This window comes from Oncorhynchus keta, chromosome 30 (genome assembly GCF_023373465.1).
Source record: "Oncorhynchus keta strain PuntledgeMale-10-30-2019 chromosome 30, Oket_V2, whole genome shotgun sequence".
Lineage (NCBI taxonomy): Eukaryota > Metazoa > Chordata > Actinopteri > Salmoniformes > Salmonidae > Oncorhynchus > Oncorhynchus keta.
In genome coordinates, this window is record NC_068450.1 from 45,804,626 (window position 1) to 46,381,341 (window position 576,716).

Sequence of the window (576,716 nt, forward strand, 5' to 3'; positions counted from 1 at the left end):
TGGGTGTAGGTGAGACTTTACCAAGTCATAGCTAGCTTGTATGACACTCTAGATTATGTAGATGTTCCTTAGGTCTAAAGTGGCTTCCTCTCATTGGCACCTTTCCTCAGTCTTCACCGACCACTTTAGAAAGTTGCGACAGTCAGCTAGTCTGAATCCTCACTACTGCAGTAGGAGCTGTCACAGTACTCTGCGGTGAACAGGAAAGTGTGCTCATTGGGGTCTAGTTTAGGCACCCAATGCCGAGGTATCAAAAACATGGCCAGGTTGAAGAGATCCACAAAGACTTTGTAGCGATCACTGTGTTAGAGAGAAGAAAAACACCTACTTAGCTCATTCTTGAAGGGGTATATAATGATATGCTTGACAGTAACTCTTGGATGCAGTTTATTTCAATAGCCAATCATATATGACAGACATGACATACCTGACAGTAGAGCGCAGATAGTGGTAGCCAGATGAGCCTCCGGTGCCTGCTTTGCTGCCAATCATTCTGTGCACCATGCACACGTGGTTGTCTGAGATACATAAGATAAATATTGCACTTGTTAATATAACACCTCCAGGTTAATTGCCCTGGAACTGTGGTATTCAAACTTTTTCAGTGGGGACACCATTTTTTCCACCATAATTTATTGGGACCCCATTTTTTTCCCCCCCTAATAATTTCTCACAACCCCACCCCAAATCTAATGACAACCCTAAAATGGTTTACATGAACAAATAACCTTAATTTATTGCATTCTCATATCTTATCAAAAATTAAAAGAAACCAGTAAATGTATTTACTCAATCATTTTCAAATGATCTTTCTCAAAAACGTTTGTATAATGATCCCATACAATGATAATCTGTACTCTTAATTTTGTATTTTATTTTTCTCACCCCACTATTTCTCTTCCCCCCCCGACCCTGACTTTGAATACCACTGGTCTAAACAGTTCAAAGTATGTTTAGCATCTAGTAGAAAATACAGATGGTATAAGGGAAGCCTGTACATGCAGACACTGTTTGAATGAAATGTGACGAAGTAAACTGTGTTTTGGTGTTACTTACATCTCCATTTTGTCATGAGGGTATCAATGTCCATCAGGTTGGACAGGAGTTGGAAGGGAACCTGGAACCTGGGCTCCTCCCTAACAATCCACAATGTAGTAATTACATCTCAAATGGTGAACAGACACAAACCTGTCTAAAATAACTGTAAGAAAACCCTTATTACCTGTAGAAGTAGATCATCAGAGCTCCTTGGAGAGCTTTGTAGGAGATCCGTCTCTCACCTGATTAAACAACAGGAAGTGAGATGGTCCTGTAGTTTTTACAAATTATTGGGATTGAATTGTTGAGGCAGTTTGTGTTGGCGCTAGGTGCTAAACACTCACCTTTGCCCAACAGATGCTCATGTCTTTTGACATCAAACAGAGAAGTAAATAGCTCTTTTTGTTTCATCATCTCTTCCATCATCTCCTCCCGCTCTGTGTCTTGCATTTTCTGCCAAAGGACAAATATTGTAGTTTTTGGTCAGATTATTTTATCTGTAAGTAACCTAATGAGAAGCGATGTTGTGAGTTTTCGGTACTAGATTATTTTGAAACAGCCAATACCTCTATTTTATTTTTTTCAAGACTCAACCCTTCAAAGATGTTGGCTTCCAGTTTAACCCAAAAGTTAAACCCATCCTCTTCAAGACCTGGGGTCCTTTCCAGCCATTTCTGAATAGGACAACAAACAGTATTGCTCAATAGTGCTATAATATCAAGTGTGGGAAATAACATTACTAAGTATTTAAACGGGATCTATTTGAAAATGTTTCAGTATTTCTTTTACTTTTCACACACCTCCACCAATTTCAGCAGGCAAGGCTCCTTCTCAGATCTAAGCAGCATCTCACTCTCATGTCCTTTGAAGTTGTCCCTATAGTGGCGCCTGTTGTAGGGGACTCTCAGGTTGTCAAGGACACCAATCTTGTTCTCCAACAGACGGAACTGGAGACTTTGGAACCCGGAGGCAGGGGACAGGTACTCTCTACAACACACAAAAGTAATGTGTGTTAAATATGTAAAGAGGGTATCATTTTACAAGGTCAATAAAAGCTAAAAATTCTCCATGGGTTATCTATGGGGCTTACCTGAAGTCATAGAAGTCCAAGGCGGTCATTGTCTCGAGTACGGCAAACTGGTCGACCAGCAGCCTGAAGATCATAACAATCCTGTGTATGCGGGTGTTGACCTTCAGCATGTTGCGTTCATCGCGAACCTGGTGAAACATTACTATTAAAGATGAGCTCTAACTTTTTGGCCTCTAGGGGGCGCTCCTGATGCAAAAAGGGTCCCCGCAATTGGACTGCATTGGACAGAAAAAAAAGCCCACCTTTTCACACCCACAAACAAAGACTTAGGTCATTGACATTGTTTACATTTCATGGCTTAATGAGGTAAAAAAAATGGATTCATATTGTATTTTAAGCGTTTATTAATGATATGTTGGGGCTGCAGGTAGCCTCGTGGTTAAAGCATTGGGCCAGTCACCGCAATGTTGCTTGATCGAATCCTGAGCTGACAAGGTAAAAAAAAGTCTGTCGTTCTGCCCCTGAAAAGGCAGTTAACCGACTGTTCCCCAGTAGGCCGTCATTGTAACTAAGATTTTGTTCTTAACTAACTTGCCTAGTTAAATAAAGATTATATTTAGAAAAGAAAAACAATTTGCTGGGATTGAAATCAACAATTTTATAACAACTTTTATTACACAAAGAAAATGTTTGCCAGTGTACTCTTGCTTTCTAAGGTGCTTACATGTCCACTGATGAAAATCTCTCGCACTGAATCCAGTTCCCATAGAATCTGCTTGAACCAGAGTTCATAAGCTGAAATAAAATGATAAAAATGCAATGAATCATAATGTCCCACCTTTGCAATGCAATGAAATTGATCATTTGTTGATGGAAAGTTGATAGTGAATTGCTCTTCCAAGTCTTCCACAAGTAGGTGCAACTACAATTAAAGGTTAAACTCATCTCTTGAATTGACTGGATTTCAAATGGAACAGACCCCAATCCCTGTGATAAGGGATGCATGCATTCTATGATTACAATTCCATTATTGATTCACAAATCTTGATTATATTTGACCACAAACATATACTGTGCCTTGATGTGTGACAATGAAAAGATGCTCATCGTGGATTTTGTTCCCCTTCAGTTCACTCTGGAGAACTTGGGCGGTCACAACCTTATCAAGCTATAACGGAACACATTTTTTTCATTTAGTACTACAGCTAATCCATAATTAAAATTGTACTTAATTTCCATCCCTTATGTTGGCCATGCAGCTTCTATCCGCAGAAAAAAAAGATACCATGTCGAAAACCTCGTAAAAGACGAAGTTCGATTAAACTAGATGACGATGGTGAATGCTTTACCTGAAGGTAGTCACCATAGATGATGCCACCTTTGCTGGCCTTGTTGATTCCTTCTTGGGAGTCGTCTTCCTCTTCCTCTTCTAGATGCAGCTTGCTCTTGAATAGCCTTGGGAATGAAAAATACAAATGTAAATGGTATTGATTAGCAAATGTCATACAATTACTATTAATGATAATAAATATAACTATAGCATTCATTGATTGATTTAGAATCATTATAGGATGCCTTTGTTACAATTTCTTTTTGAATAAAAAAAACAGAATTTGAAACGCAATAATGAACACGTACAAGTGCCTTTTCTCGAAGTATGGACATCCACCACTCATGGTTACCCAAATGATCCAAAATAAAATAAAAAATGTTATCTTATTCCGTTGGTTTACTCAAACTCTGTGAGAACTCAAGAATTTATAGGCTCTATCAACATTCGGCCCACCTCCATTTGCGTCATTTGAACCGTTCTTGTTTGCCTTCTCTTAGGTGAAATCACTGGATGACCCATTCTAAATTGGCCCATTCCAAATTAAACAGACATTTTAGCAACATATGTTCGCAATCAACCACCACTTGCCTTTGTCAATAATGCGACTCCGTGAAGTCAATGGCAATGCCCACTTTAGGTATAACGCAGATGTTATTGAAGTAGATGTTATTGAATAGAGCCTTAACTATAATGAACTGCCACTTATTTGAGTATAACTGTGGCAATGGGCTACCAGGGAATCAGTGTTTCAATATTTGTAGTTCGGTTAATGTGTAACCAGAGCCGAAGACATCCTTTGAATTGCTGAAATGTCATAGTTGTTTTTATGTATTTGGTTTTCTGAGAACCTCATAGACACAACCTTGACATAGCTGTACTTTTGATCTACTATTCTGGGCCGTACATATTGTCCGTTGAAGGTCTTATTGGTGGTCCCTAGACATCGACAGTTGTTGCAGATATTCAGCACTGCTGTCCCCCCCACCCCCACCCTCCCTCCCCACATATTGTGGGTAAAGTGGAATTACAGTATAGGTAGGGTTAATATTAATTTATAAGGTACTTTCATACATTTCAGTAATTGCATCATTTACCACGGATGCAGCAAACCTCACAAGTGAGAACTCGTATAATAACTATAATTCAGTAGTGAGCCACAATACATTTGAGTTTGTTTATATGTCTATGTGATGTATAGAAATGTCAACATGTTACACAACTCACAAATCAAAATCGCTATAGGGCCTACTAGTGGTAATTACAGCAATGTGTACCTACACTTTAATTACTGTACACTCTGCCTGCCTATGCAACTCTAAAAAAATAAATAATGATAGGTATAACTGTAAATTGGGACCTGTATGTGCTGGCCTTATTATTTGCTTGGCCAGACCATGTGGTATAAAAGGAGCTTTGTCCTCACCATGGTCTAGAGGGGCGTTTAAAAAAAAAATGAATCCCATGTTAAGAGGACATGATGCCCGACGACATCAAAGCCTCCTTGACAGACAGGAGGACTGACATCTGAAGAAGAAAAAACACCACAGACCTGCTTTCTACTCGCTACAGCCTTTAGGGGGAGACAAAGCATGAAAGCACAAATCTGTCTAACAAAAAATGGATCATGGTAAAATACTAGGATCTCTTTTCAATCTGGATCTCTGAAGAGCTACAGATTGCACAATATTCATTTAAAAGGCACGTTTATACATTTCAGTGATTGCATCATTTACCGTGAATGCAGTCTTCAATACGGATTGAATAAAGCCCTACATAATCATACTACCTAATTAATATTTGTATAATATAAGGTAATTAATTTACCAATCCAGGCCATCAATAGAACAATTAACCCAGTTTCAGATGTAAGCCACAAATCATGCACTACAGTCACTCTAAGTTGGTGCGTAGTTGAAATTTAAAGGTAATGTTCCTGCGCTAGCAGATACTACAATCTAGGTAAACGCTGCATACTATATGTCCTCTCAATCAGAAATTACCTTCACATTTCTATCATGCAATCGGTCAAGCTTCAGCGATACAGATTGAATACAGCCCTATAAATCTCGCAGAGATCATTAGCTATCGCCCCAGTTGCTTTGTACAACCCCATTGAGCCAAGTCCTGGAGGTCCTCAGACGATTAGAGACATGACGACATGTCTGGGGGTTCTCCAACCAAAATGTTGGCCTCGCACACTAGCAGTGAACATTTTGCAGAAACACAACCCTATTTTACACATCTTACTGCTTTCCTCCATGCGCTGTGCTCTCCTGATGCCAAATAATCAACACTTTTTAATATGAATTCAATGGATTGTGGTCAGTAAATCCATGGAATATGATGTTATTTATACACAAATCTATTAGCAAGTATAAATTACAAATGCATAACTCTGTCGTAATTTTCCATTAAGAAAAATTGTTGGAAAAAGTATTTGTATCATTATTTTGTTGCAATGTTTTCATAAAACATGTCCAATATTTGATGGGCAATAAAACAAAGCTTCATGTTGATGTTGGTCACATTACTACTAACTAACGTGAGCAAGTCATGCTGTGGGCACTGTGCAGTTCCAAAACAATCCAAAGGGTGGCAGCGTAGACCACAAATGAATGTTTTGCATGAAATAATGTTCTAGTCACGTGCAATTTAGCAAGATTGTGATTTTAAACTGCCACTTTTGGATTATGTTGGAACTGCGTCAACTCACATTAGCAGTAGGCTATTAGTGATGGGTCGTTCGCGAACGAGTCGGCTCTAAGAGCCAGCCCATGTAGGTGAATGTTGAGAGCCGGCTCGCATATCAGAAGACCCGAATCTATTTATAAAAAAATCTAAAAATAAACATACGAATAATCAAAAGATTTAAACGAATAGAATTACCTAATTCAAAGAATGAATGGATGCTGTTTGACGAGAGAGCAACTGGGGATGCAGCACGAAGGAATCACTCAGCAGATGCCATAATGGAGGTCTGATCCTATTTGGAGGTGCCCCTCCTCCAAACATCTGCAGATCCTCTGAGCTGGTGGAAGAACAAGGCCTCTGTCTACCCACGGCTTACTAAAGCCATGACAGGGAGACTCTGCATAGTGGCCACATCCGTTCCCTCTGAGAGGGTCTTCTCAAAAACGGGACAAATAATTACTGAGAGAAGAGACCCCATCAGCCCCTCGAAAGTGAGGCAGCTTGCATTTCTGAATGCAAAGCTCTCATAAAAGCAAAATATGTTCAGCATTGCTGTGTGCTGCTGGTTATAACATGACAATAAAGAAGAGAGAGAATTTAACCAGGCAAGTCAGTTAAGAACACATTCTTATCTTCAATGACGGCCTGGGAACAGTGGGTTAACTGCCTGTTCAGGGGCAGAACGACAGATTTGTAACTTGTCAGCTCAGGGGTTTGAACTCGCAACCTTCCGACGCTCTAACCACTAGGCTACGCTGCCGCCCCATGTTTTAAGTGAGATGCTGCAGTTTTGCACATTGTTATTTATTTATCTTTGATATGGTGGAATATTCTATTATGCTGTTCAGATTGTGTTCGTTTTGAATGGTCAGATTTATATGCACTCTGTTTATATACATTAAAAAGTTATACTCTAAATGCAAATGTTTAATAGCATTCTTTTTCGTAACAAACTAATCCATGTTTAAATACATTATGGTTAATTAAGGTAGTGTATGATTTCATTTAATCATTTAATTAGAGTTGTTTTAACGACAATCATAGTCAAACCATTGGAAACTGTTTGACTTGAAACAATACAAAGTATATTTATTTTTTAAAGAGCAGTTTGGGAGCCAAAAGAGACGGCTCATTTTGGTGAGCTGAGCCGAATGAGCCAGTGAGCCAGAATGCTCATCACTAGTAGGCTTGTCCTATAACTGTCAAGTGGGGTGGGGCCAGATAACTTTTGCAGATATGGACACACGCAGGCACCAAATGCACTTGAAAATCATGCTTTTATAATATTTGTGGTAATAAATCACAGATTCCAAGGTCAATTAGCTACAGGACAATAATTCGACCTATTTAATTACACACCCCAAACAAATACTTACAGGGGAGTTGGAGGGGGTGTAACACTTTTACACGCATGACCATACCAGCATACAATCCTTTCTCCTACTAAATATTACCAATGTTTGCAAGTTATATTACATAGCACTAGGATGTTAGTCCATCCATAAAGATTAGAAATGAAACAAAATTAAACTGTAGGTGAAAACCTGTCTATGACTCTTAGTATGTATATCATGATGCATTCTATCCTCATTGGGCTCCTAGGCCAGGTATGTAGACGTGTTAAGGCACTTTCTTTGAGAGGTAATGTTTAGTAAGATCTACTTCCTCTGTCTTGAGAGGAATATCAAATCAAATTGTATTTGTCACATGCGCTGAATACAACAGGTGTAGTAGACCTTCCAGTGACATGTTTACTTACAAGCCCTTAACCAACAATGCAATTTTAAGAAAAATAAGTGTTAAGTAAAGAATAGATATGAAAAAAAATAGATATAATAATTAAAGAGCAGCAGTAAAATAACAGTAGTGAGGCTATATACAGGGGGTACCGGTGCAGAGTCAATGTATGGGGGCACAGCTTAGTTGAGGTAATTTAAGTAATATGTACATGTAGGTAGAGATAAAGTGACGATGCATAGACAATAACCAGAGAGCAGCAGCAGCGTAAAAGAGGCGTTTAGTCCCAGGGTCCTTAGCTTAGTGATGAGCTTTGAGGGCACTATGTTGTTGAACGCTGAGCTGTAGTCAATGAAAAGCTTTCTCACCTAGGTGTTCCTTTTGTCCAGGTGGGAAGCGGCAGTGTGGAGTGCAACAGAGGTCGGTAGTCATGTAGGCAGGTTACCATAGTGTTCTTGAGCACAGGGACTATGGTCGTCTGCTTGAAACATTTTGGTATTACAGACTCAGTCAGGGACAGGTTGAAAATGTCAGTGAAGACACTTGCCAGTTGGTCAGCGCATGCTTGGAGTACACATCCTGGTAATCCGTCTGGCCCTGCGACCTTGTGAATGTTGACCTTCTTAAAGGTCTTACTCACTTCAGCAGGGGAGAGCATGATCACACAGTCGCCCGGAACAGCGGGTGAACTCATGCTTGCTTCAGTGTTGCTTGCCTCAAAGCAAAGATAGAAGTAATATAGCTAGTCTGGTAATCTCATGTCACTGTGCTTCCCTTTGTAGTCTGTAATAGTTTGCAAGTCCTGCCACATCCGACGAGCGCCCGAGCCGGTGTAGTACGATTCAATTCTAGTCCTGTATTGACGCTTTTACCTGTTTGATGGTTCATCTGAGGGCATAGCGGGATTTCCAATAAGCGTCCAGGTTAGAGTTCCGCTCCTTGAAAGCGCCAACTCTAGCCTTTATTTCAGAGTAGATGCTGCCTGTAATCCATGGCTTCTGGTTGGGGTATGTACAATTGAAGTCGGAAGTTTACATACACTTAGGTTGGAGTCATTAAAACTTGTTTTTCAACGACTCCACAAATTTCTTCTTAACAACTATAGTTTTGGCAAGTCGGTTCGGACATCTACTTTGTGCATGACACAAGCAATTGTTTACAGACAGATTATTTCACTTATACTTCACTGTATCACAATTCCAGTGGGTCAGAAGTTTACATACACTAAATTGACTGTGCCTTTGAACAGATTGGAAAATTCCAGAAAATTATTTCAAGACTTCAGAAGATTCTGGTAGGCTAATTGACATCATTTGAGTCAATTGGAGGTGTACCTTTGGATGGATTTCAAGGCCTACCTTTAAACTCAGTGCCTCTTTGCTTGACATCATGAGAAAAATCAAAAGAAATCTGCCAAGAGATCAGAAAAAAACATTATAGATCTCCACAAGTCATCCTTGGGAGCAATTTTCAAACGACTGAAGGTACCACGTTCATCTGTACAAACAAATGTACGCAAGTATAAACACCATGGGACCATGTAGCCGTCATACTGCTCAGGAAGGAGACGCGTTCTGTCTCCTAGAGATGAACATACTTTGGTGCGAAAAGTGCAAATCAATCCCAGAACAACAGCAAAGGACCTTGTGAAGATGCTGGAGGAAACAGGTACAAAAGTATCTATACCCACAGTAAAATTATTCGTATATTGACATAACCTGAAAGGCCGCTCAGCAAAGAAGAAGCCACTGCTCCAAAATCGCCATAAAAAATCCAGACTACGGTTTGCAACTGCACATGGGGACAAAGATCATACTTTTTGGAGAAATGTCCTCTGGTCTGATGAAACAAAAATAAAACTGTTTGGCCATAATGACCATCATTATGTTCAGAGGAAAAAGGGAATGCTCGCAAGCCGAAGAACACCATCCCAACCGTGAAGCATGGGGGTGGCGGCTTTCATGTTGTGGGGGTGCTTTGCTGCAGGAGGGACTGGTGCACTTCACAAAATAGATGGCATCATGAGGACAAAAAATTATATAGATATATTGAAGCTATATTGATATATCTCAAGACATCAGTCAGAAAGTTAAAACTTGGTCTCAAATGGGTCTTTCAAATGGACAATGACTCCAAGCATACTTCCAAAGTTGTGGCAAAATGGCTTAAGGTTAACAATGTCAAGATATTGTAGTGGCCATCACAAAGCCCTGACCTCAAGCCTATAGATCATTTGTGTGCAGACCTGAAAATGAGTGTGCGAGTAAGGAGGACTACAAACCTAACTCAGTTACACCAGCTCTGTCAGGAAGAATGGGCCAAAATCCACCCAACTTATTGTGGGAAGCTTGTGGAACGCTACCCGAAATGTTTGACCCAAATTAAACAATTTAATGGCAACGCTACCAAGTACTCATTGAGTGTATGTAAACTTCTGACCCACTTGGAATGTGAAGCTGAAATAAATCATTCTCTCTACATTTCACATTCTTAAAATAAAGTGGTGATCCTAACGGACCTAAAACAGGGAATTTGTATTAGGATAAAATGTCAGGAATTGTGTAAACTGAGTTTAAATGTATTTCACTAAGGTGTATGAAAACTTTTGACTTCAACTGTACGTATGGTCACTGTGGGGATGACGTAATCCATGCAATTATTGAATAAGCCAGTGACTGATGTGGTGTACTCCTCAATGCCATCGGAAGAATCCCGGAACATATTCCAGTCTGTGCTTAGCAAAACCTGTAGCTTAGCATCTGCTTCATCTGACCACTTCTTTATTGACCAAGTCACTGGTGCTTCCTGCTTTGGTTTTTGCTTGTTAGCACGAGTCAGGAAGATAAAATTATGGTCAGATTTGCCAAATGGAGGGAGAGAGAGCTTTTACGCATCTCTGTGTGTGGAATAAAGTTGCCCCCCCCTTTGGTTGCACATTTAACATGCCGGTAGAAATTAGTTTCCCTGCATTAAAGTCCCCGGCCACTAGGACCGTCGCCTCTGGATGAGCGTTTTCGTTTTTGCTTATGGCCTTATACAACTCATTGAGTGCGGATTTAGTGTCAGCATCGGTTTGTGTTGGTAAATTGACAGCTGCGAAACATATAGATGAAAACTCTTGGTAAATTGTGGGGTCTACAGTTTATCATGAGATAATCTACCTCAGGCGAGCAAAACCTTTAGACTTCCTTAATATTAGATTGTTTGCACCAGCTGTTGTTTACAAATATACATAGACCGCCACCCCTTGACTTGCCGGTGCAGCGTAAACCCCACCAGCGGTATTTTATCCATGTCATTGTTCAGCCACGACTCTGTGAAACAGTTTTTAATGTCCCGTTGCCCGACCTAAGTCCCCGATATCTCAGTCTCTTTCTGATGCAAATGATGGGGATGTGGGCCTTGTCGGGTGTCTGAAGTAAAGACTTTGTGTCCAACTCTTTAAAGAAAAATATTTGTCCAGTTTGAGGTGTCCCCGCGGCTGCCTAGAAGGCCAGCATCCTGGAGTCGCCTCTTTTTTGTTGACATTGAGACTGATGTTTTGTGGGTACTATTTAATGAAGCTGCCAGTTGAGGACTGGTGAGGCGTCTGTTTCTCAAACTAGACACTCTAATGTACTTGTCCTCCTGGTCAGTTGTGCACCGGGGCCTCCCACTCCTCTTTCTATTCTGGTTAGAGCAAGATTGCGCTGTTCTGTGAAGGGAGTAGTACACAGCGTTGTACGAGATCTTCAGTTTCCGGTCAAGTTCTCGCGCGGAATAGCCTTCATTTCTCAGAACAAGAATAGACTGACGAGTTTCAGAAGAAGTTCTTTGTTTCTGTTCATTTTGAGCCTGTAATCGAACAAAACAAATGCTGATGCTCCAGATACACAACTAGTCTCAAGGCCAGTTTTATTGCTTCTTTAATCAGAGCCACAGTTTTCAGCTGTGCTAACATAATTGCAAATGGTTTTCTAATGATCAATTAGCCTTTTAAAATGATAAACTTGGATTAGTTAACACAACGTACCATTGGAAGACAGGAGTGATGGTTGGATAATGGACCTCTGTACGCCTATGTAGATATTCCATTTAAAAAAATCAGCCGTTTCCTGCTACAATAGTCATTTCCAACATTAACAATGTCTACATTTTATTTCTGATAAATTTGATGTTATTTTAATGGACCAAAAAAAGTGTTTTTCTTTCAAAAACAAGGACATTTCTAAGTGACTCTAAACTTTTGAATGGTAGTATAAGTATACTTTCAATCATAATTGATTGTAGCGGATATTAATCAACCACAAGCTACCGGTGGCTGAAAACACAATCACCGCGGGACGAACTAGTGACGAATTTCCGGTTAAGGGCGGTCCATTTAAAATTCATTCCTTCCTCCCTCGCCCCTTGCCCTGCAAGTGTAAACTTGCCAGATGTCATCAGAAGTGTTCATTTGAGGGCTGAGACGAGATAATTTGGGTCTAAAGCCCCGAAAGCCTGGGTCTGATAACGTCAATGCTGGTTGGCGACATGGTACCAAGCCGCACTGGTGATGCAGAGAGAGCTAGAGCAGTCACTAAAGCAGCCACAGCCCTAATCCTTTGTTCTTGTCTTAGCTGGTATACACTGAGATGAGCAAAATGGAGGACATGCTTGATGCTTGAAGCAGTGATCCAGACAGTCTTGATTGATCGCCAAGCTTTTGCAAAGGCCAGACAGTCATAAAGGCCAGTTGTGTTGGTTTGTTTTCTCTCTGATACTTAATTGATTAGTTAATGGCAATGCTGGCCTTTAAATACATGTGGTCTCCATGTCCTGAATCAATACAGCCAGCAGAGCAGAGACAACAACTGGCAGCCTATTGCTTGTGCTCAGTCTAGACTAAATATGAAGGATAAAAGACAGTAACTGACCATTCTAGTGGTCAAATTTTAAAAGCTCCAATCACTGCTTTTTGTTGGAAGACTTTTCAAGGGAATATATGACTGTTTTGAGCCCTATGAGCCCAATGTCTACAGGTTGGGGAGGCACTTAGTGACGAAGGACCAGTAAATGTTTGGCTGATCAAGCCATTCCGATGAATGTGTCAGGACAGGACAGAAAAAATGCCACAGGTCAGATTCTACGGTCATCAATCCACTCGGGTCTAAAACAGTCTCATGTTTGTGAGGGATTTGCCAACAGATTTCACTCACTATATCTTTGAAAATGGCTCGAAGTGGCAGACAGGCCATCTTGTACCCGACATGCCATCTTTATTACAGTACAGTAGGTTAGTGGCTACAGGCTAAAACATCTAAATAGACATCTCTGTACGGGAACGCTCATGCATTGCCTATGGCAACACATACCAGTAAACCAATGTCCCTCATTTAAGTAAATAATGTGTGATGTGTGTGTGTGTGTAGACCCATGCCACGCGATGCGATTGCAGTAGTATTTCAGGCACTGGGATTTTGATTGCCAGTGTACCCACTACCCACCTTTGTGTCGCATAATATGAATAGGAGCCACATCATTTGAACCTCTTTCACATTCCTCTGAGCATGTGCTTATTGCATGATCCTGTTGGTCTTTGATGTACTTGCAAAGTCATACCATCACTTCTATGCTGTTCTTTGAAGTAGGCCACGTCGCAGTGTTGTGGTCTGCTCTGGTTTGCTTTGAAGGTGCCAGTTGTGGTCACAGTGCAGTGCTTATGTTGAGCTATATTTACTTGGTGAACATGCCCTTTGCTGTGGTGGTTTGACACCATCTCTGGACACTAATAGCCTATGCATTCATCTGATGCTGCAGTGATGTTTGAAGCCGATCCTAAAATAGCAAGTCATGGAATTATTATCTTCTCTGGAGCTGCAAATGGTCTCCTTAAGATTCTGCAATATCAAAACAACAAAGCCAAGAAAGCAAGACATTTTGTGCAATACAAATTCAATACAATGACTGGCTGCATATTGTATAGGAGTAGGTACTGTACTGACCAGCTGATGAAAATCCAGAAATGTAGCCTTAACATCTTATTCACTTAATGCTCATCTATGGCACACACTATACCACTAGAGAGCGTCATAGAATTGTATGGACATTGATTAAGTGATGAGAGTTCATATGAAATGTGCTCCTTCATTTCCTTTAAAACAAATTATTCACATAGCATGGATCAGAAATAGACTTAACGCCATATGTATTTGGACAGAAAAGCTACCATGCCGTTTCTGTTGGGCAAAACATAACGCAAAACACAACCACAAACTGCAAATGCATCCAACGATTTTGTAGTGACACACTTGAGTGCATGCTAGGACCAAATAGTAAACTTTTGACTACTTTAATACACTAAAAGTGAATTTGTCCAAACATGTATGATGTCTTCAAATGGTGGAATGGATATATCCAATTCTTTCATTTCCAAACGGTGATACATGTACTTATGAATATACCCTCTAATAAAAATAATAATTTCTGTACTGTCACCTTATATGAAACATTTGATCTCAAATCCAAAAGGAGTATTGAGCCATTTTAGCTTCACTGTCCAAATACATGGTCTTGAGTATACATATGTTTCCTTAAAATTAGGCTGGGTACTGCATATAACCTGTACATTTAGGAGAAATGGAGTATCACTGTGAGAATTATTCATAGGGTTGTGCCTATGATTATGTGAGTAGGCCTATACTTGAGCCTAAAACTCTTAAGGCTTTGATCAACACTCTAATAATTGGGCAGAGCCAGCAATTATATCAATACAAAATCTAATTAGAAGTTTCATTCAGAATTTTACACAGAGAAGTGAGAAGATTGCTTAACCCCAAAACCCTAGGATTATGAAGTTGATAAAGACATCGTTGTTTGGGGTATCTGTCTAAAATCCTGATGTGTTCCACTTGGTTCAGTCACAATTCAAGTAAAACGTGTTACAAACAGCTGACTTCAATGAGAAGCATTATGTGGCATTCTTGGCTCCGCAGATGGAATGTCTTCATAATCATTTTAGGGCAACATACGGGAAATGAAGGTCTTGTTGAATAAACACATTCAGTAAAGAACGTTTGATATTCTTTTGCTTTACCCAACCACCTTCCAAGGATTTACCAGGTATTTTTAAGAAAAAGGCAAAAGATTTTAAAACCAAATGACAAATGAAAATGTCTGACTTGAAAAAATGTACAAAAATGTTTGAATTCATGATGTTATTTATACAAAACACATTATGATAATAGCTGCTAAGAACACTATAATTGGACAAACTTGTTTAGGTGATATGCATTTATGATTTTTTTTTTGTGTTCATTAAATATTTATTGGACAGAGGCTAAGTCACGTGGCATTATGCGTGATCAACATTAGACTTAGAGGAGACAATATTTATATAGTGATACTCTAACCATCTTTACACGTATTCAGTTTTTACAAAAAATATATACTGTTTCTGGACAGGATATTTTATACATTTATTCTACAAAATCTTGCTGTTTTTATAATGCAATATCAACCTTTCCTTTGTAACATCAGTGATGAATATAATACATGCTTTACATTTAATTTGCAATGTACAAACAACATAAATTACCCATTATGAGACTAACATTCAAATGGCCAGTTAATCCATTTCTATGGATCGGACCCTTTTTTTAAATATTGGCTTAAAATCACATACCAAAATCTAACTACAGGTAGCTCAGGACCTGAAGCAAGTGTATGCATATTCTTGATACCATTTGAAAGGAAACACATTGTAGTTTGTGGAAATGTGAAATTAATTTAGGAGAATATAACACAATAGATCCGGTAAAAGATAATACAAAGAAAAAAACATGCGTTTAAAAAAAGAAAAGTTGTCATCTTTGAAATGCAAGAGAAAGCCCAATATATGACTTAGGAATCTAGACACTATTTAGATTTTGGCCACTAGATGGAAGCAGTCTATGTGCAAAGTTTTAGACAATCAATGAACCATTGCATTTCTGGTCAAAATGTTGTATCAAGACTGCCCAAATGTGCCTAATTAGTTTATTAATACATGTTCAATTTCATAACTGTGCACTTTCCTCAAACAATAGCATAGTATTATTTCACTGTAATAGCTACTGTAAATTGGACAGTGCAGTTAGATTAACAAGTATTTAAGCTTTCTGCCCTTATCAGATATGTCTATGTCCTTTGAAATGTTCTTGTTACTTGTTACATGCTAATCACATTAGCCTACGTTAGCTAATGTGTGTGTGTGGGGGAGGGGGGGGGCGATCCTGTAGAGGTCCATAAACAACGTTTCCATCCACAGTTTTTATACAAGTAAAGTCATACTGTATAAAAACGATTTTATAAATCCCCAGAGATAATTGTTGGTTCGACATTTGTCGGTAAAATTAATTATGTGAGAAGAGGCAGTGGAAATACACACAAATATTGATATAATAAAAGTCACAATGAAGTAAACTCGGAGTCAAACAATGCAATGGTGTGTGGTCCTTCCATTACGACTTGGGAAACCCTGCAGTTTATTAGGCTACTTTTGAAATAAATGACGATGAACTTCACAGGGTCGTGAAAGTGCACGTTATGAGCTTTGACGCTCCTTTCCAATAGATGTCGAGGGTCTTATTCTAGTGACATGATGATCGATGCTTGACTGCCACTTGACAAATAAAGATATTCTTGCTCTTACCCAAAATATTCTCATCATGTAGACTAAACTACCTACAGGGCCTACTACTTGCCAAGACCAGAGTGGGCTCATTTGCTATTTAACGCAACAGTTTGTGACAAAATGCGATGGAAACACATTGAACAACATATTTTTATTTGGTACATGAAAACTTAAGCGGAAAAAGTACATTATGTGCACTACGTCATCGCGCACAGATTTTTATCCTCAACAAGTCATCTCGGTGGAAAAACGCCACTGGTGAAAAAATTTGCTTTATGCAGATTTTTGAATATATTCGCATGTTCTGTTGCCAATTGGATGGAAACCTAACTACTGAATACAAAACAATACAATTCTTGCAGAATTGACTAAACACGGTGTTACTGTGCTCAGACGAGACTCGTATCTGATCCAGTCTTGTACTTACTTCATACCTTTTGCCCTGATGACAAAGTCTGATTCGCAAAACAAATATTTTGTGTATTAAAACATGTAAGTTGTTACAATGTCTTTAAAAAAAAAAGTCAACCAAAGGGGAATAGGCATGAGTTTATCAAAAGCATTGCTTCTCAATTCCGGCATGTACTGTAGGTGTGATGAGTGAGAGGAACCGCAAAATGAAAGGTCATTGATTTAAAGTAAATGTCCATTGTTTCCAGTTGGCTATCATTGTAAATAAGAATTTGTTATTAACTGACTTGCCTAGTTAAATAAAGCTTGAATAATATGTATTTATTTTTTATCCAGATTTTTATGAAATATGACCTATACGACTTACAATATGTTAAAAAGCAGTTTTTCTTTGTTGGAATGGTGTGGGCATACTGCAACAAAATGGTGTGGGCATATACAAGTCATTAAAAACATTCATGCGAGTAGCTCATTCTCCTCTAGACCGCTGACACCATACTCTATGAGGAAATAGTAAGCATTTTGTAAACGGTCTGTTTGAGATACAAGTTTGAGGTAGGGTTTTTAAGTGTTTTTTCTCTAATTTATGCTTTCGCCACAAATACTAATATAGGACGAGTCAAGAACATTATTTGGGTATGAGTTAACAGAATATGCATTTTAAAAGTGGGATTTGTACTGGACAGTTACTTTAAGACAAACATCTGGTAATGGACATTGCCTAATTAAGAGTAAAACATTTCCAGATATGTGCACTGTATGTAAACATTTAATTTCACCTTTAAATTTTTTTAAATTTTAAGCAGACAACATTTTGTAAATACAAAAAATTGAAATAATAGTATTTAACTTTTGCCCAAAACACCTCTATTTCTCCTGGCTCCTGGTTGAGAGCTCATAGTCCAATCAGAGATTGTGCTACAGAAGTACATTTTGTCACTGCCCATATAAGGCTTGGCGTAGTTGTACATTTACTCTGTAGTAGTCCCCTGTTAAGCAGCATTGCACAGCATTGCTTTGGATCCCATATGATTTTTCAAAAACACACACTTACTCGGACATAGCCATAGTGCTCTTTGGCCATGCCACTATTGTTGCTTTCGTTCCTACCATCACCATTCCTCTATTGAAGCAGGATGTTCAACATATTTTTGGCAGCGAGTGCACAGCAGTTTGTTACCTTTTCCCTATTTCACTTTGCCGTAGGAACTGAATGTTTTTCGCACTGTCCGCTAACTCCGGGTATAGCTCGATGGAAAGTACGTAATACCCGTCGTACCCCTGCACTTTCCCACTGCTCAGAAGCTGCCTCTTCTCTCCCTCCGTCCATGGGCGGACGCCCTCCTCGCCATCGCTCACCCTCTGCTGTTCGTTGGCCCACGCACTCACTAAGGCCCTCTGGCGGGCCAACTCAAGCACGCGGGCCTTTTCCTCATCCACCGTGGAGCCATAGCGCACGTGCAGCGCTAGTGGCCCACGACCCAACTCCACGTCTGCGAAGCGACGCGTCCGGCTGTCCATGACCGTGGTGGACTGGGACACGCTGACGTTGACGCCATTCTCCAGGGTCTTATGGCCGCTGGTGAGGCGCAGCGCAGCAAGATCACTGTCAGGCAGGCCCGGCTTGACGAAGTAGTGAGTGTCACGGCCTTCCACGGTGAAGTGCAGGTTTTCCAGGTAGAAGGCATTGTTGAGGACTGTGGCCACCTTGATGCAGTCCTCGTTGGCTACATTGAGCGTGTGAGTGTGGGCAGTGCCCTTGTAGATGGCGAACATGACAGCCCTCCCGATAGGGGACTGGGCGGCTGAAAACCAGAACCAGGGCTTCTCACCTCGACGGCCTCGGCCCGCATGGACCTCTGGCAGCCGCTCAAATGACAGGAGGGCATGCGCTTGTCTGGTAACTTCCTGCTGGACCCCAGAGATGGACTGTAAAGAGAGTGCAGTGTAACGTTAACATCTGAGCAGAACTTCACACTGCAGTCCATTCAGGAGCAGAAGCAGGCTTCAAAGACTTTACATGTGCCTGCAAGATAAGTGTTTTACTAAAACAAGGTAAAATGCCAGTGGGGATTTTTTTTGTATATCAAGATTACCTTGCAATTCATGACAGTGTAGTAAGCATTGAATAGACACAAATCATTATTGTGTTAACAATGACAAGTGGAAATGTCACATATGTAGTGCTTTTAAATGTCTGTGTGCATTGCTTTTAAATTTGTATCACGAAGGTGTAATGCAAGGACAACTATCACACTGTCTTGGATAGCAGAAAAGTTATTATTTGGATACAACAAATACAAATGTCAAGATATGTTATTTGCTACTTTTCCCCAATTGTTTACACACTGGCCCATGAGGCACAATGACCCCAAACCTGTAACTAATTTAGAAGAACCATGCAACAAATCTGCAATACTACTGGCACATGCTTTGCGTTATACTCCGATTGCAATAATATAAGAAACAGTTGTGACAACACACAATTCTCTACCTTTGCACAACCTTCACAACTAAATCCTATTGTGTGCAAATTAAAAGCAACACTGTTCTTCAACAAGCTAAGCTCAATTACCAATTGATCACTTTCACATGTGCAAACACTATTTGCGTAAATGTTCCCTTTGCAATCAGACCTTTGGTATGGATAAAAAGGCGACATGTGAGAACTCCTGTGTTTGGAGAACAATGGAAGCAAACTTGGCAGAGAGAGGTAGAGATGGAGTTGGAGGTGGTGGTAGACCAAGAACGAGTTCATGTCTGATTAAATTCGGGCTACTGTGGTGGACCATGTGGTCAACCATGGTTTGGCCTTGAAAGAGGCTGGGCAGAGAGTGCAGCCCAATCTGAGCCGCTTCACAGTAGCATCCATCTTTCAGACTTTCCAAAATGAGAATACTGTAGGTACGTACTGCAGACACTGGAAATATCTACTACTTTTACGACTTGACTGTAGTACAACATAAAGCACAGTAAAGTCTGTAGATTCAAATACATACCGTAAGGGGAAACCAAGTAAACGTTTCAAGTATTACTGGACAGTGCATTCGGAAAGGATTCAGACCCTTTGACTTTTTCCAAATTTGAGTTACGTTACAGCCTTATTCTAAAATGTATTAAGTCATTTTTACCCCTCATATATCTACACACAATACCCCATAATGACAAAGCAAAAACAGTTTTTTGTTTAGAAATGTATTAAAATAAAAAACTGAAATGTCACATTTACATAAGTATTCAGACCCTTTACTCAGTACTCTGTTGATGCACCTTTCGCAGCCATTACAGCCTCGAGTAATCTTGGGTATGTGCTACAATCTTGCCAGATCTGTATTTGGGAGGTTTCACCCATTCTTCTCTGCAGATCCTCCAAAGCTCTGTCAGGTTGGATGGGAAGCGTCGCTGCACAGCTAATTCTAGGCTCTCCAGAGATGTTTGATTGGGTTCAAGCCTGCGCTCTGGCTGGGCCACTCAAGAACATTCAGAGACTTGTCCCGAAGCCACTCCTGCGTTGTCTTGGATGTGTGCTTAGGGTCGTTGTCCTATTAGAAGGTGAACCTTCGCCCCAGTCTGTGGTCCTGAGACCTCTGGAGCAGGTTTTCATCAAGGTTCTCTCTGTACTTTGCTCCGTTCATCTTTCCCTCAATTGTGACTAGTCTCCCAGTCAATGCCTCTGGAAAACATCCCTACAGCATGATGCTGCCTCCACCATGCTTCACCGTAGGGATGGTGCCAGGTTTCCTCCAGATGTGACGCTTGGCATTCAGGCCAAAGAGTTCAATATTGGTTTCATCAGACCAGAGAATCTTGATTCTCATGGCCAGAGTCCTTTAGGTCCCTTTTGGCAAACTCCAAGTGTCTTGTGCCTTTTACTGAGAAGTGGCTTTCGTCTGGCCACTCTACCGTAAAGGCCTGAATGGTGGAGTGCTGCAGAGACGGTTGTACTACTGGAAGGTTCTCCCTTGAGGTTCTCTGGAGCTCTGTCAAAGTGGCCATTGGGTTCTTGTTCACCTTCCCGACATAGGCCGTTCTCCCTGGATTGCTCAGTTTGGCCGTGCGGCCAGCTCTAGGAAGAGTCTTGGTGGTTTCAAAATTCTTCCATTTAAGAATGACAGAGTCCACTGTGTTCTTGTTGGACCTTCAATGCTGCAGAAATGTTTTGGTACCCTTCCTCAGATCACAATCCTGTCTCTGAGCTCTACGGACAATTCCTTCCACTGTGACTTGGTTTTTGCTCTGACATGCACTGTCAACTGTGGGACCGTATATTGTCAGGTGTGTGCCTTTCCAAATCATGACCAATCAATTGAATTTACCACGGGTGGACTCCAATCAAGTTGTAGAAACATCTCAAGGATGGAAATAGGATACCTGAGCTCAATTTTGAAGGGTCAGAGCAAAGGCTCTGAATACATATGTAAACAAGGTATTTCTGTTTCTTTTATACATTTATATTTGCGCTTTGTCCTTATGGGGCATTTTGTGTAGAATGATGAGATTTGTTTTTATGTAATCAATTTCAGCATAAGGCTGTAACATACCAAAATGTGGAAAAAGTGAAAAGGTCTGAATACTTTCCCAATGCAATGTATGCATGAAATCTGGAGCGATACTACTTTGTAACATGTTTATCTTGTATACTGTTTTACTGTAGTGATTACTGTACTATGTGCTATTTTGTTTTTGTAGGACTGAAAGACGACCACCACGTGGTGGTAGAACGCGTCTATTTACAGACGAACAGGAGCCTGCCATTGTGCAAATGGAAGTTGTAAATAATGCCATAAGAGTGTGGCTCAAGGTCATTGGCCACAGATAAATTGACGTCAAATCACGTTATTATGTACAGTAGCTTTGAATGGACTGATCATGTCAACATCATACTTTCAACATCTTAGTTAGCAGTATTTTACCAGTTGGACCTCGTTTATTCCTGACATCCCAATTGTCTTGAACTCACTGAAGTCAAATTTTTGCAGTTCCGAGTTAACAGTTGTTTTGAGTGCGGCACAAATAATGCTTCGTTGACAGCATGGCCAATGTTCAATGTTTATAATTTTACACTTGGAAAAGGAGCCCCTTAATTCCACATTTATGACCACACGGCCACTGTCACTGATTCCTTCAGAACCACTCGTTGAATTTGAGATTTCTAACTTGTTGTGTAATATTTATGGCCGATGTACACCGATATGTTTTATCTATAATTTATCTTCATATGACAAGGATTAAAAAGGATTTGCCAGTAGATTGTCGATTTGATTCATGATGATGGTCATCCAACTCGGAGTTGTAAATCCGGCCTCAAGTTGTTTTGAAAGCACCATAAATCCAGAGAATGCCAGACTTTGATGACAACATTTGCTCATGAAGGACCGTCATGCCACCTTCCTGTTCAAGTGAGCACAGCACAAGGTGAGTCCATATGCCAGGGAGTTATGTATACTGTCGCTATGTATACTGTAGCTTTATTGGTCACATACACATATTTAGCAGAAGTTATTTGACTGGTAGTGTATATTTAATGTACATGTGCATTTTTACTGTATGTGTGCTTACAGTATGCTGTTTAAAATGTATTGAGTCATGTTGAAGTCTAAAACAAAAATGTTTGCATTAGTGTGACTTTCTTGTTTGAGTATACACAAACAATATACAGTATTGAATATGACACATTAGTGTGATCTGGGTTGTCACTAAGTTAGATTACTTTTATTTGTTTGTACCGTAATTTCGGAACTATTAAGCGCACCTTGAATATAAGCCGCACCCACTGAATTAAATGTAAATGTAAATTTAAAAAAATGTATTTTGTACATAAATAAGTCGCACATGTCTATAAGCCGCAGGTGCCTACCGGTACATTGATACAAATGAACTTTACACAGCCTTTAAATGAAACACGGCTTGTAACAAAAATAAATAGGCTTTCAAACGAAACACGGCTTGTTACAAAAGTGAATAGGCCTTTAAACGAAACACGGCTTGTAACAAAAAGAAAAAAAATAGCAGTAAACAGTAGCCTACCAAGAAAGTCATTGGTCACTATCTTCCTCCTCCTGTGCACTGAAGCCACTGAAGTCATCTCCTTCTGTAGCGGAGTTGAATAGCCTCAGAATTGCTTCATCCGATGTTGGATCGTTTTCATTGTCGCTCTCCTCACTTTCATCCGGAGGCAAATTCCCCGCTGAGCACATGCTGCCCTCTTCAACACGCAGCAGTCCAGCCTTTCGAAACCCGTTGATGATTGTGGATTTTATGAGAATACTCCACGCTGACAGGTCCCACGGGCAGACTTGACCATAAGTTGCTCTTCACATGCGGCCCGTTTTAGTGAAGGATTTCTCCCCACTTGTCATCCAAGCCTCCCACTGAACACGGAGCGCCAACTTAAATGCACGATTTACACTGATGTCGAGTGGCTGCAAATACTTTGTTGTGCCCCCAGGAATCACAGCTGGAATTGAGTTTGTCCTCTTGATGTTTTCTTTCACAGAATCTGTTATGTGGGCCCTCATGCTGTCCAACACGAGCAATGCCTTGTTCTTGTGAAAGAATCCTCCCGGTCGCTTGCCGTAACACTGGGTATGCCATTCATGCATTAGGCCTTCCGTCATCCATCCTTTCTTGTTGACTTTCACAACAATTCCTCTCTGAAATTTTTCTTTTGGCATCGTCATGCGTTTTAAAAATCAAAATCGGTGGAAGCTTTTCTCCCGATGCCGTGCAGCTCAGAACACAGGTGAAGTGCGTATTTTCATGCCCAGTTGTTTTCAGCGTGACGGATGATTCACCTCTCCTGTTGACAGTCCGAGTGAGAGGCAGGTCTAACGTCAGATGGAATGCTCCGCTATCTTTGCATCAGTGAATTTGCGGAAGTTTGACACTTTTTCCTCGTAGTCGGGAGGGAGCTGCTGACACAGACGGTGCTCAGTTTTTTGGCGGCATGAATCTTGTGAAAGCGAGAAAAATCCATAAATTAGCCGCGTCATTGTATAAGCCACGAGGTTCAAAGCGTTATAGTCCGGAAATTACGGTATGTCTCATTTGTATGCAGAGTTTCATTATGATGAAGGGAGTACATGATTTTGATTGCGGCGTTTCGTTTTGCAAGATGTCCGTGGGGTTTAGGGAAATTGGCTAACTGTTTAGTGTACCTGAGATGTAGTTTCAGCAAACGTGTGTTAACAATTGGGAAAAACTATAATCAAAGAATAAATGTAATTTGTACTTGTTCCTATGCAAAAGCTGTCCAATTAAACGGGATGCTATGGGCTAAATAGCATTCCAATTAAAAAGATGGGGCTACTGAACAAAATATACATTTAATAGAAAACTGTAGAGCATGCTTCTTTTCACCCCGGGAGTGCTTGATATTCAGCCAGCAAACAACTATGGTCTTCTAGATCACCCTGTTTACGATACATTTACCTAATATATGGACCGCAAATAGCATGACAATAACTGAGATTTTGAAATCATGTCAGATATGAAACCAACCGGTAGATCGTCCCAAAGCTGGCTCTTCTTCAGTTCATAGGAGGGGTGGGTCAGGTCAAACTTTGGGACTGGGAAGCCCGGAATGGTGTTGTGTAGATGGAACCCAAAGGTCACTAGCCAGCTATTCACATCTACATCGGACAAATAAGGGCAGAGTCATAATAAATATTTAATGGCATGGTTATGTCATAAAAAAATATGGAAAATGTTTTATAATATAAGTATTTTGTGTCTTAGTTAACATTATTAAGCTGGTTATACATGCATGAACAAAGCACGTATAAACATTTAATCTTTTGAATAGCACATTTGAATAACATGTATACACTACGGGCAAATATCCTACCTGCCACATATTCTCTCACTTCATGTACTTTGCTGATGGGGTTGTTGTTTCTGAACATATAGAGATTAAAAGGACCTGGCTCTTTCCCCACTCGTTTCCACGTGCTGATGTCAGGCACAGTCCACCTGCCGGGCATAATGTCATAGTCCCTCTCACCAAAATGCAACAATTTGGTCAGCGGATCATAGAGTCCCCCGTGGAACCCCAGCAACAGTTGAAAGTCCGGGTTGGAGTCAAAGTAGATCTCCCCGTACGCCGTGTACTGGACCTGCTTAATCAGGAGGCCGTTGCTGGTGAATACGGCAAGAGGGGTTCCGGTGTTGTCACAGGCGATGTAGTACTCCTCTCCGCTGCTGATCTCCTGGGCAAACAGGTGGCCCTGCAGGTCATAGTACATTGAGGTGATCTCAGAGCTGGAGTGATTGTAGACGTGGGTGATTCTGCTGGGGTAGCTCAGGTCTGCGTAGAAGTATTGCAGGTGCTGCCCCAGGCTGGCCTTGGTGGACACCCTTCGGCCCAGGCCGTCGTAGCGGTACTGGATGATCCAGCTGTTGCTCTTGCTATAGACGCGCGCCAGGAGGCCTTTGGAGTTGTACTCAAAGATCTCAGAGCCTCGCTGGCGGAGGAAGCCATCCTCGTCCATGCGGTACTGTACGTCTCCCAGGCGGGTGATGCGGTCGCGGAGATCGTAGCGCAGGGGGAGCAGGCGGGCACCGTTACCTGGGTTCAGTAGGTGGAGGTTGCCATTCAGGTCGTAGGTGTAGCGCCACATGACCTTGTCATTGAGGTAGACTGTCTGGAGCTGGCCATCCACATCATACTCGTAGCCGTACTTGGTGGTGTTGGCAAACGGTCCGATCTTGATCTCCCTCTTGGTACATCGCCCCGCGTCGTCGTACTGGAAAGTGATCCAGTACATGAGGGATCGGAAGATCTCATACTGAATCTCCTTGATCCGTCCGTGGGCGTCAAAGTGCTTTGTGTAGGTCATAACAGCCGTGGAAATGATCTGGTTGATGTCATAGTAGATGACTCCGAACTTGCCGAACTGCTCGACTTTGCCGGATATGTCGTCGAACTGGTAGAGGTCGATGGGCAGTGGGGTCTCATTGATGACACCCTGCACGCTAGTAATGCGCAGGCTGCTGTCATAGGTGTAGTCGAAGCGGGCGTTGACCATGCCGTCCTCGCTGAAGCGGAAGATCTGTCGGTCCACCAAGGGGCCCACTTGACGATAGCGGATCGAACATATAAAACCCTCGTTCTGCAGGTTGACCGTCTTTAGCACGCCCGCCATCTCGTCATAGGTGAAGCTGACCCGCGTGATGTCATACAGGACTTCAGCTAGCTTGTTCTGTCGCCGATACTTGTAGAGGACCTGGCGTCCCGTGCCCAAGTGTGCCACTCGCTGGAGGAGGCCGTCCTCGCTGTAGTCCACAGCAACAGAGGCATTGCTGTCGGGTGGGTGAAAGAGGTTGCGGTAGTAGCCCACCGAGCGGACAGTCTGCATGGTGTAGCGTGCCACACTGGGCATGGTGACTGCAGATAACCGATCCTGAGAGTCAAAGTCGAAGATGTACTGACGCTGGCTGTGGAGCAGGAGCACCATCGACTAGAGGAAAGATGAGGGAAGGGAGAACAAAATGATTTACAGTTCTTTAAATATTCAGTTTTATACGGTCCACAAAAGCTATGTTTTATGAATACAAATAATTATATATACACCACCAGCTCACTAAATAGCCTAAACAATTGCGTCAGACATTCTCACGTATATTTCTGTCTCATAAAATTTTTGCAGACTTAACAGTTAATTCATATGCACTTTGGATGCTAGAATTGCTTTCAGTAGGCTGCCACCCTTTCAGTGTGCCCCATGTTTCTCTGTTGACACGGCCTATCCCAGTCACGCGATGAGCTCAAGGAGGGCGAGGAAATCTCTGCATGGTTTTGCATGAGGAAAAGACCTTGGAACTGAGTCCGGCAGTAAGTTATCTCACTTATTTTAAGTTCTGCGAGAAGTTAACATAGTGAGCAGCTCTAATGTGGGCAAGTACATTATGTGTGACTGTGTGTGTGTGAGATTTAAAAGTTCTGCTTCAGCAAGGTGTGTGTGTGTGGCCTCGATTTCAATATACAATTACGTTTACCATCAAAAGTACTCAATTTTTGTTTGTGCATTGATCGACCAGTGGAGAAACCAAAGCATTCTATAGAGTCGCTTCAACCCTCACCTTGTCCAGATATGTGTAACTCCACCTCTTCCCGTCAGCAAACACTCTGGACACGAGGCGTCCCTGACTGTCATACTCCAACCGCTCCGTGGTCGGCCCCCTCTGGAGGGCATTGATCTGCCCATTGCTGCTCAGGCTGACGTTCACGGGCAGCATCTTACTGCTGGGCACCCACAGCACAGGGTGGCCAGTGGCATCATAGATAATTTTCAGCAGGAACTTCCTGTGGTCGTCATATATCTTCTCCGTCCTCAGCGTACGGTCGTAATCAACCGACAGAATGTTCCGGCCGTTCACCTGTTAGTTGGTAATATGTGTATTGGATCAAAGCCCAGACAAAACAAAACAAAACAGACAATGAAGCTTTTCAGTCAGTCACAGAGGGCACTTATAGTTCTGTTTGGACGCTTGTTAAAGTGGCATTTAGTGTGATTGCCGCTCTTTGGCATTCAGTGTGATGAGATTAACAGCTCCTTCAAAGGCTTCATTAAACTCTGGCATTTGCTCAACAAGTCTTAAATCCCACCCTCCTCCCTCCTTAAATTTAATGGGGACAAAATGGCTGTTAACCCTTTAGGATTGGCTTATATGGATAGGTGACAATTAACATTTTTTTCTGAAGAAGAAGAAATGCATAACCTTAGTAACAATGGAAAGGGAACAGTTTGGCGATTATCTGAAAATTATTCGACCAAAGCTGACACAAGACTGAATCCAAACATTACACTGTTGATTTTATTGTGCAAAAGAAGTATTCAACTATAAGGTGCTCTTTGAGCACTCCTAGCTGTGCCGTTAAGGAACTAGAGCAAGTACACTTGTAGTTTTGTTTGCAACAAAACCCTGCATCTCCGCCATCACACAATTACTGTTGCTGTTTTCGCAATCCAAAAAGGGTCCATTATACGTCGCAATCTAGGTCAGTTGGCCATCATTTGAGTTATAAAATACGATATTGAAGTGTTAAGCTTGCAATTCAGGGAAACGCGTCATAATTTTGGTGAGCATAGAAAGGAGTGCCTTCAGGCACGTGTGTCGCTGCAAATTGTCTTCACAATAGACAAGCAGCCTCATCCTGTTGACAACATGTCATCCAGTGATCATGAACGTCAACACTGTTTATGACATGAGCTTTATGATATGGAAATGTTGAGTGCACATTTGGCCAGGTGTTTAGCTCGACTGTATGACGTCAAAGCGGTACTTATTATAATCCTGAAAGCCTCATCTTTCAAAATGTGTAGAGTCCTCTTAATTTACAGCATTTCCCTCACTCAGACAACAAAACGTTAGCAAAAGTTGCCCAGATTAGCGGGAGGGATGGGGGCAACGTCTTGTCGCGCGTGCTGCTCAGGTTCAGAAGGGCTGTCAGTCAAAACCCATACAGCGCTGTGAAGCAACAGAGTCAGAGCTCCGATGTCATGTATAACATGTTACTGTCCAGCCACTGCGGTTCAAATTTAGGAATTTAGCAGTGACCAAATCTGAATGCAGCCAGGGAGTCAAGTGTCACAGTTGGTCTTGCTAGCAAGTGAAACTTTTATGAATAAAACAGTGAAACACACCCTTAGCTTGCGCCCAAAAACGATGACTTTGCCCCTGGCCTGCTCCTTGCGGAAGCGCCACTCAACCAGATTCTGCCCACTCTCCCCTGGCAAACTCATGTTGCGCCGTGCCACTGTGGGGTTGGCAGTGCCCGCCAGGATGTGGGGCTCAGTCTGGTAGTGGGTGTCCATTCCGTTGGCATAGGTGATCCTCAGAGAGTTATCATAGCCCACCTGATAACTGCTTCTACATTGATCTGAAAATGTAATAATTGATCATTATTGATAACATGATTGATAACATTGTACTAAGTGTTGTGATTATAAATCATTGTTGTGGATACTAAGGGAAATCTTGCCTATGTCGTGGTAGATAACAATAACACCACCTTCCAATAGAAAAACAGACAGACAAACATTAGAAAAGGACTATAGAACTACAATAAATGGAACAATTCACTAAATAGCTTGAAACACAATGCAAAAAGTTACGATACAAGGTTTCGGCTCACCCCACACACTGAAGGAGTAAATCCGCTTACCCATAATGATACATGACTTAAGCTTACTCAACATTGCTCTGAGACCCCAGCAACAATGACAAAAGAAAACACATTCAAAAAGACAGCCTGAACTGTTTGTGTATCAGCAAGACTGTCAGCATGCTTCAGTTCGGCTGCTTGCATACTCCCTTCAAAGACCTATGCTTGAAAAATGAGCAAAAAGCGGCAAGAGTACCGTTTGTCCACTTTGAGACGACGTAGCCAGTATACACTTCCTCAAAATAGACAGAATTAATCAAATCAAATCAAATGTTATTGGTCACATACACATATTTAGCAGATGTTATTGCGGGTCTAGTGAAATGCTTATGTTCCTAGCTCCAGCAGTGCAGTAACATCTAACAATTCACAACAAATACACAAATCTAAAAGTAAAATAATGTAATTAGGAAATATATAAATATTAGGACAGGCAACGTTGGAGTGGCATTGACTAAATACAGTAGAATAGAATACTGTATATTAACTCAGAAAAAAAAGTCCTCTCACTTTCAACTGCGTTTATTTTCAACAAACTTAAAATGTGCACATATTTGTATGAACATAAGATTCAACAACTAAGACATAAACTGAACAAGTTCCACAGACATGTGACTAACAGAAATTGAATAATGTGTCCCTGAACAAAGGGGGGGGGGGGTCAAAATCAAAAGTAACAGTCAGTATCTGGTGTGGCCACCAGCTGCATTGAGTACTGCAGTGCATCGCCTCCTCATGGACTACACCAGATTTGCCAGTTCTTGCTGTGAGATGTTACCCCACTCTTCCACCAAGGCACCTGCAAGTTCCCGGACTCTTCTGAGGGGATTGGCCTAAGCCCTCACCATCCGATCCAATAGGTCCCAGACGTGCTCTATGGGATTGAGATCCGGGCTCATTGCGGTCCGGGCTCTTTGCTCTTCACCGACATTCCTGTCTTGAAGGAAATCACGTACAGAACGAGCAGTATGGCTGGTGGCATTGTCATGCTGGAGGATCATGTCAGGATGAGCCTGCAGGAAGGGTACCACATGAGGGAGGAGGATGTCTTCCCTGTAATGCAAAGCGTTGAGATTGCCTGCAATGACAACAAGCTCAGTCCGATGATGCTGTGACACACCGCCCCAGACCATGACAGACCCTCCACCTCCAAATCGATCCCGGTCCAGAGTACAGGCCTCCGTGTAATGCTCATTCCTTTGATGAAAAATTTGAATCCCACCATCACCCCTGGTGAGTCATAACCATGACTCGTCAGTCAAGAGCACTTTTGCCAGTCCTGTCTGGTCCAGCGATGGTGGGGTTGTGCCCATAGGCGACGTTGTTGCCGGTGATGTCTGGTGAGGACCTGCCTTACAACAGGGCTACAAGCCCTCAGTCCAGCTTCTCTTAGCCTATTGCGGACAGTATGAGCACTGATGGAGGGGTTGTGCGTTCCTGGTGTAACTCGGGCAGTTGTTGTTGCCATCCTGTACCTGTCCCGCAGGTGTGAAGTTCGGATGTACTGATCCTGTGTAGGTGTTGTTACACGTGGTCTGCCACTGCGAGGACGATCAGCTGTCCGTCCTGTCTCCCTGTAGCGCTGTCTTAGGCGTCTCACAGTACGGACATTGCTATTTATTGCCCTGGCCATATCTGCAGTCCTCATGCCTCCTTGCAGCATGCCTAAGGCACATTCACACAGATGAGCAGGGACCCTGGGCATCTTTCTTTTGGTGTTTTTCACACTGTCTGTGTGGGTGGACCATTTCAGATTGTCAGTGATGTGTACTCCGAGGAACTTGAAGCTTTCCATTTTCTCCAATGCAGTCCCATCAAGCTCCTTCATTTTGTTGACGTTGAGGGAGAGGTTATGTTCCTGGTACCACTCCGCCAGGGCCCTCACCTCCTCCCTGTACGCTGTCTCGTCATTGTTGGTAATCAGACCTACTACTGTTGAGTAGTCTGCAAACTTGATGATTGAGTTGGAGGTGTCCGTGGCCATGCAGTCATGGGTGAACAGGGAGTACAGGAGGGGGCTGAGCACGCACCCTTGTGGGGCCCCTGTGTTGAGGATCAGCGAAGTGGAGGTGATGTTTCCTACATCAGGAAATCCAGGAACCAGTTGCACAGGGCGGGGTTCAGAAGCAGGGCCCCGAGCTTAATGATAAGCTTGGAGGATACTATGGAGTTGAAGGCTGAGCTATAGTCAATGAAAAGCATTTCCATGTACATTTGAAGTCAGACGTTTTGCATACACCTCAGCCAAATACATTTAAACTCTTTTTTTTTTTTTTTACAATTCCTGGCATTTAATCCTATTAAAAATTCACTGTCTTAGGTCAGTTCGATTCACCACTTTATTATAAGAATATGAAATGTCAGAATAAAAATCCAGAGCGACTTACAAATTGGTGCATTCACCTTATGACATCCAGTGGAACAGCCACTTTACACTACACTTTACAATAGTGCATCTGTCTTTTAGGGGGGTCAGATTAGATTATCCTACTTTATTAAAGAATATGAAATGTCAGAATAATAGTTTTTCTATAGGAACAGTTTTGACTGGGCTCAGGGCTTTCAGTGGTAGGGAGGCCAGCAGGCCAGGTGGATACCCTGCCTTGTTTTGTTGTCAGAGCCTGTTGTCCTTAAGCCATTTTGCCACAACTCTGGAAGTCTGCTTGGAAGACCCATTTGCGACCAAGCTTTAACTTCCTGACTGATGTATTGAGATGTTGCTTCAATACATCCACATGATCTTCCTACCTCATGATGCCATCTATTTTGTGAAGTGCACCAGCCCTTCCTACAGCAAAGCACCCCCACAACATGATGCTACCACCCCTGTTCTTCACGGTTGGGATGGTGTTCTTCGGCTTGCAAGCCCCCCACCCGTTTTTTCTCAAAACATAACGATGTTCAATATGGCCAAACAGTTCTACTTTTGTTTTATCAGACTAGACTAATTTTCTCCAAAAAGTACGATCTTTGTTCCCATGTGCAGTTGCAAACCATAGTCTGGCTTTTTTTTATGGCAGTTTTGGAGCAGTGTCTTCTTCCTTGCTGAGAGGCCTTTCAGGTTATGTCGATATAGGCCTCGTTTTACTGTGGATATATGTAACGACGTTCGTCTGTTGTAAGAAGAGAGTCAGACCGAAATGCAGCGTGTAGGTTACTCATGACTTTAATGAAAGAACGCGGTACATGAAATAACTGAAATAAGAAAACAACAAACGAAACGTGAAACTAATTACAGCCTATCTGGTGACTACAACACAGAGACAGGAACAAACACCCACGAAATACAAAGCGAAACTGAGGCTGTCTAAATACGGTTCCCAATCAGAGACAACGACAAGCACCTGACTCTGATTGGGAATCGCCTCAGGCAGCCAAACCTATACCACACCCCTAATCAGCCGCTATCCCAAATAATACAAACCCCAATACGAAACACAACATATAAACCCATGTCACACCCTGGCCTACCCAAACATATAACAAAAACACAAAATACAATGACCAAGGCGTGACAATATATGTACTTTTGTACCCGTTTCCTCCAGCATCTTCACAAGGTCCTTTGCTGTTGTTCTGGGAATGATTTGTACTTTTCTAGGAGACAGAACGCGTCTCCTTCCTGAGCTGTATGACGGCTGCATGGTCCCATGGTGTTATACTTGCGTACCATTGTTTGTATAGATGAACGTGGTACCTTCAGGCGTTTGGAAATTGCTCCCAATGATGAACCAGACATGTGGAGGTCTACAATTTGTTTTGGCTGATATTTTTTCTTCTTTCCCATGATGTCAAGCCCAGAGGCACTGAGTTTGAAGGTAGGCCTTGAAATACATCCACAGGCACACCTCCAATTGATTGGTGCAGTATATTTCTCAATGACAAAATTTGCAAAACAATGAGTCGTCTCTTGTTGAACAACAACAAAGACTTTATTGAAGAATCCTTACTGTTGAGCAATCACCGACAGTGGGGCCTAGACTTCGGTTTGCCTCCAGAAAAAGGTTGTGTGCCTGAACAGCTGAAAAACCCTCACTCCAAAATGAAAATAAACTAAAAATTCACAAAAGATAATAAGATATCATAAGATATATTATGCACCAGTGGAGGCTCCTCAGAGGAGAAATGGGAAGACCATCCTGTCCTCCTCTGGGTACATTGACTTCAATACAAAACCTAGGAGGCTCATGGTTCTCACCCCCTTCTATAGACCAACACAGTATTCATGACAACTTCCAGAGGATGTCCTCCAATCTATCAGAGCTCTTGAACTGACATGCTGTCCACCCAATCAAAGATTCAGAGAATGAATCTAGTAACGTAAACTAACTCACTTTTGTACATTACGCTGGTCCGTACAATTGACCTTATTTTAGCGCCCCAAAAAACATAATACTTCCAGATCAACTGTAATATCAATACCATTGTAAAGCACAATTTCTCCCCTTTCCAACAAAATCAATGAAAACCTTCATGATGCCCATCTCTGTATGATTCAAGAAGGCAATGAGCCCCGTCGGGTCTTTTTAAAAACGGCGGGAGGAAAGTGAAACCTATTGCGTGATAGTGAGAAGGAGAGATGTCGTGTGTTGGAAACGGCTTGTTTTCACTCGATCTGTCCAACTTATCGCCTCTAAAATGTAAATAAAACACTATAAAGGGTTTATATAATGTGTCATTACATACCTATTTGAAGGTTTGTGTCGAATTTGAATATTTTTTTTTAGGGCGGTGCTAAAGTGATCTTCAGAAGTAAACAGTGGCTTTTGAGTCATGATAGCTTGTAGTGACTAGGTATCCCCCCTTACCCTGTCCCTTTCTTGTTTTTAAAAGGTGAGAGAAGTGCTACACCTGGTGGAGAGAGGCTGTATAAGACATAATTAGTTGCTTTATGCGTGCTGTACCTTTACGCCATGACACGTCACAATGTAACAAACAGCGTCGGAGGGGTCCGTTTTTTTAAACTTTTCTCCAATACTATAGAGCCATTACCATGTCAATCAACGCTTGAATAGAAACATAGTTCACACCCCAGATGTCAACACAGTCACTACAGTCTCATTAGATTTCTTTGCAGCCTCGTTTGAATGTCGCGGTGCGCACATTTGTACGGAATGGGTTTAGCGTACGTTACTGAAAGCATAAGCTACAGCTAGCTAGCACTGCAGTGCATAAAATGTGGTGAGTAGCTGACTAAAAGAGAGAGAGAAAGACAATAGTTGAACAGTTTTTAACAAATTATTTTCTTAAAAATTAAGGAGCAGCAAGTGAGAGAGATCTAGCTATATTTCATTGTATTTTTCCCCCACTTACTTAGCTAGCAAATGCAGCTAGATCGTTTAGCATACTCAAACACCCACCACAAACAGAGAGGGATAGCTGGCTTTGGCTATTCAACACTGGAACTCTTCCAAGTCAAGGTAAGCTTTTGGTTTACTCATTTATTGCCACCGGGGCCTGCCGGTGTAACTGCTAAACTGCTTGCTGTACACTGTACTGAATGATTGTAGCAGGTTTAGTAACGTGTTAGTCCTAGTAGCTATGTAGGCTGTGTGTAGCGGTTAGCTGTTATGGTATGAAGGTTTGACTTGGAACGGTTTTATCGCCTAGTCACAGACAGCTGTTGTGATGTGCACTGAAGTCCACAAGCTAAGGGAAAATGTGAGAGGGGGAGAGCGCGTAGATGCAAGAAGGAGTTGTACAACAAGCAAAGTGATCATGTTGTTTTTATGTGGCTGCTATGAAAGTGAACTGTGTTTGCGGATGATCAGGGGTGTATTCATTCCGCCAATTCTACTGATAAACATTTCTTAACTGGTAGCAAACGGAATGAAAAGGTGATAAACATACCTGAATTTGTCCAATAGAAACTCTGGTCTGCAACTGTCTGTACTAATGATTACACCCCAGATAAACTAGATGCAGGCAAAAGTGTGCAAGGCAGAATTGAATATGTCACTGTTTGTCTACTTGGTTACTTAAATTTATCTCTCGACCTGTGCACCTACGTTGTAAACTTTTAATCGTAGGCTAGGTTGTTGCAATCTCATGGTGGGCATAGGGTCAATTAGAGTATCATGTATTAGCCTAAACCTATTGATGTTACATTGAGCTGGGTGAATGGAATATGAATGACAGTCGTCCAATATGCTGTAATAGAAATAAGGCCATGCTCATAAAAACAACATTGTCCTCCCTAATCTTAAACGGCATTGGCGACCACTGATATGCACAAACTCTACCAAACTGTTTCGGCTGAGAATAATGGGGACGCCATTACCCTGAGCCAGTGTATAGAAGGCACGGACGGTGGAGGTATTGGTGGTAATACTCATTTCCTCTTCAGTCAAGGAGCTCTCAATGTCCACAGTCAAGGCCTTGTAGATTTCGGTGTACAGGGTTTTCACTATTCCCGTGGGGAATGTCACATTCATTATCCTGCCTTCGCTGTCATACCTGAAAGATAGAGGGAGAAGTTCATGTAAAGGTGATCATTGTGTCATTGTGTCATTTTGTCGAGAGTATCTAGGCAACAACATCACACACAGTCCCCACACGGTCTCTTTTCACGTAATTTGGTAGAATAACCTTTAAAAGGATCACATTTGACACTGTAGGCAAACTTCAGAGTGTGTCAATGTGAAGGAAGACACTGACTGCCACCAAATTAAAACATGAATATACATTCATTGTAAGTGCAAAGCAGCAACGGATTAGCTTATGTTATGATCAAGTATTTATCTAGTCAGGCTCTTACCACCCTAAAAAGTGAAGGTCTACTCTGCCATTGGAGAAATCAGTCCCTCCTACTTCTGTATACTCACTCGTAGAATGTGGTCCAGCCAATTTCAGAGGTCTTGGTAGCCAGTAGGCCAGTGTTACCATGGTAGGTGAGTAGCACCAGTTCCTGGCCCTGAGCAGTCAAGGTCTTTAGCCCACCGTTGGTTCCCATGATCAGCCAGATGACCTGGTTGTCCGGGGCGACTATGCGCACGGGCATGCGGTTGGGGTCTCGGCGGATCCTCAAGGTGTTCCCGTTGCTATCGGTCACAGCTGTAACGTCGTTCTCGATGCTGTAGCTGAAGGTGTACTTAAAGTCACCCGTCAGGAGGCTGGAGGTGTGTTGGTGGGTACCATTGGCGTCAAAGACATACACTTCCTGGGCATCAGGCGACGCCACCTCAAAGGTGTTGGTGTTAGAGGTCAACACTGGTCCGTTCCTACCGACAGCACGGATGCGGATGTTGCCCAGGTCTGCCACGTACAGGGTGCCATCAGGCGCCACAACCAGAGAGGACGGGACGTTGAGACGAGCGTCTTTAGCGTAGCCCTCGCCGGTCTGGTAGCAGTCGCAGTTGACGTCGTTCTTACAATCACAGTCAGAGGGCGACCCTGCCAGATGGGTTATTTCACCGTCGATGGATATCGTTCGGATTCGACTAAGCTTCCGTTCGTCGGTTTCGGCGACGAAAATAACACCGTAGTAAGACACGGCGATGGCAACGGCGGACTCCAGGGGCGTCAGCGCTGCCCTTTGACCTCCGGCTGCCCCGCGGTCCATCCCAGCCAACGGGCAGTGGGTGGGCCGGCCCGCTGCAATGCTGACCTCGCCGTTCTCAGTGATTCGTAGGACCACATTGTTGTCCAGGATGTACAGGGAGTTATCCATCGGGCTGACTGCTAGGTCGGTGGGCCACTCCAGGAGCACCTGTAGATAGAGACATTGTTATAGGCACCACAGAGATGTGGCATTAAGGCATTACTTTCTCTCAGATATGTGGTATTGAGATATCCCTGTCTAAAGAAATGACATTGTATGATCATGTCAGTCTACACATCATCAATGTGACATTGTCCCATCTCCTAAATATTTCAGGGTGACATCAGTATTGTCAAAAACTGTGGAAAAACACATACTTAATCATCCTTTCCAGACAGTGATTAATAACAAGGCATTTTGCCCTCAAGTCTGCACACAACTCATTACTGTCTGTGTCAGTGCCATTCATTAAGCCTGCCAGTCTGCCTTCTTATGGGACAATATGCCTCAGGTTACGAGTCTATCCAAAAAGATATCGGTGTTGCGTTGCAACATAATAAACTTAAGACATGTTTCATTCTTGTCTGCCTGATGGTTTCAAGCCTCCCTTAGTGTACTGATAGCAGACATGGAACTATTATCTGGTATGTCCCCTTGGAGTAAAGGGCAGAGGTAAGGGACCCCAATCCAAGTTGAGTTTGACTCTCCACACCAATCCACTCCTGAAACGTCCCCTCCGGAGACCCTAAATGTGTAATGGAGGCCCGCCATTCCATTTGAATATGATACAAGCTTTTCTTCCTTTTGCTTTTCTTCATTATTCATTTGCATCACATCGGAGAGGGTATGTAATGGAAGAGGATAGCGTGGACATGGATATAAATGTTTAAGAGGAGAAGTTATATTATATTGTTATATTGAGTAAGTGTTTTGCCCTCATATGGCGGTAACGTTGTGTCTTTTGACAAGACACTATGTTCATGCTGTTAAGGGCAGATTTTTAAAGACGTGGAAAGTTGTTAGATAGAAAAGGGTTGACATGTCATGCTGTTTGGTAGGAATGACCCCCCAAAAATAAAATAATAATAATTCAGCTGCTGACTACACAAACTTCCATCACAACTGATTCAACTAATCAAGAGCTTGGTGATTATTTGACTGTATGGATCAGATGTGCTAGTGTGCTGAAACAAAAATATGCAGTCCTGTGGGTCCCTGAGGAACAGATTGGTACACACTGCTCTAGAACAATAAGCCTCAGCAACTTGAAAGTGCATAGGGGCTTTTAAACAAAAATATAATGCCACCTAATGACTTTCTTCCACTGGAAAATAACATATCCAAAAGTATATTATTTAACTATGTAAGTACTTTCATGATCAGTTTTTGTGAATGTTGCAGGGCTAAATACTTGATTTTGCTGCGACAATTCTAACATATGTATGGCAATATCCAATCATTTTGTCCAAATTGCCATGAAGATGTGCTGATGGGGGAAAAGGTTTGTCAACTTGTGGCTTGATTGAACCATTTTAGGCGGTAAAAGTGCAGTGATTGGTTAAAATTGCGAGCTCTCTTTTTGTAGTGCAGTTATCAGACACTTTTATACACTAATACTGCAGAGATAACTGTTGTATGTAGTAGTAGTAGTGCAATGATTGGTCAAATTTGCGAGCCCTCAAATAATGTGCAGGGAATTGTTGATTTTGCTAGACAAATTGCTATCGCAGAATACTGGAGGGACTGCATTATGTAACACTCCAAGACTGAGCGACTCATAGATTGGCAAGAAGAGTACCACAGGGTGGCGCTGTGAGGTTAGCCCTATGGGACCTGACTTGAGGACAAAACAGGCTTGAGGGGAGGCATGACTGGTACTCTGACAGCCACCTGATTGATTTCCATGCTGATGTCACAGGTAAGGGGGCGTGCCGACGTGAGGTCGTTGGAGCCCAGGAGGGTGGATATGATGCCGTGTTGGTCAACTCTCCGGATTGTGGTGCCGTCCACAAAGTATATCAGTCCATTCTTGTCCACAGCGATACCTGTCGAGGCAAAAGGGGGAAGGGGGAATAAAAGAAATGCATAAGTGATAACAGATAGATAGATGTGTCAGACATGGGAGATGTTCGGTTTTCTCTGCTCGCATGACTCCGTGGAACGAAAAACACAACAGATACAAGTGTCGAGTTTGGCTTCCCATTATTCAGGTCACTGCAAAAAGCACATCCTTCAATAATTAAACCGCCTGCTTTCCCGCTATTGAATAATTTCTCAGGGTAAAGTAGGAAAGGCTGTGTCCCTACTGTATGTCTCGCCACATCCCACCTTCAATAACAGAACTCAGAGGTGAAGTGTCAATGAGTGTTGCTCCTTCACCTCAAATTGCAGCTCGGACACCCAGCAATCATCAACCATCTTCACTCTAACTGTGAAATGGGTAGGCGGGGGGGGGGGATGACGAATTTGGTCAATTTTAGACGAAAGGGATGAGCGACAGGCAGTTTCCATGGTTACGACAGCAGGCAAAATTGCACGACTGATTGATTGTCGGCTAAGGGTTTTAGCGCAAGGAGAGAGTACTTGCCATAGACATTTGTCCCACATAGGGAAAATACATTAGCAACCGTGGCACGCTCCACATCTCTTCATGTCACTGTGCGCTCCTAATAGAGACCAGAGCCTAGGATTTCAATTAAACCTCACATACAAATCCATTTCTTTTTTCGATCAGTGCTATAAATGCTGGTGTAAACACACATGGTTTTTAAACTCAAAATAGTGATACAAGTTCATCACAAGAGGTGAGAAATTGGTATATATTCTGCATTTGACACATTTAATAGCTTCTAAATAAATCTGCAAAAAAAAAATGGAATCCACTGGTTAGAGGGGAGTGATTTGGTTTGACCTTTGGCTAGATCTGCCCAAAACTTGCCTGGGTCCTGAAACATTAAAGAGCTGAGGGAGCATTCTGGGAGAGCCGGCTATTTGACACTCTGGGGAAAATTCAGACAGACGAAGAGTGCCACATTTGAGCATATTTCAGCAAACGTCTGGAAAACGTCTGGGGGATTTCAAGGCTAGCACACACCAGACAAACTAAGAATCCATGACTTAACTTCTTAACTTGAGAATATTCAGACGGTGGTGAGTTTTTAGACACAATATGGCTGTATTCCTACACCTAGGTTGGTGCTACAGTACACATGTATGGTGAATGATGCAAGTTGCCCTTATATACGCATTTTCTGACCTGGTGGAAAGTGCTACCTAAATAGAATATATTAACACATTACTTCTAAAACATTTGTGCTGTGAACCACCAATCTTTACCAGAACCACTAGGATATAATTTCAGCCCTTCAGTAACACATCCAAGTCAGCTAATTACTGTATGTTCGAATCAAATGTGTTACTGCAGGGCTGGACCAAAAGCCTGCAGGCCTGCACACCCAATAGCGCTCCAGTATGTTGGCTCGGCACCTACCTTTTGGCCCAGTGAGCAGGGCCTCCGTGGCCTTGGCCCCATCCCCACAGTGGGTCTCGTCAAATGGCAGACAGTGCTCCCCGGTCCCTGCCACCACCTCCGCGTTACTCTGAAGTTCCTTGATCCCCGTCAGGACCTTGGGCCGGTAGATCCTCCGTGAGTAGGTGTCTGACACATACAGCTGCCCAGTCACCGGGTCAGTGGCCAGGTAATAGCGGTGAGCAGGGTTGTTACTATGATCGAGAGAAAATGTGGTTACTTCGACTGCCGCAATGAACAATCAGAAAATAATCTAGTTTTACAGGTTTTTTTTAACGAATTTGAACAATTCCAAGAGAACCTAGTTTGAAGGTATTTTTCCAAAATAATATAGTAAGAAAATGTGACATTCAGAATGATAATGACCACAGAAAAGACTATGTGTATGTAGTTCTGGTTATTGTGAATGCCCGATGAGGCTTGTGTTGTGTGTGGCTTTTTTCATAACAGACGGGTGGGGAAAAGCCAGAGACCAGGAGTCAGAGTGAATATAACAGAATTGAACAGGAAATGACTGGAGCAGATTTGTGTGTGACAACTTGAAGGGTGACAGACCATTTCAATCGTTATCACTACCCTGTGACGGGAAGCCAATGGAAATAATGGAATGATGTGCTTATGTTAATGACAGTCATCAACTGATGGCATTTCGTTGGGTTGTGCTTATTGGCATTCATTTTAAAATGCCTCAAAATGTGGTGGGCTCCTTCAGAAGGAGTTAGCAGAGACATCGTCAAGGCTGGCTTCCATTATGAAAAAAATAATCTGATGCAAAGACAGAATTAATCATCTTCTATGTAGGGTGCTGTATATCAGCACTATACAGCAAGTATAGTAGTATTGACTTTGAATTTACATTTTTTTTGTCAAAGGCAATTACATTCACATTTTTCTACGCTAGTTAACATTAATCCTCTTACATGACTAAACGACACAGACATATCACTGAATTTAAATGGCCAACTCTTTTCAAAGAAGAGATAACATCTGTGCTTGGAGGCCAATAATACACCAAATTATAAGCTGTTAACTTCTTCAATATAGGGGGCGCTCTTTGAATTTTTGGATAAAAAAACGTTCCCGTTTTAAACAAGATATTTTGTCACGAAAAGATGCTCGACTATGCATATAATTGACAGCTTTGGAAAGAAAACACTCTGACGTTTCCAAATCTGCAAAGATATTATCTGTGAGTGCCACAGAACTGATGCTACAGGTGAAACCAAGATGACATTTCAAACAGGAAATGCCCCAGATTTTGAATGAGCTTTGTTCCAATGTCTCCTTATATGGCTGTGAATGCGCAAGGAATGAGCCTACACTTTCTGTCGTTTCCCCAAGGTGTCTGCAGCATTGTGACGTATTTGTAGGCATATGATTGGAAGATTGACCATAAGAGACTACATTTACCAGGTTCTCCGGTTGGTGTCCTCCGTTGCAATTATTGCGCAATCTCCAGCTGCGTGCATTTTTCCATTTGGTTCAGAGGAGAAACCAAACTGCCACGAATGACATATCATCGAATAGATATGTGAAAAACACTTTGAGGATTGATTCTAAACAACGTTTGCCATGTTTCTGTCGATATTATGGAGTTAATTTGGAAAAAGGTTTGGCGTTGTAATGACTGAATTTTCGGGTTTCTTTCTTAGCCAAACGTGATGAACAAAACGGAGCGATTTCTCCTACACAAATAATCTTTTTGGAAAAACTGAACATTTGCTATCTAACTGAGATTCTCCTCATTGAAAACATCTGAAGTTCTTCAAAGGTAAATTATTTTATTTGAATGCTTTTCTTGTTTTTGTGAAAATGTTGCCTGCTGAATGCTAGGCTTAATGCTATGCTAGCTATCAATACTCTTACACAAATGCTTGTGTAGCTATGATTGAAAAGCATATTTTGAAAATCTGAGATAACAGTGTTGTTAACAAAAGGCTAAGCTTGTGAGCCAATATATTTATTTCATTTCATTTGCGATTTTCATGAATAGTTAACGTTGCGTTATGGTAATGAGCTTGAGGCTATAATTACGCTCCCAGATACGGGATTGCTCGACGCAACAGGTTAAAGGTGAATAACACTTTTTTACTGTCTGGAAATAAAGATAGCCCAGTGAGTCTTCTCGTGTTTAATGGTACATTAGCCCATACTGTAAGCCTTTGACACTTATGAATGTGAATAATGTGTGTTTCAAATAAATGTGAGAATGCAATAAACAGTGAAAAAAAAGGATTATGAAAACGGACACCTTTATGAGCCAAAAAACCACACAATCAAATAACGCCTTAGAGGCTTATCAATTTGCCATAGAAAGAGGTTCAGAAAAAATATACAATATACATCAAGACAGTGAGAGAAACAGCAAACAAAACACACCTACCTGTGTCTAAAATCTTTATTTCTTAGGGTGGGATTAAAGGAAGGAAGCAGAAAGGAGAAAGATGCAGAGAGACTGTACAAGTGTGTGACTTTAAAACTCTAAGACAAACACCATAACAAAAAAAAAAAGAAGCAGACAATGGAGATTTGTTGAGCAGAAGGGAGGCAAAAAAGGAAAAGAGAGACTATGGCTTGGTTAAACCCTGCACCCATAACTAACAGAGGGGAGAATATAAAAACTCCCCCACCAGGCAATCCATTGGGCCATTTGTTCTCCATTTAACCACTGAGTATCGGAAATATTGATCCCACCACTCATTATACAGCCCCATATCAAAACAAGGACTTTATATCCAAACCCCAAGCCATTGCATGCCAGGTTGACAAGCCAGGTTGGTACTTGTTTGTACTCTCACGGATGTACATACACTTCATGTCCACACAAAAGGATGTGGACACCCTTTGAAATGAGTGGATGTGGCTACTTCACTGACCTCACTAATGCTCTTGTGGCTGAATGGAAGCAAGTCCCTTCAGCAATGTTCCAACATCCAGTGGGAAAGACTTCCCAGAAGAGTGGAGGCTGTTATAGCAGCAAAGGGGGGCAACTCCATAATAATGGCCATGATGTTGGAATCAGATGTAGTGTATGTGCATTTGACATGTTTTATAACGAGCAATCCAACCACGTGGGCTTAACTTTCCCCATGCAACCTATAAGAGAATGTATCAAAACATAACAGGTGGTTGTGGGTGTTGTATGTGATTTGTGGGGGTGTCTTCTGACTTCACTGGTTTTTGCAATGGGAGGGCCAGGGGCCTGCAATTGATTTGAAAGATTTAATATACTTTGTATTGAGTAACCTTGGCTGTAAAATGGTGGTTTCTGAGTCTACCAATTGGCGGAAGATTATTGAGTGAAACCAACTTGACAAGACGGCCTAAATCGTCTCGATTACATGGTGTTTTTCTCTAATTGTGATGACGGATATAGAAAATATTCCACATTAAATAGTGAATCATTTTGGATACTGTGCAAGTAGGCCAACAGTTGTATGACCATCCTGTGCATTGTTAAGACCGTCTCAGAAAAACCACTGGTTCACAGTTCAAAGAAGACCACGACACGTCAGACGTCCACCCCTTTCACGTTTATGTAACAGAATGCATTTTGTTCTGCCACCAGAGGGGAGTGAACTCACAACAACACATACCACTCAAAGCCAACCATCTTAGCCAACCGAGCAAGAGACTAGTCAGTCACTCTTGAGTAAAAGTTTAAGGTTTTAAATATACTTAAGCATCATGGGTATAAATAATTTCAAATTCCTTACGTCAAGCAAACAAGATGGCACATTTTGCTTCGGTGGGGGGATAGCCAGCGGCACACTTCAACGTTCAGACATCAATAACAAACAAAGCATTTGTCTTTAGTGAGTCTGCCAGATCAGAGGTAGTAATTGGAATTGGACCATTTTCCTGTCCTGCTGAGCATTCAAAATGTAGCAAGTGTCAGTGAAAAAGTATGGACTAAAAAGTACATTATATTATTTAGGAATGTCGTGAAGTAAAAGTTGTCAAAAATATATTCTTAAAGTGCAGTACAGATACCCCCCAAAACTACTTAAGTAGTACTTTAAAGTCATTTTACTTAAGTACTTTACAACTCTTAAGTACTTGGCTAGGGGCGGATTTTACATCCATGCACCCCACTTTGTCCTAAACACCCACCAAAGGCCCAGACTTTAATTTGAGGGTCAAAAGGTCAGAACCAAACGACCATGCACCGCCATTACGGTTCCATGTAGAACCTGAACTAACCTGAGCTCCATGACGCTGGTGACGTTGCCCGACGGGTAGACGCGTCGGATGTAGTTGAAATCGCCCACGTAAAGGCTGCCGTCGATGCCCCACGCCAGGGCCAGGGGCGCCAATAGCTTGTTGCCCAGGGCCTGGCCGTTGCAGCTGGGGCACGAGATGCTACGGCGCCGACCGTTCCCCATCACTGTAGAGATGACGGGCGGCTGCAGCGAGATGAACTGGTTCTCACCGCTGCCTTTGTAGAGGATACCTGAGAAAACAGAAGATCTTGAGAGGAGCTTCAATGTAATCGATGATTGATGAGAATGAGGACTTTGAACTGTGCTAAAATCAATCATTTTCTCTAAGATTTGTTAAATGCTGTTCAAAACAACCATTTCCCTAGGAAACACCTCTAAATTGAGATTTGATTAGCTGGGTAAGTAATAAATAGTGGTAACCAAATGGCTGAATAATCCTGAGGAATTGTGAACAAACCTGTTGAATTGCCTTGGTACATACCTCATTCCTTAGTCATTGCAGAGTGCCTACCTATGTTCATACTGTATTTCAATGTCTCGTGAATATTGACATTTTTGTGACATTTCTTGTTTCGTGGGATTCTGAAACGCATCAATTAATTGTAACCTCTTTACAGAACATGTTCTTTCGGCCATCATGATCCGGAACCACGTCAATGCATCTTGGAATAGATTGTACAAGTGTCCGGAACTCCAATGTTGCATCCCTCTCATATTCTTCCATGAGAAATTCCATAATTTACTGTTTGTGGTGGAAAACCCTCTTAGGTGTCTCTCCAGAATCTCCCATAAGTGTTCAATTGGGTTGAGATCTGGGGACTGACACAGCTGTGGCATATGGTTTACATCATTTTCACGCTCATCAAACAATTCAGTAACCACTCGTGCCCTGTGGATGGGGGCATTGTCATCCAATGGGGGCATTGCATTGGTAACCAAAATGATTGGCAAAAATAATAGTGTGCTCAGCATTTTAATACATGACCCTAGGCATGATGGGATGTTCATTGCTCAATTAACTCAGGAACCACACCTGTGTGGAAGGACCTGCTTTCAATATACGGTGTATCCCTCATTTACTCAAGTGTTTCCATTATTTTGGCAGTTACCTGTGCCTTTCAAAAGTATCGAAACATCAATTGAACTGAGGAGTGACCAAATTCCGTGAGTCATTACATTACAACATTTGAGCAAGGGGCAAATATTATCCCCAAACATTTTTTGGGGGGGAAGGGATATGGTAGAGTAGACTTTAAAATGATGAAACATTTTTAAACATCAAAGAGGTGAATTGCATGCTGGGAGCACTTCATTATTCACTCCACGGCAACACGTTTAAATTGCGACACTCCCTCTGTCCTCATTACCGGATTGATGGTGGCGCTGAACGCCTGGTGTAGCACCCACTGTTTCCCCGACATTACCCCCGCATGTGTCACTGCACATCTCGATGTATGTGAAATCGAGTGTCGCCTCGCCGCCATTTGTCCCTCTCTGATTAGTTCCTTTCATTGATTAATTGATTTGAGGGGGAACTCGAATGAAGACAATCTGGGGGACCGCTGGCAGGACAATCCCACCGATCCATCTCATTCTAACGGAGAGCATTACAAATGCACGGCTAACAAAGATGAATGGGTCCAGGGGACGGCTTGTGCATGACGCCATCAAACGCACAACCTTGGAGCTTTAATTGCACTTCAATCCATCTGTCTGGTCGCTACGGAGACATGCTATGTGAGTGATCGGAGGCTGAACGAGGGCTGACTCGACAGCAAGCATCCCTGATGGCCTTATTATAAAGCAATAACCAAGTAATTCTGTAATAACAAGCACAAGATGTCAAACATTATCTTCACTCTATCACAATGTTGAATTTAACCTAATTAACAATAGAATTACAGTTTTTACATACCCAACATACAGTTGAGTATAAGGAGCTCAACAGATTACACCTTATTAGAAAGTTAGGTCAGGTCTTTAAAAAAAATCCCATTATCGAAGAGGTCATTTTGGCAATCTTCCCCCAGTCCCCAAATTTACATTTCAATCAGTTTATTGTGTAACGAAACGTCTTTCCATACGCCATTTGAAAGTCTAATGTCATGCATTCAATACACACATCAATTTCCAGCACACATTAACGCTCAAACCAACTCGACAGTCTCTCTCTGACAGAGTCTGTCTGACAAAACTACAATATGTTGCTGTACCAGGGCTAAGGCCACTGCACATCTGAACATGTTTATAAGGTTAGACAGCGTTGTTTTAACAGAAGGCATATAGCCACTTTGCAGCAGACAGGGAGGGAGGGAGGGAGAGTGGGGGTCAGGGGGAGCATAGCTACAGTACAGACAGAACAGCTTTTGGCCTTATCTAGTCAGACAGGCCCTAGAGGGGGGGGAAGAGAGAGAGAGAGAGAGAGAGAGAGAGAGAGAGAGAGAGAGAGAGAGAGAGAGAGAGAGAGAGAGAGAGAGAGAGAGAGAGAGAGAGAGAGAGAGAGAGAGAGAGAGAGAGAGAGAGAGAGAGAGAGAGAGAGAGAGAGAGAGAGAGAGAGAGAGAGAGAGAGAGAGAGAGAGAGAGAGAGAGAGAGAGAGAGAGAGAGAGAGAGAGAGAGAGAGAGAGAGAGAGAGAGAGAGAGAGAGAGAGAGAGGAGTATATGAAGCATTTTTTCAGTTTTTGATTTGTTAAAAAAGTTTGAAATATCCAATAAATGTCGTTCCACTTCGTGATTGTGTCCCACTTGTTGTTGATTCTTCACAAAAAAATACAGTTTTATATCTTTATGTTTGAAGCCTGAAATGTGGCAAAAGGTCGCAAAGTTCAAGGGGGCCGAATACTTTCGCAAGGCACTGTACATCACAGTAGACTCCTCAGGCAAGGGAACATGGAGACAAAGTCACTGAGAAGAGAAGTGTGACTGTAGTGGACCACAACTTGCATGTTTTATCCAAGAAGGTGACATGTACAGCATTAGGGAATCAATACAGATCTAGTTGTGAAGATAAAGTGCTATTTATGTATCGGGACTGAATTTCTTAAGGGCTTCATCCTGCAGACTATAAAACTAACACGTGGCTCACGACTCTCCGAAATATGTCATGCCAACAACCAAGGCCAACAAGCACTTCAAATATTAACATGTGGTAAAGGGCATATGTAATAGGTATAAGCTTTCCCCTGTAAGGCCATCTGCCATGGCATGTGTTTGGGGAACGAATGAGGGGGGAAGATAAAGTTTGAAGACAGGGTTGTGCCACTGCCATCTGAGTGTCTGTTGACTGAGGAACCATTAATCATTTCACACACTTCACATGCTATCTGTGGGTGAAACTAATGGGATTGTGAAATGGAGGATAGATACCCTGCTGTCGGCAAATTGATTAACCTGCTGACAGGCAGGGAGAAGTTAAAGAGGAAATTGTCATTCTCCAATTTTTTTTTTTAACCTTTTCTGATTTAAGCACATTTCAGAATCTATTTGAAGGGCTTAGAAATAAAAAATTATGAAAATGGTGAAAATGCTTTAGAGTCCTGGTAGTTACGACGCCATCTGTGTAGGAATGTGTCTTTCATTTCAGTCATTTGTGTATCAATATCAAACTACACAAATCTTACGAAACAATTCTACTGAAACCTCATACCTAATAAACATAATTCACCACATTTTGTATGAAGACAAACACACATTGATGCCCAATCTAATGCAAGAAAGTATTAGCATATCATATGTCGAAGATGCAAAGCAAGCATCTACACATCTGTTGATCACGAAGCTTCACATCTAAAGACAGCGATCCCCCCCTACTGTGCGCTGGCACTGCTGTGTGAAGACCTTGAGATGAGCTAGCTTTACCTTGAGACAGGTGGGATAAAACACAATGCTCCGGCAACAGTCAGGCTGGAACAGCTCTCAATGGGTTTTTTTCAAAGCTCTTTGCAAAACTTTGTGTGCTAGGTGCTTTTGACAGATTTGGTTCAGCTAAACGCCAGCTATTTCCCATGTTTACTGAACAGCCATAGAAGAAATAGCATCGTGTGGTAAACACAAAAGATGCAGATTGACTTCTGTACACTAGTTCAATTAACATTGTCCTGAAGCATATTGTAACAAATAATCTGCTAAGAAAACCCAGTTTTGTATATGGAGGATATGGTTAGCATACATGGTTAGCATGGGTCCATGGCATAACTGGGTATGACAACCGACAATCAAACAGACTTTTTACTAACATGAGTAAACATTGGATATAGCCATAGCAACAATTTCAATAGTACCTGAAAGTGATATACAAAATATGGGCTCGATCGAGTGTCAAAAGGCAATGAGCAAATATTGCTGTAACCTCCTCAACGAAAGGGACCGTCAGTAGTGAAAGACTGTGCTCAGAAGGACACAAATAGATGAAAGGGTGACACAAATTCCCTGAGACAACTGTGACAAAGATCGAGAGCTTGGATGAGAGCTTACTGTCACACAAACCAGGGCTGAAAGAGAGAGGCCTAGTGCATTCTCATTCAAAAGAGAAGTTTGGATAATAAAAGTAAAGAATTGTACGAGAAACCTATCCCATCTTGGCCAGCAAAGGCCATCTTGTTGCATAAATAGCTGAGTAGGATGGAATCTCTGAGCAGGATGGGAGCTCTGCATTGTGTCTGATTTATTCCATCATTAATATGAATGATCGACCCGTCAAAACACTGCTCTGTTCTCTGTAAATGAGATGATGAACCATATTTCATCTTGATCTGAGCAAGTAACGCTGCATTTCAGGGTAGAGATCACCTGTCCATAGCACGTCTATCCTACAACCGCACACACACAGGCATAACAGATCCATGTAACAAAAAAAAAGTCTTACCATTTTGAATGTCCAATACATGGTGCTTGTCCAACATCCATCCCCCCATGTTCGAGGCATCCAGTTCATAACCTTGTAAAATGGCTGTCCTCTTCTCCCAGAGGATCACATCCAGGCAAGATTCATACTCATATCCCACAGACACTAGAAACAACAACAGTGTCTAATAAATTACGTCTGTAAATCTACCATCAGCCTTTAAAAGTAATGAGGTTTGTGGCGTATAAGCATGAAAACTTGTAAAATCTCTTCATGATTGTAGAATTTTCTCAGTAGGTAGGAGGTATAATCTCAGATGAGTGTTCACTAGTATCCCAATAGGCACTGCTGCATTGCAAGCATATAAAGTATGAGATACTGCTAGCTCACTGAACAGAGTGCATATCAAATTACCATATAACCTGGAATAACTCAGGATTGGGTAAGGAAAAATTTATCAAAATGAGCATGACCTTAAAAACATATATTTTTTTCCCGTCGTTCAACTGGTGAGTAATTACACACAAAAGTCAGCTGACCATACGAAACATGCTGACTGCCAAAACAATCAGGAAGTACAAAAGAAAGCAATACCAGGAGTTCATCCAAAATGTAACCTCCTAGACTACACCTGGACCTGACAACACTGTCAGATGATGTTTACATAACATCTTCAGACAGCTGTGTTTCAGTGTCGGCGGAAACTCACCTATAGCCTCTGACAAGCCATAGACCTTCTGGTTGTAGGCGTCTGTCTTGTCCCAGACGAATGTGTACGAAAGGTCTGGAAAGGCAGGTAACGATTTCTGGAACAATCTGCCCATGACAGCAACCTTCAGATGGACCTTCATTAGTCCGAACGGGAGTCGTTCTTGGGTCATGAGGACTTTGAGGATGGGCTTGTAGCCGGATGTGCGGGAGCTCAGGTAAACCAGATTGAGGTCACTTCCGGGTATGGCCACTTCCTCATGGAGGACCTATGATTTGAAGCAGAAAAGATACTGAACATACTGTTTGTTGAGTGTGTTAAAAAAGTGACTTTAAAAATGTCTGTGGTGCAGCAATTGTACACCGTTAATGTGATAAACTCTTTCTCAGGGTGATGCAAACATTACCTTTGCTTGCAATCATCCAACAATTACCTATGTAATTAAATACATTTGTGGAGACTGACAGTGCAGTTAAATTGACTTTGCAGTGTTTTTTTTAAAACCTGGCTGCAGTGCAGGGAAACATTTAATGCACCCAAATGCACACTGCAGCGACAGTCATATGCTGTGGGAAATAGGCACCTGGCAGTAGGTTTTAGACCAGAGCTAATCTCACCTGGGTCTCAGGGATGATGGGGCTGTCCTTGGGAGAACTCCTGTAGAAGGTGGACAGGGGGGAGGCCAGGATGAGGGGGCTGGGCCTGAGCAGTCCAATGAGGTGACAGCTGGGGATGTTGTTGTTCTCCCTCTTCATCATCACCGTGTCCATCACATGGAACACCTTCCAGGGCAACCAAACAGTGCGGTGCAGTGTGGGAAAAGGATCACGCTTCAAACTCAGGGTCAGCGAAGCACCACCATTGGCCAACAAGTCAAACCTGGAGACGTCGGCCATAAACGTGGAGAAGTGATTTTTTTAAAAAAAGAAGCTTTATATATTTACCCAGTGTGACTTACTTGAAGGCCAAATAACATTTGCTGCTCTCCGGAAGACAATGCATTCAGTGAAAACTCAAATATATATTCACAAACTTTGGCGGGCTACAAAACAGATTATATATTTTTTCAAAGAAACAAAGAACTTGTCCTTACCAGTTGCCTTATTCCTTTGCAGCTCACATATTATTATCATTCACTGAATCAATTTTATTACTTTGGTTTATTCAGCCATGATGCACTGAGACACTTAAAAAGTGAGAATTTGGTTGAGAAGTCTTGGCTTAGCTTCTCTGGTGGGCCAGTTTTAATTAGTACCGCAGAGCGCTGAGAAGAGTTACTGGTTTGGAAATGAAGGGGGAGTCTTTGAAGTGGTGCTCTATATATTCAGCGAGGTTCACCACCCAGGGGTAAAGCATCGGCATGGTGACACTACACACAGTCCCCCCCTACCCCTACCCCCACACCATCTTCTCTCCCTCTCTCCATCCACTTTGGGCAGTGGGGAGCTCACAGCCAAGCTTTGATGCTGTTTCTGCTCTCTTAAAACCCTGGGCGGATATGCTGGCTAACCAAGTGTGATTACCCCCTGTCATTTATCATGCTCTGTGTCCGAGGGGTTACCGGGAGGTATATCTGGAGACATCAGCTTATCCTTGGCGGCTATCACCAATCCCCTACCTCTGCGGTTCCTGCTCCATAAGTGTCACGACACCAGTCCCAGATATTACTAAACATTCCAAGCCTTCTATTCCAGACAAACATAATGCACATCTTTTGTTGCCAATTTGAACAAGACAACAGATTGTACGATGATAAACTTCCCCGGTGGAGTTGAATGTTTTCCCTGAAATGTATGTATGACGTTGTTTTCTTTAAGAGTGAGAAAGTGAACCACAACTCCATGGTAATAGCCCAAGAAGATCAGACACTAATCGTGTGTTAGTCTACAATGCTGGCAGATTGATTCTGCCCTGGCTGATTCAATGCATTTTAAGCAGTCTTGTTCTAAATGGCCTCAACCACGGTGATATTTGCATGAGGTATTGTTGAGGGACACAATGCTTCGCTGTTTTGACTGAATAGCTCTTTTTCAATTGCTTTGGACACCGTGGATCTGGGATACACTTTAAGCATGCCCGACCATAGCTGAACCTTGTTCTGAGGACAGAGAATGTGTGCGGTCTTCTAATCCGTGTTAATTACGTGTGCTATGTATGTGTGTGCATGTGCGTGCATGTTTATGTGTGTGTGTGTGTGTGTTCGTGTGGGTGGCACTCTTACATCCCGTCCTGGCGTGTCACGGTGTAGCCATAATCAGGGTAGTCCCGGAAGGACACGTTGACGCCGATGAGGGGCGTCCCGTCTCCCGTCAGTACTTGACCCCGGATAATTGACGCCAGGCTGTGCCGGTGAACAAACACAAAGAGGATTAAGTAAACAAACAAACAAGCTGCATCTGTTAACATCTGTCCTCCCTCGGCAAGTGTACCGGCAGTCTGATTTACTGACCGTTAAAAATACACACGTCAGCGATTGTTATTCATGAAATGGCTTGCCCTGGCAACAGCCTTCTCTTTTTACCCCTTTTAACAGCCCATAACTCATTCCAAATAGGCTTTGTAGCCATTGAAGGCCTCTTACTTTTAGGAGTTTACCTGTGCAAGTTTTTAAGAATTGAGGGGGAACCATTTGCATATCAATTTTTCCACTTAGCTCTTTCTTGGACACGCGGTGCATTCGTACATTCCTAAATGTGAGGTAATTTGTTTAAATTGGGCAACAGTGTGAAAGTGGATTTATCTTCAGGTCATTACGGATATGAGGTAGGGATCATCAACAGCTTTCTCCTATCTGTTTCCTCACTCCGACATGCCTCATTTAAAAAAAAACTTTGCAGTCTTGAGGAAGAAGGAACCTTTAAGAGCTCTGTAGGTCCACTATTCTCTCCTCGTCATTAATCTTCTACAGGCTGGCTGACCCTACAAGCGCTAACCTCTAAATAAACATGAAGTCAAATAACCTAAGCAATGTTTAGTAATGTAATTCACACAGTCCCTCTCTGTCAATGTCTAACAGTGGTTTTCTCCAGAACATCATATAAAGCCCAGCGGAGGAATTCTAAGGGGACATCGAATATGGCTCTGGGACTCAACATAACAAATGTAAGGTATTAGTCTTTATGCCACACGAGAGAGGATAGTTTTTAGAACAATGGCATGGAATCCAATCAATTTTATTCTATTTTCCTTGGCTAGCCCTCTTGTTTTCCATGGGTTGAGAATGGAAAGACCTCATAAAGCATTTCCCCCCTTGCCCTGCTAGACATTGGATACAGCACACCGAGACAAAACAAACAATGCTACGGGTAGTATCCATCATGCTCTGGCACATTCAATGGACTTTTTCAGTTGCATTTAATGTTTCATATTTAGTTGGGATAGAGCAGAAATCTTCACTTTGAAACAAGACATTGTAAATAAAAAAAATCCACGATAATCCAACAAAATATTTGCCACAGTCAAATGAAGTTCAGATATTGCTAATGTGCTTACCATGAATCCCATTCACCTCCTTTTGACCCCCGCGAAAAATCAAATCAAGTTCTATTTATTTTTCGTTGTTTCAGAAATGTAATTAATTTTGACAAACTTTGCGGAATGTCTGTTCTTAAAGACAAGTGCCATAATGTCTGCGACTATGAAACCAACTTCAAAAAGCATTAAATGTTACATTTTCAGTGAGTGAACTAATATGCATCGGCCAAAAATTGGAATCAACAGTAAGCTGAACACAATGACGAGGCGGATTATCAGGGACCCGGCTCGGCGATTGCCTCTGTATTCTATATTTGCGGTAAAGCATGCTATTTACATAAGGATTACTCCCAAACTATTCTGCGAGTTACAGGGAAAATTATTGCCAAAGCAACATGCAGTTGCCAATAATGTCCCACTCCATCAGACTCAAAACAAATTCTACTTGATTCAGAACAGACAGGCCAGGCAAACAGGCAAAGTGCATTGAGGTTCCCGATGCAAACATCTTTTTGTCTGCTGAGAAACTTGCTCACAAATTGACATCAGAGCCCTGGTGCTTAATTCATTGGTGATAGTCTTAAGCTTTTATGTTGACAAATGATGACATTTTGTTATTTCCATTACAAGGTTTCACATAAGGTTTGATACATCAAATCAGGTTGCTCAATCTGCAACTCAATTTCCTCCCCCTTACTCATCAAGTCAAGGTCCCTAAGAGAGCTAAACCGCAGTTATTCGCACAGGGGCAACGCCAGGACAAAACGATTCAATCGACTCAGTGTATTTCAACGATACAGTACTGACAACTCACGTTGGCTATCATTTCGATGCCCCACCGGACAGTTGGATTTGATGAAGCTCACCTGCTGTTGAAAGGGTTGTCCCCAGGTATCACGTGACTACCACCATGCCCAACCAGGAAGCTGATGCGCTCATAGAAGCCTCTGGGAGCCGACTGAGTGGAGGAGGAGCCTAGACCTTGGCTCACGATGCTTGTGGGATCTGGGGATCCGCGGCAGTAGGGCTGGCCCTGGCAGGAGCTCTGCGAACAGCAGTCTGGGTCCATGCAGTCCACTAGTCCATCTGTCAAACAAAGATGCCACAGTGTTGACATGGGACAATACCCTAACTCGGTGCTCCTTCAGAATATCAATCCTGTGAACTAGACTGATCAAATAAAACACTTTGTAAACAGAATGGTGCTTCTATTTTGTTCAAACAGTCCACTATATGGACACAAAGTCATATCATTGGAAAAGAGTGAAGAATTATGGATGGCGTTCTTACCCCTCTCGTTGTCCTTTCCATCTGAGCAGAAGGTCTCCGTGGCAACATCACATCCTAGCCCTCTCCATCCTGATTGGCAGATGCAGCGCCACCCGGCTTGGTCCAGAATGCACCTCCCGTTGCTGTTGCACAGCCCAGGGCACCCATCTGCCAAAACAACCATGTAAATCACACAAAGTAGCCAATCAGAGAGAGGGAGACAGGTTGAAAGGAGAAGACAACACCTGGTCATTCAGGGACAGGAAAACAGGGACAAAATGAAAACGACAATACAAAGTGGACAGACTTCTGACAGCAATTAGTGGTGGGGTATAAAGATACTGTAATTTCACATGGGTTTTCACTCTGAGTTGCATTCCATTTCAGGGCCCTTTGAAATGGAAATTGTCTTGGCAAATGTTGGATATTAAGAATGCATGGAGGCCAACACACAGTAGGATAATAGTGGTTACCACTGCAAATAAACTTGCTCGTCTTTTTTATTATACGCTGATTAGTCAATGTTCCTCTAATCCTATCTGAAGTATCAGCACCAAAAAAAACAACAACACATGTATCTTGGCCTAAAACCAGCGCAACACCCATGTGAAGGTACAATCAAGGTAAAGACACGGGATAGATAGAGGTAGAGACAAAAGGCTGCGGGTCGATGTTGACGTAGTCTCAACATCTCCACTTGATACCAGGATATTGCTTTCCTTTTTTCCCCCACAGGGTGGAAGATGGAAAAGAGCTAAGTGTAAGTGACTGGCTACATCCGCTTAGTGCTTCTTCTGACAGACACACACAAGGATTCAGACAGGAAAAGGGGGACCGAGAGTGTTTGACTAGTTAGGACAGACATGTATGAAGGTACCCGGGACCACAATACAAACAGCGATAGACTGGGACATAAGACATGTGTACGTCGTGCTAGGGGAAGAAAACAGAGAGCAGGCGAGTGATTGTTGGTGACAACTCTCTGGGGTAGTCATTCCGTTACCTTTATATCCTATCTTGACCGCTCCTATTACCATTGAAGAGAGGGGAAACATTGGCAAAAAAAACATTTTTTTTTAACTTCTGTCTTGCAGGAAAATCTAGACTGACAAACATTATCTGAGTGTTGCACACAAGGAGAAATAAAGAGCTGAACCGGTGGCAGAAAAATAGATGCACTTGACAAACATGGTATGCAATACTTTGTGACGCTTCAAAACCACATGGTTGACACATTGCGATTCTGAAACTGTTGAGGGAAGGAAAGTTACCTGCTCACGCCATTTACAGGGGTTGGTTTACATTTTCAGTCTAACGTTTTGTTGTTGTTGTTGTTGTTGTTGTGTATTGAAACGAAACATAAAGGAGCGAGAAAGACTGGAAAGTACATTACCTGATACTCTTGAATCCAGAGCTTGTCGGATAAGAGGAAAGGAGAGGAGGGGCAGACCCGAAAGACAGAGAAAAGTAAAAAGAGGTGTAGAGAAGTGTTATTGCAGAGGTAACATGCACAGATAGCATGACAAGGAAACTACTAATTCGTTTGCACTATGAATGTTTCACAGTTATGTGTGTTAAGGTGCCGTCGAGCAAACTTTCAGGCTTGCCTGATGAGCTACATTGCCATCCCAGGAGTGGCATGCTTTCATTCATAACAACATACATCCATGAATTAAACCCTCCACGTGAAGTAAATAACAATGTACAGTACATTCACATAGAGCATTACAAAAAAACTAGTTTACAACTGTATAGCTACCGCTGTTTACTGACAAACACATGAATAGCAGTATAGTGTGAACTTGTGCACTCGGTTACACCATCTATCCAGCTACAACTAACCACACCTTTACCATTCAAGAGACGTGTAGCTTATTGTCCTTCAAGTACACATCCAGAAGTACTTCAGCTTATAGTCATCCCAGTACACATACATATGCACTGGTACATCAGCTATATATTACAACTATCAGTGTATTGGCCGTTCAATTGTCATGTGCCTTATTGTCCTTCCAGTTGTCCTGCCACTGTATATCAGCAAATCAACCACTTCATCATTGGAGCAAACAAAGCATGTCAGTGAATTCCCAGGAACACTTGAATGAAAAGAAACACGTTGGGAGTAAACATCAAAAGGAAGAAGAAAAAAAAAACGAATGGAAAGTAAAGCAAGAGCGGTGCCTAAGCCTCCCAGATTAAAAACAGGATCGCAATGTGTCTGACAATAGCTCGTCCGGGGAAGCGGTCTATTCCAGCCTCTTCGTCAGAGTCTCGCCATGTAATGTGATTAAAGGTGCTTTGTGCGAATAGAAGTTATTCAGAAAGCCTTGGGGGGAAAAAAGGAACAAGCTACTAGTTCCCGGCAAGAATGCCTGCCTATTCATCCCAGGCGCATCTAACGGCTAGGAATTGGTTTCCTGATGGGGGTCTTAAACAGGAAGATGTTGAAAGGGATGGGATCTTAGTTCTCATTGAGGAGGCAGAGATTAATAACATCAGGAATGCGACCCCTCCAATCACCCCGGCCCAATCTCATCTCTCTCTCCTCGTTTCTAAGCACCAGTCAGCTTCATTCTCTGGATGGGATAACTGCTGACGAAAGTCTTGTTCATATGTAATTAGGGTTCAAGAGTTTGAAGAGTCGCGGGGTCTTTGTTTCAACGAGCGGATGATGTTACCGAGTGGGTTTGGGTGACACAGGGTGGAGCGGTACATGATGCGCCACGTCAACAGTTTAACTGTCACCTTTTTGACAGGAGCAGCGTGTCCAGGAAGTTGAGGTCACAGGTCAAGGGGAAGCAACCTCACAGTGCTCATTATCTCGATTAATGCACAGCGAAGCTGTCATCTCGAATACGGGCTATTCCAGTGAGACAAAGCTGAATAAGATCATAGTCCTGGCTGGCCCTCATTTCCCTTAATACCTGCCCTTACTGTATAAGAGGTAGGATTCGATATGTAGATCGAAGAGCATGCCAAATCCATTGCCATTGGGAAAGAGAAAAATGGGGATGTCAGGTGTCAAGGATAGTGAGAGTGTAATGGAATGGGAAAGAGGGTTAGCGGTACCAGGGACAGGATCAGTTCCATGGCAATTCATGAATCGAATTGAAGTTCAATAGGGAAATTCCATACTCAATTCAGCCAGCAGAGGAATTGACCCCATCTCTGTACAATACTATTCACGTGGTAAATATATTTTGAGGACATAGTCAAACCAGTATGTTATGCAATAAATATAGCTTTAGAAAATGCTTACTTTATACTTCTTTATTACATAATGCAAAATTGGACAGAGAGGAGCCAAATTCCCACCAAGCTCATCAACTTTGATGACTGCATTCAAGATACTATTGGAATAAACTCTTGGGCATATTCAGGAGCATCAGTGGATATTTAATCGTTACATTACTGCCTCTTTATACTGGTTCTCTACTGAGTGTGGGTGGAGGATAACTGCTAATTTGCATTGGGTAATTTACCAGTTATGAATGGCTTTACATGTCAGTACGACTTACCAATAGTGCAGTGCTCTCCTGTCCAGCCCTGGTGACAGTCACATTTGCCCTCTCGGCAGACGCCATGATCTGTACAGCGTTGATGACAGTCCCTCTGGTTGCACTCTGAGCCTGCCGATCCTTCCTCACAGTGACACGTCCCACTGACACATGCTCCGTGGGGGCTGCAGTCCACCGTGCACATCTCTGACACACACGCAACCAAAAATAAGAGTCGTCCATCATACACTGGACAGACTGGTTCTATAGTTATGTACAGTCATTTATAGTTCTTTCGACCGGAGTTCGGCACGCGTAAATTTAACGTGATTCCTTTTTTTATGCTCTTTTCTCTCTACGCGTATTCTGACTTTAAACTTAAGTATGAGAATAGCATGCTATTCCCCTTCCTATTCTTTTGGGAGTGGAGATCAAATCAATTCTACAGATAGAATTAAGTAAATGTCAGAATATGGTCTTTCTTTAAGCGCGATGAATAAGGCCGAGGAGCCTGTCGGTTCCAAATGGCACAACATCAACTTTCCTTTTTTATTTTTATTTTTACAAATTGATAAGAGCTAGGTCACTGAGTAAGCTGTTTGAATAAGGGGATTTTAAATAGACCAGTCAAAGGGCAGCAAACTGAAGCATATCAACATATCACCTTTTCCACAGTTAAATTCATCAAACGCCGGCCTTATAAGTGGCAGGGATGGAATTTGGAGAACCAGGCTATAGGCTTCTATAGCAATGTGCAACAGTATAGCACTAAACCTACCGAGTTGATTTATGATTTCTGTAATGTTTTAATTATATCCCCAGACTTTTCACTGTACTTTTTTCAATTTGTATTGTGTTAAACATTTGCCACTATCGGTAGCCACTGTCAGTTATACCCACACACATGTATAACGTCACTTTAGTGTTAGTTTCCTAACATTTTGCATCATTCCATTATATTGTTAGTTTATCTTTCTTTCCTCTGTCACATTCGTGTGGTTGTTCTGAAGATCACTAGCAATAGTGGATCATATTAGGCTACGGTATTACAAGTTGTGCAACAATTTGGGATCATTATGGCCATACTGACCATACGTAGCAGTTTAAACCTGGAGTCTGGAGCACAGTTCACGACAACTAGACCACTGTCATCACACTTCCATGATTAGTGAGGAATATTAGTGTAGATTTATAGATTTATAGAGATAATATTCATGCCCAATTATACACGTCCAATATTTAATGGATTGAATTATTGAATATGGCAACTTGCAGGATGAATCAAACTACTGTATTTTTTATTTACCAATTTATTTCCTGCATAAATGCTTCCCAAACATTTGTATTTATTATTCATAAATACTTTCCTAACCCTAAATAATATTCAATACCAGAGTATTTTTTAAATCTACCAGTTTGAGCCGAAAAGGAGATGAATGTGTGCATTTATATCGCTTTATTTTGAATTAATTTTACCCCTTTTTTCTCCTCAATTCATGGTATCCAATTGTTAGTAGCTACTATCTTGTCTCATCGCTGCAACTCCCGTACGGGCTCGGGAGAAGGTTGAAAGTCATGCGTCCTCTGATACACAACCCAACCAAGCCGCACTGCTTCTTAACACAGCGCGCATCCAACCCAGGAGCCAGCCACGCCAATGTGTCGGAGGAAACACCGTGCAACCTTGGTTAGCATGCACTGCACCTGGCCCGCAACAGGAGTCGCTGGTGCGCGATGAGACAAGGATATCCCTACCGGTCTAACCCGGAAGACACTAGGCCAATTGTGCGTCGCCCAGAGTCTCTGGTGGCACAGCTGGCACTGCAGTACAGCACCCTTAACCACTGTGCCACCCGGGAGGGCCTGCTTTATTTAAATACGTACAGTCTGAATCGGGCCCATTGTGAATAATCCCTTCTTTGTGGTTCCATTTCTGCAGTCAGTGTTTTATGATTCAGCTGTGGCTGTGTAACTAATCTTTACATATTGATAGAATAAAGAAGTGCAAAGCCTGCGCTTTGCTGTTCAGATGTGAACAACACATTTTCCTGAGCCCCCCTACCCCAAAAAATATCAAATGCGTTTTGTCTGTTGTTGCTTCATTTTAATTTATTTAACTGGCAGAGCAGACTAAACAAGGCTTAACAAGGCAGAGCAGACTAAACAAGGTTACTGTCACGTTCTGACCTTTATTTCCTGTGTTTTGTATTTAGTTAGTATGGTCAGGGCGTGAGTTGGGTGGGCAGTCTATGTTTGTTTTTCTATGTTTTGGTTATTTCTATGTTTCGGCCTAGTATGGTTCTCAATCAGAGGCAGGTGTCATTAGTTGTCTTTGATTGAGAATCATACTTAGGTAGCCTGGGTTTCACTGTGTGTTTGTGGGTGATTGTTCCTGTCTCTGTGTGTGCACCAGATAGGACTGTTTTGAGTTTTCACATTTCTTGTTTTTGTTAGTTTGTTCATGTGTACCTTAACGTATTAAAAAGTACCATGGACAATTACCACGCCGCGTATTGGTCCTCTGATCCGTTTCGCCTCTCCTCTTCGGAAGAAGAGGAGGAAATTCATTACAGAATCAACACCCAAATCGGACCAAGCGGCGTGGTAAAGGACAGCGACGACAGCAGCAGCAGCATCAACAACAGAGGCCACCATCACAGGACTCCTGGACATGGGAGGAGATACTGAACGGAGAGGGACCCTGGGCACGGGCTGGGGAAAATCGCAGCCCCAAAGCAGAGCTGGAGGCAGCGAAAGCTGAGCGGCGGCAATATGAGGAGCCAGCACGGCAGTGCGACAGGTACGAGAGGCAGCCCCAAATTTTTTTTGGGGGGGGGCACACGAGGTGTGGTACTAAGCCAGGTAGCAGACCTGAGCTCACTCCTCGTGTTCATGATAAGCAGCGCATTACTGGTCAGGCACCGTGTTATGCGGTTAAGCGCACGGTGTCGCCAGTGCGTGTCCATAGCCCAGTGCGCTATAGGGCAGCCCCCCGAGAGTGCCATGCGAGTGTGGGCATTGAGCCAGGGCGTATGGTGCCTGCTCAGCGGGTCTGGTCGCCGGTACGCAGTCTTGGTCCAGGTTATCCTGCGCCGGCTCTGCGTGCTGTGTCTCCGGGGCGCTGGGAGGGTGCAGTGCGTCCTCTGCCTGCGCTCCGCTCGTGCCGGGCAACTGTGGGAGGGGAGCCTAGGGGAGAGGTGCGTGTAGTAAGCACTAGATCTCCCGTGCTTACCCACAGCCCGGTTCAACCTGTGCCTGCACTCTGGAGGGTCCGGGCTAGAGTAGTTGTCCAGCCTGGGGAAGTGGTGCCAAGGTTGCGCACCAGAGCTCCAGTGCTCCCCCACAGCCCGGTCTTTCAGGCTCCTCCTAACACCAAGCCTCCTGAAGGTCTCCCCAGCCTGGTGGTTCCTGTGGCAGCCCCACGCACCAGGCTGTCTCTCAGTCTCCTCCCTGCAGGTGCTCCCGCCTGTCCGGCGCCGCTGCCGGAGCGTCCCGCCTGTCCGACGCCGCTGCCGGAGCGTCCCGCCTGTCCGGAGCCTCCCGCCTGTCCGGCGCCGCTGCCGGAGCGTCCCGCCTGTCCGGCGCCGCTGCCGGAGCCCCTCAGCCCAGAGGCGCCAGAGCCCCTCAGCCCAGAGGCGCCAGAGCCCTTCAGCCCAGAGGCGCCAGAGCCCCTGTCCCTCTGTCCCGAGCCCCTCTGTCCAGTGGGGTCATTGAGAGGGGTTGCCATGGTGAGAAAGCCACGGAGGCGGAAAATAAGGCGGACTAAGACAATGGTAAAGTGGGGTCCGCGTCCCGCGCCAGAACCGCCACCGCGGACAGACGCCCACCCAGACCCTCCCCTAGAGGTCAAGGTTTTGTGGCCGGAGTCCGCACCTTTGGGGGGTACTGTCACGTTCTGACCTTTATTTCCTGTGTTTTGTATTTAGTTAGTATGGTCAGGGCGTGAGTTTGGTGGGCAGTCTGTTTGTTTTTCTATGTTTTGGTTATTTCTATGTTTCGGCCTAGTATGGTTCTCAATCAGAGGCAGGTGTCATTAGTTGTCTTTGATTGAGAATCATACTTAGGTAGCCTGGGTTTCACTGTGTGATTGTTCCTGTCTCTGTGTGTGCACCAGATAGGACTGTTTTGAGTTTTCACATTTCTTGTTTTTGTTAGTTTGTTCATGTGTACCTTAACTTATTAAAAAGTACCATGGACAATTACCACGCCGCGTATTGGTCCTCTGATCCGTTTCGCCTCTCCTCTTCGGAAGAAGAGGAGGAAATTCATTACAGTTACCATCATTTTTGAATGACTACCCCATCTCTGTTCCCCACACATACAATTGTTTTTAAGGTTCCTCAATCGCGTAGTGAATTTCAAGCACAGATTCAACCAAAAAGATCAGGGAGGTATTTAAATGCCTTGCAAAGAAGGGCACCGATTGGTAAAAATAAACAAAAGCAGAGGCTGAATATGCCTTTGAGCATGGTGAAGTTATTAATTAAGCTTTGGATGGGGTATCAATACACCCAGTCACTATAAAGATACAGGCGCCCTTCCTAATTCAGTTGCCGGACCTAATTCAGTTGCCGGAAAGGAAGGAAACTGTTCAGTGATTTGACCATGAGGCCAATTGTGATTTTAAAACAGTAATGGTTGTGATATACATTTTTTGGGCGACGGGATCAACAACATTGTAGTTTCTCTACAGAAAAAAATATTTAAAATACATGCATTGTGTTTGCAGCAAGGCATTAACGTAATACTGCAAAAAATGTGGCAAATAAATTAGGCGTTATGTTTGGGAAAAATCCAACAACACATCATTGAGTACCACTCTTCATATTTTCAAGCATGGTGGTGGCTGCATTATGTTATGGGATTGCTTGTCATCGGCAAGGACTAGGGAGGTTTTTTTTAGGATAAAAAGAAACGGAGTACACCCAAAACCTGGTTCAGTTTTCTTTCCAACAGACACTGGGAGACAAATTCACCTATACAGTGGGGCAAAAAAGTATTTAGTCGCCCACCAATTGTGCAAGTTCTCCCACTTAAAAAGATGAGAGAGGCCTGTAATTTTCATCATAGCTACACTTCAACTATGACAGAAAAAATGAGGAAATAAAATCCAGAAAATCACATTGTAGGATTTTTAATGAATTTATTTGCAAATTATGGTGGAAAATAAGTATTTGGTCAATAACAAAAGTTAATCTCAATACTTTGTTATAAACCCTTTGTTGGCAATGACAGAGGTCAAACGTTTTCTGTAAGTCTTCACAAGGTTTTCACACACTGTTGCTGGTATTTTGGCCCATTCCTCCATGCAGATCTCTGTAACTGACAGTTAGACTTACAGGTTATGTCGTTGTCTTTTGTTTGAATTGTTTACGTGTCCACTGTGCGGGGGAAATGATAATACAAGCGGAACTACGTAGCTAATACTGTTGTAACGGGGATCCTTATTGTAGCAACACACTTTTGGAGGGAAGGCAATCCTGCGCTGCGTTAGCTAAGTTTTCATGTCATCGGGTGTAGTTCATAAAGGTTGAAGAGTGTATGTTAGGATGAAGTGTGAATTCATGCCAGGAATAATAAGTGTGAAGTTTGATTTCCTCCCTTCTGTAATAAACAGCCAATGAGGTATTTTTTCCTTTATTCATGTGTTTAATCTGAACCCGTTATAACGCCGGTTAAACTGTTATGTATGTAAGCACTTCAGAGTTATACCAAGCTAATAAGTCACTCGTAAGATAAGGTTGTAAGAGTGTGCTTAACTGTATTTTTCATTTACTTTATAGTTCTCACGGAAGGTGATAATTCTGACAAACTACAGAATAAAGCCGCCAGTTAAAATCAAGGAACGGTTGTGCTCGTGGTTACTGAAGGGAGCTACAATCTCCTCTAGAGCAGTGATGTTTTGGGGCTGTTGCTGGGCAACACGGACTTTCAACTGCCTCCAGATTTTCTATGGGGTTGAGATCTGGAGACTGGCTAGGCCACTCCAGGATCTTGAAATGCTTCTTACGAAGCCACTCCTTCATTGCCCGGGCGGTGTGTTTGGGATCATTGTCATGCTGAAAGACCCAGCCACGTTTCATCTTCAATGCCCTTGCTGATGGTAGGCTTTGTTACTTTGGTCCCAGCTCCCTGCAGGTCATTCACTAGGTCCCCCCGTGTGGTTCTGGGATTTTTGCTCACCGTTCTTGTGATCATTTTGACCCCACGGGGTGAGATCTTGGGTGGAGCCCCAGATCGAGGGAGATTATCAGTGGACTTGTATGTCTTCAATTTCCTAATAATTGCTCCCACAGTTGATTTCTTCAAACCAAGCTGCTTACCTATTGCAGATTCAGTCGTCCCAGCCTGGTGCAGGTCTACAATTTTGTTTCTGGTGTCCTTTGACAGCTCTTTGGTGTGACTGTTTGAGGTTGTGGACAGGTGTCTTTTATACTGATAACAAGTTCAAACAGATGCCATTAAATCAGGTAATGAGTGGAGGACAGAGGAGCCTCTTAAAGAAGAAGTTACAGTTCTGTGAGAGCCAGAAATCTTGCTTGTTTGTAGGTGACCAAATACTTATTTTCCACCATAATTTGCAAATAAATTCATAAAAAATCCTACAGTGATTTTCTGGATTTTTTTTTCATTTTGTCTGTCATAGTTGAAGTGTACCTATGATGAAAATTACAGGCCTCGCTCATCTTTTTAAGTGGGAGAACTGCACAATTGGTGGCTGACTAAATACTTTTTTGCCCCACTGTACACTGCAGTTGCTTACCAAGATGACATTGAACGTTCCCGTGTGGTCTAGTTAAAGTTTTTACTTAAATCAACTTGAAACTATGGCAAGACTTGAAAATGGCTTTCTAGCAATGATCAGCAACTTGACAGAGCTTGAAGAATTTAAAAAATAATAAATGGGCAAATATTGCACAATCCAGGTGTGCAAAGTTCTTAGAGACTTACCCAAAGAGACTCACCGCTATTATTTTTTTGAATGTTACAGGAATGTTTTATAAACGGACATTAAAATATTTTGTGTCGGAAGGCACTGTACAACATTTAAATGTTTTACTGTTGTTCGCTTACAAGCAAAACCATCTCTCCCACTCTCATTTGCACTTTTTTAAAGATATTAGTTTAATCTCCCTCTGATTGGAGTTTTCTTCGATTGAGAGACCTTGGTGGGTCTCTAATTAATGCTTAGACGACACTTCAGAATATTAACCATGCCTCTGGAGGGGAGCATTCGATTACAAAGGCCCCCCCCCCCAAAAAAAAAAAAGAATCCATATAATCTATTTTTCATTAGCACAAATGTGTTTATCTGCTTTTAGCACGCCCCTGTCTCTGGCGTGATGTCGGAGTGGGTGGTCGATCTATGGCACAGCGCTTGTTAATTAAAGTTCATTTAATTGGAGTCGAACTGCTGAGATAATTAAGAGAGAAACATCGATTACTACCCAAGTGGGCAAATAAGAGTTTGGACTTCTGCTTAAGCTAAAATGGCTCCCTTCAAATGTATATATATTTTTTTTTACATTGACCAGCAATGGATGTTTCACATTCTGAAAGAGGGACTCTGTGTCCTGATATATTCTATAGCTTTTTTCCAGTATAACAAATGGCTTTACTTTGACTGTTGTCTGAAAGTGAATAAATTGAGACAAAACATCCAGTTTCTCTAAACAACCTTTCCTATTTCCTCCCAGCAGTCCAGGTTCTCGACTCATCCATCAATTCAGTCTTACAGTAAACCCTCTTATGCAAAAACCCTTTGGATTTCAATCGCACAATCAAGTTAATGTGTTGCTTAATTAATCTTACCTCTTACCTGGATTGTTAAAAACCCAATAGGTTCGAATTTGATGGTACTCAATTGGGGTCGCCAACTGTGGACTGCAGATGCAGGGACTAATTCTGCACTGTGAATTAAGCTGAACTAAATGACCCCATTCTAGAGAAAGACATTGAACATGAATCACCTGGTCCTTTAAGCAAAGGAACCGATTAATAAAACCAAAGCACAGCCCTCAAACTGGAAAAGTACCTACAAATAAATTGTTTCAAATGTTCCTCATATTAATGAGGATCATCATCCTTTTCCTCAATGGAGGAGCCTCCTCTACATCACACATACAATACACAAAGCCAGACATCTAAACCTAATGAAGAGTAAGAGAGTTGTCTGACCTACAGAGCAGTCGGAGCCTGTCCAGTTAGCCTCACAGATGCAGGTTCCCGTCTCGGTGTGGAAAGTTCCGTGGCTGGAGCACTGTTCAGGACACGTGCTTCTCAGGATCGCACAGTCCATTCCGCCCCAGCCCGGGTTACAGTGGCATTCACCGTGGTGGCAGGCTCCGTGGCCCGAGCAGGTCGGGTCTAGACAGTCCACTAGGGAAACACGGGGAAAACAGGGGAAAGGAAAGGAGATGGATCCAGTACTGTGTATGGGATGATTTTTGTATTTAATTTTTTTTAACTAGACAAGTCAGTTAAGAACAAATTCTTATTTAAAATGACAGCCTACTGGGGAACAATGGGTTAAATGCCTTGTTCATGGGAAGAACAGTTTTCTACCTTGTCAGTTCTGTGATTTGATCCAGCAACCTTTCAGTTACTGGCCTAACCACTAGTCCTTGGTTGCAACACTCACTACAGAGATCCAAACTGCCTCTGGAAGCAACATCAGCACAATAACTATTAGTCGGGAGCTTCATGAAATGGGTTTCCATGGCTTAGCAGTCACACACAAGCATAAGATCACCATACGCAATGCCAAGCGTCGGCTGGAGTGGTTAAAGCTCACTGCCATTGCACTCTGGAGCAGTGGAAACGCGTTGTCTGGAGTGATGAATCCCTCATCACCATCTGGCATTCCGACGGACTAATCTGGGACTGGTGGATGCCAGGAGAACGCTTCCTCACCCAATGCATAGTGCCAACAGTTTGGTGGTGGAGCAATAATGGTCTGGAGCTGTTGTTCATGGTTCAGGCTAGGACCCTGAGTTCCAGTGAAGGGAAATCTTAATGCCACAGCATACAATGACATTCTAGACGATTATGTGCTTCCAACTTTGTAGCAACAGTTTGGGGAAGTTCCTGTTTCAGCATGACAATACCCCCATGCACAAAGCAAGGTTCATACAGAAATGTTTGTCGAGATCGGTTTGGAAGAACTTTACTGGCCTGCACCTCAACCTCATCGGACACCTTTGAATTGGAACGCCGACTGCGAACAAGGCCTAATCGCCCAACATCAGTGCCCGTCCTCACTAATGCTCGTGGCTGAATGGAATCAAGTCCTCGCAGCAATGTTCCAACATCTAGTGGAAAGCCTTTGCAGAAGAATGGAGGCTGTTATAGCAGCAAAGGGGGGACCAATGTAGTATATATTGATCTCAGCGACTCATTGAGAATAATTTGGTGCTTATCAAATAAGGCAAGATAGTTAGTTCCACAATAGCACTTGTGTCCTTTCTCTCGAAATTCATTTCACAATGAGCGCAAAAAAATATTTAATTACTCCCGCTACTAAATAACATCTTACACGTCTGGTCACTGAGCTGCAGATGTAAATCTGACAAGTTAATTGCCTCTATGTCTGATTATGGATCAATTAAGTTAAAACTAATTGAACAGGCGGAGAAAAGATGGAGGAAAAAGCAAGAGGTACTTGCGACAAAAACGAGAAATGGACTCTCACAGGTTTTTTGTACTGGAGTGCACTGAACCAATCACATTGGATGGACAATTCAGAATCAATTCCAATCCATAGCTGTTGTACCTAAATGGTTAGAGGGATCTAATGCATGCAAAGTATCAATGGGGAACACAATGAATTATCTGCTTGGTGAAGTTGAAAAGAGCAATTGTTTCAGCTGTCAATGTCGCTGGGAAATCAAACGGTGACACTACATATCCTTGTGGTGTACCTTGGCGACAGTTGCTTCCCTTGTGGCCGGCATTGCACACACAGTTACCCGTCACGCAGATCCCATGACCGCCACATTGGGGGTCCACACACTGAGTAGCAGGCACATCACACTCTGTGCCCTTCCATCCACTGTAGCAATGACAGCGCCCCCTTGTGTACTGGCCGTTGCCACTGCATAGGATGGGACAGGCAGCTGTGGTGGAAAGTAACAAGGTTATTAAAAAGTATATATGACAATTTCATGTAAAGTATATTAGTCAATTTTGTAGCTATAGTGTTGATACAACCATCAAATCAACACATCTATCATTATCTGGCCACGCTACAATGGCCATGAGTACAACACTTTCTCTCCAAAGATTTTATCTGAAAGATTAGCCCTAACCCTGACCTTTAGCCTAAACCTAACCCTACATTAAGAACAAATATCACATGCACATGGTAATCAATTCTGAACATTATAGCCCATATTTGTCCTTTGAATCATGGCCATTTATTGATTGTGATATCATAACATGGATTAGGAATGTGACAAGAGAACATATATACCTCTTGAGCAGTATGGTCCACTGAACCTTGGGAAACAGTGACATGAGCCCGACACACATTCACCGTTTCCATAACAGTTGTGTGAGCACTCCATAACTGACTCTGTTGGGACAGACATGTTTTTGTTCTAGAATTACACCAGCCATTACTGAGAAATCATACCTCTAAAATGTATCCGCCACATTTTTATTACATCATCCGATATCAACACAATGGATTCTTGGATTGGATTTCCTATCACTACTATGTTGTCACACACTACGCCATCTTATACAGCTACTGTATACCACAATTCCACTCAGTCAATGTTATACATGTACGGCAGTGGAGGTTGCTGAGGAGAGGACGGCTCATAATAATGGCCAGAATGGAGTGAATGAAATGGTATCAAACATGGTTTTCACATGTTTGATTCACTCCATTCCAGTCATTCTGGGGCGGCAGCGTAGCCTAGTGGTTAGAGCGTTGGACTAGTTACCGGAAGGTTGCAAGTTCAAACCCCTGAGCTGACAAGGTACAAATCTGTCGTTCTGCACCTGAACAGACAGTTAACCCTAGGCCATCATTTAAAATGAGAATTTGTTCTTAACTGACTTGCCTGGTAAAATAAAAATTCTACTCCGTTTCAGCCATTATCAGCAGCCTCCGTTGATGTACAGTATATGTAGCTAGGTACAGTTGACATATACTTAGGTTGGAGTCAACCTAAGCATCAACCACTCCACACATTTCTTGTTAACAACTAGTTTTGGCAAGTCAGTTAGGACATCAACTTTGTACATGACACAAGTCATTTTTCCCGAAATTGTTTACAGACAGATTATTTCACTTATAATTCACTGTAGCAGTTCCAGTGGGTCAGAAGTTTACATATACACTAAGTTGACTGTGCCTTTAAAAAGCTGGGAAAATTTCAGAAAATTATGTCATGGCTTTAGAAGCTTCTGATAGGCTACTGAGTCAATTGGAGATGTACCTGTGGATGTATTTCAAGGCCTACCTTCAAACTCAGTGCCTCTTGCTTGACATCATGGGAAAATCCAAAGAAATCAGCCAACACTTCAGAAAAAAAATTCAGACCTCCACAAGTCTGGTTCATCCATGGGAGCAATTTCCAAATGCCTGAAGGTACCACGTTCATCTGTACAAACAATAGTACGCAAGTATAAACACCATGGGACCACGCTCAAGTCGTACCGCTCAGGAAGGAGACGCGTTCTGTCTCCCAGAGGTGAACATACACTTTGGTGCGAAAAGTGCACATCAATCCCAGAACAACAGCAAAGGACCTTGTGAAGATGCTGGAGGAAACAGGCACAAAAGTATGTATATCCACAGTAAAAGGAGGCCTATATCAACATAACCCGAAAGGCCGCTCAGCAAGGAAGAAGCCACTGCTTCAAAACCGCCATATAAAAGTCAGACTACGGTTTGCAACTGCACATGGGGAAAAATATCATACTTTTTGGAGAAATGTCCTCTGGTCTGATGAAACAAACATAGGACTGTTTGGCCATAATGACCCTCATTATGTTTGGAGAAAAAAGGGGGAGGCTTGTAAGCCGAAGAACACCATCCCAACAGTGAAGCACGGGGGTGGCAGCATCATGTTGTGGGGGTGCTTTGCTGCAGGAAGGGCTGGTACACTTCACAAAATAGATGGCATCATGAGTAGAGAAAATTATGTGGATATATATTGAAGCAACATCTCAAGACATCAGTCAGGAAGTTAAAGTTTGGTCCCAAATGGGTCTTCCAAATGGACAATGACCCCAAGTATACTTCCAAATTTGTGACAAAATGGCTTAAGGACAACAAAGTCAAGGTATTGGAGTGGCCATCACAAAGCCCTGACCTCAATCCTATTGAAAATGTGTGGGCAGAATTGAAAAAGCATGTGTGAACAAGGAGTCCTACATACCTGACTCAGTTACACCAGCTCTGTCAGGAGGAATGGGCCAAAATTCACCCAACTTATTGTGGGAAGCTTGTGGAAGGCTACCTGAAACGTTTGACCCAAGTTAAACAATTTAAAGGCAATACTACCAAATACTAATTGAGTGTATGTAAACTTCTGGCCCTCAGGGAATGTGACGAAATATATAAAATCTGAAATAAATCATTATCTCTACTATTATTCTGACATTTCACATTCTTAAAAATAAAGTGGGGATCCTAACTGACCTAAGACAGGGAATTTTCACGAGGATTAAATGTCAGGAATTGTGAAAAACGGATTTGAAATGAATTTGGCTAAGGTGTATTGTTGGGGAATAATCAGAAATAGTTCGATAACATAGATAAGATGTTTTATTTTCATGATATGCTTGTGAGTTACTTCTCATCAGAATGTCTATTTTTGTATAATACTGTTGGCCGCTTGCAGTTATCTGTTCTCTGTCATGGGGTAAGTTACCTGGGCCGCAGAGAGGGGAGGGGTCAAGCTTGTCTTCATATATAAACATATCTTTTAAATCAATTATCTCTTGGCTCCACAATGTCTGTGTGCCAGTCACTGTGTCTCTGTGATCTTGTCAAGGAGGGGTGTATTTGACATATGCCTGTTGATATGAGGATTTGTTTTATGGTCCTGAGAGCGAGATGAGAACATAGTTTAGGAGACAAAGCTGAACGATAATTTATAGCCAATGCTGTCTGGCTATCTGTGTCTTTGCTATAAAGGATCTCAGTTGCAATGTGTAAGGACTCTCAGAGAATTAATTTATAGACACTGAATTGATCTGAGAGTCACAGGGTTGTGATGGAGCTCATATAATTAAATATGGACTTTATGATAACTCTGACTTGTGTGTGGTTTGCTCTCATGATTTGGTAAATAGAGGACATTTCCACGACAGTATGTAAACTTCCGACTTCAACTGTATAAGTGAAATAACCTGTCTGTAAACAATTGTTGGAAAAATCTCAAACATTTTAAATCGCACAGTGGATTTCATTATTCCTTGACACATTTTCTTTCTCCTTTGGTAAAATCTTACTTGAATGACTGATCATGCCCAGAACAGCAGCGGAATCTCTGAACTCTTTACAAGTAAATCCTCTGAGTTAATTGGGCATATCCACTGGCACATCTTGTATTCGTTCAAAAGACCAGCACTCGTAAAGGGATCTCCCTCTAGGCTGGGGGCTCGTTTAGATTGCCATCGTAACACAAACGTTTCGTTTTTATTGCTTTTGAAGACTTGTATTAGATGTTCACTACCAGGATGTCAGTTTCAACCAGGGGTTGGAACTGGTTTCAGGGAACAGAACCGAATAACGGAAAAGAATGACATTAAAAAACTATTTCAGAACAGGAATCAGAATCGGGAACGAACATGATCTGTACAGTTCCGGAACATAACCGCTATTTTAAAAGCATGGGAACCGGTTAATAACGTATTTTACTTTCCAGATATTTTTTTACAGTCCCACAAAAAATGTAACAAAGAGCCTATGCAAAGCCCTCTGTCATTTAGCAACATATTCCAGTTTCTGCATGCCAGCTGAACATATTTTCCAGTGTGTGTTTGTGTGTAGGCTACCTGCCCCACCGAAATTAGGGAGAGATTTTTTAATTAGAGAATAGATTCATCTCAGGGCACAAGTCTCCCCTTCTCCAAACACTATGTATTAATCAGAATCCGTAGCCAGTCATTGTTGTTCAATCTAACAAATGCGATGTGGTTGTTTTTGTCTCTCGACTTGGTGTTGTTTAGTAGACCTACTTTGTCTGTCCGTATAATTATTTAGTTGTTGACGACGTCTTGTGATCTAAGCTCATGCTTCTTGCCATTATTTCTTCTTGCCCAAGCATGTTTACCGAGCGACAGATCATTCGAAAATAAAATTACAAATGTAGATAGCTTATTTGGATTGCACAAATGTTGCAGGATTAGTGTCGGGAGAGAAAAGTTGTGCTTATCTCGAAAGTGAAACAATATTTGGGGCAAGCGAACTGGCCTAACATGGCGGCAGTAGTAATCAGCCATGCATTAGGGTTTTTATTAGCCTATTTCATTGATAAGTAAATAGCCCTCATGTGCATTTTCATCTGTCGGGGTATTTACCTTTGAACAATGTGTGTGAATGAGTGAAGGAATATAACGATGCGCTCTGAGATGCGATCTGAGTAATAGCGCAGTGATGCGCACTCCAGTTATAGGCTTTAAGGGCACTTAAGGCGCACTTCTGTGTTTCCAATCACAGGTAAATCCAATTAGGAGTATCAAGTGTGATAAAATGGATATAATTACCAGTGGTGTATAGAACTTAGGTCAAAATACTTTAAAAGTACTACTTGAGTTTTTTTTTTGTAGGTATCTGTACTTCACTACATTCCTAAAGAAAATGATGTACTTTTTACACCATACATTTTCCCTGACACCCAAAAGTACAATATTTAAGAAGACGGGAAAATGTTTCAATTCCCTCACTTGTCAAGAGAACATCCCTGGTCAAATAATGCTTGTCATAACAAGATGCCCAGCGTTTCAAGTCAAGCCTCCTCCACCACCTTCTCTTGCTCTCTCCCCACCTGCAAAATTTGTCACATCTCGCACCCTACACTTGTCAGTCCAATGCATGTAGTTAAAGAATTATAGCTTGCCCGCTCCAATGCAAGCAGCTCTATCTGCACTGATTGGTGAATTCATTTAATGTCGAGCTAAATAAAAGAAAACATCTATTTTAGATCCTTAAAAAGGAACAGAAGGACTGTTTTTGGGGGTTTGATCCAGTCCAGAACTTTATTTTGCAGATCGGAACAGTGGAACGGAACAGGAAAAATAATGGTTCTGTTCAGTACGAAATGATTGGAAAATAATTTTGGTTCCAAACCCTGGTTTCAAAGATCCAGGAAATTTTGACATTGGTAATCGATAACTCCATATTTTAACGGATTGACGGAATTCCCCAACGCAAAACTCAGCCCATGTAGATGTAGTTTAAATTCTTGATTAGTGTATGTGTGTGGTAATCTGGCCTGCCAGTGGCAACTATTCAGTCATTCGCTAAGAAGGAATGATCACTCAGTAACTTGGGGAAAAATAACCTCCAATAAGTACATTAACACAAATCTATAGTGCCCTCCTCACCCATTTCTAGAGGTGGTCCCTTACCCAGGATGATGGTGTTGTATGATACTGTCTCCGGGCTCTTCCCATCATTGTAGAAGGCCAGATGCCACACCCCAGAGTCCAGGTACTGGATGAAGCCAGCTTGGTGAAGGCTGACCTGGTGCTCCATCTGCCCCCTGGCTTCCGGCTCCGTGGAAGCCCGCCTCTCTTTGGCGATGAGTCTGCTGCCATCCAGCAGCTCCACAAAGTCATACTGAAGAAAGGTGAACCAGAGAAGTCAGTTGGGACTTATTCATTGGTCACTCGACATAAGATTATGATAAAAATCTGCCTTGACATTCTTTGTAGTTCCAGGTGCATATAGGGAAAATATCTGTTAAAAGAAATATATTGTTTTACATTAAAGGAGATATCCATGATTGAATTGAGTCAAAGTAAAGATTTTCCAGAAGAATGATCCTTTTCAATATGTATGTTAACAGTGTTTCAGTCACACAAACACAAATACAGGGTGTTGAAAGAAGTAAAAGGCACATAAAAAACTATTTAGTATGAGAAATGGGACATGCAGCGGACACAAAACAAAGCAACTCTCCAACTGACTAAGTACGGATAGGAAATAAAGCATTAAAGCAAGGGTGAGCCAAGTCAACACTCAGTGGTTTAAACCCTTTTGAGAGGAGCCAAGGGTTGGATAAGAGTTATTACCCTGCTGATGTAGGCCATTTTGTGTTGGTGGCCAGGGGGCCAAGTAAGAAAAGTCCAAAACCTAAATATTCATTTACTCCCAGATCAGTGTGTACATATTGATTCCTTGGCAAAGGCTCATCTCAATCTAACACTCGGAGCAAATAATTATGGACAAGAAGCCAAGAGCTTGGCTTCCAAATTAACCACAAAATAATTATTAGCTAATACTTGGGAATTCAAACTATTGTTGATTATTTCTTCACAAACCTAGTTTTAGACAATTGATGAATAATGCAGAGTAAAACAATAACACATTTAGTTATTATTATTTTTTTAAGGGGTAGGTGGAGACTTTAAAGTTGTTCCTCTCCTCAGGCTGTGAATGCAACCAAGGGTCAATATCTCTCATTGTGGTCTTTCACGCTCAGTTAAGTAAACACATCGATTTTTCTCCCTGGCAATTTAACAGACCGTTTTTAAGGCAGTGGTGGTTGACTTTGTGTCTATTAAATATTAAAGCATTCGACTTCTCACTAAAGGCTTCGGTCATACAAAAGTTATACTCAAATCGAAACTGGTTCTCCAGCAGACTGGTAAAAATGTCTCACCCTTGTTCAAGAATGGCCCTTTTCCTTTTATTCAGATCACTTTTGGTCATTTGAAAAGGAAATAATCTCCAAAATATCACTATTTTTAAAACAAGATACAGAAACTTGGTTGCAATATCAGTTTAATCCACCAGAAAAGACAGAACATAATACAACAAAAATTGTGGTTAAAGTCAAATATACTATAATTGAAAAATAAACGTTTAAAACAGTTATAATCTTTGATATGTCACACATGCAGCTAACAAACATATATGGAAATGTCTGCTCTACCAAAAAATTACAACCAACTTCCATTACCGCAAAAATGGAAGAGGCAAGCAAGTAGGAGGGGGGAAAAAGTAAGAAACTTGTCTGTCGGCCCTGCATTTAGAACCAAAATTGGTTAAAGAAAATTGTGATGAATAAAAAAAAGTGTACCAGCTTCATTTAAGGACAACAAATATTGACAGCTGTGCCATATACCATCCATCATTCCTTCAATTCTGACCAGTTTCCCAGTCCCTGCCGATGAAAAACATCCCCACAGCATGATATTGCCACCACCATGGGGACGGTTTTCTCGGGGTAATGGGAGGTGTTGAGTTTGCGCCAGACATAGCGTTTTCTTGATGGCCAAAAAAAGCAACATTTTAGTTTCATCTGACCAGAGTACCTTCTTCCATATGTTTGAGGAGTCTCCCACATGCCTTTTGGCGAACACAAAACATGTTTGATAATTTTTTTTCTTTAAGCAATGGCTTTTTTCTGGCCACTCTTCTGGCTAGCCCAGCTCTGTGGAGTGTACGGCTTAAAGTGTTCCTATGGACAGATACTCCAATCTCCACTGTGGAGCTTTGCAGCTCCTTCAAGGTTATCTTAGGTCTCTTTGTTGCCTCTCTGATTAATGCCCTCCTTGCCTGGTCCGTGAAGTTTTGGTGGGCAGCCCTCTCTTGGCAGGTTTGTTGTGGTGCCATATTCTTTCCATTTTTTTTAAATAATGGATTTAAATTGTGCTCCGTGGGCTGTTCCAAGTTTCAGATATTTTTTTTATAACCCAACCCTGATCTGTACTTCTCCACATCTTTGTCCCTGACCTGTTTGGAGAGCTCCTTGGTCTTCATGGTTCCACTTGCTTGGTGGTGTTGCAGACACTGGGGCCTTTCAGAACAGGTGTATATTTACTGAGATCATGTGACAGATCATGTCTCACTTAGATTGCACACAGGTGGACTTTATTTAACTAATTATGTGACTTCTGAAGGTAATTAGTTGCACCAGATCTTATTTAGGGGCTTCATAGCAAAGGGGGTGAATACATATGCACACACCACTTTCCTGTTTTTTTTAATTCATTTTTTAAAAACATTTTATGAAAGCTTATTTTTTAAATTTCACTTCACCAATTTGATATATTTTGTGTATGTCCATTACATGAAATATAAATACAAATCCATTTAAATCACAGGTTGTAATGCAACAAAATAGTAAAAACACCAAGGGGGATAAATACTTTTGTAAGGCACTGTATATATACAAAAAAATAAATCATAATAATGATATGTATATATATAGTACCAGTTGAAGGTTTGGACACATCTACTCATTCAAAGATGTATCTTTATTTTTTACTATTTTTTACATTGTTAATAAGGAAGACATCAAAACTATAAAATAACACATATGGAAATATGTAGTAACCAAAAAAGTCTTAAACCAAATCAAAATATATTTTATATTTGAGATTCTTCAAAGTAGCCACCCTTTGCCTTAATGACAGCTTTGCACACTCTTGGCATTCTCTCAACCAGCTTCACCTGGAATGCTTTTCCAACAGTCTTGAAGAAGTTCCCACATATGCTGAGCACTTGTTGGCTGCTTTCCTTCACTCTGCGGTCCATCTCATCTACATTTTTTTGGTTACTCCATGATTCCATATGTGTTATTTAATAGTTTTGATGTCTTTGTTATTCTACAATGTAGAAAATAGTAAAAATAAAGAAAACATTTGAATGAGTAGGTGTGTCCAAACTTTTGACTGGTACTGTATATATTTACAAAGAATATATGGGGGATTGGAAATGATGCAGACAATTACATTGATGGAAGCTACAATCTATCTGCAATTTTAAAGCTGATGTACCCCTAACAAATATTGTTAAAAATGATTAGCTAGTACTTGGGAATTCAAACTAGTGTTGATAATTTCTTTAAAAAAACGACTTTTAAACAATTGATAATTCATGCAGAGTAAGACGCTCAATAACAAATGTAGTTTTTTTTCTTTTCTTTTGAGGGGTAGGTGATGCACTTTAAAGTTGTTCCTCTCCTCAGGCTGTAAATGTAACCAACGGTCAATATCTCTCATTGGGGTCTTTCATGCTCAGTTAAGTAAACACATCGATTTATCTCCCTGGCAATTTAACAGACAGTTTTCTAAGGCAGTGGTGGTGGACTCTGTGTCTAGGCATTGACAGTTTCCTGCACAGCAATCACTTTGGACATAAAAGGAGGCTTCTTTCTTTAGGACTCTGTTTGTTGTCTTTGATTTTGTTGGGTTCCTTCCTTGTTTCATCTTGTAATCTCTTCTTTCCTGTTGTAATTTGTATTGAACTTTTTTCTTTTCTTTTGATAGTGGCCCAACTGAAAGAGCCTCCTCTTCAATAAGTCAAGTCAGAGAATGTCAAAGCTTTTACTCGAGAGTGAAGTGGAAAATAGCAACTGCCTGGTCACAACCCTTTAAGTCAGGCTTCCCCAACTGGCAGCCAGCGAGCCATTTGGGGAACTCTGACATATATATATATATATATATATATATATATAATTTTAATTGTTGGACATAAAATACCAGGAAATGAGCTCCAATTGATTTAAATTTTGTAAATCTGCTCCCAAGTATTTCCATACATAATACGAAGTGATTGTATTCAAACGTAAGCAAGTTTTGAAATGATTATGCTTTAGTCAAATATTATATCTATATAATTCTCGCGGTAAATTTGCATTCTACAAATGATTTGAAATTATGGTCCTGCCCCCACCCCCGACCATCCGCTCAAGGATTAGAATCTGGTCGTTCAGTGGATGACACTTCGAAGATAAAAGTGAAAAGAGGAATATTCTAAGCATGGCAGTGGATTTGTTTGTCATTTAGCAAAATTCATGCAGTCAGATTTCTACACCCGACTCAACAGATGTACCATTTACCTGTGTGTGAGATGGTGGGATACCCTTCCTCCCGTAGACCCCAACCAGTGCGTTCTTCTGAACAGAGATGTTGAACTTGAGGAAGCGCGGCTGTTCCATAGCTAGCCGAGAGCGCCAGAACACCCCTGGCGGTATTCCCTGACCGACCCTCCTGCCCACCTCCACTTGCCCGGTGTCAATGGAGCTGTTTTCCTGATGGGCCGCACCATTCCTGCCTGGAAGGGAGAAAGAGAGAGCACTTACCGGTTCATCACCATATTCGAAAACTATACCTATACTGTGCAAGCTCTCTGAAACCACAGGTACAGTTTTACAAACATCTGTTCTTGTGTTCTGTGAACCCATTTTCGGCAAAATGATAACATTTTCAATATCACATTGGTTGAAATAAAATGACGGAGAAGCAGCCTTTAGTCATTGGGGCGGCAGGGTAGCCTAGTGGTTAGAGTGTAGGACTAGTAACTGAAAGGTTGCAAGTTCATATCCCTGAGCTGACAAGGTACAAATCTGTTGTTCTACCCCTGAACAGGCAGTTAACCCACTGTTCCTAGGCTGTCAAAATAAGAATTTGTTCTTAACTGACTTGCCCTGTTAAATAAAGGTAAAATAAATAAATAAATAATAACTATTCCCCAGCCTCTGGAATAGCCTACCAGAGAACCTGGGAGGGGGAAACAGTGGACACATTTAAAAGAGATCTTAAAATCACATCTTTTTAACAACATAGAAATACAAATCAGCTTCAGTAGTTACAGATATTTCTACTTCCTGGTACAATTCAAACTTCTTTATTCCCACTCAAATAAAACCTTGCTGGTTGCTCCATTATGAGAATAGAACAGATCGTTCCACCATCTGTTTCCCTATCTTTTTTTGTGGTGCCGGTGATTCACTAATGTTAAGGATCTAAATGTAATAGCTGATACACTACCTGATACAGTACTGTAACAATACATCAAAAGGACAGGGAAGTGAAGCTTTTAAAGGTTTATGTAGCTGCAAAGACACCCACTTAAACATGACTCCCGACTGAGTTACGATCAAACATGAATTTGCCCACGACACGACGGCGGAAGGCCTGATCACAAACGACAACGAGACAGGCTATGACAGGGTTCGGTATTTTGTTAGACATAAAACACTGTAAAAACACCAGGAAATCAGCTCCAAGTGACCTTAATTTTGGAAATCTGTTCCCAAGTAATCCCATGCATAATATGATGTGGTCATATTGCAAATGTAAGCAAGGATTGAAATGATTATGCAGTCAATTTGCAGTCTACAAATGATTTTTCTAATTATGTTCACGGCCCCCTAACTAGCTGTTTTAATCTAATTGATGATCCCTGGCCTACGGTAGGAGGACATAGACCTGGCAGTGTGGTGCCAGGACAAGAGCCTCTCCCTCAACGTCAGCAAGACAAAGGAGGTGATCGTGGACTACAGGAAACGGAGGGCCGAGCACGCCCCCATTCACATTGACAGGGCTGAAGTGGAGCTGGTCGAGAGCTTCACGTTCCTCGGTGTCCACGTCACTAAGGATATATCATGGTCCAAACACATCAACACAGTCGTGAAAAGGGCACGACAACACCTCTTCCCCCTCAGGAGGCTGAAAAGATTTGTCATGGGCCCTCAGATCTTCAAAAAGTTCTACAGCTTCACCTTTAAGAGCATATTGGGTGCCTGCATCACCGCTTGGTATGTCAATTGCTTGGCATCCCACAGGAAGGCGCTACAGAGGGTAGTGCATACGGCCCAGTACATCACTGGGGCGGAGCTTCCTGCCGTCCAGGACCTCTATTTCAGGCGGTGCCAGAGGAAGGGCCCAAAAATTGTTAAAGACTCCAGCCACCCTAGTCATAGACTGTTCTCTCTGCTACCGCATGACAAGCGGTACTGATGCACCAAGTCTGGAACCAACATGACCATGAACAGCTTCTCAAACCAAGACATTAGACGGCTAAATAGTTAACTTGTAACCTCCACATCAACTCGGTACTGGTACCCATTGTATATATAGACAAGTTATCATGACTCATTGTGTATTTATTATTACTGGCGGTTTTACATTTATATTATGTCTCTATTGTCTTCCTCGCTGCATTGTTTGGATGTAAACATTTCACTGTTAGTCTACACCTACGAAGCACGTGATGATTTTTGGGGGAATTTGACTTATTCTCAAATGAAAAGTTAAATACCCTGCTTCCGTGTCCAGTGATGTCATGATCAAAACATTAATGTTCAAATCTGTTTGTCTGATAATTATTTCAAAAACCACTTGGAAGAAACATATGAGTGGAACTAAAGCAGGACTATTGAAATTAAACGAAAATAAAAAATGATTTACATTTTTCTCACAATGGCCCTACGGAGTTTAAATTATAACAGACAATATAAATCCAAAATTCTTGGTACGAATCCATCTATGTAGTTATTTCAGCTTCCCATTTTACAGTTTAAAAACAAAGACCATAAAAACCAAGAGTGGTCCATTTGTGATTTCGGTGCTCCATTAATACTTGTGAAGGTCGTTAACGTCTTTGTTAGCGCTTTCCATCTTTGTTTGTGTGGGTGTTTTTTTGCATGAGGACCTTTCCTGTCACTTTTCCTGTCACTTCACCAACATGAAGACATACAGAGACACGTTTGCCTCCAGAGAGAAAATGGCCTGCTACCGATTGCCTTTAAACAGTCCCAAAACGAGCCTCCTGCTATCTTCATTAGCACTGCTAACGAGGTTTTAAATCTAGACCAGTTTAAATCACACTGAGTGTTGCAACTATTAAGTCACTGGCCTTTTGCTGTAAAGGGGAAGGGAGGTGGCACACGTGGTAGACATCGCATACAAAATGACCTCTACGGGTAAAGGCTGAATGGTATACGGTATAATGATTAGGTAGTGCAAAGCTGTCTGGGCAATTCAGAAGGTATCTACAGTATAGGCAAGGCTACTTTTAGGACCATTTTTGTGCTGAGTCAAATGCATCACATTAGCAAGCTGGGTGAACAAACAAACAAGCATCCGGTGCAATTTAGGCCTGCAAACATACTCAGAAACGTAGAAATGTGTTGTGCTCCTTCCCCAAATGTATGCTAAATATTTCGGTTAAAAGGGCTATCTGAATATATTTAGCTAAGGTCCTTACCATAGTCAGCTGAGAGTACTGTCAGTATGCTCGGTTGAGTGGGCAAAGCCTTCACCTCTCCGTTCTCAAACGCGGGTTGGTTTTCTGTTTCTTGAAGTTGCCAGTTGAGGCCGAAAAAGTGCATTGCTGTAATGTGAACAAAACAGTGGAATATACTACGGTTAGGGCAAACGATCAAATCGTAAAGACACAACACTTGCTGGACAGCAGGAAAAAGAGATCCGACAATACATCATGTTGTGGCCTGGGGTGACCTTGTCCCCTCTGCATTAAATCATTCTACATATGGCCCTACATCTTCAATGTCTAAGAAATACTAAAGAGTGGGAATTATTTTGTACTAGGTTAGCTTACTATGGGTGTTCCCCACGTAGGCTAAGTGCTAGACTGTAAAACTCTACAGGGCCCAGACACAGCAAGCACAATCAATACTGAGGAGAGGAGGAACACTGCTGTGCCTCTTTAGGCACACTAGAGTGTCGGGACACAAACAGCACTGCATCAAAGAGCACAGTGGGACGTTGTACCCAAACATTTGTCACCAAACAGACAGGAGGAGGCAGATGAGGGTCTACTCCTCAACTCCTCTGATACAAAGCAAGCAATTCAAAAACAAGCAACACAAGGACACCCCTGGATCAACAACAACAAAAATCTGGAAACCGAATTGTTTCTATGTGTATTTGTGTGTCTTCGAGCCTCAAACTATCTAGTTTTGCTAGTCCTGTTTTGCGTAACCAACCAAAAAATGCAATTTTATTCCTCCAACCCCTGTCTCTGAATAAGACTATCAGCTATCAAGCTGTGTCTTGTTGTTGGGGGAGACTTGGTCTTCTATGAACACAGTGAGAGGGGGAGACTCCTTCAAAAGACTGGCAGCTGTGGAGCCGTGCCGAGGAAGCCAAACTCCGCCGTTTCGGATTTCTGAGTGGTTTGATCTGAATCAAACCTTTTTTCAAAACAGACTCCTTGCAGGGCAGCAGGGTATGGGGTCTCAACTGCAGAAAATACATAGCTAACCCCGCGAGGAGAAACAATGCAGCGGAATCAGAGAGAATGCCGAATGGGATCATATTTTTGAAAAGTTGGGAGAAGTTGGATGGATGCAGCAGCCTGGTGTCAGTTATACTGAACAGAAATATAAATGTAACATTGAATTCCCTGGCAACAGCTCTGGAGGACATTACTGCAGTCATCATGACACTTGCACACTGCCTCAAAGCTTGAGACATCTGTGGCACTGTGTTGTGTGACAAAACTGCACATTTTAGAGTGGCCTTTTATTGTCCCCCGCACAAGACGCATCTGCGTAATGATCATGCCGTTTAATCACCTTCTTGATATGCCACCCCTGTTAGGTGGATTGATTATCTTGACCAACACTTTACATTTTGCGTTTATATTTTTATTCAGTATTGTTGTTTTTTGTTTACTGACTTGTCTTGCTAATGTACAATATGTATACACTTTCGGCCCGTCATTGAACACTGTGCTATCTAACCTCCAATCGAGCTTCAATGCCATACAACACTCCTTCCGTGGCCTCCAACTGCTCTTAAACGCTAGTAAAACCAAATGCATGCTTTTCAACCGATCGCTGCCTGCACCCACATGCCCGACTAGCATCACCACACTGGATGGTTCCGACCTTGAATATGTGGACACCTATAAGTACCTAGGTGTCTGGCTAGACTGCAAACTCTCCTTCCAGACCCATATCAAACATCTCCAATCGAAAATCAAATCAAAAATCGTCTTTCTATTCCGCAACAAAGCCTCCTTCACTCACGCTGCCAAGCGTACCCTAGTAAAACTGACTATCCTACCGATCCTCGACGTCATCTACAAAATTGCTTCCAACACTCTTCTCAGCAAACTGGATGCAGTTTATCACAGTGCCATCCGTTTTGTCACTAAAGCACCTTATACTACCCACCACTGCGACTTGTATGCTCTAGTCGGCTGGCCCTCACTACATATTCGTCGCCAGACCCACTGGCTCCAGGTCATCTACAAGGCCATGCTAGGCAAAGCTCCGCCTTATCTCAGCTCACTGGTCACGATGGCAACACCCATCCGTAGCACGCGCTCCAGCAGGTGTATCTCATTGATCATCCCTAAAGCTAACACCTCATTCGGCCGCCTTTCGTTCCAGTACTCTGCTGCCTGTGACTGGAACAAATTGCAAAAATCGCTGAAGTTGGAGACTTTTATCTCCCTCACCAACTTCAAACATCAGCTAGCTGAGCAGCTAACCGATCGCTGCAGCTGTACATAATCTATTGGTAAATAGCACACCCATTTTCACCTACCTCATCCCCACAGTTTTTATTTATTTACTTTTCTGCTCTTTTGCACACCAATATCTCTACCTGTACATGATCATCTGATCATTTATCACTCCAGTGTTAATCTGCAATATTGTAATTATTCGCCTACCTCCTCATGCCTTTTGCACACATTGTATATAGACTCCCCTTTTTTCTCTGTGTTACTGACTTGTTAATTGTTTACTCCATGTGTAACTCTGTGTTGTCTGTTCACACTGCTATGCTTTATCTTGGCCAGGTCGCAGTTGCAAATGAGAACCTGTTCTCAACTAGCCTACCTGGTTAAATAAAGGTGAAATAAAAAAATAAAAAAAATAAAAAATGTGTGTGTGTGTGCGTGTGTGCGTGCGTGTTAGAGAAAGAGAGAGCGAGAGATAGAGAGTGTGAGAGAGACCATGTGAGAGTATGTTCTGCATGTGTGGGACTGTGTTTCTTATCTGGGGGCTGGCAGAGGCAAAGTATATGAGTGTATATTGACGACATTTAAGACAGTGCACCTGGCAGATGTTTTGGCTGCAGATGAAAGAGAGGAAGGCGGAAAAAAAACTCAACCTGGGGCAACTGGCAAAGAACGCCTACATCTGTTGAACTCACACACTCACACCAATAGGAACTCCCACGTGGCAAACACACTCATGCACGCACAGGCCCACATGAGCACTCATAAGCCGTAGAAGCGGAATCCAGACAAAATAACCCACAAAACACACACATTAAAAACACTTTATGCTCTTTATGATATAGCAAGATAAAAACATGAATCACGAAAAAACAGGGTCCAGATCATAAAGGGATAATGTACATGGATATCGATATGGCACTTTTATGGCCCTCTTCTATGGAGAGCACTCTCCCCGGTCCTCTCCATTGCATCATTTCTACACAGACCTATTTCTCTCTATACGAGCATGTCATCCTGTCCTCCCTTCAGCACCATATGAATCCTATGGCAGTTCAGGAGAAAGTCACACAGACAAGATTAAGGGTGTGCATCACTCAGGAAGACAGTTAGGACAGATACAATCTCCACCTGTTTTATCGCTATGGTCAAGCCGCTAAAGGTTAGTGAGAAGTCATCTTTGATGCATGCTGTAAAAAAAACTGGCAAAGCCCATTCTGTGGGGGAATTATGTCCTATAGGGGAGAATGGTTCGCTAATGAAAGAGATGAAAGCACTTCCTGGGAGACATTTTGTTGCAAAGTCTTACAGCTCTTGACTCCTCGCATCCCCTCCCTCGCTTCTCCTCAAAATACTTTGGAGAGGAATGCTTTCAAGTTCTTAGGATATTTCCCTTTTTTTCCGGGGTTATTCCCCATCAACACATGGCGCTGTCACAATGTTGCGAGAAGGTCAGTCAGTGACAACCTTGTGATAAACTAATATTGTCAGTAGGGTGCTGGGTGTGTTGTTCTCTAGACAGTGTCATTGTAAGGGTGTCGAGATGAATTTAAACTGTCTGTCTTTCAGGGCTCCTATGGATAGGACTAGGTCATGTCCGTGAGCAGGTTGATGTTTATTGTCATGATTCTTGTCATGGAGGCAGAACTGAGCAATTTCCCCTTAGATACCTTTATTTAACTAGGCAAGTAATTTAAGAACAAATGTTTATTTTCAATGACGGCATAGGAACAGTGGGTTAACTGCCTTGTTCAGGGGCAGAACGACAGATTTGTACCTTGTCAGCTCGGGGATTTGAGCTTGCAACCTTCCGGTTAGTAGTCCAACGCTCTCACCACTAGGCTACCCTGCCGCCACGGCTAGCTATAAAGTAAAAATTGGCTATATTATAAAAATGCATGAAAAAAAATAGCTTTTTGTTCTTAATTTAAGTTAAGGGTTAGGCATTAAGGTTAGCAGTCTGGTTAAGGTTACATTTAAAATGAGTTTTAATGACTTTGTGGCTATGCTAGCTAGTGACCACTCTGCAGAGCTGCCTCCAGAACAAGATTCATGACAAAAAAACACTAACCTGCTGTCAGTGATGCCACTCTGTGGGTGTTTTATCAGAATAGCAGGATGATGCAGAGCCCTTGTCAGTGGAACTGCCATGATCTGACAGATTCAAACACAACAGTGTCATCGGGACATGTCTCTGTATCCGACTGACATACGACGACTGGTGGAACAATATCCTCGAGTCTGCTATATCTGCTCAGCGAGCTAATGCAAGATAATGCTGAAAAGAGCATTATCTTACCAATTATCTTACCAATGAGAAGATCCACTTTTAGCACAGCTTATAAAGTCGCCAGTCAACGCTGATCGAGCTGACTTAAAGCCATTCAGTCGAGTCGACTTGTCTATCAGAAAGTCTATAGTTGAACCTATTGGAAAGGGTATAGTGTGTGTTATAGTGTGTTGGGTGCTGTCTGGAAGTCTCTCCTGAGGACTGAAGGCTGTTTCACCACTGAGGTTGAATGGCAAGCCATTTATATTTGCAATGATAATATCTTTGAAAGACCTTTGAAAGTAGTTGTAGAACCTGTAGTTGTCCATGAATGTGGGGACGATTGCTCTTGTGCTCTTTTCTATACTTAGCTTAGCTTTGGAGAGTGGGTATTGTCTTTTTTTTTGGGGGGGTGAGCCTATAGCTACCTATACTACCGTAATTTCTGGACTATAAGCCGCTACTTTATTCCCACACTTTGAACCTCGCGGTTTATACAATGACGCGGCTAATTTATGGATTTTTCCCGCTTTCGCAAGATTCATATGCCGCCGCCAAAAAACTGAGCACCGTCACATAATGTGACGTAAATCGAGCGCGCTCAAACTTCCCATCATTCTGATTACGGTAGTAATTGTGTCACCCTCATCATGGCAAAGACACAGAGAAATGCATATGATGCAGCTTTCAAGTTGAAGGCGATCGATCTGGCTGTTGGAAAAAGAAATAGAGCTGCTGCATGGGAGTTTGGCCTTAATGAGTCGATTATAAGACTTTGTAAACAGCAGTGCACAGGAGGAGGCTTGGTAGGCTAATGTTTTAATTTTTGTTACAAGCCGTGTTTCGTTAAAGCCTATTTATTTTAGTTACAAGCCGTGTTTCGTTTAAAGGCTGTGTAAAGTTCATTTGTTTCAATGTACCGGTAGGCACCTGCGGCTTATAGACATGTGCGGCTTATTTATGTACAAAATACATATTTTTTAATAATTCAGTGGGTGCGGTTTATATTCAGGTGCGCTTAATAGTCCAGCAATTATGGTACATAATACACAGTATGAACACAGTACAGTTCAAGCAGGAAGGGTCATGGTTAACTACGGACTAATTTTTTATTAATTCTTTTATTTCACCTTTTTTTAACCAGGTAGGCAAGTTGAGAACAAGTTCTCATTTACAATTGCGACCTGGCCAAGATAAAGCAAAGCAGTTCGACAGATACAACGACACAAAGTTACACATGGAGTAAAACAAACATACAGTCAATAATACAGTATAAACAAGTCTATATACAATGTGAGCAAATGAGGTGAGAAGGGAGGTAAAGGCAAAAAAGGCCATGGTGGCAAAGTAAATACAATATAGCAAGTAAAACACTGGAATGGTAGTTTTGCAATGGAAGAATGTGCAAAGTAGAAATAAAAATAATGGGGTGCAAAGGAGCAAAATAAATAAATACATTAAATACAGTTGGGAAAGAGGTAGTTGTTTGGGCTAAATTATAGGTGGGCTATGTACAGGTGCAGTAATCTGTGAGCTGCTCTGACAGTTGGTGCTTAAAGCTAGTGAGGGAGATAAGTGTTTCCAGTTTCAGAGATTTTTGTCATTGGCAGCAGAGAACTGGAAGGAGAGGCGGCCAAAGAAAGAATTGGGTTGGGGGTGACTAGAGAGATATACCTGCTGGAGAGTGTGCTACAGGTGGGAGATGCTATGGTGACCAGCGAGCTGAGATAAGGGGGGACTTTACCTAGCAGGGTCTTGTAGATGACATGGAGCCAGTGGGTTTGGCGACGAGTATGAAGCAAGGGCCAGCCAACGAGAGCGTACAGGTCGCTATGGTGGGTAGTATATGGGGCTTTGGTGACAAAACAGATTGCACTGTGATAGACTGCATCCAATTTGTTGAGTAGGGTATTGGAGGCTATTTTGTAAATGACATCGCCAAAGTCGAGGATTGGTAGGATGGTCAGTTTTACAAGGGTATGTTTGGCAGCATGAGTGAAGGATGCTTTGTTGCGAAATAGGAAGCCAATTCTAGATTTAACTTTAGATTGGAGATGTTTGATATGGGTCTGGAAGGAGAGTTTACAGTCTAACCAGACAGCTAAGTATTTGTAGTTGTCCACGTATTCTAAGTCAGAGCCGTCCAGAGTAGTGATGTTGGACAGGCGGGTAGGTGCAGGTAGCGATCGGTTGAAGAGCATGCATTTAGTTTTACTTGTATTTAAGAGCAATTGGAGGCCACGGAAGGAGAGTTGTATGGCATTGAAGCTTGCCTGGAGGGTTGTTAACACAGTGTCCAAAGAAGGGCCAGAAGTATACAGAATGATGTCGTCTGCGTAGAGGTGGATCAGAGACTCACCAGCAGCAACAATGTCAATAAGTAAATGAACAATACAACAATGTCAATAAGGAGGGGCTATAGTTACCTATACAATAGCAGAGGATGATTGACAGCAGGACAGCCACGCCCACTGCACTCAGGGCGGTGCACCTCCAGGAACAGTGCTTGGGGGATTTTTTAAACTTGAAAGCTCCTCCAGAGAGGGTGTTTCTGGGTAGGGGACGTGCCGGTGTGGAGTACGCTGCCCCTGTTGCCATGGTGTAACCTGGGGTTGCTGTGCTAAAGAAAGGGGTTGTTTCTGTGCCCGTTTTAAAGAGGAAGTGTCTGGGGAAACAAAACAGAAAATGTATACACAAATATTAGATAATGATGAAGACAGCAGACACTTTTATACAATGGGTTTTAGTCATCAGTGCAAGCACTTTTCATATATGTGGCCCCAGCGGGAATTGAACCCACAACCCTAGCATTGTAAGTACAACACTCTACCAACTGAGTCACAGAATACCAAAGTATTTATTCAGGCTAATCTCATTAAAAGGACATCTCTTTTGTAAGCGAAAAAATGGACATGTCAGTATTCCAGTACGAACAGCCATTATGGGTAATTAAGGAGTTTTAATCACAAGCACTACCCTGGCTTTGTCTATTAACTTTTTAAACCCACGTGAACATCTCTGAAATTTACAAATTATGCCTTGATGCCTCTCTTGCTGTCACATCGTCCGGCCCTCCACTAACTGTTGGTAAGAATCTTCCTGTTGTGCCACTAATCTTTCGGTGTGATTTTAGGTTTGATAAACAGAGCCATGAGTTTATGATGCCATCCTTACCGCCACTCCACAATATGTGTCACTATATTCACAACATTGACAGTTCGGTAAGTCACTTTTGCTAAAAGCATCCGCTAAATGATTTAAAAAGCTACAGTATGTCACTCAGAATGATGTGTGGTATTCAAACAGGGGTATTCACAGATCTGGCACATTCAGCAGCTTGTTTGAAAAGTTGGAAGTAAAGCATATTCATGTGTATTATGAGTTCAGGGATCTGGAATTTGTCCGTTTTTCTTTTCTCCCAGGTTAATGGATTCATGGCACTGATTGGTCAGAAAAAGGGGTGGGCGGCATACTTATTTCTGATTTGTGCCGTGATATTGATTTGAGCATACCGTGAATACTGGGGCCTATTTACCTGCTGCTTGGCTACGAGAATGAAACAAATGGTGCCATTTCACACATAGTTGATAATGAATAAAATAGCCAATACAAAAGGTTCGTTCACACTAAATGGATTATTGCATATCAGGTCCCATTATTCATCTGCAGAATATAAAGCACTGTTGTGTTCTGAATACCAGTCTGGTGGACAGACATAACGTTGGATAGCAGACTGTGTGCAAACAGTGGTGGCTCAGAGGAAATGTTTTTGGAAATTATCACCAAACAGGGTGGCGGTATAAATGTCTGCGGCTATACACACTGGATGACCATACACAATTGATTAGAAGGAGCGTGAGCAATGAAGCACACTACTATAGAAATTCGGGAAGCTCTATTGATGTGTGTGTGCGTTCGTGTCTGTGTGTGTGTGCGTGCGTGCGCATGCATGAGTGTGTAAGTCTCATTGAAATGGCCTTCACACAAAAGCGATAGCCAAGGCAGGTTCCCTTTGCTCAACTCACTTCCTTGTAATCAGTTTGACATTCGAAACACTCATGTGGAGGACAAAAGACAAAACATACAGTGGGCGGATTTGGACCTCAGCTAAACCCCTGCTGTAGGTGAGGGAGTACATTAGAAACAATGAGCACTAACGCCCTTTGACTATGTAATCTACCTATTAGCCACTGCATTGTGTTAGCATCAGCATTGGTGGAATAATCCAACTCTTTAAACCGTGACCCAGGCACTCTACCGATGTAGTGGGCACCTAAGTCCATCTCTCTCTAACCCTTTCACTGTCCCTCTCAGTCTTTACCTCTCTTCCTATCAGCAGTTCTCCCTTCTTCGCTCGCTTTCTCTCTCACCCCTTTAATCTTTCACCCTCTCTCTCTTTTTTCTCTCTCCCTATCGCTCTTTCACACTACCCCCCCCACCCCCAACCCGTGGAACCACCAGCCCTCTCAGCAGGGGACCTGGTAGCAGGTGCTAGCCTAGTGCCCCAGAGCTCATCTGTGTGATGATATTTTCAGGGGGCAGTCCCTTGGTGTTTCTGGGCCATTGTGCATGCAAAGATCAGAGTGGCGCCATTTTGAGATGCTTCCCCGGTGCGCTCAGGCTGCTGCATATAACTAAGTCAATTTGTTTAATTAGCATTAAGACATGAAACATTGACCTGAGAGATATGTTCATTGCGGACACAAATTACGATTATTTGTTGTTGTGATAAAAAAATAAAAAAATGATAATAATATAAGAAACCACAATCTTATTAAATATTTATTAATGCAGTTCATCTACGCAAATTATATTTAAAAAAAAAACGTATCTACAAGAATAATTATCTTAATTTCCCATGGGAGACAGAGATATACTCTACACTCTATTCTTTCAGGAGTGTGGCACTGATCATTGCAAATCATTGCATGATTTTCTGACTCGAGACATCATTTCATTTTATGAGCCGACTCCCGACAAGCGAATCTGATGAGGACCGACAGACCATTTATAAAAGTAGAGTGTGGAACCGCAAACGTTGAATTTGTGTCATAATAGCGATTTCAACTGCTCTTTATTAAATGTGTGTGACAGAGTTTAACTGGATTCCACAGGACGTATGAGGCAGTCAATGTATAGCCTAACTGCAGCTTATTGAGAACCATATTTATGGTATAAAAAAATAAACGTGTTATTGTCACATACACTGGATAGGTGCAGTGAAATGTGTTGTTTTATAGGGGCAGCCAGAGTAGTACGGCGCCACTGGAGCAAATTAGGTTTAAGTGCCTTGCTCACGAACACAGACCGATGTTTTTACCTTGTCAGCTCTGTATTTGAACCAGCAACCTTTGTCAATTCATCGTGGACTCCACAAGGTGTCGAAAGCGTTCCGCAGGGATGCTGGCCCATTTTGACTCCACTGCTTCCTACAGTTGTGTCACGTTGGCTGAATGTCCTTTGGGTGGTGGACCATTCTTGATACACATGGGAAACTGTTAAGTGTGGAAAAACCCAGCAGCGTTGCAGTTCTTGACACAACCCGATGCGCCTGGCACCTACTACCATTCCCAGTTCTATAGACACAATCTTTTGTCTTGCCCAATCACCTTCTGATTGGCACAAATACACAATACATATCTCAATGGTCTCAAGGCATAAAAATCCTTCTTTAACCTGTCTACACTGATTGAATTGGATTTAACAAGTGATATCAATAAGGGATAATAGCTTTCACCTGGATTCACCTGGTCAGTCTATGCCATGGAAAGAGCAGGTGTCCTTAAGGTTTTGAACACTCAGTCTATAGTGCACACTATATAGATATCGTAAAATTCATTTCACACATTTGGTTAACTTTTAATACTAAACTGATATGGGAGTACATCACATATAAAGAATAATTACCCAGCAAAGTGTATGGGGTCAACTTTCCTCTCGAGGAGAAGAGTAAATCACACAATAACGGATTCAATAGCAACTTTATATAATGGTAATTGAAAATATCCGTATTTCTATAGAGCCGAGCGTTGAAAGGTGGAACCTGAGTGGTTGAAAGCCCTCCACACACGTATAAGATGTGAATGTGTCCATGGTGGTAAATAGTCTGGAACAGAACAGAGCAGGCAATAACAAAGTTATATTGGCAGCTAATTGAGCACTTTAATGGAAGAGCTGGAGTGTTCTCAGAATGAACTGGAACAAAAGCTTGAGTGGAATCATTTCTGAAGAATATCTATTCAGTTAGGAAACCTGCGTTTCTCACTTTGAAAGTATTAATTGGATTTAACTCAAATGGCGTCTCAAAAGCCTAAAACTCTTACGTGTTTATTAGATTTGTGTAAAGTCAATACATTCGTTAATTGTTCTAAGTCGGGTATTTTCCAACAACATGAGGAGGAAGAGTTAGACTTTGCTTGAGAGTCCGAGTATTTCCCGCCGTGTTTCGGACTAAGGTGGTTGAATCCCTAAAAATATCAACCACTTGAATACAAAGCAGGGATACTGAAAAATAATGTGGTGGTGTAGAAATGGAGGGAAGCAGGTGACAGCTGATATCATTAAACATAAGCTGTTTAAAATAGTTATACATGTCCCCTTGTGCGCTCAATATTGGGACATGACACAAAGAAACACACAGATATGACCACTTGTTGAATTAGGCCTTTCAAGAAATGAGTCAGTCTATTGCCTTTTGAAAACATAGGCAAAAGGCTCTCAATTAAATGCTGCTTTGAGAAGATCTTGAGAGAGAGAGAGAGAGAGAGAGAGAGAGAGAGAGAGAGAGAGAGAGAGAGAGAGAGAGAGAGAGAGAGAGAGAGAGAGAGAGAGAGAGAGAGAGAGAGAGAGAGAGAGAGAGAGAGAGAGAGAGAGAGAGAGAGAGAGAGAGAGAGAGAGAGAGAGAGAGAGAGAGAGAGAGAGAGAGAGAGAGAGAGAGAGAGAGAGAGACTTAACACACAGTTTAATGGGAGAGTCTAATAAAAACACATAAATGGGGCCCACACGTTTCCTCTTGGATAAACACATTAGTAATTGAATGCAGCTATTCAATGAGCTAAAATAACAGTTAGTTATCAAAGCATTATGGAATGGGGCCAAATTTGAATTGCAAAAGCTTTAAAGACCACATCCTTAAATGGGGGCTATAATACGATGAATGTATTATAATGAATCATAACATTAGCTAATGTGGTCAATCATTGTGATTGTCCTAAAAAGCCATGCTAATGTTATAGGAGAATGGGTAGTGTGGGCAAGTTCTAAATGCATGGACATGATAAAACCCCTGAGTCTTTTTTTGGTCCCATTGCATTGGTTATCAATATAGAGTCGAGCAGAGAAAATAAGTTCAACCATTTCTGTAGGTATCTCTATGGGGGGTAACTGAACCAGAACCAGCATGCTGAAAACCTAATGCATGTTATCTGGCGCTCTTGTTTACATTGAACAACCTAGTAGTTTACTGGACAAATACAGTTGTACGCATAGCTATGGCCATCCCATAAGACCCCTGATGTTACCATGGCACCCGATTCCCTCCCACAGCGAGGTACTTGCTTTAGAGTATAGTGTGCAGATAGTGATTTCTACCCCGGGCTGATGATAGAGGTGTGCATATGGTTTTGTCAATACCGGCAAGGCAGTAAAGGTCACAGCGATGTTAGCATTCAATTACCGTGTCTTTCCTCGGAATGGAAGAACAAATGCTACATAGGACCAAATCAATTGGGTTATCCTGAGAGCATCTTACTGCATGATGCTAAAGAACAATTCAGAAAATGTCCACATGTATCTAGATTGTGTAGGAGTACTTTGAGCAAGGGAAACGTCGAGCTGGAATGGATTCATCCACTTGTGTCGTGATATACTTTCCTGGAATGTTATGGACATTTTGATGCCCTTTATGGCTTGGGGAAAAAAATAACACTGATGTTTTTTTCGGTGTGGGGAAATGCTGGGCAGAGGCACTTATGACAAAGTAGCTTCTTGTGTCGGACATCTTAAACTGAAAATGATCTATTTAGACCGAAGTGCATTCTTGTAAGTTATATCAAGTTCAATTCATACTGGCAAGCCTCCGTAAAACCTGTGCTATTCCATTACCTTGTCGCTTTGGATCGTATCGAACGTTGCAAATCCATCTCCAGGTCATATTTCCTTTCACCTCAAATGTTTTCTGGTGCTCTAAACAGAATAACTAAACCGAGGAGGCACAGTCATTATCAGAGGCCGTCTAACCATCTCTTATTGTTGATAAGCACAATGCACAATTGTCCATTTGGTTTCTTTGAAAAATAGTGTGGTCCTATACAAAAGAAAAGACTCACCTAGTTGGCATGCAGTTGAAGTCGGAAGTTTACATACACTTTAGCCAAATTCATTTAAACTCAGTTTTTCACAGTTCCTGAATTTTTATCCAACTAAAAAATCCCTGTCATTTTGGTCAGTTAGGATCACCACTTTATTTTAATAATGTGAAATGGCAGAATAATAGTAGAGAGAAAGATTTATTTCAGCTTTAATTTCTTTCATCACATTCCCAGTGGGTCAGACATTTACATACACTCAATTAATATTTGGTAGCATTGCCTTTAAATTGCATAACTTGGGTCAAACGTTTCGGGTAGCCTTCCACAAGCTTCCCACAATAAGTTGCGTGGATTTTGGCCCATTCCTCCTGACAGAGCTGGTGTAACGGAGTCAGGTTTGTAGGCCTCCTTGCTTGCACACACTTTTTCAGTTCTGCCCACAGATTTTTTATAGGATTGAGGTTAGGGCTTTGTGATGGCCACTCCAATACCTTGGCTTTGTTATCCTTAAGCCATTTTGCCACAACTTTGGAAGTATACTTGGGGTCATTGTCCATTTGGAAGACGCATTTGCGACCAAGCTTTAACTTCTTGACTGATGTCTTGAGATGTTGGTTCAATATATCCACGTAATTTTTCATCCTCATGATGACATCTATTTTGTGAAGTGCACCAGCCTCTCCTGCAGCAAAGAACCCCCACAACATGATGCTGCCACCCCCGTGCTTCACGGTTGGGATGGTGTTCTTCGGCTTGCAAGCCTCCACCTTTTTCATCGAAACATAACGATAGTCATTATGGCCAAACAGTTCTACTGTTGTTTCATCAGACCAGAGGACAATTCTCAAAAAAGTATGATCTTTGTCCCCATGTGCAGTTGCAAACCATAGTCTGGCTTTTTATTGGCGGTTTTGGAGCAGTGGCTTCTTCCTTGCTGAGCGGCATTTCAGGTTATGTCAATATAGGACTTGTTTTACTGTGGATATATATACTTTTGTACCTGTTTCCTCCAGCATCTTGACAAGGTAATTTGCTGTTGTTCTGGGATTGAGTTGCACTCGCATCAAAGCACGTTCATCTCTAGGAGACAGAACAAGTCTTCTTCCTGAGAGGTATGATGACTGCCTGGTCCCATGGTGTTTATACTTGCGTACTATTGTTTGTACAGATGAACGTGGAACCTTCAGGAATTTGGAAATTGCTCCCAAGGATGAACCAGACTTGTGTTCTACAATTTCTTTTTCTGAGGTCTTGGCTGATTTCTTTTGATTTTTCCATGATGTCAAGCAAAGAGGCACTGAGTTTGAAGGTAGGCCTTGAAATATATCCACAGGTACACCTCCAAATGATTCACATGATGTCAATTAGCCTATCAGAAGCTTCTAAAGTCATGACATTATTTTCTGGAATTTTCCAAGCTGTTTAAAGGCACATTCAACTTAGTGTATGTAAACTTCTGACCCACTGGAATTGTGATACAGTGAAATAATCTGTCTGTAAACAATTGTTGGAAAAATTACTTGTGTCATGCACAAAGTAGATGTCTTAACCGACTTGCTAAAACTATAGTTTGCTTACTAAATAGTTGTAGGTTTCTTTTGTTGTCACTGTATAGTGACTGTATAGACTAAGTAAAGGTGATTCGATGATGTTGAACTGTTGAAGTTGAAATGGTGCTGGAATAGTGGCGGCATCTCCTGTTTTCTTTGTGACTTGCGGAAACTCTTTGGTTATAAATCAATAGTTATTTAGTTGTCCAAACATGTCAGAAACATTAACTTCCTTAACCATATTGTGACTTTCTGTTACATTAAAAATAACAAGGAAAAGAGAGCACACTGCTGCTCATGCGCCCAGGTTATTTTCTTATAACGTTTCGACCCTGATATCTTCATCAGGCATCCCAAGGGTTGAAACGTTATGATAAAATAAAATAAAATCACCTGGGAGCATGAGCAGCAAAGTGCAGTGTTTTCGTTTTTTATTTTTTCATGAATTCACCTACAACTCCAGCGCCTGCAAAAAAAAGTACTTGGGATGTGCAGATGTTATTCAGATTTTGTACTGTTTGTTACATGCAATATACTTGGTGGACTTCACCGAACAGAGGTCGCTCTCCAGTTTTGTGATGAAACAAAGGTGCGGTTCAATTTATTCTGTCATTGGGCCTTCTTATTGTCTCGGCCTTAGGCCTGTATATTATGGTCACAAGGCATATGAACTAACAGGTTATAGAGCAAACCACGCAATTATCACAACACATTGGTTGTAATATGGATTTTTTTTCTTCTCTGGCTTGGCTTCCCCAGTGATTTTACCCATGCACTGCTACTGCATGACAACGGCCAACCGTTTCACTGAGATGCCAAAAAGGCTGCAATTACACAAAGCATCTTCAAGGCAACTTTGGTTGCTTACAACAAACTTGCTTGATTGCTTTGTGAAACACCCTCCTGCAACTAATAAGCAACTCATCTGCAGCTTGGTTAAATTCAATAGAAACTTTAACTTTCTGCAAATAGTTGCGAGCAACTGCCAATCAAAACAAATGCTTTTGTCACAATCTATTAGGTCATTCGGAATGCCGACTCAGCTGTCATGTCAACAACACAGTTGTTGATCAAGGTGGACAGAATGGACATTTGCCGAAATAGGAGCTGTGTAATTCAATATTGGCATCAGGGCTAGTAAAGGTTTATGTAGAGTACATGGGTTGCAGACAATAAATGAAGGATTTCGCTACAAAATGCTTTATATCCATTTTCTGACATGTGGGTAAATTAGCTTTTATTGTTTAAAGAAATTGGTGTTTTTCACTATGTAATCATGACATTGGGTGGTTCAATGACACACGTACAGTGCTTTCAGAGAGTATTCACACCCCCTTGACTTTTCCACATTTGGTTCTATTGCAAAGTGGTATTAAAATTGATTTCATTGTCATTTTTGGTCAACGATCTGCACAAACTGGACAAAAAAAATGAAAAAGTATTTTTTTTAAATAGATGAAAAAAAAAAAAAAATTATATATGTTGTTACGCGGCGCAAACCGAGGAACCCAAGAGCAGACTCAGATGCGGAAGCAAGGATGAATGAACCTAAATGTTTATTGTACTCTAAATGTCCAAATGGTGTGTCGAACGCCGTTTTCCACTCGTCCCCTTCTGATGCGCACCAGATGGTAGGCATTCCGGAGGTCCAGTTTAGTAAACACTATGGCATCATGGAGGGGGAAAAAGCCAAACTGATAAGTGGCAAGGGATACTTGTTCCTGACAGTGATACTATTCAACCCACGGAAATCTATGCATGGCCTCAATGACTCATCCTTCTTGACAAAGAAAAAAACCAGCTCCCCCTGGAGAGTAAGAAGACCTGATATGTCCGACAGCCAGGGAGTATTCTTCCATGGCTTCTTGCTCGGGGCGAGAGAAATTATACAACCTGCTAATAGGGAGAGGAGCTCCAGGCTGAAGCTCGATAGCACAGTCGTATGGCCGATGAGGCGGCAGAGATGGGGTGTGGTGCTTACTGAATACAGGAGCTAGACCGTGATATTCTGGAGGAACAGAAGACAGGTCTGGGGTTCTGGAATGGACTGGGGTGCAGACAAGGCAGGAAAAAGGGGAGAATGTAGACACTTAGAATGTCAAAAAGTACTCCAAGTATTAACCCTTCCAGGGGGCCAGTCAATCTGTGGGTTGTGTAGCTTTAACCATGGATGGCCCAGAACCAGAGGTGAGTGAGAACAGTCAATTATGTGGAAACTGATCTTTTCCTGGTGATTTCCAGAGAGAGACGCAGGATAACAGGAACTGTTCTCTCCAAAACACAGATGAGTAACTTTCCATTGAGAGCGCGAGGTGAATGGAGCAAAACAGTGTCCATACCCAACTGAGTAACAACCCCTTGGCCCAGAATACTCTCGCCGCCGCCTGATTCGACAAGAGCAGGCAGAGGAAAAGCCTGGCTCTGCCACACAAGGTTGGCCTCAAGTAAGGGTCTGGGAGATGATGGGCAGGCGATTTGGTGCAACAGTATATCTCCCAGTACCGCTGAGCCCTCTCTTTTGCTGGACACAGGGAACAAGTGGAGACCAGGTGACCAACCTGGCCATAATATAGATAGTTCCTAGTACTGAGACGCCGCTACCTCTCCTCTGGAGATAGACGGGCCCGGCAGAGCTGCATGGGTTCAGGATTAGAACCTGCCTGGTGATGTGATGCAGTCGGAGAAATTGAGCAAGGCGCAGAAGTTACGGGACATGCAACCCTACCTCCCCTCTCCCTCCGACGCTCACGGAGACGGTTGTTAATGCGGATAGTGAGAGAAATTAGTTTGTGAAGTCCATCAGGCTTCTCTCTGGTCGTCCTTGAGGGTCTCAGTGAGTGCGTTGCAGAATGCTCCCTGAAGGGCATCATCATTCCAGCCGCTCTCTGCAGCGAGGGTGCGGAACTCAAATGCCATCACAGCCACACTCTGAGAGCCTTGACGAAAGGACAGAAGTCGTTTGGCAGCATCCTTTCCAGAGACCGGGTGATCGAAGACCGTCCTCATCTCATCAGTGAATCCACTGTAGGAGAAGCAGATAGATGACTCTCTCCCAAACCGCAGTGGCTTAGGAGAGCACTGCTCCCCGAAGGCATCCAATCAAAAAATACATCTTGGCTCATTCACTAGCATTAGAGTAGGGCTGTTACTCAAATACTAGTGAACATTGTACAAGAAAGGCTCTGCAAACGCCAAGATTGCCATCATAACGCTCAGGAGTCGGAACAAAAGGCTCCCGGGGTGGAGAAGAGGAACTGGAGACAGGTTGTGAACCTGTAGGACCTGTAGGTCAGACAGGTTCCGTGAAAACTCTCCAGCAGGGTTTTCAGGGCTTGGTCATGTTGCTCAAGAAGGGTGCCTTGACCAATAAGAATTTGGTGAATAGTAGGGGAGTCTGCTGGGTTCATCTCTTGGCCAGATCGTACTGTTACGCGGAGCGAACGCAGGGGAACCCAAGAGCGGACTCAGATGCGGAGGCAGGGATGAATGAACCAAAATGTTTATTGTACACAGAGAGATATGGAGTGAAGAACCGGGGTAGCTCAGATGAGTTGCAGAAAAACCCAAAGTGTAGAGTGAGGTTGGAGATGACTGAGTTGAACAGGGTAAACCAGTCCTGAGGGGAATCCAAGGTGGTGGTGAGTGAAATCCAGAGCAACGTTGTTGGGTGGTGAGATGTGGTGCAGGAGACAGGAGCCAGAGACAGAGCGGTAACTGCAATGAGAGGACAAAACGGTCTAAGGCAGGACAACAAGCACAGAAGAGCAACAGGATCTTGATAACCGAACAAAAGGATAGGATAATAACTGACTGAGCAGAGATTACGATCTGGTAGAGTAGAAGAGACAGAAATGAGTATTTGTAGAGGTCTTGATTTATGGAACGAGTTGCAGCTGATAGGGATCTGCTCTGACTCCAGCACACCTGCCTCCAACCACAAAGAGACAGAGACAGAGACAGAGAGAGAGAGAGAGAGAGAGAGAGAGAGAGAGAGAGAGAGAGAGAGAGAGAGAGAGAGAGAGAGAGAGAGTGTACAGCGGGAGAACTACAGGTTCAAGAGCAGGTGTGGCATATGTATTCACCCCCATGAGACAATACATGTTAGAAAATCCTTTGGCAGTGATTACAGCTGTGAGTCTTTCTAGGTAAGTCTCTAACAGCTTTGCACACCTGGATTGTACAATATTTGCCTACTACTCTTTATAAAAGTCTTCAAGCTCTGTCAAGTTGGTTGCTTGTCATTGCTAAAAAGCCATTTCAAGTCTTGCCATAGATTTTCAAAATGATTTAAGACAAAACTGTAAATAGGCCACTCAGGAACATTCAATGTCGTCTTGGTAAGCAGTGTGGATTTGACCTTGTGTTTCAGGTTATAGTCCTGCTGCAAGGTGAATTGGTCTCCCAGTGTCTGTTGAAAAGAAGATGGAAGGTTTTGCTCTAGGAATCCGCCAGTTCTTAGCTGTATTCTTTTCTGTTTCTTTTTTCATAGCAATACCCATAACATGATGCAGCCACCACTATGCCTGAAAATATGATGAGCGGTACTCAGTGATGTGTTGTGTTGGATTTGCCCCAAACATAATGCTTTGTATTCAGGACAAAAAGTTTCATTCTTTGCCACATTTTTTGCAGTATTATTTAAGTGTCTTGTTTTCTGATACCACAACCATTAAACTGGTGAAATCACTGAACAATTTCCTTCCTCTCTGGCAACTGAATTAGGAAGGATGACTATCTTGTAGTGACTGGGTATATTTATACACCATCCAATGCCTCATTAATAACTTCACCATGCTCAAAGGGATGTTCAGCGTATGCTTTTTATTTTATTTTTTACACATCTACGAAACAATGCTCTTCTTTGAGAGACATTGAAAAACCTCCCTGGTCTCTGTGGTTGAATCTGTGCTTGGAATTCACTACTCGATTTTGTGACCTTAAAGATAATTGTATGTGTGGGGTACAAATATGGGGTAGTCATTCAAAAATCATGTTAATGACTATTATTGCACACAGAATGAATCAACGCAATTTATTATGTGACTTGTTAAGCACATTTTCACCTCCTGAACTGAAGGGGATGAAACCTTATTGACCTTATTGTACTTTGCTCTGTTCATCTTTGCCTCGATCCAGACTTCACCGTGGGAATGGTGCAGGGTTTCCTCCAGAAGTGAAGCTTGGCATTCAGGTCAAAATAGTTCAATATTGGCTTCATTAGACCAGAGAATCTAGTTTCTCATGGTCTGAGAATCTGTAGGTGCTTTTTTGGCAAACTCCAAGAAGTCTGTCATGTTCCTTTTACTGAGGAGTGGCTTCAGAGTGACCATCGTGTCCTTGGTCACCTCCCTGAACAAGGCCCTTCTCCCCCGATTGCTCAGTTTAGCTGGGCGGCCAGCTCTTGGAAGAGTCCTGGTGGTTCCATACTTCTTTCATTTAATAATGATGGAGGCCACTGTATTCTTGGGGATCTTCAATGCTGCAGACATTTTTTGGTACCCTTCAAAAGATCTGTGCCTCGACACAATCCCGTCTCGGAGGTCTATGGAAAATTCCTTAGACCTCATGGCTTGGTTTTTGCTCTGATATGCACTGTCAACTGGAACCTTATATAGACAGGTGTGTGCCTTTCCAAATCATGTCCAATCAATTGAATTTACCACAGGTGGACTCCAATGAAGTTGTAGGAACATCAAGGATAATTAATGGAAAACAGGATGCACCTGAGCTCAATTTCAAGGCTCATAGCAAAGGGTCTGAATAGTTACGTAAATAAGATATTTCTGTTTTTATTATATAATCTGTTTTCACTTAGTCATTATGGGGTATTGTGTGTAGATTGTTGAGCATTTTATTTATTTAATCCATTTTATAATAAGGCTGTAACGTAACAAAATGTGGGGGTCTGAAAACATTCCGAAGACACTTAGGTTTTACACAGTCAAATGTAACATGTACAAACAATACATGTGACATCAATATTAAAGCAATGTAATAATAAATACAAATATACAGTAATGAAATGCATGTAAAACATTGACATTTTAGTCATATAGCAGAGGCTCTTATCAACTGCTTAGGGCTAAGCCCCTTTTTTCTCCATTTCCGCCTGAATGACGTGCCCAAAGTAAACTGCTCAGGCCCTGAAGCCAGGATATGCATATAATTACCGTTACCATTGGAAAGAAAACACTTTGACGTTTGTAGAAATGTTAAAATAATGTAGGAGAATGTAACACAATATGGTAGGAGAATATCCCCCCCCAAAAAAACAGCATTTTTTTCTGAGAGACCATCCTCTTAGAAATGCAAGAGAAAGGTCATTAAGTAAAATAGCTCACTGGATGCAATTCCTATGGCTTCCACAGGGTGTCAGTCTATGTTCAAGGTTTCAGGCTTGTAACTTCAAAAACAAATAAGAAATAACAGTTTTTGTAAGAGGACACAGTCTTGGAAATCCGTGTTTTTGCATGTGAAGTGGCGCACCTGCTAAAATTGGTTTCCTATTGAACATACTTCTTTCCTAAATAAATATTATAGTTTGATTACATTTTAGAGTGTCTGAGGAGTAAATAGATACACATTTTGACTTGTTGAAAAAAAGTTTAGGGGTAGATTTTCGGATTCCTTTCTCTACAAGTTGAACGAGTGGATTATTCAAATCGATGGCGCCAAATAAACCAACATTTTGGGATATAACAAATTATTTTATCGAACACCACACTACATGTTATAGCTGGAACCCTTTGGATGACAAATCAGAGGAAGTGAATAAAAAGTATGTGAATATTTCATCTTTATACGTGAATGTATGAAACCTGTGCCGGTGGAATTGTTTTTTGATGTGGGGCGCCGTCCTCAAACAATCGCAAGGCATGTTTTCGCTGTAATAGCTACGGTAAATCGGATAGTGCAGTTATATTAACAGGAATTTAAGCTTTCAGCCGATATCAGACACCTATATGACCTAAATGTTGAAAATCCATAATAACTATTATAATAATTTTAATTATGCGCCCTCCAGTTACACAGGAAGATGTCCCGCTAGCTGGACACGATCCTTGTTATCAAGGACGACTGACTGGTAAGTGCATTCATCTTAAGAAAGATGGGTGAGTCAACCACATTTCACAGTCAAATATACAGGATACAAACTTTTCACAGTCAAATATACAGGATACGAACTTTCCATTTCAGAAAAACGATAGATATATAGAGTTTTGCAAAACAACTAATTTTCACTCACACCTAAAACCTATGAATTAGAAAATCTGACACATGAAGGTACCCATGAGAAATCATTTTTAATGAAAAAACTAACATGTAGAAAATTGGTGGATATAGAGTTATTGAAATAAACTATTCAAATGTATTTGTTTTGCAAACCCAGACCTTTCTGACCAGTTCCGACTGAAATTGTTAAACATGAACTGCACTAGCTTGATAAACAGTTCTACCTAATTTAATTTGGCCTAATTTGTCTAAATTGATCCTCATACAATAACCAAATGGTTGCATAAACCAATCATTTCTGAAATCATAAAGTTATGTAGCAGGTGACATTAGACCTATTCGCACAGGACTTGCATTACTTTAGAATGTTGCTTATGTAAAAAACAGTAGGTTATTCTGCCTGGAATTATTACTCACCCCATGTCATCTGCTGCATTAAATTGTGATTTCACAAATTATTTGCTTGTTCAAATGTTTCGTTATTGTATAAGGATTGATTTAGATGAAATACTGTCTGTACAATTGAGCTAGCTAGACAAAATTAAATTGCCAGCACTGTTTGATCAAGTTCGCTAGCAATGAGGTAACCCAGCTAGCAACAAATTTGCTAGCTAGTGCAGCTCATGATGAACAAGGGGGCCACCTCAGTGGAAATTGGTCAGAGAGGGGTCTGGATTCACTTTTAAAAAAGTACATGTATTGACTTCCAAACCATGTACCTTAACTGACAGCTGTGTTGTTGATTGGCTGTTGCACAAAGTTGCAACGTTTTAACTGAATGCAACCAAGTAGCAGATGAGTTGCTTATTAGTTGCAGGGGATGTTTCACAGAGCAATCAAGAAGCAACTCAGCTGCAAGCAACTAAAACTGTGTGTAAGTTGTGTTGTGTAACTGCAGCCTAAGGAGACATAAAAGAGATGCACCCATGGCCGGCCTTAGTATTTTAGGGGGATTTGATTGGGTGGCAGTTTTAAAGCAAATTTCCTGCAATTCTACACAGTTTGCCATGATTTATGCCATGTTAATGATATGTGAGTGAGCGTGACGAACAAAATCAATGGGGGCCCCCTGGAGGTCAGGGCCCCTTTAGACAGCTGGCTAGACTAACTTACCAATATTAAAATTGGCATATGGCTAATTGAGTGACTATCAGTGACTGACATAGCAAGAGAACATTTAGAACATACACCTTGTGTATTCTATTATTCTAACGCCCAACAGTAAATTTAGACCCCGACAGGGGGTGGCTAATGATCTCGAACCAAGTAGACTGGTGGTTTGGTTACAAATGGCCATACTCAGCTTTCTACTCTTGTTCAGTCTCCATTGCTGCTCATGAAAAAAAATGAAAAGGATTGCACAAAATAGTCTGTCTAACACCTCCATAGTTAAAAATCGCTGTCGAATTATGTCATTGGTTGAAGTCTTAAAATCTCTAGCCGTTTTTCCGGGAAATGAAACCAAGTCCTGTTTCGGCAAATGGAAAACAAACAAGAACCAGCAAGGCTAGTTTGTGCTGGTTCCGGCACAACCTGGCATGGTTTGGTTATTCTAATGCAATGTATTATGCCTGGGGCTGGCCCTGGATGCACCAGAAGATGCATAGAGAATCGTACACTCAAATTGCAGCGCACCAATCACATTCTTCATAAAACTTAGATATGAAGCTTTCCAGTGGGAAAACGGATCCTGTAGAAGATTCATTCCCCAGAGGTGCAGTGGTTCGTCACATCCCCCATATTGTATTGGATGTCACAAACTGTTACAAATCCTCAGGTGCATTGTGGGTCACCCACCTGCTCTCCAGGGCCACATTGCTGTCCAGGACCCAGCTGTCTTGTAGCTGGACACATTCAGCTGTGCTCTGCAACTCAGCCACCAGGCCAGCCGAGGGGGGCGGGCTCAGGCTCCGTTGATTGGCCAGCGAGCCGCGGCTCAACGATGTAATCGACGGGTGCTGTTTGTGGTGAGTGGGCGGAGCTGGTGGTAGAGGAGGCTGGCCTTGTTGACTGGACAGTTGGTCTCCTGTTGAAAGGGGAACAGAAAGGCGATTGTAAAGGAGACTGTAAGCACATGATGATAACACCTGAATGTAAAACTAAAACCTTGTACTCAGGTAAGTATAGTACAGCTGCCTGGCATTGCATTGGGTTGTTATTATCTTGTGGGGGAGCTGCCTGCAATAGCTTGGTGATTGTGTTCGGTATAAAGCCGTGGCCATCTGACAGACAAAGAAAAAGTAAATGCAACCTCAAAGTGCACATCAAATGGACGAGGTGACATCACAACATGAAATAAGAGATTTTTATGGCGACACACATTTCAATTGTAGAAAACACAAAATGGGTGAAGGTTTGGTACTCTTTAAACCAGAAAGTCATTTAGAGAGGCAGCTGTTTCTTTTGGGGTGCTTAACAGAATGTTTCATGTTTGATTACAGCTCGAGGAGGCTCTCAAATAACTAATGACCAGAACATCCATTAGAGCGCTCAGAGAACATGTTTTCCAATTTCACACAAAGTTATGTAATTGTCCCCCAGAATGACATGCCATGATTATCCCTCCATCGTCGTCGTTAAGAGGTAAAATCTACAAAGCTGACATTTATGATTTATCCAGTAAATAAATAATAAAAATGTTTCACCTTTATTTAACCAGGTAGGCAAGTTGAGAACAAGTTCTCATTTACAATTGCGACCTGGCCAAGATAAAGCAAAGCAGTTCGACACATACAACAACACAGAGTTACACATGGAGTAAAACAAACATAGTCAATAATACAGTAGAAAAATAAGTCTATATACAATGTGAGCAAATGAGGTGAGATAATGGAGGTAAAGGCAAAAAAAGGCCATGGTGGCGAAGTAAATACAATATAGCAAGTAAAACAATGGAATGGTGGATTTGCAGTGGAAGAATGTGCAAAGTAGAGATAGAAATAATGGGGTGCAAAGGAGCAAAATAAATAAATACAGTAGGGAAAGAGGAAGTTGTTTGGGCTAAATTATAGATGGGCAATGTACAGGTGCAGTAATCTGTGAGCTGCTCTGACAGCTGGTGCTTAAAGCGAGTGAAGGAGAGAAGTGTTTCCAGTTTCAGCGATTTTTGTAGTTCATTCCAGTCATTGGCAGCAGAGAACTGGAAGGAGAGGCGTCCAAAGGAAGAATTGGTTTTGGGGGTGACCAAATGGAGTTTGGTTTTAAGTGATTAGGGCAATCTTTCAGATGATTGACAAAGTCAGGACTTTGTCAATCATTAACAGTATGATTTTTAAAGGAAACAGCGGGAGTTGAGATGTTAGAACAATGCTTGGTCGCATGCTGGATGTTCTAATGGTTTCTACTTGATATTATGCCAATTCCAGGCCTGCAGAAAGACCCAAGAACATTATGACAAGTTATGGCCAGCAACATGGACTGTGCTAAAATAATAACATGAGTGAAGACCCCCCAAAACAAACTTAGTTTGAAGGATATGGTGCATTGTTTCGGTGGGGCTGCCCATTTTAGTGGTTATGCAATTGTTGTCCTTGTCGGTGTGCAGTTGCCTCACTGCGCCCGTAGACCCAACGTAAAACCTTCACGTTGCTTCCGCAAGGCTGAGGAAACGCACGCAAGTCATTCAGAAATGATTTTGTACAGGAATTATTTCTATGCTGTAGAATTCATTATGGACTCTGGGCCTCTGGGAACGGCGCAGGGCAGGCAATAGTTGACGTGACAGTGTTCTATTCCAGGGTTATAACCTATGTAGATATTGCTATAATACCAAGCATGCTGAGCCACATTTATGAGTAATATCAACAAAGCCAAACTTTTAATGTAAAAGTAAATCAATGAAATGTCAGTAGCTGTTCCATTGTTTAGATGGGTAATAGCATTGTTAAAAGGCATCAATAATGTTTGACATTTCAGTACACTGAAGTGATGGGAGGAAATAAATCTATAGTTACACTCTGCGATAATATTTTGAATGATATTATATCAATACTTTCACTCCAAATATCTGCACAAGAAATATACACAGAGAAAAAGCATAAAATGCAACATGCAACAATGTCAAAGACTTCATTCAGGTACAGATCATATAAGGAAATCAGTAAATTGAAATAAATTCAATTGGCCCTAAATCGATGGATTTCACATGACTGGGAACACAGACATACATCGGTTGGTCACAGATACAGGGCGTGGATCAGAAAACCAGTCAGTAACTGGAGTGACCACCATTTCCCTCATGCAGCGTGACACATTTCCTTCGAGTTGATCAGGCTGTTGATTGTGGCCTGTGGAATGCTGTCCCACTCTTACAGTATTCAATGGATGTTGAATATTAGCAGGAACTGGAACACGCTGTCGTACACGTCAACCCAGAGCATCCCAAACATGCTCAATGGGTGACATGTCTGGTGAGTATGCAGGCCATAGAACTGGGACATTTTCAGCGTCCAGGAATTGTGTACAGATCCTTGCGATATGGGGCTGTGCATTATCATGCTGAAACATGAGGTGATGGAGGTGGATGAATGGCACTACAATGGACCTCAGGATCTTGTCACGGTATATCTGTGCAGTCAAATTGCCATCGATAAAATGCAATTGTGTTTGCTGTCCGTAGCTTATGCCTGCCCATAACATAACCCCACCGCCACCACAGGAAATGCAGATAAGCTTCCCTGAGATGGTTTCTGACAGTTTTTACAGAAAATCTTCTGTTGTGCAAGCCCACAGTTTCATCAGCTGTCCGGGTAGCTGGTCTCCGACCATCCAGCAGGTGAAGAGGCCAGATGTGGAGGTCCTGGGCTGGCGTGGTTACATGTGGTCTGTGCTTGTGAGGCCAGTTGGACATACTGCCAAATTCTCTAAAACGACATTAGAGGTGGCTTATGGTAGAGAAATGAACATCATTCGCTGGCAACCGCTCTGGTGGACAATCCTGCAGTCAACATGCCAATTGCACACTCCCTCAAAACTTGCGACATCTGTGGCATTGTGTTGTGCGACAAAACTGCACATTTTAGAGTGGCCTTTTATTGTCCCCATCACAAGCTGCTCCTGTGTAATGATCATGTGATTTAAAGAGGCCGTTCTACTGACTCTGAAAAACACCAAATGAAAGATGCCTAGGGTCCCTGCTCATGTGCGTGAACATGCCTTAGAAATGCTGCAAGGAGGCATGAGGACTGCAGATGTGGCCAGGGAAAAAAATTGCAATGTCCGTACTGTGAGACGCCTAAGACAGCGCTACAGGGAGACAGGAAGGACAGTTTATCGTCCTCGCAGTGGCAGACCACGTGTAACAACACCTGCGTAGGATCGGTACATCCGAACATCACATCTGAGGGACAGGTACTGGATGGCAACAACAACTGCCCGAGTTACACCAGGAACGCACAATCCCTCCATCAGTGCTCATACTGTCCGCAATAGTTTGAGAGAGGCTGGACTGAGGGCTTGTAGGCCTGTTGTAAGGCAGGTATTCACCAGACATCACTGGCAACAACGTCGCCTATGGGCACAAACCCACTGTCTCTGGACAAGACAGGACTGGCAAAAAGTGCTCTTCACTGACGAGTAACGGCTTTGTCTCACCAGGGGCGATTGTCGGATTCACGTTTATCGTCGAAGGAATGAGCGTTACACTGAGGCCTGTACTCTGGAGCGGGATCGATTTGGAGGTGGAGGGTCCGTCATGGTCTGGGGCGGTGTGTCACAGCATCATCGGATTGAGCTTGTTGTCATTGCAGGCAATCTCAACGCTGTGTGTTACAGGGAAGACATCATCCTCCCTCATGTGGTACCCTTCCTGCAGGCTCATCCTGATAGGACTCTCCAGCATGAAAATGCCAACAGCCATACTGCTCGTTCTGTGCGTGATTTCCTGCAAGACAGGAATGTCAGTGTTCTGCCATGGCCAGTGAAGACCCTGGATCTCAATCCCATTGAGCAAGTCTGGGACCTGTTGGATCGGAGGGCTTGGGCTATTCCCCCCAGAAATGTCCGGGAACTTGCAGGTGCCTTGGTGGAAGAGTCGGGTAACATCTCACAGCAAGAACTGGCAAATTTGGTGCAGTCCATGAGGAGGCGATGCACTGCAGTACTCAATGCAGCTGGTGGCCACACCAGATACTGACTGTTACTCTAGATTTCGACCCCCCCCCCCCCTTTGTTCAGGGACACATTATTCCATTTCTGTTAGTCACATGTCTGTGGAACTTGTTCAGTTTATGTCTCAGTTGTTGAATCTTATGTTCATACAAATATTTACACATGTGAAGTTTGCTGAAAATAAACACAGTTGACAGTGAGAGGACGTTTCTTTTTTTCCTGAGCTTATATAGGTAGGGTTAGAGCTAGTCGGCTGTACCTGCACCAAAACTCTGGTATTTTTCATCCTATAGTGTAAAGTGTATGCTAATAATCGGGAAGCAAGTACAGGGAGTTAATTTAATAAATAAACGAACATGGAACAATACAAGAAACAAGAGTAGCATACAGTTATGAAACATTAACAGAAACAATAACGTCTCAGGAAATAACCAAAGGGAGTGACATATATAGGAGAGGTAATGAGGAAGGTGATGGAGTCCAGGTGAGTCTCATGAAGCTCATGTGCGAGTAACGATGGTGGCAGGTGTGCATAATAAGGAATAAACTGGCGACAATCAGCACCAGAGAGGGGAAGCAGGAGAAGACGTGACATATAGCTTGTTCTCCATCCTCTTTAAAAATAGTGAGACATGTTTTCAGAACTTTTATTTTCATGATCAGAAATGCAGCAAACATATAGTGAGGAATATGTTTGCAACATCAAATCAAATTAAAATCAAAACTTCGTAAACATTCACTTGTCATGAATGTCGTTGGTGCCGAGACAAAGTTCACTCAACATCTTCATGTTAATTTAATAGACAGTGACTGCACATCTCAAGTGGTCTCCACACCTTATCAAGTCAACTGTACCGTGACGCTGTTAAGCAATCAAACCAATGTGCACCAGTGAGCTTCATCATTAATTGCCACCCATGCACTAAGGCCTTTGTGAAAAGTGTGGTGTGAGAGAGTGCCTTGCTTATGTGCTCACACGTGCGTGTGAGAGGATGTGCACACGATTGCATGTGTTGAAGTCTTAGAGACAGCTTGGCATTCTCTTACACCAACACACTCAGCAAATGACCCTGGTCTTTTAAGAGTGCGGAGCGCTGGGATGGGGAATATAGATGAAAAAGCTATGCTTTGAAATCAGATCAAGACCGATGACTCTCCTCCATAATTTGTCAATGTCGGTCTTGTCATCGTCTCAGTCAGACGAGATGCTTTAAAGGCCCTTTTTGATTAAATACTGCAATGCTGGCTGCTGAAACGACAACCTCATTCAGATCTTAATGGTGCTTGCGATATCTATCAAACGGCGGGTTTATGAAGCGTCTGTACTTTTGCAAGAATGTGTCTTGTTTTTTTTAGAAGAATATGTTCCGGGAACATTTTGAAGTAAAATATTTTATTTTCTTCACAGGGCCATAAAGACGATTACCATTAACCTCTAGTTGTTGTTCGATGTCTGATCCATTCTCAACAGCTACACTGACAAAAAATATAAACACAACATGTGAAGTGTTGGACCTTGTCACGCCCTGGTCTTAGTATTTTGTGTTTTCTTTATTATTTTGATCAGGCCAGGGTGTGACATGGGTTATTTATGTGGTGTGTTTTGTCTTGGGGTTTTTGTAGGTTATGGGATTGTGGTATAGTAGAGTTGTCTAGGTAAGTCTATGGTTACCAAGAGTGGTTCTCAATCAGAGGCAGGTGTTTATCGTTGTCTCTGATTGGGAACCATATTTAGGCAGCCGTATTCTTTGAGTGTTTCGTGGGTGATTGTTCCTGTCTCTGTGTTTGTTTGCACCAGATAGGGCTGTTTCGTTTTTATCACGGTGTGTTTTGTATTGTTCGTCATTATCTTTATTAAAGATGTATGAAGATAACCACGCTGCGTTTTGGTCCGATCCCTGCTACACCTCCTCTTCAGAGGAAGAAAACCTTAACAGACCTATGTTTCGTGAGCTGAAATAAAAGACGCCAGAAATGTTCCATATGCACAACAAGCTTATTTCTCTCAAATGTTGTGCAAACATTGTTAACATCACTGTTAGTGAGCATTTCTCCTTTGCCAAAATAATCCATCCACCTGACAGGTGCGGCATATCAAGAAGCTGATTAAACCGCATTATCATTAGACAGGTGGGGACAGTAAAAGGCCACTCTAAAATGAGCAGTTTTGTCACACAGCGCAATGCCACAGATGTCTCAAGTTGAGGGAGCATGCAATTGGCATGTTGACTGCAGGAATGTCCACCAATTACTAGATAATTTAATGCTAATTTCTCTACCATAAGCCGCCTCCGATGTTGTACATGCAACCGGCCTCACAACCGCAGACCACGTGCATGCCTTCATGTGGGTGTTTGGTTTGCTGTTTTCAACGTTGTGAACAGAGAGCCCCATGGTGGCGGTGGGGTTATAAGCTACGGACAATGAACATAATTGCATTTTATTGATGGAAAGTTGAATGCACAGAGATACCGTGATGAGATCATGAGGCCCATTGCTGTGCCACTCATCCGCCGTCATCACCTCATGTTTCAGCATGATAATCCACAGTCCCATGTGGCAAGGATCTGTACACAATTCCTGAAAGCTGAAAATGTCCTAGTTATTCCATGGCCTGCAGACATGTCACCAATGAGCATGTTTGGGAAGCTCTGGATCAACATGTATCAACATGTATGAGAGTGTGTTCCAGTTCCTGCTTTTTTAATTTTATTTTATTTTATTTCACCATTACTTAACCAGGTAGGCCACTTGAGAGCAAGTTGTCCTTCACAACTGTGACCTGGACAAGATAAAGCAAAGCAACAAAAACAACACAGAGTTACACATAAACAAACGTACAGTCAGTAACACAATAGAACAATCTATGTACGGTGTGTGCAAATGTAGAAGAGTAGGGAGGTATAAGGCAATAAATAGGCCATAGAGGTGAAATAATTACAATTTAGCATTAACACTGGAGTGATAGATGTGCAGATGCTGATGTTCAAGTAGAGATGCTGGGGTGAAAAAGAGCAAGAGAGAAAGTAATACTATGGGGATGAGGTAGTTGGGTGTGCTATTTACAGATTGGCTGTGTACAGGTACAGTGATAAGTAAACTGCTCTGACAGCTGATGCGTAAATTTAGAGACTGAGATATAAGACTCCAGCTTCAGGGATGTTTGCAATTTGTTCTAGTAATTGGCAGTAGAGAACTGGAAGGAAAGGCAGCCAAATGAAGTGTTGGCTTTGGGGATGACCAGTAAAATATACCTGCTAGAGCGCGTGCTACGGGTGGGTTTTGCCTTGGTGACCAGTGAGCTAAGGCGGGGCTTTGCCTAGCAAAGAGTTATAGATGACCAGTGGGTTTGGCGATGGTGACAAAACGGATGACACTGTGATAGACTACATCCAGTTTGCTGAGTAGTGTGATGGAGGCTATTTTGTAAATGACATCGCCGAAGTCAAGGATCGGTAGGATGGTCAGTTTTACGAGGGTGTCTTTGGCAGCATCAGTGAAGGAGGCTTTGTTGAGAAATAGGAAGCCAATTCTAGATTGAATTATGGATTGGAAATACTTCATCTGAGTCTGGAAGGCGAGTTTACAGTCTAACGAGACACCTAGGTATTTGTCGTTGGCCACATATTCTAAGTCAGAACCATCCAGAGTAGTGAAGCTCATTTGGAGGTTTGTTAGCACATTGTCTACTATACAGTGAAAGGTCTACTACACCTGTTGTAGTCGGCGCATGTGACAAATAACATTTGATTTGATTATATGAACTGTAACTCAGTAAAATCTTTGAAATTGTTGCATGTTGCATTTATTTTTTTGTTCAGTATAATAGGCGCTTGGCCACACTGAGTTTTCTGGGATTTGTTTTGATATTTCTCTTGTTCTTGCGGTAACCATTAAAGCAGACTTTCAAGGTTTCTCAGATTTTCCCTCTTCTGAAATATATCTCTTTTTGATTATTCCATTTGTTCTGAATACAAAGCACAATATTTAAAACACAATTAAAAGTTGATTCGCCCTAGACAAACCTGAGGACTATAAGCTTGGGCCAGCATGGTCAAAGGCTTTCAAAAAGGACTGCAAATGTTTTAAGGCACTTAAGAGTCCATTAAGTGACAGCAGCAACTGATAATGGCTATGAAATGGCATTTACTATGACTAGTTTGCCCTTCACCATTATGCACATTGTAGGATATTATCACCATTCCATTCAAATGAATAAAACCAGGATGTCCCATTGTGACCATTGAGGGCTTATAGTCTACCAATTTGTAGCTGGTGAATAATTATAAACATCTCCGGAACCCAACCAAGCCTAATCTTTTAACCTTTGACCTAGCCTAGTCTTCAGTTGTAGTCAATAGAGGCACTATTGTGTCAATTAAGGCTTTTACGTGTGTTATCAGGCCATGTATATTACAATGACCAACTCTGGTTGGATTATGGGAGCTAGTCTATAGTCTTAGCAGTGCTCTATAGTGGAGAGGGCAACTTGGAGTCATATTGGAGAGCCTGGGGGAGTGAACTGAACCCCGTGGAATCCAGAAACATTAGAAGCACCTTGCCCCAGATTCGTTTTTTGGGGATTTCTTCAGCAAAGAGAAGGTTTTCGAGAGCTCCTTTTGAATTTCATCATACTTTACCTTACCCTGTTAAACACACACACGACTTTACCTTACCCTGTTAAACACACATACGACTTTACCTTACCCTGTTAAACACACACACAACTTTACCCTACTCTGTTAAACACACTCACGACTTTACCTTACCCTGTTAAACACACACGACTTTACCTTACCCTGTTAAGCACACACACGACTTTACCTTACCCTGTTAAGCACACACACACGACTTTACCTTACCCTGTTAAGCACACACACGACTTTACCTTACCCTGTTAAACACACACACACAACTTTACCTTACCCTGTTAAACACACACACAACTTTACCTTACCCTGTTAAACACACATACGACTTTACCTTACCCTGTTAAACACACACACGACTTTACCTTACCCTGTTAAACACACACACAACTTTACCTTACCCTGTTAAACACACACACAACTTTACCTTACCCTGTTAAACACACATACGACTTTACCTTACCCTGTTAAACACACATACGACTTTACCTTACCCTGTTAAACACACATACGACTTTACCTTACCCTGTTAAACACACACACGACTTTACCTTACCTTGTTAAAAACACACACAACTTTACCCAGCTTCCCTTCCCATCATATTAAATTACTCCCCCCCTCCAATTCATTTAACTACAGGATGTCACTGTGTAACCAGCGTTTAAAATATGATAGAATTATGGCATCAGTATGAAAGTATAAAGAAAAAACACTTAACACAGTGGTTTGATCAAATATGACAAATTACAGATCACCAAATCAAGGATCACTACTTAGCTGTTGCTACTGACATGTATAGTTATTCATAAGTAGCTGGGATAAGCCTATTAGCAAGCAGTTCAATGTTGACAGATTATGCGTTTCATTTTAGCTGACCGCACCCCCCAAAAAATGATAATATGATTCAGTTCATCCTAATAACATAACACTGGACTAAAACTTTAACTTCCATCTGTCCACTGGTAAGTACTCAGTTAATGTGCCACGTGACGGACGGGAGAAGAAAAACAGCTCTAGGTGTCATTACCCAACCATTAGACTGCCAATTTGTCCTGCCAGCATTATGGGTTCAACCAGGTGCTCGATGCACAGATCTCTTCTTCATTGAGGTGCCGTCAGGACCTGGATCAGTCGTGCCATTACTCAGTATAGCCGCCTCGGGTTGTCATGGCGATGGACAGATGGAAGCAGGAAATGAACCCTTGTCGAGAGTTCGGGACGAGTGGAGGCTGGCAAAGGAGTGGCTCGACAAAATTAAAGTCAGCTCCAAATGTATTAGGACAGTGACCCACTCCAGCACTTTGGATTTCAAATGATACAATGACCATGGAGGTTAAAGTGCAGACTGTCACCTTTCATTTGAGAGGGTGTTTTCATCCATAAATCAGGTGAACCATTTAGAAATTACAGCACTTTTTGTACATAGTCCCCCCATTTTAGGGGACCAAAAGTATTGGGACAAATGCACTTATATGTGTATTAGTAGTCAAAGTAGTCAAACGTTTAGTACTTGGTCCCATATTCCTAATACACAATGATTACATATTCCTAGCACACAATGATTACATATTCCTAGCACACAATGATTACATATTCCTAGCACACAACGATTACATATTCCTAGCACACAACGATTACATATTCCTAGCACACAACGATTACATATTCCTAGCACACAATGATTACATATTCCTAGCACACAATGATTACATATTCCTAGCACACAATGATTACATATTCCTAGCACACAATGATTACATATTCCTAGCACACAATGATTACATATTCCTAGCACACAATGATTACATATTCCTAGCACACAATGATTACATATTCCTAGCACACAATGATTACATATTCCTAGCACACAATGATTACATATTCCTAGCACACAACGATTACATATTCCTAGCACACAATGATTACATATTCCTAGCACACAATGATTACATGAAGCTTGTGACTCTACAAACTTGTTGGATGCATTTGCTGTTCAATTTGGTTTCTGATTATTTTGTACCCAATAGAAATGAACAGTAAATAATGTATTCTGTCATTTTGGAGTCACTTTTATTGTAAATAAGAATAGACTATGTCTCTACACTAACACTTCTACACTAATATGGATGCTACAATGATTACACGCAGATACAATAATTGATTTCCAAACTGTAAACACCATAAGAACAATCAGTAATTTCATGCACTGTATCTGTGAGCTGTTGGCTAGAGCACACATGCCAATACCAGAGTGGGCACATTGGTTATACCTATGCAGCATTTTTTTGTGACAAAACTATCATTAGGCCTAGAGTTGAAAATGCAATGGAAACCCATTTAACTTGTATATTTTTAATCCGGTACATGGGAATTTAACCGCACAAGTTTTTATGTGCACTATGCATTTACATACAGATTGTTATCCACAACAAGGCAATTTGATGGAAACACAACACTGATGGGAAAGTGCACCTACTGTTTTTGGGTCATACCTGAAACCTGATACCGAAGAAAAAAGAAAAATAACAAATAATTAAGGAGCAACAATAAAATAACAGTAGCAAGGCTATATACAGGGGATATCGGTACAGAGTCAATGTGCAGGGGCACCGGTTAGTTGAAGTAATATGTTCGGTGGGGCAAAAAAGTATTTAGTCAGCCACCAATTGTGCAAGTTCGCCCACTTAAAAAGATGAGAGGCCTGTAATTTTCATCATAGGTACACTTCAACTATGACAGACAAAATTAGAAAAGAGAATCCTGAAAATCACATTGTAGGATTCTTAATGAATTTATTTGCAAATTATGTTGGAAAATAAGTATTGGTAAAACTGTACATGTAGGTAGAGGTAAAGTGACTATCCATGGATAATAAACAGAGAGTAGTAGCAACGTAAAATTGTGGGTTGGAGGGGGGGGCAACGCAAATAGTCCGGGAAGCAATTTGATTAGCTGTTCAGGAGACTTATGGCTTGGGAGTAGAAGCTGTTTTAGAAGCCTTTTGGACCTAGACTTGGTGCTCCAGTACCACTTGTCATGCGGTAGCAGAGGCAACAATCTATGACTAGGGTGACTGGAGTCTTTGGAAATGTTTTAGGCCTTCTTCTGACACTGCATGGTATAGAGGTCCTGGATAGCTTGGCCCCAGTGATGTACTGGGCCGTATGCACTACACTCTATAGTACCTTGCGGTCGGAGGCCGAGCAGTTGCCATATCAGGCGGTGATGCAACCAGTCAGGATGCTCTCAAAGGTGCAGCTGTAGAACATTTTGAGGATCAGAGGACCCGTCTCCTGTCATGCACTCTACACGACTGTCTTGGTCTGTTTGGACCATGATAGTTTGTTGGTGATGTGGACACCAAGGAACTTGAAGCTCTAAACCTGCTCCACTACAGTCCCGTTGATGAGAATGGGTGCATGCTCTGTCCTTTTGCTGTAGTCCACAATCATGTCCTTAGTCTTGATCACGTTGAGGGAGAAGTTGTTATCCTGGCACCACACTGCCATGTCTCTGACCTCCTCCCTATAGGCTGTCTCATCGTTGTCGGTGATTGGCCTACCACACGGCCAAGGCAACAAAGGAGTGGCTCAAGAAGAAGCACATTAAGGTCCTGGAGAGTAGTGGGACAAAATCCCTCCTGAGATGTGCAAACCTGTTGGCCAACCCCAAGAAACGTCTGACCTCTGTTTGCCAACAAGGGTTTCGCCACCAAGTACTTAGTCATGTTTTGCAGAGGGGTCAAATACTTATTTCCCATTATTAAAATGCAAATAAATTTATAACATTTTTGACATGCGTTTTTCTGGATTTTGTTGTTGTTATTCTGTCTCTCACTGTTCAAATAAACCTACCATTAAAATTATAGACGGATCATTTCTTTGTCAGTGGGCAAACATACAAAATCAGCAGGGGATCAAACACTTTTTCCCTCACTGTATATTATTTTTTTTGTATTACTTCATCTTGGTCTGGTCGACAGAATTATAAAAGGACTCAGCGACCAGGTACCATTCCATCAATTTATCATTTGTTAGAGACGCCCACCAGAATAATACCAGAGCCAGAGACTGTAATATTCACTGTTTTAAGTTTTAAATATGAGTCTAAAAACACATTTGTATATACCGGTGCTACTATTCAAAAGTTTGGGGTCACTTGGAAATGTTCACACCTTCATCTGTTTCACCTGTCCTTGGGATTGTCTCCACCCCACTCCAGGTGTCACCCATCTTCCCCATTATCCTCTGTGTATTTACACCTGTGTTCTCCGTCTGTTGCCAGTTCGCCTTGTTTGTTCGAGTCAACCAGCTTTCTGTGTATCAGCTCCAGCTTTTCTAGTCTCTCTTTTCTTGTCCTCCCGGTTTTGACCTTTGCCTGTCCTGACTCTGCGCCCGCCTGCCTGACCACTCTGCCTGTCCCTGACTCTGCGCCCGCCTGCCTGACCACTCTGCCTGTCCCTGACTCTGCGCCCGCCTGCCTGACCACTCTGCCTGTCCCTGACTCTGCGCCCGCCTGCCTGACCACTCTGCCTGTCCCTGACTCTGCCTGCCGATCTGTACCTCTGCCCCCCCTCTGGATTACCGACCTCTGCCTGCCTTGAGCCGTCTACTGCTTGCCTATGTTGGAACATTACACCATTGTTTATTCAACATGGTCTGCATCTGGGTCTTCCCTTCATACCTGATAGAAATGTCCTTGTTTTTCAAAGAAAAGCTTCTTTTTTATGTCCATTAAAATAACATCAAATTGATCAGAAATACAGTGTAGACATTGTTTATGTTGTAAATGACTATTGTAGCTGGAAACGACTGATTTGTTTAATGGAATATCTATTGCAACCATCACTCTTGTGTTCCAATGACACGTTGCGTTAGCTAATCCACATTTATCATTTCAGAAGGCTAATTGATCATTAGAAAACCCATTTGCAATTATGTTAGAACAGCTGAAAACTGTTGTGCTTGATTAAAGAAGCAATAAAACTGGCTCAGCATTTGTGGGTTCGATTACATGGCCAGAAACAAAGAACTTTCTTCTGAGACTCGTAGTCTTTTTTTTTGTTAAACTGACAAATCAAATAAATCAATCCAAACTGTGTAGTGGCCATTTGATGAATGGAAAGAGACACGTTACAAACATTTAATGACATTTGGAGATTGTCATGCCAAGCCATAATAAGAATGGCGCCGGAGGCCATGGCTGCTGTTTTATTGGCTCCTAAGCAATTGTGCAATTTGTGTGGTTTTTCGCATAGTTTATAACTTATTTTGTACGCAATGTTGATATTACCAGCTCTTCTAAATGAAAAGAGCTTCTGGATATCAGAACAGCGATTACTCACCTCGAACTGGACAAAGATTTTTTTTTTTAATATGTCTGACATGAACAATAGAATGTGGTTCCCAGACAAGGCCCAAATTGCCTTCATTGACAAGAAGAAAATAAGGAAATACAGGTGGCAGAGATCAGGGTGTCTTACAAGAATTCGTTGCGAGAAGGTAAGCCACCTGTACCATATGTTCTATTGGCCAACGTGCAATCACTAGAGAATAAACTGGATGAGCTCCGTTCGAGAATATCCTACCAACGGGACATTAAAAACTGTAATACCTTATGTTTCACAGAGTCGTGGCTGACCGACGACATGGATAATATACAGTTGGCTGGGTTTTCCATCGGCAGGACAGAACAGCTACGTCCGAAAAGACGAGGGGTGGGGGTGTGTGTCTACTTATCAATAACAGCTGGTGCATGATTTCCAATATTAAGGTAGTCTCGATGTATTAATTTGTAAGTCGCTCTGGATAAGAGCGTCTGCTAAATGACTTAAATGTAAATGTAAATGTATTGCTCGCCTGAGGTAGAGTACCTCATGATAAGCTGACCACTTCAATACGGAAGTGGTCGGATGACGCGAATGCTATGGTACAGGACTATCTTGCAAGCACAGACTGGAATATGTTCCGGGATTCATCCAATGGCATTGATGAGTATACCACCTCAGTCACCGGCTGCATCAGTAAGTGCATCGACAACACAGCGACACAATAGTGGTAGGCCTGATCCCAGACAATAATGAGACAGCCTATAGGGAGGAGGTCAGAGACCTGGCAGTGTGATGCTAGGTCAACAACCTCTTCCTCGACATGAGCAAGAGAAAGGATTATTGTGGACTACAGGAAAAGGAGGGCTGAACACGCCCCCATTCACATCGACGGGGCTGTAGTGGAGCGGGTTTCAAGTTCCTTGGTGTCAACATCACCAACAAACTATCATAGTCCAAACACACCAAGATGGGGATTATATAAAATTGCATGTTTGTATGCTTCATATTGTAGGAAGACGGTTGGCCTCTTTCTTAATTGGGCCTAGTCAGAAACATATGAATCCTATTTTGAAATCTGGGCACGCAACATTAATTTTTCAAATACATTTCCCACCGTTATCATTGCATGGTTTATGCATCAAAGTCAGATTAGTGTGTGTATCTCAATTTTGGATTTAGCCATTTGTCTTTGAGACTTAGTCAAGCACACAATACACTCACAATGACACCACAATCCACTTTGTGAATCCCTTCCGTGGCAGTAGGCTTTAGTACCACAATTCATTCGTGAAATTGTCCGGTAAGTTTTATGCTGCTGTGTAACAGCCTTTGACTCTGAAAATGTGTTTCCTTTCATGTCGGACCTTACCACATGTTGGGTACAACTGGAAACTCAACTTACTTTCCTTCAAATGTGTCGAATGCAGCTTTAACTTACAACAGCAGACATGCATGTTCTGTTTTTTCAGCCTTGATTCACCAAAGACAATATCAGTCTAGGCCTCATCTGTCATGTATCAAACCAAACCTAACATTTCACTTTGCTTGTCAGTCATTGATTTTTCACCTCAATGTTTTCTCCAAGAGGCATCCCACTCATACGTACAAGCCATCCACTAGATTCTGGAGAATTGTGGAAACAGCATAGGTTGTAGACAGATGTTTCTCCTCATGTACAGTCGCTTGCGAAAGTATTTACCCCCCTTGTCATGTTTCCTACTTTGTTGCCTTACAACCTGGAATTAAAATATATATTATTATTTTTTTTTGGGGGGGGGGGTTGTATCATTTGATTTACACAACATGCCTACCACTTTGAAGATGCAAACTATGTCTTATTGTGAAACAAACAAGAAATAAGACAAAAAAAAACAGAACTTGAGAGTGCATAACTATTCACTCCCTCAAAGTCAATACTTTGTAGAGCTACCTTTTGCAGCAATTACAGCTGCAAGTCTCTTGGTGTCTGTCTCTACAAGCTTGGCACATCTAGCCACTGGGATTGTTGCACATTCATCAAGGCAAAACAGCTCCAGATCCTTCAAGTTGGATAAGTTCCACTGGTAAACAGCAATCTTTAAGTCATACCAGATATTCTCAATTGGGTTGAGGTCTGGGCTTTGACTAGGCCATTCCAAGACATTTAAATGTTTCCCCTTAAACCTCTCAAGTGTTGCTTTACCAGTATGCTTAGGGTCATTGTCCTGCTGGAAGGTGAAACTCCATACCTCCATCCCACTCTCAAATCTCTGGAAGTCTGAAACAGGTTTCCCTCAAGAATTTCCCTGTATTTAGTGCCATCCATCATTCCCTCAATTCTCACCAGTTTCCCAGTCCCTGCAAATAAAAAACATCCCCACGGCGTGATGCTGCCACCACCATGCTTCCCGGTCGGGATGGTGTTCTCCAGGTGATAACAGGTGTTTGGTTCGGACCAGACATAGCGTTTTCCTTGATGGCCAAAAAGCTCAATTTTAGTCTCATCTGACCAGAGTACCTTCTTCCATATGTTTGGGGAGTCTCCCACATGCCTTCTGGCGAACACCAAACATGTTTGATAATTTTTTTCTGTCCGCTCTTCCATAAAGACCAGCTCTGTGGAGTGTATGGCTTAGAAGTGGTCCTATGGACAGATACTCCAATCTACGCTGTGGAGCTTTGCAGCTCCTTCACGGTCATCGTTGATCTCTTTGTTGCCTCTGATTAATGCCCTCTTTGCTGGTGCGTGAGTTTTGGTGGGCGGCCCTATCTTGGCAGGTTTGTTGTGGTGCCATATTCTTTCAATTTTGTTACAATTGATTTTTTATGTACTCCGTGGGATGTTTAAAGTTTTGGATATTTTTTAATCACCCAACACTGATCTGTACTTCTCCACAACATTGCCCCTGACCTGTCTGGAGACCTCCTTGGTCTTCATAGTGCCGCTTGCTTGGTGGTGCACCTTGCTTAGTGGTGTTGCAGACTGAGATCATGTGACAGGTCATGTGACACTTAGATTGCACACACATGGAATTTATTTAACTGATTATGTTACTTCTGAAGGTAATTGGTTGCACCAGATCTTATTTTGGGGCACCATAGCAAAGGGGGTGAATACATATGCATGCACCAATTTTCCATTTTGAATTTTTTGGAGTTATTTTTTTCATTTCACTTTCACCAATTTGACCTAGTTTGTGTCCAGTTGAAGTCGGAAGTTTACATACACTTAGGTTGGAGTCATTAAAACTCGTTTTTCAACCACTACACACATTTCTTGTTAACAAACTATAGTTTTGGCAAGTCAGTTAGGACATCTACTGTGTGCATGACAAGTACATTTTCCAACAACTGTTTACAGACAGATTATTTCACTTATAATTCACTGTATCACAATTCCAATGGGTCATACGTTTACATACACCAAGTTGACTGTGCCTCTACACAACTTGTAAAATTCCAGAAGATTATGTCATGGCTTTAGAAGTTTCTGATTGACATCATTTGAGTCAATTGGAGGTGTACCTGTGGATGTATTTCAAGGCCTACCTTCAAACTCAGTGACTCTTGCTTGACATCATGGGGAAATCAAAAGAAATCAACACCTGCGAAAAAAAATGTAGACCTCCACAAGTCTGGTTCATCCTTGGGAGCAATTTCCAAACGCCTGAAGGTGCCACGTTCATCTGTACAAACAATAGTACGCAAGTATAAAACCATGGGACCACGCAGTCATCATACCTCTCAGGAAGGAGACGCATTCTGTCTCCTATGGATGAAGGTACTTTGGTGCGAAAAGTGCAAATCAATCCCAGAACAGCAGCAAAGGACCTTGTGAAGATGCTGGAAGAAACAGGTACAAAAGTATCTATATCCACAGTAAAACAAGTCCTATATTGACATAACCTGAAAGGCCGCTCAGCAAGGGAGGAGCCAATGCTCCAAAAACGCCATAAGAAAACCAGTCTACGGTTTGAAACTGCACATGGGGACAAAGATCATACTTTTTGGAGAAATGTCCTCTGATCTGATGAAACAAAAATAGAACTGTTTGGCCATAATGACCATCGTTATGTCTGAAGGAAAAAGGGGGACGCTTGAAAGCCAAAGAACACCATCCCAACCGTGAAGCATGGGGGTGGCAGCATCATGTTGTGGTGGTGCTTTGCTGCAGGAGGGACTGGTGCACCTCACAAAATAAATGGCATCATGAAGTAGGAAAATGATGTGGATATATTGAAGCAACATCTCAAAACATCAGTCAGAAAGTTAAAGCGTGGTCGCAAATGGGTCTTTCAAATGGACAATGACCCCAAGCATACTTCCAAATTTGTGGCAAAATGGCTTTTATTAAGGACAACAAAGTCAAGGTATTAGAGTGGCCATCACAAAGCCCTGACCTCAATCCTATAGAAAATTTGTGGGTAGAACTGAAAAAGCGTGTGCGAGCAAGGAGGCCTACAAACCTGACTCAGTTACACCAGCTCAGTCAGGAGGAATGGGTCAAAGTGCACCCAACTTATTGTGGGAAGCTTGTGGAAGGCTACACAAAATGTTTGACCCAAGTTAAACAATTTAAAGGCAATGCTACCAAATACTAATTGAGTGTATGTAAACCTAAAAAATTATTCTGACTTTCATATTCTTAAAATATATTGTTGATCCGAACTGACAGGGAATTTAACATTTATTTGTAATAATGACAATTACAACAATACTGAATGAACACTTATTTAAACTTAATATAATACATCAATAAAATAAATGTAGCCTCAAATAAATAATGAAACATGTTCAATTTGGTTTAAATAATGCAAAAACAAAGTGTTGGAGAAGAAAGTAAAAGTGCAATATGTGCCATGTAAGAAAGCTAACGTTCATGTTCCTTGATCAGAACATGAGAACATATGAAAGCTGTTGGTTGCTTTTAACATGAGTCTTCAATATTCCCAGGTAAGAAGTTTTAGGTAGTTATTATAGGAATTATAGGACTATTTCTCTCTGTACGTTTTGTATTTCATATACCTTTGACTATTGGATGTTCTTATATGCACTTTAGTATTGCCAGTGTAACAGTATAGGTTCCGTCCCTCTCCTTTCTCCTACCTGGGCTCGAACCAGGAACACATCGACAACAGCCACCCTCGAAGCTGTGTTACCCATGCAGAGTAAGGGGAATAACTACTCCAAGTCTCAGAGCGAGTGACGTTTGAAACACTATTAGCGCGCACCCCGCTAACTAGCTAGCCATTTCACATCGGTTACACCAGCCTAACCTCGGGAGTTGATAGGCTTGAAGTCATAAACAGAGGAATGCTTGAAGCACTGCGAAGAGCTGCTGGCAAAACGCATGAAAGTGCTGTTTGAATGAATGCTTACGAGCCTGCTGCTGCCTACCATCGCTCAATCAGACTGCTCTTTCAAATCATAGACTTAATTATAACATAATAACACACAGAAATACGAGCCTTAGGTCATTAATATGGTCGAATCCGGAAACTATCACAAAACATTTATTCTTTCAGTGAAATACGGAACCGTTCCGTATTTTATCTAACGGGTGGTATCCATAAGTCTAAATATTCCTTTTACATTGCACAACCTTCAATGTTATGTCATAATTACGTAAAATTCTGGCAAATTAGTTCGCAACGAACCAGGCGGCCCAAACTGTTGCATATACCCTGACTCTGCGTGCCTTGAACGCAAGATAAGTGACACAATTTCACCTGGCTAATATTGCCTGCTAACCTGGATTTCTTTTAGCTAAATATGCAGGCTTAAAAATATATACTTCTGTGTATTGATTTTAAGAGAGGCATTGATGTTTATGGTTAGGTACAGTCGTGCAATGATCGTGCTTTTTTCGCAAATGCGCTTTTGTTAAATCATCCCCCGTTTGGTGAAGTTGGCTGTCTTTTTTTAGGAAGAATTAGTCTTCACACAGTTCTCAACGAGCCAGGCGGCTCAAACTGCTGCATATACCCTGACTCTGTTGCAAGAGAAGTGACACAATTTTCCTAGTTAAAAGAAATTAATGTTAGCAGGCAATATTAACTAAATATGCAGGTATAAAAATGTATTCTTGTTTATTGATTTTAAGAAAGGCATTGATGTTTATTGTTAGGTACACGTTTGAGCAACGACAGACATTTTTCGCAAATGCGCACCGCATCGATTATATGCAACGCAGGACACGCTAGATAAACTAGTAATATCATCAACCATGTGTAGTTAACTAGTTTTTTAAAGATAGGTTTAATGCTAGTTAGCAACTTACCTTGCTTCTTACTGCATTCGCGTAACAGGCAGGCTCCTTGTGGAGTGCAATGTAAGGCAGGTGGTTACAACGTTGGAATAGTTAACTGTAAGTTTGCAAGATTGAATCCCCCGAGCTGACAAGGTAAACATCTGTCGTTCTGCCACTGGACAAGGCAGTTAACCCCCCGTTCCTTGGCCATCATTGAAAATAAGATTGTGCTCTTAACTGACTTGCCTAGTTAAATAAAGGTGTCGGCCAAATTGGCCAAAAAATTGGCGTAGAAAAATACCAATTTCCAATTGTTATGAAAACTTGAAATCGGCCCTAATTAATCGTCCATTCCGATTAATCGGTCGACCTCTAGTATGGATGGAGTCTAGGTAATATTAAATATGTGCTTAAAATATGATTTAATAATGTATCAGTTGAGTATTTTTGTAACTAGGCAAGTCAGTTAAGAACACATTTTTACTTACAATGACAGCCTAGGAACAGTGGGATAATTGCAAACACCATTGTAAATACAACCCATATTTATGCTTATTTATTTTATCTTGTGTCCTTTAACTATTTGTACATTGTATATATATATATATATATGACATTTGTAATGTCTTTACTGTTTTGAAACTTCTGTATGTGTAATGTTTAGTGTTCATTTTTGTTGTTTTTCACCTTATATATTGACTTTGTATTTTGTCTACCTCACTTGCTTTGGCAATGTTAACACATGTTTCCCATGCCAATAAAGCCCTTGAATTGAATTAATTGCTTTGTTCAGGGGCAGAACAACAGATTTATACATTGTCAGTTTGGGGATTTGATCTAGCAACCTTTTGGTTACTGGCCCAACGCTCTTACCACTAGGCTACCTGCTGCCCCCAGCATAAGGACTAAGATATGAACTAAATGTGTATAAAATGTTCTACTGTAAATATTTTCAATTAAACACCTAATGATACTGGATCACTAGAAGAGCAGTAGTTTAGAACTGTTGTATGGGATTTGGTCAATCCTTTATCCTCCATCCATGTGCTTCAAGTAGTGTATGATCTATGAATTTGAAAGTGGTCACATTTCCCAAGCCCCATTCCTCATCTACCACAAAGTGTCAGGAAATTACATTTTGTGCATTTAAACAGGAACGAATACAGCCAGAAGTGACTCTCAGCGGTATGGACAGTTTGCCTGCTGGTGCAGTAAAGCCTATGTGTGGGTGGTAGGAGAGTGCTAACAGAATGGGTACAACGAGAATGATAAACAGATAAGCAAGTGGGCTGAAAAACACTGCATATTATGTCCATGGCCTCCATACACTTATTGAGCTTATATGCAGAAACAAACGCCTCTATTATTTACCATGTCTGTCTTTTTTCTTGTTGTTGAAAAATAAGATCAAATCTCGCCCTGGCCCGATGCAGCATTATTCTCCACTTTTCCACAATGCCATTAGCTATAAATCATACTGGCAGAAATCTATTAGCATTTTAGCAAGCTATCATGGCCTTGCCACCTCTCCCATTTCTCATCCTGGTGCATCGCAAATTGCATATCAAGCTCTGACCTGCTGATAATATAATGGAGTCATTTGAATTTGCCACGAGTGTCAAGAAAGGGAGGGGTATTGTGCAGGCCGCAAAATACTCGAAACAATTCACTGCAGAACAAAAAAGTACAACAACATTTATTTTACCATTCATCTCACTTCATTTTTCCATCTTTATACACTGTGTAAATGATTTATTTAAAACCATATTTGCAATTCAAGACACTTTGCTTGTTCTTCACCCCGGGCTAATCTGGTTTGCTTTCTCCAATTAGATAAGGAAATCACATAATTAACACATGGTATTTCAAGTCAGCTATAACAATCTGCTCCATGCACTCTTCCTGTTTCACCAAACGCTAGCAGTGGGAAGTGAAGCTTGGGACATGTGGTCCCTGCTGTGTTCCTTTAACACTGTAATACAAGACTCATCTGAATCTTGCTCATTAGGACATGAAATACATCATGCAAAGTGAGGAAAGTGAGGAGAAGGCTCACATGAGAAAATGTGAGTAGAAAAGGACATTTGTGACATATTGTTCTGTGAAATGCTGAGTTATCTGCTTTGAGAGGAGCAGCTGGACGTTTCCTAAATATGATATGGCTATAGTGCACGTTATGTTATGTCAGCAAAAGCGTTACTAGTATAACCAACACTTCTAGAGCCACTTCTTTGGACCAGGGGTTTAATTTGACCTTGACCAATGATGCCAATAAAAGCCATTCCAAATTAGCCTCTTTTCCCTCAACTTTCTTGGAAAACTCCTGGCTGGTATTGTAGGTGAGAGCACTGGGTGATGGGATGGACCTTTTCAACACAAGATTGAGCGAGCTATGAGTGACGGGGGAGGAGGATCAAATCAATATTTTGGAACAAAAAACAGGACCCATAACGAACCAGGTTCAGGATGCTGTGGAGAGGAGAGATGCACCACACCTCATGTGACTGTCAATATCTCCTCAATGCCTGCAGAGACAAGTAAATAAAACCATGTGACCCGTTTTTTTTCTTCCAATTATGTTCATCCGAGCACAATATTGATAATATGTCATGACTCTATGATGACGAGGATTGGTTGTAATGAAATCTGGGTTTACGTTGCTCAATATGCAGGATTGGTTGATGACCGAATATGAAAGTTCAAGATTTTCTAAGACACTTGAGAGCCTATGCAATCCAAACTCTTAGTAACCAGACCTTGATTTGAAGTGCTCTTGGTTTCCTGAGCCTTTCTGAAGTGTAACTATGTCGGGGACTAGAAAACCTGGGAAAGCCTTGGCATCTGTTCAAAAAGATTTGCAGAATCCACGCTTCCATTTCAATTCATTCAGTATGTTGTGTCTACAGCAACCTGATGACAGTGCACTCTTGTAGAGGTCAATAACAGTGGTGGGACACTTTTACCCAGTGTCTTTGTGTTCCCCTTAGTGACAGCATCTCATTGTCAGGTGTTTAGCATGATAAGGTATTTAGCCTGATAAGGTCACCATACCCAGAGGGGATTACTGGCTGATTCATCAATGCAATGCTTTAAAAACAGGTTTATCCAACGTTGTAGCCTGGATCAACCAATCTAAATGCTAAGTCTCTCTCTCAGGAGAATGGAGGCCTGGCTGCTAACACATACGGATAAAGAAATCAAAATCAGCCATAAGGATTTGGATGGATGAGTTAAAACACAATTAAATGACCCTTGCACCTTTTTATTTGTCATAAGGACCTGGGAAATGCATTGATATTGCTAACCAAGTCAGGTAAAAGTGTCTAATAGCTGCTCTTTTAGTGTGACAAGTATTCCGATTACATTTGTTGGTATTCCTAGGAAGAAAAAATGCAAGCGTAGCAATTGAGCTTCACTAATAAAGGCAACAATTGTTCTAGAATGCCACTGATTTCTGCTCTGGGTGGACATTAACACCCAGTAGCAAGGCTACACTATGTGCCATGCCACCATCATCATTCCTTTTCAGCAAGTACAGAGCTAGCAGTAGTTAAATTGGGAGCTCACTGGCTCGTACTGGGAGGCCATGTCCCTCTTTGAGAGCGGCATAAGGATTGCTGTCAATCTCCTCCACGTCGAGTCAAGTTAGAGACCTATGAGGGAGGAGAGCTGGCAAGGAGTGGGAGAGGTCTCTCTCAAGGCAAACAGAAAATAAAGCATGTATACATATGGGGATGCATCTGGAATGATTTTTTTTTTTTTTTACTTCACCTTTTTATAACCAGGTAGGTCAGCTGAATAATCAGCTTTTAAAAAGTGTCTGGTTGTAATTAACAAGTCCAGTTTCGATACTGTTCTTTGACATAATGGAAATCATTTTTGACATACTGTATCAAGCTTGTGACTGGATGCATTTGCTGTTTGTTTTGGTTGTGTTTCAAATGATTGTGTTCCCAATATAAATGAATAATCCTGAATAATGTCATTTTGGAGTCACTTTTATTGCAAAAAGTATATAAAAAGTATATAATATGTTTCCGAAACACTTCTTACATGAATGTGGATACTTCCATGATTACGAATAATCCTGAATGAATCATGAATAACTATGAGAGAGAAAGTTGAACACATAAATTTCAAACCCCACAAAAATGCTAACCTGCCTTGTTATTGTAATGATGAGAGGTTAGCATGTCTTGGCGGGTATGCTATTTGTGCGTCTAACTTTCTCACTCATTAGTGCTAGCTGCAAGTTGCTACAAGTAGGCCTGCCTTCAATCTACAAGCGCAACTTTTTCTCTCTTACTGTCTACCATAGTGACACACGTCACAGTCCCGCTCCCCTACTGCCATCTAAATAATGAATACTCTGCCACTTGGGGTAATCCTCCGGTAGAGCTAGCCCATAAATAGCACGGATCCAGACAGAAAACACTCGACTTCCCCATTCACCTTTCAAAACACATAAAAACACTTTTTAAAAATGGTCCCCTCTGGTATTGCAAGTTAGTGACATGTACTGTACACAGGTTTGTGGAACATGATTTGCTTCAAATGTTGAGTGATTGTGATCATTTAATGTCTCTGCACTATATCTGGTTTGGGAGTTGAGCGTTTGCTCAGCATCCATTTGAAGACGACATCAAAGTAAGCCAACTACTTTAAAAGGCAGCAAAATCTCATGGAAAAAGGTACAGTAATGGCAAAAGGCACCTCTGGGCTTCCTGTGATGGATATGTGAGTGAGTGAGTGAGTGAGTGAGTGAGTGAGTGAGTGAGTGAGTGAGTGAGTGAGTGAGTGAGTGAGTGAGTGAGTGAGTGAGTGAGTGAGTGAGTGACAAACAAACAAACAAACAAAGAAAGAGGCAGAAAGAGAGGCAGAGACAGAGGGGTGAAAGTGAGAATATATAAAAGGAAGCTAGTTAGCTGGAATGTTTGCCCTCTTCCAGGAACTCCTTAAATGTTACGCCAGAGAAACACCAAAGCAGACGAACATGAGAAGAAATATCCTCTTAAGTGGCCTTTCACAGGAGGACTCAAAAGCTTCTCCCGCTCCCCCCCCCATCCTGTGTCCCCGATTAATGCAAAGGGTACAGGCGGCCGTGAGGGGGTGCCAGTGATATCTGACATGTCCTATTGTATGCAGATGCGTTGACAGGCCTGGCATTTGGCGTGCAGCATTGGAAATGCCTTTCGGTGGCAAGCTCTCAGCCAATTACCAGGCAATTATTGTATTTATATGTACATACGACTTGACGTTAAGAATTAGGTCTAGACATATTAATCCATGTCAACAGCTTTGCAGAATATAGACTTCACCTATGCGACCAAAAGTGGAAAATGTTTCTCTAAATGTTTAACAAGCGGAAATGAGTAGAACAAATCGGTATCTAGGTCATTCCATAGCTAGCTTAATAAACATGGTTACAGACTAAAATATCAAAGATATGTAATGTTTTTTGTTGTTGTATCGGTGCCATGTTTTCTCATCGGCTCCCGGGTAGTAGTTGTTGGGGGGGGGGGGGTTAACCGCCTTGCTCAAGGACAGAACTGCACCCATTTATGTATTAATAAAAGTAGCAAATTAGAGCTGTGACACCAAGGGTGGGGGGTTAGTGTCATTGATAATCATAAACATTAAAAACCAAGTAGCTAAATGGTCTTTTCTACCTACAGAGATGGCACCCACCCGCTGGCTTTACAGCTGGGATAATGATTGTCATAACTATACTGGTGAACAATTTGAGAGAAGGACAATGCCCTCTGCGAGTATCATTAAAATAAGTTAGGTGCCATCATTGTACAATATTTGCAGAATGATCAAAACGCTAACAGGTTCACGTCTGACAATTATTTCCAAAATGAAAGAGAAACTAATGGGTTATTCTCAAATCATTTCCAGGAGAGAAATACTGATACATACAACATTTAATTATGAAACAAAACAATACACTTCAACGCTGGTTTGCAAGGACTGCGTGGGACAATAATATGTGCCCATGTTACGTTGCGCACCCGTGGTACCGCATACCAAATCATGTCAATTGTAAACCTAATTTACCAAATTCTGATGAATCACAAAACTGCACCATTTAATTCACTGGATTATATCATACTGTGTCATAACATCGAGAAACTTTAGGAAATCTTCCATAAGAGTTTGGACCGTTTTTGGTTGTTTTTTTTTACACTCCTGCTGTTTATTTCGTCACTTAGGTACACTATTTAGAGGTGTAAGTACACTATTTAGAGGCGTAAGTACACTATTTAGAGGCGTAAGTACACTATTTAGAGGCGTAAGTACACTATTTAGAGGCGTGAGTACACTATTTAGAGGTGTAAGTACACTATTTAGAGGTGTAAGTACACTATTTAGATTAATTCCATTAAAAAAAACATCCAGCACTAAAAAGGCACAATCTGTAACTCATATCCAGTCAACAGTTTGGCCCCTACGCATCTTTACAAACTGTGAGGGTGGGTTCTGGAACATTTAACTGCCATTTGGGTGATTAGGATTCTGTGATGACCACTTCCAAAACCACTGCTTTTCTTTGGTTTTGGTGGGCTTTTACAAAATAATTCCACAATGTCATAGAAATGTCCGTCACAGTTACATTGTCAAGTCCCAACCCCACAGTCAACGAGCAGGTGCAGGGGCAGCCCTTTTGGCAGGACATTTAAATTAGAGATTGTCTCTTAAGGACATAAAGTGATATTACAGTTGACACTGGAAATAGCAATAAAATAAACAGAAATAATTAAAACTGCATTATGTATATGGGCATCATGGATATTATAAACAACTAAGATAAAATCAGACTTGAACAATCAAAACGTCATGAATTGAATCAAATGAATATGTGAGCAGCGTAATTTAATCATATCCCTCTTATTCAGGTAGCAGCTACAAATACAGTTACCTTGCTCCACCTTTTGGCCTTGGCAATAAATCATAGCTGTAGCTCCAGGGCAAGACCTCATATGACGCAATACCCACAGAGAAAAGCTTGTTGAGTTGGCCCACTTGTATTTACCTGTCATCTGTAAATATATGTGGATTGCAATATGTGGATTATTTATCTGTGATGAATCTCTACTGCTTATTGTTGGTCGCCACTTTCTACACACCTATTACTCTGTCTTTACGGCTAGTGCTCTGCTAAGCACTTCAATCTGTCACTGTCTCCAAGGTCATGACGTAGACCCCGCAATGGTTAAATCAAAGGAGTTAAGACCCAGGAAGCAATATCTACCATCCAGGCAAGATTTGTCATAGCCATTACCGAACCACATTGAAGGAGAGTTTCGATTGCATTGGCAATGTGCAAATAGTGCAGACTGCAGAGAAACATAAGAATAGAAGTTTCTGGAAGACGACAGGCCTAATAATACCCATTATCGGTCACTTCCAATATGAAACGACTCCAAAAGGCTTAAAGCCACCTAAAATGTCCATTCAACATTTTATTTACTTATTTTTCATTTGTTGAGAATAGGCCAACAAAAAAATCCAGATTCATTCCATGAGAAAATGCATCGGACTGAACATTGCCCATTGAATAATAGGCTACATCAGAGGCTGGAAAACTTTGCACAAAACCTCTGCTAAAAATGGTTCTGGGCATGTGTATAGTAACTTGAGTCTGTAGAATTCCAATTTGCAATCTGTTTCCAATTGACTTGCAATGTAAATATTCCCAGCTTCAGTGGACATGGTTCTAGCCAAGTGCATATGAATGAGAATGTGGTATTATCAATTTAAAAGTGTAGCGCTGGTGTCTTGTATTGACAAGAATCCAACAAGCAAAAATAACCTTGATATTTTGACAAAAACAATAATAATTGAGGGCTCTATTTTAACAAACAAAAGTTTGCCAGTAGCGCTATAAGCCCGGGGCTGTGTCAGAAGTATTTTCTATTTTCACTGCAGGACTTATGAGCAAAATGGCACGAAGGGGCTGGGTTTTGAGGAATAAATGTATTAATTATAGGTGTGAAGAGGGCTTGGCCACTCACTGGCCAAGCCCTCATCACAGAATATTCTCTTTCTAGTCCATTGTGGATAGATAAACTGTATTTTACTGAACAAAAATACAAACACAGCATGTAAAGTGTTGGTTCCATGTTTCATGAGTTGAAATAAAAGATCCCAAAAATGTTCCATATGAACAAAAAGCTTATTTCTCTACATCCCTGTTAGTGAGCATTTCTCCTTTGCCAAAGACAATGCATCCACCTGACAGGTGATTGACTGGGCCTGGCTCCCAAGTGGGTGGGCCTGGCTCCCAAGTGGGTGGGCCTGGCTCCCAAGTGGGTGGGCCTGGCTCCCAAGTGGGTGTGCCTATGCCCTCCCAGACCCACCCACAGATTGCCCCTGCCCAGTCATGTGAAATCCATAGGTTAGGGCCTAATTAATTCATTTCAATTGACTGATTTCCTTATGAGAACTGTAACTCAGTAAAATCTTTGAAATTGTTGCATGTTGCATGATATTTTTTTGTTCGGTAATAAAAACGCTACAGTAATGAGTAATAGCAATAGTAAAAAAAAAAATACATCCAGTGTTTGCTTAATATGTTTGGAGTGTTGACAGTCAACATTGTTGTAACTGGCTTCAAACAATATATATAGGGCCTTTACGCCAGGGGTTGGAATCACTAGCAAAATAAAGTTCTGAACCGGTTCGAACCCCCCAAAATGTCTGGTTTATATAGCTCCATTCTGTTCCTATTTAAACCTCAAACATTTAGCTCGACATGAAATTAAATGACCAATCAGTGGGGATAGAGCAGCTTGCTATGGAGCGGGTAAGCAATTGAACCAGTGCAGGAAAGTCTAAGAGCAAATTGTATTTTGACGTAACAGCGTAGATTAATCATAATGAAACAAACACACACACTGTGCTTCCAGGCACAGTATAGGGCGCGAGATGAAACTGACATTTTGCAGATGAATAGAGAGCAAGAGAGGTTGGAGGAAGGTCGCCTTAAAGCACTGGGCATTTTGTTATGACACGCATTATCTGAATTAGAGCCACAGAATTATACCTATGGAGGAGCAGCTTCTATGGTGGAGCTTTGAATGTCATCCGAGTTAGTTTAACATCAGACCGGAGCAAACGTTAGCTAGCTAGATGGCTAACATACGTGTGTGTGCAGAGCAGCACTATAAAACAAATATGTCTTACCTTTTTGTAGCTAATAAATCCATTGTGAAACCTGATAACTATAGTATCTTTAACTAGCAGTGAAAAGCACTAGCATGCTTTTAAAATAACGGTTCTGTTCCAGAACAGCATAGATCACTTTCGTTTTCGGTTTGGGTTCTGTTCCTTGAACCGGTTCCAACCCTTACTTTACCCAGCACACTCAAACAACAAATATCAGGCCCCTGTGCATTTTATTGTATGTGTAAGACACATTCTCAAAAAGCAAGATATATAGCCTTTTCCTACCATTGATACGGTGTTATAGGACTGAATAACTTGGTGAATGCATTGGGCAGTTCATTATGAAGAGGAGAGGCTTTGCTTGGTTTTTAGTCAAATGAAACTAAAAGGGAAAAATATATATATGTTTCTAAATACGAGGTTTATGGGCAAAAAAAGCACATATCTATTGTTCCATGTGCATATGGGACTGTGCATCGCGGTTGGATAGGCTGCGCTTCGGTTGTCAAAATCAATGCCATAACCAACCTCGTTACTGCTAAAACCAGCTTTCGGTCTTAAATATCCCCATCAGTGCATACTGAAATTGGCCCTTTTGGCATATGTTTTTAAGGACACACCTCAGATATTGCCACCCCTCCCACCTCAGCGCAAGCAAGCTCATATAAGACAGGTCAATTACCAATCCTGTCGCTATGGTTTGACAGTAGAAGAGCGCCGGCTTTAACAGGTCAAAGTAGCAAACAAGCACGCATTTGACAATTGTCAGACGAAATTACAGCCCGGAGTCTCCCTAATAACTCGATGATCAGTGAAAGGATTGGGAGGGATATACAGTGCTGCAGTCCAAAGGCCCAAGCCAATGGTTGAACAGTTACATTCACATACACGCTGACAGGATATGCATGCCTTTCACAAACTAAACCATACAGTATTGTACCACATGAGTTAAAAATTGCTATTTTCTTGCATAACGTATCCAACAAATGAGTTAAGATAGAGAAAACTAAGCCGTATAATGTAAAGTACAATAAAATACAAGAATCATCTTTCATGCTTTTCTCATCAACATTTGAAAGCATACCCAGTGCCAAAGTACAGGCTTTACCTTTGGCAATGACTGTGGCTATTCCCTCAAGAGTTCCTAAGGAGCTCCACTTCTTAGAGTATTTCTGGCTTTGTAGCAGATGTAAAAATGCCTTGGATATCCTCTTCGCTCGAGTTTTGATAGACACTACAGTCACACAGTGCACTGGAACGCTTTCGTTTGCCTCATTGACGCATTCAGTCGCTGGCTGCCACAAGGGTTAAAACCTACTGGACCGGGAAGTCACACACAGACACACAAGCATCGTTCTAGGAGCCAACCTCTCTCCTGCAGCCTTGCATCCTTTCTCCCCCTCCTCTTACTCAATGCTGTACATCTCTCGCTTCTCTCCTTTACGTAAGACAGTAGAGAGAGTGCTGAAAGATTTGCACTGCTCCATCACAGATCGTGTTACAGTGTCTGGCTCGAGCTGCACTCACAGACAATAGGCTGAGCGTGTGTGTTTACCCCGCATAAGTATAGAGAAAGAAAGGAGCGAAAGAAAGGGAAGGAGAGGGGATGGAGACTGACACCAGCTAAAGCTAAACCCTGGGGGGGTGGGATAGTGTGTTTGCCCTAGAAAAGCATCTCCAAGACATCTCGATAGGTGACATACATTGACAATAGAGAAACAGTGACATGAATTCCCATGGGGGACGGTGTAGTCGTCACTCAAGTGTTCCTGACCTAAAAGTGTCACCTTGTGCACTGTTTAAGCACTGTGTTGATATTAACTTATCCATCAGGGTGTCATCACTGCCACAATAGCCCCAATGTTTTCAACTGGGTCAAACAATTATAGTTGGGATGTCTCTTTGTCCTAATGTGTTGTTAATTCCACCATAAGCAGTTAAAGAGCTATTACAAAACACTAACATGCTGAGATATACTCAAACAATATTGGTTAGTTAATTTGCATTATAAATGAACTCCAAATCAAAACAACTATACTGTAGGCTACATATTCTGTGAATTTGATCACAGACTTTCCAGGGAAACAAGAGCAATTCATTCCCATCATGAAAGAGACAAACATTTATTGATTGGACTCTTTCTTTGTCAGTATGGACAGACTACATAGAATGATTAAATCATGTTGGATTATAGCAACAACTACAAAAATAGTCTGAGTATTTATGAGTTACTTTGTTGTTTGTTTACTTGTTTGATTTTGGATGTCACTTGAGTCTTGACAAAATAGGATATTAATGTGACTTGGTTAAATTAATATTGTTTATTTAACTTTTAACATGCCGTGAAGGGGACATAAATGTCCTCAATCTCTAATTAGGCTGCGAAATGTATTTGGGAATGTTTAGAATTGCCTCTAAAATCATTAAAGAAAATCTACAAACTGTCAATGTGACCTCTTAACAGATCTGCATAAAATGTTGAGCAAAAACAAGGAATTAGATTAAGCTTTAAAAAGGCACACTTAGTAGTTTACACACTTAGAAGTAGGTTGTTGTTTTGTTGGGGGGGTCTTTGAATGTGCAAAATACAATAAGGAAAGGAACAGGTGCCCAGTACTTTGCAGACTGTACATCGGATTCAGTGTTTTATAACTATCACGTCAAGCTGTGCAATGTTCCCAAATGTATATTTTGATATTAGCCTGCCCAGATTGTACAATTTGCTTAATTTCATTGATTGGCTTGAGAGGCTACGTCAGCCGATGTAGGCTCCAACAATTGCAGCGGTGTATTTGATCTGCCCATGTGCCAGCAGCGGCTGCTCAAGCCTCTCTCTATGCTTATGTGCGACAGAGGTGAGTTCGTAAAAACTGAAAGAATGCATCTTAGAAACGCTTTTCACATACAAAGTAACATGGTCGCTGTGGTAGAATGTTTATTTTGATTTCAGATGTGTCATTTAAATAAGATGATTAGGGAAATTGTTCTTCTTGCACAGCATGTAAACGTTTAAATGAAGCTATTATATTCATCTGACTATTCACATGAATCATATTATTGTGTGCATACTCAGTGCCGGCCGTGTTCCAATTGGTCAGTCACTGGGATCGGCTTGTAACACCAGCCACACTACACAATAAAGGGAAAAAAAATCTGACACTGACAGAACTTTGTTGGAGCCTATGACCGCACGTTGTGGTACTTAAAATCAGCAGACCTAGACCCTGTCACACTGAATGAGCCAAGACGTCCGACAATAGTTTATAACCTAAGAATTAGCCCACGGCGTGGACATTATCATGACATAAGAAATCTAAAATGGTCTAAAAAGGGCTTAAATCAAGCCTGGTTCGTTTTTTGTCTATGAAATGCAATGAGCAATCACAGCTGACCACAGATTATCGTTGTGTCCTTTATTGTAGTAGTTCCTAAACTATGGGTTGGGACCCACTCGTGTGGCGGGGCAGGGGTCCAGGTGGGTCACGGGATGGCATGTTTCGTGCATTGCAAAAAAAAAATTAAAATACATAGGGGGAATACATTTTCAGGATGGAAAAACGGTTTCAGTTTAAACTTAAACGACTAAAACCAAATGTTTTGAAAATAAGAACACAGCATTAGCGATGTAAAAATGCGTAGAATAGCAGAAAATGTGCTTAAAAACGGAAACAATTTATATTAGCTTCCATGGCAAAATGTGTAGAATTGTGGGAAATAAGCTTTTATACTGCAACATTTTCACTCCGCAACCAAGATGATATTTTTTGGTGGGTCACGAAGCAACAAAAAAAATGTTTGGGAACTCCCGCTATTGTACATGTACTTTCCTTGAAAAATACAAAAAAAAGACCACACAAAGGAAATCTATTTGCAATAAATTGCTCTTGCAAATATGTGTGGTGATGGAAAAAATTGGTCTAGATTCCATTGTTGCTATCAGTCGTGCACTTCAGTAGTACGCCCATATGCATATCCTTTTCCCAATGGCAAACATTCTATTGCATTGAATGTGGTTTTTTTTTGTATATACATTTCATGGTCTGAGGACAAACTATTCGTTCGAAAGAACGCATAATATAAAAACATGTCAAGACAAACAAGCCAAAATGGATGCCTGAAGGGAAGTCTTAAAGGGTGCACTATCGATATTATAATAATTTGACAAAATCGGGGCTGAATCAAAAGTCAAGGAATTAATTAATTCCCCCCCTGTTGTTATGGCTAAACAAATGTAATTTTAGGTTGTTTTTCACCCAATGCTGTAGCCTATTTGCACAAGGAGGAATGCATTTCACTTCGTTTCATTCAACTTCATTTCAATGTATGTGTTTGCGTGTTATGGCCAAGCATATTTTTTTTTGTGGCATTTTTCTGGCTAGAAGATTGAGAACATCAAATTATACCGGATTATATTCATAGCTCATTTTAAAAAAAAATGATTGGGCATGTCATTATTCATGATAATCAATGTACAAGAGGTGGATGATATTTCTCCTTCAGCGATCCTCCACTAATAACTTGTACTTATTAGCACGTGTATTTGAAACGCGTACTCTGAGATATTGCTCAAAGTACAGGGCTCAAAGTAGAAGTTGCATCTATACACAGACCTAGGATCAGATTACCCAACCCAAATCTTAACCCCTGACCATAAGGAGAATGAAAATATTACAAACCCTGGACAAGCAATTACAGGCAATGTCTACCGAATCGTAAAACTACTACGTTAAAAAGAGAACACGAAGATGGTTGGATGGTTAAGGAATACTAAAATGGGTCAAAATCATGTGCAAGTTAATGTCCAGGTCCCTCAAGACCCCGTTCAATGGAAATGTAAATATACAGTAACGCGTTAACACGTGTCGTTGACCTAGGTCGTGGAGTATGGATATCAAACATACTGCCTAATGACATCATATTTCAAAGTAACAACTGGATGCTTATGCCAAGGCTAACTTGCCTTCAAAATGAATTGTGAGGATATCAAATTAAATTGGTCACATACACATGGTTAGCAGGTGTTATTGCGAGTGTAGCGAAATGCTTGTGCTTCTAGTTCAGAGAGTGCAGCAATATCTAACAAGTAATCTAACAATTCCGCAACAACTACCTAATAGACACAAATCTAAGTAAAGGGATGCATAAATAATATGTACATATAAATATATGGATGAGCCATGACCGACCGGCATAGGCAAGATGCAATAGATGGTATAAAATACAGTATATACAAATGGGATGAGTAATGCAAAATGTGTAAACGTAATTATTAAAGTGGTATTAATAAAGTGACTTGTGATCCATTTGTTAGAGTGGCCAATGATTTCAAGTCTGTATGTAGGCAGCAGCCTCTCTGATATAATGGATAGGCCTACATTGAGAGAGCTTAGTTAGGGGAAATTGTATAATTGGGAGCTTTGAGGAGGGAGAGGTGGTGGGCTTGGGCCTGGATGGTTTGTCGAGAGAATAAATATGAATCTGGTTAGAATGTCTTGCCTTTGACAGTCACCCGCCGCTATTGATCCACCCTCTGTCAAATCAGGCGTATCTCCAAAGCCCTAGGATAAACAGCAACCTATACAAGTAGCTCATTTTCACAATAGCTGTATGTACAAGCAAGAAAGAAAAAAAGTGTCTGCCCTGGCCAAGATACGGCAATGAATTCAGGAAACAGTACCAGAAACTAGCCTGAATTTTCTTACTTATAGTCAGTCCCTCCTTCTAAAAGCAAAAGAGATTAAGAGGGGGAGAAATAATACAAAATAAAATCGTCAAAATGGCGGGTAATTCAGTTGGGGTTTGACAGGTTTTCACTCTGGGTTTTGGAGTTTGGAATTTGACATGCAGAGTGTGTCTGTTGCAGACACAGACGTTTGTTATGGAGAAACGGCTCATAAAAAGAGAGGACGCCTCAGTGCTGTTGTGGTTCTTTGGTGTTTACTCCTCCAGCTGCCCTTTAGAATATGGATTATGTGATGAGGCAGTGGCAAGGGACCACTCCATGGGGGGGGGGGGTGCCTGGCTCCCGCAGACAGCCCGCGGGAGGGGGACGCGGGGACTAGCAGAGAGCCCCCCAGTTCTCAAGGCCGACCTCATTGAGATCCCACGGACGGATGCTTCTCACACTAGCCCATACGCTAGTGTCTGGAAGAAAGGGAGCGAAAAAGAAGAGGTTGAGAGAAAAAGGGAGGGAGGGGGCCACAGACTCACAGTCAAAGCAGAACAGAAAATGGGTTTGCAGCAAATGCTGTCCGCTGTCGCCGATCATGCCATTCCACAAACTATTGCACTGTAAAAATAAGAAAATTAACCTCCCAGCGGGTGTAGCTATTGCTGATTTACTGCTCAAACCGTCAGATGTAACAATAACAATGTGACAGCTATGCTGCAGCGCGGCCCCGCCGACTGAAGTTGACCAGGGGTCCTGGCGTTGAGCGCCGGGCTCAGACACAATGGTCTGAACAGTAGGGCGCCGGGGCCGTGGCCGCTGGCGTGGCATGGCTAAATGGAGCAGGTGATTATCCATCTCCTTCCGGTGCCTTGAGGCACAGCCAATCACGACCGAGCAACCATGTCCCCCAACGACCTGAGAGGGAGGAAAGAGAGGGATCTGACATTATGCATTATTTACTCGCACCGCTACGGCGCATAGACCTTGACAAAGGGTAGGCCTTCTGAGGTTCCATCGCCGCCGACTTCTTTCCGATCCATTATTGATGGCAACAGTATGCAGTATACCTTTCCCTGATTTACTGCATTCTGTTCTTGTTCCTTTAATAAAGGTTATTTCCAGTAAAGTAATTCACCATGCTCTCTAATATTGCAACAGTATTTCTTCCAAATTGAAAACTTTAGCATGAAAGCTCTGGGAGGACACACTCATTTTACGGTTCTGTTTCCACTATTTCAATTGCTACCTAGAATTGAATAGGTCCCCCCACCACCCCACAACTTGGGTTACGGGAACGTAACTCAAAGGGAGCCTGAGGTATGGATCCCATTACCAATTACCATGTATTGAACGTTACATATAGTAACTGTATATTCCAAATGCAGTTGCAATCACGACCTCTGACAATGAGCCAAATTAGGGAATGCACATCCAAATACTCCCCGGGGATGATGTCTCCCTGGCTTTTAACTTGAAGGCAATTGCTTTGCATTTCATGGTGTCCAATCCAAGATTATTACCAGGCGCACTTCAAAAGATTTCCCCTCAATCTCCCCGGGAAAACAATCAATCTGCTAATTATACATGGTTGGGACAGTGGGCAATGTTCCCTTTGAGGATCCACACGTCTTTGACTGATCTGCAGTCGATCCCCAGATTGTGACTAATCGTTATTACTGGCTGCTGAAACAATGACTTCCTTTCAGTCATTGAAGCTTCAGGAAAGACACCGGGGATCTAGGAGTTTTCATAATGGTGGTTTGGGGCTGGAGTCTGGATTTATAGGAATTAAGGCTGCGACTCGCAGGGGTCAAAAATGAAATCGAACTCCTCATTTACAACTGCGGCCTAGCCAAGATAAAGCAAAGCAGTGAGACAAAGGCAACGACACAGATTTAGACATAAACATAAACAAACGTACAGTCAACAACACAATAGTAAAATCTGTATACAGTGTGTGCAAATGTAATAAGGAGGTAAGGCAATAAATAGGCCAATAGTATCAAAGTAATTACGATTTAGAAATTTACACTGGAGTGATATATGTGCAGTTGAGGATTTGCAAGTAGAGATGCTGGTGTGCAAAAGAGCAGAAAAAGAAAAACATATATGGGGATGAGGTAGATAGTTGGTTGGATGGGCTATTTACAGATGGGCTGTGTACAGCTGCAGTGACCGGGAAGCTGCTCTGACAGCTGACAATTACATTTAGTGAGGGAGATATAAGTCTCCAACTTCAGTGATTTTTGCAATTTGTTCCAGTAATTGGCAGCAGAGAACTAGAAAGAAAGGCGGCCAAAGAGGTGTTGGCTTTGGGGATGACCAGTGAAATATACCTGCTGGAGTGCGTGCTACGGGTATAGCTATGGTGACCAGTGAGCTGAGATAAGTTGGAGCTATGCCTAGCAAAGACTTATAGATGACCTGGAGCCAGTGGGTTTGGCGACAAATATGTAGCGAGGACCAGCCAACGAGAGCATACAGGTCGCAGTGGTGGGTAGTATACGGGGCTTCGGTGACAAAACGGATGGCACTGTGATAGACTGCATCCAATTTGCTGAGTAGAGTGTTGGAGGCTAATTTGTAAATGACATCGTCGAAGTCAAGGATCGGTAGGATAGTCAGTTTAACGAGCATAAGTTTGGCAGCATGAGTGAAGGAGCCTTTGTTGCGAAATAGGACGCCGATTCCAGATTTAACTTTGGATTGGAGATGCTTAATGTGAGTCTGGAAGGAGAGTTTACAGTCTAGCCAGACACCTAGGTATGTATAGTTATCCACATATTCTAAGTCAGAGCCATCCAGAGTAGTGATGCTAGTTGGGCGGGCTTGCCCTTTATACCAACTTAAATTGATCTAGATGGTACACTGTTCTTCTCTCGGCACATATCAAAGCTGCAGGCTAAGGTTAAATCTAGACTTGGTTTCCTCTATCATAATCACTCCTCTTTCACCCCAGCTGCCAAACTAACCCTGATTCAGATGACCATCCTACGCATACCATTCAGGCATCGGATTTGCCACCGATGCTTCTTATAGGACACATCACTGCACTCTATACTCCTCTGTAAACTGGTCATCTCTGTATACCCGTCGCAAGACCCACCAGTTGATGGTTATTTATAAAACCCTCTTAGGCCTCACTCCCCCCTATCTGAGATATCTTCTGCAGCTCTCATCCTCCACATATAACACCCGTTCTGCCAGTCACATTCTGTTAAAGGTCTTCCAAAGCACACACATCCCTGGGGTCGCTCGTCTTTTCAGTTCACTGCAGCTAGTGACTGGAACGAGCTGCAAAAACACTCAAACTGAACAGTTTTATCTCTATCTCTTCATTCAAAGACTCAATCATGGACACTTACTGACAGTTGTGGCTGCTTCGCCTGATGTATTGATGTCCCAACCTCTTGCACTTTATGCCATTGTCTTTGCCAAATAATGTTTGCACCATGTTTTATGCTGCTACCATGTTGTGCTGCTGCCATGTTGTGTTGGTACCATGTAGTTTTCATGTTGTGTTGATACTATATGCTGTGTTGTCATGTGTTACTGCCATGCTATGTTGTTGTCTTATAGGTCTCTTTATGTAGTGTTGTAGTGTTGTAGTGTTGTGGAGTCTCTCTTGTTGTGATAAGCACACCTGCTTCCATCACGCACATCAGCGATTCATTGGACTCACCTGGACTCAATTACTTGTCTTATTACCTCCTCTAAATCGGTCTGTTCCCCAGCTCTGTTCCCCGCTATTGCATTAATTGTCGTATGTCTTTGTTTTACCCGGTTCTGACACTGTTCCTGTCCTGTTCCGGGGGTGCCTTAGCTGGCTCGTCGGGCTTCCACGCCCTAGCTGACTCGAGAGGTTTCCTTTCCCCGGTTGGCTCGGCAGGCGCCAATCCCACGTCAGGCCTCAGCCGGATCGTCAGTTTTTTACGCCTCCGCCGGATCGCCGGGCTCCCACGCCTCCACCGGATCGCCACGCCTCCGCCGGATCCCCACGCCTCCGCCGGATCGCCGGGCTCCCAGGCATCCGTCAGATCGCCGGGCTCCCACGCATCCGTCGGATCGCCAGGCTCCCACGCATCCGTCGGATCGCCAGGCTCCCACGCATCCGTCGGATCGCCAGGTTCCCACGCATCCGTCGGATCGCCAGGTTCCCACGCCTCTGCCGGTTTGTCGGGATATTATGCCCAGCCGGCTTGTCTAGTGCCTGTGCCTCGGCCGGGGATGCCGGGTGGCGCACCTAGAGAGGGGGGCGGGTACTGTCGCGCTCGAGGTCACCAGGCCACCACCATCATTACACACGCCTGCTTCCCTCGTCACTCGCATCAGCGATTCATTGGACTCGAGAGGTTTCCTTTCCCCGGTTGGCTCGGCAGGCGCCAATCCCACGTTAGGCCTCAGCCGGATTGTCAGTTTTTTACGCCTCCGCCGGATCGCCGGGCTCCCACGCCTCTGCCGCTTTGTAGGGATATTATGCCCAGCCGGCTTGTCCAGTGCCAGTGCCTCGGCCGGGGATGCCGGGTGGCGCCCCCAGAGGGGGGGGGGAGGGTGCTGTCATGCCTGCTCCCGCTCACCCTCCCTGGCGCTCGAGGGCACCAGGCCACCACCATCATTACACACGCCTGCTTCCCTCGTCACGCGCATCAGCGATTCATTGGTCTCACCTGGACTCATTCACCTGTGTTATTACCTCCCCTATATCTGTCTGTTCCCTGCTTCTGCATTAATTGTTGTATGTCATTGTGTTACCAGGTTCTGACGCTGTTCTTGTCCTGTTCCATGTCTGTACAAAATGAAAATGTTCACTCTCCGTACCTGCTTCTCTACTCCAGCGTCAGTTCTTACACATTGTAAATAAGAATTTGTTTTTAACTGACTTGCCGAGTTAAATAAAGGTCAAATAAAATAAATGAAGTGAGTTTGACAAAATCCAGTCCTTCGCTTTTATGTAGAAGGCTTGAAGATCAGTTCTGGTGACATTCTACTCCAAAATGAATTTAAATAAAAATGCTGACACCATCTAAAATACAATTTCCACCTCCAGAAATTATCCCAAAAACATATTGGTATTTTTTTTTATCATAATGTTAAAATAATAAAGAACATTTTGAATTTGTTATTATTTGTATTATTGAATATCCGAAACGTACAATATACTTGCAATGAAGCCACTCAACAACAACATCATACCAGTCATCCAACAGACTCCCATTGAGAGCGACACACAGAAGCATCCAGGGTCAATGCCCTGCTCAAGGGCACGTTGACAGATCTCCCACCGGGCCAAAAAACGTGAACACGAACCCCCCCCCCCCTCCCAAGAAGCTCCCACAGTTCCCCAATCGCTGTCCCTCGACCATCCTAGACCCCGCCCACAGTCCCCTCCGAAGAAGAAAAATACTAAAATACAATTCCATTCCCCACCCCTACAAACCCCCCAATGCACCAACAGTCAAGATAATGAACTGAAGAGAAAAAAGAAAAAAGGCTGAAGAAAACAGCAAACAATGCAAAAAAAAACAACAACAAAAGAGAAAAAAACAAAGGACAACTAAAATCATCACAGCAATGCAAACTGTGTATGTTTGAGTGCATGTCTGGCACTATTAGATGTGTGTGTCCGTGTATTTGAATGAGAGTGTGATGCATGTGTACAAACACCTGCACGGCATCAGCCTCAGGCAAACCATTGCATGGTCCTTCTGTAGCTCAGTTGGTAGAGCATGGCGCTTGTAACGCCAGGGTAGTGGGTTCGATTCCCGGGACCACCCATACGTAGAATGTATGCACACATGACTAAGTCGCTTTGGATAAAAGCGTCTGCTAAATGGCATATATATATATATAAACCGGCATTAGCTGTAAAAACACTGCCCATCAGTGTCATTCAAACACATTTTGTATTGTGTTTTATTTAGACTTTATTTTTTTACTTTTATCTTTGACCATCAATCTATCTCCCCCGCACAGCAACTCCACTCCCACTTGTCTCCAATTCCACATCCCAACCCTCAGCTTCCTTCAGCCCATCCCACCTATCTCTGCTGACCACCCTCTTCAGATTTCTATAGAACATATAGATCTTTCAACTATGCTGTGATGTTTAACGTACTATTTCAATCTATCTAATTGAATAGAATCCATAGATTGCGAGTTGAAGATAGTTAAAGTATTTAAGAGTATTAGTATAGTAGTAATTGACTGACTCGGTCTCTCCAGATCTCCTAACAGTACTATCTCTAGGGTCAATTTTAGATCAATGCTATGCATTTTCAGCCATTCCTGAACCTGAAACCAGAAACAGGCTACCTGGGTGCATTACCAAAATAAATGGTCTATTGATTCTGTATCCTCACAACATAATCTGCAGAGCTTCAATGATTTTATGCTCCAAATATTCAACATTCTGTTGGTGGCAAGAATTCCATATAATAATTTCTGCTGAAAAGCACGAAGTCTTGAATTTTGCTTCGTTTTATATATCAACTCATACACCCGTACCATGAAATCGTTACATCAAAAATGTCTTCTCAACTATTTTGCAATCTGTATGGCACAGTTGTCAACATCATGGTCCTCAAATGAAACTGGTATACTTTCCTATTTATGCTCTTTTTATTCCTCCGCCAGTTTTGATCCTTTATATTGGGCAGACAGACCAGTTTCCTCCCGCTGCCTCCTGTCTCCTCCATTTTTGGGGTAATGCTGTAATCAATTGGTTGTACTCGTGGATTGAGCAGACATTCCCGTACAATTCTGATAACTCCATGAAGGACATAACTCTACCTTTCCAATTTACAATATCATTTAAGAACAAAATACACTTTTCAAATAAATACAAGTGTTTTATCAACCAGCACATTTGAGTTCAGTCATAATATTTCTTCTGTCTTTTCAGGGGGATGAAATTGAAATTGTAGCCAGCTCTGCAATGCGTGTATGAAAAAAAGAGATATTTTGCAAGAAGTATAACTTTCAATTAATCGAAAGTGAGACATGGCAATCAGCACAAAGGCAAAAAAGGCTATTTTTAAACAATGGATGAGCTTTCCTTAGTAATCCACATTAGGGTTCAAGTAAAACTTTTGAATAATAAGTGAAGCTTTTAGAGAAAAGTTTAGTGCTTCTATATTTAATAATCTCAACCCACCCAATTCATATATTTAATTCAATCCAATTCAATAGGCACACTTTATTTTGTCTGGTTTAGCGTCCCAGATAAAGCTAAATATTTTTTGCTGACATGATTTGAAAAACGAATCATCAGGAGTAGGCAGCGCCATAAGTAAGTGAGTAAACTGAGATATGACTAAGAACATCATTTTTACCAATATGGCATATAGCCTATGCTTGGTCCATATTATCAGGTATGCTGCTACTAGCAATAAGCATTATTACCCGTAGCCCAACTGATGCAGCATAATGGCTATAAATACATATAAATGTATATATATTTGTATATGTACATGCATGTTGTTTGTCCATCTGCATTTACCCCATTGGGCATAACATCCTGATCGTCATTATTATTTGGGGGGTTTCTATTACAAAGTAATATCCCATGCTTGAAACTCCGGTTGTAACTGCATTTTTTAAATGTCAAAGTGGATAAATAAACATGGGAAGTCTTTCTTTTTCACGATTGCGTTAACAATTGTTGTGCATTGACTGCTTGTCAGAATTCAATGTTCTTATTTACAATGCCAGCCTAGGAACAGTGGGTTAACTGCTTTGTTCAGGGGCAGAACAACAGCTTTTTACCTTGTCTGCTCTGGGATTTGATCGAGCAAACCTTTCGATTACAGGCCCAACGCTCTAACCACTAGGCTACCTGCCACCCACAATAACATAACAAAAATAGAAGCACAGGCAATGTACATCCTGAGTGATAAAAATAAAGGATTTGAATTACTTCGCCAGCAATAGGCTACACACCTCTGAGTTGAGCACCGTGAGACGGTTTGAGTCCCTTCATCTGAGCATTGTGTCAGCAACAATCATTATTTCATAGAACAGACGTGCTTCTATATTAGGCTATGCCATCTTCAAACAAGCCCTCCCACTAGAGATTTTGCGGTCTACACTGATCTCAAAAACGACCTCTCCAGATCCGTATGATGGAATTCCAGAGATCTTTAACCCCTGGACTCAGACCTGACCAAATGTGTACTCTGGTTGCCCAATCAAAATTAAATTCACTTCAATAAGTAAGGTAAGGGAATGAGACAGGTTAAAGAAGGATTTTTAAGCTTTGAGACAACTGAGACATGGATTGTGTATGTGTGCGATTCAGAGGGCAAATGGGCAAGACGAAATCTTGAAGTGCCTTTGAATGGTGCAATGTGGTATGTGCCAGGTGGTTTGTGCAGCTGAATTTTAGGAAGATGTTCTTAATGGTTGTATACTCAGTAGACTAGAGTTTGTGTAAACACGTCCAGCCAAATACAGTGGGTAGCAACTAAATGTAAATAGTTGCCAAGAAATAGGTAGTAGTTGGCTAAACGCAAACAAAGGAAGCATGATTAAAATATACTAGGTGGAGGATAATTCATTATCACAGCACATTACAAGGGGAGGCAAAATATAGAGGCATGAGGGGACAGTTAGACCCATCATTGGACACACAGCTTTAAAAATGGTGGCCAGATTATGAAAAATGACTTGTTCCATGCAGTGATTAAAGGTCAGGTCTGTATTACACGCAGAGCCAAATGTCAGCAGTATCCCCTGAAAGAGTGGACTCCAATATTAATGGAGAGTACAGGGAGTCAGCTTCCCCTCCCAGAGCTTCCCCTTCCTCCAGACACATAATTCATTAAGTTGTCAGCCAGCATCTGGGTGCACGTAAAACCTACATCTACAAACTAAAAGATGGAGCGAATATGGCCCTCCCCAATATTCAGTCAGTGTGTCTAAAATGAATGTTGCTCACACACACACACAGGACTTAGATCATGGAATATCAACAGACTAGTGCTAGGAAATACAGAGTAGTGTGCTACTGCACAACTGAAGTTGTCTCCCTGGACACATTAGCATAACGCTACGTTTTCTTGCTAATATGTCACCCGTGTCTTGCTTCTTAGCGACCTCTGTTGCTCTGTCCTCCGCAGTCCAAAATGAAGCACCCATCCAGCATCATAAAAGTATTGTTATCTACAAGCTACTTGTGCTCGTTCATGTTCACAAGGACATAAGCAACGGCCATTATCTTACTCTGAAAAAGGGCAACACCTCCAGTGTATCCATTTTGCCAGAGGATCTTGTTCAGACCACGGGGAGATGAAGGGGAATTCATCATACTGGACAGCTAGCCCACTAAACAGTGTGTATGGGTTTCTATAGTGTAGCATGACGTTCACATTGGTGCGAAAACACATTGGTGCGAAAACAGGAATAGCGCAGCAGGCTATACGACAAAAAGGGACGATGATACATTGTAACAGAATGCTAGGATGATGAAACGTATTACGTCACACGTTATCAGTCCCGCCACCAAAAGCTTCATCTGAAGTGAAACACGGTTTCCGTTGTGAGGCCGACTACGCATTTTATTAGTCGGGAGTAATGTTGTTCAACCACAGTGGAAGAAATATTCTCTCTGCAAACATTATAATGAAGTCCCAAATGTCATCCTCATACTTATTCCAAGAGAACACACAGACAAACTACTCCAGAAACATTACGCTATCCCTTGGTGCAGCTTTTAAAAAGCGGCATTCAGCAGTAGAAACAATAGAAAAATCATTCTCCATGCCATTGTTTCGATACAAAAAAAATGAGGGATGGGGCTAGGGAGATGTAACCATTGTCAAATTCAAAGAGAGAACTCTGGATGCAAGGACTGACCATCTATGATATCAAAATACATTTTTAACCATGTTCTGAGGCCTTTATTTTGTTAACCAACAGAGTAAAACAAGCTTATACCCTGAGTGTACAAAACATTATGAACACCTGCTCTATCCATGACATAGACTGACCAGGTGAAAGCTATGATCCCCTTATTGATGTCAAATCAGTGTAGATGAAGGGGGTGAGACAGGTTATATAAGGATTTTTAAGCCTAGAGACAAGAGGGTGAATGGCTAAGACAAAATATTCAAGTGCCATTGAACAGGGTATGGTTGTAGGTTCCAGGACCACCGGTTTGTGTCAAGAACTGCAGCCCTGCTGGATTTTTCACGCTCCAGAATGGTCCACCACCCAAAGGACATCCAGCCAACTTGACAGAACTGTAGGAAGCATTGGAGTCAACATGGGCCAGCATCCCTATTGAACACTTTCGACACCTTGTAGTCCATGAGGGCAAAAGGGGTACAACTCAATATTATGAAGGTGTTCCTAATGTTTTGAACACTCAGTGTATTTTTGGGTTCTGAAGGGGTACAAACATTTTGAAATAAGCTCATGAGGCATTTACAAGTTATATTCTTCAAGAATCCATGGGTATATCATTCATTTAAAGTTTAAAAAATATATATGTAGCAACCGCTGATTGCCCCTAAGTGATTGTAAAACAAACAGCTTGATTAAGAAGGAGCCTGGACAGACAATTTTTTTTTATTTTTTTTTTAGGTATTTGTCTTAAAACTGCATTGTTGGTAAAGGTCTACACCTGGTGTATGTGACAAATACAAATTGATTTGATAAACATTGGGCGTGGGGAGAGCCAATGATTCCCGTTTATTGCATCTTTACCACCAGCCAATGTGATTACATCACACCAGAGAATCTCTCGCTATTCAAACATCCCTGCCAGTTCATTGAGAACACTGTAAGCTATTTTATATCCAGCAAGCAAGAGCAAGGTGCTTCTTTACTTGAATATACAGCGGGGCAAAAAAGTATTTAGTCAGCCACCAATTGTGCAAGTTCTCCCGCTTAAAAATATAAGAGAGGCCTGTAAATTTTCATCATTGGTACACTTCAACTATGAGAGACAAAATTAGAAAAAAAATCCAGAAAATCACATTGTAGGATATTTTATGAATTTATTTGCAAATTATGGTGGAAAATAAGTATTTTGTCACCTACAAACAAGCAAGATTTCTGGCTCTCACAGAACTGTAACTTCTTGTTTAAGAGGCTCCTATGTCCTCCACTCGTTACCTGTATTAATGGCACCTGTTTGAACTTGTTATCAGTATAAAAGACACCTGTCCACAACCTCAAACAGTCACGATCTGAACTCCACTATGGCCAAGACCAAAGAGCTGTCAAAGGACACCAGAAACAAAATTGTAGACCTGCACCAGTCTGGGAAGACTGAATCCGCAATAGGTAAGCAGCTTGGTTTGAAGAAATCAACTGTGGGATCAATTATTAGGAAATGGAAGACATACAAGACCACTGATAATCTCACTCAATCTGGGGCTCCACGCAAGATCTCATCCCATGGGGTCAAAATGATCATAAGAACAGTGAGTAAAAATCCCAGAACCACACGGGGGGACCTAGTGAATGACCTGCAGAGAGCTGGGACCAAAGTAACAAAGCCTACCATCAGTAACACACTACGCCGCCAGGGACTCAAATCCTGCAGTGCCAGACGTGTCCCCCTGCTTAAGCCAGGACATGTCCAGGCCCGTCTGAAGTTTGCTAGAGAGCATTTGGATGATCCTGAAGAAGATTGGGAGAATGTCATATGGTCAGATGAAACCAAAATATAAAGTTTTGGTAAAAACTCAACTCGTCGTGTTTGGAGGACAAAGAATGCTGAGCTGCATCCAAAGAACACCATACCTACTGTGAAGCATGGGGGTGGAAACATCATGCTTTGGGGCTGTTTTTCTGCAAAGGGAACAGGACGACTGATCCGTGTAAAGGAAAGAATGAATGGGGCCATGTATCGTGAGATTTTGAGTGAAAACCTCCTTCCATCAGCAAGGGCATTGAAGATGAAACGTGGCTGGGTCTTTCAGCATGACAGTGATCCCAAACACACTGCCCGGGCAACGAAGGAGTGGCTTCGTAAGAAGCATTTCAAGGTCCTGGAGTGGCCTAGCCAGTCTCCAGATTTCAACCCCATAGAAAATCTTTGGAGGGAGTTGAAAGTCCATGTTGCCCAGCAACAGCCCCAAAAATCACTGCTCTAGAGGAGATCTGTATGGAGGAATGGGCCAAAATACCAGCAACAGTGTGTGAAAACCTCGTGAAGACTTACAGAAAATGTTTGACCTCTGTCATTGCCAACAAAGGGTATATAACAAAGTATTGAGATAAACTTTTGTTATTGACCAAAAACTTATTTTCCACCATAATTTGCAAATAAATTCATTAAAAATCCTACAATGTGATTTTCTGGAGAAAAAAAATCTAATTTTGTCTGTCATAGTTGAAGTGTACCTATGATGAAAATTACAGGCCTCATCTTTTTAAGGCGGAGAACTTGCACAATTGGGGGCTGACTAAATACTTTTTTGCCCCACTGTATACACTAAGTGTACAAAACATTAGGAACACCCCCTTTTGCCCTCAGAAGAGCATTGTCGGGGCATTGACTCTACGAGGTGTCAAAAATTTCCACAGGGATGCTGGCCCATGTAGACTCCAATGCTCCCCACAGTTGTGTCATGTTGCCTGGATGTCCATTGGGTTGTGGACCCTTCTTGATACACACAGGAAACTGTTGAGTGTGAAAAACCTAGCAGCATTGCAGTTCTTGACACACTCAAACCGATGCTCATGGCACCTACTACCATACCCTGTACGGCAGTAAATAGGCACTTAAATCTTTGTCTTGCCCATTCACCCTCTGAATGGCACACATACACAAACCATGTCTCAATTGTTTCAAGGATTAAAAATACTTATTTAACCTGTCTCCTGCCCTTCATCTACACTAATTGAAGTGTATTTGGATTTAACAAGTGACATCAATAAGGGATAATAGCCTTCACTTGGATTCACCTGGTCAGTCTACGTCATGGAAAGGGCAGGTGTTCCTTATGTTTGGTACACTGTATATTTCTTAATTGCTCAAAATAAGTGACCAAACTATATTGTTTGGTCACTGGCTAGGCTACTGGTTCAAGAGCTATAAGGAGAATAGACAGAGGCCAGCAGAGATTGAATAAGGCATATGCAAAACCCTGTAGACGGATTCTTCAAGAACCAAGAGAAAGAAAACAAACAATAGCTAAGCCAACGCTATCACATATTTTGCCAAGCCCTCCGGCATTGTCTGCCCCTGTGCTGCTCCATTGTCTAATAATCCCACTATTGAGGCCACTAAAAAGACACAGTGGGTTACTGAGATGAATGGGCTGTTACCTCCGAGCTGCTAGCAACCGGACTCATTTATTTGAGTGACCTCCACTGTTGCCAGAGAGGCCCCTAACCTCTACCGCAGACCCGCAGGCCAGATCAATACACCACACAGGGTCCCATGCTGGGATATGGCATGTCAACTACCGGCAGCTCGCGGTTTATTTTTGAACTCTTACCAGGTAAGTTGACTGAGAACATACAGTATTCTCCGCTGAGAACATATCTGCAGTAACAGCATGGGGAATTGTTTTTAACCTTATTTTAACTAGGCAAGTCAGTTAAGAACAAATTCTTATTTACAATGACAGCCTACCCCAGCCAAACCCTAACCCAGACGACACTGGGCCAATTGTGTGCCTCCCTATGGGACTCCCAATCACGGCCGGTTGTGATTACAGCCCAAGATCAAACCAGGGTCTGTGATGACGCCTCAAGCACTGAGATGCAATGCCTTAGACCGCTGCGCCACTCGAGAGCAAGGGAGAAAGGCATATTTTTCTTTAGGACTGCGGTCAATCAAACTACATCACAATACTAGACAGGGGCTAGACAGAGACTGCTAAAAGGTACTAAATAACCTAAATATGCATTTGTAGACTCTAGTTAATATCATGCGCAAAACCATATACATATGCTTGTTTCTTTTTCAGTTATTATAAAAGGCAATGATTCAATGGCCTGGTGGTTGAGGCCTGTTGGAGTTGTCTTCAGACAGAGGATATAAAGGACATGCTGACAAGGGAGTGCGGTTTTCTCTGAAAATGAATCAGTCACGCAATATACAATTTCAACCGTTGCACTCCAATCTATATCTGTAAAGTGCTTAGGTTGGCATTAGCGACTTGATGAATTGAATTGAGAACAGACGGTTATTTGAGTAACCCCTCCATCGTCCATGACATAATCCCGTCCTGGGAGCTGAAGTGACCACAGTTTCATGATACTTCAATCTAGGACAAATGCTTTATGTATTTTGATACCATTCATTTTTAATCACGACCAGAATACTCCTCTCCAAACCACTTCCAAGCCACTGTGGGCTGAAGGGGATCCCTTACATTACAGTACATGTAGCTCGAACATCTTTCTAAACTAGACCAAGATGTCTTAGAATAAAATATATATTATGTATATAGCCAGGGGATGTTTTGTACATTGTAAGAAGAGACATACAGTCAAAGGGGAATAGATTCTTCACATTTAAGGTTTGAAGATGTTCAGTATCACTCGCCCTGTGTGTGTGTGTGTGTGTGTGTGTGTGTGTGTGTGTGTGTGTGTGTGTGTGTGTGTGTGTGTGTGTGTGTGTGTGTGTGTGTGTGTGTGTGTGTGTGTGTGTGTGTGTGTGTGTGTGTTTATGCAGAAAAAGGTCTGTACTTGAGTGTAAAAGATAAAGAATATAGATAAAAGTAGAGGAGGACTCTACAGTATAATGAGTTTGACAATGAAAATAACACTGTCCTCCCTGTGGTCACAGTCATGTGATCAATCATCTCAATGGCTCATTCTATTTCCTCCTTTGTACGCTGACCCTTCTCTCACATGTAAAATGTGTGTGTATGCGTGTGTGTGCGCGCGTGCATGTGTGTGTGTGCGCGCGCATGGGTCCGCATGCCTAAGTGTGTGCACAGCTCCGCATGCCTGAGTGTGTGCACATGTACTCTCCAATCCAGACATTATATCATCAAAGGGGAAGTTTTCTGTTTGATGATGAACGTCATCGTTTGACGTTTTAAAATACCACTGCATGAATATTCACAGCATGCATGTCCTCTGACTATCAGACTGATCTTAATGTGCATTCCCCTCATGTGAATCATGTTTAAAGCCTGCCATGCCTGTAATACGACTTTTAAATCACTCTTTATAGCTGCTTTTATGCTTCCATAAATGATCTTATCAACAAGTCATGGATACAAAGTATTAGAATGGCTAGCCAACCATTTTTCTTTCAGATCAATATCTACGAGTTGTCATTTAAAACATATGCGTTTATAGTCGACATGGGAGCGTCAATAAGCATCAGGGTGATTTGGCCATTTGACAAGTAGTCTTTACCCGTAGCATTTGATTTGCTCTCATGTCTACAAAGACTATGATTGATACAGCAATATAATGCAGTGCATCAGCAGGGGAAAAGCCACCATTGATCGGAATTAGAACATGTTTCACCTGAGAAGGTGCTAATGATGCCAACTCTGTTCAAAGCAATAGGAAAAAGACAAGTAGGTCTAGACAGTTATATAAACAGCACAGCCTTCAACACACAGCCTGAACCCGTTTCCTTGTCATGTGTTGAGAAATAGACACCTAACGGTTTCCATGTTGGTGGCTAATACAGCAACTCCATTAGGCTGCCTGTTGAAATGAAATTAGCCATTTCTCTTGAGTACAGTCTATAGCAGGTTTGGTAATTAAAAAATGCTAGAGTAGGACTTGATTATAATAGCATGCTGTGCAGTTTGGTCTGATGTATGCAACTGCTTACCAACAATTACAAAAGCAATCGGTTTTTACAGCAAGGTTGGGTTTAATTCCACTGAACCACACAGGATTCATTGAAATTTCAATTTACAACATGTCATTTTAGAAAATAAGAGGTCATCGATGTATGAATTGGATATCAATCTTCTCAAAGTGAGGCCCTGTGCGCCACTAGTCTTCTCATAGAATTGGCAGAAATTCAGTTCCAATGGAATTGATCCTTTACCCGATGAAACAGCAACAAAATATTCCCCACCAAGCGCTCTCTGTAATCCACCAAAATAGAAAGCATCGTGGGTTCAGGAGATGGATGAGCATGCTACACTGTTCCATATACAGTGCCTTCAGAAAGTATTCAGACCCCTCGAATTTTTCCACATTTTGTTACGTCACAGCCTTATTCTAAAATATATATATTTTTAAATCATCACAACCTACACAAAATACCCCATAATGGATGTATTAAAATGTATTTAAAAAAAAAAAAAATATCAATACCTTATTTACATAAGTATTCAGACCCTTTGCTATGAGCCTTGAAATTGAGCTCAGGTGCATCCTGTTTTTATTTGTCATCCTTGTGGTTTCTACAACTTGATTGGAGATCACCTGTGGTAAATTTCATTGATTGGACATGATTTGGAAAGGCACACACCTGGCTATATCAGGTCCCACAGTTGACAGTGCATGTCAGAGCATAAACCAAGCCATGAGGTCAAAGGAATTGTCCATAGAGCTCCGAGACAGCAATATGTCGAGGCACAGATCTGGGGAAGGGAACCAAAAAGATTCTGCAGCATTGAAGGTCCCCAAGAACACAATGGCCTCCATTCTTAAATGGAAGAAGTTTGGAACCACCAAGACTCTTCCTAGGGAGGTGACCAACAACCCGATAGTCACTCTGACAGAGCTCTATAAATCCTCTGTGGAGATGGGGGAACCTTCCAGAAGGACAACCATCTCTGCAGCACTCCACCAAAATCAGGGCTTTAGTGCCAAGTGTCACGTCAGGAGGAAACCTGGCACCATCCCTACGGTGAAGCATGGTGGTGGCAGCACCATGGTGTGGGGATGTTTTTGTTGTTGTTGTTTTTTTTACTTTGTTTTTAATTGAAGAATACACAAATTGTTTAAATAAAGCATTAATAAGTTCTGGCAGGTACAGCACATCATGCATTCACAAGATTAGTTACAGTAACATTATCTTTGAGTTAGACAATTTTTAAGTACGATACCCATTTTTCACAGTATTCTTGGCCTCTATCCTCATAAGTTCTTAAAGCAAAGGTCATACTAATATAATATATATTATATATAATATAATGTATTTCTTTAACAATGTCTATCTATTGTGTCACAGTGGAAGGGCTCTTTTTGTAGCCATTTACATTTACATTTAAGTCATTTAGCAGACGCTCTTATCCAGAGCGACTTACAAATTTCATTTCCTAGTGAAAGCCTTTTTACTGGCTGCTAGTAGGATCTTCACCTGGTCATTTTCTCAATCGTGTAAGTTATCAGGTATTTCATCCAATAACAAAGAAATTAGTGTTTGTTCTATGTCAAACCCCATTATTTTTCCAATGTTAGATCTTATTTCTCCCCAGTAAGTTTCAATTGCAGGACAGGACCAAAATATATGTATGTGATCCGCTCTTGATAGCCCGCATTCTCTACAACAAGGGTGTTGGGAGTCAGTCTGTTTTGATTTCAGTTTAGGTGTTATGAAGAAATGTATAACATTCTTCCAACAGAATTCTCTCCAAGTAATTGAGTTGGTAGAGTTGAATTGAGTCTCAAATACATTCAACCACGTTTCATTGGTTATTTCAATATTAAGTTCCTCCTCCCATTTCGGTTTAATATAGTTTGTAGTGTTTCTTTGAGGATAAAATACCCAGGTAGAGATTTGAAATAGTTTTCTATGATACTCCAAGTTTTCTGCGTTAGTGAATACCTATATCAATGTCTGAGTTACTTGAGGGTCAATCACTTTTATTCCTTTTAAAAAGTAGCAACCTGTGGTTACCTGTAAAAACAGTGTATATCCAAGCCATGGTTTTTACTTAGGTCCTGGAACGGTGGGGATGTTTTTCAGCGGTAGGGACTGGGAGACTAGTCAGGATCGAGGCAAAATGAACGGAGCAAAGTACAGAGAGATCCTTGATGAGCACTCAGGACCTCAGACTGGGGCGAAGGTTCACCTTCCAACAGGACAACAACCCTAAGCACACAGCCAAGACAACGCAAGAGTGCTGTGCTGTGCACCAACCTGACAGATCATGAGAGGATCTGCAGAGAGAAATAGAAGACCTCCCCAAAAACAGGTGCGCCAAGCTTGTACCCAAATAGGCAGTAATCGCTGACAAAGGTTCTTCAACAAAGTACTACGTTAAGGGTCTGAATACTTATGTAAATGTCATATTTCATTTTTATTTTTTTATTTTATACATTTGCAAAATGTCTTTGTCATTATGGGGTATTGTGTGTAGATTAATAAGGGGGAAAAACAATGCATTCAATTTTAGAATAAGGCTGTAACGTAACAAAATGTGGACAACAGACCGCGACAAAAGATAAGAGTTTACTCTTCTAAGAGGGAGCAGTTAATGGGACCGAAGAGGAGAAAATAAAGACGATGCATCAAGTGAAACACTTCGCCTGGCTTGCAATTTGATGTGGACGGCGCTCAGGTCGCGAGGATCTGTGGCTCAAAACACTCAGTGACACATTCCCAGCTCTCGCCTGCTATGCATCCAGATAGGAGTTTTCTTCAAACACATCACATATGGTCAAACCCTTTTGACTAAACTTATTTATTCTGTATATTCACAATTAATGAATTATGTCGGTAGTGTGAGGGTTATTCTTTGTCTTCCATGATCAATTGATGTGACACAGATCTGAGGCAGGTGTTTTTGAGTTGCGTCACATTCACATTCACTTGTACACATTCGTGTGTACGGGCGTGTGAGGTGCATTCAAACACACACCCAACAGGACTTTGGGTGTCTGTGCGGTCTTCTCATGTGATTCAATCGAGTGGTGTGTAAAACTGGCAGATATCTTTGGTGGCTGTCTTGTTTGGATAAATTGAACTTATTTTGCAATCAGTGCACCGAAAATGTCACAGACACATAACGTTAATAACATAAAACAGCTGTTACAAATGTCTTGAAGACTTTGGTTCGTTAGGCGTTGGATTGTAGTCGACAGAGTATGCTTCAGGCACAATCATCTCAATTCATTTGTCAGACAATTACCCATCATCAGGGCCAACACAACGACAAACAAACCAACATCGCAAAACAAAAAAGTTAATCTGTCAATCCGGACCTAAACTCTCTGGACTATTTTGAGAGGAAACACGGCCAACAAAGACCATCTTTAATCTTAGTCTGCTTTCTATTGGATCAGGGGGTTAACAGTTGCAAATGCTATGCACCAACAGTCTGCCAAGACTCTGGTAGTCTCTAGTAGTCAAGTATGTGTCTCGCACTGCCCATAATGGTGTGAATTACAATGAAATATTGAGTTCATTTATGAATAAGTGGATCTGAACGGCCCTTTCTAACGGCTTCCATATGCCTATTCAGTTGATGGAAACCTTTGGATGGGTCATTTCTCTTAGCTGCTTCATTAAATAGTAAAAAGTTGAAAGTGTAATGCTTCATGACAAAAAGAGAAAGAACAAGATTTATAGCAGTGGGACATTATTTTTGTATTTTTTTTGATCCAGTAGAAAATTAAAAGGCGGCGTCGGATACGATATATGAATAACATGATAACTAATGAACAATGCGGCTGTTGATTGGCGCATTAATTACAATTTGAGAACTCGGGCATCTTGCCGCACATTTCTAAAGGATGGTAGCTTAGCTACCGGCGAACAAGACGTAGCACGTATTGTTTACTTCCCCTTTTGATTCAAATAGTGCGGGGAAAGTGGGCGAGATAAAAGTCACAGTGGGGAGTCGTACTAACAAGACCCAATCAGCGGCAGCCCTCCAGACATCTCCAAAAGAGATACCAAAGGAGAGAGGCTGCGGGGGGTAGGAGACCAGTTCAGAGCTCTCTAGTCAAAGGAGGGCCTTTTGAAATCAGCAAATTCCATGCGCTTTCTGAGCCACAGAGATTGGGGGGGGGGGGTTTCATGCGTCGCATGTTGCAGCTGCAACAAAGATGGTGGGAAAAGTGAGAAAGAAAGCACCTTGTTAGGTGCCTTGTAAGGTCCCTCAAATCTCTTGTTTTACTCCCATTACAAATGGTCAAGAAGTTATTTGGAAAGACATTACATGGCATCACATAAATAATGTGGGGCTTTAAAGTTTTTTTTTATGAGAACACATAAATTGAAAGGAAATGTGTAAACAAGCAGGTGGTGGAAACATTCATTGTTTCGATCACTACACTTGCATCAATTTATCTCCCACATGTTTTTTCCCATCAATCAATCAAATTCCAATCTACTTTATAAAGCCCTTTTTTTTTACATCAGCAGTTGTCACAATGTACACAGTTGGAGATGACCTTTAGCTTAGATAATGTTATGAAAGCCAAAGAGGGTGGGTCTCAAGAGGCACTTAAGAGAGGCGAAAGATCCACGTCTCAAGAGTTTGAACATGACCGAAAAATGAATTGATTTGAGTCTGAACACGACATATTTCCTTTTGTACCACGTACCCTTCCTATATGCTCTGGCCATTTGACGAAAGTCCTTTGACAATCAACCACTATCATCTGCCTCTTTCTTGTGTACCTTTGGTAATACTGATTGAAAAAGTATGGTGATACTGTAGCAAAACACTGTACATGACAATACAGGCAACTATGGTAAACAGATGTTATATGCTTTTTGAGAGCATTTAAAGATTTTTAAAAATACATTTTAATAAAGTACTCCTTAAATTAGCCCAACAGTAGCAAAGACTTCCGCTTTCAAAACGTCTCCAAGAATATACCTGAGACCATGGCTGATGTGCAGAAAATATAATACCGCAAAGACATTAACAAACAAGTGTTTGACAATAACTTCACTTCAAATTAAACCAGTTGAAGGCAAAACATTGCACTTTCTATAAAAATCAGTGATGAATGCAGAATAAATGCAGTTCATTGTAAGAAATATTACACACGGAAAGTACCCGACGTTCAGCAAAAGCAACGAAACAAACTGTCTTCATATAGCTGTATAGAGTGCTTTTCAATTCAGTAAATACCCTATCTAAATCAAAATAAAAGAGCGATGTATCACTTAAAGTGGAAATGCCAGCGTTTTAGGCGTCATTCTTCCTGGGGGTGTATATGAACAGATTTTTACTCATACAAATCTGTTCCTATACACCCCCAGGAAGAATATGACACATTTTCTGACAAGCGAGCACTTAGACATTTGGGAAATTTCTATATATAGACTGAAAGTGGCCCGTGTGCGTTTGTACAATTAATAGACACATTTTTATTAGGTTTTATTTGCTGCAGTGTCTGTCTTGTCCAGGACTCTACACAGACTGGTGCGCCATAGGCCTACCGTAGCTCTGATTGGCTATATGCAAATAAGCCAATCCCATACCGCCTGCCATCATTCATTTTGAACTGGACAGTGTTCACAGGCAGCAGCAACAGCGTGACTTTAGAACATTAGTAAGTATTCGCCAACAGCCACAAAATACACCGGAATGGTTTTCTGGAAATATGTAAATACCACGGAAGTCCTCTTACATTTGGGAACTTTACAGTCCTATTGATCAAACAACCATGAACAGGTATGCTATCTCTCCCTCCCTAAGATCAACAGCTAATGGAAGACAGAGCAAGATGAGCTAAAGTCTAATGGGGCAAGAGTAGATAAACCCTCTCAAACTGTTCCAGCTTGTAGTGGGCTGTCAAAATGTACAAATGCGACCTGGCCAAGATAAGGCAAAGCAGTTCAACACATACAACACGGAATTACACATGGAATAAACAAACATACAGTCAATAATACAGTAGGAAAAAAATAAGTATATATACAGTGTGTGCAAATGAGGTAAAGTAACGGAGATAAGGCAATACAATAGGCAATAGTGGTGAGGTAATTACGATATAGCAATGAAACACTGGAGTGATAGATGTGCAGAAGATGAATGTACAAGTAGAGATACAAAAGAGCAAAATAAATAAATAAATACAGTATGGGGATGAGGTAGTTGGATGGACTATTTACAGATGGGCTATTTACAGATGGGCTATTTACAGATGGACTATGTGCATGTGCAATGATCTGTGATCTGTGATCTTTGGTGACAAAACGGATGGCACTGTGATAGACTACATCCAATTTGCTGAGTAAAGTGTTGGAGGCCATTTTGTAAATGACATCGCCGAAGTCGAGGATCGGTAGGATAGTCAGTTTTACGAGGGTATGTTTGGCAGCATGAGTGAAGGATGCTTTGTTGCAAAATAGGAAGCCGATTCTACATTTAATTTAGGATTGGAGATGCTTAATGTGAGTCTGGAAGGAGAGTTTACAGTCTAACCAGACACCTAGGTATTTGTAATTGTCCACATATTCTAGGTCAGAACCATCCAGACTAGTGATGCTGGATGAGCGGGCAGGTGCGGGCAGCGATCGGTTGAAGAGCATGCATTTAGTTTTACTTGCATTTAAGAGCAGTTGGAGGCCACAGAAGGCATTGAAGCTCGTCTGGAGGTTAGTTAGCACAGTGTCCAAAGAAGGGTCAGATGTATACAGAATGGTGTAGTCTGCGTAGAGGTGGATCAGAGAATCACTAGCAGCAAGAGCGACATCACTGATGAATACAGAGAAGAGAGTCAGCCCGAGAATTGAACCCTGTGGCACCCCCATAGAGACTGCCAGAGGTCCGAACAACAGGCCCTCCGATTTGACACACTGAACTCTATCAGAGAAGTAGTTGGTGAACCAGGCGAGGCAGTCATTTGATAAACGAAGGCTGTTGAGTCTGCCGATAAGAATGTGGTGATTGACAGAGTCGAAAGCCTTGGCCATGTCGATGAATATGGCTGCACAGTATTGTCTCTTATCGATGGCAGTTATGATATTGTTTAGGACCTTGAGCGTGGCTGAGGTGCACCCATGACCAGCTCAGAAGCCAGATTTCATAGTGGAGAAGGTACAGTGGGATTCGAAATGGTCGGTGATCTGTTTGTTAACTTGGCATTCGAAGACCTTAGAAAGGCAGGGTAGGATAGATATAGGTCTGTAGCAATTTGGGTCTGGAGTGTCTCCCCCTTCGAATAAAAATTCTCAATTATCGTGGATTTATCGGTGGTGACAGTGTTTCCTAGCCTCGGTGCAGTGGGCAGCTGGGAGGAGGAGCTCTTATTATCCATGGACTACAGTGTCCCATAGGTTTTTTGAATTTGTGCTACAGGATGCAAATTTTTGTTTTAAAAAGCTAGCTTTAGCTTTCCTAACAACTTGTATATCAATGTCAATGACTTGATATTGAGTCAATGAAACTGAAACAGTGCATCCCGAATGGGTGGAGGCAGCAAAGAATGTACCAGGCCAGCTGTGATTTACAACCTGATAGCAATATATGTTGAACTACCATGAAATGTATTGGTGAATTATATTAATAATGTATTGAGCTCCATCCATCTATTCTGCTAACAATGCCTTGCTCTAAGTCATGGAATTTTGAGTCAAATATAACCTATTTTTAAACCTCTTACAAAGTTGGTTTTGCAGCATAAACTGGGAATTTGATATTGTTGACTGATATTACTGTCTGTTTGTTTCATATCTGCAAAGTAGTCAGTTCGACCAGTTCCAACAAGCAATATACTTGTTTACCCCGCATTCGATGCACAGAAGATCTCTTCAAAAGAATACCACACTCTCAAGTTTCGGGTTTCGAGCAAGATCATTGCACTTCAAACCATTGAACCTACTTAATCAGCTATTGTGTGTTCTCGTTCAACCACTGTGGAATTCCTAAGAGAAATCTCTGACCGACTCTTTACAAAGCTATCTTTGATTACACGCTAGCCCATAGGGAAACTTTAAAAAACTCCCCTACTTCCCTGTGGAGAGGGCCAGGTGACTTATCCACAAAAGCCCTTCCAAATACAACTTGCACCAATCAGAACCCACCATTCATCGCTTCCACAAATGAATGTTTTCCTGAGCACCAATGAAAGACTATAACACACTGATGACTAGGATGAACATTTGTTGTGATTTTTTTTTACTTCGTACTTAAAGAATATCTCCACAAAACAGGAGTTAGGGGGCTCACATTTAACAAATAAAGGTTTAGCAGACTTACCGATTTCGTTGTCCGACTTATTGTCAATTTCCGTGTCTGTGATGGTAAGGCCTGAGTTGGAGCGACTAGACAGGCACGAGCTTTGGCCTGACTTGGCACCCCTTCCCCAGAGAGCCATGGTACGTTCCGGCGATGTGGGCTCATGATTTTCTGTGGGGACAGTTCTTTTGGAATAGCGACCAAGGGGGTGTGAGAGGCCCGTTTCAGGGCAGAGGGCCAGGCCTCTGCGTGTGGAGGGCTCACATATCCCAAGTTGCCTCAGGGAGAAGCCCTGTCCTGTAAAATCAAAAACAAATGCGCTTTTAAATAGCTGCCTGATAAGTTAACAATATTATCAAACCCCAATCCGAAACCCAGAATATCTGCCACGGTGTATAGGTTTCAAATTGTGTGACTGTTCTTAGAAGGGCAGTAGACAGGGTTGGGTACGTTACTTCTAAATGTAATCTGTTACTAGTTACCTTTCCAAAATTGTAATCAGTAACGTAACTTTTGGATTACCTAAACTCAGTAACATATTCTGATTACATTCAGTTACTTTTAGATTACATTCCCTTTAAAAGGCATTAGAAGAAGACAAACATGTTTGTTTCCAATTGAACAACATCTAACTGCAGGATAAATCAATCTTAAAGTTTACATAGCTGGCCATATATAGATGTTACATTTTACTTTATGGATTGGCTATGCGGGCTTCTACTAACACATTGCTTTCTACTACATATAATAATAATAACAATAATAATAAAAATATGAAATGATATCTTTACATTAAAAACCAGTCTATCAGAATTCAAGTCATTACAATAAATATTTTACCCCTTGATTTCAAGAATAGGATTTAGAAATACAGAAGTATAGATTAGCCCAATTGTATTCCCTGAGCATAACCCCAAAACTAAGGACTTATTAGCCAGCCCTACTGTTTATGATTTGGTTGTCATGGAGGATGATTGTGCTTATTGATTCGAGTTGAAAAATGAATGCTGCGCTCATTGAATGGCATGCTTTGAGCACTACTGAAAAGATTGATATCTTGATAATATGCAGCTGTTTAAAGGGCAAATACACAGATAAAATAATAACAAAATGGCCGCCCCGCCTCTGTTTTGACAAAAAGCTGAGGGATGGGCCTGAAGAAATGTAACCACTCTCAGATTAAGAAACAGAGCTATGGATGCAAGGACTGACCATTAATGATATCAAAATGATTGTTTTAACCATGTTATGAGGCTATACAGTGTTTGTTTACATTTGTAATGTTTAAAAACATCGGGGGAAAACAAGCTTATTTTGGGTTCTCATTCAGTAGGACATTTGAACTAAGCTCATTATAAGTTATATTCTTCAAGAATCAATGGATATACAGTACCAGTCAAAAGTTTGAACACACCTACTCATTCAAGGGTTTTTCTTTATTTTAAAATAATAGTGAAGACATCTAAAATATGAAATAACAGATATGGAATCATGTAGTAACCAAAATAAATGTTAAACAAATGAAAATATATGTTAGATTTTAGATTCTTCAAAGTAGCCACCCATTGACTTGATGACAGCTTTGCTACTTTAAAGAATATTAAATATATTTTGATTTGTTTAACAGTTGTTAGGTTATTACATGATTCCCTATGAGTTTTGATGTCTTAACTATTATTTGACAAAATTTATATTTTTTATCAACATGATTTAGAATGAGCAAAAAAAGCTTAACTTTTATTCCACAGGCTGGGAACTGCACTTTGCAGCTGTTGCAAGAGTGTATATTTCAATGGCTGTCCACTGGTTTCAAAAACAAAGATTGATAAAGCAACTTAAACTTTTTGAATTCAACCATTATTGGATTCAAATACACATTTAGATTTGTGAACAACCATCCACAACAACCACAATCTGTAAGGCGCAAATAGATGAGAGAGAAACAGTGTGATTCACATCAATGCGCTATTTACAGTACCGTTCAAAAGTTTGGGGTCACTTAGAAATGTCCTTGATTTTTAAAGAAAAGCAATTTTTTTGGTCCATAAAATAATATCAAATTGATCAGAAGTACAATGTAGACACTGTTAATGTTGTAAATGACTATTGTAGCTGGAAATGGCTGATTTCTAATGGAATATCTAGATAGGCGTACAGAGGCCAATTATCAGCAAACATCACTCCTGTGTTCCAATGGCACGTTGTGTTAGCTAATCCAAGTTCATCATTTTAAAAGGCGAATTGATCTTTAGAAAACCCTTTTGCAATTATGTCAGCACAGCTGAAAACTGTTGTCCTGATTAAAGAAGCAATATAACTGTCCTTCTTTAGACTACAGAGGCTTGTGAAAGTATGCCAAGCTTATAAAGACATACCCCAAGAGACTTTGCAGCTGTAATTGCTGCAAAAGGTAGCTCTACAAAGTATTGACTTTGAGGGGGGTGAATAGTTATGCATGCTCAAGAGTTTTAGTTTTTTTGTCTTATTTCTTGTTTATTTCACAATAAAAACAATTTTGCATCTTCAAAGTGGTAGGCATGTTGTATAAATCAAATGATACAAAAACATTATCTATTTTAAATCCAGGTTGTAATGCAACAAAATAGGAAAGACACAAAGGGGGATGAATACTTTTGCAAGGCACTGTAGATGAGAATCTGGAGCATCAGCATTTATGGGTTCGATTACAGGCTCAAAATGGCCAGAAACAAAGACCTTTCTTCTGAAACTCGTCAGTCTATTCTTGTTCTGAGGAATTAAGTCTATCCCATGAGAGGAATTGCCAAGACACTGAAGATCTCGTACAACACTGTGTAATACTCCCTTCACAGAATAGCGCAAACTGTATCTAATCAGAATAGAGGACAAGTACATTAGTGTCTCTAGTTTGAGAAATAGACGCCTCACAAGTCCTCAACTGGCAGCTTCATTAAATAGTACCCTCAAAACACCAGTCTCAACGTCAACAGTGAAGAGGCGACTTCGGGATGCTGGCCTTCTAGGCAGACTTGCAAAGAAAAAGTCATATCTCAGATTGCCCAATGAAAATAAAATCTTAAAATGGGCAAAAGAACACTGACACTGGGCAGAGGAACTTTAGCCAGTTAGCTTGGGAGTTTGGTTGAGACAATAATTAATTTACTGGCAGGCAAGCTGCAGAATGACAAGTAAGCTACAATGCCCCATTGTTTATTAGTGCAATTTTGACAAGCTGAAAAAGTATGAGAGTTCATCTAAATGTTCCTACGTTATATTTCGGCTCATCTTGTTCTGTCTAGCATTAGTCCTTGATCTTGTTGTTGTTGATGTGCATAACTGAGTGAGAGAGAGCCTATCTTTTCACGGTTGTTTGATCAATAGGACTGTAAAGTTTCCAAATGTAAGAGGACTACCATGGTATTTATATATTTGCAAAACTCCATTAAGGTGTATTCTGTGGCTTTGGCGAATGCGTTCTAAAGTTGTGCTGTTGCAGGTATCTGTAAAATGATGGCAGACCTGAGTAGCAAATGCCTTGTTTGCAAAAAGGCCTACTGTTGCTCCGAGTGGCTATGGCGCACTGCTCTGCGTGTCACGGATACCTCCGGAAATGTGTCATTACGCACAACTGGTCCCCATTTCCATGATTAGTAAATGTATAAAAGTATAAAAATGCCCTTTGTTCACCATGGTCTTGTCGATTATTTTTACAATGTCTGTTGGTCGTGTGAATACCTGAGCTGTGTCGTTTTGGCTTTCGTGCCACTTGTATTGTTCAGATGATTCCAGGTTTCTTCCCATGTGGTATCATTGTGCGCACCGTGTATTTATTTGAGGTACTCCTCGCTCTTTTGTTTGGATTTCAACCCTGTGTTTTGTATACGTGTTTGTTTGGTCTTCGTCCCCGTGCCTTTACATGGCACGCTGTAATTTGGGTCCATAAAAACCCCTATTACGCATTCCTGCGCCTTTCTCCCGATCCTTGACACCAATGTGATACTGCGTAGACTCCGGTCTTGGACAAGAGATATCTATTAATTGTCCAAACGCACTGCCACTTTTCCACTCACAAATGCCTTAGTATATGTAATTCCCAAACATAATTATGCTGCAATAGCTTATGTGTCGGGGGCTAGGGTCCGTGTTATATCTGGAGTATTTCTCCTGTCTTATCCGGTGTCCTGTGTTCATTTAAGTAGGCTCACTCTAATTCTCTCTCTTTCTCTTCTTTCCAAGGACCTGAGCCCTAGGACCATGCCTCGGGACTAACTGGCCTGATGACTCCTTGCTGTCCCCAGGCCACCTGGTTGTGCTGCTGCTCCAGTTTCATCTGTTCTGCCTGTGGTTATAGATCCCTGACCTCTTCACCGGACGTGCTACCTTGTTCCTGACCGGCTGTTTTCGACACTCTGACTCTGAATGATCGGCAATGAAAAGCCAACTGACATTTACTCCTGGGGTGCTGACCTGTTTCACCCTCTACAACCACTGTGATTATTATTATTTGACCCGGTATCTATGAACGTTTGAACATCTTAGCCATGTACTGTTATAATCTCCACCCGGCACAGCCAGAAGAGGACCGGCCACCCCTCAGAGCCTGGTTTCTCTCTAGGTTTCTTCCTAGGTCACTGCATTTCTAGGGAGTATTTCCTAGCCACCGTGCTTCTACATCTGCATTGCTTGCTGTTTGGGGTTTTAGGCTGGGTTTCTGTATAGCATTTGGTGACATTGGTTGATGTAAAAAGGGATTTAATACTGATTGACTTAAGAATTTATGAAAATGTGAAAATGACAATATGTAATTACTCACTCGTCAGAAAACATTTAAAAAGGTGTAATGTTCTTCCTGGGGGTGTATATGAACAGACTTTAATAAGAGTCAATGTTGCTAAAATGCTGTCAGTTCCACTTTAAGATAGAAGTAAATAGGACTTTTGTTGCTTTGAGGATTACCGGGACTGACCTTACACTTGAACCTAAAGCAAACCGTCTGAAAACAACATTCCACAGTACTGAAGGAAAAGATGATCCCACTCATTGTATCCAACTACCTAAATCGTAAATTGTAACAGATTCACGGCTCTGTGTCTTCTTAATCGTTTGTAAATCTGAACTTAAAGTGAGGAATTAATATAGAAACAAAAAGCGAAAAACAGATGCATGGAAATTTACACTGTCAATGCTGGATTGAGTAAATACAAAATGTCGTCTGAAGTAAACAGAAAAAAAATCTACCAAAGTAACATTTCTAAATGTGTGGACAAAATTCAATTATACCAAGTAATATAAATTATTGTTCACTGTAATTATTTTCTAAAATGTATTTTGGGGAAAATATACAGTCAAAGTTTCCCATTAATATTTGTATTTTTTATTCTTCTAGCTTGAATGTTTGAAAATGTAAATTCATGCTGCATAAGATTACACACATGTATTTTACCCATATTAATTACAAAAACACAATTGCAGACAATGCAAGTAGTAAGAATAATAAGTAAAATAATTTACAAAAATCAGTTTCTTGCATTTATATTTAGTTTACCAGTTATTCCGGTAAAAACAAGTGAAATTGACAAAGAAAATTGTAAGGTAAAAACTGCAATGGAGCAATAAGATACATTGACAATATTCTATGTAATGTTTCAAACTTCATCGGATAATAAGTCAAATGTATAGTTTTAGGTTTTTATTAAGGTCCAAGTTGTGAACTTTTTTCTAAACAGATAAATACTTGACAATGCAAAACATTTCACATAATAATTTCTAATTAAACTGAATCGTTCAGTATTTGGAATTGTGATTTACATTTGAACAAGGACATGTTGTTCAAACACAAAGTACTAATTTTGCAATCGTGCTCCAACTGAATTAGCATTGAGGTGATAATAAGTCCAATCGCTCATTACCTTTTCACTAAAAGTCCTAATTTGATCTAGAAATAAAGGGAAAACTAACATTCGTCCCACAGCCTAATTAGAATGATATTAATTTCCAGCTGGCGCCAATTAGCAGGAATCTATGAGAAATATGTCATTAATTATGATCCGTTCATAGATCATCAAGAATCGGCTATAACACTTTATTCTTATTATGAACATTTCCTGCCAATTGCCAGCAACCAATTAAAAAGCTGGGTTATTTGCTCAGTAGTTTAATGGGTAATTATCATTGGTATGTGAAGTGGAGTGTGATAATTTTGTTTGGATGTGTACATAGTTCAAGCACAGATCGAAAAAGAGCTCTACTTTTCAGCATGGATTCATTAAAAAAACTCAAGTGACAAGCTAAGAATGCTGGTAAATTGATCATACAAGAAGATAAAGACCACCACCAGTTTAAAGAAACCCATGGGGTACTTTACCTAAGACAAAACATCAGACTTACTAATACAGTATCAAAAATATTTTCTATGTCAATGAGCTAAACTGTAGACAATGAATTTATATTCATACATTTTTTTTTACCAAACTCCATGTGTTCAAGTTAATTATGTTTAAAAAAATAAACATGAAATCTGAATCAAATCTCATCTAAACAAATTATATCTATACAATACGCCCATTATTAAGTATATTATGGGCGTATTGCAATGATTGCATATCATTGGAATAGAGCTGTGACTGTACTGACCAGGCCTGCCGTAGTCACTGGTCTCCTGATAGGCCTTCTCCTTGACTCGGCCCGAGAATAGCAGCCGGGCAGGGTCATGGTCGTAGGCCTGCAGCGTCTCGCTAGAGCTGTAGGACTTCTGTGTAGGCACCCGGCAAGCCCCTTCTCTGTCTGTCGGTGATGCGGTGTAACGCCGCTCCAGATCCCGCTCCCTTTCGTGGTCTCTCTCCCGGTCTCTCTGGCTCTTGGAGAGCGAGCAGAAGGGCCGCTGCTCCTTCACCTGTTCCATGCTGCCTGCATACTGTGTCCTCCCCCGTTCTCTCCTGAGGTGATCGCTTTGGGATATTCCGCTTTACGCTGTTGGTAAGTCTCTCCCTCTGTATTTCTGTCGACCTGGACAAACAGAGAGGGGGGGAGATGAGAAGCTCAGATAACACTAATCCACCCACTTAATCTTCAAAAGCCCACACTCACACCCACCACAGCACCACCACCTCTCAAACCCCACCCATAAGCCATTCCATGCATGAACACCCCTCAATAAAACAGATCTCCTCACTGACTCACTCTCACACTTTATTTTACTATTTTGGACACAACTTGGTTGTGTGTGTGTGTGTGTGTGATATATATATATATATTTATCTGAGGTAGACGTTCATTTAGACACTTTGATTAGCCGCTACCATTAAGTGTAGTAAACAGGGGGAAAAAAGGGCGGATTTTCACTGGTGAGGATTTCGGTAAAATGGGGACAGACGTGGGAAGAAAGAATAAAAACAGATCCGCAACAACCCCAAGGGGAGAGTGAGTGATGGGAATCCTTGGTGTGCTGCTCAAGTGTTAAATACCAACCTTTTCCACTCATCCCAAAATACCACACTTTCATTCCTGTCTTGGCTCAGCTGGAAGCCCGAAGACAGGTGTATCAGACACCCCTACCTTTCCTCTACTGAAACTGATCAACTGAAACTTTGCTTTACAACCATCAACATATTTTAATGACACCGTGTGCATGTTAAGCTACGGAAGACTACCTGGAGATCGTTTCCTGGGAGACTCCCAGAAGCACTAGAGGTAGAGGATGGGTGAATATAATAATGATAATAACAATAACAACAACATTTGTATAGCGCTTTCAATATAAGTAACAAATTGTTTAAAATGTATTATAAAACAATAATAATAATAATAATAATGTAATAAAAATACATAAGAATAGAAACAAAGACAGGATGAAGGAGAATGAAATAAATATTAATTATACATGAATTAATTAATTCAAATCATTCATTGAAATCATACATTAAAAGCATCTTTATAAAAGTGTGTCTTCAGATGGGATTAAAAATAGGCACTGAATCTGCAAGCCTGATCTCCTCCTCTGGCAGACCATTCCAAAGTCTAGTGGCCCTAATGGCAAATGCCCGGTTTAGTTTAGTTTTCAACCTCGACTTTGTAATGGTCAGTGCATTGCCAGAGGATCTCAGGCTGCATCCTGGTTCGTAGGGGGATTACAGATCAGAGATACAGGATGGGGGTGAACCAAGCCTGAAACATGATTAATACAATTTTAAAATGTATTCTAAAAAAAGTGACTGGTAGCCAGTGTAGGGAAGCTAAAATGGGGTTTGATATGGTTAGATTTTCTGGTGCCTGTTAAAAGCTGTGCTGCAGCATTTTGAACTGTGGACGATGAAGTGATTTCTGACTGAGACATGTATACAATGATTTACACTAATCTAGGGGTGAGGAAATAAAAGCATGTACAACATTCTCCAGATCAGTGACTGAGATAAAAAAATACTTTATCTATACTTCTTAGATGATAAAAACAGGACTGAACAATCCTCTTTACATGCAGCTAAAGGTTTAGGTCGGGGTGTAGGCTTTACATTGATGGACAAACGACCAAGGTTATTCACAATCTGGGTTCTATCAAGGAGGGGGGCCAAATAAAACAACCTCTGATTTCTTATCACTGAGCTGGAGAAAATTGTCAGACATTTGGTGTCAGGAAGACACTTGTGAAGGGTAGCTACTGTATGCTAGCTTGGTCACTGGGTCTGACTGGTAAATAAAACGTTGCGTCATCTGCATAGCAGTGAAGCTGAATGATATGATTGCAGATGACGTCACCAAGGGGAAGCATGTACAGCGAAAACAGGAGTGGGCCCAGAATTTACACCTGAGGGACACCATAGTGAATATGAGCTGGGGACGATACTAAACCGCCAATGCTCACTGAGAAACGTCTGCCACATAAATAGACGGCCAACAGAAGGTCATTACTGACCTTCAAAACAATACGTTTCTCTGCTGTGAAGTGAGTGGAAGCCTGACTGGAATTCTCAAACAAGTTAGTCATCTTTTTCTACAATATTAGATTTTAAAAAATGATGTGAGGAGGGTCGAGATTGGGCTTTTTAAGGAGATGTTGAACAAGAGCATTTTAAAATAGGTTGGAATGGAGACAGAAATCAGGGAGCTATTTACAATAGAATGTTGGGGGTCGACAGTAAGCATAACCTCTTTCAGTAATCCAGTAGGGATCATGTCTTAACTTCTTAAGGTATAGGGGGCAGCATTTTCACTTTTGGATAAATAGCGTGCCCAATTTCAACTTCCTGCTACTCATTCCAGGAATACAAGATATGCATATTATTAGTAGATTTGGATAGAAAACACTCTGGAGTTTCTGAAACTGTTTGAATCATGTCTGTGAGTATAACAGAACCTATGTAGCAGGCAAAACCCTGAGGACTAACCGTTCCACATTTTATTTTTTTTGGTCTCTGTTCACTGAGATCTCATTGGTAAATGATATTATTTAGGAACCTGTTTTCAGTTCCTAACGCTTTCACTGGATGCCACCAGTCTTTGGAATTTGGTTGAGGTTATTCATTTGTGCAATGAAGAAGTAGGCCATCTAGGAACTGGGTAACACTGTTGAGTGCGCAAGATGTGAAAAGTAGCATGGTTTGTTGTCTTTCTGTTTTGAACACAGCCCCATCTACAATTTGATTGATTATTAACGTTTAAAAATACCTAAAGTTGTATTACAAAAGTAGTTTGAAATATTTAGTAGTGACGCTGCGTTTTTTGGAAGCTGTTTGTCTGAATAAAACGCGTCAAATAAATGGACATTTGGGTATATATGGACGGAATTAATCGAACAAAAGGACCAATTGTGATGTTTATGGGACATATTGGAGTGCCAACAAAAGAAGCTCGTCAAAGGTAATGCATGTTTTATATTTTATTTCTGCGTTTTGTGTAGCGCCTGCAGGGTTGAAATATGCTACCCTCTTTGTTTACTATTGTGCTATCATCAGATAATAGCTTCTTATGCTTTCACTGAAAATCCTTTTAAAAAATCTAACATGTTGGCTGGATTCACAACGAGTGTAGCTTTAATTGAGTATCTTACATGTGTGATTTAATGAAAGTTTGATTTTGCTATAATTTTTTTAATATGCCGCGCTGCATTTTCCCTGTTTTTTGCCCAAGTGGGACGCGACCGTCCCATATCCTAAATTAAGAGGCAACAGGAGGTATTCATGTGAGCTACAGCATCAAGGAGGGACTCAAAAGGATATTTTCTCAAAGGAGAAAAGGGAAGCAGTAGACAGTAGATTATTCTATGCAGAATCACAAAAGCTGTTAACAGATCATATCTCAGATCCTTCATTACGTTATAGAATACTTGAAGTTTGCAGCCCTTCCATTTACGTGAAGCCTTTGAGTACACTTTAAAAGGCACAAGTGTGGTCATTTAACAAGTTTATATACTGGCAGACAGTTTAACTGGGGCGGCAGGGTAGCCTAGTGGTTAGCGCGTTGGACTAGTAACCGGAAGGTTGTGAGTTCAAACCCCCCAGCTGACAAGGTATATCTGTCGTTCTGCCCCTGAACAGGCAGTTAACCCACTGTTCCCAGGCCGTCATTGAAAATAAGAATTTGTTCTTAACTGACTTGCCTGGTTAAATAAAGGTTAAATAAAGGTTAAAAAAAATTGTAAAAAAATAAAATTAAAAAATGGTGTCAGTCTAAAGTAGCCTGACATGTCATTGAAAATGTTCACAAAATCATCAGTGATGACACAGAACATGATCATTAGGTTAGGATGAAAAAGCATTGGGAAATGTATTAGCAGTTGTGGTGAAGAATGATATTAGAGGGACATACACATTTTTAGGAGGAGAAGAAAGCATTTTCAAAACAATAAGAGATGGTCAGAGATACACACCCGTCAATAGTTATCAATATTGAGATCATCATGAGATCAAGAGTATGAACTTTGTTGTGTGAAGGCCCCAAAGTTAAAGGATTCTAACGGGTTAAAATACTCCCCAGCTAGTGCATTACTTGGGCAACACGCATTCATGTTTAGCTCTCCAAGAATAACAGCCCTGTCATATTTAGGTGTAACCAAATATAGCAGGTGAGAGAATTCTGCAATGAACAAAGTGTTAGGTTTAGGAGGGTGGCAGTGGTAGAAAAAGTACTCTGACTTGAGTAAAAGTAAAGATACCTTAATAGAAATTGACTCAAGTAGAAGTTAACCAGTAAAAATACTACTTGAGTAAAATTATAAAAGTATTTGGTTTAAAATATAGTTAACTATCAACAGTAAATATAATTTCTAAAATATACTTAAGTATCCAATGTAAGAGTACAAATTATTTATAATTCTATAGATTAAGCAAACCAGACAACACTTTTTTAATGTTTTTTTTTCTTCAGATAGCCAGGGTCACACTCCAACACCATTTAAAACAAAGCATTTGTGTTTCGTGAGTCCACCAGATCAAAGGCAGTAGGGATGACCTCTTGAAAAGTGTGCGAATTGGACCATTTTCTGTTCTGCTAAGCATTCGAAATGTAACAAATACTTTTGGGTGTCAGGGAAAATGTTGGAGTAAAAAGTATATGATTTTCTTTAGGAATGTAGCGAAGTAAGAGTACAAGTTGTGAAAAATATAAAGAGTAAAGTAAAGTACAGATTAGAGGTCGACCGCTTATGATTTTTCAACGCAGATACCGATTATTGGAGGACCAAAAAAACAATACTGAATTAACTCAATATAATACATGAATAAAATAAATGTAGTCTTAAATAAATAAACATGTTCAATTTGGTTTAAATAATTCAAAAACAGTGTTGGAGAAGAAAGTAAAAGTGCAATATGTTCCATGTAAAAAAGCTAACGTTTAAGTTCCTTGCTCAGAACATATGAAAGCTGGTGGTTCCTTCAATATTCCCAGTTAAGAAGTTTTAGGTTGTAGTTATTATAGGAATTATAGGACTATTTCTCTCTATACCATTAGTATTTCATATACCTTTGACTATTGGATGTTCTTATAGGCACTACAGTATTGCCAGCCTAATCTCGGGAGTTGATAGGCTTGAGGTCATAAACAACGCTGTGCTTCAAGCATTGCTAAGAGCTGCTGGCAAACGCAGGCAAGTGCTGTTTGAATGAATGCTTACGAGCCTGCTGCTGTCTACCACCGCTCAGTCAGACTGCTCTATCAAATATCAAATCATAGACTTAATGATAATATAATAAACACAGAAATATGAGCATTAGATCATTAATATGGTCAAATCCGGAAACTATCATTTAGAAAACAAAAATGTTTATTCTTTCAGTGAAATACAGAACCATTGCATATTTTATCAAACCATTCTGTATTTGATCAACTTTATCAAAAAGTCTAAATATTGCTGTTACATTGCACAATCTTCAATGTCATGTCATAATTATGTAAAATTCTGGCAAATTAATTATGGTCTTTGTTAGAAAGAAATAGTCTTCACACAGTTTGCAACGAGCCAGGCGGCCCAAACTGCTGCATATACACTGACATGAATGAGCGTTTGTTAAATCATCACCCATTTAGCGAAGTAGGCTGTGATTTGATGATAAATTAACAGGCACCGCATTGATTATATGCAACGCGGGACAAGCTAGTTAAACTAGTAATATCCTCAACCATGTGTAGTTAACTAGTGACTATGTTAAGATGGATTGTTTTTTATAAGATAAGTTTAATTCTAGCTAGCAACTTACCTTGGCTCCTTGCTGCACTCGCATAACTGGTGGTCAGCCTGCCACACAGTCTACTCGTGGATTGCAATGTAATCGGCCATAATCGGCATCCAAAAATGTTGATTACCGATTGTTCTGAAAACATGAAATCGGTCGACCTCTAGTACAGATACCCCACAAAACGACTTAAAATACTTTAAAGTACTACATAAGTCGTTTACACCACTGGAGGGCAGAACGCTAAAATATACAAGGTGGGGTTCTTCTTGTTCAAGCAAAAGATAAGGCTCTAAAATGAGGAAAATTTGTTACATGACACAGGGCTACATACACTACATGACCAAAGGTATGTGGACACCTGCTCATTGAACATCTCATTTCAAAAGCATGGGCATTAATATGGAGTTGGTCCCACCTTTGCTGCTATAAAAGCCTCCGCTCTTCTGGGAAGGCTTTTCACTAGATGTAGGAACATTGCTGCGGGTACTTACTTCCATTCAGCCACACGAGCACTAGTGAGTTCAGGCACTGATGTTGGGCGATTAGGCCTAGATCGCAGTCAGCGTTCCAATTCATACCAAAGATGTTCGATGGGGTTGAGGTCAAGGCTCTGTGCAGGCCAGTCAAGTTCTTCAACACCGTATGGACCTCGCTTTGTGCATGGGAGCATTGTTATGCTGAAACAGGAAAGGGCCTTCTCCAAACTGTTGCCACAAAGTTGGAAGCATGAAATCATCTTGAATGTCATTGTATGCTGTGGCGTTAAGGGCCCTAGCACGAACCATGAAAAACATCCCCAGACCATTCCTTCTCCACCAAACTTTACAGTTGTCACTATGCATTGGTGGTGGTAGTGTTCTCCTGGCATCCACCAAACCCAGATTCGTCCGTTGGACTGCCAGATGGTGAAGCGTGATTCATCACTCCAAAGAACGCGTTTCCACTGCTCAAAAGTCTGAAGGCGGCGAGCTTTACACCCCTCCGGCCGACACTTGGCATTGCATATTTGTGATCTTAGGCTTGTATTGCGGCTGCTCAGCCATGGAAACATTTCCTGAAGCTCCCAACGAACAGCTCTTGTGCTGACGTTGCTTCCAGAGACAGTTTGGAACTCGGTAGTGAGTGCTGCAATCTAGGAAATGGGACACCTCCAATTGACTTAAATGATGTCAATTAGCCTATCAGAAACTTCTAAAGCCATGACATCATTTTCTGAAAATTTCCAAGCTGTTTAAAGGCACAGTCAACTTAGTGTATGTAAACTTCTGACCCACTGCAATTGTGATAAGTGAAATAATCTGTGTCATGCACAAAGTAGATGTCTTAACCGACTTGCCAAAACTATATAGTTTGTTAACAAGAATGTTGTGGAGTGGTTGAAAAACAAGTTTTAATGACCTAAGTGTATGTAAACTTCTGACTTCAACTGTAGGTACACCTCCAGCGGGGCAAAGCTGTTATATTGCTGGATCGGATCTTCCAGGATAGATAGAGGCTGTCCTAACTGCCTCCTTTCCGGCCTCCTGGCCAGTCTCACATGTGCTGCGGAGTTGGGTTTATTATCTGTCCAGTGGATTGGAACAGATCAGCACTGCCTGACTCATCTGCACCTTGGCTGTAGGAGGCAATCAAGACAAATGCGATTTGCCTGGGTTTCCGCCAGGTCGGTGAACTTGGAAAGCAGGTTCTAGGCCTCAAGGTTATTATTGACAATATGCTGAGAAGTACTTCCACTACCTGGCAGGACATTTTCAAACCAGTTCAAAGTGTAGAGACAAGTTTAGAGATGTAAACCCTCCATCCTACCCCAAACATGAACCCACACACATTTGACAGATTAATGTGCAGTAGGTGAGAATGGATCCACCCACAAACCTCCCCGATTTCCATCCTTTTAATGTTTATAGACCTGTAAAGATAAAGGGGCTGATAACTGTTCATTCTTAGGAACTTGTCTGCTGAGCTGCCGACAACCGAACCACGTCTACAGGGAGAAATTATTAGTGTCCTAATCCGCTATAAGCTCCCCTGGTTGTGTTATGGGGATATGTGTGGCGGGCCAGATTCTAACAAAACCAGGTGAACGCATACCAAAAGGTACTGACACCATAATTTCCAGGGTTAATCAAAAATGTTCTCTATGCGCTGAAGGTGGTCCCTGTACATGAGGATACTTTAAGGGACCTTAGAGAGATATTCATAGAAGCTGTCATGGTGCTAAAGCCTGCAAAGGGAACTTCTGGTGTAGTTTGATTAGGCCACTTTGTTGCTTGGATATAGGAACCAGAAAATATGCCTACATCATTTCTGTGTGCCTTACTGCAATACACCAGAAATGTTCCTTGAGTCAGCCAGTGGTGGAAAAAGTACTACATTCTCATACTTGAGTAAAAGTAAAGATACCTTAATCGAAAATGACTCAAGTAAAAGTCAAAGTCACCCAGTAAAATACTACTTGAGTAAAAGTGTAAAAGTATGTGTTTTTAAATATACCTTAAGTATCAAAAGTAAAAGTACAACCAGACGGCACAATTATTATGATTTTTTTTTACAGATAGCCAGGGTCACACTCCAACACTCAGACATCATTTAAAAACAAAGTATTTGTGTTTAGTGTCCGACAGATCAGAGGCATTACGGATGACCTCTTGAAAAGTGTGCGAATTGGACCATTTTCTGTCCTGCTAAGCATTCAAAATGTAATGAGTACTTTCAGGTGTCAGCGAAAATGTATGGAGTAAAAAGAACAACACAACATTTCTTTAGGAATGTAGTGAAGTAAAAGTCGTCAAATATATAAATAGTAAAGTACAGTTACCCAAACAAAACTACTTAAGTAGTACTTTAAAGTATTTTTACTTAAGTACTTTACACCACTGGAGTCACCCCATTCAGAATAAGAACTATACTAAATACTGTCAGGATACAAGACACTTCATGGCAAGGAAGGAAAAAGTACAATTTGTACAGGTCATTTGTTCTGTATGTGTCACCTTTGATAATATGAGTGATTGACCTCAAGAAGGAAAAGCCGACCTTGCAGTAATTTAGTGGCACAGCGGGATCCTTTGGCAAGGCAGTGAGGGAGGGCAGTGATCTATGTAGCGTAGCAAAGCACTACACAGGCCTATGACTCCCCAGCCAATTACCCATTGTACCCTGAAAACTTCTTCTTCTGTTATATCCAGTCCCAATTTTCTTTTAAACATTAACCATACACCATAAAGTGCATTCGGAAAGTATTGACTTTTTCCACATCTTATTAAGTTAGTCTCATTCTAAAATGTATCAAATGATTTTTTTCCCCTAATCAATCGACACACAATACCCCAAAATGACAAAACAAAAACAGATTCAAAATGTTTGATTATTTTATTTTTTAAATACATGGAAAATATCACATTTACATAAGTATTCAGATCCTTTACTCAGCACTTACAGCCTTGAGTCTACTTGGGCATGACGCTACAAGCTTGGCACACCTGTATTTGGGGAGTTTCTCCCAGATGTTCGATCAAGTTCAAGTCCGGGCTCTGGCTGAGCCACTCAGAGACTTGTCCTGAAGCCACTCCTGCATTGTCTTGGCTGTGTCCTTAGGATCGTAATCCTGTTGGAAGATGTACCGTCGCCCCAGTCTGAGGTCCTGAGTACTCTGGAGCAGGTTTTCATCAAGGATCTCTCTGTACTTTGCCCCGTTCATCTTTCCCCCAATCCTGACTAGTCTCCATGCTGCTGAAAAACATCCCTACAGCATGATGCTGCTACCACCATGCTTCACAGTTGAGATGGCGCCAGGTTTCCTCGACGTGACGCTTGGCATTCAGGCGAAAGAGATCAATCTTGATTTCATCAGACCAGAGATTGGTGGAGTGCTGAAGAGATGGTCGTCCTTCTGGAAGGTTCTCCCATCTTCACAGAGGAACTTTAGAGCTCTGTCAGAGTGACCATCAGGTTCTTGGTCACCTCCTTGACCAGGGACCCAGGGACCTTCTCCCCCGATTACTCAGTTTGGCCGGGCGGCCAGCTCTAGGAAGAGGCTTGGTGGTTCCAAACTTCTTCCATTTATCAAGAATGATGCAGGCCATTGTGTTCTTTGGGACCTTCAACGCTGCAGAAACTTTTTTGTACCCTTCCCCAGATCTTTGCCTCGACACAATCCTGTCTCGGAGCTCTACGGACAATTCCTTTGACCTCATGGCTTGGTTTTTGCTCTGACATGCATTGTCAACTGTGGGACCTTATATAGACAGGTGTGTGCCTTTCCAAATCATGTCCAATCAATTGAATTTACCACAGGTGTACTCCAATCAAGTTGTAAAAACATCAATGATGATCAATGAAAACAGGAAGCACCTGAACTCAATTTCGAGTCTCATAGCAAAGGGTCTGAATACTTATTTAAATAAGGTATTTGTTTTTTTATTTCTAAAAACCTGTTTTCGCTTGGTCATTATGGGGTATTGTGTGTAGATTGATGAGGATATTTTTTTATTTAATCAATTTTACAAAAAGCTGTAAAGTAACAAAATGTGGAAAAAGTCAAGCGGTCTGAATACTTTCCAAATGCACTTGTTTTATAATATAGTGTTAAGCAATGTACTTCAGTCAGTTTGGAAACTAATTTTCGAGAATAAGGCCCATTGGGAAGCTTTTATGATCTAGGCTCGATTCTCTTGTTTGGACACAGATCGTCACACTCATGATTCAGGACCAAAGGAGAAGCCACCACAGGTGTGGTTCAGAGCCAATACAGCAAAATAAAGTGGTTTCAACTGAAGTGACCCACATTCCTGATGTAAGAACAAGATGCATTTTCCAAAGACTACAGTAGTCACTGGAGACTTCCCTGCTCAAAATGTCAAATCTTCACAGATTGTTCAAGTAATTACAATTCAATTCAGAGGGCCTGCTCTAAATATTAACTCAAGACCCTACACTCTGTAAATAAAGGCAATAAAAATTCATGCTCACCGTTTCTGCCGTTTCCCCCTTCCCCCTTTCAGATGTTCAACCTGCCACCGCGGGGCCAAGCCCTCTGCCCTCCCTATCCGTTCCCCTATGTGGCCTTGCCATTTCCCTATTAGTTATTGCAGGGACCAGACGGTACTTCGCCAAGGATGTCGTGAAAGTGGGGATGGAGGGTGGTGGGGATCGGCCCGGCTCACTTTAACACAGCCGGCACCTCCAACAATAGCCGGCTCTGACGGCTTTGCATAATTCATCTTGTCGAGTCTCTAATCTCTCCTTCTCTTTTCTCTTCCTTCTCTCCAACGCTCTGGAATGGACCGAGGAGAAACAAGGGCACACTTCCATCAGCTGTTCCCTTCAGACACCAGGGATTTTTGGAGACAGAAGTGTTTGTCTGTTGAAAGCAGATTGCCCGGTTTTGCCATGTGTTCTGGTCTGGATGCCATCCGAACCAGACTGCTGTTCATTCTGTCTCAAGCTTCACAATAGGGAACCTGCTGATGCAAGATGTTCAACTTTGAGAGCTGTGGTGTATTTTATTGAGTTAGCTGATCAAAGCTTCTGATAATTGTGTGTCCTTTCACAGGGGATGTGAGTTTTATACTTAAATACCTCAACGTGTCTTTGCTAAAGCATTGATGTTTTTTACAATCATGGATTGTGTGAGAAATACAGACAGAGGCATTAGCAGGCTCCAATGCTCAAGTATGTCAACTTCTTACAACATTGATATAAACCTCATCATAACCACAGCTAATAGTGGATATTTATTTCTCTGAAATATACAGTGATTCACTTGAGGTGGGCTTGACACCGAGGTGAATCACATCCAGTTTGATTTGTCACAAGCTTCGTAAACAAGAAGTGTAGACTACCAGTGAAATGATTACTTTTGGGCCGTTCCAAACAAAGCAGAGAGAAAAAAAATACAGAAAAAAATAGAAAAGTGTAACGATATACACGGGTTACCAGTACCGAGTCGATGTGCAGGGGTATGAAGTAATAGAGATAGATATGGACAACTATGAATAAAGTGACTTGTCAACAGGATAGATAATAAACAGTAGAAGCAGCGTATGTGACAAGTCAAAAGAGTTAGTGCAAAAAAGGGTAAATGCGGATAGTTAAATAGTTAACCAATAGCTACCCGGACTAAGAATTGCAAAGAAAACGCCATATCTCAGATTGGCCAATAAAAATAAAAGATTAAGATGCGCAAAAGAACACAGACACTGGAAAGAGGAACTCTGCCTAGAAGGCCAGCATCCCGCGGTCGCCTCTTCACTGCTGATGTTGAGACTGGTGTTTTGCGGGTACTATTTAATGAAGCTGCCACTTGAGGACTTGTGAGGTGTCTGTTTCTCAAACTAGACACTTTAATGTGGGCGGCAGGGTAGCCTAGTGGTTAGCGTGTTTGACTAGTAACTGGAAGGTTGCAAGTTCAAACCCCCTAGCTGAAAAGGCACAAATCTGTCATTCTGCCCCTGAACAGGCAGTTGTTCCTAGGTTGTCATTGAAAATAGGAATTTGTTCTCAACTGACTTGCCTAGTAAAAAAAAAAAATGTACTTGTCCTCTTGCTCAGTTATGCACCTGGGCCTCACACTCATCTTTCTATTCTGGTTAGTACCAGTTTGCGCTGTTCTGTGAAGGGAGTAGTACACAGCATTGTACGAGAGTTTCTTGGCAATTTATCTCATGGAATAGTTTTCATTTCTCAGAACAAGAATAGACTGATGAGATTCACAAGAAAGGTCTTTTGAGCCTGTAATCAAACCCACAAATGCTGATGCTCCAGATACTCAACTAGTCTAAAGAAGGACAGTTTTATTGCTTCTTTAATCAGGCACAACAGTTTTCAGCTGTGCTAACATAATTGCAAAAGTATTTTATAATTATCAATTAGCATTTTAAAATTATAAACTTGGATGAGCTTACACAATGTGCCATTGGAACACAGGAGTGATGGTCGCTGATAATGGGCCTCTGTGCGCCTATGTAGATATTCCATTTTTTTTTTAAATCAGCCGTTTCCAGCTACAATAGGCATTTACAACATTAGCAATGTCTACACTGCATTTCTGATCAATTTGATGTTATTTCAATGGACAAAAGAAATGTGCTTTCCTTTCAAAAACAAGGCCATTTCCAAGTGACCCCAAACTTTTGAACGGTAGTGCATGTAGCCACTGCCTTAATTCAATGTTCCATTAGTTTTCTCCAAAGTGCATATCAATACAGAGATGAATAGTTTTATCGTATATATATATATATATATATATATATATATTATGAGGTCCTGAAGCTGGTGAATAGTATCTAAATTAACTTCATGGAGAACTGTATGGGAATGGCTGCTTGGCCAAGGTTGTGAACATTCCCATTTCAATTCATTAGGATTGATTACCTGCATTGTTTGACTGCATCGTCTGAAAATAAAACAGGATTTTGGCAATTTAAAGTCAAATGGAACAATGATCAGTATGCCCTTAGTGAAATAAATGTAATCTTGGCAGTAGTGGAGTTGTAATGATATTGCAGGACAATCACAGGCACTGATGTAAACTGACTCAATTACTTGTTGACTGACAACTGAATGACTGATTCAGTGCTATATCAAAATATGGCATGATGAACATAACATTTGTCAAACACATTTTCTAATAACTGAAAGAAAAATGGAACTGAATCCTCAAATTAAACTGGCGAGGAAGTGAAAATAAAGTGTGACATCAATTACTGCTTGGCATGTCTGTCAAAAACACTGACTATTCCAACTCAAATATTTATAAAACATGAAATTGCATATATCCTTCAGTCTCGGATGAAAATTCTACTTGGATTGTTCCTAAAGTGCTCGTTTGTTTGCAATGGCTTATGTGATCCGTTTCCAGGAAGCTATGCGTATGTCGCACGTCGCTACTTCACAGGAGCGCCATTTGACCGTAAATTGTATATTTTTATCAAAATGCATTCTTTTGATAGAAATGTCTTCTGGAACATGTGAACATTCATGTGCCTTAATAACACACGTGTATGCCATCTGTAAATATGAATAAAATGGTTAGATTACGAGCCTAGTTGGTTTAGCCACAGAAAAAGTACGGAACCTTCCCCACTGTCATGATTGGGTGCTAATGGATTGGCTAGACATATCGAGTGCTGAGTTCTGATTGGTCTGCCATCTAGAATGCTTCTGTCTATAACATGAGCTGCTCAGTTTGTATAGATAATCCTTTCTACTGCAGCTTTTTTAAGGATATCATGAAGAACTGCAAGTGTTGCTACTGCTTACAACTGAATTAGACAGGCGCTATTGATGGACTACTTGCTGGAGGACGACCGTGCCATTCTGACTCTCTGACTGTGAAAATGAATCAGACGATGAGGAAATACATGATTTACATAAAAACATTTTCATTGAACCAGACATTGTGGAGTCTTCTGATGACACCGATAAGAAAGAAACGTCGATCAACAGTGTTGTTGTCATGGAAGAAGTTGACAGAGTTTTGAAATCAGTGGAAAGTCTGGTGGAAGTAGAGTTTGGCTGCAAATGAGGTGGGAGTCGAAAAGAGAACACAGACGGCAGTTGTATAAAACACATGTCTCTGGATTACATCCTTAAACTAAGGACAACCATGGCATCCATGAAATAGAGGGAGAAGCGTTCATCCATGTATATTCGTAAGAGTCGAGCTACATTTTCAGATATTATACATTTATAATTTTGTCAGAAAGTCATTTTCATTGCATGTTAAAGTGTACTGTTATGTAGCTAGCTAACAATGAACATAGTTGGTTAATTTTGGCTACTGTAACTGCAGATTTATGCATGGTGCTATGTAGTATAGTTTGGGTTTATGGGTCTAAACAAAAGACTCCACTATGCAAGTAACCATTTTGCTGTACCGTTTACACCTTCTGTATGTGCATGTGACAAATAAATGTTGATTTATTAAATATAGATTGTGTTTACCTGAGACGGTAATGTGAAGAGCAACATGACCTGCACCAAAGCCAGATTCGGATACAGGTCAAGAACTAGATAGAGTGTACTTTTACTACTACTCTTTGATACTGCTTTCACCACTTTTAGTCTTAATCGTTGGTTGTTTACTACACTGCCTTACTCTGTTTAGCGCATAGCCTCACACGTAAATCCTTAAAGAGATGGGTGGGGCTAAGGCTGAAGAGGGTGGAGGGTGTAAACAATACTGAATGGGTGTAGACAAAGAAGAGCTCTCCAGTAGCTGTACCAAAACATTCATAGGCCATTTTCTCAAAAGTGTGGTTACAGGTTTATCAACTTTTAAAGCAGAATTACTTTCCTATTGTTTGTCAACTGCAGTGTATGAAATACAATTTTCTAGCTCTGAGCCTTATATCCAATGTAAAAAAAAAACAACATTTCAAATGTTGCTACATTGTACCGAATCAAGGTGGTGGGTCACATACGTGTTAAAGCATCAACAATGACCTAATTCTAACCAAATGCTCTGCATTCAAACCATGTTATTGGTTAAAGTCACATATTTAAATGCTGGATGCTACTCAAAATTGCTATATCTGAATGTAGATTAAATTAATATTTTCTGTTTACAAGCCAGGATAAACCTCTCCCTTACTCCTGAGATATAATATAAATCCTACAATGTGAGCTGGCATTGTGATTACTGAAGGAGTCTATGACTCTGTGTTAAAAACCACGTTAAAAAAAGTCTAAACAAAATTGTGATAGGATTTGATTTGTGCAAATGAAGCCTGCCGCTGCACAATAAAAAATCTGGAGCCATCTGTGAATCGACACTAATCAATAAATTAGGGACAACAGAGTATGCCGTTTATGAACTTAATGCAGCAAATAATGTAAGAAGTATATTACCACTTAAAAGAAGTGCAGAGCTACATTAATCAAATAGAAAAATAAACTGGGGGGTTATATTATTCAGCTGTCAGCATTTTTGGGGAAAATATGTAGGTCATGATAGCACACTATCAGAATACAAAAAGACTGCAGCCCTTATTTTAAAGAAACATCCAGACCAAATTCTACTGACATGGCGCAAGCTGTATTACTCCTGTGGCAATGTTTATGAACAACTCCTGAGTACAAGTGATGGCGAGCTGGATGTCAATGATTGACCTGTATCTCATTACACCGACTCCGAAGTAGGTTCCCCCCTGAGTAGGTTCCCCCCGTGAAACTAGTGCCTGGCCCTGGTCTATCATCGCTCTTCATCAGCCTGCTCGGAGCAGGGGCTTTCAGCATCACCCAGGTCAAATTAACTGAATTATTGAGGCCGTCAAGTGGCTCCATCGATAAGCAAAGCTGACGCCCAACGTCCCACTGGGCTGTCTGAGGGACACAAAAGAGCCTAGCCTGAAGCACTTGACAGCTCCTTTTCCGAGGAAGCAAAAACGGTAAAGTCCAGACCATAGAAACATAGGGTTCAAAAGCAGCAACTTTAAGATGATCAAAGATATTGTTCTGAGATGTTCAAGCTTTTATAGTTCAACATCTAGAGTGGGTTATTTTCTGCACACATTTTAAATGGTAATCTTTTGGCATTAAACAACATATCACACAAACCACAGTGTTTTCCCATGTTCTCACTGTGTTCAAACTGTCTTTTCGGAGCGTAATTTCATCTCGACGAGATGAGAATTTGGGTAGATTAACGCAACCATAGATTGCAAGTGAGGGATATGAATGTAAATCTGTTGATTCTAGAGAGGCCCCGGCGAGTGTGGCAGAGCTAACGGTGCCTGGTCAGCAGGATGCCACCCTCTGGCTAATCGCAGGTGGCTTTCGGCCCAAGCAGGAGAGGTAGAAACAAACCAAAGCTGCAATGCACACGGCTCAGTTTTTCTATTGGAGAACAATGACTCCTCTTTCATTATGAAACAATCGCTAGCATTTGTCTAAAAATAAACAGACTGAGTTTGAACATGTGTCGCCTGCGTGCCTCCTATGGAAAAAGTTGTAGCAGTGGGAGGTGCGGGGGTCCGGGGGTCTGACCCGGACAAATGTTCATGTCACCATTCCCCCAACGCACACACACACACTTTCCCTGGTTGCCACTACTCAACAGGGTCTGTCCCATCACAGCTTTTGAAATCATAGCCCCCACAAAAAATAGAGGTAGGGTGGCATTTTACCCCAAGTTACCATTCAACTAACAGCTAATTGCAGAGCAGAATCATTAACCATGCCGCTGCAAAAAAAAAATCAGGGTTTAAAATGGTGCAGATTGCTCATATTTAGGAGGTGATAAATAGTAGGAATGGAAAGCTTGGATCCCCCTCTTTTTAACAAAGAACGTTAAAACAGCCATTGTCAAGATTGCCTGTGCATGGACTGCTTGTCAGAATACATATCATCATTATTATTATTATTAAGCTTTATTTCAACAGGGAAGTCATGTTGAAATGAGCCCTGCACAATGCAAAAACAAGCACACACAACAGGCAAGTATAGATGATCATAAACATCGACAAAATATACATGTTAAAATACAAAAACAGTCAATTAACACAAACACATTCTTCATTATAAAAATATGCTGTCAGCTGTCTGAATTTCCCTTGGGACTTCAAAAACATCCAAATCTAAACATCTTTTTGAAGATTCATTTCCTTACACCCTATGTTTGGAATAAAGGCAGATTTATCATAGGAGTCTCCAAAGTCAACCAACCCTCCACTGTTAAGACTTAAAAATACAAGTTAGGTTAGGTAAGTGGGAAGCTTAATGAGCGTAATGATGTGATCTACATGACTAATGTCACGCCCTGACCATAGAGAGCCCTTGGGGTTCTCTATGGTGTAATAGGTTAGGGCTTGACTACGGGGGTTTCTAGTAGAGGTTGACTGATTAATCGGAATGACCGATTAATTAGGGCCAATTTCAAGTTTTCATAACAATCAGAAATCTGTATTTTTGGACAACTTTATTTAATCTTTATTTAACTAGGCAAGTCAGTTAAGAACACATTCTTATTTTCAACCTTTTTTACGTTTTAGGAACAGTGGGATAACTGCCTCGTTCAGGGGCAGAATGACAGATATTCACCTTGTCAGCTCAGGGGATTCAATCTTGCAACCTTATAGTTAACTAGTCCAACGCTCTAAATGCAGCGTGGTGGTTATTCATGTTCTTTAATTTATAAAGACACTACACATGAGATAACTAACAAAAACAACAAACGTGAGAAAACCTAAACCAGTCCCATCTGGTGCAAAACACAGAGACAGGAACAATCACCCACAAACACACAGTGAAACCCAGGCTACCTAAATATGGTTCCCAATCAGAGACAATGACTAACACCTGCCTCTGATTGAGAACAATATCAGGCCAGACATAGAAATAGACAAACAAGACATCTAATATAGAATGCCCACTCTGACAAGGTTGTGCAATGTAACAGGAATGTTTAGACTAATGGATGCCACCCCTTAGATAAAATACGGAACGGTTCCGTATTTCACTGAAATAATAAATGTCTTGATTTCGAGACGATAGTTTCCGGAATCGACCATATTAATGACCTAAGGCTCGTATTTCTGTGTGTTATTATGTTATAATTAAGTCTATGATTTGATAGAGCAGTCTGACTAAGCGGTGGTAGGCAGCAGCAGGCTCGTAAGCATTCATTCAAACAGCACTTGCGTGCGTTTTTCCAGCAGCTCTTCGTTGTGCGTCAAGCATCCAGACAGAAAATATAAATGGGCAAAATAACATTTCGATTTAGAGCAATAAAGAAATGTAATAAATTAACCGAGCAAACTAGAAACCTTTCCATATATACGTTTAAACATTATTTAAAAACAATTTAAATATAGTATATAGAAATGTTGTGGGACTATAGTAGATGAAGAATCAATATTTTTTTAGATTGAGTATTTATTGGGTTATTATGCTAGTGTATTATGTATGTTTGTAATAGTGTATATGTGAAAGTGTGTTTGTATTATAAATTGTATTTTAATGTTAAGGACTCTTGGAAGATTGGTCAAAATGGGGACTAAAAGAGATCCTAATAAAATCAAATCAAAATCAAATCAAGCATTGAGCTGTTTATGACTTCAAGCCTATCAACTCCTGAGATTAGGCTCGTGTAACCGATGTGAAATGGCTAGCAAGTTAGCGGGGTGCGTGCTAATAGCGTTTCAAACATCACTCACTCTGAGACATGGAGTGGTTGTTCCCCTTGCTCTGCATGGGTAACAATGCTTCGAGGGTGGCTGTTGTCGTTGTGTTCTTGGTTCGAGCCCAGGGAGGAGCAAGGAGAGGGACGGAAGCTATACTGTTACACTGGCAATACTAAAGTGCCTATAAGATATTCCAATAGTCAAAGGTTAATGAAATACAAATGATATAGAGAGAAATAGTCCTATAATTCCTATAACAACTTCAACCTAAAACTTCTTACCTGGCAATATTGAAGACTCATGTTCAAAGGAACTAACAGCTTTCATATGTTCTCATGTTCTGAGCAAGGAACTTAAACGTTAGCTTTCTTACATGGCACATATTGCACTTTTACTTTCTTCTCCAACACTTTGTTTTTGCATTATTTAAACCAAATTGAACATGATTCATTATTTATTTGAGGCTAAATTGATTTTATTGATGTATTATATTAAGTTAAAATAAGTGTTCATTCAGTATTTATGTAATTGTCATTATTACAAATAAATAAAAATCGTCCGATTAAGCTGTATCGGCTTGTTTTGGTCCTTCAATAATCGGTTACCAGCGGAAAAAATCATAATCGGTCGACCGAGTTTCTAGGTATTATATTTGTATGTTGGTGTGTTACCTCTAATTTGGGATCATACTTAGTGTGTCCTTTTTCCCAACTGCTATGGGGGATATTGTTTCGTATGAGTGCCTATTTGCGCTACGTATTTCACGATCGTTATATCTTTGTTGTTTTGGAAGATTCACTCTCATTAAAATGTGGAGCTCTACTCACGCTGTGCCTTGGTCCAATTATTCATACGACGGTCGTGACAAAATATCCCACCTAGTCAGGACCAAGCAGCGTGCCCAGGAGGTGAAAGAGAGTTGGTCATGGGAAGAGATACTAGGTGGATGCGAGACCCTTCCTTGGCGGGAGTCGCAAAGGAGTAAAGGAGGACAGCGACGACGCCGGGGTCCGCGGCCACAAACAGCACGAAGTCAACACCGAGTTGTTGTTTTTTTTTTTGGGGGGCACAAGCGGCGGTCGGCTGAGGAGAGAACCAGAGACCGTCTGGGAGTCGATGGAGCAGTTTGAGGAGGGATATCAGAGAGAGATGTTGGCTAGGAGTATGCTGCAGCTCAGGCGTTTTGAACAGCGTGTCATCAGTCCAGTGCAACCTGTGCTGGTTCCACGCACCAGGCCTCCAGTGCGACTTCCCAGCCAAGGTACGTCCTGTGCCGGCTCCCCGCACTCGCCCTGAAGAGTGTGTCACCAGCTTGGTGCAACCTGTGCCGGCTCCACGCACCAGGCCTCCAGTGCGCCTCCCTAGCCTGATAGGTCCTGTGCCGGCTCCCCGCACTCTCCCTGAATAGCGTGTCATCAGTCCGGTGCAACCTGTGGCAGCTCCATACACCAGGCCTCCAGTGCACCTTTCCAACCCGGTACGTCCTGTGCCGGCTCCCGCACTCGTCCTGAGGAGCGTGTTATCAGTCCGATGCAACCTGTGCCGGCTCCCCGCACTCGTCCACCAGTGTGTGTGTACAGTCCGGAGTCTCCAGTGACAGTCTACAGCCCGGAACCTCCAGCGACGGTTCACAGTCCAGAGCTTCCAGCGACGGTTCACAGCCCAGAGATTCCTGCGCCGATGCCCAGTCCAGGCACGGTGTCCAATCCCACTCCATGGCCAGATCCTTCCTCTGCGCCAGTGCCCAGTCCAGGCACGGCGTTCAGCCAGGCACCATGGCCGGATCCGCGGTCTGAGCGGGTGCTACGTCCCGCACCGGAGCCGCCACCGACGCTTGTTGCCCATCCTACCCCTCCCCATCTAGTTTCAGGTTTTGCGGTCAGTCTGCACCTTTGGGGGAAGTACTGTCACGCCCTGACCATAGAGAGCCCTCGGGGTTCTTTATGGTGTAATAGGTCAGGGCGTGACTAGGGGGGTTTCTAGTTATTATATTTCTAAGTTGGTGTGTATGGTTCCCAATTGGAGGCAGCTGTTAATGGTTACCTCTAATTGGGGATCATAGTGTGTCCTTTTTCCCACCTGATTTGGTAGATATTGTTTTGTACGAGTGCCTATGTGCGCTAAGTATTTCACGAGAGTACTATCTGTGTTGTTTTGGAAGTTTCACCGTTATTAAAATGAGGAACTTTACTCACGCTGTGCCTTGGTCCAATTATTCATACGACGGTCGCAACAACTATAAAAAGGTCCAGCCAACCTTTTGGCAAAGAATGCAGTGGTGAGTAAACTTTTTTTTCTCAATACAAATACCAATGTATTTGTATGCAGGGACTTGTTAGATTATAGAACAATCCAATGAGTGAAGATGTAATCTGAGACAATCTTAAAAGAACTTGAAAACAGCATGTATTTAGTTTTCGCTGTATTAAGCACACGTTTTCAAATCAGCAGGCGGGGCAATTGCATACATAATAGTATCTTCCGCATATACAGTTAAAGTCAGATTGTATACACTTAGATTGGAGTCATAACTCGTTTTTCAACCACTCCACAACTTTCTTGTTAACAAACTATAGTTTAAGCAAGTCGGTTAGGACATCTACTTTGTGCAAGACAAGTAATTTTTCCAACAATTGTTTAGACAGATTATTTCACTTATATTTCACTGTATCACAAGTCCAGTGAGTCAGAAGTTTACATACACTAAATTGACTGTGCCTTTTAACAGCTAGGAAAATTCCAGAAAATGATGTCATGGCGTTCGAAGCTTCTGATAGGCTAATTGACATCATTTGAGTCAACTGGAGGTGTACCTGTGGATGTATTTCAAGGCCTACCTTCAACCTCAGTGCCTCTTTGCTTGACATCATGGGAACATCTAAAGAAATCAGCCAAGAACTCAGAAAAAAATTGTTGACCTCCAAAAGTCTGGTTCATACTTGGAAGCGATTTCCAAACGCCTGAAGGTACCACGTTCATCTGTACAAACAATAGTACGCAAGTATAAACACCATGGGACCACGCAACAGTCATACCACTCAGGGAGGAGACGTTTTTGGTGCAAAAAGTGCAAATCAATCCCAGATCAACAGCAAAGGACCTTGTGAAGATGTTCTAGGAAACAGGTACAAACTATCTATATCCACAGTAAAACGAGTCATATATACCAACATAACCTGAAAGGCCGCTCAGCAAGGAAGAAGCCACTGCTCCAAAACCACCATAAAAAAGCCAGAATACGGTTTGCAACTGCACATGGGGACAAAGATAATACTTTTTGGAGAAATGCCCTCTGATGAAACAAAAAATATAACGGTTTGGCCATAATGACCATCGTTATGTTTGGAGGAAGAAGGGGGAGGCTTGTAAGCCGAAGAACACCATCCCATCCGTGAAGAACAGGGGTGGCAGCATCATGCTGTGGGGGTGCTTTGCTGCAGGAGGAACTGGTTCTCTTCCCAAAATAGATGGCAACATGAGGAGGAAAAATGTGGATATATTGAAGCAACATCTCAAGACATCAGTCAGGAAGTTGAAGCTTGGTCACAAATGCGTCTTCCAAATGAACAATGACCCCAAGCATACTTCCAAAGTTGTGGCAAAATGGCTTAAGGACAACAAAGTCAAGGTATTGGAGTGGCCATCACAAAGCCCTGACCTCAATCCAATAAAACATTTGTGTGCAGAATTGAAAAAGTGTGTTTGAGAAAGGAGGCCTACAAACCTGACTCAGTTACACCAGCTCTGTCAGGAGGAATGGGCCAAAATTCACCCAAATTATTGTGGAAGGCTACCAGAAACGTTTGACCCAAATTAAACAATTTAAAGGCAATGCTACCAAATACTAATTGAGGGTATGTGAACTTCTGACCTCCTGGGAATGTGATGAAAGAAATCTAAGCTGAAATAAATCATTCTCTCTACTATTATTCTGACATTTCACATTCTTAAAATAAAGTGGTGATCCTAACTGACCTAAAACAGGCAATTTTTCCTAAGATGAAATGTCAGGAGTTGTTAAAAACTGAGTTTAAATGTATTTGGCTAAGGTGTATGTAAACTTCTGACTTTAACTGTAGATGGAATTGAACATTTTTAACAGATTGACCAATAGATTGATATAAATAGCGAAAACAGGTCCTAGTAGCGACCCCTGGGCAACACCTTTATGTACTTCAAGAAATTCGGACTTAACCCCAATCAATCACGATGGTCTGAGTTCTGTCACTAAGATAATCATGAAACCATGAGCAGGCGTCAGAACCCAGGCCAATCGAGGACAACTTAATTGTAGCACAATTAATTTTAGCTTCTAACTATTAATGTGGTTGCTGTGATAGTAATGAGCCCTGGCCTAAACCCAGATTGATTCATATTCAAAATACCATGCTCTGATAAAAAAAAGAGTGAAGTTGCTTATTCACAAAGATTGTAGAATCTTAGCTAGACATGGAAGCCTGAAAATGGGGCAATAATTATCAAGATCACTACTATACTCGCCTTTATGGAGTGGCAGCACATAAGTGATTTTCCGTACTTTAGCAATATTTTCTGATAATGATTTAAGATATAGGTTACTAAACCAGGATTGAGGGGGGCAGCATACTTGAGCATACAAGGCTCCAATTGGTCAGCCCCTGTGGATTTCTTGATATCTATAGCAAGTAAGACATCAAGGACTTCTTTTTCTGTGAATTTCCAAAATGCATGAAAAAAATGTGACTACCATTTTGCAAATCAATCTGCAAAATTCCTGAATCAGTATTTAGGCCATTTTTAGAGATAGTAGTGCTAGACGCTCTTTCAAAAAGATAGCCTGCTGAAATAAAATGAAGATTAAATGCATTCAATTATATAATTTTTGTCCATAATTGGGCCAGAGTCTGAATTAACTTCTGGGACAGAGAGGAAGTACATGGAGTCCCTAATTAGGGTTGCACATTTTGGGGAATATTCAAAGGTGGAAACTTTCCGTGGGAATTAATATATATATGCCATTTAGCTGACGCTTTTATCCAAAGCGACTTACAGTCATGTGTGCATACATTCTACGTATGGGTGGTCCCGGGAATCGAACCCACTACCCTGGCGTTACAAGCGCCATGCTCTACCAACTGAGCCACAGAAGAACCAGGAATAACAGGAATACCTGCAAGTGAATAATACCATTTAAATGTAGATGCTTTTTGCATTGGATATATTTACCATGTCATATGGAGTCAGAAACATAAACCTTTTACCTTGTGATTAAATGCTTCCAAAATAAATTTGAAAAACGATTTAGTTACACATTTAACTTCAATTAAATGAGGTGACTTTTCACATGGGATGACTTCCATGAACAACAAAAGAAAGGGAATATTGAATGATCCCCAATGATCCATCGCATCTCACAAAAACGTTTGTAAATGTAAAATGATAGTCTAGAAACTAAAGCTTTGGATGTCTTCCTCTCAGGCTTCCATGTCTTCTCTCTGGACCTCCTCAATGTCCACCTTAGACTGAGGCCTCATCAGACTGAGGCCTCATCTTCACTGTCACTTTCCAACCTTGTGGAGGATGGTTCATTGTCAGGCTCAAAAAGCCTCCAATTTTCCCCGATGGCCACCAATTTTTCAAGCCTTGTATTGGTCAGCCTGTTGCGTGCTTTGGTGTGTGTGTTCCCAAACAGGAACCAATTGCTCTCTGAGGTGGCTGATGTTGGTGGGATTTAGAGGATGGTGGCAACAGGAGAAAGAGCCTCAGATCCACAAAGTCCCTTCCACCAAGTTGTTGATGAGATATGTTGGCACGACTGCCATATTCCATCTCCATCCCAAAGTCCTTGATTGGAAGTGTATTTCGCCAGACTGCCAAGAACCTTGCCCTCTTCCAGGCCAAGGTGGTGAGACACGGTAGTGATGATACCATAGGCCTTGTTGATCTCTGCACCAGACAGGATGCTCTTGCCAGCATACTTGGGGTACAACATGTACGCTGCGGCGTGTATGTGCTTCAGGCAGAAGTCTTCATGCTTTTTGATGTATTTAAGAACTGCAGTTTCCTCTGCTTGGAGCAGCAGTGAAGTGGGCAGGCCAGTATGGATTTCTCCTCTTACATTTGCAAGCAGAGTCTGAACATCAGACAGGATGGCATTGTCTCCCTCAATCCGTGCAAATGGCTACTGCTATAGGTTTCAGGAGTTTCTGGCTGCTTACCACTCTCTCCCAAAATACATCATCCAGGAGGATCCTCTTGATGGGACTGTCCATATCGGCAGACTGTGATAGGGCCATTTCTTAGAGAGACTCCTTCCTCTCCAGGAGACTGTCAAACATGATGACAATACCACACCAATGAGTGCTGCTATAATTTGATGACCCTTCACATACCTAAACATTTCCTTGGTTCTCTTGTAGAGTGTATCCATCGTTTTCAGTGCCATGATGTCCTTGAGGAGAAGATTCAATGCATGAGCAGCACAACCAATGGGTAGGACTCCTCCACTTCAGACCAAGCAGCCTTCATGTTCGCAGCATTGTCTGTCACCAGTAAAAATATCTTCTGTGGTCCAAGGTCATTGATGACTGCCTGTGTCTGTGCTCTTGTAGAATACTGGTTGAGGGGTGGACATTATATAGTTAATTATTCCTTGCCCACGAACATTCAACCACCCATCAGAGATGATTACAATTACAATCTGCTTTCTCTATGATTTGCTTGACCTTCACTTGAACTCTGTTGAACTCTGCATCCAGAAAATTAGTAGATAAAGCATGTCTGGTAGGAGGGGTGTATGCTGGGAACATTCAGAAATCTCTTCCAATACACATTGCCTGTGAGCATCAGAGGTGAACCAGATGCATACACAGCTCGAGGAAGACATTCATCAGGATGTCTCTGAGTACATTCCTCCATTGAATTTTTGCACTTGAACAGATGACTCTGTATCTTTGTTGCATTCTTCACATATGATTTTGCACAGTATTTGCACATGTACACAGCTTTTCCTTCTACATTAGCTGCAGTGAAATGTCTCTACACATCAGATTAGGCATTTTCCTGTAAAGATTAGAAAAAAATTAGTAACAAAAAACAACAAATACAATTCCATGTACAGATAAATAGTTAAGCAGTTAGATTACACAACTCCTTTGTAAGATACATGTTTTAAAATGATACATGTATGGAAACAGGTGAATTAACACTCAGTTAGCAGGCTCAAGCAAGCTAAGTCAAATGGTTGCAAAAACTGACTAGCAGAAATTGTTAACAAGTTAGAAATGATTTAAACACACTTGCTGTAGGCTACTATTTACTAACAAAAGATAATATATGTCATGTAAAAATATATCCACCCCACCCAGTATTGTAATCAAAACCTAACAGAAAGCATGTAGTCCTTGGCTCAGATAGTGTAGTAGTGTGGGCTCAATAGCATCTCATTAGTGTGCAAGATCTTGAGAAGACATGTGATGGAAGAATGCACTGTGCATGCAGAGGGTTGCAATTCCATAGAATTGGGGATAGTTTAACCAAAATATGCCACAAGACCTAGAATTGCCTTATGTGTATCCCACAAAAAAAGCTTCACTGTTATAAGATAACTTTTTTGATGAATTTAAGCAAAATTCCCCAAATTCCTGAGCTTAACTTCCCATGGACAATTTCAGGGAAAAGAACATTTCCAACCCTTTTGAACCCTTTCCCTACTACAAGCATGCTATGATCAGTAGGTAATTCCTTATTTGAAAATACCACGGGATTTGTTTGAATTTGTATAGATACAAGATTGTCTAGAACTGAGCCATTGGGCCTATGCCTCGAACATAGGCCCAATAGGCCCTGTTGCGAGCCTGCAGTATGATGGCAATGCTATTCATTTATGGTTGGGATTACATGAGCGGGACTTTGAGGATCAATGAGTAAACCTCTCAGCGCAGCCTTGAAATTCGAGGAAAGTGTCCAGGCACCAAGATGATTTGGATAGACCCCATGCTCTATGTGGAGCACCTTCTGTTTCCAAAAGGTGTCAAAGTTATCCACAAAGGTAACTCTAACAGAGCTACAGTAGACTCACAACCAGTCGTGTAGAGCCAGAAACCTACTTAATATTTTCATGACACGATTCAGTAATAGCACTGGGCCTGAACTAATTGGACGCTTCTTTAAAATCCTGTTTCATCCATACCGAGCTAGTCACCCAAATGTCATGAGATCCCACATGGACAAAGCCCCCGTGTTCTGGTGTAAAACGGTAGGAAGCAGCCTTGTAATGTCCTGTACCTGAGCCCCAGGACAGCACAAGGTATTTGCCCGGGAACCAAGATGTTTCTCACCATAGAGCTGTCGATGATAACGGCTGGTGACATGGCAGAGGAGGTCCGGCAGCCTCGAGCCAGATGCAAAACCCACTATAGCTAATGGAGGAGCCGGTGCGTAAGACACCCTCGAGATCCGGTGAGAGGAGGAGCGCAGCGGATCCGAGTCCAAGGCAGAATCCCCCTGGGAAGGAGTCCGGATAAGGGATGATGGCGTTGGAACCTCCGAAGCCAGGAGGGTGAAGTTTTTTGACAACTGGATTTGGGCCCTGCTTCCCAACACCAAAGAATCTACACTCGCCACAGGCCGCTTCCCTCCATTTGGCCTACGGCGGATGACTTGCTTCCATGGTTGGGCAGCAGGAATGGTGACAGTATCATCCGCTAAATCAACCAGAAACAACAATCCTGACCCATTTTCCAGGGGAGTGGGAGACTTCTTCAGGGAGGGGTCCCTGGAAGGCATTGGCCATTCAGTAAATGAGTGCTGACATGGCGGTGATACTCTCAACAAATAGGAACAGCATCCAGCCTGTGGTGTCGAGAAGGTAGGCGTGGGTGCTTTCACCAGTAGATTGTGCAAGTTCTTAATGTGTTTGCTAAGAGTAGCCTCATCTTCTCTATAGTCCTCTGCGAGTAAACAAGTGTTGCATTGGAACTCTGTTTGGTCCATATTGTCCCGGAAGAGAGCACAGTAAATATACAGCTGCTGCAGAACACAAAATGCTACATTTTTCCTCTGAACAGGGAATCCTCCATAAGAAAAGGCATAGCAACTCAATCTGTGTCGCAGAGATAACGATTTCCAGACAGAGTAAAAAAAATAGAGACAATAACTGATGTATTTTTCCCGGACCTATACAGGCCGTTAGTAAATACACCCGAAACAAAAGGTTAAATTAAACAAAATAGACTCTAGACTGTTTAAACAAAACTGGCTAGAGTCTGTTCTAGCATCTTCAAAGTGCGCCTTGGAGGAAATACAGTATTTTTCCATGTCCCATATTTTGATGGTGTGGCGGCAATGATTGTGCCATGGCGAGACATCACAGCAAAATGACTGCTGTGAAAACACTGCTCACAAATGTATTATACAGCTGCGATAAAGTGTAACCAAATCAAATGTATTTATAAAGCCCTTTTTATATCCACAGTGTTTAATACAGAAACCCATCCTAAAACCCCAAACAGCAAGCAGATGTAGAAGCATGGTAACTAGTATAAACTCCCTAGAAAGGCAGGAACCTAGGAAGAAACCTAGAGAGGAACCAGGCTCTGAGGGGTGGCCAGTCCTCTTCTGCCTGTGCCGGGTGAAGATGATAAGAGTGCATGGGCATTAAGGCCAGATCATTCTTCAAGCTGTTCAAACGTTTGAAGTCTAGGCAAGTATTCAGGTCTTAGAAAAGACTAGTCATCACACAAGCTATGTCACATCACTTGGAACCGCAGAAACAGATTTCAACCATAAAAACATAATTATGACATCCCATGCCACAGTGAAAAACAAGTACCCCCTACTGAGCAGGAGTTGCTGGAAACCAATGTACACAAGTGCGTATGACACACATACAGTCGCTAGTGAAAGCCTACACAACCCATGCACAGTCTTCACATTTTGCTGCCTTAAAATTTGATCTAAAAAAAAGGATTATTTGATTATTTCCCCAATTTATCTACACAACCTACTCCACATTTTCAAAGTGAAAGTAAAATTATAGAATATTTTCCAAATTACTAAGAAATATAAAATGAGGATGTAATAATTGAGTCTGTCACGTTCTGACCTTAGTTTTTTAGTTTTGTCTTTGTTTTAGTATGGTCAGGGCGTGAGTTGGGTGTGTTGTCTATGTTCCTTTTTCTATGTTTTGGGATTTCTGTGTTTGGCCTGGTATGGTTCTCAATCAGAGGCAGCTGTCAATCGTTGTCCCTGATTGAGAACCATACTTAGGTAGCCTGGTTTCACTTTTGAGTTGTAGGTGATTGTTTCCTGTGTCTGTACCATACGGGACTGTTTCGATTTTCGTTTGTTCATCCACGTTGTTATTTTGTATTTTTGTAGTGTTCAGTTTTAAAATGGAAACTTACCAAGCTGCGCATTGGTCCTCCGATCCTTCCTACTACTCCTCCTCGTCAGACCGTTACAGTCTGTATTCACACCCCAAAGTTATTACTTGGTGGAAGCACTTTTGGCAGGCATTTCATGTGTGACACATTTTGAATAAGATTTTACCAAAACTTAGGGCAACATCCATTGATTTTGTCAAAATTGCTCAAACTCATTCAATTTTATTGGCAATAATTGATGAACAGCAATATAAAACCTTTTTTTAAAGCAGATTTAAGTCAAGACAGACACTGGACCATTCAGGAACACATAACACCTCTTGAAAAGCCATTCTGGTGTGCCTTTGGCATAAAATACATTTCCTGAGTGGTCTAGTCTCAGTCCAGAAATGCTTAAATATGCTTGAAAATCAGAGACAAGGTTTAATTATTGCTGTCCATCAACAATTTCCAACCAAATGTACTGAACTTAAGCAATTTTGACAAAAACTATGGACAAATGCCCTAAGAGTTGTGCAAAGTTGGTAGAATATTATTGAAAGGTATTCAAATCTGTATCGACTGCCAAATGTGCTTCCACCAAGTACTAACTCTGGGGTGTGAAGACATACGCAATCAAGACATCTTCCGTTTAATTTATTTTTTTATTTGAAAATGTTTCTATAAAACTTTCTTTCATTTTGAAAATGTGGAGTAGGTTGTGTAGATCTGTAGGGGAAATAATCGACTTTAATCCCTTTTAAGATGTAATTTTTAAGACAGCAAAATGTGCAGACTGTGCAAGGGGTGTGTAGATTTTCACTAGGCAATGTAGATGATTCACAATTCCAAAGGAATGTATACAGCCAAAGCATCTGGGGTATCCTTATGTCAGTTTGCCAAATAAATGACTTCTATACTGTATAGAGATGTTTCAATAGTGGCCATGGTTTAAAATACAGTACCTTAAGGCTGAGAGTAGTAGGTGTTAAAAAATATATATAACAGTTTTAGCCAAGCAATCCTTTGTACCAAACTGCCCTTACCATGTTATGCTTTCTCCTTGTCAACAGTACATTGTGTAGTTAAGAACCATGGTGGCAATACATCAAAAGCTGTCATCAAATATCCCTGCCATAAGCACATTTCAAGAGCATGCAATCCTCCAAAATCCTTGGGTGACTTTCAGAACAAAAGTGTCAAGTTGAAAGATGACATAATTGGTTGATAGTGTAAAGCTTATCCAAATGAATTCCAGAGAGATAAACGCATCAACTGGACCTTAACTTTTAACTTTTATATTAAGACCACATATGTCAATCTCTTCACTTGAGACAATTTCAAAAGAAAATCATTGCCATTCTGATTGAGAGCCACAAGCTTTGCTTAAATGCACACTTTAAAATGTCATGGTAGCATATTACTTCCATCCATGGCACTGCTGCAACAAAACACAAATACTACATTATGCTAGTGTCTCATTCCTTAATTTATTATTTCAAAATGTAACCTAAACTAGTTTCAATAAAAGTGGAACGCAATTCCTAGGATTTCTTCCTGCTTTCTTGTACAGTCATATAAAATGAATAAAACATACTCCGTCCATATTTATTCATAAACAACATTGTTTGGACCAATTCACAGCTACAAATATCAATCTTTCTCACAGCCCAAAAACTCAAACAACAGCAAGAGGATTCAGTAAGAATTCAGAAAAACTAAGGTGAGATAACAGATCAGCCAAACAAAGGCATAGCAGGCTGGGTGTTAAATGTAGCAGATTAGGGACAACAATTATGCAAAGCAAATATAGCATAAAACCGATCTGCTTGAGCCCAGGGATCTGTGAGCAGTTCTACAAGCTGCGAGGACCTTCACATGTTGACTTGACATGTTGAAACAGATGCCCTCAGGCCATGCTATTTGCATTATCTAATGGTGCAGGTAGCCTAGTGGTTAGAGCGTTGGGCCAGTAACCGAAAGATTGCTGGATTGAATCCCGAGCTGACAAAGTAAAAAAAATCTGCCGTTCTGCCCCTGCGCGAGGCAGTTAACCCACTGTTCCCTGGGCGCTGAAAATGCGGATGTCGATTCAGAGGGGTTGGGTTAAATGCAGAAGACACATTTCAGTTGAACGCATTCAGTTGCACAACTGTCTAAGTATCCCCCTTTCCCTAATGCAACATTTCATAAGGTCAACTACTGAGCCTCCATGGCAAGACACAATATATATTTAATGTGCAAGATAATAGGAGTGAGGGAGATGTCCAGTCTTCATCACAGAAAAGAACATGTTTATTCGGTTTGAAGAATGAGGCAACTGATGTGATTCAAATGTAAATCTTAATTACATTGTAGGCCCATGGAATTAATGAAATTAGCCCACTTCCAGATAAATAATACATTTCATCTTCTGTGTGGATATTGTTAAAATAGGCTAAGCATTGTTCAGTTGATGTTCCATTGGTGCTGAAATTTGATCAGTATAAATACTGAAACACCTAGACATTCATTTTATTACAATGAAGATTTTCTGAAAGTCTGATTGTGAATGTAGTAAAGCAATAGAAGTTGTCTGATTTCATTTAGGTGAACCAGGCTTCAGTGACTGCCTCACTACCAGCTCCAAAGTGAGAAAAACACTCAAATGAACTCAACTATCCCTCATCATGACTGAGGGAATCAGATGAGTTACTATATAGGTAAGTAATGGAAGTAATACGGTGTAGACTAATGGACTGGCGAGTTAATGCACTGTAGTTCCAACCCCAAGCAACATATCCTTTGGCATGATTTGTTTGTGGCTGTCATTGGACAAGATGTCATATCAGGCATATCCTTGACATTTTGGTACCAATTCCTATGAATACCCTCTTCATATAAGATCATTTATAACGGTTTATGCATTAGCCTATGCATCATACTGTATATTCCCTGCCCTCAGGGGTGTTGCCAGGTCACAAATAACATACACACCTAACCTACCAAACTCCCTAAGCAATACAGAATTGGTGTATTACTACTACTCATGTTAAAAGGCAAAGGAAATTAGACCCATACATCATTCACATTGCAAGGTCTGTCTATCATGCTTTTGACGGTAGCCAATCATATAATCATGTGTCTAGACAGTAAGGGCTATGATGAACAGATAAGCAAATATATGTATGTTATCCCAGTACACTAATCAGGCATAGGCCTACTCTAGAAATAAATCGACAACTCAAGAATGAGCAAACTACCCCTGGACATACAAAGAACAGTCGGGTCTATTTCGACCTAGAGGAATGATCGATAATAACAACCCAATACCGATTTATTGAGTGCTGCAGCTGCTTGTCGGGAACTATTGAAAGTAAAGCTTTCCTGGACGCAATGTTATGCCACACTGGTAAAGCAAATTGATGCCGTCTGTCCGCACCTGTACTTGAATGTACTAAATCCGACGTGCAACATATAATACGAATTGTAATTCGTAGCATATCTAACGAAATTGGTTATGGACAGCCACAAATTAATACATACCCTACTAACTGTAGCATACAATGTCATACTAAAGAAGAGTGTCTGTCTCGGATTTACATACATAATAGTATGAAATACTCTTGAGGTCAGGTTGCATTCAAAGCCCATGGCGAAGTTGGCTCAAAACAAAAGTCAGGTAAATAGTAATTAGTAAAATTCGGTGTTTTCCCGCGCACAAGTGATTGCTTTTCGTTAAAAAAAAACGCTTAATCTGCCTTTGCAATGAACAATTGTTACAAACTTCAAACATGTATTTTATTGATAAGAGCTGTTGTAGGCTATGTTTTTGGACGATGCACCAACCATACTGCCTTGACAAACTGACAGAGCGGCACAGATTACTGTTTAGATTTGAGAATGGCGCGCCTCACTCCCTGCTTTCGCCTGATGATGTGACTGGCTTTTGCCCAGTGCACCGCGGCTCAGTATAATAGAATCAGCCATATGATAAAATTCTAAAGAAACAGTCATTTACTGTTATGAAACTGTAGCCCTAGAACACGTGTAACGTTATTTAGGCTTTCTGAAAATCAGTATCAACCATTTAGGTGTATAAAAATATATACATTTGAATCATAAAATAGCAACATATCAGTTAATAATCAGGTGTCAAAACAAAAGAATTATCAGACTGCCTAACGTTAGTTGTTTTTGCCCTTACCTGATGCAACTAATTGAACAATCCCCTTGTCCGGAGCTGCTGAAGAACTTCCACAACAGACATACAAACTTGCGCACCGCGTTGTCCGTCGGTGATAGTGGTGAGTGACATTTCCTGCAATCACACCCTCAATATTCTTTAAAAAAACGTGTGCCAAGCACTCTTCGTTGTTGCAATTTCCTTAACATAACACGAGACAACGCTATCATGCAGTGTGAAGGTGTGCTGTGCTGTGTCAAGGCTTCAGTGGGAAAAGACGTGTCACAAACTCATGTGCTACTGCTAATGTTTCTTCCAATCATCTTCGTCCGTTCAGGAGTATCTATTCCCTTGCCTGCAGCAATTCTGACTCTTCTTGCTCGTGATGCAGAGGACGTTTTCTTAATCGTGAGGCTTTTTAGTAAGTGAGGACAACACTCTCCAATTACGGTTGTTTTGTCCTGTATGCACTTGTTAGCAGGAGAAATGCGCAGCGCATCCCTCTGCTTCCACTGGACTGTGCGCATCACTCTTCTTTGCGGGTTGCTCCTGATATCCTTGTAAATCTTCCCAAATGTGTCACATGCCACCGCTCATGAAAAAGTTCATGAAGCGGTTGAGTAATAGGAGAGAGCAATGGTAAGTATTAAACAGTACCATCACTTCAAAATTAAGTGATAATTAGTCTATATATGTCCAGTACAAATGCATTTCTTTATGGATGAAATTATTAGTCATTATAAACTGGGTGGTTCGAGCCCTGGATCCTTAAACCATGTGCATGAGAACACATATATTTTTACTGCTCTAATGTCTTTGGTCACCAGTTTATAATAGCAATAAGACACTTCAGGTTTGTGGTATATGGCCATATCACGTTGTGTTGTGCATAAGAACAGCCTTTAGCAGTGATATATTGGCCATATACCACAACCCCTCTGGCCTTATTGCTTAATTATACAACTGGTGGGTCTAGTCCTAATTGGTTAAAACCGCAATCCAGGCCGTGTCTATTCCACAAATTACCACCGGCTAAATGTATTATATTAAAATGCTTCTGTTCCATCTGACTGCGCAAACCACTGTCAGCCCAGCCAGGCTCTTTATAAACTTGATCTCCACTATAAAAATATGGAACGCTGTTTGGGTATTTGCGTGTCAAAAAAGATACGGGTCAAATAACACTATCTGACACGTCAAATAACACAGTTTAATTGTAGAATGTTGTGTTGGACCGCAACCTCTGGTATTAGCTAGGTAGCCACTTGTTGTTCGCCCATTGAAATTTTACTTCAGTTCATGAAAATAAATAGATAGCCAGCTATTAAACCCTGTTGCCCAAAACTAGCCAGCTAGCTTCACGAGGCTCGACCGGACCAGGTTATGTGTTGTGAAAATAGCCACAATAAGGACTAGGCACAATATTGGAATTTGCTGTTTGCCTTCAAAATAAAAGTACATCTTTGAAAGTGATGCAGAAGGTTACAATTTGTGGAATCATGCCATATTTAGACTATATAATGTAAAACAATGTTGGAATGTGATGCAATGAAATGGAGTATCAGTCTACTCGGTGACACCCACAGAACACAACTGTGAAGAGTTTACGCAAATATTAGCGTTGTAGCTCTAATCGCGGGACTGTGACTGTGTGAAATCCCCTACCAAGTCAGCCTATTGTGTGTATTGACATTCATATTGCACTGTACAGCTTTACCTAGGGATTGGGGATCACTGAAATGGGGTGTCAGTCTACTCAATTCCCCAATACATTGTTCTCAATGTCCTCATCAGAATTATCAGACTCCGAAACATCCACGCAGTATTGTTTTTCCTCTGGAATAGTGTTCAATATGCATAGGTTGACAATAAATGTGGCTCAATTCACAGTTCTTTCAGAGTCCCACAATTAGAGCTATGATGCTAATCTGCTCTGGGTGTCACTGAGTAGACTGATACTCCATGTCATTGATCCACAATCCATAGGTTAGGCTGTACAGTGAAATAAGTATGATTTCAACAGATTTTTGTCAAATTAACAAATTATTGTCTTTTGTTGATTTTAGATAACATTCCAACCTCGTTCAGCATGATCTATTCAATTATGTCATAATTCCACAATCTATTCATTGGCATCACTGTTAATCACATACTTTTATTTTGAAGGCTAACTGCAAAGTCAACTATTGTGGCTAATCCTTATTGTGGCTAGCTTCACATATTTGCGGCCGACCCCAATTGATCAAATTATGATTATTTTATAAATTAGGGTTAATTTAGATGATAACACCTAGCTAGATGGTTAGCTAGCTAACTATAGCTACTAAAACAGATTATGTCGTTTTGCTATGTTTTGGGGGAAGAACATTGTTTGCATCCATGAGCTAGCTAGCTTTTTATGACCAGCACTGTAGGTGCACGTGACAACTTTACCAGCATCATAGCATACATTCGATGAATCGTTGTGACATATGAAATATGAGTAATAGTGTAATCAATGTGTAATAACTACGTAAAACATGTATGAACGCGTTAAATTATTATGCGACGCGTAGTCATATTCGGGTCCTGATTGGTCAACAAGCTTATTTGACATGTCAAATGGTGTTATTTTATGTGTATCTTTTTTTGACATGCAAAGACCCAAACGACGTTCCATATAAAAAAAAAAGCATCTAGACATTAGCTCACATTTCTTTTAGACTAACATTTAGATTTCAACAGCGGAGATTTGTATAAACCTTGCTGTCTGTCTCTCCCACGTTGTTTCAATATTCAAATTTGTTCTCCAGCTGTCCCATAGTAATGAAAGTGTTGCGAGTCGGGACGAGACAGGCAGGCAGCGTTTCTCAGCCAGTAGAAATCATGAACCAGCTGGCATATTTTTTATGGATACATACAAAAAATATATACATTGAAAAAAGGTCTAACTTAATGAAGAGCAGCAAGTTTGCAATCTTTCCAGCTTGTGGTTGAAGTGATTGTGTTAGCTGTGTTGTTCGCTAGCTCTGAACAAGTGTCCTGACAATTGAGCACATTTCATATGCAAGGCAAAATCGCGCCTCAATAGATCATTGTTAACGATGTACCAAATAATTTTCACTAGAAAACAGCTTAAACAAATGCAAATGGGGATACTTTGCTGTTATTCTGGCTGCACTTTTTGACGTGGCTGTAAATTAGCCATAGTTGGCTAGCTAGCAAGCAAGGGACAAGAACGTTGTCAGCCAGTATGGCAATGGAACATGCCAACAACACCTGTATCCTCCATACATGGCTTATCAGGCATTATCACTTAATTACACAAGTCACAGCACTAAATATATTGGCTATACTTATGATAAGTGTGTATGTGAGTGTGACTGCAGGGGCAGACTGGGACAAGAATACGGCCCTGGCATTTTAGCCACACCAGCCCACATCACTGCGCTTCCTTCCAGCTCAATAAATAAGTTGTTTCATCTAACACGTCCAAGCAGAAATGCATGATTCAAGATATTTTGATCTGCAACCTTATGCAGTGATTGTGATCAATTTTGGGTTGACAATTAGACTATAGTTGCTATTTTACTGTCAAAATAGGATTCTAGAATTTCACATTTTTATTTTCGATAAAGATCCGTTACATACATCTTTATGTGCACTAACTAATATCATAGGTTTATTAATTTGGGGTTCAACACCTAAGGAAGTGGAAACTCAAAGGACAATTAGCTGGATCACTAACTCTAAATATAATAACCAGGACAGGAAGCGGCAGAGGGGAGGACGGCTCATTATAATGTCTGGAATGGAGTAAATGGAATGGTATCAAATGCTTGGAAACTACATGTTAGATGTGTTTAATTCCATTTCATCCGTTACCAGTCATTACTATGAGCCATCCTCCCCAATTAAGATGCCACCAGCCACCTGTGATGCCCACTACTAGTAGCCATGTATTCATCCAACAAGTAAAGTCCTAAAAAAAACTTTTGCAAAATTGGAAATGGTGTTTTTTGCATTGGATAAAAGTAGAGACTCAGGGCTAATGTCACGTTCTGACCTTTATTTCCTTTGTTTTTGTTATTATTTAGTATGGTCAGGGCGTGAGTTGGGGTGGGCAGTCTATGCTTGTTTTTCTATGATTTGGGGATTTCTATGTTTCGGCCTAGTATGGTTCTCAATCAGAGGCAGGTGTCATTAGTTGTCTCTGATTGAGAATCTTACTTAGGTAGCCTGGGTTTCACTGTTTGTTTGGGGGTTGTTAGTTGCTTGTGTCAGCACAGTTCTTATGATAGCTTCACGGTCGTTATTTGTGTATTGTTTTTTTACAGTTTACTTTGTGTTTTTTGTCATCTATTAAATTATGCATTCACATCACGCTGCGCTTTGGTCCGCTTCTTACGACGATTGTGACAGAATCACCCACCACAACAGGACCACGCGGCGTGGTGACAGGCAGTGTCAGCAGGAGCAGCACAAGGAGGACTGGACATGGCAGGACGTTTTGGACGGCAAGGGTAGCTACACATGGGAGGAGATCCTGGCGGGAAAGGATCGCCTCCCATGGGAACAGGTGGAGGCAGCTAGGAGAGTAGAGGCAGCCGGAGAGAGAAACCGGCGATACGAGGGAACACGGCTGGCAAGGAAGCCCGAGAGGCAGCCCCAAAAATGTATTGTGGGGGGCACACAGGAGGTATTGCGAAGCCAGGTAGGAGACCTGCGCCAACTTCCTGTGCTTACCGGCGGGCAAGAGAGACCGGGCAGGCACCGTGTTATGCGGTGGAGCGCATGGTGTCCCCAGTGCGGGTGCATAGCCCAGTGCGGTACATACCAGCTCCTCGTATCGGCCGAGCTAGAGTGGGCATCGAGCCAGGTGCCATGAAGCCGGCTCTACGCATCTAGTCTCCAGTGCGTCTCCTTGGGCCAGTATATATGGCAGCAGCCTTACACATGGTGTCCCCGGTTCTCCTGCACAGCCCAGTGCAGAATATTCCACCTCGCCGCAATGTAAGGGCGACCGGGAGCATTCAACCAGGTAAGGTTGGGCAGGCTCGGTGCTCAAGAGCTCCACTGCGCCTGCACGGTCCGGTCTATCCAGTACCACCTCCACGCATCAGCCCTCCGGTGACGGCTCCCCGCACCAGGCTTCCTGTGCGTGTCCTCGGCCCAGTACCACCAGTGCCGGCACCACACACCAGGCCTACAGTGCGCTTCCTCTGTCCAGCGCTGCCGGAGCCTTCTTCCTCTCCAGCGCTGTCGGAGTCTCTCGCCTGTTCGGAGCTGCCAGAGCTTCCACCCCTCAGTCCAGAGGCGCCAGAGCCCCTCAGTCCAGAGCTGCCGGAGCCTTCCTCCTCTCCAGCGCTGCCGGAGTCTCCAGTCTGCCCAGCGCAGCCTGAGTTGGCCGTCTGCCAAGCGTCGTCTGAGCTGGCCGGCAGCCAGGATCTGCCAGAGCCGCCAGTCAGCCAGGATCTGCCAGAGTCTTCAGTCAGTCTGGAGCTGCCCCTCAGTCCGGAGCTTCCCCTCAGTCCGGAGCTTCCCCTCAGTCCGGAGCTGCCCCTCAGTCCGGAGCTGCCCCTCAGTCCGGAGCTGCCCCTCAGTCCAGTGGGGCCATTTAGAAGAGTCGCCGTGTTTAGGAGGCCACGGAGACAGACAATGAGGCGGAGAAAGACTGTGGTGAAGTGGGGTCCACGTCCCGCGCAGGAGCCGCCACCGCGGACAGGCGCCCACCCAGACCCTCCCCTATAGGTTCATGTTTTGCGGCCGGAGTCCGCACCTTTGGGGAGGGGGGTACTGTCACGTTCTGACCTTTATTTCCTTTGTTTCGTCATTATTTAGTATGGTCAGGGCGTGAGTTGGGGTGGGCAGTCTGTTTGTTTTTCTATGATTTGGGGATTTCTATGTTTCGGCCTAGTATGGTTCTCAATCAGAGGCATGTGTCATTAGTTGTCTCTGATTGAGAATCATACTTAGGTAGCCTGGGTTTCACTGTTTGTTTGGGGGTGATTGTCTATGTTAGTTGCTTGTGTCAGCACAGTTCTTATGATAGCTTCACGGTCGTTATTTGTTTATTGCTTTTGTACAGTTTACTTTGTGTTTTTTGTAATCTATTAAATTATGCATTCACACCACGCTGTGCTTTGGTCCGCTGTGCTTTGGACGATCGTGACAGCTAAAATCAGCAAAAAAAGAAACATCCTCCAACTTTCAACGGTTTATTTTCAGCAAACTTAACCTGTGTAAATATTTGTATGAACATAACAAGATTACACATCTGAGACATAAATTGAACAAGTTCCACAGACATGTGACTATCAGATGTGGAATAATGTGTCCCTGAAAAAAGGGGGGGTCAAAAGTAACAATCAGTATCTGGTGTGGCCACCAGCTCCAGTACTGCAGTGCATCTCCTCCTCATGGACTGCACCAGATTTGCCAGTTCTTGCTGTGAGATGTTACCCCACTCTTCCACCAAGGCACCTGCAAGTTCCCAGACATTTCAAGGGGGAATGGCCCTAGCCCTCACTCTCCAATCCAACAGGTCCCAGACGTGCTCAATGGAATTGATATCCGGGCTCTTCTCTGGCCATGGCAGAACACTGACATTCCTGTCTTGTAGGAAATCACGCACAGAACAAGCAGTATAGCTGGTGGCATTATCATGCTGGAGGGTCATGTCAGGATGAGCCTGCAGGAAAGGTAGCACACGAGGGAGAAGGATGTCATCCTTGTAACGCACAGTGTTGAGATTGCCTGGATTGACAACAAGCTTAATCTGATGATGCTGTGACACACCGCCCTAGACCATGACGGACCCTCCACCTCCAAATCGATCCCGTTCCAGAGTACAGGGCTCAGTGTAATGCTCATTCCTTCGACAATAAACGTGAATGCAACTATCATCCCTGGTGAGACGAATCCGCAACTTGTCAGTGAAGAGCACTTTTTGCCAGTCTTGTCTGGTCCAGTGACAGTGGGTTTGTGCCCATTGGCAACGTTATTGCCAGTGATGTCTGGTGAGGATATGCCTTACAACAGGCCTACAAGCTATCAGTCCAGCCTCTCTCAGCCTATTGTGGGCAGTCTGAGCACTGATGGAGGGATTGTGCTTTCCTGGTGTAACTCGGGCAGTTGTTGTTGCCATCCTGTACCTGTCCCGCAGGTGTGATGTTCAGATGTACCGATCCTGTGCAGGTGGTGTTACATGTGGTCTGCCACTGCAAGGACGATCAGCTGTCCGTCCTGTCTCCCTGTAGTGCTGTCTTAGGCGTCTCACAGTATGGACATTGCAATGTATTGCTCTGGCCACATCTGCAGTCCTCATGCCTTCTTGCAGAATGCCTAAGGCATGTTCACGCAGATGAGCAGGGACCCATCTTTCTTTTGGTGTTTTTCAGAGTCAGTAGAAATGCCTATTTAGTGTCTTACGTTTCATAACTGTGACCTTAATTGTCTACCATATGTAAGCTGTTTGTGTCTTAATGACCGTTCCACAGGAGCATGTTCATTAATTGTTTATGGTTCATGGAACAAGCATGGAAACAGTGTTAAAACCCTTTACAATGAAGATCTGTGAAGTTATTTTGATTTTTACTAATTATCTTTGAATGACAGGGTCCTGAAAAAGGGACGTTTCTTTTTTTGCTGAGTTTATAAAATGGTATATCACACTACAGTTGAGGAACAATGGTAAAGTAATTCTGCTTTGAAAGTTGATAACCCCACATTTGAGAAAATGGCCTTTGTACGTTTTGGTACACCTTTTTGTACACCTCTTTGTTTACACCCATTCAGCATCATTCATACCCTCTTAAGCCTTAGCCCCACCCATCTCTTTAAGGATTCACATGTGAGGCCATGTGCTAAACAGAGTGAGTGCGGTAGGCTCAGAGTGACAGGCTGGATGACATCAGCAGCCTGGTGGTCCAAAATAGTATAACTGGTGTATTTTAACACCAATAAATCAAGTAATGACCATATCACATACATAACGTCTTAACTTTAGCTGAATTGTATTCATTATTACAGGAAAATAAACTCACACATTATTTGCATGTTAATGGCGAGCTAATTACAGGCAATAGCTTAGGGTTGTGAGTGTGACAAAGTGAAAGCAGAGCATTCTATTTTAGAACTTGGATACGGTCTCATTGGCCTAACGTTATATCCTCATTTGACTTTGGTGCAGGTCATGTTTTTCTTCACATTACCGTCTCTGGTAAAGACACACTATATCAAATAAAATCTAAGTTTATTAGTCACATGCACAGTATACGCAAGCTGTAAACGATACAGTGAAATGTTTACTTGCATAGGGGATTCTTTAGTTTAGACGTGTATAGTTGAAGTCGGAAGTTTACCTACACCTTAGCCAAATACATTTAAACTCAGTTTTTCACAATTCCTGACATTTAATCCTCGTTAAAATTCCCTGTCTTAGGTCAGTTAGGATCACCACTTTATTTTAAGAATGTGAAATGTCAGAATAATATTAGAGAGAATGATTTATATCAGCTTTTATTTCTTTCATCACATTCCCAGTGGGTCAGAATGTCACGAATCCCGCTTCCTGAGTCTGTGTTTGCCTGTGTTTCTGTCCTGGAGTGTGTTTCCGGTCTCCTGGAACGCACCCTGTCTGGTTGCCGGGCGAATTAGCTTGTTGGGAGATCGATGTTCTCCCGCACCTGTATCCCATCAGTAATCTGCACACCTGTCCTGATCATCACCTCTCCCCTTCAAAAGCTCTGACCTGACAACTATTCCCTGCCGGATCGTTAGCCATGAACAGTATGTTGTGCCATAGTATCAGCCTCAAATTGGATAGAATTTGTTTTGTTGTTTTTTACGTATATTGCTTGCCTTAAACTTACCTCCGTTTGTTCTGTCTTCAGTTACTCACCCGGATCATTTACCCCATTCCCGCCTCTGTCGTCGGAGGATTCCGCTACCCCATTGGATCCACCTATTTACTCCCATCAACTCACCACCGCTGCCCGCTACGCCACCTGGATATATCTACCCATTCACATTCACTTGTAAATAAATACTCACCTTCTTCCTACTCCCCTTGTCCTGGTCTGCTTCTGGGTTCGATTTTGAAAGAACGTGACACAGAAGTTTACATACACTCAATTAGTATTTGGTAGCATTGCCATTAAATTGTTTAACTTGGGTCAAACATTTCGGGTAGCCTTCCAGATGCTTCCCACAATAAATTGGGTGAACTTTTTTTTTATTGTCCAGTCCATCTGGCATTTGGCAGAATTGCCAGATGGCCCATGTATGTGTGTGTGTGTGTGTGTGTGTAGGTTTGTACCCCCTCCCTCTTTACTCATGTAACATTTTGCTTATCGCTTTGAATTTACTTGCATCATAAAGACAAACAAATAAAAACGTATGAAACTCAATCTGATGGTCTTCAAATGTTAGCATTTAAAGGATCGACTGGCGAAAAGAGCTGCATTCATTACAATAGCATTGACTAATTCCACTTAAAAAACCTTTAGAGGCAAGAGCTCTGCCAGGTTTTACAAGAAATGGGGGTCCAACAATACATTGGCACAACATAAATGTAAACTATAGCTGTGGCAAGCCCAGCACACCGTAGGGGGTCCTACCAATACTTCTCTGACTGGGCCCTTTTTTTAATTGCCCCTTCATGAATTTCCCCCACATTTGAAGTTATCACAGACTACAGCTTCTCTCTACCCATCGAAGCCAACCCCTGCTTTGCCATTATCCTCCCAGCACATCAAAATGTTCCCTTCATGAAATGGCATTATCTGCATGAATGGCAAGTGACCAGCAATTGATCTCAAACTGCCTTTCAATCTTAACATGCCAGTAAAAAAAAATCTTATAAAAATGTATGTCCCATACTCCTTCTTTCACAGCTCCAATGCACAAATGTATCTTCTGCAATATGTTCCTAGTTTAGTTGAAATAGAAAGTGATAGGACAAAAGTTGAACAAAAAGATGAAGGAGCTCAAAGTAGGTCAGCGAGGAGAAGAGAGGAGCAAAATCAATAAGAGCAAACTTGAAAGTAATCTACTATATCACCCCAAACAGGTACCCAAAAGAACCCCAAACTACCCCAAACGACCGTAAACAACCCCAAACAGGTACTGAAAAGAAGCCCAAACAACCCCTGTAGAAAAGGCTCTCATTTTCTGACACTTTTTTAGTTAACTGTTCCTTTAATTTCAACTTTTTCAGTTAAAGGTCCCTTTAATTGCAGGCGCCTCTGAGCCATAGAGATGTGCAGAGATCGTTACGTATCAGTCCGCAAGGGCGCTGCCCATGTTATACAGGCTTTTGGGCACTGGACGTCTCTATACATCTCTACGCTCTGAGTGCACCTGCAATCAATTTCCCTTGTTAAATAACTGAGTTCCTTTTTTTTTTAGTTCAGTGCCAAACAACCAATGCAGTTACTGAAAACACAGAAGTGTAATAAAAGCAAAATAGAGATGCGCATTGACCAGTTACAGAAGAGGCGGTGGCATCCAGGGTTCGACTTCAAACTCGGAAGCTAAATAGAATCCATCGTTTTTATATTGTTGCCGGTTTTAGCAACAGCTGTGCTGGACTGTGGTCGACATGGATGAAAGCTCTGATGTAATGGGTGGTGATGATGAAAGTCATGGACCTGGATGGTCTGTGTTAAAGTTCAAGGAGAGAGAAAGACAGCAGTGGCGCTTCTATTGTTGAATGTGAAGAGGGTGAAGGTAGTGACAAGCAAAAGTAATGGAAAGTTGTAATCGCATTTGATGCGACCACAGGGTCTCATCTACACACCATTCGATTAGCTAATGCCACTAAGAAAGATATAGGTGAAGTCACATTAGCCCGGTTTATTGGTAATGGTAGACTGTTAATATTCTGTGCTGACCATGTTCAGAAAGGGAAGATTATGAAAATGAAAACTCTCAATGGGAAGAAAAGAAGAAAAGTCATGTCCCTGGTGCTTCGGTTAAGCTGAGGGGGAGTCATTTCTAGGGCTCCACTATCTATGTGCATAGATTATGTAGAGGTGGGCATAGTGGTTGAAGCCAAAAGGCTGTTCAGTAAGAAAGAGGGGCAGAGAAGTGAAATCCTGTCTGTATTATTAATGTTTGAGAAGGTTTTACCTAAGAATGTACACATGGGCTTCCTGGCTTTCACTGTTAGAGAGTTTGTACCACCTCAATTAAGGTGTTTTAAATGCCCAAAAATGGGACATGTAGCAACTGTGCAAAGGAAAGAAAAGATTCCAAGTGCCAAGTGTGAAGGGGAACATGATTATGGTGAATGTGGAAACAATGTCAAGGTTAACTGTTTTAATGGGGGGGGACAGTCCACCATATAGTGGATGTCAGGTGCAGAAAAAGGCTAGAGGCCCAAAGATATAAAATAACTCAATGTCTCTTATGCAGCGGCAAGGCAAATTGGTCGAACTATTAGGCAGAATGATGGAGACGATAGGTTCAGTCCTGGGATCAGTGGACCCACTGTAAGAAATGTTGCTTATGTTGTTCCGGACACAGATATGAGACCTGTTAAGAAATCTTGTTCTCACAATTGTGGACACCTTAATAGTTAATCAGATTGACTTTATAGCCTTCATTGGAAAGGTTATCAACCTGACAAGGACAACTACCAAGTTGAAGATCATTGTGGAAGCAGCAAGAGTTTTTAGGAGTAACAGATGTTGCTGTCGGCATGATTGTAGATATGTTGACTCCTAATAAATCTAATGATGGAATGTCTCAGTATGATGATAATTATAGTCATGTTTTTTTCTATCCTTCAGTGGAATTTCAGAAGCCGTATTGCTAACAGTCGGGCGTTTAAGAAATATGTAATTGATTTCAAATCTGATGTGATATGTGTTCAAGAAACATGGCTTAGACCACATTGTGAGGGGTTGCATCCTGCCTGGACATCACATTGGCTTCTAACTAAATTGCATCCATGTGTGAATGGAATGGAATTAATGATTCTACTGTTGGAAGTTTTAATTTCCCGATTTTGTGTACCATTAGCTTTCATGTTACTTTTCCAGATAGGGTACCATTCAGAAGTAGGTGCTTTCAGGAAGCAGACTGAGAAGTGTGGTGATCATTGATGGAGAGTTGTCTTTATAGAGGCCAGTTAATGTATATGCTGTCTCTGTGACCTCTGATTTTGAGTGCTGTGAATTTATATGTACCAGTGAGTGAAATGGGTGAGAAAAGGAAGGCGGTTCCTTGGTGGACTGAAGACTGCACTGCGGCTAAACAGCGAGTAGCAGCAGTGTAAAAACAAAATTTAAATAGTCTGGGTGAACATTTGATTAATCGTTCAGCAGTTTTACGGCTTGGGGGTGGAAGCTGTTAAGGAGCCTCTTGGTCCTAGACTTGGCGCTCTGGTACCGCTTGCCGTGCAGAAGCAGAGAGAACAGTCGATGACTTGGGTGACTGGAGTCTTTGACAATTGTTAGGGCTTACAGAGGAATATGACTCGTGAGAATCTACTTGATTTCCAAAGGAAGAGTGCTTTAGTACATAGGGTCATTAAGTCTGTGAAGAAACACATGGAGACAGTTCTGCTCTACAATAGGCAGGGGTACTGAGCTGGGGGATGTATGGTCTATGTTGAAGAATATGACTGGAAGAAGCAAGTCCACTCAAATTCCAGTTTTGGTTGTGGATCAAAAAATGAACATAACTGATGAAAAAAGCTGACTTGTTGGTGAAGACATTAGATAGGGTAGTGGGGTTACTTTGGATGAAGTATATAATCTAATTGAAAAGATGATAGTCAACATATTGTCATATTTCCTGGAACATAGAGGTTTATTGAGTCAATGCCCAAGTGTATTCTGTGAAGGTAGATCTACTTTGGATGCCGTAGTAAAGGTGAGAAATAAAGCGGCTACTGTCTTTTTTTGACATTGAAAAGGCTTATATCACTATGTGGAGAGAAGGCCTATTGATTATAATGGCAATTCTTGGTATTGGTGGGAGATTATATAACTTGGTTTTGGCCTTTTTATTTAATCACTCTTTTCGAGTTAAAATAGGATCCATTTTCAACTATGGTATTCCTCAAGGCATTGCTATCAGTCCTATTTTGTTAACAATTATGATTAACGATGTGTTTTTTGAATGAAGGTACGTGTATTGAGGCTTCCCTATATAAGGATGGAGCTATATGGAAGAGGGAAAGGAATGTCTCTCATGTGATCAAATCTATTCAACAAGCTATAATGGATGTTAAAAGATGGTCGATTGACTAAGGTTTTAAATTGTTAGTGAAAAAGTCAAGTATGTTCTTTTTGAAGAAGAAAGTTGCACATAATATACAGTTGTTTCTGTATGGACAGTCTATGGGGAGGATTTCTAAATATGAATATTTGGGTCTATGGTTGAATTAGCAATATACATAGAAAGATCATGTCATAAATGTTGAAAAAAAGTGTAAGACGGTGGTGGTCTCTGGTTATGAATGGGGTGCGGATAGACAATCGTTGATGGATATTTATAGAGCTCTGATCAGGACAACACTTGATTACGGGTGTAAAGTTCATGGGACAGTGGCCAAGACTTTTTTATTATTCATTTTTTTATTCGACCTTTATTTTACCAGGTAGGCTAGTTGAGAACAAGTTCTCATTTACAACTGCGACCTGGCCAAGATAAAGCAAAGCAGTGTGACACAAACAACAACACAGAGTTACACGTGGAATAAACAAGCATACAGTCTAAAACAATAGAAACAAAGTCTATATACAGTGTGTGCAAATGGTGTGAGGAGGTAAGGCAATAAATGGGCCATAGTAGCGGAGTAATTACAATTTAGCAAATTAACTTGGCTTCAGAGCTTGGACAGAATCCAGCATAAAGCTTTAAGGATATGTATTGGTGCCTTTAAATCAACATCTGTATGTGCCTTACTAGTGGAGGCAGGTGAGATGCCTTTGGATATATGGTGTAAAAAGTTGTCATTAGCTTATTCGGTTAGGTTGAAAGGTTGTTGAATGGCTGCTAGTGTTCTAGATTACTGTTAGGAATATTCTAGTAGACAAGGCAGTGGTTTTGTTTGGACAGTTGTAAAGCTTGCTGATGAGTGGTTTCAGGGAATTGGAGGTTAGCCCTTCTGTGGTGAAAGGGGATGTTCCTCCATGGTTACTGCCAGATCCTGTTGTTGATCTAACCATGGTAGAGAAAAGGAAAGATTAGTCAGAAGTCAGTGACATAGGGAAACTGGTTGACAATTACATTGGTAGAGAACCCCCCCTTTCTCCCCCAATTCAGTGTTGGTAGTTATTGGCTTGTCCCACTGCTGCAACATCTGTATGGACTCGGGAGAGGCGAAGGTCGAGAGCTGTGCATTCTCTGAAACACAACCCCGCCAAGCCGCACTGCTTCTTGACACAATGCTCGCTTATCCCAGATGCCAGCCACTCCAGTGTGTCGGCGAAAACACCCGACACCTGGCAACCGTGTCAGCGTGCATGCGCCCAGCCCGCCACAGGAATCACTAGTGGACATTCCGGCCGGACAAACCCTCTCCTAACTACGCTGGGCCAATTGGTGCCACCTCATGGGTCTCCCCATCGCGGTTGGCTCTGACACAGCCTGGTATAAGACCAAGATTTGTAGTGACGTAGCTAGCACTGTGATGGAGTGCCTTAGAACGCTGCACCACTTGGGAGTCCGCTTTTTTTTTATTTTTAATTACGGGTTTTCACAGTTGGATCCAAGGACCCAGATAGTGGGCGCACAGGAGCAGATGTTTACGTTCCTGAATTTGATGTGCAGATACAGTTGAAGTCGGAAGTTTACATACACTTAAGTTGGAGTCATTAAAACTTGTTTTTCAACCACTCAACAAATGTATTGTTAACAAACTATAGTTTTGGCAGTACTGTTAGGACATCAACTTTTGTGCATGACACAAGTAATTTTTCAACAATTGTTTAAAGACAGATTCACTTAACACAATTCCAGCGGGTCAGAAGTTTACATACACTAAATTGACTGTGCCTTTAATGATATGGCTAGGCGTGGCGCTAGCGACCCACCTCGACAACATCAGGTGAAATTCAAATGACAGAAATAGTAATATTTAACATGAATGAAAATACAAGTGTCATACATCAGAAAAAAAGCTTAACTTCTTGTTAATCCAGCCGCTGTGTCAGATTTCAAAAAGGCTTTATGGCGAAAGCACACCATGCTTTGGTGAGGGCAGCGCCCCACTCACAAAAGCATTAAAAACGTTTTTCAACCAGGCAGGTGCGCCACGAAAGTCAGAAATAGTGATAAAATAAATGCCTTTCCTTTGAAGATCTTCTTCTGTTTGCACTCCACCTACATCACAAATGGTCATTTTGTTTGATAAAGTCCTTCTTTATATCCCCATAAATGCAGTTTAGCTGGCGCGCCTCATTCATTTTTTTCTGGGTGGCTTGACCTCGGGTTTTCTCCTGCCATATCAGTTCTGTTATACTCACAGACATTATTTTAACAGTTTTAGAAACTTCAAAGTGTTTTCTATCCAATGCTATAATTATATGCATATCCTACTTACTTTTACTTTGGGCACGTCATTCAACCGAATTTCCAAATACTGCCCTAAAAAGTTCAAGCACCTAAAACAGCCCAAATGATCCCCCAAAAACCTCCAAACAACCCCAAACAGTTAACCCTGTTTCCTGTAGTCCACGATCAGCTCATTGATCTTGCTGACGTTGAGGGAAAGAGCGGCACCATACTGCCCGGTCACTGACCTCCCTATAGGCTGTCTCATAGCTGTCGGTGATCAGATCTACCACAGTCTTGTCAGTATACATGATGTTGGTGTTCGAGTCGTGTGCGGCCACAGAGTCATGGGTGAACTTGTAAACTAAGAACTACTGGAAGTATTGGGTTTCTCTACTACAGTCATAAGCACTAACATGTCCATACAGTCTACTATGCCCTCTATTGGAGATAATAGTCATATCCACATACAGTACATGGACTACGAAGTGCAGTGATGGACAAACTTGACACGTGTCGTGAGCTCAAATTATAATTTTCACTCTTTTAATCATAATGCATTATTTATTATTGTACATAATTGAACCAATGGAATACTCCTAAAAGCGCAAACTCTTCCTGGTGCCCACCGTGTATAACTTTTTAAGTATACCAACTTTCTGTACTATTCTCTGTTGCTTCTGCACCTGACCCTGCATTTAAAAAAGGGCCATGCCATCGCGTGGAGTTACTACTGGACATTATAAAGCAACATTGAAAAATGATTAATTCACTTTCCCTCCTCTGTCTGGGAATTTGCCACTGTGGAATCAAACACTGAGGGTATCTGTATGTTCAGAATAATGGCTTCTTTTGTCAGTTATATGGATAGCTACATCAGAGTATCAATGGCTATGATCACTATACTGTATGCACAGTGTGTTATCCACACAATGTATTGGATATAGCCTTTTGTTGATACAGTATTGTGCTGCACAATTAAATGGAACTGTATAAAAGGATTGGACAGAACATCTCCTTTCATGTGGAAATTCATTCATTCAAAAGGGACAAAAAAACGCTTTCACCTTTGGTTATACGGAAGGGATTTGAATTTTGCCCGAGGGAAAAGCCTTACATGTTACGTCACTGACCTGTGTTGAAACCTAGTTTGAAAGATGTAGGGGTTTTAACCTTTTTGAGTCAGACTTGCCCTTTTTAACTAATCAATACACCATGAAATGACAAGGAATAGTTCATGATCTAATTTCCAGCAATTAAGTTGTTCACTTTGCAGATAAAGAATTACACAGTTAATTGGGGTGGTGAAAAGGAAATAAAATATGAAACAAAAACAAGGAGGCATATTGGAAACATGAAAAGTCATCCAAGTCAAATCCAAGGGACAAATACCAACAAGGGGAAAACACAACTGAAAAACAACCTCCATACAAACACCACCTGACATCAGAAATAAGTTAAGTTGAGCAGTTTGAATGATGGATGGCTTGTATAAGCTTGCCTTTGACTGACGCATTTGCTTGTACCAATGACTGACCATTCTCCCATTTAAGGATGTACAATCAGTCACAGGAGCAGACATGTATTTGACTGCTGACATCATCATCAATCATGTTAGCATCATCAAGGACAACAACCACCCGAGCTACTGCCTGTTCACCCCGCTATCATCAAGAAAGCGAGGTCAGTACAAGTGCATCAAAGCAGGGATCGAGAGACCGAAAAACAACTTATATCTCAAGGCCATCAGACTGTTAAATAGGCACCACTAACACCTTAGAGGCTGCAGCCCTATATACATAGACTTTAAATCACTGGCCACTTTAATAACGGAACACTAGTCATTTTAATAATGTTTACATAGTTTGCATTAATTTTGCATATATACTGTATTCTATTATACCTTGTTTTAGTCTATGCCGCTCCGACATTGCTCATCCAAATATTTATATATTCTTAATTACATTCCTTTACTTTACATTTGTATGTATTGTTGTGAAATTGTTAGATTCTACTGCTACACCTGCAATAACATCTGCTAAACATGTGTATGTGACCAATAACATTTGTATTGATTTGATTTCAGTAAATGTGTCAGTAAATGTGACTGACGGGCTCATTGTCTCATTTTGAAAGAAGTGTCAATTGAAAGATGTCCCTTGAAATAAATGTCACAGCTTCATGTAGCCTAAAGTACATTGCTGTGTTTAAAACCTGGCTGACTTGCGAGTATTGACATTAACTCAGCTAGAAAGATTATTGAATATCATTTTGAAAGTGTACATGTAATATTGCGAGAGAACCAATTGATTTCTGACATGCCAAATTTATGGAGTGTTTATAATAGTAAATTGTAACAGTCACACTCACCAAAACGTTAACAACGCCTAATATAACTTTTCTTTTTTTCTCAACATAATGCAAAGTATTTGGGATGCAGTGTTCACATAAAACCATCATTCTGCCAAACACCTTTGCTCTACCAAGAAATTGAACTTGTTTTTACACATGTATGAGATACACTACTGAGTGCTGAAAGTGCAGAGGCAACATAATGGAGAGAGAGCCATACATCAGTGCCTGAACCATACTGTGCTGTACTGCACTCCTTCTACCCTCAGTTAATGAAGAGATATGTTCTCCATTATGATCCTACATTCCTGCAGCAGCGATTGGAAACTCTCCAGAGGCTCCATCACACAGCATTCATTGAGTCTGGTCCTTTGCGAATCTTCATATTCCATGCAATTTTCATAAATTGAAGTCTAGTGAGCTCTATTGACATAACTGGGATTTATTGCTTACCAAAATGTACCATAGTGTGGTGCAAATGATAGATGTCATGGGTTTAATCATATTCTAATGTATTCATAACTCTGGGATTCTATCCCACCGTGTGGACAGGATGGACTAAATGTTTTGATCATTTTCTCATCTGTGTATTATGATAACACCAGTGGTGGCTATCTGTATATTAAAAAAAGAATAACATTGTGCCATCTGGTTTGCTTAATATAAGGAATTTTAAATAATTAATACTTTAACTTTTGATAAGTATTTTTTAGCAATTACGTTTACTTTTGATACTCAAGTATATTTAAAACCAAATACTTTTACTCAAGTAGTATTTCACTGGGTGACTAACTTTAGTCATTTTATTAAAGTATCTTTACTTTTACTCGAGTATGACAATTGAGTACTTTTTTTCCACCATTGCACAACACATACATACTCACACAAGGCTAACAAGCCCCATTTTACACATTTGCATACAAATTAAAGGTTGTGCACACATGGAAATAGCTTGTAAATTGTCTTATAATATCATAGTGAAGCAATTGTATTCATTGCAAGTGTCCCAAGTGCATAATTGAGGCCTGGCACTTTCATTGGCCAATGGACACGCAGACCAGTCAATTGACCAATTATCATTTCCACAGTCCACTCCATTGTTGAATGGATGGACGACGTGACATACACCAGAGCTAAAGAGACCCACTGCTGTAAGGCCACGGCCAGCATTGACAACATGCTGCACACTCATGACATGATAACATTTTAGTCCGGGGCCACAGTGGCACTGAGCACAAATAAATTGTGAAGGATGATCAGTCGATGATCATTTCCATAATCGTTATACATTCTGTAATTCATCAAGTGAATGATACCCGCATCCCTAATGTCACGTTTATTACATTTTGAGTCCAGCAGCGGGGCACACTGACTTTTTTCTAAAGGATTGATTACACACAGAGTGATTTGTACTGCTGCCTGCGAGTGGAGGAGCAATCTGTTATTCGCCCCCAAAATAACAATAAGGGACGGGTAATGCAATATAAATCCGCTCGTACAACTTCCTCTCTCTCTGCTGACAGACAGGCAAACAGGAGGGCAAAGTCACCTCACTGAAGCAGTAAGATAAGGGATCTTATAACCAAACACAAGTATCTCAAGTCACAATATTTCAAGTCAAATTAGCTTGCTGTTTCCAATATCGCGCCTCATGCATGACCAAGAATCTAAACAACTTTGAAAGAGGATCTTAACAGTCATGCCATATCCATCCACTGTGTTGTCCTGCTTCTTACTTGTGAGAAAGCAACCCCTGTCCTTTGCTTTGTACAGCCAACTGTTCAATTCCATTTGGTGTTACTGTTTGAATATGAGCATTTGGAGGATATGGGGACAATTGTGAGTGGTTATAAGGAACTGCCATAACAGTCCTATTTATACATTAGCTTGAATAAATCGGACAAAATCTATAATGGTTGATAATTCTGAGCACAACTATTTGCACAGGGATCATTTACCAGACTTGTTTTTACCAATACCGAAGAGAACTTATGAGAGACGTGTAGCACGGTATTGAAAAAATATTTGGCCAGGCTTATTCTTCACATACTATAATCAAATTTCAACAGTGAACAGACAGTTTCTCTCACTAGTACCTACAAACTGTATGGACATGGGGTTTCTGCCGTCTACAAACGCAATTTATATCATTTTAGCACCAATCAGATCTCTTAATCTTCTCAGTCTCCCTTGCTTTATTCACGGCACCCCCAGACAACATCACCTGGGTTAAATGACATGTTGATGCAATATCTTGCTACATACAACATTCAGTGGTGTAAAGTACTTAAGTAAAACTAGTTTAAAGTACTTCTTTAAAGGGCACTACTATAAGGGCACAGGGTGAGACCCAGATGCATACACTGGAGGAAGATGATTAAAGTCTCTGATATTTATTAGTATCCAAGGGGTAGGCAAGAGAATGGTCGTGGACAGGCAAAAGATCATAAAGTCAGAGTCCAGGAGGTACAGAGTGGCAGGAGGCTCGAGGTCAGGGCAGGCAGTATGGTCAGGCAGGCGGGTACAGAGTCAAGGCAGGCAAGAGTCAAGGCAGGCAAGAGTCAAGGCAGGCAAGAGTCAAGGCAGGCAAGAGTCAAGGCAGGCAAGGGTCAAGGCAGGCAAGGGTCAAGGCAGGCAAGGGTCAAGGCAGGCAAGGGTCAAGGCAGGCAAGGGTCAAGGCAGGCAAGGGTCAAGGCAGGCAAGGGTCAAGGCAGGCAAGGGTCAAGGCAGGCAAGGGTCAAGGCAGGCAAGGGTCAAAACCAGGAGGACTAGCAAAAAACAGAAGAGGAAAAAGCAGGCGCACAGAGAAACACACTCGTTGACTTGACAAAACAAGACGAACTGGCACAGACAGACAGAAAACACAGGTATAAATACCCAGGGGATAATCGGGAAGATGGGTGACACCTGGAGGGGGAGGAGACAAGCACAAGGACAGGTGAAACAGATTAGGGTGTGACAACTGAAGTAGTTTTTTTGGTATCTGTACATTACTTTATTATTTATTTTTTGACAACTTTTACTTCACTACATTCCTAAAGAAAGTGATGCACTTTTTACTTACTTTTTACATACAAAAGTACTTGTTACATTTTGAATGTTTAGCAGGACAGAAAAGGGCCCAATTCGCACACATCACATCCCTGATCATCCCTAATGCCTCTGATCTGGCAGACTCACTAAACACAAATGCTTTGTTTGTAAATGATGTCTGAGTGTTGGATTGTGACCTTTGTTATTCTTAAATAAAAAATATAAATAAAAAATAGTAGTCTGGTTTGCTTAATCTAAGGAATTGTCACGCCCTGGTCTTAGTATTTTGTGTTTTCTTTGTTATTTTGGTCAGGCCAGGGTGTGACATGGGTTTATTATGTGGTGTGTTTTGTCTTGGGGTTTTAGTAGGTATTGGGATTGTGATATAGTGGGGTTATCTAGTAAAGTCTATGGTTGCCTGAAGTGGTTCTCAATCAGAGGCAGGTGATTATCGTTGTCTCTGATTGGGAACCATATTTAGGCAGCCATATTCTTTGAGTGTTTCGTGGGTGATTGTTCCTGTCTCTGTGTTAGTTTGCACCACCACAGGCTGTTTCGGTTGTTTGTTTTTGTATTATGTTCATGTTTGAGTTTTTCCTTTATTAAAGAACATGAACACCAACGACGCCACATTTTGGTCCGATCCTTGCTACACCTCGTCGTCAGAGGAGGAATTAGAAGAAAACCGTGACAGGAATTTTAAATGATTAATCCTTTAACTTTAACTTTTGATACTTAAGTATATTTTAGCAACTACATTTACTTTTGATAGTGAAAGTATATTTAAAACCAAATACTTTGACTTTTACTCAAGTAGTATTTTACTGGTTGACTCTACTTTTACTCAAGTATTAGAATTGAATACTTTTTCCACCACTGACAACATGACTGCATGATACTTTACATTCAATCAAGTAATGCTCATTATAGTGTCGGACGGATCCACATAATCAATGTAACTCAATAAAACTGCAGTGGATGATGCATCACATGTGCACACACACACACATTTCCTCATCCTCACTCACACACACCTTAAACGTACCCTAATTCGCTGCAGCTTGAGGTCTTTGAACGTTTCATGGTGCTGTCTGCGGTCCCATGACCACCTCCGCCATCCTCATCAAGCCTTCATGTCCACTATGTGGCTGTCGTCTGAATGAAACAACGTGATAGCTTGGTCTAACGAGAAGACAAAAGCAACGACAATTGAAACCATAACGGGATTTGAAGGCTACAGAATTGAGACCAAACTCGACAGCAGAAATTCAGCAAGCCAACAACAAAACTAGGAGTAATTACTGTACATGTACCTCACATTCTCCAATCATTCAAATAATTGGGTTCCTTCACAGTTGACCAATACTAAATAATATTCTTGAGCTCATTCAATCAACAGACAGCTATGTGCTACTCTGTGGTATGTAAATCTCTGAATTCACTTTTGCTCAACTGTATTAGTGTCCCAGACTAATTATATAATGCACAGAAGTAAACATATTAAAGAATTTGAAAGTTTGAATTTGAAAGTTATGTAAGTTTTATTAGCAATGCCTCTTTTTACATAGGCCTAACCACCACCATGTAATGACTAGCATCTCCAGAGCAAAAGACAAGCTGTCAATCATTGTAACAGCTGTTTTGTACAGTTTGTCTGTCTGTTGAGCATTGGAGAATGAAAGACTGACATACAAAATGGAGGATGGGCCACCATCTTATACCACCCAGTGGAAGCATAAAGTAAGACTTAGTCAATTAAGTTTGCAATTAAGAAAATAATTACCTCCATATCTTTTCAAGATGAGAGGAGCCTCACATGGCTATTTGGTGGAGCACTACAGAGGACAGGATCAGCGGGGAGTTGATATAATTGACTTGAAACTGTTCTCCCATGGCAATTAAACATTGTTCCAAGCGATAAATGATTGAAGGATTGAGTCATGTATTCTAGTAGGCTTCTTACCATTAAATCTAGCACATTAGGGCATAATTCATTGTTTAGGGAGATAACAAGATGTATTTTTGAATGCATAGATCTTTTTTTGCTATGAAATTGCTCTGTGATATACTCTAGAGTACAGTGATTTGTCCGTACTGATTTCTTTACATTTCCACTAATTGTGTGACTCTCCCTGTGATTTGAGTCTATATTCCACAACAGATCATTCTTGCGGAACTTAACTCCTCTCATAAAGGACGTTTATTTGATTCTGTGTAAAATATGGTAAAATATTGATTTCAACCATCATTAAGTGTTACAAAATGTAACATTAAGTGTTTACATGCCCTGCTATAAGGAATATATGATCATACACAGTAATATTAATAGAACATAGCATGCCTAAAGCTATCACCATGGACCAAGTAAATCCAATGGATGACCTGATGACCTTGCTCCTAACATAAATGGCTACTACTACTGATAATAACCTATATTCATGTTATAATTGGTTTTCACTACTATTACTACCACTGCTATGATACAGAAGGGTATGCAAAGTTCCACAAAAGCATAACAGTCATGTTTCTTTCTCTAACAAACATATAGGTCTTTTGACATTGTGTGGGACTGGGAAAAAAACATTTTTAGAAAGACTTATCAATGCAGACTTTATAATACATTACAACGCACATTTATACCAGCTTATGAGCACTCAAATGAGTTTCCAGCAACCAATCTAAGAGTTGACTGGAAGTTTGACCCAGTGTTTTCCTTCCTCAGCTCTGAGGATTGTTTTTTATTTACCTTTATTTAACTAGGCAAGTCAATTAAGAACAAATTATTGTTTTCAATGACGGCCTAGGAGCAGTGGGTTAACTGCCTTGTTCAGGGCCAGAACGACAGATTTTTACCTTGTCAGATCGGGGATTTGATTTTGCAACCTTTTGGTTATTAATCCAACGCTCTAACCACTAGGCTACCCCTCCGCCCCAATTGTTGAGGCGAATGGTAAAGCAACTCTGTCTGTAGAGTGAATGACGTTACTCATGATAAATTCATAGGAGTGTGGCACGTCTGAGTGACTCTCCGGCCATGGGTTAATTTGTCAAGAGGACATCTGAAGTTATGAGCCATGGCAGTGTGACAAAGCAGAAGCTGAATGTCATCCATTTCACTGCAAAGGGAAGAAATGGGACATGAAATGGCTGACTTTTTTATGCTGTACATAATAGTGCCGAAAATGATATGCTGACCATGTCCCTAGTTGAAACCAAGGTATCCTCTTTTCACTGATTTATTTCTCAGATGAAATTTGGACTACCAGTTTATCGATGATGAGCCTTGGTCTCGTTTGAAGTATCTCTCTCTGTGTGTGTACAGTTGAAGTTGGAAGTTTACATGCACTTAGGTTGGAGTCATTGACACTTGTTTTTCAACCACTCCACAAATGTCTTGGGCTGACGTCCCGCTAACGGGATCGATATGACAACAGCCAGTGAAAGTGCAGGGCGCAAATTCAAAACAACAGAAATCCCATAATTAAAATTCCTCAAACATAGAAGTATGTCACAGCATTTTAAAGATACACTTCTTGTTAATCCCACCACAGTGTCCGATTTCAAATAGGCTTTACGGCGAAAGCACCACAAACGATTATGTTAGGTCAGAGCCAAGTCACAGAAAAACACATCCATTTTTCCAGCCAAAGAGAGGAGTCACAAAAATCAGAAATAGAGATAGAATTAATCACTAACCTTTGGGGATCTTCATCAGATGACACTCATAGGACATCATGTTACACAATACATGTATGTTTTGTTCAATAAAGTTCATATTTATATCAAGAAATCTCAGTATACATTGGCGTGTTATGTTCAGTAGTTCCAAAAACATCCGGTGATTTTGCAGAGAGCCACATCAATTTACAGGAATTCTCATAATAAATGTTGATGAAAATACAAGTGTTATGCATGGAACTTTAGATACACTTCTCCTTAATGCAACCGCTGTGTCGAATTTCAAAAAAGCTTTACAGGAAAAAGCAAACCAAGCAATGATCTGTGTACGGCGCTCGGAGACCAAACAAGCCAAAAAGATATCCACCATATTGTGCAGTCAACAGAAGTCAAAAATAACATTATAAATATTCACTTACCTTTGATGATCTACATCAGAATGCACTCCCAGGAATCCCAGTTCCACAATAAATGTTTGTTTTCTTCGATAATGTCTATCATTTATGTCCAAATAGCTACTTTTGTTAGCGAGTTTTGTAAACAAATCTAAACTCACGAAGCACGTTCACTAGGAGCAGACAAAATGTCAAAAGGTTCCGTTACAGTCCGTAGAAACATGTCAAACGATGTATAGAATCAATAGGATGTTTTTAACATAAATCTTCAATAATTTTCCAACCGGAGAATTCCTTTTGTCTGTAGAAAAGGAATGGAACGCGAGCTACCTCTCACGTGAACGAGTGTCACGAGTTTGTGACACTCTGCCAGACCACTGACTCAAAGAGCCCTTATGAGCCCCTCCTTTACAGTAGAAGCCTCGAACAATTTTCTAAAGACTGTTGACATCTAGTGGAAGCCTTAGGAAGAGCAACATGACTAATATCCCACTGTATCTTCAATAGGGAATGAGTTGAAAAACAACAAACCTCAGATTTCCCACTTCCTGGTTGGATTTTTTCTCAGGTTTTTGCCTGCCATATGAGTTATGTTATACTCACAGACATCATTCAAACAGTTTTAGAAAATCAGAGTGTTTTCTATCCAAATATACTAATAATATGCATATATCAGCATCTGGGACTGAGTAGCAGGCAGTGTACTCTGTGCATCTCTGGGCACCTTATTCATCCAAGCTGCTCAATACTGCTCCCAGTCATAAGAAGTTTTAACAAACTATAGTTTTGGCAAGTCGGTTAGGACATCTACTTTGTGCATGACACAAGTAATTTTTTCAACAATTATTTACAGACAGATTATTTCACTTATCACTTATATTCACTTATATTTCACTGTATCACACATATTCACTTATAATCACTTATATTTTACTGTATTACAATTCCAGTGGGTCAGAAGTTTAAATACACTAACTTGACTGTGCCTTTAAACAGCTTGGAAAATTCCTGAAAAGGATGTCATGGCTTTAGAAGCTTCTGATAGGCTAATCGACATAATTTGAGTCAATTGGCGGTGTACCTGTGGATGTATTTTAAGACCTACCTCAAACTCAGTGCCTCTTCGCTTGACATCATGGGAAAATCAAAAGAAATCAGCCAAGACCTCAGAAAAAAATTGTAGACCTCCACAAGTCTGGTTCAACCTTGGGAGCAATTTCCAAACGCCTGTACAAACAATAGTTCGCAAGTATAAACAACATGGGACCACGCAGCCGTCATACCACTCAGGAAGGAGGCACGTTCTGTCTCCTAGAGATGAATGTACTTTGGTGTGAAAAATGAAAATCAATCCCAGAACAACAGCAAAGGACCTTGTGAAGATGCTGGAGGAAACAGGTACAAAAGTATCTATATCCACAGTAAAAACGAGTCCTATATCGACATAACCTGAAAGACCGCTCAGTAAGGAAGAAGCCACTGCTCCAAAACTGCCATAAAAAAGCCAGACTACGGTTTGCAACTGCACATGGGGACAAAGATCGTACTTTTTGGGGAAATGTCCTCTGGTCGGATGAAACAAAAATAGAACTGTTTGGCCATCGTCCTCCATCGTTGTGTTTGTAGGATAAAGGGGGAGGCTTGCAAGGAGAAGAACACCATCCAAATTGTGAAGCACGGAGTGGCAGCATCATGTGGGGGTGCTTTGCTGCAGGAGGGACTGGTGCATTTCACAAAATAGATGGCATCATGAGGATGGAACAATATGTGGATATATTGGAGCAACATCTCAAGGCATCAGACAGGAAGCTAAAGCTTGGTCACAAATGGGTCTTCCAAATGAACAATGATCCCAAGCATACTTCCAAAGTTGTGGCAAAATGTCAAGGTATTGCAGTGGTCATCACAAAGCCCTGACCTCAATCCAATAGAAAATGTGTGGGCAAAACTGAAAATGCGTGTGAGCAAGGAGACCTAAAAACCTGACTCAGTTACAACAGCTCTGTCAGGAGGAATGTACCAAAAATCACCCAAGTTATTGTGAGAAGCTTGTGGAAGGCTACCCAAAAAGTTTGACCCAAGTTTTAAACAATTTAAAGGCAATGCTACCAAATACTAATTTAGTGTATGTAAACTTCTGACCCACTGGGAATGTGATGAAAGTAATAAAAGCTGAAATAAATCAATCAGACTCTCTACTATTATTCTGACATTTCACATTCTTAAAATAAAGTGGAGATCCTAACTGACCTAAGACAGGGACATTTTACTAGGATTAAATGTCAGGAAGTGTGAAAAAATTAGTTTCAATGTATTTGGCTAAAAACCTGACTCAGTTACAACAGCTCTGTCAGGAGGAATGTACCAAAAATCACCCAAGTTATTGTGAGAAGCTTGTGGAAGGCTACCCGAAAAGTTTGACCCAAGTTAAACAATTTAAAGGTAATGCTACCAAATACTAATTTAGTGTATGTAAACTTCTGACCCACTGGGAATGTGATGAAAGAAATAAAAGCTGAAATAAATCAATCAGTCTCTCTACTATTATTCTGACATTTCACATTCTTAAAATAAAGTGGAGATCCTAACTGACCTAAAACAGGGACATTTTACTAGGATTAAATGTCAGGAAGTGTGAAAAAATTAGTTTCAATGTATTTGGCTAAGGTGTATGTAAACTTCTGACTTTAACTGTATGTATTGACTTGTGGATATTGAGAAATTAAAAAAGTAAAACATGAACACGGGTTTTTGGACTAACCACTCAAAAACAAACAATTTGAGAGCTTGGGACAATGAGGTTCTAGCTGCAAGAAGAGTGATTCTGAGATAATTGGCTATAATGGTCCGAATCCTCATTGGTTTGTATAGTGTCAGCAATTTTTGGATCGTATCATTTTGAACTTAACACGAATTTGGGTATTTAGAGTACTATATACTGTAGGGAGAGAACATTGAACAGAACAAGGCTATGGCAATAACTACATTTGGACAAAAATGCAGATAGAACCTCATGGTCCAATGCTCTCGAATGAATTCTGCACGGTGCCTTAGTCCCTTTTGTTTTTTGATGATCAATTCACCCCCTTGCCAAAGAACACCTTCAATCTACAAAGACCTATATTCTATCCTAGCAGAGCTATTCTTTATTTTTTTGTCGGCAATAATCATATTGTTGTCCTCAGGGGAACATAAGATTGTGACATACGGATTAAACAGTATAATAAATACACACAGTACACGACAGTGCAATTCACATGGTACTGACTGATACAGTGTAGAAGACAAAATCAAAAAGTTGGATTAATTAGTTGGTTCAGGTGGGAATCATCAAATAATTATATTAATGCAATAAACACAGCAGCCTAATTGATTTCTGACCATTCACTTGCAGTCTTTCGGGCACAGCTATTTCTCAGGAACTGTGTGAATCATATGTTCATTTCTGTAGAAAATCCTGTCCAGGGTTTTCAGTGAGGTTGAATTTGTCAAGAAAAAAAGGTGGTTGTTATGATGGTATTCAAATGCCAAAGCACACCTCCAGTAGCCTACATTCGGCAACTCATTATCGAGTTAGCATAGACATAATTGTATTGAAAATGATGGTCTGTTCTGGGATTCATTTGCACACATAGCTGTTGTGACATACACCATGGGTACATTACATTTACATATACAATGGAGTCCAGAATTATTGGATCCCTTGATAAAGATGACCCCAAAAAAAGACTGTTAGTCCTCTGACTATAGCCCCTCTTCCAATCCAGGCAGAAAATATGTTATTCCCTACTGTAAAATACGGTGGTGGATCTTTGATGTTATGGAGCTATTTTGCTTCCACTGGTCCAGGGGCCCTTGTCAGTGGACTCATGAACCAAGTACCAGGACATTATATCCAAAGACCTAGTTGCCTCTGCCAGGAGCCTGAAATTTGCCCGCAAGTGAATCTTCCAGCAAGACAACCATCCTAAACACACATCAAAATCCACAAAGGAATGGTTCATTAACCTCAAAATCAGCATTTTGCAATGGTCATCTCATCTCCGGACTTAAGAGATGTGGTTTGAATTGAAGAGGGCAGGCCATAAGCACAGAAGAAGGGTGTCAAGGATCTGGGAAAATTCTGTATGGAGGAATGGACTAAGAGCCCTCCCAATGTCTTCTCCAATCTCCTAACATTTTAGGAAAAGACTCAGTTTCGTGATCCTTGCAAGGGGAGGGTGCTGGAATATTGAAAACTGGGGATCCAATCTTTTTTTAGATTTGTTGTGTTACTTGTCAAACAACATCTCTTTCTCTGAGCAATTGTATTGGTGTTAACGTACAATATAGCTAAGTGTTTGGATTATTTATTATGTACAGTCTTTTTTGCTCATCTATATCAAAGGATCCAATAAATCTAGACCCCACTTTATGTATTTTTGCATGATGAAACTGTGTTCCAACGCAACACATTCCACCCACTCCAAAGTGCCACCCCACCTCCTCAAAACACAACCATTGACTGATTATCTACTGATTATGTATTTTGCATGCTATCTGCAAAGCAGCCTGAGAGTTGGGGCAAGAGGAGAGGCATTTAAGGGCTTGACGACTGTGGGACCTCCTGCTGAGATGAGAGGGGAGGTAAAAGCAGAGGAGAGGGAAGTGTGAATAGGGGATAACCAATCTGCTGTACTGGAATGGGACCCGTCATGGTCACTTGTGGGCTCTCTCTCTCTCTCTCTCTCTCTCTCTCTCTCTCTCTCTCTCTCTCTCTCTCTCTCTCTCGCACTTTGTCTCTGCCCTTTTCGTCTGGCATCACCCTCATAGTCCTCCCCCCACCTCTATCCCCCAGATTATTCTATCTGTAGTCACTAAGGAGATGCACACACTATCCATCACAAAGTACAAATTCTCAGCGTGTCGATTTGGCATCAGAATCCTAATTAAAACTCCATTTCTAAGAGATAATTAGACTTTCATCTCACCAGCATGCCACCTCAATCAAAGAACCATTTCTTTCTTCAAGGGAGGCTCAGAGAGGAAAAAGAGAGAGGGTCTTTAGCCACTTTCCTTCAGGGCACGAGTCAATAATTAATAAAGATATCTTGGGTTAAAAAAAAGACAAAGAAAAGTCTGCTATAAATAGTTTAATATCTTCAATTCGTGGAAGTAAATTACTTCAATTGGGAGGAAGACGGCACCATATACATTTTGGTAAAGCACAAGGTTAGGTTACATCAGTGTTTTGTTCTCTAGTGTCAAGCAGTTGAGGCATTGATATTACGCAATAACACCCCTGTGAGGAGTCCATTTACAATGTGTCCTGGCCGGTGAAACTCAAACTCAAACCGAAGTATAAAAGGAAGTCTATTAGGGCGATAAGGGGCCAGAGAGCTTGAGGCAGCCTGCTACGAGACAGCTGTGAGGCCTGAATAATTGAAGAGTGCAGACCAGCTGCAAAACACAGGCCATGTCCTCCCAGCTGTTTCCCATGCTGAAGTTGACACTTCAACACTTACCAGACGTGTGCAGTTAACAGGGTCCATCTGTTATTGGAATAATGAACATCGTCTTTAACCATGGGGAAATGAATAATTATTGTGGTAATGTTTGACAATGACGATGATGATGCTATTGATAGTGATATCGAAGGGATAGCGATAGTTTTGGTGATGATGATGGTCGAGGGGTTTTGATTATGATGAAGATAATCATAGCCGTTGTTTTGAATATGATAATGACGAGAAGGATGATGGTAGTAGTAGTCGTGATGTAAGTAAAAATGCCAAAATGTGCCTTCTGGGGATGCTAAACGTTCATCATTCTCATAATTATTCAATCACCCATTAAGGTAATTTACATCCTGTATGTTTTTTATTTTACCAAGTAATTTGATTGGGAACACATTCTCATTGACAGCAACAACGTGGAGAATAGTTACAGGGGAGATGAATGGGCCAATTGGAAGCTGGGGATGATTAGGTGGCCAGATTGGGAATTTAGCCAGGACACCGGGTTTAACACACCGACTCTTACAATAAGTGCCATGGGATCTTTAGTGACCACAGAGAGTCAGGACACCTGTTTAACGTCCCATCCGAAAGACAGCATCCTTCACCCTATGTCCCCAATCAATGCCCTGGGGAACTCCTACTGGCCCTTCAACACCACTTCCAACAGCATCTGGTCCCCCATACAGGGACCAACCCTGCTTAGCTTCAGAGGCAAGGCAGCAGTAGGATGCAGGGTGGTATGCTATGTTTCCTGGTATAAAACAAGAAAACATTTGAATGATAGTAATTGTTGACAGCTCACCATAAACAGATGCCCAATTGAAAACTCATAATTTTGATGTAGAACAGTAACCTTGATATTCAATAAGCGCACTGCCTTTCATTACATAAGTGAAATCTCTCTCTCGCTCTCTCTCTTTCTATATATATATATATATATATATATATATATATATATATATATAAATATATATCCCACGTATATTTCCTTGGCCTCGGAGCAGATTAGTTTAGTAATGATTACCTGACTCAGGTAAAACCAATTTCAATTCACTTGTTACCCAAGTCGGTGACAAGGGCTCAACAAGACTTACATTTCAGTATTTGTTCCAATCAGCAGCTGATGTCATGGTCTGTGTGTGGATGCATCAATTCAGGGACAGTCTCGGACCAGAAATCAGTCCAGGCATTTCTAACACACCAGCCCATTTGTTTTCCTCAAGGCCCCCAAACAGGCCCCCATTGTTGCCAAATAATTATAACATTTTTATAAAAAATATTACAGGGCCCCTGGGCTAAGGATGGACCAGCACACTGGGCTGAAGATGAACTAGCCTATATGGCATTTGCCAGAATTGACCTAAGGCCATTCCGTCCCTGCAATAATTTCCCAAGGGTCCAATTTCCCATGATTCTGTACGCAGCAATTTTATGTTTGTGAACATGACAATGCTGCACAATTAAGGATAGAACATGTTTCAAATTACAATTGAGCAGGTCTGGTCTGTTTGACATTATGTCAATGTAATTGCTATGATCACATATTCAGAAATGTTGATAACAATGTCCTTAAAACGTTTGTATTATACGCGTTACACATTTCAGCTGAGGTAAGAGAATAACTGCCAGGCGAATGGTCATGATGTCTTGAGTTACCATAGCTGATCGTTTTGTTACAGTAAATAAAAGTTTTCAAAAATCAATATTGCCATAGTCTCGTAACCAGCCCTTTTCATATCCAACATTGTGTACTGGGAATGCTCATTATAACTTTGCTAACTCTCAGACTAACAATTACCAGAACACAATCACTGTTGTTTCAGTTAGCCATTTGTTGATGTGTACATCTTGTAAATGAGTCTTGCCTCTCTGGAGATATTTTCCTAAGATGCGTTTCTCATTAGTAGAAAAGTCGACATCGGTACACGCTTTCCATCAAACTACTTCAATACCATATACATTTTATGAAGACAAGCTTTTAAAAACACATCCTTAGACTTGGGCATCATTATGGTGCTATGTCTCTGGATTGTATTTAAGTGTAGACTTGTTATTTATGTTGTACTGTGCTTTCGCATGTGACTATCTATTACGACACTGTTGGTTTGATACAGTCTGGACCTTTGCTAATTAGTCACCTTGAGCACATGAACAGACAGAGAACACGTGTTTCTCGACGGGGGGTTGCTTAGAGGGTCACATAGCACTGGGTTATTAATGGCGACCATTTTCAACCAAGATGTAAGAGTGATCCTTAGGAAAATTATTTCAGTATAGGATGGTTTCACAAGCGAACATATGTCTAGGTCCACATTTTCATGCGTTCGCTATCATGTAACGACATGTACAGTTGAAATCGGTAGTTTACATACACCTTAGCCAAATACATTTAAACGCCGTTTTTCCACTCCAATACCTTGACTTTGTTGTCCTTAAGCCTTTGGACGAGTGCTTGGGGGAAGAGTGCTTGTCCATTTGAAAGACCCATTTGCGACCAAGCTTTAACTTCCTGACTGATGTCTTGAGATGTAGCTTCAATATAGCCACATATTTTTCCATCCTCATGATGCCATCTATTTTGTGAAGTGCACCAGTTCCTCCTGCAGCAAAGCACCCCCACAACATGATGCTGCCACCCCCGTGTGTCACGGTTGGGATGAGGTTCTTCAGCTTGCAAGCCACCCCCTTTATCCTCCAAACATAACGATGGTCATTATGGCCAAACAGTTTTTGTTTCATCAGACCAGAGGACAAGTACAACTTTTGTCCCATGTGCAGTTGCAAACCGTAGTCTGGCTTTTTTATGGCGGTTATGGAGCAGTAGCTTCTTCCTTGCTGAGCGGCCTTTCAGTTTATTTTGACATAGGACTCGTTTTACTGTGGATATAGCTACTTTCGTACCTGTTTCCACCAGCATGTTCACAAGGTCCTCTGCTGTTGTTCTGGGATTGACTTTCCCTTTTCGCACCAAAGTACGTTCATCTCTAGGAGACAGAACGCGTCTCCTTCCTGAGCGGTATGACGGCTGCATGGTCCCATGGTGTTTATACTTGCGTACTATTGTTTGTACAGATGAACGTGGTACCTTCAGGCGTTTGGAAATTGCTCCCAAGGATGAACCAGACTTGTGTATATAAACTTCTGAACCACTGGAATTGTGATACAGTGAATTATTGTCACACCCTGACCTTAGTTATCTTAGTTTTCTTTATTATTTGGTTAGGTCAGGGTGTGACAAGGGTGGTTTGTGTAGTTTTGTATTGTCAAGGGTTTTTTGTATGTTTATGTTTTTTTCTAGTCTAGGTGTTTTTATGTCCATTGGTTCCCTAGAAAAAAAAAGAAAAAAAATCAGTTCCCTAAATCAGATGCAGCTGTTTATCGTTGTCTCTGATTGGGGACCATATTTAGGTAGCCATAGTCCTTGGATAGTTTGTGGGTTGTTGGTCTATGTTCAGTGGCCTCTCTGCGCTACGCATATTAGCGTCACGGTTCGTTTGGATCGTTTGTTCAGTATTCTTTTGTTTATTAAAGAAGAATGTTTGCTTGCCACGCTGTGCCTTGGTCTCCTCATTATAACGACCGTGACAATTATAAGTGAAATAATCTGTCTGTAAACAAGTTTTGGAAAAATTACTTGTGTCATGTACAAAGTAGATGTCCTAACCAACTTGTCAAAACTATAGTTTGTTAACCATAAATTTGTGGAGTGGTTGAAAAACGAGTTTTAATGACTCCAACCTAAGTGTATGTAAACTTCCGACTTCAACTGTATCTAACAAGAAGCCGGCAATTAAAAAACGAATATTCAAGACATTCAGGATCACGTTGCCTGTCTATGGCTGTAACGTGCCAGGCGTAGCCTATTAGCTCTAGCTTTTAAATCCAGCACCTCTTTAGGGAGACTTTCAAAGCTTTGCTGTGCTGAAATGCTGCCCCGCTTCTAAAGACCCCCTGCTGCTTGTGTCAGAGCGAGGAATCTCTCTGTGCTCGATAAATTAAACTTATTCCAATGTTCTCATGGCGTTAAAATAAGGCTTTATCACTGTTTCGCCGAGAGCTCTTTAATGGGGACTGTTGTGAGAGACGCCTTGTGCATCCTTCATACCAAAACAGAAAATACTTATCATTTTATAAAATTTGATGATTTCATTATTATTTGGGGAAACCTCAACCAAAAGTAGTCAGTCACAGAGGTGTGGAGAGGTGGTTTTGACAGTTAGTGTTATTTTCAAAGACAAATGGAAACAAATCGTGTTTAGCTCAGGCCGTTATCCCTACCTTCTTCAAAATGTCCGCTACCATCCCAGTTCCCATGAAATGGAAAGTAACTGAACTTAATGAATCCCAACCCGTAGCACTCATTTACGTCATCATGAATTGCTTTGAGAGACTAGTAAAAGACCACATCACCCTCTTCCTCCCCGACACACTCAACTATCCTCAATCCGCCCACCGCCAGACAGATCCACGGATGACGCAATCACCATTGAACTGCAAATATACTTTAAAGTACTGCTAAAGTTGTTTTTGTGGTATCTGTTCTTTAACTTTTATAGTTTTTACAACTTGTACTTTTACTCCACTACATTCCTAAAAATAGTATGTACTTTTTGCTCCATACATTTTTCCTGACACCCAAAAGTAATCGTTACAATTTCAATGCTCAGACAGTACGGCAATATGGCCCAATTCATGCACATATCAATATAACGCATTGTCATCCCGACTGCCTCTGATCTGGTGGACTCACCAAACACAAATACTGTGTTTGTAAACTAGTGTTGGAGTGTGCATCTGGCTGTCCATAAATTAAACATTATGTAAATAACTTGGTTTATAGCATTTACTTGGACTTTTTTGACAATTGAGAACTTATTCCACCCCGGATGCCCCCCACCCACACGGACATTGACCTGCCCCCCCATTGTTACAGTTGTAAATATGTATATTAATTTTTATTATTGTTTCCTTCACTTTTCCCACTGCTGCTCCCCCTATGGACATTCCCTCTGGGACATTCTTCTCCCACTGTAAAAGAGCATTTCACTTGCATTTACATGTTTCCACAGATGCCTTATTGAGATCAATATCAGAAGTTGAAGGATATCACAATCACAATATTCAGATGCATAGGTCATGATTTATACAATAATCGTGTTTTTGTTCAAAACTGCAACACACACTGTACACATTTACACTAGGAAACACATTTGGAAACACTTGTTTTTCTAAAAGAGACCCCACAGTGTTTTTAACAGAGAGCCAGATGGTGGGGAATACACACAAGTTTGTCAATTACATTGATTCCTAGAGACAGGTGCCAGTTAAAGAGCTGTCACTGATAACTTTGATAAATCCTGAACACAGGATTTAAAGTGGTTCGTTATTCCCCTCATTATTTGGAGTGACACATGCAGCGCTTTTCGACAAATGGATCCATTGCCTCACAATAACGCCACTTGAATCCAAGTCAGGAAGACTTTTTTTCTCAGCCTTAAAGGGAAACTAAAAATCTAACCAGGAACTTCAATACTCTTAGTGGCACTGGGGACCTTTTCTGTTGCCTTTGAATAAATTGTCATTTAATTGAATAAGGGTATAGGTGTTCTTAAATCTTTACAACACAAATTAATGTATGCTTTCGGTTGTTTTGTTTCCATCTCAACCCAGTAGGGAAAAGAGAGGGTCCAAGACTGATTGGGAGCTATTGCCCACGAAACAATTCATATTCAAAATGTGGTGAACAGAATGACAATCTAATTCAATCACAATTATAATTTCCCCAAAATGTATTTTAATTAACTGCACGTCATTCTGCATGTTTTCCCCAAATAAAAAATAATGGTCAGTAATCATACAACAACAGACTTGGATTGAATTATTTTGGCCTTTGATTGACTGAATTGATTTCCTGAAGTGTACCTAGCAATACAGACACCTACCTAAAACACTAAGACCTTTAACACAGACTGGAGTTAGTAAGCAAGATGATATAATGTGAAGATAACCTCTAGGAAATGTTTTTTCATTTTATAGACAGTCAATAATAACAATGGTAATGTCATCTGGTTCTAACTATGTATTTTGGTACTGCACCTTTAAAAATGTTGAACCACAGGAGGCTGCTGAGGGGAGGACGGTTCATAATAATTCCCGGAACAGAGCAAATGGAATGGCATCAAACACCTGGAAACTATGTGTTTGATGTATTTGATATCATTCCACATATTCCGCTCCAGCCATAACCACAAGCCTATCCTCCCCGATTAAGGTGCCACCAACCTCCTGTGCTTTGAACACTTCTTTGTGTACACATGAAAACAAGATAGATTGGATTTTGGCTCTGCATGGTCAAAGAGCTACAATGGAATGCAAAGCAGGTAAAGAAATAAGAATGCAGTGGAGAGAAAAGAAAGATGTCAATTGATACCGCATTGATTTCCTAGGAAATATCTTATCTGAATATGAAGGGCCAATCACTGTCTGATTGTGCTGATCATAGCCCACGTACTTCACTCAGCTCTGTGTATTTGCAATGGCACAGAGTGAATGGATGAAATGTATGGCTGCAACTCCAACATGTCAAATTGTGGCCTCCCGTCACTTTACATTTGAGTAATTTGGCAGACACTCTTATCGAGAGTGACTTAAATGAACAATAAGTGCCTTGCTCAAGGGCACATCGGCCGATGTTTCACCTTGTGGGCACGGGGATTTTAACCAGTGACCTTTCGGTTACTGTCCCAATGCTCTAAACCTCTAGGCTACCTTCTTTAAGATCAGTGGACTTTTAAAGATGGGATAGGAACAGCTATCTGAAATGTGTTTAGATCCACAATGTTTGCTTGCTACCTTAGTGTTGGCTTTAGCTAGACCAGATTGGGAACCTATCTCCCAACTAGCTACCAAGAAGCCATTTCAGACTATCAATCAAGTTAGAGTAGCTAGCTTGTCTAACTATCTTAGCTGGCATGCCTACTGGCAAGGTTGGTAGACTTTAGAAAACCAATCAATAACTAAATGTATGTAATAAGACTCATATTCCTTTCAATCCTATACCCAGATTTTAGCAGAGAAGGATATTTAGTTTCTTTAAAATAAATAACCTCCAGTTAGGAGGACACGGGCAGTTCGAGGTATGCTCAGATATACAGACAAAGACACATCTTTTTACATTCAATTCAGTTCTAGAGTGCAGGAAAAAGCTGTTTCAGGTGTTTGAAAAATGCAAAATTCTCCAACTACCTCCCAGCCATCTTCATGTACTTTGTGCCCCCTCAGATTTGGGGATGCATGACACCCCTGCTAATCACCTAACAGCTTTCTGTTAAGGTTGGTGCCAACGTAGCACAACATTACCATTAGAGTAAACAGTTAACTAGAAAATGGCACCGGAGGAGAGGGCCACCGTCTTACGGTCTCCTAACCAATTGTGTTATTATGTGGGGGTTTTTCGTGATATTTGTAAATGATTTTGTACATAATGTTTCTGCAACCATATTTTACGGATGAAATAGCTTCTGGATATCAGGACAGCAATCACTCAGCTCAGATTAGACAAAGATTTCTTCAACAACAACAACAAGCAGTACTCACACGATATTCTCCAAAAACCCCACAGGGCAGACATCCCAATTATTCGCAAAAGGAAGCGACGCAGAGGACAAAGAGCCGGATGCCTCGTCCGGACCCGCAGAAGACAACTAGGAAATCTGCCATTACCATCAATATTACTCACCAACGTGCAATCATTGGACAACCAGAAGCCATGGTTTACAGGCAACATTCGCACTGAGCTAAAGGGTAGAGCTGCTGCTTTCAAGGTGCGGGACTCTAACCCGGAAGCTTACAAGAAATCCCGCTATGCCCTGCGACGAACCATCAAACAGGCAAAGCGTCAATACAGGGCTAAGATTGAATCATACTACACCGGCTCCGATGCTCATTGGATGTGGCAGGGCTTGCAAACTATTACAGACTACAAAGGGTAGCACAGCCGCGAGCTGCCCAGTGACACGAGCCTACCAGACGAGTTAAATCACTTCTAGTTAAATCACTTCTATGCACGCTTCGAGGCAAGCAACACTGAGGCATGCATGAGAGCATCAGCTGTTCCGGATGACTGTGTGATCACACTCTCCGTAGCCGGCGTGAGTAAGACCTTTAAACAGGTCAACATACACAAGGCTGTGGGGCCAGACGGATTACCAGGACGTGTGCTCCGGGCATGTGCTGACCAACTGGCAAGTGTCTTCACTGACATTTTCAACATGTCCCTGATTGAGTCTGTAATACCAACATGCTTCAAGCAGACCACCGTCATCCCTGTGCCCAAGAACACAAAGGCAACCTGCCTAAATGACGACAGACCCATAGCACTCACGTCCGTAGCCATGAAGTGCTTTGAAAGGCTGGTCATTGGCTCACATCAACACCATTATCCCAGAAAGCCTAGACCCACTCCAATTTGCATACCGCCCAAACAGATCCAAAGATGATTCAATCTCTATTGCACTCCACACTGCCCTTTCCCACCTGGACCAAAGTATACCTATGTGAGAATGCTGTTCATTGACTACAGCTCAGCGTTCAACACCATAGTGCCATCAAAGCTCATCACCAAGCTAAGGATCCTGGGACTAAACACCTCCCTCTGCAACTGAATCCTGGACTTCCTGACAGGCTTCCCCCAGGTGGTGAGGGTAGGTAGCAACACATCTGCCACGCTGATCCTCAACACTGGAGCTCCACAGGGGTGCTTGCTCAGTCCCCTCCTGTACTCCCTGTTCACCAACGACTGCACAGCCAGGCATGACTCCAACACCATCATTAAGTTTACTGACGACACAACAGTGGTAGGCCTGATCACCGCCAACAACGAGACAGCCTATAGGGAGGAGGTCAGAGACCTGGCCGGGTGGTGCCAGAATAACAACCTATTCCTCAACGTAACCAAGACTAAGGAGATGATTGTGGACTACAGGAAAAGGAGCACCGAGCACGTCCCCGTTCTCATCAACGGGGCTGTAGTGTAGCAGGTTGAGAGCTTCAAATTCCTTGGTGTCCACATCAACAACAAACTAGATTGGTCCAAACACACCAAGAGAGTCGTGAAGAGAGCACAACAAAGCATATTCTCCCTCAGGAAACTAAAACGATTTGGCATCGGTCCTGAGATCCTCAAAAGGTTCTACAGCTGCAACATCGAGAGCATCCTGACCGGTTGCATCACTGCCTGGTACGGCAATTGCTCGGTCTCCGACTGCAAGGCACTTCAGAGGGTAGTGCATACGGCCCAGTACATCACTGGGGCAAAGCTGCCTGCCTTCCAGGACCTCTGCACCAGGCGGTGTCAGAGATATGCCCTAAAAATTGTCAAAGACAACAGCAACCCCAGTCATAGACTGTTCTGTCTACTACTGCATGGCAAGCGGTACCGGAGTGCCAAGTCTAGGACAAAAAGGTTTCTCAACAGTTTTTACCCCCAAGCCATAAGACTCCTGAATAGGTAACCAAATGGTTACTCAGACTATTTGCATTGTGTGTGTGTGTCCCAACCCATCTTATACACTGCTGCTACTCTCTGTTTATCTTATATGCATAGTCACTTTAACTATACATTCATGTACATACTTCCTAAATGGCCCGACCAACCACTGCTCCCGCACATTGGCTAACCGGGCTATCTGCATTGTGTCCCATCACCTGCCAACCACTCTTTTTATGCTTCTGATTTAACGATACCTACATGTACATACTACCTCAATAAGCCTGACCTACAGGTGTCTGTATACAGCCTTGCTACTCTTTTTTCAAATGTCTTTTTACTGTTGTTCAATTTCTTTACTTACCTAGACACACACACACACACACACACACCATTGGTTATAACCTGTAAGTAAGCATTTCACTGTAAGTAAGCATACCTGTTGTATTCGGCGCACGTGACAAATAAACATTGATTTGATTTGATTAATCAGTGACTCCATCGAAACTTGAATATTGGTCATCAAATTTGTTAAATGGTTTTAAAAGCAATTTTCATAAACGCAACCATTGGAAAATGGATGAAGATACTCCAAACTTTTAGAATTTTTATAATCCATCAGATATTGACTGAATTATAGCACATCAACTATTTTCCTTAGTTCAAGGATTTCGTTGGGAATAAAGCATTTCAATTTCTTGTCTAATGTCTTTGCTTAGAATGCACTCAAATTTATACACATTTTGTTGTTGTCTGGTATCTGGTATTTTTTCATATTTTGTGTTAAGATATAGAAAATGTTATTTGCATAAATGCACCAGGTGAATTTGCATGTATTAATACATTAACATAAAGGGGTGGAACCAACCTGGACTCAGGTGTAGACGTAACATAGTAAACGGAAATCCGGGACACTGAACAAAAATATAGACACATCTAGTAGTGTTGGTCGCCATGAGCTGGAAAAAAAATTAAATGTTCCATATGCACCAAAAGCGTTTTTCTCTCAAATTTTGAGCACAAATTGGTTTACATCCCTATTAGTGAGCATTTCTCCTTTGCCAATATAATCCATCCACATGACAGGTGTGGCATATCAAGAAGCTGATTAAACAGCATGATCATTACACAGGTGCACCTTGTGTTGGGGACAAACAAGGCCACTTTGAAATGTGCAGTTTTGTCACAACTCAATGCCACAGATGTCTCAAGTTTTGAGGGAGCGTGCAATTGGCATTCTGACAGCAGGAATGTCCACCAGAGCTGTTAGCAGAGAATTGAATGTTAATTTCTCTACCATAAGCTGCCTCCAACGTCATTTTAGAGAATGAAGTTAGAAAGCTGAGGAAACTGTGGTTTGCACAACTGAACAGTTTCTCCACAAACTGTCAGAAACCATCCCATGTCGCAAGGATCTGTACACAATTCCTGGAAGCTGGAAATGCCCCAGTTCTCTCATGGCCTGCATACTCACTAGAGATGTTACCCACTGGATATGTTTGGGATGCTCTGGGTCGACGTGTACGACAGCGTGTTCCAGTTCCCGCCAATATCCATTGAAAAGGAGTGGGAAAACATCCCACAGGCCACAATCAACAACCTGATCAACTACAGGTGAAGTCGGAAGTTTACATACACTTAGGTTGGAGTCATTAAAACTTGTTTTTCAACCACTCCACAAATTTATTGTTAACAAACCATAGTTTTGGCAAGTCGGTTAGGACATCAACTTTGTGCATGATACAAGTAATTATTCCAAAAATAGTTTACAGACAGATTATTTCATTGTATCACAATTCCAGTGGTTCAGAAATGTATATACACTAAGTTGACTGTGCCTTTTAAACAGCTTGGAAAATTCCAGAAAATGATGTGATGACTTTAGAAGCTTCTGATAGGCTAACTGACATCATTTGAGTCAATTGGAGGTGTACATGTGGATGTATTTCAAAGCCTACCTTCAACCTCAGTGCCTCTTTGCTTGACATCATGGGGAAATCAAAAGAAATCAGCCAAGACTTCAGGAGAAAAATTGTAGACCTCCACAAGTCTGGTTCATCCTTGGGAGCAATTTCCAAACGCCTGAAGGTACCACGTTCATCTGTACAAACAATAGTACGCGAGTATAAACACCATGGGACCACGCAGCTGTCAGACCGCTCAGGAAGGAAACGCGTTCTGTCTCCTAGAGATGAACGTACTTTGCTGCGAAAAGTGGAAATCCATCCCAGAACAACAGCAAAGGACCTTGTGAAGATGTTGGAGGAAAGATGTACAAAAGTATCTATATCCACAGTAAAAGAGTCCTATATCGACATAACCTGAAAGGCCGCTCAGCAAGGAAGAAGACACTGCTCCAAAACCGCCAAAAAAGCCAGACTACGGTTTGCAACTGCACATGGGGAAAGAGATTGTACTTTTTGGAGAAATGTCCTCTGGCCTGATGAAACAAAAATAGAACCGTTTGGCCATAATGACCATCATATTTGGAGGAAAAAGTGGGAGGCTTGCAAGCTGAAGAACAGCATCCCATCTGTGAAGAACAGGGGTGGCAAGCATCATGTTGTGGGGGTGCTTTGCTGCAGGAGGAACTGGTTCTATTCTCAAAATAGATGGCAACATGAGGAGGAAAAATATGTGGATATATTGAAGAAACATCTCAAGATGTTGAAGCTTGGTGGCAAATTGGTCTTCCAAATGAACAATGACCCCAAGCATACTTCCAAAGTTGTGGCAAAATGGCTTAAGGACAACAAAGTCAAGGTATTGGAGAGGCCATCACAAAGCCCTGACCTCAATCCTATAGAAGAATTGTGGGCAGAACTGAAAAAGCTTGTGGAAGTGAGGAGGCCTACACACCTGACTCAGATACACCAGCTCTGTTAGGAGGAATGGGCAATGCTACCAAATACTGATTGAGTGTATGTAAACTTCTGACCCACTGGGAATGTGATGAAAGAAAGAAATAATTCTCTATACTATTATTCTGACATTTCACATTCTTAAAATAAAATAAAGTGGTGATCTTAACTGACCTAAGACAGGAAATTCTTACTTGGATTAAACGTCAGGAATTGTGAAAAACTGAGTATAAATGTACTTGGGTAAGGTGTATGTAAACTTCCAGCTTCAACTGTATATGGAAAGAAGATGTGTCGCGCTGCATGAGGCAAATGAAGGTCACACCAGATACTGACTGATCCTCGCCCCTAATTGTTATCTGTATTTGTGACCAACAGATGCATTTCTGTATTCCCAGTCATGTGAAATCAATAGATTAGGGCCGAATGAATTTATTTCATATGAACTGTAACTCAGTAAAATTGTTGCATGTCCATGTTGCGTTTATATATGTTTCCATTATATTTAGCAAGTATCGGCTCTTGACTGGCTGAGTAGGAGGGGCGGCTCCGAGTGTGGGTGGTTTTTCCAAATTCAACAGACATGCATTGCATTAACGAGAAATAATAACTAATTTCTAATCTGATTAATTTCTCTAAACTCTGAATAGAATAGTAATGGAGTTATAGGCCTACTCAGGCTGGTTATAGGCAGACTATCACATTCAACCTATACCGTAGTCCATATAGCCCATCTGTACTACTTAAAAATGACAAAACAGAAAAGATCATTGGTTCCATTTCAAAAAATGTATTTGTGAAACCAAGGTGCTATGACATATATACATTACATCAAATAGCCTAGTACATGCATAAAATGTTTCAAATTTGTCGGGTACATCACAAATACAGAGCTGCTTGACAGCAACATAAAACTATAGGACGGATCATTAGGAACGAGATCAGAATTACTTCTAAGGATTGATCCATAAATTGTTAGCCTAGCGTACAAAACTAAAACAATCCATATGTTCAAATCAAAAGGCCTTCTTAACATGACATAAATAACACAGCCACACCCCAAGTCCCCAGTGCCCACACATTCAGAAATCAAAATATATTTTAGTATTTAGTTGAAAAGCTCTGACAAAGGCCAATAGAACAATAAAATAAAAAATCATTAAGATAACAGAAATCCACTTTGGATTTTCAAAGATGTAGAGTATATGCAATTCTCGTGATAATTTCATTTGAACACCACCGCCGAAGCTTCGCTATTCGGTATCGTTATAATTAAGTAGCCTAGTTTGGTTGTTTGGCTACTTGAAGAGAACTAGGGACTGACTATCACTCGCTGCCCACCTCTTCCAATGCATTATGGAAAAGTGTGCATCGAATTCTACTAGATGTAGAGCCAAAATTAGAATAACATCCAGGCAACTCTCCTTCCAGACCCATGTCAAACATCTCCAATCCAAAGTTAAATCTAGAATTGGCTTCCTATTTCGCAACAAAGCATCCTTCACTCATGCTGCCAAACATACCCTTGTAAAACTGACCATCCTACCAATCCTCGACTTTGGCGATGTCATTTACAAAATAGCCTCCAATACCCTACTCAACAAATTGGATGCAGTCTATCACAGTGCAATCCGTTTTGTCACCAAAGCCCCATATACTACCCACCATTGCGACCTATACTCTCTCGTTGGCTGGCCCTCGCTTCATACTCATCGCCAAACCCACTGGCTCCATGTCATCTACAAGACCCTGCTAGGTAAAGTCCCCCCTTATCTCAGCTCGCTGGTCACCATAGCATCTCCGACCTGTAGCACACACTCCAGCAGGTATATATCTCTAGTCACCCCCAAAACCAATCCTTTCTTTGGCCGCCTCTCCTTCCAGTTCTCTGCTGCCAATGACTGGAACGAACTACAAAAATCTCTGAAACTGGAAACACTTATCTCCCTCACTAGCTTTAAGCACCAACTGTCAGAGCAGCTCACATATTACTGCACCTGTACATAGCCCACCTATAATTTAGCCCAAACAACTACCTCTTTCCCTACTGTATTTAATTAATTAATTTAGCTCCTTTGCACCCCATTATTTTTATTTCTACTTTACACATTCTTCCATTGCAAATCTACCATTCCAGTGTTTTACTTGCTATATTGTATTTACTTTGCCACTGTGGCCTTTTTTTTGCCTTTACCTCCCTTATCTCACCTCATTTGCTCACATCGTATATAGACTTGTTTATACTGTATTATTGACTGTATGTTTGTTTTACTCCATGTGTAACTCTGTGTCGTTGTATGTGTCGAACTGCTTTGCTTTATCTTGGCCAGGTCGCAATTGTAAATGAGAACTTGTTCTCAACTAGCCTACCTGGTTAAATAAAGGTGAAATAAAATTAAAACATTTTTAAAGCACACGAGATTTACGAAACTTACATACTGTAACACTATTTTTTTAGCATACTCAAATGCACTACTATTTAGGACGCAAGTATAGGTATTCGGACAAGGCCAATGTATTCCATTGAGAACCATTTCAGCCATTACCGGGATGTTTGACAAGTCATAACAAAAATGTCTGAGGTCGTAATGCCAACGGGAAAAAACAACAGGCACAAGCAAAAGTATGAAAGAGTTGCAGAAGTAAAATTAAGGCTTATTTTACCCCTCAAACACAGAAAATAGATGCCTGAAAATGTCACACCCTGACCATAGTTTGCTTTGTATGCTCTATGTTTTGTTTGGTCAGGGTATTTATTTTTATTTTTTTATTTATTATTTTTGTTTTACCTTTATTTAACCAGGCAAGTCAGTTAAGAACATATTCTTATTTTCAATGATGGCCTGGGAACAGTGGGTTAACTGCCTGTTCAGGGGCAGAACGACAGATTTGTACCTTGTCAGCTCGGGGGTTTGAACTCGCAACCTTCCGGTTACTAATCCAACACTCTAACCACTAGGCTACGCTAAGTAGGCATTTTATGTTGGATGTCTTGTTTGTCTGTTTCTGTGTTTGGGCCTGATATGGTTCTCAATCAGAGGCAGGTGTTAGTCATTGTCTCTGATTGGGAGCCATATTTAGGTAGCCTGTTTTGTGTTGGGTTTTGTGGGTGATTGTTCCTGTCTTTGTTACACCAGGGCTGTTTTCGGTTTTTCACGGTTTCTTGTTTTTTTGTATATTGTTCTATTTTCATCTTTATTAAAGATGTATCACAATAACCACGCTGCGTTTTGGTCCGCTTCTCCTTCAACAGAAGAATCCCGTTACAGATGAAGGCAGATCCTAAGTGGGCGGGGCATGCGTGTCACTAATACAACATTGTGTCTTATCACTGGTGCATAGGCAATGGGAATAGAAAAGGCAAAGGAAGAGAAATGGTTGCCAAAGCTAGGATACAGGCTTTTCCAGCTCTATTGTGTGTGAAGAGGAATTTAAATCTCAAGAGGAATACCGGAGGTTTTGTTATACTTACCAATGGCATCCCTTACTCTTCTTTAAATAGATTTAATGGGGCAATATGCAGTTGAAACAATAACAAAGCATTCTACCCACCACAATTTGGGTAAAAGGCTTAGGGATGGGGCTGGAGAAATGTAACCACTCTCAAATTCATAGACAGAGCTATGGATGCAAGGACTGACAATCCATGATATCAAAAGTATAGATTAAACCATGTTTTGAGGCTGTACAGTGTTTGTTTACATTTACTTTGCTTGCAAACATTAAAACAAGCTGATATTTTGGGTTCTGATGGGTTACGACTGTTGAACTAAGCTTATGAAGCACATATACGTTACATTCTTCAGGAATCAATGGGTATACAGTAGATTCATTTATACATCCCACAATTGATGTAGCAACCTCCCCTTTAAACTGCTTTGAATTTGTCTTGGGACACACTTTTTTCCGATCTAGTACACTGAAGATTTTTGGAGAAAAGCTTTAGAAGAAGTAACCTGGAGTAAACTACAAAATATCATCCAAAGTATTCAGACCCTTTACTCAGTACTTTATTGAAGCACCTTTGGCAGCGATTACACTACAAGCTTGGCACACCTGTATTTGGGGAGTTTATCCTATTCTTCTCTGCCGATCCTCCCAAGCTTTGTCAGATTGGATGGGGAGCATCGCTGCACAGCTATTTTCAAGTCTTTCCAGAGATATTCAATCGGGTTCAATACCGGGCTCTGGCTGGGCCACTCAAACATTCAGAGACTTGTCCCAAAGCCACTCCTGCGTTGTCTTGGCTGTGCGCTTACAGTAGGGTCGTTGTCCTGTTGTAAGGTGAACCTTCACCCCAGTCTGAGGTCCTGAGTGCTCTGGATTAGGTTTTCATCAAGGATCTCTCTGTACTTTGCTCCGTTCATCTTTCCCTCGATCCTGACTAGTCTCCCAGTCCCTGCTGCCGAAAAACATCTCCACAGTATGATACTGCCACCACCATGCTCCCTGAACAAGGCCCTTTTCCCTCGATTGCTCAGTTTGGCCGGGCGGCCATGTCTTGGTGGTTCTAAACGTCTTCCATTTAAGAATGTTGGATCCCACTGTGTTCTTGGGGAACTTCAATGGTTCTGAAATGTTTTGGTACCCTTCCCCAGATCTGTGCCTCAACACAGTCCTGTCTCGGAGCTCTACGGACAATTCCTTCAACCTCATGGCTTGGTTTTTGCTCTGACATGCACTGCCAACTGTGTGACCTTACATAGACAGGTGTGTGCCTTTCCAAATCATGTCCAATCAATTGAATTTACCACAGGTGGACTACAATCAAGTTGCAATAACATCTCAAGGATGATCAATGGAAACAGGATGCATCTGAGCTCAATTTCGATTCTCATAGCAGTGTCTGAATACTTATGTAAATATATCTGGTTTTTATTTGTAATAAACTTGCTAAAATTTCTAATAACTATTTCACTTTGTCATTATGGGGTATTGTGTGTAGATGAATGAGGACATTTTTGTACTTAATCCATTTTAGGATAAGGCTGTAAACATAACAAAATGTGGAAAAAGTCAACCGGTCTGAATACTTTCCGAATGCACCTTATACAGTGCCTTCAAGTGGTGTAAAGTACTTTAATTAATGAATAAAGTAATAAGTCATTTTTGGGGGGTATATGTACTTTAATTTACTATTTATATTTTTGACAACTTTAATTGTACTTCACTACATTCCTAATTAAATTAATGTACTTTTTACTCCAGATATTTTCCTTGACACCCAAAAGTACTTACATTTTGAATGCTTAGCAGGGCAGGACTATGGTCTAATTCACACACTTATCAAAAGAACATCCCTGGTCCTCCTTACTGCCTCTGATCTGTCGGACTCACTAAACACATACAGTACTTCGTTTGTAAATTATGTGTTGGAGAGTGTCCCTGGTTATCTGTGAATTTTTTTTAAACAAAAAAATGTGGTCCTGTGCTTTGCTTAATATAAGGAATTTGAAATGATTTATACTTGTACTTTTACTTTTGATACTTAAGTATATTTAAAGCCAAATACTTTGACATTTACTCAAGTAATATTTTACTGGGTGACTTTTACTTTAGTTATTTTCTATTAAGGTATCTTTACTTTTACTCAAGTATAACAATTGCGTACTTTTTCCAACACTGGTGCCTTCAAAAAGTATTCACACCCTTTGACTTCTCCTACATTTTTGTTGTGTTACAGCCTGAATTTAAAATGTATTAAATTGTGATTTCCTGTCAATGGCCTACACACAATACCCCATAATGTCAAAGTGGATGTTTTTGAAAATGTGATAAATTAATTAAAAATGAAAAGGTCTTGAGTCAATAAGTATCCAACCCCTTTGTTATAGCAAGCATAAATTAGTTCAAGAGTAAAAATATGCTTAAGAAGTCACATAACAAGTTGCATGGAATCCCTCTGTGCGCAATAAGAGTTTGACATGATTTTTAACCCTAATCCAGTTTGCTCTAGCCACATTGCTAACGTTAGCCACAACAAATTGGAATTCGGAACATACTGTATCATACAAAATGGATAAGACATCCACAAAGGAATACATAGCATACCAAACATAGCATACGATACTCATTTGAATGTCCCAGATTTTTGTTTACCAAATTTTGTCTGTGTCCAGGTCGGAGTAACAAGAACAATCCATTCTGTGGATCAATCAATTTTGCTGATCATAAGGAGTTTTCAATAATTGTTCATCATAATGTACAGTGATGGGATTGAGAGCAATATAACTGTAGCCAGAAGTTACACTTCAGCCCCATCCACTGGATCTATCGGTAAATTACATTGTGAATGAGTTGGACATAAACTGGGGTCTGAGCCAAAATAAGATACCTCCCATTTCATCTCAGTTAACACATTCTTCAATAATTCATGTTCATTTGTCAATCAGCTACTGATACATGATATGGGCTCTGATTACCTTGTTCAAGTCAAAAAGAAGAAAAAACAGCACAAAGTCTATCTACCATTCACTTCACTACACCGGCAGATTGCAAGAGCCAATTCTAGTCCACCTTGGCATCTGGCTTCAATCAACTGCAGTGTTGGGCAGTTCACATTCACTAGTTGTGACAGCAGCAATCTCTGAGAAACAACACAGGAGGCTATTCCAAGAGTCATTCTATGTGACTGGAGAGTATAGCACCAAACACATTACACTGCATTAACTTCCTTGAAAGTGATAGGAGTTGGCCTTGTCCCAAAGGGAACTTTTATTTGGGCTTTATACTGGTTGTTTAAGCTAAAGGGCCAAGTACGGTTCTTTCTCTTGACGTCCTCTGAACCGTCTCATTTGTCTCCATTTGAATGTATTACTGGATTGTGCACAACTGAAGAAGAGGTCATTGTAAATGTTGAGTCTCTATGGATTTGTGAGTGTTAAAAGTTTGGGGTACATATGTTTGATGTCCTTATCTAGACACGACCACAATACAATGATAGTTAGGCCTATTTCTACTTAGATTTTAAAAAGCATTGTGTTTTGACCAGTTTCACTCAGGGCTCCATTTGAGTAATCTTTCTTCTTACATGCCATTACCTATTGTATGTTTTTGTGAAATTACTTTTAAAGGGATATATTCTCTAAACATTTTCGAAAAAGCTTTGACTTATTAAAAAACACCATGTTTGAATTGTGAGAAGCACTGCCATGTTTGAAATGTGAGAAGCACTGTCTGTCTTAGCCTTTTATCCAGAAACAAACCTTAAGTATGTCTCAGTTCTTAAATGCTTCAACCAAAAGAAAATATTGAGATCTGCTTGAGTAGCCTCAAATGCAAGGCTATTTGGAGGATTTACGGCACTCAATTGCTTTGTAAACCAAACAGAAATATCCATACCTAAGGTTCCTAAGCTTCTTGAAAGCAGAATCACATTAGTGGGAACCAAGACTGTTTTCAGGGCAGGACTAGTTATAGCTAGATATTTTTGAGTCGCATCTGGGACCATTTTAGCTCCCCCTAACCCTTTTTCCTAACCTTAATCTAGTTCTCCTAACCTGCTGCATAAATTCTCCTAACCCGCTACAAAAAGTAACTTCTAGTCAAAACCGGCCCTGTGAGCACTATGAGTATCCACTTATGTGACACAGCTTCTTGAAAATGGTGCTTGACTGAGCAGAAATGCACCTAATCCACTGGTGTTATTGAAGTTCATAAAGGAAACCACATGCTGGTCTTGAAGATAAGTGTTTGAATTTTGTCTTTGGATAAGTCATTTTTGCTTATTTTTGGTTTTGAGGTTCAAAAACATTGCCAAATTAAAGTTTATAGTTACTCAAATACTATTTGATATTCAACTCATGTTTCTAATTTTTCTTTTCTAACTGTTCCCCTAACTATAGTTTTAGTGTCTTACAAAGTCTGAGTGTAGCTACCATTATCTTGGTGCCCCTGTTTAGGGATTTTAGAAAAATGAAAACAATATATATTATAATTTTATAATATATTTTTTAGCCTATCATGTTTTTTTTGTTGTTTTTTTTGGAGGCTAGTGCATTCCCAAACTACATTGATAAAAAAATGGATAAATATGCGGTTTTCTCTTTGCAAGTGCTTAACTGTTTTAATGAAAGCTAGAAATTTGCCAACATTTGGCAATACAGCAGTGGACATTTGACGCAGCTGAAAATGTTGACTTTCAAGCTAGGTAATGTGTCAAATACACATTGTTCACCTATGTTTATACGCATGTAACTTTTTCTTCACACAAATATCAGAATTAAAGATAAAAATGGAGTTCGTTTTCAATTAAATAATTTTTAAGTTGTCAAAATGCAATAAATGATTCTCTGTAGTTCTGTAGAGTCGGCCATGAACTTTAAATAAACAAGGAGTTATAACTAAATCATTTTTGCAATTACCCCCACAATTAGGATTGTTGGCATTGTTTGACATACACATTTTGAAAAGTGTCTACGATCCTTTACCATCATTCTCACTTCATCTTCCCTAAATAGCTACATACTTTCTTGCGGGAATACTTCAATAATCAATGCTTTGTTTAATTGCATTTTGATTCCAATGAAGGCAGATCTGTTGTGCTCTACGCTTATTCCAATGCCAACCGTTTAAAGAAACATTTTTCTTCTGGTCAGGCAGCTAGCTGCCATCGCTGTTTACCTAGCTGGCGTCTTACCCCATTTGCTTCCTTTGAAACACTGCTGGTCTTTTATCTGACCTTTCATCACTACCCATGAACATCTTCATTGAGCATGTGTTACAAAGTCAGGTCTCTTGACAAATCTCTTTACCATCTGTTTCAGATTTAGTAGTTTTACTCCATATGGAACCACCTGACTTTGGTGTTGCATAGAAATTGTCTTCCAAGCTATATTTAATCATCTCAAGAGTGGATAATCATAGAACTCTTATCATGCTTTAAATAGAAACATAAACGATTTGCAAAAGAAAAAGTGTAGTTAATGATCTCTTTCAACAGTTTCGCTTAATACGAGCTGAATCCTACCATAATCAAATCAAATCAAATTTTATTTGTCACATACACATGGTTAGCAGATGTTAATGCGAGTGTAGCGAAATGCTTGTGCTTCTAGTTCCGACAATGCAGTGATAACCAACAAGTAATCTAACTAACAATTCCAAAACTACTGTCTTATACACAGTGTAAGGGGATAAGGAATATGTACATAAGGATATCTGAATGAGTGATGGTACAGAGCAGCATACAGTAGATGGTATCGAGTACAGTATATACATATGAGATGAGTGTGTAGACAAAGTAAACAAAGTGGCATAGTTAAAGTGGCTAGTGATACATGTATTACATAAGGATGCAGTCGATGATGTAGAGTACAGTATATACATATGCATATGAGATGAATAATGTAGGGTAAGTTACATTATATAAGGTAGCATTGTTTAAAGTGGCTAGTGATATATTTACATAATTTCCCATTATTAAAATGGCTGGAGTTGGGTCAGTGTCAATGATAGTGTGATGGCAGCAGCCACTCAATGTTGATGGCCTTGAGATAGAAGCTGTTTTTCAGTCTCTCGGTCCCAGCTTTGATGCACCTGTACTGACCTCGCCTTCTGGATGATAGTGGGGTGAACAGGCAGTGGTTCAGGTGGTTGATGTCCTTGATGATCTTTATGGCCTTCCTGTAACAACGGGTGGTGTAGGTGTCCTGGAGGGCAGGTAGTTTGCCCCCGGTGATGTGTTGTGCAGTCCTCACTACCCTCTGGAGAGCCTTACGGTTGAGGGCGGAGCAGTTGCCGTACCAGGCGGTGATACAGCCCGCCAGGATGCTCTCGATTGTGCATCTGTAGAAGTTTGTGAGTGCTTTTGGTGACAAGCCAAATTTCTTCAGCCTCCTGAGGTTGAATAGGCGCTGCTGCGCCTTCTTCACGACGCTGTCAGTGTGAGTGGACCAATTCAGTTTGTCTGTGATGTGTATGCCGAGGAACTTAAAACTAGCTACCCTCTCCACTACTGTTCCATCGATGTGGATAGGGGTGTTCCCTCTGCTGTTTCCTGAAGTCCACAATCATCTCCTTAGTTTTGTTGACGTTGAGTGTGAGGTTATTTTCCTGACACCACACTCCGAGGGCCCTCACCTCCTCCCTGTAGGCCGTCTCGTCGTTGTTGGTAATCAAGCCTACCACTGTTGTGTCGTGCGCAAACTTGATGATTGAGTTGGAGGCGTGCGTGGCCACGCAGTCGTGGGTGAACAGGGAGTACAGGAGAGGGCTCAGAACGCACCCTTGTGGGGCCCCCGTGTTGAGGATCAGCGGGGAGGAGATGTTGTTGCCTACCCTCACCACCTGGGGGCGGCCCGTCAGGAAGTCCAGTACCCAGTTGCACAGGGCGGGGTCGAGACCCAGGGTCTCGAGCTTTGAGGGTACTATGGTGTTGAATGCCGAGCTGTAGTCGATGAACAGCATTCTCACATAGGTATTCCTCTTGTCCAGGTGGGTTAGGGCAGTGTGCAGTGTGGTTGAGATTGCATCGTCTGTGGACCTATTTGGGCGGTAAGCAAATTGGAGTGGGTCTAGGGTGTCAGGTAGGGTGGAGGTGATATGGTCCTTGACTAGTCTCTCAAAGCACTTCATGATGACGGAAGTGAGTGCTACGGGGCGGTAGTCGTTTAGCTCAGTTACCTTAGCTTTCTTGGGAACAGGAACAATGGTGGCCCTCTTGAAGCATGTGGGAATGTCACAAAATGAAAACCAATATTACATTTGTTTTCCATAGTTCTCCACTGACCATTGGTCTGAATACCTTCTGAATGCACTGTACACATCCATATACTGTACATACTTAAGTACTCTTTCAAGAATGCTTGAGTGGGTAATGGTATGAGCATTCTTACCGATCCCCTCCCACGTTTCATTTTCAATATTCTCCCCAAATTTAGATTCCCATTTTGCACTTAGTTTGCAGAGTATTGCTCTGTGTCATGACAGCAATAGATTGGTATAGCTTTGTAATTTGTTTACTACCAGTAACTGTGGTGCTCATTCTACACAACTGGCATTGGTGAAAAGCTGTGGAGAACATCATTACAATGCCTCACAAAGGGCATGTGTGATTGACGAAGTTATATATCCTTTTAGCCAGCGTGAGAATGTGAGAATTTGTGTGTGAAATCAGCTGTTAATTGGTCAATTCTGAGGACTCCTGGGAGGTTTAGGCCTATGACCAGGGTGGAATTCAAACAAAATAAAAAGCAGGTGTAAGTTCAGGATGCTTTGATCGTTGAATGAACATTAAAAACTTTACTTGAAGTCTGAAAAGCACAAAACATTTCAATATAGCCTCTTAAAATGTATGACTTACAACACTGTCCATGAGATAAATTATTCCACTTCTTCCTAGTTGTTTTAAGCTAAGTATGAAGAAAAACGGTAATGTTCTTGCTGACAAGCACATTAATTACCCTATATTTTATACCATTTTAAGGAATGAGAATTGTTCCCCTGAATTGATAAGCTATTGTGAAAGACCAAATAAGTTCAACAGATGTGTGGGAAATGTGACCGGAGCCTAAATTTGGTCCTATTTTAATTATTGTCCATTGAGATACATTAAATATAGCAACAAAAGTTGGTTTTGTTTCATTCAGGGCCCTACGAAATGGTGTTGTTTTGAAGAAGATTTCCCGCAATTCTATGTAGTGTAACATGACTCATGTAACATGACTTTTGGGTAAGCTATTTCATTATCATTTCACATAAAGTTTAATATAATATGGCTATGGAAAATACAGTCTAGACTATTTTCACAAATGTTATTTTTAACAAATATGTTAAAAAATGTAATTTATATGAACTGTTGTGTCTTTGGCTATGCCGGATTAAGTGATATGACATGCTATTCTATAAAATTATTTCTCCGTAATTAATATTACCTGATTGAGCTAATCATGTAAATGTAATTAACTAGAGAGTCGGGCACCACAAAATAATATTTATAGAACTGTTATCTTCCGAATAAACTCTTAAAGACCTAGTAATATTTTACACCAATAGCATGTAAATAGCTATATATATATAAATAGCAGTCAATATTAATCGTCATCTTAATTCAGTCTCATCTGAAAGTTGTAAATTCTTGGTTACCTGCACGAACCCTGGCTAACAAGTTGAATCAGCAATACAAAATTGGGTTTAATTATTTATTTACTAAATAGCTAACTAATCACACAGAATTACACATACACATATTTAAATCATAACTTGATTACAAATTACGTCATAAAGGAAAATGTCCCTAGCGGGCGGAACAGATATGACAGCTTGTTACACAAAAGAAGAGGGCTGGGTTTGAGTGAAAGAACGGGAAGACTGAGGAACAAAGGGCGAAGCTGTGCTATCGTAAATACAGTATCTTATGCATTCTAAATTACCGCCCATTTGGAAAAGGAAAATGCAATAAATATTTACTCTGAGCTATGCTTCGGTAGGTTGGTGGTAGATGGAAGGACGGGTTGTCCAACCGAGTCCTTTGTCATTTGAAGAATGTGTGCTGGTAAATTGAATACGTTGTAGTTGTGTGATAGATGGGATACTCTGTCTGTTCCTTCCTAATCCTCGTTTGCAGCGGCTGTTGCTAACTCAACGACTAGGAGGTATCACTTCTGTAGTGAATGAGTTCAAAGTTCATACCATTAGCAACCAAAGCTCACGCTGATGTTCTGTAGTTATTATCTGAACCATTCTGACATTGGACCGTCGTCCTCACGTCCTCGGAACAGGAGGTTATATTGTCGCCAAGGCTTTATATAGGAAGGAAGAGGAGGGCGTGTTTGAAAAGTTGTATAGCCTATGTCCCTTCACAGGGGCAGGCCACTAATTGAGCAGAGCCCTATCTTATGAAAACCCAAATCTCATATTTTAGAAGCTAAAATCACATTTCATCCCATCACGAATAATTTCATATTCAAACATTTAAATTAAACAACAATTCCATGTGAATCCGATAACTCTGATGTGTAGACTTTCCACTTATGTCATCTTAACATTGAAAAGAATGTCTCAGACGACAACCGAACTGACATCATATTCATTAAGTACCACCGCATATGTTCAATTGGTCTGGTTACCAGAATATAGTTCATTTCCCCCTACCTTCTGATGTTCCCAAAATCTCTATGTTAACCAAGGGTTTTGCAAATGTAACATCAGTAGGGTAGAGAGAGGAAAAAGGGGGAAAGAGGTATTTATGACTGTCATAAACCTATCCCCAGGCCAAGGTCATGACAGAACTATCAAGTATCAATTTACTTAAACATCTTTATGTTGCACAGAATGTGATTAGCTCAATTTATAGGAAGAGTAAAACAGATTAGTTCTGTAAGGATGAGAATTGGATGTGCATGATTGATTAGAAATGCCTTACGTGTCTATAGATTCTTGTCACCTGAACTTACTTAGATGGCGGTTGAGCTCTGTATATTGTCTCGGGTCCAAGTCGTATCATTCATAAAGCTGATGTTCCACTCTCTGAACCCTCCAAATGGCACATTACACTACCAAAGTATTCTTACTCCTTGACATTAGAAAGTCACTCTAAACAAATATCCACATGTGCATCGGGGGCGTGTGGAATTTATAGCTTGTTTCTAGCCTAATAATTGGGATCAATATTTGCCCTTTTCAATTTGAGCACTGAACTTCGTACATTTTTATTTCAATTACTTATTGGTAATCTAATAAAGAGGTGAACATGTGGGATCTATTTCAGATTAGTTTTGGCACATGATGAGTGCAGTAAACATGAGCTGTGCTCGAATAATCATACTTAACTACAGGACTACAGAAAAGGGAGGACTGAGCACGCCCCCATTGTCATCGACAGGGCTGTAGGTGAGCAGGTTGAGAGCTTCAAGTTCCTTGGCGTCCACATCACCAACAAACTAACATGGACCAAGCACACCAAGACAGTTGTGAAGAGGGCACGACAAAACCGATTCCCCCTCAGGAGACTGAAAAGATATGGCATGGGTCTTCAGATCCCCAAAAGGTTTTACAGCTGCACCGTCGAGAGCATCCTGACGGGTTGCATCACTGCCTGTTATGGCAACTGCTCGGCCTCCAACCGCATCGCACTACAGAGGGTAGTGCGTACGGCCCAGTACATCAACGGGGCCAACTATCCTTCCATGCATGACCTCTATACCAGGCTGTGTCAGAGGAAGGTGTTGGTTCCGTTTTTCTGTGCTCCGTTTTATTGATTTATCTTATATTCTGGGGGTGAGAGGGCAGCATTTTCACTTTTGGATAAATAGGGTTCCCAAATTCAACTTCGGGCTACTCATCCCCAGAATATAAGATACACATAGTATTAGTAGATTTGGATAGAAAACACTCAGAAGTTTCTAAAACTGTTTGAACCGTGTCTGTGAGTATAACAGAATTAACGTAGCAGGCAAAAACACCGAGGACAAACCATTCAGAGTTTTTTTGTTGAGGTCACTGTCTATTCAATGAGATTTAATTGGGAAACTAGATTTCCAAGGGACTTGTTTGCAGTTCCTACCGCTTCCACTGGATGTCACCAGTCTTTAGAAATTGGTTGAGGTTATTCCTTTGTGTGAAGAAGGACAGCCATCTTGAATGAAGTGTACTTTTTGAGAGAGGTTCATGATTCGAAAAGTAGCGTCAGTTTGCTGTCTTCCTATATTGAACACAGATAGTCCCGTCTTCAATTTTATCTATTATTAACGTTTAAAAATACCTAAAGTTGTATTACAAAAGTAGTTTGAAATGTTTTGACAAAATCTACAGGTTACTTTTGAGATATTTTGTAGTGATGTTGCGCAAATCGGAAGCTGTGTTTTTCTGGATCAAAAGCGCCAAATAAATGGACATTTTGGATATATATCGACGGAATTAATAGAACAAAAGGACCATTTGTGATGTTTATGGGACATATTCGAGTGCAAACAAAAGAAGCTCGTCAAAGGTAAGGCATGATTTATATTTTATTTCTGAGCTTTGTGTTGCGCCTGCAGGGTTGAAATATGCTACTCTCTTTGTTTACTGTTGTGCTATCATCAGATAATAGCATATTGTGCTTTCACCAAAAAGCCTTTTTGAAATCTGACATGTTGGCTGGATTCACAATGAGTGTAGCTTTAATTTGGTATCTTACATGTGTGATTTAATGAAAGTTTGATTTTTATAGTATTCTATTTGAATTTGGCGCTGTGCATTTTCCCTGGCTATTGGCCAAGTGAAACGCAAGCGTCCCGCCTATCTCAGAGAGGGTTACTAAACAAATAAGGAACACTGAAAATGTGTATTATAAATCATAACAAATTTTAATCAAAACACAGCTGTAGACAGAAGTCAAAGATCAAACATCACACATACAACTGATGTCTCTCCTGAGTTCTGCAAAATAGGAAAAGTCCCTAGTTATTTTATTAAGCCCGAAGTCCATCCCTAGTGATGTCACTGCATACGTCATTACCTTCTACTCATCAGACCAACCCCATGCATACACAGCTATACAAACTTGTAAGAGAGATACAATAGTTCCAGTGTTTTATAAGGGCTCAGTAGTAAATGTCCACTCCCCAAGTTGATTTATAGAGGTATGTCTGACTAGTCTCTCATCTCTTTTCACTCCCTGGCAGTTCTGTGTCTAATCTCTTTTAGCCTAGAGGTGCCTTCTCACAGACACCCTGCAATAATTCACACATCTCTCAGACCATTTCTTTTTAAGAGGCAGAGACCAGAAAAGACTGTGGAACAAAATGAAACCTTACAATGAACATATAATGTTAATCTGTAGTCTAGCATCCTATAAATATGGGGGAGGAGGTTTACCATAGCCCCTACCCTTCTATTAATACAAACATAAGCATAATTAATTATTATAATACATCAAACATTTGGTGCAGCCCCTATCATGACCCCATCACTCCCCCCTTGGAGACTCACCAAGAGTCTCACACCATCAATCATAATATTTTCCTCTGAAATCAAACAGATTTGGCAATCCCCCCGATCCATTTGATCCCAGGGATGGCCAGCTAAAAGGAGAAACAACTCCTGATAAGAACCTCCTGAGGTTCCTATCAGCTTCCACTGATAAGAACCTCCTGAGGTTCCTATCAGCTTCCACCAACACTATCACTCCTGCATGTTCAAGAGCAGTTAGTCATTGTCTGACAAATATAAACAGTAACCAAAATCACCAAACCTCCCACCAGTATAGGAGAAAACAATGAAAACAAAGTCAACATAACTTTCCCCATCACATCTCCAAATTTAGCATTAAACCAGTAACCAATTTAGTCAAAAACAGATTTTTCAGATTTTGAGAGAGTTTAACTAAGAGTCAGGGAGGAGCATAACACAATGTTCAGGATCAATAATACCTAGAACATTACAGTGTCCTCCTTCCTTCACCAAAAGATAATCTAAATCCAAATCATGGCGGCTGACGACTGTTTTCAGATTTTGGACATCTAATGAGAGTTGGCTAAATCCTCAGATCGTTAAATTCATATGGGCCTGTAAAGAGTAGGTTAAATGGCTTTACCCACTTTCCTAGGACAGCCACACCCCAGGTGGGTATGACTGACATACCAAAAATCTCACCCGGGTGTAGGACATGACCATAGGCTTCCTGATTGTCTGGGATGAGTCGTTTGGCACGCTTCAGTTCCCCAGAGTTGGTTTAACATGTCTCATTGAAAAGGTCAGTGACCGGAATTCTTAACAAGTACATTTCTGTTCTCCCCAAATAACAACACCCCCGCCCCCATCCAGGAGGTAAGGTGAGGTACCCCTTGTCACTGCATACCCACATCCATCCAAAAGGTGCTCCCATGCCTTCCTCCATCCTGGAAAGGTTTACACCTGTCAGTCTAACACACTAAAATCCCCTTTAGTATAGCTTCTCCTATCACTGTATTCTTCTCTCAGTTGACCCATATATACAAAACAAGCTCTAGTATCTCCCATATCTTCCTTCCCATTATTACAAAGACACAGGGCAGGGGTTGATTTCGGGCTTATGCAGGGTAGTATGGGAACGATGCCCAAGCTTCCATTTCCTAAAAATTCTATCAACGGGTGCCTACTGGGATCATTACACCGCACAGAGTGGGTAGTTCTTACCACGAAGACTGACTCACCTCTCCTGTTTCCTAGTTATAGAACCTGAGTGTCAAATGTCTCCATCTTCTGCTCGTTGGCTAGAGCCTTCTTTTTCATCTTTCTTTCCGGCCGTTTGGTCTGGGCCCTCTGCTTCTGTCCTTTGGCTCTGACATTTTTCCTCCTTCAGATGTTCTCTGGGCCGTGCTCTCCCTCCCTCCAGTCGCTCATCCATGGCTTCCACTCTGGAAGATATTTGCAGTGGGAGAGATGATGCCAGCCGGACCTCTTCCCAACCCGGATTACAGTTGGTTTTGCCATGGTCACCTGGAAGGGTCCCATCCATCTTGGCTGGTTCCATTTTCTTTAATGGACTTGTAGTTTCACTCAGTCTCCTACGCAGATGGTCAGAGCATCTGGATCCTCACCTGGGATTGGTTCTGCTGCTTTCCTAATGTGAGAGTGGAGAAAACTTAAGATAGTTCCTTCATGTACTCCAAATGGTCTCACTATGTCTTAGTTATGTCTATCTGTCGGTCAGCCAGGTCTCACCCCTGGGGTGTTCATTGGTCGTCTTGTTAACATTTCATAAGGTGTACACCCAATACCTTTGTTATGGCTGCTGCACATTTTCATAAGGAGAAGAGGTAATCCCTGTGGAATGGCATAGTTTGGCAAGGGAGCCTTTCAGGGTCTGATTAGCACTCTCAGTAGCTACCGTTACTCCGCGGGTGATAGATGGACACAAACTTCTGGTCAACACCCATCATTTTGGCCATTTCGGCAATCACATCTCCTATGACATGGGTCCCATTGACTGCAGACAAAATCTCAGGCACTCCGAACTTGAGTATAATTTCCATAACTAGCCATTTGCAACTGTTCGAGCAAACACAGTTGGTAGTGGGATGGTTCAACCCACCTGGTAAACTAGTCAATTATCACCAGGCAGTATCTCTTTCTTTTCGCTCTACCATGTCTATGAAATCCATAGCTAGGTGGACAGGACAATAGGCCATTTTGGATTGGGGAACTTCCCTGGTTGCAGTGGAGTTCCCTTGTCTATGTTATATAACAAACATGTCACGCAACGATACATTTAGTTATTTTTAAGTGCTGGTTCAAATTTTGGCAAAACCATTGGGCCAAAATCTTCTCCTAATTCTTCTCCTCAACCATATCCTCCCTTTGATGAATGGCTCACTCCATGAGCTAATCGGCAAATATTAAAGATCATGGTTGATGATAAACAGGGCATGCCAGATAAAAGAAGTAGCCATAAGCCAGACCTAGGACAGAGAGCACACTCTCTCTCCCTCCACACTTGGTGATTGAGTATATCAGCCTGCTGCTGTTTCTCAATATCAGTAGTTTCAAATGACACAAAAGACTAAAAATAGAATGCATGTGTGTGACAACGGGAAGCAGCCAATTTGGCCGCCTCATCAGCTATGCTGTTACCAATTCTAGCATAATCACACCACCCTGTGTGTGCCTCAACCTTAACAATAGCCAATGTTTTAGGTTTTCACATAGCTTCAATCAACTGTTCAACATAAGGTATGTTTTAATAGGTGTGCCTGTGGTATTAGTAAACCCTCTTGCTTTCCAAACCACACTAGCATATGCTGAGTAGAAAGTAAGGGCCTTCCCTTCCCCCAAATCACAAGCTCAAATCAAATCAAATTGTATTTGTCACATACACATGGTTAGCAGATGTTAATGCGAGTGTAGCGAAATGCTTGTGCTTCTAGTTCCGACAATGCAGTAAAAACCAACAAGTAATCTAACTAACAATTCCAAAACTACTGTCTTATACACACAAGTGTAGGGGGATAAAGAATATGTACATAAAGATATATGAATGAGTGATGGTACAGAGCGGCATAGGCAAGATGCAGTAGATGATATAGAGTACAGTATATACGTATACATATGAGATGAAAAATGTAGGGTATGTATACATTATATTAGCTAGCATTGTTTAAAGTGGCAAGTGATATATTTTACATCCTTTCCCATCAATTCCCATTATTAAAGTGGCTGGAGTTGAGTCAGTGTGTTGGCAGCAGCCACTCAATGTTAATGGTGGCTGTTTAACAGTCCGATGGCCTTGAGATAGAAGCTGTTTTTCAGTCTCTCAGTCCCAGCTTTGATGCACCTGTACTGACCTCGCCTTCTGGATGATAGCGGGGTGAACAGGCAGTGGCTGGTGGTTGTTGTCCTTGATGATCTTTATGGCCTTCCTGTAACATCGGGTGGTGTAGGTGTCCTGGAGGGCAGGTAGTTTGCCCCCGGTGATGCGTTGTGCAGACCTCACAACCCTCTGGAGAGCCTTACGGTTGTGGGTGGAGCAGTTGTCGTACCAGGCAGTGATACAGCCCGCCAGGATGCTCTCAATTGTGCATCTGTAGAAGTTTGTGAGTGCTTTTGGTGACAAGCCAAAAGGTTGAGGTTGAAGAGGCGCTGCTGCGCCTTCTTCACGATGCTGTCTGTGTGGGTGGACCAATTCAGTTTGTCTGTGATGTGTATGCCGAGGAACTTAAAACTAGCTACCCTCTCCACTACTGTTCCATCGATGTGGATAGGGGGGTGTTCCCTCTGCTGTTTCCTGAAGTCCACAATCATCTCCTTAGTTTTGTTGACGGTGAGTGTGAGGTTATTTTCCTGACACCACACTCCGAGGGCCCTCACCTCCTCCCTGTAGGCCGTCTTTGATTGAGTTGGAGGCGTGCGTGGCCACGCAGTTGTGGGTGAACAGGGAGTACAGGAGAGGGCTCAGAACGCACCCTTGTGGGGCCCCAGTGTTGAGGATCAGCGGGGTGGAGATGTTGTTGCCTACCCTCACCACCTGGGGGGCGGCCCGTCAGGAAGTCCAGTACCCAGTTGCACAGGGCGAGGTCGAGACCCAGGGTCTCAAGCTTGATGACGAGCTTGGAGGGTACTATGGTGTTAAATGCCGAGCTGTAGTCGATGAACAGCATTCTCACATAGGTATTCCTCTTGTCCAGAGGGGTTAGGGCAGTGTGCAGTGTGGTTGAGATTGCATCATCTGTGGACCTATTTGGGCGGTAAGCAAATTGGAGTGGGTCTAGGGTGTCAGGTAGGGTGGAGGTGATATGGTCCTTGACTAGTCTCTCAAAGCACTTCATGATGACGGAAGTGAGTGCTACGGGGCGGTAATCGTTTAGCTCAGTTACCTTAGCTTTTTTGGGAACAGGAACAATGGTGGCCCTCTTGAAGCATGTGGGAACAGCAGACTGGGATAGGGATTGATTGAATATGTCCGTAAACACATCAGCCAGCTGGTCTGCGCATGCTCTGAGGGCGCGGCTGGGGATTTCGTCTGGGCCTGCAGCCTTGCGAGGGTTAACATGTTTAAATGTTTTACTCAACTCGGCTGCAGTGAAGGAGAGGCCGAATGTTTTGGTTGCAGGCCGTGTCAGTGGCACTGTATTGTCCTCAAAGCGGGCAAAAAAGTTATTTAGTCTGCCTGGGAGCAAGACATCCTGGTCCTGTAACGGCGTTCTTCATTTGTCGAAAGAGAGTCGGACCGAAATGCAGCGTGGTTGTTACTCATGATCTTTAATGAAGGATTGCGATACATGAACATAACTTATACAAATACAAAAACAACAAAACGGAACGTGAAACCAAATTACAGCCTATCTTGTGAAACTACACAGAGACAGGAACAATCACCCACGAAATACACAGTGAACCCCGGCTACCTAAATACGGTTCCGAATCAGAGACAACGAGAATCACCTGACTCTGATTGAGAACTGCCTCAGGCAGCCAAACCTATGCAACACCCCTACTCAGCCGCAATCCCAATAACTACAAAACCCCAATACGAAATACCACAAAATAAACCCATGTCACACCCTGGCCTGACCAAATAATTAACGAAAACACAAAATACTAAGACCAAGGCGTGACAGGTCCGTGACGGGGCTGGTTTTCTTTTTGTAATCCGTGATTGACTGTAGACCCTGCCACATACCTCTCGTGTCTGTGCCGTTGAATTGAGATTCGACTTTGTCTCTATACTGACACTTAGCATGTTTGATTGCCTTGCGGAGGGAATAGCTACACTGTTTGTATTCGGTCATGTTTCCGGTCACCTTGCCCTGATTAAAAGCAGTGGTTTGCGCTTTCAGTTTCACGCGAATGCTGCCATCAATCCACGGTTTCTGGTTTGGGAGTGTTTTAATCGTTGCTATGGGAACGACATCTTCAGCGCACTTTCTAATGAACTCGCACACGAATCAGCGTATTCGTCAATGTTGTTGTCTGACGCAATATGAAACATATCCCAGTCCACGTGATGGAAGCAGTCTTGGAGTGTGGAATCAGATTGGTCGGACCAGCGTTGGACAGACCTCAGCGTGGGAGCTTCTTGTTTTAGTTTCTGTCTGTAGGCAGGGATCAACAAAATGGAGCCGTGGTCAGCTTTTCCGAAAGGAGGGCGGGGCAGGGCCTTATATGCGTTGCGGAAGTTAGAATAGCAATGATCCAAGGTTTTGCCAGTCCTGGTTGCGCAATCGATATGCTGATACAATTTAGGGAGTCTTGTTTTCAGATTAGCCTTGTTAAAATCCCCAGCTACAATGAATGCAGCCTCAGGATGTATGGATTCCAGTTTGCAAAGAGTCAAATAAAGTTTGTTCAGAGCCATCGATGTGTCTGCTTGGGGGGGAATATATACGGCTGTGATTATAATCGAAGAGAATTCCCTTGGTATATAATGCGGTCGACATTTGATTGTTAGGAATTCTAAATCAGGTGAACAGAAGGACTTGAGTCCCTGTATATTGTTGTGGCCACACCACGTCTCGTTAGCCATAAGGCATACGCCCCTGCCCCTCTTCTTACCAGAAAGATGTTTGTTTCTGTCCGCGCGATGCGTGGAGAAACCAGCTGGCTGCACCGACTCCGATAGCGTCTCTCCAATGAGCCATGTTTCCGTGAAGCAAAGAACGTTACAGTCTCTGATGTCCCTCTGGAATGCTACCCTTGCTCGGATTTCATCAACCTTGTTGTAAAGAGACTGGACATTGGCGAGAAATATACTGGGGAGTGGTGCACGATGTGCCCGTCTCCGGAGTCTGACCAGAAGACCGCTTCGTTTCCCTCTTTTACGAAGTCGTTTTTTTGGGTCGCCGGCTGGGATCCATTCCGTTGTCCTGGGTGAAAGGCAGAATGCAGGATCCGCTTCGTGAAAGTCATATTCTTGGTCGTACTGATGGTGAGTCGACGCTGCTCTTATATTCAGTAGTTCTTCTCGACTGTATGTAATGAAACCTAAGATGACCTGGGGTACTAATGTAAGAAATAACACGTAAAAAAAAAAAAAAAACTGCATAGTTTCCTAGGAACGCGAAGCGAGGCGGACATCTCTGTCGGCGCCGGAAGTTAGTATGTGGTCAGAGCTAATAAATCTGCCTGTTGCGCTGATAAATGGTCCATATAACCTCAATATCACCTTCCACATCTACTACAGCAAATCCTACATGTTTCTTCCCTGTGCTTTGATCTATATCATACCCACCAAGATGGCATAGCAGTCAGACGTCCTTTGTCATTGTCTTGTCCCGTGTATATATATATATATTTACATCTTTCTTCTGCATATCTTTTATAGACCAGAACATACCGGGCCTATTTTTCTCTCCATATCCCCGGATTTCAACCGGGGATATTTCCAAGCTCTGGACATTTATACCTGGATCACACAGCTAGCTAGCTGCTATCCGTGTGACTATTGGCTTATGTCGATCCCGGAGCAAACATCAATTATTCCGGAGCTAGCCAGCTGAAGAGTTCCATCACCCACTCCTGGGCTACAAAAATCACCTATCCGGACCCGTTTTACTGCCGATACGGAGCCCCACCGGGCCTTCACAACTTGACTACCGACGTTATCTGCCCGAGGGAGTTATCCAACTGGCCCCTCCATCGCGGCGTTACCTGAACGCCCATCTGTGGCCCGCTAATCATTAGCTGTCTTATCGGCTGCTATCTGAATAGGTCTATCGGACATTTTTTCTTGGGGCACTATAACTATATCTATTTTGCCAATTGGATTGATCCCCTCGACCACACGGAACCGCACTAATCTACCAACGGAAACGCACGAGGTGGCAAAAAACAGACCTCCATCCTATGCTTGTTGCTACCGATGGCCCGGCTAGCTGTCTGAATCGTCGTGACCCCAACCAACCTCACTACTCACTGGACCCTTTTGATCACTCGACTAAGCATGCCTCTCCATAATGTCAATATGCATTGTCCATTGCTGTTCTGGTTAGTGTTTATTGGCTTATTTCACTGTAGAGCCTCTAACCCTGCTCATTATACCTTATCCAACCTTTCAGTTCCACCACCCACACATGCAATGACATCACTTGGTTTCAATTATGTTTTTTAGAGACAAATTCTCTCTCATCATCACTCAATACCTAGCTTTACCTGCACTGTATTCACATCCTACCATACCTTTGTCTGTACATTATACCTTGAAGCTAATTTATCGCCCCCAGAAACCTCCTTTTACTCTCTGTTCCGGACGTTCTAGACGACCAATTATCATATCTTTTAGCCATACCCTTATCCTACTCCTCCTCTGTTCCACTGGTGATGTAATGGTGAATCCAGGCCCTGCAGTGCCTGGCCTCACTCCTATTCCCCAGGCGCTCTCTTTTGATGACTTCTGTAAACATAATAGCTTTGGTTTCATGCATGTTAACATTAGAAGCCTCCCACCTAAGTTTGTTTTATTCACTGCTTTAGCACACTCTGCCAACCCGGATGTTCTAGCCGTGTCTGAATCCTGTCTTAGGAAGACCACCAAAAAGTCTGAATCTCAATATACTGCAAATATAGCCTGCAGAGTTATGTCCTACTATCCAGGTCTGACAATTTGAACTTCCACTTTTAAAAATACACCTCTCTAAAAACAAGTCTCTCACTGTTGCTGCCTGCTATAGACCACCCTCTGCCACCAGCTGTGCTCTGGACACCATATGTGAACTTATTGCCCCCCCATCTATCTTCAGAGCTCGTTCTGCTAGGCTACCTGAACTGGAACATGCTGAACACCCCAGCCATCCTACAATCTAAGCTTGATGCCCTCAAACTCACATAAATTATCAATGAACCTACTAGGTACCAACCCAAAGCCGTAAACATGGGTACCCTCATAGATATCATCCTAACCAACTTGCCCTCTAAATACACCTCTGCTGTTTTCAACCAAGATCTCAGCGATCACTGCTTCATTGCCTGCATCCGTAATGGGTCAGCGGTCAAACGACCTCCACTCATAACTGTCAAACGCTCCCTAAAACACTTCAGCGAGCAGGCCTTTCTAATCGACCTGGCCGGGGTATCCTGGAAGGATATTGATCTCATCCCGTCAGTAGAGGAGGCCTGGTTATTTATTTATTTAAATGCCTTCCTCACCATCTTAAATAAGCATGCCCCATTCAAGAAATGTAGAACCAGGAACAGATAAAGCCCTTGGTTCTCTCCAGACCTGACTGCCCTTAACCATCACAAAAACATCCTATGGCGTTCTGCATTAGCATCGAACAGCCCCCGTAAAATGCAACTTTTCAGCGAAGCTAGAAACCAATATACACAGGCAGTTAGAAAAGCCAAGGCTAGCTTTTTCAAGCAGAAATTTGCTTCCTGCAACACAAACTCAAAAAAGTTCTGGGACACTGTAAAGTCCATGGAGAATAAGAACACCTCCTGCCAGCTGCCCACTGCACTGAGGATAGGAAACACTGTCACCACCGATAAATAATAATTGAGAATTTCAATAAGCATTTTTCTACAGCTGACCATTCTTTCCACCTGGCTACCCCTAACCCGGTCAACAGCACTGCAACCCCACAGCAACTCGCCCAGGCCTTCTCCATTTCTCCTTCTCCCAAATCCAGTCAGCTGATGTTCTGAAAGAGTTGCAAAATCTGGACCCCTACAAATCAGCCGGGCTAGACAATCTGGACCATTTCTTTCTGAAATTGTTTGAACCCCTATTACTAGCCTGTTCAACCTCCCCTTCATATCGTCTGAGATTCCCAAAGATTGGAAAGCAGCTGCGGTCATCCCCCTCTTCAAACGGGGGGAATATTCTTGACCCAAACTGCTACATACCTTCTAAGGTCTTCGAAAGCCAAGTCAACAAACGGATTACCGACCATTTCACATCCCACCATACCTTCTCCGCTATGCAATCTGGTTTCAGAGCTGGTCATGGGTGCACCTCAGCCACGCTCAAGGTCCTTAACGATATCATAAACGCCATCGATAAGAAACAATACTGTGCAGCCGTATTCATTGACCTGGCCAAGGCTTTTGACTCTGTCAATCATCACATCCTCATCGGCAGACTTGATAGCCTTGGTTTCTCAAATGATTGCCTTGCCTGGTTCACCAACTACTTCTCTGGTAGAGTTCAGTGTGTCAAATCGGAGGGCCTGTTGTCCGGGCCTCTGGCAGTCTCTAGGGGGGTGCCAGAGAGTTCAATTCTTGGACCGACTCTCTTCTCTGTACACATCAATGATGTCGCGCTTGCTGCTGGTGAGTGTCTGATCCACCTCTACGCAGATGACACCAGTCGGTATACTTCTGGCCCTTTTGACACTGTGTTAACTTCTCTAGGGTAGGGGGCAGCATTTGGAATTTTGGATGAAAAGCATGCCCAAATTAAACTTCCTTCTACTCAGGCCCAGAAGAAAGGATATGCATATAATTAGTAGATTTGGATAGAAAACACTCTAACGTTTCCAAAACTGTTAAAATAATGTCTGAGTATAACAGAACTGATTTGGCAGGCGAAAACCTGAGAAAAATCCATTCAGGAAGTAGGATTTCTATTCAATGCCATTACAGTATCCATTGAATTAGGACTCAAATTGCAGTTCCTCTGCCTTCCACTAGATGTCAGTCTTTAGAAATTGTTTCAGGCTTCTATTCGGAAAAACGAGGGAGTAAGAGCAGTCTAAATGAGTGGACCCTGCCGTGTCACAGAGCTTTTTCATGTGCGCGACCGAGAGAGTGACTTTCTTGTTTACTTTTTATATTGACAACGTTATTGTCCAGTTGAAATATTATTGATTATTTAGGCTAAAAACAACCAGAGGTTTGAATATAAACATCGTTTGACGTGTTTCTATGAACTTTACAGACAGAATTTGGATTTTTTTGTCTGCCTGTTGTGATTGCGTTTGAGCCTGTGGATTACTAAAGAAAAAGGTTTTTGGATATAAAGAGAGACTATCGAACAAAAGGAACATTTATTGAATAAATGAATGTCTTCTGAGTGCAAACATATGAAGATCATTAAAGGTAAGTGATTCATTTTCTCTCTATTTCTGACTTGTGTAACTATTCTACTTGGTTGGTTACTGTTTGTAATGATTTGTCTGCTGGCTATGTTCTCAAATAATTGTAAGGTATGCTTTCGTCCGTAAAGCATTTTTTAAATCTGACAACATGGTTGGATTCACAAGAAGTTAGTCTTTAAACCTATGTAAAATAGTTGTATCTTTTCTGAATTTTTATAATGAGTATTTCTGTATTTGAATTTGGCGCTCTGCAATCTCACTGGATGTTGGCCGGGAAATACCCTAGAGAGGTTAACAAACCTCCAGACGAGCTTCAATGCCATACAACTCTCCTTCCGTGGCCTCCAATTGCTCTTAAATACAAATAAAACTAAATGCATGCTCTTCAATCGATCGCTGCCTGCAGCTGCCCGCCCGTCCAACATCACTACACTGGAGGGTTCTGACTTAGAATAAATATGTGGACAACTACAAATACCTAGGTGTCTGTTTGGACTGTAAACTCTCCTTCCAGACTCACATCAAACATCTCCAATCCAAAGTTAAATCTAGAATTGGCTTCCTATTTTGTAACAAAGCATCCTTCACTCATGCTGCCAAACATACCCTTGTAAAACTGACCATCCTACCGATCCTCGACTTCGGCAATGTCATTTACAAAATAGACTCCTATACCCTACTCAATAAATTGGATGCAGTCTATCACAGTGCCATCCGTTTTTTCACCAAAGCCCCAAAAACGACCCACCACTGCGACCTGTCCGCTCTCATTGGCTGGCCCTCGCTTCATACTCGTCGTCAAACCCACTGCCTCCAGGTCATCTACAAGACCCTGCTAGGTAAAGTCCCCCCTTATCTCAGCTCGCTGGTCACCCCCAAAACAAATTCTTCCTTTGGCCGCCTCTCCTTCCAGTTCTCTGCTGCCAATGACTGGAATGAACTACAACAATCTCTGAAACTGGAAACACTTATCTCCTTCACTCGCTTTAAGCACCAGCTGTCAGAGCAGCTCACAGATTACTGCACCTGCACATAGCCCATCTATAATTTAGCCCAAACAACTACATCGCCCCCTACTGTATTTATTTATTTTGCTCCTTTGCACCCCATTATTTCTATCTCTACCTTGCACATTGTTCCACTGCAAATCTACCATTCCAGTGTTTTACGTGCTATATAGTATTTACTTCGCCTCCATGGTGTTTTTGCCTTTACCTCCCTTGTCTCACCTCATTTCCTCACATTGTATATACACTGATTTTTTTTACTGTATTATTGACTATTTGTTTTACTCCATGTGTAACTCTTGTGTTGTTGTATGTGTCTAACTGCTTTGCTTATATCTTGGCCAGGTCGCAAATGTAAATGAGAACTTGTTCTCAACTTGCCTACCTGGTTAAATAAAGGTGAAATAAAAAAATAAAGGCAGAACCATCAATGAACAGCACCATGTCAGAGTCAAGCAGAGGTTCATCAAACAAGTCTTTGTACACTGATGATTTGCTCAGAGACGCCCAAACAACTTGTCCAGGTTTGTCGAAACAGGAACAGTGAGCTCCAGTGTCAATTTGAAATGGTAGGTTATGTCCATTAACATTAAGAGTAACTATTGGCTCTTCTCTTCAATCACTGAATTCATACTGAAGCAGGGGAGTCGGGCGCTTTCATTGTTGATACTGAGGGAAATGTCCCACTGGCCATCCTCTGTCATTAACTTGTCCTCTTTGTCCATAGGGCATAAGTGGCCCCGGGGAGCATTTCCAGCTCCGGGCGAGTGGTACTGTGGCTGAGTTTCCTCTTCCTCTGCCAGACCCAAAGTTTCCTCTTCCCCTGTTGTAACCTCTTCCTCTTTCATTTCCCTCACACTGCAAACTCCCAGGCCCCGACTCCCCACAGGTCCAGCATTGAGTGTTGTTCCAGTCACGAAGGGCACTGGCGGGCCCACCTCCTCTTCCAGTCCATGATTGTGGGTCACCAAAATGCTGAGTGGTGAAAAGCACATACCCTGCAGGCACCAGGTTCACAGGTGTGACTAATGTGACTGTGGGGTAGCTGCAGGCTTTGGTTGTGGTGAGCCTGTAGAAACAACTTGAGCAGATGTCTAAGGTCTTCCAGTCTGTTCCTTTTTGTGGAGTGAGTTGGGGTGGCAAGGGAAAACTCCCTCCAGGAACTGTGCTTGTTTTTTTTCCTTTCATACAATTCTATTGTTCTCATGTCGCTTATTGATGCTGTTGTGTCATCCACCTCCTTCAGAAGTCCCCTTAAGGATAATTGTGGTTGCTTCTCCATTTTCTTATGTCAATGGTATGAGAGGGTAGATCTGTGTATAGTCACCCAGGGGTCCTCTGGGTTGATTCTCATGCGGCAGCGGGGCAGTGAGGAGTACTCCTGTTCTGCCTCTGTCCTGAAACTTTTCTTTGTTTCTGCACTCTATTGTTTCCTCCAGCTTTAGTTTGTTCACGGTAACCTGGTTCGTGAAGATCTGTCCCTCCAGCATCATCATTCCCATCACAGTTTCTGATGCAAGGGCACTTCTCTTCATGCCCTTCTCCTTGTCCATGCTTCCTGTCTGAATTATCTCCTTGACTAAATCCAACCTAGTCTGGTTGAATGAACCAGCCATTAAGATATCTATTTTCTCCTGCCATCTCTGTCCAGCCATGCCATTTCTTAAAAGTGAACATAAATTCCACAGCAGGAAACTTCTTTTGCATATATTCATTCTGGTTTGACTGTGCCATGGCGCTCCGTCTTTTTATTTAGATAGTCTGCGTGTAATGTCTTTTCCGATTTCTATAAGGTTATCCTAAAGTGGATGTAATATGTATGCTTGTCCCTATATAAATTGTTCTCCATGTCCTTTCAGTGTGTGTTAAACAACAGTGGGTGATACTGAAATCCTAATTCTACTCTCACTTACTCCAGGCTATAGTAAATGGTTCTACTAAACTCAAATATATTTCACTCACGGGCCTCACATAGACAACCGCATGATGGACTTCAATTCCTAATATTATATCTTAAGGGTGTAGAGTAAGAGTAACATATTATTCACCGGTGTCCCCTGATGATAGCGTCAAAGTCATTTTCTATGGAAATCTCTGCAGAACTCAACTTCCTTGCAATAATTGTACTGGTATACTAAGGGTTGTACATTTCCCATACTATCCCATGGTAGGAAAGTGTCACTAACAAATATGTTCAGCCTTTTATTCAAATAACTTCTGCCCTACTCCTAACTTTTTATTCCACCATTGGGCCATTACCTAATAAAAGCCCCTTTACAGGCCTTTGCAGACATGGTGAGCGTCAGCTTGGTTTTATTTGACAGTCAGCCGTGTAATGATAATGGTGTAGGTGCCCTATGTTAGCCTTTCCTACCTATTATCTAACTTGCAATAATGTGTGTGTGTGTTGTATCAGTTTCTCTCTCTATTTCATCCACTGTCTTCTCATATGCCCATAAAACAAAACCTCCTATCCACCAATTCCACTTAAAAGGCTCCTTAACTATCCTTCTACAAGTAATTATAAGTCGTATTTCAACTAATACAAAATATGTTGAGGTTATTACTAGTTCCTCAGGGTGTAGGGTAATATACGGCTTATAGGTATTATCTTTATCAAACCCACCTTTTCTTATACAATGACAGAACTCCTTCCTGCCACCCTCACTCCCAAAAATCACTTTCTTATACTATTCCAATTTAGTGCCTTTATCTATATATTGTTCCTCGTCTTCCACCTTATCAAAAATCCACTTATAACGGCTCTCAGTCCTCAGACCAAATAACCAGTTCTCGATTCCTTTATCTCCCCACCCACTGCGCATTTCACTCACACCAAACACAAAGACAGACAGCAGTTTATTTCTATCTCCCAGGTGTCCCATAGGTTATCGCCTGTGTCAGAACTGTTCTCTCAGATACAGCTTCTGTCCCTAACGAAACAACTTCTCAGGTGTTCCCATAGGTTTTCGCCTGTTTCAGAACTCTCACGCTAGACACAGCTTCTGCTCCTAACTACTCGAGTACCCTTCCAGAAAGTTACCCCAGCACCCCCAACACACAAGAAGGCGAGATACTCCTCTTAATACATATAACATATAACACACATTGACATACAACAATTACCACACATTCATTGACTTATACATGCACATTTTAGGTTTCTTTGTTTTTAAAATTACAAGAGGGAGGCGGTGCTTTTACATACCAGTGAAACACTGAACACCCACTTCTTATAAATTACAGACTTCGATATAACAGGTGTCTGCTTACCTTACAATTTTGTGATCAGAGAAGTGGGTTCAGGTTCGATCCTAGTAGCTTTGCACTCACTCCCTCCTGGCAAGGTTACCAAATGTTGGTTGCGTTTTTCTGTGCTCCGTTTTATTTACTTAACAAATAAGGAAAACTCTAAATGTGCACTTACAATTCATAACTATTTTAATCAAAATACCGCTGTCGACAGAAGTCAAAGATCAAACATCACACATACAACTTGTGTCTCTCCTGAGTTCTGCAAAATAGGAAAAGTCCCAAGTTATTTTTATTAAGCCGAAGTCCATCCCTAGTGATGTCACTGCATACATAATTACCTTCTACTCATCAGACCAAGCCCATGCATACACAGCTATGCAAACTTGTAAGAGAGCTACAATAGTTCCAGTGTTTTCTAAGGGCTCAGCAGTAAATGTCCACTCCCCAAGTTGATTTATAGAGGTATGTCTGACTAGTCCCTTATCTCTTTTCACTCCCTGGCAGGGTTCTGTGTCTAATCTCTTTTAGCCTAGAGGTGCCTTCTCACAGACACCCTGCAATAATTCACACATCTCTCAGACCATTTCTTTATAAGAGGCAGAGACCAGAAAAGACTGTGGAACAACATTAAACATTACAATGAACATATATTGTTAATCTGTAGGCTAGGACCCTATAAATGTGGAGGAGGTTTCCCATAGCCCCTCCCCTTCTATTAATACAAACATAAGCATAATCAATTATTATAAAGCATAATCAATTATTATAATACATCAAACATTTGGTGCAGCCCCTGTCATGACCCCAATTTGACCCCATCAAAGGCCCTAAAAATTGTCAAAGACTCCAGCCACCCTAGTCATAGACTGTTCCCTCTGCCACTGCATGGCAAGAGGTACCGAAGCACCAAGTCTAGGTCCAAGAGGCTTCTAAACAGCTTCTACCTCCAAGCCATAAGACTCCTGAACAGCTAATCAAGTGGCTACCGAGACTATTTGCATTGCCCCTTTTCTGCGCTGCTGCTACCCTCTGTTATTATCTATGCATAGTCACTTTAATAGTTCCACCTACATGTACATATTACCTCAATTACCTCGACACCGGTGCCCCCGCACATTGACTTTGTTCCAGCACCCCCTGTATATATCCCCGCTATTGTTATTTACTGCTGGTCTTTAATTATTTGTTATTCTTATCTCAACATTTTTTGGGCTATTTAATTAAAACTGCATTGTTGGTTAAGGGTTTGTGAGTAAGCATTTCACTGTAAAATTTTATTTGACCTCACTAACCGTACTTTTTGTGACGTGAATTGAGTATAGAGTATGCATATTGGTCATAGTATGGATATAGTTAGTATGCCAAAAGTTCCCGGATGTTGTAATGAATTTGCCAAAATACGAAGTATACATGCAGAGGACACTATTTCCGTACTTTTAGGGCCCATAATTAAATTCTTCAGAAAATGGTTGTGGCTTCACAACATTTTCAGATTTGAAGAAAAAGGCGGAAAATTTGCACCAGAAGTCCGACGAGAGCGAATTCAAATTCATTGAACTAACTAATGACAAATGTAAAGAAAATGTTGGCTAACAATGTGTTAGCCACGCTATCCTTTGAATCACATAGCATTACACCAGTATGTACCAGTATGTTTTTAAAATGTTATTTAACCTCTTAGGTCGACCCGACACGCAGGCTTCCCATCTAGACATCTGGAAATGCAAATGCGCTACGCTAAATGCTAATAGCACTCGTTAAAACTCAAACGTTCATTAAAACACACATGCAGGGTATTGAATTAAAGCTACACTCATTGTGAATCCAGCCAACAAGTCAGATTTTTAAAATGCTTTTCGGCCAAAGCATGAGAAGCTATTATCTGATAGCATGCAACACCCCTAAAGACCCGCAGGGGACGTAAACAAAATAATTAGCATAGTCGGCGCTACACAAAATGCAGAAATAAAAATATAAAACATTCATTACCTTTGACGATCTTCTTTGTTGGCACTCCTAGATGTCCCATAAACATCACTATTCGGTCTTTTGTTAGATTAAATCGGTCCATATATAGCCTAGATATTGATCTATGAAGACTGTGTGATCAAGGAAAAAAACAGTGTTTTATAACGCAACGTCATTTTTTTAATTAAAAAAGTCGACGATAAACTTTCACAAAACACTTCGAAATACTTTTGTAATGCAACTTTAGGTATTAGTAAACGTTAATATTCGATCAAATTGAACACGAGGCGATGTATATTCTATAGCTCTCCGTCTTAATGTATCCGAAATAATGTCCGGATAAATCTCAACCAAAATATCCGGTCGGAGACCGGAAGAAATGGGCTGTCTCTTGTTCGTTTGACCAAGAAACAAATCCTAGGCAAATGACAAGACTGTTGACATCGTGTGGAAGCTGTAGGAATTGCAATCTCGGCTCCAGGTAATGTGATTCCCATTCAACAATACATTCAAGTGGCGCATTGATATATTTTCCAATTTTCAGTGATCAGATTTTCCTGCGCTTTTCGATGAAACGCACGTTCTGTTATAGTCAGAGCCGTGATTTAACCAGTTTTAGAAACGTCTGAGTGTTTTCTATCCACACATACTAATCATATGCATATACTATATTCCTGGCATGAGTAGCAGGGCGCTGAAATGTTGCGCGATTTTTAACAGAATGTTCGAAAAAGTAGGGGGTAGGATCATCAGGTTAACAAGGTAAGTCTGGTGGAGAACAAATTCTTATATACAATGACAGCCTAGGAACAGTGGGTTAACTGTCTTGTTCAGGGGCAGAACAACAGACTTTTACCATGTCAGCTTACCTAATGTTAGTTGGATACTAATACATTGAACATGCCAGGCAGTTTATTAACTCTGTTATCCAACAAACCAATATTTAATGACAATTATTCACATCATTCTTAGCTAAGTAGTCATTGGACATGGTTAATTCTGGCTATACACTCCGATTTCAGAGCACTCTCACGCACTGTTGAATATGGTTGGTGTCAGTGAACATCGACAAAAAAAGCGTAATAAAATGTTGCCAGCAGGACAGTTACAGTCACCAACACTTGGATAACATGAAAACAGCCTTGCAGCTCTGCTATGGCAAGTAAAATGGTCAGTGTTGTGTTCTCTCATTTGTGTCTGTTAGCTAACGCTGGACGCTCGGAACACTTGGCCAGAGCATCCTGTGTGCGCTCGAGACGCTCCGAGAGTAAAACGCTCTGAATTTACTATCTGACAACGCTCTGCATTTACGAATGCCCAGAGCGCACTCTGGCACTGCAGGTTTAATTTACGTTTAGCTAGTCATTTGTTATGCTAACAAGTTAGCTAGAAGTTACATAGCAACAGCATCAACTTCCGGTAGACAGGCGAAGCTCTAGTTTGTTCAACTGAAACGATACTGTTTGTTTACACTATACTAAAATGAACAAATAGTATATCGTTTGTAGTATACAGTTGAAGTCGGAAGTTTACATACACTTAGGTTGGAGTCATTAAAATTCGTTTTTCAACCACTCCACAAATGTCTTGTTAACAAACTATAGTTTTGGTAAGTCAGTTAGGACATCTACTTTGTGCATGCCACAAGTAATTTTTCCAACATTGTTTACAGACAGATTATTTCAATGCATCACAAATCCAGTGGGTCAGAAGTTTACATACACTAAGTTGACTGTGCCTTTAAACAGCTTGAAAAATTCCAGAATATGATGTCATGGCTTTAAAAGCTTCTGATAGGCTAATTGACATCATTTGAGCCAATTGGAGGTGTACCTGTGGATGTATTCCAAGGCCTACCTTCAAACTCAGTGCCTCTTTGCTTGACATCATGGGAAAATCAAAAGAAAATCAGCCAAGACCTCGGACACATTATTGTAGACCTCCACAGGTCTGGTTCATCCTTGGGAGCAATTTCCAAACGTCTGAAGGTACCACGTTCATCTGTACAAACAATAGTAGGCAAGAATAAACACCATGGGACCATGCAGCCGTCATACCACTCAGGAAGGAGATGCGTTCTGTCTCCTAGAGATGAACGTACTTTGGTGTGAAAAGTGCAAATCAATCCCAGAACAGCAGCAAAGGAGCTTGTGAAGATGCTGCAGGAAACAGGTACAAAGTATCTATATCCACAGTAAAATGAGTCCTATATCAACATAGCTTGAAAGGCCGCTCAGCAAGGAAGAAGCCACTGCTCCAAAACTGCCATAAAAAAGCCAGACTACGGTTTGCAACAGCACACGGGGACAAAGATCAAACTTTTTGGAGAAATGTCTTCTTTTTTGATGAAAAAGAAATATAACTTGTTTGGCCATAATGACCATCGTTATGTTTGGAGGAAAAAGAGGGAGGATTGCAAACTGAAGAACACCATCCAAACCTTGAAGCACGGGTGGTAGCATCATGTTGTGAGGTGCTTTGCTGCAGGAGGGACTGGTGCAGTTCAGAAAATAAATGGCATCAGGAGGAAGGGAAATTATTTGAATATATTAAAGCAAAATCTCAAGACATCAGTCAGCAAGTTAAAGCTTGGTCACAAATGGGTCATCCAAATGGACAATGACCCCAAGCATACTTCCAAAGTTGTGTCAAAATGGCTTAAGGATAACAATGTCAAGGTATTGGAGTGGCCATCACAAAGTCCTGACCTCAATCCCATAGAAACTTTGTGTTCAGAACTGAAAAAGCATTTGCGAGCAAGGAGGCCTAGAAACCTGACTCAGTTACAGCAGCTCTGTCAGGAGGAATGTGCCAAAATTAACCCAACTTATTTTGGGAAGCTTGTGGAAGGCTACCTGAAATGTTTGACCCAAGTTAAATGGTTTAACTTCTTTCAGATCAGCGTCCCACCTTGACAACATCCGGTGAAATTGCAGAACGCCAAATTCAAATTAAATTACTATAAATATTTAACTTTCATAAAATCACAAGTGCAATACATCAAAATAAAGCTTAACTTGTTGTAAATCCAGATGCCGTGTCAGATTTCAAAAGGGCTTTATGGCAAAAGCAAACCATGCGATTATCTGAGGACAGCGCCCCGCATACCAACACAAAAGTCAGAAATAACGATATAATTCATGCCTTACCTTTAAAGATCTTCTTCTGTTTGCACTCAAAAATGTCCCAGAAGCATCACAAATGGTCCTTTTGTTCGATCAATTCCTTCTTTATATCCCCAAAATGTCAATTTATTTGGCACGTTTGATTCTGAAATACACCGGTTCCAACTTGCCCAACATGACTACAAAGTATCTAGTAAGTTACCTGTAAACTTGGTCCAAACATTTCAAACAACTTTTCTAATCCAACCTTAGATATCCTAAAGAGTAAATAACGGATAAAATTGAAGACAGAATATACTGTGTTCAATAGAGGATAAAAACAATGTGGAGTGAGCTCCAGTTCACGCGTGCCACACAGAAGAGTCCACTTGGCTTGACACTCACAATGAACAGCCCCACTTCTTCATTTCTCAAAAGAAAAAGAAAATCAACCAATTTCTCAAGACTGTTGACATCTAGTGGAAGCCATAGGAACTGCACCCAGGTTGAAATCCAATTGAAAACACAGTGACCTCCAATTTTGTTTTTCCTGAATGGTTTGTCCTCTGGGTTTTGCCTGCCAAATAAGTTATGTTATACTCAGACATCATTTTAACAGTGTTAGAAACTTTAGAGAGTTTTCTATCTAAATATATATGCATATCCTAGCTTCTGGGCCTGAGAAACAGGCAGTTTACTTTCAGCACACTTTTCATCCGGACGTGAAAATACTGCCCCCTATCCCAATGAAGTTTTAAAGGCAAAGCTACAAAATACTAAATGAGCGTATGTAAACTTCTGACCCACTGGGGATGTGATGAAAGAAATAAAAGCTGAAATAAATCACTCTCTACTATTATTCTACATTTCACATTCTTAAAATAAAGTGGTGATCCTAACTGACCTAAAACACTATGACACTAGGATTAAGTGTCAAGAATTGTGAAAAACTGAGTTTAAATGTATTTGGCTAAGGTGTATGTAAACGTCTGACTTCAACTGTATACTCATTAACTATGTAGTATACAGTATGTTAGTATGGGTCTTCGAACACAGCCATGGTCTTTTTTTTTTATTCACTTTATTAAGTACCATACTGAGTAAGTGTGAGAAAAATATGCTGGCCCACACTAACATGCCACTCCCACTGGCTGTGTTCTATTGAGCTGCATTGAACATGTTCTCAGAGACCTGCAATGAGCATGTTCTCAGAGAAAAATGCAAAGTGGAAAATGAAAAACATTAATTTTGGAAAAAATGCATGTGTCTGATAAAAAAATTATGTTCATGAAGAGTTCCTTTCAAAGGGTCTCAACTGTGTATTGACGGCCAGTGAAGATCTAGAAGGTGTTATTGGTGGCATTCTTCTGCAACAAATTACGTTAGTTAATTAGTCATGCAATTATCTAATGTTAGCTAGCTACAATAAGGGAGTGAACGTGATTTATAATAAGGGTTACTTGAAGAAAATTTGATCTCTCTGAAATGAAAATGGACGGCCCTCTGTTCAGCTAAATATATTTGACCTAAACCCTCCCTGAACGCTTAAAAAGTGACACTCCACTATACGAGGTGTTGCTTAATCTGTTTCATGAAACCAGGTTTGCTGTTTATTTGAGAAACTTGAGATGGAAGGAAGTTCCATGCAATAAGGGTTCTATATAATACTGTACTTTTTAAAAATTTGTTCTGGATTTGGGGACTACAAAAAGACCCCTGGTGGCATGTCTGGTTGGATAAGTTGTGTGTAAGTTCACTATGTAAACAATTTGCGATTTTCAACACATTCATGTTGCTTATAAAAATAATAAGTGATGCAGTCAAACCCTTAATCAAGAGAGACTAGCATGCATAGTATTTATATCAGCCGATTACAGTGAAGAGCAAAACGTGCCGCTCTGTTCTGGGCCAGCTGTAGCTTAACTAGGTCTTTCCTTGCAGCACTGGACCACACACCTGGACAATAATCAAGATTAGACAAAACTAGAGCCTGCAGAACTTGCTTTTTGGAGTGGGGTGTCAAAAAAGGAGAGCATCTCTTTATTACTGTCACGACTTCTGCCGAAGTCGTTGTCTCTCCTTGTTCGGGCGGTGCTCGGCGTTCGACGTCACCGGTCTTCTAGCCATCATTGATCCTTTTTTCATTTACCATTGGTTTTGTCTTGTCTTCCCACACACCTGTTTTCTATCCCATTCATTACCTGTTGTGTATTTAACCCTCTGTTTCCCCTCATGTCTTTGTCAGAGATTGTTTTATTGTCAGTGTAGTGTGATTGTTGTATAGGTGAGCGTCGGGTCCTCGTACCCATGTTTGTTTATTTATGTACATTAGTGTTATGGAGCACACTCAGTGGACTTTATTAAAAGACTCCATTTTACACTCCATTTGACTCTCCTGCGCCTGACTTCCCTGCCACCTATTACACCTATGCATGACAATTACGGCTAGACCTCTCCCCATCTTTTGCAACCATTGAATCTATATGTTTTAACCATGACAGTTTACAATCTAACGCCAAGTAATTTAGCCTCCTCAACTTGTTCAAACGCCACACCATTCATTACCAGATTCAGCTGAATACAATGCTTTTAGTGTCAGAGATGTTCAGGACCAGTTTATTACTGGCCACCCATTCCAAAACAGACTGCAACTCTTTGTCAAGGGTTTCAGTGACTTCATTAGCTGTGGTTGCTGATGCATATATGGTTGAATCATCAGCATACATGGACACACATGCTTTGTTTAATGCCAGTGGCAGGTCATTGGTAAAAATAGAAAAGAGTAGACTACCTAGAATGCTGCCCTGCGGTACACCACACATTACATGTTTGACATTAGAGATGCTTATATTAAAGAAAACCGTTTGAGTTATATTAGATATAATAGCTCTGAATACACAATATGGCAGAGGTTGAAAAGCCATAGCGCTTAAGTTTTTCAACAACAGGTTATGGTCAATAATATCAAAGGCTGAAATCACTGAAATCTAACAGTACAGCTCCCACATTCTTCTTATTATCAATTTATTTCAACCAATCATCAGTAATTTGTGTCAGTGCAGTACATGTTGAGTGCCCTTCTCTATAAGCATGCTGTAAGTCTGTTGTTAATTTGTTTACAGAGAAATAGCATTGTATTTGGTCAAACATAATTTTTGAAATGCACCTAATTCATGAAAGTTGCCAATCGCAAAATAAAGTCAAGAGAAGAAAAGGCCTGGAAGGAAGAGAGATGACTAGAAACGATTCGGTTGACTGTTTTATGTGTGGATTAATGGGTGGAGTACAGGACCTTGTGGATTTCAGGTAAACTAACTCAATGTTTATATCCCAGGACAAATTAGCTAGCAACAGCAAGCTAGCTAAATAGGACAAATTAGCAAGCAACAACAAGCTAGCTAAATAGGACAAATTAGCTAGCAAGAGCAAGCTAACTAGCTAAATTGCCATAAATGCTTTTCAACCTGTCCCCAAATTAATATAATTGGTTCAGAGTTTGTTTTGATATTTTAACCTGCATGTCGTGATCTCGCTTGGTGTGGGGGGACAAATTGAATGTATGCACGATGGCGCACGCGCGCAGCCGGTTTGGGTTCCCTATAAGAATGGACAGAGAGATGGGCCTTTGTGTTAATCTTATCATTTTTCTCCAATGCCAAATCAGCGTTTCTTGTTTGCAACAAAACTGTCCATGTTTGCAAATAATTAAATCTGTGATTTCATTAGGAATCTGAGCATGGTACTTTCAAAAGTTTGGCCTACCTTTCCACCCCGGCCAGAGTAGTCCTACCAATGCAGAAAAATGTAAGCGTTAACTGCTTGCTACTCTTCTTCCCAACAAGAGGTCACAAGTGTTTCCCTAAAAGTTGTCTGTGTTTAATCATCTTTTATTGCACAGAAAGTGAATGGCTTAATCAAATGATAGAATACTTCTCAAGCAAAGTCATTTTTTTGTTTCCTCAGCTATAGGTTGTAGTTCAGCCTCTGACTGTTAACGAAACAATGATATCCCCATATGTATCGGAGTCACGTCTTTCCCGGGTATTTTACATCTTGTTTGTAGTATAAAGCATCAAAAGGACATAAGCTCTGTTATAGATAACTTTATATATTAGGATCCGTTTATTTTTCTTCCAAGTCTAAAGCTGATAAGCCTGTGCTTTTTGCCATTTTCTTTAATAAAAGGTAGGCAGGCCTATGGCTCTCATACCCCCTCAATTCGAGTCTTGGTTTTAACTTAACAGCCATTCACTGACACAGCAATTGACCAACAAATATATGGATATAGCAGCCTGTAGCTTAATTTCCTCTGTCAAACAGGTAGGCCTACCTCTTATTTCTTAAATAGGAAGAAATAGGCTCCAACACAAAGCCCTCTTGTTGTTAGCAAAATCGGAATAAAATGAAGACTATTGAAATGAATTATGCCTACTCAAATTTGCCTACTTTCATCACAATGAGCTGTCCATGTCCGATTGATTGCTTCCAGTTTCAGCACCACAACGTAAGTTACTCGAATCTGGCTTATTGTGAGGTAAATAACTCAGATAAATAGGCCGACATCATGGGCAAAAAAAAAATCAATTATAGAAGCAGAAAGCTATCAAAGTTAACCTCTGGTCCTCCTTCTTACTTAACGCTCTCCTTCTCAAACTGAACAGAACATAGGCTATAGGGTAGTCCGCGCGCAAGATATTGCATTTTTTGGACTAGGGCTAATAAATATAAAAACCAGAAGAAGATTTTACTCCCATCGTAGCCCTACACAGCACAGCCAATGTTTAAACAGCAAACAAAAAAGTTGAACAGGTTAGGCTCAGGGTTGTAATATCCATTGCAGTGTGTGATGCAGCCTAGTTTAATTTATACCATCCCAGCAGCTATCTTTGAAATATAACTTTGCTCTGTGCATGCCCTTTGTAGCCTATGGATCATTTGATTGAGACCACACTAAATAGCCTATAGGCACACTTGATATTGAGTGCCCAGCTGAGAATCAGAGATGAGGGGTGGCATCGGACACACATGCCTAGTAAGCAACTAATTCAAAATCAGATTTAATAAATTACAAATTACATGACCCTCCCATGGATTAGATTTTTTTTTTTTTAACTAAACCTTCCCCTTCACTGAAATTGAAAAAGCATGACCGTTCCCAATTTTCCTCCAGTTACAGATCTAGAAAAGATACTATGCATGTCAATTTTCTTTTTTGCATTTTAGCTAGCCCTAAGCCTTTATCTAACATTAATGCAATTCTCCTAACCTTCTACGTTAATTCTCCTAAACTGCACTCTCATAACCTGCCACGAAAGGTACATTTTGACATAAACTGATCTCTACAGCTTGTCAAAACCCATGAGCTAGCCTATACTGCCCTCTGCTGCGCATATACAACATACTAAAAATGATCTGTCTTATTTATGTACAGTTGGAAATGTAGCCTTGATGTAGGCATTTTCCTTGTTCCTGGATTAAAAGTGCACTAAACATTTTTACATCCCCCTACTCCTTATGGAATAACATTATTTTGGACCATATACAGTCTGGTTTACAAGTTGCAATGAATTTAGCCCCTAAAATGCATCGCAACCAATAGTGGACACTGCTCCATGCTTTGATTGTTCAAGAAAAAATGTATCATGATTACAGATTGATATTGACTTCAGTCATAGAAATGGCACTCCACTGCACCACAATGACAACGAGAGCCACTATTTTAATACAGGCACAGAAACAGCAGCTGGACAATATTATATCAGCTAGTTCAGTGAGGACTGCTTGCGAGTGGCATATGATCCCCTCAGTATAGCAGAGCCATGCTCAAAAGAGGGGGCAATATGACAGAGGCAACAGAGAATCCGTTCGCTTCGCTGCATTATTCCAATGTTTACCTCACCATACTGGCACTGTTCTGCTTCAAGCTCTTTATTAAGATAAGCCTCAACTGCCTCTCCTACTTTTACATCATCAGAGGGAACCGCAAGGAGGCAGCCAGGATATCTGCAGAGTTCTACGATTTTGGTCAAGGACACAGTGAGTACACACATCTCTCTATATTACATTGATCCATTGTCCCCCAAAAATTGGAACATTGGAATACTGACTCTATTCAAATGATTATGCTATTTATATTTGCCATTGCATTTTGCCTTGTAACCTGAAGAGTTCATATTTAGGAAGAGATTAACTGATGGAATGGAAGGGTCTCTTGTTTTATGATTAGGCTACACACTGAATACTGAGAATAACGCATATACTCACTTTATTGACCTTAACGTGAAAAGTACCTGAAACGTGTCTGTGTATACACAGTACATACTGGTCAGTTCAATTTCTACCCTGCTGTATTAATAGAACGGGACCACGCGGTGCCTTCCCACCCCCTTGCCCTAGTTTTCATTCCAGACTGGCGTGTACTATTGCTCCCGAAAACCCTTCTCCTTATGCAGGGTTTTCAGCGGTTACATTCGGCCACATTTGGCTCCATGAGAACTACAATTCCGACGCTGTCTTTTGACGTTTAAAAAAAGTCAATAATCATCGCTTCAAAACAGTTTTCGAAATCAGCGAGCAATTATCTTTCAAATAAAAAAGTCTTACTTACTGTAGAAGTTGTGCACAGATCCGCAAGCTGTGTGGTCCTCCAGTTGACCAACTACATTTCCTCCCTGTTACGCTTACACACAGGTGTTCAGAGCACGCTAGATAGCTAACTAGAACAGGTGGCCGTCTATGTCTTTCCATCTGGCTTCCGTAAACAAGTGATGTAACATGGAGATATGGCTGTGTGGGAACACTAACCCTAACCAAAAAAATAACAAATAACACTAACCCTAATGAAGATATTTAGAAATGTAACCTTTTGTCTTTAGAAAATTATTTCGCGCTGATATGAAAGATTTTATTTATTATTTATTTTACTAGGCAAGACAGTTAAGAACACAATTGTATTTTACAGTGACAGCCTACCCCAGCCAAACCCAGACAATTCTTGGCCAATTGCACAATACCCTATAGGACTCCCAAATCACAGCTGGATGTGATTCAGCCTGGATTTGAACCAGGGACTGTAGTGACATGTCTTGCAGTGCCTTAGACCGCTGCGCCACTCGGGAGCACAAGATACATTCCTTATGTTTCCAAAAACGTACCACAAGTGTTGCGTGTTAATGTTTAGAGCAAGCTTCAAGGCTCCAGTCAGAAGATACTATCGTCAATAGGCGCTAATGCAGACCAAAACAGCACTTAAACTTCTCCGTGTCAGTGACAGACAGTGTGCCAACATGCTTGGTCCATGGAAAGGGAGCACCAATGCAGCAAACAGCAACACAAAGTAAAATATTGTTGTGCGTCATTAAAGCTCAGTGATGTAGTTCACAGAACAAGTTTTGTTTCTGACTTAAAGTGGCTTGGTCTTTGATTGCTACATCAAGCAGGTTATTTCAAGATAACTTGAACCGAGAGTCAAGCGATTTTACGGCTATTCCCAGTGTAGACATATTGGCTCAGTATATATTCATCCCACGATTGGACTGCATGGAACTTTAGTACTTTACCTCAAACTAAGAGAAATAGAATACAACATTTTCAGCAGTGTTATAGATCTGTGATATGGAGGGAGGCAACAATGATGACGCAGTCTGGAACACATCTGGCGTTATTCTGGATATTGACCCAGGTGTATGCATTTGCCCAGTGAAATTGAATCATTCATCAAAACTGTAAGACTTTAAGTTGTTATGAGTGACATAAGCATTTATGTTTGCTGCAGGGTCCTGGGCAGACCGCTCACCCTTACATGATGCTGCATGCCAAGGTCGTCTCTTCGCCCTGAGGAATCTCCTTTTACAGGTGAGACAAAGGTAATCCAATTTAGTTCAGTGTGTAGACCCACTTACCTTCTGCAATGTACTATGGTCGTGTTCTGCTGCTCCCACAGGGCCACAATGTAAATGTGGTCACTATAGACCATGTGAGTCCTCTCCACGAGGCCTGCTTTGGAGACCATGTAGCATGTGCCAGAGCTCTGATCGCTGCAGGAGCCAATGTGAGTCACTGAAGAAGATACAGTTATAATCAAGAATACTATATTTTTTATGAAACAATAATAATTATTAGTAAAAAAATGAATTAAGAAATGTGTCAATAAGGCTTCTGAAAATACTTCTTGTTCTCTGTAACTTGTTATTTTTCCTCTGCCCCAAAATGGTGCCATGTTATTCAGCTGAGCGGTCAGAGTTAACATGAGACTCTGTGCAGGTGAACGTCACCACCATTGACGGGGTAACTCCCCTGTTCAACGCGTGCTCAGTGGGTAGTGTATCATGTGCAGAGGTCCTCCTGGAGAACGGGGCCAAACCCGAGGCGCTGGTATTTCAGCCCTCGCCCATTCACGAAGCCAGCAGTAAAGGTATGCTCAGTACCTGTATCACTCCAACATCCTTATCTTAATTCATCTAGTACAAACCTTGAAGTATGCTTCACGGACCTTTGGGCTGTATTCTAACTTGGGATTGAGGCAAATACATTAAACTTAAACATCTGAATCAAAATGTCACTGATCAGAGTACAATATTTGATGTAACAGTGCATGTTTGAGATACACAAACATAATTCAAGTCAGAGTATGTCCCATAATGCTTACAGGATATTACGGGTGCAGAAATAATTAGCTAAGACACCCACCGCAGTAATCGGAAAGACGATCCTAATGACTCCCATGTATGTGCCCATTGTGGGCAGGCAGCAGTGACTGTGTGGAGACTCTAGTCAGATGGGGAGCAGATGTGGACTTTGAAATTCCTCACCTGGGAACGCCCCTCTACACCGCCTGTGTCTCTCAGGAGATAGAGTGTGTCCGGAGGCTGCTGAGGGAAGGTGAGGCACATGCACCTCTTCTCTGCCAAAGCACCATAGCATGATGAGAGGAGGAGTGAAAACTAGTGGTAAGATTATTACTGTCTCCCAAAGTAGTGAAATGTACAGTACATGTATAACACTCTCACTATGCAGTAGTAGCTTGGCCTTGGTGGGATAGCTCGGAGCATCTGCTCTTTTCTACACCACTAATATGTTGCACCCACCTGCATAAAAGTGTACACAAGTCTAAATACATCATGTTATACCAGCGATAGAGTACTCAAATCCCGTAACTGAATGACCAAGGACTATTAAATGTGTATTAAATCCATAGTATGCTTACCTTGGTTTCCCTCCACACAGGAGCAAATGTACAGAAAGGTATATATATGGAATCTCCCTTACATGCTGCTGCTGAAAAGGACTGCACAGCCATTGTTAAGCTGCTGTTGGACTTTGGGGCAGATATCAACGCCAGGAACATGGAGTTCCAGAGACCTGTGGAGGCCGCTCCCCCCAGCAGCCTGACAGAGGGGTTCCTTTTGGTCTATGAGGGTAAGTTCTATAGTCTTATCCAGTCATCTTTTGAAATCCGTAAATTCCTATATCCAAAGTCTCGTAGTGTTTTTGCTTTATTTCCCAAAGTCCAACTAGCTTTCCATTATATTATTTAAACAAAACCATCATGATATTTCTTTTCCTTTTTTCAGCCACGCCCCAACCACTGAGTCAGCTGTGTCGCCAGCGCATACGCGACTGTGTGGGCCGCGACAGGTTTCACCTCATCAACCATCTACCCCTGCCCAATCCCCTCAAGAACTACCTCCAGTACAGATGATAACCAGAGAACGTCACAATTTCATACTCTGTGGTGGTGGCTTCTTCCATGTGTCAATCATTCATGGGAACTCAACAGCCTGCAATGGTTGAAGGAGCACTTTTGACACAACTGGCACTTTAAGGAATGAAATACATGCTTGATTTAGCTTATACTTGATTTTAGTGTGGTTCACAAGATCAAATGCTCAAATTTGGGATTGGAGCAATGACCAACAACCATGGTTTGCTATGAACATTTTCAAGGGAGAGATTCATGTAAATCCAGAGCTCAATTGTAAAACACACTTAGAAAATGAGTGCCTCTTTTCACTATTTAGTCAATAAAAATGGCTGGCACATATGCTCATACATGTACAATAGCACAATTTAAAGGGCATGTGTTTTATGGAAACATTTTGATTATTACACTATAGTGGTTTATCACCTTGTTCTATGATTTACGTTAGACCTATGTATCGGCAAAACTTGAAATTCACCAAAATCCTTACCATTATGGAGAACAATTCACTCATGCATTCATATCCTCCAAAATATAGATATACATTTGCTTGCTTAGTGTGTTTTATTATGTGCAATATCATTAATGAGCTGCAAGCTATTATCTTATTAAAACGTTTTGAATTCAAGGTTACAGTTTGCATTTCGCAAGTCTTTCAAAAGCAAGCTGCTTTCAGTGCGTGGCAACATTTTCCATTCCCAGTGGGTTGCAACAATGTACCTTCCCGTGAAAACATTCACTTTCCCGAGAGAAGGGAGTAAGTAGTAGGGCCGTTGCCATAGAACTGTTGATCAACGTGAAATCTATCATATCATATGGGCTAGTAAAGCAGGTTAACTTAGCTAGCTCGTTTACCAAAACAAGACTCAGTATTTTTATAGCAACAACTTTAGCTAAATACTGAATAGGAAAAGTAACAGCAACAGTAAATCATATTTTCTTGTCATGTCATAAGCATGTGGCTGGTTCATAGAAGTTACAGCTGATTGGCTAGCTAACAATGACTTATGCACAGCCTACCGAAAACGACATAATTGCCACGAGAAGTTCTCAAGTGGCTGCAAGGCCTGGATTTGTCATTTCCTCCAAATAATATGCTCAAGTGAGTGTACATTTAGTTGCATTTTTTCCCACAGACATTTTACAGTAAGGTCTTCACTGTAGGCTTTCCTTCAATTCTACTCACTTTTTTAGAGTCATGTGAATCATCCATCGGAGCAAAGTCGTATGTTTCAGGGTGATTGAGGTGCATCAGACAGACACTCGCTGATTACAAATGAAAAGGCCAGGAGATGCAGCCGTTTGGTGTGTATTTGTGAGAGATGCCTCTGACTTGCCTCTGACACGATAGCTCTAATAAAAGTACCTCTACACCTCTATGAACTAATTAAAGCACATCCGTTCTTAATAACTATCATGGAAGGTATTATCTAGTTTATTCACTAGTCCATTACACTTACAATAAGTAGCTCAATCATTAGTATTTGCTATAATATTACAATTTCAGCTGGTTACCAGCAGGTGGCGGTGCTGTGACTGGTTTAAAATCATGGGCAAGAGAGCTTGAAAATCAAAGCATGACCAACGGCAGTTTTGAAAAATGCATGCTGTATTATAGCTCCGTGCTATTTATTAACATTACAGTTATAACATACACAGCTTTTAATACAATTATGTGAATAGGACATTTGTCAGCCTCTCTTGTCTGTCTGCCAATTCCCTAATTTCATTTGGAGTGTCAAGTCTCGTTACTACAGTATATTTTAGTGCTAAGTAATATGCTGCCTAGTGCATCTATCTCAACCATGTTGATTTATGACTACCCAGATAACACATTTGGTTCCTTGGGAGTTGTTGGAACAAAGCCATACGTTTCTTGACAGGTAAAATGTTTTCTAAACATTCTGAGAACAGTCGTGAAAGTTTTGCCTGTTCTGGGAACGTTTATTTTTACGTTGCGTGGAGGTTCGGAGAACGCTTTACTCTGGTTCCTTGAAAGCTTTGTTGGGAGGTTTTATTAACACTCTGAATATGGAAATTCTAGGTTATTTGTAGGTTTTTAAATAACAACTTTCACTGAATGTTTGAATAAGACTTTAGTAACACTGCTAGCCTATTTTAGCTGAACCTTTTTGAACTCCAAGCACAGATAGGACACACAATCATGCAAACACACATTTTTTATTGTTCATCAGTGAAACAGCATCTGTGAAATTTTAACATATAATGTTCTGTACTCGAATCATAGAATTCCACTAGTCCCCTAGTCAACTGCACCACCAGGATGGAGCTCACAACTGACTGTTTTTTTATGCTTACAAAGCTGTTACTTTTAGTCTATTCAAACAAACACCTTTTCAAAGTAAACAAGCACTCATTAAGATCAGGTGTGGTCAATTAGTGTGAGCAGCCAACACATCTGAGCACACTTAACAAGATAGAGGATAGAGATAGTTTTGATGATGCTGAAAATGGAATGTATATGTTTTTTTTTAAACATTCTCAGAACTTTCTCTGAACATTACTAAAGTTTTCTTATGGTTTATATGGAAATATTTCTTAACATTCTCACAACAATTTGAGAACATGACTTTAAATAGAACCATGAGGAAAACTGTTATGCTGTAATACAAAAATTCTCACGGAACTACGTTGTTTCTTAACATTTTCTGAACCATTTGAGAACATTCGGAATGTCAAACCATTTGGAGAACGTTCCCAGAACGTTACAAAAAAATTGAAATGAATAGTAACCATGTTTGAACTTGTAGCCTAGGGTTCAGGAAAAATGTTGACTTTTAGAAATGCATTTCACACAATTCTACGTAATTTTAGATGACTCCAGACTTCAGCAGAATCTTTTTTTTAATACCTCACAAATTATCAAAATGACAGGCTACTTTTACACTGACAAACTTAGAATCTGGGATCAATAAAAACGACCTTGTCTTGAATCCATTGTGTGCTTTGTTTGCACAGCTTATACAACGGGCTATATCGGTCCGCTAATACAGGCAAGGCAGGCACGCTATTTAGTCAGAATTAGGCGGCCTCCTATGGCGGCAGATTGAAGAGGCAGACATTTTCTGAACTGAACTGACCAAGACGCACCTCCAACAACACATAAAACCTCACATAATTCAGCCCAATGACAATTTCTCTCAATCAGTGGCATATGGGCTTTTTGGGTGAGCGCTGATGCCGCCCTGTGATCAATAGTGCCCACTTTGTCAAGGGCAGAGGCGCAAAACATGTTGCTTGTTCATTCCCAGAGCTCTAGGGTGCTGTTGGAGAGAGGCATAAATCATGTAGCAGATATAGTATATGGTAGAACGAGTATGTGCCCTTTTCTGTAGCCTTACAGGCTGGAGATAAAATGTATGACAATGTAATGAGACAGGCATTTTTTTAATATAATGCAGGTTTCTCCGATCAAATTGCCTAACCTAAATGGTGCCCAATCAAATGTCATGATGTCATGATCAATGGTTTCAAGTTTGTATGAGCTGATTCAAGCAAAAAATTAAATACTTACGCGTTTCCCGCTGTGTAAACACATTGCAAATAGGCTCAGGATAACTCCTGATAAAGTGGGGTAGCTGATATTCAGAGCTTAAATAGCCAAATTGATTAGTTACAGGAATCAGGACTAATAAAGCCAATGCAACAGCCTGTTTTACAAAAGTAGTGCACTGTGCCTTTACTACTCCTGTATTTAGGGCTGGTCCTCGCCATTCTGCTGCCCTAGGTGATACAAACATATTTTAGTCCCCACAAAACTAGAATAGTCTCAGTAAGCAAAATGACATTGAAGATAGGATCGGAAGAGCGTCTGCTAAATGACTTAAATGTAAATGTAATGTGAAAGACGTCTTTTGCAGACGTTGAAATCAGGTCAATTTTCGGGTCTGAATGAAAGTTGAAAATATGTATTTTCCATTCATTGAAAATACATATTTTCCGGACAATGAAAAAATACATATGTTGAAATCAGGGTCATTTTCGGTTCTGAATAAAAGTTGAAAAGACATCCATGTCTATAGTTCAACCAAAACAAGGCCGATTCAGACGAATTCTGAACCAAACACAGAGGTCTATGTTTGGGACAAATCAAGGCTGGTCTAGACTGGACCAAAAATCAACGTGCGGGGAAATCAAGGCTGGTCTGGACAGGAACAAAAAAATATGTCCAAAAGACTTTGGCTTCAGTCCGCGCTTACTGGGGTGTAGCCTACTGGTGTTGGCCTGCAATGGAATTTTATGAATGCCCATCCATGTGTTAGGCCCACCATTTGTAAAAAAGAAAGCACCCTCAGCACTCCTACTTTCCACAGCTATGAACAGAACCATTGCTTCTAGTTATTAGGACGGTATTTTATTTACACAACTGTTTAGTTGATTGGAACTGATCTGATATTTCAACTGCCAGAGCTGGTGTCTGCTTATATCAACTGACTATACACTTGTTACAATTGTATTTCAAATGTGCCATTTAGCAGATGCTTTCAAACCTTTGTTAGGTCAGCTAATATGCCTGCTTACTGCTGGCATTGCATCATCATAACGATTTTCATTGCATCAAGACTGTGTCACGGCAATTGCCATACACTGTCAACTGTCATGACATCTGCTGTCATTGTATGTACAAAGTTTAAAGTAAAGATTTACCTTCGTAAGCACTTATTATTAATTTTGTTTGGAAGAGTGTCTTATCATCCTGAATAATTCGGGAATATTTTGTGATAGCCGTTGCTGCTGTTGCTGTTTGCTTTCCATTTGGATTGAGAGTAGTCAGATTACACTGAAAACCAATTCTAACTCCTAATGGGCTGCTCTGTAGGTCCTAAATCTCACCGCAGCCTGCACCCCTTGATGCTCAATTTATTCATTATTAATTAATTATTATTATTATTATTATTAATTTTATAATTTTGGCTGTCTGCCCAGCCCTTCATGTGGTCTGTGAAGCCTGTGGTTTAGCAAATAGGATAATGCTCTTGTAGTCTGGTCCCTCAGGCTTGACACCCATCTATCTGGCTAGAGACCTCCTGGAGATAATGTGAAGAAAGGGAGAGACTGCATACTGTGATATACACTGAGTGTACAAAACATTAGGAACACCGTGACATAGACTGACCAGGTAAATCCAGGTGAAAGATATGATCCCTTATTGATGTAATTTGTTAAATCCACTTCAATCAGGGTAGATGAAGGGGAGGAGACAGGTAAATTAAGGATTTTTAGACATGGATTGTGTATGTGTACCATTCAGAGGGTGAATGGGCAAGACAAAGATTTAAGGGCCTTTGAATGGGGTATCGTAGTAGGTGCCAGGTGCACCGGTTTGACTGTGTCAAGAACTGCAACGCTGCTGGGGTTTTTCCGCTCATCATTTTCCTGTGTGTATCAAGAACAGTGGTGTAACGTACTTAAGTAAAAAATACTTTAAGTAATTTTTTGTAGTATCTGTACTTTACTTTACTATTTATATTTTTTCCAACTTTTACTTTAACTTCACTACATTACTAAAGAAAATAATGTCAACAACAAAAAAACATGAAAATTGTGCCGTCTGGTTTGCTTAATATAAGGAATTTGAAACGGTTTACACTTTTACTTTTACTTTTGATACTTAAGTACATTTTAGCAATTCCATTTACTTTTGATACTTAAGTATATTTTAAACCAAATACTTTTATACTTTTACTCAAGTAATATTTGACTCACTTTTACTTTAGTCATTTTCTATGAAGTTAGCTTTACTTTTACTCAAGTATGACAATTGAGTACTTTTTTCCACCACTGATCAAGAATGGTAAACCACCCAAAGGACATCCAGCCAATGTGACACAACTGTGGGAAGCAATGGAGTCAACATAGGCCAGCATCCTTGTGGAATGCTTTCGAAAACCTTGTAGAGTCCGTGCCCCGATGAATTGAGGTTGAGGGCAAAAGGGGGTGCAACTCAATATTCATGTTTTGTACACACAGTGTATGTGTTACCATTTTCCCAATGAAAATGTATACATTTTCAGATTTGATGCATTAACTGTACATAGCTTAGTGTGTTTATTGCACCAATGTTTCTGGTAAAGCGAAAGGTCAACATTTTGCTACAATATACTGGCAAGCCTTATATTTTTTCTTTGAACATTGAGGATATTTGATATCCAGCATCTGCTTAAAGCCGTCGGATATGCATGTGGTCTTTTACCCTTTCACCCACAGATGTCTATCGACAAATCATATGCAAACTACTAGCAGCATTTCTTAAGTGTCAGCTGCATGTTAGTTGATATGCAGCAAACATGAGTCATACTAAATAACTCCCCATAGTGGTTTTGTGGTGTCTTTCCCTAAAAGGAAACATAAATTCTCTCTCCATGGCTTCATTCAAACAACCCCCGTCTTGTTACCATGGTTGTCAAAGAGAACCAAAGCCCTATTCAAGTATTAACCTCCTCACTGGTGTTCTGTAAACTTTAACCTCTTGAATATGTCAGATTCTGTTGATTTCTCTCAGCTCAACTGGGCGTGAACACACATTAGCACTTAACACCGAACACTCACTTGGCTTGTTCGGTTGCCCAGTGATTTGTATTGGAATTGCTGGGTTTTCGAGGTTGAGCAAATAATACAGTAGATTTCAATGGAGAGAGAAAAATGCCACTGTACAAACACATTTTGAGAACTTTTTTTAATGTGTTTCAGCTGAAACGAGTAGGAATAAACCATAATGATGAATAGAGCAAGTGGCTGAGGTTACAGAGGAGCTGTTTTTATTTATTCCATACCTGTTCATCTTTCCTATTGAACAATATCTGGGGCTGGTTGCTATGGCAACTTGTGAGCGCATAGAGCACAAACTGGAGAGCAACCAGGGACAGTAATAAGCTTACTGTGAGCTTCTTTGGCTCCCTCTGTTTGTGATGAGCAACAAACGCTGGCATATAATTTCAAATGAATGCACGTACACAAACACATTCACGCACACACTCACACACTGACACACACAAACACACGCACACTCTTACACATCACTTCATACAGGGCTTGGCAGTGCCAGCCAACTGACGAGGGATGCGTACTGCCTAGATGCCCTCACGGAGAGTTTCACCATCTGCCGTTTTTTCTCTCTTTTTCCATCCATCGATACCGACAGTGCTAAACAGGAGGGGATGAGAGGGAGGGAAGTGGGCATGAGGAGGAGGGAGGTCAGCCCCCTCATTGATAGCACAGACAGGAACATGACTAGCCAGGGTGGTATTGCGGGGGCTTGCGAGCTGAGGATTCCCTCAGAAAAGATGGCAACCCCCAACAGCAAATCTCCCAGCCCTATTAGCCCTATTAGCAAAGCAGCCACGGCAGGCCTGTGTGTGTGAGGCAATGGTATCAAAGCCAATGGTGGGGCGCTTTGTGTGTGTGTGTTTGTACGCATGTGTGTGTGTGTGTGTGTGTGTGTGTGTGTGTGTGTGTGTGTGTGTGTGTGTGTGTGTGTGTGTGTGTGTGTGTGTGTGTGTGTGTGTGTGTGTGTGTGTGTGTGTGTGTGTGTGTGTGTGTGTGTGTATTTATATATGCTAATATAGTGTTCCATTATTGTGTGGGCAATGAACCACACTTGCTTATTTACATATTTTATTACATTTGGTAAGAACAACATGCATTCAGGACTAATTAGCTGTCAGCTACTTTACTGTACATGCTAAATTCTCATAAGGCTGGCTCAAATACATTTCCCCTTTTTCCTGAGGTAAAAATGTAAACAGAAATGACCAAACTGTCAATGACAGTCCAATGAAAAAGTAATGTAGTGGGAGGACACTGCTTTGCCCCAAATGGCACCCTATTCCCAATACAGTCCCTGGTCAAAAGTAGTGCACTATAAAGGGTAATATGGTGACATTTGGAATGTAAACTGAATTTCAGCTATCTTGTGACATTTAGTGGCAGCCTCCCACCACTCTATTGCCACTGTATCTAACCTTAGATAACTCCATGTTAGTAATGCCCTCTGACAGGACCCCATACCTACACTGTAACACCAGGCCCTAAATTGATCCCTTTTTATTCTCTCTATAGAAGTTAAATATAGCATATCATTGTGAAAAGACAGTGGTGCAGATGTACTCCCCATTTAACCTATACTTGGATAGATATGAGTGGAATATAACCACAATGAAATACAGAGATACTGCAATACTACTGTCTCAGCCTCCAGTATTTATGCTGCAGTAGTTTGTGTCGGGGGCTAGGGTCAGTTTGTTATATCTGGAGTACTTCTCCTGTCCTATTCGGTGTCCTGTGTGAATCTAAGTGTGCGTTCTCTAATTCTCTCCTTCTCTCTTTCTTTCTCTCTCTCGGAGGACCTGAGCCCTAGGACCATGCCCCAGGACTACCTGACATGATGACTCCTTGCTGTCCCCAGTCCACCTGGCCATGCTGCTGCTCCAGTTTCAACTGGCCTGGGCCCTAGGACCATGTCCCAGGACTACCTGACATGAGGACTCCTTGCTGTCCCCAGTCCACCTGGCCATGCTCCTGCTCCAGTTTCAACTGTTCTGCCTTACTATTATTCAACCATGCTAGTCATTTATGAACATTTGAACATCTTGGCCACGTTCTGTTATAATCTCCACCGGCACAGCCAAAAGAGGACTGGCCACCCCACATATGCTCTCTCTAATTCTCTCTTTCTTTCTCTCTCTCTCGGAGGACCTGAGCCCTAGGACAGTGCCCCAGGACTACCTGACATGATGGCTCCTTGCTGTCCCCATTCCACCTGACTGCTGCTGCTCCAGTTTCAACTGTTCTGCCTTATTATTATTCGACCATGCTGGTCATTTATGAACATTTGAACATCTTGGTCATGTTCTGTTATAATCTCTACCCGGCACAGCCAGAAGAGGACTGGCCACCCCACATAGCCCGGTTCCTCTCTAGGTTTCTTCCTAGGTTTTGGCCTTTCTAGGGAGTTTTTCCTAGCCACCGTGCTTTTACACCTGCATTGTTTGCTGTTTGGGGTTTTAGGCTGGGTTTCTGTACAGCACTTTGAGATATCAGCTGATGTACGAAGGGCTATATAAATAAATTTGATTTGATTTGATTTGATTTGAATTGTTTGTTTGTTTTCTTTGAAATTTCATCAGAAATGTGAACAAATATATGAATATGTTGTTAGAGTATTTAAATAAATTTTCCCAATCATTGACCAATGGTTTGAATTTCACTCATAGAACATTCACAGAAGGTGTCTTTTGTCCCGAATGTATCAAGCTACTAGGATCTGTCACGCCCTGGTCTTAGTATTTTGTGTTTTCTTTATTATTTTGGTCAGGCCAGGGTGTGACATGGGTTAATTATGTGGTGTGTTTTGTCTTGTTTTTTTTGTAGGTATTGGGATTGTGGCTTAGTAGGGTTATCTAGTAAAGTCTATGGTTGCCTGAAGTGCGTCTCAATCAGAGGCAGGTGTTTATCGTTGTCTGATTGGGAACCATATTTAGGCCATATTCTTTGAGTGTTTCGTGGGTGATTGTTCCTGTCTCTGTGTTTGTTTGCACCAGAGAGGCTGTTTAGGTTTTCACGTTACGTTTGTTGTTTTGTATTGTTCATGTTTTCATCTTTATTAAAGATGTATACAAATAACCACTCTGCATTTTGGTCCGCCTCTCCTTCGACGAAAGAAAGCCTTAACAGATCGCTGATTTAGGATCAGTTTTGCCTTTTAGATCACCACGAATTAGACTACACGGACAGTGGGACTGATCTTTATACACCTTTCGAACCAAGACGAAAAGCCTGTAGTTTAATTTCCGCCAACCCGAGGTAGTCACGATTGCAGTAATATACTGTACGTAAAAGTCCCGCTAACGTCTCAGTATAAGCATATGCTTTCATCTTACTGGCTTTTGGCACGCAATAAATCAGGAACATTCTATTGTTGTTGTCCCGATATTAAACTTGTCCTAAGTATAAACACATAAACGGTATGACATGCTCTATTTTTTTCACACAGAACCCCCCTGATCTGTTTCAAAATGTGTTTAGAACAAGCCAGGCAACTAAAAGCTATTTTCTACACAATGTTTTGGTTCATTGCTATCTTGTTAGCTACAGATGAAGGATATTCATTCGATCACCCTGTTGCAGAATAACTATCCTTCAATGCAGGAAATGTAAAACGTGTAGTGTATTTGAGGTTTAAAAAGGCATCTGAAGTTTGTAAATTCCACTTTGAAATGTCAAGCTTCAAATGAAATGTTATTTGTCACATTCTTCATAAACAACAAGTGTAAACTAACAGTGAAATGCTTAAGGGCCCTTCCCAACAATAATAATAACACAAGGAATACGTGCACAATAATTCATGATAAATTGGCTATATACACGGGGTACCAGTATCGAGTCGAAGTGCAGAGCTATTTGTATTTCAAATTAAGGGGCAGTTATACAATTTTAAAAAACATTACAATACATTCACAGATTTCACAGCACACTGTGTGCCTTCAGGTCCCTACTCCACCACTGCCACATATCTACAATACAAAATCTTGATGTGGAATAGAGTTCCATGTATTCATGGCTCTATGTAGTACTGTGCACCTCCCGTAGTCTGTTCTGGACTTGGGGACTGTGAAGAGACCTCTTGTGGCATGTCTTGTGGCGAGGTAGATATGTTCATATACAGTGCCTTCAAAAGGTATTCACACCCCTTGACTTTTTCCACATTTTGTTGTGCTACAGCCTGAAGTTAACATTGATTACATTTAGATTTTTTTTGTCACCTGCCTACACACAATATCCCATAATGTCAAAGTGGAATTATGTTTTTCAACATTTTTTACAAATTCATTAATAATGAAAAGCTGAAAGCATGCGCAGATCAGCTGGCTGGTGTGTTTCCAGATATATTCAATCACTCCCTATCCCAGTCTGTTGTCCCCACATGCTTCAAGATGGCTACCATTGTTCCTGTACCCAAGAAGGCAAAGATAGCTGAACTAAATGACTACTGCCTCATAGCACTTACTTCTGTCATCATGAAGTGCTTGACTAGAGCCAAGTCAAGGATCAAATCACCTCCACCGTACTGGCTACCCTAGACCCACTTCAGTTAGCATATACAGACCCAACAGGTCCACGGACGATGCAATAGCCATCACACTGCACACTGAATATCCCAACTGGACAAAAGGAATACCTATGTAAGAATGCTGTTCATTGACTACAGCTCAGCATTCAACACCACAGTTCCCTCCAAGCTCATCATCAAGCTGGAGGCTCTGTGTCTCAACCCTGCCCTGTGCAATTGGGTCCTGGACCTTCTGACGGGCCACCCTCAGGTGGTGAAGATAGGAAACAACATCTACACTTCGCTGACCCTCAACACTGGGGCCCCACAAGGGTGCATGCTCAGCCCCCTCCTGTACTCCCTGTTCACCCACGACTGCGTGACCATGCACGCCTCCAACTTAATCACCATGTTTGCAGATAACACAACAGTAGTGGGCTTGATTACCAACAACGACGAGACAGCCTACAGGGAGGAGGTGAGGGGACTCAGAGTGTCGTGTCAGGAAAACGATCTCTGATCAATGTCATGATCTTGGACTTCAGGAAACAGCAGAGGGAGCACCCCCCCTATCCACATCGGCGTACATATCACAGACAAACTGAAATGGTCCACTCATACAGACAGTGTGGTGAAGAAAGTGCAACAGCACTGCTTCTACCTCAGGAGGCTGAAGAAATTTGGTTTGTCACCCAAAACCCTGACAAACTTTTACAGATGTACATTCGAGAGCATCCTGTTGGGCTGTATCACAGCCTGGTACGGAAACTGCACCACCCTCAACCGCAAGGCTCTCCAGAGGGTCTTGCGGTTTGCACAACTCATCACTGGGGCAAACTACCTGCCCTCCATGACAACTACAGCACCCAATGTCACAGGAAGGCCAAAAAGATCATCAAGGACATCAACCACCTGAGCCACTGCCTGTTCACACCGCTACCATCCAAAAGGCGAGGTCAGTACAAGTGCATCAATGCTGGGACCGAGAGACTGAAAAACAGCTTCTATTCCAAGGCCATCAGACTGCTAAACAGCAATCACTAACTCAGAGAGGCTGCTGCCTACATTGAGACTCAATCACTGGTCACTTTAATAAATGGATCAGTTGTCACTTTATACAATGCACTCTAAATAATGCCACTTTAGTAATGTTAACATATCTTACATTACTCATATCACATGTATATACTGTATTTTCTGCCATCTATTGCACCTTGCCAACGCCACTCGGCCATCGCTAATCCATGTACTTACATGTACATATTCTCATTCACCCCTTTAAATGTGTGTATTAGGTAGTTGTTGGGGAATTATTAGATGACTTGTTAGATATTACTGCACTGTCGGAGCTAGAAGCACAAGCATTTCTCTACTCTCGCATTAACATCTACTGACAGTGTGTATGTGACAAATAACATTTGATTTGATTTGCAATATCTTAGGTCAATAAGTATTCAACCCCTTTGGAATGGCAAGCCTAAATAAGTTCAAGAGTAACAAATGTGCTTAACAAGTCACAAAATAAATGGCTTGGAATCACTCTGAGTGCAATAATAGTGTTAAACGTGAGTTTTGAATGACTACCTTACAGTATCTGTGCAGTGAACTTCAAACACAGATTCAACCACAAACACCAGTGAGTTTTTCCAATTCCTCTCAAAGAAGGGCACCTAGTGGTAGATGGGTAAAAACAAATTAAAAAGCAGACATTGAATTTCCCTTGGTGCATGGTGAAATGATTCATTACAATTTGGATGGTGTATCAATACACCCAGTCACTACAAAGTTACAGGCATGAAACATTTAGAGAGTTACTTTAAAACAGTTAGAGAGTTAATGGCTGTGATAGGAGAAAACTGAAGATGGATCAACAACATTGTAGTTACTGTCACGTTCTGACCTTTATTTCCTTTGTTTTGTCATTATTTAGTATGGTCAGGGCGTGAGTTGGGTGGGCAGTCTATGTTTGTTTTTCTATGTTTTGGGGTATTTCTATGTTTCGGCCTAGTATGGTTCTCAATCAGAAGCAGGTGTCATTAGTTGTCTCTGATTGAGAATCATACTTAGGTAGCCTGGGTTTCACTGTGTGTTTGTGGGTGTTTGTTCCTGTCTCTGTGTTTGCACCAGATAGGACTGTTTAGGTTTTCCATGTTTATTGTTTTGTAGTGTTCATGTGTACATTTACGTATTAAAAGGAACCATGGACACTTACCATGCCGCATATTGGTCCTCCGATCCTTCTCACCTCTCCTCTTCGGAAGAAGAGGTGGAAATCCCTGACAGTTACCCCACAATGCTAACCTATTTGACAGAGTAAAAATAAGGAAGCCTGTACAGAACACCAATACTCTAAAACAGGCATCCTGTTTGCAAGAAGGCACTAAAGTAATATTGCCCCCCAAAAAATGTGGCAAAGCAATTTACTTTTTGTCCTCAGTACAAGGTGTTATAATTTGGGCATCATGTTATGAGGGGAGTTTTTCAGGACAAAAAAATAAACATAATGGATCTAAGCACAGGCAAAATCCTAGAGGAAAACCTGGTTCAGTATGCTTTCCACCAGACACCAAGAGATTAATTCACCTTTCAGTAGGACAATAACCAAAAACACAAGGCCAAATATACAGTGGAGTTGCCTACCAAGAAGACAATGAATGTTCTTGAGTGGTCGAGTTACAACTTTTACTCAAATCTGCTTGAAAATCAATGGCAAGACCTAGAAACGGTTGTCTAGCAATGATCAGCAACCAATTTGAGCTTGAATAATTTTGAAAGGAACGATGGGCAAATGTTGCATAAAGCTGTAAGAGACTTACCCAGAAAGACTCACAGCTCCAATCGCTGCCAAAGGTGCATTTACTCAAGGGGTTGAAGACTTTTCTAATCAAGATATTTCAGTGTTTATTTTTTTCACAAATTTCTTTACATATTGTGGATTATTTTCTTTGACATTAAAATAGTATTTTGTGTTGATGGTTGACATAAAATGTCAAAATAAATTGTGATCCCACTTTGTAACACAATAAAATGTGGGAAAAGTAAAGTGTTGAGAATACTTTCTGAATGAACTGTAGTTAGGGGTAAATTGATGAGGTAACAGGATAGATAGTAAACAGTAGCAGCAGCGTATGTGAGTCAGAAGAGTTAATGCAAAGAGGGGCAATGCAGATAGCTATTTGGTTAACTAATTAGTAGTCTCAAGGCTTGGCGGTAGAAGCTGTTCAGGGTCCTGTTGGTTCCCAACTTGATGCATCGGTACCGCTTGCCATGCGGTAGCAGAGAGAACAGTCTGTGAAAATGTATCAACCCTGCAAAAATGTCAATTAATTATATTCCACATAATAATTCACATTTCCTTTTGCAGCAGGGTTATTTGTCTGCTGTAGCAAACTCAAATTATAACTCTACATCTATAGCTAGCCAGCTCACATAATTATTAGAACATTACCAACTCTCTTCTTTCCACCTTTTGGAAAATCTGACCATGACTCCATTTTGCTCCTCCTCGCCAACAAACAAAAACTGAAGAGTTCTATTGGTCAAGTCTGTTTTGATCACGTGGACTGGAATATGTTCTGGGTCACCTCTGGGGATAACATCAATGAATACACCGACTCAGTCACCAAATTATATAAATTATACAAATTATATAAATATAATTATATATAAGATACCGATGGTGTCTTTCAACACTTACAATAATCAACAACCGTGGATTGATGGCAATCTTGTCAGGAGTTGAAACAGAGAGATTGTGACCGGGGACAATTGTATGGTTAAACAGTACAAGTACGACCTACGCAGATAGATCAAGATGGCGAATTACAAGTATTGAGACAAAGTGGAGGAGCAATTCAGCTGGTCGGACAAGAGTCGTATGTGACAGGGTTTTTTAAGGATCACGGGTTACAAAAGAAAGCCAGTCACTTCGCGGACACCAACGCCGCTCGACTGGACGAGCTAAACACATTTTTCTCTCGCTTTGAGCATAACTACTCTGAGTTATGGTCTCCTTGGAGGACGTATGTAAGTCGTTCAAACAAGACGACATCCGTAGCCGCGCTCTCAGAGCATGTGCAGACCTGCTAGCTGCTGTGTTTTCAGACATTTTCAATCTCTCTCTAGCTCAGGCAATTACTCCCACCTGCTTCATCCCCGTGCCCAAGAAAGGGAAAGTAACTGAACTGAATGACTGCCAACCCATAGCTCTCACTTTCATCATCAAGAAGTGCTTTGCTAGGCTAGTCAAAGAACACATCACCTCCTCCCTCCCCAACACAGTCAACCCTTTCCAATTTGCCTACCGCCCCGAGAGATCCACAGATGATGCAATCGCTATTACACTACCCACTGCCCTCACCAACCTGGACAAAATGAATGCATATGTGAGGATGCTATTCATCGACTACAGCTCGGCCTTCAATACCATAGTGCCCTCCAAGCTCACCACAAAGCTCAAGGCCCTGGGACTAAACTCCTCCCTATGCAACTGGGTCCTGGACTTCCTGACGGGCTACCACCAGGTGTTGAAGGTAGGCAACATTACCTCCTCCACACTGATCCTCAACACGGAGGCCCTCCAAGGGTGCATCCTCAATCCCCTCCTGTACCCCCTGTATACCTACATTGGGGCAAAAAAGTATTTAGTCAACCACCAATTGTGCAAGTTCTCCCACTTAAAAAGATGAGAGGCCTGTAATTTTCATCATAGGTACACTTCAACTATGACAGACAAAATGAGGGAAAAAAATCCAGAAAATCACATTGTAGGATTTTTAATGAATTTATTTGCAAATTATGGTGGAAAATAAGTATTTGGTCAATAACAAAAGTATATTTCAATACTTTGTTATATACCCTTTGTTGGCAATGACAGAGGTCAAACGTTTTCTGTAAGTCTTCACAAGGTTTTCACACACTGTTGCTGGTATATTGGCCCATTCCATGCAGATCTCCTCTAGAGCAGTGATGTTTTGGGGCTTTTGCTGGGCAACACAGACTTTAGTATTTTTTCTTGTGGGAAGGGTTTGTGACTTGAAATGATTTCATCCTGAGAACTGTTTTTGTAAGAAAGGGTTATGTGATGATTACAGTGCCTTGCGAAAGTATTTGGCCCCCTTGAACTTTGCGACCTTTTGCCACATTTCAGGCTTCAAACATAAAGATATAAAACTTTATTTTTTTGTGAAGAATCAACAACAATGGGACACAATCATGAAGTGGAACGACATTTATTGGATATTTCAAACTTTTTTAACAAACCAAAAACTGAAAAACTGGGCGTGCAAAATTATTCAGCCCCCTTAAGTTAATACTTTGTAGCGCCACTGTAACGGCTCTCTTCTATCTCCTCCTCTAACAAAGAGGTAGAACAAGGATCGGACCAAAATGCAGCGTGCTGATGATTTATGATATATTTTAATGAAGGAAAAACTATACATACAGAAACTACAAAAATAACGAAATGAAATAACGAAAACCGAAACAGCCCTATCTGGTGCAAACACAAAGACAGGAACAATCACCCACGAAACACTCACAGAATATGGCTGCCTAAATATGGCTCCCAATCAGAGACAACGATAATCACCTGACTCTGATTGAGAACCGCCTCAGGCAGCCATAGACTACGTAGACACCCCACAAAACCCCAAGACAAAAAACACACCACAATAACCCATGTCACACCCTGGCCTGACCAAATAAATAAAGAAACCACAAAATACTAAGACCAAGGCGTGACAGCCACCTTTTGCTGCGATTACAGCTGTAAGTCGCTTGGGGTTTGTCTCTATCAGTTTTGCACATCGAGAGACTGACGTTTTTTCCCATTCCTCCTTGCAAAACAGCTCGAGCTCAGTGAGGTTGGATGGAGAGCATTTGTGAACAGCAGTTTTCAGTTCTTTCCACAGATTCTTGATTGGATTCAGGTCTGGACTTTGACTTGGCCATTCTAACACCTGGATATGTTTATTTTTTAACCATTCCATTGTAGATTTTGCTTTATGTTTTGGATCATTGTCTTGTTGGAAGACAAATCTCCGTCCCAGTCTCAGGTCTTTTGCAGACTCCATCAGGTTTTCTTCCAGAATGGTCCTGTATTTGGCTCCATCCATCTTCCCATCAATTTTAACCATCTTCCCTGTCCCTGCTGAAGAAAAGCAGGCCCAAACCATGATGCTGCCACCACCATGTTTGACAGTGGGGATGGTGTGTTCAGGGCGATGAGCTGTGTTGCTTTTACGCCAAACATAACATTTTGCATTGTTGCCAAAAAGTTCAATTTTTGTTTCATCTGACCAGAGCACCTTCTTCCACATGTTTGGTGTGTCTCCCAGGTGGCTTGTGGCAAACTTTAAACTACACTTTTTATGGATATCTTTAAGAAATGGCTTTCTTCTTGCCACACATAAAGGCCAGATTTGTGCAATATACAACTGATTGTTGTCCTATGGACAGAGTGTCCCACCTCAGCTGTAGATCTCTGCAGTTCATCCAGAGTGATCATGGGCTGCATCTCTGATCAGTCTTCTCCTTGTATGAGCTGAAAGTTTAGAGGGACGGCCAGGTCTTGGTCGATTTGCAGTGGTCTGATACTCCTTCCATTTCAATATTATCACTTGCACAGTGCTCATTGGGATGTTTAAAGCTTGGGAAATATTTTTGTATCCAAATCCAGCTTTAAACTTCTTCACAACAGTATCTCGGACCTGCCTGGTGTGTTCCTTGTTCTTTTTTATTTTATTTATTTCACTAGGCAAGTCAGTTAAGAACAAATTCTTATTTTCAATGACGGCCTAGGAACAGTGGGTTAACTGCCTGTTCAGGGGCAGAATGACAGATTTGTACCTTGTCAGCTCGGGGGTTTGAACTTGCAACCTTCCGGTTAATAGTCCAACGCTCTAACCACTAGGCTACGCTTCATGATGCTCTCTGCTCTTTTAACGAACCTCTGAGACTATCACAGTGCAGGTGCATTTATACGGAGACTTGATTACACACAGGTGGATTGTCATCATTAGTCATTTAGGTCAACATTGGATCATTCAGAGATCCTCACTGAACTTCTGGAGAGAGTTTGCTGCACTGAAAGTAAAGGGGCTGAATAATTTTGCACGCCCAATTTTTCAGTTTTTGTTTTGTTAAAAAAGTTTGAAATATCCAATAAATGTTGTTCCACTTCATGATTGTGTCCCACTTGTTGTTGATTCTTCACAAAAAAATAAAGTTTTATATCTTTATGTTTGAAGCCTGAAATGTGGCAAAAGGTCGCAAAGTTCAAGGGGGCCGAATACTTTCGCAAGGCACTGTATATGGAAGGCAAGATGGATTCTTTGGAAGGCAGGAAGGGTTTTTCAATGTATTTATTTGAGTCAACACAAGTTCAAATAACCTTTGGCAGTGATTACAGCTGTGAGTCTTTCTGGGTAAGTCTCGAAGATCTTTGCACACCTGGATTGCACAATATTGCACATTAATCTTTAAAAAATTATTATAGCTCTGTCAACGTGGTTGTTGATCATTGCTAAACAGCCATGTTCAAGTCTTATCATATATTTTCAAGCAGATTTAAGTCAAAACTGTAACTAGGACACTCAGGATCATTCAATGTAATATTAGTTAGCAACTCCATTGTATATTTGGCCTTGTGTTTTAGATTATTGTCCTGCTTAAAGGTGAATTAATCTCCCAGTGCCTGTTGGAAAGCAGCCTGAACCAGGTTTTCCTCTAGGATTTTGCCTGTGCCTTAGCTTTATTCTGTTTATTTTTATCCTAAAAAAAACTCCCTCGTCCTTGCCGATCACAGGCATACCCATAACATGATGCAGCCACCACCATGCTTGAAAATATGAATAGTGGTACTCGGTGATGTGTTGGATTGGATTTTCTCCAAACATAATGCTTTTTATTCAGTACATAAAGTGTATTTCTCTGCCACATTTGTTTTTTGTTGCCGTTTTACTTCAGTGCCTTATTGCAAACAGAATGCATGTTTTCCCCCAAAAAATATTCTGTAAATACGCTTCCTTCTTTTCACTCATTTAGTGTTGTGGAGTAACTACAATGATGTTGATCCATCCTCAGTTTTCTCCTACCAAAGCCATTAAACTATATAACTGTTTTAAAGTCATTATTGGCCTCATAGGGAAATCCCTGAGCGAATGCCTTCCTCTCCGGCAACTGAGTTAGGAAGGATGTCTGGATCATTGTGGTGACTGGATATATTGATACACATCCAAAGTGTAAGTAATAACTTCACAATGCTCAAAGGGATATTCAATGTCTGCTACCAATAGGTGCACGTCTTGGCGAGGCATTGGAAAACCTCACTGGTCTTTGTGGTTGAATCTGTGTTTTAAATTCACTGCTTGACTGAAGGACTTTACAGATAATTGTATGTGTGGGGTACAGAGATGAGGTAGTCATTCAAAAATCGTGTTATTGTTTGCACACAGTGAGTCCATGCAACTTATTATGTGACTTGTTAAGCACATTTTTACTCCTGAATTGATTTATGCTTGCCATAACAAAGGGGTTAAATACTTATTGACACAAGACATTTCAGCTTTTTATTTTTTATTAATTTGTAAAAAAAAAAATCTAAACACATAATTCCACTTTGACATTATGGGGTATTGTGTGTAGACCAGTGACACAAAATCACAACATGTGAGTCAAGGGGTGTGAAAAAATTCTGAAGGCGCTGTATATATTTATGGAGACAAGCAGAAGAACCCTTTTTGGTTCTTCTTGGCACCTGTTTTCTATGAGTGTAAGCCGCAGGCTACTTTTGGGATTCTATTATTTTATCACTGTGGTTAATGCACATCCTAAGGTAAACAACTAAACTGATATTCTACATTAAATATAGTTTAATTCTTTGTTGTATGACCATCATTTTCCAGATATTTATGTGTTTAAAGTGAACCAGTTTTTCAATGGAGTACTGCAATGGCAGCCTACAGGTGGAAAATTAGGGACCCTGAATAAAAACATGTTTTAAAACATTAAAGAGTTCTACCAAGGACACATTCTACCAAACGAAGCAACTCCTCCGCCTGCTCGGGTCAGTTTTCATTGTTGAGACTGTGTTTCTCCCATTGCCTCTCTCTGCTTTCTGGGCACCTGCGCTTGCTAGCCCGCCCTCCTGCAAACATACTGCCTACTGAGATCCCCCCCCTTTTCTCTACTGTAGAAAACAGGTTTTCCAGCACTTGCCAGAGCTGCTCGCAATGGACAGCGCTGTGAAGATACAATGATCTCTTTCGCGGCACGACCACTTGAATGAAATCACTGTTGACAAGCGGTCTTAACACAGAACCGAGAGAGACCGAGAGGGAGAGTGAGAGACCGAGAGGGAGAGAGAGAGACCTAGAGGGAGAGAGAGAGAAGGAGAGCTCTGTGGACTATCTTTGACACAAAGAAACAGGGTTTTGAACCTGCAAACCAAGGAGCTTCTGTCACATCTCTAGTTGCTCTACATCTAGAATAGCCAAGATGGAAGAAGATTTGGATGACGGTCAGACTCAGAAAGGTAAGGAAAGAGAAAGAGTATTTTTTTACATTTAAGTGGATGGATTGAGATTTCCTTAAAGTAAAATCTTCCCCTAATTTCTTTGTCTGTCTGTCAGTGGACTATTTATTCAGAAAGGATTGGGTAAATAGTTGGTTAATACTCTGGGTATAAAAGAGCATCTGTTTTGGTTGTTCCTTTGTCCACTGAGTGTCTGCTTGACTGAAGTGTGTTTGTGTGTGTGTGTTGTCTGCTGTCGAGACAGTCAGAGAGTGGTGTGAACTGCTTCTCTGAGCGTTGACTGTGAAAGCACAGGGAGAATTGTCTTTGTTCACAGGCGTCTCGGTAAGGCTCTCGCATGCCTGTCGAGATGGCTCAGGGGAACATTGAAGACAAGAAACCTCGAGCTAGCTCCTTTCACTAATAAAAGCATTGTATCCAGGCTATCCACATGTCCAGCTATTGTATTTAAATGAAAGCTATTTTATTATTTTAACAACCCCCCACCCCCCAAAAAAATATTAAAGCATCTGGATTTGATGCATGTCAGAATTTCTCTCTTGTTCATGTGCATGCAGGGTATGTTGTTCGCTTTGTGCAGAGGGGTTGCTATTTAAAATGCAAACCCACCCCCTCCCATCCACCAGTGTTTAAGTGTATGCTTGAGGGGTAAATAGCTGTGTACTGTATAAATCCATTTATGATTACCAGGCACTGGCATTAGTTTGAATTTGCATTCCTCCATATTAATAAAATTGCTCCCTGTATGAAAAAAGGATGCTATCATTCTCTGAGGTGTGTCTCCCCCCTTCACTCCTCCTTCCTTCCTTTTTTCCCTCCATCCCAAGTTCTGTGCACGTGACAGGGCTTCATACGTCTGTGCTTCTTTTCTTCCCACCTCCCAGTCCTTCCAATCCTGCTTCATCTCATCCCTGAAAACCAGTGAGTGCTTCACAGGCATGAGTGAGAGCTGAAACAGTTACCATGGCACTGGCCAAGTCTAGTCATCCCTGCAGCTACTCTCTGCTCTCTGTTCTGTTCCTGCAGATGACATTTTGGTACCCTGGGCCAATCAGTTTACTCAGTGTCTGTGTGCATATGAGTGTGTTTGTGTGTGTGTGAGTGTCATGGATGCTAGTTTACCTAGAAATACTTATTGCAAAGTGACATACCTTTATTGTCTGGTAAAGGTGTTAATACCATTAGTGGCTGCAAAATGACATTGGCTCAGGAATTCTATTTTCACAGTATGGTTCATGACTCTATGTCTCAAACCTGTGGGATGACTACCGGAAACATCCTGATAGCAGTGTTGATTAAATACCGATCAGTCATTCGTGTCTGTAGTACATCACGTCCATTCATTTGGCTGAAGAAACCAGCTTGTTAGTCCACATATAATTACTTAGCCAATCACGCTTTCCACTACTGGTGCTGCGGCCCCACTGGCCCCAAATGTGGCTAACTGCCACATATCTTCTTCATCAAATCTGGAAAGTTATACATAAAACATGGCACTAAAGCAGTTTGGCTGAGTGCTGCTCCACATTAACGTTCTTCTTTACTGCTTCCTCACTGAATCAACACACTGACTGATGAACTTCAGTAACCTGGTCCCAGACCTTTTGGTGCAGTATATCCAATGCCTCTGGCCTTACGTTATGCTAAACCATGACAATGATCATAGGAGTTGGATATACAGCACAAACAGGTCCGGGACCAGGTGTAACCTGTGTGAAATGCCTAGCTAGTTAGCGGTATGTGCTAGTAGTGTTCAACCGGTGACGTCACTCGCTCTGAGACCTTAAAGTAGTTGTTTCCCTTGCTTTTGTGTGCACCGATACGTAATGGAGCTTTGTGGGTGGCGGTTGTTGATGTGTTCAGAGGGGCCCTGGTTCGAGCTCAGGTTCAGGTAAAGAGAGGGACGGAAGCAACACTGATACACATGCTAGAACTTCATCTAGGGACTCTCAGCTAGATGCATTGTGCTTGAAACAAGATGATTCGATGCTCCTGTTTGCAATCATGAGGTCCGAAAGCATGAATAATGCAAGTGCCAATGTAATAGGCTGGCCTACATGCTGCTACAATACAGTATATGCAGTGTGTCTTGCCCACTAGAAAATGATGGAATTTTGGTTCTCGTTTAATAATTGCAGTTTGGTTCCACCATGCAAACCTAACCCCCCCCAACAACCTCAAACAAACAGAAAATTGCCCCAAAACTGTCATGACATTTAAAGTACTGACACAAGGAAAATACATTTGACTATACACAGCTAGATTAGCCATATTGAGGGGGATTGTGGTATGGTCTCACAGTACTACCCTCACAGTGAGGTTATGTGTTTTATGTTATACTTTAAAAAAAAATAGCAGTCATAATCCACAGTGCAGCCATAAATAAACCTATTATTTGGCAAGCACCAAAACAACAATGAGTTATAACTATGTAATAATGATTAATAGACTACATATTATCTAATAATGATCTATAAACTACCTATAAAACTACAACCCCTCATAAAGTGAAGATTGGGCATTTCTCTTATATTTACGGGTTCTAAGTCTCTTGTCACTTGGATGAGACAATTATTCACATGACCACTGCAAATTGTACTAAGTTGGTGCTACATGAAAAGAACAGCATGGTCACCTTTGCTGTTCTGAAAGACTGGCTTAAGAGCACATGACAGCGGAGATTTAAAACCCTCCTGGGAGGAAGGACAATTAATGACTTGGAGTCCCTGCCTTTAGGGCCTCTCAAATGGCTTTATGATGCCTATATTTAATGTTCAGTTTTTTTGTGTTTTCATAGATGACATATTCATTTCTGTTCTTTGGAGTTGTGGAGATTATTTTACATTGTTGAAAACAATGAATGGGAACACTGCTACTGTAGCATTGATTTTAGTCTGAACTGAAGTCGTTCTTTCACTAGTCATGCGACCTAGCTTTTACCATGCCCCCCACTTATACAGTTTAAACAGTGTTGTTATGTGCTCTCTGTGATGTAACCAGAAATCTGAGCAACCTCTTAGGAAGAAACGTCATTAAACAGTTATGCTTTTATATAATAGTCTATGTGACCTAACCTATCATTTTGGGGTGTCTGGTCACAATCTGATCCCCCACCTCAGAGAACCCTGAGTCCATGATCTATTTAAGAGGACAATCAGTTGTAAGTGCACTTTCTCTGGGGTCATTCCTCCACCAACTGTCTCCCTGTCACCTTCTATGAGGTCACCTGTTATATGTGGATCAGAGCTCTATAGGTCATCTGTAGCCCTTTCCTGGCATTAGGGGCACCATGGACTAGCCAGGGGGCTAACGTGAGAGAAGAGCAAATGTAATGCACCTACTGTACGTAACATAACATCTAATGGTTTTCAGACACAACGTAACTGTACATGCATTGTAAAAGAGTGTATTTTTATACCCCTCAGTGCTACTTTGTAAATCCTCAAAATAACAATAAACACCCACAAATAGTTTGCATCACATTCTTTCTTTTTATTACCATTAACAAAGGGTTACAAGGTCTATTTTAAGAGACTTTCAATTGTCATGTGACAGGTATTGATCATCTTAGTGTTGATCTTCTGTTATATCGCTACTGATATTACAGATCTAGTTTAGCTTTCTAATGGAAGAGGGGTACTTCATAATAATAATGTCAATTACAGAGTTATAGATTGGGCCTCACAATTATTTTAGGGTTCAAGAAACTGACCAAATATTGGAAAATATTGTATTATGGGTTCTCTATGGTCCTTGAACCTCCTCCTCAGACTGCAAATCTCAGATTGTGAGTCAGATGCACCAGCTGCTCTCTTCATCTGTTAGCCAAATGTAGCGCTTCATGCCGCGTGCCACAAGTCACCAACAACAACAGCGGAGAATCCTTATTCCCCAAAATAAAATGGCTTCATCAAATGAATTCGTTACGTCAAAACATAAAATTAAGTCATCATCATCTGTCCTAGCTTGATACGGAGGAATCAATTCCACTTTAGGCAGCATTTGTAATGACATACTGCTGTGACTGCTCCAGCTCCGAATGAAAGGGAAAATGTAGTAAGGCCCACCTGTTAAGACTACCTGAGCCAAGCGAAGGAATTAGTTCTCCTTCCGTTCAACTCGGTTGATCAAGTTTTATCGCCAATGTGTGATAATGTGCTCAGGAGTCAAGGCTCAATAGAGGGAAAATTCCACAGCAAATAGAAATTCTTGGAACCTATCAGATCTATCCTAAAACATTAATTGAACTAGGAAAGCTATATAATTCAGGTATTGTATTGCTGTAGTATATTACATTTAAACCAATGAAATGTGTGTCCCGGAACCATTATTTTTTATTTTATTTATTTTACCTTTATTTAACCAGGCAAGTCAGTTAAGAACATATTCTTATTTTCAATGACGGCCTGGGAACAGTGGGTTAACTGCCTGTTCAGGGGCAGAACGACAGATTTGTACCTTGTCAGCTCGGGGGTTTGAACTCGCAACCTTCCGGTTACTAGTCCAATGCTCTAACCACTAGGCTACGCTGCCGCCCCCGAGCTGCCCCCCCATTATCACACATCATATGCTCCATTGTCCCCTATAAACTGGACATTTGTGTAAGATGCAGCATTGCACATTTTGAGCCCCTCTAACTTGGGCTGTGACTTTTCATGGTTTGATACATGGTTTTCCCTCTCCCAAAATCTTGAACTGATTATCCATGGAGTTCATCTTCTCACACAGTGAATTCTGGCTTTCTCCACTGCCAGCTGACCTGCTCTTCCACTTCCATTGTTTTGGACTCCAGCTGCATCCCTCCACCCTATGGAGGTCAAGGGAATTCCACCAATTGTTCCCAAATGTTCCCCAAACTTCTGTCACAGTTATTAGGTGAGAGTTGGGTAAGTTGAGTTGGGTAAGTTGATCTTTTATAATCAGCATCACTAAGCCAAGGGAAATATGAAACACTTTCTAACAAAGATATCTACACACTGTACCGGTCAAAAGGTTGGACACACCTCATTCAAGGGCTTTTCTTTACTTTTACTATTTTCCACATTGTAGAGTAATGAAATAGCACACATGGAATCATGTAGTAACCAATTTTTTTTAAACATATCCAAATATATTTTATATTTGAGATTCTTCAAAGCCCTTTGCCTTGATGACAGCTTTGCACACTCTTGGCATTCTCTCAACCAGCTTCACCTGGAATGCTTTTCCAACCGTCTTGAAGGACTTCATACATATGCTGAGCACTTGTTGGCTGCTTTTCCTTCACTCTACGGTCCAAATATTCCAAAACCATCTCAATTGGGTTGAGATTGAGTGATTGTAGAGGCCAGGTCATCTGATGCAGCACTCCATCACCCTCCTTCTTGGTCAAATAGCTCTTACACAGCCTGGAGGTATTTTGGGTCATTGTCCTGTTGAAAAACAAATGATAGTCCCACTAAGCGCAAACCAGATGGGATGGCGTATCGCTGCAGAATGCTACTCTGGATCTCACAAAGACACGGCGGTTAGAACCAAAAATCTCACATTTGGACATATCACACCAAAGGACATATTTCCATAGTCTAATGTCACTTGCTTGTTTTTCTAAGCCCAAACAGGTCTCTTTTTTCTTATTGGTGTCTTTTAGTAGTGGTTTCTTTGCTGCAATTCGACCATGGAGGCTTGATTCACACAGTCTCCTCTGAACAGTTGATGTTGAGAGGTGTCTGTTACTTGACCTCTGTGAAGCATTTATTTGGGCTGCAATTTCTGAGGCTGGTAACTCAAATGAACTTATCCTCTGCAGCAGAGGTACTCTGGGTCATCCATTCCTGTTGACATCCTCTGGAGAGCCAGTTTCATCATAGCACTTGATAGTTTTGCAGCTGCACTTGACTGACCTTTGTGTCTTAAAGTAATGATGGATGGTAATTTCTCTTTGGTTATTTGAGATGTTCTTGCCATAATATGGACTTATTTGGTGTTTTACCAAATAGGTCTGTCTTCTGTATACAACCCCTACCTTGTCACAACACAACTGATTGGCTCAAACGCATTAAGAATTAAATAATTTCCACAAATTACCTTTTAACAAGTCACAACTGTTAATTGAAATGCATTCAAGGTGACTACCTCATGAAGCTGGTAGAGAGAATGCCAAGAGTGTGCAAAGCTGTCATCAAGGCAAAGGGTGGCTACTTTGAAGAATCTTAAATATAAAAGATATTTTGATGTGTTTAACAATTTTTTGGTTAGTACATGATTCAATGTGTATTATTTCATAGTTTTGATGCCTTCACTGTTATTCTATAATGTAAAAATAGGAGAAATAAAGAAAAACCCTTGAATGAATAGGTTTGACCAAACTTTTGACTGGTCCTATATATTTAATTTGCACGTTCATCATAACGATGCGACCAAGGCGCAGGGTGATTTGAATACATTCTTCTTTATTTACAAAGACCACTAAACAAACGTGACGCTAATAATAACGAGTGCTGACAAGCAACTACACATAGACAATAACCCACAAAAACCAACATGAAAAATGGCAACCTAAATAGGATCCCCAATCAGAGACAACGATAAACAGCTGCCTCTGATTGGGAAGCAATTCAGGCCACCATGGATCTACATCTACTTAAACATACCAAAACCCCATAGATATACAAAAAAACCCTAGACAGGACAAAACACACATACCACCCTCGTCACACCCTGACCTAACCAAAAGAATAACGAAAACAAAGATAACTATGGTCAGGGCGTGAATTTCAGGGTGTTGTGCAATTCGACACAATCACAATCACTTTTTGTCTTTCAATCATTTGAATCATTTTAATTTTTTCAACACATGTTTAACACTTTTTTTTCCTTCACCTTTATTTAACCAAGTAGGCTAGTTGAGAACAAGTTCTCATTTGCAACTGCGACCTGGCCTGGCCAAGATAAAGCGTAGCAATTTGACACGTACAACAACACAGAGTTACACATGGAATAAACAAAACATACAGACAATAATACAGTAGAACAAAAGAAAACAAAAAGTCTATATAGAGTGAGTGCAAATGAGATAAGTTAAGGAAATAAATAGGCCATGGTGGCGAAGTACTTACAATATAGCAATTAAACACTGGAATGGTAGATCGGCAGAAGATGAATGTGCAAGTAGAGATACTGGGATGCAAAGGAGCAAAATAAACAAATAAGTAAATAATTACCATTATGGGGATGAGGTAGGTAGATAGATGGGCTGTTAACAGATGGGCTATGTACAGGTGCAGTGATCTGTGAGCTGCTCTGACAGCTGGTGCTTAAAGCTAGTGAGGGAGATGTGAGTCTCCAGCTTCAGAGATTTTTGCAATTCGTTCCAGTCATGGGCAGCAGAGAACAGGAAGGAAATACGACCAAAGGCGGAATTGGCTTCAGGGATGACCAGTGAGATGTACCTGCTGGAGCGCGTGCTACGAGTGGGTGCTGCTATGGTGACCAGTGAGCTGAGATTAGTCGGGGCTTTACCGAGCAGAGACTTGTAGATAACCTGTAGCCAGTGGGTTTGGCGACGAGTATGAAGCGAGGGCCAACCAACGAGAGCATACAGGTCGCAATGGTGGGGCGTGTATGGGGCTTTGGTGACAAAACGGATGGCACTGTGATAGACTGCATCCAGTTTGTTGAAGGCTATCCAGTGTTGGAGGCTATTTTATAGATGACATCACCGAAGTCGAGGATCGGTAGGATGGTCAGTTTTACGAGGGTATGTTTGGCAGCATAAGTGAAGGATGCTTTGTTGCGATATAGGAAGCCAATTCTAGATTTAATTTTGGATTGGAGATGCTTAATGTGAGTCTGGAAGGAGAGTTTACAGTCTAACCAGACACCCAGGTATTTGTAGTTGTCCACTTATTCAGTCAGAGCCGTCCAGAGTAGTGATGCTGGACGGGCGAGCAGGTGCGGGCAGTGATCGATTGAATAGCATGCATTTAGTTTTGCTTGCGTTTAAGAGCAGTTGGAGGCCACGGAAGGAGAGTTGTTTGGCATTGAAGCTCGTCTGGAGGTTAGTTAACACAGTGTCCAAAGAGGGGCCAGAAGTATACAGAATGGTGTCGTTTGCATAGAGGTGGATCAGAGAATCACCAGCAGCAAGAGCAACATCATTGATGTATACAGAAAAGAGAGTCGGACCGAGAATTGAACCCTGTGGCACACCCATAGAGACTGTCAGAGGTCCGGACAACAGGCCCTCCGATTTGACACACTGAACTCTATCATAGAAGTAGTTGGTGAACCAGGCGAGGCAATCATTTGAGAAACCAAGGCTGTTGAGTCTGCCAATAAGAATGTTGTGTTTGACAGAGTCAAAAGCCTTGGCCAGGTTGATGAATACGGCTGCACAGTAATGTCTCTTATCGATGGCGGTTATGATGTCGTTTAGAACCTTGAGCGTGGCTGAGGTGCACCCATGAACAGCTCTGAACCCAGATTGCATAGTGGAGAAGGTATGGTGGGATTAGAAATGGTCAGTAATCTGTTTGTTAACTTGGCTTTCGAAGACCTTAGAAAGACAGGGTAGGATAGATGTAAGTCTGTATCAATTTGGGTCTAGAGTGTCACCCCCTTTGAAGAGGGGGATGACCGCTGCAGCTTTCCAATCTTTGGGAATCTCAGACGATACGAAAAAGAGGTTGAACAGGCTCGTAATAGGGGTTGCAACAATTTTGGCAGATCATTTTAGAAAGAGAGGGTCCAGATTGTCTAGCCCGGCTGATTTGTAGGGGTCCAGATTTTGCAGCTCTTTCAGAACATCAGCTATCTGGATTTGGGTAAAGGAGAAATGGTGGGGGCTATAACTACTATAGAAATATAAAGTATGAATACTTTAGAAAAAAAAGCAAATCCACGCCACATTGGGTGAGGCGGGTTGCAGGAGAGTATTTAGAAGTTGAGGTTTAGCAAAATATTTTAATAGATATGCAAAGAAAAATATGTAAAACGATATATACAAGGGACGCGACAGCACAAAGACAGGACTGCTACGCCATCTTGCATTCACCTAACAAACACTTTGTACTTTTTGTTTACACTTTTAACATTACCCCAAGGCAAACATTTAGACTATTAGCCCACAGTGACAAGAATGCACTTTCATGTCTGGTTTACGACCTCATATTGAAGCTTATAGAGATCTTTAAATTAGCTACTTTGGTTTAGATACAAGCTTCATCAAACCCCTAACCCAATAAATGTATTTGACTTGGTGAAAATCAGTTTTTCAAACCTAACTTGCTTACCACTTTTCCATGTGGTTTCTTTCTTCATAGACTCCATGAAATGATTAGCTCTTCATTAATATTTTGCCAAATTATATATTTTGTATATTGTTTCCTATAAAGGGTGGCTCAACTGACCACTTCGGCTCAACTTACACCACTCTCCCCTACTGGCCAACGTCTGAGTGATTTCTCATTGTTCTCACAATAATGTCCAGCAGGTGCTCAAAAAACACAACAACATATTTTAATAACTTTTCGGTCGGGAATGTCTTATCTTTTATCGAAAGTTATATGACTTTATATGATGTGATCATATTAATATAAATATGAATTGTGCATCTAAAAACTTACTTTTAATGGTAAATATAATAATTTGGGACTGAACTTAAAATCACACATTGGAGACAACTGCACGAAACCTGCTCGCATGGTTAAATATTTCACCAAACATTACAGAAGCATGTACAGCATTTGGGGGGCTTGATTAATTCAGTCCCTTTCAAAACCAATGCCTGGGCTTTCAGATCTGACCTGGGCCTGCACTGTACTTCACCCCAGAGGGTTATCTGTGTAATGAGTCTCATTCACCATTGTCCTAGTGAATTTGTTGACACACAGTAACTGGGTCACAGCTCTGAAGTACCCTTGTCTATTCTCAGATTTTCCACAGTGGTTGACATGGCAACCATACTGGTTGATTAAACATGCGCAGAGTAATAAGGGACGCGGAGAGCTCTGAAAACCTGCATGCTCCAGGCAGGGGAAGAGGCCGAACTAACGGTATCGGGAAAGCGAGCATCGAGTCACGTACTCTTCCGACATTCACAGACTAAAACATCCAACCATACCCCCACTGCTTAGTGTAAGTCTCCAGGCTTCCAGATCTAGTGAACAATAAATGCGCCAATGTACCTTATGTACACCACAAGCCACTACAACCACACTCATTTGCTTTCTATTATGTATTCTCTTTCCTTCTCTCTCAAGATTTCCTTCTGCCCCCCCCCCCTCACCTCCTCATCATCAAACTTTGCATCATCAATGTTTTATGAGAGGTGACCATTATATGATGGCAACCTCAACCATTTATATGAGTCATGGGTGGTTGAGGGTTTGTGCATGTGTGCACGTTTGTGTGCCTATGTGCATTTGTGTGTGTGTCTGTGTTCCCCTTTTGCCTGTCGGACATGATGCAGACAGATGGGAGAGAGGTGGGGATGGGGAGGGGGCATGGGAGGGGGGTGTCCTTTCTCTTTGTATTAGAGAGAGACGCCTGCTGTTGATTGGACTGGAGAGACGGGTCACGACCAAATTACAGGCTTACATTTTTGAAGAGGGCTTTTTGTGGGGTAGACAATTGATCCTTCTCTAAGCCCGCCCCCCTTGGTAACTATTGCAGCGTCAGACAACATTTCCCTCTGAAACCCAATTCCTCATTCAAACTACTAAAACCGCTTCAATGATCTCAAAATGTGGTTGTATTACACAGTGAAATTAAACACAGACTACCCCTTGCTAATCAGAAGATTCTTGGGTATGTTGTGGTGGACTGCATACAGTCAAATCTACCACTTTTGGAGTTAACTTGCTCTCAAATCATATCCTGATGTCGACAGCAGATGAAAATTGTATTCATAATATAAACTCAGCTAAACAGGAATCGTCCCTTTTTCAGGACCCTGTCTTTCAAGGATCATTCGTAAAAATCCAAATAACTTCATAGATCTTCATTGTAAAGGGTTTACACACTGTTTCCCATGCTTGTTCAATGAACCATGAACAAAGAATGAACATGCACCTGTGGAAGGGTTGTTAAGACACTAACAGCTTACAGACGGTAGGCAATTAAGGTCACAGTTATGAAAACTTAGGACACCAAAAAGGCCTTTCCACTGAATCTGAAAAACACCAAAAGAAAGATGCCCAGGGTCCCTGTTCATCTGTGTGAACGTGCCAAGGTGTGCTGCAATGAGGCATGAGGACTGCAGATGTGGTCAGGGCAATACATTGCAATGTTCATATTGTGAGATTGTGAGACTCCTAAGACAGCGCTAAAGGGAAACAGGACGGACAGCTGATCGTCCTCACAGTGGCAGACCACGTGTAACAACACCTGCACAGGATCGGTACATCCGAACATCACACCTGCGGGACAGGTACAGGATGGCAACAACAACTGCCCTAGTTACACCAGGAACACACAATCCCTCCATCAGTGCTCAGACTGTCCGGACAGGCTGAGAGAGGCTGGAATGTAGGCCTGTTGTAAGGCAGGTCCACACCAGACGTCACCGGCAACAATGTCGCCTATGGGCACAAACCCACTGTCGCTGGACCAGACAGGACTGGCAAAAAGTGCTCTTCTCTGATGAGTCTCAGTTTTGTCTCACTGGGGGTGATGGTCGGATTCACATTTATCGTCGAAGGAATGAGCGTTACACTGAGATCTGTACTCTGGAGCGGGATCGATTTGGAGGTGGACGGTCCTTCATGGTCTGGGGCGGTATGTCACAGCATCATCGGACTGAGCTTGTTGTCATTGCAGGCTATTTCAATGCTGTGCATTACAGGGAAGACATCCTCCTCCCTCATGTGGTACCCTTCCTGCAGGCTCATCCTGACATGACCCTCCAACATGACAATGCCACCAGCTATACTACTCGTTCTGTGAGTGATTTCCTGCAAGACAGGAATGTCAGTGTTCTGCCATGGCCAGTGAAGAGCCCAGATCTCAATGCCATTGAGCACGTCTGGGACCTGTTGGATAGGGCCAACCCCCCAGAAATGTCTGAGAACATGCAGGTGCCTTGGTGGAAGAGTGGGGTAACATCTCACAGCAATAACTGGCAAATCTGGTGCAGTCCATGAGGAGGAAATGTACTGCAGTACTCAATGCAGCTGGTGGGCACACCAGATACTGACTGTTACGTTTGATTTTGACCCCCCCCCCCCTTTGTTCAGGGACTCATTATTCCATTTCTGTTAGTCACATAATGTATCTGTGGAACTTGTTCAGGTTATGTCTCAGTTTTTGAAACTTGTTATGTTCATACAAATATTTACACATGTTAAGTTTGCTGAAAATAAACACAGTTGACAGTGAGAGGACGTTTATTTTTGTGCTAAGCTAACTTAGCTAGCTAACATACAATTGGAGTAAACAAATCATATTAACTAACTATCTAGCGTTCTAGCATTAGAAACGCTTTCAATGGTGGTCAATGAGACTGAGATCTAGCTAACCAGCAACCAAGCAATTTCAGATACTCCAACAGGCCTTGCATTTCAGGAATCACAGTTGCAAGTACCCTTGGTGAACTGTTCGGTTATTTAGCCAATTTAAACCATTTATCTCAGTTTTTGCCATTGCCCTCATTGGCTTCAAACAAGCTGAGCTTGATCGAGACTCGGACTTGATGCCAGTTACTATCCACCAGAACGTTGCGATTGGTTGCTCCAAATTCTGGGACAATGCATAGCGAAGGGTCAATTGAAGGTGGAGCCTGTCTTTTGATTCAGCATTTATTTATAGCTTAAAGCTTCTCCACATGTAGCCATGTTTTATGTACTGTAGTAAATTCATTGTATATGTAATGGTGTCCTAATTTAAAGGTGTCATACAATAAAGTTCAAGAGCATAGTATGATCATCATTTAAAGGGATAGTGCAAGATTCTGACAATTAAGCAGATGAGTCAGATGAACTCATGGATAACATTTTTTACGTCTCTACGTGCAGTTTGAAGGAAGTTGTTGGTAGTTTTGCGGGCCAATGCTAACTAGCATAAGCACAATGACTGGAAGTATACCAGACTCTCCCACCATCTCCTTAAAGAGCGATAGCCCCTAAAAAGAAACTTCTCATTTTGAAAATGGCCTTTGTGTCATCGATATGAGTCAGGAACATTTATTCTCGAGTGAAAATGTACTACAAAGAGTAAATAGGATAATTTTGATTATAAAGTCAGTCTCTTCCAAAACTGAGACATGCGAGGAGTTAGACAAAATATACATACAGTACCAGTCAAAAGTTTGGACACACCCACTCATTCAAGGGTTTTTCTTTATTTGTTTTACTATTTACCACATGGTAGAATAATAGTGAAGACATCAAAACAATGAAATAACACACATTGAATCATGTAGTAACCAAAAAAAGTGTTATACAAAACTAAATGTATTGTATATTTCAGATTCTTCAAAGTAGCCACCCTTTGCCTTGATGACAGCTTTGCCTTCTCTTGGTATTCTCTCAACCAGCTTCATGAGGTAGTCACCTGGAATGCTTTTCAATTAACATGTGTGCCTTGTTAAAAGTTAATCTGTGAAAATGATTTCCTTCTTAATGCATTTGAGTCAATCAGTTGTGTTGTGACAAGGTAATCAAATCAAATCAAATGTATTTATATAGCCCTTCGTACATCAGCTGATACCTAAAAGTGCTGTACAGAAACCCATCCTAAAACCCCAAACAGCAAGCAATGCAGGTGGAGAAGCACGGTAGGGGGGATATATAGAAGACAGCCCTATTTGGTAAAAGACCAAGTCCATATTATGGCAAGAACAGCTCAAATAAGCAAAGAGAAATTACAGTCAATCATCACTTTAAGACATGAAGGTCAGTCAATGCGGAAAATGTCAAGAATTTTGAAAGTTTCTTCAAGTGCAGTCGCATAAACCATCAAGCGCAATGATGAAACTGGCTCTCATGAGGGCCGCCACAGGAAAGGAAGACCCAGAGTTACCACTACTGCAGAGGATAAGTTCATTAGTTACCAGCCTCAGAACTTGCAGCCCAAATAAATGCTTCACAGAATTCAAGTAACAGACACATCTCAACATCATCTGTTCAGAGGAGAAAGTGTGAATCAGGCCTTCATAGTCGAATTGCTTCAAAGAAACCACTACTAAAGGACACCAATAAGAAAATGAGACTTGCTTGGGCCAAGAAAAATGAGTAAAGGACATTAGACTGGTGGAAATCTGTCCTTTGATCTGTCAAAATTTGAGATATTTGGTTCCAACCGCTGTGTCTTTGTGAGATGCAGAGTAGGTGAACTAATGATCTCTGCATGTGTGGTTCCCACAGTGAAGCATGGAGGAGGAGGTGTGATGGTGTGGGGGTGCTTTGCTGGTGACACTGTCAGTGATTTATTTAGAATTCAAGGCACACTTAACCAGCATGGCTACCACAGCATTTTGCAGCGATACACCATCCCACCTGGTTTGTGATTAGTGGGACTATCATTTGTTTTTCAACAGGACAATGACCCAACACACCTCCAGGTTGTGTAAGGGCTATTTTTCCAAGGAGGAGAGTGATGTAGTGCTGCATCAGATGACCTGGCCTCAAAGATCACCTGACCTTAACCCAATTGAGATCTTTTGGGATGAATTGGACCACAGAGTAAAGGAAAAGCAGCCACCAACAAGTGCTCAGCATTTGTGGGAACTCCTTCAAGACTGTTGGAAAAGCATTCCAGGTGAAGCTGGTTGAGAGAATGCCAAGAGTGCGCAAAGCTGTCATCAAGGCATAGGATGGCTTCTATAAAATATTTTACGATTTGTTTAACTACGTGATTGGTTACTACGTGATTCCAGATGTGTCATTTCAAAGTTTTGATGTCTTCACTATTAGTCTACAATGTATAAAATTGTCAAATTAAAGAAAAACCCTTGAATAAGTAGGTGTGTCCAAACTTTTGACTGGTACTGTAGGTCACGGAATGAAAGGTACCGTAACAGTGTTCCTTGGGTTGGGTTGGGTTCATTTTAATCCTGCCGACATACCCACAGCTGGCAAAACCTAAGTATTATACATCATTATACAGCTGTTTGGCTTGGGGGTGTGGTTTGATGTGGGTGTTTCTTGGGTGTGTCCTTTCCATCACCAAGACACACCCATCTGTCAGAACCTTGCCTGCAGAACAAACAAACCTCCTGCAAGTTTAGTTCAATAACTTCAGGCAGATTTATGGTGAGATGCCAAAGGAAGCTTTGAATAGGTCAGTAGCCTATAGTGTAATATGAGAAGAATGCAAGAATGCTGAATTTATGTAGATATTCTAATCTAAGTGTTTTGATAACTGTCAAATGTAGTAACAGATCCATGTAGAATACACAACCCTTACATAATACCATAGAAGTAGTGTTCTGCCAATATAACAATGTCCACATTTCATCTTTCATTGTAATTCCCAGCCGATTCAATAGCTATCGGCATTTTATCTTGTGGTAATAGGGCTAACTTGGAAACATGTCAGAGTGGTCATACCGTCCTGTGTGGTATTTTTTATGGGCTCCAAACCAAATGTGCTATTTTGTTTGTTTTTTTCCCATTGTTTGTAACTAATTTGGTACATAATGTTGCTGCTACTGTCCCTTATGACCGAAAAGATATTCTGGACATCAGAACAGAGATTACTCACTTGAAACTGGACAAAGATTTTTTCTTAAATGAGTCAGATGCGAAGGATATACCGCTATGTCAAGACAAGGTCCAAATCCCAGTCACCTGTGTGAAGAAAAGAAGGAGAAAAAGGGGGAGTGCCTTGTATGAATTTGCCAACGAGTAGGTAAACCACCACCACCCTCCATATTATTGGCCAACGTGCACACTATCAACCAAAAGAGTTCTCATCTATATTAATCGTAGCCATCTATTTACCACCACAGACCGATGCTGGCACAAAGACCGCACTCAACGAGCTGAATACGGCCATAAGCAAAGAAGAAAAAGCTCATCCAGAAGCGGCGCTCCTTGTGGCCGTGGACTTTAATGCAGGCAAACTTAAATCCATTTTACCTCATTTCTACCAGCATGTCACATGTGCAAGCAGAGGAAAAAAACTTGAGACCACTACTTCTCCACACACAGAGACGGATACAAAGCTCTCCCTCACCCTCTATTTGGCAAATCTGACCATAATGCCAGATGTAGACTGACTGGCTCCAGATTGAATTAGATTCAGGCCAGTGAATACGTTACAGTATGCAACCAACTGTGACATGTTTTGCTATGGCCCTGGGTTGGTTTGTGTTTTGTTGCTGCTAGTTAGTACACTGTTGAATAGTAGTCAGACATGAGTAAGCTAGTACCACCATAGCTGCATCCAATATTTATTTGTGCCATAGACATGGGTTGCACCTCGGATGCTGGTGACTGTTTCGTCTAAATTTCACTTAAGTTACAGTGGCATGGAAATATGATGACATTGCTAAAGTAGGCAAATAATTAGTAGGAAACAACTTTTCCCTATGATGTGGTCAAATTTATTTTAAATGTCAATGTTGCCATTACTGTTACTGGCAGAATTTGTAAAACATACACTATATATACAAAAGTATTGTGGACAAATTAGTGAATTTGGCTATTTCAGCTACACCTGTTGCTGACAGGTGTATAAAATGACCAAATACATAACCAGCAATCTATGGTCTAGCGGCTGGTATGCTCACCACCACTGGGGACCAACAAACTCCAACCACCTATTCCGCATCATGACAGGCTCCAACCATAGTTGCTGCTGGAAGCATGCATTGCATGTTCAATCCATATAGGGCTTTTCAGTCTCAAACGGCAGTGGTCCTTTGTACGCGTTGGTTGGGGGTGATGAAACAACAGATCCCCAGTCAACGGGGAAGCAAAGTGGACGTGGACATGCCCCTTTGTGGAGCTTGGCAAAAAGGGGCATGATTTGTTGAGATAATTATAATCCAAACCCAAACTTCAATTACTCATTTGGGCGCACTGTTCCAAACTTTGTTTTAGACGGGACTGACTTTATGACCAAAATTATCCTATTTACACTTTGTAGCCAATTTTGACGCTAGAATAAATGTTTTTGACTCATATCGATGCCACATAGGCCATTTTCAAAGGGATTAGTTGTTTTTTAGGGGCAGTCGCTCTTCAAGCATCTTTTAACACAGGCTTAACGCCGAACAAACATTAAATTTTTTTTTTTAACACTTTTAACATAGGCCAGGCCTGTTGTTACCTCCTATCCTAGCGCCGCCTTGCATTATGCCTGGGAAGAAAACTTTTTGTCTCAACTTTCCATTGTCTCAACCGTTGGCTCAACTTACCCCAAGGCAAACATTTTTATTATATTATCCCACACAAGGATGCACTTTCATGCTAGGTTTGGACCTCACATCGAAGATCATTGAGACCCCAACTGATGTAAAGAACAATCTTTAAAGTATCTTCTTTGGTTTAGATACAAGCATCATGAAACCTTTAACACAAATTAATTTGACTGTGAAAATCCTGTTTTTTTTTTACCTAACATTCTCCATGTGGTTTCTTCCTTCACCTCTTCCTAAATATTTTGTGTATGGTTTCCTAGAAACCCTTTTTGTTTTATTTCCACCACTCTCCCCTACATATGCTGCTGTTCTATCCGCATGCATTGATGTCAGAGGGACAAAAAAAGTTTTTGTTGTTGGCATTAACTTCTTTGTTGTTGTAACATGACATGGCAGTTTCGCCAGGATTACAGGCTGGTCATGGCTCACATCAACATCATTATCCCAGAAACCCTAGATCCACTCCAATTTGCATATTTCCCTAACAGATCCACAGATGATGCAATCTCTATTGCAGTCCACACTGCCCTTTCCCACCTGGGCAAAAGGAATACCCATGTGAGAATGTTATTCATTGACTACAGCTCAGCGTTCAACACCATAGTGCCCTCAAAGCTCATCACTAAGCTATGGACTCTGGGACTAAACACCTTCCTCTGCAACTGGATCCTGGACTTCCTGACGGGCCACACCCAGGTGGTAAGGGTAGGTAACAACACATCTGCCATGCTGATCCTCAACACGGGGGCCCGTCAGGGATGCGTGCTCAGTCCCCTCCTGTACTCCCTGTTCACTCATGACTGCACGGCCAGGCACGACTCCAACACCATCATCAAGTTTGTCAATGACACAACAGTGGTAGGGCTGATCACCGACAACGATGATACAGCCTATAGGGAGGAGGTCAGAAACCTGACCGTGTGGTGCCAGGACAACAACCTCTCCCTCAACGTGATCAAGACAAAGGAGTTGATTGTGGACTACAGGAAAAGGAGGACTGAGCACACTCCTGTTGTGACGTTGTATTAGTTAATATGACAACTGTTGCTCATCAAATGATTAAACGTTTCTAATTGCGTGATTAACTAAATCAAGCAATTATTATCTCATTAACCTTGGGCACCATGGGAAAACTAGTTTTTATTGAGTTTCTATTTCCCAAATTAACTCAAAGAATATCAGAATATAGATTTTACAACAGCCTCTAATTAACCAGTTACCTCTACAATCTAGTTCTGAGTGTCATATAGTCCATAAATCTGAACGGACCCAATCTTAGTTTATTTACTAGAAAGCTAAAATGATAATAAAAGATACACATAGACAAAACACATTATAGGCTATTGATGAGAACTTAGTATAACGGGCAAACACACTATGGCGCGTGTTACCCAAAATGGGGATTTCAAAGAGAGAGAGGAAAAAGTAAGTACATGAGAGAAATACATGGTCCAAATGTTATGTAGCTGTACCATCAAGAGCATCCTGACTGGTTGCATCACTGCCTGGTATGGCAACAGCTGGTATGGCAACAGCTCGGGCTCCGTACGCAAGGCACTTCAGATGGTAGTGCGTACGGCCCAGTGCGTACGGCCCATCCTAGTCCTCTATGCAAGGCGGTGTCCTAAGAATGCCCTAATTGTCAAAGACTCCAGCTACCGTAGTCATCGACTGTTCTCTCTGCTACTGCATGGCAAGCGATACCGGGGTGCCAAGTCTAGGTCCAAGAGGCTTTTAAACAGCTTCTACCCACAAGTAATAAGACTCCTGAACATCTAATCAAATGGCTACCCAGATGATTTGCTATGCCCTCCCCGCCTCTTTAACACTGCTGCTACGCTCTGTTATTGTGTATGCATAGTCACTTTAATAACTATATCTACATGTACATATTACCTCAATTACCTCGACTATCCGATGCCCCCGCACATTGACTGTACCGGTACCCCCTGTATTAAGCCTCGCTGTTGTTATTTTACTGCTGCTCTTTAACTATTCCTTACTTTTATTTCTTATTCTTATTTTATTTTATATTTTTAGGTATTTTTTATTATTGTTATTTTTTTAAACTGCATTGTTGGTTATGGCTTGTAAGTAAGCATTTCACTGTACCTGTTGAACCTGGGGCATGTGACAAATACAATTTGATTTGATTTGATTTATAAATATGAGTTAAGTAGGCTATAAAATACAATATATGTAATTGTTAACCATTATCCACCTTTGGCCAATCTGTAATAACAGATGTAACAGTTCATTTAACTTGTCTCCAAGCAGCACTGTAGCTGCTCTCAGTTTTGGCATGACAAGGAGTAGCAAGAAGTGTCATGATGGCACAAACAGACTGGTACCTACAGTAGGCTAGCAAACCTCGGCTTCTTGCTAAATACATCGCTAGAGAGAGTGAATGCTCCCTTTCATAACATATACCCAAGACACTCACAGCAGGGATGCTGTAATATGTTTTTACTAATGAAAATAGTACTGTAAAATAGAATACAGCAACTTCGCTGTAAAGCAAAATTACAGCATTAAGAAGGCAACTCTGGCGCTATTATAATGCTGTAGCTTTACAGGGAAGCGTTTTTACAGTGCACCTAAACTGACCTTGGCCAGTTCATATCCAACAACAACACACCTAATCCTCTTTCACTGTGAGCACGATCAATTGGAACCGCAGTGGCAGCTCATTCAACAGGGATCTTTCTCATCCCAGGTAATGTAACACCAATGCAACCGCCATGGAAAAACGGATGGAAGTGGCTGGCGCTCTGCTGTGCTGTTACTGTGCTGCCTTGCTCAATTATGAAGAAAGCATCCATTGGCTCTTTCAGTCAATTCACACTAGTTTGTCATTTTCCCCGAGCATCGCATCAACACACAAAGATTTGAGTCAGGGACCTCAAGATCAATGTAGTGCTGTGAAATTAGACTGTGATGATGGGAGGAGTATCTGTTGTTTTACAGTGGAGAGTTGTTGAGATTGAAAACTTGTTAGAAGACAAAAGTGCCATGGAAATCTGTGTTAATGCCAAGATATGGTATCTCCTTCTCCTATAAATATTGAATTAGTGGTCATACATACGGCCGTTGAAATGATTTATACAATATATTGATGACATACTGTTTATTGTTGGCCTATTGGTCTAATGCGAATTTGCTACCGATCCTTGTCATTATATGATACCATCAATTGCCTTTATACTGACAAAGCATACCGTAACCTCAATTACCTGCCAATCATGAATTCCCTATCCCTCGAGACAGAGTTTGGTGTGATCAACCCATATCTGCCCCAGTTGCCATGGCAACAATATCCCATATAGCTTTAGTCTTCATTGTCAGGTCCCAGGGATATTATAACAGTATTTGTCGTGGCTAGTGATCCATAAATCCCACCACCGCCTATTAACTCTGTCCAGTCATAAGCAGCCACGGTGTTTCATTATTGATTCCAATGGCAGGCGTATACATCAACACTAATGTGAATTCCTTCAACGTTTCTGCAATGGAAGTGTGGAAGCCAAGCTATGCCAAAAAAATATCTAAGTTATGAAAAGAAGACAAACATTTATATATACTGTATATAAACCCAGGGTCCTTACTATATATATATATATATATATATATATATAGTATATATATGTTTACCGTAGGTTCCTATTTTTAACCTGTGTCGTTTACATGTGTTGTAACATACTAATGGTTTGTAATGATAAATAGACACAATTTAGTGTAAAGCATAACAGAGTTTCAGATTACCCTTTTAAAATCCAGCTCAAATAAATGTGTCCTTCAATTATGGGTGACATATCTGAATAATGCAAAAGCCTAATAAAACCATTTTAACGAACATGACGTGAGTCATTAAAGTGAAGAGAGCCCCTAAATAGAGATGTCATAGCTAGGAAATGATGTGAATCGGCCATGACGACAAGACGATACAGGCTGGCATTGGATTACAACTGCGAGGATGCAGATAGGCTAGCCTAGGATGAGGATCAGTCTGAGACGCTCAGCCCTCCCCAACCTAGCAGGCTGTGGCGGAGGTAGCTAGCTAGACTACTTGGTATTCCATTCACAATCTGTATAGAAACATAAGCAGAGCGTGGAGGAGGGAGGAAGAAGAGGGCTATTGCGTTCGCATCGCAGAGAAAGGGAAGCTCAACACGAGGCGTGATAGAAGAAATGATTGCCTGGCTGCGATGATGGAGATGCAATTGATTGGTATCTTTGAGAATTACAATAAAAATGGACTCGGCTTGGTTTATAGACTTTTTCTTTTTGAATGGGAAACGTGAGCGGGGATTGAATAAGGATGAATGGGGAAGAGTTCATCAAGTGATGTAGATGCACTGAAGGAAATTCTCCAGTCATATGAGCGTGAAATTACATTTGTGCCTTTCAATAGCGCTGTTCATTGATTTGGGGAGCATATTTCAGAGTGCATTGGGAGGAGAGGAAATACTATTTGACTCAATATCAGTTTATATCTGACCGTGAAAGAGTGAGGTTCACTAATAAAATTGAAATGGGACAAACCTGATGCATATTGCATTAGCCTGCATTAGCTATGCATGTACAAAATGTATTTGTAGAGTATGTTGGCATAGCAGCCATTACTCAAGGAATTAACTCACTGTCCAGATACGTACACAAGCACCAACATACAGGAACATTTAAATGGGTGTGTGATGCTTAATAATATGAAACACAATAATCCAGTCAAATACATCCTTACATTCCATTCCATTCACATACACAAAGACACAAATTGAGGAACTGAGAACTCTATTAACTATTTCCCCTGATCCCATGGGATGTGCGGCCAGACAGAGTGGAAGGCCTGAATGCCTAGAGGTCAGACTTCACCTAGGGCTCAGGCTGAAAGGGTCAACTGCACCAGAGCTTTGCTGGGTTCAGTAGGGGTTCCGTTGAGTTCATCTCATTCCTCATACTAACCTGTATATCAATTTCTGGACGTAGACTGCAGTTCACCGCCAATGTGTAGAGGATGACCACTGTGTATAAAGATACCATACTGTACCACATTGTTCTTCGGTGAAGAATCTCCAGTGTCGAAACCCCATGAAGTGTGCCACCCAGTCACATAATATTTATGTTTAAAAACAGTTACCATATTGATTATGGTAACTACTACTATGGTTACCAACTATCATAACAACATTTTAGCTGTTGTCGTGGTCAGAAAAAGGCCTTGAACTGACCCCAGCTTAGTCTGATTGATTCCTCTCAAGATTATTGTCCAGCACTCTCAACAAATACTCTCAAATGTTTTTCTCCAACCTTCTGTTGTCCCGTGGCTGTGATGTACTGTATATAGTGACAATTCCCTTTTATCTTTCATGAGTGATGTCTGACCTTCTCTGTCTCACGTCTCTGTGTGTGCTCAGGATGCCTGGAGTGCTGCATCAAATGCCTGGGTGGCATCCCGTACCCGTCGCTCATCGCTACCATCCTGCTGTATGCTGGGGTGGCACTGTTTTGCGGCTGCGGTCACGAGGCCCTCTCCGGGACCGTCACCATACTGCAGAACTACTTTGAGGTGGTCCGGGGACCCGTGGATTCCTTGGACGTGTTCACCATGTGAGTAAGCTACACACCTAGGAGCTACACTGGAAACATTCAACATGTACTGCTGTGTACCAACTGAACGTTACTCCTATACCAAGTAGCTGCTATGTACTTTGAGGAACCTTACATTAAGGAACCTAAATGTACAGTAATTGCAGACGGGGCAGAAAAGACAAACATTGTATTCTGGTAAAAGAACACTGTCTCAAACAAGTCTACAAGCATGTCCGCCCACAAATGATGTAGCGCTCCTTCTTGTTCAAATTAGTGACAATTATTCCAAATTATGTTGTGTGGATTTATGGATTTTCCCTTTGCTGGACATTTTAAGTTGATAGCTGACTATGGCCGGTTTGTTAGAGAATGGACTATACTGCTTGAAAGGGAGATGCATTTATATAAAAAAATATTTTATTTTATGGGCAGACATTTATACTGATATACTTACTGATATCCTTGTCGGACTATACTGATAGTAATATAATGGTTGATCTCAATGAATTGACTGTGACATCATTACATTGATAACTTCCAAGATGGGGTAACAGTCAGACGTGTGTATTTGTCTTGTCCAGTCCTGTCCTGTGTTTACATCGTTTTCTTCATATATATTTTAATTTCTTATGTATGTATTTTCATGTCACTTTCCATCTACGGACTGAATATACTCTCCTGCAACCCGCCTCACCCAATACTTTAGAACCGGAACCCCCATCAGAAGCTAGCCAGATAACTAAATTCAGCCAAAAAAGAAACATCCTTTTTCAGGACCCTGTCTTTCTTAACTTCACAGATTTTCATTGTGAAACAATTAATAAACATGCACCTGTGGAACGGTCGTTCAGACACTAACAGCTTACAGACGGTAGGCAATTAAAGTCACAGTTATGAAAATTTAGGACACTAAAGAGGCCTTTCTACTGAATCTGAGAACACCAAAAGAAAGATGCCCAGGGTCCCTGCTCATCTGCGTGAACGTGAGGACATGACGCCTAAAACAGCGCTACAGGGAGACAGGACAGACAGCTGATCGTCTTCGCAGTGGCAGACCATGTGTAATAACAACTGCACAGGATCGGTACATCCTAACATCCCCCCTGCGGGACAGGTACAGGATGGCAACAACAACTGCCCGAGTTACACCAGGTACGCACAATCCCTCCATCAGTGCTCAGAATGTCCGCAATAGGCAGGCCTGAGGACTGGACTGAGGCTGGACTGAGGGCTTGTAGGCCTGTTGTAAGGCAGGTCTTCAACAGACATCACCGGTAACAAACCCACCATCGCTGGACCAGACAGGACTGGCAAAAAGTGCTCTTCACTGACGAGTCACGGTTTTGTTTCACCAGGGGAGTTGGTCAGATTTGGGTTTATCGTCGAAGGAATGAGAGTTACACCAAGGCCTGTACTCTGGAGCGGGATCGATTTGGAGGTGGAGGGTCCATCATGGTCTGGGGCAGTGCGTCACAGCATCATCGGACTGAGCTTGTTGTCATTGCAGGCAATCTCAATGCTGTGCATTATAAGGAAGACATCCTCCTCCCTCATGTGGCACCCTTCCTGCAGGCTCATCCTGACATGAAAATCTAATTCAATCAAATTTTAATTGTCACATACACATGGTTAGCAGATGTTAATGCGAGTGTAGCGAAATGCTTGTGCTTCTAGTTCCGACAATGCAGTAATAACCAACAAGTAATCTAAATAACAATTCCAAAACTACTGTCTTATACACACAAGTGTAAGGGGATAAAGAACATGTACATAAAGATATATGAATGAGTGATGGTACAGAGCTGCATAGGCAAGATGCAGTAGATGGTATCGAGTACAGTATATACATATGAGATGAGTATGTAAACAAAGTGGCATAGTTAAAGTGGCTAGTGTTACATGTATTACATAAAGATGCAGTAGATGATATAGAGTACAGTATATACGTATCCATATGAGATGAATAATGTAGGGTATGTAAATATTATATTAAGTAGCATTGTTTAAAGTGGCTAGTGATATATTTTACATAATTTCCCATCAATTCCCATTATTAAAGTGGCTGGAGTTAGTGTGTCAGTGTGTTGGCAGCAGCCACTCAATGTTAGTGGTGGCTGTTTAACAGTCTGATGGCCTTGAGATAGAAGCTGTTTTTCAGTCTCTCGGTCCCAGCTTTGATGCACCTTCTGAATGATAGCGGGGTGAACAGGCAGTGGCTCGGGTGGTTGTTGTCCTTGATGATCTTTATGGCCTTCCTGTAACATCGGGTGGTGTAGGTGTCCTGGAGGGCAGGTAGTTTGCCCCCGGTGATGCGTTGTGCAGACCTCACTACCCTCTGGAGAGCCTTACGGTTGTGGGCGGAGCAGTTGCCGTACCAGGTGGTGATACAGCCCGCCAGGATGCTCTCGATTGTGCATCTGTGGAAGTTTGTGAGTGCTTTTGGTGACAAGCCAAATTTCTTCAGCCTCCTGAGGTTGAAGAGGCGCTGCTGCGCCTTCTTCACGATGCTGTCTGTGTGGGTGGACCAATTCAGTTTGTCTGTGATGTGTATGCCGAGGAACTTAAAACTTGCTACCCTCTCCACTACTGTTCCATCGGGGGTGTTCCCTCTGCTGTTTCCTGAAGTCCACAATCATCTCCTTAGTTTTGTTGACGTTGAGTGTGAGGTTATTTTCCTCCATGAGCCTCCATCATGACAATGCCACCAGCCATACTGCTCGTTCTGTGTGTGATTTCCTGCAAGACAGGAATGTCAGTGTTCTGCCATGGCCAGCGAAGAGCCCGGATCTCAATCCCATTGAGCAAGTCTGGGACCTGTTGGATCGGAGGGTGAGGGCTAGGGCCATTCCCCCCAGAAAAGTCTGTGAACTTGCAAGTGCCTTGGTGGAAGAGTGGGGTAACATCTCACAGCAAGAACTGGCAAATCTGGTGCAGTCCATGAGGAGGAGATGCACTGGTGGCCACACCAGATACTGACTGTTACTTTTGATTTTGCTCCCCCCTTTGTTCTGGGGACACATTATTCAGTTTCTGTTTGTCACATGTCTGTGGAACTTGTTCAGTTTATGTCTCAGTTGTTGAGTCTTGTTATGTTCATACAAATATTTGTGCTGAAAATAGTGCCTGGTTGACAGTGAGTGGATGTTTATTTTTTGCTGAGTTTAGCTATTAGCTAGTAGTCAGTTAGCCACTGCTAGCGGTCCTCAACGTTACCTCAGACATCAGCCAGCCTCAACCCGGTCAATTCCTGCCAGTCTGCACAGCGCGATATCAACCCAGAGCATTTCAAACTGCTTTTTGTCTACCACATTTTCCTATCGCAAGCTATGAACCTTTACACCGGATCATCGCAGCTAACTAGCTGCTATCCGAGTGGCTACTCCTGGCTAATGCCTCTGTCCCTAAGCAAACACCAGTTAGCCTGGAGCTAGCCTCGAGCTAGGCCCATCTCCCGGCTAGCCAAAGAGGTCCACTAGCTAATTCTTGGGCTACAATACCTGTTTTGCCAATTGGCCTGGACCCTTTACTGTCGACATTGAGCCCCGCCGATCCAACACGACTGGTCTGCCGACGTGACCGTCCGAGGTGGTTTCAGCAGGCTCTTCCGTTGCGACGTTACCGGATGCCCATCTGCTAGCCCCGGCCTGCTAGCTGTCTGAATCGCCGTGTCTCCAGCTCGCCTAGCAAAGCAGTGACTACGGAATTGACTCCCTGACTCATCTAGTGCTACTCTTTGGACCCTATCATTACTCGGCTACACATGCCGAGTGTCAATATGTCAATATGCCTTGTCTATTGCTGTTTTGGTTAGTGATTATTGTCTTATTTCACTGTAGAGCCCCAAGCGCTGTCCGATATGCCTTAGATATCCATTTTGTTCCACCCCCCACACATGCGGTGACCTCACCTGGCTTAACTGGTGCCTCTTGAGACAAAAACTCTCTCATCGTCACTCAATACCTAGGTTTACCTTCAATGTACTCACATCCTACCATACTCTTGTCTGTACATCATGCCGTGAGTCTATTCTGCCCCCAGCACCACTCCCATAACCCAGGCGCTCTCGTTTGTTGACTTCTGTAACTGTAAAAGCCTTGGTTTCATGCATGTTAACATTAGAAGCCTCTTTCCTAAGTTTTGTTTTCTTCCACTGCTTTAGCACATATTTCGCAAACCCTGATGTCCTAGCAGTGTCTGAATCATGGCTTAGAAAGGCCACCAAAAATCCTGATATTTCCATCCCTAACTATAACATCTTCCGACAAGATAGATCTGCCAAAGGGGGCAGAGTTGCAATCTGCTGCAGAGATAGCCTGCAGAGTTCTCTCATACTATCCATGTCTGTGCCCAAACAATTCGAGATTCTACTTTAAAAAATCCACCTTTCCAGAAACAAGTCTCTCACCCGTTACAGCTCATCATAGACCCGCTTCAGCCCCCAGCTGTGCCCTGGACACCATATGTGAATTGATTGCCCCCATCTATCTTCAGAGTTCGTAATGTTAGGTGACCTAAACTGGGATATGCTTATCACCCCAGTCATCGTACAATCTAAGCTGGATACCCCAATCTAACACAAATGATTAAGGAACCTACCAAGTTCAACCCTAAATCCATAACAATGGGCACCCTCTTAGATATCATCCTGACCAACTTGCCCTCTAAATACACCTCTCCTGTCTTCAACCAGGATCTCAGCGATCACTGCTTCATTGCCTGCGTGCTTGATGGGTCTGCGGTCAAACAATGGAAACAATATGGAACCTCTCTTTATAAAATGATCAGCCAAAATTGTTGCAACCCCTATTACCAGCCTGTTCCTCCTCTTTTTCGTATCATCTGAGATCCCCAAAGATTTGAAAACTGGGGGTGCCACAGGGTTCAATGGGGGTGCCACAGGGTTCAGTTCTCGGGTCAACTCTTTTCTCTGTATATATCAATGATGCCGCTCTTGCTGCTGGTGATTGTCTGATCCACCTCTACGCAGACGACACCATTCTGTATACATCTGGCCCTTCTTTGGACACTGTGTTAAAAACTTCTTAGAGATAGCCCCCTTTAAAAGAAATGTTTGTCTAAATTACATACCCAAATCTAACTGCCTGTAGCTCAGGCCCTGAAGCAAGGATATGCATATTCGTGGTACTATTTGAAAGGAAACACTTTGAAGTTTATGTAAATGTAAAATGAATGTAGGATAATATAACACAATAGATCTGGTAGAAGAAAATACAAAGAAAAAACGAACTGGTGTTTTTTTACCACCATCTTTGAAATGCAAGAGAAATGTCACTGTTATTTCCATCACCCTGGTTACAATTCCGATAGTGTCAAAGTTTCAAATTGATAACCTGGAGTATGATTGATCCTCAAGACTTTTAGTGTGAAGTCCACATGTACATTTGGGCAAATCGTTTAGATGACATTCGCATTCATATTCCATTTTTCTGCATGAATATCGTCAAATCTTTATACTTGGACTTTGGTTAAGTTTTCCAAGTATTAATAGCCATATTATAAGTTCAACATTTGCAAAACAACCAGTTTCATAACTTCATAACACTGAATATCCTTATATTTTTTGTCCAAAATCAAAAGGCATGGTGTCGTACAAGGTAAGAAGCTACATTTTACTACATAAAAACTGTTTACTCCCATAAAGCCCAGCTCAGTGGCTATCCAGCTGGCTTTGTTTGACCACAATTGGTGCTTATTTGACCAAGATACGGCACGCCATGAAGGCATCGCTCTCTGAACAAATATGGTAGGATATACCATAGGATATACTACACCCCTAATGAAATAGTGAAGTCTTGTTACCTTCTAGGATCTCTGAGGAATAGGTACGAATTTGATTTCACTCGTTGAAACAAAGTTTAGGGTGAGATTTTCACAGAATCCTTTCTTTGCATATTGAATGAGTGGAAATACAAAATCGATAGTGCATGCTATATGGACCTTTTTAGGATATGAAAAACGATTTTATCTAACAAAACAACACTTCATGTTATCTCTGGGACCCTTTGGATGATAATTCAGAGGAAGATTTCAGAATGTAAGTACACATTTCACCTTCAGAGGAGAAGTTATCAAACCTATTGCGGTGAAAAAACTGTTTTGTTGTTAGGAGCTCCCCTCAAATAATAGCATAAATTGGACAGTGCAGTTACATTAATAACAAGAATTTAAGCTTTCAGCCGATATAAGACACTTCTGTGTACCGACATTTGTTCTTACTCTAAAATGTGCGATCTTGACATCTTGACACAACTGTCCCGTTGATGGGATGCCGATCCTTAACTAAATACGTATTTGTAGTTGTCCACATATTCTAAGTCAGAACCGTCCAGAGTAGTGATGCTAGTCGGGCGGGCGGGTGTGGACAACAATTGGTTGAAGAGCATGCATTTAGTATTACAAGCATTTGAAAGCAGTTGGAGGCTTGAAGCTTGTTTGTAGGTTTGAAAGACGGCATAAAAAAGGGGCCTAAGAATATACATAGGTGTCTGGTTAGACTGTAAACTCTCCTTCCTGACTCACATTAAGCATCTCCAATGCAAAATTAAATCTAGAATTGGCCTCCTATTTCGCAACAAACCCTCCTTCACTCATGCTGCCAATAATACTCTCGTAAAACTGACTATCCCACCGGTCCTTGATTTCGGCGATGTCATTTACAAAATTGCCTCCAAAACTCTACTCAGCAAACTGGATGTAGTCTATCACAATGCCATCCGTTTTGTAACCAAAGCCCCATATTCTACCCACCACTGCGAACTGCATGCTCTCATGTGCCAGCCCTCACTACATATTTGTCAGCTTTCGCTGTAAAGCCTATTTGAAATCGGACACTGTGGTGGGATTAACAACATGATTACCTTTAAAAGGGTATAAGATACATGTATGTTTGAGGAATTTTATGACATTTCTGTTGTTTTGAATTTGGCGCCCTGCACTTTCACTGGCTGTTGTCATATCGATCCCGTTAACGGGATTGCAGCCCTAAGAAGTTTTTCAGCTACAGCTGTCAGAGCAGCTTACTGATCACTGTACCTGTGCACAGCCAATCTGTAAATAGCACACCCAACTACCTCATACCCATATTGTTATTTATCTTCTTGCTCTTTTGCACCCCAGTATCTCTACTTGCACATAATCAACTGCACATATATCACTCCAGTGTTAATGCTAAATTGTAATTATTTCACCTCTGTGGCCTGTTTATTGCCTTACCTCCCTACTCTTCTACATTTGCACACACTGTACATAGATTTTTCTATTGTGTTATTGACTGTACGTTTGTTTATATGTAACTCTGTGTTGTTGTTTTTGTCGCACTGCTTTGCTTTATCTTAGCCGGGTCACAGTGGTAAATGAGAACTTGTTCTCTACTGGCCTACCTGGTTAAAGAAAGGAGAGAAATTGATTCATTGTTGTCTATCATTTACACTTATACAAACGGTGTCTGTACAGTAGGCATGTAACACGCTTTAAAGGCATTTTAAAGGATTTGACTGTTTGATTACTCACTTTAAATTATTATCAAGTACTTGCAAAAAAAGTGAGTTGAGAATATCTAATTCATGCACATTTATTTTAATAATTAGGCTTATGTCAGCAATTCTAATGTTTTAACAATTAACCAAGGTTTTTGATTTCTTATTGAGTCAATAATGAAAATAAGTTTGAAATGAATGTATTATATATGTCAAAGTACGAGTAACACAATGAATGCAAATGTGCAATGTTGTGTAAGGACTGTGTAAGGGCTATTTCACCAAGACGAAGAGGGATGGAGTGCTGCATCAGATGACCTGGCCTTCACAATCATCCGATGTCAACCCAATTGAGATGGTTTGGGATGAGTTGGACCGCAAAGTGAAGGAAAAGCAGCCAATGAGTGCTCAGCATATGTGGGAACTCCTTCAAGAATGTTGGGAAAGCATTCCAGGTGATGCTGGTTGAGAGAATTCCAAGAGTGCAAAGCTGTCATCAAGGCAAAGGGTGGAAGAATCTTAAATATAAAATATATTTAGATTTGTTTAACACTTTTTGGTTACTACATGATTCCATGTTATTTCATAGTGTTGACCTCTTCACTATTATTCTACCATGTAGAAGATGGTAAAAATAAAGAAAAACCCGTGGATGAGTAGGTGTGTGCAAACTTCTGACTGGTACTGTACATTCTAACATAAATTCATCAGTTATTCTGCACTCTCGCACACACAGACGAGAGTGTTCTGATGTCTTTTGTTAAGTTTTACTACACGATACATTAAAAACTGCGTTAGACAGGAATAATTACATATACTGACCAGCTCAAATAGACAGAAGCGTACTATATGGCAGACCAATCCAAACTCTCTCGGCATGTCCAGCCCACTCTTTATCTCAGCCAATCATGGCTAGCGGGAAGGTTGCTAACTTTTTCTGTGTTTTAACCAACTAGGCTTGTAATTTAACAATTTTATTCCTATTTACAGATGGCATACAAGTTTGTTTTTAAACACATGAAAGTTCACGTTTCTAGAAGGCATTTCTACCCCAAAATATATTTTGATAACAAACATAAAAATGTCTTTCCTGTGAAGTAGTGACCCGTGACATACGCCTAGTTTCCTGAAATGGTCACGTATATGGGAACTCCTTCAAGACTGTTGGAAAAGCATTCCAGGTGAAGCTGGTTGAGAGAATGCCTAGAGTGTGCAAAGTGGTCATCGAGGCAAAGGGTGGCTACTTTGAAAAATCTAAAATATCTTTTGATTTGCTTAACAATTTTTGGGTTACAAACTGATTCCATGTGTGTTATTTCATAGATTTGATGTCTTTACTATTTTTCTACAATGTGGAAAATAGTACAGATACAGGAAAACCCTTGAATGAATAGGTGTGTCCAAACTTTTGAATGGTATTGTATATGATCATTTTCATGACAATAGCTCAAACATGACAGGAGACGTGCTTGTTCAAAGTTGGATTTTTCCGTTGATTACTATAGCGCCCTCCCTTGGGCCAATCTGTGTCATTTTGGAATTTCAGTTGAGCACTATAGCACCCATCTTTTTCCAATCAGTGAAATTTTGTAGAATATGAATCTCTATGGCAAGACACCCGGGTCATTCACCCAAGTTTTGTCAAAATCAGTCCAGTGCTGTCTGAGATATCTCGTGTGACGAACGCACGACCGCACTAATGTACTAACGGACGGAGAACAGATCCACTGTCCCCTCCCCGATTTAATTGTGGGGGAGAATAGGTCACTTGTATAATTACTGTATAATAAAATTACACATTTGCCCTTTTCCCTCTAGGATTGACATAATCAAGTATGTGATCTATGGCATCGCCTCAGCGTTCTTTGTCTATGGCATTCTGTTGATGGTGGAGGGCTTCTTTACCAGCGGAGCCATCAAGGACCTGTATGGAGACTTCAAGATCACTACCTGTGGACGTTGCGTCAGTGCTTGGGTAAGGGATAACTGTTCACTGAATGATAAGGTTTATTGACATTCAAGAGTATCTCGTAATGTTTTATATGAATGACCTGTATGTAATGCGATGGCCCTTAGGGGCAAAGTAGCGTTTAAAATTGTTTTGCCATATATCACAATGATTGTCATAATTTAGAGGTTAATGGGCATAATGTTTCCCAAATGTATTTTGAGTAGCCCCATCCATTCCACTTTCTATTCCAGTACTGGCACTCTTGTTTCAAGTGGCCAATCATCAAGTCCATGATGAATTGAATTAGGTGTGCTAGTACTGGAATAGCTCAAATACCTGTAAGCGGAATGGGGAGTACCTGAGGTGATGTTTGGGAAACACCGATACAGACTCTGTCTCAATAAATCCTGATAGGAAATTGGTGGGACGTCAATGTTGTTCCTAAATCCGTCTTTGGAGCACGGTATAACAAATGCAACCTGGATTCTGATGAGTCTCCTCTATCTGTCTCAGTTCATCATGCTGACGTACATCTTCATGTTGGCTTGGCTCGGGGTGACAGCGTTCACCTCCCTCCCCGTCTTCATGTACTTCAACATCTGGAGCATTTGCCAAAACACCACCATCTTGGAGGGAGCCACTCTGTGCTTGGACCCGCGCCAGTATGGTACAAAATCAGGATATAGCTTGGTCTGACGCTTCTCTCTGGGATTTTTTCCTACATACAGTATTGTCCATGGGGTGGGCTACTGATGGACAGATTTACTAAGTGTTGTTACTGTTGTACAGAAATGGGTTGTAAAAGTGAAACATAGCTTTGGTGGGGGGGCATGATGTGTAAAGGACTGCTTCATGGTTTAGTTTGATTTTGGTCTTGTATTTGCCGCAGTGGAAATAACAGGTGCAAATATCTAAGTGGCCTTTGTTCTCCTCTCCTTTCAGGTATTGTGCCAATTGGGGAGGGGAAAACTGTATGTGCTGGTTCTGAGAAGTTTTACAAGATGTGTGAATCAAATGAGGTATATCAAATAAAATACTTGACAAACATTGACATACCATGTGAGTACAGTATATGTTTGTTTATGCAGTATGTGATTCTTGCTTCCAGAATAATAAAACTCAAGTCATATTGAAATATTGACTTTTGAAAGCCATAATAACCATGCATTTTAAAACATTCCCATTTACACGAAGGCTTTTGCTTTTTCAAGTAATTCATTTGACCACAAAGTAAAAGGTGAGTTTCACGGGGAAACCTGACTAACATCCTCCTCTCCTTTGTCTTTAATACAGCTGGACATGACATTCCACCTGTTCATTTGTGCCCTGGCTGGTGCTGGAGCAGCTGTCATTGCTATGGTGAGACACAAAAAAACAGCTACTTGTCTATATCTCTGTTGATACATCTGACATTACAGCGTTGATTCATATCCATTTGAAGGCAATATCACATCTAATGGACCACGGCATTTGTATGAACCGCTGACATCTGCACAAGACGCTGTATAGATTATATCTCATGTTCCTCATGTGGGAAAATATGAATCAGACATGTCTGTTTTATTGAACTAGTCTATAGGCTTACAAATGGAAGCACACGGTTTTGATTTGACGTGGCCATTTTATATACGACAATAATAAGTCAAATACAAGCGTTAACTGGGTTCATTTCTATAGCTACAGTAAAACATCTATGTTTTGCTATATGCGTGTGGGAATGGCTAGTGAGACTGTATTTGGCGGAGTAGAGAGGGAAGATTTTTCGCTCTCTCAGAGATGCAAGGCATGTCACAGCGTTGTCATGGAAACTGGGAGAAGAAAGGTCCAGAGCTTGGTGAAAACATCACTCAGTCATTTGTGAGTGGCCATTTTCTAAGAGAGGAAATGTGGTCGTTTGTCAATGATGATGGTGCAAAGTGCAGCGCAACATTTAACTAAACAAATTGCTGGCAAAATTAAACAGTGGTGGTACACAGATATAGACACCGATCAATGATTATTTAAATGATTAATGAAACAAAATACTAAGACGAGATGATAAACGGAATGGATGTAGTGTTTTCACTATTCCAGTCCTCACAGCTGAGACTGCAGCTTTTGTTCGAATCCTTTCGAGACCAGTTGGTCTTTGTGTAGATTTAAATCCATTAGCAGGCTGCTAATAATGTCCATGATTCAATTCGAAAGGTGTGGAAATGTAACAACCGCAGTCGTTTAAGCACAATACATTCACAATGGCAGTGTCTCAAAGGATCCTTTGCTGCCACGGAAACCCTGCCTACAGCCCACTTTTTCTAATGTGCTGCCACCTGCTGGCACGTTAGTGAAATTACACAATTGTACATCAAAAATAGAAAATATATAATCAAAACATTGTTTTTCGCCTCGAGAAGACCTATTGTAACTCTTTTTTTTCAGCTTGAAAAAAATATGTGGGCCACAATTATAGCACTTTATATTTCTGCTGATGATATCATGATGTGAACATCTCTCTTCTGCTAGAGCATGGAGCTTGATTAGAGGGCTATATTCATTTGTGAAGACTTTTCCACATTTGAAAGAGAAATGGACACAAAAAGTGTGTTTTCCAATAAAGTACATGGTGGAAATAGGGTACACTTTCTTCCATTTCGTGGCAGCTATTCTTCTTTCCCAAATCAATGTCAGTGGAGAATTGAAAGACCAATCATTTTCTACATTTTTTTATTTTCTCCCTGAATGAACTCATGGGTGACTTATCTCTGTTTCAGATCCACTACCTGATGGTGCTGTCGGCCAACTGGGCCTACGTAAAGGACGCGTGCAGGATGCAGAAGTATGAGGACATGAAGTCCAAAGAAGAGCAGGAGCTCCACGACATCCACTCCACCCGCTCCAAGGAGCGCCTCAACGCCTACACATAAGGCCAGCCAGCGTGAGGCCTGGCCCTGCCACCCTGCCCCCCTCCCCTCCCCTCCCCTCCCCTCCTCTCCACCATCCCCTAAAGAGGGGGGTGGGTGGCGCCCGGGGTCCTCGCCCCCTCTGATGTCACTGGTGCATCATATGACAAAGTGGTCCGGGGGACCCTCATACAACCCCCCCAAACAGCATTTCAGATGACAAGCCCCATTATCACTCTCATGGACTGCATTATTATTATTGTTATTATCATCATCACCTGTATTATTGTGTTTTTTTATAGTATTTGGTAGTTTAGTACGTAGTAGAATTGGAAGTAGCTAGCAGCAGTATTTTTCGTTTATTTTTTACTTTGGAGAACTTTTATTTGTATTTTATCTAGTGTCATCATTTTTCCTTCTTGTATTATTTATTCCTCTTCATTTTTGAGGTGGTCAGTTGGGGCTTAATAGGGTTTCAAGCACATTTCTCGTGTTTGTGTGTCTATTTAGATTTTAAAGAACTATGTAAATGGTGGGTGATCAGTTTTGAAGACTTCAATATTTTCAATCACACAGGGGAACTTTTAAAACTCCTGAAGCCTTTACATACCAGTACTACCAGGGATCTAAATCATAACTTTGAAGTGAAAGAAATTTGAATCGTATTTTAATTTATTTTACATTTTTTACTCCGGTTACATGATAGTGTTACCAAATTTTTATTGAAAAAAATATTATTTTCTTGCTGTGCCAAGCCTGTTAATCAGGAAAAACTTAGGTCAATATCAAGGAAGAAATTAGTCCCCAAAATGATAAACAATTTATTATTTTGTTACTATATGAGGCATCTTGCGAATTTAAAGCTGTGTAGCTACTGTAACGCAGGGCTCTCCAGCCCTGAGAGCTAACATCCTGTAGGTTTTCACTCCAACCTTAATCTAGCACACTTGATTGTAATAATTAGCTAGTTTATCAGCTACATCAGATTACTTACAACTGGGGTTGGAACAAAAACCTACAGGAGGGTAGCTCACAAGGAACAGGGTTGGAGAACCCTGTTCCAAGGACTGGGAATGATTCGATTGTCTTTAATCATACGCCACACAAGCACATGCAAATATGTTCTCATACCCTCTTTTTTTTTATTTCATAAAGTTGAACTTTATAAATACTAGTATAAAACACGTTTTTGCAGATTCTGCGCTGTATATATTGAGATATAAATGCATACTTATATGTTTAGCACTACAAATTCAGGACAATTCATAAGATAATTACAATAAGTTACTGTGGTTGAATCCACTAGTGATCTCTCAGTCTTACAAAAATCGAGATGCTAAAAAAAGTTGTCGGTGTAACATGTCACTTTTTGGTGGATTCATCAGACGTCAGAAAAGTGTGTGTCACAACAGTTAAGTTACTTTGTTTATGACGTTAAAAGTTTGATTGTCTTGCTTATGCCATAGGACTCCGAAGGTGGCCTACCATTTCATTGCCTGGCAATATTTGTTTTATCAGTGTTTCTAAGAGCTAGTTTTGGGAACTTATTTGACCATTTCTGTGCTCTCTCTAGGTGTAAGCGCATTGATGTTCAACTCAGAGTTGGATAACTGTAATGTTAGGTAAAGACTGTGAATTTCGATGTTTTTCGTGGCATGGACATGCATTAATGGTATAGAATTATTAACTCAAAAGTCATTTTATTTACACTTTGCCTGTCCTGCCGTGTCAACCCTTTATGTGCAGTACTAACCCGCCCCCCCCCCCCACCCCCCCCCCCCCCCACGCTAACAGCATTATACTACTGATATTAGACTGTATTGTTTGAGCTGTCTCTGTTTAGTTTGTGATGAGCTATCAACCATGTCTTAAACTGATTCTTGTGCCAACGTTGCTTCTACAGTAAATGACTTGACAATGCCGCCGGCTTTATCCTCGTATTAGTCTTTTGTACTTTCACAAGAATGCTTACTTAAGTAGTAGCAGGATTTCAATTGGAAAAATGTGCTTGCATAAATAAAAATGACTTGTGTACTTGTTAATAAATACTTTGTGGGTCTTGTGTGTTTATTCCCTGTTAACACTTTGCAGTGTTGGTAATACTCTGTAACTATTCATGTAAGTACAATGTAACAAGTATTGTAATTTCCAATGTCCAATTGGGTTGGGATAAGAGTTAGTGTTAATGCTGTAAGCACAGTACAGTGTAACACTGAATAACTACAAAAAGAAAATGGTATGTATTGTGACAGAGAAGCCACCAGGGGGAGACTCGTCGAGGCCTGGTGACAGACGGAGTCTACATTTTTTAATATATTTTACTTATTGAATATTTTTTCATTTGTTGATATTTGTCAGACGTTCTTTTCAATTTAACATTATAGAGTATTTTGTGTAGATCAATGACCCGAGGCATCATTTGGTTACCCTCCAAACGGCTATCTACAGGACAGGCTTGGGCCACTGCTGCCCTCCATGACAGCCACAACCCTGCAACAGGAGCCACACCGATGCAGGTTGACATATGCACAGGTGGTGTGCAGACACAGAAACATTACCAATACTGCTGAACCTATCCCCTGCATCCAATGACTTGAGGGAAATCCACCTATTGCTCTGTCTGCTCCGCACACACCTATTTGGTCAGGGAGTTTTCCCACTCAACCCCAGCAAATATTAACCACAAACACCTCCCAGTATCAACCACAAACACCTCCCGGCAGACTGGCTCCATCCCCTCCCTCTGGTCAAATCATCCAGACTGGTATCATAGACTATAAAAAAACGTAAATCGGGGACACTCATATTTGTATGATAACATATGTTACGTTTGGTATGGATACATAAGATTGAAGGTTAAATAAAAAAGGAACAGAGCGCGGTTGGTCGGGCAGGGTGGTCATATAAGGTGAATGCCAAGGACAACTTTAGCATTTGAGCTAATTAGCAAAAAAATGGAAATACCTTATTTACATAAGTATTCAGGCCCTTTGCTATGAGACTCAAAATTAAGCTCATGTGAATCCTGTTTCCATTTATCCTCCTTGAGATGTTTCTACAACTTGATTGGAGTCCACCTGTGGTAAATTCAATTGATTGGACATGATTTGGAAAGGCACACACCTGTCAATATAAGGTCCCACAGTTGACAGTGCATTTCAGAGCAAAAAACATTGTGTCGAGGCACAGATCTGGAGAATGGTACCAAAGAATGTCTAGATCTAGATCTGGCCAATATGGCCTAGATCTGGCCGCCCAGCCCAACTGAGCAATAGGGGGAGAAGGGCCTTGCTCAGGGAAGTGACCAAGAACCTGATGTTCACTCTGACAGAGCTACAGAGTTCCTCTGTGTAGAGGGGAGCACCTTCCAGAAGGACAACCATCTCTGTAGCACTCTACCAATTAGGCCTTTATGGTAGAGTGGGCAGACGAATGCCACTCCTCAGTAAAAGGCATATGACAGCCCCGCTTGAAGTTTGCCATAAGGCACCTAAAGGACTGAGACTATGAGAAACAAGATTCTCTGATCTGATGAAACCAAGATTGAACTCTGTGGCCTGAATGCCAAGCGTCACGCCTTAAGGAAACTTGGAACCATCCCTACGGTGAAGCATGGTGGTGGCAGCATCATGCTGTGGGTATGTTTTTCAGCGCCAGGGACTGGGAGACTAGTCAGGATCGAGGGAAAGATAAACAGAGCAAAGTACAGAGAGATCCTTGATTAAAACCTGCTCCTGAGTGCTCAGGACCTCAGACTAGTGTAAAGGACAACGACCCTAAGCACACAGCCAAGAAAACATAGGAGTGGCTTCAGGACAAGTTTCTGAATGTCCTTGAGTGGCCCAGCCAGAGCCCGTACTTCAACCAGATCTAACATCTCTGGAGAGACCTGAGAATAGCTGTGCAGTGGCACTCTCCATCCAATCTGACAGTTTGAGAGGATCTGTAGAGAAGAATGGGAGAAACTCCCCAAATATATGTGTGTCAAGCATGTAGCGTCATACCCAAGAAGACTTGAGGCTGTAATTGCTGCCAAAGGTTCTTCAACAAAGTACTGAGTAAAGGGTCTGAAAACGTATGTAAATATGATATTTTTTAAAAATTTATGTTTTTGCTTTGACATTATGGGGTATTGTGCGTAGATTGATGAGAGAAATTCATTATTTAATCAGTTTTATAATAAGGCTGTAATGTAACAAAATGTGGAAAAAGTCAAGGGGTCTGAATACTTTCCGAATGCACTGTATGTATGCATGTATGCATGTATGTATGTATGTATGTATGTATGTATGTATGTATGTATGTATGTATGTATGTATGTATGTATGTATGTATGTATGTATGTATGTATGTATTACCCACATAGGCAAAAGTACTACCCAACCAACTGCTTTTCTATCACCAGATAACCTTCTTTCTCTTAGTCACGATCAAGGTAAGACCAGCAACAATCTGTTTCTGTTCTACTCATAGCTAAATATATAAAAATCACAAATCATTTATCACTATTCTGTTTTGATGAGTAAAATGGCTAACGTATCCATCTTTCCTAGAAATATGTGTATTTTCATGTTCTCCATGCAATAGATGTGTGAAGTAGCTATTTATTCCCAGTGGATTTGAATATCACGCCTCTTAGATTTAGATAACAGGGGGAGCTCATTCAAGATAATGTCACAACTTCCACTGAAGTCGGTCCCTCTCCTTGTTCTTGTTCTGGTGGCGATCGGCGGTCGATGTCACCGGCGTTCTAGCCATCGCTGATCCACTTTTCATTTTCCATTTGTTTTGTCCTTGTCTTACACACCTGGTTTCAATCCCCCTATTCCTTTTTCATGATTTAACCCTCTGTTTCCCCATGTTTGTTTGTGAGTTATTGTTTATTGTATTGCAGTCCGTTATTGTGGCCTTGGATTTATTTGACGTGTATTGTGATTATTGTTGAGTAAAGTTGTGTACATTACTCATGTCTGCTGTCCTGCTGTTGACTCATCTACACCAGCTACACACAGACGCAATACAGATAAATTCTTCTTACATTACTGATATATTCACCTGGCACGTCACTGAAGGAAATCCTTATGTAAAATACTGTATTTAATATAATAAATAATAATATATGCCATTTAGCGGACGCTTTTATCCAAAGCGACTTACAGTCATGTGTGCATACATTCTACGTATGGGTGGTCCTGGGATCGAACCCACTACCCTGGCGTTACAAGCGCCATGCTCTACCAACTGAGCTACAGAAGGACCACAGTACATTTGACAGTACATTTGGCAGTACATTATATGCTTGATATATTTCAACAAATATATACAATTCTTCAACTAATTTCCTCCGACTCCCTACCAAATATCAGCCATAGCCATGATTTTTTTCAAAATCAGCCCATACATTTCTAATATTTAAGCCCCATTTATGTACTTTAATTAGCTTTAATAACACACAATTACATTAAACACAACAGCATTACTCTAGACTGAGTTGAACCTCAAGCACTACTTATGTCATTGTTTCCTGTGTGTGTGTGTGTGTGTGTGTGTGTGTGTGTGTGTGTGTGTGTGTGTGTGTGTGTGTGTGTGTGTGTGTGTGTGTGTGTGTGTGTGTGTGTGTGTGTGTGTGTGTGTGTGTGTGTGTGTGTGTGTGTGTGTGTGTGTGTTCTTGGAGGCCATGTTGTTGAGCTGTCAGTCCATGCCCAGTACAGTCTGGCCTCCCAAGCCACCCCCATCATCTCCTCCAGGGAGATAAATCACTCCCCAGACTACAGATTGCACCTTTGTGTCACTTGGAGCTTCCTCACGCAACCTTTAGGAAAAGGCCCAACCCAGTGTCAGCACGGGCACGGCTAGTGCCATAACAGTGTAGGTTAGAAGAGCTGTAAGGGAGGAGTCAGCAGTGTGAAGGCATAGGGGCAGGCCAGGGCTGGAAAGACTGGGGCGACAAAGGCTGTGTGTGTGTGTGTGTGTGTGTGTGTGTGTGTGTGTGTGTGTGTGTGTGTGTGTGTGTGTGTGTGTGTGTGTGTGTGTGTGTGTGTGTGTGTGTGTGTGTGTGTGTGTGTGTGTGTGTGTGTGTGATTAGCGATTAGCGCTCGTGACCCCAAGGCTGATTTCCATCCTCCCTGCCCTGGCTTGCGTGACCTAGTCGGCCCCGTAATATCCTACGCTAATCTGGTCTCACTGTCCTCCCCCTCCCCCTTCTCCCATCCTAATAATGGATCACCTGTAAGCACTTCTTATGTGTTCAGGACTCCGGGACTATTCATATTTTTTCCTTTATAAGATGAGTTATTTTCAACCTTTCGAAATGAATTCGGATGTGTTTTCCTCTCCTCTTTCTCCTGACCTTGTGATGTGAGCACTTTGGGTTGATTTGGTCAACCATGCATCATCTTCTCTACGCCCATGTCTTCTTGTGCTGCTTCAGTGTGGCCCATTCCTTTTGTCCATCCCAGTGCACTTGTGTTTACCACGGACGGAGTGATGGAACGGGGACCAGGTATTTACAATTGTTTCTTAGAGGGCGGTGTTTTAGGTATTTTATTATAGTGTCATCTGGACCCTTTTCCACAGATATATAGCATCACTATCTTTTTAAAATTGTCCATGACTGTATAATAATTATCATAATTCATTATGAGTTTTATCTGGATTGTTTTAACTGTTTTGCCATCTGGCAACTATGAGACATTTACATTTTGATTAATTATTATGTCAAGACAGTGGGTCCTTCTCAGGATTTATTTGAATTTTGATCAAATTCATTCATTCATTCTAGCAGACGTGTAGGAGGTTTGCTGTTTGTTTTCCCCTGGAAACTGGATTGTAGGTTTGATTGAATATACATATATACAGTAGTAGAACATGTGATCAAAAAAGGTCTCTAATAATTCACATACTGCCCATCTTAGACTTATGAGATCAATAGAGGAGCACTTTTTTTCTCTCAATACCTATCACACGTTTAGGATGACCGGAATTCAAGAGTTCTGGACATTTTTGGAGTCTTGAAAAAGAGTCTGTTTGCAAGTAGATGAAGGAAAAGGATGCTAGAACAACTTTTCTAAGGTTCCACAAGTATGTATGAAATAAACTGTGCAGGTGGAAGCACAAAGTATAAGCCTACACGCCATCCAGCTCAGAGGTCTATAATCCCGAACCGTTGTCTGGGCTTTTGTACCAGCCCAGGACTAACACACATGACTCAACATATTAAGGGCTAGATTATCAGATGAATCAGGTAGTTTAGTAGGCTACTGGGCTGAAACAAAATCCTGCACACCCTGTGGTTCTCAAGGACACAGACTGAACCCCCCGATTGTAATCACTTATCTGACTAGACTGGGTAGGCCGAAGCTATGTAATGGATCCCTCGATTTGACCAAACCAGAAAAAGGATAACTCCATGGAATGGAGAGAGGAAAGATTTGTGATGCAAACTACATGACCAAAAGTATGTGGACAGCTGCACGTCGATCATCTCATTCCAAAATCCAGGGCATTAATATGGAGTTGGTGACCGCTTTTGATGCTATAACAGCCTCCATCCTCTCTGTTTAAAGTCACTGAGTTATTCAGTAAGGCCATTCTACTGCCAATGTTTGTCTATGAAGGTTGCATGACTATGTGCTCGATTTCACACACCTGTCAGCAATGTGTGTGGCTGAAATAGCCGAATCCACAAATTTAAAAGGGGTGTCCACGTTCTTCATATGTATAATTTTTGTATTCTATTTATTTCCCCTTTATTTAACCAGGTAGGCCAGTTGAGAATAAGATCTCTTTTCAACTGCGACCTGGCCAAGATAAAGCAAAGCAGTGCAACAAAAACAACAACACAGAGTTACACATAAACAAACATATTTAAACCAAGTCCATGTTTTCTGTTCCTCTCAGATCGGTGATATGCAATGACCCAGACATGTCCGACATCCCCGTCAACGTCCCCGTGGATACAGTCAAACTGCGGGTGGAGAAGACGGCTGTGCGGCGCATCCCCACCGAGGCCTTCTACTACCTGAACGACCTGCGCTACCTGTGGATCACCTACAACTCTATCTCCTCTGTGGACCCTGCCGCCTTCTACAACCTCAAGGTCCTCCACGAACTGCGTCTGGACGGGAACCTGATTTCCACCTTCCCCTGGAAGTCCCTGAAGGAGATGCCCAGTCTGAGGACGCTGGATCTTCACAACAACCGCTTGACCACTGTGGCCGTGGAGGCTACCCCATACCTGGTCAACATCACCTATCTGGATATCTCTAGCAACAAGCTGACCACTCTGTCTTCGGACTTCGTGGATATCTGGCCGCCTTTCAATGGAATGCCCGTCTCCTCCAACTTGTCCCAGAAAGTGGTGCTAGGTAAGAGAACTGAGAATAGGGTGTGAGTGGGTGATATGGAGATGAGGGTTTAAGGTTAGGACTTAACACACCCTCACTAGCTACTGGTTGTGCATGCTTTTGCCCATCTCTAGCAAACTTGCTTCTACTGATCAGCTGCTCTTCAGGAAGACTTTGATGAGCTGACTCAGTTGTATTAGAGCAGGGCTGGAGCAAAACCCTGCACTCCCAGTGGCTCTTCGGGAGGTGGGTTAGCCACCCCTACAGCAAAGCAGGTATTCAGACATAAGAGAATATGGGATTTACCTGCATAGGAGTGTGTAGAGTTTTTGGTCGTTACGTAGCCCATAAATGCATTGTGTATACTTAGTGACTGCTAAATTTAACCCAAAAGCTTTTTTCAACCCTCACATTGAGGTTCCAATACCTAATTGGGTAACTCTTTATTTGGAAAGTCCTACTACAGATGCTCAAAAAACTATAAACAGACTATCAACATCATGTCCACAACTTTTGGAAGTGGTCTTTAAGGTCCAGTACCTACAGGTTACCGGATGCGTGTTCAACAAGGAGAATAGTCTGCGGACCTTCGCTAACGTTAGCAAATTGCGAACGTACAATTAATATATACAGTTTGAGGCAACGAAGCTCAAAAAGGTAGCGGGCGACGAAGAGAAAATGGACTTTGCAGAGATGGATTCAAGTAAGTCGATATTATTTACATACAGTATGTATTGAAGAAATAAACGTAATAGACATTATTTTCATCATGTATGGCTTTTCTACTTTGCGTCTATTGATCTTTCATATTATTTTGTTTGGGTTATCCATCTTTTTTTACCCTCTTGACTTGTTGTAACGTTACAGGCGAGAGAGATGCACAACAAGGCTGTGGGGCTACTGGAGAAAAAGTTAAGCCAACTTGTAGCTATCACAAAACAGTAACAGTATAGTGTGTAATTACTTAGCTAGCTAGCTATCTAGATACCCATCTGTCAATGTTTTTAGTTGATCAACAAATATGGATATTGGTAATGAAATAGCCTAGCTAAAGATGAAGTTAGCCATTCAACATTATGTGATCTAGCTAACGCTAGCTAGCGAACAGTAAAAGTTAACCTAGCTAGCTAATGGTTTCCCATTACATCTGTGGTTAGGTGTTACAAGATAATTATAGTTATTATTGTTAAGTTATGAAGTGAGGAAACACAGACACCATAGTTAGCTAGTAGGAAACATGAATGACTTTATCTGTCTTCAACATAGTATTTATCAACTCAGTCACCTTGCACCCCCTTACGGAGGGAGATCCCTTTCAAAAAAAGATAGAAGTTTTGAAACCACAGTAAAAGTGCATTAACTGCTGTCGACTGGGGCATTTTGTATGCAGTAATTGTGGAATAAGTTATACTGCACTCCAGCTTCAGTTACACAGCAAAATTAATGCGGTAAATCTTTTATTTATTTTGGATACAGTATTTGCACCATACCGCAGTTATACTGCACTCTAATTGCAATCTTGTTTCATAAGGACAAATGTAACTACTCCCACAATTATTATAAACATTCACACAATCCTAAGGTTAACCATTAGAAAATTGAATAAATCTGATCCTGTACCAGTGGTTAGGGGAGACTTGGACCTCCTCAGGTCTGAACTTGTCCATGCACACAGGTCTCAGACCAGTCTCTATGTCCAACACAGACCACTAATAACAGGAACACATCCCACAATTATTATTTTTTGAAGAATCAACAACAAGTGGGACACAATCATGAAGTGGAACGACATTTATTGGATATTTCAAACTTTTTTAACAAATCAAAAACTGAAAAATTGGGCGTGCAAAATTATTCAGCCCCTTTACTTTCAGTGCAGCAAACTCTCTCCAGAAGTTCAGTGAGGATCTCTGAATGATCCAATGTTGACCTAAATGACTAATGATGATAAATACAATCCACCTGTGTGTAATCAAGTCTCCGTATAAATACACCTGCACTGTGATAGTCTCAGAGGTCCGTTAAAAGCGCAGAGAGCATCATGAAGAACAAGGAACACACCAGGCAGGTCCGAGATACTGTTGTGAAGAAGTTTAAAGCCGGATTTGGATACAAAAAGATTTCCCAAGCTTTAAACATCCCAAGGAGCACTGTGCAAGCGATAATATTGAAATGGAAGGAGTATCAGACCACTGCAAATCTACCAAGACCTGGCCGTCCCTCTAAACTTTCAGCTCATACAAGGAGAAGACTGATCAAAGATGCAGCCAAGAGGCCCATGATCACTCTGGATGAACTGCAGAGATCTACAGCTGAGGAGGGAGACTCTGTCCATAGGACAACAATCAGTCGTATATTGCACAAATTTGGCATTTATGGAAGAGTGGCAAGAAGAAAGCCATTTCTTAAAGATATCCATAAAAAGTGTTGTTTAAAGTTTGCCACAAGCCACCTGGGAGACACACCAAACATGTGGAAGAAGGTGCTCTGGTCAGATGAAACCAAAATTGAACTTTTTGGCAACAATGCAAAACGTTATGTTTGGCGTAAAAGCAACACAGCTCATCACCCTGAACACACCACCCACTGTCAAACATGGTGGTGGCAGCATCATGGTTTGGGCCTGCTTTTCTTCAGCAGGGACAGGGAAGATGGTTAAAATTGATGGAAAGATGGATGGAGCCAAATACAGGACCATTCTGGAAGAAAACCTGATGGAGTCTGCAAAAGACCTGAGACTGGGACGGAGATTTGTCTTCCAACAAGACAATGATCCAAAACGTAAAGCAAAATCTACAATGGAATGGTTCAAAAATAAACATATCTAGGTGTTAGAATGGCCAAGTCAAAGTCCAGACCTGAATCCAATTGAGAATCTGTGGAAAGAACTGAAAACTGCTGTTCACAAATGCTCTCCATCCAACCTCACTGAGCTCGAGCTGTTTGGAAGGAGGAATGGAAAAAATGTCAGTCTCTCGATGTGCAAAACTGATAGAGACATACCCCAAGCGACTTACAGCTGTAATCGCAGCAAAAGGTGGCACTACAAAGTATTAACTTAAGGGGGCTGAATAATTTTGCACGGCCAATTTTTCCATTTTTTATTTGTTAAAAAAGTTTGAAATATCCAATAAATGTCGTTCCACTTCATGATTGTGTCCCACTTGTTGTTGATTCTTCACAAAAAAATACAGTTTTATATCTTTATGTTTGAAGCCTGAAATGTGGCAAAAGGTTGCAAAGTTCAAGGGGGCCGAATACTTTCGCAAGGCACTGTACCATTTATAGATTTGTATTTAGTTAAGTATGGGGGGGGCGAAGGGGGGTGTTACATTTTAAAGTATATATATACGAAAGTATGTGGACACCCCTTAAAATTAGTGTATTGGCTATTTCAGCCAAAAGTGTATAAAATCAAGCACATCGCCATGCAATCTCCATAAACAAACATTGACATTAGAATGGCTCGTAAAGAAGGACTTAGTGACTTTCAACGTGGCACGATCATTTTTATTGTAATTTAACCTTTATTTAACTAGGCACGTCAGTTAAAAACAAAATATTATTTGCAGTGATGGCATCCGATGCCACCTTTCCAACAAGTCAGTTCATCACATTTCTGCCCTACTAGAGCTGCCCCAGTCAACTGTAAGTGCTCTTATTGTGAAGTGGAAACGTCTAGGAGCAACAACAGCTCAGCCGCGAAGTGGTAGGCTACACAAGCTCACAGAACGGGACCTCCAAGTGCTGAAGAGCATAGCGCATAAATATTGGCTGTACAAAGCGAGGTCCATACAGAAATGGTTCGTCTAGATTTCTGTGGGAGAACTTGACTGGCCTGCACAGAGCCCTGACCTCGAATCCCATCGAACACCTTTGAGAGGAATTGGAACTCCGACTGCGAGCCAGGCCTTATCGCCCAAAATAAGTGCCTGACCTCACTAATGCTCTTGTGGTTGAATGGAAGCAAGTCCCTGCAGCAATGTTCCAACATCTAGTGGAAGGTATTCCCAGTAGGGGCAAAGGGGGGACCAACTCCATATTACTGTCCATGATTTTGAAATGAGATGTTTGACGAGCAGGTGTCCACATACTTTTGGTCATGTATTATATATAGCCTATATGAAGGAAGAGAAGCTTAGGCCTAACCCCAGAGAGATAGAGAGAGATAGAGATATACTGGTAGTATGCTTCGACACCAACATGCATTTATTTATGTCAGATGGCTACTGACATTATAGATATACAAAAGGAGGCTAATTTGTAAATTTGTGATCAGAAGATAAGCATCAACAGATTATATGATTATCTATTATGATTATCTAGGCCTGAAACAGTGATCGTGAAATTGAAGTAAATATTTTTTATTTTATTTTTTAGTGATTTAGTGATTGTTAATTGAAGTCGATCATTGTTTCTCAATTTTATAGTCAATCAAATCCATTTTTTAAAATGTTTTTCAATGTTATAGTCTTGTTATTTATGTATGCAATCTCATAGAAAATGTTTGTCTGTTTTCCCTGTCAGTTCTTATCTTGTTCTCTCTGCAAAATAAAGTTATTTCTGTAAAAGTTATTATATTCCTTTACATTCTACAGCATGTCAAGCACCTCAACCATTGAAAGTGCTATTTCATTAAACATGGACACCAGAGAAAATGTATCAACAACAATTATACATTTTTGTAGAGCAGGTGCATTATGTTGTCCCTCTTCTGGACAGGATCAGGGACTGGCTCTATGTAATATATGCCACAACAAGGTCTTCATCTACAGAACCAGTAAAAGTTTGGTCACACCTACCTCAAGTAGCCACCCTTTGCCTTGATGTCAGCTTTGCACACTCTTGGCTTTCTCTCAAACAGCTTCATGAGGTAGTCACCTGTAATGAAATTGAATTAACAGATGAGCCTTGCTAAAAGTTAATTTGTGGAATTTCTTTGCTTCTTAATGCGTTTGAGCCAATCAGTTGTGTTGTGACAGGGTAGGTAGGTGTGGTACACAGAAGATAGCCCTATTTGGTAAAATACCAAGTCCATATTATGGCAAGAACAGCTTAAATAAGCAAAGAGAAATGACAGTCTGTCATTACTTTAAGATATTAAAGTCAGTCAATGCGGAACACTTCAAGAACTTTGAAAGTTTTTTCAAGTGCAGTCGCAAAAACCATCTAGAGCTATATTGAAACAGACTCTCATGAAGACCACCACAGGAAAAGAAGACCCAGAGTTACCTATGCTGCAGAGGTTAAGTTCATTAGAGTTACCAGCCTCAGAAATTGCAGCCCAAATAAATTCTTCACAGAGTTTAAGTAACAGACACATCTCAACATAAACTGTTCAGAGGAGACTGCGTGAATCAGCCCTTCCTGGTCAAATTGCAGCAAAGAAACCACTACAAAAGGACACCAATTAGAAGACGAGACTTGCTTGGGCCAAGAAATACGAGCAATGGACATTAGACCTTGTGAAAATCTGTCCTTTGGTCTGATGAGTCCATATTTGAGATTTTTAGTTTCAACCTCTGTGTCTTTGTAAAAAAAGTAGGTGAACTGATCATTTCTGCATGTGTGGTACCCAGCGTGAAGCATGGAGGAGGAGGTGCGATGGTGTGTGGGTGCTTTACTGGTGACACTGTCAGTGATTTATTTAGAATTCAAGGCACACTTAACCAGCATTGCTACCACAGCATTCTGCAGTGATACACCATCCCATCTAGTTGCGCTTAGTGGGACTATCAATTGTTTTTCAATAGGATAATAACCCAACACACTTCCAGACTGTGTAAGGGCTATTTGACCAAGAAGAAGTGTGATGGAGTGCTGCATCAGATGACCTCAACCCAAAAATATGGTTTTGGATGAGTTGGACCGCAGAGTGAAGGAAAAGCAGCCAACAAGTGCTCAGCATATGTGGGAACTCCTTCAAAACTGTTGGAAAAGCATTCCTGGTTATGCTGGTTGAGAGAATGCCAAGCATGTGCAAAGTTGTCATTAAGACAAAGGGTGGCTACAGTAACTTGAAGAATCAAACATTTTAAATATTTTTTGAATTGTTTAACATTTCTTTTGGTTACTACATGATTCCATGTGTGTTATTGCATAGTTTTGATGTCTTCCTTATCATTCTACAATGTTGGAAATTGTAAAAATAGAGAAAAACCCTTGACTGAGTAGGTGTGTCCAAACTTTTGACTGTTACTGTAAGACTGGTACTACCCTAATGGATGAGGACCATGTTTTGAATGAGAACCAGTTAAATAAAGGTTAAATAAAAACATTTAAAATGTTGTGGAGGACCCAAGCATTCGCGATGGTATCTGTGATTTTCTCCAGCAGCAGCATGTTCAGAAGTTGGAACCTACTCCATTTGCACTTTAACAGCCTAAAGGATGTCTCAATTTTGACTCGGGTGGAGCTGTGGATCTGCTTCAATCTCTTGTGTTCGTCCAGTTGACCATTGTCCCTGAATGGCACATTTAGATCCAGGCTTAGGGGATATGCAGTAGCCCAAGAGGTGGTACTGCTCTGGCAGAGGGTGGGCCTTTACGTCGCTGGTTCTATACAAGCATGCATCATGCACAGAACTAGCGTTGCCCGCATAGCCATGCCGCACACAGCTTGCAGATGGAAGCTGTAGGCATCCCGTATTTCGGATGGGAATGTGAGTGCCATCAACATGTATGTACCCAATCACACCAGGGAACCCTCTGATCCTCTGGAACCAAGCCTCCAGAACTAAAACTGGGTGGAGTTTGTCACTTTACGCAGGTGGTCATCAGCTGGTTCAGGCCATCTCCTATTTGGAGCAGTTACTGGAGCAAAATCCCATTACAAAGAGGTCAAAAACACCACAAAAACTCTCACAGAAAAGTCCAACAAGCAATCCTATAGGCTTTCTCATCTGTACGGAACCAGAGGGTTGAGTTCCTCACACAATATCTGAAAAACCAAACAAAATTGGATTCTATCATGTTAGTGTTTTGTCCTTCACCACTGTAACACAGAGGCAATTATTACCGATACAATTATCTATTGTTCATCATAGTCTTACTGTTCACAATGTAGGCTACATTTGAATTATGTACCCTTTGTGGCAAGTGTTGATAGATAAGGGGCCTTATAAATAATATACAGTACTTACTGTATAACGTTGTAACGTCTGCTTCCAGCTCACACTCTCAAATACGTAGATCCGCTGAACGAAGCTCACTTTCCAGCCCACTTTCCAGATCACAATCTCATACACATTGATCGCCTGAACGCAGCTCACACTCCAGATCCTAATCTCCTGATTTCTGATCACCTGTTCACGCAACTGTATGTCGTTATCACACACTATTTAGTTCCGTTCTTTGCACCCCATCATTGTGAGGTATTGTTTGTTTTGTGACACACTTCTATTCAGAGCTGTTTTTCCCGTAGCGTTGATCCGCCCTTGTATGATAGTTTTTGCCTGTCTCACCAACGACGCCTTTTGTCTCTTCCCTGCCTGTACTTTATTTCCTGTAATCAACCTATTGCCTGATCTCCTGGATGACGTTACTAGCCTTTTCCCTGCCTGTATTGTTGCTTTTTTGGACCCCCTGTGTATGACCTTCTGCCTGCCCCTGGACCCAACTACCTGCCTCCCCCTGCGGTCCCTTACAAATAAACACCTGCTGCGCCCTGCGCTTGGAACCAGCACTCTGTCTCACATCGTGCTCATTACAAACGTGCATAAATAACAATTTTACTGATTATAAAGTAATTGGGTACAGTATTGCATTTTTATAGCCTATTAGTTATCACACCCCGGCCGTCTGGTTGGTTGACTGTACACCTCACCCACCCAGCTGTCTGGACGGTCAACTAACTTGCTGGCTGGTGTGCATTTGCAATTACCTATAGATAGATAGCTAACTAGATCATTGGGGATTTACGTGACGCTTAACTTTGTTAAGACTACTTTAATCAAAACAAAGAGGCCGTCTAGACATGCAAATTACCTGAAAGGTTTCCAAATAAAAATGTATTGGTCACATACACATGGTTTGCAGCTGTTAATGCGAAATGCTTGTGCTTCTAGTTCCGACAATGCACTAATATCTAATATCTAGTAATCGAACAAATTCACAACAACTACCTTACACGCAGAAATGTAAAGGGAGGAATACGAATATGCACATATAAGTATATGGATGAGCGATGGCCGCAGCAGCCTCTCTATGTTAGTGATACACCATCTAAAGTGTAATTAATCATTTCACCATGCTCAAAGGGAAATTCAATGTCTGCTTTTATTTTTACCCATCTATCAAAAGGTGCCCTTCTTTGAGAGGCATTGGAAAAACTCAAAGGTGTTTGTGGTTGAATCGGTGTTTTTGAAGTTCACTGCTCGACTGAGGGACCTAACATTGTATGTGTGGGGCACAGAGATACTGTAAGGTAGTCATTCAAAAATCATGTTTAACACTATTATTGCACATGGAGTGATTCCATGCAATTTATTATGTGACTTATTAAGCACATTTGTTACTCTTGAACTTAATTTAGCCTTGCCATTCCAAATGGGTTGAATATTTATTGAACTAAGATATTGCAAATCAAATCAAATCAAATGTTATTTGTCGCATACACATATGGTTAGCAGATGTTAATACGAGTGTAGCAAAAAGCTTGTGCTTCTAGTTAGGACAATGCAGTAATATCTAACAAGTAATCTAACAATTCCCCAACAACTACCTAATACACACAAATCTAAAGGGGTGAATGAGAATATGTACATGTAAGTATATGGATGAGCAACACATGGTATAAAATACAGTATATACATGAGATATATGAGTAATGTACGATATGTAAACGTTATTAAAGTGGCATTATTTAGAGTGCATTGTATAAATTGACTGGTGATCCATTTATTAAAGTGGCCAGTGATTGGGTCTTAATGTAGGCAGCAGCCTCTGAGTTAATGATTGCTGTATAGCAGTCTGATGGCCTTGAGATAGAAGCTTTTTTTCAGTCTCTCGGTCCCAGCTTTGATGTACCTGTACAAACCTCGCTGTCTTGATGGTAGCGGGGTGAACAAGCGGTGGCTCGGGTGGTTGTTGTCCTTGATGATCTTTTTGGCCTTCCTGTGACATCAGTGCTGTAGGTGTCCTGGAGGACAGACAGTTTGATGTGTTGTGCAGACCCCACTACCCTCTGGACATCCTTGCAGTTGAGGGCGGTACAGTTACCGTACCAGGTGTTGATACAGCCCGACAGGATGCTCTCGATTGTGCATCTGTAAAAGTTAGTGAGTGTTTTCAGGTGACAAGCCACATTTATTCAGCCTCCTGAGGTTGAAGAGGTCGCTAATTGTGCCTTCTTCACCACGCTGTCTGTGTGGGTGGTCCATTTCAGTTTGTCCGTGATGTATATGTTGAGGAACTTAAAACGTCCCACCTTCTCCGTTACTGCCCCATCGATGTGGATGGGGGGTGCTCCCTCTGCTGTTTCCTGAAGTCCACGATCATCTGACACCACACTCAGGGGGCCCTCACCTCCTCCCTGTAGACCATCTCGTTGTTGTTGGTAATCAAGCCTACCACTGTAGTGTCATCTCCAAACTTGATGATTGAGTTGGAACCGTGCATGGCCACACAGTCATGGGTGAACAAGGAGTACAGGAGAGGGCTGAGAACACACCCTTGTGGGGCGCCATTGTTGATGATCAGCAGGGTGGAGATGTTGTTTCCTACCTTCACTACCTGGGGTTGGCCCGTCAGAAAGTCCAGGACCCAGTTGCACAGGGCGGGGTCGAGACCCAGGGTCTCCCCCAGGTGGTGAAGGTAGGAAACAACATCTCCACCCTGCTGATCCTCAACACTGGGTCCCAATTAGGGTGCGTGGTAGCAAGATGTTGATGTCTGCGACGGGGCTTGTTTTCTTTTTGTAATCTGTGATTGACTGCAGACCCTGCCACATACATCTCGTGTTTGAGCCGTAGAATTGCGACTCCATTTTGTCTCTATACTGACTCTTTGCTTGTTTGATTGCCTTGCGGAGGGGATAGCTACACTGTTTGTATTCGGTCATGGTTCCAGTCTCCTTGCCTTGATTAAAAGCGATGGTTAGCGCTTTCAGTCTTGCATGAATGCTGCCTTCAATCCACGGTTTCTGGTTAGGAAAGATTTTAATTGTCACGGTGGATTCGACATCTCTAATGCACTTGCTAATAAACTCACTTTCCCAGTCAGCGTCTACATCAATGTTGTTGTCTGAGGCTATCCGGAACATATTCCAGCCCACATGATCGAAGCAATCTTGAAGCGTGGAATCCGATTGGTCAGACCAGCTTTGGATAGACCTGAGCACAGTCAGATATGCCGAAGGCAGGGCGGGGAGGGCTTTGTATGTATCGCGGAAGTTAGAGTAGCAATGATCCAGAATGCGACTCTGACAACATATCCCAAGTGAGCCATGTTACAATCTCTGATGTCTCTCTGGAAGGCAACTCATGCCCTAATTTCATCCACCTTATCATCTAGAGATTGGACATTGGCGAGTAATATGTTCTGGAAGCGGTGGATGGTGTGCTCACTTTCTGTGTCTGACCAGTAGGCCACTCCGTCTGCCTCTTCTGCGGCGACCGTGTTGTTTTGGGCCAGCCTCTGGGATAAGATCCCATGTCCAGGGTGAAGGTTCGAATGAAGGATCCGCTTTAGGAAAGACGTATTCCTGGTCGTAATGTTGGTAATATGACATCACTTTTATATCCAATAGTTCTTCCTGGCTGTATATAATAACACTTGAGATTTTCTGGCTCACAATGTAAGAAATAATACATAAACAAAACAACTGCATAGTTTCCTAAGGACCTGAAGCTAGGCGACCATCTCTGTCGGCTCATCCGAAAATGAGACAGAAAGGCGAAGTCGTTGTAGCGAGAGATGACTTTCTCCATAACCAGATACATTTTATGAATAGAATGGGCGTCCCCATTTAAGTCCATGATGGCATAATGGGGGGACTGGCGGGTATTGAGATTGTACCCATAGGAGCACAGCAAGAAGCAAAAGCAAGACACAAAAGCAGGAAGTGTACCCATCAACATGTGCTGTGATTTGTTGATTCAGCTCAACTGACATTACAAAAATTCAATTTCATTGAATGAGCCACATCAGTTAACATAATTTGAATAAACATTCTATGTTACCATGGAAAATATTGTATCATGAGTTTACCAGTTATTAAATGTCCAGTGTTAGAGGTTCCAAGCCCATTCTATTCATTCTATTTCTCTATGCACATGAACCTTGACTCACTTTTCGGTGTTGATACACCCACTAAAATCTGCAGCCACTCCCTGACATCGGGAATAGGATCTGAAAAGTAATCCATTATGGCGGAAGCCATAGCTAAAGCCAACATTTTGCATGGTCGGTCCATTATGTATCAGCAAGAATAGCATGAATTAACGGAATGCAATGTTTGTGCAATTTTTTTTTTTTTTACAAATGATGTTTTTAACAAACACAGTTCACAGCAAATGTTTGCTAATGCATTGCTTGATAAATGCGCCTCTTGATCCACCTCATAAGAAGTGGAGAGTTAAATTTATCATGCATTGATAGTCCCTTTCTGACCCCTGGCTTTGACAAATCTAATTTGCTATTTTTCCATGCTTTGATTTGCACAATCATGCCATGTATTTTGGGCTTGACACTAAATCTGACAGATTGTGAAGGTGTCTGAAGGTGTAAGCAGGCCCTCAGATGTACTCAACTTTTAATTGACATGTCAAATGCTGAATGGAAAGCTGATGTACCAACTGATTTATCAACTGATGTATCCAACTTTAAGGGCATTCAGATAAAATAAAACATAAAAAAGAAATAAATGGGGACTTGGTTAGGGACTTACAGTTACAATGGGACGTTTATTAAAAAAAAACGTAATTAATGAATTATTGATAATTAAGCAATAAGGCTCGAGTGGGTATGGTATATATGGCCTATAAACTGTACCGTGGCTAAGGACTGTTCTTACATTTACATTACATTTAAGTCATTTAGCAGACGCTCTTATCCAGAGCGACTTACAAATTGGTGCATTCACCTTATGACATCCAGTGGAACAGCCACTTTACAATAGTGCATCTAAATCTTTTAAGGGGGGGGGGTGAGAAGGATTACTTTATCCTATCCTAGGTATTCCTTAAAGAGGTGGGGTTTCAGGTGTCTCCGGAAGGTGGTGATTGACTCCGCTGTCCTGGCGTCGTGAGGGAGTGTGTTCCACCATTGGGGAGCCAGAGCAGCGAACAGTTTTGACTGGGCTGAGCGGGAACTGTACTTCCTCAGTGGTAGGGAGGCGAGCAGGCCAGAGGTGGATGAACGCAGTGCCCTTGTTTGGGTGTAGGGCCTGATCAGAGCCTGGAGGTACTGAGGTGCCGTTCCCCTCACAGCTCCGTAGGCAAGCACCATGGTCTTGTAGCGGATGCGAGCTTCAACTGGAAGCCAGTGGAGAGAGCGGAGGAGCGGGGTGACGTGAGAGAATTTGGGAAGGTTGAACACCAGACGGGCTGCAGCGTTCTGGATGAGTTGTAGGGGTTTAATGGCACAGGCAGGGAGCCCAGCCAACAGCGAGTTGCAGTAATCCAGACGGGAGATGACAAGTGCCTGGATTAGGACCTGCGCCGCTTCCTGTGTGAGGCAGGGTCGTACTCTGCGGATGTTGTAGAGCATGAACCTACAGGAACGGGCCACCGCCTTGATGTTAGTTGAGAACGACAGGGTGTTGTCCAGGATCACGCCAAGGTTCTTAGCGCTCTGGGAGGAGGACACAATGGAGTTGTCAACCGTGATGGCGAGATCATGGAACGGGCAGTCCTTCTTTCTTCTTCTTAAGCACGACGCAACGTGGAGTATACAGCCCTTAGCCGTGGTATATTGGCAATATCCCAAGAATACCTGAAATGCCTTATTGCTATAGTAAACTGGTTACCAACGTTATTAGAGCAGTAAAAATACATGTTTTTTTCATACCCGTGCTATATGGTCTCATATACCACAGCTGTCAGCCAATCAGCATTCAGGGCTCGAACCACCCAGTTTATAATATTCAATAATCAATGGGTATACAGTATATAATTCATTTAAAAGCCAAAAATGTAACAACTGACGATTGCACCTTTAATAGAAAAACAGGTAGTGCACTGTAGTATGTTGGGAAAAAAGCCAACACCAGATTTAGTTTAGTTTGTTATGGTTACTATAACTAGCTGCCATGTTTGTTATGGTTACTATAACTAGCTATAACGTGTTTGTTATGGTTACTATAACTAGCTGCCGTGTTTGTTATGGTTACTATAACTAGCTATAACGTGTTTGTTGTGGTTACTATAACTAGCTATAACGTGTTTGTTATGTTACTATAACTAGCTATACCGTGTTTGTTGTGGTTACTATAACTAGCTATAACGTGTTTGTTATGGTTACTATAACTAGCTATACCGTGTTTGTTGTGGTTACTATAACTAGCTATACCGTGTTTGTTATGGTTACTATAACTAGCTATACCGTGTTTGTTGTGGTTACTATAACTAGCTATACCGTGTTTGTTATGGTTACTATAACTAGCTATAACGTGTTTGTTGTGGTTACTATAACTAGCTATACCGTGTTTGTTATGTTACTATAACTAGCTATACCGTGTTTGTTATGGTTACTATAACTAGCTATAACGTGTTTGTTATGGTTACTATAACTAGCTATAACGTGTTTGTTATGGTTACTATAACTAGCTATACCGTGTTTGTTATGGTTACTATAACTAGCTGCCGTGTTTGTTGTGGTTACTATAACTAGCTATAACGTGTTTGTTATGTTACAATAACTAGCTATACCGTGTTTGTTATGGTTACTATAACTAGCTATAACGTGTTTGTTATGGTTACTATAACTAGCTATAACGTGTTTGTTATGGTTACTATAACTAGCTATAACGTGTTTGTTATGGTTACTATAACTAGCTATACCGTGTTTGTTATGGTTACTATAACTAGCTAACGTGTTTGTTATGGTTAATATAACTAGCTGCCATGTTTGTTATGGTTACTATAACTAGCTATACCGTGTTTGTTATGGTTACTATAACTAGCTATAACGTGTTTGTTATGGTTACTATAACGTAGCTATACCGTGTTTGTTATGGTTACTATTACTAGCTATAACGTGTTTGTTATGGTTACTATAACTAGCTATACCGTGTTTGTTATGATTACTATAACTAGATGCCGTGTTTGTTGTGGTTACTATAACTAGCTATACCGTGTTTGTTATGGTTACTATAACTAGCTATAACGTGTTTGTTATGTTACTATAACTAGCTATAATGTGTTTGTTATGGTTACTATAACTAGCTATAACGTGTTTGTTATGGTTACTATAACTAGCTATAACGTGTTTGTTATGGTTACTATAACTAGCTATACCGTGTTTGTTGTGGTTACTATAACTAGCTATACCGTGTTTGTAAGTCGCTCTGGATAAGAGCGTCTGCTAAATGACTTAAATGTAAATGTAAATGTAATTTAGAGTTTGCTGTTGGGTTGGCCGCTGGTAAGTAAATCTAATCTGGTTAATTTTACTACAGTGGGCTAAATCAGGGTTTCTTGGTAGTCTTAAACACATCTACTTTGAAACAAAAGTATACACCTCACACATATGGTTATGGGCTTAAAAAAAGTAACACCAGTATCATGTTAGATATAGAGTTGAAATGTATTTGTAACGGCTCTCTTCTATCTCCTCCTCTGACGAAGAGGTAGAACAAGGATCGGACCAAAATGCAGCGTAATGATGATTCATGATATTTTAATGAATGAAAAACTATACATACAGAAACTACAAAAAATAACGAAATGAAATAACGAAAACCGAAACAGCCCTATCTGGTGCAAACACAAAGACAGGAACAATCACCCACGAAACACTCACAGAATATGGCTGCCTAAATATGGCTCCCAATAAGAGACAACGATAATCACCTGACTCTGATTGAGAACCGCCTCAGGCAGCCATAGACTACGTAGACACCACACAAAACCCCAAGACAAAAAAACACACCACAATAACCCATGTCACACCCTGGCCTGACCAAATAAATAAAGAAAACACAAAATACTAAGACCAAGGCGTGACAGTATTCAATTTTGAGTTTGCATCACAATATTACACTTTAAGTATATATATTTGCATTCGGAAAGTATTCAGAGAACCTTGACTTTTTCACATTTTGTTACGTTACAGCCGTATTCTAAAATTGATTCAATTGTTTTTCCCCCTCATCAATGTACACACAATACCCCATAATGACAAAGAAAAACAGGTTTTTCGAAGTTTTGTTTGCAAATGTATTCAAATAAAAAAAACTGAACTATGACATTTACATAAGTATTCAGAGCCTTTACTCAGCACTTGTTGAAGCACCTTTGGAAGCATTTATAGCCTTGAGTCTTCTTGGGTATGACACTACAAGCTTGAAACACCTGTCTTTGGGGAATTTCACAAATTCTTCTCTGCAGATTTTCTCAAGCTCTGTATGGTTGGATGGGGAGCATCACAGCACAGCTATTTTCAGGTATATTTTCAGGTCTCTCCAGAGATGTTCGACCAGGTTCACGTCTGGGCTCTGGCTGGGCCACTCGAGGAGATCCAGAGACTTGTCCCAAAGCTACTCCTGCGTTGTTTTGTCTGTGCGCTTAGGTTCATTGTCCTGTTAGAAGGTGAAACATTCCCCAGTCTGAGGTCCTGAGCGCTATGGAGTAGGTTTTCAGGATCTCTCTGTACTTTCAGGATCTCTCTGTACTCCATTCATCCTTCCCTCAACCCTGACTAGTCTCCTAGTCCATTAAGCTGAAAGAATCTCCAAAGCATGATGCTGCCACCACCATGCTACACCATAGGGATGGTGCCAGATTTCCTTAAGATGTGACGCGGGACATTCAGGCCAAAGAGTTCAATCTTGGTTTCATCAGACCAAAGAATGTTGTTCCTCATGGTCTGAGTCCTTTAGGTGCCTTTTGGCAAACTCCAAGCAGGCTGTCATGTGCATTTTACTGAGGATTGGGTTCTGTCTGGTCACACTCCCATAAAGGCCTGATTGGTGGAGTGCTGCAGAGATGATTGTCCTTCTGGACGGTTCTTCCATCTCCACAGAGGAACTCCGGTGCTCTGTCAGAGTGAACATTGGGCTCTTAGTCATCTCCCTGACCAAGGCCCTTTCCGCCGAGTCTTTGTGGTTCCAAACTTCTTCCATTTAAGTATGATAAAAGCCACTAAACACCTGTTTTCGCTTTGTCGTTATGGGGTATTGTATGTGATGAGTATGTGATTATTCAATCCATTTTAGAATAAGGCTGTAACATAATAAAATGTGGAAAAATTCAAGGGGTCTGAATACTTTCCAAATGCACTGTACATCTCAAAAGACTGAAATATAACAAAACCGTTTGACGTAGAAACACTGAATTTTCGGCGTTTGAAAATAAACAATGTTCATTACTTGTGAAATTATGAAAAATATTAATAACATTCCACCCACGAGGCCACTAGAGGGAGATTTAGTTATTTGACTGCAGGAAAGGATACAGGGTTTCTGCAACATACATGCACTTCCACGTGTGTGTGTGTGTGTGTGTGTGTGTGTGTGTGTGTGTGTGTGTGTGTGTGTGTGTGTGTGTGTGTGTGTGTGTGTGTGTGTGTGTGTGTGTGTGTGTGTGTGTGTGTGTGTGTGTGTGTGTGTGTGTGTGTGTGTGTGAGTGAACGGTTATGTGTGCATGCGAGAGAGAGACAGGAGAGAGCGAGAGATAGAGTTTGTGTATGTGTGTTTATGTGTGCAAAAAAAATATTCTGGGGTGAATTGGAACTGACAACAAAAAAAAAGAAACAACATATAATTGCATGTCATTTCGATGTTTTGTTGATTTCATTATACACAAAAATGTAAAGTTAGACTCAATGATATGACGTAGATGGAGGAAGTAAACTGCAGAGTGGGTACATTTCGGCCCCAACTTAGAGCGCTGAAGCATGAGGCTCAACTTCTCCGCTGTTCTGGTGCCCTGGCTACTACACTGTACACAACGTGAAGCAAACCTGTGCATATGCGCAGATACTTTGTGTGACTATGTGAGTCTACCTATAATAACAAATCCAAGTTAATATAATCCAAGTTAATGTAAGTGTCTTGATGCGGGTAACCAAAGAGATAGAACATTGAGTGATTTATTTACTCCATTTTAATAAGATTTCTATAAATTTAATCATTTTAAGGTCTTGCAAAAATATGCCACGGGGCTCCGTTTTTAGAGGATTGTGGGTATTAAAAATGTTTAGACTTGATGATAATTTGACAATGTTTCATGCATGTTTGAAAAAAGAAAATTATATTTCTACTTTAGTATTAACCTGCTGTGCCATGAGGTGTAATGGATCAGGATGAACAGATATCAAAACTGTAGGACAAATTGACGTTCAACAATGAGACTACCGATTTCTACAATCACCGCTCTTCATGACAGAGGCAAACACAGAGCGCTGCAACACTGTGGTTCCACCTCCAATGTTTTTCATATTTTATTTTATTTAGCTAGGTATTAAGAACACATTCTTATTTACAATGACAGCCTACCCCGGCCAAACCCTAACCCGGATGATGCTGGGCCAATTGTGCTCCGCCCTATGGGACTCCCAATCATGCCCGGTTGTGATACAGCCAGAACTAAACCAGGGTATGTAGTGAAGCCTCTAGCACTGAGATGCAGTGCCTTAGACCACTGCACCCCTCAGGAGCCCATTACTGCTGGTGGATTGAGCACTGTGCTCAACAATGCCTGACAAAGTGGGTTAAAATGGCAAATACATTAAACAATGTTAAAGTCGCTCTGGATAAGAGCGTCTGCTAAATGACTTAAATGTAATGTAATGTTAAATGTTAAAGTTGTGTTTGTGAAACACTAACAGTTTGGGTTTACTACTCAATAATATTGCGTGTAATTGAGCACTGTGCTCAACAATGCCTGACAAAGTGGGTTAAAATGGCAATTATATTAAACAATGATAAAGTTGTGTTTGTGAAACACTAACATTTTGGGTTTACTAATCAATATTGTGTGTAATTGTGTTGCCTTGAAGGGACAGTGCAATCAAAAATGTGATTTTCCTATAGTTTATAATGATATTTCAACACTTTGTTGTCGAAATAACACTGAAATTGTGGAAATGATGATAGTGTCCAAGAATTGTATTATGTTCTGGTGGAATGGAGACACAAAATGACATCACAATCTGATATGATTTCTGACCAATGATCGGTCGTCTTTTATTTGCATATGCATCGTCCTACTTTGAAGGGGTAAGCGGTTTGGTAAATCTGATCATTGCAGAAGGATGGCTCAGTTGTGACACTACTGTATGCATACCTAGAATCAGAACACTGAATTACAATTCTAGCTGTTAAAAAATGTAACTATGTACAGTTTTTGTTCTATAATTTGGGTGGAAATATTTATGAACATGGAAATCATAGCATATTATGCAGTGAATGTTTTTTGTTGAACTTAGATATGTACAAGATGTACAGAGATGAGAACATATCATGTTAGAGATATACTTCAACTAAAGGACAAAATGTGTATAATTTGTGTATGAGCTTGGATAAACTGCAATGTACGTTAATAGCCACATTAGCATTAGCATTGATCACAGCATTGTTTGCATGTTCTTAATCTCGGATCCACTGCCATGTTCCCAACCTGTTCACAAACACAAATGTAAGTTGAATTTAACATAACAGTCACAAACATTTCCACTTTTGTCCTCTGCAGGTCTTCAGGACAACCCGTGGGTCTGCGACTGCAGGATCTCCAAGCTGATCGAGCTTTCCAAAATGTCTGACACGTCAGTGGTACTAATGGACCAGTTCCTGTCTTGCAGCGGGCCTGAAAACCTGGCTGGTGTTATGTTCCAAAGGGTGGAACTGGACCAATGTCTCAAGCCATCCGTCATGATGTCAGCCACCAAGATCACAGCCTCGGTGGGCAGCAATGTGCTGCTGCGGTGTGATGCCACGGGTTACCCCACGCCTACCCTCATCTGGACTACTTCAGATGGCTCACGTGTCAACAACACAGGTATCAACAGTGACACATTTTATTATAAGAAAATGCATACAGTGTGTTATTCAACATGTTTATAAAAATTGTTTTAAATGAACAAATTCCTTTGTTAAGATTTACTTATGTTCTACAGTTGTGATTCAATAAAATAATCTTTGTGCTTCAATAAGATAAAGTCTACATCTTGGCAATGTTGAAATGTTTGCATTTTCATGATCTACCTATAGTTGTCCAGGAGTCTCCAGGAGAGGGTGTCCGATGGTCCATCATCAGCCTGAATGGGGTCTCGTACAAAGACAATGGGGAGTACAGCTGCAAGGCTAAGAACTTTGCCGGCAATGCAGAGGCTGCCATCACCCTGTCTGTGGCAGGTTATGTCACTACAAACATACCTCCAGAGAGGCCAGACATAGAGGCTGCAGGGAAGAGCCCATCCACAACGTCCTCTACTCCTGAAACTGGCTTCTCAAACTCCCCTAGTGCCCCGTCTACCACCACCGCCCCACCTACCACCACGCATCCAGCTATCTTGCCAACCATCCTCACCAAGAAGAAACCCACGCCCAGCAACGTGCAGCAGATAGCACCATCCAAACCATCCGAAACCCCGCAAGGCAGCGACAGGAAGCTAGCGGCGGATCAGAGTGAAAAGAAAGATGCTTCCAAGTCTGTCCAAGATCTCGAGATCGTAGAGGAAACGCCGGATAGCGCAGTTCTACTCTGGACGACCGAAGGTTTGCCGAGCAATGCACCTCTCACCGTTGTTTACTCCACTTATGATGAGGAGGACAACTCCAAAAGGACAATGGATACCGATGCCGGGAGTGGCAAAGTTCTACTCGAAGGCTTGACTTCTGGAATGAGGTACCAGGTTTGTCTGGTTTCCAAGGGAAGTGCCGCGGGAAAAGACCCCTGTATCAACTTCTTTACTCTGGACCTTGTTGAGGACAATGCTGCGAACAAGCTGCTGATGATCATCAGCAGCTTTGCCTGCGCCGTGGCTTTACCTGTCATTGGTTTGCTGGTCTACAAGATCCTCTCACTCTATTGCAGGAGCAATGTGCCTTCTTCGGACGAGGAGCTATCTAAAGACACATATGTGAAGTTTCAGACAATATCAATGAAGCAGAGGACCTTCAACACTAATCCCGCTGAATTGTGGACCTACAGGCAGACCAAGGAGTCCCAAGAGAGGATGCTCCTTTGCTCCAGGTCGAGCATTGACTCACAAATGACATACAAGAGTGACAGTTCCAGATCAGAATTTTTGTGCTAGCGTTAGATTAAGACTACGTGATTCGAAAGTTAATACTAAATCTGGATTAATTTTCTGAGGAAAACTACAAGGTTTTGCATGTTCAAAACTTTTATGACAATAATTGCCAGATGAATCACTGTTTGTCACAGCCTTAATTTCTTTGTAATAAAAAACAACAACTTTGAGATGCAGTTACCTCAAAGTATTGGGACAGTGACGAATGTTTTGTTGTTTGTATTCCAGCAATTTGGATTTGAAATGATACAATGACTATGAGGTTTAGTGCAGACTGTCAGCTTTAATTTGACTTATAATTTGACTTATATGTGTATTTAAGTAGTCAAATGTGTATTATATGGTCCCATACTCCTAGCACACAATAATTATATGTTGGATGCATTTGCTGTTTGTTTTGGTTGTATTTCAGATTATTTTATTATTGGTCCTCCTGTAGCTCAGTTGGTAGAGCATGGCGCTTGTAATGCCAGGGTAGTGGGTTCGATTCCCGGGACCACCCATACGTAGAATGTATGCACACATGACTGTAAGTCGCTTTGGATAAAAGCGTCTGCTAAATGGCATATATATTATTATTATTATTTTGTGTCCAATAGAAATGAATGGAAAATAATGTATTGTGTCATTTTGGAATCACTTCAATTGTAAATAAGAATAGAGTATGTTTGTAAACACTTCTACATTAATGTGGATGCTACCATGGTTACGGATAGTCCTGAAAGAGTTGTGAATAATAATGAGTGAGAAAGTTACAGACCGGCAAGACATGCTAACCTCTGACCATTGCAATAACATGGGAGGTTAGCATTTTTTGTGTCGGGTTTGAAATGTATGCCTCCATAACTTTCTCACTCATCATTATTCACTATTCATTAAAGATTATCCGTAATCATGGATGCAAGTGTTTAGAAACATCTCCTATTCTTATTTACAATAAAAGTGACTCCAAAATGATGCAATACCTTACTAAGCATTCATTATTATTGGGAACAAAATAATCTGAAACACAACCAAAATAAAAAACAGCAAATGCATCCCACGAATGAGTAGAATCACAGGCTTGATGTAGTCATTGCACGCTATGAATATTGGACCAAATATTAACTTTTTACTATTTGAATAGTGGCATCGATAATGGCACAGGAGGGAGGCTGATGTTTTACAGGCTCCTAACCAACTGTGGTATTTTGTTTATTTTTTTGCATTGTCTGTAATTTATTTTGTACATAATGTTACTGTTACCGTCTCTTGTGACCGAAAAGTGCTTCTGGATATAAGAAAAAGCGATTACTCACCTCAAACTGGATGAAGACTTTTCTTTAATGAGTTTGACGCGAAGGATATACTGCTTCTCGGAGACCAGGCCAAAATCCTCATCATTCGCATGAATAAAATAAGGAAATAAATGGGGCAGAGATCGGGGTGCCTTGTGAGAATTAATCGACGAGCGGGTAACCCTCCTCTACCATCCGTTCTATTGGCCAACGTGCAATCAAACATTAAAAACTGGAATATCTTATGTTTCACCAAGTCGTGGCTGAACTGCGACATGGATAATACACAGTTGGCTGAGTTTTCTGTGCAGGACAGAACAGTACAAGCAATACGAGGTGTGGGGGGTTTGTCTACCTGTCAATAACAGCTGGTGCGTGATGTCTAATATTAAGGAAGTCTCGAGGTATTGCTCGCCTGAGGTAGAGTACCTCAGTGGTTGGTCAGACTGTTTTGCTATCACAGACTGGAATATGTTCTGGGATTCATCCAATGGCATTGAGGAGTACACCACCTCAGTCAACAGGTGCATCACTAAGTGCATCAACAACAGCGTCCCCACGGTGACCATAGGTACATACCTCAACCAGAAGTCATGGATTACAGGCAACATCTGCATTGAGCTAAGGCTAGAGCTTCAAGGAGCAGGACACTAATCCGGAACCTTATAATAAATCCCGCTATGCCTTCAGACGAACCATCAAACAGGCAAAGCGTCAATACAGGACTAAGATTGAATCCTACTCCACTGGCTCTGATGCTCGTCGGATTTTGCTGGGCTTGCAAACCATTACAGACTGCAAAGGGACACCCAGCCGCAAAGCTTCCCAGGGACGTGAGCCTACCAGATGAGCTAAATGCCTTTTATGCTCGCTGTCGAGGCAAGCAACACTGAAGCATGCATGAGAGCACCAGCTGTTCTGGACGACTGTGTGATCACGCTCTCCGTAGCCAATGTGAGCAAGACCTTTAAACAGGTCAACATTCACAAGGCCGCAGGGCCAGGCGGATTACCAGGACGTGTACTCAGTACATGCCAGACCAACTAACAAGTGTCTTCACTGACATTTTCAATCTCTCCCTGACCAAGTCTGTAATACATACCTACATGTTTCAAGCAGATCACCATAGTCCCTGTGACAAAGAAAGCGAAAGTAACCTGCATAAATGACTACCGCCCCATACCACTCACGTTGGTAGCCATGAAGTGCTTTGAAAGGCTGGTTATGGCTCATGTCAACACCATCAACCAGGAAACCTTAGACCCACTCCAATTTGCATACTGCCCTAACAGATCCACAGATTACTCAATCTCAATCGCCCCTACCCACCTGGACAAAAGGAACAGCTATGTGGGAATGCTGTTCATTGATTACAGCTCAGTGTTTAACACCATAGTGCCTACAAAACTCATCACTAAGTTAAGGACCCTGGGACTAAACACCTCCTTCTGCAACTGGATTCTGGAGTTCCTGACCGGCCAACCCCAGGTGGTAAGGGTAGGTAACAACACATCTGCCACGTTGATCCTCAACACGGGGGCCCCTCAGGGATGCATGCTTAGTGCCCTCCTGTACTGCCTGTTCACCCACAACTGCGCGACCATACATGAGTCCAACACCAACATTATGTTTGCGGATGACACAACAGAGGTAGGCCTGATCACCAACAAACGATGAGACAGCCTATAGGGAGGAGGTCAGAGACCTGGCAGTGTGGTGCCAGGAAAACAACCTCTCCCTCAACGTTAGAAAGACAAAGGAGCTGAATGTGGTCTACAGGAAAAGTAGGGCTGAACACGCCCCCATTCACATCAACGGGGCTGTAGTGGAGCTGGTTGAGAGTTTCAAGTTCCTTGGTGTCCACTTCACCAACAAACTATCATGGTACAAACATACCAAGACAGTCGTAAAGAGGGCACAACACCTTTTCCCCCTCAAGAGGCTGAAAAAATTTGGCATGGGTATATAGCTGCACCATCGGGAGCATCCTGACCGGTTGCATCACCGCCTGGTATGGCAACTGCTCAGCATCTGACCATAAGATGCTACAGAGGGTAGTGCGTACGACCCAGTACATCACTGGGGCTCCCTGCCATCCAGGACCTATATACTAGGCGATGTCGGAGGAAGGCCCAAGAAATTGTCAAAGACTCCAGTCACCCAAGTCATAGACTGTTCTCTCTGCTATCGCACAGCAAGCAGTACCGGATCACCAAGTCTACATCCAAAAGGCTCCTTAACAGCTTCTACCCCCAAGCCATGAGACTACTGAACAGCTAATCAAACCAGACTATTTACATTGAACCCCCCTTTTACACTGCTACTCGCTGTTTATTATCTATGCATAGTCACTTTACCCTTACCTAAGGTACATGTACAAATTACCTGTACCCCTGCACATTGACTCTGTACCGGTACTCCCTGTATCTAGCCTCATTATTGTTATTTTGTTGTGCTACTTTTTATTACATTTTTTACTTCAGTTTATTTTGTAAAATTTTTCTTAACTCAATTTCTTGAACTGCATTGTTGGTTTAGGGCTTGTAAGTAAGCATTTCACGGGGTCTACACCTGTTGTATTCGGCGCTTGTGACAAATACAAATGGATTTGATTTAAGTTAATTTTTCCCAATACTTTTGGTTCGCACATCTTAGGGGACCATGTACAGAAAGTGCTTTAATTTCGAAAACGGTTCACCCGAAATGGATGACAATACCCTCAAATGAAAGCTGACAGTCTACACTTTAACCTCATTTAACCTTGTTGTATCATTTCAAATCCAAAGTGCTGGAGTACAGAGCCAAAACAACAATATGTGTCACTGTCACAATTCTTTTGTAGCTCACTGTAGGTTTGTGACAATACCAATACCGCGATATTCAGAAGTATCGTGGCAAGTAAACAAACCATGTTTTAATTTCTTGAGGAAAACAGCCCTATTGGAAACAAACAGCATTTTATTGTCATAGCATCATCATCATATTCTACTGCGCACAGATGTCAATTCAACGTCTATTCTAGGTTGGTTCATTGAAATTACGTGAAAACGTTGATTCAACCAGTGTGTGCTCAGTGGGCTCATGATACTGGTATTGTAACAACTCAATTTTGATATTGCTGTCTTTACAGCTCAACGCTTAAATTAAACTCCGTTGAATGCAATGTTACGTAATCAATAGTATGTCTGTGTTCATTCTGGCCTACTTCTTTGTCACTATACACTACGCCGTACCAGGTTTAAACAGATATGACATTCATTGATCTCAATATGGTATCAATAGACATACCCGCTATCCTATTCCAAGTCCAACAACCCATGTATTTTTACTGCTGGCAATGGTGACAAGAATTATTCACTTAAAGTCAAACCTTCAACCTAATCGATGCCTTACTTTCCTAAAACATTTTCTCGATCCCTAGTATATTAAAAGATTTGACCTGCCCAACAAACAAATGCCACAGTTTCTGTGTGACCTATTGCATGTATTTGTACATAAAATTGTATTGTATTCTTATTTTTAATAAAAACAAATCTTTATGCATTTTATATTTCACATAAGCATTTGGGTATATATGGCAGTGTTGGTCAGTGTGATGCACTACTTACAGTGCTGTCATAGGCTCTCTGTACAACAACTCCACTATTGTCTATTAGGTGTGGTATTTCCCAATGTGATAATCTCTAGCCTACGTCCATGAAAATTGGGATTCTGTGCCCTTTCCTCACTTGAGCAACAGGTGCATATATTTCTCAATGTTACAACCCTTCCTCTGTCCTCTCTGTCGATCCACTTCCACTGTCTCACAGATGTTAGGTATTGAGAACGTCGATGTCTGTACATACACCAACCATGTGTGTGACTGTGTATATGAGCATGTAAATGTCAAAATATATCCACTGTCACCCATGTGTGTTCCTTTCCTATCCCACTGGCTGGTGAGCACAGTGAGAAAGCGGGACCGTAATCAATGGGTCACGGCCTTCTGGGTGCCTGAACAGGCATGGCCGTAAATCCTGATAACATGGGTGGAGCCGGAAAGACATTCCCATGGATAACCTGTCCTATGCCACCAGCTGCATGTGTCTGGGTTCTGCCCGTCATGCCAGCTGTTCTGTTAACATGACAATGGCCAAGGTGTTTGACAAATAGATGGGATGGTGTGGTGATGGGATTGGTTAGTGGGCCAGGAACCTGCTAGTCTGAGCACACCCCCTTGCCTCTTTGGTAACACTTTACTGTGTTCTTACTATTGTGTAGTTATTCTTCAGTGTAACATACACTCATTATAGTGGCTAACACCGTAATAAAACACTAGTTATTGTGTTACCATGTCCCTCAAAATACAACAAAAGAGTTAAGAGTGACACAGTATTCCAAGGTGGATTGCATGACATTTCCAAATACATCAGCGTGTTTAGATGACAATGAGAGTCCACTATGTGTAGAATTTGATCTAGAGTGACATTTCAAATGTTGTCAACAGAGGTGAAATCACAAGACGAAGGCCATTGTTTAGGCACGTTTCCAGCTCCACTATAGCTGTGGACACTGAGCCCTTTCCAGCCTCGTTAGCCCTCCTACAGCTACGTCAACGGCCACTTGTGACACTGCTGCTAACAATATGCTAGTCATCCTTAGGCATGAATAGGGGTTTGGTTGGTGGAGTCTGACGATTGCACTCCTGAGTAAACAGAAAACAAGCAGGCCACTGACAAGTCTCCTCCATTCCTCCGAGATCTCCCGCTTACTCATCCAGCCTGATTAACTCAGGGAGACGGTCATACAGGAGAGACAGATACACACAGATAAGGTACACGTTCTAATCCGAATACACACGATTGAGCACAGAGAGTCTTCCTGACATGACTGTCCCTGGTGAAGAAAATGGGGGAAAGAGGATAACAGTGGTGTGTGTGTGTGTGTGTGTGTGTGTGTGTGTGTGTGTGTGTGTGTGTGTGTGTGTGTGTGTGTGTGTGTGTGTGTGTGTGTGTGTGTGTGTGTGTGTGTGTGTGTGTGTGTGTGTGTGTGTGTGTGTGTGTGTGTGTCAATAGTTGTGTTTGACAGTGCATGTCTGTTTGTCTGTTATGTGTGTGTACTGATGTGTGTGGAAGGTTAAGGGTGTCAGAGGTCACCTTAATTCTCTTCTGAAAAGAATCCACAAAAGAGTCAGATATATATCTATGCTAATGGTTCCACACGCACACACACACACGCACGCACACACACATACACACAAAGGGGTAGGGGTGGGGTGAGGACTAGGAGCTGCTGTTGTTTTCTGGGACTTTGCTGCAGTCCTTGTCTCATTACTTGCATATTCTGCATTCTGCTTCAGACACCGACTCCTGTTCGAGGAAAATCCTTCTCCAGCCTGGCCCGGGATGTGTAAAATTTACCACGGGGGTGTCCGGAATTTCATACTTTGCTTCCAAAACAGCTAAGCAACCTGGGAGCCAGAGTGAGGAGCCCAAAAGATCCCACAGAGCCTAGTTTGGGAGAGAATCCACTGGCTAACTCATTGACCCTCCTTTTTGTGTCCACAGCCTCCATCTCGTTTTCCACCTCTTTTGGGATGTGAAACTGGCTTCTCCTTTCTCTCATCCCGCCGGGGCCTTGGAGAAGGATGCCCAACGGCCGTCAGCAACCGTCGCAGAGTTTTGGTGGAATTCTCGCACGCACGATCTGACCAAGATAAGGAATGCCTGGCTGGTGTGAGTAAAGTGCGGCTCTCCGGATTGAGACGGAGCGCAGGATTATGTTGGTTGTGACGGTCGCAGCAGTGCTGGTCTATTTCTCAGTGCAAAAAGACGGAGCCTCAGCGGCCCCTGGGAAGGCATGTTGGCTCGGAAACCCGTCAGGTGTGGATAATGGGAGCTGTGTGGGTGAGTTGGGTTCACATCTGTACTTTAGCAAAGTGTGCACTGGTTGGTACAGTAACATTTGTGTTCACTCTAGAACAGAGACAAACTGGTTGTATGGACTAAGGAGCATAGTGTTACGTCTATTTACTTTTTCTTTTTAGATTTTGTGAAAACATCTACGTTTAACAAATTGGACCTTAATAAATGTAACTTGATCGTAAAGCCTTCCACTTTGACACGTGTAAACGATAACCGGTACCAGTGCATAAATGATATTGAGCTCCATTATCAAGCATTGACTTTCTGTCTAATATTCACAAATGACCAGATGCATTGTATTGGTAGTAATCTCCTTTAAATTAGCCTTACATTATTTTGAGTCAGTCGCCACACCACAATACATTACAGTACATGTAATCGAAGGCATCTGACACTATTTCGTTTTTGGCTGTGGCAAGTTGGTAAATAGTGACCCTTACACAAGGGTTACCTTTATCCCTGAGGGAAAACAGTGAGTGGGAGGGTAACAGACGGACTTCTCATGCGTCACAGCGAGCTGTCTGGGCAGAGTGTGCGATCTGGGTAGGGCCGGTCCTAGCTGGCCGTGGACAGTACTGGTCTCTGGTCAGTTGGAGGAGTGCCTGCCTTTAGTGGTGTCAGTGGAGGCTTAAGTCAGGGTTATCCCCTCACACCTGGAGAGGTTATCCCCTATGACTGGGTCATGCCACTCCCATCGTCATCAAGTGTAGTGGACGCAGTGGACGCAGTGGAGACTTGTGGAATGTATTCTCCATGGTCAAGAGGTTATCCCCGAGACTGGGTCACTTCCATGTCAGGTGTACTAGATTATAGGGGGAAATTCCAATTTGATGTCAACATATGTCACTTGTTACACAAATATCTCCAACTTACATAAATGCATGATTTACACAAAATTGACCACCATTGTTTAAGGGGATTTAAAAAAAAATCTAAAATGAAGATGGCCCCCAAGGATGGCCCTGAATGGTCTCCATTGTGTATCCTAGCAACTTAGAAATGACCTGTTTTTAAAGTTCACCATTGGGCATCATTGACCTCATGAACCACCACACAGACAGATGATTCATTGTTTTTCTGCCCCTGGCCTATGGAGATTCATTGTTGTCTTCATTCCTCAACACCAGTGACTGGTGTCCATGGGTGCACATGATAATGATGCTTCACCCATGTGTTGACATGGGCATGTTAGACTAGATTAGCATATTGTTTTGGGTCAAGGTCAAAGGAAGAGCAATCGAACACAACACATCTCGCATTCATGTTATTAACCTTTTCAACGTGTCGCAAGACAATGGTTGTCTCAGATGTTCTGTTTCCACTTAACAATACGATTTTGGATTCACTCAGTTAACAGCTTTCTCTTCCAAACAGCATGAAATAATTATATTTGAGTGAAATATAACATTATTTGGTATGTTACGCGCTACTATGATTTTAAACTTCCAATGACTGGAATGTCCAAGACAGTCCTTACTGACATGTGAGGATGTTCACCATGTGAAAGGAGAGTATGAAAGCACATGTTGCTAAGAGACGACTGTTTTATTGGGAAGCAGCCAGAGCTGCCTTGAACTCCGCCCCATTAAACGCCATCAATAGGATTTTAGACAGCCACATTGATTCAACTCATTCAACACAGGTATCCGCACAGAACAGCACACATTGAAAAGGGACTGCCAGTAAAGTTGCCAATTCTATAGCAATGGTGACTTGTGCAGCCCTGGACGTCTTTCAGTCAGGAAACTATGTGACAGTAAAGAGAAAATGGACAGCAATGGATTACAAACTGCCACACTATAGTACTGCACACTGTGCACTGTTTACTCACCTTGAAGTGTCCGAACTGCGTCTGCATGCCACTCATTTGATCTCAAGCGGTTTAATGGAATGTGAATTTAGATTTTCTTCAGTTACCGTACCAATGCATATATTCTGCCTAGTTATACGGGCCGTTGAGTTTTGGCTGCATGACACAAGAAATGTGACTATTCAACTTCAGCTCCTAAAGTTTCACTAGAAAGGAGGTATTTGAGGTATAACAGTAACATTATAGGCTTGCTTTGTCATGGTATTATATTATATCACATTGATTCAGCTTCAGAACATTTTCCCAGAAATAGTTTTAGTAGCTCTGTGTATTCTCACATTGAAAGCGCTCTGGCAGCACGGCAGAGTATAACTCAGTTGGTCCCATCTAGTACCTGATTTCAAATCTTGGGTTACTTCCGGTCCATGATGTGGGTCCAGTGTGTGTCACGTCTGAAATCCCTAACATCACAGTCCTCCAGATTTATACAGTATGTTGGTTGTCTGGTGGGACGACGACTATGATCATACACTATCTACCATCTATGATTTAGAATCTGTGTTCCTTTTGGAAAGCTCCAGAGCCCTATCTGATCTTCGGCCATGGTAAGGCTATATACCGGATGGACCTTGATGGAGGGAATCAAAAAAGGGTTGTGACCGGTGTTGGAAACTCTATCCTACTGGACTTCCACTACACGGAAGGGAGAGTTTACTGGGCCGATAAAAAGACAGGGGTCATCTACAAAGCAGCGATGGATGGAACACAGAGACAGGTGCATCCACATACTACTAGTTCGCCTTAAAAAAAAAATGTATCACCTTAAAAAAAGAAACAGAATGTAATATTACGGTGTCCATATAAGGACGGAGTCGGAGTCACAAGAGTCACAGTCACCTACCTACCTCTTGAAAAGAGTATCGCGATAAATGCCACAACACCCCGCCTCCCCATCTTTCCCCACCCGCAAATAAACAACCTTCTCTTCTCTTGAACTAACGCTTGCACTTTTCTTATTATCATTGCATTTGCCGATAGCTACTTATTGAGGAAGATTAATGTGCTTACTATGACGGTGATTTGCAGTTGTCTCTCTTAGCTACCTTAAGATGAATGCACTGTAAGTCGCTCTGAATAGGAGTGCCTGCTAAATTACTAAAATGTAAAAAGGAATGTAAAATTCTGTCCTAATATGGACACTGTGACTCTGAGGCTTTCCTAATATGGACACCGTATCCCATGGACAAAGTATTACCTCCTATTTGTCACTGGTCAATATGCTAATATCTATTGTATCCAAGGTTGAGTCAAAAACATGAATGGTTATAGATCCACAACTGTACTGCATCCTTTTCAGAAGCTGCACTCGTCTGAGAAAGGGATCTCAGGCCTTGCGGTCGACTGGGTTCACAATTTTGTCATTTGGACCAGTGGAGAAGTGGGAAGTATCAAAAGAGTGGATACAGATGGGAGAAATGAGAGGACTCTTCTAAGACATTTATCGCAGCCAATCTCCATAGCAGTTGCACCAAATGACAGGTAACGCAATACCTTATCTCAACATGTATCTCTGTATGTTTTCAAGTAACTATGAGTAAGATTAGAGCACTGGTGACAAACATCCTAATGCAGTTCCTTAGAGTTTACCCACCATCTTGTTTGTGGGTTACTATAATGCTGGGCCTTTAAAGGATCCTTGCCTCTTTTAACACGGCTGGCACATACCTGTAGGTGTAATCTGGCAGATTGCCTCTCACTTACCTCCACTCTCTGGTCAGGTAAAAGGGAGCCATTTTGACCCTCAGAGGCGATTGCTTCATGCCAGGCAGGTATAAGTGAAGTACACCAAAACGCAGATGCATATATTTTTTGATTATCTGTATTTTTCCTATGTGAAATTCTCTCCTGTTCACTAACGTGTTCTACACTGAGTGTACAAAACGTTAGGATATTGAGTTGCTCTCCCACTTTTGCCTTCAGAACAGCCTCAATTCGTTGGGGCATGGACTCTGCCATACCCCATTCAAAGGCACTTCAATCATTTGTCTTGCCCATTCACCGTCTGAATGGCACAAATACACAAACCATGTCTCAAATGTCTCAAAGCTTAGAAATCCTTATTTAACCTGTATCCTGTCCTTCATTTACTGTACACTGATTGAAATGGATTTAACAAGTGACAGCAATAAGGGATCATAGCTTTCACCTGGATTGACCTGTTCAGTCTGTATCATGGAAAGAGCAGGTGTTCCTAATGTTTTGTGCACTCAGTTTTGTGTACATTCAATCTAACCTTGTGTTAATGTAGATGGATAAATTTGGTGTAATCACCAATACCCAGAAATCGCATGTGTACTTGGTTAGGCATGTCTGGGCATGTCCTCTTTCCTGATTTCAAGTCTTCAATGTGGGCCACTTCCTTATCCCTAAAACCACTATACCTTTCCTCAGATTTATATTCTGGCTGTCTGATGGAATCACACCCAGTATTCAGAGGTCGGATGTCGCGGGAGAGATGATTACTACAGTGCTGAAGATTCCGGAGAGACTGGGAGGGCTGTCGGTCGACCGGACGGACAAGAGACTGTTCTGGGTCCAGTTCAGTCTGGAGGGAGAAAGTGCCATTGGGTCGTGTGACTACAACGGGAATGTTGTCAATGTCATTGACCAGCCACTACTGTAAGCAGATGTCATTATAGTGTCAATCTTTTTTCAGCACAGGTGACATATAACTCCAGTGGTTAAATATCACTGTTTTGGCATATTCTAATGAGACCATGTTGCAAATGTGCAGCTACCTGTATTTAGCACAAGAGCAGTATACTGTATAATTAGATATATCACTTGTAGATCGGTTTATATTATTGATAACTTCTGAGTATTCTTCCCTCCAGGTCTCAGTCTTTGGGGATGTCTGTGTTCCTGGAGCAAGTCTTCTACACTGATATGAGTTCACGGACCATACGGCAAGTCAATAAGTACTCAGGGGTTGAGGCAGAAAACATCAACCTAAAGCGAATGACACACCCCCCTACTGCTGTCAAGGTGGTACATCCCCTCAACCAGCCGATTGAAGACTCCATGCCTGTCTTTCCAGGTCAGAGTTCAGTGATTTTTGAGCTGTTTCTTCAATAAGTTTGGTCCAACTCTATTCCAAAACCTTGAACTCTGTTCTAAACTTATTCCATAACCTTTTTAATACAGTGTGTGATGGTCGTACAGGAGTGTGTGTGAATGTGTGCTCCAACCCAGCTGAGCAGGGGATCTGCCAGTGCACTAAAGGCTTTGCCCTTAGCAAACATGGGAACTACTGTGAAGGTATGGTATTCATTCATTTAGCACCAATGCTGGGTTCTGTTAATGCTTTGCTGTGCTTTGATATACAATACTATGTGATGTTATGAAATTGCAATATTAGCAATTGGCAATTGTATTCATTGTTGAGTGTGGAATGGATTATTACCTACAAGGATTACTAAGAAATAATTAGACTAAACATACAACAATTGAATCCTAGATGTCAATGAGTGTGGCCTGTGGGACCACGGCTGTTCCCTGGGCTGTGAGAACATTCCAGGCTCCTACTTCTGCACCTGCCCCAAGGGTTACGCTCTGCTTCCTGATAGGAAAACCTGCCACGGTAAGAAAGTACTTCTGCAAGAAAGAAATTCTCCATCAATGTCTTTGCTGGTCCTTGACCAGAAGTGGTATTGTCCTGTTGATTTGGAAAGTATTGTTATTTACTTCTTGAATGTTTCTCTTGACAATAATACAATAAGAGAACAGGGCTTTGTTGTACATGTTGTGTGTTTAGGCTTTGAGATTGTGTACAATGCCAGCTAATCTTGTGTTCAGCAGCAACAAAATAATATTATTAACCGATGCCAATGGTGACAGCCAGTCTTACTGGGGTCCGACATATAACGAAAAAATACATAACAGATGAAAGACTTACATGCATTTAAAAACATTAACATATCGTGTGTGTGTGTGTGTGTGTGTGTGTGTGTGTGTGTGTGTGTGTGTGTGTGTGTGTGTGTGTGTGTGTGTGTGTGTGTGTGTGTGTGTGTGTGTGTGCGTGTGTGTGTGTGTGTGTGTGTGTGTGTGTGTGTGTGTGTGTGTGTGTGTGTGTGTGTGTGTGTGTGTGTGTGCATATACAGTGGGGCAAAAAAGTATTTAGTCAGCCACCAATTGTGCAAGTTCTCCCACTTAAAAAGATGAGAGAGGCCTGTAATTTTCATCATAGGTACACTTCAACTATGACAGACAAAATGAGAAGAAAAAAAATCCAGAAAATCACATTGTAGGATTTGTTATGAATTTGTTTGCAAATTATGGTGGAAAATAAGTATTTGGTAAATAACAACAGTTACTCATTACTTTGTTATATACCCTTTTTTGGCAATGACAGAGGTCAAACGTTTTCTGTAATTCTTCACAAGGTTTTCACACACTGTTGCAGGTATGTTGGTCCATTCCTCCATGCAGATCTCCTCTAGAGCAGTGATGTTTTGGGATTGTTGCTGGGCAACACGGACTTTCAACTCCCTCCACAGATTTTCTATGGGGTTGAGATCTGGAGACTGGCTAGGCCACTCCAGGACCTTGAAATGCTTCTTACGAAGCCACTCCTTCGTTTCCCGGGCGGTATGTTTGTGTTTGGGATCATTGTCAGGCTGAAAGACCCAGCCACATATCATCTTCAATGCCCTTACTGATGGAAGGAGGTTTTCAATCAAAATCTCACGACACATGGCCCCATTAATTCTTTACTTTACACGGATCAGTCGTCCTGGTCCCTTTGCAGAAAAACAGCCCCAAAGCATGATGTTTCCACCCCCATGCTTCACAGTAGGTATGGTGTTCTTTGGATGCAACTCAGCATTCTTTGTCCTCCAAACACGACGAGTTGAGTTTTTACCAAAAAGTTCTATTTTGGTTTCATCTGACCATATGACATGACAATCTTCTTCTGGATCATCCAAATGCTCTCTAGAAAACTTCAGACGGGCCTGGACATGTACTGGCTTCAGCAGGCGAACACGTCTGGCACTGCAGGATTTGAGTCTCTGGCGGCGTAGTGTGTTACTGAAGGCAGGCTTTGTTACTTTGGTCCCAGCTCTCTGCAGGTCATTCACTAGGTCCCCACTTGTGGTTCTGGGATTTTTGCTCACCGTTCTTGTGATCTTTTTGACCCCACGGGGTGAGATCTTGCGTGGAGCCCCAGATCGAGGGAGATTATCAGTGGTCTTGTATGTCTTCCATTTCTTAATAATTGCTCCCACAGTTGATTTCTTCAAACCAAGCTGCTTACCTATTGCAGATTCAGTCTTCCCAGCCTGGTGCAGGTCTACAATTTTGTTTCTGGTGTCCTTTGACAGCTCTTTGGTCGTGGCCACAGTGGAGTTTGGAGTGTGACTGTTTGAGGTTGTGGACAGGTGCCATTAATACAGGTAACGAGTGGAGGACAGAGGAGCCTCTTAAAGAAGAAGGTGCAGGCCTGTGAGAGTCAGAAATCTTGCTTGTTTGTAGGTGACCAAATACTTATTTTCCACCATAATTTCCAAATAAATTCATTAAAAATCCTACAATGTGATTTTCTGGATTTTTTTTCCCTCATTTTGTCTATCATAGTTGAAGTGTACCTATGATGAAAATTACAGGCCTCTCTCATCTTTTTAAGTGGGAGAACTTGCACAATTGGTGGCTGACTAAATACTTTTTTGCCCCACTGTATCAGTTACACATAAATGTCAGTACATACACACAACAAGTAGGTCACAAGGGGGAGAGGCGTTGTGCCATGAGGTGTTGCTTTATTTGTTTTGTTAAACCAGGTTTGCTGTTCAATTGCGCTATATGAGATGGAAAGGAGTTCCATGCACTCAAGGCTCTGTAGAATACTATACATTTCCTTGAATTTGTTCTGGACCTGGGGACTTTGAAAGACCAATGTGTGTAAGTTGACCAAACAAAAATGTAGCCAAGAGAGGCTGGCATGCGTAGTATTAATGTTAGCCCTCTGAATACAATGAAAGGTAAGACGTGCCGCTCTGTTCAGGACCAGCTGCAGCTTAACTTCTGTGCAGCACTTGACCATATGACTGAACAATGATTAAGATAAGATACAACTAGAGCCTGCGGACCTGCTTTGTGGAATGAGGTGTCAAAAAAGCAGAGCATCTCTTTATTACGGACAGACCTCTCCCCATCTTTACAACCATTGAATCTATGTGTTTTGACTGTCACAGTTTACAATCTAAGGTAACACCAAGTAATTTAGTCTCCTCAACATGTTCAACAGCCACACCATTCATTACCAGAATCAGCTGAGCTCTAGAACTTAGGGAATGATTTGTACCAAATACAATGCTCTTAGTTTAAGAGATGTTCAGGACCAGTTAATTACTGGCCACCCATTTCTAAACAGACTGAAACTCTTTGTTAAGTGATTTCATTAGCTGTGATTGCTGATGCTTATATGGTTGAATCATCAGCATACATGGACACACATGCTTTGTTTAATGACAGTGGCAAGTCATTGGTAAAAATAGAAAAGAGTAGAGGGCCAAGAGAGCTGCCCTGCAGTACACCACACAAGCTAGAAAAGCTTCCATTAAAGAAAACCGTCTGAGTTATATTAGATAGATTGCTCTGAATCCACGATATGGCAGAAGTTGAAAAGCTACAACAGATATGTTTTCTCAACAACAGGTTATGTAAACTAATATCAAAGGCTGCACTGAAATGTAACAGTACAGCACGCACAATCTTTTCAGTTTTCAGGTTCTTTCAACCAATCATCAGTCATTTATGTCAGTGCAGTACATTTTGAGTGCCCTTCTCTATAAAAGCACTCTCAAGTTTGTATGTTATTAATTTGCTAACTTAGAAGTAATATTGTATTTGGTCAAGGACAATTTTTTCCAACAGTTTGCGAAGAGATGGCAGCACGCTGACAGGTCTGCTGTTAGAACCAGTAAAGGCCACTTTACCACTCTTGGGTAGCGGAATGACTTTGGTTTCCCTCCAGGCTTGAGGCCAAAACTTTCCTCTAGGCTCAGAATAAAGATATGACAGATAGGAGGCTATAGAGTCAGCTACAGTACCATCCTCAGTAGCTTTCCATCTAAGTTGTCAATGCCAGGAGATTTGTCATTATTGATCGATGACAATACATTTTCCACCTCTCCCACACTAACTTTATTAAATGAAAATGTGCAATACTTTTCTTTCATTCTTTTTTTTTTTTCTTCATCCTTGAGTACAATGGCTCACTGTTCGTTGTTGGCATTTCCTGCCTAAGTTTGCAAACTTTTCCGATAAAATAATCATTAACATAATTGGCAACATCAAATGGTTTTGTGATGAATAAGTCGTCTGATTCGATGAAAGAAGGAGTTGAATTTATCTTTATGCCAATCATTTCATTTAAAGTACTCCAAAGTTTCCAGCATTCTTTATGTCATTGAGATTGGCTTCGTAATACAGTTTCTTATTCTTTTTGTTGAGTTTAGTCACATAATTTCTCAATTTACAGTAGGTCAGGGAGTCAGATGTGCAGCCAGCCTTATTAGCCACTCAGTTTTCAATTCCTTTCAATACCTCATCATGGAGCCTCACCAGTTTTAACAGTATGTTTCTTAACAGGTGCATGTTTATCAATAATTGAAAGGAGCAATTTCATAAATGTATCTAATAAAATCAAATGCTATTGGTCACATACACATGGTTAGCAGATGTCATTGCGAGTGTAGCGAAATTATTATGCTTCTAGATCTGACAGTGCAGCAGTATCTAACAAGTAATATCTAACAATTCCACAGCAAAACCTAATATCTAACAAATTCCACAACATAACCTAATACACACAATCTAGTAAAGGACTGGGATAAGAATATATAACTATACAATATATGGATGAGCAGTGACAGAGCGGCTAAGATAGTAAAGAATAGATAGTGAAGGATACAGTATACATTATATACATATGAGATGAGTAATGCAAGATATGTAAACATAATGCCACACAAAGTGCCATTATTTTGTATTTTTTTTTACCTTTATTTAACCAGGCAAGTCAGTTACAAACACATTCTTATTTTCAATGACAGCCTGGGAACAGTGGGTTAACTGCCTGTTCAGGGGCAGAACGACAGATTTGTACCTTGTCAGCTCAGGGGTTTGAACTCACAACCTTGCGGTTACTAGTCCAACACTCTAACCACTAGGCTACGCTGCCGACTACTCTTCCATTTTTTTTAAGTGGCCAATGATATCAAGTCTATAGGTTGGTAGCCGTCTCTCTTTGCCAGTGGTGGCTGTTTAACAAACTGATGGCCTTGAGATAGAAGTTGTTTTTCAATCTCTCTGTCCCAGCATTGATGCACCTGTACTGAGCTCACCTTCTGGATGGAAGCAGGGTGAACAGGCAGTGGCTCGGATGGTTATTGTCCTTGATGATCTTTTTTGCCTTCCTGTGACATCAGGTGTTGTAGGTGTCCTGGAGGGCAGGTAGTTTGGCCCCGGTGATGCGTTGTGCAGACCGCACCACCCTCTGGAGTGCCTTGCAGTTGTGGGTGGTGCAATTGCCGTACCAGGCGGTGATACAGCCCGACAGGATGCTCTCAATTGTGCACCTGTAAAAGTTAGTGATGGATTTCGGTGACAAGCCATGTTTTTTCAGCCTCCTGAGTTTGAGGAGGCGCTATTGCACCTTCTTCACCACTGTCTGTGTGCCTGGACCATTTCAGTTTGTTGGTGATATGAACACTGTGAAACTTTCCACCTTTTCCAATACTGTGACGTTGATGTGGATAGGGGGGGTGCTCCCTTTGCTGTTTTCTGAAGTCCACAATCATCTCCTTTGTTTTGCTGGCATTGAGTGAGAGGTTATTTTCCTGACACCACACTCCGAGGGCCCTCACCTCCTCTCTGTAGGCTGTCTTGTCGTTGTTGGTAATCAAGCCTACCACTGTTGTGTCGTCTGCAAACTTGATGATTGAGTTGGAGGTGTGCATGGCCACGCCGTCGTGGGTGAACAGGGAGTAAAGTAGGGGGCTGAGAACTCACCCTTGTGAGGCCCCAGTGTTGAGGATCAGTGAAGTGGAGATGTTGTTTACTACCTTCATCACCCCGGGGGGTGGCCAGTCAGGAAGTCCAGGACTCAGTTGCACAGGGCAGGGTCGAGACCGAGGGCCTCAGGCTTAATCTCGATACTACCCATCCCGCATGCGGGAGCGTAACGTAGCCTCAAACTAATTAGCATAACACAGTGGACATAAATCTTCCTAGAAAATGTTTCTATTCATGAAAATCACAAATGAAATATATTGAGACACAGCTTAGCCTTTTGTTAATCACACTGTCATCTCAGATTTTAAAATATGCTTTACAGCCAACGCTAGACAAGCATTTGTGTAAGTTTATCATGGCATAATGCTATGGCTAGGCTCTGCTAGCATCAGGCAACATTTTCACGAAAATAAGAAAAGAAATCAAATTAAATCATTTACCTTTGAAGAACTTCGGATGTTTTCACTCAGGAGACTCCCAGTTAGATATCAAATGTTCCTTTTTTCCCAAAAATATGATTTTTGTAGGCGAAATAGCTCCATTTGTTCTTCACATTTGGCTGAGAAATCGACCGGAAAATACAGTTACTATAACGGCAAACATTTTTCCAAATTAGCTCCATAATATCGACAGAAAAATGGCAAACGTTGTTTAGAATCAATCCTCAAGGTGTTTTCCACATATCTATTCGATAAAATATGCGTCGGGACAATTGGTTTCTCATAAGAAGCGATTGGGAAAATGGCTGCTTGTGTACTTTACGCCACTTGCTAAATGTGGTCCCTTACGGCTACTCTTCAACATAAATGCGTAAAAAGACGTCACAACACCTTGGGGAATACGTAGAAAACGTAAGCTAATTCATAGCTCATTTACAGCCATATAAGGAGTCATTGGCATGAGGCCGTTTTAAAAAATGCGGCACTTCCTGATTGGATTTTTATCTTGGTTTCGCCTGGAACATCAGTTCTGTTGCACTCACAGACAATATCTTTGCAGTTTTGGAAACATTTACATTTACATTTACATTTAAGTCATTTAGCAGACGCTCTTATCCAGAGCGACTTACAAATTGGTGCATTCACCTTATGACATCCAGTGGAACAGCCACTTTACAATAGTGCATCTAAATATTTTAAGGGGGGTGAGAAGGATTACTTTATCCTATCCTAGGTATTCCTTAAAGAGGTGGGGTTTCAGGTGTCTCCGGAAGGTGGTGATTGACTCCGCCGTCCTGGCGTCGTGAGGGAGTGTGTTCCACCATTGGGAGCCAGAGCAGCGAACAGTTTTGACTGGGCTGAGCGGGAACTGTACTTCCTCAGTAGTAGGGAGGCGAGCAGGCCAGAGGTGGATGAACGCAGTGCCCTTGTTTGGGTGTAGGGCCTGATCAGAGCCTGGAGGTACTGAGGTGCCGTTCCCCTCACAAAGGCAAGCAAGCGGATGCGAGCTTCAACTGGAAGCCAGTGGAGAGAGCGGAGGAGCGGGGTGACGTGAGAGAACTTGGGAAGGTTGAACACCAGACGGGCTGCGGCGTTCTGGATGAGTTGTAGGGGTTTAATGGCACAGGCAGGGAGCCCAGCCAACATCTGCAGTAATCCAGACGGGAGATGACAAGTGCCTGGATTAGGACCTGCGCCGCTTCCTGTGTGAGGCAGGGTCATACTCTGCGGATGTTGTAGAGCGTGAACCTACAGGAACGGGCCACCGCCTTGATGTTAGTTGAGAACGACAGGGTGTTGTCCAGGATCACGCCAAGGTTCTTAGCGCTCTGGGAGGAGGACACAATGGAGTTGTCAACCGTGATGGCGAGATCATGGAACGGGCAGTCCTTCCCCGGGAGGAAGAGCAGCTCCGTCTTGCCGAGGTTCAGCTTGAGGTGGTGATCCGTCATCCACACTGATATGTCTGCCAGACATGCAGAGATGCGATTCGCCACCTGGTCATCAGAAGGGGGAAAGGAGAAGATTAATTGTGTGTCGTCTGCATAGCAATGATAGGAGAGACCATGTGAGGTTATGACAGAGCCAAGTGACTTGGTGTATAGCGAGAATAGGAGAGGGCCTAGAACAGAGCCCTGGGGGAAACCAGTGGTGAGAGCGCGTGGTGAGGAGACAGATTCTCGCCACGCCACCTGGTAGGAGCGACCTGTCAGGTAGGACGCAATCCAAGCGTGGGAGATGCCCAACTCGGAGAGGGTGGAGAGGAGGATCTGATGGTTCACAGTATCGAAGGCAGCCGATAGGTCTAGAAGGATGAGAGCAGAGGAGAGAGAGTTAGCTTTAGCAGTGCGGAGCGCCTCCGTGATACAGAGAAGAGCAGTCTCAGTTGAATTAGTCTTGAAACCTGACTGATTTGGATCAAGAAGGTCATTCTGAGAGAGATAGCGGGAGAGCTGGCCAAGGACGGCACGTTCAAGAGTTTTGGAGAGAAAAGAAAGAAGGGATACTGGTCTGTAGTTGTTGACATCGGAGGGATCGAGTGTAGGTTTTTTCAGAAGGGGTGCAACTCTCGCTCTCTTGAAGACGGAAGGGACGTAGCCAGCGGTCAGGGATGAGTTGATGAGCGAGGTGAGGTAAGGGAGAAGGTCTCCGGAAATGGTCTGGAGAAGAGAGGAGGGGATAGGGTCGAGCGGGCAGGTTGTTGGGTTCAAGACGCAAGATTTCATCTGGAGAGAGAGGGGAGAAAGAGGTCAGAGCACAGGGTAGGGCAGTGTGAGCAGAACCAGCGGTGTCGTTTGACTTAGCAAACGAGGATCGGATGTCGTCGACTTTCTTTTCAAAATGGTTGACGAAGTCATCTGCAGAGAGGGAGGAGGGGGGGGGGGAGGAGGATTCAGGAGGGAGGACATCAGAGTGTTTTCTATCCAAAGCTATCAATTATATGCATAGTCAAGCATCTTGTCATGACAAAATATCCTGTTTAAAACGGGAACTTTTTTTAATCCAAAACTGAAAATACTGCCCCCTAGTTATAACAGGTTAATTATGAGTTTGGAGATTACTATTGTGTTGAATGCTGAGCTGTAGTCAATGAACAGCATTCTTACATAGGTATTCATCTAGTCCAAATGGGATAGGGCAGTGTGATGGCGATTGCATCGTCTGTGGACCTATTGGGACAGTACGCAAATTGAAGTGGGTCTAGGATGACAGGTAGGGTGGAGGTTAAATGATCCTTGACTAGTCTCTCAAAGCACTTCATGATGACAGAAGTGAGTGCTACGTGGCGATAGTCCTTTAGTTCAGTTACCTTATCTTTCTTGGGAACAGGAACAATGGTGGCCCTCTTAAAGCATGTGGGGACAGTAGACTTGGAGAGGGATTGATTGAATATGTCCGTAAACACACCACCCAGCTGGTCTGCGCATGCTCTGAGGATGCGGTTTGGGATGCTGTCTGGGCTGGCAGCCTTGCGAGGGTTAACACGTTTAAATGTTTTACTCATGTTGGCCACGGAGAAGGAGAGCACACAGTCTTTGGTAGCGGGCCGTGTCGGTGGCACTCTATTGTCCTCAAATTGCGCAAAGAAGTTGTTTATTTTGTCATGAAGCAAGACGTCAATGTCCACAACCGGACTGGTTTTCTTTTTGGAATCCGTGATTGTCTGCAGACCCTATCACATACATCTCGTTTTTGAGCCTCCACTTTGCGACTCCACTTTGTCTCTATACTAACACTTTGCTTGTTTGATTGCCTTATGGAGGGAATAACTACACTGTTTGTATTCGGTTATATTTCCAGTCAGATTGCCATGATTATATGCAGTGGTACGTGGTTTGCAGTGGTATGAGCAAATGCTGCCATAAATCCACGGTTTCTGGTTAGGGAAGCTTTTAATAGTCACAGTCAGTACAACATCTCCTATACACTTCCTTATGAACTCGCTCAACGAGTGAAGTTCCTTGATGTTTGTCTTGGTGTCCGCTTGCGGGGGGATATACACAGCTGTGATGATAACCGAGGAGAGTTCTCTTGGGAGACAATACGGTCAGCATTTGGTTGTGAGGAATTCTTGGTTTGGTGAACAAAAGAACTTGAGTTCCTGTATGTTGTTACAATTACACCATGAGTCGTTAATCATGAAACATACACCATCGCCGACAGCAACTCTTGCCCAGATTTCGTCAACTTTGTTAACTAGGGACTGGACACTAGCGAGTAATATACTCGGGTGACGTGGGTGGTGTGTGCGCATCTGAAGCCTCAATCGAAGACCGCTCCGGCACTCTCTCCTCTGGCGGCATTGTTTTGGGTCGGCCTCTGGAATCAGTTCATATGCCCTGGGAGGTGCAGACAAAGGATCCGCTTTGGGAAAGTCGTATTCCTGGTCACCATTTCACAATGGTGAAATGTATGAGTAGACCGACATAAGCCCCTTACTTTGATTGTTTCTCATTGATGACTTCACCTGAACCAATGTAATCCAGATGGATTTGAACTTTTTTAAAGCATAAGTTAATAAGTGATTCCAAGCAAAATAAAGTCATGTCAGCATATTTGAAGAGATTTCAAGGCAGAAAGCTGGGGCGGCAGGTGTTGGACTAGTAACCGAAATGGTTGCAAGATCGAATCCCTGAGCTGACAAGGTAAATAAAATCTGTCGTTCTGCCCCCGAACAAGGCAGTTAACCCACTGTTCCTAGGCCGTCATTGAAAATAAGAATTTGTTCTTACCTAACTTGCCTAGTAAAATAAAGGTAAAATAAAAAAAATAAAAGGCAGAAAGCTTCAATTTAGTCTCTATTTCAACATTACCAGGCAACTGTGGTACATCACACACATTCGTTGACTGTGGGCATTGGACATAGAAAGCATTCTCATTACACTTTCACCTTTTTGGATGGGATTAGTGCAGACATCTTAAAGGGATTTCATTAAGGTGCGTAGAGGTTAAGAGGCTTTTTTCCCACTAACCATCTGGCTTTCTCCAGTGAAAACTGTGTTGTTGCCAAAAATAGGCAAGAGAGTAAAGTTGTCATGCACCCTACTTATTTAGACCCATAGCTCCTCTGTGAGCGTTGGCCATTCACAAATCCACTCCACTGTTCTGGGCAGTCCTCTCCAACTCAATCCAATTCCGTTTTTTTCTGTATCTGCTTCAGTAATGTGTGTGTCACGGCCGTCGTAAGCAGTGGACCAAAGCGCAGCGTCGTGAGCGTACATTACTTTATTATGGAATGACGCCAACAAAACAAGAAACAAAATAAACAACCGTGAAGCTTAAGAGGGCTATAGTGTCACTAAGTCAACTACCCACCACGAAAGGAGGGAAAAAGGGCTACCTAAGTATGGTTCCCAATCAGAGACAAAGATAGACAGCTGTCCCTGATTGAGAACGATACTCGGCCAAAAGATAGAAACACAAAATCATAGAACACAAAACATAGAATGCCCACCCCAAGTCACACCCTGACCAAACCAAATAGAGACGCTAAAAGGCTCTCTAAGGTCAGGGCGTGTGTGCTGGGAGTTGGGAAGCATGTTCAGGGAGTGAATAATCAATAAACTAAACATAATACAAAACACAAACAACGCACAGACATGAAACCGAAACAATGACGCCTGGGGAATTGAACCAAAGGGAGTGACATATATAGCGCAGGTAATCAAGGAGGTGATGGAGTCCAGGTGAGTGGGGATGGTGACAGGTGTGTGCCATAACAAGCAGCCTTGTGAGCTAGGGGCCAAAGAGGGAGCACACGTGACAGCTTCAAGCTCCTGCCTTAATGCACATCAAATTATATGCCTACAATTGAGATCTACCTTGGATTTAAATGTTGTTACTATTAGTGTTATATTAGGTGGTGTTAGGAGCATTATGGGATTTTTGGTTTTCATCACTGGTGTAAAGTACTTAAGTAAAAACACTTTAAATTACTACTTAAGTAGTTTTTTTTAGGTATCTGTACTTTACTATACTATTTATATTTTTGACTACTTTTACTTCACTTAGGAAAATAATATACTTTTTACTACATACATTTTCCCTGACACCCAAAAGTACTCGTTACATTTTCAATGCTTTGCAGGACAGGAAAGTGGTCCAATTCACTCACTTATCAAGAGAACATCTCTGGTCATCTCTACTGCCTCTGATATGGAGGACTCAATAAACACACATGCTTTGCTTGTAAATGATGTCTGCGTGTTGTAGTGTGCCCCAGGCTATCTGTAAATTAAAAAATAAAAATAAAATTGTGCCAATTTGAAATGATTTATACTTTTTCTTTTGATGCCTAAGTATATTTAAAACCAAATACTTTTAGACTTTTACTCAAGTAGTATTTTTCTGTGTGACATTCACTTTTAGTCTTTAGTTTTACTCAAGTATGACAATTGGGTACTTTTTCCACCACTGGTTTTCATCGCTTGCAACCTTTCATGCATAGCCCTTAATCATTTGTGATTGTTGGTTCCATAGTGTGTTCACTGATGTTGTAGCATGAGAGGGAGGATATTAGTGCCTGAGCATCGGATGTGGCCCGAGGTTTAAGTTAAACGCACAACGTGCAATGCTTTGCAAGTGACACAATTGATAAGGTCAGCTTAGGCAAAGAAAATTGAAATCAGTCAAAGTAACAGGACATCTGATTCTGGAATAACATGTTTGTTGGATTATTAGCACTTAAACTGAGATAGAGCTGCTTTGCAACATTATATTATCATGAATTTCGAATAAAGTCATCTGTATGTCCGCCAAGCTGCAGTACAGCACTGGGTTCTTTATATAATTGCTAATTATCTGCCCTTGCATCAACAGAGACCTCACCATGTCTGGCCAATATGACTCAGTGCGATAATGGATGTCTTGCTACTGGTGAGGGGACCATCTGTGTGTGTCCAGAGGGGTCCCTACTACAGCCGGATGGACAGACCTGCAGAGGTACTACTACACTAAATGTTTTCCTAAAGCCACTGGAGATGTGTTACAGAGTGGAGTTTTTATCAGTGTTACAGAATGGAGATGTTATCAGTGTTACGGAAGGGGAGGTTCGATCAGTGTTACAGAGTGGAGGTTTTATCAGTGTTACAGAGTGGTGGTTCTATCAGTGTTTCAGACTTGTTTAATCAGTGATACGGAGTGGTTTCATCAGTGTTACAGAGTGGAGGTTTCATCAGTGTTACAGAGTGGAGGTTTTATCAGTGTTACAGAGTGGAGGTTTTATCAGTGTTACAGAGTGGAGGTTTTATCAGTGATACAGAGTGGAGGTTTTATCAGTGTTACAAAGTGGAGGTTTTATCAATGTTACAGAGTGGAGGTTTTATCAGTGTTACAGAGTGGAGGTTTTATCAATGTTACAGAGTGGAGGTTTAATCAGTTTTACAGAGTGGAGGTTTTATCAATGTTACAGAGTGGAGGTTTTATCAGTGTGACAAGGGGGAGGTTTTATTGCTCAGTGTTACTGAGTGAGGCTGTGTCACTGAATCTCTCCATTTTTTGTGTGTGTGTGTGTGTGTGTTTGTGTGTGTGTGTGTGCGCGCGCATGCGCGTGTGTGGTTCACCCAGGCTGCACCTCTTCCGACCGAGGGGGCTGTAGTCAGCAATGTTCCCCCATCACTCCTGGTAGGTGGGAGTGTGACTGTCTGCCTGGGTACAAGCTCCACCAAGACGGTAAACGCTGCACAGCCACTGGTGAGTCCTCACTGATACACACTCACACACACCACATACGCTGCCACGCATACAAGTACATGTAAACACATACAATAAATAAACACACAGGCACACACACATTCACATGCAAAAATAGGTTTGTATTCCCTCTTGTTTTTTATTTGTCATCACTTAATTTCATTATATTCCAGGACCCCCACCTTATCTGCTGTTTGCCAACATAGTAAACATCAGACGTGTTAATCTGGATGGGACTGGTGACCAAAGCCTTGTGGAGGAGCCGAGCGGAACAGTAATAGCTCTGGACTATGATCCCGTACAAAACAAAGTAAGGAAGTGATCTACAGTGAGGTCAGTTTTACTACTTCAAAACTGCAGCGCAAAATCACTTGACTGTTCTGAATTTACTATGGAGCACTTTGGGTAAAGCTGTATTTAGATCTGTTGCCACCTATTGGTCATTGCTGGTTACTGCATGACTCTCAATGATGAGTTAGTGAAACTGTTTGGTCCATGTCAGCCAATGATGCTTATGGCCTCATATTGATTGAAAATAATAAAAGGTGTGTGTTTTCCTAGGTGTACTTTGCCAGTACAGTACTGAAGCAGATTGAGCGTGCTGATTTGGACGGCGGGTCCAGGGAGGTTTTGCTCACTGAGGAGTTGGACTCACCTGAGGGCCTGGCTGTGGACTGGGTCAACCGCAAGCTCTACTGGACTGACCGAGGGTGGGTGGTGTACCCCAGGGTTCAGAACTGGGGCCAATGCTATTGTCAGAACCTCATTTAAATTTAGCACACACACAACTACATTGACATTGACATTCAGACTGGACTATTCGAAGTTCAAGCAATGAATTATATCATGCATGGTTTGTTTCTATTCTATTCATTCTCCTCAGATTATATCTACTCTGTTTTAATGTATATTTTAGCTTAGGCCTTGGACCTTACTTTTGAATTCTGTGTTTCAGCCTCTCAACTATTGACCGCAGCACTTTGGATGGCTTCGACAGGGAGACCATTATTAGCAAAGGCATACAGAAACCAAGGGGAATTGCAGTTCATCCTTTAGCCAAGTACGGTATTTTAAATATATATCTTTATCAGAATTTTTCTACACATTGTCTTCTGCCTTTTAATTGCAGATGGGTGAGTTATCATTTCTGTTCTGTTTCTTGAGGAAGTTGTTCTGGACCGATATGGGTACCAGGCCTGTGTTGGAGAGTGCGTCTTTGGAAGGAAGTGATCGTGCGGTCATCGCAAGTGCCGACTTGGTGTCCCCTAGTGGTCTGACCATTGACTTCACTGAAGACAGACTGTACTGGTGTGACAGCAAGAGGGGCGTACTGGAGACGGCATCCCTGGATGGCTCCAACCGACAAGTCTTGACAGAGAACGAAGTAGGTGAGGCTTCTGTGGAACACACACACAGTCAAAAGGTTATAGCATATATGAACTAAATATGATACGTGTTCTTTTTGTAATTCCATTATCTCTTCTGATTGGTCCAGGTCAACCTTTTGACCTGGCAGTGTTTGAGGACAGGTTGTGGATCACGGACAGGGAGCAGCAGCTGCTCCTGAGCATTGACAAATGGACAGGGATGGACCCAGAGCGTCTCCATGGCAACATGGTCCAACCAGCATCTATAGTTGTGGTTCACCCCCTCGCCAAGCCAGGTAGCAAGAAGAGTGAGAGAGAGAGACTCCATAATATTATTGTTAAAAACCTTTTTGCTTTATTGCAGTCTTTTACCAAATGTGTTTAATTGTAATCCTCAGGAGCAAATGTTTGTCTCTATCGAAATGGGGGCTGTGCTCAGGTGTGCGAGAGCAGGCTAGGATTCGCCCACTGCTCCTGTCACTCACACATTGCCCAATCAGCTGATGGCAAAGGCTGCTTGCCATCCTACAGATCAACAGGTGATATGAACCCCAGTTGACACCTTTCATAAAGATTCAGGTCGAGTTTGATTTAAAAAGATACAACTTTGGTTTTGCTCATAATTTTTTCCTACAGATTCTGGAGATGGTGAGTCTGCAGACCCGTTCTCTCTGAAAAACAAAACTTTGAACGATGAGAGCATGCCTCTCCCTGTGCCTGGTCTCTCTACTGACGGGGAGGAGGCAGAGGACAACATGGACGAAGGGAGTGAGCCCACACTCTTCATTGAGAAGATGGTGTCAGGTAAAAGCCACACTGCAATAACAACAATACTGTGGATTTCATAGTAGCACAAATGGCTGCCACCCTGATTTTGTCTACATACACAGTTTATATAGTGAAATTGGTCTTTTGAAAAATTTTCGGCAACATCCTTGCACTTCCAGACCAGGATGACTGTTTCTCTCTCCGCTGTGATGTGAATGCGCAATGTCTACTGGATGGAGGCAACCCCACCTGCCACTGCCTGGAAGGTTTCACTGGGGATGGAGAGCTGTGTGTGGGTGAGTGTGTGTGTGCATACATGTGTACCTTTTGATTTCCAATTCAATTCCTGTTTAGGAGAATTGGGCGGCAGGTAGCCTTTAACCAGTTGCAAACCCGTATCCGGGAGCGTAATCATAGCCTCGGATGCATTAGCATAACTCAACGGACATAAATACCCCTATAAACTTTTCCTATTCATGAAAATCGCAAATGAAATGAAATAAATATATTCAAACACAAGCTTAGCCTTTTGTTAACAACACTGTCATCTCAGATTTTCAAAATATGCGTTACAGCCAACGCTAGACAAGCATTTGTGTAAGTTTATCATGGCATAATGCTATGCTAGGCTCTGCTGGCAGCAGGCAACATTTTCACGAAAATAAGAAAAGCAACCAAATTAAATCATTTACTGAGACTCCCAGTTAGATAGCAAATGTTCCTCCCATTTCTTCACCATGCTTGGCTGAGAAATCGACCGAAAAATGCTACAACTATAACACCAAAACCTTTTCAAAATTAGCTACATAATATTGACAGAAACACGGCAAACGTTCTTTAGGATCCATCCTCAAGGTGTTTTTAACAAATATATTCGATAATATATCCGTCGAGGGAGTTGGTTTCTCATAAGAAGCGATTGGAAATATGGCTACCTCAGTATTTTACTGCGGGAGACACCATGTGACCACATGCCATAATATGGTCCCTTACAGCCATTCTTCAAGGGAAATGCCTAAAAAGACGTCGCAATGCTGTAGACACCTTAGGGAAAACGTGGAAAACGTAAGCTCATTCGTAGCTCATTCACAGCCATATAAGGAGTCATTGGCATGAGGCGGTTTTAAAAAATGCGGCACTTCCTGGTTGGATTTTTATCTGGGTTTCGCCTGTAACACCAGTTCTGTGGCACTCACAGACAATATCTTTGCAGTTTTGGAAACGTCAGAGTGTCATCTTTCCAAAGCTGTCAATTATATGCATAGTCAAGCATCTTTTCGTGACAAAATATCTTGTTTAAAACGGGAACGTTTTTCATCCAAAAATTTAAATAGCGCCCCCTATATCCAACTGGTTGCATTCAGCAAGTAACCGAAAGGTTGTTAGTTTGAATCCCCGAGCTGATGAGGTGAAAAATCTGTCGATGTGCCCTTGAGCAAGGCACTTAACCCTAATTACTCCTGTAAGTTGCTCTGGATAAGAGGATCTGCTAAAGGGACTTAAATGTCATTCCTGAACTCAGAAAGGGAATTATGTGTGTTTCCTGATGTGTAATGTTGTGTTTCTAGACCTTGATGAGTGCATGTTGGGGATGGCCCTGTGTAGTATCCAGAGCTCAGTGTGTGTCAACACTGCTGGTGGATATTACTGCCAGTGTCGCCCTGGCTTCAGTGGAGAGGAGCACCACTGTACCGGTGAACACTCACTCATGAACTTTGATGATTAAAAAATACATTTTCTTCATTTCTTTTTCATATAGTTTACATTTTCACAATCGTTCTCATGTTTATTTCCCCCATTTAGATTTTGACGAGTGTAAAATGGGAACACACAAATGTGATGAGCGAGCGGAATGCATCAATACTATAGGGAAGTACCGCTGCAAGTGTCAAGCTGGCTACAGTGGTAATGGACACACATGCCAAGGTGCAGTTCTACACACAGTATCATAACAAACATTACTACTGCAACAATCTCTATGAAGACAATTATGCTCAACTTCACCTTCATTTTTTTTACGACACCCCTTTGTTTCACCTACTTTTTTCTTTGTGTCTCCTCCCTCTCTTTCTCTTTCTATTTCTCTTTCTCTTTCTCTTTCTCTTTCTCTTTCTCTTTCTCTTTCTCTTTCTCTTTCTCTTTCTGTCTCTCTCTCTTGCTCTCTCTCTCTCTCTTTCTCTCTCTCTTTCTCTCTCTCTCTCTATTTCTCTCTCTTTCTCTCTCTTTCTTCTTTCTCTCTCTCTCTCTCTCCCTCTCCCTCTCTCTCTCTCTCCACACTCCTCCCCTCTGCATGTTTGCAGAGTTGTCAACTACGTCCTCGTGGGTGACCACCAGTAGGCCTATGGACGTCACCAGCCAATGGCTGAACACTAACACAGTGGAGAGCTGCCCCTCATCTCATGACACTTACTGTCTCTATGAGGGAGTTTGCTTTTACTTCCCAGAGATGGAGTCCTATGCCTGCAAGCAAGTACCCCTATTCCCCTCCTTGTACATGGGTCAACACTGTTATTTGCTGACTTGTCAACAACATTAGTGGGGCAAAAATACTGTTTTTATTACTCTTATCCAATCCTTTCAGATACAGTGGCTGGGAGTTCAGGGTTAATATTGTTTTTTTATAGGGATTTTCACTCTAGTAAGTCAGTGTTGATAACGGCAGTAGGTGGCACTGTTGTTTCATATATACAGCTTTTCTTTACCTTTGGTAACAAAGTGAGATAAAGGATTGCATCAACAGTGGGATAAAGGCTATAGAAAAAACAGTAAGATGTAGGATTCTAAAGTTTGCCTCTGCATCGGTCTGCAAAATATACAGAAATATACAGAAATGTACAGAAATGTTCTCAATAAGCAAGACTTTTATCATAAATCAGCCAACACCAGTTTTGAGTTTGTTGTTTTTTCTGAATTTGTGTTGTGTCATACTGTATGTGTGTGTTATAGTGAGTATTGTGTGTGGTGTTCCCAGCTGTATCTCGGGCTACATGGGAGAGCGCTGTCAGTTCAGTGATCTGGAGTGGTGGGAGCTGCAGCAGGCCGAACAAGAGAAGAGAAGGAACGTGGCCATCGCCCTGGGCATGGTTGTCCTCATCACCCTGCTCTCCATTGCTGCCTGCGTCACCTACTGCTACGGGTGAGAGAGAGAATTGGGAAGGTGGGGGGACTGGGATTGTTGGTGGACTGGGATTGTTGGTTGGGTGGGTCTTATACCACAGTAACCCTCAGTGTAATAAATAATGTACTTAACCTGTAACAGACTGCTGTAGTCCTTACCACGTTTGGTCAAAAACAGATGTAGCTGTGGTACGCAGTACACACAGTGTTACAGCCTGTCCTTATATATTAAGTTCAAAATAATTACATAAGCTATTCCCTTTTGAAACCATAGAATAAAGTGTATTAAATACCCCAGACACAAATAGGCTTTGTTCAATTTTGCTCAAAATGAATGGTCCAAATTGTTATCAGACTGGGGCCATTTGCTGTGTGTTTACTGTGTATGTGATGTTGGTGTGTGTGTCCATGTAAACGTGATGCGTAAAATTGTATACTCGGCAGAGGCATCGGGAGCATAGGCCCAACAGATTAAAGACGTGGGCCCTCCATGGGCCTAACACCATGACAAGTATGCAATCCCCTTTGCAGAAACATAAAGAGGTGTCTATCAAACGCAGAGTGGCGTGGTCCGTGTAATATAGGGGACGGCACAACAGCAGGGGAGAAGATACAAAGTGAGCTAATCACATAGAACAAATGGCGGCGTACGGACCCATTTTGCCATGAGCATACATACACTCTATATTCCCGTCTTTTTGATTCCACACGTACACACACCCTCCCTTAACTGAGTTAAGTGGCTGATTCTCTTGACGGATGTTTTGGTGGCTTAGAGAGACACGACGGTGTCTCTGCGGCTCTTTTGACTCACAAAGCAGGGCCTTTTACTCTTCCAGGGTCTCTTCCTTTGGCTTCCTGCTGAAAGAGGCATGCTTTCAATTACATGCTTGGTTTAGCTTGTTCTACAGCAATTGCACATCAAAATAGGTCATTTCTCTGCCCCAAGATGGACCCACTGAGCTATATCCCGGTTCAAACGCTACACTGGTGACAATAGGCAATAGCTCTTTCCCAAAATTGTCTTTCGCACTTGGCTGCAGGTGCAGATGTAGCTTTGTGCAGTTTAGTTCTTGTAGCTGATGCACCCAACACACTTGAGCGTGCTGGGACACATGATGCACACTCACACTCTCTCGCCCTCTCTTGCTCGTTCTCTCTCTCTCTCTCTCTCTCTCTCTCTCTCTCTCTCTCTCTCTCTCTCTCTCTCTCTCTCTCTCTTTCTGCTGAAAATATAGTTACACACACACACACACACACACACACACACACACACACACACACACACACACACACACACACACACACGCACACACACACACACACACACACACACACACACACACACACACACACACACGCACGCACGCACGCACACACACACACACACACACTTCTCCAGGTGAAAAGACAGGACACAGAGATCAAACATACACCACTGTAATAAAGTAATAGAGCCACTTACTCTATACGACCTACAGTGGACTGTAAAATTGATGTTTCGCCTTCCTTGCCTTCATGACTCATGGCTCTTTGCATGTGATATTATCTAGAGGCATGCTGTAGTTCGTGGGGACATGCTTTACTGTGGAACTGATACGGCCTGTCAAAATGATACCACCAGTCAGGACTCCCAGGTCACCATTTACATAGATATGAGCATTCATATTTACTTGTCGGTATTGACACAGCTTACTCTCTATCAGTGTATTCTATATCCGGGGGTGACACTGGCATTGTAGTTGTCATGCGTTATGCACTGAAGACAACATAACCCCTATTCCCTCTAGATCTGTGAATGAGATACCCTATGGTTTCCATTATATTATATGAAGGGATGTGTCTTTTGTCATACAATGCTTGCTAACAACGGCTCACGGTTGCTAACGACAGCCCGTATAAATGCATGTACACTTTAATAATGCATTATGGACAGATGCTTTGCATGTTACTGTATATAAGTGACATTTTTACAGGTTAGCAGACACTCTTATCCAGAGCGACTTAAGTAGTGAGTGCATCCATTTTCATACTCGTCCCCAGTGGGAATCAAACCCACAGCTCTGGCATTGCAAGTGCCATGCTCTACCAAGTGAGCCACACAAGACTATATGTTGACATATGACACAATGATACGCCATGTGATTGCAGGTCCAGGAGATTCGTTCGGAAACACCCCTCGGTGGATGACATGAGCGACACAAGCACCAGTGATGACACCATGTCAGAGACCACCGTCCCCAAGACGCCACGGGTAAGTCTGAACCCAGTTAATGGTGACTTCCGCACAGAAAAACAATGACCACTCACAAAAGGCCTTGTGGGTCACATGCAGAGAATATTGTTTGAGCGGTGTCCCAAAACGACAAGTAGGCTACTGTATGTTACCTTACTGTGTTCCCCAACTGTTATCCCTTCTGTTTAAGTTCTATGTTGTTTTGGAACACGGTGGCGATGGAAAGGTCATTCACGTCATGGGCTGTCCAAGAAGAGCTGTTTGTCCCTCTTGCTCCTCCGAAACAGGTGCCATCACACATGCTTGTTTTAATGAATCCCAATCAAATAAAACATGTAATTTATAGGTTATTAGTATGTAGTCATGGCTTTACTACGTAATTCCATTGTAAGTACCTTCCAATATCTGTATGGTGAAATAAAGCACAACCACATTGTATTATTGGACCCTGGATTGAAGTGAGCTTTGCTTTGATTGGACAGGTGAAAGCTTTGTGTCAGAGGAGGCAGTGGCTATTCCCAAACTCAATAAAGGGTATGAGTGCTCTTTTGGATTGGCTACCATGGAGACGAACAAGACGGGCGCCAACCACCTCAAGTCCATCGACAACCTCATTTTCCTGGATGACCCTCAGCCTGCCTCTGCCATCCCTCAGCTCACCTGAGGTCATGCCCACTCATATACCCTTATGAAATTAACCCACCCCCAAATGAGAAACCAAAAACACACACTGGGACCTGGAGATTGCTAGCCTGGAATCCACACTGAATATCGTCCTAGTAGACGGTCCAACTGCCCATCTATTGGAGCTTCTCCAGACTGAGTTCAGGAAACAATAGTGAAACAAAGTGATATTCAGTGTTGATTCCAGGCTAGAAGAACCCTTAGGTTGCTTAAGACTCTGTCTTTCCTTGATGTTTATAGCCCTGTTTTCTCTAGGGAGTGGGTGTATTGCCTGCTTCTCTGGATGCCTCTTCCCGATAGCTAAACAACAGCACCTTCTGTGCATGTGAGACACTCCCAGAACACCTACACGCGCAGAAAGTTTGAATGCCCAGTGGTGGAAGGCTATTTCATTGATGCGCTGTCTATCGAATCGTGCAGTATTGCATGATCACTGAGAAGCGAAATAACAGCTGTATCTTATTTATGGTTCAAATGCCGTTGCTTCGCCCCAGTGCACTGTGAAGACAGGTCTAAGCTACATGGTACATGTTAAGTTGTCATGCAGGCTAAATGCGTTTGGTTTCACCCCACATTTAGGATACGAATATTGTCTGTGTCCTCCTTATGTTTATGGAACTGCAAAATGCTTAGTTAGAACAGACAGAGAATTTTGTAGGCACACGTTGATCACGTCAACACGTGTGTGTGTGTGTGTGTGTGGAGGGGGGGGGGTGTTCAAATCACCACAGGGTTTTTATTTCAGCTGTTCAGAACTAAAGTAAAGTTACACATGCACAAAAGGTAATACGGTTGTTTAGCTCTGGCAAAGAGGCGTCCTGGGGGGACGAGACTGGGGCTGAACAGGTGGTCCAGTCTGGTCACACAGCCTCTGCCTAGTCTATATTTAGGTAGACCTATGTGGGGGGGGATTAATCTCTATCCTCAACATTTGCATATCCTTCATTTTTGTGGTGTTCCAACTAGGATATTTGTTTATAGTCACCTTTCCTTGCTAGCTGCTGTATAAGAGATGTGTTAATGTTTTATCAGACAAAACGTGCCATGCTAGATCACATTTCAAATGCACGTATTGAATCAAGGCTTGCTTTATTAAAAAAAAGAAGAAAAAGATCATTGATTAAAAAGTTGCTTCTCCGAGTGTAAGGTTGCTCATTGTAGATTTGTGCCTTCCAAAGATTGCGTTGCCATAATACAGGTTCAAAAGTTTTCAAGAGGTGTTTCAGCTTCAGTGTGATGATGTCAATGTGACCTATTCAAAGATTGCTTGCTTTGGTAACGATCAATGATCAACATCCGATTCGATTTGGACAGTAACCTGTGATGCACAGTGAATCATTGTATTGCGATCACACCTCTCAGAGGTTTAGGCATACTCATTAATGGTGGCATAGTGAAATAGAGGGAAATGGAACAGAGTGAAGAAAGAACATACCAAAAATGGAGAGTTCAGGCAGAGCACCTGTGTATAAGCTTGGAGGAGGAGAGTGGAGGATAGTATCAAAGTCAATGAACAAATGTATAGCTCTGTCAATTTTATGAATAACTCCAGTAAATCTTTTACTTGTATTTTAGTACATTGTTTAGCCATCCTGTCATCTGCCAGCATATAGTTTGTGTGACTTTGATGGTATATTTATTTTTATACAGGCAAATATCATTTTCATTCCTAGTCCTCCAATTTTCTGTTATACACTACTGGTCAAAAATGTTAGAATACCTACTCATTCAAGGGTTTTTCTAGATTTTCTACATAGTAGAATAACATTGAAGACATCAACACTATGTAATAACACATATGGAATAATTTAGTAACCAAAAAAAGTGTTAAACTAATCTAAATATTTTATATTTGAGATTGTTCAAATAACTACCCTTTGCCTTGATGACAGCTTTGCACATTCTTGGCATTCTCTCACCGGCATCACCGGGAATACTTTTCCAACAGTCTTGAAGGAGTTCCCACATACACGGAGCAATCATTGGCTGCTTCTCCTTCACTCTGCGGTCCGACTCATCCCAAACCATCTCAATTTGGTTGAAGTCGGGGGATTGTGGAGGTCAGGTCATCTGATGCAGCACTCCATCACTCCCCTTCTTGGACAAATAGGCCTTACACAACCTGGAGGTGTTTTGGGTCATTTTCCTGTTGAAAAATAAATGATTGTCCCTCTAAGCCCAAACCAGATGAGATGGCATATCGCTGCTGAAGGTTGTGGTAGTCATGCTGGTTAAGTGTGCCTTGAATTCTAAACAAATCACAGACAGTGTCACCAGCAAAGCACCCCCACACCGTAACACCTCCTCCTCCGTGCTTCACGGTGAGAACCACACATGCGGAGATCATCCGTTCACCCACACCGCATCTCACAAAAACACGGCAGTTGGAACCAAAAGTCTCTAATTTGGACTGCAGACCAAAGGACACATTTCCACCAGTCTAATGTCAATTGCTCATGTTTCTTGACCCAAGCAAGTCTCTTCTTATTATGGGTGTCCTTTAATAATGGTTTCTTTACAGCAATTCAACCATGAATGCCTGATTCACGCAGTCTCCTCTGAACAATTGACATTGAGATGTGTCTGTTACTTGAACTCTGTGAAGCATTTACTTGGGCTGTAATTTCTGAGGCTGGTAACTCTAATGAACTTGTCCTCTGCAGCAGAGGTAACTCTGGGTCTTCCTTTCCTGTGGAGGTCCTCATGAGAGCCAGTTTCATCATAGCGTTTAATGTTTTTTGCAACTGCACAGTTCATGAAATGTTCCGTAATTGAGTGATCTTCATGTCTTAAAGTAATGATGGACTGTCATTACTCTTTGCTTATTTGAGCTGTTCTTTCCATAATATGGACTTGGTCTTTTACCAAATAGGGCTATATTCCGTATACCTTCCCTACCTTTCCCCCTACCTTGTCACAACACAACTGATTGGCTCAAATGCATTAAGAAGGAAATAAATTCCATAAATTAACTTTTAAGAAGGCACACCTGTTAATTAACATGCATTCCAGGTGACTACCTCATGAAACGGGTTGAGAAAATGCCAAGAGTTTGCAAAGCTGTCATCAAGGAAAAAGGTGGCTATTTGAAATAAACATTTAAAATCCATTTATTTTGATTTGGTTACTTTTTTGGTTACTACATGATTCCATGTGTGTTTTTCATAGTTTTGATGTCTTCACTATTATTCCACAATGTAGAAAATACTAAAAATAAAGAAAAACCCTTGAATGAGTAGGTGTTCTAAAACTTTTGATCGACAGTGTAGACTAACTTTTCCTATTGATCGTGGAACAGATAAGATTGATGCTGGTTTTTAACTACATTGTTTTGTTTCGAAAAGGGACGTTTCCATTGGAGATGCTGGGGTTGTCTGAATAAAAGAAAAACAGAGAGAGGCATGGGATGCATAGTGCACCGCTAAAAGTGCATCCCAAATGGCACCCTATTCCCTTACATAGTGTTCTACTTTTGAACGGAGCCCTATGGGCCCTGTTCAAAAGGAGTGGACTACATATGGAATAGGGTGCCATTTGGGATGCATACATTACCTATACGCTATCTGTGAATACTTGTGCAGACCACATAAAGACTACTAATAGTAGAGAAGGAAAGTGGAAGCTTGTTATGGTACTGACTTCTGCTTTTTCTTTGTTTGCATGTGACCTTTTATATACTGTACCTGCTCAAGTTATTGACAACGACTGTGATCTTCTTCAAGAACTTCATAACAACTGGTTTCCTTTTCTATTTGGTTTTGCTGTATTCTGTCATTCAGCACACACATGCTCCATTTGACTGGATTGACCTGTTGAAACGTACATTTGTGTCAATGCTTGTATATCTTTGCTGGTAATAAAATCCTTATATTCACCCCAAAAAAACTGTCTGGTGGAAATAAGGATATCTTTTCAACAGTACTGTAAAACACCAAGTGGGATATGGGTTTGTCTCAGTGCAACAAAAAAAAGTGGAAATTGATTACAAATCCATATTCAATAATCAATGGCGACAACAATACCACCTGGCCTTAATTATCTAAAGAGGGAAAGCATGTACAACCATTATCTCAAGATCACGGCAAAAAAAAAGCACTATTCTTAAGTGTAAGAAAACTGGGAGAGAACTATAGGTCAAAAGCCTTGGGGCAAGATTACTCTCATTGTATGGATCCTCTCAATACAGCCTACTACCTAAACCCATAAGAAGAGCTAACAATGAGGAGAGTCAATCAACGGCAGTGAATTATTTCAGTATTCATTATGAAACTTCTAAATATTCGAAGGAGGCTATTATTTCATTGAATCCTTCATGGATTGCTTGAGCCTCACTTCCTCTGGATGGAATTCAATAATTCTGTCTGTCCGTCCGCCCGCCCGCCCGCCTGCCCCCCCCTGTCTCTCTCCCTCTCCATACTTCTTTCTCTCTCTCTCTCTCTCTCCATCCTTCTTTCTCTCTCTCTCTCCATCCTTCTTTCTCTCTCTCTCTCTCTCCATCCTTCTTTCTCTCTCTCTCCATCTGTCTTTCTCTCTCTCTCTCTCTCTCTCTCTCTCTCTCTCTCTCTCTCTCTCTCTCTCTCTCTCTCTCTCTCTCTCTCTCCATCTCTTCTCTCTCTCTCTCTCTCTCTCTCTCTCTCTCTCTCTCTCTCTCTCTCTCTCTCTCTCTCTCTCTCTCTCTCTCTCTCTCTCCCCCCCCATCCTTCTCTCTCTCTCATTCTTCTTTCTTGCTCTCTTACTCACATACTACTGTTTAGTTCGAGCTGTGATGCATTCCCATTCAGGGACCAAATGGTTTTATTTGTAACGCTCTGGCAACGTTGGTGCCCAATGCGCCAGCCGCTCTCTCAAGCCTCACTGATGACAGTTAATGGAGGGCCGCTGTCACTCCTTTGTTTCATGCTGATAGGAGGAAAACAAAGCACTTTCCTTCAAAAACCATCATTGGCCACATCGATATTGATTTCCTGGCAAGGGAACACTTATCTATATATTGCCCTCAGTTATATAGCCATTGCCCTCTACTCTAAACAGTGGTAGATAGGCCCTGAAATAAAGATGCAATTGGACCTCTGTCCATTTTTTTTTTATTACTCCTCAATGGGGGCAATAGAGTCAATCGTAAGTAAAAAGCTTTTTCTTTGAAAATATTAACATTTGACCCATAGTCAGCCTCTAAACTTTTAGGAATTGTATTTGTTTGACCATGTGGTGACAGTTTTTATTTGGATAAAGAGATGTTGAGTTCACAGTTCCATAGCGATACATATTCTGTCATATGAATAAATGACCCGTGTTGAGCTACTACTGCTACCACAGAAACAACTGCATTCACTGTATATGATACAGTATGCACAGTAGGGATGTGTTTTCAATAGCTAACTGTATTGTGTTGCCATTCACACTAAAACCACACTCATTTGCAAGACGCCTCAATGCCAGAGTGAGTGGAGGCAAATGAAGATGTCTTACTCTGCGCTCCTCAAGATGTACAGGACATAGAGTATAAGATGCCCAACCCCTCCTCTTTCCTCTGATGGACGGAAAAAACTGGAGCATTTGGGTTTTGAGCTGTGTGTGTGTGTGTGTGTGTGTGTGTGTGTGTGTGTGTGTGTGTGTGTGTGTGTGTGTGTGTGTGTGTGTGTGTGTGTGTGTGTGTGTGTGTGTGTGTGTGTGTGTGTGTGTGTGTGTGTGTGTGTGTGTGTGTGTGTGTGTGTGCGTGCTTCTGTGTGTGCCACAGTCAAGTCCCATTTTCGCCTCAGCTGTTGGGAATTAAAAAGGAGGGATCAAGGGATGAGGGAGGTAATCCACCTGAAAGGGATAGAGCGAGAGAATGAGAGAGGGAGAGCAGGAAAAGAGAGAGAAAGCTGAAGAGAGAGAGGAAGAAAATAGAGAGGGCAGAAAAAGGAGAGAAAGTGGCGAGCGAAACGGAGAGAGAGGGAAAAAGCGAAAGACAGGCAATGACAGGCAATGATAGGCAAAGTGACTTTAGAACTCCTTCATAGTAAGGTTCTCACTTGTAAAGGGGGGAGATGGAAAGAGACAACACCAATGCACACACCTTGCCTTCCCAGACAAAATTGTATCTTATTATTTTCCCCTTAATTTCCCAGTCAGATGGTATATGGGAGCCGTTGGCCCAAGATGGCCATTGTTTCTTCACTCTGCTAGGTCCACAGATGAGGGTGGCAAACAGAGTATTAGCTTCCCACTCAAAGGCTTTACCCTTATCCTTCAGGTTACTAATTCGACCCCCTGGCATCTGACCTGGGCCCTTCAGGCCTGTTTTTCAAGGCTTTGGGGCAGATTTAGAAAGAATTGGGGATAATGTGTCTTTAGTGTATTTAGGCTTGAACACATGTGCCCAAAAGCTGGTGGTCTATCAAACAGTGAGTGAGTAAGAGCCCTTATGTCTTGGAGCTCCCTTGATGGAGTTGTCGAGGTGATAGAGGGGGTCAGAGGGATTGACGAGAGAAGGAGGTGTAGTGTGTTTACCCGTTTCGAGGGCTAAGCTGTGGAAAGCTGGCACCCCGGTCATCTAGATCGCCGTGCCTGCAACGGTGTGTCTTCGAGTGGCAATTACGTAATGCAAAGAAGCACAGATATTCACAGAATATCAAGCAACTTGACCTATCCAAGACAACTAAACCGACTCATTGTATGATAAAATATCCATATATTTTTAAAATGTTTACATTTGTGAAAATATGTACATAAACTCAAATAAATTCACACTAAACAGATGCAGAATCAGAGTAGGAGATCGATCATTGAATTTGATAGGGATGATTTAATAGAGACTGAAATGTCAGTGAAGTATGCACTTCTCCAGGCCAATGAAGCCGATTGTCACCGGAATCTGGGTTATAAGTGTATTTTGTCCAGAAGATGGCGATAGTGGACTACATAAACCTTTACAATAGTTCACAAACTGTTCTCTTTCGATCACTGACATGGTCATGCATATGTTTTTATAGTTATTCTTGTTAGAAACATTTCAATTTGGCCATATCCATATAGGCCAATTTCCCCGAGTGTAAGGGGTTAATACTTATTGGCAGGATGTTGTTACCTCTTGAAGAAGAAACAGGAAGTTGATGCCTATGGCCTCAATGCTTGGATTTCTGGACCCTTTGCCAAGCTCACATGAAAAAATACTGTAGTGGATGATGGTAAAAAAATAGTATTTACTGTAGTATACTGTAATATTTACAGTTAATTATAGTATATATACTGCAGTAAATAAAACTGTAGCATATACTATAGTAATTAATGTATTGTTTTTGCAGTTTGTAATATACTGTAGTATTTACTGTAGTGTTTTTACAGACTGTAGTATTTACTGTAGTGTTTTTGGCAGACATCTGTAGTATTTACTATAGTGTTTTTGCTTTATTGCCTTTGACATAGAAGTATGGGCTTTATTGTTGAGGAAACTTACTGGAGAAGTACTAAAACATCATGTGTTCAATATACTGTAGGTAGGTAGGTAGGTAGGTAGGTAGGTAGGTAGGTAGGTAGGTAGGTAGGTAGGTAGGTAGGTAGGTAGGTGGGTGGGTAGGTGGGAAGGAAGGAAGGAAGGAAGGAAGGAAGGAAGGAAGGAAGGAAGGAAGGAAGGAAGGAAGGAAGGAAGGAAGGAAGGAAGGAAGGAAGGAAGGAAGGAAGGAAGGAAGGACTGGGGTCTGAACAAATAGATCAGAGATTCTGCTCTCTTCAATAACCTGTAGGGAACACAAAATGGTCTATAATTGGCATGTAGGTTTCTTACTTATGGGTGGCACAAATTGTCATATGGGCGAGGGGAATGTGCAGAGTACATGCTATATGCTATAGAATTTACTATAGTTCAAAATGTGTAGTGCTTTTGCAGACTGAAGTGTTTCTGTAGACATTACTACGACTATCTACACAGTGTTTTTTTTTGCGTATAACGCTGTCGTTTTTACAGTATACTACAACATTCTATAGTAAGTACTACACATTATCGAAGGATACTACAGTGAGTAGTATAGTATTCTACAGTATAATACAGTTTACTATAGAATTCTATAGTAAGTACTGTAGTATTCTATGGCAAACTGTGGAAGTAAACACATGGAAGCTCTAAGGCTTCCCTGTTTCCCACAGCAAGTATCAGTACATTGGTCCATTTATACTGTATCTCAGATCAAATTGTGAAAAAATTGTAACTCGGTTCATACCTTGGTCAAGTGCAATTTCTTTCTGTCTCCCAAGCTGTTTTTTTAGCCTAAATCTTCTCATTTAGATTTCCTAACTTAACTGGAATTGAAATACACCTCAATGGTGTATACACCCCAATGGTTTGACCCCAATGGTGTAGATAGCCAGCCGTATTTATTGCCAGTAGCATGGTAACATGTTAGACAAGTACTCACTATTTCACATAAATTCCATTATATTTAATGCATAGTCTTCATATCTTGTATAATTGTACATAGTCCTACTATGTTGATACATACTGTATGCTACTGAAATGTTGAAGGAAATAGTTCATTTGAACCCTGAAGGGTAAGAGACCCAGTAGTAAATATTCAAACCTATTGTAGGCTTCTCTTTACATATGGTGTGTGCCGTGAGCGACAGCTACAAGCCAGCATCTCCCCCTTTGAATATGCATTTCCCATTATATGCTCAGATGGTCTTAAAACAGATCGATTCATCTCAAGAGAGATGTTTAAGCAGAGGTGCACATTTGTGGATGCAAATTCATGGCGAATCTTCCTTTGATTATGCAAAGTGAGAGCCACCATACGCACGTCTTTCGGGGAGATGTTATACCAATGCAAATATGAAGGCCTGTTGCATTACGTGGTAATTAAGAGTTGGTGTTGTCGGGCCACTTGGTTATCTCCACTAGTGAATTGGCTTCGGAGCTTCATTGTGAATATTTAACGAGGGTAATGTGAAAGGGCTCATATTGGTTCTTGGTACACCATTGCTATCCCAATCATGTGAACCGTCACCCTTTTATACTGTCGAATAGGTGCTGTTATTGGTGGTGTGTATGTACGCCTTTGTATCTCCTTCCTGTTTTTAGGTGTGGTATTATGAAAGTTCAAGTTAAGAAGTAAAGATACTTTAAAGGTAAGGTATAAATAACATAATTCAGCATTGTACTAATCGGATTAATATATTTTAGAATATAAAAACCCAAGTGGCAGTGGGGACATTTATATACATTTCTACTTATTAAATTTATGGCTGTGTAAGATGCTCTATCCCCATTGCAGGCAAGGTAATAAGCCAAATGCAACCTTTTTGTCATCTGGTATCAAGTCATTTTTGCGTTGATAATGGCGCAATATGCATATTGCGGATAGATTGCATATTGGTTGGTCTTATTTAAGATCAGCTTCATGATGCGTATGAGCTTGAATCAATTGACATTGCGGAGTTTGGGAACATGCATTGGTGCTACGTTTAACCATTTGTTAGACCAGCCTAAGTAAACATTTCAAAGACATGAACATAGATTGAACATACACTGACTTCATAGAATTCGTATAACTTCATATTCCTCATCGTAACGTGATCCTTCTCGCCAAATAAAATGAAGCCAATGTGAAGTAGGCTTATGCAGAGTAGGTCTATATAAGGCTGTACTGTATGATACTACTAGCAGTGACAGAAATGAGCACTGTAAGCATACACACACACGCACGCCCACACACGCACGCGCACACACACGCACACGCATGCATGCACACAGGCTAATCTCAATTTTGACCAACTCTCTAAAATGGAGTGCCTATGGTAACGGAGATACGGCGGAATAGAAAGGATACTGAGTTTATCTGACAATAACTTGTTTATCTTTCGAAGCGCCTTAAGTAGATAGCCATCGAATAATCTCTATGACGATAGTAGCCCTAAGTGTTGCATGATTGCTTATCACCCACCTGGACTATATTGAACCAATTGCAGGGTAGATACTCAACTCAAAGTTGACAATGTTATAGCATCTACTGTAAACCTGATTGCTGGGTTTGTGACACTTGTGCAGACAGATACGCTTGTTGCTATCCATTGCAAGGGTGTTCTCTCTCTTTCGTCGTAATGAGCAATGAAATCTTCTCGTTTAGGAGATCATTCTAGTTGTACTTTTTACCAACATGTTATAGAATAACGTGCGGTGTCAATTATTTTCATTATAAATTGTGAGATGCAGTTACTTCTCTGCAAGTGGTTTACAAAATACCCCCCGGACCTCAGGTCATTTAATTGTCTTAGGTTTGATCGAACTCATTTGCGTCGTTCCTACGAGGCACGTTTCAAATGATGTTCTTTGTGTAATGTAGCTGTGTGTGAAGTATCCAACAGACACTAGAGACATGAACTACCATGATGTTGTTGTAGCAGGTGGAATCTTTGCTATCTTTTGGCCAGACCATACCCCTGGTATGCAATTGAACCAGTTTAGTTTATTTGTTAAGAAAAATAACAATATGCCAAATAGACCGAGGTGCAAAAGGTCACTTCCTCACACACTCTGACACACGTGCGGCTCTCACACACATGCGCAAGCTGCTTACGGCTGTGGTAATACAAGCTGCTTACGGCTGTGGCATGATTTCCCCTTGATGTGTACTCTTTGCCTTCACTGACATACAACTAAACCACTAACGACTGATGCCAAGACAGTCGTTGCTGAGAATAAAATAAACAGACATGACACCGTTGGCAGCATAACACTCCTTTGTTTGCACTCTTGGTTCATACGTTAATATTAATATCCCATGAACAATAGCGTGACAGACACCATTAAAAGACACCGGTTACTTAAAGTGTTATAACAGTGAATTTTGACAACTGCATGCTTTTTTCTTAAACAAAAAAATGTCTCAAGGCCTTTTTCCGAGACCCCTTTCTTTCGTTAAACTCTATGGAAAGGTATGGCTTCTCACTTTCCAATGTGGTCGGTGACATTGTGAGGTCATTACAGGCAGGTGAACAGGTCACTGTCAGACTCCGGTTTCCTATCATGCCACATACATCCAGTGTGGTCACATGATTTTTTTTTCTCCAATGGGCCTTCAGATCAGATGTTTGTATCTAATTAATCAGCCTTCCCCTTCGACGCCTTTTAGCATCTTTAAGCCCATATCTGATCTTTATCAAGATCTTTATCAAGATGATATGCATATTTTGTGAAAGAATAGAGAGGAACCTAAGATCTGAGAAAATGTTGTGTTGCAAAGATGGATACAGAAGATACAGTGTTGTCCACTCCATCGGTACAAGTCATCCACCGAACATACATCAGCCGTCATACAAAAGTCTACCTCTCACACACTCCCAGTGTCTAAAACAATTTCACAAAGCAAAACAGAAAAACAAAGAATGATGAAGGAAAGACACTGACAAAAAACACCTAGATGGTTTCAATCGTAAATTGAAGCCACCTCATTCTTCACAAGTACCAATACACTTCCTATTTATCAAGTAACACCTTTCAAGTAGATGTGCTTCCTTTATCTGGTATAAATGTAACTGTCCCTTTGATATGATTTTATATTTTTTATAATAAATATGGAGAATCAAGTGGGAGCCAAAGGAACATCAGGTGAAGGACACACTGACTGTTTGTCACCTTGGTAGGTAGTGCTTCCTTCTACAGTGCTCTAGAGATGGCACATCAAAGCAAAGGATTTGACATTTGCACGTTAGTAGTATTCTAAAGCACAAGCAGACAGCAGCCCGCCTTTTGTTCCTGCATGTTCCACACAACCCCAGCCTACCCTCCCACTTTCATTCCTCCACCCACCCATTTATCGGCCCATTTATCGGCATCACCCATACATCTCTCCATCCATTCCTGGATAATTCTCCCCATCTCCTCAGTCATTGTTCACCGCGACTCGAGTACATCCTCTTCTTTCTTTCTTTCTTTCTTTCTTTCTTTCTTTCTTTCTTTCTTTCTTTCTTTTCCTCCCCAAAACGCGTCTACTGGGTCTTCCTCGCGGCTGCGGCGGCTTCTGCTTTAGCTGCGGCGGCCTTCTTGGTCTTGTCAATGTAGGCCTCGTGGAAGAACTGGCAGAAGAGCACAAAGTAGCTGAGGTACATGAGCGAGGACCACACAATGTTCTGCACGTGCGACGGGCACTCCTGACCCTGCTGCATCCACGAGTACACCAGGTAGTTCACCACGCAGCCCACCAGCATCTGGGTGATCTGCGTGAGCGTGATGAACATGGCGAATTTCCTTGAGACCTTGAAGCCGACCGCCCTCAGGGCGTAGTAGGAGTACATGACGGCGTGGACCAGGTAGTTCATGGTCATGAACCAGCCGCCGCCGGCCACCATGTCCTTGTAAGAGTACCAGGAGTACAGCAGAACGGTCATGTGATGGTACCAGTGGAGAAAGATGAGCTTCTGCTTCCGCAGCACGATGAACAGGGTGTCACCTGCATGGTGGGTGTGAAGAGAGAGAGAGAGAGAGAGAGAGAGAGAGAGAGATGGAATATAGAGGGAAGGAACAGAGAAAGTATACAAAAAGTGAGAGACAGAGACATTGAGAAAGAGTTAGAAAAGGGGAAGGAAATTGACATTTCACAGTTACAAATTGAAAGGTACAAAAGCTCAGACCTTCCATTTCAGGTAACACTTATTACTAGCACTGAGTTCTACTTCGGTGTTATCTTCTAATACCCATGTTCTTGGCACATCAATGTTGTAAGATCATGATGACAACATTTAGGCGTGATAAGACGAAGTGAGGACTCAAATAAATCTTTACTGTGCTCTACAACTTGGCTTTATATTTGTCTTCATAAGTGAATACTGTATCTCTGGTCCTGTTTAATACATCTAGGTCCGAATTTAATAACAGATGAAATGCTCTGTGGGTTCACTCACAATCTTTATGCTGTAGGTGTACTTTCACGTCAAAATATAATAACAATGTCTGCGAACAGATCCGTCTCCAGGGTTTATCGGTTTGAAAGGTTTGGGGAAGAAAATTAAACTTTGCTCTGCGAAACGGGGCCCACCATTCCTGACTAATTGGTGAACCCACTGCTTGAAAGTGGAAAACTACCAGAGGATTCAGAGTTAGCTCTGTGCCCCCGTCTGTGTGTGTGAGAGCGTGTGTTTGTACAGCATCTCTCTCTCTGCTCTCTCTCTCTCTCTCTGCTCTCTTTCTCTCTCTGCTCTCTCTCTCTCTCTGCTCTCTTTCTCTCTCTGCTCTTTCTCTCTCTGCTCTCTCTCTCACTCTCTCTCTCTGCCTCCCATATGCCTCTGTGACAGCAAGCAGTGATTTGGCTAAGTGGCTGCTATGTTCCATTTGCAGGCCTCAATGTGCTGGTCAACCAACCAAAGCTCTAGAACCAAGTTAAGGGTAGGGGCTTCTATCCCCCTCCATGTGCCCCTGAGAGGGAGCTCCTGCTATGGGCTCGTACTCAGAGCTGACAGGGTGTGGAGCCCCAGTGACCGCAAGACTGGGCAAATACAAAAGGGCTACACAGGAAGAAAATGTATTCCCAGACAGTCTTTGGGGACGAGTGAAAGGTCATCCAAACTTGCCCCCGTTGGGGTGAGAGGGCACGCCTGTCGCTGAGGCAATTGAGGACAGAAAAGATCATCGAAGACGTCATTTGTTTCTTGTGCTACTGTGTGTGAAATGTCTGACATGACAGCATTTTCATGCCTACAGATCCGTGTGCCGATCCTCAGGTGGGTTATTTCAGCCACATGGGGGCAGAGATATTTCATGTAAATTATTAACATATTTTCACGTCTAATACCACAAACCACAATGGACACAAACAGGCATTCACATGTAAAACACTTTATTACAGATAATGGTAGTAGTAGTAGTAGTATACTAGTAGTAGTAGTAGTATACTAGTAGTAGTAGTAGTAGAAGTCAGTCATCTTACCCAATTCGGGTGCTTTACTGAGCACAAAGGCGTAGGCCCAGAACTTGCTGACCGGCCCGTTGTAGAAGCTCTGATCACACACTGACTGCTTGAGCCCTTTAGTCATCAGAATGTATGTCATGTAACTCCCAGTGCGGACAGCACCAAATATACTGGACAAGAGAGAGACAGACAGAAAAAACAGTTAGCAGAATACACTAAGTCAAGCCCAAGAATCCTGGAATACGGTCACTCCTGCTACAGCAAAGTTTGTACAGCATCGTTGTTTACACAACTACTGCCTATGCACACACGTGAACATTTTACAGCACGAGGACTTCTACACAGTGAGTGAGTTCTTTACTCAAAACTATCCGGAACATAACTTTAAAATTGACCCGATAGTTATATATAGCTATTTAATGCTATACAACATGCTTACAGCATGTGCATTGACTGTGTTACGTACGTTCCCCAATAAGAAACCAAAAATCATCACTCAACAGAAATAGGGAACTAACAAATGACCCAACTGACAACCAGAACGAAACAGGTGAGGTTTTAAAATGGGTTCTAAAAGGCATCACTAGGGGTACTTACTGACTGGGTGCTTGCCAAGACAACTCAAGTAAGGTCCTAACAAACACTCACCATGGACGTCCACTAGATTTGCCTGACATCAGACAAACTAATGGAAAGGAAAGCCCACAACAACTTAGGTAAGGGAGTGCAAATAAACGTGGAGCAAACCAAACAGGGGAGACACGAGATAAAAACTTAAAGAGGAAGAGCTAAACAGCGGTGTCGCTCTTCCGACATCGCTCATGCCAAGTTGAGAACTCCGCCAGCCACTCTGCAAACACAGGTGAAACTACCTACTTACTAATGAAACTACCTCTACCGACTAATGAGGCGACAGGTGCAACACATCCTGACCAATGAGGACAATTCAAATCAGGGCAAGCCACACCCAAACAGAGCCAACCCTCAAAATTGAAATCCAGCAACAACAATAAAACGAAAGCCCATAACAACTGGACCGGTGTTGAAAATATCTGTTGCCTCTTACCTGAATACTGCGAGAGTGAGGGACCACAGTGCCAACGGTTTCCTCAGCTCAAACTTCTCCCTTCGTTTCATCACACGGCGACCGCCTAGTATGAAGGCAGCATAGAGGGCTGAGAAGAGGAACGACTTCTTCCTGTAAAGGATGGAGTTTTGTGAACATTACACATTCGGCACTCACTGCCACCTGTGGTAAATATTTTCAGAACTCTATGTCTTGAACTGCATTGTTGGTTAAGGGCTTGTAAGTAAGCATTTCACGGTAAGGCCTACACCTGTTGTATTCGGCGAACGTGACGAATAAAATGTGATTTGATGAGATTTTGGGGGGAAAACCCTAGGCCTTGCAAACAAACGTAAATGGCAATAACTCCCCTTCTCCATTCTGTACCATCAGCTTCGTATGGTGGCAACAGCACTGTTTATTGCTCTGTTCAGCTGACGAGGTCTACAAGAACCAGGAGATAAGTGCACTATTTTGCGTAGCTTCCCTGTGAAAAATGGTTGAAGAGAAGAAAAAGGAGAAAGCTCATTTAGGGTAATTATGATCAAAGTTTAGATTGAGGAAGAAAATGTGGCTTGTCATTATGCTTGAGTTCTCTAACTATGATAGCAAAGGCGTCGCCTCTCAGCCTATCTGCCATCCCCCCAGGCAGATTGGAGTGGTTTTTGGAGTTGTCAATTCAATGCAGGAGAGATATGACCTAAAAAGTCCACTCTCACCACCTTCTTTGCTCTGCCCATCCTTATAACACAAGTTCAACACAAGTTCCCAGAACCAATTCCCAGAAGCATTATAACCACGAACATTATAACCACGAACATCCTCTTTCCATGAAACAGATGTACATTTAGGAAGTAGATGGGAAGTTTACCTTTGCGCACTAGCTTTTATGGATTTATGGATAGATCCATTTGCTTTGAAGGGAAGGAAGAACTGTTTCCTGACCAACAAAAAAAGGCTCTGTAAACAAAATAAACTTTTTTTAACCTTTATTTAACTACGCAAGTCAGTTAAGAACAAATTCTTATTTTCAATGACAGCCTAGGAACAGTGGGTTAACTGCCTGTTCAGGGTCAGAACAACTGATTTGTACCTTGTCAGCTCAGGGATTTGAACTTGCAACATTTCAGTTATTAGTCCAACACTAGAACCACTAGGCTACCCTGCCGCCCCAACCTAACGCTATAGAAATGTAATAGATCCTAACTTCCTATAGGGACACTCCCTAACTAGCCTGTGTTGACCATGTGAATAATGTAATACTGCCAGCATTACTGTAACACTTCTGAACAATCTTACATCAAAACAATATCCTGAAAGGACATTATTGTTATTGACGACATGTCACTCTTTGTGCAAAATGCAAAAAAATGAAAGCTTCCAGGCTTGATAACTGATTGAACAAAGGACAAAGCAGTGCAGTTAAAGTCCAAAGGAATCTGCTTTCACACAATGAGCGCAGAATGTCTTCGTTGTTTCGATGTAAATAAACAAGGGTGAAGAACGGAGCGACTCAGAGTAAGCATCCTACTTAGAGAGGCAGAGCCTATTCTAGATTAGCAACAATCCCCACATTCCTCACACACTGGCTTCAGACTTTAAAAAAAGGTTAAAGGTCACAATGATAAATGGCCTTCAGTGTGATTCCTCATAACAGTATGAAGCTTCAGAGATGTGGATACTAGGAGGTAGAGGACCAAATACCCTTTTCACACTATCACACCAAACTCAAACCAAACTCTGCTGGTTCGGTTATTTCCTTCTCACATTGTCCAATCCAGCACAGTTCCTAGAAACCAGGTACCCAGGTCAGCTCAGTACAGCTTGGTTTGGTTCAGTTCGGTTTGTCTCAGTAGTGTGAAAAGCCCTACAGAGTACGGTCTGAATGAGGTACAATAAGGAGGTATTGCGAATCGGAAAAACCCACAAATATCAGAGAAAACCTGAGGCACGGTCAAAGTCTACAAAGTCTCTCTCCTTGCTTGATCAGGTCAGCTGTGGCCAAGCTATGCCTCCAGGAATGGAAATTAATTTGAGATGTCAGTGTGAATTCACATCATGCCTCCACGACTCGTAGTAGCTGCAAGTGGCAAGGGCATTCAAGCCAGAGCTTCCATCAGGGCTGAATGTGTCTCTTACTGCCTGTCTATACCTCGGTCAGAGTACATTGAAGATTGCCCGATATGCTTATCACTGGTCAGTTTAGCATTTTCATCATGGTTATGATTGGGGGAGTATAAGCTGATCCTAGATCTGTGCCTCTAAGCAAATTACAACAGAGCAGCTCTGTCAGGGGATATGCAAATGCTGTCAGGAATATGCAATCATCTCTGAATGACAACATCAGAGAAGGTGTACTAATCCATCTTCACCTGAAACAAGATTTATGCACTGCACTTCAAACAATTCCCAAAAATGTGACTTTCTTGGCACTGAACTCATTTCTTCATGACTGATTTATTTGTACTCTACTCCTTTCTGACAATATTGAACAACAAAGCGACATGAGACAGGATGTATTTAGATGAAAACTCGTAAAACAACAAAAAAAGTGTCTGCTTACATGTAAATGCAATGCTATTTGGAAATCCCAAATGACAGGAAACTGTACACCATAAAAGCTGTTCCTGACTAATAGTGATGGCACAAACCACTGGGCAAAAACTGGTGGAATCAACGTTGTTTCACACATCATTTGAAAAATGTAAATGTTACGTAATGACGCTGAATCGACGTGGAAAACTGATCCGATTTTTAAAAGTCATAAACGTAAGGGATTTTTTTTTTTTTTACATCCAACTTTTATCTTAAATCCAATGACATTGTGAAATGTTTTGTTAATTTAACATTGAATTTCCATTAGCTGACAACTCAACCAGTGGTAGACATTTTTCTTCATTAGTATATTGCACCTCTCACATCCCTGAGAACTATCCAACAGAGCTTCTCTTTTTGCCAGTCATCATCAGAGTCCATGGAGAGCCAGCCAGCTCCCATGCATTCCCTTATCGCTGGGTGTGACTTGCTGGGCGGTAGCCGAGTCTGTGTATCAAAGCCACTGCTGGAGCAAAGACAACATTAGGGGCTCATCTAATGCATTTCTGATAGAGCGAGCAAAGCAGTGGTGGGGATAGCATTCTGTCGTATGTCAGCATCATGCATCGGGTCATCCTGTCAAACAGAGCTTGCAAGTGGCGTGAACTAATATATATATATAAAATAAAAATGTTGATGACTTTAATATTTAGGTCATATTAGAACTAATGACTGAACCTGCTTTTAATCATAATGTAGGATCGCACAACACTGTATCATAACGACAACCACATGCTGCAACTCTGTGCATTTACTTGTGGAATAATATGTCCACTGGTTTGGGGCTTTATTGAAAAATCGGTGCAATAATGATCTTGCTCTGCGAATATATAAACAGTATAAGAGGCCTTTTTTCAGAGCGAGAGACCAGCGAAAGTGTGAACAGATTTCAAAACAAATCTTAACTGAAGGCATAAATCACACCTAAGCGAGAGACTAGGGAAAGTGTGAACAGATTTCAAAACAAATCTTAACTGAAGGCATAAATCACACCTGAGCGAGAGACCAGCGAAAGTGTGAACAGATTTCAAAACAAATCTTAACTGAAGGCATAAATCACACCTGAGCGAGAGACCAGGGAAAGTGTGAACAGATTTCGAAACAAATCTTAACTGAAGACATAAATCACACCTGAGCAAGATACTGCACAATGGCAGGAACTATTTGGCTCAATTTCTATAATACAAAGGAGTCTTTGTATTATGGGCAAGATCTGCACACACGGGCAAGATCTGCACATACGGGCAAGATCTGCACACACCTTCCAAAGCAGTTCACAATAAGTGGCCCTTCCCCTCCCCCTAGCTGTGTTGGTCAAAGCTGCTAGCTAACCTGCTGTGTAACTTAGATCTGTATTAGCTGGAGCAGGAGATTTCTCCCCTTACGTAACACTGACTTTGCAGTGTGAGGATGAGTGTGTGTGTGTGTGTGTGTGTGTGTGTGTGTGTGTGTGTGTGTGTGTGTGTGTGTGTGTGTGTGTGTGTGTGTGTGTGTGTGTGTGTGTGTGTGTGTGTGTGTGTGTGTGTGTGTGTGTGTGTGTGTGTGTTCAGTCTTGGAGCTGTCCTCACAGTAAGGTGGCTAAGTTTAGGGTGAACTACCTTGACCCCTGGCTATCTTTGATCGTTTGTAGGTTGGACAGTAGCAGAGGAATCAGTAGTGGTGTCAAGTCAGATCCCTGAGGTACGCCAAACTTTCGGTTCCATAAACAAACTGATACATAAGGCCAAGCAATAAATAAGTCCTGAATATTACAGATTCAGTATTTCTTGCATCGAATAACACCGAACCTTGTCTCCAGGCTCGAATTTCTGGCCCATAGAACCTGGTAACAGTGTGGGACTGTTTGGAACTTTGTGGGTGTGGATTTACTGAGTGACTTGCTAATCTATTTGTATTCTGAGAAAATCACAGGACTATGAGGTGTGGCTCTAAATCGAGGCGGGAGAGAGTCGTCATTAATCAACACAGACACAAAGTCATAAACCCTGCCTATTTCTACAATTTCTCTTCATAAAATCTGATTTTAAACATAACCTTAACCATACTACTAACCTGATGCTTATACCTAAGTTAAGCTTAAATTAACCCATTTTAGATTTGTGGCTATGGAAGCTAGTGGAAACCGAGAGGGAGCGAACCTCCGACAGTTGTATTAGATTATGAAAATCACTTTAGCCATATTATTTTGGGTGAGCCCTATTGATTCTGAGTTCAGGCATATAATGTTGATATTGTATGTGAAATCTAATTCTAAGATGCGTACTTTCAGATTTTCCGAACTCACTTCCTTGCTTAAATTACTTGCACTGCTTGTGCTTTGAAGTCTACAAAGTAGGGGGAAGGTTCTAAAGGTTGCGCTAAATAATGATAGACTGAGAGATCATCCAGTTGTTGCCGTTCCTGCCATAGACTCCCATTCAAGTTCCATTCAGGGGCGTTGTGAAACCAGACAGGTTGACAGAGAGAGAGCCATCTGTTGGATGAGATTATACAAAACCTAACACTAAAAAGTGATACTTCATGTATACGGCAGTGTATTTAATGAAAATGGGAAGAAGAATGAGTTATACGATTAAAAAATTATACGATTATTTAAAGTTGCACTACGCCGAAATCGCTCCACTATTTCCTAGTTGCTGAAACTCGAATAGTTCACCTCATTTCAGTTTATGTGACAAAATAAGATGGTACAATGATTCTCTACCTAAACTGCTGTGAAATAAATAATATACTCTACCGTTCAAAAGTTTGGGGTCACTTAGAAATGTCCTTGTTTTGGCCCATTATCAGCAACCATCACTCCTGTGTTCCAATGGCACGTCATGGTAGCTAATCCAAGTTTCTCATTTTAAAAAGGCTTTGCAGTGTGAGGATGGCCATTTAGAGCCTGTAACGAACCCACAAATGCTAATACTCCAGATACTAAAATAGTCTAAATAAGGACAGTTTTATTTCTTTTTTAATCAGAACAACAGTTTTCAACTGTGGTAACATAATTGCAAAAGGGTTTTCTAATGATCAATTAGCCTTTTAAAATTATAAATTTAGATTAGCTACCACAATGTGCCATTGGAACACAGGAGTGATGGTTGCTGATAATGGGCCTCTGAACGCCTATATAGATATTCCATTAAAATCTGACTTTTCCCGCTACAATGATCATTCACAACATTAACAATGTCTACACTGTATTTCTGATCAATTTCAATAAACAAAATGGTTGTTTCAGCTGTTTGAAGCTGGTGTACAAAACCGAAAATAAAAGCTGCAAAAACAAAACTTAAGAATGGGAAGCATAGAAATAGTGCACATAGATCTACCGCTTCTTAGACTTGTATTCAAGTAGAATGATAGATTTATAACTAACATTTGGTTAGGTTGCCCCCAAAGGTTACATATTGCCACTTTAACATTTACACTGTTAGTTTCACTGCCTATTTCTGTTGAGCTGATAATAATTGTACAACAAGGCAAATTATTTACTTTGGCTCTGGCAAATAATAGTTTCAGCTTGTTAAGGGATTAAAGTGTAATGGTGAGTGACTGGTTTATTTATAGTAGGAAGAGAATGAACGTTCTGCAAAGGTTTGAATTAGACCTATTCCCCCATTTTGCTTTGCAAAGGTTTTAATGAGACCTATTGCCATTGTGCCAGATGTAGATCACTAGGGAATAGAAGGATGCATGGTAAGTGGTGCAAATTAGATGTACATTGCACCTCATGGCCACTTGCACAAATGCAAAAACACATTTAATGTGACACACTGTTGGAATGAAAAGGGCTATGCCTCTGCTAAAGCTGTTTGGTGAAATTGACTTGATGATGGAATGACTGCTCTTTCCTCTGTTAGCATCTCAACTCTCAGCTGGGACTGTGACGAGATGGCAGAGTCAAATTTGAGAGAGGGTTTTTCTCTTGAGAAACGTTCACCCAATATCTTCATCTCTGTCTCCCCAATTCAGATGAGCTGCTGGGTGAATCAACGTCAAGTCAGAGGTGTGCTCTGGGTCGACGCAGTCAGCAGCAATCATCATCTTTGCAGCCTGTCCTTCTGGGAAAAGCAGCATGCAAAACATTACTCCCAGGAGTCGATACCATAACTCATTGGAGACCAGCTAGCTGGCCTAACCTTAGAGAAAGGTAAAATTCTAACCTTTGTCAGAGAGTCACAATCATTGATGATGTAGTATTAGCTACCGAGGGGAGAGGAGGCCGAATTAGCACATAATGTTCTGAAAACCATATGATAGAGCTTGGTGAGAGAGTGGTAGTCCTGTAGTTATTTTGCATACAACCTTCCCACAACTTTCCGGGAATGGTGCAGGATAGTTGCTTAGCTTTGGAACATTCTCAGCACATTTAAGGAACTTCACAAAAATGTTCTAAGAACGTTCTAGGAACGTTCTCCAACTGGTTTGACATTGGGAATGTTCTCAAATTGTTCTAAGAATGTCAAGAAACAAAGATTTTCTGTTGGAATTTCAGTACTCCAGCATAACATTTCCTACAGGTTTCCTCATGGTTCTATTTAAAGTAATGTTCTCAAATTTGTCAGAGAACGTCAAGAAACAATGTTCTTCTGTGGGAATTTCAGTACTTCCACAGAACATTCCATACAAGTTCCAATGTGGTTCTGATTAATGTCATATTTTTACTACGTTCTGGGAATATTAAAACAATTGTCTGACTGAAGCACAGTTCTCAGAACATTCAGAGAATATATGGTTTCTCTTTAATGTCAGTTCCTGGCAATATTCTGAGAATGTTCTAAAAAAAATGTAAATCTACACATTAACATCAATAAGCTTTATATTCCGTTCTCAGGACATGACGAAAACATTCCATAAAAATCATAAGGAAACGTTAGCAACGTTCAGACCATGTTTCTAAGAATGTTGTTTGAAAACATATAGTACATTCCGTTCTCAGCGTCAACCAAACTCGCTTCAGGTGTGTTGGCCATGCCCACCTATTGGCCACACCTGACCTTAATGAGTGCGTGTTTCCTTTGAAATAGGGTCTGTTTGAATAGACTAAAATTAACAACTTTGTATGCGTAAAAATACATGACATGCCTGTTCCATCCTGGAGTTGCAATGGACTAATTCCCGGGATAGAGAACAGAAGATCATACATTTTAATCTCACTGATGCCGAGTCACAATATATATATATATATATGTTCATTACTAATGCCAAAACAAATTCATGTCCATGTTGTTCTACTGTATCTGTGCTTGGAGTTCAGAAAAGTTAATCCCAAGTAAGATAGCAAATAACATTTAAATGTAGTTCTTACAGTGTTAAGAAAACTTTAAATAATAACCATAACAAAACGATCACAACATTTAGAGAATGTTCTTAGGATGTTATTTAATAACCTTAAAATAACCTATATTTTCCGATCTCAGAGCGTTAATAAAACCTCACAGGAAAACTTTAAGGGAATCAGAGTAAAATGTTCTCAGAACCTCCCTGCAGCCTAAAAATATACATTCCCAGAACAGGCAACATTTTCACATCTGTTCAGTTTTACCGGTCAGTAAACTTATGGCTTTGCTCTCACAACAAATATGAAAACAAAAACACATGTTCCCACAACTTCCAAGGATCTAAATGTGCTAGCTGGGAGGTTCCTTAAGAAATTAGAATGTGATGGCAAGATTATGCTGGGTAACTGAGGACCAAAGACGTCGGCTGAATTCCAAAAGGAAGCATTGCCTGTTCCCTCTAGGAACTCCTGTAGATCTGAAACAATTGGACAGATAGGCTGGATGGAATTTGCATCGTATTGCTTATCAGAAGGCAAGTTGACGCATATTGCTTACACCTATAGTTTCCAATCCGTTCAAATGTATGTTCCTAGGAGGTAGGGGTCCCTTCCTAATGAACCCATTGGGAGTGCATTTTCCAACCAGTGATTAGAGCTCTAGGAATCCATAACAAAAGGCTGCAAATGTTCTTGGCAGCTGAACAAAAATTTAATAAGCAGACAAGTTGGACTGGATCAGTAACATGAGTAACATGAGACTGCAGGGGGAACAGTAATCTTCCTAAGACCTACAAGTCTGTTTTCGTTAATGGGCACATCCTCAACAGTACAGCATACAGACAATACCATTTGTCTTGCACATTTGAACCTCAACTAACTTTTAATCAGAGCAACAAATCTATCATCATAATGCTCTGACAGAACCATCCAATATTTGAACAAAGAGCACAATAAATACTTTATGTCCACGGCACAAGCTAACATAGTATCCCATCATGCTTTGTTGGGGTCTACAGCACTTCCTTCAGAATTGCACAAAACAACTGATTCTACAATGACATGCATTCACCCAAGAGGATGGTATCCAATTGCTTGGAAGCCCATTGAGGGTTTCAACGACTGAATACACTACACAACATAAGCAACCATCACTGACGCTGAGCAATTGGGACATCTGTGGGGAACTGAGAACTGAGAGTGAGAATGACTCAGCAGGTAAATGGAATATATGTGTATTTCAGTGGCAGGCAGCCACAGTGTGCTGGACATTGAGACCAGCCTTCATCTTAATTGCAGGCAGATAGCCAGCTGTGAGCTGATCTGTAAGGTTGTTGTTTGGACACTTGCTGGCACAGAGCCGTACACTCATGTTTACAATTATGCTTATCCTATTGCAATTGAACGGTGATCTCGTGAAAAAAATCTGTTTAATGTCATCATCTAAATGTCACAGTGGCAATTTGTTGGCTCACTGCAAGAGAAAACGTTCCTTAATCCACGAAATGTCTATATACTGTATTCCTGAGAAAGAATTATGCAAACAAAATATGACACCAGGGGCAGTTTACTTAGCCGGCCCAGAAGCCGTTGTAGTGATGCAAGCCTGGATTGGCCAGACGCCATTTTCAGAGATGCTGAGTCAACCATTACTCTTCTCTCCTGTTTGTATAATTGAGCACCCAAATAGTTGAGAGGCAGCAGAGAACAACCCTTGTTACAACAATGAGGCAAGGTTTGCATTAGCCTGATTGTTCGCAGTTGTTCACAAAAGAGCTTATCATCTGTCCTCACTTTCCCCAGGGGTTTTGTTCTCGCTGGACTCAGGTGCACTTTCCATAAGTCTATATTAGTACTGGCTGCTACAGAGTCCATCCCTGCAACCATTTCATCACACAGTAGTCAATAGCCAGCTACTACAGTAGCCAAGCAGCCTACCATTAAACATTTCCTCTTTCCCATTGGTGTTTGGTAGGCCTCAACATACCGTGGCCCATTCAAGAAATGTGATGCGAGAGAGGGGTTTTTTTCCCACATAGTGAGAACACATTTCAATTACAGTGCCACAGAGTTTGAAAGTGTTGTTTTGAAGAGAACATGGATCAGAGCGTGTAATTAAGGTATTTGGTTTGATTGAATAGGGCCCCAAAGATTGACGGCAGTTCAAATGTGCCAAAAAATCTATGACACATGAAGCAATGCATTGCTATTGTATCTGTATGGCAGAGAAAGAAACAGGTTGGTTAACATTAAATGCTTATTTTCCTCTCTATGAGTTTATGTTGAAGGGCTGCAACTATTTACAACCACTTTTCCTACTCTAAAATCTCTCTCAAACCATGTTACATGTTCATAAACCTATTGTAGGCCTCTTTCTATTTAATTTTCTATGGGTGAATATGACTAACCACTCATGAATGATTATTTCCTCTTAGAACCATGCAATATGGTCTTGCCAGAGCAGACATCCCTGCTCCAAGGCTTCCCAGAAGAGTCGGCACAGATCAACTGCGATGTGATTGGCTAGCACTCTGTCAGCAGACATCATTCTATTGGTCAGTTGGTAGTACCAACTCATGGACAGCTCCTGCACAAATGTTTACACTATTGGTCAGTTGGTAGTACCAACTCATGGACAACTCCTGCACAAATGTTTCCACAAGGATCACATTTGGACTCACCCAGGAACATTTCCATTTTAAATTAAGTGTTTCATTGCAACATAAATGTTTCTACTATAACAAATTACCACACTTATTTGAGCTACTTTATACTTGTGTAGCCTACCCATAAACCAGCATGTGGCATTCGTGTCGGTTGCTGCTGTTGCTACGTTACAACTTTGATTTCTCCCTGTCCATTGAAGGTTTTTCAAACGGTATAAATACTATGAGCATCTGTTTGAAAGTCAATTTATAACCCATGCTAGCCCATTAAACTCAACTCCGCGATTTACTATGGAGTTGAACAACATAAAACACGACTGATTTCAGGACCCAAAGACCAGCAATTACACACAACATTGTTGTGTAATTGCGGGCTATTCTTTCGGTGCTGAAAAGGTTTGAATAAAACGCTCCAGTCCGCCCACACTAGTCGCCACTCAACTCCATCATAAATTGTGGAGCTGAGTTTATTCGGCTAAACCAAAGCATGAGTGGTAACCTCTTACAGGCTACAACACTGGTAAACTCACGAATTGACTCACGAATTGGACACTGGTGGCTATAAAAATGATCAATAAGCATAATGGGGATTTATTTCCTGAAGTCACTTACCAATATTAAGAGGGTGGTGTGATTGCAGATTGAGCATAACCTGCTTATAAGATAAGAGATAAGATCTTAAACCATTTTTGGTGAGCATATGTCCAGAACATGAACATATATAGCCGATCCAGGCAGTGCCATTATCTTTCATGTTTGGCTATAATTTGATCACATTTTTTTGGGGAACGTGGTTGTAATGGTGAGCATCATAGACGTATCGCTCTGTTTCAAAGAATTAACACGTTTGTTTAGTTATTCTGACCGTTTGGAGAAACTTGCCTACCGACTCCAAGCCGGAGCGCGACGGACGGTAGGCTAAATATAATAGTAATAAACTCACCGTCTACCGCTGTCAGTACCCCGCCTACCAAATTCGGGTTTATTTCATTCATAGCCTGCCAGTTGTCACACGAGCTACAGTATTGGGCAGCAGTGAACGTAAGATGCCTAAAAGCCTAAAATAAACACACTACTTCTCTTCACTGACAAATCACTGAGAGTCTCATCAGAAGATGCTATGATCAGTCAGTTCCCTGACACCAAGGGACCCTTCCTTGATTCATTGTAACTAATGCACAGCAGGCATATATGCATCATAGCAATGCTGTGAATATGGTAAACTACTGTGTGCGGACGATACTCTAACTTCATAGGAGCTTTTATTATAGGATAGCCTATAAGCAGACCATAAACTATTTGCAAACTTGAAGTTAGCAGCATCCAGAAAGATAGGCTATATTATTCTTATTAATGAAATTCCTGTTTCTATTTATAAGATTATGAGGATATTATGCTACATATAAACCAACAATCATTCCAACATCAATAGGATATTTCATATAGCCTACCAGTTTTCTTGCATCCATCGTATGGCTTCGTCCTCGTTGAACTGTTTCTCAAATTCGTACTCTTGCAGAGCCAACACCGACATGTTCTCTGTGATCTTTCCTATAAACGGAGACAAATGTATATTCTGACGATGTGTTATATTCAACTGAATTATCTCTATCTCAGCAACACCCCTTTTCTCGCATTGCTCTTGCCACTGCGAGAAACTCCCAACTTAATGTGAATGTTCGGCTATATGCCTTCCACCTAGAGCCGGCATACGCCCTCTCCACCAAGGAGTTGGATTCAAGGTCCTAAAGCCCGTTGGAAGTATATATTCTCCAAGTACAGTAGATCGTCACTGTAAGGGCTATGCTGTCAGTCACTGAGACTGCACATGCTTTCTACAGCCTATTGGGAAATGTGAAATAAGTCTTCACATGAATCCAAGTTTCCATTCCTTCTAATAGTGCATCAACATTTGGTAACACTTCATTTGCTGCATTAGAGCACATTCCTAATGCTTTATAAGCCATGAATAACAGGTGCTAATAACACTGCATATAAACGTACATTACAACATCCAAAGAGCATTATTGCCAGTAAATTATAACAGTTTGCTTCATAAGGTATTACGCCTGGCCGTAAATGTGGATATTATAATACCCTGAATGAAATGCTCCACAGGGGTGTAACGACATCAGAATGCACACATGAGTTCTGTATTTTTGCAAGGTTTGCAACATATAATGCCAGTGTTATACTGCCCTGTATGGAATGCTCCATAGGGATGTAACGACTTCACCAGTCCATGCAGGAACTCCGTATTCAGGTTCGGTCACCAAGGCAGAGTGTGGATGAGACCAATACCACTTAATGAGCACATGCATATTATGCCATCATAAGTGGTACAGTCTCATTCCACCTTACAGACGCAACTCTGCCTTGAGGGCCAAACCTGAATAAGGAACTCCTGCATGGATTCCCAAGACGTTACACCCTTGTGGATAATTTCACACGGGGGATTTTAACACTCGCTTCATAAGGCATTATATACGTTGTCGGTTCTATTCTGCTCCTGGATGTCCCCTGAATTCGCTACATGAGTTGGAGTTATGTCCTATTAGCAGTGTGGTAGGCTGTGGAAAGAAGGCAGAAGGTTGCTGGAGTATCATTATGCATTGCTCCATCGGATTGCACCTGCGTATGTTCGCAGTGGGCTGAACTTCTCTGAACTCGTGCAATCAAAGAGCGATGTTTCCCAAGACAAGAGTTGGCAGATCACCAGAGAGCAGCCTAATCAGAGTGTACCCTGGCAGCTATTATCTTGCCAATAAGTGGGCATGATTCTTTGGCCGGACTGGGTTGAACTTTAGCCTGGAAATAGGCCTGTCAATGTATTATCAGTTCCTATTGTAATACATTGATACTCACTCTTGATTTTCTTTCTTGAAGTGTAGCTTCACCCTTCACCAACCATATGAAAAGAAACACACACACAGACAGAGACACACATTCAGACATGTGGACTGAGCTTGAGTTGTCTACAGTACCTTTGACTTGATGATGTGACTGAATGTTTGCATTCGGACTTACCTCATCCAGTCATCCAATATGGAGTGGACTCCCACAACCTTGTCCTAGATTTGACAGGGAGAGGAAATATCACCTGATGTAGAAATAAATACTTTCATCATCAGTGTGTGATACAGAAGTACTATTTCTGTCTGCACATGTTGCATTACCGTGTCTGTGTAACTGAGGTGGTATGGTGAACCAAGCTCGCCTGATGAGTAACCTCACCTGAGAGTTGAAGACTTGCATTAGCTTCCTGAGCTATGGGGCTGACACAGTTTTGTGATCCGTATGATCCGTACTATATCCTGGGATTCAGCGTGGTGTACAAATGCGCCTTCCCGTAACTGTGAAAATTGTCATTGTAAGTTTGAAGGATAGATGCGACCACAGGTGCCAGAGCTAAACCGTACTCTTTTAATCCTAACGTCAACTGAACAATACAGATCCTGGAGGGCAGGGTATAACATAACCCCAGGGTCAAACACTGTAACAATAACATAGCTTTTCTACTGTACAGCAGGCTGAGGCAGAGGGGGCAGAGCCGCTGAGGCGTCCAGCCAGGCGGCTGGTAGTGCTGCAGGGTTGGGCTTGTTAACCCCTGGGCCGGGAGGTGTTTGCACTTTGTGAAGACTGCTAGCATGTTAGCGTGAACCGTCTGAGAGATGGAATGTGACTGGTACAAGCTGCCGTCTCACCTGAACAGGGTTTGACCAGAAGGACTGGAGCTTGTTGATGAGGTTGGGCCATCTGATCCGGACCCGGTCAGAGGCGGCTATGACTGGTGGCCTAACCCACCGTGTTTTGTGAAAACGGTCTTTCATCCATTGCTGGTGGGCCGCAACTGTGGCCCAAGCATTGTGAACGGGTGGTTTTTACCTTTATTTAACCAGGCAAGTCAGTTAAGAACGCATTCTTATTTTCAATGACGGCCTGGGAACAGTGGGTTAACTGCCTGTTCAGGGGCAGAACGACAGATTTGTACCTTGTCAGCTCGGGGGTTTGAACTCGCAACCTTCCGGTTACTAGTCCAATGCTCTAACCACTAGGCTACGCTGCCGCCCCCTCTAACCACTAGGCTACGCTGCCGCCAGAGGAGGGGCGATAAGGGCGGAGTCCTTCCAGAGGCAGCTGCAGCTCACGTCCCAGCATGAGGGATGCTGTGGAGACCCCTGTGGTAGAGTGCTTGGCACGGTAGTGCAACAGTGTTTGGAGCAGCCTGATGGCAAACGTTCACCCTTGTGCAAGGTGGGCTCTGATGCCATTCTTGAGCGTCTGGTTGAAGAGCTCTACCTGGGCAGCAGCGGCTGGATTTAGGATCTGGTGGATTGGTTCAATGTTGGAGTGGAGTGGGGAAATTACCTTGACTGAGAGTCGAAATCCCACAAAGTCAATGGCGGGACGAAGAAGAAACACTTATCTCCATTGAGAGCGAGGTGGTGTTTTGTCAGTGCAGTGAACACACTGCAAAGGTGCTCATTATGGACCCTGGTGATGGGCCCGTGGACAACGATGCCATCTATTGTATCCAGTAATAATGCACCTATAAACCTGAGTTATATTGTGAGCACTGAGGCGTTTTACCCGAGTAGGATGTTCACCCTGCACTTCAGCTCAAACATAAATATTACTGGCTACCTCTGTCTACCTTTGTCTACCTCTGTTACACCTCCCAGTAAAGCAATAGAAACAATCAAGAACCCAATAGCATTTTCTAAAAATAGCCCAAATTAATATATGGTTCATGATATTTGTTCATGAAATCGATATCTTGCTAGTAACAGATGATATAATAATAATAATATATGCCATTTAGCTGACGCTTTTATCCAAAGCGACTTACAGTCATGTGTGCATACATTCTACGTATGGGTGGTCCCGGGAATCGAACCCACTACCCTGGCGTTACAAGCGCCATGCTCTACCAACTGAGCCACAGAAGGACATTCATATACTGACTATCTCTAAAACTCACTTAGATGATAGCAATACATGGTTTCATCATCTTCAGAAGAGACTGCCGGTGGTGAAAGTGTAAGCATTTATGTTCAGAGTCATATTTCTATAAATCTTAAAGAGGATGTCACGTCAAATACTGTGGAAGTAATATGGCTACAGGTTCACCTGCATCACCTTACGCCCATTCTTGTGGGAAACTGCTATAGACCACCAAGTGCTGACAGTCAGTATCTGGACAATATGTGTGAAACGCTTGATAATGTATGTGATATTAGTTAATGATGGCACCGGAGGGGAGGGCTGCCGTCTTATCGGCGCTCAACCAACCATGCAAAAAAAATAATAATCTTGTTCGTAACTTGTTTTGTACATAATGTTGCTGCTACCATCTCTTATAACCAAAAAGAGCTTCTGGACATCAGAACTGCAATTGCTCACCTCAAACTGGACTAAGAGTTCTTCTTCAATGAGTCGGACGGGAGGTATATACTACTACAGACACCTGACCAGGCCAAGATGATGATTCGCTGGAGAAGGAAACAGAGATTTTGTGGAAAAAGATCTGGGTGACTTGTGAGGATTAGGCGACGAGTGGCTAATCTGCCCTTGCTTTCCGTCCTGCTAGCTAATGTTCAATCACTGGAAAATAAATGGGACAAGCTGAAAGCAAGTATATCCTACCAACGGGACATTAAAAACTGTAATATCTTATGTTTCCCCGAGTCGTGGCTGAACGAAGACATTTAGAACATACAGCTGGCAGGTTATACACTCCATCAGCAGGACAGAACAGCAAGCAGCAACTGGACAGACACGGGGCGGGGGCCTATGCATATATGTGAACAACAGCTGGTGCATGATATATAAGGAAGTCTCAAGGTTTTGCTCGCCTGAAGGAGAGTATCTCACGATAAGCTGTAGACCACACTATCTGCTTAGAGAGTTTTCATCTGTATTTTTTCGTAGCTGTCTACATACCACCACAGACCGATTCTGGCACTAAAACCACACTCAATGAGCTGTACTCAGCCATAAGCAAACAGGAAAACGCTCATCCAGAGGCGGCGCTCCTAGTGGCTGGGACTTTAATGCAGGGAAACTTAAATCAGTTTTACCTCATTTCTATCAGCATGTTAAATGGTGCAACCAGAGAAAAAAAATCTAGAAACCTTTACTCTAAACACAGAGATGCGTACAAAGCTCTCACGCGCCCTTCATCTGGCAAATCTGTCCATAATTCTATCCTCCTGATTCCTGCTTACAAGCAAAAATTAAAGCAGGAAGCACCAGTGACTCGGTCTATAAAAAAGTGGTCAGATGAAGCAGATGCTAAACTACAGGACTGCTTTGCTAACACAGACTAGAACATGTTCTGGGATTCTTCCGATGGCATTGAGGAGTACACCACATCAGTCACTGGCTTTATCAATAAGTGCATCGAGGACGTCGTCCCCGCAATGACTGTACGAACGGGAACATTCCTCACACCAGAAGCCATGGATTACAGGCAACATTCGCACTGAGCTAAAGGGTAGAGCTGCCGCTTTCAAGGAGCAGGACTCTAACCCGGAAACTTATAAGAAATCCCGCTATGCCCTCCAATGAACCATCAAACAGGCAAAGTGTCAAAACAGGACTAAGATTTAATCGTACTTTACCGACTTCAACGCTTGTCGGATGTGGCAGGGATTGCAAACTATTACTGACTAGAAAGGGAATCACAGCCGAGAGCTGCCCAGTGACACAAGCCTATCAGACGAGCGAAATAACTCGCTTCGAGGCAAGTAACACTGAAATATGCATGAGAGCATCAGCTGTTCCTGTAAACTGTATGATCATGCTCTCTGCAGCCAATGTGAACAAGACTTTCAAACAGCTCAACATTCACAAGGCTTCAGGGCCAGACGGATTACCAGGACCTGTACTCGGAGCATGTGCTAACCAACTGGCAAGTGTCTTCACTGACATTTTCAACCTCTCCCTGTCTGAGTCTGTAATACCAACATGTTTCAAGCAGACCACCATAGTCTCTGTGCCCAAGAACACTAAGGAAACCTGCCTAAATGACTACTGACCACTCACGTCTGTAGCCATGAAATGCTTTGAAAGGCTGGTCATGGCTCAAATCAACACCATTATCCCAGAAACCCTAGACCCACTCCAATTTGCACCAACACATCCACAGATGATGCAATCTCTATTGCAATCCACACTGCCATTTCCCACCTGGACAAAAGGAACACCTATGTGAGAATGCTATTCATTGACTACAGCTCAGCGTTCATCAGCATAGTACCCTCAAAGCTCATCACTAAGCTAAGGACCCTGGGACTAAACACCTCCCTCTGCAACTGGATCCTGGACTTCCTGACGGGCCGCACCAAGGTGGTACGAGTAGGTAGCAACTCATCCGCCCCTCAGGGGTGCGTACATAGTCCCCTTCTGTACTCCCTGCTCACTCATGACTGCATAGCCAGGCACGACTCCTGGTAGGCCTGATCACCAACAACGATGAGAGCCTATAGGGAGGAGGTCAGAGACTTGATCGTGTGGTGTAAGGACAACAACCTCTCCCTCAACGTGATCAAGACAAAGGAGCTGATTGTGTACTATAGGAAAAGGAGGACCACATCACCAACAAACTAACATAGTCCATGCACACCGAGGAAGTCGTGAAGAGGGCACGACAAAACCTATTCCCCCTCAGAAGACTGAAAAGATTTGGCATTGGACCTCAGATCATCAAAAGGTTTTACAGCTGCAACATCGAGAGCTTCCTGACAGGTTGCATCACTGCTTGGTATGGCAACTGCTCGGCCTTCGACCACAGGGCACTACAGAGGGTAGTGCGTACGGCCCACTACATCACCGCGGCCAAGCTTCCTGCCATCCAGGACCTCTATACCAGGCGGTGTCAGAGGAAGGCCCTAAACATTGTCAAAGACTCCAGCCACCATAGACTGTTCTTTCTGCTATGGCACGGCAAGCGGTACCGGAGCGCCAAGTCTCGGTCCAGGAGGCTTCTAAAAAGCTTCTACCCCCAAGCTATAAGACTCCCGAACAGCTTATCAAATGTCTACGCAGACTATTGGCATTGCACCCCCCCCCACCACTGGAACTCTGCTACTCCTCTCTGTTATTATCTGTGCATAGTCACTTTAATAACTATACCTGCATGTACATATTTCCTCAATAGCCTTGACACCGGTCCCCCCTCCAATTGACTCTGTACCGGTTCCCCCTGTATATAGCCATGCTGTTGTTATTTACTGGTGCTCTTTAATTTTTTGTTGTTCATACTTTTTGGTGGTATTTTCTTAAAACTGCATTGTTGGTTAATGGCTTGTAAGTAAGCATTTCACTGTAAGGTCTACAACTGTTGTATTCAGTGCACGTGACAAATCCAATTTGATTTGATTTTGATTTGATTGACATAGAGATGTCGATTGGCTTCATCAAACTGCCCACTCAAGAAAAAACTCAAACTGTAACCATTACCTGTAACCATTAACCGTATCCATTACTATTAATCAGTCAACCTACAGGGGTATTTTCAAACAGAACCGGAATGAAATCATCCAATTGTATTGATCACATCTTTACTAACGCTGCAGAAATCTGCTTTAAAGCAGTATCTAAATCCATTGGATGTAGTGACCATAACATAGTAACCATATCTAGGAAAACCAAAGTTCCAAAGGCTTAGCCTAATATAGTGTATAAGAGGTCGTATAAGAAGTGTTGTCATGATTCGCATGTTGAATATGTAACAATATTTGCTGGTTTGTTTTGTGTATTGAGTAGCAACCAGGCGCTGCACTTGACACATTTATGAAATTGCTTATTCCAGTTACTAATAAGCGTGCAACCATTGATTGTAAAAATGGTTAAATCCCCTTTGATTGATGAAAATGTAACATTTTACTGTTTTAGGGATGAGGCAAAAGGAATGACAAATAAGTCTGGCTGCAGAGCCAATTGGTAAACATACTGTAAATTGAGAAATCATTTGACTAAACTGAAGACAAAGATCAATCATATAAAGAATGATAGTAAAAAACTTTGGAGCAGCTTAAATGAAAATTTGGGAAAATAGGCAAACTCGGCTCCATCATTCATTGAATCAGATGGCTCATTCATCATAAAACCCACTGATATTGCCATCTACTTGAATGATTTTTTTCATTGGTAATATTAGCAAACTTAGGCATGACATGCCAACAACAAATTCTGTACCTACACATACATGCATAACTTACGAAATTATGAAAGATGAGCATTGTAATGTTGAATTCCGTAAAGTGAGTGTGGAAGAGGTGAAATAGTTATTGTTGTCTATCAACAATGACAAGTCACCTGGGTCTGACAACTCGGATTGAAAATTACTGAGGATGACAGTGGACGATATTGCCTCTCCTATTTACCGTCTCTTCAATATAAGCCTACAGGAAAGTGTGTGCCCTCAGGCCTGGAGGGAAGAAAAATGACAGTAGAAAAGAATAGCAAAGCAGCCTTTACTGGCTCAAACAGCTGACCTGGGCTTGCTGTTGAGCTAGCTGTTGAGCGTAGTTTCCAGTCACAACTTGTGGACATGCTGCTATGCGGTTTGTTGCAAACGTTACTTTGCTACCTGCCAACTTTGCAGTTTTTACTTTTCAATTACCATTTTATTTTTTTTATTCCCTCGCTCAACTTTTTTCATTCAACTTTTTCACCCCGGACGCCTCATCTGGACATGGTTCTACAGGACCTCCACAAGCTAAGTAGTAACATTAACATTATGCCTTCTAATCGCAGTCACTGTGCTGCAAGACCAGCTTCAGACGCAATCGTTAGGCAAGGGTAATTTAAGTGTAGGAAAGGACGAAACAGCGTCTGTGCCACCAATAAGTACAGATAGTAGTATAAATCCCCTTGCACAGTTCGCCCAACATTTTCTCATGGCTTCTGGAAGGAAATGCTGTAGGGATGCTCAACCGGTGTCTCTCATTCAGCCGACAGAAACCTTCAACCGGTTCTCCCCATTAAGCAACGAGTCGGAGTCATAGGCTGTGCCTTCTCTGCTCTCTCCTCCACCCGTTACGGGGTCTGAGACGCCGAAGCCTCCCACCATTAGCTCTGACAAATTGAAAAACCTAGTCATTGCGACTCCATTACCTGCAGTATTAAACTTCAAACGATCATCCATCGATCATACACTGTTTACCAGGGGGCAGGGCTACCGACGTTAAGGCTCATCTGAAGATGGTGCTGGCTAAAGCTAAAACTTGCGAGTGTATAGAGATATTGTTATCCACGTCAGCACCAACGATGTTAGGATGAAACAGTCAGAGGTCACAAAGTGCAACATAGCTTCAGCGTGTAAATCATCTAGAAAAATGTGCCGCTTTCGAGTAATTGTCTCTGGCCCCCTCCCAGTTATGGGGAGTGATGAGCTCTACAGCAGAGTCTCACAACTCAATTGCTGGTTGAAAACTGTTTTCTGCCCCTCCCAAAAGATAGAATTGTAGATAATTTGCCCTCTTTCTGGGACTCACCCACAAACAGGATAAGTCTGGCCTGCTGATAAGTGACGGACTCCATCCTAGCTGGAGGGATGCTCTCATCTTATCTATGAACATAGACAGGGCTCTAACTTCTTGCTCCACAATGAGATTGGGTGTAGGCCAGGCAGCAAGCTGTTAGCCAACCTGCCAGCTTAGTGGAGTCTGAAACGAGCACTGTCAGTGTAGTCAGCTCAGCTATTCCCATTGAGACCGTGTCTGCGCCTCGTTCTAGGTTGGGCAAAACTAAACATGGGGGTTTTCGCCTTAGCAATCTCACTGGAATAAAGACCTCCTCCATTCCAGTCATTATTTAAAGACATTTTGATATCTCACATCTCAAAATAGGGCTACTTAATGTTTGATCCCTCACTTTCAAGGCAATTATAGTCAATTAACTAATCACTGATCATAATCTTGATGTGATAGGCCTGACTGAAACATTGCTTAAGCCTGATGAATTTACTGTGTTAAATGAGGCCTCTCCTCCTGGTTACACTAGTTACACGCATCCCACAAAATCAGAGGTGTTGCTAGGCCTCCTGGGCCATATACAGCGTTCCTCACTGAGTTCCCTGAATTCCAATCAGACCTTGTAGTCATGGCAGATAATATTCACATTTTTGTTGACTTTAAATTTCACATGGAAAAGTCCACAGACCCACTCCAAAAGGCTTTTGGAGCCATCATTGACACATCATCACTTCAGCAGTGATAAATTTATGTACTTCTTTGATGAAAAGATCATGATCATTGGAAAGCAAATGACAGATTCCTCTCTAAATGTGAGTATTTTTCCAAAGCTCAGTTGTCCTGTGTCTGCACAACACTACCAGGACCTAGGATCAAGGGAGACACTCACGTTGTTTAATTCTATATCTCTTGACACACTGATGAAAATAGTCATGGCCTCTAAACCTTCAAGTTACATACTAGACCCTATTCCAACTAAACTACTGAAAGAGCTGCTTCCTGTGCTTGGCCCTCCTATGTTGAGCATAAGTGGCTTACTAGGGCTCTTTCATACTGTCCCTAGGAGGGGTGCATCACTTGAGTGGATTGAGTCACTGACATGATCTTCCAGTCTGGGTTGGCGCACCCCTCGGGTGCGTGCCGTGTGGTAGATCTTCGGGGGCTATACTTGGCCTTGTCTCAGGGAAGTAAGTTGGTTTATGGAAGATATCCCTCTAGTGGTGTGGGGACCGTGCTTTGACAAAGTGTGTGTGGTTATATCCTGCCTGGTTGGCCCTGTCCGGGGGTATAAATAAATACATTTGTTATCAAGCTTTAGTAAACTTTTGAAAAAAATAGTGTTTGACCAGATTCAATGTTATTGCACAGTAAACAAATTAACAACATATTTTCAGCACGATTACAGGGAAGGGCATTCAACAACAACCCTTACACAAATGACTGATGATTGGCTGAGATAAATGTATAATACAAATATAGTGGAAGCTGTTTTGTTAGAATTCAGTGCGGCTTTTGACATTATCGATCATATTCTCCTGCTGGAAAATATATATTTTATGGATTTACATCCTCTGCTATATTGTGGATGAAGAGTTACCTGTAAGGGATCATAGAGTGTGTTCTTTAATGGAAGCCTCTCTAGCATAATCCAAGTAGAGTCACTCATTCCCCCGGGCAGCTGTGTAGGCCCCCAACTTTTTAAAATCTTTACTAATGACCTACTACTGGCTCCGAGTAAAGCCTGTGTGTCTATGTATGCTGTTAACTCAACAGTATATATGTCAGATAACACAGCAACTGAAATCACTGCAACACTTAACACAAAGAGATGCAGTCTATTTCAGTGTAGAAAAGACATTAGATCCTTCATCTAGGCTGATACAGTGGGAGGTTTGCAGGATTTCCAATTAAGCAAGATCTGCCGACGGGCTATGAGGGTAACAATTGCTACAACGTCTGCTTTACTTTTAGTGAGACTAGGCAACGAAGATGGACCTCCTAAAGCTATCAAAGGACAAGGCTGCAGGTCAGATCTAGAATTTTAGAGAGATTATTAAAAAAAGATGACCAGTACTCAGAAAGCTTAGAACATGGAAAAAACATATGAGTGTGGTTTGAACATCTACCACGTGTCATTTGTGTCTGGGAGGAATTGACAACGTTTTTCTTTGGTGTAGTGAATTCTGTACAAGACCTTAAACTGAATTAAACTTATCCGAGCACGTGAGGATGTGGAGTTACCCCTAATAAGGGCCTCCTCCCACCAGTCATCTGTAAGGTCATCCACGGCAGGGACAAATCATTTTGCAACGTCTTGGGAGGTAGTTGAGGAAAAGTGGGAAAATGAGAGCGAACAAAGTTACGGGCTTGAAAATAGCAGGAAATATTAGAATGAGCCAGATTACATTTAGCTATGAGATCATTAAAACTGGCAAACTCCCCATCTAATAAAACAATATTTCAAACATACCTAACCTCTCTCTCGCCACAAAAAAACAAAAGCCTGGTTGAGTTTGGAGGGTAAAAATAGGTGGTTGTTAGAAAATAGGTCTTAGACGAGAAGGGGCAGAAAGTCTAAAATGTTGATGAAATTGTCTCCAAATCTTCAAAGTAGAGAGCACAATGGGGTTTACAGTATACTTTGAAGGACACAAGGAGAGTGGGGCACAAGTAAGAGCAGAAATAGAGGATGATTGGCAGGATATGTGCTTCTAATGAGCACCAGAGCATTACACCAGACCATAATACAGCAGTACATTTGGAAGTGCCAATCCTCCATCTTATCTCCTTCTTTAAATTATGGCTCTACGTATCCTAGGTGATTGCCCAGATAAAATGACTGGTGAGCCTATCCAATTTGGGAAGAAAAAAAAGATTGCGGCAGAAAGATCGGAACACATTGAAAAAGGTATATATATATATCCAAATTTAAGTTATCTAAAAAGTGGTCCATATTCGTATTATCTGATGCGGGTTCGGATTTGTAGAGGTTAGAATAAAATGACACAAAAGTTTGATTAATATTAGACAAATTACTTGTAAGATTACGGGAAGAGTCAAATACCTGAGAGATAAGGTGGTTTGGCCTTGTCACCATATTCGTAGTACGTCGCCTTTGTTCATTGCAACAGAAACTCTGCTTAATCAGTGGAAAGCAGATTAAATTGAGTTAACTTTCAGCTTCTCTTTATATAATTCAGGGGATGGTGAAGTTGAATATTGGCGGTCTACTCTTACCTGGATTGAGTCCACCAGTTCTTGACGTTTCAGTTTAGTTTGACATAAATGAGCAATGTAAGAAATTATTTGAAATTCTCCCAAATAAGAGAGGGGAAGGTATTGTCATTTTTATTTATCTATGTTGGTTGAAATAAAGTCACAGAATTCTTTGTGACAATAGGAGGTGTTAAATCTCCAATTCTACTATTTTTGCATTCGGAGTAAATGCTAATGTGGGGGAATGGTCCGAAATTACCATAACACAATATTCTGTAGTTTTAACTGAGGGGAGAAGGGATCTATCTAAAAAAGAAAAAGTAGTAGTCTATGTGTGAGTAGGCTTGATGAACAAGAAAAAAGTAGGAGAATTCCTTTGTGACCAGGTGGAAGAAGCGCCATGGATCGACACAACCCATTTGGGACATGAATGTAGAAAGAGCTTTTCACTTCCCGGAAAGAGTAAGTGTTCTGGGATTAGACTGGTCGAGTCTTGGTTTAATAACACAGTTAAAGTCCCGCTGAAGATGAGGCAGTGGGTGTCAAGATTAGGGAGAGAGGCTAAAAAAGATGTCTGAAATCTAGTGTCATCCCAGTTAGGGTCGTAAACATTCGCAAGTGCTACTACAGGGGTCTGGGAAAAAGTGCCACTAAATATTGCATAAACATCCTCCAGGATCTTAAATGATCTGGTGAAAACTATTGTCACGTTCTGACCTTTATTTCCTTTGTTTTGTCATTATTTAGTATTGTCAGGGCGTGAGTTGGGGTGGGTAGTCTATGTTTGTTTTTCTATGATTTGGGTATTTCTATGTTTCGGCCTAGTATGTTTCTCAATCAGAGGCAGGTGTCATTAGTTGTCTCTGATTGAGAATCATACTTAGGTAGCCTGGGTTTCACTGTGTGTTTGTTCCTGTCTCTGTGTTTGCACCAGATAAGGCTGTTTTAGGTTCACGTTTCTTGTTTTGTTAGTCTGTTCATGTGTAGAGTCTTTATTAAAAAACCATGAATAGAAACCACGCTGCATTTTGGTCCGCCTCTCCTTCAAGTCAAGAAACCCGTTACAACTATACTTGTTTGTAAATCACTACTGTTGTTCCCCTGGCTTTGCCATTAAAATTAGAATGAAAACATGTCCAACCTATGCTCTTTGCGATCTAGTATGGTTGTTAACACGTACTGTAGGTGCGTTTCTTTAAGAAATGCGAAATCAGTATTTAGGCTCTACAGTTGTGAAAGTACTCTGGCGCCCTTAATTTGTCACAACCGCGAATGTTCCATGTCGCCAGTCCGACTGGAAACCCCAAAATACCACCCTGTCTTGTTGTTGAACTAGACATGAATACTTATAAGAGAAGTCAAATGAAGAAGAAAGAGGAAGAGAGAGATTGAGCGCAACGAGTGCGCTGAGAGTCGGGAAGCAAGTTCAGGGAGCGAGTGTTTTAATAAATGAAATCAACTGAATACAAAACAAGACACACACATGACACTGAAACATAATAACGCCTGGGGGAAGGAACCGAAGGGAATGACATATCAAATAAAAATGTATTTGTCACATGCAACAACAACCTTACAGTGAAATGCTTACTTGCAAGCCCTTAACCAACGATGCAGTTTTAAGAAAATAACAACAAAACAATGTTGCAGAAAAAAACAAGAGAAGAAAATCAAATAATGAAAGAGCAGCAGTGACTAACAATAACAGGGCATTATACAGGGAAGGTAATCAGAGAGGTGATGTTTTGATGTTTCACAAAGGTTCTGAACCTTTCTATTCTCATAGTTTCTACAGATTGTAAATTAAAGATTTTTGTTGTTGTTGCTAAAAGTATTATTATATTATTGATTGATTGACTATGACTTTTCAAATCACCCAGCAGTGCTATTTGCAAAGTTAGCTCCACGTAATTGTTGCAATTCTTCAGCCATTCCTGGACTTGCGACCAAAAACAAGCTAAATATGGAGAGTACCAAAACACGTGATCTAATGATTCTGTCTTTTCGCAGCAAAATCTCCAGAGCTGGAATGGTTGTATCCCCCATATATATAACATTCTATTGGTTGCAAGAATTTTGTATAATCATTTTGAATCCGGTGTCGTTTTGCGTATCAGTGCCATGGAATCAGTACATCGAAAATCTCTTCCCAACTATTTTGCAGTCTGTATGGCACAGCTGTCAATTATTTGGTCCTTAAATGAAACTGGTATACTTTCTTATTCATCACCATTTTCTTTAACCAATTTTGGTCTTTTAATGCAGGGCCGAGAGTGAAGTTTCTTACTTGTTCCCCCTTCCACTTGCGTCATCCATTTTTGCAGTAATGCTGCAATTAATTAGCCAGCATATTAGCTGATCCTGTGGCTGTGCGCTAATATGCAGTAGCTAGCTAGCGCAGTTTGCTTTAATAGTGTCATAAATAATAAGCAGAAGATGGAGTCCAGGTGAGTCTGTTGATGCACAGGTGCGCGTAACGATGGTGACAGGTATGCGCCATAACTTGCCGCCTGGTGACCGAGAGGCCGGAGAGGGAGCACACGTGACATTGAGAGAGGAACAGCATGAAAAAAAAAACATCTGAATAAAATAAATCTAATCCCTTAGAGAAACAGACACAGAGCACACAAATCGTTTGATAATGGCGACATAACTCCCACCCCTAACCACCCCCAACATACTCCAAAATTAAATAAAAGTGATAATACAATACCATTCAAAGAAAACAAAAGGAAACGAGACGAGCAGCAGGAATTCTCTCTTACTCAGCATCAGTTTATTACCCTAAACATGTGCAGGCTAATAAACTGATCTAGGAAAGAAGTTACATACACCCTTGAAATTAAAAAATTAAATATGGCAGTAGGCAAGTCTACATTTTGGGTTTCAGCTTCAGTTATTTAAAAATGTTAACAGCGATCTGTCATTTCAATGGCTGTAATATGAATGTAGTCTACTAGGTGTCGCCACAGGCCTGAGTAATGAAAAACATTTGAAATTAACCAGCAGGCAATGGAAGGGGTTAGCCCCTGTCTTGGTAAATTGTTACAGACGTCCTTAGGGGGCTCTATCAGTGACCAACATCACCAATTAAGGCCAGTGTAAACCACGGTAGTTCAGAATGTCCATACAAAAAGAATAATACAAAAATGGTATACATCAAGCGGACCCCCAATGAAAAAAAAAAAAAAAAAAATATATATATATATATATATATACACACACACTGCTCATAAAAATAAAGGGAACACTTAAACAACACAATGTAACTCCAAGTCAATCACACTTCTGTGAAATCAAACTGTCCACTTAGGAAGCAACACTGATTGACAATAAATGTCACATGCTGTTGTGCAAATGGAATAGACAACAGGTGGAAATTATAGGCATTTAGCAAGACACCCCCAATAAAGGAGTGGTTCTGCAGGTGGGGACCACAGACCACTTCTCAGTTCCTATGCTTCCTGGCTGATGTTTTGGTCACTTTTGAATGCTGGCGGTGCTTTCACTCTAGTGGTAGCATGAGACGGAGTCTCAGGATGGCACATCAATGCGAGATGTGGCAAGAAGGTTTGCTGTGTCTGTCAGCGTAGTGTCCAGAGCATGGAGGCGCTACCAGGAGACAGGCCAGTACATCAGGAGACGTGGAGGATGCCGTAGGAGGGCAACAACCCAGCATCAGGACCGCTACCTCCGCCTTTGTGCAAGGAGGAGCACTGCCAGAGCCCTGCAAAATGACCTCCAGCAGGCCACAAATGTGCATGTGTCTGCTCAAACGGTCAGAAACAGACTCCATGGGGGTGGTATGAGGGTCCGGCGTCCACAGGTGGGGGTTGTGCTTACAGCCCAACACCGTGCAGGACGTTTGGCATTTGCCAGAGAACACCAAGATTGGCAAATTCGCCACTGACGCCCTGTGCTCTTCACAGATGAAAGCAGGTTCACACTGAGCACATGTGACAGACGTGACAGTCTGGAGACGCCATGGAGAACGTTCTGCTGCCTGCAACATCCTCCAGCATGACCGGTTTGGCGGTGGGTCAGTCATGGTGTGGGGTGGCATTTCTTTGGGGGGCCGCACAGCCCTCCATGTGCTCACCAGAGGTAGCCTGACTGACATTAGGTACCGAGATGAGATCCTCAGACCCCTTGTGAGACCATATGCTGGTGCGGTTGGCCCTGGGTTCCTCCTAATGCAAGACAATGCTAGACCTCATGTGGCTGGAGTGTCAGCAGTTCCTACAAGAGGAAGGCATTGATGCTATGACTGGCCCGCCCGTTCCCCAGACCTGAATCCAATTGAGCACATCTGGGACATCATGTCTCGCTCCATCCACCAACGCCATGTTGCACCACAGACTGTCCAGGAGATGCTTTAGTCCAGGTCTGGGAGGAGATCCCTCAGGAGACCATCCGCCACCTCATCAGGAGCATGCCCAGGCGTTGTAGGGAGGTCATACAGGCACGTGGAGGCCACACACACTACTGAGCCTCATTTTGACTTGTTTTAAGGACATTACATCAAAGTTGGATCAGCCTGTAGTGTGGTTTTCCACTTTGATTTTGAGTGTGACTCCAAATCCAGACCTCCATGGGTTGATAAATTTGAATTCCATTGATCATTTTTGTGTGATTTTGTTCATAAGTTTACATACACCTTAGCCAAATACATTTAAACTCAGTTTTTCACAATTCCTGACATTTAATCCTACTAAAAATTCCCCATCTTAGGTCAGTTAGGATCACCACTTTATATTTAGAATCTGAAATATCAGGAATAATAGTAGAAATAATTATTTATTTCAGCGTTTATTTCTTTCATCATATTTCCAGTGGGTCAGAAGTTTACATGCAATCAATTAGGATTCGGTAGCATTGACTTTAAATTGTTTAACTTGGGTCAAACGTTTCGGGTAGTCTTCCACAAGCTTCCCACAATAAGTTGGGTGAATTTTGGACCAATCCTCCTGACAGAGCTGGTGTAACTGAGTCAGGTTTCTAGGCCTCCTTGCTCACACATGCTTTTTCAGTTCTGCCCACAAATTTTCTATAGTATTGAGGTCAGGGCTTTGTGATGCCACTCCAATACTTTGACTTTGTTGTTCTTAAGCCATTATGCCACATCTTTGGAAGTATGATTGGGGTGATTGTCCATTTGGAAGACGCATTTGCGACCAAGCTTTAACTTCCTGACTGATGTCTTGAGATGTTGCTTCAATATATTCACATCATTTTTCAACCTCATGATGCCATCTATTTTGTAAAGTGCACCGATCCCTCCTGCAGCAAAGCACCCTCACAACATGATGCTGCCACCCACGTTCTTCACAGTTGTGATGGTGTTCTTCAGCTTGCAAGCCTCCCCCTTTTTCCTCCAAACATAACGATGGTCATTATGGCCAAACAGTTATATTTTTGTTTCATCAGAACAGATGAAAGTATGATCTTTGTCCCCATCTGCAGTTGTAAACCATAGTCTGTTTCTTTATGGTGTGTTTGTGGCAGTGGCTTCTTCCTTGCTGAGCGGCCTTTCAGGTTATGTCGATATAGGACTCGTTTTACTGTGGATATAGATACATTTGTACCCGTTTCCTCCAGTATCTTCACAAGGTCCTTTGCTGTTGTTCTGGGATTGATTTGCAGTTTTTGCACCTAAGAACGCATCTCCTTCCTGAGCGGTAATATGGCTGCGTGGTCGCATGGTGTTTATACTTGCATACTATTGTTTGTACAGATGAACGTGGTACCTTCAGGCGTTTGGAAATTGCTCCCAAGGATGAACCAGACGTGTGGAGGTCTAAAAAAATTTTTATGAGGTCTTGGCTGATTTCTTTTGATTGTTCCATGATGTCCAGCAAAGAGGCACTGAGTTTGAAGGTAGGCCTTGAAATACATCCACAGGTACACGACAATTGACTCAGATGATGTCAATTAGCCTAGCAGAAGCTTCTAAAGCCATGACATAATTTTCTGGAATTTTCCAAGCTGTTTAAAGGCACAGTCAACTTAGTGTATGTAAACTTCTGACCAACTGGAATTGTGATACAGTGAATATAAGTGAAATAATCTGTCAGTAAACAGTTGTTGGAAAAATGACTTGTGTCATGCACAAAGTAGATGTCCTAACCGACTTGCCAAAACTATAGTTTGTTAAGAAGAAATTGTGTGGTTGAAAAACGAGTTTTAATGACTCCAACCTAAAGTGTATGTAAACTTCCGACTTCAACTGTATATATATATATATATACAGTTAAGAAACTAATCAAGATAAAATGAAAGTTTAAAGAGCAGTGAGACAGCAAAGTGTGTCATTGTCAACAACACAAACTAGTTATGTGCTGCCTCAAACATACCTACTGTAGCCAGCAAGATTTAACATTGGATGAATTCACTAGAAATGCATGTAGCCCAGTGTCCACACAGTCGCTAGGACTAACGTTACTCATAATACAGGCAGGTCAAAAATCATCCCAATCCAGGCATTCAATATACTGTTGAAGTCAGAAGTTTACATACACTTAGGTTGGAGTCATTAAAACTCGCTTTTCAACCACTTCATAAGGACGAGCTCCTTTTCTTTGTATCGATGGAACCACGCTATGATGGGACGCTGTTGGCCGCCTGGCTAAGGTTTTGGTGCAAGGCTGCGGTGGGCTCTATCGAGTTCAGGAACATTGGGAAAAGCCTCATCGCCCAAATCCTCCTTGAACAGCTCCGCCATGAACAGGTTTGGAGATCCTGTCTCAGATCCCTCTTGGCAGTCCAATCACGTGGAAATTCTGGCATTTTGAACATGAAATCAAGTCTTCCACTTGTAGCTGCAGCGACTTGTTGGCGGCGGCCATATTGTCAATTCTGGTTTCCAGCGTAGTGAGTTGGTCGCTGTGGCCCGACGGCCCGATCTCAACTTCGGGCCGGTGTGGTAGTGTGAGACGCCACAGAAGTACAGATGGTTCTCACGGTTGCCTGAATGGAAGCCAGAGCAGCCGCCAGTGAGTTATTCAGCAATTCGGTGAGTTCTTCTGCCAAACATTAACGTGATTTGTTATTGGCTATTGAAGCCTTCAATGAAGGTGGCACGGGAGCCATTTTAGCTGAAGTTGTAATTTTTTCCCGTCGATATTCCAAAGCGTGTGACTGGTAATATAAATTGATTGTGTAAATGTTTATTTCATTTTTTACTTTAGTTTATGTATTAAATATTTTCTTAACTCTATTTCTTGAACTGCATTGTTGGTTACGGGCTTGTAAGTAATGCCACGTCCTGACCTTAGTTCCTTTTTGTATGTCTCTGTTTTAGGTTGGTTGGGGTGGGCATTCTATGTTTTGTGTTCTATGTTTTCTGTTGTGTGTCTGCACCAGCCAGAACTGTTTCAGTCGTTCTCTTTGTTATTTTGTTATTTCAGTGTTCATTTAATAAATATGGACACATATTTTGCAAGTTATGCACTTGCCTTTGTTTGTACTGAGCACCTCTTTGTGGATACTTGAGGTGGCACTAAGATGGAATTGTACAGAGATCGCGCAGAACCGAAGATGTCATACTCAAAATGAGGTATGGGTTGAAAATTAGAGATTCAAGATTACACATTACTCAAATGTGGAGAGTCAGAGATAATTAATGTGATTGGTGTTATCTAATTTTAGAATCTTCTCCTGGATGTACAGAATATTGTTACATAGCAGAATAATTCAAGTGCTGCCTTGAACACCCTCATAGCAACATGATTTACTTACTCCCCTCCAAAATATGTACTTAGGGTTAAGATAAGTCTTATTTTAATTGAATTTAGTATTTACTTTTTTTGTGCCTTAATGTGTGGCCTTCAGAAAAAAAATAAAGTATCTATAAATCAGCCGAGGTAGTGATTAGACATTACGGGCTTGTTTCTCAGACACAAACCAAGCATCCAGTTCTTGAAGCGATTTCAATGGACATTCTCTTTTGAATTCTTATAACAAATCTATGACACTCTACTATAGCACCCGTTTGTGTTGAATTTTTGTTCGAGGAAAACAAACCAGAACAGGAAATAAACCTTGACACGATGTGGATCCAACTCAGATTGAAACTAAAATGTAATATCTGCCTCCATCTAGCACCCTTTAAAGAAAAAGTTAAAACACTCCGAAACCTTCTGCGGTCCACATGAACTATGCCTGGGCAGATAGATGGGGTAGCACTTACTAGCTCAGCGGGGTTGCTTTTGGAAATCCTGCAGTCGTGTGAACTTTACTGAATAGTCTTTTATATGGACTCCAAATGGGTGTTTTATGTGTACTTTGGTTAGACCCTGTAATTGTGCAATCCCAGCTAAACTCCTCCAAGAAGATCCCATTCCCAAGTCTGCAAGGCAATGAATGAATGGCATACAGCTTGTCTGCATGTTCCATACGGTCATTGGTTTGTTCCAGAACAGTGCCATCTGCTGGTTGTAAATTAGCAGGGAACTTCAAGGAGCATAACATGACTATTTACTCACCACAAACGGGATGGATAATATGGCCTCTTTCTCTATACAATTTACACAGTAAACTCTGTAACTCTGCCATACGTCATAGAATGACTCTACTCCAAGTAAAATGTTCAGAATAAGGGGGACATTTTCAATAAACATGAGAATATGGTGTGTGATTGAACAAGGTAAACGACCGTGATCATTTCTCGTCGAGTTGAGCTTCAACCAAAAGACATCAGGTGCTGTCACGGGGTTGTGCTATGTGAAAGTGGCAATATAATGTATCGGTTTAGAGAGGATCAAATACATTTTGCCTGACCTTTCTGCTTCACTACCCCGAAGGATACAAGATAAATTGCCAGAATGCATGTCCAACCGAGTGAGGCAACGTTTTCTGTGACCATGGCACACTGTTGTGACTCTGTAGATGAAATAGCCCGTAACATGAACAACATAGAAATTGTCATTTTACAATGTTTACAACGTGTGTATAATGCAAATCATTGATGATGATTATATGGTTGAATTCATTTCAAGCACAGTTAACTAAGGCATTTTCAAATGACCCATACACTGAAGCTCGCCGAACTTCTCAAATGACACGACTCATTACCCTGTTTTAATTTGTTTGACTAGTTTTGCTGCCCTCTCCTGGCTATATGAGTTCATCAACAGACTGAGCATGCTCCTCAAGGACGGGGGTTGTGTGTGTAGCTACTCCTAGTAATAAAAGTGACCCTATACATTTTTAAAGCATACAACCCTACTAAGAATGGAACTTTTGGCCCAACTTTTCTTCACAGCTACAGCAAAAGGAAGGTTGGCGAAGTCATGGAGAAGGACGAGTGAGGAAAGAGAAGAAGAAAGCGGGAACCAACTCGAATGATGTCAAGGAAACCGGCCAGACGAGTGTTTTCTGGAACCCTTTGCTCCACTAGGAATAAGTCAAGTAGGCAAAGTGAAGTCCAGAAATTGGTCACAGACATACTTGGTTCAGCAATGAACATGTTATTAATGGGAAATGTCATAATAGGCCTAGGCCTCAATGGTAGGCCTACCTGCACCCATGTTAAGAGAACGCGTCTTCCTTAGGCCATTTCAGGAGAACCACATCGTATTCTCCCTCGGAAAACACCAAAGCATTTGATCTGTGATTATGTGTTGTGTGTTGTGAGTTTACATCCGTCTTCCATCCTTCCAATCCCCTGTGTGTCTCGCCTTACCTTTCTATTAATGACAGTGTGATCGTGACGCCTTCCATCCTCGAGTACCGTGTCGCACACAGTGGTTCTCCCACTGCGCCCGGTAATGAGCAGGGATGTTGGAATGGAAGCGTGGGCAGATTACTTTTCGTCAGGGTTTATTAGAGTGAGAACGGGTTTGAACGTGCCTTCCTTATTAAAGATTATAATTGGCAGAGGAAGGGAGGTTGGAGGTGGCCAGTTGGCTGTTAAATGTTGTATGGTTGTATGGACATAAAACGGAATGCAAGGTACATTTACACCGAGTGTACAAAACATTAAGAACAACTGGTCTTTCCACGACATAGACTGACCAGGTGAATCCAGGTGAAAGGGGGGGGGGGGGGTGCAACTCAATATCTGGAAGGTGTTCCTAATGTTTTGTATAATCAGTGTATACGCTTGATATCTCAACCTGTCCGGCTCATAGGTCTACCCGGGGATGACCCTTTCACCAGTGTGCATTTTCACAGTAAACAATTAAAGGGAGTCATGTCAAGCTGGCCAGTTTAGGAGAGACTGCTATTCGTGGTTTAGTATTGCTGAGTGAGGAACTGTAGGGTGTCAATTGAATGTCCCCTGTTGGACTACAAAACTCACCTTTCAGCCACTTCAAACCAACAGTGCCTTCAGAAAGTATCGACACCCCTTGACTTTTTCCACACTTTGTGTTACATTGTTTCATTGTCATTTTTTTGTCAATGACATTTGTAAAAAATCTAACAAAAAACACTAATATATATTTATTACATAAGTATTCAAACCAATGAGTCAATAAATGTTAGAATCACCTTTGGCAGTGAATACAGCTGTGAGTCTTTCTGGTTAAGTCTAAAACGCTTTCCACAACTGGAATGTGCAACATTTGCCCATTATTACTTTCAAAATTCTTCAAGCTCTGTCAAATTGATTGTTGATCATTGCTAGAAGACAATTTTCAGGTATTTTCATAGATTCTCAAGCATATTAAAGTCAAAACGGTAACTCATCCACTCAGGAACATTCAGTCTTCTTGGTAAGCAACTCCTGTGTGGATTTGGCCTTGCGTTTTAGGTTTTGTCATGCTGAATGTCCTGCTGAAAGGTGAATTAATCTGCCAACGTCTGGTGGAAAGCAGAGGTAACCAAAATTTTCCTCTAAGATTTTGCCTGTGCGTAGCTCAGTTCCAATCCTTTTTTATCCTGAAAATGTCTCCCGTCCTTAACGATTACAAGCATACCCATAACATGATGCAGCTATCAGGTATGAAGGGAAGACCTAGATGCAGACCACGTCGAATAAACAATAGTTTAATGTTCCAACAGGGGCAGGCAGCAGACAAGTTCATTTTTATTTTATTTAACTAGGCAAGTCAGTTAAGAACAAAATCTTATTTTCAATGACAGCCGAGGAACATTGGGTTAACTGCCTTGTTCAGGGGCAGAACAACATAATTGTAATTTGTCAGCTCAGGGATTTGAACTTGCAACCTTTCAGTTACTAGCCCAACGCTCTAACCACTATGCTATCCTGCCGTTAAGACAGTCAGAAAACCAGAGGCCAGCAATGCTACCGGACGACAGGCAGACTCAGGGTCTGGGTAAGGCAGAGGTTGCTAAATCCAGAGGGGGCTAGCAGTACAGGTCAGCATTCTCGGGGACAGGCAGAGTGGTCAGACAGGAAGGCTCAGAGTCAGGACAGGCAAAGGTCAAAACCAGGAGGGCAAGAAAGAGAGACTATAAAAAGCAGAAGGTGAGCCACAAAACGCTGGTTGACTCGAGCAAACAAGACAAACTAGCAACAGACCAACAGAGAACAAAGTAATAAATACACAGGGGATAATGGGGGAAGATAGGTGACACCTGGAGGTGGGTGGAGACAATCACAAAGACAGGTGAAACAGATCCTGGTGTGACAGCAGCCACCACTGTGATTGAAAATATGGAGAGTGGTACTCAGTAATGTGTTGTATTGGATTTGCCCCAAACATAACACTTTGTATTCAGGACAAAAATGTAATTGAATTGCCACAGTTTTTGCAGTATTACTTTAGTGCCTTGTAGCAAACAAGATGGATGTTTTGGAGTATTTTTTATTCTGTACAAGCTTCCTTCTTTTCACTTCGTCAATTAGGTTAGCATTGTGAAGTACCTACATGTTATTCATCCATCCTCACGTTTCTCCTATCACAGCCATTATTATCTGTAACTGTTTTAAAGTCACTATTGGCCTCGTGGTGAAATCGCTGAGTGGTTTCCTTTCTCTCCGGCATCGGAGTAAGGAAGGACGCCTGTATCTCTGTAGTGACTGGGTGTATTTATACACCATCCAAAGTGTAATTAATAACTTCACCATGTTCAAAGGGATATTACATTTCTGCTTTTGTTTTACCCATCTACCTATAGGTGACCTTCTTTGTGAGCCATTGGAACACCTCCCTGGTCTTTGTGGTTAAATCTGTGTTTGAAATGTACTACTCGACTGAGGGACCTTACAAAAATTGTATGTGTGGGGTACAGAGATGAGGTAGTCATGTTAAACACTATTGTTTCACACAGAGTGAGTCAATAGAACTTATGTTGTGACATGTTAAGCACATTTTTACTCCTGAATTTATTTAAGCTTGCCAAAACAAAGAGGTTGAATACTACTGAAGACATTTTAGCTTTTCATTTTTAATACATTTGTAAAAAAAAATCAACAAACAAAAAAACATTTCCACTTTGACGTTATGGGGTATTGTGTGTAGGCCAGTGATAAAATAACAACTATGTTTACTCCATTTTAAATCCAGCATGTAACGCCACAAAATGTGTAAAAAGTCAAGGGGTGTGAATACTTTTTGAAGGCACTGTCGTCCAGGTGTGATCATGTTAAGAGGGTTGAAATATGTTTGCTTGTGAAAAGATGAACTATCCTTTAATAGTTGTGAGACAAACTCTCTGTAACGCTCCGATTTTGCACTTCCTGCTTTTCATAGAGCTGGGCATTAAAAGTAGGGGAAACTGAGACATGGGTTGGTTGTCACAGTTCTCCAGACCTGTGTCAAATACATTCAAGTACTCGAGGTGCAATTGATTATGTTCACAATAAAACCAATGGAATACTGGAGTGCATACTCCAAGCTAAATCAAGCATGCCTTAAATAATTTGAAGTATTTTAAAGTCACTTCAAGATTTTCTTTATCTCAATAGTTGTCTGATAGTACATCTGACAGTTGCTATATCTGAATTACCAAGTGGTCTAAACCAATATTAAGCCATTTAAACACCCTGTTGCGTTAATCCTTTTTAAACCACATTTTTCAATAGAAATCTTTATTTATTGAGATAATAATCATCCTTACTAATAACAATCTAATCTAATTGCGTACATCATGCCATGACAAACCGTATACATTTTTTACATGCTTACTTTAATATACTGGTATAAAAACAGCAAAACATTTCTATATGATTAGATTAGTTATGCAGTATCACCAGACATTGTGTTTCACTGCAGTACGACCATGCTGTAGCGTAGAATCTAGATGAAGAGATGTGGAGCTGTGGTCCACGTAGCAGGTGTCTGTCAGAGGGCAGTGGGTACTATTGGAAATCCCAGTAGCTATGTCTCACTGCAGTTCCCGGTGGAAGTGGACATCCTGTGGATATCAGGCATAGAGAGGATGTTTCCACAGATCAATATTACTCAGTGGATTTCCTACATCAACTCCCTGAGATCCTACCATCTGTGACATATAGCTCGAGCACGTAAGTCCCTGCTGGGCTGGGTTCCAATACTATCCATTTCTCCCTTCCCTCTCTCCTTGTTGATTCCCCTTGTTCTGATGATCGTAAAGATCTGGGTAGGTCTTTTCATTGACGGGGTGTAGTTTCTGACATGTAGCTTACAATGATTTTCAGATCTGCAAGGGTAAGTAAACAATGTCAGGGCCTGGGGCAAGGGAACATGTTTTGGTTTGGAATTGAGCCATAGACATAGAACACCACTCAACGCCTGTCAACCTCAACTGACTAAAGTGAGTGGGTCTGGTATGTCTCAATTCAAATAAGGGTTGTATTTGAATTGTCTTCGAATTTCTCTAATGTATGTTTTTACCATTTATTTGTTGAAAGTAATAACATTAAAGGCAAGCTCATGCATAGTTGATAATTACTTTTTTAAATCAATTTTACAATATTAGATTTTTGTCCTTCTAGGAAATGTATCCTTGATAAAATTCTAAATCACCATGTAAGTATGCCATGTATTAAGGTAGTTGTCAGAGAATCTTTGGGCGGCTGACAGTAGGGGTAGAGGTAATAGCCAGTGATATAATGTTACAGTAGGTGACAGAAAAAGGAACATTGAGGGGAGACGCGAGTGACACTGTTTGAAAAGAAAGCAGACAGACAGTGTAAAGTAAATGTGTCTGAACATGACTCAGATGAGGCTGAGACTCAAGGCTTGTCAGGTTAACATGAAAGGACATGAAGAGGAAGATATTGCTAGTTACAGTAGGAGGTGTGTTCATTGGACAATATGGCTCTAAGATTTTAGTTGTTTTTTTTAGGCTTCTTATGGAGGGACACAACCGTTTTTTGTTCATAATGCATTGCTAATAAGGCACTATAAATGTGCTTATAATGCATTATGAAATGGATATTCAAAGGAAGTGTGACCAGCTTTCTCACCTCAACCTCTATGCAAAATGTGTCTTCAAAAGTTTGTTTCGGATTTTAAAAACTCCTCACACCGTAAAGGCATAACTCCTCCCATCCACCAGCAAAGTCAATGTAATGTTATCCTTTTCCTGCTCATCTGAGCTGCTTAAATAATATATGGATTACCATTTGTTTGGTCTTATCATGTACAGCAGCCGTTAAAACATTCCTGTGACATGTTAAACAAGTCTTTCTGTCTGTTCTTCCCCCCCAGTGAAATGGATCACAGGTCATACAGCAACTACAGTACATCACGCTGACATCATAAATACACATCTATCCATTCAAGCATTTATTCAGACGTTACCGTTTTTGTTTGAAGCCCCTGCTGTGGCCTGTATCAATCACACGGAAGCAGAGTGACACCACACGAGCCGGGTCCCTTTGTTTCAAGTGTCACAGTTCCCGCCTGGCCATGCACTCATACTTATGTTGATCTAAAAGGAAAAACCAAACCCAAATCAACACTCTGAGACGCTTGATACAACAACTACTTCTCACATCAGAATTAGATGTTAATCCATGTTTCTCAAACATCACATTTCGAAGTTGTTCCAAACATCAAATTTCAAAGTGGTTAAATTTAAATATAGGCATTAAATCAAAATGTTTAAGTAAAGTATTAACGTTTAGGTATTAACTCCAAAATCTTACGCTTAGGCATTAACTTTGAAGCGTTAAGGTAAAGGTTTGGGATAGGCTTAAAACAGCAATATCTAAAACAAATGTTTAACGCTGGATTCAAACTTGCAACCTTTGGAATCAGAGAAGCAGATGCTTACTCCCATTCACCATCCCCACCCACAACGCCCGAGCAAAACCAAAACCTGGTTGAAGGTAACAGCGCTCACTGTTGCCCCTAGTGGCCGGTTTCCACATCCTCTCCCGACGTCTTCAGACATGGATGGACGTTGAATACTGACTTCTATCACGGTGACCTGGCTGGTTACATATGGCCGGCCCAATGGAACCCCAAAAGACACTTAGTGCACATTCCTAATAGGCAATTGCCCATTACAATAGACGGGTTAGCTGACAAAGTCACAAAAATTATGAGCGTGTTTTGATGTGGCTGGAAGACGTTCCTTGTTTTGATTCTGAATGGTCAGATAGCCAGCAACAATGACAAGAAGCTGCCAAGTGGGGAATCGTAGGTGGCTCGTTTCAGCTCGTTTTATCTTGTTATTGATTCCATGTCTTGTTTTGGCTGATGTCATGTCTATGCTAATTTGGCTAAAATTCGCTAGCTAGCTAACCAACAACTGTAACAATGTATTTGAGAGAGAGCAAGTGCTCATTGTGCAAATATATTTATGTTTTCAAGAAACATTTGGGAACTAAATATAGTTTACATGTTGTCAACAGTCTAAGCCAACCCCATCTGTTTCACCTCACAGTTGCAGACGTGTCGGTTTTGTTGCTAAACAACCAACCAGTCCATATATTTGTGACAAGACTACTATAAAACCGAATACTCAATATAACAACACATGGCTGAAGAAAAGACTGTTAGAAAACAGGGCTGTTTATTTAAGTAATCCAGCCACGGATCATATCATGTTTCTATTCCAGGCACATTAGGGCCGTGGTACCGATCCTTTGAACACTTTCAAGGGTGAAGCCAACATGCTCAATGTGTAGCAATCGATTTGGAGCCGAAACATCAGAGATGTGGTGTTTTTTCTGCAGCCTTTAATATAACTTCACAGTGCAGGAAGTGTGTGAGTCATGAAATTTGCCCTGGTTATCTGCTTTCACACGCTCCAGCCAGCCGGCCAACGGCCCTCGGAAAAGGGACGCCTAGAGCTGTTTCAGCGTCACACAAACTTGCACGCTCCCAGCCTTCAAAGCATGAGCCTGTGACTGACACAAGCAGACTTATATACACACGCAAGCACACTCGTATACACATGCACATACACAGGCGTGCACACACACACACCACAGACACACACACATAAACAGACACACACATACACATGCAAGCTAACAGACAGGCATACACACACACATCTAGGCATACACAGGCGCACACACACAGGCATGCACTCACAAGCACGCAGACAGACAGACAGACAGACAGACAGACACCAAGTGACTTTAGAACTCCTTCATAGTAAGGTTCTCACTTGTAAGGGGGGGGAGAATGTGTGGGGTCAGCTCATATGACCTCTTGCTGCAGCCCCTGTGTCAGGATTGGTCAGAAGCCTCCACTGGCTCAAAGTGGTTTGGTCAACGTTTTTGTGTGTGTGAGAAAGGAGAATAATTGGAATTGATCTGAATAAACAAGTTTGTCTGAGATTATTAATTGTCTATTCCTACTATCCAGACAATTCAAGAGGGCTTGCCATTCTCTTTGACATTTAACTCTTTATGACAATAGCAACATGACTTGTATAATATACAGTAGAGCCATCAAAAGGAAGGTATGCACCTTTACATTGCTGAATGGAAATCTGCATTTAGTGGAAACCTCTAATGCAGGACTGCTCAATAGTTATCTGTTTATTGTTAGCCAATTTAAATGATGGGAATATTGTATTTTACCAAAAAGTAGGCCTACTAATGTTGAGTACGGTCGTCAATTACGCTATTGTAACATGCTAATTAATAACCTTGACTACAATGTAACCGTGTTGAAAGTGTTAATACATTCGTAGATTTTTAAATACTGTAATTCAAATTGACACGTTGGTAAAAATCTAGGGAAGAATTCAAGTATTTTAATTCGCCACCGTTCCCTGTTCAAAAGAGAAGAAACGAATATTCGCCCGCTATAACTGGTTTGCACCCATATGAAAACATGCATTTCTAACTTGAAAACATAGGCTGTTGGTCATGAATTATTAATAATAATCCATTAATATGACAAAAACTATGCTTGATTTGTTTGGGAGGGTGGACAATTTCCTCCAACATCTCTGTGAAATCAGAAACGTTTGAATACAAATTTCATTTAATATGAAATTGCTAAGCATGCATTCATTTAAACTTGTGCACCCGTGTATATGAAATGAAAAATTGCAAGGATATTTCGAGCATATTTGCACAGAACAAGGCCTAAACAAGTTGACATGAATAACAAATTCGGTAGAAAATAGCTTTCAGAAGATCAGAGTTGCATGTAATTGGTGTGTGTAATTGGACAATAAATAGACACCATATTGGCAAAATGTCTCACATGTTTGGCACACCATGACATGAATATTGAGAGCTTGTTAATTATTTAGATTAGAGTCAACGAGACAGGCACGGATGTGTGCTCTCACTTGCTTAATTTGAATTCCCAGTGATGGAACAGAGGTGATTGGCTCTCTGCATTTTCTGTAACATCCTTATCATAAGGAACCCAACATGAGTTGACCATTTTAGATAAACGAATTGAATCAGCATTCCCATTATGTTTCGTGATAAGTAGGCTGAAATCACAATGGCAATAAAATAGGAGAACCACAAATAAACGGAAACATTTGCAAGGGTGTAACACATCTTTGAAAAAAGGTAAAGAAAATGTTGCTTATTCTCTAAAGTCTATTCGAAGTTATTATATTGTTGCTGTTTGTGGTAGCCTGATAAACTTTGAGGTGGTGCTATAATAGCATCATAGGCCCAGCACAGTGGAAGATGGAAGATGAGCTCTTGAAATAACAGTAACTTCATGAAACAAGTCGAGTTTATTTTTGAATGATCGTCTACAACGATATAAAATGAATCTCAATCAAGACGGCACTCAAACGGAAGAGTTTTTAATATTATTTAGGACGATAGCTTCGCAGGAGGTAAAGTTGGGCTGCATCAAAAGAAATGTGGTCAATTGATTTCCTTCCAAAATAAATAGAATCTTAAAAATGTTGCATAAATTTCACTTAAAAAATGTGGAATCTTTCGGTCACCGAAAACAAAATGCAAGAGCAAAGCAAGCACTTGTGTTCAATTAATCAAAATATATGCATGTTGACCCTGTTAGAATTTCGTTATTTAGAAAACATTGAAATATAATTCTTACCGGGTAGTCCATGCTTTACAGAAGGAGAGGTCCGAAGTCTTGGGCGGATTCTTTGCAAGTGAGATGTCTCCCCCTGAAGACTTGTCTCTTCAGGCCCTCAGCGCCCAAATGTTGATTGGGTTGTGTATTGAGACGCAGACTGCGTATTCGCAAAGCTGCCAAAGACTTATCCTTGTTACCCTATTACTGCTTCACGTTACCTACTCAATCAAGCCCGAGATAATCTGAAATAGAACATGTATGGCCTCCAGGTCTCTAGAAACACATTAGGTGGGCTCTTTTTATGGAAAAGTGTGTTTGGTGTGGCGCTCCAGCTGTTGGATTATGCTATGAGGGCAACATTTTCACCAGGCCTGTTAGGAGCAACAAGAGGTCCATTATAGCATGCAATTTTAGATTATTTATTTTCCCCAATATTTTTTTCTGACTAGAATCATTTTCATAGCATGGGCCCATGAAAATCAATTTTCCCTCCAAAATTAGGTCAATTGTTTTTTTCTTTCATTGTATGGGCATGATGAATAACAAGTAAATTATAAACGTAACAAATAGCTCACCTGAAAATATGAAATAATCCCACAAGCCTAAATAAAACTACCCTGCACATTCCATTTTATTTAGAACGGAAGGCTATTTCCCTCGACGTCTGCTGAAAGTTTGAAGGGGGATTTGTATTCTTAGTCAATGTGGCCAACAGTGATAACGTTAAAAATTTTCATCTGCGCCCTAAAATGAGTTTGAGCTCTGCCCTGAAGTCATGAAATCACACGTACCCGCCTCCTCCGTCCCCTAGCTATATACCTCTCTTTGTTTGTTTGTTCAAACTTGTGAATTATATTTTCTCGGTGCTGTGGAGTTGTTCTAATGTTCTATAAACGCACTGGTGCATTTGATGACGGACCACAGCACATCAATAAACGGGACTGTCTAGACAAAACTACAATGGTTGATCAAACGTGTCAACACAATGTATAAAAGAGGGTTGGCTATCTGGAAAGACAAATAGTAGGCTCGGCCACATAAAAAAAACAAAAACAAATGTAGGCACTTTTCAGCAAGGTATAACACTGTTATTCTCGTAGTCATAGTTGTCCAATTGTTATTGATATAATGATGATTATTGTTGTTATTGCTATCTAATTGAAAAGAGAGGTTGTTGTTCATCTGCCCAACAAATAAGGTATAGCAAAAGTGCACATATTTACCATATGAACGCCTACGCATAGGCCTAGCTCTCAATGCTCAATAGGCTACAGAATAGTTTTGCAATAGTTTATTCGTAGAACATTGCGCTGGTCAAAATACAATAGCCTAACCTCGTATTGGTATTATTGATTATGGTCATGTATTATGTACAATTACTGACATAGACGAATATGTTATGTAGACCTATAATCACATGATGTATCAAGAAACCCATCTTAAACTTCCAGTGCTAGGCTATATTTTGCATCTCTTTTCAGGAGTCGTGCCCTCGTGATTAGTATACGTCAGAGGTTAATGAGCTCGTGCCTTTGTTGTTCGTTCCAATTCCTGTTTGTTGATTCCAGTGTTATTTCAAGCACCAGTGATCACTCGGAGGCCTTGGCTAAGAGGCAGACGTGTATTCAGCGGTTAATCTGACGGGGCATCTTGACTCATATGTGTATTGGAGAGGGCCATTGTTTTCGCTATAGATTAGCCGGGTTAGTAGCTCGCATAATCGAAACCCAACAGACACATAGACTCATCAAAACTCACACGAATACTTGAATCGGCACAAAATTCCTCAACAAAAGTTTTGAACAATGTATTTACTTCCATTAAATAAAACACAATAGTTTATTTTTTTGATGTTGAAAAAAAACGAAACAAAATTCCATACCAAATAGTATACACAGAGCAAAACCAATGTCATTTTGCAGGAACCTTTGATGCGTCTTTTTATACCCAGGATTGCTACTCTAAATCGATATTCACACAGACATTTAATAATAAATTTATATGTTAGAAACACACAACTGGTGCGTTTAGTATGTACATTCCCTTGTTTGCAAGCAAAACATTATTCCTTTAGGGTTTTCCACATGCTTTGTTAAATTGAACCTTGAGAAGAGAGCAAGAGCATTCGCCTCAATAAACTGGAGATGATATTTAGATATATATACAACCTTTCAGTCAATTAACGTCCAAAATTCGAAACTTTCAAATAAACACGCTTCGAAAATAAAGTAGGTCTATCCTAAATTCTGCACTCGCGGGTGAAGAACAAAATACTCATTAGCAAAAAATGCCTAATAACTTCCGTTTACGTTTAAAGCTCCATCGCAGGGTTTAGCTCATTTCAGTGGTTTAGTCTTCTCGTGCCCTTTTGAAAAAGAAAAAAGGTAGTCTATCGTTCCTGTGACTGGGGTTTATGTATTCTCAGGTATTAGACTGGTCTATCCACGGCGTACTGGCAAGCGCTCAGATTTGAGGCCGGATTCTGAACACTGGTGTATCCAAAACTCGAGTGCTGCTTGGCTTTCAGTCTCAGGCTAGCCAGACTGGAGTTGCAAGTGTCCCTGTACACATAAGGGGGAGTCGGCGGGGCGTACGGGCAGGTTGGCGTGGGAACTCCCGAATTAAGAGAGGGGTTGCTGAGGTTGTTCAAGTTATTGAGGCTGTTAAGGCTTGAACCGGGCACGCCAGTGACCGCGGAGGGCACCATGCTAGAGGTCATGCTCATTGAAGAAATGGAGTTCGGCGGGGAGAACATCGTCTGCGATGACAAAGGGTTGACATTCATGGAATTGAAAAAAGGGAAGCTTTTGGTCGACAGGGAAGCCGACGTTAGCCCTTTGGCGGCCCAGTTGTTATACGTGTAGCTGGGGTACATATCATCGTAGGGCTGCATAAGTCCATTGAACTGAGGACCGAAGCCGTTCTTGCATAGCTCAGCTTGTTGATTCCTTTCCCTTTTCCTCCATTTTGCTCGCCGGTTCTTGAACCAAACCTACAACAAACAAAAAGAGGAGTTCAGAATTTGCTAATTATGTAGGCCTTTAGGCTACATGTAGGCCCCATGTGCTTTATTTTATAGCCAACGCAAATACGACTTGTTGGCTATCTTGTGCAATTCAGAAGAATTGATGGGTAGCCTAATTGGTCAGCAATTAACCAAATGTCGTATTTTTTTTATTCGTGTGTGGCCTTTAGATGTGTCTTAAATCAAAATCAGACATAGAACTGTAAATCAATTAAAGTCATTTCTCACAAATGACAAATCTTGACCTTGTCAGTTTGCAAAAATATACCCACAACTAAAAGTGTAAACACAGGATACGCTTTAAATATATAGAGTTGTTCTCAAACTTGTAATTACTTGACGTTATCAAAACAACTATTGTAGCGTAATTTATTTCAAAGCGCAACGCTCCTTGTGATACAAGCCTATGTTGGATTGCAACAGGGCGTAATTGATTCCCTTTCTCTCATGCAAAACAATCCGGGTTGATTCCAATATAACCCCAACAACACATCCAGCGTTCCTAGCTGTCATTGAACCATCTTAATTTCGGAAGGTGTGTAAAGCCTATTCCTCCATAGGCAAAGACAAACACGACCGTGACCTTATTTATACATCACGAGAGTGACAAACACAAAATACAAGCTTGCACCTCTTTCACATGAACGTAGTAACACGATTTGTGTCTGTCTGGGGCTAATGTCAATCCTAACCGCTAACAGTTTAGCCTGTAGTTATTATTTGTTTTCTACAACTAATAAACAAACGTGCTTGTCTTGTTATCGGCAATGTTAGATATCTAGCAATACTGTGATGTTATTCGTAAATATAGTAAATGTGTGACATTGTTATATTTCAACCATTTCCATCGTATCCACTTCATTGATATTGACATTAAAATCGTACTATTTTACAGTAAAACATATTTGTGTAAAGTGGGTGGCCTATCATTTTAATTTTTCTAAATAATAATAAATTATAGGCTTAGCCATCTAATGTTTGGTGTTTTGTGACTTGTTAATTGAGTCATACAATTTTAAAGAATAACCAGTCTGAGTATTTGCTTTAGGCAACCTATTATGTTCCAAGAAAACATGTTCTGGCCGCGCGCAATTAACGTTATGCATGTGTAATAATTGACGTCCTTGCCTCCACTCAATATGAGTGGCACAAATCACCCGAAATGATGCACATAAATAGTGTTGGTTTATTCCCAGGGGCCTTACCCGAACACGGGCCTCGGTGAGGTTGGTCCACACGGCTATCTCCTCTCTTGTAGACATGTCCGGATAGCGATTCCGCTGGAACGTGGCCTCCAGTTCCTGAAGCTGCTGGCTGGTGAAGTGAGTCCTCTGTCGGCGCTGTCGCTTCTTTTTAGAAGGGTCGTCTGAAGAGTCGTCATTTTTGCTCTGACCCTTTGAGTCTTTATCTGTGGAGAGAGTAAACAAATGCATAATATATTGTGGTCGGGTCAGTCACAGGCCGTGAAGTATCCTCGGTGATATCATCCTGGTGAAACTTGAACCCATTTTAAATCCTTTGAATCAAAAATCGAATCAAACTTTATTTGTCACATGCGCCGAATACTACAACCCTGAAATGTGTACTTTACAAGCCCTTACCCAACAGTTACTCTTATGCTAATACTACTCATAATGTTACGATTCCTTATTTTCGAATGTTTATGCAGATACATTACAAAAAGGTCATATAAAACGTGACTCCAAAACAATGTCAGTAGGACAATGATTGTTTTGTTTTATTTGCACAATGTGCCAATGGTAATACTGTACAAATGGTCATTTTAAAACGTTTATCTGTTTTGTCTTTCATCGAATAAAGGCTTACATTTCACATTTTAAAAGTATTACACGTATAAAGGTATGCGTAAAGACATTAAACATGATCACAACAAAAATAGAACTTCACCAGAGTCAAAGGTTATGTGAGTAATGAGAGCGTCAAGTTCGGTGACACCTATAACACAAATAAACCAATTACTGGCACAATCATAATCCGAATATCTGCATAGTCAAACAAAGTGACCCTCTGTCAGTCTTATATGTCCAATGACTATTTGCATTCGTAAAATATCATCTTCCTCGGTCTCAAAATGCCTTTGTTGAGAGAGGCTGTAAAGGGAGCCATCTTTTGTTCTTTATCAACAAAAAAACGACCATCCCCTCCTCTCAAAGTCATGTGCTGACAGTATGCACCACGGGATGATTCTTACCTACGGACTCTGGACTGGAGGTGTCCGATACCGTGTGTACCTCTAACCTGTGTTTGGAGTCCACAGACCGCTGCAACGGCTGCAGACTAGAGGCCATTGCTAGTGCCTTGTGTTGCGTGGAAGAGAGTTTAGTCCCGGTTTGGTGGTGGTGGTGGTGATGGTCTAAATTCAATGGATCCTTCATAGAGTTCATATGGATAGGAAAGCGCACGACTCACTGTCAGAGGCGGATTAAGTTCTCTCAGTGCAAGCGAAAAAAAAAGAGAGACGTCCGACGGATAGGAGAAAGTGGGAATCAGTGGTGTCAAGATTTATATCAACGCTTCTCCCTCGCAAATTAAAGTAAAACAAAAAAACAAATACCTTTGTTTGAATTGCTTAAAATCTATTTAGAAGAAACCCAGCATAATTCGCGTCGGAGAAAAAACCCCACAGCGTTTTGATTGAAGCAGGGGCAAATAGATAAATCGGGCTGATACTGCTTGTTGCGCGGAGAATCAGAGTGACAAGGACAGGTAGGTGATATTAGATCCAGAGGCATACACACACTACGCCGCTCGCTCTTCATTTCAGCTGTTCGCTGCGCCTTGGCTGTACCACTGTGCCTCTCTCCTATGCCTTTGACGTCACCGAGAGCACTCCCATTTTCTGACAGGCCGTCAATGTGGACATGGAGGTTTGCTTGGCCAACCCGCGCACGGGGAAATAAAATACGTCTGCCAATGTGTTCATACGGGGTACATAGCTTATTTTTCTTCCAAATAAAACCATGTCAAGAGAGACGGGACGCATGGGGTAGTGTACCGACGATGCACCGAATCTGCAGACCCCCAAGATAAAACCATATACAGTCTTCCTTCTTTCAATGAAAAGTACACCGTTATAAAACACCAGTATTGAAACGCACGTCACTCGCGTCGTGTGCAGTCTACTCTCAGACATTTACACGAGGATTTTAATGGAAAACATACCCAACTAGGGAAATTGCATCTAACATTCAAGTCATACCAACAGGGGGTCATGATGCATTTATTTGGTCAAAATTGTCTAGCCTATTTATTGTGTTCTTGCTCATCTTATGTTCTGCCCATTGAAGAAACCATGCAACAGAGATCACCCGATGAACTGACCTTTCATAAACAGTCATCTCCGAGCAATGCGCAAAAGAGCAAGGCTATATTTATATGATGCGGAAACCAGGATGCGCTGACCCCACTGCCGATAGTTCACAGAACGGATGTTGACATTTTTCAAGTTGTTGGCCATTTCGAGCATAACAGATAAATGATGACCAGACAAATCAATCGTGTCAGAAGTCAAGTGACACAATCTAGTCACACATTCAAACCTTATTAGTCACCAAACAATTGGGCAAAAATGCAAGGGCCTTGGTTTCCAAAAGTCGGTCCTTGGGACCCCAAGGGGTGCACGTTATGTTTTTTTGCCCTCGCACTACACAGCTGATTCAAAAACTCAACTCATCATTTAGCTTTGGTTGTTCGAATCAGCTGTGTAGAGTTAGGGCAAACAAAACTGCACCGATTCGGGTCCCCAGGACCGAGTTTTGGGAAACACCGGTTTAGGTCATTCGATTTCCTCGAAATTACTCATTTTTATCTCGGTGCTTAGCTGGGTATCCTGTGCGCTTAGACCTTTCAGCTGTTCTCAGGAAGTCGACTTGTAGTGCTTTTTAATCTAATAAAATGCTAATTTGCCTAATAATTTGGAATAAGGACTTTTAATGACTTCGAGCTGATTTCCCATTGCAGATAAATGGCCGTATGCATGGGGGATATGCAGGCGTTTGACAGTAGTTGACATGGGACGAGTATTCTTCCCCTTAGGCATGTGCGTTAATACTGTAAATGCAAACAGCATTCAAATGTCCATGGAATAAAAATTTAATGAATATGTAACATGATAGAAAATGATTTGATTGTCAGCCTCCACATATCATATAATATATTACATGTATTATAGTCCGTTGAATGCATTGTTAATAGCAATACTATTAATACAAATAACTTTCTTCATAACTACAGAAAATGTATTCTAATTATTTCATGCATACTTTGTCTTTAATCTGAATGTAAACTGCATAATATATAGACATCACGCGTCTTTTCTTCCCAATCTCGTGGATATCAGGATATGGGCGCTGCTAATACATTATTGGGCTAATCCCGTGAAAGCCCTTGATATACACCTCATTTGCACTCTTGTGGGAGAGCCGCGCGCGGACCATGGAGCGAGGGAGAAAGAGCTGTCAAAACCACGGGTATGGTTATGCCTCCATCCTCCCTATAGAGTTATAAAGAATAACCCTGCGCTGTGTGTTTAGCCACCCCACTGTACACATCTGGACAATAATATATGCAGTCCTTGAATGAAGATGTGAATTTAGCCTGCATGTCTTCCTTACATCATGTATTTATTCAGTTTAGGTGAGTATTCTCACGACTGTCTTTTCCTGGGCCCGAGTCAGGCATATCAGGTGCATTTTATTTGTTTAAATCCCCCTCATATGATTCGGTCAGAGGTTGGGTCTTTCACAGGTCATTTGGTGCAATGCAATTCGCTTGGGTGTTATACGTTGTGATCTACAAGTGGTAATCTCATTTTATTTGAATGATGATGTAGCCTCGGGCCTTATTAAGCAATAACCTGCATTCTGCGTTTTAGCAAGGATTTTGTGAACAATTTAACTATTAAAATTCCCATTGGGTACAGAAGTCAACATCTATTCCGCGTTGGTTCAAAGTAATTTCATTGAAATTACGTAGAAACCACGTTTATGCACCCAATATCTGCCCAGTGGGATATTACCCTGAATTAGATTGTTTTAATGATACTACTACCACCACTACTAATACTACTAATACTACTAATACTACTAATAATAATAATAATCATAATAGTAATAATAATAACAATATACTATACAAAATAAATCATTTAAATGGCATTGAAGACTACATTTTTCTGTAGGCTCTGCAAGCCAAGAAATTCTGATTGCTCAATTATTTTGCTGAAAGTAATACTAGATTTGCAGTGGATTATCGGTTTCCTCTTCATTTTTACCTTCAGAATGCGTTATCTCTCTTCTGTGGATTATCGCGCGCGATACGACATAGAGGGCCATTAATTAGCAATTCAGTCAATATAAGGGAGACGACAAGGCTTTTTACATAGGATTAAGGGGACATCAGATTCCTCCATTAGTATATTCCTCCTCACGAATAAGCTTTCATTATACATTTAGTTTTCCCTGGAGTCAATCTGACAAGACCTGAATATATTAAGGCCGTTGTAAAACAGTTGAAAGGGATCGCCAATAATCAGGTGGCTCGAGTGTCTCTTCACTCCGGTGCCTACATGTGCAAGCCTCGTTGGCTCGTCTTTGCATTACCTCATATAATTATGTGTTTCTATTTATCTTATTATTGCTAATCAATGAGGGATCACAACGCCGTCCTTGCTCAAGTTGTTGCTATGGAGAAAAGTAGCCCCACGGGCTGATGCCTGCTTTGCCACTTGATTAGATCCAATATATCATGAATGAAAATAAAATGAGCTAAATTAAGAGTTGCCAAACTGGCAATTCGTTTAGCACTTCAACAAGATTCGTTTTATGTTATTCCCTAATTGCACAATAAATGAAATCCACTCCAACCTTACAGACTTGGCCCAGACGAAATACACTGTATTTTTCGTTATATGCTATGTGACTGTTGTTTATGTGAATATTGCTGTGTATGGATTTAAATGCGTCATCATATTTTGGCATAACTGATATGAGCCACAACTTGATGCAAGATGCATTGATAGCCACACGAATTGCAATAGAAATTACACTATGACACTTTTTAATGGTAGTCCCTTAGAAAATAAGAGTGCCTTATATTTGAGGAAATATAATGATTAAAAAGCCTTTTATTCATAGGCCAAAGGTGGGGTATTGGACTACTTGGTAGGCCCTACTTCAAATGAAGAGGAAGGACAACATGACAACAACAAAAAAGTAGTCCATATATATTGCCGCGTGTTGTCTGTAACCCTTGGCAGCTTAACGAAAGCTGGGTGCAATGAAGATAGAATATATGCGTAGGTCTTTCCCTACTCTCTTTCCCAGTGGCGCACTACTGCACATCAATACCCGGCCACCAGGTGGCAATCTAAGACAGTATAAAAACCACTTTTCCTCAAAAGAACTGGACTGGTGATACACCTACATAGGCCTAGACGAGCGTTTCCCAAACTCGGTCCTCGAGATAAGTTGATTATTTGAATCCGCTGTGTAGTGCTAGTGCAAAAAAAATACAAATAAAACGTGCAGCCTTTGGGGTCCCGAGGACCGAGTTTGGGAAACGCTGGCCTAGACAGATCTATGATATTTTAGGAACGAAAATGCATCTTATTTTCTGATATGCAAAGGAACCAAAAAATGAAATGATGCTGTTATAATCTCAGCATCTGTTTTCTGCAGTGGGCGAAGTATGAAGAATTTCCCATTGAAGTGTTGTGGCACAGTAGTTACACATATATGCTCACCTATTTGTCCACAAGTTGACGCAAGCTTGCGGCAGTGGGAGTCCATTATCGCAATTAGGGGAACCGCTTCTGGAAAAGAAAAGAGACTGGATTTAGTATGATAATGCTGAACCGGTTGCATCGAATACACACAACCCCGTGTGCTCAAAATCACAACATTTTTCTTAATGTACAATCAAGACATTGCAGTATAGGGTCAAACACAATTGTCATACCTGTATCATTGTTGATAAGGCCTATAAACACTCCGCTATTTTCCTCAAGTTTTGTCAAATGTCGAGCATTTGAATAGGCCTACTGATCATTGGTTTTGAACCCTATAACACAAGGAGCTCTTTAAATGCAGTTCCTACAGAAAAGCAATGCAACGGTTTTACTGGGTGCTCTGTGACGGGGGTTGGTGTAAATTGTTCCGGGGGCATGCAGCAGTTTGGGGCACTGGAAGTTGAGTGATTCCGCAGTAAAATCACGGGATTAGTGTCTGATTGAGATGTCTGTCGGTGGGATATTAAAAAATTCATTATCGCAGCGCCATACTAACTCGATATGAAGTAACACAGATGGGATTTTATTAGGCCAGGCTTCCCGACTGTTTGCTTATGATAATTTAAGATGGGAAATTTGCATGCAATCATGCTGTTAACCGTTTTTCCCATTCATTCATTCTCTTTCACTTTGGACCCGCCGGCGCCACACAGAACTCCTTCTCGCCTCACCTGCTACATAGTCTACATCTGTGATTTTCTTCAAAAGGGTTAGACATTGGAGGTTAAGTTTTACATGGTGTGTACCCGGAGAACCCTGGTTTGAGTGGAGCAGGTTCTTGTGTATTTCGAAGTAAAATGAAAGATGGGGTGTCAGGTTGTAAGGTTACTGCAAATCCCTCATGTCATCTAATCAGCGGCAGTAATGAGCTTTCATTCAATATTTCAGGGGGCTCCCCCTCGCCCCTGATCCATTACATTGGGTTTGGAAATGGTATTGACAGGGAATAGTCTCACATAGAAATATGCGGCAGGTGGCCGAGCAGGTAAGAGCCTTTGGCCAGTAACCGAAAGGTCCAGGTGAAAAAGTCGATGTGCCCTTGAGCAAGGCACTTAACCTAAGCTAATTGCTCCTGTAAGTTGCTCTGGACAAGAATGTCCACTAAGTGACAAAAATTTGAGAAATGTACATTTCGAAAATAAAAATAATATTCACTTGAATTTGGAATTTCCTGTAATTTTTTTTGCCTGAATAAAACGACATTGCCCTAAAAAGCAGCAATAGCCTTGTACGCTCGTAGACCCGTATGTTAGACATTTTAGAATTGATTGATACTATTCATTCGATTAATTTTACTTCCAAATAAATTACGAAGTAATAAACGAGTAATAATTCAAATAGCCATATATTACACGATTAGGGGGTCTAGTTACCTGGTTGTAGAAGTTGATATTCTACTAATTCCAATTGAACTTGCAAGCATGGTTAGTGCACATTTGAGCTCCACCATTTCAAATAATATAAATGACTATGTAAGTTTCTCGTTATGGCAAACACTTTACCAACACTAGGCACACTACTAGGCCTAATACTAGACTAACACTACCACCATCAAGGAAAGCATAATAATAATAATAATAAATATGTCAATTTAAAGTGGTGTATTGTGATACCATGAGTGTCTAATTATTTGAATGCTATTATGACATTCTGTCTATATTCGTTGTTAGCATAGTTGTGAGCCTAAATTATCCGTATTTGGGTATGTCATTATTAACGTGCCTTTTATTTGTGTAAAGGATACATGCAAAATAAAAAAAAGGAAGTAAACAATCATTTTTAGGACTATTAGCCTACTATAATAGACATGGAAAGATAATATAAATAGCCCATAATATGTTTTATTGAAATCTGATCCAGTTTGAGATTTAGAGTTCAATCATAGCAATACCCGCAACGCAATTGATATGTAATCAGTCCAGTAGACCACAACAAATTGTTGAATGATAGTCAACAATAATCTTTATTAATACATTCTTTATTTCTTAAGGTTGCACCGTTCACTTCAACAGCACGAATTCAACAGCCTGTCTGTATTATGAAAATGATTAACCATATATTTCGGCATTAATTTGAGGCGCGAGACCATGAAGTCAAATCCATTCCATGTTCCATTCAGTGCTAACGTTACATCACTATCATCAAGCGGACTTACAAGGTGAAACCTGCCACGAACTCACTTATCATGTCCCTTTATCTTACTGCGGTGCTGATGAAATTCACATCAGACTTCCACAGATTACGCCAAAAAGGCTAACCGAGGTGGAACGAATTCCTTCACTTGCATTAACTCTCCGCAAAGAGTGGCCTTCGCACTTACCGTAGTCGAAGACACCAGCGCCTTACGCCCTTTCTTGTTTTATTCTTGTCTGGTTAAGAGGTAAATTCCACACCGATGGTTCTGCTTATCACCATTCAGATAAGGACCTGAGACATCGAACTTCCAGGTCCAAAATATTAAAGTTGCTGTCCGCCTCCCGAAGGAAAAAGTCTCAGCGCTACATAGATATCTTATCTTTCCCGCTTATCTGATCAAAACGCGATGCCACGTAGGATTGTGTATTATATAAGCGCATACAACCATCTAGCTACAGTGCTTTTAGAAATTGCGAAGCAGGCGCTGTCATTTCAATAGGTCATTCTCTCTCCTTGGATCGTCTTCAGCCTCAACAACTTTTTTCTCCAGACAGACAGCCTAAGAGTGGCGCATTTTTTTCTCTCTCTCGAGCTTTGACAGAGTGCGTGGGTGTGTGTCTGCGTGAGTGTGTGTGTGTGTGTGTGCCTCAGTGGGTGTGTTCGTCTGCGTCTACGTGCATGTGTAGTTAAAGACAGTGTAAACTAAGAAACGCTCCATTTACAACAACAACGAAATAAAAACTCGAATAAACTAATTGTAATATAATTGAGTAAAACGTCATTCATAACACATACCCTACCATTTGTATGTTCTTGTTTTTAGGCCTACATTAATTAAGATACTAGAATGTGGAAGGAATTCACTGTGTATATATGCTTGCATAAGCAAATAGATCTACATTTTTTTTACTCTAAAATTTCCGTTAAAAATAATAACTATTTCTATCCGTCGGTAAGATTAGTGTATTTGAAGCCTATGTTTATTTTTAGCACTATGTTATTTCAAAGTTAATCTTTTATTTGCAGCCTACATAGGCTACAGGAAATTTGCTGGAAGAGAGCCTTAAACATGTTGAAATTGACCAGAAACCACTCTCAAACGCTATATATTCATGAATTAATTAGATTTACTAACCAGCATCACATCATTACATTATAAAAGTAGAATTTAGTGGATGTTCATATCATGATAAAAAAAATAACTGCCATTTGAAACAGATTTACAGCGTCAGTGTCCACATTACCTTGTGATGTCTTCAATGTTAATTTAAAACATTGACAAACTATTTGGCAGTTCAAAGTGAATACGTTTTGCGTTACAATTTCTGATTCTTGGAGTAACGTGAGTAATATTAGGCCTGCGTTTGAATTGACACATTTGTTTTGGGATATACTTATTTTTTATTCTTTGGAGAAGCGAACAGCTGGCTGGGATGCAAATGCTCTTTATAGATCCGTAGGATCCAGACTGATTTTCTATTCGCATCTTAAGTGAGCCAAGCGGACCGGACGTAGGCTACATTTCATGTGCCTAATCCTTCTTTTACATTTTTAGTCATACTCCCATTAAACAAGTAATTAATGCACACAACCACATGGGAATTTCGCTGCAACGAGTCATTAAAGCAAAACATGCACACGACAACGGCCTTATATCTGTTTTCCCACATTGTCCCTTTGAAACACTTTCCTAAAATGTAGGCCTATAGGCCTTGTGGGTAAAGTATGCATTCGACGTGCATGTCTGATGGAATATTGTAAAGATATGATTATACCGATGCTATCTATCATTTGCGTGTTCTAAGGCGTCTGAGAATTGTGATAACAACGCAAGCGGCAATTGGAGGAGGTTTATATGATCTATGGACACAGGAAATCAATTAGCCTCATTTATGAGAGTTGCATCCCTGATTTCTTCTGCGTCCGTCATAGGCCCCAAAACATGTCTATAGATAAATTACGAGCACATTCGTAGAATAGTATGTACTAAGCCTGTAATGCATAATTGATAAGCAGATACATTTTCTGGTCTGTGACGCCCTATGTTAATATCAGGTCACTCAATTATCTGAAGATGACCTATACACACCGATTACATTTGATCTCCGTGTACAACGAACGCGCATGATTTCAAATCCCCCAACGCTGTTATCAAATATCAACCTGGCATACATCCCTTTGGTACAGCAAGCCCAACCCCGCCTGTCATATCAGAAGGGGGAAAAACGGTGGCGTCTTGAGAGGCACGTTGTTCTACTTACCACGCTTACCTTCATCTGGAGAATAAAGATGTGAGCCTGCCTTCTCTTTCTCACGAAGAAAGGTGCATAGGAATGCCTGAAGTTCAGTAAAAAAGGCTGCTGCTAGTGCTATGAAATCTTTTGCCTCGGGGGCAACCCGGCGGCTTCTCTTCATTTCGAGCACTTATCGATTCGCTGTTGTCGTCTTTGGCGACGCAGAAGGACACTTGAAAGAATTTCTAATGGGGCTGTGATGTGAGAAGGGAGGTGACCTGACCAAGCGCGCTCTTCTGATTCTTAACGAGGACATCAACCACTTTGCACACATTCAGCTGCCGACAGCAATACTCGGCCTATTGGACATTTCAAGGATTTACTTGTGCACAGGCCTATTCTATGAAACGTGTAGCCATGCTCTCCATTTCATGTAGCCTATATGCATGCATTTTATATTCCACTAAATGCATGTCTAATATAGCTGCCATATAACCAAATAGTGGTCAAATGATATGGGATTGACAAGCAATCGCTGCACTAATCAAGTCCATTATAATCTATTAATTGTGAATAAGGTATAATAAACATTGCGGTGCAAATTAAATTTGTACAATCCTATTTTCTTTGTTGGATTTAGTTATAGCCTACATCAAACTGGTATCTTCCTAAATTATTTATGATTTGCTGTATGTTAGTAAATGCTTCCTTGAATGTGTTGTACTAGAGCAGAACAGACCTATCTCCCTATAGGCCTTGTTGTTGTGAGCCCAATAACTAGATTGTTCAGTGGTGTTGGGGTATAGAGGACCACTGTCTATAGCACACATTTGTTACAGATCATTTATCACTTATTAAATGATCATTCATCTGTACTAGTATAGGCCTACAAAAACTATTGCACCAAAATCAGAAGAGTTGAGATATTGACATATTTGGCATTGGATCACACATTTCCCTCCACAGTGTAATTAAAATTATGCCCCTGACACAAAGTGTGTATATTTCGAGAACACTTTCTTTCTTCTGACATGTTGGATAAATAGTTTGCCATAACCAATTATTTTTCTTGCCCCAGTTTCGAGTCATTAAAGTCAAATCCAGCGCAGACCACGAGGAATCAATTAAAGTACAGTTAAATTGGACTGAAAATGCCCCAAAGCTGAACTTTATTCAAATGTTTCTCAAAGTGAATACCTCTACCACTACCACTACCCTCACCTAAACCAATCAGATCTCTACTGTCAATGCATTCCATTCCAGGTTGACATAGAATGAACATTTTAGAAGTCTATCTCACACCAAAGAATCAAAAACACTAGACTATGCATGATGACAAACATATGGTCCACTATCAATCTATCTTGCAGCTTTAAATCTCTCTTTCAGTGGCAGGCTTTGGTAATGTGGACGTGAAGTCGATTACTCAGGAGTGTACGTCTGCCTGAGAAACTGGGCTGGCTTGTTTTCTGCATCAGCCCTCAAAACCACAAGCGATTGTCGCCTAACGCTATGTCTGGCCGGCACTCTGTGGCCATGTAATAAAATTTGGAGTCAAATTGGTCTTTCAAAGCCACAAATCTTTAAACAAATCAGTTTATGTACTGCTAATACGTTAGACAGAAAGTAATGGCTTGGAAGTCACTTCAAGTCAGCTTTATTGTGGCTGTAACTCCTCGACCATCGCTATATTCGAGCGAGGGGAAGGAGGCAGGGACAGAGAGAGAGAGAGAGAGATAAAGGGAGAGAGAGAAAAATAGAGGGAGGGAGAGAGAAAGAGGGAGAAAGATAGATTAGAGACACTACTGTCAACCCCTTCAGCAGAAAAAAAAAAAACGATTTGTGTATCCATCAGTATTCTAAGACGCATTAATAACAAAAAGCCGCCTGTAAATTAACTAAATTAAAAGGATGACTCTTGGATAGCTCTTGAGCTTGTTGAACGGCTTTCTGCCTGATCCTTATTATAGCCAGGCTGTGTCACAACACCCAAAGGGGAAAGATCCAACACGACAGTAGGCTAGGCTACTACTCAGTCCAGCGAAACACGAGTCTGTGGTTTGACTTTAATAGAGCTGGCCCATATAATAATTTACATGGTTGCCTGCACTCCCTCCTGCCTACAAGCTAATGCAGTGTATATTTAAAAAGTACTCATCTGTTTTGCCCATACTACCTTCCTTGTAATTATCCTAGCCTTGAGTTCCCAAAGAAAATGCATCACTGATGTCATGGTGGTTTTGGACTTCAAATGGCTTCCAATGTCATCTCTGGTCAGGTTTAACAGGTATGGATTCCCCTTGACATCGGTCAGGCGGATGTTCAAAGGTTCCGAAGAACAACGAAGAAGACACTAGCAAGTCAACCCATGCTTATAGAACACAGTGCAACATTTTCAGTCTAGCAAAATAATGATTGACACATAAAACACGGGCCTCGAGTATGGTGATCTTAATCACAGATGCAAAGGGACCAATAAATTGCTCAAGCAGTTCACTGATCAATTCCATGAAGAATCAATGGCGAACTACCGCTAACCTGCCGAAGGGGAAATCGGCCAATAATTAAATTGGTGTAATAAAATGGCCATGATGCTTCCATCTCATCAATAACATGTAAAACAGATCAGCTACACAATAACTCCCCTGACCGTGTACCCAGGTGGATCGCAGGGCGCAATCGGAATCAGCTTAGCCTTAATTGGTCTACTGCGGCAGAGAGAGAGAGACTGTGAGCGTAAGAGAGAGAGAGAGAGAGAGAGATAATGTCAAGACAGATGTCAACAGTAGTAGAGGAGAGGGTAGATCGAGAACGCTGATAGATAACAATAAAGCCTTTGCCCCCTTTTGCGACTAAACCCTTGTTCCGCAATTAAGACCAATGGATTGCATCCTTTTATCTATGTTAAATGTTCCGTATTGGGGTAGAATTGGTCTCCTTTTCATGGTACTACTCACCTGTGTTACATTGTATATGTGTGTACACAAACCAGTACAACAGAACCACCAAACATCAGAACCGCCTGATGCCCCATTGGCCCGCACTGATAAACATGATAACCGTCATGTTGATCATGTGTCGTCTTGGCGATGATCTCCACTCCGACTCTGTTGATCTGTCGATGAGCTATGTTTTTTTTTTTTCATCAGTACTGTATTCAAATGATAGTCAGTGAGACACAAATACAATTGATGTATTATTGATTTATTTATTTATTTACTCATTTAGCCCTTATTTGGTAAATACCAGGTAAATTGACTGAGAACACATTCTCATTTACAGCAACGACCTGGGGAATAGTTACAGGGGACGGGGGGGGGGTGACGAAACAATGGTAAAACAGTTCATATTAACATGGGACGAACAACACAGATCTATGTAGCGTTGTGGCCCTTTCCTCAAGTCAACGGAAGAAAAACTAATCCATGGGTGACGGACTGTCAGGGAAACGCGTGTGTGTGTTTGTTTGTGTGTGTGTGTGTGTGTGTGTGTGTGTGTGTGTGAGAGAGCGAGTGAGCGAAAGGGGCGCCTATAATCCAGTCCCTGTGTGAAACTGTTGACATTTGTGCTTTTTTTCCCCCTTCATTATGTGACTGAGGCTGTTTTGCGCTAGATTAGCTACAAATCTCCCATGCAGCACATTCAGCATGCCACTAGTAGTTTAACTTCATTAATAATGGATGAAGAGATTGTAATCCTCAAGCTAAAGGAGCAGGAGTAGCAAGACACTAGGAGACAGGAGCGGGTAGAGACTGAGGGAGTCACAGTTTTTCATCACCCAACACTATCCAGAATCGTTGACAAACTGATAACCTTCCCAATCATCGTTGTCCACTTGTAATATCCGATCTCATATCAATAACACTGTTTATGGTGGAGTTTGCCTCGAACTCACAGAGGTTGGGGTGTTTAAGCCAATCCCGGGAGAGGGGAAAAAACAAAATAGGGGGTCGAGACTTTGGAAATCTCGGTGGTGCATATCCCGTTGTTTTCCATTGATTGTGTTTACTCAAGCTTCTCATTGACGACTATTATGGAAGACTGAGGAACTTCCCTGCCCTAACAGCAGGATAAAGGGGATTAGCGTGCAACGTATTCACAATCTCTCCACCACCAGCAATGCTTTATATCAACATAATGGGATATACATGAGCCATGTAGCTGCTTATTGCACTTAGGGATGAGTATGTAATGGGGAATCACCCCAAACCTCAGTATCTGAAATATCATTTATTGAGACGTGTTGTTGTCGCTGTGTTGTTTGGATGGGGGTTGGTTTGAGGTAGAATAGTTTGTTCTCCAACTATAGCTTTGTGTTGCTGGTGAACTCGCAGGCTACCAGGCCATCTGCACTGGTTCCTTATTGAGGGCTTTGCTTTGTGTTGCGGCTGCTGCCTCATTTGAACGCCTGTGGGCATCAAAGGGGAGAGGTTGGTAATCCTGAGGAGACTCTCCACAACCACCATCTTTAGTAATTATGTCACATTCTGCTTTAATGGAATAATTCTAGTAAAAGAGAGGAGAAAAGAGAGAAAAAAGAAGAACAGAGGCTTTGATCTTTTTCACTAAACCTTTCCCAGAGGAATCTGAAGAGTTAGAGATACTGCCGTTCTAGTACCTGATGTGCTTCTTCTTCACTTCTTTCTTTCTCTTAGTAACTAAGATGAACTGTGTGATATTATACCATGGGAATCTCATACAGTATCCATTAGATACCTCAGACATATTTATTAAACCTTTATTTAACCCTTATTTAACTAGGCAAGTCAGTTAAGAACAAAACCTTATTTACAATGACGGCCTACCAGGAAAAAGCGGGTTAACTGCCCTGTTCAGGTGTAGAACGACAGATTTGTACTTTGTCAGCTCAGGGATTTGATCTAGCAACCTTTTGGTTACTGGCCCAATGCTCTAACCACTAGGCTACCTGCCGCACCATATATAGAGTGGAATGAGGAGTAGATTAACGTTCCGTCTCTGTACCAAATAGGTATGGACTACTTTTTAAAAGGGACAAGGGTTAATCACCGAATGGCATAAATCTAACAGGGCAAGTTGTAACGAAGTGAATGCTGAATGCTTGACAGGGGCTCCAGTATGCCTTTGATGTTTATAAACAGCTCTACGATTGCCATTGTCTACAATTAGAAGAGTGGAAAAGTACTACTGTAGCAAATTTGGTCCCACATGTTCATCATTATGCTATGAGGCCTTTTGAGGGCACAAGTAGCATCTTCCGCGTTACACTAATTCATGTCCATATTCAAAAGTGTCATGATTCTCCAGTTGGGGAGATGATCTAAAAGTGTAAAATGTCACGATATTGACTATTATTGTTCATCATTTCCATTCAAACTGTTTTTAATGAAACATTACCTTTAAATCTACTAGGTTTTGCTAATCTGCGGTGGAGAACACGTCGAGAAATTAAAGGGAGGTTGTGCCTAGTGTGGTAGCTGCTTTCAAAGCTTCTACGAATGCCAGAGATAGAGAGCTTTTCCTTGGCACATCAAATGGACTTTTCACCAAAGACACAAACTTGCCCCTAGAATGCTTCTCGTTTTGAACATGTTCATGTCTATGTATAACCACATATGGGTAATCCTGTTTGCTCACGTCACTCTAAATGGAGCTCGATTGCACAGCGATGCAACCTGTACCACTCTGACGACTCGCAATGGAAGATAGGATCCTCTCCCCATGAGATTTCAAAACAAGCCTGCTGACCCATACTTTGTTGTTTGCATGTTGTTTGATCAAAATAATAGCAGAGAGGGAAGTTTGGCTTGGAATGAATGCCTGTGCTAAAGGTAACAAAATCTATACTTCATGAAAAAAAAATGAAATTGTGACCTTGCAACAATGTTTCTATTAGGAAACAGCTCTGAAGCTAACAATACATTCAAAGAGGTATCTAACAACGAACTGAGCACAATGAAGGCTCTTGGAAACCTGGCCCACCCTGGTCAACTTATTAAAATTGCTCAGAATTTTAGTACAGCTCTTCATGTGCTAACCTTGAACCATTACAATTTTGCATCTACTGTCTGTATTAAGTTCTAGTATCTAATCAAACACTGCGAGAGCCAAGTGAGTTATGTAAAATATCACACTATAGGCATCCACCACCTGTCTATTTTCAGGTTATCAAACTACATCAGAGTGGAAACAAGCCATTTCCAATTGCCCTGTCTTGGTTCAGAATCCAATGTCATGTCGGCCCATTGCTGTTCCTTGCATTTGCTTCCAATGTCGTGCAATGTATTGTTACAGCTTGGATATTTTCCTACATTTTGCTATGAGCCTGTACAAGGCATAGTAAATACCAACAGGACAGCTTTGATATGTGAGGTGCCACATTGTGACAAATAAATGTGTAGTAGACTAAGCTTAGGCATTATCGTCACTTAATGGCAGATGCGTGTCTCGTAAATATAGCTTCAAATAAAGTTTCTGAGGACACGTTTTGACTGACACCTTGGTTTGCCACAGGGTTCGTGACCCCGGCATGCCTTGGAGGCTACGGGACAATACTAGAGTTTCATTGTAAACCCCCCATTAGCTTGTTTCAGCCCTGATGCCTCTGTGAACACCATTTTGTCATCCTGTTAGGACTATAAAGCCTAAAGGAGGTGGTGGTGTCAGTAATGATGGCCCCCAGAGATGCTTTCCTGTCTACATACTTGCTATTGAAATACCAATGGGGTTAAGAATGGGAAGTTCATGAACACAGCTAGAACATTGGTCACTTGATTCTATGCTCCCCTTGATGACCACTGCCTCCACCTTTTCCATTCAAGGTCAGTTACATAGACAAAAACATATCGTAAGTTATGATAACGGATTTCCGCTACAAACGCCAACGCAACTTTGTTTAGACGAATTATTAAAATATAGATTGTGTCGCTCTTTTGATTATTACATTACACAGTGACTAGGTTTTGTGTCATTGGAAGGCATTGGAAGGGCACTGCATATTCCCAGAGCTATATTGGCATATCCCTTCACCTCTTCATATTTCTCACCCCTTGCTTCCTTCCTGGTAGTGCTTGAACAAGTCAGTAAATCAACCGTAAACAAAATGGCGTCCCCGTTTCATGTCAGATACATCTCCCAATAGTCCCCTCCAAAATAAGCCACACCAAAACAACAGCTTTGTCACGAATGGGGACATTTCTGTGGCCACGGTCTCTATATGATGTGAGTGCTAAGACAGAGAAGGCTGAGTACAAAGTTACATCTGGACCCCCTGGTTGGAGGGAAAGCCAGCCGATTGACTTGAGCTAAGCTGCCGCTGGACACCTTGTTGCTTTTCGTGTCTACGGGGTCTATGTATCCTATCGCATGGCAATGTGTCAGCCAAGGCCACATGAGCCCTGGGCACATTCCACCCTTCTAGCGTTACAATTAATTGCAGGGCTGTCACGAACAATGTTTAGCTAACAGGAAACACATTGGGCCACAACGCAAAGTCCTAGATAGTTGACTGATGTCATTAGAAGTGTTAAATCTTGTTCCAGGTTGTTTCACTCCCCCCCACCCCCTTCTGTCTGTAGAGTATGTTTCATAAGGAATAAAGCAGAGTCATGTCTGAAGACATTAGCGTTGTGTAATTCCAGGAGACACTCTGATGTTCCTTCGTCCTTTAGATGGGTACACATACAGTGTAGTTGCCGAATGGCATATCATTAAAAATAGAATGATAATTGTTATCACTTGTGATATCAAATCCTGTACCTTAGACACCACAGGAATCAAAGCCAAAGACCAGGAAGACTTGTGAAGGGAGGGAGGAGATTGTTAATTACAAAAGTGGGGGTTACTGAGTTGATAAAAAAAGCCTGAGAGCAGAGAGTGGTGAAGTGAGGCTGAAGCCTTTGCTCTATAACTGATAATAGCTGCTTGATAGATCATTTAAATTAGATCATCCCTCTTCCCTATGCACATGACTTCATTTTGCATGTCTGAGAGAGTAGACGTTTTCGGCTTGGCCATTTGTGGCCCCCCGAGGAACTCCTTTATGCATCCTCCTCCATCTATGTGTAATTAATAGGAAACGTGTCACAAAATAAATTTGATTATCACAATGAATTGCATATTATTACATCACATTCCATTTGAATGAGTCTCAACTCCAGACGAACCTTTTGAAAGAACCTTCTATCTTGACAAAGTTATCTGAAGTTTACAGTGAGGAATATATGAAAGTCTCTACCCTGATGTTGTAGGCCAAAATGCGGAGAGGTTATATTGCTGATAAATATGGCTCAAGTGGTTTCCTTTCGGAAAAATCAATCCCAAAGCCAGACAATGCATAGACAAACTAACTCATAGTTTCTGTACGTTGCCCAAGGGACTGCCCTAAATTAACCTAAAGTCATGTTATATCATCCTGAAGTAAATGTAGCATGAATAATGAATGACCTAAAATTACCTGGTGACCCTCGCTATCCTGTTCTACCATCAATAGTGAGATGCTTTTCTTCAGCCATGGAAGGATAGCGGTGCATGGAGAAGGCTGCCATTGAAGAATTGGAGATCACACTTTACATTAAGGTACCCTTCATAGGGAGATTATACAGTTGAAGTCGGAAGTTTACATACACCTCAGCCGACTACATTTAAACTCAGTTTTTCACCATTTCTGACATTTATTCATAGTAAAAATTCCCTGTTTTAGGTCAGTCAGGATCACCACATTTTTAAGAATGTGAAATGTCAGAATAATAGTAGAGAGAATGATTTTTACTTCAGCTTTTATTTCTTTGATCACATTCCCAGTGGATCAGAAAATTACATACACTCCATTAGTATTTGGTAGCATTGCCTTTAAATTGATCAACTTGGGTCAAACGTTTCGGGTAGCTTTCCATAAGCTTCTTGTTGGGTGAATTTTGGCCCATTCCTTTGTGATGGCCACTCCAATACCTTGACTTTGTTGTCCTTAAGCCATTTTGCCACAACTTGGTAAGTATGCTTGGGGTCATTGTCCATTTGGAAGACCCATTTGCGACAAAGCTTTAACTGATGTCTTGAGATGTTGCTTCAATATATCCACATAATTTTCCCTACCCATGATGCCATCTATTTTGTGAAGTGCACCAGTCCCCCCTGCAGCAAAGCATCCCCACAACATGATGCTGACACCCCCGTGCTTAATGGTTGGGATGGTGTTCTTAGGCTTGCAAGCCTCCCCTTTTTCCTCCAAACATAACGATGGTCATTATGGCCAAACAGTTCTATTTTTGTTTCATCAGACCAGAGCACATTTCTCCAAAAAGTACATTCTTCTCCAAAAAGTACATTCTTTGTCCCCATGTGCAGTTGCCAACTGTATTCTGGCTTTTTTTATGGTGGTTTTGGAGCAGTGGCTTCTTCCTTGCTGAGCGGCCTTTCAGGTTATGTCAGTATAGGACTCGTTTTACTGTGGGTATAGATACTTGTACCTGTTTCCTCCAGCATCTTCACAAGGGATTTTGCTGTTGTTCTGGGATTGATTTGCACTTTTCGCAGCAAAGTATGTTCATCTCCAGGAGACAGAACGCGTCTCCTTCCTGAGCAGTATGATGGCTGCATGGTCCCATGGTGTTTATACTTGCACACTATTGTTTGTACAAGGTGAACTTGTCTCCCACTGTCTGGTGGAAAGCCTGTGGTTAGCTCTATTTTTTTCATCTGAAAAACTTCCCAGTTTTTCTGACAATAACCTTAAACCTTAAACATAAGGCCAAATCTACACTGCAGTTGCTCACCAAGAAGATAATGAATGTTCCTTAGTGGCCTAGTTGCAGTTTTTACTTCAATCTGATTGAAAATGGCTGTATAGCAATGATCAACAACCAACTTGACAGAGCTTGAAGAATTTAAAAAATAATAATGAGCAAATATTATACAATCCAGATGGGAAAAACTCTTAGAGACTTACCCCAAGTAGACTCACAGCTCTTAACGCTGCCAAAGGTGTTTTTTAACATGTATAGATTGAGGGGGGTGAATACTTATCAAATCAAGATATATTAGTGTTTCACTTTTACATTAAAAAAGTATTTTGTATAGATTATGGACAAAAAAAATGTAATTATATGCATACATTTGAAATACATTTAATCCAAATTAAACTAACACCCCCGCCTCCCTGTCATGGTTTAAACCAGTGACAGTTGGTTCAGGCTCTTTCAATCTCATTCATTTCTCTGCTCTACCTGTCTGCCTTGCTCTCTGGCTGCCTGTCTTGAGCTTTCGATACCAAATTTGCAACATTGTATCAACTGGGTCCAGCCTGCTAGGGAACTGACAACATTGTTTCAACTGCGCCCTCACAGTTTCCTGCACAAATGAGCTCGGGACAGACAGCTACATTTGTGTCCCATATATCAGCTCGGAATAGAGTTAATCATCTCTGTAAGCAATGACTGAGGCACCATACTGTAAGTGACTTACACTGTATACCCCATGTGCGATGCTGGTGCCGTAGTGTGCTTACAGAAGTTGACATGGCCTAGGTCCAAGAATCCCAGCAGAGAGAAGTGACTATCCTCCAGTGTGTTCAAGGCTTGGCCCCTACGAACCATCCCAGCCTTAACCTCCTCCTTGGTGCTCATGGGTACAACACCAGGCCTCCTGATGACTGAACTTGGAGGGCAGTTCAAATACCGACAGGTCACTGAAGGGGGCAATGTTAAGAGGTTCAAGGCTTTGCAGTCAATCCCACTCAACTTCTAGGATCTTTAAGGGAAAATCGATCAACTCCTACAGTATATGACTCCATGACAGCTCCATGACAGTGGAGAGAAAAACATCACAAAAGGGACAGGCGAAGCTTTGGAACTTGATCTACCGTTTACAATGATTTACAATTACGTGCAAAATGTGAAGACCAACAAGAAGGATGGTAACACTATCACTAATATTGAAGAGAAAGAGATGGTAGGAATGACTGGGCTAGATTAAGAATACACTCTGAAGAATTTGCCAGAAAGCCTAATAGAAAATGGCTGCCTTTTTTTGTGTGCCTCAAATTAAATGAAGACCTGCAGTGGGAACAGCTGCATGTATCAGTCTCTCCTGACACCCAATTAAATATCCATCTAATTACCTCACCACGCACACGCACACACACACACACACACACACACACACACACACACACACACACACACACACACACACACACACACACACACACACACACACACACACACACACACACACACACACACACACACACAGTCTCGCGCCGCTAACCTTGTGGGGACATACAATGCTGACCCACTCCGTCACGGCTCCAGAACTCCAGAGCTTTGAGCTTCAAGAGCAGAGGCCACAGCCTTGCAACTCACAGCATGGCAGAACAGTGGAGAGGAGCAGGGAGAGGGGCAGTGATAGCTGGGGGAGGGTGGCAGCTGTTCACCTCAGCCACACGTCAACTCCACTGTCCTCCCTCCCTCCATTGCTCAAAGTTCCCTCAAAGCACTTTAGAAGGTGAGAATTGCCAGCCCCACAACAATTGAAAACAGAGCTGGCGGATCAGCTGTAGCCATCAATCATACTTCAATCAATCACTGTCAACCCCCTCCTCACCACCAACCACGCGTTGCCCTCCACCCTCAGGCACGCAGCCCTCTAGAATGCTGGGTAATGAGGGATGGCACGGGCATCCAGGCATACTATTTATCCTCGTATTTGAGAGGGAAGGGACACCCTCAGTGTCTATATATATATATATGTGTGTGTGTGTGTGTGTGTGTGTGTGTGTGTGTGTGTGTGTGTGTGTGTGTGTGTGTGTGCGCCCGCGTGCACTCCCAAGAGACTCTGCCAGCGTCATTCAGACGGGGAAATAAATCTAATCTGTGTGTAACGAAGGCACATGTCAAGTGCTTAGGAAATGTCACGAAAGACTTGACCATGAAGGAAGGCATTGCTGTATAAATCATTGTTATGAAAAATCATTCTAGTAACAGACTGGGGTGTTTTGATTTGTGATAGAAGTGATGGAAGCATATCCCTGAATCATAATGCTCCCTACCATGAATGACATATTCACATATACTGCATTTCTCACGTAGTTATGACAGTGCTATCTTTCTGCTTGGTTAGGATAAACAATTTTTCCCATGTGGGGACATGATAGAGTGGAGACACGTCTTCGATATTGGTTTGGAAAAAGGGACAATTAAGATGTACTTAATTAAGATGATCCCAACTCTTTGTGTATTTGGAGGTTTTCAGGGATTACTGGGTTGTAATTCTAAGGAGTGTCACTCTAATTCTAGAGCCTAAGCGAGTTCTATCTGAATGTGCACTTGGGGTGAATCTGCATCCTCTAAAATACAGGCAGCACATATCAACTTATGTCACAAAACGTTGGCGTTAATCTAATCGACAAACAGCGACTGCTGAAAGGGGGCCCGGTGTGGAATTGACGGTCCAGCTTCATTCTTGAAAAGTGGACACAGCGCGAAAGGAAATTCCATCAGAAATGTCTAACCAACGTATGATTTATCGTGTCCCTATGCAGATGCCTTGCTACCAGGCGATGAAAACCAATGGCGATGGAGGAAACTCAAGTATATCATGTGGGACTTTGACATACTGCTATTGAAATCAGTGAACAGGAAAATACTATATAATATAGCATCTGCTAATTCAATAATATTATGCTTAATATTTATTAGACATCATTTGATTTAGCATAAATACATTAGCCCGGTACATTTCCAAGCTGTGGCACACGTAGTCCAAGGTGAATGTTGTTCAAGAGTTACAGAAAGGTGTGCTGGTGCTACGACTGTGTGCACTGGGACCAGGTTCAAATGACCTGTTCAATCTTTTCAATACAAAGATGTCCTTGATTGGGCTTCGATGGCAAAGTGGAATAAAGGGAATTGTCCTGCACGTGCAAGCCCACTGTCCTGGAACTCCAGGGAAACTGAAGCAAATGCTGAAAGTATCTGAACGTTTTTAAAGTCTGCCATAGCCAAGGGAAATAGGGGTGCCGAAGGGGCTGCAGGACCCCCTGAAGTTAAATACATGATTTTTTAAATAAGCGGTGCAATGGTGTTTAATATGCCTGTATTATCGGACCGATATATCCATCTGCAGCAAGGCAAAAACATTTTTCCGCCCCACTCTCTCCAGACGTTCAAGGAACAAAATCGCAGCACCCCACTCCCACACTACTTCCTGTGGCTATGAATACTGCAGTTTCTGTAAAACATAAGAACATAAACAATGCAACAGACTATAATACCAGCTATTCATTGAATGACTGAACCAACGTTTCACCACAGTGCCCTTGTTGGGTCTGTGTAGTCTCTAAGATTGCAGTAGTGTCTACATTGAGTAGCTCCAACATTGCCTTTATTTGAGTGTCATCCGTACCCTGCTAGTTCGGGGGATGATGATGTTCTGCCGTTATACCACTCCCAGTCACCCCCTGTACCAATACTAACCTCATTATCAAGGAATGCGTTTTAGTTCCTACCCGTTGCCTTTAGTTCCCTACCCATTGTATTCTCCAACTCTTCTATCACTTGTTGCCAGGACATGGAGCGCTAGCTATCTTTTTAAAGAAATTAAATGGAATGGAAATTGATTCCTCTTATCTTTAATATGTTCTCCTTTCCAACCTCTTATTGTTGTCAACTTTTAAAAGGTACACGGGATGAGATTCAGAGGCACATTTGATAGCCAGACAATCTTCTCTCCTGGAATCCATTAAGGAGCATATTAAATGGCTTCCTAGCAGTTTGATTTGTAGTTTGAGCGTTAACCTCCGAATGTCGGTCCTTGTGAATTTAAAACCCCAGAAGTGAGGGATTGTTTCAATGTAAATGGGGCATGAAAGCCCTTTATTATCTTTTGTTTGTGGTCTTGTCATGCTTGATTACAATTCCCCAGTCGCCTCTACATTGTAGTAGTTTGCTCCATGTGGTTTGCGGCATTGAAGTACACCCTGTATTCTATGAAGAATCAGACAAACAAAACACATATCACAATCACCACATAGAACATTTGACATTTTTTCCTTGCAGGCGAAGTACAATCTGTTCACTTCCAATTCCATCCTGGTTTGTTCGTCGATTTGTTGCCACAAAAAAAATAGAGGAGGTGTAGTCTTTCCTCCGACAGACATGGGAGGCTCCGCGTCAACATGGGATCTATGTGTTGTGACAGGGGGATGACTATGTGCACAAACACAGGGCTAGTTTTTGTGGGGAGGTAACTAAGGCCGGCGTGGTGTTGACACCTCCAGCTGTCTCCAGGGTGGAATAAAGATCGGACACCAGCAGCAGTATAGAGCTACAGACACCAGCTGGGCCTGGAGCCAGAGGAACGAGGAACTGTCTCTCTTCTCTCCCCTGTTATTCTCCCATCCATCCCTCCCTCCCTCCTCTCTTTTATTCTCTTTGGTTCTTGGTCTCCTGCTCCAGTCTTACCTCCTCCAAACTCTCTCCAGTCTCCTCTGTTATTTTCTCTTCTCCCTCCCTCTTCCCTCCTGTCCTTTCTTCCCATCTGCGTTTCGTTCTCCCTTTTCTCTTACTCCAGTGGTACCTGATCCAAACTCTCTCGACTATGCTCTGCTATTTTCTCTCCTTCTTCCCTCTGCTCCCTTCTCTCCTTCCTCTCTGCTTTTTAGTCTGCCTTCTCCTTCCTTACTCCGACTGTACCTCCTCCAATTCTCAAGACACACACAGACTCGGCCAACTTTACTTCACTCCTCTAACATTGCTATCAGTGATATGGTAGCTCTTTACTCCAGTGATCATTAAATTCCACCCTACTCTTGGCCCATGTGACAGTCTGAGAACTTGACCAGTGAATGAGGAATCATATATAATACCGCTTTCAGTAGCCTAGTGTTATGGAAGTTTGAAACAGTGATGATAGGACATTTCAGTGGTACGAAACAGGAACTATGGGAGATGTACCTACTGCAGATATGATTTTCTGCGCCCTCTGAACAAATGTTTCCAAACTATGTTAATTTTGCTTCGCTCAAATGTATCTCCATTTATTGTTCCTCTGTAGTAGCTAGTTAGAAAGTGCATCATGCCACTAGGATTTAAAATGTCTACACTCTTAGAAAAAAAAGGTGCTATCTAGAACCTTAAAGTGTTCTCCGGGTGTCGCCATAGGATAATCCTTTGAAGAACCATTTTGGTTCCAGGTAGAACCCTTTTGAGTTCCATGTGGATCCCTTAACACATGGGGTTCTGCATGGAACCCAAAATAGTTCTACTTGGAACAGAAAAGGGTTCTCCTATGGGGACAGCCAAAGAACGCTTTCAGAACACTTTTTTCTAAGAGTGTACACAGTTAGCATACTGTTATGGAAAAGTACAGCATAACTCATGCATACTCTATGCTTTAGCCAAATGCACCATTACAACCTCTTCAGGAATGACTATTCTTTCAGCCTGAACCCACTTTGACACTGAAGAGTAGAGCCAAATTAATATGTTAATTTGTCTTAAAATGTCTTAAGTACTTTGGCCCTTTTGACTCACATATTAAAATATATTTCCAAGTTCCAATTCATGCTTCTTTAAGAAAAAAGGTTCAATGCAGAAGAAAACTCCAACTTAGCTGTGCTTTGTACATTCCCTTCCCGCAGTCGAAAGCTGCCAAAATAAACTGGTATAACACTGACATGTAACATATCAAATTGGACCAAAAATATCCTGTAACTTTTGCAGCCTGTAAGCAGTGGTGGAAAAAGCCCCCGACTGCCATACTTTTAAAGATACCTTAATAGAAAATTACTCAAGTGAAAGTCACCCAGTACAATAATACTTAAGTATTTGATTTTAAATATACTGAAGTATCAAAAGTAAATGCAATTTCAAAAGTTAAAGCAAAGTATAAATCGTTTCAAATTCCTTATATTAGGCAAACCAGACGGCACGATTTTCTAGTTTTATTATTATATTTTTTTTTACAGATATTCATGGGCACACTCCAAAACATAGACATAATTTACAAATTAAACATTTGTGTTTAGTGAATCCGCCAGATCAGAGGCAGTACGGTTGACCAGGGATGTTCTCCTGATAAGTGCGTGAATTGGACCATTTTCCTGTCCTGTCAAGCATTCAAAATGTAACAAGTACTTTTGGGTGTCAGGGAAAATATATGGAGAAAAAAGTACATCATTTTCTTTAGGAATGTAGTGAAGTAGAAGTAAAAATTGTCAAAAAATATAAATAGTAAAGTAAAGTAAAGATACCCCAAAAAACAAATTATGTTGTACTTTACTTAAAAAAACGACTTAAGTTGTACTTTAATTAAGTACTTCACACAGATGGCGGCTACCAACAAAAAGAGCAACTGTTTGAAACTGAAGAAAAACCTGTCAATCAGAAGCATTCACTCACAAACGATGCTAAGCGTTTTCAAAAGTGTAGTGGAGGCACTTCACGCAGAGAGTTGTAGCCTTGTTTAAACTTGAGATGTCTGTAATTCTTACCTTGAAACTGTGCGTTGCAAACCAGCACTCTCGCCGCGTCAAATTAGCCTTTGTGTCTTGCCAGGGAACATTCACGTTCCGGCAAAGAAAATGGTGTCACCACTGTTTGATTATAACCCAAAAACTGAACACAGCTATACTGCATGTGATAAATCATGCAGACAGAAAGAAAATACTGTATGGGCACATGTGCAGCCACACAGGTACACCATTCAAGACAATAACAGCATGTTTGTTACCTATATACTTTAAGCACCAATGTCCCAGGAAATACATGATCAACCATATAATTCATGGCCCTAGTTTAAACAGCTAAAACCCCCAAATGATAAAGATGAAGATAAAAACAGAAACACATTTCACAGTTAAATGGGTGTCATAGGTAGGCCTACTGCACAAGTAGGCCCAGTCAATTTACTGCAGTGCCACGACCCACAACTATAAAAGATGATTGTTATTTTAAGAATTTTAATTGAGAGAATCACTAGCCCAGTTTTGCTGGAATGTAAATCAACCCAGAAGAGTCTAGATGTGCAAGGAAAAGGGCAACATTTGCATTTACTCTTAACTGGTGCACCAAATAGTCCAATTAATTAGTCTGTCTTTGGTGTGGTCACTGAAACCACATACAAGAAATATCCGATTTACTGACAGAGCTTTCGACACAAGGAATTTCCCCTCAGCTCTGTCTGTCTCTTACTTTACTCTCTCGCTCTCCGCCCTTTACTCTCTGACAGGTTACAATTACACATATGAAGACTGTATCAATGTAATGGAAAAAGTCAAACAACTTCATTTGAGGGGGTACTTTTACTTTTCTTGCTAGAAAATGAAGGGGGAAAGGATTGCATTCAGATGTCATTTTGAGGGAAAATGCAGATGCTGTGGTAAACGATTGCAGAAGAAAAGAACGAGTAAGAGAGAAAAAGGAAAATAATGATAACAGACTGACGCGGTTCACAGCCAAATTTTTGTGGTCACTCGGCAGAATTACAGAAGCAAGAAATGTACCGTTTTTCAGCTCTTTTCCCCAATGTTTTCCCTTCCCTGGTCTTACACTCTTTTTTGGGGCCCATATCCTCCTCTATCGCTGGTAGAGAACTCTGTGTTATGGTATAAATGGGGAGTGAGGTAGGTGGCATTTCTTGCCGCATTGATTCATTCAAGTTGGACACTTTGTCGTCGGGATTTAGGATTTGTCTTCCGAGGTGATGATCGCATCGTAACCCTACCAATACCCCAGCATGCTGTTGGGCTTTCTAGGAACAGAGGGATGTTTTCCCAACATGGCACCCTCTAGCCATAAAGTCACTACCTCGTTGACAATGGATGGAAAATGGTGTCAAATAATTTCAGAACCTTTTGACCTCTTTGGTTTTATGTGCATTAGGGAGATGATTCTTTATTTAAACCTCTTGGTGACGAGAAAGATGGGCCGTGGGCAAATGTTGGTAACCGATGGAGTGGGTTGCCTCTTCAGCTGCCTCCTAGCCCAGTGAGAGAGCAGTCCAGAGAGGTAGAAACCAAATACAGAAGGTTATTTCTCACCAGGTGTGGGTGGATAACTACCAAGTGAAATCATGTACAGAAGAGTAACAATATGGTAACAACACATGCAAAGTTATGACATGTATTCATTCAACATTTATTGTCTTATAAGGAAACTGTGCTTTTGGAAGTACCATGATTTAACATGTTAAAATAGACTTGTCTGTTCATTCACCTGTGAATGAATAATAGACAAACCTGTTTATTTATCTCCTAATTTTCCTGTCATTATTACTCATGGCTAACTGTCCATTTACATCTGCGGCCAGAGAGAGAGACAGAGATGACATGATGAGACTGAGGGATATGACTGTTGGCAATATGGACCTGGCTGGAGGAGCATCGAGACAAAATTAATAAATATAGTAAAGATTTGGCAACACGGACTTTAGACACAACAAAGTCTACAGTTCACTGGAGCTAAGTCAGGACAAACTAGGAGAAATACTCCAACGTAACCCAACCAACGCATCCACAAACGAAAACTCAAAACACATGGGAGGGGCACTTGCTGAAATTCCTTATGAAGATTTCAATTTCATTATTCATTAAAAGCACCATCTGTGGCTGAATACAACTTAGTAAAAAAAAAAAGATATCAAATAAAAACACTTGAAGTGCAAATGGAGTCTAGACTGGAAGCTACTGTAACAAAGATGGTGCCATTTGTTTTGAAGGGTGTCTGCACTCTTCCTAGAGTCTTTTGTTCTCAGCTGGGTTTGTGTTCTTTGGAGAGCGGCCCAACACCCAGATGTTTCTCTTTGAGCCACTGAAACTGATACTATTTTTCAAACCCACTCCGACTGCTCCACTCAACACCCACATAATGCTTCATTTTTATAAGTGGAATCAATATGGTCTTTGAGGTAATATTCTCCGGCATAATTTAGTTGGTGTTAGAATGGCATCTTTAAACTTGCGGAAAATTACATTTCCAAAGCAAAGCTATGCGTGGGAGGATTTGGTTTCTGAGAGGAAAAAATGCAACAACAAAAAAAAAGATCAATATGATTGAGAAACAAACAACATATCATTAATTCCTGTGCTTTGTTTGGCAAGCAAACACAAAAACACATTTCTCATTTGGGGCAGGACTTTCCCCCTTTCCGTTCTCATATTGCCTTGTGCCTTGGTGTTTTCCTCCTCTGCAATAGTAAATTAGTGCTGGGGCTAGAGGAGGTTTGCTCAGGGAGTGTAGTGATTCACTGACCTTGGTAATTAAAAGAGAAAGGCTGCTCATGGACAGGGTTGAACTTTACCACATTGTATTTACACAATTAATAGTTGGAAATAAGTAGCAACTTCCACAGTGATGCACAGAGACAGCAAAGATCAAAACTCAATGAAAAAGAGGTGCGTCAAAGACAAAAATAATAATATACTACTCGATTAGTTTGGATCGTTAAACTTTAGGAACTTCCTACTTTCGCTATTCAATGCTCTCATGGTATGTTTGCATCCTTTCAACACTGGATGAATTTATAGATGCTACTGCGAAGTAAATCTCACTGAAATAAAGTGTGCCCCGGCTCTATAAATATCGCCACAGCCAAAAATACCTCTGCCCTTCCAGGAAGTCTTTTCACTCGTTAAATCACCAAGAGCATTGGACCAAACTATCAGGACGGAGTGCACTACACAGCTTTTTCTCTCTATGCAGTAGATCCTATGACACAATATCCCAGTGCACACGAGACAAAAGTGTAATTCGTCACAACAGATGCCAGCCTCCCTCCTCCCTCCCTCCTGAAAAAAAATGCCAACAGTGACACATTTACCTCATGGGGACCTTTTGAATTGTCGCTATAGCTCCACAAAAAAAAAAAAATATGTGCCATTGATATACCTGAGACAATGTTGCACAAGTGGCTCCTATTTGCTTGTTGATCGGACAAGGTTTAATTTCCTTATCTATACTTGTCATGAGACGGTCCCAGGGCCATTGAAACATACCAGATCCCCGAGAGAAATAAAGTGATGGCTTTTTTTAGTCGGTCAATCCATATATGTTTCAGAGTAAATTAAAGTAGGCCTTTGTTTCAATATTTTCCAGAATTATCTCTGCTACAAATTGTTGAACGTCTCTGATTTCAGCCCTGTTCCAACATACACATCATACATTTCTTTCAGGCATAGCTTCTTTGCAGACGAGACGGGGCATTACCTTTGTAAAGAAAACAAGCAACATGCATGTGGTGAGATGGATCACATCATGCACGTTCCTGATCGTTTTGGTTGGTTGAACTGACCGTAGTACTTTCATAGGGATGCTTTTTGACTTTAAATTTAGCTCCCTGTCGTAATCCCCGGCATTGTTCTATTAGTTGGGAACTATGTCAGACACGTCGCTGGATATAGGACGGCCAGACTAGAACATAGAGGGGAGGACTCGGGAGTCAAGTGCAGTCCAAGTTCGCCTCGCGCCACTGTGTCAACGACCAGACGTGAAGATGACTCACCACACAACGGGTATCGCAGGGGTCAGCGGTCAGGGTCTCGGGTGTCTCTTGAGGGCAACAATAACCGATCAATGTCAAGAAAACAGACCAGAGAACAACTTAGACTAGCAGAGGAGTGGGATCACATGTATGTGGTGTTCAGTTTCTTCACTTTGGAAGTGGTCGAGAACAACTTTCACATGGTTGTTTAAGCTCTTGAGATCTACTAACGTGGCTACACAGTACAATTTGTCAGTATTTCCACATTTCCTCGGCTGTTGTTTCACCTTTGAGTGACGGAGAATCCCTTAAAGTGATGCGGATACAAGGCAGCATGTTGAAGCGTTCTCTCTCCCTCTCTTTCTCTCTCGCTCTCTCTCTCTCTCTCTCTCTCTCTGTCTCTCTCTCCCTCTTTCTTTCTCGCTCTGTCTCTTTCTCTCTCTCTCTCTCTCCCTCTCTCTCTCTCTCTCTCTCTCTCTCTCTCTCTCTCTCTCTCTCTCTCTCTCTCTCTCTCTCTCTCTCTCTGTCTCTGTCTCTGTCTCTCTCTCTCTGTCTCTCTCTCCCTCTCTCTTTCTCTCTCGCTCTGTCTCTTTCTCTCTCTCTCTCTGTCTCTCTCTCCCTCTCTTTCTCTCTCGCTCTCTCTCTCGATCAATGTCTAAGTTTGTCAAAAGCTTATTTTCTAGAAGTGTGACGTACACAAATGTCTGTTGTTTATGGTACACAGGCACTTCCACTTAAACTGTGATCAAAATGTATTTTTTTTGACATGGTCCCATGGCCAATTCAGCTCTTATTTTGACTGGTTTCCCAACAAGGGTAAAATGACACGTGTTGTCAGACATGTTGATGGCCGCTTGTAAAATTGACACACGTTTGCAAAGAGATGTGCTCATACTGACATTTCCCATTTTGTTTGTCAGTCAAAAGGGTTGCGTGGCGGTGGAGGAAATTAACTTACTCTGCAACACGGTATCAAAGGGGGAAACCCAATATCTATGCAGGCTACAGTGGAGAACCCCACCTGTTTAGGCAGGGAAGAGGGAAGGGGGGTGGTGGGGTACTCCATCCATAGTGCCCATAATGTGCTTGATGGGGTTTCCATATAACCCACTCCTCCCACACCTTCCCAGACCAAAGAATCACAGGTGGGTTCCAAATGGCTGTCCTAGCGCTACACGGAAACGACAGGTGGGCAAGTGCTTTCTATTTTTTTTTTTTTACGATGTCTGCCCTCTCCGCCTGTAGCATTTGGGAAACGCAACATGAGACGTCAGAAATGCCAGCTGTAAAAAAGGAGGTGGACAGAGGCGGACTAGGGGGAACTGTATACCTGGACTGTTAAGTTTATGGTTCTGGTCATAGTTACGTGATGTGGTTAGACCGTTACTAGGGAACCCGAGAAAAGCTATTGCTTCGAGTGAAGTGTGAGATGTGATATGCTGGTTGTTTAAAGTGATCTTTAAAGAACAAGTGAAATTAGACTAGTGATATTGTAATTATCATGGGCATGCTGTACGTAGACTGAGCATAAGTTCCGCAGTCCTTCATCACTCTGTGTAATAGATATAGATAATGTATCCAGTGTGGTTCAGTCCAACAGCAGCCCCGTCACTTTGTTTGGAACAGAGCAGGCGATCGTTGGTTCTCCGTTCCTGTCTCATCAACCACTGTTCCACCTATACTGTACAAACCCAGTCTAATAATAATCAATAACTGGATAAATATGTGAAAAGGCTCGATCACCAAAGAAAAGGCTGTCCCCGTGCATAACTGCAGCAACAGAGATATGCACTGTCGGGACGTATTAATTCTGCACTGTGGGGATGCATTCATTCTGTACTGTGGGGACGTATGTAGTGCTGTATGTAGATTAGGCACTGTGTGGCCATTTTGATTACTGCCTATTTTGGTTTATGTTAGCTGTCAGTCGAACTGTGCAAAAGTTCAACAGAAACTCAACTTTTGACATTCATTATGGGTGGTTAAGGGTTAAGGTTTAGGATAGGGTAAGCAGTAAAAATAAAACATTTTAAAGGAGTGCATAACACTGGGATTGAACCCGCGGTCCTCATAGCTGTAGCTTGCTGTTTAAGCCTTTCCTCTTAACCCATTCACAATGCCCTAGCAAGCCATGAGCCTACCAGATATTAATAGGCACTTGCATTGCCCCTAGTGGACGGTAGGAAACTTGCAATGGAAATAATAATGACACCTGGGCATCGTAATCTGGTGCTTGCAGTTATGCACCCAGGAATCATATTCCGTACGAGGACGGCCTGGAAATGGCTCTGCCAAAAGAAGTTATTTTCTACACTAAGCCCTGAGCCAGTCTTCAAAGTCTACTGTGCCTAAATTAGACTTGATTTAAAATAGGGTTCAGCAAGTCGAAGTCAGGTCAAAGTAATGATTCATGACAGTGAAAGTGATAGAAACCAGACATCACCGACAGAGAAGTTGATGAAAGCCCAAAAATGATCATGTCATCATTACTAACATGCAGTAAAACGATATTGGCCAGTATTCTTGGAATGAATGGAATCTCTCCCTTAAAAACGATTGCTGTAGACGGTACTTAGTCATTTAACTGAGGTTTGCTCAAGTTCCGACAACTGTGTTGAATCGTACTCAAGTTCCCTTATTAATGCAATCCATAGGACTGCTCAAGCAAGGGTAGAGTAAAATGTAGAAGCCTAGTAAGTGGAAGCTGCAGTATTTGTCAGCTAAAGGGTTGATACTTTACGCCATGGCCTCAAGACATGTGCAGGCAGCCAAAAGGCAGAAGGTACTGAACGCTTAAGTGAACAGCCAAAGCCAGGTAAAGCCCCATCCAAACCACTTGGAAAATATCACTTGTGAATTTCCACTCCGAAGTTGGGGAAAGTCCAACTGACCAGGGAACTAAGCATCTCCAAACCACCCTTAGGTTGATTACTACTTGACTTTACGTCTGGTGTAATTACAATAAAACATCATTATAATATTATGGCCATACAAACGACATACTAAAGACAACATTATTTTGAAGCTAGGTGTTTATATTTCAAATGGGTCCTACCTTTTCATCATAGAATTTGATTCTGGTATATGGAATGCACAAAAACCGAAGCATGAAGATGATTTTTTAAAACTTAAAATAATGTGCACAAGCATTTTCGAGAACAAGTTGATTTTAGTATGTATATTTTATATTCATTCCATTTGAGGCTCATAATTGAGGAATCCTTTCTCAAAACGTGTCGCCATAGATTTCCCATTACATTTCAAAACGTTTCCACAGCACCTCTTTTTCTGTCCCATTGAACTCCGGACAAATGTTACAGGTTCATCATACACAACCCTATATGTTAACTAAATTACCATACGGAAGTGATAATTATTCTCGCTGCTCAAGGGGCCAACATATAATTAGATCAAAGTTAAGCTCCATCTCAAGCGGAATCTGTTTACCGTCCCGTCAATCTTTAGCTCTCCTTACTAACTACCTGCTATTCTGGACTTGACTGGAGATTTACACCTTTTCCATCATGGAACAGAGTAGAAGAAGATTTGGCAATGGCTAAACATCCGTCTTTTTTTTTAGAAGCTTTAAATCCTCTCTGGTGGCTAACTGGGTGTGCATCCTCTATTTCTGGAGAAGAGGAGTGATGGGCTTCTAAAGAGTGTACAGCTCGTTTCACTCTTGATCAGGACCTATTAATAAAGGTCCCCAGGGTGTTTGTGCATGTGTATGTGTGTAGAGATAGTGTGTGTATGTGTATTGTCTGTAAGTGAAACTGTGTGTGTGTGTGTGTGTCTGTGTGTAGCATGTAGGAGAGGGCTGGTTAGACACGAACAGGGCAGCACAGGGAACAGACAGCTGGTGGGGTTCAGGATTCTGAAGGTTAAGAGCACAGTGCCCACACAACACACACACACACACACACACACACACACACACACACACACACACACACACACGCCAACATACACACTTGTGCACACATATACACACGCATACAAACATGTTAGGAATAGAGAGTTTCGTAACAGGCACACACACACACGCCACGGCCTCTCGCCTAGACAGGTGGGCCGTGGTTCTGGTTTCACCACTGCCTTTTTTCAATACAAACTCACTCCGCAAGAGGAAGGGTACACTCAAAGCTCAAGCAATTCCTGCAAGAACTCCTCCAGAGTGTGGACCTGCAAGAGGCCGACCCATCTGTCCGTCAACAGGCTCTCACTCTCTCCCATTCTCGCTTGCCTTTTCAGTCCCCACCTCCCCTCCTTCTCTTCTCTCTTTTTCCCTCCCTCCCTTCGTCTCCCTCCCTATCACGCCAGCTGTGGTCTAGTACAAAAAACTGATTTTCGGAGTGTTAACCATGATGTTCTTCCTACCCGGCAGCCGGATTTCATTTGCAGAGCACAGGGGGGCAATATCTAGGGTAATTCCCGGGTTTAGTGTCACTGATCTTCTCACAGCTCACCTCGGGAGAGAAATTAAAGCCCAGATAAGGCCCCATCTCTGCTTCCAGCTCTGTCTTCCCTAGGCTCACCAGGACCATTCCTTACAGAACTGTACTACCAGGGCTGTCTGAGATGACACCATGGTCCTGCTGTCCTACTGCATGTCCACCTTCCACTGGCATTTTAATAGGTCAGACCTAATCTCTGATTTATACAATGTAGATACATACACATACATACGCTGAGTGACTGATCAGGTGATGACAGGTGAATGTTATGGTCCCTTATTGATTTCAATTGTTATTAAATACACCTCAATCAGTGTAGATGAAGGGGAGGATACCGGTTAAAGAAGGATTTTTAAGCTTTAAGACCATTGAGACATGGATTAGGTATGTGTGGGATTCAGAGTGTGAATTTGCAGGACAAAATATTTATGTGCCTTTTGAACGGGGTATAGTAGTAGGTGCCATGAGCATCATGAACTGCAGCGCTGCTGGGTTTTTCCACGCTCAACAGTTTCCTGTGTGTATCAAGAATGGTCCACCACCCAAAGGACATCCAGCCAATTTGACACATCTGTAGGAAGCATTGGAGTCAACATGGGCCAGCATCCCTGTGGAACACTATCGACACCTTCTAGACTCCATGCCCCGATGAATTGAGGCTGTTCTGAGGGCAAAGGTGGGTGCAATTCAATATTAGGAAGGGGTTCCTAATGTTTTGTGCACTCAGTGAACACTTCGCATACAAATTCTACACTTTACAATTGTAATCAAAAAACACCTGAAATGATGACATTAAGGCAATAAAAGCAAGGTTTAGTACATACTAATGGAATATTTGATCTCAAAGTATCCTTACCGGATCACTTAATAATGTAATCGCTGACTAAATATCATTGTGTCGTGTTTGATTTTAACGAAGATGTACAGTACGTGTTCCTTAGCCAATTGACACACACATTTTAGGTAACATTTTTTAAGTGCAAAACGCATTGAGTTTAGCGTATTGCGATGACTTGGCCATTTAGATTGAGGTGTTGGCTGCCGACATGTGGATTGCAACGTCTTGTTCGCTGGGTAAAGGCCATGCAGGGAAAGCAATTAAAGAGACTCCAATGGTTTTAATTTCAGAAATAAACTCCAATGCTTTTAGTAGTACTTCTCCCCCTTTCAAGTAGCAAACGACTTGCCTGGTATTTAATGAAAACCTTGTCAACTAGCCTTTTTAGGACTACGGTAAATGTCATCTAGTGAAAATGTGACTTCATGAGAATCCTAATTTAATTTAAAAGCTGTTAAAATCGACAGCATCCGCTTCAAAGGGCGGTGGAGGACATATTACTCCTGATTGTAGCAATGTGGTGAAACATGAATGAAATGTCAGAAGATGTATTCACTTTCAAAATTCAATCAGAATGTGGCAGAGTGGCGCACTTTGAATATTGAACTGAATATTAAAAATCAGACAAGGGTGTCATTTAGGGGGAAAAAATAAGCTTTTTCACCAGTACAGGCACATCCTAGCTTTAAGGTTGGGGGTTCTGCCAATGACATTGGTTGTGTGTCTGAGCCTTGTGGTGGGAGCAATTAAAACAGGAGGACTTGTTAACCATGTGCTTTGGCTTAACACAGTGGAAGTGGAAAGACAAGTTACAGAATAGGACACAGAATAGGGCACAGTCATGTGCTTTATGGCGTTCTCTAAACACGATACAGGTGGCCAAACGAAAACACACATGCACATACCCCCCCCACACACACCACACACACTTAAATCCCTATATAGGAAATCCTTCCAACCGATTAAGGCTTCCACCTCTGCCTAATTGTTTAGTACACATTATCATCACTTCTTCTCATACAATATTTTTCCAATCTGGCACAAAGTATGCCTGTTGGTTGGTTTGACATTTTCAAGCCAAGAGCCTCAATGTGTTTTCAATTGGAAGGAGATATGAGGTCCCATTATGTGACATGCTTCCCTTTGAAATCATGTGCCAGCCTGAGGAAAACATAAGAAAATATTTGCCACCAAGCACGTTCAAATTCCCTCTTGAGAAAGCCACAGCTTCACATGAGAAGCATTACTGGGAGGGAGGCCTCTGAAAAACATGTTTTTGGAATTAAAATATTATGAGCACGTTCAAACCAGATCAATTCTCTCATTGGCTCTTTCACAACATTTACATATTGTTGGATGGAAGAGGTTGATTGGTTGTGGTGTCTTGAGATCGAGGTTGCTCGGTGGGAGACGGGTGGTAGAAAAACACACACACACACACACACACACACACACACACACACACACACACACACACACACACACACACACACACACACACACACACACACACACACACACACACACACACACACACACACACACACACACACACACACACACACACACACACAGTGTATGGTAGAAAGCTGCTGAGGAAAGCAGCCTCATCAGGAGAACAGAGGAGACTGTGTCGACACATGAGGCAAAACAAACAGTCTGACTTCTAAGCTTTGGCATGCAGGGTGACTGGGACCTTGGTTTCGCAGCTTTCCTACGAGATGCCTTTAGTCTAGTTTTTTACTCTGTTTTCCTCTTTCTCTGTGTATGTGTTTCATTAATCCCCAGGGAGGGGATGAGAGAGGGAAAGAAAGGGAAAGAGAGAGATAAAAAGATGTGGTTGTATTCATTCAGTAGGCCTCATACATTTTTGGAAATCATTTGTACAATCAAACACACTGACACACACGCAGGCACACGCAAACACAAGCACACACACACACACACACACACACACACACACACACACACACACACACACACACACACACACACACACACACACACACACACACACACACACACACACACACACACACACACACACACACACACACACACACACACACACACACACACACACACACAGAGCAGTGCATTCTCAACAGCCCACCTTTACAATACAGGGCGCAGCTTTGAATCATAAAGAGACAAAAATAACTCCATATTTTCACCACACGAGTCCTCACTTTTGCTGTCAATTCGTGATTACACAGACGTTGATGGCACCCAAGGACCACTCAATGTATTCGTCCTGCCTTTTCCCCCTTTTGAACCACTGCCATGTTAAGGAAACCCAATCCATTGTTTGAAGTGAACAGACAGATGGCCTTCTCGAGATTGTCCAATACTTTATGGAAACAGTGTCGTGTTTTGTTGAACCTGTCCTAGGTGTGACTTAATAAAGATGAAAACTCTAAAGTGCTGGTTCCCCCTCACCAGGGGACTGAATGAGAACCACATGCACAAATACAGCGCAGTGCTCAGCGTGAGTGTGTGTGTGTGTAAGAGAGAAAACAGTAATCACATAGGTTTCCTGTGAAAAACAATAACATTTGTTTTAAACCGATGGCATTCTTCTCGGGGAGACTCAGTAGCTCCCATGGTAATACGTCCCAGACTTCCTGAGTACTGGGAACTAGCTAGCTTCATTGACTACTTCTAGGGCCAGTGGGAGGTCAGATTGGGAAGCTATAAGATACAATTTGTGAACATTTCTTCAACCACACAATAATTACCAAACTCACAATAGACTGTACTCATGGCCAAAGTATACACACACAGTAATATTGGAGGACAGTAATGTGGTAATGATCTATGAAAGACAATTTCTGTCAGCATAGAGTTGTTATCTCAGATGTAGCATTAGCAACAAGTACACTGTACAGAAAGCTCTTAGACTTTAGAAATGTCTCTCCTTGACATTGTGATCAGTTGCTGTATATAGGCCGATGTACGTACATGAAAAACCCACCATTTTGAAAGGCAGATCATTTCACAACATTGTTCCCTCTATATAATAAATGATGCCATGCGCACCCCACGTGGCTCAGCTTAACCGTGATCAAGTGAAAGCTAGCAGGGAGCTCCCAGCGTGTCTGGTTCCCTAATGTACAGGGGCACTAGGGCAATGATATATCACACTGTTTTCATCACAAACCCATCAGGCTCCGCTTGCCTCAACTTTGGGGTTTCTGACCTAAGAGCTTCCCCCCTGTCGGGGTGATTTTACTTGGACAAATCTCTCCTCCTACCGGGGTCTCTTCACTGCAAGGGGAGCCATGGCAGACACTCATCTGCCTCCCATTACACTTCCCAAATTGAGAGCATACACGGTTGACGTGTTAATGGATACAAATGCAGCGCAGGGACATTTAGTGTCGGACTGTTAAAGAGCAACTCCCCCCTAGCCCTTCAAACTGCTGGGGCAGTCAAAGCTCCATGCTTAACCTTGGTACAATGCTACTAGCCACCTTATTGTTATTCTTCACAGCTTGGTACATGGTATTATCAGTGGTCGTTATGTCACGGGACTAGCAGACTTGGCATACACATTTACATGTCAGTCGCATATTGGAAAGCGTTCGTTCAATTGACATAACTTGATAAATTGACGTTTTCCTTGCACCTTTTTTGTTGATGGTACTAAACCCTGTCCCACTAATGCCACTATTTTCACTCATTACAAATATGACATCGGATGGCAGAGTTAGTGATAAGGTATTGGAAACGACGTCTGTTGTAACATTGACCCTGTTTGCTAACCCCGGCCTTTGTCTTAAAATTGGCAGCATTTCAGTCCCATGTTACTTTACAGTACCTCTGAAACCTCCAAAATCACCAGATTAGATCAGATTAGTTATCGGAAACAAGCGGAGGTGGGTTACCTTTCGCTAGCTGTCAGTGGTGGCGAGTGCAGCGTGCAGTCAGTCAGTGTGGGCGAGTGTCTCTCACCGCAACAGAGAATACAAGTTGTTTGATACTGTTGACTAGCATGATGGGTGCCACTGTAATCCCACAGAGGATCATTCATGACCTCAACACTTAAATATAGAAGCACGGACACAAAACTCCTGCTATTCTAGAGGACGACAGGCAGACAGGCCTTCCAAAGTAGAGTGCTACTTCGTATTCTTCAATTTGAGACCTGATTATTTTTGTTGAGTGGTCACCTACTGAATGAGTCTTGGACATTATCATTTAAACTGTTTTAAAAAGTAGGCCTACAGCACCATGAACAAATTTGAGCATATACAGTAGGGGAGGGTGGGGCATCTTGATATGTTTTTTACCTTCTGCGTCACTACGTCAAGGGAAATATAGTATTCCTTCTGACAAAGATATCAACATATATTTCAGGATGTTGTGTATCCCTGGAAATATTCATAATTCATGTAAACATAACAGTTTTGAAAACATAGCTTGTCACAAAAAAAAGTGCTCTCTTGGCACAACTTGCTATGGGGTAAATTGAGCATAGGGACAGGGTAAGTTGAGCTGCCTTGGGGTAAGTGGGTGATTGTGTTCTGAACAATGGGTGATGGTGCTGGTAGGTCAAAGCTTAATTCACGGAATGGGGGTGTGGTATAGGTAACGCTTTATTTAGGGGTCTGTAATAAATCATTTATTTACAAACAGTTTGCTAACCATTTATTAATCATTAGTAAATCTTAGTTAGCTAGTTATTCACAAATGTATATATATTTCCTTAAATATCCTGTGTTGTGTGTTTAATCTTTTACCAGGTACTGCTGGAATGTCTACTAATGGCACGACCATCTTTTTGTGAGAAACAGTATGCATATTATGCATAAAACGGACAAAATGTCATAATTTGTATGGGATATGGTGGCCATTGTCTCAATTTACCCAATGGCCATTGGCTCAACTTACACCAAGGCACTTTCATACTAATATAGGACCTAATATTGTAGCTTATAGAGACCCCAGCTGATGTATAAAGCAATCGTATTGGTTGGTCCGGTGTGGCTGAGTTGGTAAAGCATGGCACTTGCAATGTCAAGATTGTGGGATCAATTCCCATGGTGGATCAGTATGAAAAAAAATATGTTTGTATCCACTCACTACTTTAAGTTGCTCTGGATTAGAGTGTATGCTAAAATGTTTATTTACAAGCATTATGTAGCCTATATTCATTTGACTGTGTGAAAATAGTGTTTTGGACCTAACTTGCTTTTCCGGCCACATTTCCCATGTGGTTTCTTCCTTCAGACACCATGAAATTATTACCTCTTCCGAAATATTTGGTCACATGATTCATTTTGTTTATGAAACAAGGTGTGGCTCAACTAACCACTTGGTTGCGGTCCAAACTCTTAAAAGACACACCCTTGTCCACTTACCCTCACCTTATGCCCTTGGAGGAATCTCCGTCGCCATCTTGGAGGGCGGTCCAAATGATTAGCCAAGCAAGGGAAGTTTGCAACTTAAGCCCCTCAGCCCTCGTTTTTAGTTGGCTTTGCGAGTGTACAATTATGTTCACTCTGGGGCCTGACACTCCCCATAATTCAATTTGCCACGTTTGTACATCCGCTAAGAAAAGTTAGCGAAAACTTAAAAACAATATCAATGGAGAAATCAACATACAAGTGTAAGTAAAAAGGAATGCAAAAAAGTTTTTTTTTGCTACTACGCAAAAGGTAAATATGTTATTGTTTGGTTATATTTTGGAAATTGTAGAAATAAAACATTTTCCTTCTTCAGAAGTTCCAGCTAGGCAGGCTAACGTTAGTTAGCTAATTAATTTGCTAGCTATAATACAGGAGACATATATTAATAATTATATATTTCATATACAGTTGAAGTCGGAAGTTTACATACACCATAGCCAAATACATTTAAACTCAGTTTTTCACAATTCCTGACATTTTAATCCTAGTACAAATTCCCTGTTTTAGGTCAGTTAGGATCAACACTTTATTTTAAGTATGTGAAATGTCAGAATAATAGTAGAGAGAATGATTTAATTCAGCTTGTATTTCTTTCATCACATTCCAGTGGGTCAGACGTTTACATACACTCAATTAGTATTTAGTAGCATTGCCTTTAAATTGATTAACTTGGGTCAAACATTTTGGGAGGCTTCCACAAGCTTCCCACAATAAGTTGGGTGAATTTTGGCACATTCCTCCTGACAGAGCTGGTGTAACTGAGTCAGGTTGTAGGCCTCCTTGCTCGCACAAGCTTTTTCAGTTCTGCCCACAAATTCTCTATGGGATTGACATCAGTGCTTTGTGTTGGCCATTCCAATACCTTGACTTTGTTGTCCTTAAGCCATTTTGACACAACTTTGGAAGTATGCTTGAGGTCATTGTCCATTTGGAAGACCCATTTGCGACCAAGATTTAACTTCCTGACTGATGTCTTGAGATGTTGCTTCAATATATCCACGTAATTCCTCCCTCATGATGCCATCTATTTTGTGAAGTGCACCAGTCCCTCCTGCAGCAAAGCACCCCCACAATGGGATGGTGTTCTTCGGCTTGCAAGCGTCCCACGTTTTCCTCCAAACATAGCAATGGTCATTATGGCCAAACAGTTCTATTTTTGTTTCATCAGACCAGAGGATATTCCTCCAAAAAGAGTCTGGCTCTTTTATGGTGGTTTTGGAGCTGTGGCTTCTTCCTTGCTGAGCGGCCTTTCAGGTTATGTCAATATAGGACTCGTTTTACTGTGGATAAAGATACTTTTGTACCTGTTTCCTCCAGCATCTGCACAAGGTCCTTTGCTGTTGTTCTGGGATTGATTTGCACTTTCTGCACCAAAGTACGTTAATCTCTAGGAGAGCAGAACGCGTCTCATTCCTGAGCGCTATGACGGCTTTGTGGTCCTATGGTGTTTATACTTGTGTCCTATTGTTTGTACAGATGAACGTGGTGCCTTCAGGCATTTGGAAATTTAGGATGAACCAGACTCGTGAACAATTTTCCAAACTGTTTAAAGGCACAGTCAACATAGTGTATGTAAACGTCTGACCCACTGGAATTGTGATACAGTGAATTGTAAGGGAAATAATCTGTCTGTAAACAATTGTTGGAAAAATGTATTGTGTCATGCACAAAGTAGATGTCCTAACCAACCTGCCAAAACTATAGTTTGTTAACAAGACATTTGTGGAGTGGTTGAAAAACGAGTTTTAATGACTCCAACCTAAGTGTATGTAATCTTCTGACTTCAACTGTAAGTAGACATACACTCATAATTGACTGCAGCGCATATAAAGCACCCACAAGCTACCGGTGGCTGAAAACAAAATCATCGTGGGATGAACAAGTGACTCATTTCCGGCCAAGGGTGGTCCATTTAAAAATCATTCCTTCCTCCCGTGCCCTGCAGGTATATACTCATCAGACTTCTTGATACGTCATCAGAAGTGAATCTCATCAGTTAATTTGAGGACTGAGTGGATAGGGTTTGTCTTGGACCGCAGCCCTTGGCTCAACTTAGCCCACTCTCCCTTGTATACATGTAAATGTTCTATATAAAATACTTGTATTTTGTGATTTAGTTTTAAGGTGTTTCACTATAAACAGAGTGCACACCTGTGAAGATGAAATTACTGACACTAGGACATTATCCTAAACATAGATTTTTGCAATAAAACCAAACTACAACAGAAATACCTATCAGAAAAGGCATTATCAATAAGCAATTATTTACCCTCAGCTGTAGGGGGACCCCAGTCATATGAGTCTGGCCTGGTCATATGAGCGAGTAATGGATTCCTCATCATTAATTAACACCCTCATTCATTTATTATTATGGCAAATTTTTACAGAGGACTGCAATTATGGCCCTTGATCCGTCTGTATTACAACTGGAAATCTACCCCACACCAAACCCCCCCACCACCAAATTACAGGGAAAAGTTGAGAAAAAGGCATGGGCGCATTGTGTAGGCCTAAAGGGACCGAGTGGTAAGGCCCACTGACGCATCACATCATTCAGTGAGCTGTCCAGTCTAACCAAAGAAAGATGTGCACCGCTAAACCTGCCAAGGCTTACTTTGATGCTGAAAAGTAAAAGTCTTCTGGATGGAGCATGATACCACCGAATACAGTTAGGGGCGATATAGACAAATGTAACATATTTTGTCTTCTTTCCACATCCTTTAACAACTGCTGTGTCAAAATGCTTGACTGTTGCCAAGAGAAAACATTTGAATATGTACCACATTTTCTCACACTTTATGCAGAAGACAAAGTTGAAATGAAAAAAAAACAAACAAATAGAGAAGGAATTAGGGACAGCCTATGGTCTAAATTGAATTAGCCCTGAGATGACTTGCAGTATGAAATGGTATTTCATACTCTCAGAGAGAAAGAGTAGAAATGTAAAACACATGAATGTGAAAGAGAGTGCGGTTCCAGCGACGCTTTTTTAATGTGCTGACTCCACTTACTAAGATGAGTCACGCATACATCAGTGCTGTGTTGTGGGATGAAAACCAACACCCCACAGCTCCTCAAAACACGCAGAGACACACTCTATGACGTGACTTTACACTGCAGTCTTTTGTCTTTCATGTTCCAATGATAACTAACCAGGCAGAGAATCATCGTCATTCCACGTGTTTATAATCATTAAAACATGTCTTTGTCAATTTAAATCCCCAACGTTTTAGAGAGCTCCTCCAAATTTCCAAGTGTTTCAAAAATAAAGCCGAGTGTTAACGTGGAATGCTGAGTCAAGTGGAAGGGGAAAAAATAATCGTTAGCTTTTAGCTAAGGACACTTGTACAGGACACGTAATCCCACTGTAAATCTGAAACTCAAACTAAAGGGTTTTTAATGCTTCAGATCTAAAATATGGAGCTTGCAGAGGTAGAGATCACGTTTCACCGAGGCGTGAGTAGCTCTGTCACTATTTTATAGACACAGAATCCCAACCTGCTGTGAATGTTTGTTTTTTTTCCTTCAAGGAAAGTTACGCGCTCCCTACTGCTAGACGCTGACACTTGCAACTCATCAAATAAAATGATGTTCTGAGCAGATGCAAGTGGAATATGCTTTTATAGTTGGCACAATTTAATTGTCATGGCTCATAAAGTGATACTGTGAGTTATGATATAAGGATTTGGCAGGTTAAGTCTCCCATGACCTGATCAAGATGTCATTCTAGCTATGGACCATCATCCACATATAGTGAACATATTTTCATTGTTTAAAATAGTCTAACGATTCAGAAACAAACATTTCAAGTTTTGATCACTATTGAATGATCTGATGGGTAAATGGCTGAACTATTATATCGCTGGCTAAGAATGCTGCCCCAAAGAGATTTTGGATGTCTATTTTGATAATTGTCTTTAATTATTCCACAGTGACACTCCAAGCTTTTCATATCATTACGTATTTCAGATATGTGGCAGAGAACAGGACGTTGACAGACTGTAAATTCCTGTGCCCGTGTCTAGACCAAACTCAGCCTGGGTGGGGGGCATAGCACTGCAGACACATTGTACCTACTTCTGGGTGATGATGGGTTTAAAACTAGGTTATCCATCACCGGCCTTCCTAAGTCCACAGGACTCCAACTAATACCACATCCAAACGCATGGAAAGATGGAAAGTTTGACGAACATCCACACATACTGTACTACCCCGCCCAGAGAAGATGGCCATCGAAAGACTTCTCTCTACACTCAACAGTGTTTCATAGTTGATAAAATACTACATGATAGACATGGCAGAATGTAGTATTGAGCTGGTTTCAGTTCTGTTCAGTTCTGCCTGACTTTTAACCAAATATATACTTCCCAAAAACCCCACTATTTTTCAATTGCAGTGAGAGAGAAGATAAATCCCAGAGACTGGGCCAAAAGTACTTCTCAAATTTTAAATTAAGGAGACGACAGTGGCTTTCAAAGCAAACCATTATGATAGTTAACATAAAACCAATTAAAGGGCCAGCTGTGGGACTGACGTGAATAATAGTGTTTAATTTGTCTAATCTTAGCTGGAGCAGTGGGTGGTTGAGTGGGGGGCACTAGGGTGGTGGGAGTGCCTCAGGTTAGGCTGGTACCCTGCTGGCACTTGAAGAGATTGGGTTTTGCCATGGTTTGGTACAAATGCCATAAATGGTTGGCTGGCTGTGTTGTTGTTTTTTTGTGCATGTCGTCCTCTGTCATTTGTATTTGGTCTGTTGTTCGGATACTTTTTGAACGCTGTGGACATGGAGAAGCTCTCTGGAAATGTAGTGCTCAGTTAAAAGGCTGCTACCGCTTGGCACGAGCCAAAAGGAGCTGATTGAGGAGCTTTTCCAAGGCCACTGTAATTTGCTCCCACACTATAAAATCTCTATAAATATATCATTTTGGATCTTGTTCATATATGTAGTTCGGAAACTATTTGTAAGTGTACTTATTGTGCCCGTATAAAAGTAGGCATTTATTAACAGTAGTTGTAATGTTTAACATCACAGCTGATTTGGCCTTGTTTTCGATTTGGTTAATAAAAAATTGTTAGGGGCCATGACTAAATTCAAATGTGAATTGGTTTCGGGTGTGGTTTGATGTGGGCGTCTCTTGTGTGTGCTCGCAGATGGGAAGAGTTAGACAAATTATTTAGCCAATTAGCTTCAGCCGGCTGGTGTGCAATCGCGGCAAATTTGGTTTTCCTTTGGATATCCTCTCTCTGGGGCTAGTTAAGGACCGCCAATAAATTACACAACGTAAATGAGACAATATTTTCATGTTGCAGACCTTTCAGTTTTCTTATTCAATTCTTTAAAAAATTGTTTATCAATTTCTATAGTTATAATTTGTTTTAGGTTTTCTAATCAATGAAATTTGGAGCTATTGGAATTTTTACAAATTGCTACATTGTGTAATTTACTGAAGCTCCCTAACGAGCCCAGTTGGGATATCCAAAGTCAACCCACATTTACCATCGACTTTATGATTGGGTCGTGTGCAGCTGCACTCCGAATTGATTATTACTTATGTGCTTCCAGCTGTGGGGATGTCGCCAGGATTGAAATAAAACCAACCTTAATTTACATTGTGAGGTCTCACAAAACTCTGTTTTGGACAAGAATTACTTTATGACCAAAATTATCCTATTTACACTTTGTAGTCAATTTTGACAGTAGAATAAATGTTTCTGACTCATATCAATGCCATAAAGGCTGTTTTCCAAATGAGAAGTTGTTTTTTTGGGACAGTTGCTCTTGAAGAAATGTGCAAGTGCTCATCACATACAGCTTGTGGTTTACAGTTGAAGTCGGAAGTTTACATACACCTTAGCCAAATACATTTAAACTAAGTTTTTCACAAATCCTGACATTTAATCCGAGTAACAATTCCCTTTCATAGGTTAGTTATGACCAACACTTTATTTTAAGAATGTGAAATGTCAGAATTGAAGTAGAGAGAATGATTTATTTCAGCTTTTATTTCTTTCATCACATTCCCAGTGGGTCAGAAGTTTACATACACGCACTTTGTATTTGGTAGCATTGCCTTTAAATTGTTTAACTTGGGTCTAACTTCATGGGGAACCTTCCACAAGCTTCCCACAATAAGTTGGGTGAATTTTGTCCCGTTCATCCTGAGAGAGCTGGTGTAACTGAGTCAGGTTTGTAGGCCTCCTTGCTCGCACTCACTTTTTCAGTCCTGCCAACAAATTTTCTATAGGATTGAGGTCAGGGCTTTGTGATGGCCACTCCAATAGCTTGACTTTGATGTCCTTAAGCCACTTTGCCACAACTTTGGAAGTATGCTTGTCCATTTGGAAGACTCATTTGTGACCAAGATTTAACTTCCTGACTGATGTCTGGAGATGTTGCTTCAATATTTCCACATAATTTTTCATCCTCATGATGCCATCTATTTTGAGAAGTGCACCAATCCCTCCTGCAGCAAAGCAACCCCACAACATGATGCTGCCCCCCCTTGTGCTTCACGGTTGAGAAGGTGTTTTTCGGCTTGCAAGCCTCCCCCTTTTTCCTCCAAACATAACGATGGTCATTATGGCCAAACAGTTCTATTTTTGATTAATCAGACCAGAGGACATTTCTCCAAAAAGTACGATCTTTGTCCCCATATGCAGTTGCAAACCATAGTCTGGCTCTTTTTTATGTCGGTTTTGGAGCAGTGGCTTCTTCTTGCTGAGCGGCCTTTCAGGTTATGTCTACATAGGACTCGTTTCACTGTGGATATAGTTACTTTTGTACCTGTTTCCTCCAGCATCTCACAAGGTCCTTTGCTGTTGTTCTGGGATTGATTGACTTTTCGCACCAAAGTACGTTCATCTCTAGGAGACAGAATGCGTCTCCTTTCTGAGTGGTATAACGGCTGCGTGCTCCCATGGTGTTTATTCTTGCATACTATTTCTTGTGTACAGATGAACGTGGTACCTTCAGGCATTTGGAAATTGCTCCCAAGGATGAACCAGACTTGTGGAGGTCTACAATTTTTTCTGAGGTCATGGCTGATTTCTTTTGATTTTCCCATGATGTCAAGCAAAGAGGCACTGAGTTTGAAGGTAGGCCTTGAACTTCATCCACAGGTACACCTCCAATTGATTCAAATGATGTAAATTAGCCTATCAGAAGCTTCTAAAGCCATGACATAATTTTCTGGAATTTTCCAAGCTGTTTAAAGGCACAGTCAACTTAGTGTATGTAAACTTCTGACCCACTGGAATTGTGATACAGTGAATATGAGTGAAATAATCTGTCTGTAAACAATTGTTGGAAAAATGACTTGTGTCATGCACAAAGTAGATGTCCTAACCGACCTGCCAAAACTATAGTTTGTTAACAAGACATTTGTGGAGTGGTTGAAAAATGAGTTTGAATGACTCCAACCTAAGTGTATGTAAACTTCCTACTTCAACTGTAAGTGTCTAAATTTCCTCCATTTCATGTCCCAATTAAATAGAGTGGTGTCAGAACTTCCGCCTCACTAGCCAGAACCAGTTTGGCAGGGCAGCGTGTATTGCTGATTTTATACCAGCTTGTTACCAACTTGACAACAATACTTTTCTGTAAATGCTAGCATTTAAAGACGGTCCTGCAGTGTAAGTAAATCTCCAGTGTCATTGTAAATAGTCCTGGTGGCCATTTGATTAATTGTTCAGCAGTCTTATGGCTTGAGGGTAGAAGCTGTTAAGGTACATTTTGGTCCTAGACTTGGCGCTCTGGTACCGCTAGCCAAGGCGGTACCAGAAAGAACGGTTTATGACTTGGTTGACTGGGCTTTCCTCTGACACCACCTAGTATATAGGTCCTGGATGGCAGGAAGCTTGGCCCCAGTGATGTACTGGGCAGTAAGCACTACCCTCTGTAGCGGCTTACAGTCCGATGCCGAGCAGTTGCCATACCAGGCATTGATGCAACCGGTCAGGATGCTCTCGATGGTGCAGCTGTAGAACTTTTTGAGTATCTGGGGACCCATGCCAATTCTTTTCAGTCTCCTGAGGGGGAAAAGGTGTTGTTATGCCCTCTTCAGGACTCTATTGGTGACATTAAACAGCGGTGGTTAATGGACACCTCCAACCACTGTTCAGCACTGTGGTAACCAGAACCTTCATCAACACCTCCAGAGGAGGATTCAAACTACTATGGATGGCACATACCCCTCCATTATTTCAAGAGGCCTTTGTCATACTCCCACCCCCCCCACTACCACTACCACCACCACCCCAGCCCAGCACAATTCTTCCTCCTCAATACCCCCTCTCTATCCTTCAAAACAGGGCTCCCATTGACCTTCCCAGTGCCTCATTGTCCCAAAGTGAGTTTTGATTACTGGCTTAAGCTCTGAGAAGGCTCGCCTCGGTGGCCACATCTGATCTTTTATACTAATTTTGGATTAATGCAGGGTCTGCAACACTGCGTCAACACCGTTGCTGAGAAGGGCCCTGCCACACAGAGCTAAACATTAATCCCCCTTAATGCTGAGAGTCAACTCTGAGTCCTTATCAGAATTTGCCTTAATCTCTGCCTAGGCTGTACAAAACTCTTCACTGGTCTACGGTAAAAAGAAATACACCAGGGTACAGATAATGGCAAAGTGAACTGCTGCATGCAGAGGAATAGGAAATCATTTTTTTACCTTGGAGGAGTTGAATGAGTTGTTCTGGTTAGAAGAACTGGAGTTGAGAGAAGATCTTCTGTACAGGGACGGGGTCACGACTTGAACTTTCTTTATTTTAATTGCCGCTGCTGTCTACATCTTCCTACTCATCCTAGCGGTCTTCATACTCACCAGAGAGAATCTCTGACAAGGCCCGTGTCCTATCACAAGTTACACTTATGATAGCTATCCAATCAGCATCTGATTTGATTTGAAGACTCTCCTTCCTCCTGCCTAACTCATTGCCAGACTGTTTTGAACAACTTTTCCCCTCTTTTGCTTTTTTTTCCTGTCTTCCCTTTTCAGAATGCACGTGTTCTGCTCTTCTGTGGGGGCTAGTCAGTGACTGGAAGAGAACCCTCTCTTGAAGACAGCCCTTGCCTGTAATTTTCTCAAAATGATTAAGCCTCTAGGAGCGAGCGGGTGACATGATCATCTTTTATTTCAGTGAATTCACAAGTCTGCTTTTGCTTACATTTTTTTTATGCATACTTTCTCAATCTTTAGTTATTGTGTGCGATGTTGCAATGTTGAGAGTCATTGTGCAATTTACAGCTTGTCCTGATTTTGTGTCAAATTGTACTCAGCAGACAATATAAATCAAGACCCATGCAGGAAACAGAACTTGATCCACAAGTGTGAAAAAAGGTATGCACATTTGGTTGGAAGTGTGTAAGTGTATGTTCAATTCAAGTCGCATATTTCTCCTAACATTGTTTATGTAGATTTGTACTTATTTTTACCTTAAATGGTTGACCTTTGTAATAACACACACACACACACACACACACACACACACACACACACACACACACACACACACACACACACACACACACACACACACACACACACACACACACACACACACACACACACACACACACACACACACACACACACACACACACCTTCTCGCTAAAATGTATAAAATAAATGTAATTTAGTTGATACTCCCATCCAGGGCGACTTGTCAGAGCAATTAAGGTTAAGTGAACTGCTCGAAGATACTTTGACAGATGTTTCACCTAGTCGGTTGAGGGATTCAAAACAGCAACCTTTCGGTTACTGGCCAAACACTCTTAACCACTAGGCTACCTGCAACCCTACATATTGGGTTGCTATATAGCATGATATCATAATATAGACAGCTTAGCTTAAAAATATAAACACGTCTTCTAAAGTGGATAGGCTATAACATCACTGACCTCATACAAATAACATTCCTTAGTAAATTAAATAAATGTTTAATTGATATTAAACTGGGCTTCATCAACAACAACGTATGGTCAGACTCAACATTACATATAGGCCAGAAGAGGCTACTGGAGCAACTACCAGTAGAAAGCCTATAATTACCGTTGAATTATTGCCAGTTACCAGTTACATCATAATAACCAATTTAATGGACATTGTAAAACAATATTAGCTCGTAAGTAGGCAATACAATACAGTGACCCTGTGACAGTGCCCATGGAATGTAAAGTGTCTGACCCAATGGTAACACTTTACAATAAGTCTCTGTTATGCCTGTACCAACACAGTTACCTTTTCTTGTAATTATACTTTTTTGGTGACTCATTATTAGTTTAGATTTAGTTACAATTGAAACAGCTAGTAACAATTCTAATGACCTTGTAGCTTGCACATGTTTAATGGTGCTGGATGCTCGAGTGTGATGTTGGTGCAATTGCAAATATGTTTAATTGCATTTGACATAATAAATAAAAAAATGCCTTGTGGGGGAATATATATGAGAAAGCTCAGGAAATATATTGATTTTTGGACTTATATTTAACCCCATTTTATGTTGGCACAAAACAACATCCATACCTACATATTTTTTTTTTCATCTTCAGACAAGTCCTGTGAACTATTGGGGGTTGTAGACCAAAACTGAGATTACCATCTTGTTCGTGAGAATATCACCTTTGCATAGGGGGTCATATTAGTTTGTAGACAAAACAGTTTGGGCGCTACAGACAGAAGTTGGCACATCGGCGGTACCGACTTCAGACGAGTCCCGTGGGGCTTGTGGGGGGGTCATAGATAAAAACGGAGAATACTGTTCAGACTCTGCAGATGTGTTCGTGAGAAGACCCATTTCCGGGATGTCTCATGCTCTGACAAACACTGCTGTAGCTCGGCCACCTTCCACTGCAGATGCGGAAGGCCGACATAGGCGGATGCAGTGGATTGAGACACAGCCCATGCTATCTTAAACTGACGGATTTTGATGGGGATTTTTTAACATGTTAGATTGACGCAAGGATTTAACAGCCTTTCATCCTTCAAATCAGATGAATCCAAACATTCCCCAGCCAAACATATCCAATGATCCATTTGAGGGGATGCCATAAGAAAATAATTTTTATTTCACTCACAATATGGGGAATATAACTCAGGGGTTATCTTTATACAATACAACAAGGCAGATAATGTGAATGTCAGTACAGTGTTGTTAAAGAAACATGACATTTTGATTCAAAAGTCATTTCTGTTTGTGAATTCAATAAAATAATATTTTGCATGAGTTCACTGCTCCTGTTTCTAGCAGGAAGGTTTACTAAAGAAAATACAGGATCATTTCAAAGGGGAGGCGGGATTTCCTGCTTGGGAAAAGAGTGGCCGAGCCCTTTGGGTGAAAGCGCGCTACAGCCCGGCACCAAAGGGAATGCCAGCGGGCTAATCTCGCCGTAACCCGAGCACACAAACACCACCGCTAATACAACGCGGAGAAGGGAGGCTGTGTGACTGTGTGTCGAGCGGGCCTTGTGCATGTTAAGCTGGTAAAAGTAAACAATCAGCCTTGGAAAAACGGGGGCCGTGTAATTATAACGTTTTAAAGTAAACGCCATGGCAGAGAGTAAGCTCTTATAAAACAGAGAGCATATGGAGTAGAAAAAGGTCTGGGAATGCCACACACATACCGGCATACTGAGGCCTTAACAAACTCACTGTTTAAAATGACTTTCGCTTTCACACGATCGGATAACATGCTGTTGTCTTTTTTAAAGAGTCTCTGTTGGCCAGTTCTCAGCTTTAATAAATGAATCGTTCTGAGGTTGGGGGTTGGAAGTTTTAATTGAACGCTTTTACTTTGGCTTCAAGGACTCCTTATGCTGAAATCCATCATTTCTGTTGGCAATGTTTTCTCACACATTCAGGCTCAATCGAGTTCCTTGTAATTATGGGTATGAAGAGATCAATGTTCTTGGATGATTTGGTTCCTATCTCTTTGGCCCATTATCTCAGTAGTATCCTTCCTGAACATTACCCTGTTCTCTACTGCCTTTTGCCCTTCCACAGACTCTGACTCACTAAATACTCTTTCCCTCCCTTTATGAGCTGTGAATTGACCACAAACCTAAGCTATCGTCCTTAATGTTGTACCTCTACCTCTTCTCATCCCTTTCCAGTGTCCTTCTCCCTTTTCAAGCCTCTGGGAAAGAAAGGGAAAAAACCCAAACCCAACTTTAAAATGGAAAAATCCCTTAATGCATTTCCGACCTTATCTAAAACACCTACATATCTGTCTCCAGTCTGCTGCCTTTGAAAGGATATTTCAGGCCTGGGATTGAGTGGGAAAAGCTCCCTTCACAGGCAGGGCTAGGGATGAGTTATAGGCATCTAAGAAACTGGGAATCTCAGGGGCCTGGCCATGGCTTTAGCACACAGCTCCAACCAAGGTTAGGGTAGCAGCAGAAACAGAAGCAGTCCCCAGCTACTCAATAATTTGGAGAAATATACAGAGCCAGGGAGAAAGGAGAAGGGAAAGGCAATGTTAAACTTTCTGTTTCTGTCTAAAAACACACCTTCTCTCTGTTCAAGCAAAAAGTAAGTACATTTAAAAAAAAAAGTTATTTAACCAGGAAGAAAATCCATTGGGACATAGGGTCTCTTTCGCAAGGGAGACCTAGCCAATAAAGCAGCAGCAGTCAATACAAAATGTAAGCATACAATACAAACTGCACGACAGCACTACAACAGGCCTACAGGAAACACGATACTCCTCCTCATCAGCGATTTGGGCCATAGTTTTAAACTCACTAAAGGGCACTAGTACATCTAGGTCAGGAATGGGCAACTTTGATGGCGGTGGGTCCCACAAAAAAAAATCAGAGCTCATCCGACACCCACACCCACACATGTAGTCAGACCAGGCCCTGTAGCTGTCTACGCATGTAAGGTGGAATGGTGGCTTAGCGACTTGAAATGAGTCCAATCTCTAACACAGAACAGGCTGCATACATATACAATAAGTCACCATAATCAATTACAGAAAGAAAAGTGGCTTAAACAAGCAAGTGGGACGCAAGCGCAATTTCAGTTAAGCTTCCTTACAAAATTATCTACAGGAATTTTGTTGGACAGCTTATCATCCAACCAAAGACCGAGGTATTGCAGGATGTCACCTTTTCACGGGTGTGCCCCCAGATGGCAAAATGCTAACCTCTGGCTGAGAGCGAGTTCTGGTGAATGTCATGCATTTAACTTTTTTGAGCATTCAAGACTAGTTTGAGACCATATAGGGAGGTCTGAGGTCACTGAAAGGCAGTCAGAAGCTCTTGAACAGCCCGAACCAGAGAAGAAACATTTGCGTAGATCACAGTATTATCTGCATACAGATCAAATTTGGCTGGTTGCATTGCATTTTCCCAGGTCATTAACATAACTGGAGCTTAAATGGAGCTCTGGGGTACACCTAGTGATCTCAAAGAAGCTAGATGCAGGCAGGACAATGTTGTTTTTTATCAAGTACATTTATGATGTAATTTGCCGCAGCCATAGCTATTGAATCATTACACTGGTATGAATGAGGTCAGCAAATTACTGTTCTGATGTTCTGTGATTGAAGATACAGCACATTCGGAAAGTATTCAGACCCCTTGATTTTTTTCCACATTTGGTTATATTACAGCCTTATTTTAAAACGGATTAATCATTTATTTTCTTCTCATTAATCTACACACAATAACCCATAATGACAAAGCAAAAACAGTTTTTTGAAAATGTTGCAATTTATTAAAATAAAACACGTAAATATGACATTTACATAAGTATTCTGACCCTTTACTCAGTACTTTGTTGAAGCACCTTTGCCAGCGATTACAACCTCGAGTCTCCTTTGGTATGACACTACAAGCTTGGCACACCTGTATTTGGAGAGCTTCTCCCATTCTTCTCTGCAGATCTTCTCAACCTCTGTCAGGTTGAATGGGGAGTGTCGCTACACAGCTATTTTCAGGACTCTCCAGAGATGTTCGATCGGGTTCCAGTTTGGGCTCTGGCTGGGCCACTCAAGGACATTCATAGACTTGTCCCGAAGCCACTCCTGTATTCTCTTGGCTGTGTGCTTATGGTCGTTGTCCTGTTGGAAGGTGAACCTTTGCCCCAGTCTGAGGTCCTGAGTGCTCTGGAGCAGGTTTTCATCAAGGATCTCTCTGTACTTTGCTCCGTTAATCTTTTCCTCCATTCTGACTAGGCTCCCAGTCCCTGCCGCTGAAAAACATCCTCACAGCATGATGCTGCCACCACCATGCTTCACCGTAGAGATGGTGCCATGTTTTGCTCCCGAGTGTCGCAGTGGTCTAAGGCACTATATCTCAGTGCTAGAGACGTCAATACAAACCCTGGATCGATTCTAGGCTGTATCACAACCGGCCGTGAACTGGAGTTCCATAGGGCGACGCACAATTGGCCCAGAGTCTTCCGGGTTAGGGGAGGCAGGGGGAGGCCATCGTTGTAAATAAGAATTTGTTCTTAATTGACTTGCGTAGTTAAATAAAGGTTAAATAAATAAACATTCCAGATGTGACGCTTGTCATCCAGGCCAAAGAGTTCAATCTTTTTTCTCATGGTCTGAGTGTCCTTTAGGTGCCTTTTGACAAAATCCAAGCGGGATTTCGTGTGCCTTTTACTGAGGAGTGGCTTCCATCTTGTCACTCTACCATAAAGGCCTGATTGGTGGAGGGCTGCAGAGATGGTTGTCCTTCTGGAAGTTTCTTCCATCTCCACAGAGGAACTCTGGAGCTCTATCAGAGTGACCATTGGGATCTTGGTCACCTCCCTGACCAAGGCCCTTCTTCCCTGATTCCTCAGTTTGGCCCGGCAGCCAGCTCTAGGAAGAGCCTTGGTGGTTCCAAACGTATTCCATTTAAGAATGGAGCCCACTGTGTTCTTGGGGACCTTCAATGCTGCAGAATTGTTTTGGTAACCTTCCCCAGATCTGTGCCTCGACACAATCCTGCCTCGGTGCTCTACGGACAATTCCTTCGAACTCATGGCTTGGTTTTTGCTCTGACATGCACTGTCAACTGTGGGACCTCATATAGCCTTTCCAAATCATGTTCAATCAATAAAATTTACCACAGGTGGACTCCAATCAAGTTGTAGAAACATATCAAGGATGAACAGTGGAAACAGGATGCGCCTGAACTCAATTTTGAGTCTCACAGCAAAGGGTCTGAATTCTTATGTAAATAAGGTATGTAAATAACAATGAGGCACATACAAATGCATGTATTACTACACTCTTGGCGTTAACTATGGGTCAAATCCTAATTTGAGAAAATTGCTTTACTCAAACTTTTGTATTAAAAGTGTGAGTTACATTCAAACATATAAAATATAATATGAAAATATAACTAAGCCTTATAAATCAGGACTATGAAATCTTACTTAATCAACAATCTTACTTGCTTTCCTAAGATATCAGGACTATTCCCGTAGCCTTACTGAAAAAAAATGTTGAATTAGGAAAGGTTTGGCAGTCCTTTCATGTCATCCTGCCCCTGTTCCCCTGCTTTTAGCACTCCTGCCCCTTAATATTAGTGTGACTATAACAGGCTGGACCAATCTGGCCCTGTAAATCATCCAGCAAAGGATAAAGTTCAAGTAGATAAAAATCAAACAGATGTCAGTGGGAGGGTAGTCTTCATGACCCATAAAAGTGCTTTCATCAGAGAGCCGAATCATTTGTTTTGAATTATGACATTGTTATCAAAAGGGGCGGCAGTGGCCTGTTTGTGGGGGAATCGGATCTGTTTATGCGAAAAGAAGGGGAGAAATGCCTGATCCCAGCGGAACTTTGGGAAAGTGTGGTGAGAGTGACGGCTGATAGGCAGAGCCAACTGGGGGAACAGATTGATTGACGGCTGTCATGTCTGGGTTTGTGTTTATGTTTATGCAGTGGACTAGACATTGTGTTTTGTCTGGCTCTCGTCTACGCAACAAAGTCAACGTAAACACCAGTCCTCAGAGAAAACTGAAGAGAGAGGAATGTGATTGTCACAATAGTTTTGTTGAATTTCATAGAATGTCATACTTGTGATGCGCAGATCAGCAATGCCTATATACGGTGTTTCCTGTGTTTCAAATGTAATTGTCTCGCAATTAAATTTGGGATAAGATCAAACACAAACTAAGATTCTGAAGTGATAAATTGAATCAATGTTGACTTTTTCTGTATCATCAGACACACAATGGGACTTTTTTCTTTCAATTTTAGTCCTCTTGAAGATAATGCCATTGGCGGTCGGTCGTATATTCAGTGAAAGTTCAAGTCGAGGTTAAATATTTGCCTTATCTCGCAGATATTGTCTGCTGTCATCAATATAAATGACAGCCTGGGCAACCAAATGTACCTTTGCACTTTTCTATAATGAAAAGCTCTATACAAGTTAATGAAATTAATATTGTTCATTGTTACCTTTTGTGAATCTTCCCCTGAATTTCTTTGATTTATGTTTTGGTAAATATTGTATATTTTGCCTTACACTGAGGATAAGTCATTCGTGAGAGTGTGTTGTCTTTTTGAAATTCAAAGTGTCTGTGATATAGGAAATGTGAGGTTAGTGGTGGAGGTGGGGGGACTTCTCGAGTTAGCTTGCATACATGTGTTGCACTTCCATTTCAAACACTTACTATGTGCTTGAATTTATGATTTTCTTAATACTTCCCTTTAACACATAACATAGCTCTTCATTTTATGTCAGTCTAAGACATAAACTGGATTTTTGAAGCACACTGCAATGATATAGAGTAAAACAAATAATTACCTCACAGAGACAAGGAACTGTAAGAGTGAAATCGGCTTCTTTTTCTCTTCTTTACTTCTTCTTCTTGACCTTGTAAGTCAGTCACGAAAGCATGTAAATCTATCCCCCTTTGAAAACTAACAGCTTCACTGGGAGTTTCACCTTGACCTTTTTATAGCGTGCTGAGGAAAACCATTGCATGTCTGCAACTGAAGCTACTTGAGAAACTTGCCATATCACTTCCTGGGCCTCCATACCATTGAGTAAAAAGCTTATAGAAGTAAAGTAGCTCTACATGAATTACATAATTCACTTATACAAGTGCAACAACTGATGTTTGTTATACCGGTCAATATGAACAACCTCTGAAATGCAGCACCAATTCCTTTGCCATACAAAGGACACATTATGACTTAAAGATCACGCTAAAAATGTTGACCTGTTCATTAGAAATGTTGAAACAAGACTGCATCTCTCAGCAGGCTATGTGTATTATTTTCACATTTAACACTAACTGCTTCATCAAACTCTTTTTCTATTTCCCACAGAAATGGTCCTGAATTGTCTGTTAAGGTTTTGTCTATGGGATTTAGTGAAGCAGGAGGTGTTTGCAAGCTGGAGGCAGGGCAGGGGGGTCTGAGAGTTTTTCAGAAGTTGGTCCAAGAGTGCTGTGCTCCCACTAGATTATTCTCCCATTCACAGTGTGGGGGCGGTAGACAGGTAGTCAGATAACTCCTCCCAGCAGTCATAAGGCTCTTTATAGCCTTCCCTCTCAATGCCTTATTGCCTCCTCTGGCACAAAATATCACTGGAATATCACTGACTGATGTAGCTGTGTTACTGAAGTTAGATTATAGTTTTGTCATTTTTGGTCTTTCAACATACCCATAAACATTATGGAACATTCATTTGTTTTAAGACTCAAAAACAGACAATGTCACAATTTGCACTCAAAGAATCTAGAAAAGAAAACTATTTTGCTGTAGGGAAATGTTAACTTGCACAGACAGGAGAAACTCATTTCTTAAACAACTGGTCACAGAGTATGGGAATTGCCTAGTATAAACAAGGATTAAGTCAGGAAAAGCTATTGTTTCGGGGTAAATTCCTTGCCCATTGCAACAGAGGGGGTATTTTGCCAGGCAGTGGTTTACTTTGAAACACACAATAGTTCCCCAAAGGATGTAATTGCAGAGGCTTGTAATTACAAGCATAACACTAGTTAAAAAATCTGCCTCTTTGGGAGTTGTTAGTCAACACCCATTATCCCTGGGTGCTGCATTGATTAACCTGTGACACATTTCTTTAACACTCTGCAGGGTAAGTAGAACTGACTGGCTACCGATCCAACTTTTTCGGGTTCTGTAGTCCACTGAAACTGAGTGTGCGCATATTAGGATGACATTCTGCACATGTGTATATTCTCTACATGACGTGTGGAGAACATGCTGCTCAGGTGGATGGTGCCTGTTTGATAAAGTTAGATAAAAGCTGAATCAATGTCTGTAAGACCACATATTGATTGCGTTCGACATAACAGAACCGAATACAATAGCATAGTATAACATTACTCTAAGACAAAAAACACCCAATATTTCTCTCATATGGCCAAAACGTGCCACTCGGCAAAATACACAGGTATGCTATAGTTTGATAGCACCATCTGCTCTAAAATTCGCTCAGTGTCCATAATTCAAACAACACTGTCGGCTACTTTGAAACAACACTGTGTGATTCAATAAGATCTTAATCCATGTCCTCATGAAACTGGTTGAGATCAAATGGTTGGTGTGCAGATGTCACATGAACATTTCATCTGTAAAACTTGAAGAATGATCATTCACAATTGAATGCTGTGGTGTTTATCCGGTTCTGATGTAAAAAATACTCTCATTACGCGATCTTGCAGCACAGGAGCAAAAGCTTTGAGATCTTAATTCCAGTGGACTAAAGATCCCCAAAAAGTTGGATCCGCAGTCACGGGCTAAATAGAAACTGATAGGAAGGAACCTTCAAGGTAACATATGATGGAGAATTCCCTTATAGTATGTGTGCTTTTTAAATATGTTTAACACATGGAAGTATTTTCCAAATTGTGAATACAGAAGTACTCTGTAATATGGGAGTAAAAGTGTTTTGTTATTATTGGGTAATTACATTTTCACATTGACCACAAATGAGGCATTATAGACTCTCAGACATCACCCTATTCTTAACATGCCCATTGAGTGTCGTATCCGCCAGATGTGGAATCTGTGATGTGTGCTCCTCCTAGGTGGGCATGTGTGAAGTCAGCGCTCCTCATGTGACTCCTGCATCGCTGACTCCATAAGAGACTGAGAACTCAGTCGAGATTAGTTGATATTACACGTTGACATTTAGCAGTTACAGGTGATGCTCGGCAGAGAGAGGAAAAGGACAGCCAACCTTCATATCTGCCAGAGGCGATGCACATAATAATGAACTTGCTTGGGTTTGCCACTGGACGCCCCAGTTATTGATAGTCGGCCGAAGATAGTTCCAGTTTTTTCTTCCCGGGTTCCGGCACCAGCACGGCAGTGTTGACATACTGTATTTCTCAGTGTTTGCACTGTGGAAGAGGGCCATGGTGGAATTTTTTATTGACATCAAATGTTTAATGGGTAAGCAGCAACATAGCCTCTGGTTGCTGATGGAATGATGACAAAAGACTTACGCGTGACACTGAGTTTGATGGTGTGGTAAAATGACAATAATATGACAATAATAGCCAATGATTGCTATGTTGTGGTGCAGGAAAGGATGACTGAAGGCTGTGAAAGCATTATTGTGTTGGATAATGCTTCATAAAAGACACACAACTAGACTAATGCAGTTTAGCCTGGAGTTTATTAATATATCTATTTTTTTGTCACACTTGATTTAGCTCACCCTGCATGCTGCACAGGCACCTTTTCACACTCGCATTTCTTCGTTTTACATACAGATATACTTGCCTTGTTACATTTTCCATGCCTTTGGTCCATAGTAGAGCCAAGATATTACAGACGCAACCCCATTGCAGGAGTGTTCTTGCAATGCGGGACATTTGTAGTGTATTTGTGGTTTAAGAAGGCTTCTAAGATTGGAATTTGCACTTTGAAACTTCAGACTTGATTTTCCCTTATTATAAATATATTAACCCCTCCAAAAAGGTCCATTAATTATTATCCACATAATCATTTCAACAATTTCATTGCTGTAGCAAACTGGCTCAAAATTAAGATCCTACATCTGCACCTTGCATGTCTTCGATCTTTCAGCTAGCGTGGGTAGCACAGTACACAAAGCTAGTGTCTCTGTTGCCTGACAGCAGATTTGCAAAAGAGATTAATTGAGATCCATCAACAGATCTCAGCCAACCTCTGTTTCTATTAAAGGATTTAGCCACCAGAGAGTGCAGGATATTTCTGCATTATGATATATGGAGTCTGAGTGAGATGTCGCATTGAAGCCAGTTGGACAGTTTTGTTACCAAGAGTGTCCCGATATGTAAAGGTGAGACTGTACACCCCTGTCTCTTTCATGGTTTAAATGGAGAGGCAGAAAAATATGGAGATTTTACTTCACCTTAACTGATAATAACAAGGTAACTTGTGGGCTTTTTAGAACGAGACATGGTTGAATATCTCGCTTGCTGGCCATTGTTGGCCCTGTCTGTTTGTCTCTAGTTCATGGCTGATAGAATCTCATTTAAAATCAGACTCCATTCTCTATGATTGGAAAATACTCTGACCCTTGTCCTTGTGACCTTGGTCAATTACCCTTCATTCTCTGTCTCTTCTCCCCCCGGTCTGTACGATAAACTAGCCAACCAATTTGGTTTCCTTTAGACAGTTTACCTGAGTTTTTCAGACACTATCGATCAATTTTTTGGTCTTTGAGCTTTGCCAACCAAACAGTATCTTGTGGAATTTACTCGACATATGTGTCTTTAAAAGACAGAAAGGCCTTCAAAGAAGTGGACTTTCAGTAGACTTTAAACTTGTACAGTGCTGGATGTTGAATGAAGAAATGATCAGTGGTAGGAATGTTGCGATGTTAGATCACATTCAAGTAGGTTCCACGATTAACTTCAAGGCCCTCAAAAAAGAAACCTCAATCAGTATTTATGTGGTTGATGACTTTAAAAGCAAGGAGTATGAACTTGCCTGACATGTAAATGGTTATCTCTTGACCACAAGTTAGAACAAAATAAACATTTGATCTTGTAGTGCCTTTACCTTAGTACTGCTTCAGTCATTTTGGCTATCCAAACTCATGCCAGATATTCCCAAGGATTGTTCATTTCATGACAAAAGTTGATTTCTCTGCTAGAGATGGTGGTCATCCTGAGTCCTGACCTTTCTGATATGCCCAGATCACTACCCCGATCACTGTCATGATTGGTTGGACACAGAGAGACAGCTGCACTTGTAGGCTTAAATTCCGGTGGCAGCACAATACACTTAGAACGGATGAGAAACATAAATCACATTTCTTGAAAACAGCCACACAGTGGTCAAGTTAGACAGACATAAGTGATTAGGGACACATGCAGCATCCATTCACGGAGTGAAAGTAGTGATATGCAATTTGTTGAGTGAACGTCCTGTCTATGTGGGCCAATGACATCCATTTTTGGATGCTTTGCCCCTTGTGATGTCATGCCCTCTGGATTTGATTGGTCAGCACAGTTTCCACAGAAACTCGTGGAATGTCTGTGCCGCTGTGGTAGACCTTTATTCTGGGCCGGTACCCAGTACCAGCTTAGGTTTGGCAAATGAAGCTCAGATTTTACACTGGGGTTCAAGAGCAGCAATTTTATTTCAGAAGAGAATCCAAAAGCAGGCATAAATGTATCATACGTGAAATTGCACATGGACACTGGAAGATTAATACTCTGAATCGGAAAGTGCTGTAATGTAATCCCAAAATCCCTTTCAGCTTCTTCATAATGCATAATTGAGAGAGATGTATGTTTTGGATATTGTATCAATGACTGACTGACTGAGCTCATGAATTCAAACCCAGGCCAGCAAGCTGAGTTCTGAATTACCAATCTGCCAGAACATCATGGCTTCCTCAATTTGTTATTTTCATGTCGGATATTCTGAGGTGAATAATAAAAAAAAAAAGATGCAAATGATTTTCACCAACTTCTTCAAATTAACATTCAGGAACATCTGTGTTGCCTACATTAAAGGTCATGCTATCGTGGAAAACTATTACCATCACCCTGTTGCACATTCCTCCTTATTATTACTACAATGGGGGTTCCACCTTTTCATTTTAATCATTCCCGTAGATATTAAACTGCGCCTGCAGCTGGGGGCTATATAGCATAGGGATTTACAGTGGGATTTGCATCTTCCTGTCTGCAAGTTCAAATCTCTGTGTCTTCACAGATCAAATTATCATAACCTTCATCGGGCAGAATTGCATTATGAAAATATGGACCCGAGAAATAAAAAGGCCGTCGGCGATTCCCATCGTGTGTCCATCCATGTCTCTGAAATATGGTAGTTCTACTCGATGGTAAACGCCTGCGATGTTGTTCTGGTACGCACGGCAGTGTAAGTCTGTGTCATAGCAAGATGCAGTTATTGTGGATAAGGTTGCTAGAGCGCTCAATGTGTTTTATTGAAGTGACGCCTGACGGATTATATTTCAAGAGAGGCAGAGAAATTTAAGATAGTAATTTGAATGGGTTGAATATTATTAGTACTCGTTCATGTTGATACATCATTGCGAATGTAAACACAACATCTTGTAAAAGACATAAAAGCACAATCATGCATGGTTGCCAATCAATTTGTATTTTATTTTACATACAATACTGTGTTTTATAAAAACATTTATGAAAGCTAATATACACTAGCAGATTTAAGGCCTATATGCAGACTTCAACGAAGAACTTGAGGCGCCATTGAATTTTTCATACCGGTGAACTCTTCACCTATATAACGAGCATTATTTACCTAACTTAATACATCATCAAGGAGTCTACATACCCATCGCGTGACTGGCTATGATGCCATAAGGCTGAAAGTAAATGAATGTGACGTGGAGCACCCTGAGAAAGTCTATAAAAGCTGAAACTTTTATTATTATTTATTTTATTTTGGGAGTGTAAGCTGAGAGCGGCCGGGGCAGGTCAGCACAATCTCCAAATTGTTCGGCACCTCACGCACCGATATATCGTCCTGGGGAGAGCAAAGTACACACCTACAGGGGTACCGTTATATTTCCTGATTAAACCAGGGCCAGGTTAGTGTGGGAAAAAGCTTCTTTTTTTCTCTCTTGCTGCTCGGGAGCAGGTCAAATCCTCTACTTGGTGCCCCAGGCTATTTTTCCTCTCCTCTTTTTCAGACTACCTCCACACCAATTGAGCAAAATACCATTCAGGAGAGAAAAAAATAGAACTGCTCCTCTGTTTCCACTTTGTTTTGAATTTGTTTAACACTCTAGGGTATAAATAATTTAGATCAATATATATGGAAGTTTAAGATGTTCTTTTGAAGCTGGTTCATTGTGAGGAAATTAAAGTGTGGTGCAGGGAAATTAGACACACGTACGTGTGAACACACACACACACACACACACACACACACACACACACACACACACACACACACACACACACACACACACACACACACACACACACACACACACACACACACACACACACACACACACACACACACACACACACACACACACACAGTAATCTCTATTGAATTTCAGAAAATTATTTTAAAAGGTGGTTTATCATTCTAATATATCTCTGTATGCATATAGTCCTTGTTCATTTATTTGTCAGAGCCTGATTCACCTGTTAGTTTTCCAGTTGGCATATTTTTACATCTTTCAATTCTTTGAATTTTATATTGAAAATAACAATGATTTGTATAGATAGAAAATAATAAAATAATCTAAACAATCTCAGATATTAAACTTGATAAAATGTTCACTCACTTATTGTTTTCCCAATATTTCTTGCATCACTACGTGTATTAAATATATGACCTTAAGATAATTAATTTCCCTTCAACATATACAAATAAGGGCACCATAAAATTACATACACAAGGTCTAGGTTTATAATATCAGATAAGAAATGATGTTTCCAAATATAGTATGGAGCATTTATAGGTTGATTTCCCAGACATGGACATTTGTAATTGTGGGGTCAATGCAATATAAGATACATACTGATGTTTCAATGCGGATTCGTGTGTGAACTTTTAGAAGATAGGTTTTTCATATTACAGTAACACGTCAATTGTGAGGTTCTGGCAATTCTGAACTATATTCTTAAATAAAACACATTGCAAGATAGGCTATTGCAAATGATTGCATGGTTGGATTTGTTTCAGCATACAGTACATCCACTTTCTTTTGGTTTCAGTGATATGTCATTGCGTATTCAATAATTCCAATTAAGCAAGACAAACACATTTACAATCATTAACATTGTCTTAACTAATACAGTTACACTTACTTATTTTCCTGGCTTAACTTTAAAAAAAAATTTTTTTTTTTAGTTTCTCCGTAAAATGTCTTGACTATTGGATGTTCCAAGTTGCATTGTCATGAACTCAAATTGCAAAATGTGTTGTTTATATGTGGCACTAGATGTGAGGCATATTTCCATTACCGTTCTCTTTATTTACCATCATAGCTTCAGACCCCTTGACTTTTTTCCACATTTGTGTTACAGCCTGAATATCCTATAATGTCCAAGAGGTATTGTGTTTTTTCAAATGATGAGTCAATACGTTTCCAACCCCTTTATTATGGCAAGCTTAAGTAAGTTCAGAAGTAACAATTTCCTTAAAAAGTCACATGAGAAGTCGCATGGACTCACTTGATTTTTTTTTTATGACTACCTCATCTCTGTACCCAACACATACAAATATCTGTAAGGTCCCTCATTCGATCAGTGATTTTCAAACACAAATTCAATCACAAATACCAGGGAGCTTATCCAAAGCCTCGAAAAGAAGGGCACATAGTGGTGGATGGGTAAAAAAAAAGAAAGACGTTGAATATCCCTTTGAGCAAGTTAGCAATTCAAATCAAATCAAATGTATTTGTCACGTGCGCCAAATACAACAGATGAAGACCTTACAGTGAAATGCTTACTTACTTACCCTTAACCAACAACGCAGTGCTAAAAGAATACCTTAAAAAAAATAGGAGATAATAATAACAAATCATTAAAGAGCAGCAGTAAATAACAATAGCGAGGCTATATACAGGGGGTACCGGTACAGAGTCAATGTGCAGGGGTACCGGTGTCGAGGTAATTGAGATCATATGTACATGTCGGTAGAGCTATTAAAGTGACTATGCCTAGATAATAACAGAGAGTAGCAGAAGTGTAGGGGGGGGGGATGCATGGGTCACTTGATTAGATTTTCAGGAGTCTTATGGCTTGCGGGTAGAATCTGTTTTAGAAGCCTCTTGGACCTAGACTTGGCGCTCTGGTACTGCTTGCTGTGCGGTAGCAGAGAAAACAGTCTATGACAAGGGTGGCTGGAGTCTTTGACAATTTTTAGGGGCTTCCTCTGACACTGCCTGGTATAGAGGTCTGGGATGGCAGGAAGCTTGGCCCCGGTGATGTACTGGGCCATATGCATTACCCTCTGTAGTGCCTTGCGGTCAGAGGCCAAGCAGTTGCCATACCATGTGGTGATGCTCTCGATGGTGCAGCTGTAGAACTTTTTGAGGATCTGGGGACCCATGTGAAAATCTTTTCAGTCTCCTGAGGGGGAAACGGTGTTGTCATGCCCTCTTCATGACTGTCTTGGTGTGCTTGGACAATGTTAGTTTGTTGGTGATGTGGATGCCAAGGAACTTGAAGCTCTCAACCTGCTCCACCATGAGAATGGGGGAGTGCTCGGTCCTCCTTTTCCTGTAGTCAACAATCATCTCCTTTGTCTTAATTACGTTGAGGGAGAGGTTGTTGTCCTTGCACCACACGTTCAGGTCTCTGACCTCCTCCATATTGGCTCTCATCATTGTCGGTGATCAGGCCTACCACTGTTGTGATCGGGAGGGGACTGAGCACGTAACCCCTGAGGGGCCCCATGTGTTGAGGATCAGTGTGGGGAACGTGTTGTTACCTACCCTTACTACCTGGGGACGGACCATCAGGAAGTTCAGGATCCAGTTGCAGAGGGAGGTGTTTAGTCCCAGGGTCCATAGCTTAGTGATGAGCTTTGAGGGCACTATGCTGTTGAACACTGAGCTGTAGTCAATGAATAGCATTCTCACATAGGTGTTCCTTTTATCCAGGTGTGAAAGGGCAGTGTGGAGTGCAATAGAGATTGCATAATCTGTGGATCTGTTGGTGCAGTATGCAAATTGGAGTGGGTCTAGGGTTTCTGGGATAATGGTGTTGATGTGAGCCATGAGCAGCCTTTCAAAGCATTTCATGGCTACAGACGTGCTACGGGTCACATCGGCTGCGGAGAGCGTGATCACACATTCGTGCGGAACAGCTGATGCTCTCAAGCATGTTTCTGTGTTACTTGCCTCGAAGCGGGCTAATAAGTTATTTAGCTCGTCTGGTTGGCTCGTGCCACTGGGCAGCTCTCGGCTGTGTTTCCCTTTGTAGACGGTAATAGTTTGCAGGCCCTGCCACATCCGACGAGAGTCGGAGCCGGTGTCGTACAATTCAATCCTAGTCCTGTTTTGACGCTTTGCCTGTTTGACAGTTCATCGGAGGGCATAGCATGATTTCTTATAAGCTTCCGGGTTAGAGTCCTGCTCCTTGAAAGCGACAACTCCACCCTTTAGCTCAGTGTCAATGTCGCCTGTAAACCATGTCTTCTGGTCGGGGTATGTATGTACAGTCACTGTGGAGACAAGGTCCATGATGCACTTATTGATAAAGCCAGTGACTGATGTGGTGTGCTCCTCAATGCCATCGGAAGAATCCCGGAACATATTCCAGTCTGTGCTCGTAAAACAGTCCTGTAGTTTAGCATCTGCTTCATCTGACCACTTTTTTATAGACCGAGTCACTGGTGCTTCCTGCTTTAATTTTTGCTTGTAAACAGGAACCAGGAGGATAGAATTATGGTCAGATTTGCCAAATGGAGGGCGAGGGAGAGCTTTGTACGCGTCTCTGTGTGTGGAGTAAAGGTGGTCTAGAAATGTTTTGCCCTCTGGTTGCACATTTAACATGCTGATAGAAATCAGGTAAAACTGATCGCCGCCTCTGGATGAGCATTTTCCTGTTTGCTTATGGCGGTATACAACTTATTGAGTGTGGTTTTAGTGCCAGCATTGACCTGTGGTGGTATGTAGACAGCTATGAAAAATACAGATGAAAACTCTCTAGGTAGATTGCGTGGTCTGCAGCTTATCATGAGATACTCTACTCCAGGTGAGCAAAACCTCAAGACTTCCTTAGATATCGTGCACCAGCTGTTGTTCACATAAATGCATAGGCCCCAACCGTGTCTTTCCAGAGGCTGCTGTTCTGTCCTGCTGGTAGTGTGTAACCCACCAGCTGTATATTCTTAATGTCGTCATTCAGATTCAGAATCGGTGAAACATAAGATAGTACAGTTTTTAATGTCCCTTTGGTAGGTTTCAGAATCGGTGAAACATAACATAACACATAAACATAACACATGTCCCGTTGGTAGGATAAACATGCTTTCAGTTCGTCCCATTTATTTTGCAGTGATTGAACGTTAGCTAGCAGGACGGAAGGCAAGCGCAGATTAGCCACTTGTCAGCTGATCCTTACAAGGCACCCTGATCTGTTTCCGCAAACCTCTGTTTCCTTCTCCAACGAATAACGAGTATCTGGACCTGGTCGGGTGTCTGTAGTAGTATATCCCTCCCGCCTGACTCAGTGAAGAAGAACTCTTAGTCCAGTTTGAGGTGAGCAATCGCAGTTCTGATGTCCAAAAGCTCTTTTTGGTTATAAGAGACGGTAGCAGCAACATTATGTACAAAACAAGTTACGAACAATGCTAAATAACAAGCAAAATAGCATGGTTGGTTAAGAACCGATAAAACAGCAGCCTCCCCCTCCGGCGCCATCATTGGTATTGGGTTGAGGTCAGCTGATTGTGGAGGCCAGGTCATCTGATGCAGTACTCCATCACTCTCCTTCTTGGTCAAATAGCCCTTCCACAGCCTGGAGGTGTGTTGGGTCATTGTCCTGTTGAAACAAATGATAGTCTCACTAAGCGCAAACCAGATGGGATGGCTTCTTGCTGCATAATGCTGTGGTAGCCATGCTGGTTAAGTGTGCCTTGCATTCTAAATGCATGACAGACAGTGTCACCAGCAAGCACCTCCACACCATCACACCTCCTCTTCCATGCTTCATGGTGGGAACCACACATGCGGACATCATCAGTTCACCTACTCTTCATCTCACAAAGGCACAGTGGTGAAACCAAACATCTCTCATTTGGACTAATCAGACCAAAGGACAGATTTCAACCAGTCTAATGTCCAATGTTCGTGTTTCTTAGCCCATGCATGTCTCTTCTTCTTATTGGTGTCCTTTAGTAGTGGTTTCACACAGTCTCATCTGAACAGTTGATGTTGAGATGTGTCTGTTACTTGAACTCTGTGAAGCATTTATTTGGGCTTCAAGTTCTGAGGCAGGGAACTCTTATAAACGTATCCTCTGCAGCCGAGGTAACTCTGGGACTTCCTTTCCTGGGGTGGCCCTCAAGAAGCCAGTTACATCATAGCGCTTGATGGTTTTTGCGACTGCACTTTAAGACATTTCTTGAAATGTTCCGCATTGAACGACCTTCATGTCTTAAAGTAATGATGGACTGTCGTTTCTCTTTGCTGATTTGAGCTGTTCTTGCCATAATATGGACTTGGTCTTTTACCAAATAGGGCTATCTTCTGTATACCACCCCTACCTTGTAACAACTGATTGGCTCAAACACATTACGAAGGAAAGACTTTCCAAAAATGTACTTTTAACAAGGCACACCTGTTAATTGAAATGCATTCCAGGTGACTACCTCATGAAGTTGGTTGAGAGAATTGCCAAGACTCTGCAAAGCTGCCATCAAGCCAAAGGGTGGCTGCTTTATAGAATCTCAAATATATTTGTTTAACACTTTTTTTGCTTACCACATGATTCCATATGTGTTATTTCATCGTTTTGATGTCTTCACTATTATTCTACAATATAGAAAATGGTAAAAAATAAAGAAAAACCTTGGAATGAGTAGGTGTGTCCAAACGTTTGACTGGTACTGTATGTAAATGAGATATTTCTGTATTTCATCTTCAATACTTTTGCAGAAATGTCAAAAAACATGATTCACTGTCATTATGGGGTATTGTGTGTAGATGGGTGAGACACTTTTTAAAAATCCATTTTGAATTCAGGCTCTAACACAAGAAAATGGGGAATAAATCAAACGGCATGAATACTTTCTGAAAGCACTGTATATTTTGAACCATGGCATGTGTACAGCTATGAGTTGCTGAGCGATTCCCAGTTCATAATGACACGAGTCCATTACACTGGTTAAGAACCCCACCCTTTAGACGTCACCTTGGTGGCTATATCACTCTCTGGTCCACCCCAGTCCACCCTTCCCATTCACACACACCTACTGTACTATACTGTAAGTCTGTACTATACTGTGTGGCTCAGTTGGTAGAGCATGTTACTTGCAATGCTAGGGCTTTTATTTCGATTCCCACAGGGAACCATTATGAAAAGGTACGAAAATATATGCAATCCCTACTGTCAGTCGCTCTGGAGACGGGCATCTGCTAAATGACTAAAATGTAAATGTATACAGATGCATAGGAACACCACCAGGGGCCATCATAAGAAGAAATGAGGCTGATATACATCTTACTGATGCAATGGAGGAGCTCTAGTCCATGAGTTCTGATGGAGGGCTGCAGCTGTCTGTGGCTGCACTGGAGGGAAGTTATCAGAGAGGCATGGGTGAACTCACGTAGGCATCGTAGGGACGGCTTTATGAGGAAGAGACACACATGCATGTACACACACACACACTCAGCCAGTGAAATGACGTAAGAAAGTTAAGGCTGCTTAATACCAAGACAATGAGAGATTCTGCAGTAGGGGCTGACGTAATTTTACCAGGATTGTCGGATGGGTAACACTTTACATGACATCCAGTGTTATAACACGTTATGACATGGTCGTGATCTCCAGTAAGACAATAGCACTGCATTGTCGTTTACCCATTTTCACAGTAACAGGGAGTGCCCTACCTAAAATACACTGATGGAGCAATAAAACTAACTAATCTTGATGTCATCCTAACCCAAATCCCTTGTCTTCTTCACGTTGTAACTCAATGCCAGAGGCTACCTGTCAATCAACCGACTTAACGTTGATTCCTAAAGGTGTGATTATTGCCTTGCTTAGCCGCAGAGATGTAACACTGAAAAATGTTACAGGAATGGACCAGTAGTTTTATAATGGTCCGTTTTATAATGTCAATCCTGTCAATGCCTGTGTACTGTGCATAGTACTGTGTGTGGGCACCTAATCCAGTGGGATCATCATGCCTATTCAGTTGCCCAGCTGTGCTCGGGGCCCGCCCAAGTTGGATTTACCATTGTGGGCATGGTGTGTGGGCAATGTGTGCCTCCTCTCTCCCCCCTAAACTATAGCGGGGATCTCTCTTGTGCCCTGGGCGAGCTAAATATGAGGTGGGTGCTGCCAACGTATAGAGAGTGGATGTTATTTTGGCTAGTGTATAGTATGAATAGTATCATGGTTGACCTGAGGTGACATGGGGCAAACCAGATTTCACTGAGTAGGTTGGCAATGCTCATTTGATGTCCATATGTCACATCAGTGTCAAAATGCCCACTTTTCGTAATACAGTGATGGACAACCATACATGTCTGATTGATTTGTGAAACTTGAAACTGAGGTCCACCTAATCCACATGACTTTAGGCCTACTGTGGTCTAAATGTATCTATGTATATTCGATAACATCATAATGTGTCATAAATATTTTAGATGAAGCAATACTGTGTTCTAATACCCACACAACGCAGGTTAAGGGCACGCTGCTATATCGGTGACATATCATACCTCCACGAGTGTGGGACAACCAACGCAGGATCAAACATGGAGAAAGAATAAAGAACTCAACAAATCCCATTGAAGTGCAAAGGACCATCATTGGGAATGAAAGGTTTAGAAAGAACGTAAATGGTACACCGAGGTAAGATTTACAAGTACATTTAGGTGGGATGTCAATTTTAATGTTACTTTAACCTGTCACCTACATTTTTTAACACAAAATTGTGTGTGCTTGTTCATCCACATGCATGCTTTTTAGTAGCTGGTGGGCATTTTGTGGTCATATTTTAGCATCAACAGAGAAATTGTGGTGAACTAATACAGTTCCGTGATAACAGATCACATTACTGTGAGGTAAATCTCAAAAGCTAAATAAAAATGTTGGATAAGCTAGAACACAATTTCATGCCTGAAATCTATAATGCCTGGTCTCTGACAGTGAGTGCTCTTTGACATGGGCCTTACAGTATGTGATAATATCACCTGCAAAGGAAAACAATATACCCAGCGGGCCAGCTTGGAGCCAAAATAGAGATACTATTCCCAGGAGCTTTGCCACGGATTCGAGGAAGTCTCTGGAGTTAGTCGCAAGGTTAACCAGAGGGCAGCCAGTATCAGTGTTTAATTTCGTAGACACTAGCATGGATACTGTATCTTTACATCTTTACATCTGGAGATAACAATGGAAAGAGCGAGGTAAATAAAGAAAGGGGAAGAAAAACAGAGTTCAATACTGAGAGTAAAATTAAATGGGGATGTTAAGCATTGAAGCAAGATGGAGTTCCGTAATTTAAGTAAAGAGGAAAATGTTTCATAACTGCGGTCCACAACAGCAACAAAAACCGTACTTAGAGAATCCGAAGACATTTCATGGAACCAGTGTGGTCCACCTGGGATAGTGAGCATGAGGATTTTTGAACCGAGTCCAAAGGCAAGTTCAGCCAAACACACAAACTGTTATTAAACTTCCTGTTTTGAGCTACTGGGAACACACACGCACGCACGCACGCACGCACGCACGCACGCACGCACGCACGCACGCACGCACGCACGCACGCACGCACACACACACACACACACACACACACACACACACACACACACACACACACACACACACACACACACACACACACACACACACACACACACACACACACACACACACACACACACACACACACACACACACACACACACACACACACACGCTCTCAGTAAACATGACTGGCAATGTTGTAAATGCCTGTTACAAGCTGCTATAGTAAGTATGTGTATAGTGCCCTTTAATAATAAAAAAGTTTGAAAAGAACAAAAATGCTGTGGTGATGGCAAAGACCATCCTCCAAGGTCAATACTGGGATAGACCCAGCAATTTGGAAAACAATTCCAATACACAACTACACACAAACGCCCTACTCTCCTAAATACAATTTCTTAACACTTCCACCTATTTTCTCCCCATGTTAATATACTCCAAACTCACCTCCAATTTTCCCAGCATAAACAAGCAAACTTTGGGCCCGTTCAGATTCACTAAACTTTTTACCAACGCCGATATCATACGTCACTAGATATATCCAGTTGAAGTCGGATGTTTACATACACTTAAATTGGAGTCATTAAAACTTGTTTTTCAACCACTCCACAAATGTCTTGTTAACAAACTACAGTGATGGAAAAAACTAGTTGATCCCCTGCTGATTTTGTACATTTGCCCACTGACAAATAAATAATCTGTCTATAATTTTAATGGTAGGTTTATTTGAACAGTGAGAGACAGAATAACAACAAATACATCCAGAAAAACGCATGTCAAAAATGTTATAAATTGATTTGCATTTTAATGAGGGAAATAAGTATTTGACCCCCTCTCAATCAGAAATATTTCTGGCTCCCAGGTGTCTTTTATACAGGTAACGAGCTGAGATTAGGAGCACACTCTTAAAGGGAGTGCTCCTAATCTCAGCTTGTTACCTGTATAAAAGACGCCTGTCCACAGAAGCAATCAATCAATCAGATTCCAAACTCTCCACCATGACCAAGACCAAAGAGCTCTCCAACAATGTCAGGGGCAAGATTGTAGAGCTACACAAGGCTGTAATGGGCTACAAGACCATCGCCAAGCAGCATGGTGAGAAGGCGACAGCAGTTGGTGCAATTATTCGCAAATGGAAGAAACACAAAAGAACTGTCAATCTCCCTTGTCCTAGGGCTTCATGCAAGATCTCACCTCGTGGAGTTGCAATGATCATGAGAACGGTGAGGAATTAGCCCAGAACTACACGGGAGGATCTTGTCAATGATCTCAAGGCAGCTGGGACCATAGTCACCATTAAAACAATTGGTAACACACAACGCCGTGAAGGACCGAAATCCTGCAGCACCCGCAAGGTCCCCCTGCTCAAGAAAGCACATATACATGCCCGTCTGAAGTTTGCCAATGTACATCTGAAGGATTCAGAGGACAACTGGGTGAAAGTATTGTGGTCAGATGAGACCAAAATGGAGCTCTTTGGCATCAACTCAACTCGCCATGTTTGGAGGAGGAGGTATGCTGCCTATGACCCCAAGAACACCATCCCCACTGTCAAACATGTCGGTGTAAACATGATGTTTTGGGGGTGTTTTTCTGCTAAGGGGCAGGACAACTTCACCGCATCAAAGGGACGATGGACGGGTCCATGTACCGTCAAATCTTGGGTGAGAACCTCCTTCCCTCTGCCAGGGCATTGAAAATGGGTTGTGGATGGGTATTCCAGCATGACAATGACCCAAAAACACGGCCAAGGCAACAAAGGAGTGGCTCAAGAAGAAGCACATTAAGGTCCTGGAATGGCCAAGCCAGTCTCCAGACCTTAATCCCATAGAAAATCTGTGGAGGGAGCTTAAAGTTTGAGTTGCCAAACGTCAGCCTCAAAACCTTAATGACTTGGAGAAGATCTGCAAAGAGGAGTGGGACAAAATCCCTCCTGAGATGTGTGCAAACCTGGTGGCCAACTTCAAGAAATGTCTGACCTCTGTGATTGCCAACAAGTGTTTTGCCAACAAGTACTAAATCATGTTTGCAGAGGTGTCAAATACTTATTTCCTTCATTAAAATGTAAATCAATTTATAACATTTTTGACATTTTTCTGGATTTTTGTTGTTGTTATTCTGTCTCTCACTGTTCAAATAAACCTACCATTAAAATTACAGACAGATCATTTCTTTGTCAGTGGGCAAATGTACAAAATCAGCACGGGAACAAATACTACCCCCCACACACACACACACTGTATAGTTTGGGAAGTCGGTTAGGACATCTACTTTGTGCATGACACAAGTAATTTTTCCTACAATTGTTTACGGACAGATTATTTCACTTATAATTCACTGTATCACACTTCCAGTGGGTCAGAAGTTTACATACACTCAGTTGATGGTGCCTTTAAACAGTTTAGAAAATTCCAGAAATTGATTTAATGGCTTTAGAAAATAATGATAGGCTAATTGACATAATTTGAGTCAATTGGAGGTGTACCTGTGGATGTATTTCAAGGTCTACCTTCAAACTCAGTGCCTCTTTGCTTGACATCATGAGAAAATCAAATGAAATCAGCCATGACCTCCACAAGTCTCGTTCATCCTTGGATACATTTCCAAACGCATGAAGGTACCAGTTTCATCTGTACATATGCAAGTATAAACACCATTGGACCATGCAGCTGTCATACCGCTCAAAAATTAATGTACTTCGGTGCGAAGAGTGCAAATGAACGTACTTCGGTGCGAAGAGTGCAAATCAATCTCAGAACAACAGCAAAGGACCTTGTGAAGATGCTGGAGGAAACAGGTACAAAATTATCTATATCCACAGTAAAATGAGTTCTATATCGACATAACCTGAAAGGCTGCTCAGCAAGGAAGAAGCCACTGCTCCAAAACCACAACAAAAAGCCAGACTATGGTTTGAAACTGCACAAAGATCATAGTTTTTGGAGGAATATCCTCTGGTCTGATGAATCCAAAAACAGAACTGTTTGGCCATAATGACCATCGTTATGTTTGGAGGAAAAAGGGTGTATGTAAACTTCCAACTTCAACTGTATTTAGCTACACTTACTGTGGTTTCGGCGATGCTACACCTGCACACCTCTAGTAAATCTCACTGTTGACAGTTTGGAAGAATGCTATGTGAGCAATTTCTCATCTAAACCATTACACACTTCATTAATATTACATGATACAGATACATCAATTCACAAACACGTGCAGACAATTTATTTTATTTTATATGTATTCAGACAGCACAGCTAGCTAACATCATTATGACAAACACCAAGCCTAGCTATGAAAAACAATTAGCGACAGCTCTCCATTTAAAATATGCATGAATATTATCATACAGTATTATATGCATTATACAGCGCTAGGTAGAAAGCAAAGAAAATGTAGGCTATGCATCACATAATTGATTTACATTGCTAGTTAATGTTAACTAGGTATAGCTAGATAGCTAAACCAGCCTAGATTATATTACAACTTCAGCTATTTACCTCAAAACAAATCAGGCTTCATTTGATCCCATAATGCAAATCATTACAATCATTACATGTGATATAGCTAGCAAAGCAAATTGTGCCTGATAACGTCAGCTATATATTTACAGAGTAGGGAGTTATCGAGTTTGGTAGCACTTTAGTTTACAATGTTGAAATATGGGTAACATCAAGAAGATACTGAAGCTAAATATTGATATGAATTGTGATTAATTTTCCTGGTTGTTAAGTAGAAACTATTATTTGTCAATAATAAAGGCTAATAAGCAGAAGTTATGTCGTATTTAAGGCCATTTCACTTCTTCTCAGCAGCTTATCAAGAATGTACTTGGAACTTTCGAAGAAAGACTGTTTATTTAACAGATACGTTTGAGAAACTACTTCATACTTATACTGTATGTCGGCCAACCTCATAATGTAGCTTTTTAAAATTTGTATTACTATTATTATAGTACCAGTCAAAAGTTTGGACAAATGTACACATTCAAGGGTTTTTCTACATTGTAGGATAATAGAGAAGACATAAAAACGGTGAAATAACACATATGGAATCATGTAGTAACCAAGAAAGTGTTAAACAAATCAAAATATATTTTTGATGACAGCTTTGCACACTCTTGTCATTCTCTCAGCAAGCTTCATGAGGAATGATTTTCCGACAGACTTGAAGGAGTTCTCACATATGCTGAGCACTTGTAGGCTGCTTTTCCTTCACTCTGCAGTCTACCTCATTCCAAAACATCTCAATTGGGTTGAGGTCAGCTGATTGTGGAGGCCAGGTCATCTGATGCAGCACTCCATCACTCTCCTTGGTCAAATAGCCCTTACACAGCCTGGAGGTGTGATTTGGTTCATTGTCCTGTTGAAAAACAAAATGATCGTCCCACTAAGCCCAAACCAGATGGGATGGTGTATCGCTGCAGAATGCTGTGGTAGCCATGCTGGTTAAGTGTGACGTGAATTCTAAATAAATCACAGACAGTGTCACCAGCAATGCACCCCACATTATCACACCTCCTCCTCCATTCTTTACGGTGGGAACCACACACGTGGAGATCATCTGTTCACCTACTATGTGTCTCACAAAGACGCAGCGGTTGGAAACAAAATCTCAAATTTGGACTCATCAGTCCAAAGGAGAGATTTCGACCGGTTTAACATCTATTGCTTGTATTTCTTGGCCCAAGCAAGTCTCTTCTTATTATTGGTGTCCTTTAGTAGTGTTTTCTCTGCAGCAATTCGCCCATGAAGGCCTGATTGACTCAGTCTCCTCTCAATAGTAGATGTTGAGATGTGTCTGTTTCTTGAACTTATTTGGGCTGCAATCTGCAGCAGCGGTAACTCTGGGTCTTACTTCCTGTGACGGTCCTCATGAGAGACATTTTCATCATAGTGCTTGATGGTTTTTGCAACTGCACTTGAAAAATCTTTCAAATTTCTTAAAATGTTCCGCATTGACTGACCTTCACGTCTTAAACTAATGATGGACTGACGTTTCTCTTCGTTAATTTCAGCTGTTCTTGCCATAATATGGACTTTTACAAAATAGGGCTATGTTCTGTATACCACCCATACCTTGTCACAACAAAACTGATTTGCTAAAATGCATTAAGAAGGAAATAAATTCTACTTTTAACAAGGCACACCTGTTAATTGGCGAGCAAAACTCTATCCCGGATGACGCCGGGCCAATTGTGAACCCGGGTCTGTAGTGACACCTCAAGCACTGCAATGCAGTGCCTTAGACTGCTGCGCCACCCAGGCAGTCACCATTTGTGTCTTTGCTTGTAGCTGGGTAATTACCTCGTCGTTGCCATTTTGTTTCCACATTACAACACTTCTGGACCAACTTAACTGTATGAGATGAAACATACGCAGCAGTGAGGAAAGGTCCGTGCAGCATAGAGAGTCTCGCCCTTTTATGTCAATGCTTTGTACTGGATTCATTCACTGCAGTTATTTCATCTCATCAAGCAATAGAATACCAGAACAAGCAGCAGTGTGTCCTGTGTGAAATCAAGACACATGCACCACAACACAACCCGGAACAGAACCGAAACCAGAGCGCAGTAGCAAGTTCATTCACACAGGCGCAGACCAGCTACAATAACAATAAATGAACTTCCATTAGTGAACCTAGTATCTTAATTACTTGCGATTGTGTAAATATGTCAGAGGTGAAATTGAATTGGATGTTGTAACGTCGTTCTTCGTTTGTAGAAAGAGAGTCGGACCGAAATGCAGCATGGTGGTTACTCATGACTTTTAATGAAAAAAGTGACACATGAAATAACTATACAAATACAAAAACAACAAACGGAACGTGAAACCTAATTACAGCCTATCTGGTGAAACTACACAGAGACAGGAACAATCACCCACGAAATACACAGTGAAACCCAGGCTACCTAAATACGGTTCCCCATCAGAGACAACAAGAATCACCTGACTCTGATTGAGAACCGCCTCAGGCAGCCAAGCCTATACTAGACACACCGCTAATCAACCACAATCCCAATGCCTACAAAAACCCCAATACGACAATACAATAAACCCATGTCACACCCTGGCCTGAACAAATAATTAAAGAAAACACAAAATACTAAGACCAAGGCGTGACAGATGTACATAAGAGTACAGTTGCAAAGACTGTAACAGCAAGGTACACAGACGTTAGGTGAAACAATTAAGAAAGTCATTTACAGGGGAACATATTTTTGCTTTTGAATATAGCGTCAAGGCCCAGTAGATCCACATAAACTATGGGGAAACTATAAAGAAATGAACAGTAATTTAAATAATAATTTCTTAATTACAGTGTTTCCTTCAACATGTCCTTCTGACAACATGTGAAATGGCCTTAAATACGACAGAACTTTTTTAATTTTATTATTGATAGTTCGTCACTGACTAATAATTGTTTCTACATAATAGCCAGGAAAATTCATCACACTTTATATCAGTATTTGGCAGCTACATACATTTTTTTTTTGTGGTTATTAATGCGTTCTTACCGGGTGGTTGACGACTTATTTCCCTGTTGTTTCCTGTTACTTTCCAGATGTTACCCTGTTATTTCAGCACTGTAAACTAAAGCGCTACGGGAGTTCTTGTTGTCTTGCCTGCCAATGCTGCCTCAATTGGATTCAGTTTTGCCAGCTGTTTTCTTAAAGCCACGGCAACCATGCAACAGATTGTTACTGCATTTGAAGGTAAAAGTGCAATAAAACATCTCAAATGTAAGTAAAATGTCTATACAATTCAGCTGGTTTTAAAAAAAAAATGTCCTCTGTTATTAAGATTTTCACTGTAGGAATGTTTGGCTACACGAGACAATTCTGTTTACTTCTGACAGCTCGGGAAGGGAGGTGACTCTTGAGCAAGACTCGCCTGCGAACTCCGCAGGTGGCTTAGGAGACGTCGCAAGTTTACATTACAGTAAGAGGTCTAGCTGAAGGTATTGAAATTCTAGCTGAAGGTCTACCTCTAGAGCATCTCTAGTATTGGGAATACTCTCTTAAGGCCAGGGGTAACACAGTAACTATTTGGTATTTGGCCCTCAACCATAACTGTCCACATAGTCTAACCCCTTATAGCTTGGATTGGCTGCCTATATTGTAAAATGAAATAAAGTAAAGGTAAGTAAAGTAAATGGATTTTCCTGTTGAATGTTATTACTTGAGGAATTGGTGCAGATGGCTATTGATCTGCCTCATCCTTGGCCATTACCTTTGGGATGGCAATCAGGGCCCCAGTCTGTTCACTGGGTAAACAAGCATTTTCTCCTCCTGCTTGCTGGAGCCTCCATAGAGATTGTGGGCATTAAATAGGTTTGGGAAGACATTTCTGTCAGACCCAGTCTTCTACCGACGATTCTTCTAGGGCGATTGAAATGTGTCTGTCATTCCTGGGTGGCCCCAAAACAAACTATTGACTCTTCTCTCACTGTGTTGTGTACCATTTATACCAATGTGTGTATCGGCCTCGGTATGGGAGGTGTTTGTTAGAACCCAAATGCACACGCAGGAGGGAGACAATATTTACACCTACACAGGGTTAGACTTGAAATGCATACATATACATTTGAATCATTATATACTGTATATCCTCTGTCCCGATGAAAGATCCCAATGAGACTGAAGTATTATCAGTAGCGTGTGAAGCTCACCCATACATCTTTGGAACATATCAGTGATTTCAGAAATTGTTTTTCTGCCACGTTATTTGGATAGTCCCATATAGATAATATACAAGTGGTCATACTACCAACAAACTATCTGTTTATTAGCAACTGATTGCTAAGGTTACGTTTAGGGTTAGGTTTAAAATAAGGGTTATGGTTACGGTTAGGGTGAGGGCTAGGGTAAGGGTTAAGTTTAGGCTTCAGATAAGCGTTACGATTAGGGTTAGGGCTAGGGTTAGGGCTAGTCGATTGTTAGTTAAAATGTTGTTGACAGTTATTGAACGTCTACTGAACATCTACAAACCAGTGACTTGGAACTATCCAAATATGGTCTTACTGTATTTTCTTAATAATAATAATATATGCCATTTAGCAGACGCTTTTATCCAAAGCGACTTACAGTCATGTGTGCATACATTCTTCTTCATTAACAGTTGTACCATGCAATTCATTCTTCAGCAATCCTGCGTGACTACGGTGGATCTCTTTGGACATAGTCAGATCAGATGGAGCTACCTGTATATACAGCCTCACTGCGCTCTAAATGTCATTCCAACATCATTATGTTGCTCGCGTGTCTGGCCAACGACCCATCACGCTTCTGACCTTGAGAAAATGGAAAGGCAACAAAAGAGAGAGCATACATTCCTGCAGTGGATGTGGGATTCTGGGGAAGGAAGGAGTGGTGCAGCATCGTGAGAAGCAGAGCATTGGAGGTCCAAGTCCGACATTTTTAAAAATCTCAATATCAAGTACCTTACTGGGATTGTTTCTTTTTAACCGTTCTAATTGAAAACAAACATAGCTTCTTAGCAAAGAGCATTTTCTCAGACAATAACTGTCTGGGAGTGGTCTGAGTGGGGAAGGGAACATGTAAAACTCGTTGTTGTTGGCAGAGAGGTTTAGAATTCTCTTTCTTTAATGGTCTATTAACTCATTTACTGCCTGGTGATGTCACATAGTAGGCCAAAACTCCATCAAACCAAAACAGGCTGAAATGTCAGGTGGTCTTTTCAAACAGCTCTTTCAGTAAAAGGGCATTACTTTTCACAATTTCACAGTATTATTCCAACCTCATAGTGTGGAAATATATATAAAACACAGTAATCACATTTTTGACTGTCATTAATGTGGGTGTTTTTGCTGAGAAGATCTTAGTGGTCCAATTTTACATCTAACTAAGATGTTTGGTGCAGTATTTCTGAAGTCTCTGGTTGAATGACGACAAACACTTAAATAAAGAATACCTACTGTTGACCAATCACCGACAAAAGGGCTTAGACTTCGGCTACCGAACTTCGCCTTAACTCAATAAAAACATGTGTGTGCACAAATAGCACAAAAAGCCCTTGCCGAAGACCAAAACAAGCAAAAACGTCTCTAAATGTTCTCATAATATATGCACAAATTGTTCCGAACTGTTTCAGATGTGAAGCACGCGGAAACTTTAACTGTGAATGAATAGCAGCGCTGGTGTTGACTGAATACAGAACACATTTTTCTGTAGTAGTAATTCCTTGATGTTGACCATTATCAATTCTCTATCCATCCGTAAGATGATTTTAAGATGACAGGGCCTCATTACTGTAGCCTCCCATAGGTGAGAATCAGCCTCCGTATCACTTCTCACCAATAGATCAAACACAGAAGGGTCTGGACCAGTTAATACCGAGCTATACCACTTTGAACACTTCAACGGACTCCTGTGGATTTGAGTGGTGTATGACCAACAAGGAAGCCATCTTTGTTCTCCCAAAGTCATTTACTGTAGTCACCTTTGAAAGGTCTATTGTTGTTTTTCATCATATCTATCTATCCCTGCAACATATTCTTCGCTCACAGCTTCATCCCAATTGTATTCTCAACTAAGAAGTGGATTCCCACAACAATATTGCAAAACATGTTCCAATAGCTTCAACAATTAACCCATGAGCTTGTTGAGTTGAAACACTAGTTAAACTTTCCTCAAAAGACATCATATGAGGAAGATTGTCCTCACTATGCAAGTTTCATATGCATATGTAACTCAAATGACACTTGGCAGTGTTGATGACTATTAGTGGAAGGTTATTGCTACATTCACATGCTAATTAAAGTGATATGAATCAGATGTAAGTATAAATAGAAGCATACAGTCATACATAGATACGGTGTTCTTTTATTGACAATGCAACCTAATAATTTCTGAAATTGCAGAAGACATCCAGCTACCATTATAGTGTGTAACTTTTCTTATTTCTTCAGATTTTGGGATATAAAGTGGTATAAAGTGATAATGCTGTAGACACAAGGAGAGGAACGGCGATGCAGCTAGTAGAGTCACTCGTCCCTGTGCCAAAATATGTGGAGACATGTATGGCTTCCACCAGATTACCAATATGGGCTTGTTTCCGTGGCATTACCCGAGTATCTTAGCAACAGGATCACGGCAGATTTGTACCTTACCGGGTGCGACTCGCCATGTGTTAACCTCAACATAATATTTTTCTATTTTTCCCTTAAGATTTTCGCCAGATTACAGAGATATTATAGAGATATGTGTTCGGTGAGTGATCTTTATTTAATAAGAGGGATGCGGCTCCAGTTGACACCTAAGCATGTGATTGGAACTAAGGCCTTGTCTTTTGTCTAAGATTGACAGGAGTCTTACTTAGACTGATTAAGCCAGGATGCATAGCTTCATATCTTTGTACCGAGGGAATAAAAATTGTGCTGGCGGAATGCTTAATATCGTCAAAGTCGCTCAAATATCAAATATCATGCATCATCACTTGCACAATTGAAATGTCAACTTAAGCATGCCACACATTGGGCTGGTGGGTAGCTGAGGAAGTCATTTCAATTAATTTTGTTGATTCAGAGCACCACCAATCCTTCATATTATTTCTGCCATCACGGTTGCAGGAAATTTAGGTGCAAACCAGTGCCATTTCTAGACATAAGCAACATAAGCAATATGGGCTTATGGCCAACCGATTGACTTTCAGGAAATTAGTTGCGGTCTTAACTTACTGCTAGTTAGGATAGTAGAGTACACAACGTGCAATTTTGACATTTGGCGGTGCTTTAGAAATGTTCCTCTGTTTATGTCAGTCACTTGACGTCTCTCAATTAGCCCATTTCAGCTAACATATTATAGATTGCGAGGTGAGTTAGTCTAGCCGGCTGTCTAAACCTTGTAGTAATCATGGCCGAATTACTGCCGCAAGGCACATGCCCAGGGAGCCCTGACCTCCAGGTGGCCCCCATTGATTTAGTTAGTCACTCTCGCTCAAATATCATACGAACATGGCTTAAGTCATGACAAAATATGTAGAATTGCATGAAATTAGCTTTCAAACTTCCAAGTTCTCTCCATCCCATTGCAAAATATGTATAAATCCAAGAAAACAGCTTTTAAACTAAATATTTTTCTCTCAACCTCATGGCAAAATGTTTAGAATTTCAAGAAATTTGCTTTAAAACTGCAAAATCTTCTCTCTGCCCATCGAAAAATGTGTCAAAACAAAATATACGCCCATGGCAAAACGTGTAGGATTGCTGCGCATTTTTCTCTCTGCCGCCAACAGAGGGTCCTACCTGGCCCTGTCGTCGCTGATGTGCTAATGAGCAGTACCGATGTTTGTATATCCGTCCTATATAGACTTTTATATCAAGAACAACTCTATGTTCCAGATCACAACAACACACATACTGTAGAATTACATGGGTACAGACAAGAATGCTATACTTACATAAAGTATATTGTATGTACAATGTATAATGTTGTCACGCCTTGGTCTTTGTATTTTGTGTTTTCGTTATTTATTTGGTCAGGCCAGGGTGTGACATGGGTTTATTTTGTTGTGTTTCGTATTGGGTGATTGTTCCTTTCTCTGTGTTTGTTTTCACAAGATAGGCTGTATAGGTTTTCGCGTTTCGTTTGTTGTTTTGTAATTTAAGTTATTTCCTGTATCGTACATATTTTCATTAAAGAACATGAGTAACCACCACGCCGCATTTTGGTCCGACTCTCTTTCAACAGACGAACGCCGTTACAGAATCACCCACCACACCCGGACCAAGCGGTGTGTCAACAGGCAGCGAAAGGAGGAACGGACATGGGAGGATGAATTGTTCGGAGAAGGACCCTGGGATCAGCCTGGAGATTATCGCCGCCCCAAAGAAGAACTGGAGGCGGTGAGAGCTGAGAGGCGCTGGTATGAGGAGAAGCAACAGCGGCAGCAGGAGCAACAATATCGGGACTACACTACTTGGGAGGAAATAGACAGGTGGGCGGTCGACCCAGAGAGAGTGCCGGAGCCCGCCTGGGATTCGCTGGAGCAGTGCGAAGAAGGTTATAGGAGGATGGAGTTGGAGAGACAAGCACGACGGCGCAGAAGAAAGCCTGTGAGTCAGCCCCAAAAATGTATTGGGGGGGGCTCAGGGAGAGTGTGGCAGAGTCAGGAGTCAGACCTGAGCCAACTCTCCCTGTTTATCGTGAGGAGCCAAGGAGGAGACCAGAACCAGAGCCGGTGTTAGAGGTGAGCGAAGCAGAGACTGAACGAGTTAATGGGGAAAGTGGAGGAGAGAGTAATGAGGGAGTTGCTAGTTTGGTGCTTTAAATACGATATTCGCCCGACGGAGCGTGTCGGGGATTTAATGGCACCTGGGTCAGCGCTCCATACTCGTCCTGAGGTGCGTGTTAGTCGGCTGGTGAAAATTGTGCCAGCCTCACGCACTAGGCCTCCTGTGTACCTACCTAGCCTTGCACGTCTTGTGCCAGCCCTGCTCTCAGGCTCTCCAGTACACCTTCACGGTCCGGTCCATCCTGTGCCACCTTCACACACCAGTCCTCCGGTGGCAGCTCCCCGCACCAGGCTTCCTGTGCGTGTCCTCGGTCCAGTACCACCAGTTCCAGCACCACGCACCAGGCCTTCAGTGCGCCTCGCCTGTTCAGCGCAGCCAGAGCCTTTCTCCTCTCCAGTGCTGTCTGAGTCTCCCACCTGTTTAGCGCTCAGTCAGAGCCTCCCAGCCTGTTGCCAGCAGCATCATTGTGCAGCCAGGGCCAGCAGCTAGTTCCTCCTCTCCTGCGCTGCCGGAGTCTCCAGTACGCCTGTTTAGCGACCAAAAGCCAGAGATCTTTAATGAAAATATTACTCCTTAAATTCTCCTGCCTATCTGAAAACAAACACAGGAGTCTCCCATGCCTGTTAACGAAAACACAAAATAGCGCAGCCAGAGCTTTCCGGGTGGGCTCCTCCACTCGGCTGTGCTGACCCCACTCCAACCAAGTCTTAGGAGTCTCCCGCATGTTCAGCGCTGCCAGAGCTGCCAGCCTGCATGGAGCAGCCTGAGCTGCCAGCCTGCATGGAGAAGCCTGAGCTGCCAGCCTGCATGGAGCAGCCAGAGCTGTCAGTCTGCATGGAGCAGCCAGAGCTGTCAGTCTGCATTGTGCAGCCAGGGATGTCAGTCTGCATTGTGCAGCCAGGGCTGTCAGTCTACATGGAACAGCCAGATCTGCCAGTCAGCCAGACTCTTCCAGATCTGCCAGTCAGCCAGACTCTTCCAGATCTGCCAGTCAGCCAGACTCTTCCAGATCTGCCAGTCAGCCATGATCTTCCAGATCTTCCAGTCAGCCATGATCTTCCAGATCTGCCAGTCAGCCATGATCTTCCAGATCTGCCAGTCAGCCATGATCTTCCAGATCTGCCAGTCAGCCATGATCTTCCAGATCTGCCAGACTCTTCCAGATCTGCCAGTCAACCAGACTCTTCCAGATCTGGCTCGATGCCCACTCTAGCCCGGCCAAGGTCTCTGACTTACGAGCCTGAGAGCAGAAACAGGACGTGCAGGGCTGGTCTGGTGCCACACCGGGCTATGCACCCGCACTGGAAACACTGTGCGCTCCACAGCATAACACTGTGCGCTCCACAGCATAACACGGTGCCTGCCCGGTCTCTCTAGCCACCCGGTAAGCACAGGGAGTTTGCGCAGATCTCCTACCTGGCATAGAACATACTCCCATTAAGCCCCCCAATCATTTTTTGGAGCTGCTTTTCGGGCTTCCAACCGCGTCGCCGTGCTGCATCCTCATGCCAGCGCCTCTCCGCTTTAGCCGCCTCTATTTCCTCCTTGGGGCGGCGATATTCACCAGGCTGAGCCCAGGGTCCTTTTCCGTCCAGTTCCTCCTCCCATGTCCAATTCTCCAAGTGGTGCAGCCTCTCCCACTGCAACTGCTCTTCACGATTAACAGAGAGAGTAGGCTCAGGTCTGACTCCTGACTCAGCCACTCTCTCTCTCTGCGCCCTCCCCCAATAAATATTTGGGGGTGACTTTCGGTTTTGGCTCTGCGCCGCCTTGTCTTTCTTTTCGACTCCATTGGCCTATAGCCCTCTTCGCACTGCTCTAGCGAATCCCAGGCGGGCTCCTGCACTCTCTCTGGGTCGGCCGCCCACCTGTCTATTTCTTCCCACGTCGTATACTCCATGCCATTGCTCTCCATAACGTCCTCCTTTCGCTGCTGCCTGTTAACACGCTGCTCGGTCCGAGAGTGGTGGGTGATTCTGTAACGGCTTTCTTCGTTTGTAGAAAGAGAGTCGGACTGAAATGCAGCGTGGTGGTTACTCATGATCTTTAATGAAGGATCTCGATACATGAAATAACTATACAAAATACAAAACAACAAACGGAACGTGAAATCTAATTACAGCCTATCTGGTGAAACTACACAGAGACAGGAACAATCACCCACAAAATACAAAGCGAAACCAGGCTACCTAAATACGGTTCCCAATCAGAGACAACGAGAATCACCTGACTCTGATTGAGAACCGCCTCAGGCAGACAAGCCTATACAACACCCCTAATCAGCCGCAATCCCAAATACTACACAACCCCAATACGAAACACAACATATAAACCCATGTCACACCCTGGCCTGACCAAATAATATAACGAAAACACAAAAATACTAAGACCAAGGCGTGACAATAATAGATATTTGAACAGTTTGAACTACTAATTTTGAAAATTACTCTCTCCAGAAACAAGTCTCTCACTGTTGCCGCCTGCTACCGACCCCCCTCAGCTCCCAGCTGTGCCCTGGACACCATTTGTGAATTGATCGCCCCCCATCTAGCTTCAGAGTTTGTTCTGTTAGGTGACCTAAACTGGGATATGCTTAACACCCCGGCAGTCCTACAATCTAAGCTAGATGCCCTCAATCTCACTCAAATCATCAAGGAACCCACCAGGTACAACCCTAACTCTGTAAACAAGGGCACCCTCATAGACGTCATCCTGACCAACTGGCCCTCCAAATATACCTCTGCTGTCTTCAACCAGGATCTCAGCGATCACTGCCTCATCGCCTGTATCCGCCACGGAGCCGCAGTCAAACGACCACCCTCATCACTGTCAAACGCTCCCTAAAACACTTCTGTGAGCAGGCCTTTCTAATCGACCTGGCCCGGGTATCCTGGAAGGACATTGACCTCATCCCGTCAGTTGAGGATGCATGGTCATTCTTTAAAAGTAACTTCCTCACCATTTTAGATAAGCATGCTCCGTTCAAAAAATGCAGAACCAAGAACAGATACAGCCCTTGGTTCACTCCAGACCTGACTGCCCTCGACCAGCACAAAAAAACATAGCATCGAATAGCCCCGTGATATGCAACTGTTCAGGGAAGTCAGGAACCAATACACGCAGTCAGTCATGAAAGCTAAGGCCAGCTTCTTCAGGCAGAAGTTTGCATCCTGTAGCTCCAACTCCAAAAAGTTCTGGGACACTGTGAAGTCCATGGAGAACAAGAGCACCTCCTCCCAGCTGCCCACTGCACTGAGGCTAGGAAACACGGTCTCCACCGATAAATCCATGATTATCGAAAACTTCAATAAGCACTTCTCAACGGCTGGCCATGCCTTCCGCCTGGCTACTCCAACCTCGGCCAACAGCTCCGCCCCGTAGCTCCTCACCCAAGCCTCTCCAGGTTCTCCTTTACCCAAATCCAGATAGCAGATGTTCTGAAAGAGCTGCAAAACCTGGACCCGTACAAATCAGCTGGGCTTGACAATCTGGACCCGCTATTTCTGAAACTATCTGCCGCCATTGTCGCAACCCCTATTACCAGCCTGTTCAACCTCTCTTTCATATCTTCTGAGATCCCCAAGGATTGAAAGCTGCCGCAGTCATCCCCTCTTCAAAGGGGGAGACACCCTGGACCCAAACTGTTACAGACCTATATCCATCCTGCCCTGCCTATCTAAGGTCTTCGAAAGCCAAGTCAACAAACAGGTCACTGACCATCTCGAATCCCACCGTACCTTCTCCGCTGTGCAATCTGGTTTCCGAGCCGGTCACGGGTGCACCTCAGCCACACTCAAGGTACTAAACGATATCATAACCGCCATCGATAAAAGACAGTACTGTGCAGCCGTCTTCATCGACCTCGCCAAGGCTTTCGACTCTGTCAATCACCATATTCTTATCGGCAGACTCAACAGCCTCGGTTTTTCGGATGACTGCCTTGCCTGGTTCACCAATTACTTTGCAGACAGAGTTCAGTGTGTCAAATCGGAGGGCATGCTGTCCGGTCCTCTGGCAGTCTCTATGGGGGTGCCACAGGGTTCAATTCTCGGGCCGACTCTTTTCTCTGTATATATCAATGATGTTGCTCTTGCTGCGGGCGATTCCCTGATCCACCTCTACGCAGACGACACCATTCTATATACTTTCGGCCCGTCATTGGACACTGTGCTATCTAACCTCCAAACGAGCTTCAATGCCATACAGCACTCCTTCCGTGGCCTCCAACTGCTCTTAAACGCGAGTAAAACCAAATGCATGCTTTTCAACCGATCGCTGCCTGCACCCGCATGCCCGACTAGCATCACCACCCTGGATGGTTCCGACCTTGAATATGTGGACATCTATAAGTACCTAGGTGTCTGGCTAGACTGCAAACTCTCCTTCCAGACTCACATCAAACATCTCCAATCGAAAATCAAATCAAGAGTCGGCTTTCTGTTCCGCAACAAAGCCTCCTTCACTCACGCAAACTGGATGCAGTCTATCACAGTGCCATCCGTTTTGTCACTAAAGCACCTTATACCACCCACCACTGCGACTTGTATGCTCTAGTCGGCTGGCCCTCACTACATATTCGTTGCCAGACCCACTGGCTCCAGGTCATCTACAAATCCATGCTAGGTAAAGCTCCGCCTTATCTCAGTTCACTGGTCACGATGGTAACACCCATCCGTAGCACGCGCTCCAGCAGGTGTATCTCACTGATCATCCCTAAAGCCAACACCTCATTTGGCCGCCTTTCGTTCCAGTACTCTGCTGCCTGTGACTGGAACGAATTGCAAAAATCGCTGAAGTTGGAGACTTTTATCTCCCTCACCAACTTCAAACATCAGCTATCCGAGCAGCTAACCGATCGCTGCAGCTGTACATAGTCTATAGGAAAATAGCCCACCCATTTTCACCTACCTCATTCCCATACTGTTTTTATACTGTTTTTATTTATTTACTTTTCTGCTCTTTTGCACACCAATATCTCTACCTGTACATGACCATCTGATCATTTATCACTCCAGTGTTAATCTGCAAAATTGTATTATTCGCCTACCTCCTCATGCCTTTTGCACACATTGTATATAGACTGCCCATTTTTTCTACTGTGTTATTGACTTGTTAATTGTTTATTCCATGTGTAACTCTGTGTTGTCTGTTCACACTGCTATGCTTTATCTTGGCCAGGTCGCAGTTGCAAATGAGAACTTGTTCTCAACTAGCCTACCTGGTTAAATAAAGGTGAAATAAAAAATAAAAAAATCATTACTTATTTCAATTTTATTGAATTAAAAACTTAATTTAATCAATTCTGCTTCCTGATGGGTGTGTTCAATTCAAATTCAATGAAAATGATTTTGGAATTAAAGGGCATTTCACAACTCAATTCAGAATGGACCCCAACCCTGGTTAAAAGGGATATGACATCAGAGATGAACAGAAGAATCATCTAAAGAAAGATCCTCTGGATGTCTAATCCTGATGTGGGCATTCTGGGGACTTAATCCACCATTGTAGTCCAAGTAAAGCTCTAGAAACTGAAAATATGTCATGTTCATAACTCAAATGTGATATTATCTAGTTGTCATACTGGCATCAATTTTGATTTGTGTTAATCACACGGGTTCAGTTACAGTATATACACTAAGCCAAGCATACATTTGAAGTACCATTCTGAGGGTCCTACTTTACCAATAGTCACATTACACAATGAGATAGCTAATTGTCTAACTTGACTGTCTGTGTGGCAATCAGTATACGTGAACAACCCAGCAGCATGCTGCCAAAGGACTACAGTAGTCCAGTACAACCCAACAAAGCATTTTATCTCCCTTATAAATTAAGGCCCTGGTCATAGAACTTCACCAGGCGCAAACACAAGTGCTCCCATGGGGGAGGCAATTCAAAGAGAAGAGGAGGGGGACAGAGTAGGAGCTGCAGACTGAACGCTTCAAATCGACCTAAAAGACAATCCGGCGTGAGATGCAGCAGAAATTGATTGCCACATGTCAATGAGATGGAGACAATAAGGGTGAAAGGTAAATGTCCCTGTGTAGATGCTTGTGCATGTGCATGAGTGGAGTTCACACAGGTCCCCTGGCTCTCTGTGTGTGTGTGTTTGTGTTTGTGTTTGTGTTTGTGTGTGTGTGTGTGCGTTTGTGTGTGCGTGCCTGCGTGTGTGTGTGTAAATCATGGATATCCCCTCAGCCCTGCCCTTTAAGGGCCCAACGGAGCACTTTCAGCTATTTTATAAAGCAATAACAATTTATATAACATACCAGTCAAAACTTTGGACACACCTACTCATTCCATGTTTTTTCTTTATTTTCTACTGTTGTAGAATAATGGTGAAGACATCAAAACTTTGAAATAACACATATGGAAACATGAGGAAACCAATTTTTGATTAAACAAATCAAAATACATTTTATACTTGAGATTCTTCAAAGTAGCCACCTTGCTGACAGCTTTGCACACTCTTAGCATTCTCTCAACCAGCTTCATGAGGTAGTCACCTGGAATGCATATGAATTCCTTCTTAATGCATTTGAACCAATAAGTTGTGATGTGACAAGGTATGGGGAGGATACAGAAGGTAGCCCTATTTGGTGAAAGACCAAGTCCATATCATGGCAAGAAAAGCTCAAATAAACAAAGAACATGAACATAGTTTCAGACATGAAGGTCAGGCACAATGATGAAACTGGCTCTTGTGAGGACAGCTACAGGAATGGAAGAACCAGAGTTACCTCTGCTGCAGAGGACAAGTTCATTAGTGTTACCAGCCTCAGAAATTGCAGCCCAAATAAATGCTTCACAGAGTTCAAGTCACAGACACATCTCAACATCAACCGCTCAGAGCAGACTGTTTGAATCAGTACTTCATGGTTGGATAGCTGCAAAGAAACCACTACTAAATTACACTAATAAGAAGAAGATACTTGCTTGGGCCAAGAAACACGAGCAATGGACATTAAACCAGTGGAAATGTGACCTTTGGTCTGGAGTCCAAATGAGAGATTTTTGGTTCCAACTGTGTCTTTGTGAGACGTGGTGTGGGTGAGCAGATCATCTCTGCATATGCATTTCCCCCCATAAAGCATGGCGGAGGAGGTGCTATGGTGTGGGGCTGCTTTGCAGGTGACACTGTCTGTGATTTACTTTGTATTCAAAGCATACTTAACCAGCATGGCAACCACAGAATTCTGCAGCGACATGACATCCCATCTGATTTAGGCTTAGTGAGACTATCATTTGTTTTTCTACAGGACAATGACCCAACAAACCTCCAGGCTGTGTAAGGGCTGTTTGACCAAGAAGGAGAGTGATGGAGTGCTGCATCAGATGACCTGACATCCACAATCCCCCAGCCTCAACCATTTTGAGATGGTTACTACATGATTCGATATGTGTTATTTCATCGTTTTATAATACATTTTTTTATTTCACCTTTTTTTTAACCATGTAGGCCAGTTGAGAACAAGTTCTCATTTACAACTGCGACCTGGCCAAGATAAAGCAAAGCAGTACGACACAAACAACACAGAGTTACATGGGATAAACAAACGTACAGTCAATAAGAAAATAGAAAAATCTATATACAGTGTGTGAATATGTAATAAGATAAGGGAGGTGAGACAATACATAGGCCATAGTGGTGAAAGAAATACAATTTAGTAATTAAACACGGGAGTAATTGATGTGCAGAAGATGAATGCTTAAGAAGAGATACTGGGGTGCAATATATGGGGATGGGCTATTTACAGATGGGCTGTGTACAGGTGCAATGATCGGTAAGCTGCTCTGACAGCTGATGATTTTAGTTAGTGAGGGAGATATTAGACTCCAGCTTCAGTGATTTTTGTAATTCGTTCCAGTCATTGGCAGCAGAGAACTGGAAAGAAAGGTGGCCAAAGGAGGAGTTGGCTTTGGGGATGACCAGTGAAATATACCTTCTGGAGCGCGTCCTATGGGTCCTATGGGTAGGTGCTGCTATGGTGACCAGTGAGCTGAGATAAGGCGGGGCTTTACCGAGCAAAGACTTATAGATGACCTGGAGCCAGTGGGTTTTTGCGACGAATATGAAGCCAACAAGAGCATTACAGGTCGCAGAGGTTGTTAGTATATGGGGCTTTGGTGACAAAACGGATGGCACTGTGATAGACTACATCCAATTTGCTGAGTACAGTGTTGGAGACTATTTTGTAAATGACATCGCCGAAGTAAAGGATCGGTAGGATAGTCAGTTTTACGAGGGTATGTTGGCAACATGAGTGAAGGATGCTTTGTTGCAAAATAGGAAGCCGATTATAGATTTAATTTTGGATTGGAGATGCTTAATGTGAGTCTGGAAGGAGAGTTTACAGTCTAACCAGACACCTAGATATTTGTAGTTGACCACGTATTCTAAGTCAGAAGTAGAGTAGTGATGCTAGACAGGCGGGCGGGTTCATGCAGCGATCAGTTGAAGAGCATGCATTTAGTTTAACTTGCATTCAAGAGCAGTTGGAGGCCACGGAAGGAGTGTTGTATGGCATTGAAGCTCGTCTGGAGGTTTGTTAACACAGTGTTCAAAAAAGGGCCAGAATCACCAGCGCAAGATCGACATCATTGATGCATACAGAGAAAAGAGTCAGCCCGAGAATTGAAACCTGTGGCACCCCCATAGAGAGTGCCAGAGGTCCGGACAAACAGGCCCTCCAATTTGACACACTGAACTCGATCTGAGAAGGAGTTGGTGAACCAGGCGAGGCAATCATTTGATGTCAGGCGAGGCAGTTTTGATGTCTTCACTATTATTCTACAATGTAGAAAATAGTGAAAAATAAAGAAAAATGTCCGAATTAGTTGGTGTTCTAAAAATGTTGACTGGTTGTGTATGCTGAATACTTGTTGGCTGCTTTTCCTTCACTCTGCAATCCAACTCATCTGATGCATCACTCTCCTTGTTCAAATAGCCCAAATAGCCCGAACACATCGTATCACTGCAGAATGCTGTGGAAGCCTTGCAGGTTAAGTGTGCCTTGAATTCTAAATACATCACTGACAGTGTCACCAGCAAAGCACCCCCACACGATCACACCTCCTCCTCCATTCTTCACAGTGGGAACCACACATGCAGAGATCATCCGTTCACCTACTCTGTGTCTCACCAAGACACGGCAGTTGGAACCAAAAATCTCAAATTTGGACTCATCAGACCAAAGGACAGATTTCTACCGGTCTAATATCCATTGCTTGTGTTTCTTGGCCCAAGCAAGTCTCTTCTCCTTATTGGTGTCCTTTAGTAGTGGTTTCTTTGCAGCAATTCGACCATGAAGGCCTGATTCACACAGACTCCTCTGAACAGTTGATGTTGAGATGGGTCTGTTACTTGAACTCTGTGAAGCATTCATGTCTTAAAGAAATTATGGACTGTCGTTTCTCTTTGCTGATTTGAGCTGTTCTTGCCATAATATGGACTTGGTCTTTTACCAAATAGGGCTGTCTTCTGTATACCACCCTTGCCTTGTCACAACAGAACTGATTGACTCAAATGCATTAAGATGGAAAGAAAATCCACTTCATTCACTTTTAACAAGGCACACCTGTTAATTGAAATGCATTCCAGGTGACTATCTCATGAAGCTAGTTGAGAGAATGCCAAGAGTGTGCAAAGCAGTCGTGAAGAGTAAGGGTGGCTACTTTGAAGAATGTCAAATCTTTTTTTAACACTTTTTTGTTTGCAATATGATTCCATATGTGTTATTTCCTAGTTTTGATGTATTCACTATTATTCTACAATGTAGAAAATAGTACAAAACACATTTAAAAACCTTGAATGAGTAGGTGTGTCCAAACTTTTGACTGGTACTGTATTTCAAAGTAACACGATATATCGTATGAAGTTGAGTGGGAGCTCTCCGACGTGACACAATTTGAAGATTAATGTAGCACTCCACCAATCAGGCTTTTATGGTAGATGGACAGACAGAAGCCACTCCACAGTAAAAGGCACATGACAGCCCACTTGGAGTTTGCAAAAATGCACCTAAAGGACTTTCATACCATGAGAAACCAGAATCTCTGATCTGATGAAACGAAGATTGAACTCTTTCGCCTGAATGCCAAGTGTCACATCTGGAGGAAACCTGGCACCATCCCAACGGTGAAGCATGTGGTGGCAGCATCATGCTGTGGGGATGTTTCTCAGTAGCAGGGAATGGAAGACTAGTCAGGATCAAGGGAGAGATGAACGGAGCAAAATACAGAGAGACCCTTGATGAAAACCTGCTCCAGAACGCTCAGGACGTCAGACTGGGGCAAAGGTTCTGTCAAGGCTCAGGACAATGACCCAGATGCAGACAGTTTCAAAGTAACAAAATTATATTATAAAAACTGGGTGCAGGCAAACGACAGGTGAAGTGCAGGCAGAGGTCAGTAATCCAGAGCAGAGTCCGAAAGATACAGAACGGCAGACAAGGTCAGGATCAAGGCAGGCAGAGTTCAGTAATCCAGGGTGGTGTGACAAGGTAGAGAATGCCAGGAAGGCTCAGTGTCAGGGCAGGCAGAATGGTCAAAAAACGGGAAAACTTGAAAAGAGGAACGAGAGAAAGACAGGAGCACGGGAAAAACACTGGTAGGCTTGATGAAGCAAAACGAAATGACAACAGACAAACAGAGAACACAGGTATAAATACACTGGGGATAATGGGGAAGATGGGCGACACCTGGAGGAGGGTGGAGACAAGAACAAGACAGGTGAAACAGATCAGGGTGTGACAGGTTCACCTTCCAACAGGACAATGACCCTAAGCACACAGCCAAGACAACGCAGGAGTGACTTCGGGACAATTCTCTGAATGTCCTTGAGTGGCCGAGCCAGAGCCCGGACATGAACCCAATCAAACATCTCTGGAGAGAGCTGAAAATAGGTGTACAGTGACGTTCCCCTTCCAACCTGACAGAGCTTGAGAGGATCTGCAGAGAAGAATGGTAGAAACTCCTGCAAATACAGGTGTGGCAAGCTTGTAGGGTCATATCCAAGAAGACTCAAGGCTGTAATCGCTGCCAACGGTTCTTCAACAAAGTATGGAGTAAAGGGTCTGAATACTTATGTAAATGTGATATTTCCGTTTTTCATTGTTTTAATACATTTGCAACAATGTCTACTAATAACCTGTTTTTGCTATGTCATCATGGGGTATTGTGTGTAGATTGATGAAGGGGAAAAACTATTTAATCCATTGTAGAATAGGGCTGTAAAGGTAACAACATGTGTAAAAGGCCAAGGGGTCTGAATACTTTCCGAATGCTCTGTATATCTTGAGTCATCTTTGCCCATTCCCCATAAAACCAGAGGAAGGAGGCTATTTGATGGGAGCGCATAGCCATAGCCAGAGTCTTTTGATGTGTTGTGGAGAAAAGGTTCAAGTATTTTTGTCTACATGTTTTCAAACATTACTAGAAATGTCTAAATTCAGCATCATGCAAAATTAGCAAAGAGAACTTATGTCAGCTCCCATAAGTTCCCCTTTGTCACAGGTTATGAAGATAAACCACAAACGAAATACCAACTCGAAGAAAACCATCCCTTTGCTTGTAATCCAACCCACAGGAACCATGAATAAATCAGGGATATTAATTGATGTTTAAAACAAATTCCATATGTGTTCCACTGCAACCGAAGACCAAAGGCATAGTTTATGTCGTGATCAGAGCGATTCAGCAGAGATAAATTCTCGGAGCCCTGTGTCATGTAATTTCATCTCAAAGCCTTTATTTTGTCCTCTTACACTGACTCCCTATCATAACTGTCTAGAAACATACAGCAGCTCTCCTCTCCTCATATACACGTTTATACCTATACATATAGACACTGCATTCTGTCCTCTGTAAATACAATTAGTGTTACTCCAACATTCTTATATGAAGTTCTACGGATTTGTCGAGTGATAATAACGTTTCAGACATTTCATATTCATATTGTAATTGAAAAAAAATCAATGGCTTTGATTAATCACTTTGAATAACATGTATTGATTATTAGCTTCTAGATTTAAAAATAATCACCCACGGTTATTCCTCAGTATCATCTAGTCAATGGTCACGACCAAGTTAGCTAACCCTTTACATTAAGTTGCCCCTATTACTATGTAACTACAGAGTCATGACTGAGGGAACATAGTAGTTACATAGGTTTTACTATGTAATTAAAGGTAATGAGGTTGTAGCTCTATCAGTTAGTACACAATTGGATCAAGGAATGTGTAATTACACATTCACTTGCTGAAGGTAATTCTACATGTGTAATTACTGACATTATTACACATTTTCTTATTCCAATATGTCACTAATGTTTCGCAATTACATGTTTGAAAGTCACCTGTGAATTACCATGCTAATTACTCAAACAAAAATCTGACCTTTTTATGTCCGACCACATGTAATGCCCGGGTTGATAAACATGCTAGGACCTAATAACAACAATTGTAACAAGGCACACCCTTTAACTACAGGTCATTTTCAATTTGTTTTTTTTTTATGTCATGACCTGGCTCAAAGGCTATATCAAATCAAGTGTCATGTAAGAACAATGTAGTTACGTAGGATATACATGTAATTATCATGTACCTACCCAGGAGGAAGCAACGTAATGTAAAGTGAACCCCAGTAGGGTATAACCTTTATAATTACTATGAAGTTACAATCTAAGGATCTTTGCAGACAATAGGTTAAACAAGAGAAATTAGGATACAGAACAATAGGTATAACCATTTTTGGTTGCATTGTACTTATAATGTAACAATCTTTAACAACCAGTTACAATGTTGAAAGTTAAGTGACATTTTCTATTACTTTGTAGTTACAATGTAACAAACTTTGCAGACAATAGGCTAACCAGGAGAAATAAGGATAAATGGGAACATTTATCAATTTCACTTTAATGAATTTGACAAAGATTTAAATACAAACATTCAAATTAAGTTCCACATTCAAAATATAACACAATAACTATAGATAAAACAAACTAACTAATTTGTAAAACGTACTATCACAGTGTGGTAAAGCTAACTAGCATGTTTTACTCATGTAACTAGCTTGTTAGCTAGCTAGCAGCTAGCTAAGCACTAGCACAATGTCAACATGCTTTCCAACATGATATTTAAAACGCATGAAACATCTAGTTAACAATGTTATTTCACTATTTTCAGACATACATTGCAATTCTGCACTTTACAAACTTTTATAAACACGACAAACTGAAAGACAATAATACTCTGGTATTACATGTTCATTTGATGGTAGTGGCACATTGTAGTTTCATGTAACAAGGTCAGATTTTGGTTTGAGTTATTAACGTCGTAATTCACAGGGGACTTCGAAATGTGTAATTACAAAACATTAGTTACATAGTGGAACATAAACATGTGCAATAGCATCAGTTCCTTGTTCCAATTGTGTAATAACTGACAGCACTGCAACCTTACTACCATGTAATTACAAAGTAACACCTATGTAACTACAATGTTCTACTTACATATGTGACTACAACATTGGATTGATGGCAGCCTTGTCGGGAAACTAAAGGAGAAAGATGCTGCTAATAAACACGGCAAGGTGACCGGGGACAATTGTTTGGTTAAACAGTACAACTACGACCGACGCAGATCGATCAAGATGGCGAAAGACAAGTACAGGGACAAAGTAGAGGAGCATTTCACCGGGTCATACATGAGGCGTATGTGGCAGGAGATTCTAATGACCACGCATTACAAAAAGAAAGCCAGTCACGTCACGGACACCAACGTCGAGCTACCAGGAGCTAAAACGCTTTTTCCCACTCTTCAACCATAACGACTCTCAGCTGCCAAGGAGAACCCCTAAAAACAAAGAGAGCTACATGCTTTCAGTGCATTCGGAAAGTATTCAGACCCCTTGACTTATTCCATATTTTGTTACGTTACAACCTTTCATTCTAAAATGAATGAAAACATTATTTTCTCTCATGAATGTACACACTATACCCTATAATGTCAAAGCAAAAAACATTTTTTAAACATTTTTTTTCAGCTGCTTACACACAAAATCTTTTCATGTCACACGATTTTTTAAAACCTCTCACTCAAAGTGCTAAACTACATACCAAATATCCAAAACCATAAGCTATTTCTCAGCCTTTGACTCAGTTGTCAATTGCATGAAACACTTTTTTCAAAACACTACACACAATTCTCTACCTAAAACACACAAATCTAACAGGAAGTGACTTGCTTTCCTTTTCCAAACACAACCCATCAAAATGCTACACTTTTTCACCAAGTGGTCCTCCATCACAATGCCACACTGGGTCTGTACAACACTGGCCATATGCTCACTTTTCTGGATACAATTTACACAATGCTTGTCCCTGATACAGATCAGGAGCCTGCTAGATTTGTGGTTTTATGGGACAATGTTAGTTTTCATCGGGCTGTTCTGGTTTGCTACCCATCCACAGTTTGCCACCCATCCACAATTTGTAGTTTTCTACCTACCCCCATATTCACCTTTTCTAAATCCCATAGAGGAATTCTTGTCAGCCTTGCGCTGGAAAGTGTATGATCGCCAACCCTATGCCCACATGACGCTTCTCCAGGCAATGGAGGACGCATGTGGGGACATAGAGGTTGCCTCTGTCCAAGGTTGGATACGCCATGCTAAGGAGATACTTCCCTCAATGTTTGGCAAGAGAAAACGTATCTTGTGATGTGGACGAAGTATTGTGGCCAGACCCAGGCCGGAGAAGAGATGAAGCGTATGCTACTCTATACATCAGTAATGTTTGGCCTAATAAATATTTTCTGTTTCTACATTGCATTGGTGTTTACAGTGTACTTGTTACCCCGCTCAGCAGATTACTTTCACTGTAGAACATTGTATTGAAATGTAGATATAAGCCTATGAAAGACCAAAGAGCTTTAGATTTAGAACAACAGTGTTTACATGGTGTATCCAAAAATGTACTATTATGAAAGCAGTGTTTGCCATTTGATGTAAATGCTTCATTCCGACATGTGTTTATGGCATTTTGAATGCAGTGTTACATTTGGAAGGAGATATGAGCCATTTTGCATTTTGTATGTGCAGTTTTGGGAACTGTGTGTAGAGTTTTGAAAAAAAGGAGACCGTTTTGAAAACTTGTGTAAGCAGTTGGAAAAAACTGTAAATGTTTGCAAATGTATTAAAAATAAATACAGAAATACCTTATTTACATAAGCATTCTGACCCTTTGCGATGAGGTTGAAGGAATTGTCTGCAGAGCTCCGAGACAGGATTGTGTTGAGGCACAGATCTGGGCAAGGGTACCAAAACATTTATGCAGCAATGAAGGTCCCCAAGATCACAGTGGCCTTCATCATTCTTAAATGGAAGACGTTTGGAACCACCAAGACTCTTCCTACAAAATCCCTAGCCACACCCTCAGAGCATGTGCAGGCCATCTAGTTGTTGTATTTTCTGAAATGTTCTATCTCAGGCCATTATCCCCACCTGCTTCAAGAGGTCCACTATCTTCCCCGTGCCCAAGAAAGGGAAAGTAACTGCATGTGGTCCCGTGTGGCTCAGTTGGTAGAACATGGCACTTGCAACACCAGAGTTGTGGGTTTGATTCCAATGGGGGACCAGTATGAACATGTATGCACACAATTCGCTCAGGATGAGAGTCTGCTAAATGACCAACATTTAAACATTTTTAAACTGAATGACTACCCACCTGTAGCTCTCTTTTCCGTCATCATGAAGGTCTTCGAGAGGCTTGTCAAAGACCACATCACCTCCTCAACAAATCCACGAATGACGCCATTGCACACTGTCCTCACCCACCTGGACAAAAGGAATGCAAGGGTGCTATTTACTAACTACAGCTAGAAGACAATGATACACATTGTATCCTTCACGATAGGTAGAATCTATGTTCTTACGTACATGACACAATCTAATCTTAATGCTTTTTCCAGGGAAGACCGAGTTCACAGGAACATATTTGGGACCCTCCTATGATCATTGTGTTTTATTTGGCACACTCCCTCCCTCCGAAGGGAAAGAAGATCGAGGGAGTGAACTGAAGCAATTAATTGGAAGACTTTCTAGGGCACATCTTGGATCCGACCGTAGCGTAAGCCAAAAACATGTGAATAATGCATTTTAAAGCATGTTTTCTTCTCTGTGCTTAAGAGGGAACTTCATAAATGGAGAAATTATCCCTTTGATTCCCATTAAATGACAGTGTAACAAATTGCTTTGTTTAACAGCCCCTTCAGTGTCTGGGGTTTTATTGATAGAAGCTGGACCGCTGGTTTTGGGATTTATGGAAGAAAGGGAGGAGAGGGTGATAAAGTATTTGTGTGAAAGTTACCGATATCTCAGGTGGCGTGTATGGACCTTGGGGAACTATAGGCTCTGAGCGGCCGTGTCGGCTCTTCTAGCGTCTGTCCTCAATAACGAGCGTTCGACAGCTGTGATTTCAGATTAAGGAGTTTTCCTTCGTGTTCCTATCCTGTTCAGACTGCAATGCACCCGTTGTACCTTATTGTCAATCTAAAGTGTTGGGTCTTCTGGGAGCCATTGAGGGCCCAGCTGCCAAACAACAGGGAGAGAGACCATTTGTCTAAGCCTGCTCATCTCTAGCTGATCCCCCTACCTTTCCCTTCCTCTCTTTCCTTCCCTAGTGGAAACAGGCTTCTACCAGTGAGGATACAAAGGGCAAAAAGAGTGGAGGGAGAAAGAGTGGGAGTGAGGGAATAGGACAGAGGCCAGAGATGAGGGAAAGAACAGCTGAGCACGCTCGAGCTCCTTGTATTCAACTCCAGTCAGACAGGGCTGATATACATGTTTTATGTTGTTTCATGATCTTCCTTTTACTGATCCCTATATTAATGGAGTCTAGTGAAAGTTGTATTAGTGTAATAATCCTAATAATTATAGAGTATATGGATAAATACAATATACAGTATGTTACCATTGCTCAACATTGTGTCAGCAAGCAACTGAAAGGGATATATTCACGACATAAACATGATCAAACATTTTACACTCTGTCGCCTGAGATTTTGTTCAAACCGATAAACCTGTACACTCATCAGCTTTTTTGGCCTTTCTTCATATGACCTTTTTGTTATCTGTTGGGCCATCAAAGCTAGTGACTGATTGGGAGTCAAATGCTAAATGTGTTATGATTTTAATTACCAATGTGATCCTCACCTCAAACAACAGTACCAATCAATAAAGGGTCTCAGGAAATGTTCCAATGTAAATACACAGCAGGGGTTAACGTCAACTCCATCATGGTCATGGTCACCCAATGGTCATATGCCTCTGTAAGACATTTAATTATAATGTATGGTGTCCATATTAGGACAGCCTCAAATACACAAGGACTATTAAGATATTATCATGTTTCGGTTGTACGAAGCTGGTTTGTTGATTTGGTGGTTTTGTTGTAGGTACAGTACAGTAAACATAGCCCAAAGGCCTATAGGAATCTTTGAGGCTGTTGTGCTGATTAGCATGGCCATATTTCTATTACAGCATATTGGATGACTGTCATTCATATTCCATTCAACCTAGCTCAATGTAATATCGATAGGTTGAGGCTACTACATGTTCATCGAATTTCCCCTGTACACATCAACAGGTTGCTATGACCTAGCCTACAAATGACGTAGGTGCACAGATTGAGAGACAAATTGGAGTAATCAAGGAAACAGAGAGTAACAAATTCAATACCGCCTTCCACACTCGTGCCTGCATCTAGCTGATTTAGGGTGTAATCATTAGTCCGAACAGTTGTAAAACGTTCAGTTATGCAACTACTGTAAAAAAATATATAAAAAAATAAAAAGTTTCTATTGGAAAATTTCAGGTAGGTCCATCCCCATTTCGTTCCGTTTGCTTCCGTTTAAGAAACGTTTTGCTAGAGAATCACATAATGAATTCACCCCTGATCACCCTTTAGTGCACAACACAACAGCTGTCAGTGACCAGGTGAAAAGGCCAAACTTTCATACCATAACTGCTAACCGCTACACACAGCCTACATCGTGGTCACCATATTAGCTAGCATCATAGACAACATAGCTACTAGACATAACATGTTAGTAAACCCACAATCCAATCCATCTGTACAATCACGCAGTGCATTGTACAACAAGCAACTTAGCTAGAGTTCATCGAATCCCATTGTGATGCAGGTGGGAGGAAATTTCTGGCATGACAGGACCTAAAACCAAAAGCTTACCTTGACTTAGAAGAGCTGTTGTGTGGGTTAGCCTTATCCAGCTAGTGAAAGTGAAAGTGAAGAAAATACATTGCAGTCTCTCTCTCTTTCTCTCTCTCTCTCTCTTCTGCTTCTCCTTAAATGTTGTACAAAACTGTTCTACTATGGTCTTTCTCTTTGAGTCAACCAACTACATCTCTCAAAGAGTGCAGTGTATAAAGTCAGAAAATCTGCTCTCAGCCGCTGCCTGTCAACAAGGGTGTACCCCAAGGCTCAATCCTAGGCCCCACACTCCTAGGCCCCCCACCCGCTATGCCACTCGGTCTCCCCAGTGGTGCAGCAGTCTAAGGCACTGCATCTCAGTGCAAG

The 576,716-nt window shown here is 41.6% G+C and overlaps 8 protein-coding genes and 2 long non-coding RNA genes across 19 annotated transcripts in view; 4 read left to right on the top strand and 6 right to left on the bottom strand.

Annotated features, from left to right (window-relative positions):
* Positions 1-3,869, bottom strand: part of LOC118363592 (tryptophan 2,3-dioxygenase A-like) — a 4,734-nt gene extending 865 nt beyond the window's left edge. The window contains exons 1-12 of the mRNA XM_035744597.2: positions 3,707-3,869; positions 3,418-3,523; positions 3,146-3,236; positions 2,793-2,863; positions 2,129-2,256; positions 1,839-2,025; positions 1,605-1,712; positions 1,383-1,491; positions 1,223-1,280; positions 1,057-1,136; positions 428-518; positions 1-300 (exon numbers count right to left, since the gene is read on the bottom strand). The exon at positions 1-300 is cut by the window's left edge and continues 865 nt beyond it. Of these exons, the coding sequence (XP_035600490.1) occupies positions 147-300; positions 428-518; positions 1,057-1,136; positions 1,223-1,280; positions 1,383-1,491; positions 1,605-1,712; positions 1,839-2,025; positions 2,129-2,256; positions 2,793-2,863; positions 3,146-3,236; positions 3,418-3,523; positions 3,707-3,744 (1,221 nt within the window). The 5' untranslated portion in view covers positions 3,745-3,869 and the 3' untranslated portion in view covers positions 1-146. The remainder of the gene's footprint in view (positions 301-427; positions 519-1,056; positions 1,137-1,222; positions 1,281-1,382; positions 1,492-1,604; positions 1,713-1,838; positions 2,026-2,128; positions 2,257-2,792; positions 2,864-3,145; positions 3,237-3,417; positions 3,524-3,706) is intronic.
* An 11,752-nt stretch (positions 3,870-15,621) lies between these two features.
* LOC118363591 (teneurin-3-like) lies at positions 15,622-204,986 on the bottom strand. 6 transcript variants are annotated; one of them, XM_035744590.2, is made up of 31 exons: positions 204,383-204,986; positions 170,695-171,066; positions 164,104-164,379; positions 104,693-104,921; positions 88,230-88,468; positions 81,306-81,431; positions 78,154-78,368; positions 73,712-73,922; positions 68,592-68,693; positions 68,041-68,235; positions 66,299-66,499; positions 58,142-58,327; positions 56,017-56,037; positions 55,627-55,650; positions 54,645-54,791; positions 54,221-54,440; positions 52,102-52,221; positions 50,498-50,759; positions 49,881-50,148; positions 49,193-49,336; positions 44,311-44,560; positions 42,491-42,511; positions 40,069-40,301; positions 38,469-38,623; positions 35,863-36,746; positions 35,319-35,494; positions 28,518-28,753; positions 26,953-27,249; positions 24,719-26,330; positions 24,373-24,503; positions 15,622-18,801 (listed from the first exon to the last, which is right to left on the bottom strand). In XM_035744590.2, the coding sequence occupies exons 2-31, from the start codon at positions 170,960-170,962 to the stop codon at positions 18,049-18,051; spliced, it is 8,202 nt and encodes a 2,733-aa protein (XP_035600483.1). In that variant the 5' UTR covers positions 170,963-171,066; positions 204,383-204,986; the 3' UTR covers positions 15,622-18,048. The 6 variants fall into 6 exon arrangements, with proteins under 6 accessions (XP_035600483.1, XP_052344436.1, XP_035600485.1 ...); XM_052488476.1 differs by lacking the exon at positions 204,383-204,986 and adding an exon at positions 177,221-177,490; XM_035744592.2 differs by lacking the exon at positions 56,017-56,037.
* A 12,933-nt stretch (positions 204,987-217,919) lies between these two features.
* LOC118363590 (uncharacterized) lies at positions 217,920-289,672 on the bottom strand. Of its 2 annotated transcripts, XR_008087600.1 has the most exons (5): positions 289,528-289,662; positions 264,269-264,678; positions 226,281-226,417; positions 225,080-225,109; positions 217,920-218,515 (listed from the first exon to the last, which is right to left on the bottom strand). It is a non-coding gene; the product is annotated as an uncharacterized LOC118363590 (long non-coding RNA). The 2 variants fall into 2 exon arrangements; XR_004821425.2 differs by lacking the exon at positions 264,269-264,678 and having other exon boundaries at positions 289,528-289,672.
* LOC118363589 (ankyrin repeat and SOCS box protein 5-like) lies at positions 288,677-293,253 on the top strand. The gene is made up of 7 exons (XM_035744589.2): positions 288,677-288,956; positions 290,695-290,774; positions 290,863-290,970; positions 291,183-291,333; positions 291,666-291,800; positions 292,146-292,337; positions 292,493-293,253. Exons 1-7 carry the CDS (start codon positions 288,740-288,742, stop codon positions 292,618-292,620), a joined length of 1,011 nt encoding a protein of 336 aa, XP_035600482.1. The 5' UTR covers positions 288,677-288,739; the 3' UTR covers positions 292,621-293,253.
* A 19,558-nt stretch (positions 293,254-312,811) lies between these two features.
* Positions 312,812-350,530, top strand: LOC118363588 (neuronal membrane glycoprotein M6-a-like). The gene is made up of 7 exons (XM_035744587.2): positions 312,812-313,223; positions 335,982-336,174; positions 345,471-345,627; positions 346,117-346,270; positions 346,546-346,622; positions 346,897-346,962; positions 348,354-350,530. Exons 1-7 carry the CDS (start codon positions 313,187-313,189, stop codon positions 348,504-348,506), a joined length of 837 nt encoding a protein of 278 aa, XP_035600480.1. The 5' UTR covers positions 312,812-313,186; the 3' UTR covers positions 348,507-350,530.
* A 4,214-nt stretch (positions 350,531-354,744) lies between these two features.
* On the top strand, positions 354,745-377,244 carry LOC118363116 (leucine-rich repeat, immunoglobulin-like domain and transmembrane domain-containing protein 3). The gene is made up of 4 exons (XM_035743822.2): positions 354,745-354,984; positions 356,382-356,848; positions 375,678-375,983; positions 376,196-377,244. The coding sequence occupies exons 1-4, from the start codon at positions 354,869-354,871 to the stop codon at positions 377,242-377,244; spliced, it is 1,938 nt and encodes a 645-aa protein (XP_035599715.1). The 5' UTR covers positions 354,745-354,868.
* A 6,693-nt stretch (positions 377,245-383,937) lies between these two features.
* egf (epidermal growth factor) lies at positions 383,938-411,969 on the top strand. Its single transcript, XM_052488486.1, has 24 exons — positions 383,938-384,403; positions 386,807-387,006; positions 387,589-387,770; positions 388,683-388,910; positions 389,126-389,328; positions 389,436-389,549; positions 389,749-389,871; positions 402,065-402,187; positions 402,812-402,937; positions 403,111-403,247; positions 403,499-403,647; positions 403,893-403,997; positions 404,102-404,325; positions 404,433-404,600; positions 404,703-404,843; positions 404,941-405,108; positions 405,252-405,368; positions 406,641-406,766; positions 406,876-406,998; positions 407,373-407,562; positions 408,044-408,208; positions 410,341-410,443; positions 410,616-410,712; positions 410,908-411,969. Exons 1-24 carry the CDS (start codon positions 384,277-384,279, stop codon positions 411,087-411,089), a joined length of 3,621 nt encoding a protein of 1,206 aa, XP_052344446.1. The 5' UTR covers positions 383,938-384,276; the 3' UTR covers positions 411,090-411,969.
* A 9,559-nt stretch (positions 411,970-421,528) lies between these two features.
* Positions 421,529-438,261, bottom strand: LOC118363587 (elongation of very long chain fatty acids protein 6-like). The gene is made up of 4 exons (XM_035744586.2): positions 438,034-438,261; positions 426,053-426,184; positions 425,005-425,156; positions 421,529-423,531 (listed from the first exon to the last, which is right to left on the bottom strand). Exons 1-4 carry the CDS (start codon positions 438,114-438,116, stop codon positions 423,071-423,073), a joined length of 828 nt encoding a protein of 275 aa, XP_035600479.1. The 5' UTR covers positions 438,117-438,261; the 3' UTR covers positions 421,529-423,070.
* Positions 438,262-461,602: 23,341 nt separating this feature from the next.
* On the bottom strand, positions 461,603-469,137 carry LOC118363114 (uncharacterized). The gene is made up of 3 exons (XR_004821354.2): positions 468,672-469,137; positions 464,973-465,102; positions 461,603-463,602 (listed from the first exon to the last, which is right to left on the bottom strand). It is a non-coding gene; the product is annotated as an uncharacterized LOC118363114 (long non-coding RNA).
* Positions 469,138-470,473: 1,336 nt separating this feature from the next.
* On the bottom strand, positions 470,474-522,938 carry LOC118363586 (pituitary homeobox 2). Of its 4 annotated transcripts, none has more exons than XM_035744584.2 (4): positions 522,683-522,938; positions 478,442-478,510; positions 472,884-473,086; positions 470,474-471,645 (listed from the first exon to the last, which is right to left on the bottom strand). In XM_035744584.2, the coding sequence occupies exons 2-4, from the start codon at positions 478,485-478,487 to the stop codon at positions 471,082-471,084; spliced, it is 813 nt and encodes a 270-aa protein (XP_035600477.1). In that variant the 5' UTR covers positions 478,488-478,510; positions 522,683-522,938; the 3' UTR covers positions 470,474-471,081. The 4 variants fall into 4 exon arrangements, with proteins under 4 accessions (XP_035600477.1, XP_052344445.1, XP_035600476.1 ...); XM_052488485.1 differs by lacking the exon at positions 522,683-522,938 and adding an exon at positions 480,807-481,249 and having other exon boundaries at positions 478,442-478,507; XM_035744583.2 differs by lacking the exon at positions 522,683-522,938 and adding an exon at positions 480,807-481,248.
* Between the last annotated feature and the right edge of the window lie 53,778 nt (positions 522,939-576,716).

Coding starts and splice junctions, on each gene's coding strand:
- LOC118363586 (XM_035744582.2), bottom strand. CDS start 474,083: ATGAACTCTATGAAGGATCCATTGAATTTAGACCATCACCACCACCAC. Junction 473,087..473,890: donor CTCCAGTCCAGAGTCCGTAG/GTAAGAATCATC, acceptor CTCTCTCCACAG/ATAAAGACTCAAAGGGTCAG. Junction 471,646..472,883: donor TCACCGAGGCCCGTGTTCGG/GTAAGGCCCCTG, acceptor TGTTTGTTGTAG/GTTTGGTTCAAGAACCGGCG.
- egf (XM_052488486.1), top strand. CDS start 384,277: ATGTTGGTTGTGACGGTCGCAGCAGTGCTGGTCTATTTCTCAGTGCAA. Junction 405,369..406,640: donor GGATGGAGAGCTGTGTGTGG/GTGAGTGTGTGT, acceptor TTGTGTTTCTAG/ACCTTGATGAGTGCATGTTG. Junction 407,563..408,043: donor GTACCCCTATTCCCCTCCTT/GTACATGGGTCA, acceptor TGGTGTTCCCAG/CTGTATCTCGGGCTACATGG.
- LOC118363116 (XM_035743822.2), top strand. CDS start 354,869: ATGCATCATCTTCTCTACGCCCATGTCTTCTTGTGCTGCTTCAGTGTG. Junction 354,985..356,381: donor AGTGATGGAACGGGGACCAG/GTATTTACAATT, acceptor TGTTCCTCTCAG/ATCGGTGATATGCAATGACC. Junction 356,849..375,677: donor GTCCCAGAAAGTGGTGCTAG/GTAAGAGAACTG, acceptor TGTCCTCTGCAG/GTCTTCAGGACAACCCGTGG.
- LOC118363587 (XM_035744586.2), bottom strand. CDS start 438,116: ATGTCGGTGTTGGCTCTGCAAGAGTACGAATTTGAGAAACAGTTCAAC. Junction 426,185..438,033: donor CGATGGATGCAAGAAAACTG/GTAGGCTATATG, acceptor CATCCTTTACAG/GAAGAAGTCGTTCCTCTTCT. Junction 425,157..426,052: donor CTCACTCTCGCAGTATTCAG/GTAAGAGGCAAC, acceptor TCTCTTGTCCAG/TATATTTGGTGCTGTCCGCA.
- LOC118363589 (XM_035744589.2), top strand. CDS start 288,740: ATGCTCAAAAGAGGGGGCAATATGACAGAGGCAACAGAGAATCCGTTC. Junction 291,334..291,665: donor TCACGAAGCCAGCAGTAAAG/GTATGCTCAGTA, acceptor CATTGTGGGCAG/GCAGCAGTGACTGTGTGGAG. Junction 291,801..292,145: donor CCGGAGGCTGCTGAGGGAAG/GTGAGGCACATG, acceptor CCCTCCACACAG/GAGCAAATGTACAGAAAGGT.
- LOC118363591 (XM_035744590.2), bottom strand. CDS start 170,962: ATGGAACAGGTGAAGGAGCAGCGGCCCTTCTGCTCGCTCTCCAAGAGC. Junction 50,760..52,101: donor GTGACACGCCAGGACGGGAT/GTAAGAGTGCCA, acceptor CGACGTCTCCAG/GTTTGACTTGTTGGCCAATG. Junction 38,624..40,068: donor CCTGCTCACTGGGCCAAAAG/GTAGGTGCCGAG, acceptor TTGCCTCGACAG/GTATCGCTGTGGACAAGAAT.
- LOC118363588 (XM_035744587.2), top strand. CDS start 313,187: ATGGAAGAAGATTTGGATGACGGTCAGACTCAGAAAG. Junction 345,628..346,116: donor GACGTTGCGTCAGTGCTTGG/GTAAGGGATAAC, acceptor TATCTGTCTCAG/TTCATCATGCTGACGTACAT. Junction 346,963..348,353: donor GAGCAGCTGTCATTGCTATG/GTGAGACACAAA, acceptor TCTCTGTTTCAG/ATCCACTACCTGATGGTGCT.